Source organism: Cyanistes caeruleus, chromosome 4 (assembly GCF_971803275.1).
Source record: "Cyanistes caeruleus chromosome 4, bCyaCae1.hap1.1, whole genome shotgun sequence".
Lineage (NCBI taxonomy): Eukaryota > Metazoa > Chordata > Aves > Passeriformes > Paridae > Cyanistes > Cyanistes caeruleus.
This window is the reverse complement of record NC_141704.1, coordinates 14,595,718-15,172,433: the sequence shown is the minus strand read 5'-3', so window position 1 is coordinate 15,172,433 and position 576,716 is coordinate 14,595,718. Positions and strand designations below refer to the sequence as shown.

Below are 576,716 nucleotides of genomic sequence, written 5' to 3'. Positions count from 1 at the left end.
TGCAACCACCCTACTGCTCTGTTTGCATTTTAACCTCTGAGTATCCCAAGTAAGTTCACTGCTTCACAGGCAGGGTAATCTAGGGCTGGTATGTTGAATTTCAGCAACAGCAAGGGCTGTTGTAGACACAAATGGATGGGGCTGCTGTTGAAGGTCCATCTTCATGTCCAGATGTTAAAAGATATGCAACCCCTGCTTCCCTGTGTGCTGCTAAACTTCAGTTGGTGCTCACCCAGGAGTCACCCAAATCCTTGGGCAGAGGGGCAGATAAAAGCCCTGAACTGCAGTGGGTTTGTGCCTCAGCTGCTCAGAGGATACATATTTGTTGACATCACCTGGAGAGCTTGGTGTGCTTGTGTTGGAGAAGCAGGAAGGTAGAGCAGTGGGATCTGGTACCACATTCTACCACAACCCCCACACGTGCTAGAGCAGCAGTATTGCCCTTTTTCAGATGGGGGAAAGGATCTGCTCCCAAAAACTCTTCTCTGTTTCTTGGCAGTGTCTCTGGTAGGAAAGGTGGTTTGGAGAAGTCATATGAACTTTTAGCAGGTCCAGCTGATGGATATTTCTCATGTGCTCCAGTAAAGGACTCCTCCTCAAACCAAAGGATCTGCAGAAAGGAGAACAGCAAACACCTGCAGTCACTATCAGCATTCTGAAAGCTCTGACCCTGAGCTGAAACCAATATTGGGTGTCAGGATTTCAGGAGGCCATGGCTGTGCTTGGAAAGCGTGACAGAGCGCTTCTTCTTTGTGTAAGGATTTTTAATCTGTCTTCTGAAAAATACAGGACACTTCAGCCTTCACCTGTTGAGGTTATCTTAGGCACTCTTATGAGAATTTCTCTGACCTATGTTAAATACAGATCATTAAGTCCTTTTACTACAACAGTAATGTCTCCTGTAGGAACTCCTGACGGACAGTTATACAGATGGAAAGAAGACAAGAAAAGGCCCCCTGCTCTGTTTGGAAAATATCCTCCAGGAGCCATTGTTGGTAGAGTCATCATCATCTCTCAGCCAGAAGCTGGGAAGAGCTCCTACTGCCACAGAGACACTGCTCTTTGAGGCAGCCAAGCACAGCAATGTATTCTTTCAGTGTCTAATATCACTGGTGAAGAAAAGACAATTCCTAAATCCTTCTTAGCTGACAGTGAGATTAAACCTGGGCCAGGCCACAAGGCTCAGCAAATGAGCCAAGAACCAGCTGTCAACCTGAAATATATGGTGATGGCCAAACCCAGCACAGCAGAATCTCAGTTGAAACCTTTCCACTCATGGGTGACCCCTGGCTCTGCAGACGGAGCTGTGGCTCTTGCACCACCACTGGAAATTCAACATGGTTTATTACCATCTGCCTGTTGTCTATTATAGCATTTATAACAAAAGGAAGGCAAATTTTTCTCTGACAGTAAATCTACATCATGGAAAAGAAGAAAAAGCTTTGTTTTGACTTGTAATCTGAACAAACCTGACAAGGAAGGAACAAAAAGCGAAAGAACAAAAGGCCATTTTTAATAGCATTTTAAAAAAATAGAAATCATGAAGCTGAAGTAAAACAGCTGAAATGTTCAAAGTGTTGCTGCTAGAGCCATTTCCTCTCTGTATTTTTCCAAAGTCACCTTCTAAATAACTAGTGCAACTATTACCTCTGCAACCCTGTTAAAAACATTTGTCTGCTTGTTTGCAAGTATTAAGGATTTACAAGGAAAGAGGAGTTGTGTACCTGAAATTCATTCTCAAAACAGTTAAAATAATCTAGTTTATAATAATCCTTAATCTCTAGGGATTAAGGATTCCCTGTGAAACCAAATGAGCAAGGCAGTAAAGTACAACTGCCTCTGATATATTTGCTGTATCTTATCTCCGTCCCCTCAGTATACAAGGAATTATACTTTTCAACATCTGTGAAGCCCAGACTTGCTCTCTTGACATGCTCTTGATCCCCATTGAAAGCCCAAATAATTCATGATAATATATGTGAGTTTTCCCATACATAAGAGTAATACTGGATTTCTCCCTTTGGCGTTCACTGGCTGAAATGCAGTTTTAGTATAGTAGAGAAGACAGGCATGAAATCTGAATGTGGTCTTTGAAGACAGCAAGTTTTTCCCACTCCAGTGCTCAAGTTACCCAGTGCTTAGTCTATGGCCTATGACAAGGGCTGCAAGAACCCAGGAGTCACCAGAGGTCCATGATCTCCAGGTGTGACATAACTAAACAGGTACACCTTGAAACCACTTGGCTTTCCCAGCTGCAGCAAAAGCGACATTCATCACTGAAGATTGCTCCAGAGAGTCATGGCACTGTTATCCCAAACCATCCCCAGCCCCGGTCTTGTGCATGTCATGGTGGTGTCAGAGCCACATCTGGCAGGCTCAACTACCCTGTGAAGAGCTTCCAGGGGAGAGAATTTGGAGAATGCACCCCATTAGGGTTTCCTGTATTTGGCTGATCTGCGTAGAGCAGTCTCCATGTATTACCTTGTTCAGTGCTTCTCCCTGCCTCTTAGATGCTGTCAAGCAGATTTCTCAAATGCACAGAAGAGAGTTTGGGAGCAGATCCTTTCCCCAGCCTGGAAAATGGGGATGCTGCTGCTGTGATACATGAAAGGTTTTGTTGTATCAGACACCACTGCTCAGCCCTAAATCTGCCTCCTTCAGCAGGAGAACAAGGCATCCAAAGTGTCGTGGCACAGATGGAACCTCAGCAGCTCTGGCTGCCATGCAGCCCACACTGTGAGGAACTGTGGGCAGCCACGGTGCCCAGAGAGATGTCCATCTCCACAAGCATTGATGACTGCTGGGATGACACTGAAACTATGAAATATCCCAGCTATTTCTTGGAAGTCAACCCAGAGGCCACTCTCAGTGGGACCCCATTGCTGTGCTGAAGCAAATACTCTCCTATCATCCTTGCTCTGTTTATTCTAAAGCAGCATGGTCCTGTGAGTTCAGCAAGGAACACAGAGTTAAATGCACCAGGAGATTACTTCTGAGAATGTACATCAATCTACCCCCTTCCTGGCACTCACCTCCACAGGCTCCATTTCCTCAAGATCACGTTTTCACAGAGGGCTTTGTGATGGAAGGGGTCCTTGGATGACAGCTGCTCCACTGTCCTGCTCAGGTTACTTCAGATTTCTCAAGGTAACACCTGACTGAGAATGTTGCCGAGAGAGGCTGACTGTTCAAAGGAGACCTACTCTCCTCTCAGCAAAACATGTAGGGTTTGAGCTGGCCTGGAGAATGGTCCCTGGTCTGGATGGTTGTGATCAGGGCAGTGCTGGTCTAGAGCTGAGCTCTGAGTCATGCCAGTAATACCTGGGCTGCTCTTCATTGCCAGCTCACTTCCCCACGCATCCTGTGAGCCTCTAAAACCATTCAGATTGTTTCCTCTGGTTGAAATATTTTTAACCTGCCTGAACAGCCCTAAAAAGTGAGATTCTGCCTCAGAATTTTTTTTTCCTGTGGATGAACTGATAAAGGAAAGAGGACTAAAGAGATGGAAGAGCTCAGAGCTGAAAATAGGACATGGCTCTAAGAGGAAGCACAAGAGGGACACATACAAGAAGTGAAGGTAACATGAACAGTGAAGGAAGACAACACTCAAAGGAGAGTTTCTTTTAACTCTCCTGCTAGGAAAGGAAGTGGTATGGAAAAGACAAAGGTTTCTCATACAGAAAGCTCTTACAGCATCACCTGAGTTTTGTCCTTGTACCTCCAAATGGAAAAGGCTCTGCCTCCCACACCAGGGAGGATGTGCCACAAAGGCACAGACCCAAATGTAAATGGCAGCAGTGCTTCCTCCACTGCTTCACTGAGGGCAAAGCAGGAACTTCAAAACACAGATTAGCCAAGACATGAAAGGAATGTGGTCATTTTAAGTCACGTATTTAGAGCCACATCCTGTGTCTGAGCCCTGCTCTGCCTTAGCATCCACCTGCTCTCAGTGAGGACTGTCCCATCACCCTTTTCTCCTGACAGGGAAGGAAGCAGGAAGCAGGCAGTGAATTACAGTGCTCTCCTTGCCGTTCCCAGCTCCTACAAAGAGGAGTCTGTGTGGTACAGGGGCCTCACTTCTACCCAGGGGAGGTAACTGCAAGTCCAAGTTTAAGAGCAGAAGCTTCACAGCCTCTGTGGGTGAAAAATCAAACAGAGCAGACTAAATAGATTACACTGATTAGGAGCTGCAGAGAAGAACCAGACAGTACTTTCTTTGGGGGTATTAGCTGTTACCCAGATGAAAAATAAAGTCTTCCCAGCTGATCTGTCCTGGCTAATGTCCTTGCAGATAGCCTTTGGAATAAATTATGCAAAATCAGTGGTTAGGGTTTGTATCTGATCAGTTATCCCACATCTTCTAAGACTTTTGCTATTGAAATTCATTTATTGAAAGAATAAATAAAACATATGTTTAGTAATTGAAAGGAAAACTAGCACTGTTTTCCCAGCATGTGGAAACATGCAACACTGTCTTGAATTCAGCTACATGAGAGCTAAGTGGTTACATAACCATAGTTGTAGGAGGTTTTGTTCTGCACCCCTTGGCCAGGAGGCTGCCAAGACTGCCTTCAAATTCACTGCTGTCCAGTGTGATTCATGGCATTACTGGTGCAGCCCAGGATTCAGCCCCTCACTCACAAGCCTCTCAGTGCTGCAGTTGCTGACAGCTCTATCAGGACAGCAACTGCTGGTGCCAGTGACATCTGTCACACTCATGCTTAAAAATGGAACAGCAGGACCTGAAAGCAGGGCAGGGTTGAGTATTGGAGCTTGGGAATGAAGCAGAACTATCAGGAATAGGGAAAAGAGCTTGCTGGTGCATCCAAGCCTATTTAATACTTCTGGCAAGTGGCAATGCAGTGTGCTGCAAGCAGATAAACACTTCTGAGATCTTTAGTTTGTAAGGTTTAGTCACATCACATTTGCCACAAATAAATGCTACACCAAGGGAAATATTAGTGAAGGAGGTCTCTTTTCTGACTGAAATGATTTTTCTGACTAAATGATTTTTATGCTGCCACCTGAGCTTCTCCAAGTATTACAAAACCACTCTTGACCACAGTAAGTCATCCCTGTGGGTGAAGAGTAGAAGGATGCTGCCGGCAGTCCCACTGCTGGGCAGTGAAAATGCTAAGCTCTCCTTTCCCCTCTTCTGCTGCCCAAAGTGCTGGGCTGCAGGCCTGGCACAGCCCCCAGCCCCCTGCCCACACCAGCTGCCCTGGCAGTGCAAGGCTCCCCCAGGCTTGCTCCTGGTGCCTCCCCACCGCAGCACTGGAGACACAACCTCAGCCCAAGCCACCTGCCCCCAGCCTCACCGCCCTGACACAAATCGCTGCTTACAGAAACTATGTGCTTTCCCCTTCGGTCTCTGTTTTCCCTTGTGCAGAATCTTCCCAGTTAGGGATAGTTTCTTTGGCTGTTTAGTAGATCAGTCCCGTGTTTATGTATTAAAATTTTCTTCAGCCTGTTTATTCCACATCCAGGAGTTTAATCAGCAATTGTGCTTAAGGGTAGCCTGTGTTTTTATTATCTACTTAATCAGATGAAAGAAGGCTCTTTTGTCTTTTTTTTCCCTATTTATTCTTAATTAAGAAAATGATGAGACTTGTTCCATAAGAGGAATTCAGCCTTGTACCTCCTAGGCAGGAACATGCAACACTGCCAGGGGAAATATTTTGTATGCAATCTTCCTTTTGGATCTGGTTATAAAAAAGTAGTGGCAATGACATAATCAATTTGATAAAAACCAGCTGCTGACTTGCTGAGCCACCAACCTTGGACAACTCAAAATGCACTTATTAGAACAGCTTATCCCTATTTATTTTTATAGATAAATATATAAAATTTAAATATATAAAATAACATATGTAATCAATACACAAAACTCTTTTTTTTGAGGTTAGTATTGATTCCAGCAAAGCACAATTATGCTGAAAGATAGAAAAAATATAATAAAATATATGAAATTTTAATTCCCTAGAACAGCTCTCTGCTCTTCCCAAACCATCTGCTTCTCAGCCAGGTGTCTCCTGCCCTTGCAGGAGGAACACATACCTGGCTGAAAACCAGGCTGCAGAAGAAGGACCCAATGTTACAGCACCTTCACTACTACTGGTTTTGGGTCAGTGACAACTCCTCAGTTTTATCCCTTTAATATTCTCTTCACAGCTTTGCTCTTCCTTTTGGGCATCAGTGCTGTGCCCAGTTCCTTTCCTTACCACTGCAAAGAATTTCTAATACTTCCATGGGATCTCCATCAGTGAGCTCCTTGTGGCCACCTGCACTTCCACAGGCTGGGGTTGCTGGGGATGGCATCTCCAGTGCTGCCCTGTGGTGTCACCAGTGTTGTGCCCAATGGTGACAGTGGTGGCAGGGCTGCACACCCATCCTGTGCTCTGCTTGTTCCTTTACCCATTTCCCTGCCATGGTGCCCACTGCCACCACTCTCTGACCACACATGCCCCCAGACACCAGCCCAGCGTTGCTCCAGCAGCCAAAGCTGTGGGGCTGCCTTCTGATCTTGGAAAGACATGAGAGGAGTAATTGGGTCTCTTTGGCAGAGTGACTGTGTTTGCAAATGCCCTTGTCCTCCTCTAAGCCCAAAATTAATGCTCATGCACACACAGGTGCCAGCATCTTTGCTCTGTCCTTCTTCTTCCACTAGAGCCCATGGCAATAGATGAAATCCTGCAATACGACCTTTTCTCATATCACAGCCAACACTTGACTTGAAAGAGATTTTCATCAGCTTCACAGAGCACTGTCATGGCATTACTTCAAGTGCTTGAATTTAAACCTGGAGACTTCCTTGGAGAGGCTCGTTGCAGACCAAGGCACTCTGTGCAATCACTTCTGGATCCTCCAGTGATAATTGGCCATCAGTCGAGGCTGCCAACTCTGCAGAGAGCAGTATCCAAGGACAGCCTGTATAAGGACAGACTTCCAGCAGAGAACCCAAGGAAGGAGGCTCACCACAAGACAGTTTCTTATGGTTATCATTACTACATGTTCTCTTAATTGAAAGCACCTATTTGGCAAATGCCCTCTTTTTGTGCCAGTTTTGTTGGTTTTTTTTCTCAGTTCCTTGTGAGGGCAAATGTGAGCCTGGTGATTTCTGACAGCAGGTAAAATCTATGTTACTAAATTTTACCCATTTCATATCTTTGATCTTTGGGAAATTTGCCTCCCTCTCTTTGATGCAACAGGACAGGGGGTTATTATTGCTTTTCCTGTCAACTCCTATCAGCAGCTGGGAAAATGGTGATTTCTTTGCAAGAAAAGTGCTTTCCAAAAACCATCAAAGCTGCGATTCTGCCTACATTTTGCTGAGGTTTTGCTTAGGTTTAACTGAAGGTTTTTCAGCAGCTACTCAGGTATAAATGAGAAATAGCTCCATGCCTGACTCATCCAATACCCCACCACATATCCTACTTGGCAAGAGCTCCTGTTCAGCTGCTGCAGCACAAATTTCTTGCTTTCAGGAGGCGGCTGAAAGGTCAGAGACCCCTCTCAGAAGTGTCTTTTAAAACAAAAATCTGTGAGGTCACACTTATGCCCTCTTATGTCCCAGGGTACCTGTGCCCACTGCCAGAGCAAGACCTGCCCTGTCTCCCTGGCTAGGGGGCTCTGCTGGCACCTGGACCACAGGTCCTCAGACATCAACTCTTCTGCCTCTGCCAGATGGAAATACTGGAGGAAACAAATATGTTCCCAAAAATAGTGCCTCCCTCTGTGGTTTTGAACAGCCATGTGTCACTCACACTCCTGCTGAGTCTGACTTTAGGTACAGCTGGCTGCTCTGGGTAAAGAGGGCTATTACTTCTTCCCAGAACAGACTGTCCAGATGATGGACTTAGACAATGATTCAGTCTTTAAAAAAGCCCTTAACCCCAGGAGAAGGGCTATTGAACCAACCCTAAGGGCCAGGGCAGAGGCAGCAGATGGCAGTCCTAGAGGAGGTCACTGCCAGCCCTGCCTGCCTCACCCAGGGCTCACAAGTCCCCACTGGGGCTTGCTCCCTCAGGCCTGTGGGGCTCAGGTGGGTGGTCATGATGAGACAGGGGTGGCTGTCACTGCAGTGTTCTCACACTCCAGCCCTGTGTGCAGCAGAAGGTGCTGGACAAGCCATAGGGGCGGAGGGATGGAAAGCATGGCAGTGGAAAGAAAGGGAAGAGAGGAAGGTGCTTCTGCTCTGAGCCTCTGCTGAAGCTCAGATTTGAGGTTAAACACTGCAGAGAGACTTAAAACAAACTGGTGGGAGAATTTTCAAATCACGCAGGGACTTTTCCCTCCTCAGCTCTTGTGACATCTGCCTGGGCACAGGCACAAGCCAGCAGGGAAGGCAAAGGAGTGCATGGCCAAACCCCTGTACTCCAACTCCTAATGAAATTCATGCAAATTTTAGAAAGCGATTGAGATGTCTGGAGCTTCCTCCACCTGTCACTGCCTTATTTCTAACAGATGCCATAATGAGGCACCTGGAGGACAAGATCATTTAGTTTCCTTTACAGTAATCACAATTTAGATGGTCCATAATTTAATAAGAGTGAGAAGGGAACAGCAAGCGGAAGAGCTCTCTGGCTTCCAGGCCTGATGAGCTGCAGCACAGCGGGCCCTGTCCTGCCGTGTTAGCGGTACAGCTTTGCAGTCCCAGCTTGCAGGAAGAGCTGCCTGCTGCTGCTGTCCTCAGGGGTCGAGCATGCTGTACCTCTTACAGCACCCAGCAGTCAGCAAAAGCCAGCAGCTTCTGGAAAGAAGAGCACATATTTCAGCTCCTACCAACTCAGCCGGGCCTTTGGTCACAAATGTGCCCCGTGCAGCCAGAGCACCCCGCAGTGCTGAACCCAGAGCACAGGGGCACATCTGCCCTTGGAGAGAATGGCTGGAATGGCAGAGGACTGCCTTCGGCTGGGAAACCTCACCCAGACACCATCCACAGAGCTTATGCACCTGCTTATGTATTTTAAACACAGACTTGCCCACAGCTATTTCTGCAAAACGAACAAAGGCCGTGCTGCCCTGGGCTGGAAGGTGAGCACTCGGTAGGCTCCCTTTGCATCCAGGCAGGGCTGGTGCTGCTCAGCTGGGCAGGAACTGCAGCAGCAGCTGTCTAATATGCAGTGCAGAGCTCAGCCAAGCTGCATCCTCACCGACTCCTGTTCTGAAAAGATAAAGGTCCCTTTTACTGATAAAAAGTCTCCCTGGTGCTGGTAGGTGTTTTTCCCCTTCTTTCCCAAAGCCCTCTGTATTCACTGATGACACTGCTTCTCCAGGCTGGCCTTACAGGGAATTTTCCATGAGAAAACTCATGGAAACAAAGATCCTAAATGATTGGCTTGTACCTCATTTGCTGCGATGCTCCTGGGAGTGGTCTCAGAGCTGAGCTCTGTCCTGCCCTTCCCAAAGCAGAGCTGGGACTGTGCACACCCCAAGCTGCCATCCAACCTCTGCGACACCCGGCTCGGTGCTGGCTGGTGCCCGAGCTCATTTGGCACCTCGGGATCTGTCCCTGCCCGGGCAACATCAGGCTCTGCAAATGCTGCCATAGCTGCAAGGAGACCATGGGCAAGGGGACTCCTGTCCCACGCTCTGGGACATCTGTGGCACCAAGAACTCAACATTCATTTCATGTGGTCCCTCTCCATCAGTCCCTGACTGATGATGGGGTGCCTGCGGGGGTCTCCATCTGGCTTGGGGTGAGGGGAAATGTCCACACAGAGCTGGGGGGAAGGAGCTCCCCTCCATGGTACTGGTATGAGGATGGGAGAGAAGGGAGGAAAAGGAGGGAGAGGAGGGGAGCACCTACCCACAAAGTACGGTGATACTTTAAACATCCTATTTTTCCTATTTCAGTCTAACATATTTTAAATAAAGCAACATTTCAGTTGTTTTTTCCATTGTGAAAAAGAGTTTTTGGAAGCCTGGTACTTCCTTGCAGTGACAGGTAATAGACAGATCAATTGATAATGACAGTACATGCATGAACGAGCATTTAGAGTCCTTCTGTACCGTGAAATATCTAACAGTGCCAGAAAAAAACCCCTCACTAATACGGTGGGTGTGTGCTCAATCACATTTCTTTTCTTGCTAATTCTTCCAGGACAGTGGGAAATGTTGCAGTGCAGCTGACAGCATGTCTCCAATAATGAAATGCTGCGATTCAGTGGTTTTTCACACTCTCACTGGCATCTTCTTCTTCCTGCCTATGTTCTTCTGAGAGGCTTAGCAAGATGAGAAAAGCTACTTCAAAAACAACTGTGGTGTGTCTGCAATTGAGGTGTGGGTTTAGGGTTTTATATGCTGTAAAACCTCTTCCTATGCTGGGCACTTAGCAACAGGTAAATAGCCAATTTCATTAGCAGATGTGATTTCTCCACAGTGTCAGTTCTACTGATTGAATCACTGAGTAAAATGCTAAAAAGCTGTTTTATTTTAGGCTTTTTGTAGGGCTACCACAGTGGCATTTTCTGAGATTTGTATAGGTTTGAGTTATAGAAAGAACACAAGTTTTGAGGAGGTCTAGATAGGAGAAAAGGAGGATGACTCATGTTTAAAACCAGAGGGGTTCTTTTATCAAATACTTATCATGGTTACAAGAAGAGTGTTGTTCTGTATGTTGTTACATACACAATGAGTGAATGTCTGCAGCTCCGACTGGAGGAGCAAACCATGAGCTCAACAGAAGGTCAGTGGGAGAGAGCAATTACAGCTTGCATCGTAAAGTGATTTCCCCTCCACACCAAGGGGGCATTTATTTCTCAATTTTAACATGATAAACATGCAAAGCACAGATTTAAGGGTATCTGATAATGTTACTCTAATGATAGCTCTATTCCAACATCCCTTAAAGATTCTTCAATTCTTTTATCCAGAGATTTGCCTATTATCAGTGAGTCAATCAGAGATATGAGGCAAATACAAGTTCTTGTTACTGAAGGAAGTGCATACTTTCAGTATAGTTTATAGTTTCAGTATAGCCTAGTGCTATCAATCTCGAGGAGCCAAACGCATATTCTGTGTTCTTCCTTTTAAAGGAATTACAGGGAGTATTTCTGGGTTTTGCTGGGTTTTGGTTGGTAACAGCAGTTGACTGAGTACATCAAGCCAAGGTGTCATGACATTAGAATTGACTGTACTTAAAAATGGGACAGTTTTACTGCAAAACCCCAGGTGTACAGATGGGGTCTCCCATCTTGCTGTCCACTTGTACCAATTTGTTCGGCATATCCTGCTCCTCACCTGACCTTCACCACAAGACTCTTCCTTCCTCACAGCCTTTGGTCACACACAGGGGCTGGACATCTCACCTGCCCACTGGATTCAAGTCTCCCAAGTGTCTCTGTCTTCACGAGCCCCTTGAGTCCATTACTTTGGAAACAGGTGACTGGAAGCATACGTGTATTTCAGACAAGATCTCACCAGGGCTTTCTTCAGCCCCCCTGGTGCCTTCCTAATCACCCACCCACTCCAGTTCTCTCCTTCTGCATTATCCTTTCTTTCTTTCTTAATTACGCTGCCTACCTTTGCAGGACTGACAAAGGGGGCTTCAGGAGGATATTTAACTATTTAATGTATTATTTCCCTGTTCAGAAGATGACTGCACAATTAGGGAATCCCTAGCAACTCTCCAGAGTGTTCTAAACAAATTTCTAAGACAAAGATGATGTAATTTCCCTGAGATGCACTAGAAGGGGCCTCCAGACAGTTTGGGAGGTTTGTCTATCTGCCCATGTAAGCCACTCTTGCTGTCAAAGATGGCAACATCACCCATCACTGCCAGCCTTTGAGAACAGGACCCCTGGCACAGACACTGTTACCACACTCCTTCTGGTAATCTGCATACAAAACACACCCAAGTGCTTTAATTTTTTCCTCACAGGTTAAAAACCATCTGCTTTTTTCCTCTCCTGGACTCTTGTTTCAAAAGTGTCTGTGCTGTCCCTAAAGTGTGGCCCCATGGACCAGACACAGTGCCAAGCTCAGGCTTCAGTACAGCTTAGCCTGGAGAAATTATTCTCTCTTGCCATATGAACACAACTGCTGTCAGCATCTTCCAGGGTGATCTTTGCTTTTTATGCAGCAGGATCACAATTTGATTTATATTCTGTTTGCAGCCCAGCTATAATCCACAGATTACTAAGTCCCAAACTGCTGCTTATAAAGGTCTTTTTCATTTTCATTCCATCTGCGCTTATTTATTTGCCTCCTGAATGTAGTATTTTCCACCTTTTTTTCCCCCTGACCTTCCCTCCAATTCCTCAAAACCATTTTTTCATTTATTCTGGCCTCCCAGCCTGCAATCCTGATGAGCTAATACTTTTATTCACTTCAAAAATGTAGCCTCTAACTCCTTTGTTTACTGAGTTAATGACATTTGCCAGAAACAGCTGTGAGAGATTCCTGCTGGACCCTCTTCCAGGTTTGACTACCTATTGATATTTTCCATTCCCTCCTGCTCACTGAAAGCCATCCACCACGGCCGCCTGGCCACTCTTGTACTTTCAGGGCCTTTCTGCCTGTACCAGTGGAAATATTTAATCTTCTCTGCAGTCTGCAGTAGCCCTTTGCTCATGGAAGAGAGACAATTTTCTTATCTTTGAATTCCCTCTGGCTGTGATTGTGTCCTGATGGCCCACTCAATTTAAAACACAGCATTCAGTGCTAATCACTCTGCACATCCAGTCAATTGCTTTGATTTCATGATCAGCCTGAAGCAAGCAAACCACAGAGCAGCCTGTGGCACAGGGACACGCAGGCCCCTCAGTCATCATGGCAATCTTGTTCCTCTCAAGGCTGGGCAGAATTTTTGCTCCCTGGGAAACAAAGCAGAGCAGAAGTGCTGGAATTGCTGAGTTCACAGGCACAGCCCACTGTGGCTTGGGAAGTTCTCCCAGCACCTGTGGCACGCACTGCCCCAGGATCCACACTGCATGGTTAGTGGACAGGTGTCTCACAGCACTTGTACACCTTCTGCAGGATGGGACATCTGTTACAACACTCAGTCACTTAAATGCCTTCAATGGTTTGCAAAATAAAATCATCAAATAAAAATTCCAATGATGACACTGATTATTGTCAAGTGTTTGGCTGTAGGCATATACTCCAAAGAGAAGTACTCTACACCCCTTCTTCAGATGGCCAACTTAAAAATACCAGTGATCTACAGTCACTTGCACACTCATGGCAATGCACAATGCTGGCTGGAAGGAACACCTGAAATCATTCCCTACCAACTCAGTGCCCAGTTTCTGCACCATGGAGTGCTGCAGAAAATGTGTCCAAGTGCTATAACCCAGTTTAAAAGTAGAGGACATTTCACATGTAACAAATAAGCAGTATGAAACAGCAGCCCAACAATGGGAATGGACACTGTCTGTCCTTCTGAAGGTATTTTGCTGTGATGACATCCACCTGCTTCCCCACACACTCATTCAGTAGGGCTGGTCCTGGTCTCACCCATGACCCTTGCTCTGGTAGTTCACTCAGGTTTAGAAATGACCTCTGGTAGGGAGGGCAACCCCACAGAAATCCTCCCTGATCATTTGCCCAAATTGTTCTGACAGTCCTCAGTGCTCCTCAGAGTCTTTCCAGTTGAGCCACATGACATACCATGTACTGGACCTAGTACATGAGCCAAGGGCTTATTATTCCAAGCACAAGTGGATGGATTACCCCAGGTGGCCATTATGCAGCGCTTCCAGTTATGACACCTTCCCTCAATATCTGTTTTGTGATCCACTCCTGCCTCAGACACTGGCCTAAAGAATTGCTGCACAGCCAAGAAGGGCTGTAACTGTGCAGTAAGTTTTTGTTACTCCCGTACTCTTACCTATTTGCCCTGATAGAATTTGCTCCTCTTTCAGGTAATTTTTCTAATTCATAAAAATAATTTCAACTTTTAATTCCATTTTTGGAAATGATTAAACTATCTCTAGTTGATATAATCCAATACTTTAATATTAAACAAAATTATATATATTGCTTCATCAATGGAGATGACTGAATAATACCAAAAGCAAGACAGGTCCCTGTGGAACAACTGTTGTTTTTTGAGTTTGATGGTGGAAGACTGATAGCATTTTTCTGAACAAACTAACCAGCCTTACAGTACTTCACAACACTTCAAACAATGCCAGTATCTTCTGGTTTGCTTTTAAAATGTCTTGTTAAAGCAGCTGTTTCTCTTTTTTATCCTGAAGCTCATTATATTGCTTTTAAAGAAAATTGTTTCAAAACGGTGTAGTAGTAGCAAATTTTTACTGGTAGAGGTAAACCTTCATCTAGATTTATTTCTTTTTAAATGACTATTTAATTCAATGATTATCCCTGTTCTGTGAAGCTTGAAGGAAAAAAAAACCATTGAGTATTTAGCTTATCCCAGTGGACTGAATGCTCTTCCTTTTGTTAAATAATTGATTTATTTTTCCTTCCCTTTCTAGTAGATGTTTCATTAGGCTTTAGCAGTCAAAATTTTTTGAGTTTTTCAGTTCTTTTTTGCACATATCTTGCTTGTACATTTATAGTCTTTCTATTCTTGTTGATTTTTCTTTTTAAAGAACTTCCGGCACAATTAAAATGCCCTCTTACTATGCTCCCAGGTTTCCCAGTGCATTGGTGTAATTTCTCATTATGTGTCCTTTTATTAGTTCTTAAAGATGATAAACAATTTATCATTCCGTTTGTTTCAGCCACTTTATTAAGTATGCTGGAGTGAATTCCATCTGCTCCTACTTCGGCAAGAATTTCCAGCTTTCCAAAATGCAACTTTTCAGAGAACACTGCCCTCCCAAATCTCCTACAGACACCTCCCTGTGGCACCATACAACAAACTCTCTCTGTAGATCACTAAGCTGATTTGAAGTCCATGTAAATTTTAGTGTATAGCTTTCCATTTTTGCCTAAAATTACAAAATTCTATCTTGTGGCCAAGATCAAACCAGTTTCTTCTTCCAGATTAACAATTCCTCACTAGTCTGAATCAAACCTTGGGGTCACTCTTGAATTAGACTCCATGAGCCAGTGTCCCCCACTCATTTGTAGGAACATTTGTGCAGTTTGCCCTATCAGAAAATCTTCTGCATGTATTATGAAGAAAATAATCTACTCCAAGATGGATACAATGGAAGAGAGCTTTTGTCAAGGCCAACAGTTTCTCTCAAGACAACTAATTTGTCACATAATACGTCACAGTTTACCTTTCATAAACATAAATACTCTCTGCTACTCTTCAGGTGTGTCAAATTAGTAAGGTTAGTAAGTAAGCAGATACCATTTCTTGAGAAGGAATAAAAATTTTGTGTTCCATTTTTTTGAGAATAAAGCCAGGGGTAAAAATGGCTGTAGGTGATCTTCTGGAGAAATTCAAGATCTGAGCATTAACTCTTATCCCAAAACTGTGAGCCTCACAAATATGTGAGTCTGCGTAATGATTCTCACAGATTCAAGATGTCAGGCACATAGACAGGGAATCACACAAGTCTGGAAAGAGCCCTTTTCCACTAGAATTCTAGGTCCACCCATCACAACTATTTCTTTCCATTAAATATGTTATATTTAGCACCCAATGCCAAACAGAAGGAAAAAAACCCCAACAGTGTGCAATAGAATAGGCTGGTACTTAGGCTGGATAGACAAAACTTTGATGAAGTAATAGCCTTCTTTAAAAGTTCTTTCACTTGTTAAATGAACTGCTAGATTAGTTTTGAGACTAATCTTTGAACTAATAAAAGGTACTGGCTAAAAGAGAGCTAATAAATTACTCTCAACTGAGGAAGTTTGTTTTCTGGCCTTCTAGTGATGTGTTGAATACATGGTTCACTGGGAACCAATACAAAAACAACACAAAGATTTGTCTAATGAAATGAAACAACAGAAACATAGTATAGCTTCAGTTTTTTTCCAAAGTGCCAACACTGTCCGTGCAAAAAATAAACGTAGAAGATTAAAGGAGAACACCACCACCATATAATAGATTTAAACTTACTCTTTATGATGCACTTTCATCAAAATTTGTAGTTGCCAAGTATCAAACTTCACTCATGCAACACCTATCCACTAAGAAATACATACTTTGGTGAGAAAATTAAAGTCCATATTTATGTAAAAACTGTTTCAAAATAAAAATAAAACAAGATTTTTTTTTTACCAAAAAAAGATTTTTTTTTTGCTTTTGTTAACAGAATAATTATTTGGAAAACGTAATTTCTCACATGAAACAGTTAAGGGAAGTTAAATATATTTAAAAATGGAAGATTCTGCATTTACATAGTTATATACCATTAATATTGAAGATATCATTTCTGGCAAAAAACTTCTCATGCTTAAAAAATGCACCTTAGTTTTATACTGTACATTACAACATACAGTAGTAAGAAACAGAATTAGTAAACAGGTTATATGCAAAGAAAAAGGTTACATATACAAGACAATTACAATTGTGACACAAAAAAATTAAAATGTTCTGTTTAAACAGTATTTGAAGGCAATTCACAATCATTTCAGGAGTTTTGTGAAATTTAAGGCCATTAGTTCTAAATAAAATGTATCTGACACAAACTCACAAAACTGTGTATTTTGTACAAAATATACATGCAAAACCATTTTATAATTATATACGAACAGGCATATAATAAATTTTTTGGGTAGTTCCGTACACAAAATTTTGCACAAAGCAACATAGTTGTGCAATTTTTAAACCAGTTAATTAACTTTATTATTCATGCACCCTGAATGGAAATGTGATTAAATGACAATATTAAGACCAAATATTAAGAGTCAGCATCCCTTTGAATGGGCAATCTAGACAAAAAGAAAATTAGGATTTTAAATTTTTAAAGTTAAAAATGGTCCATTATAAAACATCTGATGTAATCTTCACTTCAAAAGACATTTCTAAAGCAAAATTTCCAGTGCTTTAAGGAATGCATGATATGATTAACGAGCTCAGCGAGTCAACTATAACACTATGATAGTTCTGGATTGAGGTAATTTTCTTTAATTAATTATAGCAAGTAACTATTCTGATTTGTTTCAGTAGCTAGTTTAAAAAACTGTAAACTTAGATAAATTAGAAATTGGAGAATCTCTGAAAAAATACACATACCTCCCCCTCAGAGTCTGGAGTTAGTTGTAAGTAATATGCAATTATGTTATTTGCACTTAGGAGTTAGGAGTTTAAATCTTCAATACATGAAATGAATGGATTACTTGAAGCACTTCAGTTACTTTAAAACACATAGAAATATTTGTCCTTTTCATAGCTTTCATTTGTATTTGTCTGGACAAACATTCAAAGAGATATTGCTTCTCTTGTTATCTTGTGACAAACTATTGCAAGCTAGAAGACATGTGAGTCAATATTCCAAATTTTTATTCTTAAGAATAGTTATAAAAGTACTGAAATTTAAAAATAGTAACATGTAAACATTGATACAGAGTAATAGCATTCCTATACATTTATATACACACAGCGTTCAGAGAGGACCCAACCTTCTGAGTTGAAAACCTGACTTGTGCTTTCCGCCTCCAAGAAGTACATCAAAAAAATAGGGTGTTTGGATTAAAAAAAAAAAGTCTCAGAACATCAACATTTTGCTCCTAGCATTTAAAAGCTTTCCAGTTGCTTATGCAACTATAGGAGAATTTTGGTATGTGATGAGAACTCTTCTAGCTCCAAGAAGTTATCAGAAGCTACTGTTGCATCCAGAGATCTGTGATAAATGCCCAACAGTTCAGAGCAGTCATATCTGAGTCTGCAACACGTGAATCGGGGGTGTGTAGGGTGGTGGTGCAGGTGATGGCTTTATTCCTCTGACTCTCATGTAGGACAGAAACTGCTCTGGGATTTCAGCTAATACATCTTTAGCAAGTCTTGCCATGCTTAACACATGGTTTCCACTTCTGTCAATGTAATCTCGGAATGGCACAAACTACAAAACAAAAGAGATGTTCACTCAGGTCATTATGCAGACACAGAATGCATCTTAAAACATAAAAATAACAATGCTTAACCTAGGGAGTTAGAGTACACAAATATGTAACCTTACACAGTTTTAATGTACATATACATACATTGCATTTTATGCTATCTATTTTATAAATACGTACTGTATCTCAATTTTTGTAGGTCTGTCTTCTAAGAGAAATGGTGTAATGCTCTCACTTGGGTGAACCCCTTCACATGAGTCTAGTTTGGATTGCTGGTGACATGCTTCGCTGATGTATTTGGGTTATCTCTCAATTTTTTCCATTCCAAGAACGTAATTTTTGTCTCAGAAAACTATTCTTAGCTGACATTCCCTGCTCCTGGGGCCACCCACCAGACTGCCTCCACTCTGGCACTTGGTGAATAGATCTTTTTGACCTCTGAAGTGAATAAAACAGAAAGGATGACTTAAATTTTTGGCCATTTTGCATTGTACCTAGCGGAACTATGAACCACCTGAACATTTTAAATATGATCCTACCAAATGCATAAAGAAGCTAAGCAAAAAGAATTGGATCAAAAAGAACTTGCTATGTGATGTCAAGATGTTCAACACCTGAACCAGTAACCTGCCCAGCCCTGGCTTGAATTTTACCTATGAATTCTCATACCTAATGAGAATCTTGTGCTACTGGCATACAAAAAGAAGCAATCCAGGCTCCTTGATTTTTTTTTAGTTGTGTAAAAAGTACATCCAGTCTAAGTTAAAGAACGTGTGTCCCATCCTAAGAGATCACCTTACCCATCAGTCTGCAGACATGAAATCTCAGACCACTGCTGTGTAGCAGACTGGGGCTATTTCAACAGTGTAATTGTTGAAATGCAATTATACAATATAGATGTCCTGATTTAGCTCTTTTTTGCCTCTCACACTGCAGAGATGTCAGAGGAGCTGCAGGAACTGGTAAGCAAACAGGTAAGCAAACCTTGGGATGTACAAGGACAGCTAACATGGAGATGGCAGAGGAATAGAATGAAAGGTATAAGAGAAACCAAAGGGAAACTGGTGGAATGTCAAGTGCTTTTTCTATAATTTAAGAGTTTAATTAAAAAGGCTAATATGCAAAATCCTCAGGAGAAACAGCAGGTGCATCACTACAAGTAAATATTCTCCTAAAATGTCTTAAACAGCAAAAGGATATGGAAGGAGCAGAAATTAAACAAAACTGAGGAAGAATTTCTACACATGTAATACAGAGTATACAATATGTATACATACTAGTGAGGAGGAAATTGTGAAAAACATGAGCCTTTACATGAGTTGCAGTCTGTAGTAAATGTAACATAAAGTAACTCACAGTTAACACACAAACTTATCCTGCACAAATTTAATAAAAATATTCCACAATACTGTTAGAATTAATAGGTAATAATTTCACTAGTTAATTTTAATTAACCTAATACACAAAAAAAATATAAACTTTTTATATTTGACTAGTTAATTTTATAAAGGCAAATCACTTTTAGCCTGCTATACACAAAATAAAGATCAAACCAAACTTAGAGGGCTTTTCAGAATCCTTTTTATTTAGTTAGTCTATAAAGTAAATATTTGTTAGCATTTAAGAAAGAAAAAGAGCACAAAACACTGTCTTCAGGTAGTTCGATATGGCATGGGACAACATTCTGATTAAAATATATTAATAATAAATACATGTTTTATTACAATTCTGATATGCAATGAATTCCAAAGAAATACAAAAGGGTATTCATTGCATTTTTAAAAAAAACTATCTTTCAGCACAGGTTAGTAATCTCTGATGCAAAGCATTTTCACAAATGCATGTTTTGAACATGTCCTTGGATTGAAATATTACATCTACCAGCAGTTATCAATCAATCCTTAAACATTCACATATCAGTATTTGTAGCATTAAACATTTGAAAAGTTTGAGTTCCTGCATATATAAATGGAAACAAATAAACGTATCCCAAAGTTCATCAGCTGCTATCTGACCTTAATTATCATGTAGTATGAGCAATTGATATGGCTGAGTTACTCTCCCTCTATATGTATTCCACTAAACAATATAAAAATCCAACCTGTCTGGAAGAGAAGTGAAAATAAGTAAGGAAAAATAAGTGAACGCTATGAAGTTTGACAAATAGGAGGAATAAAGGAAGAAGAAGAAATGGCAGATCTCAGGTGAGGTTTGAATCTAAGGATCTAAGAGCAAAATCTGTCAGTGTTTAAGAGGCATTTGGACAATGTCCTTATTAACATGCTCTAGCTTTAGTCAGCCCTCTATTAAAGTGCCCAGGCACTAGATGTCTGTTGTAGGTCCCTTCCAACTTAAATACTTTATATTATAAATGTATTCAGCCACTACCAGGAAAATATGGCTTCCATATACGATTTACTTTTAGACAGATACCATTTTTTCTAGAAACATCATGTTTCTCTAAATTTTCAATAGCTAACTCTTCTCCATGGCTGTATCACACAAAGACTTTATAACAGTGTCCTGCCAGTTAGGGGTCATTTCCTAACAGACACAGATGCACTACTGTGTGTGTTATAAAAAAGGCTTAGCTCTATCACAGAGTGCTTCTGAGGTTGTTATAAACACCTCAAGATAAAGTATATCAATGCTAAGGTAAAATGAAAGCCAGGAATACAGACAGAAATAAGAATTCAAAACAAAGAGGAACAGTAAAATCTATCTATGAGAATATATTTTCTCTCCCACCTGCACAATGTCTCTTTCTGCAAACCTTCCTCTTGAAGAAATCCTCACTACATCCCCATCCAGTTCTTCCATAGCTTAGAAAACAAACAAAAAACCAAACAAATCTATGAGTTCAGGTACACAATAAAATAATCTTACTGAGAAAGATTTTGTTTAGACAACTTACACTTCCAAGCAATAAAACCAACAATTCTTCTTTAGGTAACTCTGTTAAGATAATTTGCAATAGAAGATACATCATGTTTGGTAGCTGTTTTGCACTTTTTCATAGTGACAATACATACTTTTATCTCTTGTCACCTCCAGGAAAGAACAGACTATGAGAAAGTTTTTACTTTTTCATCTCTCAAAACAGCAAGTATATCTGGTTTTGTAAGGCTATATATATATATATATACACACACACACACACATGCACTTTCTGAGGTGGAGAAGAATTCATCTTCAGCAGCTATTGTTACCAAAGATATCAGAGGATACAGCACAGAGGTAATAACTCACATTCACAGTGAAAAAGCAGTATCTTCTAATGCTAAGGAATGAGGAGTGCTTAAAAAAATTACTAAATTTATTGGGCAATTCTTCTTGCATCTTCTGAGCATAATACAAGAAAGCTCCGTTGTCCAGATACCTGGAATTTATTCTAGGTAGAAAGATGTACCTGCTCTCTTGTCAGTATTGAAATGGATGGATTTGGGATCTCAGATTACTGTTCAGATGTTGAATCTGCAATTCTACAAACCTTTTTTCAGTGTACGCTATGAAAACCAAAGCCCTGCACCTCAGCTTCTCAGGGCTTTACAAACTGGGCTGAATTCACTGAAACCAGCACTTCAAAACCTAGTTCTTCTGAAGCAAGAACTAGAAAGTATAAATGACACTCTCAGAAGCCAAGCTGAACAGAGCATATTTGTTCAAAGAAACAAATCAGGAGGTCTGTAGAGCATGTTGCCTGATGCTGCTGCTGTAAAAACACGCATGTGTTCAAACCAGGAGACTGAACAAGTATTTGGAGGAGTGTCACTAAAATAATTCCAAAACAGACATAAAGCATATCCCACCCATGAAACTCAAATCTAAAAACAGTATTCAGGGAAGTATCATATTTGCTTAGTCTGTTCTTAACACTCTCTAGGAAACTACCCATGGCCACACCAGATACAGAATACTGGACAAAAATAGTCCCGTTGTGACGTGTTACAGTCATCCTCACATCCTTTAAGTAAAGTTCTGCCAAATGTGTTATCGACCCAAGCTTCAGACTTTTAAGAGCCCCTCTGGTATCCCCCAGGGGCTGGGAGATCTAGGGAACAGGGAAATCTGAAAAGGAGCAGCTTGGTCTCCCTCTGGCAGAACTGAAGCTTAAGGGGCACAGTCAGTGCCTAACAATCACCCTCCTGCAGACACACTTCTTCAGCATCCATAGCAGACATGCAGCCTGTTGTTCATTCCAGAAGTGATTTCTGCAGATGGAAGTAACCTCTGTCCTCTTGGGCACTGAGGGACTACAGACTTGGCATACACCTAATGGGTGAATCTCACTGAGGCAGTGCACGCCACAATTGTGGCTCCAAAGATGGGAAGTGTATCCTGCAGTACAAACAGAATACCAACTTCAGGAAAGGGGGAGAGATGACACCCCAAGAACATGTCCTGAGAAAGGTAGCAAATCCTGGGCAAATCCAAGGACTAGACAAACAGGGAGAAAGGGAAAATGCAATGGAGAGGTGAGAGAATGGTAAGTAACACAGGACCATGTTGGAATTCTCAGGAGTAAAAATGAAGTTTACTAATTTCCGTCATATGCATTTATGAATATAAACTGTCTTTTCTCACTGATTGTGGCATACAATCATCTGAAATATAAGTGTTCACCTGGACAATTTCTTCATAGAATAAGATACTTAAAATTATGACTAATATACCACTTGCCAAACAGCATAAGAATAATGCTTGTAATAAAACAAAATAAACTTTAAATAAAATAATTTGTCTTATATTTTCCTACTTTTTCCTACATTTAGAGTATTTGTACAAAAATTAACATGTACAGTCATCAGTCAACAGTAAACATCTGTGGTAGTAAAATTACATATATTTCATGCACAACAGAAGGCATACTGTCTAACCAGATGTACTAGAATTAAAAAAGAAAGAATTTAGGACTTTGAAGAACAGATGCACACAATGTCCACACTTCATAGTGCAGTGATACATACTTAAACAATTAATACAAATAATGAAAGCAGCTTAGTTACTGCAACAGTGAATGGTGTTCTGGAATATAACAGAAAGAATACATAAATAACCTGGTAATTTCTCTCCTGCTGTAACATCCTGTCAATGCTGCTTCACAGCAGGGCTCACTCCTGTTACCAAGTGAAACCCTGTTTAATCCAGATCACCTCAAATGTATTTATTTTTCTCAAGATTTTATTATTGCAGTAAGATCAATATTTTCACTCAACTGACAATTCACGAGGCATCTAAATATTTGTGTTGAAGAAATTTAACATTTCTTGAGTATACTTACTTTACTGTAAATGCTGAGCCCCCATATGGTTCTGACTTGAACAGAGAGCCTGAGGGGCTACACAGCTCCACATGGTAGCTTGTAATCACACTGAGTTATCAATCAATCAATCCAGCTGGAAATGCCAACAGCACTCACTCCTTGCTTCATATAATGTTCTTTTAAAGACCAATATTTGTTTGAAAAGCCACATATTACTAAAATGTAAGCAAATATTAAAAAAAAAATAGAAAAAACACTAGAACACTTACCATCAAACTCTGCTGGTCCTACTCCCACTATAATTATGGACATTGGAAGCTTTGAAGCCTTCAAAAGAAGAAAAAGAGGTTTAATGCATTACATAACCTCTAACCAACAAAATGAGATCTGAGAACAAAGTGAACAAAAAACATGCAGAAATGATGTTTTAAAGAACAATTTTTTTTCCCCTCTAAAAATTTGAGTGATGTAAACTGTCTGCTCAAGTGGTACAAAACATCTTGGATGAAGATAGAAAGGCACATGGCTATTTTATTTTTTCATCATGAAGACTTCGAATCATATAGGATGCTAATTAAGGACAACAAACTATGTTAGCATTTAATACTGACAACTAAGAGGACAAATTTCTCTCAGAAACTTTTATAAACTGACAGTAATTGCAAATATGCACCTAATAACAGTCTGCCATTAATTTAAATGTGCTTTGCTGTTTCTTGATATTACATAGCTGCTTGCAACTATGGGACACTATTTTGTACATTGATCTTATGCCAATTTTTAAAAGAAAATAAATAATCTATTTGAACAATATGTATATTACATCTAACCCATTAATGAAATTTTACTCTAGTCAATCATCCATGCCACATACAAGCAATATTGGCCTGTGGTAAGATTTTAAATTTTACTTTATCTTTTTCACTCAAAGATGATATCTGTCTTTCCCTGAATAAACTCTGTAAAACCTTTAAAATTACAAAGATGCTATTTTAAATACTGGACTCTCCTGACATGATAGTAGCATCAGTTTATAAAAATAATGTGTATCTGTCTCTGATGAAGAAGGTATCGACTAAGACCAAAGAACATTCAGCAAATGTCAGGGTTGACAACTTACTGAGATAATTCTGATAATTCTGTTGCTTATTGAGATATTCTGATGTCTACAGTCATTTTAAACAATAGAACAGGAGTATAAACTGGTCAAAAAAATCACAGATCTACACTTTCTTATCTCTTAGATCAGAACCTTCTTCTTTTCAGTTGTTTTCTAGAATGTTATTTCTTGATTGTAAAGAAAGTATCCTTTAAAGAGATTCCTACTCACAGAGACACAGAATTATGTGATACAATGAAATATGAAACAGTAAGTGGCAAGGACAGCATAAAGACAAAGAGTTAAACTTTTTCATATAAACTTAAGCGTTGGCATTTCCTGAATGACAGCATAACCTTTAAACAGTTTGGTAAAACAGAATGCGCCTGACATATATGCTGTAATGAGAAAGATGCCTAAAAGCACAATTAATGCTAAAAATTGAAATGTACTCTGATTTTTATACACATCAAGTTGCAGTGGACATCATTGCCCTTTTTAGTATTATGGATATTATTAAGACTGAAAAAATAGCATTTAATTAGTTCTGTCATGGTATGCTGCGCACACACTACAAGAAATATGCAGAAAAATGAAAGCGTCTTCATAAAAAACCAAGACAGCAAATATTCCCAAACTTCCGCTTATTTCAAGCTAACAACACATCTGCTGTGTCTCCAGATAGTTGTAGACCAACAGTCATTATTCCTTGAAATGAACTATTACTGAAAACAAGGTTTTTCTGTATGTCTTAGTGGCAAATGAATTAATCTTACAAGATACCAGCCAACTGCACTTGCTGGTCTCTTATGCACAGACTTCATATGGAAGGGTGACTCACAATCCAGAGCTGCTCTTTTTTTCTCCACTGAGCCTTTCTGTGACCTAAAAGTAGCTCATGTAAAAGAAATTGTTTCAAACTTCTAGGCTGGGCTAGAGAACGATTTTCCAAGATTATTACTATACAAATTCTGTGTAGGTGCTAAGGCAGAACAGTGGGGCAGGATTTTCATGGGCACCCCACAAATTGCAACAGTATCAAATCTCTACAGGTGGTACTGAAAGCGGATCTTCCAAACTATGCCACCTAATTCTACACTATTCACTTGGACATGATGCTAAATTACTTTAATGTAGGCTTTTCAACTCATCACTTTGCTGTTAACTAGATCCACTGTGGTATGTTAAAAAACACTGGTAGAGACTTTTCCAGTCACATCTACAAATGTTTCTGTGTATACTTTCATCTGAAATTTTCCATGCACAAAAGCACAATAGCACCTGCTCATAATATCAAATATTACCTATACACATGGCAGTTTTGAAGAGAAAAACACTGAAAGTAAAGCAGAATCTAAGAAATAAGGAACTTACAGAGTTTTAGGGGACTGTTTTGAGGGAAATCAGATAATTGGTATATGTGCCATTCAGGGTCGGAAAGTTGGGGACGGTTTTTAAGAAGTGTGGGGATCAAAGCTGTCTGCAAGTGTAAGATAGAAAAGAGTTCACTACGCAAAACTGCATGGTGGGGTGTGCTTGAGGAAGGAAGAGGCAAGAAGTAGATGAGGAAAGTCATACAAACCTACAGTGCTAGAGAGAAGAGTATCATTTATCAGACAACACTATCTAATTAGCTCAAGTTCAACGTTTACTTTCTTTCATCTTTATGCATAAAAAACTTCTCCCCTTTGGTAAAAATGGGTACTTATGGAACAACCCCAGTCCTTGAAGCATTAATCCATTCACTTTATTGACTAAAATATGAATTTCTAGAAAGATAATTTTAACACTTTCAGTAAAACTTACATTCACTATGGATTCTTTTGTCTGAGCCATATCAGATATAACTCCATCTGTAACAATCAGAAGAACAAAATACTGGGAGCCATCTTTTACTGAAGCAGCATACCTAAGGGAAGAAAAACCAACATTATAATAGTATAAAATTTGACTACCAAGGACTAACAAACAACACAGTGAATTTCAAAAGTAAGGATATTCATAACTAAACCAGACGTTCTACTTTTAAATGAGAACAATGAAAAAACATTACTAATACAATATTGATAATCTGCATGTGTTGCATCAGTGAAAATTGGGAACTGCATCACTACCAAAAAGAGCATGGACAGAATGTGCTTTATTGAATCATGAGATGTTAGAAAGCCCAAGGTGTTTAATAGGTATTACCTACGGGGAACATATGAAGGGTATACAATGGCTGGGTTTATAGAACAAATAAAACTTAACAGGAATCAACATGTTGCATATTTTCCTCCTTTTTTGCTTTCTTTGTCTTACAAATACAGGTTACTTACTGTTGACCAGGATTGCAGATTTTATAGTTCACATAGTTCACATTTATGTGCACATTTATAAAATGGCTGAACATGCACCCTGCAACCCTGGCTTAGATATTAATTTCTTTGCACCACCCGCACATGTCTTTTCCTTCAAGACTCAAGCTTCTCCATGTGATGTACAGGAATGCAAGATAAAATACACCCAGTGCCATTCCCACCTCAGTCAAAGGACCCAAGAAGCAACTACTCTTTGAAAATGAGCAGCTTTTGAAGGTTTGCAGTCCTGAAAGAGAGCGAGTCCAAACAGCCTCACTAAATTCATGGCCTGAACAGAAGAACCTTTTTTTTGTGGGAAGTTGTTTGCTGCTTCACAGCCACTACAGTTCCAACTTTTATGAAGTCTCTTGGTGCTGTGAAGTCAAAAAGTAGAACCTCGTGCAGTGAGTTTTATAGAGATTGGCAAAACCAACCATAGAACACATTTTCACTGCCATGCAGAGACTTCTTTTATCTCACTTTTCCACTATGCTTATAAACTTCAATGATGAGTGCACTGACAAGGTATGATGAGAGAGTACAATAAACATCATTAGCCTATCTGAGCACTTAACACTGCCTACATATCTACACTAAAGAAACAGAACAGAAGTTTGGTTATTTCTAATTTTTTACAGACTAAAATGCTCCAAAGCCTTTTGCAAGGAAGATGTTATATGAGGAGAGGAAGTTGAATCTGCTGTAGTTTAGATAACTCTCTAAAACTGGGGAAAGGATAAAAAAAACCATTATCTGCCTAAAGAGTTTCCAAAGAATACCAAGATCACAACAGGATATTAATACCTGACATTGTTTATAGAGATTTCATTGGAGGCATTCTTTTAAGTACAAGGGATGTGGAAAGAAGAAATTTCTTTGAGGCTGAAGGTGGGTTCAAAGAGTAACTGCAGGGCAGTACCATGTCTATGAGAGTCACAAGAATTATCAAAAAATTGAACCTTGAAGGAAAATGGTGTTACTGAGAACTGGACTGATACACAGATTTCTCTAGGGATGATCATGTGGTAGAAATCCTTGTGAAGACATACTTAGCTTTCCCACTACAATGTAGCATGATTTGCTACCAGAAGGAACTCTCAAAGTTTGCAACAACTTGATATTTAGACAAAAGTTCAGTGGAAGGACTACTAATACTGGTGGATAGTCTTCTGTTATTCTGCTAGCAAATATTCCTGAAAAACAACTGGTGAGAAAAAGAACTAATTTTATTCCAGTGCTTTGATAACACTGGATCAAAAATTTCAATTTTTGCAATGAACAGAACGCTTGAGATAAATTGCCATGTTCTGAGTCAGGCATCTCAGGTGCTATGACCAGTTCTGAAGAAACAGAAAGAGCCAGAAAGATTGTCAGGTTAGATTTCCAGATAATGTGGCTAATGCAGACACTGAGCGATACATATACAGAAAACTGCTACTGAAGAGATCATGCCAAAGGAAAAGATTAAAGGAGACAGCTACTCTCAGATGACAAGCAATGTAATATACGTGTACATAATTTTAATGGTATGAACTGAAAACAAAGCAACGAACCCAAATGATAAATAGCTGAAATCAGCTATCTAGCCATGCTAGGGGGAACAGAAAATTCTCTGCACCACAGAATTTGCAAATTATTTTCTGCTGGTCTGTAGAACTAACATCAGCAGACCAGATAGTATAAAAATATCTCTTGCTATTAAAATTAGCTGTTTTGCAAGCTCATAAATAAACATTACCAGTACAATGATTTATACACTCCTACTTCTTTATTTTGTAACCAGTAGTTCTTTGTGTCTATAAATAAAACAAATCTGTTCAGCAATTCACCTAAGCCATATCACTTTCCTATATAAATTCATGGAGGTATTATACTGCCAAGGTCTTGAGCTCAAGATTATAAGTCAAGATGTTGTCTGCCAAAATAAGGCAACATTATCCTTCTTAAACTTTTTTATAAACACAGGAAGTTTTTTACTTTGAGGTGTTAGATGAGGTGTTGCATAACAGCACCATGGCTCCCCAATGATGACAGCTGTATCACTGCCTTAGAAATACCTACTAGCTGGGAATTGTTGGCACAGGGAGACCTGGAAGATTTTGTTGACGTTTGGGACATTTAAATATTAGAGAAACTACATATACCTAAAAAAACTCAGCTTATAAAAATTTTTGATAGATGCATGTATTTTCTGTGAAGCAATAATTCTGTGCTCTAAAGGACAAAAAAAGGAACATGACACGACAAAAATTTTCTTTCCTTAGGATTTCTGATCCTTATGATTTTGACTCAGGCTGGTCAACTGGATCACTTGTATTTCTTTTTAATCAGCAAATAAATTCTGCACAATACCAGCACATGGTCTTCAAACCTACAAGTCACAAGGTAATCATGGGACTGAACAAACAGAACAACCGTCAATAAATACCTTTCTCTGTAACTGTCAGCCTTTTATATGCAGTAGTTGTTCTGACACAAAGAAGTTTCTGCACAGCACCTGTTGTGATGCTTACCTGGCTACATGATTAATTACAGGAGCAAAGTTTGTTGGTCCATAAAGCTGTACAGATTTTAAACTCCTGTAGTATGCCTCCATTACACCATCAATTCCATGGCAGTATGGATTTTGAGGGTTTCCATTCTAATGAAAACAAGAGATGATTAATCACTATATGTAATTATGAAGTAAAAGTTATGTAGGTTAATGAACAGTACCCGGTGTACATTTTTAAAAGGTCAAGACCTAAGCATTCTATGATCTATTGAGAGATTTTACTACAAATGCCCAGTGTATATCCTATGTCTGCTTGTGAGCGTTAACTGCTGAGGTAAGGAAGTTCTACCAGCCTTAACAGCCTGAATCAACATAAACACCTTTGGTGTAATTAAATACTCCTTCATACATACAACGGTAACAGCCATTCCCCTGGGTGGATTTAAGGTACGAATTACAGGTCAGATGTACAACTGGAAGCATGTTTACAAGCACAGTTCAGGCTCAATGATTTGTTCTTTTGAAAATGTGGGAAAAAAAGAAATGGTAGTCAGACCCTGAGGTTCATATGCTTATAGGAGTGTAAGGTAAACAACAAACTTTTCATTGTTTTTGCCTCATATTTCTGATTTGAAAAACTTATTTTTGACCTGGTATAAAGAAATGAAGAAAGGAATTTTCTCTTTGAGAGTCCGTGAAATGGCTGGTACTATAAATTCCTAGAGTAGGCATTTTACTACGTATCTCTGTAATGACTCTTTAATGAGGATAACTATTTACAGATAGTAATGCATACATAAAAGCTGAATTACAGACCAATGTCAGGCCAGGCAAATTATCTATGTAAGGTTTCAAAATCTTTCAAATCATCCTACCCTCCTTCATATGCCAACTCCTCAATGGCCTAGTGTGCTAGTACCTCATTCTGAGGTAAAGTATACTTGCCTGAGCATCTAGAAAACCAAAGGGGGTTTTTCACATAATTTGTCCCAAACATTTAAAGAGAGAGCTGAAAACATTGCTTAGCATTGTGTGGGAGACACCTATAGATGCTTATATATGGAGGAAGGAAATACACATGCACATATATATATATATGTGTGGTGCTTTTTCTTCTATAAAGGTATCACAATGAATCATAAATTAACTGAATTATAGAAAGATCCTTAAAACTGAAAGATGTATCAATATATTTGAATTTGCTATACAAAGTCTGCAATTTAAATGAGTATTTGCAATTGCACCTGTTTTAAACTATTATCTATGTGGAAAATCTTTCCCTGAGGCAAGGTACGTAGCAGTCTTTTGCAGCATAGGCTGACAGAAGAAATACACATCTACAGTCACCAATCTTCTGCCATATCTTTGATGGTATCTGATTAGAACTCCCCTGATATACTGACATTTGCTGTAATTCTGACAACTTTATCCTACTCTGAGAAGAACAAAAACCTCAAAATAAGCAAGTAGATAAAATATCAACACTAATCACAAGCATCAGTTATACCAGATCAACGTTTCTGGCAAATCCTGGTAGATTTTAGGTTTGCAATTTTACTGACCCATAGACCAATCTCAGATTTGTTCTCATCAAATCATCTTTTAGTACACTTAGATATCTCTATGTCTCTGAACTAGCAGTCTGTAAAGTTAGAGATCCCAGAAAATGAGACAAATAATAAGAATAATAATGAAATATTATCTTGGAATATGACTTGTTTGCTTCTTTAGAGAGATGAGCTTTAGTCTGAAGTCTTTAAAGCATCTGTTTCTCAAGCTTCTACAGCTGAGGTTAAAGATTATTACTTTTCTTTATTACAGTTTTTGGCCTACAGGGACTTCTTGACTCCAGATTTCTCTCCATAACTTCAAGTGAAGTAATATCACCATGATGAAAAGTTTGGAAACAACTATTTATAGTCAGCATAGAAGACTTAGCACATTCCCCGTTCGTTACTTGTCCAGTAACTACTTAAGATTAGAACCTTAACTCCAAAAATTCTGCTGTAGTAGAGGAATTTTAAAAATATATATTTATTTACTTACCAGTGCAAATTCATGTGATACTCTTCCATCTGGAGGCAATCTAGCCCCGAAACCTAGAGCTGGGAACATTTTATCACTATCATAGTCCTGAATTATTTCACCAACAGCTCTTAGTGCCATGCCGTAAGCATTCAGCTGATAGGGATTCATGTAGTGCAGTGAAGTTGGCTGTGAAGGGTTACCTGTTGAAGCAAGGATCAGATTAACTTCAAAATGGAATCACTTCAGAATTTTTTTCTCTTAGAAAATCAGAAGTTGCATCAGGTAAAAATGCAGTGTTCTGAATAAATTTTAAAAGCAGTAGTTTTTTAGTAGCTCTAAATACGTATTAGCAGAAGTAGCTGCATTTCAGCATTAAAAGGGCAGCAAGAAACTTGTAGATTTGTGCAATTTATACACTTTAAAAGATAAAATTTACAAAGATACTATGACATTTTGAAAGCTTTGGAGAGGATCACAACTTATCTTTGCTTCACTCTACTTCAGCCTCACTCTACCTGGAACTATTTGGCCCTTCTTAATGGGTTCTTCTAAGTTTTCTCTCAGCAGTTATAAAAAAACCATCATCATCATCATCGTCATAAACCTACACGTATTACTACACATACTACAGATATTTGAAAGCTGCTTCTGATTATTAAATTTTATCTGTAGCTTTTCAAACTTTTATCTGTTCTGTTTGTCCTGCATTCCTGCATAGGAATTGACCTCCTTTCTGTTGCTCACCAAAATGGAATCCTGAGTCCAGGTGGTGCCAGCTGAATACTGTTACAAACACACACATATGTACACTTAAAACTGAACACAGCACAAACACACACAAGCTGTTTATTTTTATTCTTACCATTGGAGGCTGTGAAATCAATAGCGACTGTGAAATTGATTTGGGTTCTGCAGAAAAAGCAAACACAAATCTTATTAGTTGTACTGCTATGCAGAAAAATAAACAAGAGATGGTAACATCATTTGTGGACAAACTGTAGGACACTGACTTTCTAGTAGAGGAAATAAACACTGAAAATACACTTATATCAGGTTCAAGTCAAGGGCTACACAACACTAACTTATTAACATGCTGAAAACAGTTACTTGACTCCATCATTTTTTTTTCACTTTTTTTTTTTTTTAAAAAAAACTAAATAATTAGTAAGAACTTCCATAAATATTATTAATTAATCTTAACAGTAATACTGATTTTTCCTTGGACATATTTTAATCCTGATCATGCAAGATGTCCTCTCTCAGCTGAGGTGGAATACCCAAACAGAGCAATGCACCTTATGGATTCAGTGTTGCATAGATCACTAATACTTTAATTTAGTTGATATAGAAATACTTGATCTCCTTGAAAGTGGACAGGTGATTTTATTTGCCCTATACTCCTATATATAGCACAAGAAATTAAGAAAATATCTTAAAAGGAACAGTAGTCCTCACCTCACAGCCACAGAGAGAGCAAAGTGAAACCTGTCATCTTTTAATATGAATTCCATCAGTTCTGACATATATAAGGGAACAAATTAAGCCCGAATGTAGTTTTTGACTAGGCTCGATTTCAGTTTTTTAAACAGTACACTGGAAGGAATCATGGACTTCTCCCTGTGGCTTCAGAATGACAACTAGCTGGTCTGTCAGCAGGGGGGAGCAGCTGAAGGTTTGAGGACCACTTACTGCACAGAACTCTACACCAGAGCTGTCAGAGTAACTAATTCTACCAAGAGGCTGCATCCTCTCCATGGTATCTAAACCCCCAATGCCACTTACAATTTCCCCTTTGCACAGGCTTGTAGAGTCAAATGCTGCTACAGCATGACAAAGATTTTTCAGATAAAGTCTCTTCAATATCTTCCTCTTACATAGTTTTATTACTCCTTGATAGTCTCCAAGGATACAAGAAACACATGGCAAAGCTTCCAAAATACCTAGCTATGGCAGCCTCCTGTGAACAGCAAATATGCCTCCCATTACTGTGGATAGTGTACTACCCGGATTAAAACAGCTTTCATGAAAGGAGATCTGAATTTCCCTTTGACCATCAATGATTCAATATAGTTCAGTTAAAAATATTTGTCTAAATCCTTGTGAATCCAAAAAGTGTATGGGTGTTCTTTTCTAAAGACCTGGATGAAGGTAAGGCTTTTAACATGATGCAGGAAAACATTTCTTCTATCTTCCACTAATCTAGGACAGAAGAGATGACAAGATATTTCAGTTGCAAAAGGAGTCAGCTCCTGAATTTTACTGATTTACAAATAACTATCTCACTACCTTTTCCAATAAGCCAAACAGGCTAGAAACTTCTGCACAGAAATGTCTTTTCCACAAAATCTTGGAGCTTTGTGGCTTCTGGTCTTTCTTCCAGACAAAAAAAAAAAGAGTAGATGCTAAACTAGGTTTGACAGTCATTTCTGTAAGTCCAATTGCATTTCTTTCCAAGACTGTATCCCTTACACTGCTGAATTTATTCACATGTTTGGAGGTGTTCTGATAGCACTATGTTACTAGCTGGGGCTGTATGAAGTGGCAGGAGAAATGTGATTTTGAAATACGCATTATTTTTAGCACAATGTACTTACTTTAAATGTGGGAAGGTCAGTGTGGCCAAACATGATTAATTATCAAGATGTAAGGAAAAGCCAGCTATTAAGATGGCACTATTTGATGTAATATTCAGATGCAAAAGAGACATTCTCCTCTTTCTGCCATACTGCTCTAAATTCCAGTCTTATGGAGTAAAATGGAAGTCTGAGTTTATGGACAAACCTCTATTATATTCTACAAAGTTCTTTAAGAAAACAACAGTCATATAGATGATACTGGTAATGGAATATCCAATTAAACATATGCAAACTCAAAACATAAATGAAATCAATACTGTAATCAAAATTTGTTAAAGCTGCCAAGATTTCCATGACATCTTCATTAATTCTAAACACCTCAAATGAATTACAGTGAAAGTTTTGAACATGAAGTATTTTATAAGCACCCATTTATAGAAGAGCAAATATGCAAATGTGCCTATTGCAGAATCATTGCTTTCTACCTCTTGCCTATAAAAATGGAAGAAAAACAGGGAACTTAAACCAAATTTTGGAGGACATGATGGGAAAACAGACTGATTAATGACAGAATCTTCTCTTTCCCCTTCCTTCAAATATTTGTCAACTGGACTTTAACTGATATGTAGCAATATTAAATGAGACAAACAAAGGAAGGAAGAAGCCGAGAAAATAACTCTGAATCTGAGCCTCCTTGTCATGTTTACATAACTACATATGTTGCAGAAAGACAGGTAAGATTTTATACAAGTACTTCTACAGTTTTCACTAGCATGCATCACTAAAAAAGATTCTATATAAAATGATTAATTAAACATGAAGCATTCTACTAATTATATTATCTTTTTTGTAAAAATAGCAGAAAAAGGTTTAAGTGGAATTTATTAATATCCCAAGTCTTCATTGACTTGCAGTTAATAAGATATATACAAAATATCAATATGAACAATACAATATTATTGTATTCAGAATTTATTCAATTTTTCTTAAGAATGTAGATAATTAGGTTTATTAACTTGTATTGTAACATCTCAACAAGGAATGTGATAGACCATCCTGAAAAGATTACATAAGCAGCCCCTGCATAATTTTCTTCTCAAATGTAGACATAAACCTCAATTCCTTAGTTCCTTATACCTGCTCTTTCTGTCTAGATGAATTCTGAATGAATGGGGAATAGGACAGTCATGGAATATTTGTACAACACACTCCATAGCAAACAGCTGCACTATTTCTTCATGCATTTGTGTATACACAGACTTCAGTCAATATAAATTTCTGGTAAATGGATGGATGGTCATTTTCATCTTCTGTCAAAGTCCACAAAAGGAATGTAGGACTGCCACTGTTGGGTCCAAAGGCAAAGCCCTGCATAGCTACTGTCAAAACACAGCACAGACTTCTTTTTCATTTCCACTGAACTCTGGCTGAAGACTTGGAAAAAATCCCCAAAAAACTGAACCTGCCTCTTCACAGGTAATCAATGCTCTAAAAAACATGTAGAATGTATATTCAGACTTTATGCCCAAAAAATAAGTGCCTAGTAATGCATAACAAATTTTCATTTGTTTTAGAGAAGTTCTGGCAGGGATGTTAAGAGCCAGGAATTTTTCAGATTTAGTCCCATTTCCCAGCATGTTCTAGGGTAAGACATTTGACACTTTTGTCTTCTCTTTAGAAAAAAAATGACAATAAATGAGAAATCAAATGTGTTAAAAATGTTGATTAGTACTGGAAAAATGCCTTTGAAGGGGAAAAGCTCTAAATAAATGCCAATATTAAATACACCAAAGCTCAGTATAATCAGAAGAAATAGACAGCATTTTAATAATTTAATAATATATGGACAATTCCCTTTTGTTTAATCAAATTTCCTCTGGCTGATCAGAGGTCACTCTTTCTCAGTGCTTTAATATCAACTCCAATTCCAATACTTGCTCTGTATAGCAAGTTCAACAGTATAAGCAAAGTTCCATTACTTAATTTAGTTACTATCTGCATGCTTTATGTAGGAAAGTACAGCCCCTAAAATGAGGAAATAATACAGCTCCTTACATATGCTACAGAGAGCCACAAACAAATTGTGAAAACAAGAAAGATTTGTTGCTAATCACATACCCGCCTTTAATATAGTCAAGGAATGAAACTTCTGTTTCAATTAGGAAGGAAAGCAATGTTACCTGAAAGCAAATAAAAGAGAGTCAGACATGAATTGTGTGTTTCCCAGTTGAACAAGTAGAGACATAAGCACAATGTTTTTCGAGCTCTGTCCTTAGGACGTAATTTCCTACAGTATTAAGGGAAAAAAGAAGATTAAAAAAGATATTAAATAATTTTAGTAGGCAGCTCTTGAAAGGGAAGAGACAGATTGAGAAGTCTGTAACTGCCTTCTTTTTTCCTGTTTAAGGAGAAGGTAAGGGACGGAAGATTGTATTCCAAAGCAGGTTATCACATACATATTTTCTGAGTTCTGCATACTACACCTATAATTGAATAATATTACAGGGTATATGATAATGCATCTATTCTATGAGCATTTTAACACTATTTAAAGAACACAATTATTTATGTAATTACTCATCTCACACTAAAGGTGGTATTGAGTATTAATACAAGCCTAGAATGCAAAAATCTAGTAAAGTACACAGGTATAGGAAATATATAAAAAAGTTTGAAAGTAGTATGTATATATGTATGTACATATGTATGTATATATATATGTATATACACACACATATCTATATGTATAAAAATGCAAAGGTAAGAAATCTCAGCATTTGCAGATTTTATCATTCAGAAATGACAAAGATCCGTAACACAGAGTAATCTAAAGGCATTACTGGCATTTTCAGCAATCAAGTTACAGAGGAATAAACTCAAGTAGAAAAGATCCAGCATTTAAGATCTTCAAATATTGTGCAATATTTATGAAGCAAATTAAAATTAATTTAATTTTATTTACTCAAATTCTCTCATTATGTAAGTGCAGTGGGCAGTCAGTGAAAACTGCTTAAGTAACTACTCAGAGCAAATCCACGAATAAAGATACAAGGAATAAAAAGGGAATGGAAGTCTGTCACAATATTTTGTGTGCAATTACAGCAAAATATAAAAACTGAAAATAATCCTATGTTGTAAACTTAGAATGAGATTACAGGGAGTAATTCTGTCCAGTAATTCTGTATCCAACTTCCTTTGTCACAGTTCTGTGTGACTGAGTGATTAGCTAAGATTAAAATCACCAAATGACCCTTCTAGCTGAGAACAGAAGACCATAATAGTGTTCTATCAGGCTATCAGGAGCATAGCCTTGCAAAAAAGACCAAAATTTTATTCATTTTCCCACTGGACACAGTAATATTAATGGCTGATCTTTTCTTACAGCTGGTTATCTTGTTCATAATTAATTTAAGGAAGTATTTTCACTGCATCTGATTTTAGAAGTTCCAAAATGTATGGAAACAACTCCTAAAGTAGCTGAATTATTTACTTACATATAGACAATGACTACCAATGCTTCAAGCTTTATGCAGTGAATTTTTTATTTCACTCCTAGGCTTTGTTTAAAACTAACCATGTATTCTGAAACACTTCTGTCTAGTATGTAATTTGACTATCTGAATTTAAAATGACCCCTTAAGTAATAATAAATTGAGATGTGCACTGTATGTACATAGACCTTAAATGCAGTAGTGTGACAGCTGTCAATGATTTATGTCCACTGTAAGTTCTCCAGAACTCTACCTCCTATTAATGAAAATTACGGTTGAAAATTTAAAAATTTGTGGAATAAACAATATCTTGGGTAAATGATGAGGACAAGAAAAACACAACTGCAGGCAAACACGTAAAGTGACCATGTGGAGAAGCAGAAGGGAAGCCTGAAGGACTAATAGAAGTAAGGGCAAACGGGGACAGAGATGACTTGATATCAAAAAGAATTTACAAGACTAACAGAATAGAAGGAAAAAGAAAAGGCAAAGAAGGAAAAAGAAAAAATATATTAACTGTTTATTGGAAATTTTAACGTAATTGGAAGTAAAGAACAACTAGACAGTTGATTTTGCCTGCTCAAACATAAGTAAAATATATTTTTTCAAATGCAGACAGATACTTGTGAAGGTGTATTAAAATGAAAGTATTTTAAACCAAAAATTAATATGAAAATTGAATGTGAAAATAAATTTTTTGCCATTAAGTATTCTAAGCCAGATTTCATAACTAAAATTTTGAGTATACTTTTAGCACTGGTTGAAAACAACCACTTTACCTAAGTTTCTCACTCACTAATTCAATGCAATAGAACTTGATTTTAACATGATAGATTTTAGTAAAAGGAATATGTTAGCAAAGAATAAATTACCTAATGAATTAGATATTGTATAGCCAATTTTAACAGACAAGCGACTTCTGCCAATTTTTCATAATTTAAAGCAAAGGTAGAAAAATAAGTGTTTATTTTCTCACTGATAAACAGACTTAGAAAAGAATGTGAAAATGTCGAAATATTCCTTCAAGGCTACTTTTCAGCATGAAAGTAGCCCTTCCTTCAGTGGAACTGTTCATGTGGAAAAAACCCACATGGTGGACGTGTTTACAAAAAACATCTGTTATAACTGATTAGGTTTTCCAATATACCAATCCTCAATATTTATCTTCACTTTTTTGTAAATGATGTTCTGAACATCATGGATGCCAGGCCATCAAAGCTGAGCAACTGCTGAAAGGAAATACTTGAATTGCTATCAAATGGTTCATACATATGAGAACAGAATATGGAATGCAAACAAAATAAGAGAAATTCTCATCCCAAACAATACTAACAGATCTTTCAAAAATAAATCTACAGAAAACCTGTGTAAAAAAAATTGTTGACTCTTTTTGATTTAGCTGTGGTAAGCATACTAGCTTTTAATGATGCTAGCTCAGCAGATAAATTTAAAATAAAATTTATTTTAAAAGTGCAGGTCTATTTCAGATAAAAATTAGTAAGTGTTCAGACCAATAGTTTCAATTATTTGATGGAAATTTTGGTAGAGCTTATTTTGAAAACCACTGGTGACTTGAGAGCACACTTGGACAAATTTTATATCAAACTCTTCAAATTAAAAAAATAACCAAAAATAAGTGCTGTGTAAAGGTAAATAGTTTATTGTGGCCTTGACAGAAAGCTCTACTCTAATCCTGTTAAATTACGAGTCAACTACACTCTGTTTGAAGCAAGAAGCATCCAGTAATATAAAATATATTTACTTACTGTTCCAGAATTAACATACTTTTTCTTTTTTCCTTTTTTCTTTGGATTTATTACCTAGAAACAGATACAAATATTAAAGCAGCGTGATCCAATATAAAGATAAGTGCAAAGTATCTTCAATGCAGAAAGTACTCTATTTTCAGTGCATTCTAAGTGCATTCAGCAACCTGTTTACTGATGCATCTCGACGCTGGATGCATGTTGAAAAACAGTGAATTTATCTTCATGGTACTTGTCAGGTGAGCCAGTGCTGGTACTCATATTTGACAAATAAGGGATGGGGACAACAGAGGTGAGAATGTTCATTAAATCTGAGAGCTCAGTGAAACACTCTGAATTTTCACAAGATTCTGCATTTTTCTGCATTCCTGATCGCACTGTTTCAGTGTACGGTGACACTACTTTGTCATCTCACAATGCATCTCTTCACAATCCAGTTAATCAGCTCACATCTGCTCTTCATAGCACCTGAGAAACATGAGAGTTTTTCTACTCCCAAGTTCTTTACTTGGTGACAGGATCTGGCTGACAGGAAGATCTAATTTCATGAAATAGGTAATTTCATGAAAATGTTGAAGATCACCACCTGACTGGCATACAGGAGTGGAGGGGGAGGGCTCAGTGCACTCCTCATACCCAAGAATCTTCACGGAGCTGGACTACAAAGCATTAAACAGTTTTCTTGAATGTCTGGAACCCACACATATAAAATTACTCACTGTAGCCACCAATACAAGTTTTTCCCTTTTTAATACCTACAAAAGGCAAGTCTCGTTACTTCTGTTACATACACATGAAAACGTATTCCTGCTTTTCCAGAAATGCACATGGAATTGGAAGCAAAACATTATTTTGTTAATTAGGTCATTCAACTCTCTCCTATTTATTTAGGAAATTCAATGCCTTATGGCTTACTGCCAAGTTTTACTGTAAACTATTCACAGATGTTCTGCAAATTATAAGGAACGGAAACATTCCCAATTGAAATCTTAGTCACTTATCTAGTATAAAATATTTGAAGAATTATGCCTGAAAATGGGCAAACTAGTAATATGTGTCTTCCAAAGATTTTCACCCCAACCAAAATGGAATTACATTTAAAGATTCTATTCCTTGCACAACACAGAACACCTGTGAAATGTAAGGCAGGAAGAGACAACTATGATTTGAGGTCTTCCCAAACAGACTAAACATGTGACTCAGTCTTTCCCCCCAGTATGCCACACTGATGTTATACAGTAAATATTCTGCAATGCTTTTACTCTACATGCATGTAAGTCCATTAACACTTAAAAAATCCCAAGTAACTCCTGCCCCTCAATTTAACAGTGTCTGATGAGCAATAGATTAAACCTGTGTAATGGTGGTAATTAAACAATGCAGCAATTCTTGTTGAAGCAAAATCTTAGCCAGAAAGTGACTCCTGCTGACATTTGCCCAGAGAGGAAGATGAAGGTAACAGGCTGCCTGTCTGCCCCGTGGCAGTTCATTCACTGCTCTCCAGAATTCAATGGTCAGGCCTGAATTAGCAGCATATTCCTTGCTAGCAGTCATTAAATGCCAAAGAGAAGATTCATTTGAACTTTCTGCTTCAGGTAACTTGACAATTGGCTTCTTAGGAATCACAAGGAACTGCACTAGAGCTTGGAGTGAAATATCATGGGAAACAAGACAGCTAATTGGGAGCAAAGATGAATCAAATGACAGATTGTTTCTCTCATGTAATTCATAGTACAATAATTACTATAGTATTTACATGTGGTTTTTTTCAAATTTCAGATAACTTTAGAAATTAAACAACACTTCAGCCTCTGAAAGTTTTACATCCCTGCAGGAACCTAGAAAGCTATATGAATTATAATGAACCTGTTAAAAAAAGCTCAGTTGCAAAGAGATGGTTCTAGCAAGGTTCCTAATATTTAAATATGGCACAGTCACTCAAACTTCTCTACCTGCCTTAGTTAGATTTGTAAAAGCAAAACATTTTTAAAAAAGAATTAGCCCAGTATCTTTTGTTCTGATACTGTACAGCTTAATCAAGTGAAGCAGTACTGAAGTATGGAGGATTACAGTGTGGGGAGACAAACATGAGCTGCTCAAGAAATGTATGCTGTGGCTGGGAGTATGATACTGGCACTAATTTAAGAAACTGAAAAATTACTTAAGATGTTATGACAGAATATTCCTGGTAGGGTAGGATTCATGTCAGTGATACAACAGGAGAGATTTTCACTGCACACAGTAATCTGTGTTATGACACTATTCACACGAAACTACTGCAACTTACTGTAACTCTGGGGCTCATCTTGGATCTAAATAAGAAAAAGAACCCATGGCTTTCAGTTATCTTTGTCCTGCTCTGCACAGCAACACCTTTGCACATCTTCAAAACAAAGTACAGCACATAATTGGAGTACCCTCCTTCCCTGCCTTCTTTAGTGCTTACCTAAACCATTATATTTGTTACCATCTATTATTAGGACTATGAAAGTACTGGTTTAATGGCAGTAGTCTGAGACCAATTAAAGGATACCTTAAGGAATAGCAAAGATCAGCACACCATACAGAAGCAAAAAAAGAGGATTATAGCCACACAGGCTTGTCTTCTCATTAGTGGCAATAACAGCTTTCCATTGTTTTCAGTATTTTTCATTGTTGTTTTCTCATTTATTTCCTGAGAGTGAGTAAATACTCATAATACTTACCTCATAAACATTGAACTGAGATTGCCCTCTCGACAACTCTCTGTAACTTGTTGTGAATTCTCCAATGAAATCATGGCTGTTTGAAAAATAATATTTTAAATCAAATGCAAAACACTTAGGAATTTAAACATGTATTTTAACAATTAATGCAAAAGAGACACACAGCCAATACGAACTGACGCCCAAAAAACAAGTAATGGCAACAGATATAATTTGCTTAAAAATCTTTATTACTCTCTCCATTTTGTGTTCATCCTATTAGTAATGCAAATTTAGAGTTGGAAAGTATTAGCTTAAATATTTTTGATGGCTTTTGCTTAATTTACCAACAGTGAGGACTGTGTTGTAAATCAGTGCTTTACCCCAGTATAAGTTTACAGAATCTGAAAAAACAGAGTGGGCTACCAAAGACTCTCACCATTTCCTCAGTGGATGACCACTGGCACTACAATCTCTGAACTGTGTATAAGACTATGTAAGAGAAAGGGAGTTTCTAAAAGCATGAAAGGAGCAACTTAAACCAGAAAAGACCATGCCTCCCAATCTGTGTAAAATGACATTGGACTCTTAAGGGGAAGACCCAAAGCTTATTTCAGCTCCTCTGTCTTCCCATCTGGGAAGAGAAAAACAATCCACAGAGGCTACTCAGCTTATGGTATTACTGGAAAGCAGTGGTTATCAAGCTTCTCCTTTCTAAATTCTATTCCTGCTCCAAGAACACATTTGGCACTCCTGTGCTGTTCATGTTTTAAAAACTGCTTTGTCAATGCATAACAGGGCTGGCACATTTACAAGGAGCCTGTGAGCACAGAAGGGAGCTGTAGTGGGGAAGCACTGCTGAGGAAGGTGCCAGGGTCAGGGAACTGGGGCACAGAAACCACAGCCAGAGCTGCAGGTTTGTATCTCAGGCAGGTGCCAGAATGGAAGGACTGCAGGAGTCAGTCTCCCAGCTATCAACTACACAGTTCCCAGCAGTCACAAGTTCTGCTCCCATTCTCTGCTCTGCCCAACTGAACCTTCCCCCCACTGCTGCTCCAGATTTTCCCAGCTGTGCCCTAAGAAGGCATTGTGTTTCCTCTACACTCTGCCTCCACATCTGGTGAGCTATGAAGCTAACTGTTTTACCTTCCCTCCAACGGTAAACTACAATAGAAATTCAGTTTTATGACTTTGTGACTTGCAAAACTTGCTTTTAAGAAATTCAGTACACCTCTTGTTAAGCTGTAAATATTAAAAGCAAATTTAAGTAAATCTGAGTGTTGCAAGATGAAAAATGGAAACAATCCGTAGTAAGATGAAATTTCTTTCTTGCTTTATTCATAATGAAAGTAAATAAAAAAGAAGCTCAAACATAAATCTCATTTTCTGACATCAGCATGAATTCACAAAGCATGTAAATCAAATAACTAAAAGGTTCATCATCATGGCAATACAAAATAAGCAAAACATACTGTAAGAAAACTTGAGAAATACTGTATGTTAAAGATATTCCTCATTACCCAGATTCAGAAGGGACCACCTCAAATGAAACACTCCCCTTTCAGCTGGGAGATCATCAAATTGCTTCCAAAACAAAGACTTTTCTTAAGAAATATATTTTGAAGTTATATCTCTGCTTAAACTCTCTCCAGACTGCAGGGCCTATTTAAGCAGGGAACAGAGGAAGCCATCCACAAGGCGTATTTAACCTTGGATAACCATGGCACTGGAGAAAAAGATATATTGCTTAAAATGGAACTTTTCCCTTTTGTAACAGTTCAAACCTTTTATTTTCAGATCAAGTTGTATATTCTGATGGCAGAAATTCAAACAATAGCTCAATGACTACATACAAACATGCTGCAGCAAACAGGAAACATGACCCATTCCAGACAGCATCGTCTCTGGGGAGCAAAAAAATCTGTATTGCTTAAAAGTAATTGCTCCTTTAATTCTAAGAGACACTGGAAAGCCTCCTTTCCCTATGGCTATATACAAACACTGACAAGACCTGAGCTAGAAAGATATGATTACTCTGATGAATAATGTTAAAAAGGCATGGGCATACACAGCCAGTCTCAGAGCCCTCTGCACTTAAAAGAGCATCAAACTGGACCTTTACACCTGGTATTCAGGTAGATGCACATGCCAGCACTAGGCTGCCTCTGAAGGCTCAGTGCCTGCTGGAGTCTTTTCCAGGTGTGTAAGTCATTAAAATGAAGTATTAATAATTTACATATTATATAAATTATATAAATAATAATTTATATATTATAATAGATAATAATAAAATAAAATATTCTAATATTAATCATCACTCTTTAGCAAATAGATCTCCTCATTAGTCTCTGGACTGAGAATCCAAAGTACTTATTCTCTTTGCCTGCCTAACACCAAATTTTCCTAGACTTACAGACTCATTCATGAGCAGCATATCAGAACACTGAACCAGAGAGTCTTAGCACACAGAACTATCATTTAAAGCCCATCTCCCTAAGTTTTCAGCTTTTAGCCCTGTATTTTGAAGTGCTGAAAATCACTTTTGAAATTGTATTAACTTTGAAATTTTTTTATTATCTAAAGGAAAAAAATAACAGAGGAAAGGTCAATCATAATCAGAAGCATGTCAACAGGTAAAGAGAAAATGCAAGAATTTAAAAATCTACTATCTGGAGAAGCAAGATGAAGGACAAAAAAGTAAGGTGGAAGAGTTTAGAATCTGAAATTTAAAAGTGCTCCTGCAGTATTCTCAGATGAATGTTTATGTGACCCCAGGTTAGCATGACAATATTTACAGCTTTATAACTCAGCACCTCCCCCCATTTTTTGTGTAACAGATCGTAAACATCAAGACTGTGAAATGATTTTTGCAACACATATGCTAAGTGATATTTTTTCTAAAATTAAATTAAAAAGCCTTCAGAGAGAACTAAAAACATCATAGTATTGTTGATGTGAAGCTATGCAATGTCTTGTTTTTTTCCTTCTGTTAGACCTGTCTGCAAGTGCTTCATATATAAGGATATACAATAAAAAAACCCTAAAAATGTGACTGTCAAACAACTGGGCTTGTCCCAGGTAACAAAACCAAGTTTTGTGACTTCTTATAGCATCAAATATTTTGGGGTTTGTCACAGCTCTTAGAAGCAATAAAAGTTATCAGAACAAGTTGTTCACATGTTGACAATTTTTGTGCAAAATCTAGTCTGACACAAAGAGATGTTTTATACATAATTGTGTTAATGTTACCAAGTGCAAGTATTACTTTTTGTCAAGAAGTTTTATGTGATATTTGAAAATATGTAAGAGCTATTTGATGATGATAATATGATCATGATATTACATTACAATTACTCTAACAACCTAATGTAGGAACATGAAGGAAGCTGAACACAAAGCACCATGGTGGTATTTTTCAAAGCACAAGTAACACAGAATGGGGAAAAGGAAAAAAAAACTTCATAGTCAAGACTCAAGTCAATTCATGATTCAGAAATCAAGTATATGCACTATAATTTTGCCTTCCTGATTGCAGAACAGCCTGTAATATTCAGAATAACTTGCTTTGATACCTAGAGAGCAGGCAATCTTTCAAAGATTGGTCCTGCCCTGTCTGCATATTTTGGGATCAAACAGATTCAGCATGGTGAAGTGTCTAGCTGGCGTCACAACAGCTTATAAAAACTGTCCATCACAAATGGAAATTAATATAAACTGAGGAACAGTAGAGTTGTACAAAAAATCATTAAACTCTTGAATGGGATTAATTTCAGATATACTTGGCAATGTCAAAGTTAAATTAGGCACTTAGGTTTTGCTATCATCACTATGTAAGTTTATAGGCACCACCAACTGGCACTTTACTCCAGGTAGGATGGATTCAATCAGACCATTCTCCCCTGTAAGCCACTGAAGTAGCTTAAATGATTAGTTCAATCTACTTGTCTGATTTTTGCATTGTCTACAGTCACATGAGATGAGTGCTGTCTCTTCTTTCAGAGGAATTTTCCATATAAGATTTCAGTGCTCAGTATGTTCTATACTCAGACAGAAATCAAAAAGAAAAAAAAATCATACCATTAGAATAAAAAGGAAATCGTAAATGGTCCTTCACTTTTTGTTTTTTAGATATTAATTTTACAGGTATTTAGATTGTGGTGTCAGCAAACACAGATAGTATTTGGAACTATTTGGGACTGGAGAGGCTAATTGCCTAAAATCTACAGCATGTTCAAGATTTCACTCAGACTTGCAGTTACTTAGTGTTAGTTGTCAGATTTCTTCCTTTTCTTTCTACTCTTACAGACATTGGATAAAGTGATAGCATGAGGGGTTTGATACCTTGATAAAAGATAATCCTTATTTTTTATCAACTTGGCAATACAATTTAACTTTTCACTGCTAGCTTATTTTCAAAAAATGTGGTTTATACACAAATACATAAAATTTTTAAGGATTTGCCAAATCTCATTGAGAAAAGAATGTTAATAGAAATTCTAACTAGGATGCAATGACTTTTTGCTACTATGGCTTTTAAAATTGAAATACACTTATTTTAATTGCTAGAATGTGTTATTTTGTCTCTCCAGGGAATATCTGATCAAGAAGGATGAATTTATACTGGCAGGTATTCACAGAGGGTAAATGTGAGAGAAGAATGCTCAATAATCAACAGGCTTCATGATGGAAAATCAAAAAGACAAAATTACAATCCAAGAAAGCTAAATAGGCTTTTGGGTCTTGTCAGCAAGGAAATGAACAGTAGCACAAGATAAATTTGCCTATTATGATTACAAGACATGTTGCCACAGAAGCACAATATCATTATCTATAATACTAGAAGCAAACTGCATTGGTAGTATTAAAGAAATTACTATGGAATAAATAATATGCTTTTAAAAATCAAAATGCAAGTGAATTTTCATATATTTTAAAATCTAAATTAAGATTAATAGGAAATAATTAAGACAAACCAGCTTAAAGATAAATGGAAATAAACATATTATGGTATTACATTTCAGTTCTAGTACCAAGACTTATGAATACAGTTTCTAATCAAAGTATTAAGATATAAGCTCAAACATTTTTAAAAGAACAAGACGTACTTGTCCCCGTGTTAAAACATAATTCTACCTTGTCAAAATAAAGGCAATTTGAAAGGCTCATTTCTTCAAAGAAAAATGTACAGCCAGTACACTGGGGTTTACAGCTCTTAAGAAAAACAGATATCCCTCCTGAATTTAGCAACAGAAATCCCACGTATATTCCAGCGTCCTCTTTCAAGGGGAGTGATAGAAAACTCAGGTCTTCCAACTCCAGAGTTCACAATAATGTTTTGATGAAGACAGACACAGAAATGAACATTAACACCCCATCTGAAATTAAGGTAATTAATAGGTAGCTTCTGCATTGCAATATTTAGGTCACTATGAGCAGCCATTGCAGGGACATGCATTTTATCATGTTTCAGGGATGAATATACACACAGCAGGTTTGAAATAGCCTAATTCATCAGTATTCACCACAACTGCAAAACACAGAGCTGTATCACAGCAGGATTTCTCTCTAGTACCTGTACCTCTAAATACTGACAAATAACTAACTTTCTCTAATATTATGCTAATAATATTTCTAATATTTCTCTATTATGCTGGACACTAGAAACATTTATAAAATTTATATATACATTTATGAAGTGTATAAACATGCAGGATAAGGGATAACCCTTAAGTTAAACAGAAATAGTCTTACCTTCCATCTCTATCCCAGTCATACACTTCTACTTTAATTGTCCTAAAATGAAAAAAAACAAAACAACAACACAACCCCATTAAAATGTGAAGTATGTACCTGGATTGCTTTTAAGATTAACAGCATAGGGGTGCATCAGTTTTGCCAAATCCTAAAAGCAGAATTTTTCAGTCATTTCTCATGGGGCAGCGAATAGCCTGTCAGATAACACAACGCATCTTCATAAATCAATAGCTAAATACAGTGGAAACTAAGGAAACAAACACATTGGAAGTTTAACCAATATATTTTTACTTGCTGATGCTCTGAATTTTCTGTGGTTTTTTTGAATAAAATGATTCTTTAAACCTTAAAGTATTATCAAAGTTTTTAAGAACTGTTTCCTTATGAGTAAAGTGAACCCTTGAGGGCAGCTCTAACCTTGCTTCAGGGATGACTGGGAAACAGATAAAAAGGAAAAAGCAGACATTTCCAGGGTAAAGATCAATTGTATTCCTTAAACCTCAAGGGTGGATTTCTTAAAATGAAAATACTACAGAGCATATTATCATCAACATCCTTGATGAAACAGGAAAGATATAAGAGGTTAGAGATAGTATGTAAGCTTATTCATCTCCTTTTACTACAGAAAGTATATATATGTAAGCAAATTCAACTGTCACTAACAGGAATCCTATTTGGCCTAAAATGAACTGAACACAGGACAGAAAAATAACACATCCAGACCTCCTGTATTTTAAGCAATAAGTTAGCCTACTTTTATTCTTCAGAACAGTTTCATGTGAAGTCATCAGGGCTGTCTTATTAATAGAGGGGACAAGAATCTAAGCAATTGCATTATAATTTGCTTCCCTGCAAGCTGATCCTCATTCTTCCAATCACATACAGTCAAATATATATTGATTAATTTTCTTTACTAAGAAGGGACTCTTCTGGGATAAAGCTGAGCAACAGCTGATATTATATACAATATAATATCAAGTAATTCACACCTGGATTATTCATTTTTTATGATATTCCAAAATAGGTAAAGGAGTTGCTTTGTCTGGATGGACCTCTTTTCAACTCAAATTTAAAGACTCCTAACCACACCATTTGTTATATTTTATAGCTCTTGCATAATTCAGGTTGGATTTAAGTAACCTTACAATGAAAACTGATTAAAACGGAAGTTGTTCTGCCAAACAAAATTAAAAAGAACTCCAAACCTTTTTTATCCCACCACGTATTTCAACCTTCAAAGGAAAGTAATTTCACCTTCAGATGAATTCAGCAAAAAAAAGGCACTATCACATTTTTTCCCCTAGACAATCATTATTTTACTGACGTTTGAAAACCTGTTGTAACAGACAGAACACACTACTAAGTTAAGATTTACATAAGGTTTAGTGGGATTTAAGTTTTGAATTGTCTTACAAATCTGTGTTCAAATAGCAAAATCATCTCAGTGAGAAAACTTGGATTATTAAAATAAATTATTAAGAATATCAAGATAAATTCCTGAGAAGGATCTTCAGACAGGTAACTGCAGTGAGAGCAATTCATCCTTGAATAAAGCTCCTCTCTACTGAAATTTATTTCATATTAAAGGATTAATTACAGATCTTGACTTTTATCTATTTTGCATGACATGCAAGATATTAAAAGACCTTTCCAATCTTCACATACTGAAACTTAACCTTTACCTTAAAGGACACAGTTTAGATGATAGGTTTCCTATTTTAGTATTAAAAAAAACCACATTTCATTTAAAATAATCAAGGTTAGACATGGGTATCCATGTTTTAAATTAAAAGGTGGACAGAGTTCATTCAGAAGCATGCATTAGCTGAAGATTTAGTCTCCACAACACCAGAATAAACATTTACTGTGACATGTTTCTACTAATGATATTATTCCCACCTTTCACATCTATCACAGAACCCAGAGCAGCAAAATTTTATCTGTGAAACTATCACTATCTTAAGGAGACCTTTGGGGACTGTATTTTTATGCATTATCATGAGGATGTTAGCAAGTTAATCCTAACCTGTAGAAAGAAGGGTTTTCTAATTAAAAAACCTCAAACCTCCAAAGTTTTTCTGGACTATCAGCAGGTTAATTTAAATAACCGCTAATGACTACTTCTTAATTTGAAACGTGATTGTTGTATGCAGGGACTATGAAGTTTCATGGAGCCTTTATTCACTGAACACAGTATGTTGAAAGCAGATCAACAGCAGATACACAGTAATAATTTGAGGAGTGCTGTTGCACTTTTAAGTTCCCTTAATTTGGAATGCTGGAGTTATTTCAATATACCTGCACATCTTTTCTAATTATTATGAAAACGATTCTTTTAAAATATGATAAACAGTGTAGAGTCCAGAGACCAGCTTAATGAATACTATTTTGCTTATGCATTATGCACATTAACCCAATTACAAGTAAAAAATTCTGTCTGAATATGCTCATTACAAAATTGATTCATTTTTATTGCATCTAAGTGAAAGAGCAACCAACATGGCCATTTTTAAGAAGTCCAAAAACACCCATTTCCACTGAACTAATTTGCTCGTTGTTAGTGGTAAAACGTTGATTAAAAGCACGATAGTATTACCACCTAAAGACAGATCCTTTTGCATGGAACCATTGAAAACTTCAAATCTGAAGATGACTACCTTCTGTGTTTCTCATCTATTGATTTATGTATTTAAAGGCTTTCCATTATCAGCATCCTCTGACATTACATTGTCATGCAAGGAAAACACATGATTGTTTTTCATTGAAACATTAAAAAATACTTGTGTACACTTGTCATAGAGACCATGCTTTAAATTAGTCTTTTCTTTTTAATTCACACCAAAGAGAGCAAAGAATTTTTTCCAGAAAACACCACTAGCATCTCCTACAGATTTAGCATATTTGCTTTTTTTTTCTAAATTGTCTAATGAGATGAACTGTTTTAAGCAGCTATTATCCTTCAAAATGTTGATTAGATAACACCAGGGCCTGGACTGCATAGAAAAAGTTACATACAAAAGAACACATGAGTTAGGGAGTAAAAAATTGTATATGCTAAAAAACTTTTAGCCACAGCTTACCGGTCATAGTCTCCATTACACAGTGCTCTGACAGAAATCTTGAATGCCTGCCACACTGGATTTAATGTATTTTTCACAACTTCTGTTTTGTGGCAGATTGTAAAACTGTAATTAAAACAAAAAATAAAGATTCATTCTGTATTTATTTACTTTTTCTTTTATGTCATCAAAGATGGAATTAAAAGAGCTGTAATCATTCATACATACAATGTCCATATAAAATATAAGGTAAGAAAAAAAGAAATATGGTGAAATTGGAAGGAAGGAAAGACTGAAGAGAATCACTGGAGAGATATTATAGACTAGAGTGCTAAACAACTATCTAAATGTTTTTACCCAAAACATCAACAGCCACTTAACCATTCAGTGAGTATTTCAGGGAAGAGTAGCTTCCATCCCACTTGTTTAAACAGACCTTGTACATACAGGAATCAGTCACAGATCCAGAAAGAAAATTATCTTGTGAGGATCTAACTCTTGCTTAGATATCAAGAAACTGATCCAAGGGAATGGTGGCTTTCAGATTCTTATTCACCACTCTGTCCATGATTTTTTAACCAGGGCTGTCTTAGGTAAAACATATATGCCTCTTTGAGATTCTGGTATCACCATCACTCATGAGCTGTATTAGCACATTCTGCTTTCTCTAAATGATGCAAAATTAAAATACCTCTTTTGAACCCCCATCCTGGGGACTGAATCGTTCAAAAGAAAACAAGAGACAAGGTCACTGGTGAAATTATTACTGAAATTCCTCATCCAGTTGCAACTAAAGCTATCCTTTGAGGGAATGTCCTCCTTGTGCCCCAAATGCCTACACTTTTATCCTGGCTGTGATTCATAAGACATGACCAAAGCCAAAAAAATTAAAAAAGGAAGCATCCTTTTGCTACAGGTGCAGAAGTACTGCCCCAACATCTTGTTGGATTCAGGAGACCCATAAAGCATCAGTGGCTCAACACTCACCCCTTAGAAGGAAGAGGGCAAGAGAGGCTGCATGTACCAGCACTCCCAGTAATACCCACAGAAAGTCCACCAGTGACCTTAATGCCACTCACAAAGGAGCTGTAACTCCTCTAGGCTTGCAGTTTTACACAGGCAGTGTTTACTCAGGAAACTGTCCCTGTAATCTTCCTCCAAAAGAAAAAGAGCAGGTAACAGACACACACCCATACACAGATTTATGTCACTGGTTCCAGTTAAGCTACAGAAAAAAGTAGTATCATACATGTAGCCTTAGGTTTGATGTATGTTAGAAATGAGGACTTTCAGTTTCCAAGAAATCTTAACCTGCCAGTAGAGCTCCACAAAGGCAGAGTGTTGGGTTGATCATGGCATATCAAGGCTTAGCAGTGGAACAGAAGAGATTAGTCTACTTTAACAAATTAAAGCATGAATATAGCAAACAGCCATTCGTAAAAAATATAAATTCTATTTTGAGGATTTTAAAATTCAATTTCCTAGAACTCTGTCAAAAAGATAAAAGATATTTCCTAATTAAAATTTGCAGTATACAATGCTTTTATCTAACACAATTTCTAAGCAAGAACCTATTTTGCAGCTCCAATTTCCTTTGATAATTCAATTTAATTGGATACTATATCTTATAAAAAGTAGCACTGTTTAGCTATTTTATTACAATTAATTGTCATAGTGCTCTACATTTATGAGATGTGTACCTCTTAGAACCCTAAAGTGAAGTATTTGATCAATTTGTTTCAAGTTTTATTCCTGTACTGCACAACATGACAAACTGAAACCAAACAAACATTATAAAAGAAACACAGCTTAATCTGAAAAATATATAAAAAAAATTAAAAACTGTATTATCTGTAAATAATTGAGTAACGATTAGCAGCAAAAATACTCAACAGGTACCTACCTGCCATCTTCATTGCTTCGATGAAATACAAGGAAAGGATCAGATTTCCCAAAGAAGTCTTTCTTGTCTAGCTTATTTGCACAAAATTGCATTAGAACTGAATCCTGAAATCGGTAATAAAGAAAAATTACATACAACAAGCAGTCTACGACACTAAAAAAATAAATGGGAGTGTCTGTCTTCTGAATGCCCTCTACATATTCACATTTGTACAATGCCTTCATAGTGCAGTTTGAATGGCTGGAACCAAGAATTCCTTTGTAGGGACACGAGAAAAAGAACAATTTTCTAAGCTAAAATGGCTCGGGATTTTTCAAGGATTTCCTGACATGCAAAACTGTGTTCTGAAAGAAGTAGATGCACTGACAAGGAAATTAGATTAGAATTAATTTTAAAAACTCAAGTCAGACATGACTCAGTGTCATTCCTTCAGTGACTTAGACCTATTGTTGTTTGCTCCTATTGCCTGTCCAGAAAATGGCTGCTGGTTCTTAAGAATCTGGAACTTTCAAGAAAATGAGCCTGAATGGTTCATCCAATCTGACAACAAATAAGTAGAAAAGTTTCTTTGCTGTGATCAGGCAAACTGAAAGTCACAGAGGTCACACTTTGGGCAAAGTCAAGAATGAGTAAAGGCTTATAAATGCAAAGATAAACCTGCAGACTCACCAGCTAACTGAGGCAGGGCCTGCAGGAAGACTGTTCCATACACTGATCTGGAAATGCAATAGCAACGAGAGGAGGATGACAATGTTGGCTCACCACTGAGTGGGGCAGGGGACCAGGTGACAAAGGACTTTGAAGGTCCATGTTTCTTATAGCTTTCTATGTCTTGGTCTTACTGCTAAGATTTGCCTTCAAGACTCTTGGGAACCTGAGACCCAGACCTGAGAAAGTCTGGAACAAGGATAACTTGCACTTGGTAGAGGAGGACCAGGAAAGGTAGCATTTAAAACAGAACAGACATACAGAAGTCCAAAGGACTTGGTAGGATCCACCTGAGAGTGCTGATGGAGTTGGCTAATATCACTGTGGAGCCACTTTCACTTATCTCTATAAAGTTATGATATTCAGGGAAAATTCTCTCATCTTTGAGAGAGGGCAAGAGGATCCAAGCCAGTTTTATCCCAAACCCTTAGATGATAGAGCAAATAATCCTGGAAAACATATGCAAAGACATGAAAAAGAAGAAGGTGGCTAAGACATCAGCAGGGATTTACAAAGGGGAAATTGATGCCTGATCCACTGGAAGCCTTTCCTCCCAGAATGAGAAGCTGAGTGGATGAAAGGAGCCTAGTGGATGTTGTTTATTCTTAATCTTAGCATGGCCTTAGACACCATCTCCCATAAATCCTTGTTCACAAACTAATGAATTATAGACTAGACAACTGGACAGCGAGGGACACTGAAAAATGGCTGAACTGCTGGGCTTCAAAGGGTCATACTGAGTGACACAAAATCCACCTGGGACCAGCCACTAGCAGTGTATCCAAAGCATCAAAAGCGGGCCAAGAATGTTGAACATCTTCATCAATGAGCTGGATGACGGACAGAGTAGACCCTCTGCAAGTTTGAAAACAATACAAAACTAGAACTAGCAGTTTATACAATAGAAGGTTGTGCTGCCATTCAGAGATATCTGATATAAGCTGGAAAAACTAGCCACTATGAACCTCATGGGGTTCAACAGAGTGAAACGACATGTAATGCACTTGGAAGGGAATAACCCTATGCTCCAGTAGAGGCTGCAGGCCAAACAGCTGGAAAGCAGCTTGGCAGAAGAGGACTGAAGTGGCTTGGTGAACATCAAGTTGATCAATGTGCCCTTGGCAGGAAAAGCCAACAGCCTGCTGGGCGACATTAGGAAGGGTGCTAGCAGAAAGTTGAAAGAAGTGACCCTGTTCTGGTGAAGGCTGCTCCTGAAGTACTGCTCATTCCTGGAGCACTGTTCTAGGCTCCCCAAGGACAACACAAACATGCTGAAGCAATTCCACAAAAAGCATCACTAAAATGATTAAGGGATCAGACCATCTCTCATCTGAGGAGAGGCAGAGAAAGCTGAAATTATTTAGCCTGGGGAACAGAAGGTTTATCAATTTGTGTAGAGTGCATGACACATAAACAGCCTATAGTTAGTGGCATCCAGTGGAAGAAAAGGTGGCAATATGTACATACCTGAAATATGAGAAATTCCACTTAAATATAAGGAAAATTTTTACTCTAAGTGTGCTGAAAAGTAACTCTGTAACAGAGTGATTGTGTAGATTGCTTGGACTCAAAACCCAACTGCAAAGAGCCCTCAGTAACCTTCCCTAAGAAGGCCAGGAGTACTGGACTAGACAATCTTCCAACGTTTTTTCCAACTTCAGCAACTCAGTGATTCCAAAATAATGAGTTTTGGAATAAATTTAATTTTATTTATGAAAAGCAATGAGCACACTTACTCTGCAACATCCTAGTTCCTCTGCTGTTACTATGACCGTTCCACACTTCTTCCCAGGAATTCCTCTGCAAGAAAACACAACCACATCACCTTAATTCCTTAATATCACATATGAAAGTTACAAATGACACAGTGAGCACATGGGAAGTTTTCAAGTCACAAAGCTGATGGAATGTAATTCAGTTTCCCTTTTCTGCCACTTGATCTGTGTAAAAAAGTTGATTTACCTTAAGTAAATTGGTAATGAGTTGCATATTTATTCTAACTAGAAAAAACACATCAGTTTTAATATTAAAGAAAACAGCATTAAAAGTTTAAATAGGTTGAAATAGTAACAGAATTCTACTGTCCAGCCCCCCATTGATGTTTCCTTTAGAGATGACTCTACGACTGATTTGTGAAAAACATCCTATTTCAAGCTTTACTTAAACAAAATACCTAAAATATAGTTAAAAGTAAACACCAGCATTATTTTACAGCATTTATTCTGAAATGTCTACTGAAGAAGACACATAATTATCTCACCATCATATCTGATACAGGAGTTGCAAAATAAATTACTATTCACCCAAGCAGCAATTTAAAACATATGCTGCACACCAGAAAGCCCAAAACAGTTCCTCAGCATAAAAAACAGCAGAGAAACAGAAAACCCACACATAATCTGATAGAATTCAGTGCCAGCAGCCTTTTGGAGGGGAAAACACTCAACACAGAAGGCCATGTGCCTTATAAAAGGAGGACAATATTAACATGATGATTGATAAAGAGGTGAAATACTTCATCAAGATTAGCACAACATTTCTTCATAGAACAAAAAGTTCTCATTATTCAGGAACTAAAAACTCTACCAAGTGACTTGTGCAGCTTTTGATACTATTAGGTACAAATTTTGTATGCTTAAATCTACATGAATGAAAATAATACTGGACCATTTGCAGACACCAAAGGGTTGTTCTCTTATAAATTCCCTTACAAATCATTCATTAAGAAAAAAGTCCTTAAATGTAAAGTAAGCACCCTGACAAAAACTTCAGTGGTCACAGATCAGGCAAATGGAACAAACTTTAACTAGTAATCATGCCCTGTAAGAAAATAATAAAATAATTTCAAACTGGTTGAAATTTCAAGTACAAAAAAAAATCATTACTTAGTGATTCATCATTACAGACCAGTCTATCTAATTGCCAGAGAAATATTGACTAATACTATGTTGAAGACAAGCATGTAAGAGTTCCACCTGTTTAAATCCAGAATGAAGTGCCATTGCCCATCTTCCATAGCTCTAAGGGATAGCTGGTAGTGAGCAACCCTGGAACTGGCTCTATTGCACTGAAATTACAACAGAAAATTTATGTTCAGGCAACTAGTTTCTCAGGGTTTCTCTGGAAAAAGTTACAGATCAGGGGTTTTGGGGTACTAATTAGTGATAGATAGATAGATAGATAGATAGATAGATAGATAGATAGATAGATAGATAGATATTATCTGTAATCTGTATAGCATAACTGCAGTCAACTCCACCATTCAGGGCTAGTTATCTGAAATGCAGATATAGAAAATGAGCCAGTCTAAGTGTGAACAGGCTGCATATTGAATAAAGGGAAACAAAGTGGGAAAATCTACGTTTCAGTGGGTCCTACTAGACTTGAGAGTCCAGAACCTGTAAGTTTCTCTGCAATGATCAACTCTTTTTGCACAGTATTTGAAGGAGCAGGTAATTTCACTGTTAGAGGAACAGAAGAGACAGCCATTATCAAATGAAAGGTTTTCAACAATACCTGCATGTCTAGATAAGATACAGTCCTAAGAAGTAATTATTGTCTCCTTAGAACAAATTATTCCACAATTGAGACACCACATCTGCTGCACCAAGAGAAGTTTAAAAGGACACTCTGAAGAGTACTTGTGCTTTAACAAGGACTGAAAGGAGTCTGTGTAAAAGATGACAATTTATGTGGAAATTCAAACCTGAGAGGTGAAAAAGAGCGTCCAATTTTCCAAGCTGGAATTGCAATGAGGCAGTGGACGGAACATTTTTCAGGTCATTCAAAGTTTTACAGTCTTATCCCAGAATTTGCAGAGCCTAGCCCTCTGATAGTCACATCCACAGATAAAAGGACAGGACAAATATGTATAGGAAGTCAGTTCAGGTGTTTTTCTATCAGTTATGTTCACAGCAAGATGACAGGAGGAAAAACTTTACATAATAGGCCAGCTGGCTCCAGTACAGCCTCATCAGCAGGCAACATTCAGATGTGAATAACTAGCATAGAACACTCATTAAGCTTTGTGATAGCCCTATCTCCTAATCAAAGGGAATTCCTACAGGAATGCACTTAGCAGATCCTGAAAAAAGCCACTGCTCAGTTATAAATGTGGCTAGCATCTTCTCTCTAGGAAAACAGAACATGTAAAGATATAATTCTGGATAATGTCTGAGCAGGTGACGTTTTCATGAGAGATAAATGAAACCACACCATTTCTGGAAGTAGATGTATCTGCACATTATCCTTTCATGTCAATACAGCTGGAACATGGGAGGCCAGTCAGAGTAAATCTTACATAGACAGCCTGTTTTTAGAAGGCGTTTAATGAATCTAGTAACCCAACAGGTAAAGAGAACAACCATTACTATTAAAATGTCACATTATCCATTTCATCTTCTTTGAATTACTAGAATTATTTTCCAATAGAAATTATCCAAAGGAGATGTTCACATATGTACCTGACCAGTCTGTAAAATAAAGTGCAACACTAAAGTATGTCCTTGAACAAAAAATGCTCACTGTCAGAAGTGCAACAGGCTACCACACTACAATACTGGGAGCAAGACTCTCCTGTAACAGACTCCATAAAATTCCAAGTCCTTAATGGCATCAGAAACAGAGAGGGAGGTTCAGGGGACAATCTCACAATTGCCAAGAAGAAATACTATCAGGTTCATGCCTCAGAGCTGTAATCCACTGGTGCTTGTAATACCAATGAAATTGCATGGCATGCATGCCACGTAGGCAAGGAAAAATGTGAATTGTCAACTTTTGTACTTGGCACGAAGAAGTGCAAGGTGTGTTTCAGCCTTCCTGCTTGAACACAGCAATGATGACCCTCTAGGCTTGAGACCTTTGACTTTGAGGAAGGACAAGACTATCCTTTCATTGTAGACTTCCTAAGGGAACGTTCCCACATGATACACAATCAGACTCGAAGCTGGGCAGCTCACAGCAGCCATGGAGTCCTGAATTGTGTAAGACTTTTGTAAATGCTTAAAATAGACTGAGCTGAAGAATAAGCATCAAGTCTTTCTAATTTTAATTTTTAAAGAACATCAGAGCTTACTTGAAGGCCAATCAGAAAATGGAATTCAATCTTCTCAAACTGCTTAAGTATAAAAAGTGCTACTTCTGTAGGGTAGCTGATTGGGATTAAAATGGCACCAAGCATTCTCTAATTTGTACATACATTGGCAGAGAACTGAAGAGGGAAAATGTTAATGAACTTCAGAAATATGGCAAAAAGATAAAGCTCTCATAACTCATAGATCATAAAGAGCATTCATGCTATGAGAACACAGACCTGACATCATAAAGAGAATAGTAAATTCAAAGCAGTAAATAGCCTTAAGAAGACATGCAATATTGTCTATTTAATTACTTCTCATTGTCTGAATATTTAAAGACATTAAACACACTTCTATAACCAAACAAACCTGAAATGCAATGCAATAGTTAAATGAATAACAAAAATGTCTCCTAGACACCAAGATGTCCAGACTTCAGAGAATCCAGAATGGACAATCACTCCGGCACAGTTGTCAAATCACAGCACTGTCAAAAGTACCAGTGACAAAATAAAACAGGGACACTATGAAGAACTGATACAAAGTCAAACACTTTCTCATTAACCTGTGCATACCCACATGTTGGGTCCACTTAGTAACTAACACACAAGAGAATATCAGAACCCAGACCTGAGAAATGCTTGTTTACCCAAGAGAAAATATATTACACAGGCCAACGCAACTACGAAAACCTTTTTTCCACGGAATCTTCAGAGATTTTTTTTCCATTTCTCATAGAGAACTTCAAACTTTAAACTTCATCTGTTACTCATTTCAGACTTCATTTAACCTGTACCAAATTTTAACTGTTGAATGGATGCCTTTTAATCTACATGTTCAAAAGGAATTTTCACAGGGAAAAAAGTGTACTGAGCTGAATAATTTACTAATTGAGGACAGAAACAAATCTGAAGACCTTCAAAAAGTCAGATAAGATCTTACTAAATATAAGTGTCTTCAAAGTCAACACTTTCTCTGACCAAGCAGAGGTTGTCAACCACAGGCTTCCAGAATAATCAACTGATAATCAGCCAACCCAGTTGGGTTGGAGTTGTGACAGTGCAATTCACTGCTAGCATAAGCTAGGCCCGGACAGTGAAAAGTCAGTGAGCTGTTGTTTTAGTAGAAGTAAAACAGGGCCAGCCTGTCCCAACTGACAAGACAGGATTTCTGTGCTCAAACTGTGCAGCCATCAAGAACTAAAAACATGTCCAGAACAAGCTGTGAGTGCGTGTTGCCATCCCACAGTGCTGGGGCTCTGGTTCTCCTGGGACAGCCCTGGAGCTGGGCAGGGATTGTTTCCTCAGTCGTGTTACTGGAATGCCCCTGCCTGTGCCTTGTACCTCTGTGATTGTTTGGGTTTCCATAAGCTGATGACTCTCCTGGGATGGGTCTGAAGGAGCCAGGGCAAGGTATTTGGACTCCCCACCTACCATTGGGACAATTCTCATTTGTTTACACACAACCTTTTTAATCACATAACCTAACACAACTTTTCTATTATGACACTTCCTGTACTGGTCCTCAAGGTTATTTCCTAGACATGTTTTTAAAAGTTTAATATCTAGAATGAGATTAAGGGGAGAATCACAAAATACTGTTGTCTAAAACCACAACATTTGCTGATGTTAATGATTTTGAGTGATTGTATTAGAAATCTGATAATCTGGTCATCTGATTCTTCACTGTTTCTTTGTGAAGGTGTTTTTTTGCAGGAACTCAAATGCTTGAACAAAAGGTAACACAATTTTTATGATGTGCTAATTTTCAAACTAAAAAACATTTTTTAGATTAGTACACTCAAGCTATTTCTAATGCAAAATGTGACAAGGTTGACAAAATCTTTGGATTAGTCAATTCCTTTGCTAATTGTCCAAAATGAAACCTTAATTATCATCGCCTATATAAAGAAAGACTTCTATTGCATGTAATTATTTACCCTCTCTTAAAAGCTGTATCTGTCAATTCTGTAGATCAAGATACCTCACAGCAAAAAAGCTCCACAACTCCTGCCTCATGCAGCAGTATGCATTCATCCAACATCCCAGAATACTTACACAATTGATTTTTCCAGTCTGCTCCCCTGTGATCCCACTATTTCTCCCAGTGTACAAAACATCTGTCCCAAAAAATCCTGAAAAGCAACAACATAAAAACTCAGACTTCATATTTCACACAGTGAAATTTGGTTTCCCATTTATCTGAGCTGTTCCCTACTGAAGAACAGGTTCTGCTGAACACCACATCTTAGAAATAACTATGCAATAATGAATCATAAACAGACACACTACCACCTATTTGACATAACAGTAGGTTACATTTACAGATGTAATTCTAAGGCACTACACAGTCACTACAGGGAGCATGTAATTGGAGATAAATGGCTAAAAGTCTCATCTTTTCACTGTGAAGCACACACACAGCATTCCTTCTACTACTCTCTTAGTTTGCTCCAGGTTCTCAAAGGTTCTCTTACCACAGCCTTCCTGTATTTATCTTTTAAAAACATCACTGAGAAGCCTCTGAATTCTACCTTTCTCTAAATATTAAAGTTACTACTTCATCACTCGCACTTCAAGACAACATGAGTATAAAACGTTTCTTCTAACATTGAGACAAATCAAAACTTCAATTTTAGGACCCAGGAAAGTATCAGCAAATTGCAGCATATTACATATCTGAAAAGGCATACATGCATGCTCAAATATGTCCTCTGCAAGAGAAATGTCCCATTAAAATTATACTTATCAGGATTATGTGTTTTCACTCATAGCACAATCACTGTATTTGTCTCTGAGTATCTGATATTACTTACAGTAAAAAGAAAATAAACATACTGAAGAACTGGAAGCATTTTAGCACAAAAAATTATAATAGTGAGGAAGAACTTACATGTTTTGATAGGTTAGGACTCTTTGAGTCAACGTCATAGCTTAGGAAAAAAAAAAGAAAACTTATATTAGAGTTGCCAGTGTCTCAGACATTTCTGATGACTATTACATAAAGAAACAAAAATCAAACAATTCTTTCGCCTATTGCCATGTATTAAATTTACACAAACAGATTTGTGAATGGGAGTTCCCCATTAAGGAAGACAAACTGAATCATCACATATTATAGGACTATGGTTCACTAGTTATTTGAAATTAAATAATTTTGAACAAAGTGCAAACTTTAAAGAGAAATTCTTTTGATGTTCCTGTTTGAACAATGGAAGATGACAAAAAGCAGACCAAAAATTAAAAAGAAACCCTAGAAAACAAACTTACTTGTAAATTATTTTCTTATGCAATTTTTCAGTCATTTGAATAAGCAAATAGAAGTAAATGACAATAAACTAAACTGCTTTTAGTAAGAGTTTGATTTGTTCTTCTGAGTTTATCATAATCTTCACCTTCCTCCAGCTAGAAAATATCATAGTTTCCCTTCCATAATCAAGTCAAGAGTTAAAAAAAAACTCTCAAAATTTAAGAGAGATTGAAAAAAATAATATAAGAAATTCATACAAGATTACTAATCTCTATAATAGTCTTCCATCTTTATCAGATAATCCAAGTAATATTTTTTATCAAATAATCCATTCAGGTTCAGTACCAGTAATGAAACTGAAAAGGTTTTTTTCTGTTATGTTACTGCCCATCTCAGGCTCCCCTGCATGTTTCTGTTCCCATTGCATGGAATGCTATCTCTTTGGTTGTGCTGCCACAACTGGTTGCTGCGATGCATCATGGACCAGACCACAAATCAGGATTACAGGGATACCGTAACATAGCTGGATGTGGTGCAGCACAGTCAAAGCTTTAGAAACATATTTATTAAGAAAAGAAATTCCTAGAAATACCATTAACACAAGTTCCATCCTCCAGTTAAAAGCAAATGCTGCTGAAATTGAACAGGAAGACACAACTTAAAATTTGACCTGAGGGATAGCTACAGAAGTAAAACAAAGAATAACTTCACCGGCAAAATCACTTACTAAGTACCAGCTGTGAGCAGAAAGGGGCCTGTGACATTGGTGGCTGTATATTTTAGGGGAAGGATCATGCACATTTATTGAAGCAGAAAATATCAGAGCTATTCTTGCCACATTTTTTTCCCCCTGTAAAATATATTAATCATGTAAGGAATTTCTTTGAAAACTAACACTTTGGCCAACAGTAGTACACAATTTCATCAAGGAACTGAATACAGAAAACTTTCTAAAGTTTCAGAATTGGGATTTAATCCATTAGTGGCTATATGAGATCCACATTTTAAACTCAGAGTTCTAAGATATTTAATTTTTCATCTATCATTATTACAGGGCTCTACAATAAATTCACATAATATGGCCACAATATGATCACTTGCAGGCAAAGACAGTAACAACTATTCAGCTTTGAGTTCAGAACAGACTTGTGCCCAGGTAACCCAGGACAGCAGCAGAAAGCCATCAGGTCTTTTTGATAACTACAGAGAATGTGTGTATTTACAGCTTTTCATTAACAGACAGGAATCCATTTTTCTGACTACATAAATAATTAAACAGGAGACTGTTTTCCCTTCCAGGTCCAAGTCCTCTCCAGAAAGCACTTACCCAGAAGGTCTTTACAGACTCCCCTTTCTTTCTGCAGACTGAGCTTGGCTTTCTCAGTTCACTTCTATCACTTCTCATTTTTATTGCACTGCCCCCTCCCCATAATGGACATGCATCCTATGAGAAGCAGGAGGCAAATAGATACAGATTTCCACACAGCCCCCACTGTGTGGCTATTTCAGCAATGCTTTGTATTTGGAGAAGAATCCCTTATTTCACAAATTGCTTAGTTTTGATTTAAAACCTATTTTAAATAACCCACTATAGTTATACTCCACAGATTGAATGACATTAAACCCAACTCTTAAAACTGCAAATAAAGTCTGCATCAGACTTCCATTGTTGAAGTCAAAGAATTTGTACCTTGCCACATCAAAGCACCCTGTAATCTTCCTAGCTTTAAGTATTTCCTTTCATTCTTTGAAATAGGTGGTCTAGGACATCTTACAAAGGAAATGAAAAGAAACAGGGAAAGGATTCTTCAACTAAAAAAGGACATACAAAGAAAATTTGTGGCCACAATGCATAGTGGGATTCAAAACTGCAGCAAAAACTTAATTATCTATGAGGGTTATTCATATTCTTTCCTAGGGCAAGGTTAAGAAAGAACTCCTAATAAAAAAAGAGGAGGAAAATTAAGGAAAATAAGACAACCTTGATTACCACAAAGACTGAAATAATCAGAAAGGACTGAAATGTAAGAGACGATGTGCAATGGTGACATGACCTGGTGACTGGACTCTCAATTCTCTTTTCCAAAGAATAAAGTCAAAGTCAAAACAATTCTACCAGCAGAATGAAATGAGCACATCTGGAATAATGTCAAAAGCCATCTACTTCTAGATCAACTGCTGTTGTTTTAAAATCTAAAATTTGGTATATTTAAATGTATAGTAAAGAAAATTTTGGGTCTGTGCTACTTGTACAGTATTTTATTTCTGAACAGTATATCTGTACCTGTTTTGCTGACTATTCTGCAAGAATATTTTAACATTTTGACATATTTTTCTTTCTATTTTCTGAAAGTAATAATTGTAAGCATAATTGGACTTTGACTAGTTAACATTTGACAGTTTCTTAAAACTTGGTCATTATCAAGTTACACATTTATTTCTGAGGATGCAATGCTAAATCAGTCATGTTTATTACATTAATTTATCCTATGTCAATAGATACCATCTCCAAGTTAATTTTATGCTGGACAAAACTTTTCATGTTGACAGAGGCTGAAATATTGGAGTCAAAGTTGTTAACTTACAAATCAAATCGCAGATTCTCTCTTTCTTCAAAGAAGTAGTCCATTATAAATTTTCTTACAAAATCTGGATTTAAAGTATTATCAATTACTTCTGTTCTTCCAAACTGTAAAAGAAAAGAACAAGTTTAAGCTACATGCTATAAGGAAGAATAATTAAACTGCCAATATCAGGAATATGTGAGATATAGACAGCCTGTAAAAACTTCTCTTGAACAGATGCCATGAAAGAAAATTACTGCATTCACATTAATAGATGAGTTACCTGTGGATGAAGACAGAGTGACAGAAGACCTCATATTTCAATACAGAGAAATACCTTGAACTAAACTGCATCAACATCAGCTCTCAAAGCCAATTAAAATCCACAAAAATTTGAATCAGTAACAAAATCCAGTTTCCTGAAAAAAAACCACACCAAAAAAACCCCAACCAAACACAAGAGCAAGCAAAAGCTTGCATATATTATTTATTTCAGACAGCTTTAAATATTAGGGAACACAGTATTTCCATTGCAAATGTATCATTTTCGCACTGTCCATCTCCTATTTCACCTCAGTTCAGCTCCCTCTTCATCACTCTTCTCTCTGAGCTTTGGCAAAATGCCTTTTCCTTCTTAAAGTTTATAGGAGGTGCCTCAGACCCTGCCAAGCTTGTATTTTAATTTTAAAAAAATTCAAACCTTAGCTGGGGAAGGCCTAGAGCAATCCGGCCTGACTTTGGAGATGGCTTTTCATGGATCAGGAGGATGAACCAGAGAGAGCAGATGAATAGAAGGCTGGATAACACACAGGTTCATTCTCTTAAATTAATCCATGATTGTCATATTCGATGTATCATGGGTTTAAATTTTATAGCTCCATTAGAAATAGAATTATGTATGAATCCAAAGGAAAAGTTACTTCAAAAGAAAAAGAAATTATAAAATGGCTAAGTGTCAGTTTTAATTTTTTTAAATAACAAAACATCATAAATTTTTAAGTACTTTTCATCTCTTCAATTCTGTATTTTTTTCAATAAGCAATATTTCATTTTACACTACAACCATGTTACCCTTGGGAAGTCTGTCTAACTTGATTTACAATGCATTACAGACATGTATCAGTAACCAAAGATAAACATGCAATGTACTGATGATCGAATTACAGTGAGACCAGAAAAGGCCTAACTGAAAACCCATTCATCTCTCAGAAATTATACTTAGATTGTTACAAAACTTGAGAGACTGAATTCAGTGGCACTACTAACTTTTCTTTAAATTATTTTAAATTACTGTTTTGGGTTTTAGTTGAGGCTTCAGTTTTTTGTCCGTTTGCTTATTTTACATGGTGACACAAATGATTCCTTCCCATATGCTTGGACTCAGTGATCTCAAAAGCCTTTTCCAATTTAAATGTTTCTGTGATTAAACTACTATAACTAATTAACTGAGGAGTTCCTAATAGAATTTACCTTACTTGTGGCATTAAAATGCTGTTCTCTAAAAATCACTAGTCTACACTTTTCAGCTAAATTAAGCACCTTTTGAAATGTTTTCCCAATTACCTTTTGCCTTCGTAAACAGAAGAGATTACTTCTATAATCCAGTCATTTATGACTAACAACATAGCTACTGATTAATTAGTTCTCCACATGGCCTACTTTCCCCAATAACAATTGAATAAAGCTAAAATTTCAACATGGCCAAGAAGCAAAAGCCTTCAGAAACACTATTCGGGAGAGTAACAGAATCAATGTAAATATTTAAATGGACTAATCTTCTACCTACCGCCTTAATTTTTTTTTTTTTACTGATGGTATAAATATAATACATCAGAACACATAAAACACAATGTTGATTAAGCCCCTCCACAATGCCAACCTCTAAATTTTGTCTATTGCAACAGATACTAGGAATGGATTCTACTCACTGAACTCTACATCTGACATAGTCAGAAGTTTAGGCTTTTGCTCATCTCTTGGAGGCATTTATATAGAATGATTCATCTGATCTAATGCAGATATCTAAATTAGGTCTGGTGAACTGCCCTCAGGATGTTACTTTTTTCCACTAACTGTAAACAGAAAACAGAGTTGAAAGTATTTATACCTGAACCTCCTGATAGACAAGATGGAGATAATTATGATTTAAAACAAAAAACTCAGATTTTCTAGCAACTACAATGTCAAAAGTCTGTTTAAATGCCTGTAATTCCTAAACTTCCTCTTTAATTCTATGTACTTCTAGATAAGATATTTTTTTATTTCTACCATCAGGACAATTATAATATTAAAAATGGTAAGTATTTGTTTTAACAGCTACACAAGAGAAGTATGAAAATTGCACAAAGTTGCCTATGAATCTTAGACAAGAATAAAAGCCAAAATTTTGACAAAATCATCTTAACCCTGGACCAGAAGAGGACCCAAATGCTTGAGTGATGATCTAAGCTTGACAACCAAACTGTTCCAAGCTACCTCGGCACCTGTATGAATTAAGAATCTGCTGTTTTCACAGTTTGCTATCCAGACATTTAGAACCTTGCTTATGTCCACTACAACTCCTAATTTATCTGTGATTAGGGAATTCCCATTATGAGTCCTTAAACTGACATTTCTTTACACGAATCATCAGAGGAATGTGATCCAGTAGGTATACTGAGAGGATATCTAGTATCCACTTAAGAACAACACAGAGCAGCTAAATTTAGCTAAAAAATACAAATTAAATAGGTACACTGTTTTATGTATTGCAAAGTTATATGAGCTTTTCCCCAAGCATGAGACAAATTCAATTATCTCTTCTTGACAAGACTGAAACTCACATTCACCATGTTTCAGCAAAGCAGAAAATACAATTCTCTGGCCAACAGGCAAGGACACCAAATATAAGAGAAGAGGTCTGTTTTCTGTGTTTCTGGTCACCTCCCACTGCAAATTTTACACAGCATCATATAAATCATATAAAATCATATAAAATATCAGTTCTGAAAACAACAGTATCAAACCTCCTCTCTTTTACAGGGAAAATACTAAGATAGTACATTCCACACTTGGCTCTATTCTTAAAGCCCAAGGCCGCACAGTGATGCACCTGTAGTGAAAAACACCTGCAGTGAACAAGTTCCACCAATCCTCTCTGAAGGCAGGTAAACTGTATTTTATCATAGAAAGATGACCATCCTCCCCCCGACACTATCAATTCTTTCAAAGAGTAACATTAGAGAAGAAAAATTAGATGACTAAGTACTGGAACAGAGTTCCAGGTTCTGAGGTACTTGTTTTAGTTTCTTAAGACATCTCTCTAGAGCGTTTACACTCACAGAGAAGATAAAGTCCAACCTATGCGTAATATCCTCCCTCCCTTGCTGCCTACAATAATGTACACTCTCTTCAGCAGCATCTAAATTGTCTGAAACACTACACAGCAAACAAAGGTACATCTTTAACACAGCTACAGGCTAGTTTTGCTGACACTGACCCTCACCACAGCTCAATCCTGGTTTGAATGTCTCCCGCTCTCTCGAGCCACAAACCTCAACCAAATTGACAGCTAAGTCCGGTTTAATTTATCTGAGGGAGACTGTAAAATGGGAAATTCATGTATTTTCTCTATTTTGTTTTCTTTTTTGATGGAAATGTGTGAAACAATGTGGAAATTGAGATCAATGCAACTGTATTTTAAGTGTTTCCTGGTACATAGGACCCCCATACACCTAGCATGGCATTCAAGAGGCTATGACATGCCCTCTTCTGCTAGGACAAATGACCAGCCTTAGATGCACCCAAAAGGTTTATACATCTATGAATATGCATCTTACCTCTCTCCATTCCTTGTTTCCAATTGCTTGTGTGTACAAAACACAGACTGTGGAGGAAAAAAAAAAAAAGTTTTGTTATTTTCAAACTTTATCATATCCTTAAATTAAGTGAACTAATTTTGTAGTCTCTTGTGCTGTGGGAATTATTAACTAGGACAATCAAATGGTAATGTTTTCCCTCAGCTGTCAGTAAGCCTAATCAGAGTGGTGACCATGTGGTGTACTTGTTGCAGAAATCAGCTAATAAATGTAGTGCTTCTAAAACGGGAGGCAGCACTTACATCTGACCTCCAGCAAAGCACTTGACAATCTTTAAAAGTAAAATTGAATAAAAACAGGTGTTCCTTAAATGTGGGTAGTCAGACTATTCTAGATAATCTAATGCACAATTACCCTAAAATACATTTCCTTCAAGAGAGATGAAAATTAAAGTAAAAAAACAAATGAGGACCCTACTGAAAAGAAACAGGGGAAACAGAACCAGGGGAAAAAAAAAAGATTTCTCAAGTTTTCTTCCTCAATTTTGCTTCAATTTATTTATATATATTTAAGCATCTCAGATACACATACTTTAGTTTTTTAAACTAAAGCCTGAAAAAATGGAATCAATTAAATTTGTTGACCTAACCTGAATTTGAAAGACCAAGCAGAACTATCCCACAGGTGTCACTCAGATCTCTGTTTCCAGTATAGCACTCACTACATATTACACTGCAGCTTTCATCACAAGGACTGGTAACAGGGGTGCAATGACTAAAATCAGGTCTTTTAAACACTGTTTTAAGTACAAATCATTTGCACTGAAGGAGCACTATAAACCTTATTTTCCACAGTCTTGAACTAGTTGCAGGTAACTATGATAAAGCAATTTTTACCTGAAACTCCTCTTCAAATCCTTTCTAAATAACAGAAATACAGATATTTCAACTTTTTTTGTCAACATATTCTTTTCTTGTACCAATCATTATTTTTCAAAAGAAGGTAAAAATAATACTGTTTTAGGTTGCAGCCTTGAACAACAAAGGTAGAGGTTTGATTTTGTTCTCAGTGAAGTCAGAATCATCAGCAGACAAAAACCAGAAATTAAGTCAACCTTCTAACTACATTTTCTTCTTACTTAAAATGCATTTGCTCCACACAGGCACACAAAAAAAAAAAAAAAATCCCCTTAGGCAGTAGCAAATAAGAGGAGAAACAGGAAAAAGCAATTTCAATATTTTAGCTCACACAGAAACTAAAAGTTAACACTTTCATTTTTTAAGTAAGATGTTTCATAGATGAAAAAAAGCTTTTACCAAAAAAAAAAATTAAAAATAGTTCTCAGGAGATAGTAGAGTGAATCCAAACCAAAAAGCCTATTTTTACAACACACTCTGAAGTAAGCTGCTGGAGTGTATTACGTGAAGAATGAAGTGAAATGGGAAAATGTGAGAAAACAGAATGAAATAGAAGTTATGAATTTAGCTAAAAAAAGCTCTGTAGGTTACTGAACTTCTGACTATCCATCCAGAATTGTAGAATCACAGAATATGCTGAGCTGGAAGGGATCCATCAGGATCCACATCCAACTGCTGGCCTGCATAGGAAACCTCAAGAGTCACCCCATTTGCCCAAGAGCATTGTCCAAACACTTGTTGAACTCTGTCAGGGTGGTGTTGTGTCCACTGCCCTGGGGAGCCTCTTCCAGGGCCCAACCACCCTCTGAGGGAAGAACATTTTTCTAATACCCAACATAAACCTCCCCTAACACAGCTTCAGGCCACTCCCTCATCTCCTGTCACTGGACACCACAGAGAAAAATCAGAGGAAGCTGTAGACTGAAATACGGTCTCCCCCTCTAGGCTGCAGATGTGGCCAATATTTTAAATATAATAAAAATATAGACTAATAAGCAATCACCTCATACAACATTTTATTGTAAGTAAAACGTGCAAGTCTGACAGGGATACATACACGTGTGCATCTCACACTGATATTCCAAAAACAAAGTCAGCCCTAATGAAAGCTATAGAAAAGGCCTATTTTCAGTCTTTCTGATAAATACTTTGTAAATTGAGAAAAAAATTTAAAATTCTTCTATGTTTCCTCTAAAATGCACACCACAAATTTTAGGAAACCAACCATGATACTGGTCTCCATCAATGTTAAGGTTCACTGTCTCGAATGGCTCTTGGAAAGGGTTTTGTAAAGATCCTGATACACTAATTGCAATAATCACTCAAAAACTTCATTCATCAAATTCATATCCAACTGGAAAAATGCAGATAAATATGGTAAAGTTGATCTAAAGCACTTGGAATGCTCAAACCAAAGACTAAAGGCTCTATAAGGCAAGCCATTTTTTTGGAAGAAAACAGTTAACAGCATTGTCATGAGGGAGAAAAAGGAATAAAGGGGAATAAATAGTATTTCAAAAGCCATTTTATTATGCAACCACATCCTAAGACAGCTGAAAAAATAGTTTTTCTCTCATAATATCAAAAATTGAGGAAGCAATGAGAAAGTTCACAGCAGTACACTGATGAAGAGTAATTGAGAAACCCTTTTGGAAGGCTTTGCTGTATGAGTTGCTCCAAGAGAAGATACAGCTACATTTGTAGTCAGTAATATTAATATTTAGTAATTTTTAACTCTGGACACTGCTACCACAACATCATATTCAAGGTAAATTTAATTAAATCTTGCAATGAAGACAAAGGTGGAAATGTCAATACTTATTACTCTGTTGTAGATACAGTTGCCAAAATATTATTGATTATTACAGCCTGCACCTTCCTGTTTTCCCAGGTAGACTGGGCCTCCCTTACCTGCTCTGGTCCTTTCCCTTTCAATGCATATATGCTTATCCTTTAGTCTGGCAATTACTGTTACATCAACATTGCCCATCTCAGTTTTCCCAAACACAACAACACATCAATTCCATTCCAAGGAAGACTTATCCTCAATGACACTGATGTTTTCCCCATGTTACTTACATCTTTTCATGGTACCAGTTCTAGCAGGGCTCCCCAACACTCTTCACTAACCAGCTTTTATACCTTCCAGGCAGAGGTGCCCTAACATCCCTTTGTCTCAACCACCAAGAGATTCTTCTTATTGTTATTGTTCTCCATGGGGAGATTCCCCAGGGAAGAGCTTTTATGTCTTCAGTCATTCATCCTGGACTCTTTTGATCATCAATACTCAGGAGCCACGGGGCTCCACAGGAAGACATTTCATCTGACTGTGCTGCTGCCAGCACAGCTCTGCAGGACTCAGCTTGAGTCGTCAGAGCCTGGGAAGAAAAGAATTCTGCCTGTTATTAGACAGCGGAAACATGCCAAAATCATTAATCTGTATCTCCTCGGCAGGTCTTATCCCTGCCTCATCAGGGAAGCACTACTTTAGCTCAGCTTTCTACAAGGAAAAAAACAATAAAACCCATAGATTAAAAAAAAAATATTCCTAGAAAAAATGGTATCCAAACTGGGAGAGCAGAATGCTCCCAACACTGCAGTAAATCAGTATATATGGCTTGCTTTGACTCCACTGAGCTGAAAGCACTGTCAGTAAGAGGCTTCAGTATTGTTTAAAATACTTCATGAATAATGGCTATCCAAGCCTATCCCATCTGTATCTACTATCTCTACTCTACTGTTACTTCTGTCACTTGCCTCTGGGGAAGCAAAGTGATAGATTCCTCTTGGCATGAGTATTCTAGATTTCAGGGAAGTGGCCAGAATTGGAATACTGAGTAGCAATTACAGTATCAAAAAAAGGCCAAGCTTATCTCCTAAGAGAACCAGGAAAATCACAAATTCCCTTTTAATTTCAGGAGAAGGCTATTTATATTGACATGGAAGTCAGCTGCATTCCTGTGTGTCCCTCTGAGAAAAAGACCAAGAAGATAAAATTGGATTTTCACTACCACTATGATCCTCAGATAAATGCACTGGAGTATGAAAAGAATATTAGAACTGGCCTAGTCAAAAGCAATGAGACCTCAGCATACAGAATGATTCTACATGGTTCTATCTTGTATGAAATCTAATGGCTGCAAATTCAGTGGCTGTAAAAGTGGATCTTGTGACAGTGGCAGGATGCTGATTTTGGCACCTTCTTAGCTACAGATTAAACTTACTGTATACAGACCAGCCTAGAGAATGGCCTTTGTCCAAGTGAACAGACATTGAGGAAAGTTGTCCTGCTGTACTTGCAAATATAGAAGAACAAGAACCTTTTATACTACTCACCCCTTTTACAGTAGGGCCATATCTCTGTGCCCAGCTAAAGGACAGTACAAGCAAACAAACTAAACTGGGTATTAAAAAACCTGCAGAGTACTAAAACTGGCCAGAGCTACTCACATGGCTTCCAGAGTTGACAGGAACCAGCTGTGACTGTCACAAGGTGGTTCATGGCCTTCTCCCACATAGCTCACACTGCAGTCCCCTGCCACTCAAATTCTCCAATTTATACCTAATACAGTGCCCTATCTGATAAAAACTTGAAGCACTTGTCATTAATAATATTTCAGCCTAAGAACTACAGACACCGTATCACTTTTGCCAATATGAGAGATCTCTGAATTCATTATGGGCAATGGGTCACTGAGCATTCTTCAAAACAGTTTAATTGAGGGTTTTTTTTAAATTAATCACAAAATTGTTAGGGACCTTTGAAAATCATCCCATCCAACCCCCAACTAAATTTTACTATCATTTTTAGCCAACTAAAATTTTTTTATTAATATGCAAAACAGTCGGTTTTGTTTCTGTGTGATCTCCCTACACCAGAGGCACGGTATTGCTTATGTCTCCTAAGGTTGTTTCTTGTTTTTTTTTAAAAAAAAGCTTTACAGGTTAGAAACACCAAAGGTACTCCTAATTTCTTGTAGCTTTTCTCCAGGAAGTAGAAGCTTTCCCTTCAAAAGTGTACTGTGGAATCTCTCTCAAGAAATTTTTGATGCAGAATGGAAACATACACTCTAACAAAACTACTCAAATGTTTCATAACCCTACATGACTCAATATTCAAATATCAGGGCATGGTTTCATGTCTAGAGACTTGGTACAAGTATATGTGTCTTGGGTTATTTCCAATGCCAGTAGGCCCAATATATGGTATCCTAAGGAAGAAAAGCCCAGGCTTAAAGAAAGAAAATGAACTTATGGATAAAAGCAAATGGAGAGCTTTACAGAAGAAAAGATGACACCACAACCTAAGGACCGATCCATGAACAGTACAAAACTCCTCTGAGTAAGATCATCAGAAAAAAAATGAAATTTTTTGCAATCTCATTCCTTGATTAAAGTTTTCATAAAGCATCCAACACAGGAAGATTGTAATGGTTTTTAAATCAAAAGTCCCATCATAAATTCATAGACATGAGAGTTTTGGAGGATCCAGTCATAATACAGCTTACAAGGAAAGTGAGTGTCACTAGCTTACAATTCTGAAAAGATTAATTCTAAAACCATCATACCACTTTTGATCAGGAAAGATAGTGTTTTCCAGATATTAATTAACTTAATTTTATTTTTCAGCATTTGACTAAGTTTAGTGGACAGTGTGTACTAGAAGCAACAAATGCTTCTAGTTCATTTAGTATTTTGCTTAATAGCTTTGAAAAAGATCTAAAACAACAGCTATTAAAAAAGAAACAACAACCCAACCTTACAGAATTTATTAATTTCAGGAACCTTTAGGTTAAATACTACATAAGGGACTATCTAGCTCAGGAAGGTAGTATTAAAAACAGTCTTTAAAATTCCAGCTCTCATAACATTAATTATAAGTGTAACTTATTTAAGTGCAACTTAATTATTCTAAGTAATTGTCACAAAGACAATGTAAACCTAACTGACACTGAAGAAAATCACCCACCTAATTTTATTCCAGTGTTTGCACATTTAGAATATGTAATAAGAAGAAACAAAAAAATACTATATACTCACTTGGATCAGATTTAGAAAATGTATCTCTGTCCAAAAGATTTCTATAAAAAAAAAGAGAAAAAATAATCTTAGGAATAAAAAAAATTGTGAAATATGCAAATCAGATACCAATGCACATATGTTTTCAACATTTTCAATCAAGAGTCAGCTTAATCTTCTCCCCTCCTAATACACAAGACTTAGTCAGCACTAACGCTGGAGTCAGTTTACTTTTCATTTTATTATCCATTTTGGATCTGATCAAACTGTGCTCATACACTTCAATACCATGAATCAAAGAACAACCAAATGTACATTATATATACATGTAACAGGCACCAGGAAGAGAAATACCTTTAAATCACAAAGGCCTACCAAAGATTAACTTGCCAGTTCAACACAAAAACTTAAGACTTTACTTAAAAGAATGGCTATGAGACCTCAGAGCCATCAGGAAGTATCTCTAAGAATCTGTCATAGACAAGTAAGGTAAAGAGAACTCATTCATACATAGAACACACATAGGAATAAATATTAATTTTGTTTTGGAATGCCGTCCCAATACCGTAACCATGCTCCAGCCAGGATGAATGGACTTAAATTAACAATTCTAAAGAATCAGGACTGACAAGAAACCATTATCAGAATAGTTACCAACATTCTGTCATTCAAAAAAAATAAAAATAAAATAAACAGTTTTTTTAAATTGTCTCAACAGCCTAGAAAAATGTTCTGAAAACAGGATGCCATTGAAAAGGGACAAGAAAGAGCTAATAAACTTTGGAAGGTATTAACAGAAAAAATGCAGCATAGCTACATGAAGCTGGATATACAGTAATTATGTCAAAAATAGTCCTAGACATCAGAGTTGACCACAAATTGAATGCAAGTCAGGAATCTTGTACCTTTGGGAAAAAGGCATAATGGATACAAACAAAAATTTTGTCCACATTAGACTAATTGTCTGGTCTTCATAATACTGATAAACACTCAATTCAAGCAATAATGTTTTGGACACTGATTTCTTGCAATCTAAAACACACAAGGAGCTACCAGAATTCAGTGAAAATGGAAATAATCTGAAGTATATAGACTGTATCTATGAAGGAAATACTGCTACAAATTGAAACCGACCTCGATGCAGACAGAGTAAGTAGGAACAGGTTCAACCATAAATTGAATCTTCTGCACCACATGCACAGAAGTTGAACTTTAGTCCACTGTTTTACTATCTTTCACTGTTAAAGGTGGGAGACATTATGTGAAATCTCCATTGTCTTCAAGAACATGTCAGATAGCTACAATTTCTAGTAAGGTCTTTGACCCTACCCCAGAGCAAAAGGAAGGATTAAATTTTACATCCCTTGTAGCTGTTTACTTTAATAATTAGTAGAGCCTCTTCGAGGGTCACCATTAACTACTGTCATTCAGATCTAAATTACATTATTTTTGTGCTACTGAGCAGTGCTTAAAAGTGGATTACTATTTTGTTCAATACAGGTGTTCTAAGAGGTTCAATTAAGACTTCAGCAATGAAAAGATATGTATTCCAAATTTAAGTATTGCCAAGTTCACACTCCAGCACAAGCAATATGAAAAAAAAAATAGCTTGAAAAGAACATTGGACAGATTTGTTTTATTAAATCTAGTCAAAGTAGGCACTAGCTTTAATATTACTACTTGTGAATACACCTGAATTCTGTATACACTAATTTTTCTGAACTTCTCTAGTCCATTCAGAAGTGTGATTTTTATGCATACAATTATACTCAGTGAAACTGTATCCTACCTTAATGAAAATCATGCAAATATAAATTGGAAGTATTAAGAAACCCAGGAAAATCAGTGAACCCAAGTCAGTAGTTGACAACAACTACTACAAACTCCTTTAAAAGACAGTACAGCAAGTTCTGCAATATTGCAATTGCCAAAATGAAAATTGCCTCCTATTCCTTCTTAATTATATATACCTAGATGCACCATTAATTCCTGGTAACTAGAATTGGATTATCCCAAAATTAATTACAATGAAACTGCAAAAGCAGATTTATATGTAAGAAATAGTACATCAGATTTTGGAATAGGCCCCCCATACTCAGCATTAGAATTCCAAACAATTTTAAATGCTCTGCATGATGACTATACAGTGACATTCTAATTGGTATGTTAGTGCTTGTCACTGTATATTAGGATTAAGGAATTTTAGTCATGCTCATACAGAGATAAGGTACTTTGAGTTCTTTAGATATTTCCTACCCTTGTGTTCCTTTTTAAGTTTTGTTCCCCTCTATTTTCCCATATACATACTAACATGAAGAGCGGCCTGATACTGTAAAGCTTAGTCTGGGAACAGCATAAAAAGCAGGTAAGAATCCGTAGATGACAATCTACAGGTTCTTAAAGAATCTAAAGATAAAGAATGTTTAATAAGTTAAGAACATTTCTACAGAAGCAGTATCCCTGAAAGGATTGCAAGGGGAGAGACACACAAGTTTAACATTGTAATTCAGTCAGTTTGTGCAATGAACTCATGGTTTTGAACAACAACTTACAACACCATCAATTCAACCCTTCACACACTTTCCTGCAAATAAACAACGTCTTCAGCAAAGTTTGCAGCATGTCTGATTGCCCAAATCTTAAAGAGCCAACCAAAACACCAACATAAGAACTCCGCAAGCTGTTCAAGCAATGCAGCCAATTTCAAAAGGAACTTTAAAGAAAAAGTGCCAACAGGAAAAAAAAAAAGAAAATAAAAAAGAAGAGTCTGATTTGTCCACTTAATCACCTAACACCTCAATAGGCTGCTCAATTTCATTTGTGTTTTCATTTCAGGGGGATAACAAAGTGCTCCTTTAAATATAAGAAAACTACACAGTACCTACGCATAGGCCAAACTACAGCCACAAGGAATGGCAACACAAAATAGAAAGCAGGCTTAATGTTTGTCTAGAACTTTAGGTAGTCTTTGTACTCTTAATTTTCAATCACGCTGAGCAATACAGAGTGTATTTCTGGTTTTTTTTCCTGAGAAAAGCATTGTCTTTGGTAGTAAACCATTTTGTCTCAGGAAAGCTCACAAACTCAGAAACCAGAAATATTTTAAACATCTTTTTCTTTCTCCTAATCAAAGTATTGAGAGAAATAGACTTTTATTTTAACTGAGCTTGGTGAGTATATTTTTTGTCTATGCCCATTAAGCCTTCCAGATAAAGCATGCAAAAAGAAAAGAAATTTCTATCAATTATGAGGGAAAAAAAAACCTCAAAACTTTTTTCTTGAGAAACATGCATTAGCAAGCAAGTGTAAGAACTTCTGTGCAGAAAGTATTATTCTACCTGCACAGACCTTGATGGAATTCATTCTGCACCTGCCCATTTCGGTGTGGACCTTCCAAAACAGTTGCAACAGCACAGGTTTCTTCTAAGGGAAAAAAAAAATTAATAGCAACCATGGCAATAATGCTGGAAATTCTGGGATAATTTTTCTTCTGTATAATGAGAGCAATTTCCCCAGGGTGGGAAAGAAAGTTTATCTATTTATCAGTAAATAGATAAAGTTAAAACATATTTCACTATGCCTCACAGAATCACTTTGTTCACATAGTTTCATAAACTCCATAAAAACTTATGGAAATAACAGTCCAGTGTTCATAGAGGTTTTTTAGAATAGAATGTTTCAGTTGGAAGGAGCCAAAAATCATCTAGTCCAGCAGCACAACCACTTCATGGCTCACCAAAGGTTAAAACATGTTATTAAGGGCACTGTCCAAATGCCTCCTAAACACCGCCAGGCTTGGGGCAGCTCTCTAGGAAGGCTGTTCCAGCATTTGACCACCCTCAGTAAAGAAATGCTTCCTAATGCCGAGTGTTTTGTACTGTTTAATCTAAAACAAGTCATGTGTATAAATCAGATTCTTCAAGATTCGCTGATCTAGTTAGCAGTGGTAGCTAACCAGAAACCATCACAACCTGTGCTGCTTCCTACGAGCTCTCACCCACTGTATGCGCTGTACGTATGTAATCAGATACATGCTAAAAAGTAGCATATACTTTCCTTCAAATTTTACTTTATTTTATTCATCAGCATCTGAACTTCCTTCTTCGTAAGTTTTTTTTTTTAACCTTTGTTACACCAAACTGCTAAGCAGAAGTAAATCCAATTCCCCCGTCAGAAATTACAGAATTCTAGACTTGAAGAACAGACCACAGTAACTAGACCACAGTAACTACAGAACTGAGCAGTTTAAGATCTGTTTCTCTAGTTTCAAAATTAAAAAAAAAAATTAAAAATCTGTATTGACTGGAAAAAACTTACTTATACATTGCTTTCAACAGCTCTGAAATCTCTAATGATAAGTATATAGTTCACTTCAGATTAATTTGTCAAAATCTCTCTGGGTGCTATGGCTTTATGTTTCTCTTCCTCTTTAGATTACATTTAAATGCATGCAAATATTTCTTGGTTGCGAAATAAAGCACTCAGCAGTTTGCAAACACAGAAGTTGGTTAGTCATGCAAAATAATTTTTAGAAAATATACATTTTCAGTACATCATATTTGTATCATATATCGTATTTGTATATCATTTGTATCAGTATATCATTTGTATCATATATTAGAAGCATACACTACTTCTCTCACACTTTTATCAATCCATAGGAAAAGGAGTTGTCCCTAGTTCATTAAATAAATGCGATTTTGCTTCCCTCACTTAATGATCGGCACACATCACTTTTCCATGGAAGATCCTGATAAAGAAAGGAGTATGCTAATCACTTTTTAATGTGCAGAATAGTACCCATAGTACTGCTAATTGTAACATAACTGTATTAATCTAGTAGGCACTGCTCCTCAGCCTTCATGGTATCACTGAACTTGCAAGGCTCAGTCCTAAGATGACGTATGATCCAAAGAGTCCACTCGAGTGAAGAGCCCACTTGACCTACCTTGCAGAGTAATTTCACAAATTGCAGTGGCAGTTTAACTAGTCACCTTTCCACAGCTATTTACTCTCTCCTTCTCTATTCTGTCAGAGCACAACAAAGCCAGCTATTAGCCTCCACATCTCTAGATTCAAAATTCCCTGAACCTAGCAGCAGATCAGACAATCTCTCAGAATTTTACCTTCTTGTCGAAATAACTGGTTCTCTTAGAATAGGCTCACAGGTAAGACAACAGTGACTCTACTGACTAACAGGCAATTAGGACCTGTTCCTTTCTGTTCAAACCATCCCCACTCTTCGGGGCACTAGAAGAACTGGAAAGAAAGCAAACATCTCTGATGTGCAAGCCTAAGAAAACATTCACGATACCTCTTCGTAACCTTTGGAGAAGTAATTCACCAGGAAACAAATAATTTTCAGCCTCACGGTAACTTTCACAGTCAAGCTAAGAATAGATTGCTTCAGAAGCCATTAGGGAAAAAAGAAAGGGAGAAGCAATGAGAAGGGTAAGATCAGCAGTGCTTCCGTGAGTTTTAAGACAACGCACAGAAAGCCATCTCTGGCTAGATGTATGCAAGCAATTTTAGGATGAAACCTCTATTAAAACTGCTGATTACTCCTGAGGGTTAAAAAACCCCAAAGGAATGGCCAACTTTATTTACTCTAACACAGCAATAGTTTTACAGGAATTCTGTTGAATCAGACAGGAAGTACTGGGTTATGAAAATACACTTGTGCAGATGAAACAGATCTGAACACAATCTTAGACTATTCCAGTTTAAATTTAAAAAAAAAGACCAATTAGTACTATCACAAACTGGTGGAACTCTGCTTCAGTACCAACCTAATTTCTATCTGAAACCAACAGCATAAACCATCCAAATTTATGTTGTTAAGGCTGGGAAGGTAAACAGCCTCTGTCTCTGAGCTTTTGGTGACGTATCCCAGGAAATGGCACTATGGATTGCTGGTGGTCAAAAGAGCTTTTCAATCTAGTGTCAACTCACCACTCCTTTCCAGTTACTTTCACCCAGACCATCCAAACCTATGGATATGCTGCCCTCCTTGAGATCTGATTTCTTTAGGAATGTATAATACAATTAATACACTGTTTCATTAATGTATAACAACATATAAAACCTACAAATCAGTTTTGCAGTTTTTCTGAAACAACTCTTTAAAAGGTATACCTCAAAAAAGTAATTTTAAGAGGAATATATACCATCAGTGTAATATTCATCCTTTCTCTGCCAGTGCAGAACTGTTGGTGAGTGAGCCAATGCTCAGATGGGCAGAGAAAAAAATGAGGAAAATAATACCACAGAAAGTCTTCATAAAAATCTACAGTCATTGCACATTTCCTAGATCTTTTTCTGCTGCCAGGCTTCCCTGGCATTCTGTACAATTCGGAATAAAATTCTGTATGCCACCATTCTGAGGCCTAGGACGATGGGCTTCAGCTGAGGGAGGGTGTTACAGTAAGCCACCCACCAGTGTCCCACCTCCTGTCTCAGGAGAACATGAAGTTTACAGTGGTGGCAGGAGTGGAAGAGGTGGTCTCAGAAGGAGTATGATGTTAACTTCTTCCTCCCCACTCCAAGGACCCCCACCCTGAGTTAACATGCTCTGACTTCATACATCTGCAACTCCATTCTACATCCACATTTACTGTACACCGTACACAGCCTGTATTACACCTTACACCTGCTTGAGACCTGCTCTTTCATCACTTTTGGTTTTGCCCAGCTCCCAAACTGCACTTCTTTACCAACCACTGGTGATCTTTTTACAGCAGTGGGGTCCCCAGTAAGGGGGACATTCTGAGTACCCTCTTTCACCCTCTGCTGCCACACTCCCATCCTGTGGCCCCACATGCAAAGTCTCTGCCATCACTATGACAATGCTCCTCTGCACTACACCATTCTGTGAGGGTCACAAATACATCATACTATACATAATAACTATTTGCTACTGCTATCTGCTGAAAGAAACATGGTTATACCACACAGTTATACAAGGACAAGCCAAAGGGAAATTAACAAAGCAGTAGCCACCCAGTAACTAGAAAAAAAATACCAGGTTTGGGTTTGCAGCTAAGTAAAACCAAACAAGGCTCCATATAGGCAAAGGCATGTTCAGACATAACCTGAAAAGTCATAAGACTTCCGAGGTCATGTGAAACCTGAAGCCTGCATGAGAACTGAAATGTTAAAGGTTAATGACTCAAAAATCAGATTTGTAAAAGCAACTTTGCTGAGGCCAGATTTGCAGCCCCTAAACAGAGGGGAGGACAAGAATTTTTGGGTGTGTGGTGAAACCGCTGATCTTCCTAAGAACAGCCCAGCGCAGAGGAGGTGCACACTCACCCACCAGAGGATGACCACTACAAACCGAGTTTTGCTTATCAACAATCTCCTTTGTTGAGCCAGATAAGGGAAAAGGCCTGTAAAGAAGCAGATCCTGCAATTTGAGGTTTGGTTTAGGGCAAATTTCGGAGGAAACTTCCAAATGGGTCCCTTGAGAAAGCAGATTCAAGCGGCCCCTCTCCCAGGTGGGGAAAAGAGTTCCTTGGAGGATAAAAACCAAAAAAACTATTTATTTAACAAGCAAAGTATTCACAAGCATAAAAAATGAATAATATTAAGCAATAAAACCTCTTGCTGTTCTGAGAAAGATGGCAAATTCATAAAGTCCTTTTCACGAGGTGCAGCTTGGCTTGCTCAGTCTCTCATCAGTCCCTCCTGTCTGGAAAATGCCGTATCCTGGGCCCTGGTGGGCCCAAGGTGTGAGCTCCTGTGGTTTGTCTGGGTTTTTGGCCCAGAGCAGGGCCAGTCAGGTCCAAGAAAAAGAAAAGCCACAGTCTGGGGAACTTCTCTGCCTCAGCTAGCTAGAAAACTAACTAAAAGCAAAGGAGAGCACGCTGTCCATGCTGCAGACAACACAGTCCAGAAGCTGGAATTAGGGGAACCCAGTGCCATTTCTGAAAACAAACTGAGCACTTCTTTTCCCCCTTCACTCTCAGAACCAGTCTTAAAGGTGCAGAACTTAATATCCAGCATAAACAGAACAGATGACTGGGGATACAAGCATCATAAAGTCACCCCAGGACAGTGGGGTAATGCTTTTTATCATGCCAATGTCCTCTCCTGATGAGACTCAGGTACAAAACCACCCCCTGGGGGAGGTACTGGGACATTCACAGGTAAGCCTGAAGGTATTCATTCCTTCTGGTAAGCCACAACTGGCTCAACCTGTGCAGTTATGAGAAACAGTGGTCATGTCTTAGAAAAGGCCACAAATCTTCAAAGACCTCTGAAGCATCCCCAGACAGGACATGATCCACACTATTCCACAGAGTAAAACTGCACTCCCAGGGGAGGCACCTGGGCTTTCCCATCTGAACATGTATTAACCCTTTGAATCTTTTTTGGGGGACTTCTCCACCCCCAATAGATAAAGACTGTGACCACAACTTTGGTAATAGACATTGAAATTGCAACAATGACATTGAAATTGCAACAATGAAATCTCGGTGCTGGATGTACGAGTAGTGATATCTTTCCTCTCCTTTTGTATTCTTACCCTTTCTTTCTTTTCCTTGTATATTTTCCTAAGTGATATTTTCATACTTTTGCGTAATTATATTCCTACAAATAATAACCAAAGCAGACACATACATCTTTTCCAATGTAACCAAACTGTTCTGAAATAAACCTCTCAGATGCATACACTGGTCATTCAGTCTTGTTTCACCTTAATTCACCCCAAGGGATGTAGTAAAAACTTTCAGTTATCCCATCTCAGGGGTGGGTTAAAACAGCCTGCCCCCAGTGTGTGAAAAATCACTCTATGAAAAGCCACTGTCCACAAAGGAGACAGAAGAGTCCTACTGCTTTATTCGAATAAAGGGAGATGAGTCCATCTGGCCATATGCCTGTGGGGTTTCTCTCTCGAGGTTTCAGAGGGCGCAGCCTCCTTTCATCCTAAAATCTTGGCTGCGCGTTGTCCTCTTCCTTTCTCCACTGGCTGCGGTACTAGGAAGGTACAGCCTTCCCAAACCGACTATCACATTCTCCCCTTGAACAAGGAATTTTCCTCCAGAGTTCAGAAATTTGGGCTATACGAGTTCTGCCACAGACTTTGTACTGACCCATTTGTCTATTACCCTTAAGTTCAGGAGTCAAACTGTCTGGGGTCTGTAGCTTGAGGTTGGCAGAGGCACTAAGACCCATTTCAAAGACATCAACACCCATTTCTCCTTAAGGCACTCACCCATGGAATTGCTCATAAAGACATTAGCACCCATCTTTCACATCACTAGCTATCAAAATACAGAACTTCCAGTGCAAACGATCTGCTTTAAATTCTATCAGTCACATGGCTTCTTGTTTAAATTTCAAACAACAGAGACACACAGGTGAAAACTAAACCCTGCACTATATCAGGAAGGCATCTCCATAACTATGAACACTGTAAACCACTTATATTTTTCCTCATCTGAAACCAAATGGTTGTCTACGCAGTTTCATTTCAGAAAAAAAACGTGTAGGATCAACCTTCTGTTGCCAGTTACACATAACTCCATGGACTTTTAATCCAACCTAGAAACACATACACAAAGAAAGCAGGAAAATGGAAACCAGATTTACAATCAAAATTAATTTTATATTCTGTATTTTGTACTATACAGAGTTACAGGCTCGAATAATTCATTATGAATATCTCTTTTATCATTGTATCTTTCTGTGACAGATGTCTAAAAAATTGTTAGTATTTTAAAAAAACCCAGAAGGTAAATATGACTGGAGAGACATGATCTTGCCAGAAATCAATGCCTAGAACAAACAAAGATATAATTAAACATACTTTTAGGTATTGCAAACACTCAGAAGTGGCTGGTTAAGACTTTTAAAGAAAAGGAAACTTTTCTTTAGAGAAGAAAAGGAAAGACTGACAAAGAAAACGAAAAATTCTGAAGTAGTATGCTTTGTTCCACTGTGCAAGAAACTTGAAATGGAATTATTTCAATTACTGAGAACAGGGGTTGCTAAATTCCATTCAGCTCATTCATTAATGTTAGATTTCTGTATAAGTTGTGAAGTGGCATGGGACTGATCCAAAACAGGCATGAGCAAACACCTATTGTTCTTGAATTAGCTGTGACAAGGCACTTATGGTGCCTTTACGCACACAATGCCTGTTGTGGGAACTGAGGCAGTATAGAGTTTATCCTACATAAACCCAGATCAATAAAGACACTGCCTGATTGAACACAAAGCCTTTCAAAGCAGTATTATCACAACAAACATGAATTAGCACAGTGACCCTGCATGGTGTCACTATTTTACAACTCTACCATCTTTCCAACAACCATGTCATCTTGGATACTCTACCAGAAGTCATAAAATTATAAAACTACAGCTCTAGTTTCTTATAGATACTAAAAAAACACTCTCAAAAAGATAATTCTGATTGTCTAGTCCATAAATAAACATTAAAGTGGGATATAATGAAACTCTGGACCTTTTTACATAAGACTGCAGAATGGCTACAGAATTATCAGGTACTACAGGAAAAAAACCTAGGCCTGTCCACACAGTAACCATGACAAACAGAAATCATAATTATATAGATTACAACAAAAAATTAAAAACTTGAACCCATTCAACTACACTGAACTTTGTATGCTTACACAGAGCACCAACTTCAAGATACATAATCACCACAGTCTTGCCGTTCTCAGCATGAGATAAACTACTTCAGTCAACACACAGTAACAGCACTAACAGAGGGAAGATGGGAACAGAATATGGAGTTTTTCCAAGACTTAACTAGATTGGAATCAGTGGAGAACATCAACAGAGGGAAAACAGGATGACAGGGACATGGCCTGAAGCTTACCTGAAGTTCACGTATGACCACAAGCTTACACACACAGCTGGTAAGAGAAGAGCTGTGTCTAGACACAGACCTATAGCCAGCATGCAGTGCAAACAACCCTGCAGAAGAAGAGGAACCTTTGGGCTGGAAAACAGTAGTGAATAAAAGGATAGAGCGCAGCTTATTTCCACTCTTTCATACAGACAGCAGAGACAAGGTCTTGGTCCTTCACCACAAGACAGTTGTGTGAATTTATGCCAGGCAGCAACAAATAAAGATTGCATGGCAGGTGACAGCAACATCAGACCATGTGATGAAGGGTGCAGGGGGAGATGGCTACCAGAACAATTGATCCAGACAATCGTGGACAATTACCAGCACCAGAGGATCCTCTGGGATACACACGTAAGTTCTCCTGCTCTATTAAAGCTGGCTCTTGAGTCAAAGGCTTCTGCTTCCTGATAAACTACATCTTACAGAGTCAGAAAATAATTGTGAAGTTTTTATTTCATAGGCACTGAGAAGTAATAACTAGAATTAAATTAATTTCTTACTTTTCTAGCATTTTTTAAATTACAACTAATGCTGGCATTCAAAGGCCATGGGAATTATATAAAAAACTTTTAGTCATAAAGAAATCCCAGAAAGAGCATTGCCTGACAACCAAAATATTTCTTGATTTTACAATTTTTACACAATTTCTCATCCCATGAAATGCATTTCTCCTAAAGGCTACCTGATGTGACCCTGAGGCTAAACCAGGGTAGCTTGAAGAATATCACCTATGTAATGCCATCTGCATAGTGGTGAATCTGGGTACTCTGGCAACACTGGCAGTATGAGCACGCAGGCAAATTGGGAAATACTGACAGAGAAACCACATGGAATTGCAAGCTAAAGGAATAGAAACTGTATCCTTACTGAATAAGACAGACAGAAAGACAGAACAAAGGAAAGAAGAGTCACAAGTTTACTTTATGGCACCATTTGCACTGCTTCACTCATCAAGTTTCTCCACCTGTACAAATGGGAAGAACTTCCCTCATGTCTTATATGGAAAACAAGCAAAAACCCACAAAAAACCAAACAACCCTCCCCCAAAATGCCACAAAACATCACCACAACAATAAAGAACCCCAAAGCCAAACAAAAAGAAAAAACCAATAAAAACAATCTACGAATAAAAATCAGCTATCAATTAACAACTGTTGATGTAAATTAGTGACCACATTGGTCCTACAACTCTTCAGGTATCAAGGAAAAAAACCACCACGATCCAAACTGTTGTTAAAAGCATTTCTCTCCAGGTATTAATGAATACACAACTGCCAATTATTACAGAATTTTCAGCATTCTCTGAATTTTGCAGTTTGCTCTTGCAGTCTTTCACAATTTCATTTAACACCGCATTTCACAAGCTTTAGCCAATGAATGTGTTTACAGATGAATCACAAACGTGTTAACCATTAATCTCTGCCCTAGTGTCACTCATTTTATACTCTGCTTTGAAGCATAATTTTGTAATCAAAAATTGTCATCCAGCACATACAGAAGAAAGGAATCTCCATGGAAATTCCCATCTTTCTGCACTTGACATCAAGACAAATGAAAGAGTTTTAACAAAACTGACACGGCTTTTAACGACATCTACAGAGAAAGCGCCGCTGTAAACTATATACTGAAATGAGCTACAAGTAAGGTCAGAATCGATTGCCTATGGTCTATACCTGCATTTCTTTGTAACTATCTGACGGATTCTTAAACCACTGTGAAACATGGCAGGTACATACAAATTATACCTGGAATTAAAGGAACTCCCATATTAAGTGAATTGGGTCAAATTCAGCATAAATGCTCAGACATCTGTAACTGCGACAGGCTATTTGAAGAACTTAAAAGTAATACTAAAGGTCCTGGATTGCTTTTACACATTACAGCACATCCTTCCTCGAACAACAGTTGGTGCTTGTGAACTCTGCAGAGACAGCCAGCAAGCACAACGGGGTGTTTATATGTCAGCCTGGTGACTGTTTCAATATTACAAATTTAATTTTACTCTATTTCTCACTGCTTCAGCCTTCTTTTGAAATCCACATCAAATCATACTTTATTTACTAAGGAAAGAGAGGGAGTGGTCTGACAATTTAAGTTTAGAGCACTGCCGTTCTGTCCTGGTAGTAGTAACAGGAACAGCTCTGGGGAGCGACATTATAAAATGAAGCAATGGATTGTAGAAGAAACTCTTGTCTAATTTCCCATCAGGAAACACACTGACAGTTCAAATTTTCCGCTAGAAGCTGCCAACTCTGCTGCTGAAAGGCGTCACCGCTTTGCAACTACCAGGAAATACTTAAGTCGCAGAATGTGAACGAGGACACGAATAAAAAACCGCACAAATAAAAGTATTTTTTAGACATCTAATAAGAAAATCTCCGCATCACGGAAGAAAACAAGATTTTTGAAATACCGATAAACAAGCGTCAAAAAACAAAACCACAGACACTACATTTGGTGCTCCGGGCTGGCATTCCATCAGTTTCTCGGCAGCAGCGTTACGATAGAACACGACGAGGCGACGCAACACGCCCGTACTGCTAAGTTTTGCAAAGAGAGCCTTGAAGAACTCGCGACAGGATAACTCCGGACGGAAGGTCTCCGTCCCTACCACGGCACTCAGGACAGCTCCAGAAGTTAAATACCTGCCGGATAAGGCGCCCTGCGCGCTCACCGACGCGACTCCCGCTCCCCGGGCAGGACGCGGGGCGGCAGCGGCCGCTGCCCGTCTCGGCAGAGCCCGCAGCCGCCGCGGGAGCCGGCGCTTCGCCCCCGGGGTCGGCCGGCAGCACCCTGCGGCGGACACGCCCGGTGCGCGGCCAGCGGGCTGCAGCGGGCTGGCAGCCGGCCCCGGGCTGCGCCCGGCTCTGCCCGAGAATGCACTGGCAGCTCCCCGGGCTCGGCGCTCCCCGAGGGCAGGAGCGGGAGCGCCTCGCACAGCTCCGGGATGCGCTGTCCCGTGCTGCCCTTCTCCTCCCCGCTCCGCCGACAAGCCCGGGGCGAGGGGACCCCTGCCCGTCCGCCCCCTCCGATGCCACGGGGAGACCGGGTGGCGAGTCAGGAGCCTCCACCGTACCTGCAGGACACCGAGAGCTCCACCTTGGTGGCCGGGATGCTGGAGCTGAGTACGTTAAAATCCCCCACGGACGCCATCTTCGGAAGCCCACCGCTTCTGCCCGGCTCCTGCCGCCCCGCCGGCTTCTCCAGCCCGAACATGGGACAGAGCGGCGCGGGCGGGAACGAGGGAGGGAGGGAGGAGGCGGTGCCTATTGGCCTCCACGGCGCGACGCCGCTGCCGCCCGTGCTGCGGAGCGCGGTGATCGCGGAACTCCGCTCCGCACCCGCGGGATGCGCCCGCCGACTGGAGCGGCGGGGCGGGAGCGGGCCGTGACGTCACCGCGAGCGGGAGCCGCGCGTGCCCGCCCCGGGCGCGAGGAGCCCGACGGCCGGGACGCACCGGAGCCCTCAGGGGAAATGCGGCACCGGGGCCGTCGCGACCCCAAAGCGTGCGGGGCAGGGAAGTGCTCCGCTGGAGGCGTGCCTAGGGTGCGGTCCCGAGCGATTTCGCTCCCGCGCCTTCCCGATCTTTTCTGCCCGTGTCCCTGCACGGAAACTCCCGCTCCGTCCCGTCCCGCAGGCTCTCCGGGGAATCTCCTCCCGACGCGTTAGCGAATGAGGAACCTCCCCGGTGCCTTCCCCTTGGCTCTGTCACGGACACTCCCGCTCCGTTCCGTCCCGTAGGCTGTGCGGGGAATCCCCTCCTTCCGCGTTAGTGCGTGTGCGGGTCCCCGCGCCCGAGCGAGCGGCGGCTGCGGACAGCGCGTGAGGGCCGAACTTCCAGGCCCGGCGCGGGGTAATTCTCCCGGGGCCGCCGCCGCAAAAGCCCCGGGCGGCGAAGGCGCGAGGAGCGCGGGTACGAGCGGGCCGCGGGGCAGGGACGGTGCCGCCAGGGGGCGCGGCGGAGCGGCCCTGAGGGCCGGGCGGACGCTCCTCGGGGCGGGAAAGGGGAAGAGCTCGGTGGCGACTGCACTCGGAAATGCAACAGGCATTCCAATTGCAAAGGAGTCGAGAAAAGAGAGGTGAAGTTACCTTGGTCACTGTGTGCACTGACACACTGAAGAACGGGGCTGTCACTCCCTCACACGTGCGCGGACTCATTCATTTTTTTTTTTCCAAGACCATCAATCCAGTTGCCCTGAATCTGTTAGTAGTAATTAACAATACAACAGCTCCATCATCTTATATTGTGTTTAATTTGTATCCGTTATTATGGCATCTAAGTAGTCCCCAGTATTTATTTCTCATCATAGCAGTTTGAAGAGGGGTGGAAGTGCTACCATTCCCATGTCACAAGGTGGGAAGTTAAAGCGCAGGTGAATTAAATGCTATGTCAGTAGCCACACAATATGCAGGACAGGTCGAAGATACCAACCCAAAATCACGTACTGAATTTCTCTACTCCTCTTTCTGTTAATAGTTTTACATATGACAATAAAGTTTAATCTCCTTATTTGTAAAAAAAAAAATTAACTCCAAAGCCTCATCAAAATACATTCATTTTGAATTTAATTTCTAGATTCTTACTGCTGTAATTCAAGTTCAGTGCTTGATCTCAGGTAATACATCAAAATAATGGTAAGAGAACCTGAATGTCGACACCTGATTAGCTCATAGCAAACAGAAGGATCAGCAGTGGGAATGCAGAAGACAATAATGTACAGGACATATATTTCCTGTGCACAACACACATCTAAAACACAACTCCATTGGCAGAAACTGAAGGAAGATATCAGTGATATTTTGCTCAGAAACTTCTGACCACAACCCAGTTCTAATCTTCTGGCTCTTTGTTTTCAGGAGGTTATCACCTGAAGTCTCATTTCTTTATTTTCATTCTCTTGTCCAGAGCAATTTGTTAAGCACAGAGCAATTTCTCATCAGATATCTCCTCTTAAACCAATCTGTCTAAAGTTCTCAGTGCAGCCAAGAAACCACATACCTTCACAAATATTCTAGGTGTGTCTGTAGGCAGCCAAACCAGTAAGCCTACAGCTGAAATTGCTTTAAAAAGCCAAACCACAAAACCCAAACAGAAAAACAAGAAGAAATTTAATTCACTACTATCTTTGTCTGTACAGTAGTGTGAAGGGATGGGTGAAGGACCAGCGCTGTCTTGAGAGGCTAATGCCAAGTACAAATAAGCTACTAGATTACTAAAAAGTAAAGAACAGTTTTTGAGAAAAAAACTGTTTTTCATCTTTATAATACAGTTCCTCCCTCTCTTATAATCCACTATAGGGATCTAAACATGATCAGTGTATCCCACAGGGCATGTCATGAATAACCAGATACGTATGAAGAGTTATTATAGTAAGGATAGTACATCTCTATAAATGGTGTAACTGTTACAGTACTATAGGTGTGAGTAACTTAAAAGTATATCATGTAAGTGTGACATGTTCTTGCATTATTCTCTACTAATCCACTTTACTTTTGGTTACGTGGGGGGTTTGTTTTGATCCTTTTTTATATTACCTGATCTTAATATTTTATTCTACTTAGAAAAATGGAAGTTGTTGGCGATTGCTGATTCCTTAAATAGAGCACTCTATGAAAATAATGGAGGAGTTAAGGAAATTCAAGTCTTCAGGTGTTGCTGGGGAGATATCCATCTTCTCTCATCACATTTATAAAGGCACAACTATTTTGTCTTTTAATGTTTCAGCTGAGAGTAAGTACACAGTTCTCATGCACTGAGAGTGATTTATATGGGAAAGAGAAACTAAAAAGTAAACCAAGGGGTAGTTGAAAGATATGTAACAATGGAATTAAATATACGTTATTATCATTCCAGACAGGCAGCTTGTGTTTTCTCATTCTTAAATAGCACTAAGGTCTGGGGACTGGAAAAATGCCCAAGTATTAGGACAGAGGCAGCTTTATTATCTGAAATTTATGTACAAAATACCTATCAGATTACAGTGCAAAAAGAAGCAGAATAAAGCATAAGAGCTGTGTCTGGTATATGGTAAGCTGACATTTGAATGACATCAGTGACTCTGAACATTTTGAAATGGAAAGCAGGACATATTTTCCTTGCTTTCTTTTGTGATTGTTACTTTATTATTACTAGCTGTTGCTAATTAACAGATACCTACATAAATTGTTTTAATATCTGCAACCTAATTTAAGGAATGAGGGATATATTTGCAGTAATTACAGCATAAACTATGAGCAAACTAGAGATTCCAGAATAGCTGTAATGCGTAACACTGGATGATTGCTTTAAAACATCACAGCTTCCAGGTTTCAGCAGTATAATTGAAGCCGAATGCCACAGGATGCAAACATTGATTACTCCCCTCCACCCCCTCAGCTTTCTGCCTTGTAGATCATTATTAGACATCTCAAAAAAGAAGTTTTATGATTAAATCTGTGCACTACTAAAAAAAAATAAACCACACACAAAACCAACACAGACTAATCTGCAGGAAGTTAAGGAACTGGAAATGGCATCTATTCTGGTTATGTGATAGAATAGGTGGATGATTATAGAAGTGAGCTTAGAAGTGGGCTTCAGCATTATCAGAACAGAACAATGTGACTACAATGCATTTTCATAACAATGACATGCCTACTCAGTCTGTATTTGTGATGAACATACCATGTTCCCTTGTTCTTCTTCAAGTATCTGTTCAATAGTTTGCTCAAGTAACATTAATCAAATGTCATATTTTTATCCTGGCTGCCACCAAACTGTTTCTTTCAAGAACCTGAAGAATGGAGTGAACTTAGCTATAACCTGGTCCTTTCTGATAACTGAACATAGCACTGAAACAATTCCAATATCGTAATGTACACTACAGTTTGAGAATTGTTATCTCTTTCTTTCCTGTCTTTGTTTAATATAGTTAATTTCCTCCTTCTTTGCTAGTGCTGATAGTTTCAATCCATTGAACAAAGACAAGGAATTTAGCTTTTGCTCAGACAAGTGGAACCATCAGTGCCACCGTCACTACTGGAACCATTGTCAAGAACTGTGGCTGAATACAGACCACAGGCTTTAAAAACCATCTGTAAGAGAAAATGCTAATGGATACATTCAGTCCCTTTATTCTTCTACCATGAATTATCTCTTATAACTCCATGATTTTGTGATCTGCTTTCAAAACACACAAATACTAGTGGAGCTCTATTTTTTGTGAAAGTAAAGTCTAAAGGAGGTGTCAGGCAGAGGTTAGACATAAAGAAAAACTCTCTACTTCTTTAAGGTTTTCACCTTATATACTAGTTTTTTAAGGGCTAATGTCTACAGTCTCACAGGTGTCAAGGAGAATACGTTCTTCTGTAAAAAGTATCTTCTGTATTTAAAAGCCTTTGAAACCTATCCTCTCTGTCTGCATAAGAGCACCTCCTTTGCGGGGACCCAGAAAATCTTGTCACCATGGCATAAGTGTGAGGAAGGTTAGTGAGTCATCAGTGCAGAGACAGTTAATAATTTCACCCTTTCTGAAGGGTACCATGATGAAATTAGTAATGCATTTGTTTGTGTACCTCTCTACTGTTTCCATGCAGAATAAAATCATAAAGTATAAATACCACCTCCCATTTTCAAACACACAAAGGACAGCTGCCTAACAAATACTCGTTTCACTATATTATATTTATTTATATTTATTTATGTTATGTATCAAAGTACCTTTAGCACTTTAGATAATTTTCCTGTATTATTTCAAATTTTCCTCCAGTTTGATCCAGGCCAGAAGAGAAAGATCAACAGCACAACCATAAGGTTCCTTCCTGCCACATCCTAAGGAAAGTGTTCTTCCATAGAATCAGGTTAAGTAGCATCACTTCCTGATGGAGTTTTCAGTTAGTTCAAGAGCTCTTCAAAATGGCAAAGACTCCTGAAACATTCTCAGAGTTATCCAGAAGGTGTAATGGAATCCGTTTCACATCTTACACCTAGTACTGCATCTCTAGGTCTCTGCATCTATGAACCGAGGAATTTTAAATCTGCTGAGCACTTTTTCTGGCTCTCAGAGTGAAACAAGTAGTGTGGAACTCAAGTTCTGAAAAAGGGACTTGGGAGTATTTTTAACAAAGTCAAATTAAAGTTCAGAATTTCAGGTTTCATTTTAAAGGACAAGAAAAACTGATTAGATGTTTGTGGGTGAAAAAGTATTATTCATGCACCTTCAACTGAGCATTGGCCATCCAGATTTCATTTGTGGACAGGCTGTCAGAAAAATGTAAGGGTGCATTTAAAATAATTTTTCTAGAAAGACAATTTTTGACTGGGTCATGGCAGCAGATAATTCCAGGTTCTGCTAAACTAAGTGTTTAGTATGGCAGAAAGGATGGTAACAAGAAGATTGTCTGCATACAATTTATCTCAAAAATTCTAAATAACAATGTTCTTTTCAATGAATATAAGATTAGACAGCCCCAAAATGAAACCTCAAGATGTTTGTCATAAGATCAGCTGAACAATTCAGGAAAGTATTTTAGTCTCAGAAGAGGTAGAGGAGAATCCACTTCTTGCTGTTGAGTTACTTCCCATGTTCTTGGACTACTCTTGATGACTGGAATTATTTTTTCCTTCCCTTCCATGCCCAATCACTTCTACACCTTCCATATTTCTAAGAAATACCAGCTGATTTGCAAAAAATATTTGTTAGTTACAAATCTTTTAGGAATAATATATTTCACAGTTTCTTTCTCTGCCTAATCTCGACCCATATCTTTTCCCTCAGCATGCTTCCAGAATATTCATAAAATCAATGCCACCATTAGCAATACATCTTGGGAGGACAAGTCTTCACATGTAATGTTGCTTTGTGAATTTGGTTAATGCATAAGAAATTAGCACATAGCCTTTACAATTTAAAGGTACGTTATGCAGTTATTTTCTTCATGGCAACTAAAGCCAAACTCAGTTATTTTAGGAAAAAAATCATTACAAGCATTTCTGAACCCAGCAGCCCAACAGCAATGCCCAAACTGCTCCATCCTCCTCCATGACTTTGTGTATTTCCTGATAACATCAAGAAGGTATTGGGTCACACCATCTTAGGCATGGAAGAAATCAGTAACTTTTCCAAAATAGACATAGATTTAATATTTGCAAGTAGACTCCAGCACAGATTTCATGAGGAAGCACCAATTGCTCATCTATTACCTACCTGTAAATATTCAGACAAATGTGTACACAGTGAGGAGTATGACCTGAACTAAGTGTCGTATCCACTGCTTGTCAGTAGTCACACACTTGAACTCACATAAATAAATACTCTGGATGATGTATCAGGTTCATTTATCATTTCATCTTCCCAGGAGGATCCCTGTGGAGTCAGGGTAACACTATATATTCTAATTAGCCAGTAAGAAGCAACCCCAAACTTTTCTGTCAATTGCTTTTTAACAGTTTCTTTCACAAATTTCTCAGTGTAAGCCAAGATAGTGGAATTTCAAAAAACTTGTCACCATATGTGCCTGTAACATTTCTATGGCTTCCTCATTTTGGAAAAGAATAGTGGGTGTTTCTGTATTCCTTCAAAGATCAGTGAAATCCCAGCATGTTGCCAGGTCCCCCCAGTATTATTATTTATGCAGTCAGGCTTACAGTGAAGCTCTGTCCCAAATTAATTTTAATGGCTGCACGTGATTTACTTTATTGACTTCTTGATTATTTTGTTTCCCGAGATTATACTTTTTTTTTTTTGAAGAAACCAACAAATGCCCTTTGGGCAAAAATGAACATGGTTCTGTTTTCAGAGAGGGATATCTTCATGGCTCCTTAAGACCCTCTGTCATATTTGATAACTCACTGCTAGACACAGAACCAGAAAGCATAAGCCTCTCCCACACAATGGCTTTCTATGGTTTGGGTTCTGGAAAGAGAAGGAATTGTGTTTGGAAAGATTTGTGAAATTGTGTGAGCATATAAAACATTCTGTTTCCCAGCTGAAAGACTTTCTGAGTGGGTAACAGATCTTACCAGTACTATCTGTGATGTTGATTTGGCTTCCACAATTGATTTTATGCCTCTACCTACAAGGACTCAAGCAGCAATAACTGAAATAATGGGAATATCATTAAACACCTCCACTCCCATAATGATCAATCATTAGTCCTTGATAGGAGCTTCAAGGTCATATGCTCAGTCTGACAAAGCAGACTTTAAGCCATTAAATCACCTTGGCTTTCACCTCCAGGGAAGGCCTCTAGTAGTAGGGGCTTTTCTTCAGCTACTCAAAGAAACATTTTCATTTTAATAAAACACAATTTTATGAGCTACTCTGTGTGGTTGGGTTCTAGAGCCCACAGTTTTCTTCCAGGGTGCAGACACCAGATTTCTCTCAGGGAGGAACTGTGCAGTAGACTGGTTGCCCCCTTAGTGGGCTTGGCTATTTCTTGCACAGAGAGCTGGGAGATCTCTGCAGCAAAAGGAAGGTCCTTGTACACAACATATTTTGAAGAAATTCAATTACTGCAGGACATCATCTTCTTTTTCTTCCAATTTACCAGAAGCAAGCTCCAAAGTGACTATACAAACTCTCAGAGAAGCTGATTTTAATCACTCATGACTCATTTATAACTATGAATTAAATTTTCCAACTTCACAGCATTTATTTTGATTGCATTTTATAATGACAGTTGCCATCCTAGTTACCAAACACTAATTTATGATATAGGTTAATTTTGCGTTATTAATGAACTATCAAAAAGGCAGTGTGACTTATAGTACTGACATTTAGCAAGTCACTAAAATATCTAGAGAAGAAGTAAGAGCTTCAGAGAGTTTAATGAAAACAGAAAGGAACTGCAGACAGGAAAGTGAATTTTGTAAGAATATTTCTTCTTTTTTCATCCTCATGTACTCCCTCATTCATGAATTTTAATTTTATATTATTTTCCATTCAATTTAAATACCTTAAACAAACAGTTAACAGCATGTGGATTGTCTTTTGAGAACACTGTCCATCAAATATTTCTCATTTCATGGCAACCTTCAAGCAATTAAGGCTTTAATGAGGCTGAAAATTTCCAGCCCAAATAATGTAATGAGTTTGACTGTCTTCCAGAACAACTGTGGCACTAATGCAGGAATGCATTTAACCATATGTTTGAATTCATAACTGTGTTGTTGGGCAGCAGCTGTCTGCCTCTTAAGTGAGATATAAAGCTCACACTTAACATTTGCTGAGCTTGGAGGGTTCATTGCACCATTGCTTTACCTGTGTGAGAAGTACAATATTGCCATTTCTGCTCTCTCAATGTACTTACTCATATCCACTAATTATTCTAATGAGACCTGATCCATTACTTATTTTCATCTTTAAGATACCACTAAAGATTGCACAATATTTCTCAAATGGGAGGTAAATTAGATTCTGTTACTTAGCAGGATATGGAAAACTTAACTGTACTGACACCATGGACAGAGCTGTGCTGATGAGTGTCAGGACTTCTAATTCTGTATCTATGGTAAGAGAGAACCTTTCATTTCCTCTTCATTTTAGAAGGATTTTGCATCCTGATAAAAACAGTATTTGTTTTCCTAAAATGACTTCATACACATTATTTATTCAACTGTGAAATAAACATTCATCTTCAAAAATAAAGAACTAATTCGTTTGGGGCAATTGCCAGATACCAGCAGCATACTTTCCAGAGCCACAGTAGCAAGAATTCTATGAAAATTATTCCATTATTTAGGTAACCATAGCACAGTTGTCTTCAAGTTATTCTGCAAAAAAGATGCTGGCTTGCTGCCAGCACAACCAGCATTTGTCCCAGCTGAGAAAGTAATTTCATAAACACTTAAATTTTTTTTTTCCTGGTGGGAAAAAATATGTAAAAAGGAAACAAATGACCAAATTATAAAACAAATTTAAATAAAAAGTAAATGGCCAATATCAAAACTGTCACACAGACTGCAATGCTGAATGTGCTTCAGAGATACACACAAAAACTCCTTGAAATAAGAAAAATACATTTTATTTGAAGAGTGATTCCCTGTTTCATATTTATATGTCTGATTTAAAATTTAACTATAAACATACACACAAAATTGAATTAGCTAGTTCAGTAGCTTTTAAAATGGTAAATTAACCTTACTTTGCATGATTAAGAGAAGGATTAGAATGATTCTTAAACATCCTGTATTTTAAACAACCAAGGCCAAATTCATCCTTGTAGGAACTCAACAGAACTGAACTGATCAATAAACTAATTAACCCTCTTGAATTTAACAGCTAATTCAGTACAAATTAATATTACACTTAAAATATTAACTTCAGGTCCTTAATTTTTACAATTTTGGTGTATCTTTTCTGTAGTGCTATAATTAGCACAGATATGTGGGGATATATGGTAATTTTATACGAAGTTTGATTGCAAGATATATTGTGAGTCCAGTTTGTGTGTCTCCCAAGAAGCATTATAAACTTTTGAAAGGGAAAGGCACTAAAACATCTTTTACTGTTGGAAGTTTCTACTTTTTAAAAGCCTTTTTGGAAAATACTATGCATTCTTCAGCATTAATCTATATAAAGAACAAACTTGGGCTCCTAACACAGGCATAAACTTCCTACATATAATTGCTAATTCTACATAATACTACACTACATTATTGCTATACATAATACTAATCGTAACACTCAGTGGAGTTTTAGTCTTGCAGCATACCTAAATCCAAGAACCAGTCTTAATTCAATACAGAATAAAATCCTTTACTATCTGGTAGAAGCAAACTCTCTGCACAAGCATTCTCCTAAGTGCCACATAGATCCCAAGAGCTGTATCATACGCTGTATGTCAGAAAGGATCACTCTCAGCTATAGTGAGAACTCAGCTTCTTTTTGCAGCTTCATCAGTAATCTTGAGTTTACCTTCTGCAAGTCTAACCTTTGCCTTGGGTTAGCATTGGCAGAGAAGCCACTCACTGCAGAAACTTGCTATGGCAAGGAAAGTTTAGGTGTCATGCTTCCAAAACCTACTTTATCATTCCTTTTAAAATTAAAAACATGTTTTACCTAGTATTCTATGATTCTAACATCTCTAGACTTAACAGTCCTTCCAGGTAGAAAAACTTAATTATGAAAATTAGTTGTTCTTCATTATTATCTGAAGATTAGTTTTTATCCAGTTTTTTAAACTCAATAGCTTTCATTTTACTTATTGCCGTAGATGTTTGTCAAACTATAAATCAAACATGAACCTTAATACAACATGAAGCCATCTCAGCATGGCACCTAACTTAGCAGCACTATTTCACATTATCCGAAGCATGGAAACATGGTTTTTAGTAAAGAATGGTGGGATTGTTGAAGTTGAAAGTGCCCTCCATGTTTCACCTAGACCTCCTGGTCTGAGCATGGCCATTGGCAAAGCTCTGAGCATGGCTATTGTCAAAAGAAGGAAAAGTTGCTCAGGGTCTTGTTCAGCTGAGGTTTAAAACTCCCTAAGGCTGGCATTTTGCAGCTTCACCAGGTGTCCCTTTCCAACATTTAAACACTTGAAAAAATTTTCCCTATATCCAGTTAGGTTTTCCTTTGCTGCAGCTTGTGACTGCTGCTTTTTGTCCTTTCTGTTGTGCACCTCCAAGTCAACATTCCCAGGTATCATCAGAGAGCTCCACTCAGGTAATAGACAACAGCAGTTACAGTCCTCATCCTTCTCATCTCCAGGCTACACAAGGAGCGTTCCCTCTGCTCTTCTTGCTCATTATGATCTAATCATCAGACCCCTAATCATTCTAATGATCTTGCACTTACTTGTCTCTGCAGTTGTATGTTTTTATAGCAGGGGTCCCAATGCAATTCAAAGCTGTGACCTGGGGGATAAAGTCTCTGCTGGCTCTGCTACCACAGCCAGGTGTTGGTAGCCTTCATGGCAGCTGGGGTGATCTGTCTGCTCATTCACGTTCGGTTTGTTGTCTGCCCAGGGCTTTGCTGCAGAACCCCTCCTTTCCCCATGTCTGGGTGCACCCACACCAAGTGCAGGCCTGTGCACTGGTCTGCACTGAAACTCACAGCACTCCTGTTGGCCTGACATGGGTACCTTTCTCAACACAGAAAACCAATGTCATAAAAGTCTTTATTGCATATTCTCTCAAACTTGATCAGGGGTTTTTTGGTGTCTGATGATAGTTTTTCACAGCACAATGTGATGTGGTAAAGCAATAAACATCAGTTTACAAAAATTGACTCCGTTTGTTTTTTTTACATAAACCATTAATTTTTGTTTCTTTACGAAGTCCAAATTATCGGCGCAATATAGTGTAGGTCTTAATATCATTCTTGGCATGGCTCCCCAAACAGTCTGTGAACTTGCAGTAAAAGAGTCTCAGGTTGCAGATACCAAGTCATAACCACCTTCTGCACCATTGACTCATGTCTTCCCCACAGCCCTTGATGTTCCTAAAAAGCAGATACAGCACAAGAGTCTATTTTGCATTACTCTCCAGAACTTAAATATATATTTGACTACACAGTGAATCTTTGCACTTTATAATTGACCTCATTCTTTATATTGTCTGAAGCGGAATTTCTAATACTACTATTTTAGTTTATCATTGCAAAGCTCTCTTAAAACATGCTGTTCCTTTTATAGCTGCTTTCCAAAATAAGCTTCTTACAGACATTTACAATCTAAATCTAATTAATTAAATTGAATCTTCTTTTGTAGTAAAGGAAGAAAAATAGGGTAAGAAATGCAAATACTAACACATATCACTTCTCCATCAAAGGCTTTTTCCCCCAGTATGCTTTCTGAAAAGTTGCATCTGCAATGCAAATGAAAAATAGTTGATATACAAACAAATAGATTATATACATCTTTATTTAACTCTTTTTTTGATGTTTAAAACATTTCTAAATGCCGCTTCCTCTTTGCAGAGAAAAGGCCTTTGAAACATAAATATCTTATTTTAGATCTGCAGAATTGTCCAAATTTTAAGTACTCATGTCCTCTTTAATTTTTGTTGTCAGCGCAATGCATATACTTTATTTACAGTCACGGAGAAAGGTATGCTTTCATGATCTGTTTGTCTTATTGAGGAATAAATCAGATATGTACAAAAGGTCTTACAATGAAAAGGGACAGTTTCAATTGTATAAGCAACATTATTGCTACAGATTTTAGAATCGCAGAAGTTATTTTTCTAAATATATGGAACTATGACTACAGAAAAAAAAATCTATCTTTTAAAAACTACTTTCTTAGAGTAAAATAAAGTTAAAAATTAATGGGATTAAACTACATTGTAATGATTTTTCAAGTTGCCACTGCTCCATGCTAGTGTTATTACATAAAAGTGAATTCTGAGGCATTCAAAATCACATTATGGGCAGAAAACACCTTAAATGGAAGCCAAGAATTTATTATTAGTCTAATGAAAATCTCGACACTAATTACAATACAACAGACAGTTAGTAAGATTAACCTACTCACAATAATACTTCCTGCTATAGTACAAATTATCTGATCAATTCAGAATAACATTAATAATGGAGTCAAAACTGTTGTACAAAACCTTCCTAGTATCTAGGTCTGCTCTTGGGCTCTCCCATGAGCTTTCATGTTCGCTCCTGTATTTGATAGCATCAGTACTGCTTGAGAAAAAGAGGGCTGCAGCAAGCCATCAGTATCTCATGCCCTTTGCCAGAGCAAGTGTGATGTTCATGATGGAGTTCCTTCTTTGCTGGAAGGAAGTGTATGATGTTGATGGTTTCTTCATCTCTGCTATGAGAATCCTCACTTGTGGCAGTTTTTCAAGCCTGGTCCTGCATGCTCCTGTCTCATTGTCCTGCAAGTCTGTTTTACATTCATATTTACTGTATATGGTGAGCTTTGCTCTTTCAGCCCTTTTGGTTTTGTCCAGCTCCCAAACTGCACTTCCTTACAAACCACTGGTGACCTCTTTACAGCACCAGGGTCCCCAGTAGGACGACATTCCAAGCACTCTCTTTTCACCCTCTGCTCTCACACTTGGCATCCTGTACTCCTATTTGTCCCTGCTATCACACCGTGATGATGCTTCTCTCACTGCTCTGTTCTGTGAGGGTCACAAATACATCATCATACACATAATAACAACTTGCTACTACTACCTGTAGAAAAAGGCTAATTATATCTCTTTTCCAGGTATTGGTAAGAATAAATGTTCTATTTAAGAGGTGTGAACTTCTAACATAATATCTTGGTTTGAAAAGACGGGTGTCTGCTAAGGAAGGCGGAAACCTCCCTTGAAATGGAAAAATGTAAACCACCCCACACCCCCTGTGAGAATTATAATCATGAAATCAAGGGGCTCTCAGCCAATGATATAGGAATAGGAATAACAGTTCTTTACTAGCAAAATTAGAATAAAAATGCAGTAGTACAAAAAAAATCCAAACACTGACAGATTCAGACTACAACCTGACACCCTGCTGGTCAGGATGTTGGTAGCAATCTGATTAAATGGAGGCTACCGTCCTCCTGCAGTGACAGATGTGGTTCTGTTTAAGCAATGATCCTGTAGAAGGATGTAGTTTTCCTTTGAAGGTCCGGTGGTGTAGATGGGTCCCGTCTTCCTCTGGGAATTCAGTGGAGAAAGGCTGACTGCGCTGTTCTGAGTCTCCAAAGATATACATGTTTAGATGCTTGGCTCCTCCCCCTGGGTGGAGCATCTCACCATGGGACGATGTCATTTTATCAGTCACGCAGTGACACTCAATGGCCCGTTAACAGAAGATATCCCCCTGGAGGGAGCATGGGTCATGGAAGAGGTAAAGAACACTGCCCCACCTGGTTTAAACAGATAGCAGTAGAATACATAACTTCTGGTTACCTCTTGTACTGCAACCCAAGACACATAGACTTTAAAATTCTTCTTAAAGGGATAATCTGATCATTTGGAGACTTCAAGATGTAACTCGTAAGGACTTTGGTACTTCTGGACTCTACTTCAAATCTGTTCTGACCAAAGTAATGCAATAAATGTGAAACAAATCACAGCAGAGAGCTGAAGAATAGTTGGCACACAGTTATTATTAATAGTTCTCTGAATTCCCTTTGTGCCCTGCACTTTCTTAACACTGGAATTGTTCCTGCCTCAAAGAGATTAAATTAGGCTAAGGTTCAACATGTGGATTTTAAAGATAACTGCAGAGGGTGGTAACAGAGAATGCACAGAAAACAAATAATGCCGGATAATTACTTCTATTGATAAAATCTGTGAATGGAGACAATGTGATGTAATACATCTAGATTTTACTAAAGGATTTGATATAATTTCTCACCAAATGATGCACTGATTGAAAATTAGCACTATACAAAATGAATGCTGCACATGCCAAAAAGAATATGATTCAGAAAGTAATTCTAGAGAGCATCTATAATGGCGTGTTTCAGGATCAGTTCTATTCAATGTATTTATCATTTGCTGGGAAACTTCACAGATAAAACATAATTGAGACCGTTATAAGGAAAAGAAATAGGTCGATCAAGTGATTGGAATTTCATGGTAAACTGAGTTCCCTGGAATAATGGTGCAGTGTAGTTCAATGCAAACACATGCCTATAAGATGCAAAGATATCAATCATTCACTTAATATATGAAGCCCTGTTTTAGAGAGCAGCATGTTAAGCACAAAATTGGAGACAAGATGGATAGCAGCTTTAAACAGTTTATAGTGCTGTAGAACAGGAGATGAATTGTAGTCCTGTCCCCAAGCACAGACTGGCCACAAGCAGCAGATGCTGTTTTCAAGAGGCCTTAGGAAATACAGAACAGGAGTCTGAGTGTCTCAGGAGAATTAAATCAATGCACATAATTTTTCCCCATTGAAAAACAATATTTTGTATGCATGAGTTAAAATATTAAAAACTTTTGAGACATTGGCTGCAAGACAATTTACAGCAAGGAAAACTACCCTTTTTCAGAACATACTGGCTACAGTCTGCTCCTCTTTTAATCATCCCCCTTTTCATCATATAATCCAGCAGTCAGGAATCAAGTTGCTGTCCCACAGGACAGAGCTTGGCTGGTTCTGCATCAGTTTACCATGTCCCAGCTGTGGGTTGGTTTGGAGAAGCCAGAAAGGCCCATGAGCTCTAAACTGAGGTTTGCAGCTGCACTTGGCTGCTGGGCACCCCCTGGCTGGGGGGCTGGCTGGCAGCTGCTCCTGCCAGCTGTGCTCTCTGCCAGTTGTCCCCTCAGCTGGCTTGCTGCCTGCAGCCGTGCCTCACAGGCACAGCGGCTGCTCGGCACTCCCAGCTGCAGGCTGCCCCCATGTTTTGCTGCGTTATTTCACTTGGGGTGTTTCAGCTCTTAGGGAAGGTTCAGTGATGTGCAGGAATGTGGTAAAGTCATTGCCACAGAAAAAAAGAGTCCCCAAATACTATCACTTAAAGAGAAATTTAGTCACTCCTTGAGATTAATTTCGTCAACTCCTAATACTTCAGCAATTTAGATTTGTAGGATTGTGCAGGCTTTTCCCATCCCTATACCTTAGCTGATTTTAACAGAAATGTTGTCAATATTACAAAATACCTATGAAATGTAAACATGTTGAAGCCTGACATGTTGAATGTTGAAGTCAGTAACTCCCACGGTTCCACAGGTGCCCAGAGCGGGTGCGCCCTACACCACAGCCTACAACTCCCAAGGGAGGCCCTCTGGTCCCTGAAGAGCTCACCTGAACATAAATAAAGCCTACAAGTCAATTCTGTACTTGCATGTAACAACAAACAGCAAAAACATGCTTGTAAAAATAATGCTTCAGACTGTGGGGGATTTTAAGGTTTTATTTTTGTTTTTTGGTGGACTCTTTCTCTGAAAGAAATTGTTTTCATTCCCTTTTTTTCTAACAGCTTCAGCTACACAGTTTAAACATCCAGCTTTTCCTGTCTGTAGCATTTGCTGCAGGTAGTGAAGCAACAGGAAAAGAGCAAACTGTTAGACAATATCAGTAAGACTGATCACTTGCCTATTTTTGGCTGGTTGTCAGAGCAAGATTAAGGAATTGGTTATCTCACAAGCTAACCTTTAATGGTACCCTGCAGTGCTACTATAGATCACTTAGCTGAGCCACCAGTTAGATGGTCATTGCTGTCATATATACAGAATGCAAATATTTCCCAAATTTAATGCTTAAACTATTAGCCTTGCTCTTCGCTTCTTCAGATCAATTTTATTTAAAAACTGCATTTCAAAGAGATCTAAAAATGAGAGATGGCTCTAAAACTTGTCTAAGGAACTATGTGGTAGGTTCCCCCAACCATCCAGGCTGAAAAAAACCCATATTTTGAATGGGAAGGAGGAAAAGCTCTAAAACTACTGCTCTGCAACCAGCTGTGCTATTCTGAACAAGCAAGTAGGAAAACGATAGCCCATTTTCATGTCTCATAAGTCCACACTCATGCACAATTATTCTGTCTCTTCCCATCTGTTGACAAAAGCTTTTTAGGTTATAGTGTGAATAACATAAACTGCTTCATCCTATGATTGGCTTTGCAGTGTTTTAGTTAATATTATTTTTCTGCAGCACGATGCATTTTGTGCTGAAGGACAGTATATGGAAAATGTGGGCCTCACCTTCTGTACAAACTGGCTTGTCTGGGGACTTCTGGGCACCAATTCCTGGGAACCAAAGGACCATCTCAAGAAGGAGCCCTCCCTCCTATGCCTTCCTGGTGATTCATCTAGGGGAAAAAAATTCACCGTGAGATTTGCTATTCAGTTCCAGTATGCTGCCTGATGACCTGAATAACTGCAATTTAGAATCAACTGAAACTCCTTGGATGGAAATCTTCTCATCTGGTATTAAAGTCTACAGAGTAGGTGTGCTTGTGGGGATAGGTGTCTAGGCTCCTGCTGTGATCAGTGAGAGCTTGCAAATGCCAGAAGTGGAATCCAGGCTGGGGCAGACCCAGCCAGAAGCAGGAGCCAGCTTCAGTATGGGTGATGCACTCCGGGGGGGCCGATGTCTGCACCGGTGGCAAAGGGCACCCCTGCTGATGTCCAGATACTACCTTTAAACAGAAAGAATGTCACTCCATCTCTTTTATTTCCTGTGTTCAGTAAGACCAAAGAAAGCAGAGCACATAGCAATAATACTGTAGCAATTTATAGTCACAAATGGTATAAAACAAATAGCATTAAGAAAAGGAACTGTAATAGGTTTGACTTGTTAAGCATAAGCAAGCATCGGTTGCATAGGAACTAACACATAAAACTCATTGTAATTGCGTCAGATACAATAGCAACTACAGGGAATATAAATTTCATACTCTCTCTAAATTAGCATCTCCTAATTTCTAGAGGTGGAAAAGAAGAAAACATGAAGAAAACATTTGCAGTTTAGGGCTGGATTGTGAGATCTACTTATAATAAGATAATTATTGCTTTTTAAGGTTCAGCAGAAGATACGCTTATTAAGCTTAATAATGGCTCTATTAAAAACACAAAGCCAAATAATCAACAATTGTCCTGCTTCACAAGAGTAACAATTAAAGGGTGTGATCTGGAGCAATAAAAAGAATAACAGCAAAGTAGACAAAAGTGAGAGAGAAACCACTCTGCTTGGAAACTGAGTATTGCAGATATTAAAGAATATCTGAAGTAACCATAATGCATACAGTAGAGAATATTTTCCACGTCAGTGGGTATCATTAAACAAAAACTGAAGTCACATTTAAAAGCATACTGCTTTTCTTCATAAAGCAACATTTTAGTAATTGCTGATCTGACCTCTGCACCTCAAAACAAAATATCACAACAGTATTATAGATGTAACATGAAAATATTATTAAAAGTATTATAGATGTCCTATAAAAATTAGCAGTAGCAGGCTAAACTGATAATGCAGAAAGAGGAGCACTAGAAGTATTTCAGCATTCTGCTGGGAGTGCTGGATTCACATTGTCCCTCCAGATGTTAGACTGAAAGTTTTTCAGATTTCTGTTAGGAATGAGGTTTTGCAGGGGGGAAAGATACAGCATGTATCCTCCCCAGTATGTAAGAATTAGCTCAAACAAAAATAAAAAGCCCAAATTTCTCTATTTTTTTTTCTGATTTTTTCTCTCCTTGCACAAGTTCTATTAATCTTTAGGGAATGCTTCAAACAATTTTCAGACTATTTAGCCCAGCTGCTGGGCTAAATTTGACAAGTCTAACTTAGCAAGTAATACAGTGCAACAAGACCAAACTACTGGGAAAGGCCAGGTGCTGAAGCACCAACAGCAACCCCATGCCCTTTATGGGGGATTTACTTCCATACAGCATGAATGCTCCTTGATGGCTGTCTTAGAGAGCCTATTCCAGTTTAGCTCATGTGAAAAAGATTCACTTCACGTGCCCCTAGACCCAAGTGCAGTAAGTGGAGACAGTCAGGAGGTTCACTTCAAAAGCTTGTTCCTTGTCTGAACTAAAATGCTATCACAGGGGCACCTCTGTCCTATACACTACTTGTAGAAAAGTCAGTAGGAATTCTATGCACTACTATGCAATATGGAGTTCTCAGACAAATTAAAAACAAGAATGCATACAAGTATTTTATATAACATTGATTTTGTAATTTCCTATAAAATCTTTAATAAAACATCCCGTTATTCTATATTTATTGCCAGCTTGCCATGAACATTTAATGTGCAAGTCTATTTTATGAATATATAAATAGCTACTTTTTTAAAACAGTAATGAAATTCATGTCTGCAAGTGATGGAAGGCAGGCCGGCAGGAAGGCAGGAAGGCAGGAAGGCAGGAAGGCAGGCAGGAAGGCAGGAAGGCAGGAAGGCAGGAAGGCAGGAAGGAAGGCAGGAAGGAAGGCAGGAAGGCAGGCAGGCAGGAAGGCAGGCAGGAAGGCAGGAAGGAAGGCAGGAAGGCAGGAAGGCAGGAAGGCAGGAAGGAAGGCAGGAAGGCAGGCAGGCAGGAAGGCAGGCAGGAAGGCAGGAAGGCAGGCAGGAAGGCAGGAAGGCAGGAAGGCAGGAAGGCAGGAAGGCAGGAAGGCAGGAAGGAAGGCAGGAAGGCAGGAAGGCAGGAAGGCAGGAAGGCAGGAAGGCAGGAAGGAAGGAAGGAAGGAAGGAAGGAAGGAAGGAAGGAAGGAAGGAAGGAAGGAAGGAAGGAAGGAAGGAAGGAAGGAAGGAAGGAAGGAAGGAAAAGAAATATGTACAACACATAACACACAAAAATACTGTTGTCTGGTAAAAGTACACAGAAGAAAGTTCATCCACATACAAAGGAACTCTTGAAGACATAACAATCATCTTTAAATTGTCGCTTCATGGTTTGAAACTTCCCTTACGTGCTGAAAGGCAGGAAGTGTCTGTGTCAGATAGGCAAACAGACTCTTGGCATTTCACTGGAAAAGCTGTTTTAACTTCCATTGCTTACCAGCTGCCAATAAATTCCAGACATTTAAAGTTAGAGTTTCTCAAACACCTCCTTTTCTAGCCTCTAAACCTCTATGATCACATGAAACAAATTAAGAAATAATGAAATGCTGCATAGTTTGTGCACTGTATTATTTTCTTTTATATGTTACTAAAATAATTGTTTCTTTTCTGCCATTAAGTACAGTACTTCCAGCTGCTTGATCTAAAAACACATCAGTGTTATGGAACTGTTCTTTTGTCTTTTCCAACTTGGCAATGGCTCAGAACAGCTTTCCCATCAGACTTTGCCCATGGAAAGAAAAAGAGAGGAACATTGCTTGTATCTTCAAAATTATTGTGTAAAATTTTATATATATATATATACATATACATATGTATGTACATATGCATATATATAGATCCCGTAATTGCCATGCTTTTTATCTCAGCTTTCTCAGATTTATTCTCCAGAAAGCATAATCAGGTGGTGAAAAAAAATATCAATACCCTTTCAAAAAGCAGAGAAAAGTGTTTCTTTTTTTTTTTTCCTTCCTCTGAATTCATATTGAAATTTCTATATTTTATCTGGGCCTAATTTTTTTTTTCTTTTTTTTTTTTTTTTTTTTTTAATACTTGGAGTTAAGAGACCTTTTATGGATGATTGAAAAGCAATCATGGCACCATGGTCTACCAATGAAGTAATACAAATCTATGATCTCGACTCTTGATATAGAGGAGAAATGCTCCAAAATTGAATTATTACTGCTTGGAGAAAATACTGGGACAAATATTTAAAGGAAAAGGTTCAGACAGACTTAAAATGGGAAACCATGACAGAACTGAGGAGAACTTTATCATCCACCATCATCTGTTGATAAAGAGAGGATCTGGAGAAGGCAACTAGCAACTGAGAGTATTTCTAACAACAGCTTTAGTAATGGTTATTCAAGGACCACAGAAGTCTTGTTAAGTAAATTTGGCAGACACAATGTAGTCTGATCACTCCTGGCCATGAAAGATCAACGAAGAGTGATACCTATAGGGACAGCATGAAGTAAAAGCAGGGCCAAAGAATAGAAAGGGTAAAATTTTGAGCAGCTTGCCTGATGTGAGCAACCTTCCAGGTGTTAGTTTCAGCAGTATCCCAAAACACCAAGCTCTGTGTTGCTTTGCAATCTTGTTTGATATGTGAGAAATAGATTGTATTTCACAGCACTTTTCAAGCTAAGAGGGCAGTCCTTTGTTCTCCAAATAATCCCTGTGTCTGCAGGAGTTTGAGATCTGCAGCATATTTAATTTCTACACACACCCATTATCTTCCCTCCATACGTGTGATTCTGTGGGGGAGAGGAGGGAAAAGGCGGGAGGAAGCAGCGTAGTCCTGAGCTATCGGCTAGAGAATGGAAAGATTTTATTGTATCCACAAGCACTGGACTTTGGTCTCACCAAAATAGGAGGTGGGACTGCTATCAAGTGCTGGTGAAATTGCCTGAACCAAGAAGGAGTGGATAGAGCAGAAAACTTAGCAGGAAACTGCTTTACAAATAGCACCCCAAAATATTTTTGGTACATCCCTGAAGCTCCATTATAAAGGAGCACAAGCTACAACTGCAACAACCACCCAAGCAAAGTTCAGTGAACAGAAAGGACACACAACTCTCATTACTTTTGGATTTTTTTCCATTTGGGTCTTTCTCTGTAGTGAAACTGCAACAACCTTTAGAGAGTGTCTACACAATCCCTTCTGGGTCACCAGGAAAAGCCTCACCATCTGTCTCAGGCCTGGAACTGCCCAGAATAGCTCCAAGGCTCGGCTCCTGCTATCCATGCATCCATCTCTCTCTGCCTCTGCACTCTCAGGGCTTCTCCAGCTGACTGTACTGCTCCCAGAAAAGGGCATTTTCCTGCCCCCCTCTCCTTCATGGCTTTCACTGTGCCCTGAGCTTAGCAGTCAGGACAGTGCACAGGAGTGTTTGGGGACCACCAGCCTCGCTATTTGGAACTGTGTTAATCTCCCTAAAATTCACAGGGCTTGCTCATTTTATTGAGTAACTAACAGGAGAGAACACCAGAATGCTCTACTACAGATTTTTAAAATTTGAGATACTTGTAGGATGATTCTTGGTAGCCATAGGGCAGTGGCTGCCAAATCTGGGGCATGACCTGGGACCATTGCTAAAGCTTATATAAGCAACACTCTGCATCTGTGCTGTTTTTAATCTCTATAGTTTGTTAGTCCCTAGAGAGAGATCTCACGTTTGTTGGCACATTCTCTGTCAGCTCTATTTCCCTCTTGGGATGGAAATGTGCCCCACAAGAGAAAGCCCTGACAGTCTCCTCCCGTCTGAGCCCAGTAGGTTCATCTCACCTTCAGTTCTTAGTCCTCCACAGCATTATTTGCATTTTATGCATTTGCAGTGAGCACACTGGCAAGTCTCCAGCCAAGGTCTCTATGGGTCACTGCTGAGGCTCCAGACACCTGCCCTGTGGACCTGGGAACAGGGAAGCCAAGGTAGCACTTCCCAGCCCAGGCCATGGATCCTGGTGGGCCCCTGCACTGGGAGACATGCCAGGAGAGGTTGCATTCTCCTTGCATGATGGTGCTGAGCCCTACCATCTGACCTATATCATCCCCCAGTGACATTACCCCAGATTGCAGGGGCAAGTGGCATGTCACACTCTCCTTTCTGTGTCACACCAGCAGCTGCCTGCTTTTTACCCCTAAACAAGGGTGAGGGCCAGGAACAGTGTCACTGCTCCCCAGAGCCAGGCACCAGCTCTGCTGTGGGACACTTTTTGTCTACTTCATGCTCACTCTAGACCCAGTGATATTTTTCATCTTTGTTGCAGACCTTGTTGGCAACATGAGCACCAAAGAGTCCCTGCATAAGAATGGCAATGAATTGCTTTAATTTTCAGGTAGATTCAGGTCCCACCTGGTGACAGGAAAAAGCAATTACCAAAACCTTCACAAGAAGTTATCAAAATATATTCAAAATATATTACATATCAGTATTTACTAAAAATCCAATCATATCAATGATATTTTATAATCTTTTTAGCTATGTGGAGACCTCCAAAAGCACTGACTTGTTACAGAAATCTCCATATGTTTTGCAAAAAACCTACAAAATGTCCTTTCATTATTCATAATCGTGAACCCAAGAGAGACTTCTGTGATCACTTGGCATGACACAGGCTAGGGATACAGCTCCAAGCAAGAGTATTTGTTTTAGAAAAGCATTCACTTCTCATTTAAAAATTTCTGCTGCAGGAGAATTCACCATAGCTCTTGAAAAGCTGTTCCAACAATTAAAATATCAGTGTTTGGATTTGTCTTGTTTCTTTAACGGACACCAAATCTTACCTTTGCTAATTTAAAGAGCTTTTGCCACTGCATTTCTGCCCCTGTAGGTTCACTGAGACTCTCATGGGACCAAGCTTTCTCCTGGCCATTAGAGACAGGTTGAGCTCTACAGTTCATTCACAAGAAAATACAATTTTTTTGCAGCCTTTCAGACATTGTTTTGGCTTTACTTTGTGGCAAGCTTTTTTTTATTTCAGTATATTCCACATATGTCTGACACCAGAATGGGACGGAGAGTTCCAACAAGATGGTATCAGCATGATGAAAGGATGAGTTACAGCATCTCTGCCTTATTTGTCTGTACATCTGAGGTTGCTCTACCTCCTTTTGATTAAACCTTTCATTGGGAGTTCATGCTCAGGTCCAACAAGCACATCTCTTCCAGTGTCCCCTTTGCTCTAGCAGAGTTGCATCTTCTTTTGTCTCTTCTTTGTTTCAAGATATGCAAAACTTTATTGGGCCATATCAGAACAGTTTTTGTGTTTGGCTTATTGAGCACAGCAGAGCCCTCTGTGCATGTCCTCTTCATTTAATTTCTTCTACTTCAGTCAGTGTAGCTGATTCAGGCTACCACCATCTTTTCATGCTACACAAAATCAACATAAACCTTTTGCAAGAATGGACAGTGGGGATCCTTTGAGATTAAACCTAAAATCATCCATTTTAGATGAAAAAAAAGAAGTGTACATGGAGTAATATGGAGAATGTTTATTTTTCCTTTCCCAGCAGAAGAGAAGCCTAATGACATATTCTTAGGGGTCACTGTACCTCGGCTGGTAAATTTCTGTGTTCTCTTTATGGCTAAGGCAGAAGCACAGAATCACAGAATCAGGGTTTTGAAATGCAAAGTAAGTTTATTCCCTTTACATTTGAACTGCTTCAGATTCCGAGGGATTCAGCTGGTGGGTTTTATGGCTAAGAAAGTCAGGATGGAGAAAGGAGCTGACTACCCATGCTTTTAAATCCCAGCCTGAGAAGTCCTCACTCCACTGAAAATCTGTATCTGTAATAAATATAATCCACACCAACACTTGGGGAAGTTTATTCTTTAATCCAATCTAACCTTAAAAGACAGTAAAATATTTGTATTTTACAGTCTGTAGATTCTTGGGTCTGCCTCATACCACTTTTAACAGGTGATCAGTACTCTTTGTTGAAGTTGTTATCCTTTTCACAGGAAAAAAATATTTTGGAATGGGAAGGAAAAAGCAGTGTAACCAAAAAACTTTCAAAAACGTGCAAAAGATCCAAAATTACACCTGCATCTCAATGCTCAGAGAGGATAAATAGCCAGATACAAACACACAACCACACAAACTCCATTTTGCTTTGGTGTCCCTATTACAAATACTGACCAAGGGCTGTCTTGCTTACATTTATGAAATAAATATGTGAAATCAGAGCCCAAGGCAGATGCATTACTGACTAGTGACTTCCTGTTGTGTTCACTGAAGTTGCAAGGCACAAAATAACAAGAAAGGAATAAAATACAGGTTGTAATACAAGCTTGAATGGCATATTGATGCTGGTAGGAGCGTATTTTTCTGCACTTATTTTATTAAGATATATGTGCAAGTGCCAGCTTAGTCACTGATTTCACAGAAAACTTGTGAGCCCTGGCTGACTCCACATGTTTACACAGCAAACAGCTCTTTACAGAGGTGACATCTCCAACATCTCCATTGCTTTCCAGACACATCTGTGCTCAAGTTTCCACACCAGTCTCCTTTTCCACCATTTGTCAGCAAATTCACCACCTCCCCTCTCCCAATCTTGCTTTTACCCACACTGTAAGGCAGATCAGAGAGAAACTCACTGAACCAAGAAGAGCCCCACCCACAAACCAACCAAATTCTGTTCCCCAGTCCAGGCCAGGGTGTTTACAAATTTGCTTTCTCTAATACACTGGTCTCTTGCCCTCTCTCTTTGCTCTTTTGCCATGGTGCGGAACTTAACCTCCTCACATTTGGAGGAAAACAGAGGGCAGGCACCACTTTGATGCCATTGCTGCGAAGACACATGGAAGAGATTGGATTTTGCACAGAGCTGCTCTGCTTTATTGCTCCCCATCCATCCCACATTGTCAAGTCATGCAGCAGTTTCCCCTGTTTGTGTCTGCAGCATGCTCAGGGTGAGCAGGCACAGGGCTCTCACAGGCAGCACCAGAGGATGACTGGCAGTGTGGCCAGGGCCAAGACAATGTCTGTGGTGACAATGTCAATGTCTGTAGCCAGCAGCCTCTGGGCCAGCAGCTCCTGTGCTTCTGGAGCCCCTGCTGGTTGCCCTGCTCTGGGATCTCAAGTGCAGAGCCATGACACAGTGCAGACACATCCTCTGGGCCTCTGCTGTTCCGCAGGCTTGTGCAGAAAGCACTGCTCTGTCTGGCTGCCTGCTGATGGTGTCTGCTCCAACAGAGGCTCCTTTCCTTGCTCCCAAATACACAGCTCTCACCAATCCTACTAACATCATTCCTCTGCACAAGGACCTTCATTTGCACAGTCCAGACTCAGAGTGGCACACTTTCCAAGTCTTTATTTCATCAAGGACTGCAGTGACGTGATGTATTCTACAGTAATGAAGATGGTTGGTTCATCTGTCACCTTGAATCCTCCTTCACCCCACTGCCCATATTCTGCTCTTCCTCAGCCCTTTCTCACCATCTTCAGCTACACCTTTTTGTAGTATCTTATTTTCTCCAGAATCTTCCCACAGAAAAGCTGACATGCAAGTTGTTTTCTCTGTGCTGTGCAAAGCAAACGTATCTCACATCAGACCTTACTGCAACCAGCAGACTCTGGAGAGACCCAAGTCTTACGGTTCTGCCACAAGACCCAGCTCACTTTGAGAAATTTGATTGCATGCCCAGGCTGCAATCACATTTCAGGATGGAGACAAAAGTAAGAGATCACTACAGATGTAGATTTTGCATTCTGGGACAATGGGCTGATTTTTTAGATATGATTATATAATACTTCATATAATATTATATTATTATTTATTAGATTACATATTATATATATTGATTATTATATTAATGGCAGGTTATGTATTGGGCTATGGAAATTAATTGGTTGTTCCTTTTTTTCCCTACCACAGTTTTGAAAAAAACCCAAACAGTGTATGCTGTGTAGAATATGGTCCCACAGAACATTTCCAAGTATTATCTCCATCTGTGGTGAGACAGAATTTTCAGAATGATTTCTTCTATGCTATTTTGAACACACATCAGTTTATGTTAATACTTATTAACTACTATTGAAAATTTTATTTGAGGAATACTGAGTTACAAATACTGCGTAAGAAAAGATCAGTCATCAGTCATCAGGTTCATACACAATGTTTTAATGAGTTTTTTTTTATATTAAAATCAAAGTGAGATCAGTATCTGAGGACCAAGGATGCCAAATTAAGTCAGTGTGCTCTGACCATTCTAGTAAAACTTAATGTTGAGTTCCTGAGTAAGTGGAGCAGAAATCCGCAAAACCAGTTTCTGTGGAAAAAAGGACACAAAATAATGAATTATGTTAATGTAAAAAAGAACCCAAAATAGTTCAAAACAGATATTAAGAAGTGAAACTGGAGTTTAGAGCTTCATGATTTCTTTAACATATTTGGTAGGTGAGACTAACTTGATGGCAGTATGCATCTTCCTACTGCTCTATCCAATTCAACATCCCTTTCAGAAATTCAGGAATGGTTTAAAATTAATTAATGACATGAATTAAATTATAAATACAGTATCTGTCCTGCACTCTCCCCGTTCAATGTTAAATTTTATGTATTTTGTGCTACTAACATCATTTCCATTTTCATTACTTCACCAGTTTTATCTTTAAGTTTCAGAATTAATAATCTCTTAAAACGCACAATATCCATTCACACCTCCTTGCCAGCCCACAAATTCATGTTAATTCATAGACTAAATTCATAGACTAAATTCATGGACTCTAACAGTCTATGCTTACTTAGATCACTTCTTCAAAGCATCTAATATTTTCATCTTTCACCAGAAACAATTCTCTACCACTTCTTAGTGAGCTAGAATTCCACTTCTTGAATAATTTGCCTTTTCTTCAAATACAAGGAAAAATCCAGACAAAAGTACTGCAAACTCATCCAAACACTAAGCTGAAAATTGCCAGGCAGCCAGAGAGGTTACTCCAGACTGCAGTACTGCATGGACATTGGGAGCTATGGATGATGGGAACCTCTGTGCTTCCCAGCAGAGGATGCAAGCATGATTAAAAGAACCTTCCCTATGCCCATTGTCAGCACAAGCCTGGCCAACAGAAGTACCCTTCCAACATCCCTGCTGCAGTCACTGTACAGTTCCTTAAGGCATGAGACTCCAGAGGAAAAAAAAAGATAACAGACTCCTAATAATAGGAAGATTCTGTGATATTGCAAATGTCAGATCAGGGTAGCGCTGCATGAATCAGAGAGAAAGAAGTGGCTTATTACTAAGCAACTTATTTCTATTTATATACAAATAAATATGGCTCAATAAGCCCTTAAGCACTGCTAGTAGGTAAATTTGCTTTCTGTAAAGTAATACCAATATGGTAGAAGTTACTTTCTACTATAGCTCTTTAAACAGTGGGCTCTCTGCTTATAAAACTATTATACTAAATGCAATCTCACTAAGCCTGTAAGAAAGGAGCAAATTTGCCCTTTGCATTTTATTTTTTTAATTACATGAATAAGTTTTCAAGATCTAAACCCAAGCTGCTGCTAGTGTCCTTTTATTTATTTATTTATTTATTTTTTATTAGAGGGTCAAACATGAGAGGAATATAGGTAGTGACATTGTAACATCTGTACAGGGATGATGGGAGAGGCTTGACTGAATCTCTTAGAACTGTGAGAGGCATATATTTACCTGGTATAGAAAATTTAACTTTTTTGCAGTTTTGGATCCCTACAACATCAGCTTGGTGGGTTTTTTCCTCCAGCATTTGAAGCAGATCTTAAGTCACCAAGATAATCTTTTACTCTTGAATTTTATATTATACTTTTGAGACCAGCTTATTAGTATTTTTAAATCATCTTTGTATGTGAGGCTGTTAGTCTGCAGTTAACTTCCGTATTTCTGTAACTGGTACCTTCAAGCACATCTCAATGGAATGTTTTCTTTACCCTGCCACATTTATGTTGCTTTCAGTTTGCTTAAAGGCTGTTAAACAATTTCTTCCCTTGAGGCAATACTGATTACATTTATTTATGACATTGTCTCTGAAAGTGAGATTTTTTCACAATTCTCCAAGGCAGAAATTTACTCTCAGCAATTTTCTTCCTTTACTGATCCCTTCAATAAAATAAATGGTAGTACCAGGTATTTAAAATGGGGATCACTCTTGGTTACAAATGAAACTTAATCACTAAGCCAGATGGGTAGGGTAACATGTGACATCTACTACTCGTTGTCTCAGTTATGTTTCACTGCAGGATGATTTAGTGGCATTTTGCAGTGTTAACACCAGGAGTTCCCTAGATGGAGACTGGTGCTAACACATCTCATACAGAGTGTGAATGACCACCTCAGCTTGGTGGCCGGTGACAGATAAACAACTAGCCAGAGGAAAGGAAACAAGAAGTTTTGCTCCTTTTGTCTGTACTCCTATACTCAATAGGGGTTTTCAGTCCATCCCCTGCTGGTGCCAGAGGAGCACTACACAAGCAAGTCATGCGTTTTGTTCTGAGGCTTGGCACTTGAAGATGCTGAAATTTTAATACCTCTTTGGAAGATAGGGAGATGTTCCTTAGAGCCAATGACACTGGAATAATTTTTGGACACCAAGTAATCATGAGAAGAAATCCACAACACTTCAGCAGCAGATAAAAAACGTCGACAAGTTTTCTCATTTTATCAGAGTGATAAGAATGCCCATAAAATGGCTAACTGCGCTCTCAGCTCATGGACCTGTATCTTCTTTCCAGTATTTCATTAGTTTAAAAATTTGTGTAAGTGGCAGGCATTAAGTAGAAGAGAATGCATATGCAATAGCAAAGACTAAAGTTTCCTAAAAGAGCTCTTGCTTTTGCTCTTTTTTTTTTCTCTCACAAATGTCAGACTGTTGGATCAAGAATTGGTGGCTAGTTATACTTGAAAATGTAAAGGGGTGTGGATGAGAAACTGTTCCCATCCTTCACTGACTTAACCCTCTCCACTGTTCTTCACCCTCCTTTCCCCAAGTTATTTCTTAAGCTCTCAGTTCAGGTCTTACCCCACTCATCTCATAAGACACAGCATCTCCACGGATGGATCTTCCATTCAGAGACACAGCTTGAGGTCTCAGTTTCAGGCCAAGAATGGTAATTTTGTTGTACTTCAGAGTGTCAGCTCCACGGTATCCATTTTTTACTATTTCTGTCTTCAGGCTTCCCTGAAAAATGCCACAGAGAAAACTTTAGGACCATGACAGCTCTTTAGAGGAGACTTCCTGCACACTGTTACAAGATCTCATCCTTGTCAATGAATATACAGAATGTCTTCCAATGTAGACATTGAAGTCATAAAGGAAAAAATAACAGTCACATTAATTTGCACATTAAAAATCTTTCATGTATGATTATAAACGAAGAAAGTAAATAGCATTTACAGCATTCATTAGATTGTGAATAGAAAAACATGTCCAAGAAGACATGTTTTTTCTACTTTTAATCAATGTAAATTTTGTTCTTGTACCCATTACAGAGTACACTGGCATATGCAAAGCCAAATCCAGATACAGAGATTCAATTAGTGACCTTAAGACAGATGTAATTAACATCCAAAACTAACTGCTTTAAAACACTAGTATCTTCCACAAACATCAGCTGCTAGATGTTTTGTCCCTATTTTATGTACCACATCTCCTGCCAGAAATCCCTGTTATGTATGCCCCAGCTTTAAGGACACTAAATGAACATTGTATCCACAGAGCTTTGTTTGTTGTACTTTTTATTTACTATACAGCCCATATTTAGGGTTGTACTGAGAGGACATACAAAGTCATTAAACTAATTCATTTGGATCACCAGTGACAGTAATTTCCCATACATGCAATGTAGAGGAATCATCACATTTGTTATGTGATCAAAGTTGTTGAGGAAATAAAAATGAATTACACTGCTCAGGAAATGATAGATTGCTATGCAATCATGACTTTTTAAAAATATGCCAAGGAAAAACCCATGATGGAACCTTTTGCATAAATTAGCTTATGTTATTTCAGTAGTGCATTGTAGGAGGGGAGTAGGAGCTAGATCACAGTTTGTGTAACTCAGGCCTGTGCTTAGGCTACTTATTCCAGGAATCCACACTAAAAATAAGTGCTAAGCCTTAGCACTTATTTAAATTGCCTAAATAAGGAATGTTGGCTATTATTTAGTGAACAGAGAGAAGCTTGCAAAAGTGTCCAGAGAATTTTTTAGGGTACCTATTACATGTGGTGTCTTATCCCCTCTGTCAGAGCTCCAGCACAGAGGGAGGCTCAGTTTAGAGAGAGCCCCTCCCTATGGTGCTTTACTGCTGTCTCAGGTGTGGCTCAGCAGGAGAGCCGGCTCAGGTGGCCACACAGACCCAGGAAGCATGTAATGTAATGTTGAACTCAGCTCTCATGCTCAGAGGCCCAAGACAGGACCCTTCAGTAGACACCATTTTCCCTGACCACGGTCTAGAACTGGAAGTCTTGGGGAAACAGAATCATGGAATATGCTAACTTGGAAAGGACTTATAAAGGTCATGGAGTCCAGCTCCCTGTCCTGCACAGGGCAACAGGATGGTCTGAGTGGATGTGACCCTCTCCTCTCCAGGGATCTAATAGTTAAAGCCATTGCCCAGGAACATCCTGACTTCTATCCATAAGTTTGAGGGACTTATGGATACCACTCAAAACTCCATAAATGCAAAGCAACATGAAGTCCTTGATCTGATGCCAGGAGCCAGCGTTTCTGTATTCTAAGCAAAATGGGTCATGAGTTTTCTTCTTATCATGTAGCTCTGATCCTATCAACTTAACCTTTTTTCCCCCCTACATTTTCACCCTGAATATTGGACCAGTTTTAGGTGAAACTTTCTTTCAGGCTGTCCAGTCACTTAGTGCCTAATGTATCCTTTCAGAAGCTCCCATTTTATTGGACAACCCTTCCATCACCATTTCTTTAGTATAGTGTGGGCCCACCTGGTACAGGCTGAGCACACCTGCCTTGTCTGCCACCCCTGGGGATCAGGACCTCCCTGCTCATCCCTGAAGCACAGCAGATCTTATACACATGGGTCAAGTATTTTTCTAGCCTGGTGGGCTTCATGTAAGGGGGCACTTTGACTTAGGTCACTTAATCACTATGCATGTTGGAAGGGACACGCCAAGGGAATTAAAATACCAGCTGCAGTGAGACAGCACCACAGAGCAGGAGCTTGAATCATTCTCTTAAGTGCCTGCCCCAGCCTTGAATTCTTATTTACATTTCTGTGTTGCTTAAATGAAAATATGAATAAAGGGTCTAATCCTGTAGCTGTTACTTTTGCAACACCCTGGGTTGCTGGGTTCAGAGTAAATGCTGTAATGTCAGATCTTACCAGCAAATCTCTCAGGGAAAAAAACTTGTGTGTTCTCCTAAAAGTAGGTGTGATTAAATTAGTCTTCCACATTTTTCTAAGAATATAGAAATGTGCAACAAATACAAGACCTTCATACCTTCTCATACCTCAAATTTTCTATTTGAGATGGACTGTTTTCTTCATAAACACGTAATAAAAACTTGACATTAAATATTATTGGAATGCAGATAGGGATTTCAATCATGGATTTGCAGGCAGAAGTCAAATATGAGCAACAAGAAATGGAAGTGCCAGAGAAGCAACAATCTAATTTGCACAGTTCAAAATTTAATATAAAACTGGATATTGTTTTCTGTAGCTTTCCTGCAATAAATTACTATACTCAGACTACAGAAAACCAAAGTGATTTTTCTTCCTTTTTGCTGTTGAAATACCCTTTTTGAAGAAGAAGAAGGAATTTTTTTTTTCTCACTAAATCAAGAACAAAGTAAGTTGAAATTAAATTTAAAGTCTACCCATATGGTATTAGTTCCAGGAAAATATCTCATGAATATACCCTGCTACATAATAAAGCCCATTGGCTTACCCTGGATTGCTCTTCCTCCCGGAAGACAGATATTCTAAGAGCAATACCACAATAGGAGTTAATACAATTTCATTGTTTTGACTACTTTAGGTAGATCAATTTGGGGGTTTTAGGAATACATGGCATGAAAATCACATAATCATTTTGGTTGGAAAATACCTTTAAGATTATCAAATTCAACTATTAACCCAGCACTACCAAGTCCACCACTAAACCATATCCCTAAGGGTAACATCTACACATCTTCTAAATACCTCCAGGGATGGTGTCTTCACCACTTCTCTGAGCAGCCTGTTCAAGGGCTTGACAATCCTTTCAGTGAAGAAATCTTTCCTAATATCAATATCCTAATATCCTGGTGTAACCTGAGGCCTTTGGTCCTGTCACTTGTTACTTGGAAGAAAAGACTGACCCCCACCTGGCTCACCCTCCTTTCAGGCAGTCATGGATAGCAGTAAGGTCTCCCTGAGCCTCCATTTCTCCAGGCCAAACAACCCCAGCTCCCTCAGCTGCTCTTCATATGACTTGTGCTCCAGAGCCTCTACCAGCTTCATTGCCCTTCTCTGAACACAGGATCTGAGGTGTGGCCTCACCAGTGGCAAGTACAGAGGTACTTGCCCTGGTCCTGTATATTTCTGATACAAGGCAGAATGCCCTTGGCCTTCTTGGCCACTTGGGCACATGCTGGCCCATATTCAGAGGGCTGGGAACCAAACCATGCTATAGTCTATATACAATATCCTATTTCTTACCAAGTGCTAGAATTGCAGATGAAATGAAATGTACAGAGATAGATTATTGAAGGAGGGTAAGGTTTTTTTACAATAACTCTCACAACTTACTGTCATGTACTTTATGAGCTTATGCTAGATATAATTTATAGTATTTTACTTGACTGAAGCCTTGATGATTGGGCTTTTCTACAGGTCTTTCTCAGGACATGTCTGCACAGAACTGAGCGCTGTGTGAAAGGCATCAGTGCACTGACCCTGAGCTAATCTGTTCCTGTGCTGCACAGAGCATCTGATCAGCACAGTGGGTTGCCAGTAGCGTGCTGGATCTCTCCACAGGACACCCAGCATGGGAGCACTGTCTGCACTGTCAGACAACGAAATGCAAGCTAAAGAATTGAGACTACATAATTCTCTGTGCCAGAAAACAAAAACATCAAGTGATCAAAGTTAAAAGATTGCTGGAATATCCTGAAGAAAGGAATCGAGCTTTCTTCCACCCGTCAGATGGAAAGTGCTCACTAGGAGGAACACAAGACAAACGTCCCTTGTCCCCAGAAGCTGCAACTAAGGAAAAAAAAAATCAAAAAAGCAGGTTTTTTTCAGATTCATATTGCAGCAGGGACATTAATGACATCTCGCTATGATACTCAATGAAGCAAACACAAAACAGCAGGATCATAGTTGGACTATTCTGTAGTTAGCTGTCAATGAAAGCATTAGGTAGCTTATCTGGTTTATAGACTGATCTAGAAGATAAAAAGTTTTCCAGAGAAAAGTTAGACACCAACACCTTACAATGGCTGCACTAAAATGCAGCCACCTATATGTAAGCAGGTATCTTGTATGTTGCCACTTACTTCGCTGAATGTGTATTTAGCCAAGAAGTAGTTCTCTTTTTCAATAGTATCTGTCAAAACACAAAGCAAGGAGGATTGATATCAAAACAGGCAGCAAACTCCATAAGCAGTTCACATTATTGTAGCAAGCGGCTAAGGTCAGGCTAAGATGATTTGTGGCCTATTTAATCTCTTCTTCTAGTCTTGGGTTGATCTCAGGAGAACACAATGTGAGAGATGGCCCTCTCTAGCAGATCAGCTGCTCCCAGTGTCACATGTTTCTCATATCTTCATTGAAGTTGCTGACTTCAACAACAATCAGCTTTTCATGTTCACAGAATCACCGAATAAGATGACTTAGAAAGGACCCTCAAGGATCATCAAGTTGAACTCCTGACCAAGAGTTACACCATTTGCCTGAATGCATTGCCCAAGCACTCTAGAACTCTGTCAGGTTGGTACTGTGACTGCCTCTCTGGGGAACCTCTTCCAGTGCTCAACCACCTTCTGGGAGAAGAACCTTTTTCTAATATTCAACATAAACCTCCCCTAACAGCTTCAGGCCACTCCCTCATCTCCTGTCACTGGTCACCACAGAGGAGATCAGGGCCTGCCCCTCCCCTTCCCCTCATGAGGAAGTTGTAACTGCAGTGAGGTCTCCCCTCAGTCTCCTTCAGGCTGAGCAGAGCAAGTGACTTCAGCCACTCCTCATATGGCTTCTCCTCAAGGTCCTTCACAATCACCCTCCTTTAGATGCTCTCTTATAGCTATACTATAGCTATTATAACTCTTATACTATATTGCTATACTGAGGTGCCCAAAACTGCCTCCAGCACCTGAAGTGAGGCCACCCCAGTGCAGAACAGTGTGGGACAATCCCCTCCCTTGCCCAGCTGGCAATGCTGTGCCTGATGCCCCCAGGACATGGGTGACCCTCCTGGCTGCCTCCACTGCTGACTCACGTTCAGCTTTCCTGCCCTTTCTACCATTCACTCTGGGGTCAGTTCTCCAGCTACTTCTAGCAGGAGCCAGTGCCATTATGCTGCCAAAAAGGTGGCCTGAGGAGGGCCCTGTATGCAGGTACTGCTTCACAGCAGGGGACCAGGCTTACCAATGGAATCACCATCATCCCAAAAGAGAGATCCAGAAGCTTGTCCTTGCTCATCCAGGGCAATAATGAGTCCAAATGGGTTCAGGCGGCTGTTGACAAACACATTGAGAAGTGTCACTACAAACCTGTGGATGCTTAACAAAAACTTCTGAACACAACTTCCATTTTAAGGTTACAAAAAGGTCATGACAGAAGAACAGTGTTTACCAAAAGGACTCTCAAAGTGATGGCAAAATCTCTGCCTTGCCGTGTCCCATTTAAGTCTAGTTTTCCTACATTTTGAATGCTCATGTGAACAAGCTCCCCCTTCTTTTGTGGCCTTAATGTACAATAAATGGATGGTCTGGGAGTCAACTGGTAACCAGTACTACCTTAGTATGGCTCCTGCACAGTGTCGTCCCCTCTCTCCTACTCAGATTAACTTCTGAGCACGGCTCAGACTCGAGATCAGTATATTATCCATTGGCATGGGGAAGTATTTTTCCTAAATAAAAATTTGTGCTTTTCCACCTTGTTTATGACATTGGATAAATTCACCCAAGAAGAATTTTGCATTTCCTCTTGCATACATCTACTTTGAATGACTGACAGCTGGTCAGTGTGGCAATAAGAGGTGCAAAAGCTTTTCTGAGCATAATCACAGAGCCAGTAGTAGGCGTCAGCTGTGCTAACAGTGACGTGGGTCATCTCTGAGGTGATTCCTCCTAATGAAGTGGAATGAACAGTGGTATAAAAATACTGAACTTATCACTTGGGCTGGCAGCTGGGAGCTGCAGATTATCTCTCTTCTGTACTTACTTTTGATTACTTTTTTGACTGTCTGTGGGTCTGACCCACACCGTGGCAGCTTGGTGACAAGCACAGGTGACATTACCTCTCAGTAGTGGTTGTGGCTGGTGCCTGTTGTGGCAGAATGTACCCTCCACGGATGTACAGGGGGATCTTGTTCAGTGGGGCAGACACAGTGGCATAGTTCTTCTTCCAGGCACTTGGCACTTTAAGACCCTACAACGAAAATTAATGCAGTTAAAAAAATGCCAATGCAGGCACTATACATATAGACTGCTGAAAAAGAGAGCAAGCGGTAATTTTTTGTTTCAGTTACAACAGTGAAGAAAACAAACTAAAATACGGATTTCAGGAGTTATTATTCTAGTTTCCTTTTTAACATGAAAGAGGATCTAGCCCCTGCAGTTATGCATATGCCTGAGATAAAAGCATCATGACTGAAAGACAGCAAATGGTCTTTAAAAATGGTGTCATTATTCTGTATGCTGTAAAAAAAAAACACTCGTCAAGACACTGAACAAAAAGAAAAAGAAACTTTTGCTTCCTCATTTTATACATATGGAGCTTGTCACAATTCAGTTTAAGGTAAGTGATTCAGAGTCATTTGAGAATGTAAACTGTAGATTTTCTTCTCTTCTAAGAACAATTCTTCCCCTTTCAAAAAGTAATTACAGCATTCAGTGAGTGAAATTTGTGTGTGTGTAGACAACCAGCGTTAAATTCTCTGCATCATCCTTTTCTGGTTTAATGCCTCAAAACCAGTAGGCAAGACTTATGTACAGAGTAAATAGCAGGAAGGCTTTGTTCTTGCCCTCTGTAAATGATAATTATTATTTATGGCAAGTACCCAACTTTGGTTTGGATAAGCATCATGTGTATGACAAGTAAGTGCCAAACACTGGTGAACAATGCCAGGGGCTGGCACCTAGGCAGGACAAGGGACACAGGCCACTGTCCCTGTGCCCAACCCAGCAAGGGGACTCAGAGGGACCACAAGGAGAGTTGAATTAAGTTCTGGACTTTGCAGCAACAGTCTTATGAGAAGAGAAAAAGGAAAGGGTTGGATGAACATCCATCTGAGGACATCAGCCAAATGCTGAAAATGACCACACTTCATTAAAATTAAGCCTGCATTCCCTCTGAGAGCAGTTCTATTCTGCTTGCTCTTCTGCCAGGGACACCCAGGAGAGTTAACAACAGCTTGGTAATCCTGGGCTCACATTTTTGAAAGCTCTTAGCATCAGTTTAACTGCTCCAATTGAAGCCAACACTGGACTTAGCCTGCAGATTGCAGCAGAGCACTTTTGGAAATGCAGGCCTGGGGATGGTGCTGTAAGGGTCAAGCCTCGGGCGCTGAAGAGAAGGTCCTGGCATGTCCCACAGAGCAGGCTGCTCTGCAGCTCCTGAGAGGTGTGCCCTCCAGAGGGGTGCCTCACCTCACACTCCCAATATGCCTTCTGTCAAAAGTGATGCTTGTGCACAACTACATGCACAGGAGGGTTTGTGGCATGTTCTTAGGAGTGTGGCTTAGGTTTCTGCCTGTCTCTGTGCATGGAAGTGATTAATGTGTATCAGAACAAGAATTAGAAGTGGGGGACAAAGAAAGATACCCTGGCATTTTCATGCATGTCTAGGCAGCTCTTGAAAATTCTGTTCACTGCATCTTAGAGCTTAATATGGCAAAAATAGAAAATAAAATGTTACTGAAAGCTGTGTCATTTACCCTCCCAGCAAGCCTGATGTAGACTTTTTTCCATTAGTTTTCTTAAATACAGATGCTGAGGTAAAAATACTGCTGAAGATTGCTAAAAGTTATTTTGCTGGAATTGTACCATTTAAAATTATTTTTTTAAAAAAGTAAGAAAATTAATCTTAAAAATACATACGGTATAGTAGTCGAACCACTGTGCTTCAGGGAAGTATACAGTCACAGATCTTGCTCCCTGTAATTGTTATAAAGAGATTAAAGTCTTTTTTCTTTCTGCATTTCTGATATTACATTAGCTTTATTATATTTGTGCATGGAGAGATGTATGCTGAATATTCTAATAACATCAAATTTTAGATATTATGGCTGAGTTATTGTCATAGCAGTGGACTAGTGCTGGCTAATCTATAATACTAAACAGACAAGCCTATCCTATTTGGGGTGGGTTTACTGCCATAGCTTGGGATGAATCAATGTTACATGATTATTTTATTCTAGTACATAGCTCTATGTCTTGCAAATGTAACTGGCCTAGGTGCACTCCTCCAACATCTGAGCAGCCCTCGTGAGGGCAATGGAAGCCTTTCCAAGACAGGGCTTCACACCTGAACTGGGAGGACACCACTGCTCAGTGCCCCTCATACCATTCCTGTCCCAGAAACAGGCAGAGAATGAGCTCTAGCACACAGAGGATACAGATCCTTCTCTTCTTGTAAACAATTTAAAGGTGCAGATAAGTAATAATAAATAATAAATGTTTTGCTAATTGCACAATTACTGTACTTCATTTTGCAGCATGTGTTGTTTCAGATCTCTGCAGGGATGAAATCAGGCTAAAGGCACTTTGTATTAATAACTCCAGGAACAGTTGGGATCAAAACATACTTCCATTTTTGTCACAAGTTGCTTATTCTCACAAATAGATTAATTTTTACTCTCAGTGTAGATGCCTGCCCCTTTGCAGAATTATGGATTAGCCCCAAGGACTACCCCAGAAATCATTAGTTTTCTAATGAAAAAAAGTGCTCCCCTCTACATCTTTTCTCTGCAGTATTATGAAAACACTGGACATTCTGGTCTACAGAAAAGTAGAGACTAGAGTCTCTGAGTTGTGATGATTTCAGGGCCAGGTTGAATGAGGCTTTGACCAACAAGGAGTAAAGGTCAAGTCACCCCTGACTCATCTTCTCTACACAAGCAGATGCCAAGCTGCAGTTTGAGACAGTCACTGCTGGCCTGCACTGCCCCAGTGAGGGGCTTACAGCTCACCTCTGTCCCTGCCCTGCCAGCTGCCACAGCCCTGGCTGCCAGCTATCACACTGCAAGACCCAACGATGTGCTGCCTTCAAAGTTCTGCTTCCCTCATCAGGCCACAGGCATGCAGCCTTCCTTTTGTGCTGAAGTTCCTCAAAAAACATCAGGAACTCCTTATCTAGACCCCCTATCATTTTATATATCCGTATAATGTCCCCTTTTATTCAGTTCTTTGCAGGAAGCCTCCCCTAGCTTATCACTCCCTCTTCATGGGAAGGTTTTTTTTCCAATCCTTCATCATTTTGCTGGTCTGAGACCCTGTGAAATCATCTTTCTACTCATCAGCTGTTAGAAACCTGTGGGAGTCTGAAGATAAAGGACTGATGAACAAAGTGCCTCAGTGGGGTCAGAATGGTTTTAGAATTTAATTTGTATTAAATTCACAGAGACAAAAGTGTTGGTTAAAAACCAAGGTAACAGTGTCCTGTTTATATGTTTGATCACCAGTAACATCTAGAAATATATCAGATATTCTGGCAGCATGCTGACTGCAAACAGCACCAGGATACATCCTATGCAAATACTTAGATCTGCTCAGACATATCTTTCTTGTGCTGCCACTAGTCAGTGGTGGGCAAGGAGAGAAACACACCCTTGCTCTAGCCAAGCAGTGAGAGCCATGACCCCAGCACAGCAGAGGAAAACGCTGCTTTTTAAAACCTGCCCTGTTAGCAGCTTACATTATCATTATTGTTTCCATAATGACTGCCTTTGCCTGTGATGCTGGGGAACTCCTACCACAGCCCTTGAAATGCTGTAGTTCCAAAACACTGTGGGTGAGCAGTAATATGGAAACTAGTTTGCTTTCATATCTGTATGTTTCTTCCTAGCTCGACAATTACTGCTCTGTGTGTGTCCTTGGAGACTGCTGCCAGCACAATAACAGGAGCACGTGAGGGGCAGCCTCTTCACATCCATTCCTCACTTGGAGTAAAAGGAAAAGGCTGTGCCCTCACTTTCATCCTCCCACTTCAAGTACTGAGAAACTCTGTACTTTCTGTGCTGCTCAGAAATGTGTTCTGCAGGCTTTGACAGTGGAGAGTAGAAAGGGATGGATATGAGCAAACATGCTCTGAATGTCATCCAATGCCCTAAGGACCACTTGTTTCTTTTATTCCAGTGATGGCATTTTTAATTACAGTACTTGCCTCTTCAAGAACAGGAGCAATCATAAAGGCAGGTCCCCAAAGGAAGGCAGTATCTATTCCATGAGTCTCCTGATCAGAGGTAAATCTATTTTGAAAGTGAAACACACAATGTTAATTCAAAGTTTTTATAATTTGCCAAATATTTTGATATTACTCACTGTGACAAGAAATCTGCTTCTTCAAAGTATCCTTCAAGACACCCAAATATTTTTCCTGATTGAGGGAATGCCAAAAGCTGGACAGATTCAGATATTTCAGTAGTACCTATCATCCAGAGCAGACCAGAACACTCACAAAATTATGAAGCTGATTTCAGAACAGAAACAGTGGGAAAACAACTTCTGTTCAGTGGGCTGAAACTTCATTGTGGGAGCCAATGAGCAGGATAGGGACCAGGCTCAGGAGAGGGAACACAGAGGAAAAACATCGTGCTCTAGGATCTAAAGCATTTGTGAAAATCCTTGGATTTGGCCTCCCACACCTTTCACAGATTTACATTTGAAATTGTTTGCAAGACAAACACAGAGCAATACTCATACATAATCTACTTTTTAGCTGCCTCTCCTGAACAGATGAAAAACCTGTGGAATTCAGTCCATTTTACTCAATGCACTAAAATTGGTTTGGATTCTGATCATGCTCTCCAGAATGCTCAGTCCTGTTTGCCTGGCACCATCTGCCTTCTCTTGGGAAGAGATCTCTCTTCCACCATGCATCAGGTACTGAAAATATTGAATAGTACCTGGCAAGGAAGAGAGATCCTTCCCAACTCAGGAACCTCCTTTCATCCAGCATAAAATCCTTGAGAATTGAAATAGGTTTTCCATCTTATGTAAGTCTCTTCCTGAGGAAATAATTAATGGGTCCTAATTCTTATAATAATGTCACATGGGTAAAAAAATCTGTGTCTCAAATCCTCCAAAAATCAAAGTACCTTGTACCTCCTGACTTCTGCTACTCCTCTGCCCCTTTGCCCCTTCAACAGCCCTGCTGCCTTGTCAGAGATGGCAACTGGTCTGGTTTTCATGCCTTTTTGACAAATTCACACTGGTAATTGCCTATTTACATAGTATTCTCTAAGGATACATAAACAGCTTTTTAAAAATTCCTTTTCTGTGTCTGTTTCATGGACTTTGCAGCTGCCCCTGTCTACAGCAAGGTGTCTGTTGAACAGTGGCTGGAGCAGAGTGGCTCAGTGTCAGTGCCCTGTTCTGACACCCTGCCTGCTCAGGGCAAAGGCACACACTGCACCCAGCTGGTAGTAAAGATAACTTGGCAATAAAAAGACAACTTAGATTTCTAAAATATTGTAAACTTATTGGAGTAAGTTTTAAATTTAAGAAAAAAATGTTCTTGAAGCATGCATGCCTTGGTCTCTGCTTGGAAGAAACCTCAATTTGTTCAGAGTTTCTTTTTCTGTCCAGAACAGTAGCTCTTTTGGACACCTTAACCTTGGCCATTAGTGCATTTCGACATAATACTTTGTAAATGTTTAAAGCAGATTATGGTTTTTGATGAATTACCTTGTCCTAAAGTTTTTGACATATAAAACATGAGTTTTTCTTGGCATCTCAATAGGTTCTCTGTATTTTCAATTTCACTGTAATAAAATTGTAGTAGGAACAAAATATTTTGTTGTGGCAGACTGCAGGACAAAAAGCTGATCAAGAAATTATGAAAAAAGAAGAATCTATCGTATTTGCACATGGAAACAAGCTTCTCACCCTTTAACTCAGCACAATTTTCTCTTGCAATTATAGCAACCACTAGCACAAATTCAGCAAACAAAAGAACTTTCCTGTTTTGAAAATATAAGCCATTAAAGCATGCTGTCACCTATGAAAGGTCTTTAATTCCATCCACTGTTTCCTCTGGTTAGCTGCTGGCCTCTTTTCTGTCATACTCTCCCCCTGGTTAGCCATTAAACACAACTTTCCCTTCCCCTAATGGATTACCAGCTCACAGTCTTTTTTGGACACCTGAGATATTGACGCCTCTGCTTTACAGAGTGAAAGCCTCCAAGGCACCAAATACGCTTAAAAGAATCCACTGGGATGTTGTTCTTGTTTGTTACTTGAAATGAGCCCCTAAATGTTCAAAATGGAATGAAATGTTCAGATGAAATAGCTATTGCTTGGAGACTCCCTGCCTGTGTACAGTTGTTCTCAGGGTGAGGACTCTGAACCCATAAGAACTTCACCTGAAAAACTAATGCAGGTGTTTTTTGGTTTTCCTTCATATTTTTTACAAGTAAGAGGCAAGGTTGATGTAAACTTCCATCATCCATACACTGAAAATTCTGTTTCAGTTCTCTTTCTCAGACCCCCACATTTCTCCTCCTGTTAGCATGTGTTAGCATTTCCTCTATGTGGGCAGACCCACTACTAAACCACTTAATATCAATTAGAAATAGTGAGAAATACACATTAAGTAATAGCAGTGAATAATAGTAACCAGAATTAACTAGTAGTAGTAAGAAACACTTCTAAGCCATTTTAGGATCTAGCTGTGGCAACATTAGCAAATGATGGGACTAGGATGCCAGAAGGGACACTGGGGAAGTCAACAGTTTGTGTTGATCTCCTGATGCCTACCCTACTTACATGCATTTGAGAGGGTTTATTTCCTAGTAATCCCACTCTGGTCCTGCTGACTAAGCTCCCATCAGTGTCTGTAGTGAACCTCTCAGCTCAGTTTCATCCAGGAGAAGCCTCTGCTGGTTCATCTGAGACTGCTCTACAACTCCAATCCAAACAAATTTGGAAATCTGTCACTGTGCATATGGCCTGCATAGAATACAGGTATGCTGGTAATGGTCAGAAAAGAAGCTTTAATGACACTGAAGTAATTCTGTATTAGCAGAGATTAGCTATATTAATGCCAAAATTAACTTGGGCATTTCCAAAATTAACACAAATAATATTAAGCAAAAATAGACCTGAAATGAAATAGCATATAGCCAATTGTAAGCTATGAGCACCTATAGTATTTTCTAGTAAAATGACATTGCCAAGTAGAAAGAGGAACAACAGTGCTTTTAAAATCTATCAATTAACCATTATGCTGAGTAAGCAAAACAGATTTTGTGGCTATCCTCTCCATATTCGAATAGTCTGCACTTCAGTGCAACCTCAGTTTAACTTGCAAAAAATGCCTTACTCTTTAACCAGAATGTTTTTAACCTAAAGTGGAAAAAAAGAACATTAAACAGTCTGTGATGTAGCCTGCACCAATGAAATGAAATTGTGGCAGAGCATTAGGCTTTCATATGTATTGTTTACACTCCTTTTGCTCAAGTCTTTGCATAAAGCATTCTGAAGTAGAAAATTAACCAAAAGCAGGTAAAAAACTAATTAAAAGATGAGGACAGGGAAAGAAAACCTCAGCTGGATTCCTGTTTCTTCCAAAAAGAAAAAAATTAGTTGTTCCAATAATCTGAGTTTAATTTTCAAAGAGGCTTTTCAGTTTGTGTTTATTAATCTCAGTTTTGCACCTGCTTCTACACTCAAACATCTCTATCTCTGTTTTCTCTGTATAATTTGTGGACACAGATGTGGGTTTCATAGATAGCATGCAGATGCAAGTGCTAAATTGGAAAAAAAACCCAAATGCTTTGGATCATTGGACTCTCTGTATGAGGCCTTTTAGCATTCTGGATCAGAATACAGATTTCATTGATTTCATTCAAATACAGAAAATACAGGTATGTGACTCTCATTTTTGAAATAAAAAAGACCTATATATTTGCCTAAGACTAAAAATTTTCATAATTCTTCTTTCGTAAGTTTGTCTATTTTCCCCCACTGAAAACAAATACAGGTTATATATTAATGGAAATTACTGCATATATTATCTTTGTGCATCTAACTTGATTGATTTAACTGTTCAACTGGTCTTTTAAAAGACAGCATGCAATAATAATACTGTGACTGTTCTCCTAAGGATATCAACCAGTACATATATAAGAGCTCATCTACTTTTTGAGCAAATTACAATAAAAAAGGGACTCCAAACTCACTCGTGCATCAGTGACCGCACCACTGTGCCTCCGTGAACGTGAGACTCGTAGAACAGGGTGTATAAGTATGGCAGCAGGGTGTATCTGATCCGAAGAGTAGCACGAGATATCTTGGCAAAAGCATCTCCAAACACGGCTGGGTCTTGTTCCTGTTCAGGAAAAGCTTAGATTTGTACTGAGCATTGAAACAAACTCAGCAGAGAAGCTGTGTGCAACATAAGAGAGCTGTGGCTGGCACGATGCTACGGAAGTGAGTGTTTAAATAAGAAAAAGCACTCATTTGCAAACTGCAAGATATATTAAGAACAACATACATTATTCCCAACTAAAATCTGTATAAAATTCTGAACTTGAAAAATTCCAGTGAGCTCAAAAAGATCAGGCCCCACCATAATGTATGTGAGCCCTCTGCAAACACCTCTAACCTTGTGAGGAGAGGGAATCTCAGGTCATTATCTGTGCTCAGGAATAGATGGCCTGCCTCTAGAAATTAATTCATCTTGGAGACGCATGCCCTCTCAGACAAAGGAGATGAAACACAGGAAAGAGGGAAGACTGATAATCTGCACATCAAAGTCAAAAGCATAATTACACTGGCCACAAATATAAAGGCAAGTCTACTTGAAAGAGTAAACTCATAACTCTGCTGAAGCCAACAGGCGTGACCCCAAGTCACTGTGTGTGGTACAGAAAACATTTTATCCATTCAAGAAACTTGATTTCTCCTCCTGTGTGCTCCATTTTAGGATGCCCTGAGCGACAGTACAGCCACACATCAGCAGTACTCCTCAGTGCTCTGCTGTGCAGGGCATGCACTGGGTCACACCATGAAGAGGGCAGGCTGGAGCAGTCTGGATTCACTGGCTGCCTTTGGGTTTACTCCAGTGCAGCCCTGACTCTGCCCTGGGATGGCAGGCAGAGCATGCAGCCAAGGGCAGTGCTGATATGGGGAAGAGTTACATCTCCTTTAATTCCTCCTCTCTACCTCTCCAGTGCTAAACAGCCAGCTTACAGTCACATGACTCCCTTTCTCCTTCATAAAATCTTTCCAGGGTACTCAATTTTCTCACTAAAGCTGAAGACTATATGATGAATTCCAAGGATAATGAAATGCAAAAGTAACAGAAGTAACAATGCTTTTTATATTATCTAGTGCTTTTCAGACAAGAAAAATATTAATTAAACTGTTTGAAATATACAATGAATTAGGCAAAGTGGATATTTAAGACTTTAACACTAACCTAATATTAATTAAATTCAATATTAAGTAAAATTTCACCATTAGTATGTTTACGTCAGAATTACTCACTAAGAATACTCCCTGCTGGCTCTGAGCTCCAGAACATCCATCTATTATTTCAAAAATTGCACGGTATTTTTACCAGTGTTTTGACACTGTACAAACACTGCTTAAATTCACAAAAAAACCAGAATTCTTAGGTGATGCTGAGTCACCCAAAATGCCAGTTCATTTCTTTCTGTGAACACAATATTTCAAATGGATTTAAGTAATCCAATGGAACCAAATATATCTCTGAGTTGCACCACCCATTATAGACCCATTGCTCTCTTCTTGTTTATTAAATTGTACATATGAGATTGATATCCACTCACCCAGGTCAGACTCTGTTTGCATGCTCAAAGGGTCAAGCAACGATATAGACATAGATATGGATATAGATGCTAACTTTAGTGGAGAGGCAAATAGAAAATATTTCACAACAGCAACAGGAACTACCACACAAATGTTTGTTCTCCTACAAAGAAATACCTCAGGGATCTACAGGTTAATTCCTGACCCTCTTAATGATAGTATTGTATATATTGTATAGCTTATTATTCTTGCATTTACTCCATTGCTGAAAATCCATCATACTTTGGTGCAGAGACAAAGGTCTTCCTGGGAGTGTAAATGTTGCAGCATTTTGATGATGCAACTTCAAAGAAACTGAAGATTAGCGAATAACCTTAGCTCCAGCATTGCACCAATCAGTTTACAGAAGGAAAAAAACCCAAACATTTCTTGAACAAGCAGAACCATTTCATCACAGTTGCAGATAAACACAGAATAATTACAAAGAATGCAAGACCTTCAACCTTCATAGCTAGAAATTACTCGATACTTCTTTCTCTTTGCAACAAGTCTTTAAAGGACTTTTATGATTTTGAAACCAGGGCATGGATCTGGATTAAGGCTGCACTTTTTCATTCATCTCATGGGCCCATTAGCCTTTTCTGGCCTTGGCTGCCTCTTGGCTGATAATGATGTCACTATTGATGCCTCTCCTTGGAATTCTCACATGTTTGTAACTTGCTTTTAAACAGCAAGGATGGTGTATAATGATCTCTCTCCCCTCCCTGCAATACATACTATAATTATGGAATTATTGAAACAAAAGTTTAGCAATCAAGGGAGTAGGAAGACACACTGACACCCACTGGCTCTTAAATAAAACCAGGACTTCAGCAGGTAAAAGATGAAACAGATGAATTTTACCAACAGCGTGAGAAGACCAGTGTTTCTATGTTATCTTGACATTACGGATGGGAAAAATTTACATTTCACCGTATAGTTCCTGCTCTTGGTGCAGCACTCCTTTTCATCCAGTGCTCCAGTTTACCCAAGAATAGCAGGTTAATTTTGGAGAAAGTAATAAAAATGACTGTCCGCATAATTATAATCATAGGCTACAGCTTTATGCAACTTTGTTTACTTACGCTGTTTCCCTCTGCATTGTGATTTCTGGAAAATGGATAGAAAGAGCCAAGCTGCATCCAGCGCAGGCAGAGTTCATAGGTAGTGTTGTAGTTAAACCCACAGATATCAGCACCAACCTAAGGAAAAACAAAATTGTGTTTGTGATTGTGACTGAGGCCCAAAAATGAGAGACTACAGAAATTTGCTAATAAAAGTATTTTTGGAAAGACATCCCTGTTTCTAATTACTTTATAAGAATGTTGTATAATGATACAAATTTTTCTGTATCTGACTGATATGTATGATATGTATGTATGTATGTATGTATGTATGTATATGACTGAGGTTGTACTGTCTCCTAGGGCCCTAAGTTCACTGTGGAAGATCCGACTGTATTTCAATAAATCTACAAATTCTCCATCCCAACTTGCAAACCCAGAAATATATGAAGGAGCCATAATCATAATACATAATACAAGGAGATTGGATTTGGATGGCATGCATTAAGTCAGTCCGAATCTTGCAGTGCTGTTTTTGCTTCCCTTCAGCAGCCAAGACTGACATTTAGCCTTTTAATCTGCAGATCCTTAGGCTGTGCAGGCTGTTGCTGCTGGCCACCTCAAGTGGCTTCTTTCAGAAAACATTTGAGTTAATTTGAAGTGATATTGTGTATAAGCCAGCACCTGCCCAGAGGACGGCAGACTTACATAGGGAATGCCAAAGAGGTTGAATTCCAGGATTCCAACGACTGAGCGGTGCAGGTCCTTCCACTGAGAGAAGTTGTCACCGAGCCAGTGAGCACTGTGCTTCCCGCTGCCCACGAACGTCGACCGACTCAACACAAACGCCCGCTTTCCAGTTGCCTGCTGGACAACACTGCGAAGAAATGCAACAAGACCTTCAAAAACAGGAGTGGTAAACAAAACACCTTATAATCAACCTGAGCATTCAGGCACAATTTTACCTGAGACAGTATTATTCATGAAACAATTATTACTGTGATCCCTACTCACATGAAAATGTGGCTGCAAAACTGAAAATAAAATAAAGATTTACACAGTGGCCAAAACGAAACAAAAAAAAAAATCTATTTGATTCACTAAACAATTTGTCTCAGGTGTTTTAATCTTCCTAAATAATAATTTCTGTTTAATTTATTCTCAGCAGCATCTCAAAATGAAAATTCAAATAATAATTTCCTTTCTATACTAGTATATTTAATTAGGTGTCCAATGAATTCGTAAAAACCATTATAATAGGTTTTTTTTTTTTCAATACAGGATTTATTTAGAGATTTCTATTGGCAAATAAAGGTCCAATACTCAGGAATTAAAAACCTAAAAACCCCCAACAAAACACAAAATCCAAAAAATTAAAATGACACAAAAATATCAAAAATATATCTAAAAATCTTATAAAAAATAAATAATCAATATAGAAAACAAACCTGTAATCATTCAAAATGCCACCCCATCCTTGTATTATTTTCTCTAGTTCCCTGTCTTTTTTGATACATGAGGTTTCATTACAGAATTAGTGGTACTATGAATTTATCTTGGTTTTTTGAAAATAATTTTGCAGCATCACCAGAAATCAAGGAATGTGCCTTACTAACATATCGATTACAAAATTCCTCAGAATAGGATCCTCTTTGTATGCAATTATAAATTGCAGTATTTTATATTCCAGGAACTCAGATTCAACTCTGCTTTAATATGATTTGGGCAACACAATTTAAACTCTCTGGGAAATTCTAGCATGAAATATTAATCATGTTGTTCACCATCCACTTATTTCTCCCTTTTCTTAATGAGATTTCATCAAGTGTTCTTTCACCTGTATTCATAATGGCCCAGTGTTTGCTCTTGGGTCTGTAATGGCACAGAGACTTTAAAGTGCTTCAACATTTGCTTCTGAAGCAAAAAAAAAAACCCAACAGCTTTCATGGAAGACTGAATGTATTAACCTTAGGGGTCATATGCAGCAAGAGGTGCAGTTCTTGAACCATGAGGGACCTGCTGGTTCTGGTTTGCAGGAGCACTGTTGGGCCAGTAACTGCACAAGTCTCCATGTGCTTTGTATGAATGTTATTCTGGAGCCTTTCCTGGATATCTTGAGCAGGAGTGCTCTCCTCTGGCTGTCTTTGGCTCCATTTGCAAATACAGGGGCTAATGAGGGCAATATCAGATCAACTCAACTATGATCCAAAGCTGCATAAACAATTTGTAACAAGTAATTTATTAAATAATTTCAGTCTTTCATGAACTATTATAGAACAGGTCCTAGTGCTGTTAAATGCATTTGTTGATTTAAATTATTTACAGAATATCATGTGCAAATAACTCTTGGCATTAAGCTATGCACAAACTGATTGCTGCTAGTTTATGCATTCAAATTCAAACCATTTGACATAAGCCAGATGACACATTTCCTATTCTCTGTCTGCCTTAGAATAATTCTTAGAATTGTTTTTTTTAAATACAATTATGAAATTGTCATTAATTTTCATCCAAAATCTTGCAATTGACGCTGGGTGCTAAATATTCCTGTCAGTAATTTCAATTCATATATTCTTTGTGAAGAGTGAAGGATATACAACCAGCCTTGAAAAGAAATGTATTTGAGAAACCCAAATGAATATGTACGAAAAATACTTCACCAAAGTTTCCCAGCTTTGCAAAAAAATCTGCATATACTTTTGGTGGTCTTCTCCACATCTGGTTGAGCAAAACAAGTTTGTTGGGAGGATCTCTTTGAAGACTAGGGAACAGGGGCTCAAAAACCGTGGTAAGAAGTCCCAGGTTCAAGGGCTTCCTGTTCTTTCTCTCAAAAGCAGAACTGTGCTTCAGCCAGGCCCATAAGAGCTGGCAAACTTCTGGTTTTTCCCAGGGCTTCCCTTGCCCTGGACTTGGCATATAAAATACAAATGCATCAACACCAGAATTAGGCTCACTTAACCATGTCCTCTGGATGTTATCAGAATCCAGCTTCTGAAAATGAGTGCTAAATGCTGAAACAAGCTACACATGGACCCCTGCTTTGGCTCTTCCATTATGGTATTAAATTTCCCAGTGTTTTAGCTCAATTCCTGCTGGAAAAGGCATGATTTGCCTATTTCATTTAATCCAACAGCTAGCTTTCCACAGCAACAGTCTGCCTGCGTAAGCTAGTTTGAGTGCTTCCCAGCTGCAAAATGAGTTTTACAGAAGCTGACAGCAACTGTGCTGCAATGCAGCTCTAACCTCCTGAACCAACTGAGCCTCAAGCCAATTCGCAAAACACTGTCTGCCAAGAGCCAGAGGCAGCTCCAGAAGCAGCCAGGGGACCTGTACAGTTTGGATTCTCCACTGACAGCGACAGAAACTCCTCCACCACAGTAGTGAAGGGACAGATAAATACCCCTGACGCTACACAAGGCTGCCTCTGCTGCAAATGCTTATGAGAAGCTCTAACAGAGTACAGGAGACATCTTGCTCTAGACATACAAAAGCAGCAGCTGAAAAGTTAGGCCCTACCCATACACCCTGATTTAGATGAGAAAAGTAAAATTAGAAAGGATTCTGCTCCTTGTTCCGAGGTTCTCTTTTCTTGAAACTTCTTACAAAATGGCAAACAATAAAGCGAAACATGGGTCTGTCTCTAATTAAATACTACTACCGATTTTCCAGGTAACATCAGTGGCTTTTAAAAAGCATTTTAATCACCTGGAATCTGATTAGAAATATTTAGGAAACTTACTTGAAAGTTGGTTCTGTCTGTGCCCAGCCAAAGAGGGAGTGTGTGTTGTAATGGTCTCCAAGGTAAGTCTTGGAGTCAGGACACAGTGTCTTTTCCGCCAGGGAACGATCAGAGATTCCTGAGAATGATATAAACCACTGTAAAATCATGTACATCACAGTTCAAATCTCTTCCCATTTCTACACATTTAGGGGTGAAAACACCAAAAGATTTGGGAAGAGGAAAAACTGCAATGCTGAACCTGTAGTGATTGAGGTTAGCACATAGGCACAAATGCTTGCAGGCAGGCACGTGTCTTTGGAGGTGGGAGAGGACTGAGTAAACACTGATAATTAACTCCAAGTTCTATGTCAAATAATTCAAAACATCTGTACAGGTGTCATGTATTCAGTAAGTAATAGTCAGAAAGAAAATTTCTGCATCACTGAGTTAAGAATACATTATTTTACACAATGACAAATTTTAGTTAACAGCAAAAATATTGTACAGATGCTGTCTGGTCTTTGATTCCATATCAAAAAGATGTTGGCAAAGCCCATTTGGTGCAAAAAAAATTCCTTCAGGTAACCACCATGACAATGCCACATGAAGTTCAGCAGGAATTGAGCAGGTCAGATGTTTATACATTTGTTGGGGGTTAGGTTTCTTTTCTTTTATTCCCTTTTACTTTGGAAATTTTTTCCCATAAGTTGCTAAGTTGTCTTTGCCTGAGACCCCTTTAATTTCAAAATTAAAATAATTCAGAGGGAGGAGGTTTACATTTTTCATTTCAAGGGAGGCTCCTGCTTTCCCTAGCAGACACCTGTCTTTCAAACAAGACAACATTATATTTATTTTTAAAGATGGTGTTGCAAATATTATAAAATTCTATCAAAACGAAATAGAAAGTGAATTCTCAAAAATTCTTTTTTTTTTCATGCTTAATTAGGTGTGTGCACTATTTAAAGTATTTCTCCATGAAAAAGCAATCACTCTGTCTAATCGCACTTCCTGGGTGGTTGCAGTTCATAATCACAATTTCCATCTACCTGAAACCCCATTAGCACCTCAGCCCTGCTGTGCCACTACAGCTACAGTCCTTGTGTTTGGATCTTTAGACACAGACTCCAGTGTGGGTGATCTACATCAGAAATAACTTAATTTATAGGCAATTTCCAAGTAACTTTGACCGATATGTCTTTGAAGAAGACACTAAGTTTCCGAGGAAAGTCACACTTAAAGTCCCGGTGGTTCTTGATTATTAGCCCCATAAATTTAAGGTGAGATAGGAGAGAAAATGCTACCACATGAATCACAGGTTCATGCTTCATTCTTATTCTGAGTATTCTGTATTCTGTCTCAGTAACAGTGATTATTTTACAATTGCATATTAATCTTCAGTATAAAGTGTTTTATAGAAAATTGATTTGAAGGACATCTGGCCTTAGAAGTTCAAACCATGGTTATGTGTAATCATGGTATAAAATTTAGGTAAGGAGGTTGAAAGCTACACCGATAAAAAGTCTGAGACTGGGATTTGCATAGATGAAATCACATAAGATGACAGTGAACTCCCAAAACTCTGCTAACCCCAGGAAGGTTCTAATGTCTTACTGGACAAAAAAGCTTAGGTCACCTCTCATACCTATGTAAATCAAGAGCTTGGACACCTAAGAACGTGCACCTATTCTGTAAAGTGAAACAGAAAAGAAAGCCCTTAAACACTGATACAAAATAGCTTCCCTACATGCTGGGATGTAATGCCTAGGGCTCTTAGCTGCAGAAGGGAGATCAATACCAGGGAAGTCTCTGGGAAGACCTTAGAGCAGCCTTCTGGTACCTAAGTGGGACCTACAAGAAGCTGGAGAGGGACTTTCAGAAAGGGCATGGAGTGATAGGACAGAGGGTAGTGGTAAAAGAGAATATGTTTATATTAGACACAAGGAAGAAATTCTTTCCTGTGAGAATGGTGAAACACTGAAATAGGCTACCAGAGAAGCTGTGGGTGCCCCACACCTGGAAGTGTTCAAGGCCAGGACGGATAGCATTTTGAGAAACCTGGTCTGGTGTCCACGGTAGAGGGGCTGGAACAAGATAGTTTTGAAAGTCCCTTCTAACACAAACACATCTATGATTCCATTCTATTCATTATATTCCATTATTCTAACACTGTGAGTCACAAGCAGAAGCAGGGGCATATGTGCATGAGTCAAGTCAGAGAAACTGGGCTCAAAACACACCTGTCTTCAGGATCTCTCAGTGTCCTTACATGTCATATAGGCCTCCAGGTCTGAGTCCCTTCTACTCAGACTTCAGTACTAATCTTCACAAAGCTCAGATGCACAGCTCAGAAGCCACTGCATGGGTTCACTCTCAGTCCTTTATTTGGGATGTAAAGGGAGATCTGCTCTTTCAGCCAGTTTACCCAGTGTCTCACATCTTTTTTGCAGCCCTGAAGGCTGACAAAAAATAAATTTAAGGCAAAGGTGGAAACTGTCATCAGTTCCTGGGCTCTGGTCAAGACCCACAGGGTCAGTATGCAGTGATTACCCCACAAAGAGAGCAAACACCAAAATCATCATTAAAAGTTCTGCTTTCAGAAATTTACAGTCTCTAGTATTTTGTTATGTTTATGTGCTTTTGTTATGTTTATGTTTCTCTTATATTCAAAGTAAAAAAAAAATAAATAAAAAAATTGCCATTTAATAAAGTAAATTTAAAATTCTCATGAGACTACAAAAGTCTGAAGAGAAAAAGGGGACATTTCCAATACTCCAACTCTCATGTATCAGCTTCCCTCTGCATATTAACATTGCTCAGGCAGCTGGGCTTTCCTGGGGAAATGTTGGCTGGATTAACTACCACACCACTGGCAATAATCATAGGTACTTGTGGCTTCCTGGGGAAGAATAAGCATATCATTAATTCAGCTACTGGAAGAGATTTTCCCATTCCTTTAAGTCTCCCACAGGCTTATACCTTTTAAAAGTTATTTTTAGCCCATTTCTAGTAATACAGTGAAAATTTCTTTCCTATGAGAAAAGAAACATTGAAGTAAGGGACCAGGAAGATACCATCTCCCTTGCCATAGTTTGTGAGAAGGCAGAGACTGCCTGTCTCTGAGACTAGCAGTGAAAGGCAGAAGGGTTACTCTCTCCATAACAAGTCTGTAGCTGAGTTACAGTATATAGGTATCTTGCTCTTTTTCTGATGTGGACCAGTTGCTCAGAGAATGGCAGGAAAGGTCATTTTTCTAGTCCTGTTATGAGGCAGAACCTTGGATAGAGGAAAGTGCTTGTTTTTGATACTCCATCAAAGCAGAACCGCTGGAGTCTTGAACAAATATGTAACTGAACATACAGAACAGGCAGGGAAAGATGGAAAATGAGAGAATGGACTTTTTTTCCCCCCAAAATATAGCCTATCCAGGTTTAAAAGAAAACAAGAAAACCAACCAACCACAATAAAATTATAATATTAATATTATTATAAAATAAAATAAAATATAATATTAAATAGAATTTAAAATTATAATATTAATAAATAATCAATAGCAATAAAATTATACTATTATACTTACTAGGAATATAAGGAGGGTTATTGATTTCATTATCTGCACATCCAGGATACTGGCCTCTCATGAAATTGGATGGTTCATTCATATCCTTTTAATAAAGAGAGTAAGACATGTGGAAAATCTTAGTTTTCTTTTTTATGAAGAAGGGAGGGCAGATATAATGAGACATACAATCCAGATCCCATCGTAGTCAAGGACATCCTTAAACTCCAGACACAGCTGGGTCCACCATTCCACTGTCCTGGGGTTGGTGTAGTCAGGAAACACAGAATCTCCAGGAGGCCAGGCCTAAGGGTTACATAGGTAAATCCCAGTTATTTTCTCATTTCTATTACACTGCTGCTTTATTGTTTTGAAGCAGCACCAGACAAAATGCTCACAAAATTAAAAAACCCACCTGCCCAACAGCAGGAGTCACACCATCAGAGTTGTTCACCCATACTCCCATTTCCTGGCCGAGTTCATAAGGTCTGTAAGTGCCTGGCTCCTCATCCTTGGTTATGAAAGGGTCCTGAAAACAGCGATCACAGTTCCTTTATTGAAATCCCAGAGGTAACAATTACTCTCTATTTGTATATTTTAGAAAATTTTGGACTATGTTCTTAATACTGATTGCAAAAATATTGCAAGAAAACAACATTAAAATTTAATAACAGTTGAGAGCACATAATAATTTAGAAAAAGTCATTAAGGATATGTCATGAGTATTTCTTGTGTAAGGCAGAAGCAATGTGAAATTGCTAAATACCCTCATGTTTATTTTTTATGAGACTTTCTACACTCAAATTATTTTAGAGAGGTACTACATTTTATTGCCCCGCCAAGGTCTCTGCTGTGGCTGGGTCTATGCTGGGCATTCCCACTTGAGCACCTCCAGGTTTCCTCCAAGGCACTCCTTATTCCAGATGCCTTGGCATCAACAGCTCGGTGCTGGAATAACTAAAACTTTTCAAGGGGCTTGAAGTTGGGCACATCCAACTTCAAAAGGGCCCTGTTATCCCTTCTTCCAAAACAATGTTGGACAAGGATGTATTATGCCAGTCTGATGTAGAGTACCCAATTCACAACTGCCTGTGGTGCCTTGCACCTCTGTTCTCCCCAGGCACCAAGACCACAGCATTTAACACCCCACAGCTTGTCCTTCCTGCCCCCTTCCACTGCTTGGGGTGGTCTCCACCTCCCACTGCTGCCAGTGATACTGACATCAACACCTTCTCTATCTCAGGATGACCATCAGTAGACACCAAGCTGATCCAAAGCAAGCATGATCAGCTCTTGGGGATGATAGAGGTCCACCCACCATGCTGGAAAGGAATAAAGTTAGGAATACTTTGAGATGCCAGTGAATGAAAAGGTACTCTGCAGCTCTGCTCAGCAGTCAGCTGCAACCAACAGAAGTAAGAGCACTTTGCAATACATTCCTAATTGGAAGCCTATATCTGTTTTGTGTTTTTTAGAACAGATAAAGACTACAGACATTTTAGAAAGGAATTCTTAACTTTCTCCTTAGAAAATGTTACTTCCTCAGGTTCTGCTTAAAGCAAAACCTTTCAGTTATGAAACACAATGGAGAAAAAAACTGACAAAACAATTCTTCCACTCAGTTATAGCCTGTGTAATAATTTAAGTGAACTTCAATAAAAATGTGATAGAGTCTAACTAATAAATGTCTTAAGAAGAAAAAAATATCAGACCCCAAATTCTAAGTTGCTTTAAAGATTTGCTTTAAATTTCATTTAAATACCTGAATTAATTACCTGATTTATTTGTGAGCCCTCTAATAACTACGGCCCTGGTGAGAGAAGTATATTCTCCCATAACTCAACAACAAAAGGTACAGCTAAATCTCTATTTTAAGTGCAAAATTCTGTTTAACTTCATCCAGCATTAGTGTCACCTCCATAAGGACTATAAGTGTCCATTACATTTTTATCTTGTTCAACAGTCCAACTTTGCAAAAGAGAAAACTGTCCATCTGCAATAATTGTCTTATAATTGTGGTAAAGATGTCTCTCAAGGGACTTGAAGGCCAGAAGAAGTCAGCTTAATTAGCTACTCCTAATTCAAACTTTTAGTTTCCTTCAGCTGAAAGGCTGTTCCAGTGCATAAACCTAATACATTATTCAGGTTTAGTATTGCCCTAAAGAAAACAGAACCTCTCCATGCATGCAAGGGTTGTTTGTGGGGAAGGAGTTTCATGCCTGTTAAATCTTCGCTCATCTTTTCATCAACATTTTGGGGAAGAAGTCCTGAGCATCCTTAACTCCAGCTGACTGCCTAAAGACCTGGGAACACCCAGCACATACCTAGACTGTTGCACTTCCACCTGTGGCGCCATCCCAAACATATATTTTGATGCACATCCATAAAAACTCATCTCTGGAAATTTTTGCCTCTACAGCTCACACAACTGGACTTAAAAATGTTAAAGATATCTAGCATTATTTTGAATCATGAGCATGTTGCTCTTGACTTTTAAGTATTTAGTCACCCATGTCACTCATGTCACTCCTAGCTGTCTCTATTTTTAGTATGATTTAATAGATGGTATACAGGGTCTTTCATTAAAGATCCTCTTTAGTAAATTAGTTTAAAATTTTTCAATCTAGTCATTGTTACTTCAGAATGTCTTTGTTTCTAAAGAATATATTTGTTCTGACACAGCTGAAGCATGCACAATTATTTAGTGCAATGATGATGACCAGGTGCTGACATGCACAGTCACAATTTCCCCTAAACAGAGGTGGTCTCTGAAAGAGATCAAGAGAGAGAAGTGCTGAAGGGCTGCACTTAGAGGCTCCAGTCATGGAGCCATGCTACTCTCAGCGTGACCATAGTCACAGAGGGCTCTCAGCACTGGGTGCAGGCTTGGGGAGCAGACCTCCTGCTGGTGTGGCACCAGCCACCCAGTGATGGTGGCACGACTGAGTTCAGGATCCCATCCTCAGGCAGGTTGCCAGTGTCTTGCAGCCACTAGGATCTGCACTTTGCTTGTGACCAAAATGCTCTGAGATTAGGTAGATGGAACTCAATCCCCAAATCCATTTACTTGAGGTTTTCCATGACACTAACTGGCTGCAGTCAGAGCCCACTCCCTGAAATCAACGTAAGGGAGGCAACAACCCGCTATACTTAGGGAACTCACCCATTTCTGTGACTACCTAAAGGGAATCTAAATAGAAAATTGTTCTTTCAGTATCCAACTGGATTACACTTGCCTTGATTGCACCCAGCCTGGGTTCCCTGTCCCTTAGGAATGAAATCCTTCACACTGCTCCAGCTCCCAACTCAACTGAGGGGAATACTTTACATCACTAAAGAATGCTAACAGACAGATTTTGACAGAGGTGTCATAATAAAGCTGTAATAAAGTGAAAATAGAAAACTTCAGTACCAATGCAGTTTATACTTCTCATTAACTTTTAAACAATGAAGGACAGACTGGCTCAGCTTTTGCCCTTTTTTCACAAGCTTGACTAAAGAACTAGAGCAGAAGACAAGCCTTAGTTACAGGTTAGTGGAAGGATGAAAGAAAGGCTCCCTATCTGAATTCCCATTAGCTCATTGTATGAATTTAGAGTTGCTATATTCCTTGCATCTAACAGCTGGATTTATATAGCAGCACCTCCCTGCACTGCTGCAGAATATGCTATCTGAGAAACTGAAAGGGTTTTAAAAATGCTGTTGAAATTACACTTGTAAGGAAGAAGATAATGTGGCTTACCCAATAAACCACAACTGCTTGCCTGTAGCTTCATACCCAGTAGCAAGTGTGAAACAACTGGAGACATCCCAACATTGATGAAAAAAAGATGACTACCATGTATTTACTGAAAGGCAAGAGTGCATAGGAAAAGCTACCCCAAACTCCTATTTTGCTCCTATATTAATGTTTTGCAAACTATTTTGAGATAAACCAATAAATATCATTCTATTTAATGTTACAGCTCTAAAAGATTAGATCATTTTTAGAGTGGCATTGAGCTTATGGAGAGCCCAAACTGCCTAGCAGTTAGAAAGAGCAATCAGTCCTGACAGCTCATGTGCTCACTACTGCTTAGTTATTTACAATGATGTATCCAGTTAATTTGGGTCTGTTTTTGTCTTAAAGTTTCTCTCCATCAAAGTGACTTAGTAATCTGTTCTATTTAAACGCTGTGCCTTGAACCTTCACTGATGAAAACTGATTTCACCGCTGCACCTCCAAGCTTCTCAGAATGGAACCTTCAGGGGAAGGTATCTTTAGAGACAAACTGCTAGCAAGCAGCATTCACTGTATAGACTGCTGTTTCCATTATCAATATGTAACTGATCACTTGGGCTGCGGGGTTTTGTTTGCGATTCCTAGTAGTCAACGGAAACCAAAGCAAAGATTAGGCAAATAATAAAAGGTAATTTTAATGAAACTATCAGAAAACTCCCAATTAAAAAGAAAACACTGATACAGCTCTCTGTGGTGCTGACTAGTCCATCATCCTCAGTCATATTTTAAACTTCACAACAAACTGTGAGGAAAATATGAGGAAGGAGGGAGGCACTTCTGCCCTAATCTATCTATTTAACAAGATAATGTGATTTTTAGATGAGGAAACTGCAGTATTCTTGCTTGACTCCAGATACACCAGCACAAGTGAAAGAGCAACTGTACCACAATTCAGGACTTGGCTGTTCAGTCTCTCTCACCACAAGCCTTTGACAGGACCCCCAGGACAAGAAGAGGAACATGGCCCTTGTTTTAAAAAGACTGGATCGACTTAGGGTCTAAATATTAGTGACCTGTCCATCATGATTCAGTTGGATTAACTGAATCCTGGTCAGCTTAGAAGCACGAGCCATCAGTACAATGCAGGTAAATGTGTTTGTTTAGCCTAGCAAAGGCTGAGGGAGCATGCACTTACTTGAATCAGTCTATCAAGAAAGAAAATAGAAGGGTGCAAGACTGGCAGCTGGAGGTAAGGACAGTAGTACCCAAATGAAAGATATAAACTCACCTTTTAGGTAGGAAAACAGATTACAAAACTACAGTTACAGCAAAAAGTCCTGAGAGGAACTCCATGGGGTTGTCTCCTCCTTACCCTGTGGCTGTGGGTCAGCTCAGCCCGAGCCACACCTGATGCATCTGTTGGGTCTGTTCACAGCACCCACCTGGGGAGGGACCCTGGCCCCAGCAGCTGTTGCTCAGCTCACCTTGCAGACAGGCAGCTTTACCCTAATGTTTGCCTTCAATCTGTCCTGCTGCAATTTAAAATCCTTTTCTTCTTTCTTGTCCCCAGTGGTTCAGGAGAACAAGGTGCAGCCTGCTCTGGGAAGTGCAGCCCTCCTACTGCTAAGCTGCTGGGGGACCCTGGAGAGCAAGATCTTGTGAATTTATCAATGGATTTTATTTAATTTCTTAATTTATTTTCATCTTTACTTAAATTTTGATTAAATTGGCCTCCAGTTTCCTTGCCACCATTGGAGCTCACTTAGCTATTGTGAGAGTCATTTTGGCACAAGGACATGTACGGGGAAGTACTGGAGAGAAAATGCAAATTTTGTTGGAAAAATCCACTGGGGAAGATGGAAAACTCCAATTTTCACTTTTATCCAAATTAATTCATTTGGCCATATGCCAATTTTGGTTTAAAGTTCAACATACATTTTCCACAAATTTGCATACAAGTAATTACCTCCCACATTAACTTAGATAAAAAGTAAGTACAAGGAAACATGAATTGTTGTTGTAGCTTCCAGAGTGATTTGGTATAGATTTTTTCCACTATTCAGCTATTTTTGTATGTGTATTAAATTAATTTGTTCATTTCAGGGAAAGACTTGCATTAAAGCAATCCTATGTCAACTCAGAGGCAAAATTTCTTGTAACTCAGTGGAGAAAAAGTGACAGAGAATTAAAGTTTTGGTATAGAGATGATACTCTGGTATGGAGATATCAAATAAAGACAACACTTTTTAAAATTAAATCTGTGAAAAATTGTTCTTCAGCTCTTCTCAACAAATGAGAAAATGGAAAATCTGCTACATAACATACATGTGTTAGCACCTAGGTACTGCTATGAAGACTATGCTGTGAATAGTACTTATAAATGAAGAAATTTAGCAACATCATTAATTTACCAGAATCACAACATTGTGCTTTCCGTTCTTCTTCATCTCCTTCATGAACTCAGGCAGACCAGCAAAATTCACTTTATCATAGGTGAAGTCCAGGCGACGTTCCATGTAGTCAATATCAAAATGTTGGACATCCTAAACATTTTTAAAGTAAAAAATTACATTAATACTTCATCCAGCTCTGGAGCTCTCACACAGGGAAGAAATGGATCTGTTGGAGCAAGTCTAGAAGAGAGCCACAAAAATGATCAGAGGGGCAGGAGCACTTCTGCTATGAGGACAGTATGAGACAGGTAGGGCTGTTCAGCCTGAGGAAGAGAAAGCTCCAGGGAAAACTTACTGAAGCCTTTAAATACCTTGAGGGGACTTATAAGAAAGTTGAAGTCAGACTTTTTTTGTAGGGTCTGTAGCAACAGGAGAAGGGGTGATGCTTGTAAACTAAAGGAGGGTAGATTCAGACTAGGTATAAGGAAGGAACTTCTTACAATGAGGTGGTTGCACAGGTAGATGGTGAATGCCTCATCCCTAGAAACATCCAAGATTAAGTTGGATGGGACTCTGAGCAACCTGAATTAGTTGAAGATGTTCCTGCTCATTCTAGAGGGGTTGGATTAGATGGTTTTTAATGGTCTCTTTGAACTCCAACTATTCTATGACTTAAGTATTTGATACTGAAATCAGAATGTATGCAACTGTAATTCTAAAACGCAAATAATACATGTAATGAAACCTAAGAGACTGTAGTTGTAATCCTAGTAGTGGACTACAAGAGTACATAGGAGCCCTACTTTAGCAATTATTTTGCAGTGATCTGCATTAGAAGTTTGTTCTTCATTATTTGTTTTTAAAATGCTATTATCTCATACTGCATAACAGCAAATCCACACCAGAATTGCCTACTATACAGCCACTTATATTTAAAAATATTATTATTTTTTCTCCATTGTAATTGTATTCACCTCACTTCAGAGTGTAAGATTAGCACACACAGTGACAAATTCAGACTTACATATGGGATGTCATAGTGCTTCATGCGATCGACGGTTTCCTTTAAGACATCAAGGCTGCCATAGCCCCAGCGGGAGAGCTGGAATCCCAGAGACCAGTAGGCTGGCATGTGTGGGCGTCCAATGGCCTGCAGCAGCAATCAGGAAAACACAAGCACAAGGGGTGAGAAGAAAAGAAGTTATTCTCAAACACCAGGAGAGGCTTCCAGATCATGTAAGGCATAATGACCAGGGCACAGGTATCACACCCCAATTAAATACCCATTCCTTTCTCCAAGTGGCTCTCATCCCAGCATGCCTGGCATTTCTCCTGGTGGATCCTTGCCCTTCACAGAGACTCCAACACCAACACTGAGCATCCCTTCTAAGAACACCTCATCCGCACGTTGTATAAAAGCCAGGCTGATGTTAAATGTAGCCTCAGCCTCTGCACAGCAGCATGCACCTCACTTACAGCACATGCAGAAATCATGCCAGCAGAAATCCAGCGTGGATCCTCATGCCACCTGATCCATGAAAAGTCCACAAACCCCTTGGTCAACAGAAGGCAAATCTCCAACGACACACAGCAACATAAGCTTTGCAAACTTCTCTTGCCACACCCAGCTTAACTAACTTACCAAGACACTGATGTTTATTTGAGCTCTCTGAAGTTTTAATCATATTTACAGATCAACCTGATGAAACTCAGTTACTTATGGCTGACTACTGTTATTGCTGACCCACAGCCTTGTGTTGCCAGGCACTGACAACCGTTCTTCAAGGCCGGAGTTACTGTTTGGTCCTGAAATTCTCAACTGTAACACAAGGTAATGAGTTAAATATGATTTTATAAATATTTGATTTCCACTGTCTGAATGTAATCCATCTGTAAATGGCATGAGGAAACTCAATTGAGAGCACAGCGAAGCAAGGCATCCTGCTCTGCTTCCCCCAGTGAGTGCTGCTGTGGTAACCTGTGATGAGCAGTGGGCAATCACAATGTGTCTGTTCTACAAATAAGCTGAAATTTGGCTTTGTCTCATTAGTACACACAGTGTTTTCTGGGGGACATCTCCTGAAATCCTAACTTCAGTTAAATCCAATGAAACTAACCTTTGATTTGTATTTCTAACACCTTTGCAGGCAATACATGAAAATCTAGTAGCAAGCAAGCACCCATGACTTATTAATCAGCAGCTATTGTCCCCCTTTAGCTAAATAATGGTTCCTCCCTTATTTCCTTGTGGATCTCCATAGTTATGTAGATGGTAATTATGCTAAGTGAAAAACAACAAAACTTGCATATTGGCAGCTAAACCCCATCTACTTGAAATAAATAAAACAAAGAACTTCTGGCAGTCTGTATCTATTGCATTGCTAAGCTCTCTGGAGATGCATTGCATGAAGGCACACCTTCCTATGGGATTTTCTCTAGGAAGAGTCTGACCTGGGAAAGCAAGGCTGAACTTGAAATTGCTCTAAAATCATCACATCACATGCTAGAGCATCAGTACACGGAGGTACAAAGTGCATCAGACAGAAAACCACATGTGGGAGAGAGGCAGAGAAAAGATGAGGAGGTTTTTAATGCCACTGAGCTGGGAAACACACTGAGTAAATTGCTTCCAAACAAGAAAGGCTTAGGAACACACAGTCAAACATTACATATTTGGCTACAGTGTACTTTCACTTTGTTGGGATGCTGCTGTTTCACATAAGCAAAAACATAAGGAGGCCATAACCACTGGTGAGGGAAATGCTTTGGGTGTCTCCAGGAGGGACGCTCCACCTGATAAGCACAGTTGTCCCATAGATCTGCCACTTGTCCTATCCCACCAAACTTAACTTTCCTGATCCTCCTCCACACCTACTTCTCCTCCAATTCAGCTGGAGGCTGGGGTCTTTTAGAAGAAGCGGTAACAGCCCTCAGCAGCAAGTTTCTGCCACAGAGGCACTCAGCCTCCACTGCATGCTGCTGTGCCCTTGCCAGGGCAGGCCCTGAGCAGACAAAGGTGGTCCCCTACCATGTAGAGGGAGGCTGATGGGCAGACACATGCCATAACTACCCTGGTGCTATCCCATCTCCTTGCACATGTCATCAGTGTTTTTCCAGCATGTGTGGGTACACCTGGTCACCCAGACCACCTTCCAAGCTCTGCTGGGGTTTTCTGTGGAGAGCTGAACGGGGTGTGATGGCTCAGGACAATCCCAGACACCTTGTGAGCCAGCACCAAGCTGTCCAACAGAGCGTGCCAAGCCTCAGGACAAGAAGTCTTCTCTGTCACATCCACACTCACCATGTTAAGGATAAATTGATCTGAGGAGGCAGCAGAACTTGTTTTAGACCAGCAAAGGCTTCAGGATGAGCTTTGTGAACCCGCCATTTTGTGCTCCTAAAGCAGATGCACATTTTGCCCTTGCTTTCTCTACTGTAAACAGAGAATGACCTCTACAAACAAGGTTAAAAAAACAGACCAAAACAAAGAACTCCCTAATGAAATAAAATGCTTTGTGCACAGGCTTCTCATCTTGGACAAGAGAAATAGGGAAAACCAGCTGATAAATATTAATCCTGCAGCTAAATGCAGAGCCCTGTGCCCTGGCAGGATGTCTGCATGGCATCTGCTGCCTTTTCCCAAGCAGGATGGGAAATGGAAAAGGGGTGACCAGCCTGGGCAGAGGCAGCTGGAAGTGCTGAGCAGCTCTGCTCTGGGTCCTGTGGTACCCCAGGTCACTCCCGCCTGGCGAGGACAGTCAGTCTGGGACGTTGCCAATACAATTCATTTCAAGAGCTGGATGGGGATTGGCTTCTTCCCCCATGTCCTGTCAGCTATGACACGCTGACATGTGGGGCTGGAGGTGGAGCTGTGGCCACTCTCTCAGTCAGAGCCCTTCCAAAAGGGCATGTCCCCAGCACTGGGGTTTGCTGAGGTTCACCTGCTCACCCTTATGGGATAGTGTTGTGTCACTGTGGACCACAGAGCCAGACAAAATTTTGTGACAGCACCCCTTGAGGAGTTTGGGGTTTACAGCTGAACCAGGAGCAAAATATCTACCTTGCAAGGATGATATTAAGTTCTTAAAGCAATTAGTTCTCCAGGTTCACCTGGCTGGTGCATCTATGGTGAGCTTAATTGAAACCAGCAGAACATTTGAAGAGGAAGGATGAAAACAGGCCAGCTGGGAAAACAAATGTTCTTTTTTCTAATTATGCTGTGGACTCTCTCTAATGGATCCCCCTGAAGCTTCCTGATAAAGTAACTGACATATGGTACCCACTCACAGATGGATCAGCAGAGGCAGGAATGTAATTTTGCAAACCTGAAAACTCAAGTTGGATTTGATATATATTTAGGATCTAGTTAATTCATATAGATTGCATTCTGCATACAAATGATCAGAAAGTGCAGCAGCCAGAGAAAGCGTGCTTGACAAAATTGACTCTCATTGAATCAGAAAAGGTAGATGTGGTATGGCAGGGGAACTAAGGGAGGAAACCACAGAAACAGCAAACATATGCGGTATCCAAAATGAGGGGTGGAAAAAAAAAAAGCACAAAGATATGGTAGCGCAGAAATAGTAAAAAAAAAAAATAAATTCCTATTTTCTGTTCCAGAATTCTTTCTTCACTTGCTTCTCAAATAACCCCTGGTGTTTAATAAATTCACTGTTAGTTTTTCAGTGTTTACATAACTTGGTATTATGTATATTTTTTTCACTTATTTCAGAGCCACCTGAGAGCTGATGTATCAAGGAGGTACCCTGGAAACATTTTGTGGTAAGAATGGAGTTCATACTTGTTGGAAACAAGTATATCTAACATACAAAATCTGTGCCTAGGGAGCAGGTGATCTGTATTTATTTTCCCTGTGTTGGATTATTGAACACATAATGTTATTAATATGAGCATCAATGACATGAACTAGGTTATAAATTCTATAGAGTAAATCAGGATCCTATTCAGTTAATACTACGACCAAAGACTTTGATGAGAAAGAGACAACTGCAGAGCTCTGCCTATATATCACAGAGGCTAGAGAGAAGTACTCTTTCCTATGCTCACAGAGGAGCTGAGATGTCCAGCAATATATATTGCCAATTGTACACCCTAATTAGCCACACAAAATGATTTCTGAAACTTGATATTTATTTCAAATCCCTTTCTTCAAAAAGGAGTTACAGGAGGAAACTATAAAACTCAAGTGTGCTAATGCACTGGGTTTAATTGTTTCTGTATAGTTATACAATGGCTAAATTCCACAGGTGCTCTTACGACCCACGTATCTGTATCCAGATCATCTGCTATGACTAAGGCAAGCAGCTGAGTGATGTGGGCATCTAGTCAGTTAGAGGGTAACCTTCACTCAAAGTTTGTTAACAGAAGCTAAGCTTTGATTTAGGAGAGCAAAAAGAAAGGCCCTGCAGCTGCTGAACCATAAAGAAATTGCTCAGAACCTCAGGAATAGAAGAAATTTAAGGATTTCCAATGCTAAGGTCTTCAAATCTTGTTTTTTGCTGCACAAAACAATCAGCTGTTTATTCCTCCTTGAGGAATTCAGCTGTGAGACTCTCACTGAATCATTTGTAAGAAAATCTATGTACAAGCATGTTCCCCATGTTACTTCTCCAATAGAAGAGTGGACTAGAGACCTCTGAAGTCCCTTACACCTGTAACTAGCCCACATTTCTGTAAGGAGGAAGCAAACCTCCAATTTTCTCTCCAAACAGAATTAGGAGACTTACAATATGCTCACTTACAGCTTCTTACTGGGTAATTTGTGATAAAATAACAAATTCATGGTCTTTACCCAAGAGCTATTAAATACCTGTTTGCTGAACCCTAACATTTCTGAATGTCTTGTTATGGAGCTCACACACTACTGCTATGCACTGTTGGTCTGTTCTGAAAGGCCACCAGGGGTCTTGGCAATGTTGGCCTGGTATTAGGTGTGACTGCAGAGCCTCAGCCAGGCTCAGGTCAGTGCCTGAACTCTTTAGCTTGTTACTGTTTTTTCTCACCCTCCTGCAAGCTTGTTTGCCTTAAAAGTGAGATTTGTGTTACATAACTGTTCTGCATACCAGGCCTCTTCTGCAGTAAGCAAAGAATGTGATCACTGTCATATATAGCGAGCTCCACAGGACAATCTGAGATGTCTCAGATGTGGTAGGAGTAATGCCCCACACAGCTGGGCTCAGGGACAGGAGGGAGCAGAAGAATGGGGCTGGAGGCTCCTCCTTCCCACGGGACCATGCCCAGCACACGCCCTATAGCTTCTGCCACTGCTGCAGCACTCCGGTGCCACTGGCAGGATGCGTCCTACAGCTCACCTCTGCTCCGTGCAGCGCACAGTAGAGGGACAGGGGTACCAGCATTTACCCTCTGCTCCCTTCTCACACCTTGCCTCACTCTTGTTGCCCATTTAAAGCATATTATCCTTGTCCAGGCTGCCATCCAGGGCCACCACAGTATTTGCTGCTACCTGTCCTCACTCCAAGGATGCAGAGAGGCTGGTGGCTCTGGCAGGGCAGCTGTAATCAACCCTGATCACCACACAGCCCTGCCCTTGGCATAGCCTGGACCCAGCAGCTCTGGCCAAGACTCCGTGGTCTGCCCTGGGTGCTGGTGACAATCTGGAGAGGTGTGTGGGGAAATCCTGCATACTCCAGTAGCAAATAAAGAGCTCTGTTACAAAGCTGTCCTAACTCACTGGTTTGGAGGGAACCACATGAAAGCACAGAGCAGAACTAAGTTCCTAAGCCTCTCGCAGAAACAAGCATAGCAGGGGCAGAGAGGTGGCTCAGATGTTGAAGTGGCACTGAAGGCAAGGGCACAAAACATTTGAGAAAGGTGTAAAGCACTTTGCTCTGGAAACAGCTCCCTTGTTCTCACCAGCTGTGCACCTGCTGGCACCTGGCCACCCTGCCACATCAGTGAGGCCATCCTGGAGAGGTGAAATGAGTTGTCCCTGCAAAAAGCAGTGACTGGGGCAGATGCTTGCTCAAGAGTGAGGCAGGTGCTATGCCACTGAGAATCTCTGCAGCAGTGCAACCTGGGACCCCTGCAGCCAGGAGCTCCCAAAACACCTATTCCCCGAGGAAATCATGCAAACAGCTGAGAGAGCCGAGCCATGCTGCTGAGCAGAGTGCCTTGAAGATATCAGTCACACGTCTCCTTTCTACCCCTTCTCTTTCCCTTACAGCATGACAGTGACTACACAGGGAAAATCCTCTCTGAGTGACAGAAAAACAATTGAAAAATAAAGTATTTTCTGTCTCCTTCACCTTCCCACAGATCTTGTACATAAAAGCCAGATTATTACCCTAGAGACTAATAATATGGTAATTGTAACATTTTTGACCTTGAAATTTCAGGATGTTTACTGAAGAAGTTATTATTTCACATTGAAATTACTAACGTGCATTCTTTAAGATTCCCTAGAGAGTTGAGTGCAAGCTCAAAGAATACAGAACAGAATTTTATCCTGGTATGTGACATGTCTCGTTAGGAAATTCCCACTGCTCTCCTTTACCTTGTTTTCTTTGCTCCAGCTCCATTTCCAGAGATAGGGGTGGAAAGCTGAGCTGCCACTACCCATCAGCTGCGGAGTGAGAACTCTCTCATTTTATTTTCAGATGCTGACCACCTGCTAAGCCACAGAAATGCTGGCTTCAAACACCAGTAAAAGACTTTGAAAAGGAACAGGCGTGGCTCTAATTTCCATCATACTGCTGCACTAACTCCCCTGAAATTGGGATCAAAGATCCAGCCTGGGGAAGAGCTGCTTTACTTTTCCCCCCATCCTTTTACTCTCCCTGGTTTTATTACCCATGTGTAAATTAAAAGCCCAGTTTGCTTGCTGCTCTGTGGAAATGGCATCAGAGATGGTGTGCACTGGTTTGGGCTGGGATATAGTTAATTTTCTTTATAGTAACTGGTGTGGGCTGTATTTTGGATTTGTGCTGAAAATAGTGATGATAATTCAGGGATATATTTGATTTTGCTGGGCAGTGCTTACCCAGAGTCAAGGCCTTCTCTCTCCCTTACTCCACACCACCAGTGAGAAGGCTGGGGTTACACAAGGAGTTGGGAGGGGACTCAGGACAGCTGAGCCCAGCTGACCCAAGCGATATTCCCTATCAAATGGCTTCATACTTGACACATAAATCTGGGGGAAGAGAAAGGGAGAGCAGGATATTTGGAGTAATGGCATTTGTCTTCCCCAGTAACAGTCACATGTTCAGCCATTCCCCCGATTCCTGGGGGTGGCTAAACGTCCTCCTGCTCCTGGGAACTGGTGAATGAATTCCTTGTTTTGCCTTGCTGCGTGCACAGTTTTGCTTTACCCATTAAACTGTCTTAATCTCAACCCACGAATTTTCTCACTTTTTTACCCTTTGGATTCTCTCCCCCATCCCACTGTGGGGGTGTGAGTGGCTGTGTGGGGCTGAGTTGCCAGCTGGGGTTAAACCATGACAGACAACTGGTGGGGATGATGTGCAGAGGGAGCTGGAAACCTCCAAGCAACAGAGCAGTTGCTCTGCTCCAGGACATGGAGGAGCAACATCAGCCTCTCACCTCTCTGGGAGGTAGCACCTGAACCTCTCCTTGGAAAAGGAAGGTCTAGCAGAACCCACTACCCCAGAGAAGCCTTCCCAAAACAGAAGCTTGAGCAAGCCTTATCCCTTCCTTCACCAGAACCCAGAAATACCTTCCTTCTGGGCTAAATACTCTTTTTCCCTCACTCTAAACCACAATGTTTCTGTTCCTGTACATGCACTTTAAAAGAAGGCAAGCATAGGATATATGGAGGCTTTAAAAACCCAAGAAAGATAAAATGTTTGCTAGAGATGAGAACTCAGGCCCCTTTGAGTGATGGCACGGGGAAAGGCAGAGCACATGCATATCTCTCTGTGAGCTCTGAGTGCCTGGCTCTGGGATGCCCTACCCTGTTCAGCCTTCCAGTTGCAGCCTAATCCTCAGGGTCTGCACACTGATTTCCCTTCCCACAGAAACATGCTCACTGTAGCTTTGCTCCACACTCTTTAGGTTTGACACTGATTTTTTTACGCACACAGCTTGGGTCTAAGGTGGCAATTTTCTGTGGAAGGGCTTGGTTGAAGCATCATTTGGTGACCAGCAAAAACATGTTATCTGCTACTTTTTTCTGTACAGTCCTCACTACATAAGAATTGCATGTACACTTCCAAAACAGCCTTTTGCATGTGTACTCTCAATTCTCTGGAAAACATTGGGTAATTGGATAGCAAAGAGTGTCTCACACTCTGTGAGACAGCAGTAAATGCAGTATTATACATCTGTGCTCCCCAATGCAATTATATAGGTTTCCATTAGGAAAAAAAAGCCTGATGGCTCCAAAATCAGCAAGTGATTCCACTGGCAAATAAAGGCTTGAAGACTTTTAAGTCCATTCAATATCTCTGAAATCCAGCACATGTAAAGTTCCCAAACATTCCCTTTTGTGCTCTGCTTTGTTTTCTTGGCCTGCAGTGTCAAAATGCAGTCATGTCATACATTAAAGTCTATAAAACTGTGACAGTCTGGAGAGGAGTAAGCTTAGACAGATTTCTTTCTAATGATTGCACCCCTTTAGTGCACTCCTGCATCCCATCCTGACATATCTCAGCAAAGGCTGGAGATGTGCACTGAACACCCAGCCAGCCCGTGACACTCAGACAGACTGTTCACAGATGCTTGAGCATACGCCAGCTTTCCCATGGATCTGAAGCTGTGGCTTTGTACAAATGGATCAGGACAAAGCTCTGGCTGCACTACCCACCAATACTACCAGGTATTGACAGGACAGTGTTCCAAGGCACTGCTGCATGTGCCATGTGCACTTTTCTACTAACCTCAGTGTATTGCTGAACCACGTTTTCAGGAGTCGGTCCCATGAAGAGATAGAAGTCAAGGATCCCTCCAACAGTGCGGAAAATTAAAGATGGGTTTGGAGACAGAGTAACATCTAAAAGGGGGAAAAAAGGGTCCTCAGTATAAACCAGCTCTGCACTATACATGGGAATAGATCAAGAATGCACCAGGAGAGGTTGAGACTCAACATTCAGAGGCATTTCTTTACTGAGGGTGGGCAAATGCTGGAACAGCCTTCCTAGAGATGTTGTTGATGCCCTGAGCCTGTCAGTGTTTAAGAGGCGTTTGGACAATGCCTTAACAACATAATTAGCCTCTGGTCAGCCTTGAAGACTTCAGGCAGTTGTACTACAAGTATTTTTTATGTCCCTTCCAACTGAAATACTCTGTTCTGTCCTGGCTGTCCTAGGTGTGAGCACACTGGGCTCTTCTGTGCGCCTTGTGGGAATGACTGCTTGAGCAAACAGGGCCTGAAGGCAGGCAGGCCATTGCCCAGTGTTTCTGTAATGTCTGCTCCAGACTGGCATGGTGCAGCAATGAATCACAGAAACCCACACAGAGTAGATTGCATAGATCCATTTGTCTCAGTTTCATATATATAAGAAGGATCAACAAGTTTGTGTTTAGGGTTCCTCTATACTATTTTAATCTTACTGAAAGCCATTGTCTGCCAGGGGAAACTGATTTTACAGACTAAGTGAAGATTCCTCTTTTCTGAAATTATAGCACTAGATTCATGCAGTAAGGTGACCATGGCAACATACAAAACTATTCTCCAAAGACAAAATATAGGAATAACCTAAATTGATTTGATTTGTTATGCCAATCTCAGAGGAAATTTCTTCCACCATTTTCTTTCCCTCTATTTTCATCTATTTCCATAACAAAAGTTAAGAATATATTTTCCCTGAAAAATGCCTAAAAATGCCCAAATTCCTTGTTAAAAATTCATTCTATTGAAATCCCGTTGAAAAATGTTCCAATACTCTATCAGTCCTGGAAGCTTAGTTAGGGCACAGTCACTCATATTTGTATCAGATTGAAAAAGCAATCAGTAAAACAGTATTTTATACTTACTCATCTATCTTAATTCTATATGCAGTCTATATAGGGAATCCATGTATCTTTTTACCTTGTGCATTAGAGTTCAGAAGGAGAACACCATGGGCATTGGAGTCTGGTTCTACGCACATATAGAAAGGGTGAACTCCATAGAGGTTGGCAAATGACTGAAACATAAACAACACATGACTTTGCTACTTTTCATAGCTTTTGTCAGGTAGATACATATGCACAGACAAGGAAATAAATTCATTAATTTTTAGAGACTTATTTTGAAAGGTTGGGGACTTTTTCCATCTAAATTGGTGTGAAGTCAAATTGACAGAAAAGAGTTATTTCTTTTATGCTTTGCCACAATGTAATTTTTTAGTCTTTCCCAGTTAAACCTTTGATATTGTGCTAAACCCTTCAAAATAGCATGAGTAAGAATCACTTTTCTAGTTAAAACAGACTCATCAACCATTGACTCCAGTTCAGCCAAATATCTAGTGAGTCCTGTTGGAGTCTAGCTTGTTTGGATGAACATGGATTGATCCGAGCATGAAATGCAAAGCTCTCCTGAACCAGCATCTTGGCACACAATGTACTTTTTTCTGAAAACTGCACTGTGAGAAAAGGTTCTGATAAAAGGTTTCAAAGTTCCCTTAAAGCAATTCATGGCTTTGTTTTTAATTAAGACTGATGATACCTGTAAAATTTGTGACATTACATGTTTGTCACCTCTTTTTGGTGACACAAGGTAGGACAAAGTGTTGCATAGAGTGAATTACCGTTGGTGACTGGTCCCTGGAGAACATGCCATAGGTAACAAAGTCCATGTTGTGCTTGAAGGTCGGGTGCTCATGTTCACCAAACCCATACACAGAAGTGGATGGCACAGTGGTGGTGATCTGAAGGAATTGGTTGGAGAAAAACAGATCAACCAGGGGACTGTCCCACCTGTGACAAACAGAGGGAGACAGGATTAGTTTGCTACTCTTTGGAGTATCATTTTAAGTTCATGTCTGGCTATTTATACTTTTTATGTATTTTGGAGGATAACAGTATTAAAAATCCATTAAATTCTATGCATGTGTCTAACGTGCTTAACCTAACATATTAAATTCATCTTGCAATGATTGAAGATATCTTACCTACTTATGCAAAAAAAATGCATTAATATAATTTTTGAAAAGAGCAACAAAAACAAAGAAGACAGACTATAAATCTATTATCAAAATAAGTGATTGCTTATCCTATTTCTATGACAACCAATGAGAAAAGGCTAAAAATTGTTATTACACAGTGGAGTTCAGAATACTTAATGAGAACAACAGACATTTTATCAGCTTTTTTTTAATGTTTTGCTGCATCAGGATCCGAATATACCTAACTTCATGCAGGTGCCTAAAATAGAGGTATAGCTTTCTCCAGCCTCTGCTTGAACAAGATGTTTTTATTGTGATGACTCCTGCTTCTCTCACCAGCTTAATGCATTTATTTCTATTGAATCATCTGTGGACACAGGCTCACATTTTAATTAGGTGCTACATTCTGTTTCCCATCTCTAGAGCTATAATGAGCTGCAAGTTAGATGGGGGAGAACATAGTCAAGCTGTGGAGAAGTGTTTTGTTAATGGTCCTGTGTATGCCATGAGTAGCTCATTTAGATAGCACCCTCTCGAGCCTTGTTTAACCATGAATTTGTTACAGCTAATTAAAATAAATGAGCCCAAGCCATAGAGCATAGAAGTGGCATAACTCTCCTTTTAATGTTCTTCTGTCAATGATTTTGACAAAATTAAATGGTTGATCAAATTGACTGGTAAATCAGAGAAATGGGAGATGAGTTGTGTTGGTGGGGAGCAGCTCTACCCCCATGAGGGGAGCGCTCTGGTGAGTGGCCTGCCACCTGTGCCACCAGCACCCCTGCCAGGGGACAAGTCCCTGCTGCTGGGAGGACCTAGGAGGGCACCACTGCTCCCATCACACTGGTGGGCTCTCCCCACAAGGCTGAAAGGACAGCGGCTCAAGGGGATGCTTAAGGCACTCCCTTGCCTCTCCATGCAAAACGAGGGCACAAACTATCCTAAATTTTCCTAGGCAAATCCGAAGTCACACACAGGTACTAAATGGTCTGTGTATTTTTTAAAAGGTCTATATGTCCTTTCTTACAAGCAGGAAAAGTAAGAATTTGTATATAACTCTTGATTTGTTTTTTTGCCAGCGGGAACCATTCCCTCCCTCCTTTCCATCATCTCCACCTACATGCAGTACTGCATAAAATTATTTTCTGCTAGAAGGGTTATGCATGCAAAACATCCCTGAGAATCAGATCCAGTCCCTGACAAATAGAGGCCTTTCTGCAAGAAGCAGTTGCTGTGTAAGAATAGGTATAGGCTCTGGAGCTATATTCCTGCCAAAAGGAGAGCTGTCACACAGAGCTCTGCTCTGTGTCAAGACAGGAAGGGTCACTGCTCTGAGCAGACCATAGGTTTATGAAAAACTCAAACTATGCCAGAGGGGAAATGCTTTGGGAAAAGTTAAAATATCTGTCCTAAGTCATTGAGCTCTCCCCTGGATGTCTGTTCAGAGGACATGAGGATTTGTACATTTGTGGTACCCACATTATAGCATGGCCATTCCCTGTCATGAGAACACTTAGTGTTACCATGGCATTAACGTATTCCTTCAGCTCAGCAAGTCCCCTCCCTGACCAGGAGGGTCACTGGGGTGGTGCAAATGACAACCCTAGGAACAAGGCCTCTGCCCCACCATGTCTTTACATGTTGAGGAGAAACTGCTTTATGACTCATGCATTCCTTCAGGCAACTGTCATGCACTCTACCTCTGCATGACATTGCCATAGCAGTGCCCTGCTCTGCACCCTTCCATGGCTCAGCTCCCTGGGGGCTGCCACCAGCGCAGCTCCCCATGCTGTGCCACCAGCACTGCTCCCCTTCCCCTAGACCTCCACATGCCAGCATCACTGTGTGCTAAATATAGCATTAACCGTGGCATAAAAAGGCTGGTAATGGCTCTCTTTTTTTCTGAGCATCATTATGTCATCTCCATCTGAAGGAAAGTATGGACAGGTTTTCCCCTGGCACTACTCTCTGCCTTCACTCCCAAGCAGCTTCCAGAGTCCTTGTGCTCCCCAGCACACTGTGGTAGACTGTTGTGCTATTTTATGTGTTTGCTCGTTTGGTGTTGGCAAACAGCAATTATTTAAATGAAAAAAAGTTATGTCAGCCATTCTTTAAACCCTTGGATACAATAAAAGAAAATGTCATATTTCTCCTACCTTCTCTCCTGCTGGTTTAAAGCTAATAGAAGGAATAAAACAGGAGAAAGCAGAAAATTATATCATGTCTGCAGGAAGTTGCATGGTTCTCCTCCAAGAGTCCCATGAAACATAAAAGCACTGTGATGGACAACAGAAGGGGTCTAAAAAAATCTAACTAATTATAATAATTAATTATTAATATTATTATATATATACTTATTAATATCTAAATCTAAAAATCACATCTGAACAGTTGCTGACTGTCAAAAATGCAACCCCTGCTAGGAGTTAGACAAAGCAAAGTCTGTGAGGACAAGAAGCCTTCTTTTTGCACAAGAGGTAATAGCTGCAATCACATTTAGCTGAAAGTGTTAACCTGTTAGTGTGTCTGTGGAAATACAGACCAGCCTCCCCACACATCTGCCTGGCCCATTGTCTGTCAACAGTCATCTGTTGCACATCCAAGGAGTCTGATAAAAGCTACTCTTTTCTTCCAAACACAGTGCACTAAAGAGTAAAACTCTGTAATTTTTAACCTCTTATCAAGAAAAAAAGAATGATTCAGATTGAAAAGGCCTGTGTAAAAATTAACATTTTTGGCCAGCAAGGGCCAAACCTAGTCTCACACCAGCAGTCTCACACTAGTCTCACACCCAGCAGTCAGGCCACTGGCTATCAAGATGAAACATAACTGGAGTGGCCCAAGGAAGTAGTATTAAAAGGAAGGTGAGTAGGCAGATAGATAAAACATCCTGTTCATGTTGAAGGTGTAGTTCATGACTAACATTGTCACAATGTTTGAGGGGGATGACTAAAAGGCTATACAAGATGGTTTTCAGGAGTGCAGTCATCAGTCCTTTGTAATACAAACTGGACATGACGATTTACCTCAGTGAACAACTACCCTGTTGAAGTTTATTGGAGGCCAATGACTGCAGCGTGTGTAATGGCTCGAAACACTGATTCACCTGCCATGACCAACCAGCTGGTGGCACTTCTAAAAGTGGTCTTACAAAATCTCCAGCATTAGGAGACTTGGGACACATATATAATACATCATTAGGACAAGCACCATGCATTACCTGTACATTCGAAAATAATTTTAAGTTGTGAGAGATTTGCTCTTTTATTTTTTTCTTCCTGATGCAATGAATTCTGAAAAACTGAGCTCATTATTTTAAGCTGCACATAACTGGTCCACTCAGCCACTTGGAGAAAATGCCCTCTATGACATCTGCTTTTCTTAGCCTCCAGACCACCCTGTATATTATCTGTGTGCAAATTTAGTTGTACCTTCACACAGCTGTCCAAAAGGGGGCCTAAGCCTCCTAGCAAAGCCTGGGTGCACCCTTCCAGAGGGCCTGGGCTACCACAGCCTGCCCAAAAAGTGCTAAAGCACTTAGGGAGTGAGGAGCACACACCCTATTTTCAAATGAACCTCAAATATACTGACTGACTCAACACACTTGAGCTGCTAAGAAGCATTACCTTAGGTGCCCGGATCTCCATGGCTTTCCACTGGTCTCAGATTGCTAAAAAATATTTCCACTGACTGCTGATTTTGGCTGGAGTTAACCTTCTTCATAGTAGCTGGTATGGGGTGATGTTTTGGATTTGTGCTGGAAGCTGTTGATAATTCAGGGATGTTTTAGGTATTGCTGAGCAATTCTTAACAGAGCACAACAGGGCTTTGCTGCCCCTTGCACTGCCCCACCAGCAAGGAGACTGGGAGTGCACAAATATCAGGGAGGGGGCACAGATGGGATAGTTGGCCTCAGCTGACCCAAGGGATATCCCATACCATATGGCTTCATGCTGAGCATTAAAACTAGCTGAGACTGCTGCTCAGGGACTGGTAGGCATCAGTCAGATGGTGGTGGGTAATTGCTGTCATTTGCATCACTTTTCTTTCTTGAGTTTTATTTTTCTCTCTGTTATTTTACTTCTAATTACATTATTATTATTATTATTATTATTATTATTATTATTATTATTATTATTATTATTATTATTATTATTATTACTACTAGTCCAACTTCTTTTTTTCTCTGTTATTAAACTGTTCATGTCTCAACCCATGAGTTTTCCCACTTTTACCCTTGCAATTCTCTCCATCTTTCAGGCAGGAATGAGCAGGCAGCTGTGTGGCGCTTGGTTGCTGGCTGGGGTTAAACCATAATACTGTTTCACAACAGCTGCATTCCTTATTAGCTGTAAGTCTTGAGACACCACTGGAGTGCAGAAGGCCCACCAAGACTGAATTTTTGTCTGTTTATCTTACTTTAAAGGTGATTTTTCAAGTAGGTGGAGAAAATCAGCGGAAGTAATCAACAGATTTTCCACAAATATGAGATTTATAGAAAGAAGGAAGTGCAGAATAAATTACAGTTATTGACACAGTTCTGTCCTATTTCTACTGTATTCATTGTGATATCAGGAAACGTCACTGGATAGACTGCTTAATTTTTGCTCTGAAAACACGTGGGTAAGTGATATACCTACAAAACTTCTTGCCTAGGTAACATTAATCTTAATGATGATGATAATAATAATAATAATAATAATAATAATAATAATAATAATAATAATGGCTCTTAAAAGCTAGGAATAAACCCATTCTACCCATGATGCATACGATTTCCCCTCCCCACCCCCCCCTTGCTTTCAGCAAAACTGCAGTTATGACAATAGCATTATAAATCATTCTATTAGCCTTGCCTATGTAGAAAAATCTTCATGGTAAGTGGTATCCGTGCCAACTACCACAAAAAATAAAAAAGGCAGCTGAACTCTGCAGCAGCCTTTTTGGAAATTAGGGAAAATCTTGATTAGGTTTTTCTTATTTTATAATAAATAACATACTATTTGTGTAATATATTCCCAAGTGCAAGAGCAAACAAGGAGTCCTAAACACTTAATAGAAAGTAGTCCCTATCTGGCTTGTTAAAAAAATGTTCTGCCTTCCATTATTCGTGTGACATCATGAAGGAAAAGTCAGGATATTAAAGTGGAGAATTAAATCAATAGTCCATCCCTCTGCAGCCTGTCTCCAGCAATGGCCCCAGCCAGATATCACAAAGGAAGGCATAAGATGTCACTCAGACCCAGTCTTGCAATAATCTGCTTATGGAGGAAGTTTCCAACTGTTTTCATGGAATTAACTGATGTTATGAAGCATGGAGACAAAAGCATTTGGGGGTTTTATTTTCCTGCAGCTGATTTTTTTATTCTGCCTGAATGTGTATCCTGCTAGGCCTCCTGTGCCACTGCTGCCCTGGGGCAATGAGTCCCACAGAGTAATCACACACTGCAAAATGAGCATGTGTTTGTTATTTATCACCGTCTTAAAGCAAACAGTTCCCAGCCTTTTATTCTCTGTTCTTGAAAAAATCTACACTTTCTTGAAGCCCTCATGCTCTCACTTGATATTAAGTCCTCCAGTGGCTGCTGTTGCTAGTGTGGCAGGAGCAGGAAGGAGAATAGTGCTTAACCCGAGTGTATGTGCCACAAAGCAACTCACAGGCTGTTTAGTTTCCTCACCTGCCTTATTACAACACAGTATTTTCTCTCCTCTTTTTACTAATGTAGGGCCCTGGCCAATGATAGGACAGTTTCCAATTAGAGCTAAAAGATCAACCAGGATATACTAAGCAAGGATTTACTAAACTAAATCTCTTGACAAAACATTTTTCCACTGACCACACCAATTTTGCCAAAGCAGTTATTTTCCAAGCATGACAGCAGTGAAAAGAGGCTCCCTGCAGTCTCCACTGCCCAAAAAAGATGGTAGTTTGGGAGCTTCACCTCTGGGGCAGGAGATCCATGTCCCTCACTAGAACTCATCCCTCATGGTTCAGAATTGTGACTTGCAGCCTTAAATCAGATGCAGGTTTCTAGTTTTCTCATGGAAAACAGAAAACACCTGACGTCTGGACTGGAGCAGGAGCTTGGCTGTCTCATCTGATTCCCTTGGCATCCCCCTAAGTGAATGCATGGACATGGCACCTCTTTATCCCCATGGCTTTGGATACCTACTGGCACAGAAAAGGACCTTCCCTAGCCAGTGGCAAAACAGCAGGAGCTTTGGAGAGGGTGAAAAGAAGGAAGCAGTATGGGATGGGACAGAGACCAGGACAGCAGTGGATGAGAAGGGGAAAAGTAAGAGGGAGTAAACCAAAAGGCATTACTGGGAGGAGAAAGGGAGGCTGCCCAAGAGCTCCTGGTCCCGGCAGCCCCCAGCAGTGCCTGGATCATCTCCCTACATGACTCTGTCTAATTTTCGCCCCATGCAGGCAAAGCAGCAGCTGTCAACTGATTACCTTGGAGCAAGCTGAAAATGTAGGAGGACTTGGCCTTTTACTCTTGCTCCTGGCTCTGCATGAGGTTTGCAATCAGCTGTTAATGTCTCTCCCTCACATAGTTTATTCCTCTCCCCTGTTACTGTGATTACATGGAGCCCTGAGTTTGTCCTGCCCTCCTTGGGTAGCTGGGCTACATCTCCCTGCATGCAGAGAGCGTGAGAAACACCCGTAAAACTCACTCAAAGCCTCCTCTGCCTCACCCCTGCAGCATTTCCGATGCAGAATTAAATCATTCCTCACAAGGAGGAGGCTTTGTGTGTGAGTGGCAGAGCAGGGATGGGGCTTTCTATCAAGCAGACAGACAGGAGGCTGACACCCCATTGCTTCACAGCCTAAAGCACAAAGACATGGATGGCAGGACAGACTGCAGCTCAAAGGAGGACAGGAAAATACAGGTGTGGACTTTGAAAGAGCAACCCAAACCTACAGTGTACTTCTGCCTGGGACAGACCATTCTCTTCCTGGATGGACTGTCAGCTGTGCCAGAGCATGCTGGGCATCACCAGGGAATTTAGGCTTTTTTGGGGGGTAGGTCACCCAGCAGCATGGCTCTGCTAGCAAGGGATAAGAAGCATAATGAAAAGCAGATTTCTGAGGATCTGAGATTGCTTTACAATGGATAAGTTTTTCTCAGAGATATTTAAAAGGTCCAGCAGAGAACCCTGACCTGGTCTGGTGCAGACACAAGTAATTATCCACCCACACCTGGGGAGAGCAATTGCAGCACCTGTTGAAGAGGCTTTATTTGCCCACATTGACTGAGCAGTGTTTGTGTGCATATGGAAATCAATAATTGACTCAGCTGCTCACTGAGACAGTAAGGCCATGGCTGTTCACATTGTAAAATAGGAGGCTAAAGTCCCTCCAGGTGTCAGGCACTTGCCTGTTTCTCAGGGACACTCTCCCACACAGCCTGCCCTAACCTGGCTCAGGCACAGAGGCCACCAGCTGTGCAGCTTGGTGCCTGGGTGCTCTGGAGCAGCTGCTCCCACTTCTGGAGGGAGCCCAAAGGAAAAGATTTGGGTTTTAGCATTCAAACCTGACTGTGGGCAGGCTGAACTAACATGAAAATCTACTTAACGTGCCAGATGCCACCAGTGCACTCATGGACCCAGCCAGTCAAGTGCAGCCACTGATGGGGATGTTCCTGTAATGCTGATTGCTGAGGGTTTGTCCCTCCCAGTAAAATAGGTGCAGCAACCCATAGCTTTCAGGCCAGGATATAAAACCTGCTTTCCTGTTTTGAAAGATTCCATCTGCACAGCTCTTTTGGTGGCTAAGGAGATTGAAAATCCCTCTAAGACAGGCTGTGGAGCTATCTCTGAGCACCTGCATTTCCTCACTTTGACAGGATGGATAAGCAATCAAATGAAGGGGAAGCATTTCTGCTCCTCACATGGGGAATATAACTAAACCAAGTATCATTGAGCTGTGAGAGGAATGGCTCCCTGATAGAATCCTTCAGTCTACAGCGCTGGCTGTGCCATTTCACATGAAACAAGAATTCATAGGAGCATGTAATTTCCCTTTCTGTACACAAAATCCTGTGTCTCTGCTGGTAAGAATAATTTGGGAGCAGCCTTGCCATTGCTTGCAGGATAAAAGTCCATTAACTGTGCATTATATTCACCCACAATTTCCTCTTTTTGGGGTTGGCTGGGTTTCAGGAGCACTCCTTTACCTGCCTGGAGGCAGTGTATAATTTCCCATGGGGAGTGTACAATTTCCCACAGATCACTGCTGATGCTGTGCCGGTGCTGCAAGCCAAGGCTGCCCTCTGCCTCCCTGGGCTCTGCAGCACAGCATTGCTGCAGCCCACACCTCTGCTGCTGAACACGGGCCTTGGTGCACAAGGAGATGGAGGGGAATGGAGGAGGCTTCTCCAGCCCTACAACAGGGCACTGAATGTGCCCTTTTGGAAACCTGCTCAGTGGGGACTGACTTGTGCTCCTCTGCCTATCACTGAAGTTGTGCCTTTGGCAGACCCTGCACCTGCTCCATGGCAGGCCCCTTCCCTTAGCTGGGACATCTCAAGTTTCATCAACCTGGGCTAAACCCTTGAGGTCTGGGTGAAGGTGAGGAGGGCTGAATGGGAATGGGCCATGAGCTAGCCACTTGCTCTGCATTCACCCCTTACATCAGCATTCCAATTAATAAGCCTTTACAGAAAGAAGAAGAAAACTGCGCCTTTAACAAAAGCCCACTGTTTACACTGAGCTAAGTGTTAAGTCTAAAGAGAAATTAAATTATTTTTGGTATCAGAGTAATGCATAATACATTCATTTAAAATAGCCTGCATAAGTAAAACTTCACAGAATTGACTGTGACATGTATAAAGAGATGTCATGAGACTGTAGTTCTAAAGGATGGTCAGCTCATTAAAAACCCAGCATGATGGGAATCTGTAGACCATTCTAGAGGCTGTATTGTCTTATTTGCATCACTCATGTTAAGCCATCCTTAAATTGCTCACTGCTGCATTCCCAAAAGCAGCTGGCAGGAATGCACCTTAATTGGGACTCTCCTTCTAAGTAGCATTATTCACTAGAGATGTGTTGATGGAAGCCAAGGAAAGGGGAAATTCTGACACTTGGTGACATTTGTTAGTGAGGGGAGCTTTTGCTGAAGTTAAACTTACAGTTTTAGCTTGAGAAAACAAATGGTATTTTTGCAGAGGGACAGACTAGAGCCAGTGCCATTCACTGACATCAGTGGAAATTAGAGGCTCACAGCCGCCATGGCTTTGAGCTTCCTAGACCTGCCTGCTGGAGGGCAATACACAATCAGTTCCTGACACCTCAAGTTTCAGAAATTTTAGGTCAGTGCTTTGATGAGTTGAGCTTACCAGCATCCTAAGCCATGAAATTGTAGCCTCAGAAGTTTTTTGACTTATTGAATAAACTTTTATACAAGCACATAGATAACTGTCTGTTATACAGGCACATACCCCTATTAAAAATGAAAGTCCTTCAGGGACAAGGCATAAATCTGCATTTATACTACCTCCAGTTTGCCTTTGACCTCTTGTCACGCAACAGGGCGTAAGGAAACAGTGCCCACTCCATCCCACCTAAGTTTTACAAAAAGCAGTATGAATCGTGTAGTACTCACAGCACGGTGCCAGTGCTTTTCCTCTTGATCGTGAAGTGCGTGGAATCATCCGAGAACTCCACCTCATAGTTGGCTTCTTCAGCGGTAACCCCGGGGCCACTGATCTTGAGTGGGACTTCAAATCGCTGCTTGTTGGGGTCGTAGAGCTAAAGCAAGGTGAGCAGGGGGCAGGTCAGCTGAGCATGTGCTGCTTTGGTTAAATGGTTCCAACCTCAAGTACTCACCCTGAACCGGAGCCTGTCCTTTGTCTGGAACTCCACTTCCAAGACGATTGGGGAAATGTCATTTCCGAAGAGGGTCAAGGCCTGGCGCTTGTTCAGTGTGACCCTGCAGTGGAAACACATGCACCACGATCCATCCATCCATCTCTGGCTGAGACCACCCTGGGGCAAGCTGGGGGAACCACCCAGCTACTCTGTGTCAGCTCTTTAAAAACAAATCATAGACTTACTGACACAAATAATCCCTGCCCTCGCTTTAGGCCCTCCTTGATGTTAAGACAGAAGAGAGGCAACCAAAGTTAGGAGACCTCATAGTTCCCTGGGACACAGCTGCCAGGGCAGCAGAGTGACCACTCTGTGCCTGCACCTGGTTGCCTCCCCTGAGGTGTGGTGAGAGCAGAAGCCCCAGCTTTATGGCATATGCACAGGGAAAGGTGTCCCTTACCCTCCCTGGCACACGTGTGTGGGGAAAGTCTGGGGCAGCGGCGGCCTGGGGCAGCGGCGGCCTGCAGCGCCCAGGGAGCCACACGCACTCACCTCCAGCCTTGGGCCGTCTCCTCGACGTTCCCACTCCGGGCGTAGCCGTAGGGACTGTCCTCAGGGAAGAAGCACCAGGGAGCGTTGGGCACGTCGCTGGAGCACCAGGTGCAGCCCCGCGCCTCGCAGGCCTCCCGGGAGGCGCCGGGCTGCGGGTGGCAGTCGATGCGCTTCTGCACCGCCACAGCGCCCGGGCACTCCGCCTCCTGCTCCGAGCCCAGGCACACGCCCAGGGCTGCGGCCGGGAAAAGCCGTCAGAGCAGCAGAGAACCGCGGTAAAAAAACCCCACAGCACTGCAAACTTCAGGTATTCTTTCTTTTTGGATGTGCTTTCTCCCCGTCTTAGGGCTAGGAACTATGATCCCTTGGAGGAAGATGATGGCAGAGCAGCTGTCTGCTCATAACGGAGCAAGAGCAACAACCACTTTCTTTTACAAGCCGAGGCAGTGCGTCTTATATTCAGCACTCAGAGCTGCCTGTGCTCAGCTGAAGCACAACTTGTTTGAAATACTCATAGAAAGTTAAATAGTGTAATGAAGCTGCTGGTGAGAGCAACACTGCAGGCGGGCAGAACAGGAGGGATTCTTCAGTAAGGACTGCGATCAGTATTAAAATGTTACATTTTCTGTATACTTATGTTATACACAGATGTTTTTTATCTACAGAGATAAAAATATGTGATAAGCAGCATGCACTTGTATGATATAAATAGAAAAACACTCAGTATATGTTGAGTTTCTTTTCTGTCTTGTATGACTACCAAATCTACGTAGCATTAGTAGCTTGTGTTAATACAGGTACGGTAATGAGTAAAGGGATGATGCCAGCAGTAAAAGAAAAGGCATATATTAGTCATTCACAGAACCATCATGAAAAAAAAACTGTTAGTAAGGTGCTAAATTTTCCCTTTTTACAGCTGCAGGTCAAGCCCTCTGCTTGAGAGCCTCCCAAGAGCAGGGGGACCACAAGACCATCTTCCTGCTGTGCTGACAAACTGCTGCTAGCAAATATTCTCAGAGAGAGCAGGCATATCACAGGCAGCATACTTATTTTTAAGTTAATTTATCTCGTTTTAGTCATTACAGCAATATTCAAGGATTAAATCTACTTGAACGATAATTGCCCTTTTCTACAAAATGACTAATACCTCTGCTTTATTTATATATTTTTATTTTTTTTTCATGTGGACTGTTGTGTGCTTGAAAGCCTAAAACACGACTGTTGATGCGGTCTGGGTTTCTCCACAGAAAGAATTCTACAAGCAGATGTGCACAAGCAGTAATTATGGATACTGGAAAAATTTACAGAATTAAACGGTGGATTTTCACTAGAGAATGCCATCATGCTGCAATGCCAGGGTTGATTTCCAAGTGGGGGATATGAACACAGAAAAGCAGGAGTGCCATCTACTTTGCTTTTTTGAGAAAACTCTCATGCCCCTTTTATACAGGAACATCTGACACTCAGGTCTGATGCTCCCAGACTGCTCAGCAGAGCTCACTGCCACAGTGCCTCATTATCATCTCCTAGAGGCTGGAATTAACAGGAATTATCTGGCTGTTAACCTTCACCAGCTGCTGGGCAGGCAGGATTGGTTTCCACCTCTGTTTTCTGGGGCAGAGTCATGTCCCACGGGCTGACTGCTCTGTCCAGCACTCACCCCCTCGTGATGTATCACATAGAAAAACTCTAAATTCATATCCTCTTTTTAATCTAAAGCATAGGAGGAATATGAGCATCCTCCTGCAATCCCTCAATTATTTCTTCTTGGAGCACAAAATAAGCTAAAACCATCACATCATCTTGGTTTGGGGTGTGTTTTCTAATAAGAGTCAAATGCAGCATTATCATTTTCATTGCCAAAATAAAAGAGTATGACTGAACAGACTACAGCTGATTATTAATGTTGTATCATTTTACACAGGATAGGTTTGTGGGAGACTTTTATGAACTAATTTGTATTGTAAAATACTTTCAAAATGCTTCTTATGAATGATATTGTGAATGAAAAAGCTAGTTCAAGGGAAAAAACATTCCCCCTGCAGGAGCCAAGAATTTTCTTTCATTTTTTCTCCCATTAATGCAAAGCTTACATTTTCCAGCAAATTTTAAAAACAAAGACTTGCAGGTGTGAGCAGCTGAATAAAGCTGTAACCTTGTTCATCCCTTGCTCCAGGATTTACTTCTATTGTAGTACAAACATGATAGCAGCAAGTGGGAAGATAGAATTTTCCTTCCCAACTTTAAAAAATGATTCAAAACCCATCATTTTCACTGTATTTACAGCCCATGTCTGTAAACGTACAAAGAAGACAAAATCCAAACAGGCAGTTGAATATATACCTATGGCTCCTTGCTGCTTTTCCATGATAATTTCCATGGGAACAGAAGCTAAAGCAAGGCAGTTGGAAAGATCCACATGTAATTTTCATTACATGAAAAATAATCCTCATAGATTTTTAAAAACCTTGACTTTAATTTTGAAAAATTAGATCAAAATTAAGGCATAAGGAAGGAACTGAAATATTACCACAGAGTTTTTAATTTAATAGTATTAGTATTTACATTTTGGGTTCATCCATATGTTTCAAAGGCATTTGCTGCAGAGGTTCCTCCCTCCAGCAACAAAATAATGTGTATTCTCCCTTTACTATGGTATGGACCAAATTAACCTCTGGTATGCTGGGGTAAGAATTCCAGAAAAAAAACCTAACAAAGCAATAGGTCACTTTCAGGAGCTGAATGAACCCACTGATTCCCTTTTGCCTGTGCTGGTGCCCAAGTGCTGAATACACTATACGACTGGGGCATATCTGTAAACAAGCCAGCTCTGTTGTCCTCCCACAGTCACCTCAGGTGGAGTCAGTGCCATGCCGGTTCTCTCCTTTTACATGGAAACAGTCATGTCTTTTAACAGCTCTTTTATCATTATCATCTTTATATTTTGCTTTTGAACCCTACGGCAAAATACATATGTGTTGTATTTACCTGCGAGCACAGCAGCCAAGAAACACAGGCTCCTCATCCTTGCCATCAGTGAAGGAGGACTTCTGCAGGCAATCTGAAGCCTTTTATACAAGGCAGGGGCATGATAAGCACTTGCTCTGACACACAATCAGAAGCATTGCAAATATTTTCTCAGCATTAATTTCTTTGATGAGATGAATTGTAACAGATGACCTTGTCTGTATCTAAGCAGATAAGATCAGATACAGTCCAATTTTTCCACACACTTTGCTCAACTTCTGAATTCCAACTTTGAGAGGAAAACATGATTTTCCCATGACTTCTTAAAAAATGAAATTTTCAGAGACCACTTTTTTTTTTCTTTTTGACACAAACATATTCAGGCAGCAGGAGTCCAGTGCTTAACTTTTTCTGATTTCATATTATCTTTTGTCACATATGTGGATTTACAGCACAGATGAAGTTTGGAGAAAAACAAACAGTCAAATAATTCTCCATTAAAACAAGACACTGATACTGTGACCTTTACAAAATGACATTTTTCTTCCAGTTACTTGATGGCAAGAACTTTCAAAGCAGAGGTGTGAAAGCTATGTACTACGGTAAGTCTTGGTTTAGGTGGAATAACTTTATGGAAGAAAAAAAATTAAATTAAATATTCTTATGAATACATTAAGTAACATTGGTGCTTATCAGGAGATAGGCCAAATAAGACATATTGTACTGCCAAGCTTCACTGGAGAGGAACATCTGCAGCTCAGGCCATGGCCACACAGCCCCATGTGGTCTGTCAAGAGTTGAGCAGGTGGACAGAGGGAGGCTTTTGTCAGGTCTGCAAGGGCTTTTGTCCTGCAGTTGCAAAACACAATATTCACATGAATCTTACACACACAGCCGTGAGTGTTCAACCCCAAAACCAGAGGTCAAACCTAAAAGCTGTTAGTATGCTTGACACAACACCTGCTGGGTCAAGAGGAATGGGGACCCTCTATCACGCAAAAAAAGCCTCTCATGTGAGTCTTGCATGTGAATCCACTCTCCACTGGGAATTTGCTCAAGGTTATGATATAGTCCCAAATAATTTGTGTGTACACCCTTCGAGTAGCCAAAAAACATGATAGATAAACACTAAGTGGTAGTGCTGCTGCTTACTTTAACTAATTTATACATTGTTTTTTAACAATATATATCATTCATCACCTGTTTCTATCAAAACTTGGAATTACAAGCAGTATTTTCATCTCCTTTCAAGCTGAGCACAGATGGAAATAATTCCACCAAGCTTAGTATGAGGCATCAGAACTTCTTTGTTTGACAGCTCATATGCAATAAGGTGTCATCTCATAGGAACAGGAGGCACCTGCTTCATTTTTTGTCTGTACTGTACTAAGTGTGAGGGAATGCCCCCAGGGTTCCTAAGTACTATAATAACACAAATAATGGCCAAGGAGAACACAGACGTGGGATATGAGAACAACGTATGGGCTACAGTACTCACCAGTAGCTACTCTACTGCACTGTGGAAAATTGTGGGGTTTATATTTCAACACCTTTGCAAGGGAAGTCAGTTTCTTATAAAGGAAGTATGATGGACAAGGCAAAAAAGCAGTTCACATTCACATCTTTATTTGTTACCTACACAAGCTATAATTTAAAGACTGATATTTTCTGAAAAATAAAAACAAAACAACCAAAAAAAAACCTCAATATCCAAACACTGTTTCTGAATCTACATAAAATTTTAAAATTTGCAGAATTTACAAATTAATATTCAGAGCATTTGGGTAAATTATACATCCTCCCTCAATATCCAGGTTCCAAGAGCTTTAAAAGTCATACAGGCACAAGATAAGATATTTTCTTTATACAACCATCTATTTACATAGCTTTTTCCAATATACGTGGTTCAGTTCTCAAAGTAACTGCCAAGGTTTGCAAAACAGTGTATTTAAAATACATTTAGCAGCATATAAAATTAGGTAAAAAGGAAAGACAATTTGCTTTAAAAAAGAAAATGTGAGATGATAGAAACAAATCCGTAAGAAAAATAGATTAAGATATATTTGTCATGACATTAAGAACACCTAGTTATTGCAGAACATAGGCAAAACACAAATAAAACATAGCCATTTGTGGGCATTTGAGTTCTAGTCCTGAGCACAGAGTATACACAGCTGCACAACTTTGGTCAACACAGATTATATGCTATCAACACACAAATCATATGGCATTTGCTGTTAGCAGGATACAGCCATGTCAGGTAGATGTATCGTTAACAGCTTCTTCCCATCTATTATTCACTCCACTTTCCTAACAACAGTGTAAGTGACCTTTAAAGTCCTCAAACTGCCTCTCATGATCAAAGGCTTATTCCTGGGACACATTCCTTTCCCTGTTACCCTAAAATGCAAAACAGCTGATCATACTTGTGAGTGAAATACAGCAGAGCACTTTTGTTATATATTTCAGGTTATAATTTTGAGATAGTCATTAGAGAAGACTGAATTCCAGTTAATTTAAACTGCAAGTATTACATATGCACACAATTCAGCCATAATATATAGAGATACATGTGACTGTTGAGACTCAAGCATGTTACCAAGAGGTTATTAAATACAGTACATATTTTAAGGACAGCAGGTCTAGTGGAAGAGTTCACGCATTTTCAGTCCATTCCAGTCATCAGTGTTTACTAATAAACATGCAGCTAACTGCATAGAGTGCACCTCAAATTGATTAATGCATTCCTTTATCCCCTGTAATTTCAATTACTGGCAAGATCTTCACTTGCATCTCCTGTATCTGAGATCTGTCCATCTATTATATTTCGAGCTTTCCAGATCCTCACAGTGCGATCACTGAAAATCAAAACAGAGCAGTATTAGTGTAATTACACTGGGGAAGGAGAGAGGGCGAAGCAGGAGGCAGGGGAAGCTTCCTTAAAAGCTTGAGTGTCTTATTCAGAAAGGTATTGTTGGCAAAATAATATAAAATTAATCTTTAATGGACATGCAAGGGTTATTTCACCTCTGGGAGACTTTGTAATCTAACATAAGCACTGAAGATTCCCTAACCTTATCACAGCACTGGCTATAATCTTTAACCATCTAAGAAAGTATAAAGACTTTATGCCTAAGGAAAGTAAAGAGGTGTCAGTCTATTATAAGAAAAAGTTTAAAAAGCGCAGAACCACAAGACAATATGAAGTCCTAACTCTCCAACAAAAAATACCCAACAAATCCAAACCCATTTGCAAGGTGTTAGATAGCATATACCAGTGTGCTGGCACTTAGAAGCCCAGACTGTAGGTCTGCACTTTTGGGAAAAAAATCACTATTTAAAAAATTTTGAAGTATGTGAAAATAAAATATCACCTAGAATGTGTTACAAAATTCTACTGCAATTTAAAAGGAAAATAGTCTTATTAAATAGCAATTTATTCTATGAAAGGAAAGTTATGAATTTTTCATAAACATTAACTTGAGTGACTAGCCAACATTGATTCATATATTCCTCACAACCCCATCAGAAGAAACCAGCAGGCAGAGCAGACTTTGGGCCAGTTATAAGTGTTTTCTGACTTGTCCCTTCATTTCACTGTAAATTGTTAGGTACACTCTAAATTTTTTAGACCTTAAGCCCACTGCTAGAAATACCAAAACGGTGATTTTTTTTTTTTTTTTTTAAATGACAAAATAAGAATGAGTTTACAACATACAGAGTTTACAACATACAGATGCATGTATGTTGTAAATAGATTAAGAATGTTTAGGTAAAAAGAGACATAAGCTTTGACATCTCTACCCCTACGTATTAGTGCCTAAACATAAAACCTGACCACCAAACATGAAAACTTGGCAACTTTGAAATCCTGCTATGACTCAGAAGACTTGCTTTTAATTCAGAAGCCCAGAAGCTTCCACAACTGGCACACAAATGTAACACATCAGCTTTCAAAGTTCCTGTGCTCAGACTACACCACAAAGAGGCTCTGTTGCCATCTCCTGCACATTCTCCATAACAAGGTATTTTTCTTGGTCAATTCCCCTGAGGTTTCAGGTCTTCAGTTTGCTCACTTTCACTAAGGAAACAACTATTCAGATCAAGGGGTTTACAAAACAATAGAATGGCTTGCAAAGCTTCTTTTGTATGCCAGCACTTAAAAACAAACCAACCACCAAATGAGCAGCTATGTACCATGGCTTTTAGGAAAACTTGTACAGGAATGAGTCCTACCAGGAAATAGTCCAGCTGTAGAGAAAAGCTTATAAAGTTCTCAAGAACTGCCAAATTCTCCTTGCTATCCTGTCGATCAGTGGTCTCCAAACTTTTTCTGATTGTGCACCCAGACCACTAAAATTCTTTTAAGCCCACACTGCTGTGGATATTTATTAATTATATATATGTACCATGGAATTCTAATAATTCATTCCCCCACCCCATTGGGTCATGCTGTGCCTCCCCTGGGGTGCAAGCACTCCACTTTGAAGATTGCTGTGATAGATATCAGCACTGAGGGGCATAGACTGGACAAGGTCTCCTGATGCTTTCTATGAAGTGACTTACACATGTCCTAAACACATTTGCATGGACAGAAATCTAGCAGGGGACACAGAAAAGAAAGAATCACGGAAAAGAACTCACTCTGCTGCTGTAAAAATCTGGCTGGAGTTGGTGCAGATGGCATTTATAGGGCTGTCATGCCCCTTCATCTCCCCAATGGGTGCAAAGGTATCCACGTTCCAGAGCTTAAGGATGCCTCCCCTACAGCCGCTGAGCAGAACCGGCACACCGGGCACCAGGCCGAGAGCGCAAACCCAGTCTTTATGAGCATTAGGAACTTGCTGAAAGAGAAGGTAGACAAGTCTCACAGGGCTGCAAAAAATTCCAGAGGAACAAGCACAGAAGTGGAAAAATCCCAAGCTGTAAGCCTGATTCCTGTCCTGTGGCACTCTTACTACATGGCTCTGGGTAGCTTCTGCACCTTTAGAGCAAGGAGAGTGCTAACTCCCAAAAGTGTTTCTTTTTTTGAAATAGTACTGCAAAACAAGAATAAAATCTCATATGCACGATTGACCTAATGGGGAACAGAAATCTGTTCAGGATAATGCAAAGTCCACAGGTTTTCAAATGCATATTTGAATATGTTTTTGAACATATGGTCTCTGTATATGTTTCTAGTCTGTAAAACTGCTATAAAACACATAAAAAAAAAATACTGCACAAAAATACACCAGGAAGACAGAAGCTGTTTCTGCATTTACCTTCTTTCTTTCTTCTTTTTCCACTACACATTATAAATTGATTTTGTGATGTTGCACTTCACAGAAACACATCCATTTTTTATTGAGGATGAGCACTAGCATTTTAGTTCTAACTCAGAAAGCAAAATGCTGCACAGACCAGCTGAGAACAACATCCTTTTGTAGTTCTCAAATTTATTTGAACTAAATTATTTGTTCTCACAAATAAATACATGGGGAAAAATAAAAATATGGGGAAATAATAGACCAAATTTGTTGTCTTTTGGGAATACCAAAAGTGGCTTTTCTTCAGTTCCATTTGGTAAGAATTGCTCTACTTTACTCATAATGGAATACATTCAGCTTTCTAGGATCACCTTGGTGTTTCATCTATAATATACACAGCACTGGTAGTCTGGCTTTGCAGCACTTCGTAAAACTGGGAGGGGGCATGGTTGTGGTTCTTATAAATCCCAATTTTGTCACAGCAGGGTTTTGTGACTTGGGATGTGTAACACCAAGAGAAGTAGATGATCTCCAAATCCTTTTGAATAGCATGTTTGTTAAGGGATTGTCATCAATTATAGAGGATCAGACCTGGTCAACATGTATGCCAAACCAGGACCTCTGATGCAACATTAGCATTTGCTGTAAAACAGCTTGGCTCTGTTTCAGGTTTTGGTTGCTGGGTAGATTAAGGAGAGCAGCTGTTCAATCTGACCTTGGAGGTTTCGAAAACTCAGCTGGGCAAGGCCTTGAGAAACCAGACCTAACTACAAAGTTGGCCTTGCTTGGACCAGCAGGACAACTTCACACTGTGTGACCTCCAGTGGGCCCTTCCACCCTGAATTATCACATGATTAGCAAAGTAAGAGCACTTTTCATTCCCTGAAAAAGACAATGAACAAAAATTATATTCTGTCAAACGCTTCAGTCTCACCTCCTTGAAAACCATACAGTGTTTTATAGAAGTAAAAAAAAAAATAAGAAGAAAGTGTGAGATTATTCTTATCAGGTTCTACTTTTAAAACCAACAACAGGGGAATGCAAATTAGAGAAATTATGAAATGCACATATACCAAAATGAAAGCAAGGAAAGTGATACAACTAGTCCAATTTACATACTCCTTCACCCCTAATCCTGCACTCTGATGTTAAATTAACTGTAATAGCAAAAATGCATATTGCGTAATATTTTAATGAGCCTAAAATGCAAGAGTGAAGACACTTTTTACAACTTTAATGAAGTCACTCTGAGAATACAAAATCGTTCCAGTGCCTGTGATTTTGGTACAAGCTGCTTACATTTTTCTGGACAGACAGATGTGAGGGCAGGTGTCCCAATACAACCAAGTGAAGATTTTCTGTAAGAAGCTAAATTTATGAATCCTTATTTTAACTGTGAAATGTTTCTAGTATTCTGAAAAGGAACTGGAACTGAAATGGATGATTTTGAATGAAGGTCAAGAAAGTTTATACGTCTCTGGAATACTAAGTATGCCTATATAGAAATTTTCTTTTTAAAGTAGACAGTCCATTATTTTCTCATGTCCCAATACTTTAAAATTCTATTTGTTTCCTTGCTATCAGTCTGCATATTAAATGCATACTCCTCCTTTCCCTAAAATTTATTGCAAAAATAGCACTCTCCTAGTATTTGTTTTTCTGCCTTCCAGTTCTCACTCCATCTCAAGTTAAATAATCACAACTATACCTCAAGAACCTCTCATAAGACTTAGGAGAACAGATCAGCTTACAGCAAGTAGGCAAAATCAAAGTTCTTCATGCCAAACAAATTGCCAATTCCCTGGATTTGAGGTTCTTTTACACCCACTCACACTCCCTTTTTTTTCCTTTTTACATAAGAAAAAACGTACAGCAAATGTGTTCTGACAGCAAGCACTATTATGAATGTATTGTATACATTACATAACACATGCACTGTATAAGGAGATGAACCTAAGACTGGGTGGGGTGAGATAGGCTGTTAAACCTCTTCACAAGAAAATATTCTGTAGCTTGATCTAAAGTATTGTTTCTCATTAATAAGTTCCCAATCCAAGATTTACTAACTTGTCAAAGACTCCAATGATTCCAGTCACAGATGAGGCAAGTGCTGCTTTTATTCTGAAGCAGAAAAACAAACCCCACGTAGTCAGAGCTAAAACAGGATAACCACTTCATCAGAATTTCCTGATTCTACAGGAATCAGGGCAGAAGAGAAAAGCAACTGCATGTAAAGATCAAGTACATTATTGATTTCTTTCTTAGTCAGTGCTCTACGCCTTCCCTATTAAAAGCACCAGTGTCTATGTGAATAGTCATTGTATGAGCCTGAACATTAATACAGCCTGAAAACAGTTCTACAGCAGCTCAAGATTTTTTCATTACCTGAAGAAGGTCTTTCTGAGACAAATCCCATTTCTTAATTCCATTATCTCTTGATCCACTGAAAAGGTTATCTCCCATAATAGCAAGTGCTTCAATGCCATCATAATGAGGAGGTTCAAAATTGTGTGTAGGACTTACACTTCCAAGAGCCCCTTCAGTCACATCAAACATCTAAAATAAATAATAAAATACGTTACGTGAAATTTTCTGCCATCTAACCTGCTTGAAAGTCATGCAGCAAATAACTTTAGGGAAAAAACTTGCTAAGTCTTATTACAGGCCACTGTATTGTGATGTATATTTGACAGAATTTATCTACCAGAACCACTCCTTTCCCCTCTTCCACTTCTTGCCTGTAGTGGGAATACTCCACTGCCTTCAGAGAAGACTGCTCTGGGAAGAAGTACTACTACTTGAATATCATATACACAGTAGCTTCACAGGAAGGGCCCATATATACCCTGTGTATAGTAGTTTGTGGCTAGAGAAACAAAGCTCATGAGTGAATTTGGGAAATGTAACTCACACTGGAAGAACTGCACAGGTAAGTAGCTGCAGAAAGAGGCATTAATATCTTTTTCTGGACAAGTTTTGGTAAGGGTACTATTACACACTGATGCTATTCATGGACTAGACACACCTTCTCCTTGCCCATTCTCCAATAATGGGGTTTTAAAACAGACTTTTTAAGTAAGGTTGTTTTAACAATTTAAGCCATAATCAATTTCATCAGGTCTTTGTTCCTAGAGCTGCAGTGTAAGCAATTCTGATTAATTTTGCATTGTAGGGAGCCAGAACTCACACAGTGAGACTGAGCTGAAACAACAGATGAGCTGTAACTTTTTAAACCACCAGCTCTGTTTCACAAGCAAATGTCAAACTTCATCCTCTATTATTTGCGTTTTATTGGCCTTTTAGAATGAATAAGCTTGACAGTAGAAAAGGGAGAGCTTGGTAGTGTAAAATAATACCTTGTGAGCTAAAAGTATTTTAAAAGTTACTGCATTCAATTAACATGCATCAGTTCCAACTGTAACAAAAAATTTAATGATAAACCAGAAAAATCAGGTACTAGAGGTGACTAATATTACTGACTCAGTAGACAAGACAGTAGTTTCCTGTGGCATGACAGTATCTGTCACCTGAGCTGGCAGCCCAACAGACATACCAATTCAGAGAACCACAGATAGTTAAGGGGTTAAAATGGACCTAAAAGATCATCTAGTCCCAACCCGTCTTCGGTGGCAGGGACACCTCCCACTATACCAAGCTGCCCAAGGCCTTATCCAGCCTGACTTTGAATACTGTCAGCATTGGGGAATCCACAACCTCATTGGGCAGCCTGTTTCAGTGTCTCACCACCTTCACAGTGAAAAATTTCATCCTAATATCATAACCTAAATTTCCCCTTTTTCAATCTGTACCCGTTACTCCTTGTTCTGTCACAACAGTTCCTGATGAAGAGTCCCTCTCTGGCTGCCCTGTAAGCCCCTGTCTGATATTGGAAAGTTATGGGGTCTCCACATAACTTTCTCTTTTTTTGGGCTGAATGGAAGCATCAAGAATTCATAGACAGCTGCACTGACTATGCAAATACAGATAATTTATACTATCCAAAGTGGATAGTATACCAAAGTTGGTCCAATTATGCACCAACCTCTCAGGCAGTTTTTTGCATCTGGCACAGCGCATAGCCAAGCATCCCAGAATTGCAGAATAATATGAAAAAAAGAAAGCCCAGCTCAGTGAGAAAGCTCACACAGGTTCTGGATCCTGCTCCACCCCCAGCTGTGTTCATACACTCTTTCCAGTGTGTGAGAAGAACAGAACAAAGAGTATCCGCACACAACAAAGTGGTTGTTATGACAAGCCAGGGTTTCTTGCTCATTCTGTATTTGGCCTCATGCATCACACCTTCTTTGCAGTGTGAAGGTCAGCTTTAGAGATGATGTACAGTTACCCAAGTCTGGTGATTTGAGTGTAGCCCTGAGAAACAGGAGCTTGTGGGTTCAAACAGCCACTGGCTGAGGTGAGCCAAAGGGAAAAAAAAAAAAAAAAAAAGAGAAAAGATAACCCCCTCCTCCCAAAAAACAGAGTCTGTATCCTTGAGTGAATTAATCACAATTCTGAGAAACAGGAAAGTATATTGGCCATCTTGGCTGAGAAGTGCTGACCTTGCTGTCTTCCCCACTTCAGAACACAGGTAACACTTCAGAAAGAGCCTGGGCTAAACCCTGGACTCTGTTATGTGAGAAATACACAGGGTGACTCTGCTGAAACAATTAGATCTGCACACCAAAACAGGCACTGACTTAAGATACTTTCAAGAGCTAAATGTTACCTAAAAGTAGGTGTTACGAATATTGCTCCAAGACTTTGTACACCTGACATCCGATTTAATGGGGATTAAGAAAAAACTTAATTAGAGACAATCATGCATCCATCTTCCTCAGTGAATCAAAAAAGGCACTGAAGTGGTAAGTGTTTATTATTACTGAATATTATTCATGATCCATGACCAGTGAAATAATTTTCATCCTGGCTATCATGTTTTGAATGTGCAGATATAAGCCACTTCTGCTGAAGCCTGCATCCCATGCTGATGTGTCAAGCTAAAATATGCAAATACTAGCAAATACCTATATAAAGGTTTACCTTTATATAATGATCCTTTGAACCAGTGACAATAAGATCTTGTCCATTGGAAATCTGATCGACAGTAAGGCACATAACAGGACCCTGGTGACCGGTTAACTTTCCTGTAGACTGAAATCTTAAGTGATAAGGGAAGAAATGAGGATTCAGTCATTCATATATCCAGTACAGTCCATAGCACATTTTCTGACAGAATGGATCTTTTTATTTTCCCTGTCTCCAGTTTCATTCTCTGGTTTACCTATATTCCAGTTTTTATATCCATGGATAAATATTAAATCTGCATTAAATACAACAAAACCCCTCTTTTTGTGCAAAATAAGAATTAAAACATTTTAAAGTAAAGATGAATCAGTCCCCTCCCAAGTATTTTCTGTATTTTGAATGCACTCTTTGGGAGCAGGTTCTGTTTGGAAAAGTGTAATTATAGTGCAGCTATCATAATCCCATTCTATATTACATTACTTCCATTGATTTCCATCATCTCATCAACAATTATTAGTCAGGATTCCCATATTCACCTTACAAGAGTGTTCTGTAGCACCTGTCAAACAAAACCTTGTGTTTTTCCAGTCATTTTACTGAAATAATTCACCACAAGCTTAACACATGAGAAAATAATTATCTCAGTAAATATCACAGCTATGGATTAGCTGATCTGTAACTGACACCATATTTTGCCCAGGTATGGACATTACAATATAGAAGAAACACTTCACTGACTCTTTCATGTGCACAACTTTGCTGCCTATGCACATGTAACCACCCAAAGAACATTCTCTTCAGCTAGTATTCAGTACCTTTTCAGGTCCCACATCCTCACTGAGTTTCCAGCAGCTGCATAGAGGAATGTGCCAGTTGGATTTAGTGCAATTTGATTGATCTGGTTCTCTCCAGCCGGGATAGCAACTGTTCTGTTGGTACTTCCTGAACACATGTCAGCAGGCATAGCTTGGCCTGAAGACCTGAGTATAGAGAAGGAGGAGAAAAAGGAAAAAATATTAAAAAAAAATAAAAAAAAAAAAATCTGTATTTTGTTTGCCATACTTTGTATACTTTCTAAAAACAAACCTATTTCACTGAGCAAAATAGGCTATAAGCCAATTATGAATACTGAACATCTGATAAAACTCTATATGCAAATTTTTTTGCGTTCCCATCTATTACTGGTGCCCCATACTGACTTAGCCTGAACATGTAAAGAAAGCTTCCATTCCCAACAGTGTACTTATATTACACTGTACTGCAATATTGAATTAAATATAATAAGTAAGACTCATTTGAATGCTTGGCATCTGAGGTTCAGCATACTCACGTCAATGTCCGAATGCACTTTGCAGAATCTCTGATGTCCCACACCTTGATATAGGAGGTTGAAACTGTGAAGACCAGGCTAGTGTAGTTGCAATATTTAATAGAAACTACATTATTTGGATGACCCCCTAAAGACATAATCTCTTGTCCAGTTACCAGATTCCAGACTTTGCAGGTACGATCTAAAGACAAACAAAAAGGGGGAAAATATTAACAATAATAAAAAAACCCTGAAAAATCACATTTTTACTAAACTCAGTTAATCTTAATGAAAGTACACACATTTGCACTCATACACTTTCGTCTATTTCTGTTGACACCACAGAAAACCAGCTAAATTAAGTAGGTCTTAAAAAATACAAATAGGCATCCATCCATCATCACCATCAAAACTAAGCAAGTTTAATCATTAAATGTGCATTCAAGATCTGCATATTAGCTCCCAAAGCATTTTAAAAGGATAAAAATCTCCAGGGAAGTTAAAATACAGACAATTTAGAGTCTGTAAAGTGTGGATGATGACAGATTAAGAGAAGAATCCAATTTTTAATTCAAAAATTCATTATCAAAAACATAGCTCAGGATGAGTATTGAGGCTTATTATGGCCGAGTTCTGACTGCCACTACTGAACTACAACGGTGAGAAGGAATCCAAACTCTCCAGTGTATTGGGGGCCTCAAAGTCCCAGCAGAGTGCTTTAGTCACTGTTTTGATTTTGAAGCAAAGGAATTTAAATACTGCAACCTTTTATGTGTTAAAATCTCAAATGCATAGAGGTTTTCAAGAAATCCACAACACTACTGGCAAGAACACAACTCTCCTTGCTGCACCATGACTGTATCACTCCATGTATTTTAGACATAGATTTATACTGAAATAAGTACTGGAAGGATGAAGAGAAAGCTTCATGTACTTCATGACTCTAGTTGCGATAGCATGAAGCTAAGTATAGCAAGACCTGTCTGCCACTTTAAAACACCAGCTACCAAGATCAAAGGTCTGCAATGCACATGAGAGCTTATTGGCAGTTCTGAATTTGTCTGCAAGAACTATCTGATGTCAGTGAGCCGAGACTTTCTGCTTCAGCAACAATTTCCAAAAGACTTAAACTTATTTAATTAAACAGCTGTCTACATTCTTGAGTAAAAGTGTAATTGGTAAACTTGCCTCAAAAATATATATACAGGAAAATTTCTCCCATGTTTAAGAAGCTAGGATATGACTTCAAAAATTAAATACTTGCAACATCTACAAACAACTGTTAAAAAAAAATAAATTATCAAACCTTTAGAATACAATTCTAAATGTAAAATAAAATTTTAAAATATGTCCTTTTTCCCCTCACATAGCCACTAAATTCAAAATCTCAACAGAAATCAACAAAGTAGTATTTACAAAATCTAAATCAATGTCCTTTTTTGCAATTGTATATACTTGCACAAATGTTGAAATGTTAGCTTAAAACTTGAAGGATGGAAAGTTTGCCAACTCACTCAAAGTGTGTGATTTGGTATTTTTAACAGCCAGCTAGAAGAATAGCCACAGAAACCATACCTGAGTATTAGCACTGGAAGACCTGCATTTGATGGGGTTGTCAACTATGCTAATAGAGGGATAAAAGCAATGTCCTGAAATTTCAAGGTTTATCATGAAATATATTATTTACATATTTATTTCATATATTATTTTCATATTTATTATATGAGCTGGTGAAAAGAAGAGTCTCCCTGCCAATAGGTATTAACTTCTTCTCAGTCACTCTAGTTCATCTTAGCTTTGATACTTTCAGAAAAAAACGAGTCAGCCATAGTTTTAGCTGCACAACTAAGACTGTAACAAATCCTTTGCTGTAAGTGCTTTATGTGAAAAAGCCCAGAGAAGAATCATAACGTACAGAAATCACTCTTTGGGCAATATTAAAATAGGTGTTTGTGAAACGCAGTCATTGAGCTTTGGTGGCCTCTGGTGGTATCAAGCCAAACTGAGCAATGACAATGGAAATTCACTTCAGCCAGGATGAAAATGTTTCTTCAAAACACTGTTTCTATCACTTTGAGAAGTTTATAGAGTGACTGCAGCTTCCAGTAAGGAACTTAAATTCCAGGCCCCTCCCACAACTGCCATACAGTTCTTACAGCAACAAAGAACAGGCAACAAGATGCACAGAGGGAGCAGAAGACACCCTCAGATGAAGAGGATAGTTCAAAGAACCAACTATGGCATGAAGGGTATTCAAACTCTGTGCAGTAGAGCCAAACATGTTCCAATTCCTGCCTCCACCCTTACCCTGAAGCTATTACTTTGCTTTGCATAGCATGTGTGTACATGCTATGACTGCTTCCATCGTTTCACTCAACAAATGCTAATGTTACTGCTTTTTGTGGTTTTCCACTACAATTAGCAGCCAAATACTACACATTGGAGTTAGAAACCTGTAGGTAATTACTGCAAATCCTTCTTCAGCTTAGGTTGAGAAACAGACCCTTAGAATTTTCCACTGTGTTTAGAGGACTAAGCACAAACTGAGAATTTCACAACACCCCAAGTTCTCAAAGCAGCCTTTGTAGGCAGCAGAGGTGCACAGAGCTTGCCCAACACCTTTAGATCCAGTGAAGAGAAGATCATCGGTTGCATCAACGCAAAGCACAGCCTTGGTATGTCCCTCGGCTGTATAGATACACTGAAGTGGGGACGATCGGATGCATTTTGAAGCAGGAAATGGGTTAATTATCCCCCTAAAGAAAAAAAAGGAATGTGAGTTGGGCATATTAATAGACACATATAACATTAATTTACTTGCAGGTAGGGAAAAAAATTCACCTAGTGGTCCTAGATGTGAGGGCAGAACAGCTGAATGCCTTTCATAAGCTATATAAGGATTTTTACTATTCAGCCTCAACACGTGTCAACTCTGGACTATCAGTTAATCACACACAAACAAACAAATTAAAAGACAACAAGGTGCTAAATGCTGGGTACATGGCAGTCTGCATAATGCTGAGCAAACCAGACACTTAAAGCTTCTGTAAGCCCAATATCAACCATAAGACATCTTAGTCTAAACAGCACAATCTGGAAAATGGAGCAAATGTAATGTGCACTGCCAGTTCCAAACTCAGCATGCATTTCATGTCATCTGCATTCTATGGGCAGACACAGAACTGCTGTTAACTTCTGTGCCTGAAGAAGGTTCCTGCTGCACTCTGTACCCAACAACACGTTGCTCATGCTCAAATGGCCAAAAGGGAGGATGATTGGAATGCTGACGCCCCAGAGGAATCTTCCTGGGCACTTTCAGCTAATTCTGTGGTGATGCCAAAAGACTAACTCGCCTGACAAAACGCCTCACAATACACAACACAAACAAAAATTACTAGCAGTCTAAAATTTCATGCATACAACAGCACACACACAGGCCCCTTTATTTCTGTGAAGTGTAGAAAAGCCTCAAATTAATGCCCAAAACATGCAACACAGCTGTGACCTGGCCAGCTTGCAGTTAAGACTCACTGCTCTTTTGGGAATCACACACCTAACTGTGAGGAAAAGGAATTAAACCATAGCCCTATCCTATCAAAACAAAAGTATCAGATGCTTTAGGAAAATTTAAAAATTTTGTAGTATTGTCCAGAAGTTTGCTATAGAAAGGGAAAAATCCTTTATGATACAAGCTAACTTTGTGACAGCTAGTTAGTTTATCTAGTACATTAAAATTACGATTTTAAACATTTTTACAGCTCAGGACATCCTCGCTCATAATTTATTACTCCACAGAAATTCTGCTATATACTTTACTATTATTAATAGCACCTTAAATTATATAACATTATCTTTCTCATTTTGGAAAGGCATTCATTTTCATCTGCACCATTTTATGTTTTCAAGAAAACAGGAAAAATTTGATTTTTAATTCATTTAGGTCTCTGCTCTTTGTTTTCTAACATCACACTAAACAAACACGATTTTCTCTGTAGTATTCCCTAGTGGATCATGCTGCCTTTGAACTGAGTTATTCCTCCTGCTGTTCTCACCCACTCACTTCTGTGACAAGCCATGTAAAATACATGTCCTGGAGCTATTTCTCTACCTATGTGCAGTGTTATAAAATCTACAGACAAAACACTACAACTGCTACAATGACCAGACAAAGCCACCATTCACATTATTAGCAGTTCTTTGACTGCCTTCTATAGATAAACTAATTTTTCACTGAGTACCAAAGTCCTAACCCACAGGCACATGAGTGACGACATTTCTTTCATCTTTTAACTTCTGTGCATTCTCTCAGAAAGACATAATAAAAACTACTCATTTTTATTTACAGTAAGATTTAATTTTTAGTGATCAAAGCATACAATGGAAAAAGAAAAACAAAAAATAAGGAGAGAAGCAAATAAAACATAAGAAAATGTCTGCCCCTAATTTTCTTTTTTTTTAAAGAAAACAAAGAGAGAAACAATGTGTCTATGGAAATGTTTACACCATACTTCAGTTATAATTAAAATACCTGACATGCTCAACAATGATCAAAAATACCCTAAAAAAGGAGAGGGGGAGACATGCTTGACCAAAATCTCAGATATTTAATGTTCTGGCAAAAGCAAGAGAAACAATGCACAGGTATCAGGAAAAATCATGCAGCAAAATGAAATGTCTTAAGAACTGGAATAACTTTGGTGAGAGATGCCAAGGAAACAGAAAAGAGAGAGTACCTTTGTACCTCCGACAGAGAGGAATCACTTTCATCAGACCTACAATCAACAGTGGTGGAATTGTGAGGAGAAAGAATATAGGTATCAGCAAAGGAACGCCTCCATATGAGAAGAACAAACAACAGCACGGCCAACTCAGAACAGCAATGCAAATCCACATACATTATGCAGCATTGCTCAAGGTATATCTCAAACCCATGATGATATGGGGGGTAGGGGAGAAAAAATAATTATCTTAAAATAACACTCTCAGCAGTAAGCTACAGTAGACTCTCAGCTCCAGAAGATGAGTGACAGCAGCTGAGCCATTTCTTATTTCCCCAACATTTTCTTAGAGAAGTAAAGGCAAAAAGTTAAAAGGAGAAGATGGATGCCCAATTTAACCTCCGTTAGATAGCGCTTGTTGAGAACATCAAAAGAAAAAAATACTCTGAACATCAATGCCTGCTAAGTGTAGAAGAGACATGCAAAATATTAGTCATAGAGATATGTTAAATATGATAGCCCACTCAAATAAATGCAGCAATTTGCAAGCCATCCTAAGTTCAAAATCCTTCACCTCTCATTTTGAAAAATGTTTAAAATTAAAAACCAAGAAAATATACAAGACAATATTTCCCCAAGACATGATGATTTTCAGTATGTCTTAAGATGTCCTTCATTTTCAACTCACACAGATTCAGCAGTTTCTATTTGACTTCAAAGTCAGCTCAGAGAAAATGAAAAGGGTTTGGTAGGAGTTAGCAATAAGAAAGGTAAGCTAAGATAAAGAAGTAACAAACACAGTTACTGAAAACCTTGCAAGCCACTGCTTGGTATGTGATGGCTGTAGACCTCTGAAAAAAACCTTTTATTAAAAATAATAGCAATTTCTTCTCTTGCTAAACTTAGAAATAAAGGTTTATTTGAAATCTGAGTTGCAGCTCATAAGCACTGCATGGTATTTGTATCAGTGCTGAAACCTGTAATAGAGATTCTAGTCAAGTAAAGTCCACTGCCATTTGGAGTAAGGCAGATGTCTTACCCCAAACAGATGCCTAGTGTGAGAAAATTCTGTTCTGCTTCTTCTAAACAAGATATGAATGTCATCTACTCCTGCAGATCACCTCCTAAAGTCAGTCTGTTCCTTCATTTGGAAGGTCTCTAAACAACTGTGTTCTAGCCATTTCAGTGTCCCATCCTCTGAGGTGCTGTTGTGAAAGCACTCTGAGCAACACTGGAGCAACTGAGTGACTGTCAAAAGCACTATTTCCTAAATTATCACCTAAAATCTATTTTGGAGTGTAAACACACACACAAATACACAAACATCTAAGAATTCTACTGTTCTTTTCTATTTTGGCTTTAAAACTACAAATATCAGACATAGCCTAGAAAACAGGAAACAAGGTTCAGCAGGAAATTTCTTTTCTCAAATTTTTACAGTGGTTCCATGGTAGTTTAAAATATTTCCTTTGAAAACTACACAAAAACATGAGAAAGATCTCCTCCTGTCTTGCAGAAGGGCAACATTTCTACCAGACACTACACTGAAAACTTGAGCACACTTGATATTTATTTCCCTGGTTGGAGACTGAGGCTTCCCTTTGTGACTTACTTATCCTGCTGAACTGATGTGTTTCCCTGAGAAACAGTTAGACGACTAAAAACATTCATTTCATTACGGGGCCGGCTTGGTGGGGAAGTAGGAGGTGACAGACTAGCCTCTGGGGCTCCAGAATCTGAGCTACAAAAAAAAAAGAACATCTTCTTTAACAGGTTACGAATGGTTAGAAAAGTTAAATGCAACATGCCTCAAACGTTAGATGCTGTTTTCTTAAGCAAATGATTAAGATTGTAATACTAGCTACAGATATTTCTCAGAGAAGGCAAAAAGCTGCAGAGTACAAGATGGCACAATGTTCAAAGATTAAGTGGTAAAAGTGAAAGCTACAGGCAGAAAACACACAAGTTAAATGAAGAAATTCTTATAAAATTGAAGGCTCTTAGAAATATTGATGACTTCTACTTAAAAAGAAAAAAAAAAAAAGACAAAGAAAAAGTAATTTGTAAATTCTCCAAAGGACATTTTCTCAGGGCTCTGCTCCTGAGTTATTTTGTACAGAAAAACAACCTGGAAAAAACCCCAAATAACCACACATAAGCTGAGCAATGAATATTAGCACTGACAACAATTCAAACTGTCCTGGAAGAAAAGAAACAAAAACACACATCTATATTTCAAGAAAATTCAAAGTTCAAATTATACCGGAGGAAATAAATTTTAAAGAATCTTACAGTTTTTGTTCTTTTGTCTTTGTCTTTTCCATTGTTTTCTCATAGGCTTTTCTCTTTGCTAAAGGTGAAGGCTCGGGTATCTTCTTCTCTGGAAGAGATGGTTGTCTCGAACTAAAACAAGAGCAATCATTATCTCACTCTAAGGCCCTTCACAGAACTTGCTTTTCTTACATTACCTGTCATTCTCTCAGTGTGATTTCAAATTTTAGAGTGCACTTAATCTATTATTGTCTCTCTTGAATTTAAGGATTATAAACTTGTTCTCACACTTGAATATAAAAATATACCAAGTTATTAATGTTCAAAGTTCATCAACATATAGAGTCAGATACTGAATAGTTAAAGGAGATTTACTAATTCAATAATAAAAGAGACTCACTAAAATAAATACAGTGGAGTATGCATCCCAAATTAAGATAATGGAAATTCTTAAATTTCAGATTCTACATTTCCATCTACAATAGACCATTTACATGAAGAAGAGAGAAATCAAATTATTCTTATACACAAATGAAACACTGCAGTAACATATTCATGATAATTTGGAAGTGAGAAAATGTACTTCCCATTAACAACCTGATTACAACATGGCTTCTGTTTGTCCCCCACTTCCCTTCTCCCTTGTTTTCCATCCCTCATTTGTCTCTCTGGTTCTTGCTTTGAAACAATTCCAATTCACAGTCACTGTGGTCTTTTTCCCAACCTTTCTTTCCCATTAAAATTAGCAAAAATATCAAGAGGACAATATTAGAGCTGACACCCAAATGTTATCATTTCACCACAGTCAGACAAAAGAAAAAAAAAATTAGAAATCTGTGTGGTCTCCATTTTTCTGAACTTCCATTTCTCACTAGTTGAGCAATCACAAGAACAGTATTTGTTTTGTTTTTTCCCATTTCTTTGAATTTAGAAGGATTTTTTCTATGAATATGAAGCACTCATTAAAAGCAAGAAAGCAGATTCTTAAAATGTTTTTGCTCCACGCAACTCCATTAAGCAGATAAAGGTCATTTGGCAGGCCACCTGCCTGACATGATTACTACCATCAATCTCAGAGCTCTACAGCTTCTGAATATGTATAGCTCAAACTTCTCTACATGTTTCCCTTGAGAGGAAGTCTGTGCTATATAAAATCCACCTGGAGACCAGAATGCAGAATAACATGATTTAACATGGACAGCACAACCACGAAGTACTTCAGTACTTGACTGAAGTAGATGAGACAGTCTCAAGTGCTCACAAACCTGAACTGCAATGTGCAGGACCTGTAAGACCTAATGCCAAGAACTGCATGTCAGCCCTAGAGCTCCACAGAGTCTTCAAGAGACTGGAAAAGGAGGACAGGTGATAACCTGCCTGGTTTTGCACAGAAGCCTAGCAGTTAAGTTATAAAAGAAGGGGAGGAAGTGGGTCCAATTCCCTCAAGCCCAGAGCACCCATTTCCAGGTAGGGCTCCTCTAGCTCTAGGCATACTGTGCAAAGGACACCAAAAATGATGGAACAGGACACACTCCCTCCTCTCTCTTTATGCTGGACCAGTATGCATTTAGGAATGCAAAAATTCTGAGGTTACAAGGCGAATCAGGCTGGCAGGTCTTCCAGCAAGGATGACAAACAGGCTGTAGTATCTACTCCCAGGGCTGCTCATACATCTACTGGGCAGCTGCTCGATTAAATAAACCAAACCAGAAACCAGAAGCCAAGCTCCTCTGCCTCACACTGGCATCCTGCATATTCAGACACAGAGGCAACTTTCTCTTGTTCACTCTCTACCTGCCCTTGAGTCTTCCATCTTCGACTCCACAGTGGAACATCCTCAGAAGAGGGTATAAATAGCATCATCATTTTCTGAATTCTTTTTGAAAGCCTGGGAATGTAGGTATTATAAAAATACAGCTATCTTGCTGAAATGAACTTCTTAAACATAGGTATAAAAACTAGGTGCAGGATGTCAATGGCCTAACAGAAAAGGAGCAGGACACACACCTACTTCCAGTTTTCCAGAGCCCTTTTGCCAGGATATCAGAATCTGAACAGAGCTGACACAAGTGCTACAGAAGACAACTATATTCTGAAAAAGCTGCTGTAGATGAGTTGAGTATATCAAAGACAACAGCACTAACCAATTAATTTTTTAAACAAAATTCTAATTAAATTAACTGTTTGCCATATGTATTTAGGTGCCTCCATAAGTAACAGAATCACACAATGGTGTGGACTGGAAGGGACTTAAAGATCATCTAGTTCTAACCCCCTTCCCTTAGGCAGGAACACATTCCACTAGACTAGGCTGCTCTAAGCCCCATCCAACCTGGCCTTGAACACTGCCAGAGCATCCACAGCTCCTCCAGGTAATCTGCTGCAGTGCTTGATTCACAGTGAAGAATTTCTTCCAATATCTCATGTACACCTACAATCTTTCAGTTTGAAGTCACTACCCTTTATCCCATCAACACATGCCCTTGTAAAAAATCCCTCTCCAAGGACCATAGAATCAGCACAGACCTAAGAAAACTGAGGGGAGTTCCAGAGTGGAGCAGTTTATACATATGCAGACACATAAATTTGCAGCTAAACATATAATTAATTTCTGTGACTTCGAGAATTCATATTTTGAATTACTGCTACAGCCTCTATATCCCCGAATGTTGCTTAAGTAAGTGGCACAACGGAGAAAACATTTATTGCAGGTAAGATCACAATCTGCCCCTGAATAATGTATTTTACTAAGAGAGATATGCTGGCACACAGGCTCGTAAGGGAAGGCCAGATGCCTCAAAGACAAGCTTTCTTCAACTATGACCAGATAAACCAGCAATAGTTCTAGTTTTGAAAAAAAACATACGCATTTGCAGTGAGAAAGTCACTGCAGATTGATTGTGAGAATTTTTGATCACTTATCTACTGAAACATGATCAATAACAATTCAATATGTGACACCTACTGCTGACTGAATTGATTCTTTGACAATATGTAACTTTCAAATGCTTGAAGAACACAGTTTTGGGAAAATCCTGTTTTGCCTTTTTGCTGGGTCATTTTCATAAATGGATACATTCTAGAAGATGGAGCAAGGCAAAAGTTGGTATTACCTGAGTCTTGGATGTCAGGTCATAACACTTGATGTTTTAGATCTTGAAGCTTCAAAAGTGTCTACTCATATCAGACTAACTGCTGAAACAAGTGGGTTTTCTCCCCCTATGCTCACCCTCAAGAGCATTCTTTCCAAGCAGATCCTATTTGCACTGAAGGCATCAGCATGGGTTAATAATTGCTGTCAGCAGTGTTTTACTGTTCGTGATTGCCACCTCAAGCACATGCCAGAAATACATAGTAAAAATATAAATTGCAAATGTATATTAGGTAGAGACTGCTGTAAAAATATTATGCAAATAGAACAGATGAATATTAAAAGATGCTTAACTCCAGAACCTGTAACATCAAGATAGCTATGGGACACTGATTTCCACATCCCTGAATGTGGGGAGTGCATTCAATTTACACATGAGCTTGTGCAACATAGGAGTTAGTACCTAAAAAGCCAAGAAAAGGGTCTCTAGCAGTGAATGGCTAATAACCTGCAGTGGTATTGGTAGGTATAAAAACAACAGCAAGAGCAAGTGAAAAGAAAAAATGTGCGTGTGAGAGACATCTGCTGGTCCCAAAGTAAAAAGACAAAAATATTTTTAGTTCTGTTTAGAATCAAGAGATACTTTCAGATAGTAAAACTGTTCTGCAGGTAAGTGCAACCTGCAAACAGAAAGGAATTTAGAGGATTCATAATGTCTAACATTTTCCTTTCAACTTTTTACTTGCTTACTCTATTGTTCCAGAGACTTCTTCATTTTAAGCATGGCCCACACAACACAACTCACAGAAAGACTTTTCCTAATAATTAGGACCATATACAAATACCATGTTATATAAAGCTTTTGGACTGTGTTTTATTGCTTTTTTTTTAATCTCTCTGCTGTTCTAAGCAGATTCTCACTACCTCCCTAGAATATGCATTTCCCATAGCACTAATACAGCAAACTATTCAAGGCATAAGAGGGGTTTTTCCCTCTACATAGAACACGGTTAATAACTTTATTATAACAAAGCAACTTAACAGAGCTTACATCTTCAGTAAGAACCACAGTACTTATGACCCTGCATTTATACTCTCTAGAGTGGTGATGGTAGAAAGGAAGGAGCTTTGTCAGTATTATTTAGTAAGCTTCAAGTGTATCAACCTCGCTTGTAAAGTTAAAATAACACATTACAAGAAATTGGCAGCATGCTTTTTTTTAAAAGCAAAGGATAATTAGTACAGCGTGGCCAAACTTACATGCTGCCTATTTTAGAAGGTAAGCCAGATGGTGGAGGTATAAACTCTCTGTCCCTAGCAGCAGTATCGTGTGTGTCAGCAGCCACCCCACTTTCCTGGGTTTCTGCGAGTGGTGCAATAGAGCCGGCCAAGGCCGGGTCTGCAGCGCTGCTGTCGGAGACCAGGTCGCTGTTGGCTGCGTACAGCAATTCCATCTGCGTGGTGGTCCTCCGGCGGGCCTGGAGACAGGGAGAAAACAAACTGCCACTTAAACATGCAATGCTATGTGCCAAGAGTCCTACACTCAAGCTTATCCTTAGCTGGCAATTAGCATTCCCCTCAAACACTTGGAAACTGCCTTTGGAAACTAAATCAAGCAGCTCACCTCTGCTTTTGGGCAATGATTTCAGAGGAGGCAATTCAAATTCAATGGCATGAAACACCAATTTGACAACTGGTTTTCAAGGATATCCTTTCAACCAACTGCCTGTCAATACTGCATGAGTACAGTATTACTCACCTACAGTTTATGCAAATGAAATGTTATAAAGCAGAGAGGAATAAAGCAAATTGTAAATTAAAAAGGCTACAATTGTATTGGTGTGACTTCTAACATCAATGCTTCTTCTCATATACAAACTCTGCTTCTTAGTTTAAGCCATCTCAAAAATCCATATGAATTAAGATTCATTCAGCATTTCAACAATTTGAAAACAACAGAATAACTTATAAAGGAGCTAAGCTTTGTACAACACAGTAATTTGTAAAAAAATTGATCATCCATGTTAGTTGTGATTTTACTGTGAAAATAAGATCTGTTCCTCAGGGAAAGAAAGACTAATGGGGAAGAAAGATCGAGTCTGAAAAGAGCTGTTACAAAAATGACATGTTTATTTCATAGCATTTTCAGACCAAACTCACTTAGTTAAACAAGCCCTAATAGCTGCAACCAAGGAATGTTACCAAATAATGCAACAGCCAACAGAGATGTTTTCTTCCAAAGCCAACTGCAGCTGAAAAAGTAAAGGCTAAGCTTCTATTTACTTTGCAAACTTGGTTTATGCTCCTGTGAGCACAGAAGCAAAATTGCCATCAGCACACATTTCCAGTTCCCTATGCCATTAATATTAAACTATGGTCAGTCTAGACATATTCCTCCAATGTCAACTGTAATTAAGATTGTGGAGGTCAAACTTCTATTTGTTTCATAAACTCCCTCCAGATTTTTGTGACAAATTGCAAACAATAAACATGTTCACAGTTCCCGCTGGCAATAGCATTGAACTGTAGCCTAACTAATGCTAATCTGCAAAACTACACCAGTTTGGGATGCAAGTAACTGGAAGAACACATCTCTTTCTGGAATTCTAATAACTTAGCCCCAAAATACCGAAGAAGTTATTTTCATCATTGCTTCTTAGAGAGCAGTGTCACACAAAATCATATTGCACACAAATCACATGAAAAGTACATCAGTTCACCTTTTGCACATCTTAATTCATTTAAGTCCCTTGGGCAAAGCAAGGGCATTCTTTAGAAGGTATTATTGACTTTTGAATTATTATAGAATCATAGAATCACTTAAAAGACATGTAGAAGAATTATCATCATCATCATACATCCTACCTTGCTTTTGGGTTTGACTTCACCACAAAGCTTCAAGAGATCTGAAGATAATGAACTAAAAGAAAAATTGCATCACAGTTAGAAAGTAATATTTTTGCAGATGTGTATTTTTAATTTATTCTTCTTTCTACTGAAATCATGGGCAAAGTATAATAAAACAATGTTAGAGATATTTTCTAAAGGATATATGATTTTGCATTACAAAAGGAGGAAATGACAGTAATTTTTCTAGAATTGGTAGTAACAAAGATTTGCTCACCTTCCTTCTGTTCCAGGACTGTGTAATGGGGCATCCTCATCAGTACTATCTTCCAAATTTTCTAGAAAATTTCCAAAATAATAACATTAGTCTGTCCCTCTACAACAGGATGTAAGGCTTTAAGTGCTATACAAAACAACTCAGACAATGTTGAATGTAGATGAACAGAGTACAAAAGATGGGGATATTCAAAATGTCTTGACTACTTTCTGTCCAGTTCCCCCTGAATTTTCCTGACACCTAAATTAATTTTTTTTATACAATCTAAATACATCATACATTTAGGCATACTGTGCCAAACATGGTCCTCTATCTACTGTAGCAGAGCAATAGAGATAGGAAAACAGCAATTCTAGAAGGAAATCTGTAAGAAAGCAGATAAAGCAAAGAAAATTATCTGCAAGGCATGGAAGATACGGGATGTAAATCAATGGACAATAAGAATGTCTCTTTCTGCTCATTTTTTTAAATCTTCCTGCTCCAAGACAGAATCAGCCTGGCTATAATGAGAAAGAAAATTATATTTTTAATAGCTAGTGAGCTGAGGCTCAGCCTCCTCTGATACAGAACGCCACCATTTGAGCTGACAAGGAGCAAGCACTTTATTATTTGTTTTAAAGGAGGATGATGCTACCACTTAATACTATAGAATTGCTTCCTAAAAATAGATTCATTTCTGAAGGAAGCTGTTCAATAGAAATGTTCCTGAAGCAAAAATGGGTACGCAAACCTGTCCACAGAAGACAAAGGCAGCATGCATGCCACACACTAACACTGTCAACATCCAATTAACATCTGCATGCAAACGGTGCAACACATTAAGCTGAGACAATGAGTCAAGGGCACATGTACAATCAGTTCCAAACTTCTGGTGAAGCAAATCCTCTAACTTGCACGTTATTCTAATAATACATTTTAGACACAGATCAAGGACATAGGTAACATATTTTTGCAGGCAAATTCCCTTATTTTTGAACATACTTATGAATATTAATGATTATTAAAGATTAAATAACCTTGTAATGATTCCATTCCATAATTCCATTCCACCTCCTCTTTACTAGTAGAGGCACTGAGTTTCTTTATTTAATTTCTGACAAAAAGCAGGTACCATTTGCAATGCACAGAACCAATATATTTGTAACCCATATTAAAACAGGTTTGTCCATGTATATGTTTTAAGTGCAAGTTCATGCTTTGGAGAAAGGGAGGAAAGATATGCAGCTTTCAGTTGAATTTTGAGAAGGAATGGAAAAAAAGAAAAGGAACATATTTTTGTGTATATTGCCTCTAAAGATATTTCCTGAAAATTTAAAACCAACACCAACAATGCACTTCAGAGTTACTCAACTGTTGTATTAACAATGGAATCTTAATTATCAGAAATGCAACAACATTCTAAAGAAACCAGGGTCAAAGGAACAGCACTCTGATTTTTCAGGGCTTTTTGTTCCATCCTGGATTTGAGGCCAGATTAAAACCCTTCAATACTTAATATTATTATTTTTATTAGTGTTGTTATTATTGCTATTATTATTATATGCCTTCTACAAAAGTGGGGATTTAGAGTATTACTCCTTTCAGTAAGACAAAGCAGCATCCCTAAAATAAATGCATTTTTAAAAACAATAGGATTTCTATTAGAATTATGTTACTTCATCCCCTCCTTATAAAGAACTTGTGATCTCTCTTTACAGGTAACGAAGTCTAAAGTGTGGAATGACCACAAAAGATGGGATTTTATTTGTAGGCTCATTGTCATGCGAGCTGATGAGTTTCTTCAGTTTGCCTGCAATTCAACACAGGAAGAATGCCCAAAGCCCTGAGATAGAAACCAGAAATGAGTGCACAGAATCAACAAAAAGGTAGAGAGAACAAGATTCTGCAAGAGTGAGAAGAGATGAAAGGAGAAATAAAATTAGTAAAGATAATAATGTTTGCAGGGATAGCTGCTATTAAACCAATGATTGCAGAACAGGTGGAAAAATTTCTGATTATTCATCTTCATCCTCATGCAGTGGTGACTGGATGGTACCAGAACGACGCCACACACCAGCACAGTTCACCCAGAGGAAATGGCATTTGACCAGCCCTCTCAAAATCTGCACATGGATGGCTGTGAGTCACATCCCTGAATGTCCTTATGTCACAGGTGGGAAGGAAAAGCAGCTCCCACAACTCCTGAAAGAGGAGTCACTTCAGCAACACTCAAAATTCAATTTCATGGTCATTTTAACTCTTCACAAGAGCAGATGGAATAGTGAACAGCAGGTAGTTCATCCACCAAGGTGGATGTACACTGAAAATCTATTCAAGTCAAAATCTGAGCCTGTGATGTACTTCTCTGCAGACTGAAACTTCTTCTTGTCCATACCTGAATGCAAGCACACAACTACACTGGGGAATGATTTTGGAGCCAAGTGCACTCAAATGGCTAAGAACTTCTGAAGATACTGGGTCTGAAAGCAGGCATCAAGAGGGTGAATCACAAACACCCAGGAAGTGCAATCCCTTTGCTTGGGATAGGGCTCTCTGTGCTCTACCACTGAGATGTCAGGCATCCTGGTCAGACTGATCTCAGGATCTGCTGCCACCTCCACTTCTACCTACAGGAACTGTGTCAGGCCCTGCGCCAACAGAGTCCCTGCAAACCAGCTGGCAATCCCAGCATCAAAGCTTCTCTGCTTCAGTGGTTCAGTGATGTCTGAACTCGCTGCAGCTCTAAAGGGTTGGTCACTAGTGATCCACAAAACACAGACTACCAACAGTTGGGATTTCAGCTTGGACCTAGGTTAGTGCAGCCTATTCAGCTGCATTTCCTTCCTATAAAGTATTAGGAGAGTCTTGAGTGGCTTAGATACTCCAAAAGCCTCAAGTCATGCTTGCAAAGTGTTAAAAAGCTTCTTTAATGAAATAACACTCTATGAAAAATTTGATGACAGAGCTACTGTTTCAATACATTTAGCAAGTGGATTTTCCTTGCTTCAAATGTTGTTAATAAGTAAAAGCCTGACCAGAGCTAAAAAAAAAATGCAATGCTGTCAGGAGAAACAATGCTCCAATGGGGTGAACATGCACACACATTAAAGGCCTGTTCTAGACACTCTATGATGACACAAACCACTGAGGCTCCTGAACAAATATAACTGGCTGCATGCAGCAGGATCCCTAGACATAGATCCTCAGGTGTCACCTTACAGGAAGCTGGCAAAATTTTGACCATCTCTAGATTATGATCTATACACTTCCATGTAGTTTGGTGCTTTTGAAATGCTGTGCAAACTAGCACAGGACAGCATGTGATTAAAAATAGCACAAGACAATACAAAAGGAATTATCACTGGTAACAGGAATATTTTTCTCAAGTTCCAAATATAGCAAATTTTTTTGAGGGAAGAAAATAAGCTTAATTCATTTGGAAATAACTTTAAAGCAACAGCAACAAAAGACTTATCTCAAAATCAGTGAAGTCAGTAACTTAAACCCAATTGAAAAAGTGAGATATAGTCCTGCATTCTGCACAATGTTTACATTACAAAGTGAGCTATTTGCAAAATGTTAAAAATGAACTGAAAGTTAAGAATTGCCTTTTTTTTAAAAATAGATGAGCAGAATTTTTCACAACAGTAGTATATCACAAAATAGTATTATATAGTCTGAACATACTTTGGGTTTGCAAGCACCAAGCTATAATTTGAAATACAGCTCTGCTTACTGTCGTCACTTTTAACTACCACAAGGGCTACTACCATGAGAGCTAGGGCTGGTTTCAGAAAGGAAGAAATGATCTTTAAGCTCATGGTAATGAGTACGTTTACAGAATAGTTCATGCAAATTTCACACACTCACAAATTCTAAGATGCATCAGTTAGTGAACATGAATGAATTAGTAACTCATGCAGCTGTACAGTACACAGAAAGCTAAACATACTTACCAAGTGGTATGCTATCTAGGTCTGTGTAAATACAGCAACAAGGAAAAAAAAGCAACATTCCAATCAAAATATATCCATTTATAAAAAGAAATAAAACAAAAGTACCCAAATGTATTCTAAATTTTTCTTAGTATCATCTCATGAGAAGTAGAATAGATGCCGTAACAACATAAGATGCCAATCCGAAATCCCTAATGTGCGATGATTGAACGGGATTGAATTTTTGAATTTCACATTTAGAAGTTACAATTCCAAACTGTAAAAATAGCAAGCAGATTGTCTGAATTTTAAAAAATCTCAATAATAAAAAAACTTTAGTTTCCTACATTTCACTGCAAGAGGGTCTACTTAAAAATGTCATACATGCATCTCAATTGTGAAGTATAAGGTATTAAAATACAGCATCTATTCAGAAAAGAAATAGTCTAGAATGCCCAGTACAGCATGCACAAAAGGCAAACATGACATGCAGCTGACTTTTCAGAAAACAAGATGAAAAAACTACCTTGCAAAGCATGACCCAGGAAAGCATCAAGTTCAGGATTTAATTCAGCTTTTTCTTTTAGCATATGAAACAGCAGTTGGTTTTGAGTAGCACTAGTAATTTCTGTCTGCTTAAGGCGTCCCTCAAGAACTTTGATCTGAGCTTCTTTCTGAGCTGCTTGGAGACCCTTGGAGAAAGATGACAAATGTTTTATCACAACCTTTGTTTTACAAAATGAAAATTGTCAAAATTTTTTAAAAACTACAAACACAAATAATGATTACATTGTAGCCACCTTCTCACATTCTGAAGATCAGGTATCAAAAAAGAGTCTTTTTCTTTCCTTCACTTTTTAAAGAGACTCATCAGGCATTCCTTTAACTTGCATTCCTCAGACTGCAAATAAGCATCTATTGGCTAAGTGGGACATGACTCCCAAGTGCAATTCAGAGTCTTTGTAGTTATTAAGGGTAGCAAGCACCTGAAAGATCAAAACCTCCACTTTTCACAAATAACTACTTTTTAAAAAATTATTACCTAAGATACTCTATGACAAAGAACAGGGGGGAGGTGGAAGTGGGACAGGGTGGGACCCAGAACTGTAATCATTCCTACGCAATCACTCAGTGAACTTTCAGCTTCTAATGAAAGATCTTTCAGCCCAACTTATGACAGAACTCATTCAATCCATGGATTGGTGGGAAGTTTTTAGTTTTAGAAAATACAGCCAAAGAAATTTACAGGAAATGGTTTCCAAATAGATTTCCAAATTCCAAAAGAAACAGTATGGAATAATGAAGGTACAACACATCTTCTCAAAGACTTGTAGGGAAACAGCAGACTTGGGGTGCTAGTGCTTGAGTAACAAGTGTAGCCCTAGGAATTTACACACTACATTCTGATTGAAATAAACCTACATATCAATAGACACATTTTGTAGGTGAAAAACAACAGGATAGACAGTAGGCATGACCAATTTTGCAAAAAAATAACCCTTCGGCTTTCCTGTGTGATAATTACTAAACAAAAAGATAACAGAATCCTTCACATAATGGAGCTTTTTATCATCATAAAGAGAAATTGTTAACAGAGTGAGTCAGAGGCACTTTTCTTACATTAACTCTGTTGCAAGATCCATTCAAACACATCCAAGGGCTGAAAAAATATTGAAACATTGGAATTTCCAGAAGCCAATGCAATTGTGGGAATTTTCTTTGCCCTTTCTTTTCTCCACAAACTTTTTGTATTTCCTACATAGTGAAGAATCAAGAGAGCAAAAGAAACCCCAGGGGCTTCTTTTGACCTTTGGGTCAGGGGGCTGACCCAAAGACAGTTTCAGTATCATTGACATCTTCCATTTGACTCAATGAGACCAAGTAACATTTTCCAGACAGAAAGCAGCAGCAAGAGCACACATGATACATGTGTGCACAGGGCTATAAGATGCCAAATTCTTATTCTGAAAATATGAAAAAAACCATCCCCAAGACTTTCAGAAGAATCTGTGTGGCTCTACTCAGACTGAAGTATGTCATGCATCAACATCTAACTTAAAACAAATTTTCTGAGGTTCATATTTGTACAAAGATGGCTAAGCCAGTCTTTAAAAAGAGATCTTGAGCTCTCTTTAGGAGTTTGTTAAAAACCAGAGATTTATTTGATTACAAAATGCTAGTTCTCTTTTAAGAGCAACATGAGCTAATTAATACAGTGAAGTAGGTTCTACTGGGGGTTGAAAAACAGGCAGTAAGTTGAAGAGGACAACAGATCTCAAGGGCCTTCACACTGAGAATCAGCAAGACTCAGCAATGTTGACCAGCTTTGATTTGTTTAACACACGTTAGTCATGTCTTTATGTCAGCACAACATATGTGCTCTTGGCACATGCCATAGTCCTAGCACACTCATACTTCACTTAGCAGATTACCTTATTGATACCCATCATAAGGAAGTGATCAAGCAAGTATCGAGCCTCTGTCAAAGTGCAAGCATTAATCACAGCTGTTACATCCAAGGTCTCTCCTTCTTCCTATGTGTGCAAGAATAAATTCAGTCAGATTGTGAAAAAAATCCCAAGACTTATATTAATTTATTGCCAGCATATTAGAAAGCATCAGCTTTGACATTTAAATGCTTTGCAATCTTAGCTTGCGTAACACTATTGACACTAAAACTCAGGTATCAACTGCACAAGTCTTCATGTCAAATTTCACATAAAAGTTTTCACCAATTTTTACTTCCTGGCTCAATAATTACACAGACAAACAAGAACTAATTTCTAAATGAGAACATTTTCGAGGCTAACACAATTAGTTGTTTTCTTGTTCCCATTTTATCATTTTTGCAATAAAATTTGACCTACCTTTGCTTCTTCCATTTGCATAATGTTTGCTTGGCAGTCAGAAATGCTGTCGTTAATGTAGTCTATATTTGCAGTTACTGATTCCATCTCCTCATTTATGTTTTGGACATTTCTATCTGCTTCACTGCCACCCCCACCCTTGATGAGCTTCTCCCTTTTCTTTGAAAGCTTATCTCTTCTTTTGGTGAGTTCTTCACGTTGCTGTTTTTCACAAAGACATAACATGACAAAAAAAAAAAGGAATTAGTAAGCCCTTAGAACACTGAAGCGGATTTTTGTTTTCCTTCATTTGCTACAGTTTAACTAACATACCATGATTTCCATGGGAAGAAGTTACACAAGCAAATACAGTAATCTATTTGCACATGATGCCATTAATGTGCTTCTTTATTCTTAGTAAGCACAGTAGTCCCATGGTTCAAATGCCTTCTGGAGTCAAAAGCGTCTTTGCTGCCTGCAGTAGATTCCAGCCACTTTGACAATGCTGCCATAACGACAATTAATTTACAGCAAACATACTTGCAGTGCTCCCTATTTTAATACAATGATAGGCAGCCAACAGTTCACAGCAGATCACCCACCGTAAGCAGCCTGTTCATATCTGCCTCCATGTTGGAAATAGTCATCCTCTGCATAATAATATCAGTCACTCTGCGTTCCAGTAACTGCCACTTCATCCTGGCTGCCTTAGAGGAGTAAACTCTGCTTGCCACTGCCTTCCGCTGGTACTTCTTCCTGTGATACATTCAAGGGAAATATTCAGCTAAGTCTAAAGTAGCCCAGTTACAAATTTGAATGTGGAAATGATCAGGCTGGAATATTTTTCACAAACAACTTAAAAACTTCATGCAGAAGTTCTCATAGGTTTTCACTGCACCAGACAGCTGCCCTTACCCAGCCCTTAACTCTACTGCACTCTGACATGTTGCGCTTGAAAAACAGGTATCAAACACTGCGGCATCCTTTGTGATGCACTACTGAGATCAAAAGCCACAGAGGTGTTGTTCCTTATTTAACAAGGAGATCTGCTTCAAACCACAGTGATTAAGCACAAATAAACCTGATACACTGAACTACATTTTCCAACAATTTTTTCTGTGAACTTAACATGGCTGGCATTGGACCACCAAGGTAATTGCTCTTGAAGAGCAGATTTAAAAACCCTTAAGATTTCAAAATCCAGTTTATGTGACTTGCCCTTTAATGCCATTTTGTATAATTATATTATTTCTTAAACCCAGAAAACGGAAATGCATCTGATAATGGTAAAATTCCCATTTTATGTGCATTACATGACAACAGTAAATTGACAACATTTGACAAATAACAGCTCCTGCAACATGTATCATCACAAAAGCATCTGCTTTAAATTCCACCAAAATTTCAGTTCTTGTAAGACAGTCCTAAAAGTTTTAACCCTTACCCTGTTCCATTTGTTGCAGTTACAGATAATGCTTGAACCCTTGCAACAGGAACTCTCATCTTCTGCTGTGCAGCTGTTCTGGAGCCCTCATGCTCACCCGACACACTAGAACTTGCTTCCTGGCTGGAATGCTCAGGCAGACTCAGCTTTCGATTCACTTTTCCTGCCACTTTATCAGACAGAGGCCTTACTTGCCGACGAAGGGCTGTGACCTGAAACACAGTGCAAAACCACAATTAACTCTCCCAAAACTGAGGTCTAAGTTACAGCAATACAACATCATTCTGTTTTCAAAGATGCACTGCTGTTTTACCACAGTACCTCTTCAGTTTTCCGACGTAAGATAACTTCTTGGTTTCTCTTCTGAGCTTCCAGAAGCTTGAGCTGATGCTGTGAAAAAAATAGAAGCAGCACATGATATTTTTTCCATTATCTCTCACAAGGACTGCAGTGTATAAACAAAAAAAAAAAAGACCTCTACACATTAATACAAATCTGCAAAACTTCTGTGACATTAAGACTCAAGTCATGATTGTTTCTTGATCCTCCTAGTATAGAACAAGAGTGTTTCACTGTATCAATCCTGTCAAAAAGAATTATTCCATGCCAGCAAGGTAGTAGCAACAACTTTGTGAATGACTAATCCACTGATAAAATTGATATACATACTCAATAAGTACAACAGGAAATAGAAGACTTATCACCTGAAGCTAGGAACTGTGTTTGCATGGAAATCAAACCAAATTTTGTGCATTTTCACTGGCGAAAATATACAGGTACATGCCTGCCTCAGTGAATGCATATACACTGTGTGTGCCTGCAAGCAGAGGCACATCACAATGACAGGTGCTTATTCCAAATGAAAGTTCTTTATCTGTCAAATCACCTCTCGTTTGCGTTGCTCCTTTTTAAGCTGTGCAATCTCTCTATTTCTTCTAGATTCAGTCATTCTAGCTTTCTCCTGCTCTTCTTTCATTTGTTTCATCAAACGAACCTGTAAAGAAGTCAACACTTACAAAAGCTGTTCACACTGAAGTGCTGTTCACTTCCCCCAACTACAGAGTTTCCTCTTCCAATTGCAATTTTCCAGTATATTGCAAGCTTTTAGCCATTCACCTCTTCCATCTAATGTCTTCCTCACTAAGTGCTGAATAACAGCTAATAATGTGCAAGCTCATGCATGTTTGATACCTTAATTTTTGTTCATTAAACCTAAAAGCTACTCCTCTCTCCCCCAGGAACAGCCTGATGCTCACGTCTCTTCTATTTTCAGACTTCCAAGCAGATAACAGTAAGAACAGAGTTATCAGGTAGATGGATGCACAGGAGATTTCAACCCAATTTTCAGTAAACATTCATTGTGCAACACTTCAATTTACTGAAATATACCTTGGTTTTTTTCATTTCTGTCACCTCCTGCTGCAGTTTCTTCAGCTGCTTTTCATATTGAGACTGATTTTTAAGCAATCGTGCGTGTTCCTTTTGTGCTGTTTGAAGTCTCTGCAGTTCTTTATTCATGGCTTGGAGTTTCTTTTCATATTCTGACTTGATTTTTTTTGCCTTTTCTTCTGAATAGGTCTCTACAGAACCTAGAGCAAAAGAGAATGCTTAATCTGCTTTTGTTCAGAGTACTTTTACTTTGCCAGCCACAGCAGGTAACTACTTCCTCTGCTCTAGCATTATATGCAATACCTTTAAAACAACCTAATTTGTCTCTAGTTCCTGCCACCTGTACTATTTTGAACTTTCCACCTTGTATGCATTCTGGGATAAGAGATCAAGCATTAACACTTTCCTCTGACTTCTCTGCAACAAATCTGAGCATCTAAAAGCACAAATACACACATTCACACATATGTACACAGATATACACACATATATTCACACATATAACAACAACTCCTAAAAGCCATCAAGCCTCTTATTCCTTTTCTGACACTGATCAGTGGGGAAGGCTGAAGGAATACAGGGGAACAGCAAAAGCTTAAGACAGTGTGTAACCATAAAGCATAGATAGTGTATATTTTAAAAAGAAAAACAAACAAAATACTTTCCACAGCATTCCCAAAGTGCAGTTATTTGTGGCTTGGGACTCCTGACTCATAGACTTTTAATTCAGGAACTATCTCCAGAATTATGAGAGCTCTTAGAAAACTGAAAATGCTTATTCACCAAAATTAAATACCTGTCAGTAGCAATACATTTCAAAAAAATTTTCTCTCAATTCTGATAGGAACTAGAATGAGTAAAGAATGATTCACTGGCATCATGGGTACAAACCATATTTCTGTTTTCTGCAATTTCTCATCAAATTTGAAAAAGAAAATGAAAGAAGTAGAAAACAGTTCGACTTGAACAGATTGTACAAGATCAATGATTTTGTACTTCTTACCCAAGTTTTGAAGAACCTGATCTCTTTCAAGCTGAGTGTCTCGAATTTTATGTTGTAGCATCATTAGTTTTTCTTCATACTGTTTTTTCAGTGTTTGCAATCTTCGCTGGCTGTTTTCCAGTTCATCTATCAGTTTCTGCTTAATGGCTATTTCACAGGTGATGTTTGCCAAGTCAGCTTGATAATTTTCTAAAATAGAAAGATTTCTGTTAATGTAATAGCAAGGACCACATGAATACTCCTTGCAATCTTAGGGTTACTATAAATCCATATTGTTCCACACAAATCACAATGCACCACGCAACCCTCTTATCTGCAGTTCATGTTAAAGTCACTTTTGTAAACACTCTCAATCCTAGAACCTGGGAAAGAGGTAGGGAAAGATGTCACACTGGATCACAGTTGCCCCTGTGTTGTCACTACTCACATTTAAATTGCAGTATCAGCAATCTGACCTTCCCCATCCAAACGGCTTCAAGATTTCAGCCACATCTCAGGGCTGAAGAATAACTGCCATCCATGAATCCAGCATGTTATACAGGAAAAACTGACTGCTGTCAGGCTCCAAATGGAGACTTTCCCTTCTCTAATTCTTAGAACAACACAGTCAGAATTCTCAAAAGAGAGGCACCATCTCAGTTATTGAAGTGGAATGGTCAAGGGAAAAAGTAGGAGGAAAAAGTGAGAAAAAGTACTAACCCACATGATAAATTCATGAAAGTTTAATTTCTTTAACCAATTAGGTCTTTTTTTTTTTTAGGATTATGTGCCTCAGAATAAAGATATCAGTTGAGGATTATTATTTTTCAGATTCCTGATAATGGTTTGTATAACTCTCAAGAAGAAACCAAGAGACTTGGTTTGCCCATTTGGCCCAACTCACATGCGAGAATTGCTGGTGATGCTGTTTCTGACTCTCACCATATAAAAATGAGGAAGGCTGATAGACTTCCAGCCTTTCAAAATTAAATTCTACCATTTCCAAGTGAGCTGATAGGAGCTATCACCTTTGTGATTAGTCCAGAGACATAAAAATAAACCAGTACTTAAACCTTACACTTTCGATGTCTTAATCAAGGAAGAAACACATCATCAAACACTGGATGGCCTCTGGTCAATTTCAAAACCAATTCAATGCAGGGACACGTGATCAGCTGTCTATTACATGTTTTAGCACCATAACTGAAAAAATAATTCATTGGACATACTCTTTCCAGAGAATTACAGACAGAGAGCTGACAACATTTTCTTCCCTACCAAGACCTGAGGTTTGACAGATATTATTTATAAAACTCTACAGAATATTGCACTGATACTACCTTTTTCATCAGAGTCAGAATCTGATTCATCTGAGCTTTCAACAACTTCCATATCATCATCATCCTCATCATCTTCCTCTTCTTCATCATCATGATCACTGACTTCCTGAATTTCCTCCTACAAAACATAGACATTAAAGCACCTCCACATTTTTTCATGCCTCAATCATTTGTGACTATCACTTTGAAGCTGCAGCATTCACCTAGCCTATTCTTAATTTTCTTCCTATAACCTTGCAAATCTTTAAACAGACAATGAACAAATAAATCAAACAATTATAAATACTTACTCCCTCCAATTCATTATTCTCTCTCTCTGAAGTGCCTTTTTCATCTCTCTTCTCCTGCTCGTTGTCTGTGTTATCCTCTTTAACACTAATAGAAGAGGCAGACACAAATTATTCACAAAGTGAAATGGCAGGTGTTTCCCATCCCCCAACCAGTAAGTTGTAATTCCAAATAAAGATGAAAAATAAAGTGTAGTTAAAAAAATGTACAAGGTGTTGGGCATGGGTAAAACACAACTTCCAAACTTCTGCATATAATAAATTAATGCCTAATTAATCTTGGTTTGCAAGGTAATAGTAATGATTAGCACATTGTTCCAGCATACTGCACAACTGGGACAATCAGAATAGACAGATGCTACAGCAGTACTCATTTTGTATGGAAGTTGCAGTGCACCCAGAGTAGCTTTCACAATAAAAGAACTTTGTGTGCAAGTACAGCATACATTACAAGTATTCCTACACTTTCAAGTCATAACAGAGCCTACTGTACTTAGAATTGTCTTAAAATTTAATTATTTATGTATAAACCTTAAACAATAACCTAATTTATCATACTATAACCACTCTTTTGATTAGTTATTTCCTTTGACATAAAGGGAATGCTCAAAATAGGCATTTATACAACAATAAAAAGGGTTTACTGCAGGGTTTTTTGGTTTTGTTCTAATACCCATTAGGGCAAGTTTTAATATTTTTAAGTGCACATTTAAGACATCACATGCAAATATAAAACAAAAAATCAATGGCACTCTGCAAATTGTCACAGACCGGGTATCAGTCCCTCCAGTACTACATGTACAAATCCCAAAGCTCCAGTGGATGGGAAATTGTGACAGAATAGAGCTAGACACCATAGAGGGTAATAATGAAAAACTGTGGTTAAGATTGCATAATGTGGAATCCACCTCAACTAACTTCAGCTGCATAAAAGTCTGGCAAGTTGTGCTGTCACTGATCAGGCACAGAAACCAGAAATGCACATATTCCTCCACTGACACCAAGAGAAGCTCAGATTCAAGATCAAACTCCAGGGCAAATCCAATACCCAGTGCAGTGACAAGAAACATACAGTAGATTCGAGACACTTTAATTTGGTAAGCGACACCTTTGAAACAGTTTGAATCTAAAAAGTGCCTGTTGAGGAACACAGCGCTTCTGTGTACCCATGATTTTCTGTTGTATTACTTTTTAATCTCTTCAATGCTAACTGATTCCCTTCTGCCCCATCATGCTGGCCTTTACCAGTTATGAGTTAACCATGCATAAGACAGGAAAGCTTTTGCTTGAATCATCTGAATCCATGCAGCAACTGGGTATGCTGAAATTAAAAAATCTACCAAAAGATGCCTAACAGGGAACACTGTGATACAATCTCATTTCCACAGATCTTCATCTCCCTCAAACCAGAACACTTTCTGTTTTATGTTGGTTATTAAGCCTAAGAGATAATGGATTTTAGCTGCAATCCTCATACAGATTGAGGCAAACCCCCAATTTCCCTTCCAGCTGCAGTCAGTACAGAACTAACCACTACAGAGAATTTGTGTTCTGCCTAAGAAAGGGAAGTGACAGGAGGAAGGAGAGCCAGCAGCTCTCCCAGGCAGAACTGTACTGCATAATGTATATGCTACTGGTCTGTGGATTCAGATCATCTGCATCAATTCAGTGGGTGGGTTTTTTGGATCAAAGTATACAGCAGAAAAATAAAAACTCCTTCAGTTTAATCATAATATAATTCCCTTTATAGAGCCCTCAATTTAACTGCTCTCTGTGAACGACTATTCATCTACTGGTTTGGCTGAAACAGAATGGGAGGAATGATCAAGGCTTCATGCTTTCAGAAGTCACATGCTTTCAGAAACCAAAGCAGCAGATTTGACTGAGGTGTGATGATCCAAGACACTCTTGATCTCACATGCCAAAATTATTGTTGTCACATACTGCCTGCTAGACATTTCATACTATACATGCTACTGTACCTTCCTCCTGCCTTTCATTTCACTTAGGCTATGCAAGAAGGAAAACAATTAAGAACAGGAGCTCCCGAAGGTGCCACCTCCCCACAAAAGCTTTCAACACTGTAACTCCAGAGTCAACCTCAATTCCACAACAGAGGTTTCTTCCAGTTAAAACACTAGTTGAAAATGAAAACCCAGCAAAGAATTCTGGACATTAACCACTCCTGAAGTATCTATGAATCTGCCCAACTTCTTTTCATCTATGACAACCAGTTAATTGAAATGACAGGTAATTAAAAACCTGGGAAATATTCCAACCTTCTTTCTTCTTGACTGCTTTCCTCAAGTTTCTGTAGCCTTCAAAAGCACGAGGTACAGTATTGGAAGGCCAAGCCAATGAAGGACAAACCAGACAGTGAAAAGCAAAAGTGATAAGAAGGTAAAAAAATGATATATATGAGCTTGCGGAGTTTAAAATGAAATTTTAAAAGATACCATCAAGAGACAACAAGTAGTAAAAAGGCAATACATCCTGGACAACTGGAAAGTAAATAGAAGACAAAGAAGAAGCATATGTAGGTTAAGTAATCTGCCACTGATAACAAGTGTAAATTCAAGTTACACTAAGGAAGAAATTTTAGACAATGTATTTAACTTTGCGAATTATTTCTAATAATGGATTAAGACAACATCTCAATTCAAGAAAAAGCTTTCTCCTCTTTCTCCACTTAAAAATGGCAGGTAAAATACTGAAAATTGCAAATACTGCCACAGACCCAACATTATATATTCTCAGAACATATCAGGAAAAAAACCAATGCACTAGTTTTATATATGCTGATAAAATATCGTAATACAAAATAGAAATAAGAAAATTTTAGCATTAGTATTCTAAATAATATATTCTGAATATAATTAATACAAAAAGTCTTCGAACTGCAGTCACTTTTTGTTTGGGTTTTGTTGTTCCTTTTTAAATAAAAAGTAGAGAATTGCAGCTTATTTTTCTGGGATTCAGAAAGTACATGTCAATAATTTCTTGTTATTTTTTAATAAATTAACAAAAAACATGCACCAGAAGCAATGAGATGGATAAAATGTTAGTATTTCTGCCTGTACTTTTTAATCTTGAATAAATGTGGATTTATCAGTAAAGAAAGTCTGCATGACATATGTAAGCACAGAGATGGCTTAAAATTCATCAACTACTGAAATTCCTCATTTCCCATTATGACAAAGTTTCGAGCAAGAGCTTTCATTGCCTTTTCACTTTATACTGCCTATCATCTTCCTTCAGTATCAGCTAGGAGCTAGCACTCTGAATCCCATGTAACTTTCATCACTAATTTGGTTTAATAAAGGTTAGGGGAGTCAAAAGAAAGCAGAAATGGTTACCAGGCGTATATGGCTGACTAACAATTGCAAGGAATGTGGAAGATTTGCTCAGGGGCTTCTCGTGGGTAAGTCACACTGTGGGACACTCCAATCATGTCAGTTTTTCAGTAGGCAAAATATTACTGCTGTGTAAACTGTTTCAAATAAAACTTATGACAGATGCTTATTAAAGGCTACAGATATATAGCAGTACATACCTGCTGCTCATTCAGAACCTTGCTTTTAGGCCTTCAGGCTACCTCACAACAATTTAAATAAGTTGTATATATTTAAAATTATCTACTTTTTGTCATACTGACCCATAACCAGGAAACAAAAGACCAAGAAAATCAGCAGATGGGGCAGAACTACTAGCTAGGCTTACCAATCCCATTTTAGTAGAAAACTGCTAGTTAGACAACTTTAAAAGCATGGGAACACTAAAAAGAAATAGTTGAGTAAATGTAGCTAAATGACTGTAGAATACAAAATTAAAACAAAGAATCCCCATCAAACTGCCTGGCAAAGTGTCTGTGCATTACATTAATGTACACACCACTAACTCCTGAAATTTCAATAGAATAAAAATTCACAGCGATATAACCTTAACATAGACTTTTCACTAATTGGATAGAAGCACTCTGCAGATAATAAGCATGACAATGTATAATCTCTCTATTCTAACATTTCTTAGCATCTAACGAATATTCCTCCCAACACATGCACCTCAGAAATTTCTAAATATTTACTACAAAGCAGTCTGTAGATAGGCCAGTAGATAGATTCAAACCTTAGCAGCACTTTGATGAGTGTCACCCCATTTTATAGAACACATGGCTCACTTTAAGATGGAGCCACCAAAAGGTGTCTTCCAACTTGAATTTTTCTATAGCTATCTAATTCCCTAAGGCTAGAATTCAAAACTGATTTCAAAAATAATTTATGGTAAGTAGTCCCTACTTTTGGATCCGATTACTTGGCCAACCCATCACAATATTATTTTCCTGGTGTGAGAAAAGTATGACTGGCTTTCAAAAAAAACCCAAAATAAACTATAAAAACACAACCTAACAACTGAGGCTCTATCTAAGCATGTAGTTAAATGAAAGCTTGATTTTAAAATGCTTTACAAATGTACAAAATCAAATCTCTTTGTTCCTGCATTTACATTTAAAGGACATATTGAAGTGCTTGGCTGAAGAGAGGACAGAACATTCTGCTGATTTATTTAATACTTCCATCTTGCTCTCAAGTTCTTACAAAAATCAGACAAAATCTATCAAAATCCCCATAAAAGTCTAAGAGCTTCCTGAAAAATGATATGCAAAGAATCCAGTTGCTCTTAAAATGAGTGTTCTCTAAAATTATCAGACATTTGTGTGGTGAAAGGATTTACAGATATAGGACCTAAAATTAAAAATATGGCTGACTCTCACCTACTTTATACTTTGATTCTTTTAAGACTAAACTTTCATAGTTTTACTCTAAACTTGTAGAAGTCTGAAGGGCCATTATTACATAGAGTAACAGATTAGAAGCACGGAAAATTTCAGCTAAAACTGAGAGATTTTTAATGGATTCAAAGTCTCTGAGTACACAAAGCCTTGCTGCTATCTAAACAGGCATGTCAATGTCTATGAGGATTTTAGTAGATGAGAAGTTGGACAGCAAAAAAACCAGCAAAGCATGATGTTGCAGAGAATTAGGAAACCTCAAAAAAACATTCATAGAAGCAAAAGATAAAGCAAAAGAAGCCATTCCAACAGCTACCAAAGAATCCCCAGCTACTCAGTATATCTTTTCTTCAGAAAGCTGTTTCAGTTTTGACATAGAGCTGAAAAAACTTTTATAATTTTTTCAAGCTTTAGTTAAATTTCAGGTGCATTTTAGAAGAAATTTTTAAAAATATCAAAATCTAGAAGAGAGCACCTGTGCTTTCATCATTGAGTGTAATTACACAGAAAAGTTTGTTCAAAAGGAGACATTCATTCTACAAATACTGCACACTTCACTGGAAGAAAAGATGCAAAAGAAATCCTGTAACTTCAACATGTAAAAGGGTTTGAAGGAAGAGCAATTTAGAGTCCAAACCCACAAAACAAGCCTTTTTAAGTCTCAGTAGTTAAGAAAATAGGCCTTTTTACTAAGAAAGAGAAAACAAATAGCATTATAATTAATACACCACCTCTTTTTCTTTTTCCTTTCTTTTTTTTTCAGCTTTTCTAGATCTTTCTTGGCTATATCTAGTATTTCCATTGTCTCTTTCTCTGAGGAAAGCATAGAAGCAGAAAATGCTGATGGTCCACCAAAGTACGTGGCTCTTGATGAGGCTCTTGACAAGTTGCGTCGAAGATTTTCATTCACTGCTTCACTTTCTAATAATTTTGCTCTTAAAAAAAAAAAAATAAAAGGAAGAATTGTAGACCATGAATTACAAGTATTGCCAGTACATGAGATATATGCTCTTTTGCCTCTGTAACTTCAATGCATTACAATCAGTCTAAAAAGAAACTACAAACCAAGAAGTCTGAAAAAATACAACGTAGTAAATTCCCTTAAATTTAAAATACCATTTTACACAATGGTTATATATTTATTGTACATATATCATATAACCTAGACAGAATACATGAAAATATGTTTGTATGAACATACAGATATATATATATAGAGAGAGAGAGAGAGAGATACAGACCTGAATATGCTTTATGAATATACATAGTATATGAAAGCCACACAAAAGCTCTAACATCAACTGAGGATAGGCTAGATAATTTTTTGTATGCTATATGTCCAAAACACGAATAAATAAAAATATCTAAAATATTTAAGAGCTTTTGATTTTTAAGAGGAAGTATTTTTTTAAAAACATATTTTTTATAAAACATTTTTTAAACAAGTGATTTCTCAGTACTGTAATTTTTATATGCGGTTACAAAGTTATAAAAGAATCATTCCAAGTTTTACTGTTCTTGGTGCAACAATATTAAGTTATCCCCATAATTTAGACAACATCTTACTCTCATTCCTATTGTCAGTTTGACGTCTAAGATTTTACATTTTTGTATCCAAGAGCAACACCAGATAGTCTTAGAAGCTGAAGGACCACTCTCCTAAAGTAATCTCCACACAGGAAAACAGCTGTAGTATTGTTAACACTTCCATTGTTTTTAAAAATAAAAATTGTCCAAATACATATCATGCAAATACCTGAGATCTTCAATTTCCTTGATATAATTATGAATCATGTTGCTAATTTCTTCATTTCCTTCCCCTTTGAAGGACAGAGAGAAAAGAGGGATGAGGGGAGAGAAAGATTAAGAAAGGGCAGAAACAATATAAATATCTGAATATAGCTACCAGGCACATGGTACCAGCAAAGGGAAACGGTCACATGGGCTCCACATGTAAATCTCAACTTGTAAAATAGCTCTCCTTCTTAAACTGAATTCTACTTTTTGTTCCTCTCTCATGTGATCACCATGCGACTACCAGTAACTTGTTTTCCATATTAGTGCATTTTAACAACACTTAAATAAAAATTACTTATCTGGAGTTTAATTTGAAGTCAAATTTATTTGGTCTGGTTGTTAAACCACCACAGGGGCTAAGCATACAAATTATTTCTATACAAAAACATTGTTTCATGTTTCCTGTTCACATTTCTAAATGGATGATCAAATCAGGGCACCAAACTATTTCTATTATTAAAAAAATATTCCAGAAACAGAAGAAATAATTATATGGGGGTCTATCTCTGCCAAAGGAGGTCCTACATCGTTAATAAAAAGGCTTTGTTCCAAGGGATCAATGAAGGAAGAACATATAATTAATTTAAGTTCATGAATTTATGAAGCAGTTAATGCACATTCACAGCGTACCTGTCCTGGCTAGCACTTGGTTGGCCTGGTCACTCATCAGCTGCGTTATTCTGGCTCGAAGAGCATCGATAGTCTCTTGCATTGCTTTAATTCTAACCCGCAGGTTGTTGTTTTCTGTTTGCAGCATCGCGTTTTCATGGAACATGTCATTGATGCTTTCAACACCTTCTTCATCTATAATCCTTTTCCCCTTTAGGACAGTAAAAATATTTTATCATGAGTCAAGGCTGACCTACACTAAAAAAAAAATTCTTACTTGGTAAATGCAATGCACAGAAGACTTGGAATTCCAAGCAAACACTCGTAGCACAGGATAATTTCAAAAAAACTGATATCTGGGCCAACACCTAAGCATCTGGGTTTTGTGTAATTCCACTTTAGTCTGAAATACAAGTACATGAAGAGGTTGAAGAATGGGAAGATAGTATTCTGATTTGATAAAGAACTACCTCAAGAAGAGTAAAAGTTGATCCCATTTGGTAATGGCCTTTATTCCTGAAAACATTGAATAAACTTCAGGAACAACTGAGCATGAGTATTTGCCTTGTATACCTGAGACTAGATTTTTAAAACACAAACTGTTTTAGCTGTCTTGAAATTTTCAAAAGCAATACACAGTAACTATACACGTTGACTTACGCATCTGTCTAAGTTGTGGTTTGGTCATTTTTGCTTTGGAAGTGCCTTTCTCATTGCCTTTCAAAAAGCAAATATGCATCATCAGTAAATATCACTGACATTTGCTGATATCTCTTTTCTTTGGGGATACAATCTACATTTTCTAAAAACATCTGGTAATCACTGGAATTAAGTGTTGTTTACATTAGGGTTGCTATTCCAATGTTTTTAGCATATGAAGTGGAAATAGTCAACAGGAAAAAAAAAAGCTGTGGAATTATAAGCATTCTAAAGCAGAAGAAATCCTAAGAGGATAAACTTACTGTTTTGTATTCCATGAGCTCCATCTGTAGCCGCGCAATCTCACTGCGCAAAGCATTTATTTGTTGACTGGCCCTATCCTGATTAACCATCACCTTGTTCTTGATGTTCCGTGCCCGATTGGCGTACTTTAGTGTGTTCAAAGTTTCCATGAAGTCTCGATCTGAAGGGCTCACACATGCTATCATGAGCGTTTGACTGCAAGTCAGAAACACAGGTCAGCATTACACACCAAGGACCAGAAGAGCAGAGAGAAGCTAACAGGTCCTCAGGAAGAAGGTGAAACAAGAATAGCAACTTCATGGTGTTTGTGAAAATATTTCTGCATCTAGCTCACTGCAAACTGTGAACCACAAAGGTCAGCAGGTGCCACGTCTTATCTCCCTAGAATAGTATAGGAGATACTAGATTATTATTTGTTCCACACATGAAATTGTAAAAGTGATTAATGGGTGTTTCCAGAAACATTTCTCAAATTAAATTCAGTTTGTCTAATCATACATAAACTGAGATTAAGGAATTTATAGTCAACCTAAATTCCTAGACAGTGATTTGGATCATGCAGCCATCAGGACTGTGTACTGCAATTCCCGAGTTGCTTACCTACTTCATCTGAAAGATGCCCAAATGCTCATCTTACCTGTCCATACATTTTGTGTAATGTGCCTGTTCTCTACCTCAGGTTCCAAACTGGCTGAATTCTCCACTGCAAGTTATCTCCTGTTCTACAACACAAGCCCAAAACTAGGACTTACCCTTAGCACTCTATAACTGCATTTATACCACATTTCATAACACCACTGCTTAGAGCAACTTTCCACAACAAAAGGCAGCAGGACCTGAGCTCTTGGCCCACGAGGCCTATGAACAACCATCTTCCTTTCAGTTTCTACAACATCCCCTAGCCATCCCATCATGGGATATTATTGTGGGGTGAGAACATATTCTATGCTCCAAATGAAAGATCAAGCAGATAGACCAGCAGGAGCCAGTAGGACAAAAGCAGGAAAAAAAAACAAAATGATTTTCACTCCAACCAAGTGCATTCATATTCAACAGGTTCCTTCCCTCACTCCCTGAAGTGCACTCATTTCATGTCAGGTAAGAACAGTCTAGACAGTCAGAACCAGAATTCCAGCTGCAGATAACTCTGAAGGTGCATACATTGCCTAAATTCTCAACAGAAAGGGCAAAACATCTGCATTTGATGGACTGAGTACACTCCTCCACGTTTTAAAGGAATTTGCTTCTCCATTGTATGTCACAGCTTGGGTAGTTACTTTAGGAACTGTCTCTGGGACAAAGGAGTAATATCTGCATCAGGCAAGCTAGATTCTGATCTTCACTTTCTACAGTTTCAGACTGAAACAAACGAATCCCTGCAACAAACTCTGAGACAAGCAATTATACTAACCATACACACTGGGAAACTAAGCTAGAAAGAGTAACTAGCCTGGAGCTAAAAAGAACCTTCACTATCAGCAACTCTTCATCAGTTCTCACCCATATCTTTGTGTCAGTTTTCCAAACTCTTAGTCCTCAAGATAAGGCCATGAAAGAGTAGGAACAGTTTTTTTTTGATTCTGACATTGAGAATGCACTTATTTTTCTAAATCTCAGAGGACTGGTTCTGCTATGTGTCTATCTTGAAAACTGAACAAGTTGAACTCCAGTTTCCTATGTGAACTGTAAAATGGACTAGGGTTTTTTGAAAATGTTCTACTTCCTTTATGTCACCATTTCTTTAAACTGCTCCCCCTGCTCCTGAAGTTGGGAAGATATTATTTTCCATATTAAACATTATAACATTCCTTTTAAAATACCAATGCTCCATATTTTTCTTTGAATAATTCAAGAAACATTTATATTTAAGTGCTGCTTCAGAACTGTTACATCATTATACTTAAAATAAGGATTATTGTGAGAAAAGTACAGTGATACAATGTTTTCATCACTGTTAACTCAGGATTTACTACAACCTAACCCAAATAATTACTAATAAATTTCTGTATTTGTTAAGAGAGAAATATTAATGTGGACTGTTATACCTAGGGCGGAAGTTGGAAGGCTACTTCCAAGAGAGAACAGGCTTAAAGAAATCTAAATCTGATTTGCCAGAAGAAAAAAACTGCTTATTTGTTAAAATTTAGCTTTTCCACCCATTTTGATTGCCAAAGCCCAGATAAGAAACCATTAAAAATGTGAGGGTTTTATATATAAATATATATGAAAGATTTGTCTCAACATCTTTATGTGTCACATAGAAAAAAACTGGGGGGAAGGAAGGCATCCATACGATTCTCATGAATTAAAAAAAGACAGAAAGAATAGATACAAGTATCATTAGAAACTTACTGAGGAGCATTTGCTATCTGTACATTTGTGTTGGGTTTGGCTGGGATAGAGTTAATTTTCTCCACAGCTGTTGGTTTGGGCAGTTTTGGATTTGTGCTGGAAACACCTACTATGGGTCCATAATGCAGGTATGTCTGAGCTGCTGCTGGGCAGGGCTGACACGGAGCCAGGACCTTTTCTGCCCCTCAGACTGCCCCCTCAGTGGGGTGCACAAGGAGTTCTCAGGGGACACAGCTGAGCCCAACGGACCCAAGGGATATTCCATCCCATATGGAATCATGCTTAGCATATAAAGCTGGGGCAATGAGAAAAAAGAGGGGGGATATTCAGAGTGACAGCATTTGCCTTCCCAAGTCACCCTAAGGCACAATGGAGCCCTGCTTTCCTGGGAATGGCTGAACACCTGCAGGCCCATGGGAAGTGAATGATTTCCTTTCCTTTGCTTGCATATGCGACTTTTGCTTTACCTAATAAAGTGTCCTTATGTCAAACCCTGACTTTTCTCCCTTCTACCCTTGTGATTCTCTCCTGGGGACAGGGAGGGAGCGTCTGTGTGGGGCTCAGCTGTGGCCGGAGCTGCCCCGACCCCATCGCACGCTGAACTCCATGACTGCTCCTTAAGAACACTGCAGGGAGACACGGAGCTGTGAGACACCAAAATATTTTGGAGTCAAAGTAGTATTTCTACAAAAGACCGATTTTAGAGGAGTTTGAAAAAACATGCTCACTACCTGATAAAAAATAATTAATAAAAAATAGAATGAAGAGGTTTTTGCACTTATTTACAGAAAGAGCTTAGAAGAGCTCTTTGATTTCAGCTGTTTTTTTAGGAATTCTGGAGTTTCTTCCTCCCTTTTGCACATTTGAAAGTGTCTAGCTCTTATTTTACTTATTTTTTTTCCTGGCTCTCCTTTCACACTTCAGTGCTTCAATTTGTTGGAAAAAAGTTATCTCTCTGAAGAGCATAGCAACAGTTCGAGATTTTTCTTCTGCTTCTCCCTACTCTTTTGTGAAAAAACTTCCTACTCTCCTAAACATATGAGCCAAGCATATTGGATCACAAAAAAGAACAAAGAGTACTACCTTACTAAAATATATTCATCTGTGGTCCCTCTTATATTTGTACACATTAGCATTATAAGTACAAAATCTGTAGTATTTTAATAAATTTTATTTTAATAAATTTGTTACTGTTTCCTTATATAAAGCCTTCAGAGATCATAACTTTCCTTCATTGTATGTGCAGAAAGTACACAAATGGATTAATACAAGCAATCCCGGTGAAAGACTACTTTGTTTTTATTAGGCTGCAATCCAACAGCAGGTACCTGAACAGATGGCATCATAGGCCAAGATATATCATCTCTAAAAAGATGGAAGCGACTGTGGTAAACCAACTCCAAGCTCCTGTGCACAGCAGTCAGAGCAAACAATTCACTGACATTTAAAAAACAAAGCAACCAAAAAAACCCAAACCAAATTCTAAAGGAGAAACTCATCAGAGCTTTAAATATGCTTTAAAATGTGCTGTAAACAAAACCTACCATTTTTACTATCTACAGTCTACAGGTATTTCAATGGGAAGAACTTGCCTAAAAATGGTAACTTCTAAGCTAACCTGGAGCTTCATGTCTAGTAAAATAACAATAGCACTGGAAAGAACAAAGAAAAAATCCTCTTCAAATCTTTTCCTTCCATTGACGGCATTATTTTCACAACAATTTATCTCCATAACCTTCCTCCAGAAAGATTTTTATTGTCATTTAATATTCATTTTACTTTCTGCAGATTATGTTCTCATTCTTGCTCATTCACAATGAAATATATAAAATGTTTCAATTTTCATACCTGTTTCCCCCAAGAGAGTCTTGAAGTAGCCTTGTAAGCTTTGAATCTCTGTATGGTACATGAGTTGCCTTCTTACTTTTATCTCCCAGTGCACTTATTACATTGCCAAGTGCCAGCTAAAAAACACCAAATCATGTAACACACAAGTCAGAATCAGCTCCTGTGTAGTTTTATTTTAAAATACCTATAAACTGTAGTCAGCATACTGACTATAGAAAGTGAGAAAATTAATAAACTCATGAAAGTTAGCATAAAAATATTTCTGAAGATGTCTGTAGTTTACATTTAGAAATTTTTGTGTTAACCCCAGTGCATCTGATGACTTACAGTCTGCTGTCTGTAAGTGTTAAAAGTGCTTAGCACAATTCATATGCACTGTCTATTAGTATCTCATATCAGTCACATACTAAAGTTGGTACTACTCAATCTAACAAACATTTGCTTTGGATCATAATTAAAGTTGATCTGTAACAGTAGCTATAATGTCTTTCAAATTAATTTTATCAATCGCCTTTATGCTACATTTAGAATAAAATGTGGGGCACTTAAATGAAGGAAAAAAACCCAGAATTTAGTACCTCTATAGTTATAAAGCAAAAAAATGTCTGATGATGATTTGATCATTTAAGACTTGAAATTAAAGCTTGTAGTCCATGGCTATCATGTTTCAGTACTAAAAGGGTCTAATGCTTGTTTATAAACAATCGAGCATTTGGCTGTGGAATTATTTTTATGTGGAACTGCACACACTTGAGTCAAACAGAAGGATTTTGCTTTAGGAGGTGCCCTGTACTGCAGGTTCTTGTTTTGGAAATGGCGCAGCTGCCACCAGCAGGTGGAGAACTGCACACGCCCCATGCTGTGCCTGCTTGCTTTGAAGGATTTAAAGCACTTCACAAAACTGGGCTGGACTTCACTGTAAATAAAAGTTTTGTGATCTTATATTAGTTACATCACACTAATTTTCACCTTCATGCACTTTATTTGCTCTTTGTTAAGGACACAACTATGTCATCTAGATCCCCCAAATCCTGCTGGATTTGTGCTTCTGTCTATGATGAAATTGAACTAAATGTTCTTTCTCTTCCATATAATATAACCAGAAGAACTACAGAAAATAATCAATGTCATGATGGCAAGAGAATCACTGATAAAACTCTAATTGCACAATATCCTAGAAAACTAGTACTGCTCAATAACCCAGAAAAAACTAGCCATGCTTTCACATAGGGAACAGAAATGTATTTTTGTGTCTTATTTAAAAGCACTGCACAGAGCCTCCACATAGCCATGTAGTACAAAACAAAGCCATGAAATTACAATTTCCACTAATAATCACCAGCTCTAATTTTCAGTGCAGTTTAGTGTTAAGTAAAACATTTCATACAGTTAATTTAAAAATTACATAGCAAGCCAGTACACAGACAAAAAAAATATTAAACTGCAAGTTATAAATTTCACTTCTAAGTGTTTTGCCTGGGGTTGTTATACATTATATTGTATAACTGTATAGTCTTACTAGTCCACAGTTGATGGAAATGCCTTCTTTTGCCCTTTCTCCTGTAGCTCCTGTTCGCTTTAACCTTTCAGATCCAGCCAGATCAACAAAATGAAACTTGGCAGTAAGAGTTTCATATTCATTCATCTCAGAAGATTCAGATATTATCCTGTTATCAGTGGCATTATCCTGAAGCAAAGAAGAACCCACAAGGCTTGATGAGATCTTTCACATTAACATTTGCAAAGTTCAATCAACAATTATTTACAAAACTACCTCTTTACCATGACCATCTCCTTATTCATTCTTTTATAACAACAGTATTTTGAAACATATTATCTCCATTTTAATCATATGTACTAACACATTCTCAAAGACCCAGTTCTAGATGCATGTGAATACAAATTAAGTACAAGCTACCACTGCTTTTTGAAGAAATGAGAAGACACATCTATTAAAATATACAAGTCTCCAGCAACATGAGCAACAAATTTTTATATCCTCTAGAATGCACTCTTGAATAGATTGTCAAAGGAAACTGATTTAAAAAAAATAAAACTTTAATTACATTATTACCCCACAAAATCACCAGAACTACCTAGTTCATAAACCTGCCAAATAGCTGAAAGATATTTTGATTTTATACCTCTCTAAATCCCATTACTAGCCTCCCTGTGGGATGATTTTTCAACTTACTTTAGGAATTATTGTTGGGAGCCATTTCTCCTAGCAGTCAGTATTCCACTAGCACTTCTGACTTCCCCAGAAGATAAGAACAGTAGAGGAAATAAGGGAAAATTAAGTTCCTTTCCCCCTTCCTCCCCCAAGTAATGACTTGCTGTGGGGGATGCTGCCCAGGAACACGCTGCACTGGGGCAGGTACCTCAGCCTCAGCCTCTTTCCACTTCACATCCCAAAGCACGGCAGTAAAACTATATTTTTTTCATTAGACAATCCCAAACTTTTTTTCTGTCGATTAGTTTAGTTCTAATATTCACTGTAGACTTCTATTTTACTCTGAGTGTAGTTAGATTTATCATCAGGAAAGTAACACAATGAGAAAAATCCTTAAATCTCTCAGTTCTTGACCTTACTGTAAGATACCCATTGCAGGGCAATTTCTACTAACTTGGCATGATGTCAGACAATAAGCATATATTGAGTGTTTACTGGATTCATACAAACTCTCACAGCCCAAACTATAAGCTTTATTAGGAATTTCTAATCATGTTAAGCATAGAAAACCCAAAAACCTTTAAAAAAAAAAAATCAGACAAAACAATCAAACACACACCAAAAACCAAAACCAAAACAAAATAACTAATAAAAAGCCAAACATAGACCCTCAGGTATTCTGTGGTGACCTTTATGTCCTTGGCCAGCCAGCTAGCCTACAGCTCCCTTTGCTACTGCAAGGGGTAATGCAGGTCTCTGCAGAACAAACCATTCTCATGGTAGTTAAATATTTCATGCATCCTTTTGTAGCAGTAACAGAAGAGAATGGGAACTGTGCCACTTCCACAAGACCAGGAATCATTATTGCTGTTATTTTGATGTTTACACTCTGGGGGCCACACTCTCATTTCCAGCCCTCAAAGTCATGATTAATGCATCCTTTCACTCCTTCATTTAGCAAGTCAAATGTACATCCAGAAACTTCTGGAAGAAGCATGGATGGCGAGAACAGAGTCCCAGGAGCATGTCTGTGCACTGCAGCCCTGGCTGCCTGCCAGCCCTGGGCACGGGCGACCGCGCACAGAGGGGGCACGGCCAAGGCTGTCATCTGAGAAGGAGAAACTGCGTTGCCCTAGTAACAAAGGTCTCCCAAAACTGTTGTCTACAGAAACTTGAGCTACATCTCTCCTGGCCACCCAATAATAGCTTGTATTAATTCAGATTCCAGAGGCGTTCAGAGGACAATGTCAGGTCTATCCTCTACTCTCCTAAATGCCACAGGGAAAGAAGAGGGTGTTGTCTTAAATTAAAGATTCAGAAATGCCCAGTTCCACAGTCAGATTATCTTGTGCATATCTCCCAAGAGAAGCAGAAACAAAACAGTTTGACACAAGGCAAAAGATGGCCACCTCTTCCTCTGACACAAGGCTCTGTAAAAACACAGGCAACAGTCCCCTGGGGCAGCTCAGCTGGTGGGGAAGCTGCAAGTGCACCAGCACAGTGGAACGCTGTGCCAACACCCTGCTGGAAACAGGCTCCCAGATAACTTCTCACTCTCCAGCAGACAGATGTTTGCAACAAAAATTTCCAAGCAGACAGTGTCACCAAGCAGTGACTGAGGTGCCTTGTGTGGGCTTGGAGTGTGATGCCAATCCCCTCCAAGTGAAGACAGCCGACCACACCACCCAATCCAGTTTCAGCACAGAAAGCAGAAAGAAGTGTTTTTAACAGGTGTATAAAGCAGGTCTACATACCACAAAGGACCAGGAAGGAACACTCATTTTGCCTGCAAATGATTATTTGTAGTATTAAAAAAAACAAAACAACAACCCCCCAAAATGCACACTGCAAATCCAATTCGCTGTTCCACATGCTTTAAAATGTGGTATCAATGAGTAGGATGCTAGCCAGATAGTATTTAATACTTAAAAATACATGCAAAGGACCCTTAGAACATTCAAGTTAAGTATCCCTGAAGGTATTGTAGTTTTCAGTACATGGATTTATTCAGAACTCTCCCCTTTACAAGATACACCCAGCAGCAACTAACAACTGAACAGTCTCACACAGAATATTCTACAGAGCAGCTCCACATTCATTCATAGTTTGAATATCAGGTGCATAGATTTAACAAAATACCTGCATATATAGCTATTTAAAATAAATACATTGATACTCAGAATTTAATGCTTTTCTGCTTGCACCTTATTAGATATCAACAATTAATCTAAAATATCCATGCAGTTTCAGTTAACTGACTGCAAGTTTAAACACACTAACTGCTAAGACACTTAAATGTGCTTTTCTAATTAAAGACAAATTATATTTTAACTTTCTCACTTGTGTATGTCGCAACAAAATACTGAAGAAAACGCTAGAGGAGAATAGGTAGGTTGCTGTAAGTGTCTGCAATTTATGGTTGCCTCTGGCTAGAGGATGGTTACATATGCAAAGATTAAATCAAATTATTATAATGCTTAGCAAATTCATCAAGCATTATGATGACTACAGCATCCTTACTAAGTGCAATTCAAACAGCAGTGGCTGCCAAAACCACCCCCATTTTGAAAAATGGGGGCTGCTAAAGAGAAGTTTACCAACAGAGAAAACACATACAGCGTTAAATGCGGGGCAGACTCGCGTCTGACACAAGTGTATGGTGAAGATAGCGTGCGACCGTGAGCTCTGAACGTTCATCTGAGTGCTGGCAGTGGTTCGAGACAAGGCTCCCAGCTTCAAGCACTGCATCATCTAGAAAAAAGGCAAAAAGTACATTGCTGGTTAAAGGAAAAGTGTTCTTATAACATGTACTGTTTTGGATGTATGACAAAATTTCTCTTAGCTACAAATTCAGCTCCTATATACCAAAAAGCCAAAAGGACAAAGATCCTTAAATAAACAAACTAAAAGTATTTTTTGTGATTTCTATAAGAAAATATGTCAATCTTCATATTCCTCTGTTTACAGTACCCTTTGTAGTAACAGCCATCTTCATTCACCTGTGGCAAAAAATGTATGATTTTTGTACTTTTTTTAACAAAAAAAGAGTATAATAACTTTTGTATTCAAATTTGCAGTGTACATGAATAGCAGTTTACTTCACATCAGCCATAATACAAAGCTTTCTTCTCAAATCAAAAATAATATATATATAAGATCTGGGAGATCAGAATTACATGCCACCAGAAGTATATTATGAACAAATAGCTTTAAATTAAAATTACATGCACTTAGTATCAAACATATCAGATTTAAGGCCACAAATAATTAAGAAAATAAAAATTTTAGCTACCCTTTACACTTAAATTGCCCAGGAGACAGGTACTAGATAGCACGATCTCTATTTTTAACCATTCATCAAAGCATAAAGGTAATTTTAGAATCTACTTGGCGTGTAACAGTGTAATTTATTTCCAGTTATCACCTCAGATTCTCCATTCACAGTTCGAGTTGTAACGCCCACTGTATAAATTCCTCCTGCTGAATCTTCATGTATTTTAATATTTGATTTTTTATTCTTTGCATCAATATCACGTGTGGTATCAAACAGGTCAAGAATTTCTTCATTGTAAAGCTGAGGAGAAGAAAAAGACAAAAAACATGTAATTTTTGGAAGGAATTCCTCCAATGACTAACAAATCTCTGCACAGCACATACCAAAAGTTCTAACAATCCAAATGTCTCTGCTCCCAAAAGATGTGAAACCTCCAAAATTACAAGGACAATAGGTGATAGAGCAGCTACAAATTAAGTGATGACCTGCACACTTCCTAATATGCCACCCAAAGATGTGCTAACTTCTTCCACATTGTCAGATCTGAGATAAAATTCTTTGGTGGGACCAGGGAAGAGGAGGCAATTGGTGCCAGCAGAACAAGAGTGGTTTCTGTGGCAGGCATCTGCTGTCTTCAGATTTAACCTTGGGCTTTTCTTTTGTGGATTCAGTTGGCTGCACCCTACTCCAAACACTTCCAACTCACTCCATTTGCTCTCACTGCCATTACACCTTTCCTCATCTCCTCTCTCACACCTTCCTAAGTCTACAGCGCTCATTTAGATAAATTCTTCCTGCCGAGGAAGGAATTTGACATATAATAACAATTTTTGTGCAAGCTGCTTCTTAAAGACATCAAGCATCAGTCCAAAAACACCATGGCATGGTTTCTTGAGCAAGGCTTTTGTACTCCACAAGAATGTTCTGAGTATTGCAGTGTTTACATCCAGTTGAAGATATCGGGGGGGAAAAAACCCAGACAACCCACCCAGAAAAAACGCTATCCCACTGGAAATCTCATGGCTCCAGTCTGCCTGTGTACACTGGAACATTTTAAGTCTCTTTAATTTAGTTATACTAATTCATGTCAGTAAAGCTCAGACCAAACTAATTCAATTCCTGATCAAAACCCCTAGGAAGCAGTCAAAGAAGCACCACAGCAGATCTGTATTCACACAAGGTACTTTCTCATAACACTGAAAGTAAGTGACTTTCTCCTCTCAAAAGCAAAAAGCCATCCCTGAGAAGAAAAAGCTCAGCATTTGTGAATGTGATGTTTTTAATCCTTTACATATTAAAAAAAGGAATTATATTTAATTATTAGGCAGAGATATTCTATTTAGGAATCTTCTTCCTATCCTGAATATTTTACCTTTATTATAAACTGATATCACAATTTAGAGCAGATGCTGGTAATGCACCTGCAATTGAGTGGAACTGTATATGCCTGTCTTTTGAAACAGCAGGAAAGCAAGGAGTTAAGGGAGGCAGACTGCAGTCAACTAAAAGGCAAGAAAGTAGCAAACAGAAGTCACTGTTCCCAATGGTTATCCAGCTGTAAGACTTCAAAGTTATCCCAAAAATACAATCTGGCTTCAGCTTCTTCAACGACTAAATTATTGTTTATGCAATCTAGCTCTCATGGTAGATAGGCTGGGAGGAAGAGGATACTTTTTGATACAGAACAGTGCATAATAGAAACTGATTAGAAAAAGCTCCTCTGGGAAAGCCTCAGTAAAAGAAAAAAAGTCTACCAACAAAAAGGACATTTTGTTAAGGGAGAACTTACTATCTACATCATTTAACCTTTCTCTAAATTAGATAAACAAGACAAGTTTCAGTATGCACGGTTCAGCTGAAATACATTGTAATGGCTGCAACTCTTCATACCATTCTCACTGTAACATTTAATCACTGCCCTGTACTTTGGGACTCTGTTATATTTGTAATGTTATGTCAAAAAACAGAGTCAATTCAGAAGCCATATTGGTTACTGCTCCTTATTCTGCTCATGTTGCAGCTGCCTAAGCAAGGCTGCAGCTCCCTGGAACACCGGGTAGAGCATTTCCACAGCACATGCTCAAACCAACTCTCTCTAGGCAAATATTAGCCAGAGCAACAAACCTAGACCAATACAAAACTAATGCCAGCTTGTTAATCTTTGAAACAGTTATAGAAATCTATGACTAAAGGACTTAGTTTACTTCATCAGTAATAAAACAGCTTTTCCCATGGGTAATATAAAAGTGGGGGGTTCCACCCCCGAAGTAGTTGAGGTTGTACATACCGAAGTAAGAAAAACAAATTTAACACCTGCTCTTCCTAAAATCGATTCTGCCTCTCCATGTGCCTGAAGTATCAGATTTTGCAGGTTGGTAGTAAATGTAAATACATTACACCCAAATCACTCAATTTAAAAAGCAGTTCCAGAGTCAGGAGACACAGTATAAAACCTACACCTACAGGGCACAAAGCAACAGCTGCTGCAGGTCAGAAAGATCACAGATATTAAGGCCCCCTTACCAGTAACTGTGTCTACAAGAAAACTCAAAGGGAGCAGTTTTGCCATAGTATTGACCAGGGTTGTTTTTTCCCCCTCTGGTCTAAGAAAGAAGGGAACAGTGACACTGAAGCCCAATCCTAAACCAGTGGGAATCTCAGAAATAAGTATTTTCATGCTAGGTTTCTTCTTTGGTTTAAGAAAGTCTTCGGAACAGACTTTGAAAGCTAAATAAATCTATGGCAAAGTGACAAAAGCAAGCAAAGCATGTTCACTGCTCAAAGCCACAAAGTACAGTAAGGGGGGATTTTTGTGATTTATTGTTTTAAAGTTTTGTCAAGAATTACTAATAGGCAAGAGCAACAGGCCCTACAAACAGAAAGGGATAAATTATGATGAACATAACTATTTCTATACTTCAAAATAACATTATGAAGGGAAGTAGTAAAATAATTGGAATAAGATAAAAATACTTTTTCATAAATTGAAGAGCTGAAGCAAATCTGATAAATTTTCCTTTAGAAATCTTTAACATTAATTCAAAACATCTTCAGAGAAAATAAAATTTTAAAGATGCAACCAGAAAAAATATGCAATTGGTTTTCTAAAAAAAACAACAGCCAAAAATCCCACATAAACTTACACCCACAAATGTGGATCATATTTACCTCTAAGAACTGTGCATTCACTTTAAAATCTGGAGGTGGAAGTCCTTGTTTAATAGCACCTTGTTTTTTTTCTTCAATACATCTGAAAAGGTGCTTAACAGCACGTGATATAATGCCTTGTTCTTCTTCTGTTATGTTGACATCAAATCCAGTGCCCATGGTGTATGTTTTGCCAGCACCTGTCTAATTTGAAAAAGGAGTAGTCACTACAACATGTTAGTAGTGCCAAATCATCATAGAAATACAGTTTGTGAACACTAGGGCTCACCTCAATCTGCCATCTTTACAATATTAACACACACAACAACAGGTCACTTTGAAAAATGGATAAACAGCAGAATTTGGACAAACTCTACTGTTTATCCAGAGATCACATACAAGAAGAGAGAGAGCAGCTCAATCTTTCATAACCCTTCCCCTAGAAGCCTTCCCTAACCAGCTTACATCAGTCTTGAGCTATCACCACTAGGTCAAAAGATGAGTTAATGTTTCCAACCAAGGCTGTTAATTAAAGCATGTATTTTGGAGGTAAAAGCAGCATTTGCAATTCTTTGCTGAAGTAGATCAAATGACTCTCTTAATTAAGATATTTGAATATCTCAGGTATTATATTCCCATTGTCCTCACTTTATACTAAAGAATACAAGCTCTATCTTCACTAGGAAGATAATCTAATTAAATGTGAAGTCCAATAGAAGACAACGCGGTGTAGTGTTTTCACTTAATTACTGGGTCAAGTCTAAGACAAAGATAGGATCACACAGTTGAGCATAATCTGCTAAACTGGATCTTCAAACTGCTTTGTTTGACTAGGAATAGACTTCACCTGGCTAACTTGAGATTCAACACCTAACAGTGCTGAAATTCAGAATCCAAGACCACATTTTATGCAATCAATTCATAAGGGAATATTCAACAGACAGTAACTCATTCTCTACATTGTGCTCAGCTTCAAGTGTGCCCAGTGTACTAGAGGGTGTGTTCTCTATGAAAAGTCCTCTGACTTTGGAATCTGATCCCTACATTTTGCCCACAAGCAAACAATGTGGCCTGAAGTTCCCCAGGATTTATTTTTAAAAAGCTCCTATACCCAAAAGTCTCTAAAAATGCAGTGGGTTGAAAAGTTGGTCAGAAAAGAACCTCAGTACAACCCACCTCTACAGTTCAAGTGATTAAGTCAATAATCTGTATTGCTGCATTGAGGTGAATTCAGGAATTATATGGACTGATACTATTTTCAGTATTACTATAAAATTCAGATCTGCAGCCTATATGTATTCTGTGTTTCAACTGCCAGTCTAAATAGAATCTATATAAATGAAATACTCTCCTACAGGGTAACTCATCAAAAATAAATCCAAGATGATAAAAATCAGATTGATGCGTTCAGAAATTTAAGAAAAAATCCATTTCAAAAAACTGTTTATTCCAAAATAAACACTTTAAAATAAAATTGTGAAGCTTACCTGGCCATAAGCAAAAACAGTGGCATTATAGCCTTCAAAGCAGCCTTCAATCAGCTTTTCTATGCACTGTACATAGATCTCTTCTTGCTGTGAGTCAATGTTGAAGACATAATCAAAAGTGAAGGCCTTATCTTTTCCCAAGAACACTTGAGGTTCACCAGGTGTGACAGATGTACAAATATGGCATCCTTCAATCTTCTCTTTGGCTAACTGTGGTCTGATTCTGTTTTGGAAGAGATAAAAAGAACTATTAGAAATTCTGATCATCAAAAAGAAGAGGAATATACAATATAAATAAGGGATCTAAGAATTCCTTGATGACTGAGAAGTCAGAACTTTACTTCACCAAGCCAGAAGGTTTTTGGTTGTCTGAGCCACATAACTGACTGTATCAGAACCTCAGCCATAAAACTGCTCATGCAAATGACACCATCTTTTCTGAAAGTTCACCTACTTCAAGCTGATGACCTGCCTAGAACTCTGAATGTTTCTCTATGTATATTACATATTCATTACTGAAGAGGCACTTTTATATGTTGTTTCAGACTTGGAAACCAAGCTTTCCAGTTTAATCAAACTACTGCATGCTTTCATTGTAAAACCAGAAATTTTACATTGTTTTTTACAAGCAAGTTAAATGTGAAAAAAAATACAGGATAGCTTAAATTGCAATTTGGGAGGAAGAACATACCAACACCTAGCTCAGACAGTTAGAGTGTGGTGCTAGTGATGCCAAGATTGTGGGTTCAGTTCCTGTATGGGCCATTCACTCAAGAGTTGGACTTGAAGATCTTTATGTGTCCCTACTAACTCAGAATATTCTGTGATACCATCTTAAATGAAAGCCTCCTTGCTGTGAGAGCAATGACAGCAAGGAAAAGGCTCACATTTCTTCTTTCCTTTTGTCAGGAAAGGAACTTTGTACAACCAGAACACTTCCGTGAAATGTTTGGTTTCACTGAAGAAGTGTACATTCAGACAACAGGAGAACAATATTTAACAAGTTCTAAAGGCAAGAGTCTCTCATTCCTCATTATTTCCCCTCTAAGGCAAATTTCAGCTTTTATTTCAGTTTGTTCAGTTTCTTATTGTACAAAATAACTTGTAGAATATAGCTTGAACTTCTCATACTCTATCATTTTAGTAATTCCTCTGCATTCTTAGCACTCTTGCAGCCTCAAACTTTAATTCATGTACTGGCCTCACAACTAATAATGACCGCAGAAGCTTGTGATTCAGTTGGTTTAATGATTAACTATCAAGAAGAAAAACTCTGGTCACTTAACACACTGTTCTAGCTGTAAGTAACTAGTAATTTTTTTACAAAGCTACCTTTTTGAAAAAATATTTCCAAGTTTCCAAAGGAGCAGCAGAAAAACAACCCAAACCAAATCCAAACAAACACCAAAATGTGTGCAGCTTTTAAAAGATGTGACAAGGAAGGCTTACAAGAATGATAAAAAAGCAGCAGTACAGCTACATACAAACAGAATAATGGAATATTTTATATAGATCTTCCAATTATATAAAGCTTCAGTGTGGCTACTTTCAGTTACACCGTGTCCAAGATCTGCATGCACAGAGTACACTTAAGGCATGAATTCATCTCATATTCCATGCTTTTAGGACCACATGCACATTAATGCTTTGTTTAGAGCAGCTGTGCTGCCTTGAAGCAAATTCCCCAGCATCTTCAGCTATCACATGTTGGTTTGGATCACAGAGCAGTTTCAGTGTGCACAATTTACACTCCCTTCAGAGGAAACTAAGCCAAAATGCTCAACTCCAAACACACAAAACTTGTTCCAAAATCTAATGGGAGCATAAGGGCCCAAAGCTACCTGCTGATCTACTGTGACTGTGCCAACACCTGCTGATACAGAGAGAGCTTGTCTCCAACAACTCAGTGGACTGCTGCAGACTAATTATGTACACATTAGATGAAGTTAGAAATATCCTGCTTGGAAAAAAAAATACCAAAAAAAATCTCACAGAGCATGATGTATCTAGTTTTTATTGCAGATTCTGAACTTTCCATCCAGGGATATGCATTGCTGTCCAGAGTATTTTTCAGATTTTTCATTCTGAGGGTTCCCACACGTGACACTAGAGATTAACCTTAATTTATCTGTAAGGTCTTCTGCACATTAATTCCAGCATGGAAACTTCATTAATGATCAGGAGGTACCACCCTGTCAGCTTACCCTCTAGTGTAAAGTGAAAATTAACTAAACCTTTGAAAAATATCATTAAAGAAAAGATTATATGATGTGCAAAAGAGGCATAAATATTGTATAACTAGTATTTGCATTTAAGGAACACTAAGTGTGTAATATAGGTCACATTTTCTCTCTAACAACATCATAAGGAATTTTGAAATAAGAATGCTAAAAGTAATATAGGATTTACCTAACTCTTTCAATAACAACCAACTTGATCCACTTGTACCTGTGTCGACTAAACAGAATCAGATAAATACGTACAGAAGCTTGTAATACATTTACTTCCTTCTAAATTAAGGAAATTTTGGTAATAAAAAAGCTTTTATTTCTGGGTAGGGAAAGTCTTCAAAGTAAAGTTAATCATATGCCTTTCCTAAAAGCATTGTACACAGCTGGAAGGTTGAGCAAATAAAACACTGCAGCTTGCTGTCTAAAACAGTATTTGGAAAATGCCTACTCAGTAAGTTATTCTGCTGCCTCCTTCTACTGTCATGAAGTCAGTCAGAGGGCAAGCTCCTTTTTCAGACTAAGCACTCTTATTCTTTCATTAATCCAGTGCATACAGTACAGAGGCCATCAATTGTCCTTACAAAAATGAACTCTGAGGGTTTGTAAAGATCGACAGGTGTGTCTCGTAGATCTCTAGAAATCTGGATGGAAAATACATTTTCAACATCAAGCAAGCTTTAGTGCATCCCAAAACCACAACTTATCCCCAGTTCCAAAAAGTTTTTAACATCCACTTGTAGAATGAAGATGATGAGTTTTTTTAATAAGTTTTCCTTTATATGCTTTTATTCTACACTTGAAAAAAAGTTCATTTTCTACACTAATGAACTGATGCAATTATGACAGGTGCCGAATAAATTTCTCCTTTCTACTACTAAGTAAAGGCTGAGTGACCATGAAAAGGAACAGCATGCCTAAAATATCAATGATTTGCATGATAACTATTACAGTGATGACAGGACTGTAAAGTGAGCAGTTTCGATGTCGGCCAGCAGAGACTTCCCATGAGAATCCTCGCGGCCAGGTCGTGCCCAGCAGCACCTCCCAGAGCTGTGCTGCACACAAAGCCCGTACACAGCAGCCCAGCACAACCAGCCACAGCAAGACACCACACCAGAGGCCAGCTGAGCTGAGTGTCTGTGTCACTGCTAGCAGCTTCTTACCCACTCAGTCACTTCTCTTGGGCTGTCTCACATCATTCAGGGACCCAGCAGCGATGACTGTGTCCTTCCTCCCTAACTTTCCCTAAATCTGAAGGCAGTGCTAGGAGAAAAAACAGCATTTCACCAGCACTTATGCAACACAAAGGAAAAACCAAGCAAACCCTGCCACAACAGGGAAGCTTCATGCCAAAGACAGACTCCCTTCTCATTCTGTCACTGGTCTTCCAAAATGTGGAAATCTGCTACGGAGTTGAGAGGTAGCAGAGACAGATCACAACTGCATCCAGTTTGAATGACATCTTCCCCCAAAAGAGATGTGCAGACAAGAAGCCTTCATCACCTGGTCTCCTCAAGGGATACTTCATGCTCTGAAATCTATACAGCTCTCTTGGTGATTTTGCCATGAGGCTAATGTGATGCCCCCAATGGGTAAGCAAGAAATTCCTCCTCTTCAACCTGATTTCTGGCCACTTACAGTGTGAGTGCATCACCCAAACCTGAAGATTCAGTCTTACTCTTTGCACTGAATGTGTGGTCTGGCAAACAGAAGTCCTTATGCAAGTCAGATTCTGCTCCAGCACTGCCTATAGGAACATGTCCTCCTCCATCCCACACACAAATTGGGAAAGTGATTTTTCCCTTTCTGCTTACAGCCAAACATTTTCCACTTTCACATCTTAATGTGGTCACTTCTGTCAGCAAAGCAGACAGTGCCCACACTCTAAAAATGTGGAAGAGTTCATTCTGGTCATCTCTCCTTGCCCAGTCTGTGGTCTGGCAGCCTGCCACTGAGATTTTTCTTCAGGACCAATTTGACTTCAGCCATTTTGTCTTCTACAAGGCCCCACCCCACCTGTTTTTCAGGCTACTCTTTAATTGCAGACAATCGGGTGTTTTCCACCCATTTCCAATTACATCTCCTTAGACGTGGCAACTTCCCAAACAACATTTTGCTTTACATCCTTCCCTCTCCTCCTCTCCAAAGCATGAACACACCCAATTCTTGTTTATGTGTACTTCGCAGCACCTCCAGGCCACACACATAAAACTTAATCCCCTAAATCTCTCCTGCCTCAGCACACTGGGACAAGTTGTCAAATTAGGGAGTGCTAAACCAGCCAGCAGTTGCACAGTAATGCACTGTATTGTACTGGAACTAATCCCTCAGAAGAACAGGGGCACAAGATCTCTGCTAAAATTATTGTCAGCTAGAACAGGCTCAGATAATACAGTTCAGGGACTGCAGTCATCATCAGGCCAGTACCCTGTGTTCTGCAAGACATCAGACTTTACATCTGACAGCATCAGACACAATTGATTCCTGTTTGAACTAGATAATATCATAATATCTCTTTGAAAAGCATCCTAAGTTTACTTCTAAGAATGAAAAATTAACCTAGTGATCTAAATATATATTATTTACACAAATAAGTACATGCATATGTCAGAATGTATATATACATACACACACATCCCTTTTCAGATACTAAACAGTTTTACCTCAGCCTGTTTATTTAAAAACCTCTCCATTATTTAATTTTACCCTAGCAGTCTCTAACCATCTACAATCACGTCACCCCTTAATCTCATTTCATATACTAAACAAGACCAGTGATTTTTTGAATTTGCATCTCCATGAGAAGAACTGTAAACTCTAACAAAGGGTAATAATCAGTGTTTACCATATACCTTCTCAGCACCTCTACAGAATAGCAATAAGCACACAAGAACTTCTAAGAGCAATCTAAAAAGGGCTAAGAATCAAATTATTCTTGTTTTACAGAAAGCAAAGCAGAAAAAAAAAATCATAGATTAATCTTTCAGACTGCAATGACTATCTGTGAGCTCTGCATTGGAAAGCAAAGATTACTCTGAAGCCTCATGTAAAGTTCTTTTTCATTAAAAGGCTCTATGGGGAAAGGGCTGTTTTCACCTTGCTCAGAAAAGCATAAATTCAAACCACGTGCTATGCTGAGCAGGAAACAAGTTAACCTGTAAACCCAAGGCTCTCCAATACTTCTCTTACTCCACTAAGCCTATTACATTTCACACAATTAAGTTTCACATGTGGGTATATGAAATATTAAATCCAGAAACATCTAATAAAATACTAAGTGAAGCATAGGAGGCAACATTAACTGGAAAACAGACAGATACTGCCCAAATCCAGAAGAAAACAGCTTCCAACTCTTACTTCAGCATCAGAATTCTCCCATCTTACTACTCCCTTAAATTTACACTCATCAAATCACTCCCATTAAAGTCCCTTCAGAGCAAGCAGGAAGTAAAGAAAGCTAAGCAGGTTTCATCTCAAAGACACCTGATACTTAAGCTTGCATAAATTTTTCAGTATTTTTGCTTGCACACACTGGAATCTTGCTCTGTGATTAGCAACACTTGCAAATGAGACCACAACTACAATGTCTGAATGCACTCATCTGAACTGCACCTCTCAACGAGCTTTAAGGATACAAAAAGATCTGAAATATGGGAAACTCGAGATTTATCTCCTGTTAGCACAGCATAAAGGGTAAAGGAACCAATCTTTAAGCTCATACCAGCAGCCACCATCTCCAGAGAGTTTCTGAACAGCGGCATTACTAATGGTGTAGCTCCACATTAACAGCATCAATCACCGGTATTACACCTACTGGAATCCAGATGGAAAAATGGACACACAGTTACAGACATACAAACTACAGTGAGCACGCCAGACAGGGCTCAGCAGCTGAGCCACCCAGCACATGGCAAATCTTTCCCCCGATCAGCACCAGGAGCCCCGTGCCAGGGCCCAGGCACACAGCACTCACCCGGCCAGGGCAAGGAGCACTTCCTTGCTGCAACTGCAACTCCACTGTTCTTATGTCACATTTGGGCACTGCTCCCATCCATCTTTCTCCAAAGCTGCCCCAGCCTAGGCTGAGCCCAGTGCTGGCAGCAGGACTGCCCAGAGCCCACAGAGGACAGGCACAGCCCAGGTGTTACTCAGCCGAAATTTACACCTCCCAGCAAGCGCAAGTGAGGCAGGTGTTTTCCACATGTACTGACACTTACCTACTCAATATACCTGAAAACTTATTGGTGTCTTAAGGCATTTTGATACAAGTTTGACATACCAGAGAATAAAACTTCCTGAAACAGTCTTGGATATTAAAAAGAAATGCAATAACGACTGTGGCAAAACTTAAGCAGAATCTAAGCGGTCCAGATTTTACTCCGAAGTCTTATTAAGATAGTGATGAAAAGGTATTAACATCCCTTCAAACCATGTGTAGCCATTAAATACGACCATTAAGGCTTAACTTAAAGCTTTCAGCAAAATCAAACACTAAATTACCAAATGGGCTCTGAGGTATTACATTTTCAACACTAACTTACTGTAATTCAAACAAACAAAAAAATTCTGTTCAAAAGCACATGCAGAAAATATTTTGTTCCAGTGCTGCAGAATGTCACTTCCAGTTTGCATTTAATAAGAAAGCAACAAATGGTAAACTAGAATGAAATTAAATTGATGAAATATACCACTGCCATAATTAGATTTGTCCAGTTCTCCCATATACTCAAACCCTACCTCTTCAATTATTTTTTTTTTTAATTTTTTATTTTTACCCACAAATTCAATTTCATGAAACAATTACCCTTTTCAGTAGCTTGGGTCTGGTCAGCTCCCACACCCATTAGCTGCTCATGCTGGAGATGACATTGGCAGTGCCAGGCTGAGGCAGCTCCACAGGCTGCTGCTCTGCCCTCGCTCCCGAAGAGCCGTTCAATAGCTGCATCTCCGGGCAGCCACCATGGCCAAGACACAGTTTAGCAGTGTGATTTCTGATTATTCTTGTGCAATTCTGTAACAGCCTAGCAGGCTGTGCAACACAGATGGCATCCTCAGGCTGGCAGGCACAGCCCCGCACTTTTGCTAATAAAAGAAAATGCAGAGGGGAGACACCCAGGTCTGCTCTCACATAATTCCTACTGCTCTGCAGGCTTCCTTCCCCACACCACCCCCACACATCCTCCAGAAGGATCTAGAAGACCTCCAACATCTTTCTTGATAACATGAATAAATGTGTTCACACAAACCTTCTTCATGTGGTTTTATTGTGAACTAATTTACTCTCCAGTGACCAAAGAAATCCACAACTTTTGAGAAAAAAACCTGACTTTTGAGAGAGAGAGAAGGAGAACTGTATTGCCAGGTTTGTACTGGCCTGGGTTATTTCTAGCTCAAGACAAGGTCACCACTGATGGAAAAGCTGCACTACCATAAGCTTCCACATGCCTACCAAGCACAGGACTGGCACCTCCAGATTCAAGTGCAGTTTGACTAGAACTAAACAGAAGTGCTTTTTCCTAAGACAAACAGATTTATTTTTTTTTAATTGTTCTACGGTGCTACTTGCCTTGGTTTTCTTAACATGTATTTTTATATGTGTCACCCCTCTCAGAAAGGTAGAAGAGACATAATAACACAGTATCTTGGATAAAATGAGAACTAAGCAAATGCAGCTAAGCATAACTTATGAACTAAGACTTGAAGTATTTATGGTTTATGAGTAAGAAATAAAAGAAATAAAAGAAGGAGATTGACCTTCCTAAAAGTAGAACTCTAAATTAATTTCATACCATACAGGAATGCAGGCATACCTGTATCAAGCAATGAAGTGGCAGAATAGAGACCTCGGTCCCAGCAATCGGGGGTCAAACATGCTTCGGTGCTGAAAGGGTCAAATGCACTCTGGTGCTGAAAGAGACTGGAGTCACCTGATCTCACCTTAGCTGATTAGCCCGAAGCAATCATTGCCTCTCTCCATCAGGGAGCATGAACAAGTCATTCTCCAGAGTAAGAAGCAAAAATAAGTATTTCTGCTGCAGAATGAAACAGCACTCAGCTGTACCACAGTGTGACCGTCATGAGCTCAAGGTCTGCACACCATGCTATATGGAATACATGGACATACACCGAAATAAACAGGTCACTCACTAGCTACCTCTTCTTTAAGGACTAACTCTGAAAATATAATCCCTAAGAATCTTTATCACCTTTAAAAGAAGAGGAAAAAAGAACTCCAGAAGATGCTAGGTCACTCCAGTTTTTATTTTAGCGGTAGCTTCCAGTCTTAAAAAGCCCTGTGTACACTTTCAGTTTTTTGTCTGCTTATACTGCACTTGTGGACATCATCCCACAGTTGGCACAACAGCAGAGACATCCCAAATACTTGGTTCAGACATGAACAACAGGTTTCTTCCCCAGGTGGTCTGGGAGCCTAACATTTCCAAAAGGCCTTAATTTGGAAAGGTCTTCTGAACAAATAACAAGAAATACACAATCCAGGGAAACTAACCAAAACATTTACCCCAAGGAAGCAGAACCATCTGTGGCTATTGGTTTGGATGGCTGCTCTGTATCACTAAAACTGTAGTTTTAGAGGATACAGAGGGTTCAATCAGTCTGCAATTTGATGGCTGAGCACATCTATTTATATACCAAGTCCAATATACACAAAGCAAATTAAGGACAGTACTGCCTTTAAACTGCATATTAAATCTGTCCCTCTTACAATGACTGTGCTTGACTCTAGTAAGTTAAAGATTTCTATTGAAAAATATATTTTAGTTTTTATGACTGCTAAGCTCATTCACAGAATGAGAAGTATGAAACACCATCTTCATTTCACTGGTGGTGTTTCACATCAATCACTAGCACTAACAATAATGAAGACTAGTATAGATTACTATTGTGAAAAATGTATGTCAATAGTACCTGATGATTACAAGACTTAAAGAACACAGAGGTCACATATTGAAGAGAAAGGGGAAAAGAAAGGTATTTTCATGTGTCCCCAAATCAGTGTCTGCAGCTACGGCTCTCATGGATACAAAGAGGCCAATTAAGACAGTATATCCTTCTGAGGGGAATGATTCACGAAGAAAGCAACTCTACATAGAAAAGAAAGAGAATGACACCCTATATTTCTTTTGCAAATTATGGAGGTTTTTTCCTCCAAAATATAGCTTTGGCACGAAACTCAGCAGCCTTCATCATTCCTGCTCTGGGGCTTGCAGCAGTAAGGAGCAGCTGAGTCACACGGCTGGGGTAAAGCTTACCAGAGCCTGCTACTAATTATGTAACAAGGGCAGCATCAGGAAAAGGAATACACTTCCTGTAGCAACTTTCTGCAGTAGGACTGAATGCTTAACAGAGCTTACATGTGCTAAACAAATACCACTATAAGTAAGTTCAGAGGAAAAAAAATAAAAGAAAAAAAAAAGTTTAAGGAAGCCTTTTTGAAGAGTGCACAGCCCAGCAGCCTAGTATCCCTGAGCCAGGATAACAAGTGCTGCCAGTACCTTAGAGACACTTTGCTTCCAGAAATTTTAGCGTCAGGATTCAGCTGAAAAAGTATTGTACTGTTGAAAGTGATGTGGTAAATATAGGCTATCCAAACACCCAAACCACTACAGTCAGTGCTGCTTTACTAAGCTACAGAATAACATTTATTTAGGTCCAAGGGGAAACAATTAAAAACAAAACAAACAGAAACCTAAACAAAGCAAAAAAATCCAACAATAAACATTCACAACATCACCAAACAACACCAACCCACAAAACTACTGTCTGAGTACCTCCAAACCTAAAATCAGTCACATTTAAAGCTCAGGAATTTTGAGATTATTTGGGTACCTCTTGTATGCCAGCAACCAATCAGCCCAACATATCCAAATACAATAAGCCTGTAAGAAGTACATCAGTAAACAAAAATGTGGTTGGTGTCAACTCTTTTTAGAAAGCACACTTGTAACTAATGTTTAACTACCAGAGTCAAACTTTACTAAAAGCACAGTTTTGTGAGACAGCTGGTTTCAAAAACATTCCCAGCAGCATTATTACATCAACAAATGACCCAATGATGCCCACATTAAAGGCACAGAAGTGACAGTGGATTTCTGGTTCAAAAGTTTTCAAAAGTTGAAAACTCCTTCTTGCAGAACAGTAACATTATTTTGCACACCCTCACATAGAAAAAGATTTACCTGCAAAGTCAAATGAGTAACTTAAAAAAACAATTATTTAATGCAATTAAGTGAAATATTTCAAGAATAAGTGCATGCATTCAGGAACTTCCTCACATTACAACTTATCCTTGATTTCTTAAAGGCACTGATAAGTACTACAAATATATTCAGAAATAAGCAAGGAGAAAAAGAAGTTTCTTCACTATAGAAAAATAATTTTTTGAATTTCTTGAGCAAAGAACTGATGTAATGCAAGGCTACCCAGATGTCCAAAAATTGTCAGTCATGCCAACTCTAGGCTTCATTCAATTTCTTCCTCCTCAGTTAAATGTATGTCTCTTCTAGAAGTTCACTACTTCTTCCAAGCAGCCTAGTTTTTAAAAATAGGTACTCTTATTTTTAAACTGAGTTAAAAGGGCTTGCTATGTCTGCAGCAAAGAACTCTTAATTGACTCTCTTACCCAGATTTCCCTTTCCTTTTTAAACACCCACACATATTCATTTAAACTTCCAGCTCTTACAGTTGCAGTACACAGATCACTACATGCTCATGTCAAGATTACTGTAGCTCTAAAAATTGCTTTCATTTCTTTCCCCTCCATACAGAAACATTGTCTTCCCAGTTGTATATTCTGAAGTTTAGGGCAGTTGGTTGCTTTACACCTCTGAGCCACAAGTCCAATAATTACACTTCAGCAACTCAAAACAAACACAAAGTTACCAACATACCTACAGGTAAAGCTACAAGCCACTTTGTAAGTAATTATAGTTAAATAATAAAACAAAAGGAGAGTCAGGTCAATTAAAAAAAATTACAAGTTATCATTAATCATTACTGAAATGACTGCTTAGCTAACACTTCTAAAATAATCAGAGACTTCACAACGGGACAAGACAGCTAAAAACAGTGTTTTAATAATCTGTACTGAATAGTGCTTTCACTCTTAAGTTTCAAAGCAATATTCGTGGAACAAAAACCACTGTATAACTTTTCTGCCACGCCTTCAAAAAAAAAAATCAACACAAAAAACCACGTTGTATCCATAACACCCGACACACCAAGTTCCAAAGCAAACTGCAGAAAATTTCTTCATATTTATTGTTGACTGTTTCTAATGAACAGAAGTTGCTCTGTTCCAAAACAGAAGGTAGACTGTTCAAGCAGTGACTGAAAGCTCTGAGCTACTAAATCCTAACTCTGGAGTAAGGAAAAATATCTCACTTGCTTTATTTAGTACTGTATGTTTTCATATTTGCAAAACAGAAAGAAACAATGTTATCCACTTTCTCCAGTCGTGCTGTTTCAGCTACGCCTTGTTTTATGTCTAAATGTCAATCCTCAAATTTACTTCTCTTCATGTCTATTCATTCCATTTGCACGGCTGCAAAATCATTCATATCAGCACCAACAACATCAAACAGAGGTAATTTGTCCATTCTTCTATTCCTATGCAATGACACTGTATTAAGCTGCATCCTAAATTTGACTACCTTGTTGCTCTTTCTTGGCTTGAAAAATTTAGTTAAAATCAGGACAATACATGAAACTACACTAAAAATTCAGTAGGTAGCATTTTCCCCACACTGAGCCATGCTTCAAATGGATTGCTCAGTTCAATGCTGGATGCTCTTTTTCTGGAAGCATTTCAGGCAAATATAAATTGTCAACCCCAAAACTCTTCCCCACCCTTCCTCCATTCTTCAATCCCCACCAAAGCTGAGAAGTTTGCAAGTCTCTCAGTGCTGATTCTAAACAACACTCTCCATGAAGTTTCAACCAGGTGGAAAACTTGGGTTACCTACCGGCCATAATCTTTTGTTCAGCTAAATGCAGGCTGACTTTCAAATGTGGCAGAGAGGGGACAGGGAAAAAAAATTGTTAGCAAGAGAGTATTTAGCATTTATATGGAATACCAGTAGAAAGCTAAAATAATTGGAGTTTAAGTAACACAGGAAGTCAAAAGAATAGGATTTGTCACAGTTGACTGGTGAAACAAGTTTGGAGTTGGTACTGTTATATCAGGTCTTCATTCAACATCATCTACGCAAGAAATCCACCGCAATGTGGAACCTCACAGAAAACTCAGTTTCCACACAAAAATTCACATCACAAAGCTGGAAGACAGTTCTCCTCTGCAACACTTGCACTTAGGGCTGAGCTGCTGCCATTTCACATGCTTAGCCTTTCATTTAGTCCAGAAGGGCTTATATGACACTATATAAATAGTGACTACAATATCCAATTTACCACTGGAGATTTTAACCTAAGAGAAAATGAAAGAGAATTCTTTGCTACCTCATCAGGAAAGCATGGACTGCTTTCATATTCTTCACTTTTGATAATATGTAAAATAGAAAAGACTCTGGGATTTTGTAACTATTTAGCTTCCACACTAGGGCAGGTAGGAGCTCCTTGTTGCCAAGGCTAAACAAATTCAGTGTGGAAATCATTCTGGAAATACAGTAATTTTCCTGGTATAATTGCTACTGGCATGCAGACCTTACTGCATTAGCAAGCTTACAGTTTGGAGTTAATTAATACTGGTACATTTCACCAAAATATAAGCTCCAGGACAGAACACATCCATGAAACAAGTGCACCTTGGTCATGCACCACAGTGTAAACTGACAGCTGCACAGGATTCATGGCATACACTCTGAACAGAGTTTATTAAGAACCAGCTACTTCCTTGCTACTTATACCTGCTTTAGACAACCATTATTTGGATTGCTAGCCTAACAGCAAGGCTAAGCACTTTCTGCTTCATGTCCTAGCTGTAGGCTTAATTTTTCATTACAGCTCAGGTTCCCTGATAAGATTACAAATCCAACCAGAAATCCAAAACTATTAATGCAAAGTCACTTCACAAAAACAAACAAAACAAATTACCACAAAAAAAAAATAAAAATCATGCAGCAGGGTAGCTCACACAAATTGAAAGCAACTATCTCCATTTTACATCACAGGCCTGGGTGGCTCTGACTCCATTTCTGCTGTGTGCAGCTGCTGGCCTGGGCACTGCCCTGCCAGTCTCCCTCAGCTCCAGTGCACACAAAGCAGCAACACCTGATCCTGGGATCATTTCTGTCTGCTGAATGCTTGGCCACAGCTCCTAGGGACATAAGGCAAAGTCTGTCCTGACAAGCTGCTTCAAGGTCAAAACCCATTTCTTTTGCCTTGACTCGATTAAATCAGCTCTTCTTGGCAACTAATACTTCTAAATCGGGCATTTCCCAGCTGCTCTCAGAAATCATCAATGCAAATCACTTGTGGTTTGTCTGCATCAAGAGTTCATAATCCCTTCTACACTGGAGGCAGCACATATGCTTTCAAGTTAAGTATTCATATATTAACTGTTTCAAATTGCCTTAGAAATTTAAGTTTATAGTAACTACCTTGCTGTAGTCCTGATCTGTAAACCAACTGCAATTGTTACAGACCTGCCACAAAATTTGTGACCAAGCACCTCATTCCTGTGAGCACTTAACATCAGAAAACAGAAGAGCTTCTCTGGCTAACCAGACCTAGGAGGACAGTGCATGAAGGGAGCACTCACAAGGTCTTCCAGGAGCTAAGAAGGAACTTCACCAGGAAATAGAAAACTATGAGTTCATATAAAACAGTGTGTTAATGGCATACTGGTAGTGCCTCAAGGCCAGGGAGGGTATTACACTAAGGCTTATATAAAGCTTTCATAATGGGTCACACATTTATTAAAAGCTACAGACAGATATATCTCAATAATAATCCATAACTTTACAGCTGTTTCAGATAGTCTTCCTCACCAGCACCATGAAGCCAGAAGACTGGCTATTAGCTCAAGCTACAAACTCTGCACTGACAACTGCTATGAATCAGGCAGCTGCCTCCCACACCTTTGACTTCCACTCCACGGCTGCACTCAGCTTCAACCACTTAGTACCCCTGCTTTTACAGCAAACTCAAAAGGAAAAGAAAAAGAAGATAGGAGAAAGTGGGGGGGAAACATCATTCCACAATAACAAAGCTCTAGTGTTTTAGCCAACCTTGTTGCTACTAGAAAGAATTTTTCTTAGCACTACAGACAACATTTGAGGGATGGGGAAAAGAGGTAAAAAGCTGTTTATTCCAGCACATGCTACAGTCCAGGTATTTAGAAAGAAAAATGGAATATTTAGACAAGACTTGTTAAGGTAACTGGTACTCTAAAGAAATTGTCAGCAAATGTAAAAAGGTCTTAAGAGGGTACCAGTAGATCAATACCTTTTTTTCCCTGGGATTTACAGATTTCTCCAAAACAGGTAATTATCATTTTTTCTAAGAGAGTCTGCTTTTACAATTTGTGTCAAAGACTATGTCAAAACCGTTAATTGAATGTTTTAAGGGATTTCACCACTGAATCTGAAGAAAGGCTAAGGCAAGAAAGATAGCAAAGAAGGCTCTTTCAGCTTTTCAAAATTTTTTAAAATAAAATACAATCAGGATTGGGTTTTTATGGAGGATTTTTGTTATTGTTTGTTTGTGGGTTTTTTTCAAGAAACATGACAGCTAAGCAGATAGTATGACCTTAAGATCCTCCCAGGAAAGCTTGTTTTCTCCCTGGTTTCAACTTCAGACTTTGATTGCCCATGCCTTATCACTTGACTTTTGTTTACACAGAAATACAGAACTCTGTCATCAAATGAAGTACAACTGTAATGCAGCCCTTACGTAAGCTCTATCACATGAATAATTAGTGAAGCACAGAAAAATACAAATAGCTTATTTCCCAACTCCACTTAACCTCAGTGTTAACCATTTCTAGACCACTGAACTAAGGATCAGTGGCTAAAGAATGGGAACAAGATATATTGAAACTGTGAGAAAGATTCAGGACAGGAAGCAGGATTACCCAGCACAAATGAAAGGAGAGGATTTCTTTGACTCAGCATTTGAGGTCAGAACTGGTTTTACTTCATATACAATCATGTTTTTAACAGAACACAAAATTAGATTCTCAATCAAATCCAGTTCATCAATGTTACACAACATGTCACTGAGTGTCAGAATGGACAAAAAATTTACACAGTCTTTTGTGTCTTTCCTATACTACCCCATCCTAACCTCAAGGTATCAGAGTTTTCTGTTTAGAGAAACAAGATTTCAGCCCTCTGTTCCCTGGCAGCCATTGCAATGCATTAAATTGTTTATCTCTGATCTGCAGCAGCAGTGTTGGCAGAGGGTGTTGGCAGAGGGGACTTGCAACAGCAGCAAAAATGGAGCAACACAAAGATTCCACAGCTGAAAAATAGTCCAACAGTGACACTCCACCCAAAACTTGCTGACAAAGTAGAAACTACTTCAGTACCTCTAGCAATTCTTGCTGGGACTTAAACAAAAAAACAAACAAAAACCAACCAAACAAAAAAAACCCTCACCACAATGAAATCTGATGTGTAGTCCTTAGTTACCTACCTTAGCTAAAAATTTAAACTAAGATAACAATTTAAGCTAGAAATTTTAATTAGACCAAGACTCAAGTGCAAAAAAATAGGAAAAAAAAAAAAGCTTTTCATTTTTAAAAGAAAAATCCCTACACCCCACAAGAGAGTTCCTTATGTAATCTGTAATTCTCTCATTTTTGCATCAGTCACAAGCACACTGAACTGAGCAAGTATGCAATGGGACCTAACAGGGACATCCAGAAAGACTCATGCATTAGATGAAATGATTTCTGGCTGTCTTTGGACCTTTCAGACTTCACAATGAAATTGGAAAGTCCATGGTTGCACACCACCCTGGCATCCCTACCCAGCTGTGGAGGACTAGAGGAAGAGCTTTGAATGTCCAGTTCTTTTGGAAACAAAACTTCTCAGCTATTTCCAAAGTAACTGAAGATATGCCATGCCTCTGTGCTCCAACTGTACCTAGATCAATAAGCAATAGGAGTCTCCTCAGCACTGAATGAATACTCAGAAGATGGGTTCACTGCTACTCCAACACCAGAGCTGACCCTATAAACAGCAGTGGACCTCCAACTCTGTATCTTTACCCTGTACTGAAGAAAAATAGCTAAAACAAGTCATACAGATTATTTCCAGTCTTGGAAGTGAAGTGGCCAGTGTCCCCTAACCATGCATTAGCTCAGCCTGGCACACAGAAGCAAGGACCCATAAAAGGTCTGTGGCATCACCCACCCTGACACACGGTAGCATATCCAGAGGATTCCCAGTACTGGTAACAGCTGTGGCAGAAAAGGATCCCTGAACACCAAAGTTTCTCCTATATTTTATTTTTTTTTATCAGAATGGAAAAATAACATGATGCCACTTCAAGTCACTTGTAAGCAAAGGAGAGAACCTCAGACACATGTGCTGTGCTGGAGTGATCATCCCGCTCTACACCAAGGAGGTGGCAAAACAGGAGAGCAACTATCATTACAGCAGTGCAGTACATGACAAGCATTCTGTCCCACTGGGTATTCCCAAGATAGGCACATAGCCTTGGACAAAAGTTTTCTTAAGGTGAAAACTGCATGCATAAATTATAGAATATAAAAGAAGCAGTCAGTTGCCCAGCTATACTACAGTTTTTCGTATTTCCTTGACATATCTGATAAAATTTGGAAGTCAGTAGCATTTCCTAGCTAGAATCTAAGAAATCAAAAGCATATACATTCAAGAGACACAGATATGAGCTCTGAAGCATTTTATTCAGTCTACCAATAAGCTCCTCTGTTTTAAACAGATTGAACTTCGACCACACAACTCTTAGACATACTAGGCAGATATCCAGCAATACAAACCAAACTGAATGCAAACTCTGCCCAGTGCTTCACACACATTTTATTAATACACAAATTTTAATAAATAAATAAAGTTTAAAAGTCCATTTTTCATATACAAGACAAAAACTGACAATGCACAAATTATAATTTATTTCCAAAGAGTCATAAGAAACCACTCCAAGGTAATCAATACTTTGGTTTGTATTCACAAGAATATCACATGTTTCATGTGATAAACCACTAATTATCGTACACATTTCTTTCTGCCATACAGAAGATACTGTCTGAAGAACTGTAAGAATGAAACATGAACTGTCACAGCACAGGACAGGGAAAGAGATTATTCTATGAGATGGCTGAGGAGAGCACATCTGAAAAGCAAAGAAGCATTAAACAATGATGGAGGGTAATTATTCCCATCAGTCAGCTCAGTCAAAATAATGAGTAAGTTTAAATGGTGGCAGAGAAAATGCAGACAGATGGGCACCACAAATTCCTGCTAGGAAAAAAAAGTTAGACTGTTAACCCAAACTGAATCACACTCCAAATGCCTTCACAGCTGCAATACCACACCATGAAACAGTCTTCAAAACAGGTAGGGGTGGGTCATACGGGGAGAATAATAGACTTTACACAGAAAGAGTATAGAAACCATGCAAACGAACAACAAAAGCCTCCAGTACTTCACCCTGTGTATGCTTACAACACACCGTCTCCTAATAGCAGCCCTATCACCAGCACCACTGGATGGATAACTGTCAGTACTCCAAGAATCTGCTCTACCATATACAGAATTCAACTGGAAAAGAGGAAGCACCCCCTTTGCATCCCTCACATCTCATCTTTCCAACAGATCATAGGCACAGAGCTCTTCAGGATCTTCTTGGCTTCCAGGCCTTGTCTTCTCTCTTCCAGTGCAGAAGATTACAAAGACAAAAGGCCCAAGCTCCTTTCTGAGATTCACACTGGGAAGAAAAGAGTCATAAAACAAAGCCAGAGATATCCCAACTGGGCATAAGGAAGAAATCTGACCATCCAAAATTGGAACAGCCAAGTTCCGGTTGCCCATAGACACTGACGAATCTCTGTCTCAGAGGTTTTTCTTAGACCTGACTTTTAGATAGAGTCTTGCAAACCTCACCTGAATTTAGTTTTGACACTGCTTTGTGGGGGAGGCTGGATCAGATGACCTCCTGAGGTCGCTTCAAACTTGGATTAATCTAAGCTTACCATTCCAAATCAGTAAGGCTTTACTGTTCATGTGGTCATTGTCACACCTCTGTGAACACATTCTGACATTTGAATGGGATCATTCAATTGTGCTGAATTCAGGTCCTGGCACCCTACATGCAGCTTCACAGAATTACAGGCAATTGGGGTGGAAAAAAACTGGGAACATCAATCTTTCTGGACCAAAGTACTATCAATTAATCCAAAATCTCCCTGGCAGTTACCAGTCTGAGCTGTTCTGAAGTTTCCTGTATGGACAATTTCGTATCTCCATAGAAAAAACACATTCAGTACTTGACTCTTGGTATTTTAGGACATGTCTCTTATAAATCTTCACTCCTTGTATCTCACATGGAACCAGTCATGTTTTCTAGACAAAGAGCCCTTTCCCTCCTCTTTTCATTTCCTCTTAGTCCACATTTTTCATGAGCAGCAGGACCCAAAACTTACCACTAGAAATCAGCAGTACTAAACAAAAAACAGACTTCTTTGCACCTTTCTGAAGACTCCAGTTTCTATATACACTGAGTTTCTTCTTTTGCTACAACACTGCCATTCCATGCTCATGAACAATGTGTACATTACTTGAACGTTTGCCTACAGCAGCAGCAGAGAGTGCATCAGCCCTTTGTTTATAATCAAGTATCTTCCAAGATGTAGGTCAACAACATTCTGTGCAAGTTCCCTCTTCCCAAAGAGGCATTTCTGCACTCAGCAGTCGTGAGAGTTGGAAATCGACAGAAGCACGGGCCAGCTGGCATGAGCCAGCCCAGTTCTTGGGGCTGCAAGCACAGAACAAAGAACTTTCATTTGAAACTCTCAGCTGTACAATGATTCTTGGAGGTCCTTTCCAACCTTGACAAGCCTATGATTCCTCTTCAGGGCCTACCATGGCTACACTTGTTGACATTTAGAGAACAATGAAAAGTCCATCTGCTCCTACAAGCTTTGCTAAAAACAATAATGAAGCAGATCTACAGCTACATTTTAAAATGCAGAGCCAAGACAGTGGGTTGACCAGACAATGTAGATCACTTTGAAGAATGTGTGAGGAAGACAAAAAGAAAGACAGCAAACAAAAAAAAAAAAAAAGAAATATGCACAAAACAGAAAACTGAAACAATGAATCAAACAAAGATTAAAAAACCCTACAGATACATCCCCCAAATGCAAAATCAATTCAAGCCCAATTCAAACAAAATCTTTTTGGGAGTACAAAAAATAAAAAAGAACATTTAATTATACTAATGTTTAGCTGTCGGATAGTTTACTTGCAAATCCCAATTCAGTCCTCATCTCATTTTCAGAGCTTACTGAACACCAATCCACTTTTGCTGAACTCAGAGTTCTGCCTGTAAAGATCAGAATGGCAATTTTATTGTTCCTAAGCGATGGGCTGACTGATCAGATTAGACAGAAGCATAAGCTGCACTCTAAGTGATAAAGATTGAACAGGTGGCCTTGCCTCTGATCTACAGTCTCTTCAAACACTTACAAGTAGAATCTTTTTCATTTTGATCACCTTTAGAAAATATGCATTCAGATATTCAGTCGTCCTTAACCTGGCATAAAAATATTTTTCTGGTCTTCAATGCATTTCAAACAGCTTGCTCATAAACACATCAGCCTTTCCCAAATATACCAGTAAATCACATGCATGATATGATATTAACTAAGAAAAGAAAATACAGATAGACAATTTAGATGCTATCTACATTTATAGTCTGCAAAGTAATATGCACAGAAAATAATTTTAAGGAAAAATTCAAAGGCTTCACATTACAGAGACAGAGTCTAAAAATTATTTCACATATACTTAAAATTAAAGATTAGACTTCAAAAAGAATGCACTTGAGACTAAGGAGTGAAATAAACCTTACCTGGACAACTTATGCAGAGTGACAACTAAAGCAATGTATGGTTTGCTTAGCAGGTAAAAATCAGAGTAGTCAGCTACTTCCTCCAGATCAAAGTGTCTGGTACAGGAATAATTTTTTTTACTCTTCACAGAAATAAGCAAAGAGGAGAGGGAGAAACAAAGCCATATACAGAATTTTTAATGGTAAGACTTTTCACAGAAGGTAATGACTAACTCAGGTGTTTCAGCAGAGTTGGTTTTCTCATGATATTACATCATGTTTTATTTATATCATAAGTATTAACTTTGAAGCTACATCTTTGGCCTGAGGAGCTTATGACAGTTCTAAGATGACAATAAACAAAGTGCTGGGGAGCATGGGGAAGGAAAAGCAGGAAAAAAATATTAAAATAAAAGACAAAAGTTTACTACCTACACTCATACCCCTGTCATATTCTCATACAGGTGGAGATGGGTACACACTATGATAGAATCAAGCACAAACTAAGACAGAGGCACTGCTGCAGTTGGCAAATCAATACTACTGAGAGAGTGATTAGCAGCTCTAAGACTTTAGGATAATGACCTACTCAGAATGACACAAAAGGTCTCTGGACTCATCTCCAAATTAGTCCCAAGGGAAAAAATTTCCAACAAAATGAATACTAAGGATTACTGAACTTGAGAAACGAAGTTAATTAGGTATTTTGAATAAAATATATACACTCACATCTTAAGTCAGTCTACCTCTCTATCACTCCATTACAAAAAGTTTCACACACAGCATGGTACCAAATACTTAAAGGAACCCAGATACATCACTTTCTAAATTTTATGCAATATTAGAGGTTTTACTGTACATGAGAAATTTCCTAGTAAGCCTGCTAGTTACCCCAAAATTATACAAGACTATATTTCTTCATTTGCAATATACTGCTAGGGGATAAACTCTTCTTTTGTGCTTTAACCTATTAATGGTGATTTGCATAACTTCTTAAACAGCACTGCCAACAAATGCTGTATTTAATATAGTTTCCTGACTGACATTAGTACTTCACAGCTATGCAGCTTTCCAGATTAATATGTCACCTTAAATTTGTTTTAACAGTATTAAGCAAAGGATAATTAACAATTAGAAATGGAAGGAAAAAACAGCTCATTGAAAAAATACACAGCTTAAAGATAATAACCAAGAGGTTGGAGAATTGACTTGAGATGTGAAATACCTCTTCTCAAGGCCCCAGATGAGATTAGACCCAGTAATCAGAGAAGCCTGTTTGATCAAACTCTTCCATTATCAAGAGAGAATACAGCAGAAAAGATAGTGTCAGACTTTGAGATGTCTCACAAAAGGGAAATATTTTCTGTCTAGTCCTATTATCGATAACATTCCATGTGTTCAGCTCTGGTAGTGGAACTGGAAATGCCATAGCATGCTACAGACCTTTAACTTTTACCTTGACAATGTTTCTTTACTCACGCTTTTACAGGACCAGTTATGCTGAACAGAAAGGAAAAGGAAATTAAGTATCCTTCAAAGCTACAATATCCAAGAGGAAGCGTAACAAGAAACTTGGAGTATTTGAGAGCTAGTATGTTAAGATTACATTAAATCTAAAATGTCCTGCAAAGAGACAGTTATTTGCTAACCAACTGAACTATGCAGAGCTCCTACAGCAGCATACAGGCAAGAGCCAACAGTGAGACACTAAATTACCTAGACAACAAATCCTTTAGTCCATTTTTAAATTCAACAATGGAAGTGCACTATTCAGTTTGAATGCATATAATTTTCTGTGTATAGTAGAACAATCATAACCTGTTACTAAGGTTTTGTTGCTCTCAGCTTTCTGTGTTGAAGCTTCACTGCAAACAGGCTCAAGGGATAAGTCATCCACTTTTGTTAGGTGGACTTAAAGATGTAAACATACTTAAAGGGTGCACCGTCCCAACGTGCATTTGCCAGATGATTAAAGAAAAAAAAAATTCTTTACACAGAAAAATAATTATTCCAGCAGTGGCCAACTCTACCAAATCTGCTGAGGAAACTACTAAAGGAACTAAAATAAAGAAACAGATGGTACTTGCTCCTCACTCTTTATTTCCATTCAGATTCTATTCACAAAATATTTTATGCTAATCAATCATAAGCTCTGAATCAGCAGGTTTTCACATTTTAGAATCCATTTTGAAAGTTTTGTTTCTTTATGCATCAAAGTCACTGTGACATTAACCTTATCTTTTCAATAGTCTCCATTTGTATCTTGTTGCTATAATAAACACATTAATCAAAACCATTTTTGAAAAATAAGGCAGCGTTTCTCCCCTGACACTGGAGCAGATATGTTTCACTAGGGAAAAGTAGAAATTAACACAGAACCACAAAAAATAATAATAAAGAAACAACAAAACCAAACATTCCCCCCCCCCCCCCCCAAAAAAAAAAACCAGCAAAAAAAAACCCACAAGGAAGAATAGGAAGGAAATTAACAAAGATTTAAAACTATTCAAGAGAAGAGAGAGAGCACAAAAAAAGGGCACAGCTCATGTAGTTACTTTTGCTAGACTTGTTCAGATCTGGTTTGATTTATAATTAAACTTTATTGTTCACTAGTTCAAATGACACTTCTTGAAAGTGTTTTACATGGAAATATTAGCATAACAAAAAATTCTCTAGCCACCACAAATATTTAGTATTCTGCTGTATTTTCCTTAAAATAAAAAAAAAGCACCTAAAGCTGCTTGATTTCACCAGCAGTAGTCAGGCAACAGAACATGAAAGCAAGAATTCCAACAGCCATCTCTGAGTGGGCAGCAAGGACAATCTATAAAAGGCTTAAAGCAAATCAAGGAAAAGCAGGGAAAGCAGAGGGAGGGAGCAGGACTCTCTTGATCCCATGTACAAGGGTCATTCAACTACTGCAGAAGAATTTACAGATGTCACACAGTAAACCTGAAAATGTGAAGCCCTGAGTTCAGTAATAAAGTAATGTCTAGCCCAACAGATCACAAGTAGTAAAGGAAACACCATTAAATGGAAATTAGTGACTAACTCAATGGTTTTTCAAAGCAAAGTAAACTCCCAAGTCTTCTACAAACTTTGGGAAGAGACAAGTTAAAAAAATAATGCATCCAAAAGCATCAGCATACTGCTGAGGTACACCACCCATTGCTTTTTATTCTTCCTAAATTCAAGATACCCATCTTTTGGCAAGGAATATATGGCATTAAGGGAAAGGTCCAAGTAGGATTTCTTTTCCCTCCATCCAAGAATGAGTTTGTGTTTACAACACAAGTGATGAAAAGGGAAGTTTATTTCCTAGAAAGCAAGATCACAGATTTGAGCCTGCCCCAAGCAATATCAGTAACGGATGATCGAGTCACATATTATGAAACCAGAATTAATTCAGCAGCAGATGGTGCCGTGTCTTCTCTTCAGCTGAAATGCAAAACATACCAATGGGGTACAGTTTCAGAGAAGGACAAGGGGATGTTTGTTTAAGTCAGAGAGCAAAGAAAAACATCAAAACTAACAAAAAGGCAACAGGAGCTTTCGAAAACAAGATTTCTTTTGTAGCTTTCCATTAACAGACTCTATGCAGAAGAGTTATTTCCCAACACATTGCTATTTGATGCTGTTGATAATTTCTCTTTTATTTTAAGTACACATTGTTGTGTACTTACAGGCTGCTGAACTTCATTAACACAGTTGCGTATTTTCCCAAAAAAACTTTTACAGCTGATTACGGATGGGTTATAATTATTGTCTATTACAATAAAAAGTTTGGTTAGTTTTAAGGAACCAATAGATAGTACTGTAGTCTATTGCTGTTGCTTCTCTATTTGCAGAATGATTTATGAGAATGCTTAGCCTGTATGAGAAGCATTAAATTGGTATCTCCAGAGCTTATAATATATACCACAGCATATATGTCCATTCATCTGGCATCTGAGGATCTGTTCATGGTGGGAAGCTTTAACACACCTGCACAACAGCAGCCCAAGGAAGAAAATCAATCTCAGCTGCCATTAAAGTGCTTCAAAACACACTTGTCTAAAAATGACAGGCTCCTTTCACTCAGTTCCTTCTTTCCTAGTGCATCTAACAGTAGCTGGATCTAGCACAGAGGAAAACACTTACTTACACTCACTATCAAAGCTTAAAAGAAAATGCTTAAAAAGAAGAATGCAAAAATGTGAAAAGGTAGAGGGCAGCATGACAATAAACGGCAGATTCCATATGGGGAGAAAAAAAACCAAAACCCCACACATAAACTAGTGAAGTAGATAAAAAAACCCTACATAAGGCAACCAAATGATGATACAGTTCAAGAACTGGGGGTATGAAAAGAATTCCGTACCAAAGCTTCACAAAGGGAAACTAAAATATCCCACTTGCCTAATAAAAAGTCAACACTGTATCCTAACACCATGCCACACTAAGTTTTAGTTGTAAAAACCCCTAATCTCCAGTAAATTGAATTATTAACCAATGTGTTTTTCCAGCATACTTCATCTCCCTTTTGGAAAACCAGAAACAGAAGCCGTGTGGTTTTAATTCATCAGCTGTACTTATTACTGCTACTGTTACTAAAAAAACGTTCACGAGTAGATCCATGATATTTTGCACACGGATTCCATACTTGGCAAACATCAACACTCCACTTTTGTGAAGCAGTGTCACAACATATTGCAGACACCTAGGGTAAGTATGAAAAGGAAATTTTTTAGAACTCTCAAGGCAGAACTGGGTGCCCAGATCCCAGAGCCTCTCTACACAGGTGAGGAGGAAAGTAGCAACACTCCTGTTCTTTACTTAGGAATGAAACAAAGCATATGTCAATCACAGCAGATGAAGCACTTTCGCCGAATCAGGGAAGAAGGTAGATAGACACAGACATAGCCAGAATGATGAAAAGTGGAAACTTTTGCTACTCCGTTCTTTACAGATATTAAACAGGCCTGATTATAAAACACCATCCCCTGAAGCTTCTTTGTGTTCTGCCCACTAACAGTTTCAACTGGGCTCCATCTTTTATGAGAATATGCTCAATGCCAAAACTCTTCAGGTTCTCCAACTGGTACTTCATGTTCTTTTATTCTCCACTCCACCTGAGGTGTCAGCCAAGCATGTCAGAGTGACCATCTTCTCTTGACTACTGGTCAGCTTGTACAGCAGTTCATCTTCTCACATTGTACTTACTTCTTCTTTTGTTTAGGATCTTCTTCTGTAAAGGATCTCTAAAAAATCAACACTGAAGTTTATCATCTATACATCCAGGGCCACCACTGAGTCCGAGAGGATCAAGGATCTTTCACCTTTGAAGGGCTGGACGACAGACAATTCCTTCAATGTTCTACATTGTTGTTTGGATCCTGTTATGGAGAAGACATAACAGACACCTTTCCATGCTTTATCAGGTACAGTCCTCCATATAAGACTGCTGGTTACACCTATCCAAACATCACTGTTCTCCAGAAGTTCCTTTGTTTAACATGTATCAAAAAATGCAAATGACTGAAACTTTGTCTTCTTAGATCACCACTGCTAGAACATCCTAATGGCTTGGCCCCTAGCCACATGGAGCAAGGACAGGCACTGACTGTTGGAGCCATTTGAATTCCTGCAACCAGCTCAGGTCTGACTGGTAAAAAGGTAAAAGTAAACTGTACGCTTCTGAGTGCAGTGACCCCATGCAGCCCCTTCCATGGGTCATACAACTGCTCTAAAGTGCTGTAACAGACCTAGACCATTGGCTGTTGAGGATCTAAATCTTAGGCGAGAACCTCATCTACTCAACATGCCAGAAGCCTACACACTGTATTTTGCTGGTGGACAACACTAAAGTGGCAAGAGACAAGAATTAGAAACTACAATCTACATCCTTTTCTGAACTTGAAACAGTTCCCCAAGATGTTGATAACATTTCATAGCCTTCTTGTCAAATGTTAGTTTTCATATGCTGAAAAGACATTTTAAAAAGCAAGATGGAAATTTTAGACTCAAAAAAAGATAGTTTTTCACATTTAAAAGAATGTTCTCTGATCAGATAACTGTTTTCTATCATGAGGGCTCTCTGACTTTATCTGAAAACAGACACTATACACAGTCACACAGAGAGCAAAGCTTTTTGCCAAAATTACACACCATCATCCACAAAATCTACAAGTCTTTCAGTGATAGGTGACTAGAGAAAAATGTTTTCTTAATTAGGGAATTTAACACTAGTTACTGGATTATCTGCCAAACTATTTTCAGCTTTCATGCTTCACTAAACCGGAGCTCATCAGTCACAAACCCATTATTACACTGAAGAAAATGGGGAGAAATTAGCATACAAGATGATAGCTTAAAGCTGGTGCTAATTGGAAAGAACTAAGTACTTTTCATTCCTGTTGGATACAATTAGGTGAGACAACCAGGTTCTGGAAAAACAATTTGCTAAACAATTTCAGTGTTGTCTATTCTGTAACCTATATTTAATGTCTAAACATATTCATGCCTTTGCAGTATATCTTGCAACCACAGGGGTTGCCAACTAAAAAAGCTGGTCCAGCTGTAAAGTAAGCCTTGTTCAGAAACATACATACAAAACACAACAACTAATTCATCACAACTGTGGAGATCATCAGTGAACTAAGCTTAAGTTGCCAAAAAGAGCTGGAGAGCAAAACCAACAAGGAAACAGAATGTAATACTCATAATGCACGGTACAGCATGGCACCAATAGACACAGAGATGCAAAATCAGTTGAATTATAGGACTGCACAAAATACACAATCAGAAATAAAAGAAAAACATCTACAAAGAGCTACTGGTGCAAAAACAATTATTGTGCATGCTTTTGTTCATGAATGCTAAAGAGAAAGGGGGAATCTTGTACATGAATAGTTAATTTGTCAAAAGGAAGAAAGCAGACAGGAGGAAAAAGGCAATGCTTCATTATTACTGAACTCAGGCACAAAATGTTAGTTAGACAACTATACTGTAGAAATATACCTTATAACATTAGGGATTTTTTGTCAAGAACTACAGCTGGGTGACTTTAATTTACTTTACTACAAATTATTTATCATGTATTACTCCTAATCTATTCATCACACACCTACAATTATAAATGCATTTCTACCGATAGGTTTTTTATTTAATTCCAAGATGCAACAAATCTCTGTATTTGCAAATGAACTTCTACATCACTATTTATTTTGGCTCAGAACATATTTAATATTTTCTTCAAATGAAATAAGAGCAGTCTATAAACCTGTAACACACCCTATTTTTAGGATTACACCTACCTCATATTTTCCTTTTTAAAAATACAGCCTAATTATGCTTTAGAATGGTACCTCCCTAAACATGATGTGAAAAATGCTTCAACAGATAGCACTCACAAAAACATCCCCCAACAGAAAATGCTGCTGCAATCAGACTTTAATGAACAACTGCAGCATACACCCCATGTTACCATGCAGGGGTGGTGCCTCTCTGTTTACTGAAAATGTTATTGCACCGTCCCCCCTACACCATGTACCAACACTAGCATGCAGTGACATCGCTAATTTTTACATCCTTTAGAGAAAACAAAACAAACCTAGGAAATCACCCTCTTCATCTTCCCAAACAACCCTTGAATTCTCTAATGCAAGACTGTCCAAGGACCCACTGAGACAAACAGACCTTCCCCTAAGGTCTGATTTCTTGTGTTGTAATACTCCAAGTGTGCCAGCATAAAGAAACCTCTTTAAAGTAAAGAAAAAAATCAACAGACAGTATCACAATTAAACCCCAAATATTGATGTACATACACATAAACAGACATAGATATGTACACATATACATGTATTTCTCCTCATGCTTCAATCGTGTAAAGACATCTTGAAAACTGAGGCATCCACGGGCTAAATTGGAAGCCCTTCAAACAATAAAATAGTATTTTCACACAGAAAATCCAGAAGAGCCAAGAGCTCACTGATGAACAGCAGATTTTTATCTCCGATTAAAGAGTAATTTGAATTAACTGATGTTTTAAAATTATTTAAGCTCCCCTCCCATCATGATTTCTACATACACCTAAATTCCCATGTACTGTGAGCAGCCTTATGGGAGTCCATCCCTCTGGTATGTGAGGTTAGACACAGCCTCCGCGGGATAAAAGCCTTTATCCTTCTAAAAATATCCGTGTGCCAGGATCCACTCTCGTAAAGCTCCCTGATGCAAACGGCATCGCCACAGTCCAGGGGCTGCTCTGCTTCCATGAGTAAGCACTAGCAGCATCGGGCTATAATTAGTCGGAGTATTTTTAGGGTCACTGCTCAAAATTAGACAGAAATGACTGAGAAGAACCTCAGAACGGTGGGGGATTTCCCCTCTCCTTTGGCTATTTCCTACTGCTGTGAGGAAAAAGAGGCTCGGCAGGCGCCGGGGAGAGGCGACCCCTCAGCGCAGGGGAGAAGTGCCTGGCTGCTGCGGCGGGCGGGTGGGCGCTGGGAGCGCGCCGCGGCCCCGCCGCCCGCACTCGGCCCGCAGGAGCCGCGCTTACCTGACCGCCACCCGCACCGAGCTCTCGTCCGGGCCGGCCGACATGGTGCCGCGAGCCAGGGGCGGCCGCAGCCTCGCCGGGAGCTCCGCCGGGCCGCGGAGGAGGTGGGGGCACTGCTGCGGCTCCCCCCTCACCTCCTCCTCCTGCCCCGCCACCTCCTCTCTCCAGCCATTTTAGGTGACTGAATGAATAGGTAGGAGCCGCGGCAGTGTAGGGCGGTTCGCTCCGCTCCTCCTCCTTCTTCTTCTCCTCCGCCTCCTCCCACCCGCCCCGCTCCGGCCCGGCCCGGCCCGGCCCTTCCAGCGCCTGGGCGTGGAGCGCTGTCAGTCAGCCACCGGCGGGCCGAGCCCCGGCCCCGGTCAGCGACCCCCGCCCCGCCGGGGCCGGCGCGTCCGCCCGCTGCAGCCGCACTGCGTCAGCGGCCCCGCCCCGGGCAGCACGGGGGGACGGCGGGTGTGCGGGCACTGCTCTCGGCACACACAGGGACACTGGCTCCGGTGCACATACCCCTTCACACACACACACACACACACACACCGCCTCCTGTGCACATACCCCCTTCAACACACACACACACACACACACCGCCTCCTTGTGCATGTACCCCTTCACACACACACACACACACACACACACCCTCCTATGCACGTACCCCTTCCTCTGCATTCCCCCTTCACACCCACACACCCTGATGCGCCGTCCCTCCTCGCACACCCGTTCGTTATGTGGACACACGCTCCTCGTGTTTGCCTTTCCACACGCACACACTCGGTGCTCGCCCCCGCGCACACATCTCTCCTCACACCTCTCCCTCACACCTCCCGCGAAGGCTCAGTACACACGCCCTGCCCTCGCACTGTGCGCTGGCACTGCGGCCGCACACGGCGCCGTTGAGGTGCCCGGCCCACCCGGGCCTTTCCCCCGGCCCACCCGGGCCTTTCCCGCGGCCCACACGGGCCTTTCCCCCGGCCCACACGTGCCTTTCCCCCGGCCCACACGAGCCTTTCCCCCGGCCCACACGTGCCTTTCCCCCGGCCCACACGTGCCTTTCCCGCGGCCCACACGTGCCTTTCCCCCGGCCCACACGTGCCTTTCCCCCGGCCCACACGTGCCTTTCCCCCGGCCCACACGTGCCTTTCCCGCGGCCCACACGGGCACACACAGGGCTCCACACGCACGGCTTGTCCCCACACACAGCTCCACTCACGCTATCAACACGCACGGCGCTTGCACACGCAACCCACAAGGGCTCTGCACGCAGCTTCCAAGGCCTCCTTCCTAGGAAAGGGGCTCATCCCGCTGTCTGGGCTGGCTTGTTTGCCTTTGCACATATTTCCCTTTCCCAGACGGGAGTGAGATGTCCTCGTTCCTCTTCTGTCCCTGGGTGATCCTCGCGACCCTCGTGCCCACAGGAGCACACAGTTTCTCCCACCTTTCTGGCGATACTGGCAGGTTTGCTTGGCGAAGCTCCTCCAGCCAGGCATCTCTGTTCTCACTTCGCTAATGAAATGCCTGGCTTTGAGCTGGAAACTGAGTGGGTGGATGACACTAATTTTTGATGCAAATAGTAATCTCTGCCAGGAAAGAAGCCTGATTATTTTGCCCAAAACAATTCACATTCCTAAGGAAGATTTTCCATCAGAATAGGCCCGGCTTTGAATTTGTAATGATACGCTAAAAACCTTGCAGTTCTGGTTGTTTTGCTTCTGATAGTGAAGGTTGATCACTCCCAGGCCCCAGCCCCTGTCAAAGATGGGCAGGTGAGGTGTCCCAGCCGGATGGGGCCTCTAGCCATAGCCCTGAATCTTTCAAAAGTCTCTCTTTCTCAGCAGGAATCCACTGTGCTATTGTTGCTCTGCATGTTTCTCATAGTTACTTTCTTTTCTGTACCTAGAAATTAGATTGTTTCTAGAAAATGGCCCACCTGAAAGTTGCTATACAAAATGATGGTCTCTTTCCTTCTGAATTACACAGCACCAGCATTCAAATCCCCAACAGCATTTGGAAATATGGGGAACTTTAGCTACATAGCATATTGCTGAGGTACACTGAGATAATATTTATCCAAAAGGGAGAAAAATGGAGACACAGATAGTTCAGTATGAAATCATTTAGGGAATCTGGTACAGGCAGAACAAAGATTACATTTCCCTCATTATGGGCTTCTCAGCTCATTATTCTGTATTTGATGCCATAGGCCAGCTGCCTTGTTTTTCCTTTTGCCATGATATTTTGTGGGGTGGGCAAGATAGCAGATAAAGCTCCTACAGGTGAATTATGTTGGCATTCATACCAAACAGCCTCAAAATGAAAGTGAGAGGAGTTTCGTAGTTCAGGGCATTTCCATCTAGAGGGGACTGAACACTCAAGACTTTGTCATGCATCTGTGGGTATTACACTGAGCTCGGTAAAAATACCTGCAGCCCACCCACAGTGAGTGGAGTCCTATGGCATAATTAGGTTCTGAAAATTTATGTGCACCAGATTTACAAATCCAAATCTTATCCAAAAGTATCCAATGCATTTTGTTTCATCTGGAACAGTTACAAGGTTAATGTAATAAGAATACTCAAGCCAAATTTACACCTTGGCAGTATCTTCCTGCATTTGCTCCACACAGCATCTTTTGCTGGATGGGCCACAGTCCAGCAAAGCTCATCCACATCACATTGCCCATGCCCATAAAATCCTGCTAAGTCAGTGTCTCTGGTTTGCCACGTGAGCTGTGCTGAAAACCCAGCAGGGAGTAGCAGCTGCAGGATGCTCAGACTCAGAATCATACTCTAGACCTTTCCAGGGCCATTTCTTTTCTGGCTGCTGTGTGGCTATTAGACATTTACTTCAGCTTGTGTTCATCCAACCCTCTCTCTATTCCATACTGAAAAAGAATAGCAGATCAAAAGGTCTGGCAGAAGCTCTCCTGTGCTTAATGTCATGTATAGAAATGGGTTGGTATCCTCAGATTTCAGACCTTAATGACAGAGATTTTTTTTTTTTATCCACATTGGTATTAAACAATTTTTGTGCTATAGTAAAACTATTATATTCTAAATTATAATTATTTCAGTCCTACAGTTTTACCCACATATTTTCTTTCTTGGATATTTCACTCCAATTCCAGACTCGTCTGAAATTGACACAGCAAGTGACATTTAGCTTCTTACCATGTTTCATGCAAATTGCCCGGTTTGTGTCCATTGAGATGTAAAGCAGGAAAAATACATAGGTCCTGTTTCTATGCAGGATATTTCTGTGTTGCCATTTCCAGAAAACATTCAACCCTTCTTTCAAAACGAGCTTTTATTTTGGCTTTTTCCAACTTGTCCAATGTAAACAAGCAGAGTGCTATACTGTTAACTTGGCTGCACCAGGAAACTTAAATCAAATCTGCTTTTCATTTCTTATAATGTGAATGACCTGTGCCCTCCACCATCCTATTCATTTCCTTGAAGGTTTAACTTGAATAATTAAGGTCACAATATCTCCCTTTTTTTAATTGTCTAAGTACGTGGCTAAATTACCATTTTCTTGTTTATATAAAGCTGTATTAGCTACATTGTAAAGTTTACACATTTGTCCAATCTCACAGCTAATGAATGAGGTCCTTTCCTAAAGGTCTCCTGTCCTCATGGCTACACCACCACAGGTACCAACCACCTCTGGTCACTCCCTGGTCAGCTGGGAGAGAAGGGGAACAATCCGCAAGGCTGGGGGCAGGGAGGGAGTTTACAGCTCTGGTCCCTGCTCGGAGCTTACAGGGCTGCCGGGAACACCCCTCATCCCTCCCTGGCAGCCGTCCCGGGTGACGGCTGTCACACTTTCACTGCCTCCATTCTTCTGCCATATGACTCAGCACCATGAGCTTCATTCACTGGGAAACCAAACAAAATCTTGTGTTTGGAAGGGTAAGTGCTCTGCCCGACACACACAGCACACCCCGCACAGATGGTCAAGCTGCCCACAGAGCTCCTGTAAGCCTCAGAAGCTGCCTAAAGTCACTGAGCTGCACACAACCTGAATGAGCCAAGCAGACCCCACTTAGGAGTCAGAGCCCTGTGCTTCGACCTGTGTATGTTTGCAGACAAGTTGTATCAGCTGTGCCTATGCTGTACCACTTGGTTTTGAAATTATCTGAGTGAAATGGAACATTTAATATGGAAGAGACCCCACTTGGAATCTTTTAACTGATAACTTACCGGTGCTAAATAAGCCAATTTAATAAATGATTTGACTTGTTAATTGATTATTTATTTGACCTGCTGAACATTTCATTGAATTTGAAGAAGAGATTCTGCTGAGAAATGGAGGTGACTTGGTTTCATCGAGATAGGCAATAATATATGATATATAATACATAATACATTATATATATATATATATATATATATATAATATATATATCACTGATTTCTGACTAATCTGTGTCAAATAGATTAATTGCACCATGACTGGTAGAAGGCTTCAAGAAAAATCCTTAGGTTTTGTCAACAAAACAGTTGACAAATTGCTTTTTTTAAGCACCTGACCTGGGTATCTGCCCACCATTATGAGAAGCAGAGATTCTTTCAGATACAGAGAGTGGAATATGAAATCTTCAAGTGCTATAAAAGAACAATATTGAAGGACATTACACATCATCTGTCTACTTCATGCTGTTTTATCAAATTCACACACACAAAATAATCAGCTAGTACGTAATCTCATTAGTGACTATTTTTTTTCTTGAATTCATATACAAAATAAACTCTTCTTTGCCACATACAAGCCACAATTTATTCAGTCATTTTTGACACACCATGAAGCCTCAACATTAGGCAAACAGGACATAATGTATACAATATAATGAGCAAAATTGATATCATATTTATTCATACAATAGTTTGAAAAATGGGGATATTTTGGCTCATACAAGTCTATAAGATTTTCGCTATAGCTTTTTGCTTGTCCGTGTCTTTCTATGAACTGTGTGACCCACTAACTCTCTGTGCTCCAGTATCTTCTGATACAGGAAAGGTAATTGGACTCCTGTGCAACTGGATTTCATGAGCTGTTGGTGATGGAAATTATGTCAGCAACATTCACACATCAGCAATAATCACTCCATTTTCTCTCATAACCACTAAACTCTTCAACATTAATGTATACAGCGCTTCCAGCTTTCTACTTGGCAAAATGAAACTTCTGTTTGTATTTTCTGCTTGGTGCCTTGGGCTTACATGAGCCTTAGGCTTTTCCATTGTCATCTTTTGAGGGGTCTTTGCTACAAACAAAATGAAATTTCTAAAAACTGTTACAACTTGATTTTTAAGAACTTTCTGAAAGAAGTTTTTTCTTCTCTGACTGGCTTCTCATTTTAAGCTGCAGGTCTTGGAAACCAGTCAAGCCTACAAAAGACATTTAAAATACCTTCTATTTTCTTCCCATCACTAAGACTTTTGGTTAAATAACAATGAGTAAAGGAAAGTGTTGAACCACTCTTAACTTGTGGGCTAAAAATATGCAACAGGGGAGCCTTTGCTTCCAATAACTGAGGATAAGAAAGCAAACTGCTGAAGGAAATTATCACTGGGCTCATGACAGGATGGGGGGAAGTAATCTCAAAGTTGAGAAGGAAGAAGGGAGTGCAAGGTGATGTTTATGTGATTAGAATAACACCAGATAAGGAAAGGAAACAGACTGGTTTAGTCTGGTGTCTGTGGAGAGAAGGTAGAGAAACCAGAAAGGACAGGGTGGAGAAGGAAGAAGGATTTCTCTAATCAAAGCCAAGCAATGGCTCTGCAGGGTTATTTCTGGAGCTGATCAGCATAAGAGGAAAAGCAGCATGAGGCACCTCTGAAGCAAGAAGAAAGGAGGTTGGTGTTTTCCATCTACCTTCCAGAAAATGAATGAACTGTACAGGAGAAAATACAATAAAAGAAACATAAGATAAAATTATCATATCTGGAGCTGAGCAGAGGATTCAGTGGAAAGAGAACCACAATATTTGATGAAGAAAGAAAGAAATAATTTCATTATGTACTAATGCTTTTTACTCATATAATTTTTACTGTGTTAACTATATTGTTGTTAACAAAGCAGTATCATTTCCTCTGCTCCTGGCAGGACAGAGTGGTTGTGTTATACAACAAAAATATGCTTTTACCCATACAATTATTTATCTTCTGGGCCTGAGGAATGCTGTAATTTGTACTAATATAACTTCTGTCTGTACTAAGATGGTCATATCAGAGTCATATATATTCTGATATAAACATACATATTGTATTGTATCCCATAAAGCACAAATACACATTAGATCCCCACTGCACCAGTACTGCTAGACGAGAAGAAAGCACATGAAAATGTACAGGGCTAAAACACATCTCTGGGGAAAACCTCCACTATATGATCTTAAACAGATTCATGATTCAAACCAGTGGATATCACTAAGAATGAATATGCTTTTTATGTCACTGTGTTTTGAGGATTTGTTGGTTAACTGAAAATTAGGATCACCTGTTTTGCAGTAAAATCTTGAAAGTTCACACTGACAACTGGAAGTCCTTTCATATATTAAAGGAAGAATCTAAATAATGGAGATGAGGGGGAAAAAAGACCAGAAAGCAGTCTTTACAATAATGTAATTTAGTTCAATCATTTATAATAATACTATTAAAATCCAGCACAGTATGAATAATAAAATAAGTCTTAGCAGGACAAGACCTTACTGGGTCTTTGGGTTGTTAAATATCACCCAGGGTTAGCCAGCTCCTGTAGTTTTTTGCAAGGGACTTGATCCTGTGGGTCAGAATCTTGTGCTTCTAAACCTGGCCCTTGGGCCTGATTCACTGATGCTTTGAAATAAACCCAATGTGATCAGGATACCTGAATGTTATGCTGTCTTCATGTTGTTGCAAAAGACTAAAGAGTAGTAACAGTGTAGTAGCCAGCTACTTTACAGATCTTAACCAAAGCTTATACAGTTCTTTCCCTTTCTTGTACAGAGAAATTGAGGCAAGGACATATGAATTGCAGATGCCTGTAGAAGAGATGGCTGTCAAAAACAATATTAGGGCTGACTCCTGTGCCTGTGCAAACACTATTAGACCACACCTTAATGAGATGAATTATTAATACAAAAACTGCACGGGAAATTAATTTCTGCTGCCTCTCACCAAAACCAGCTGTTCAGACTTGAATGTGTCACAGTTGCACAACATATATTTTGCTTTAAGGATACAGTTAACCAACATGATGGATTTTTCATTATGTTCTTCCTAATAGTATCCTCATCCTTCCTCTGTCCTTCCCATTTCCCTCTTCACCACCATGATTTCAACCTTTTGTTCAGCCTTCTGGAAGGTACTGAATGATGCCAATCCTGTGTTTGTATGGTGAGCACAGCATTAGCGGTCACAGGGCAGACTCCTCTGGGCAGCCTTGCAAATCTGCCCTGGAAAAAACAGAAAAACAATTACTTTACATATTTAAATGACAAGCATCAATCCCTAGCACATTCCAGATGAAATCAATGTTAAGTTACCCATCTCTGGTAAAATATCCAGATGAAAGGGCTTCCAATGAGGCTGGGAAAGTTTCTGTGTCCCTACAGAACCTACTGATGACTACTAGCAGAGGTCAGTTGCTAGCCAGCTCTATTATTACACTGTGTAAACATCTTATCCCACTGTACTGTGCTCCCAGACTCCCTCCCACTTCTCTATATACCTCTATATACTTCTCTATATATACCCATGGAGTGCCTAAGAACCAGATGGTGAGTTCTTCAGCTTAGAACTTGTACAATTTTTTACAAAATCCCTTTTCCTAATTGGCATCCTTAGGCCTTACCACAATAAAACCAATAAATAGTAATAACAAAAAAAGAAGGATGGAAGGTGGGTGAAGACATGACTAATTACCTAAACAATACTTGGACCACAAGCCACAGGGAACATAGGAGCCTGGGGAAGAGCAAGTGGGTGGAGAGTTACGTGAACAACAGAGGGTTGGGCAGGTAAAGAATAGATATTGCAAGACAAAACTGAGAGTCTTTATTTTGATAGCATCATGGAATTTATAAATTAAGGGATGACAGCTGTAGATTAAGCATGGCACAGGTTACTCTCTCTGTGTGCAGCCTGGCTTGGCACTGTCACACAGACTTGTGAGAAACAAGGTTAGTTGAAATGATGGTATAACAAACTGGGAGATGTGAGAAGCAGAAGTTCCCAAACAAGGTTTGCAGAAGGACCACGTGCTGTACCATGGCAGTGCAGAGCCAAGCCTTGCCTTCCCTTCCTGTGAGGAAGGACATGCTTCCATCTCAGGGCTAGGCTTACACTTAGGTGGAGAAGAGGCATGCACTTTTCCAGGTAGTAGCAATGGTTAAACAACAATTCCTTACCTTCCCCTGGAAACAATGCAAGAAGCTGATATTTGCATTAATATTTATTTTAATTCATTTTCATACCACTCTCTGTGTGTATATCCCCTGCAAACAGGCCAAAAGATGATACTCACAACAGTGATAGACTGAATTTTCTTTAAATTTATATTTATGGGCTGGGAGCATAAATATAGTTGCTTCTAAAATGAAAGAGCACTTCTTTGCACATTGGTTAATGAACTTCCGGAATTCGTTGCCACAGGAGGTTGGGAAAGCTGGCTATTAGCAGGCATAAAAAGGGATTAGACAAGATTTGTGAACAATGCTTCTATTAACAGATAATAAAAGGAACAGGCAGTTCCAATGTCTGTGAGTTTAGGAGACTGGACCAGAGGAAGAGGCCAGGTACACGTGCTCTCCCTGAAAAGTTCTCAGGCTTTGACTGCCTGGTTCTGCCTGCCCCATCTGTGTTTATGTTGTGCTGGGAGTGTGGGGCACTGTCCTGGCTCTGCTGGAGCCCTGTGGCTCAGCCAGGGCAAATGGCCAGCACCCACACAGCTACCCCAGAGCCATCATGGGCATTGGGCAGCAGTAGCACCTGCAGAACGCTTCCTAATGCTCTGATGGGTTAGGCCCTAAGTGGTGCCACTCTCAAAGAGGGCCAGAAACTAGCATGGTGGAGTTGAAAAGGAGTTATAAAGAACAAAAAGGAACTGGCTTTAACAAACTATTCACTGAGGATCAGGAAAATATAGAAAGAGGGAGACAGAAAATTCTGTTACTACAGTATAAGTTTGATAATTGTTTAGGATAGCACCAAAGGAGCTCACTCTCCAAAAGTGAATAAAAACAGGTATTCTTTTATTTCAGGGGAGCCACTAAAAGGAAGAGTGAACATCAAACTAAATGTTACTGTCTAGATAGAAATCATAGATGCGATTTCAGCTGTCTCTTTTTCCAGCTGAAAGCTCTAAATCAATTTGATTCTGCTCACACCATCTCTGAGTACTTCTACTGCCCTTTTCTGCATTCTTCCAATTCTGTTTCCTCCTGCCTGAAATCAGGAGACTGGTCTGGAACTTTACTCCATGTAAGGCTGCACCATGGATTCTTACCCTAGCACAAGGATGTTCTCTGTTTTTTCCATTTTGTTTGCAAGTCCTGAGGCTATGTTTGTCTGCTTGACCAGCACTGAGCAGGCATTTGTTATTCACCATCTAATATCTTCTTCCTGTATGCTAATAGTGAAATCTTTCTTTGTTTTGTTTTCCATTTAAAATGAAAGACCATTTTATCCTGTTTGTGCTCTGAATTTCATTTAACACTTTTTATCACAGAGTCATTCTGTATTAGGATATTCTAGATAGTTAGATATCTAGATAATTCTAGATATTTCCACACCTATTAAAGTTATTATCTCATTGTCTGGCTTTTCACGGAAAATGTAGATCTTAGCAAATATTCTTCCGAGACTCAGATAATCAAAGCATTAATGAAATTAAGGTTGTTTATAGAAAAATAGGAGGAATGAGGAAGACCTGTAATACGTGATAGAATGGTACAAGGAAAAGACTTAAATTAACTCTCTCTGTCTGTGTGTGTGTCTGTGTGTGTGTCTGTATGTGTCCCTGGTTACATAATAGCCACAGAGCACATAACTAAAGAACAGAAATACCTGGAGGGAATGAAGGAAGAATGACTTACAGAGGAACAGGTTGTGATTGAAGGGAACATAGGAGATCTCAGGAATGAAGTTCATTACAGTGATCTATGTACATATCCAAGAAAATCTCTTTATGAAAGTAAGAAATCCCTCACTGCTGGGACACTGCAAATAGCCCTGGCATTAAAGGACCAGGACCAACTGCAGGGTCCATTCAGAAGTGTACTGTGACCTTATTTGTATCTCTAGGCCCATGGACAATGACTAATGAACACAAGAAAGAATTCTCGTTTTCTTCATGCTTTTTCTTCTGCGTTTTCTGTTCTTTGAGTGAAGTCCTGCTGTAACAAATGTGGCAATGTAATGCAAAAAACCTCCCTCACAACCACTGAATAATATTATAGTAGAGAAAAGAGCACCACCTAGTGCTAAGTGCTGTTTCTTGGTGCTGAGGTGTCTCCATACACTCTTCTGGATGTCTTGATTTTAGTGTTTTCCTGCAGTTTACCCATCCAGGGAGGATTTAATCCTTAGCATCAAGGAGTATCCAGGTTCCTGATAAGAGTAGCTGGTTCATCAAGAGCTCAACATCTCTCCGAGTTTTGTGCACATTAAGGTAATGCCCTAGGCACCTAGTTAACATAATTGTGGTTATTTGTCTGATTCATTCGGGCTGGATTCTACTATCCTTACTCACACAACTGTGTTTTGTGCTCCACAGATAAGCATTTCTGCTTTCACTCTAGCGAAAATTAATCAACACTTATGGGATAGGCTTACGATACCAGAAGACCAATCTTCTAATGCTTGCACTTATAAAGACAAGGATTCATTGCATTTACAGTCTGATCCTACACTCACATCAAATTTTCAAGCTTTTCTTTGATACATGAAAGATGTACTTTTGTTTGTTTGTTTGTTTGTTTGCCTGACATGTTTTTTCCTGTTTGATTTGGGGTTGTTTGTTTTTATTTAAAATATCCAGTAGATCTTCAGAAAAAACATTGTTTTGCATAAGAGTTGCCTTCATTATCATGGTGATAGACCATATGCAACCTTAATTATTTTTAAAGTATTTATAGTTAAAATCTATTATTGTTTGTTTTCTTCTGATTAACAATCCACATTATGTTAGTGTTCTTATTTTTGGTCTTCAAAGCCTTCTACTTTGTATCACAGCACTGAGTTTTCTGTCATAATGTAATTAAAATTTCAAAATAAGACAAGCAGGTAAATCAACTTTAAATGATTCGGCATCAACTATCGTTATGCATTATTTAAATAGCTCCAGATTTGAAGATACATGTAGCATTGGATATGTGAGTTAATTTACATATAGGTGTCTATAGTAAAATGCCATTTAAATGTCTTACTCCATTAAAATTTGTGATCTTCAGTGACACTATTAAATTTCTCTAATAATGGAGTTATTTCTTCTTCCCTTGAAATTATTCAGCATTCACCACCAATTTAACAGGAAGATGATGAAACTCAGCTATTCAAATTTCTTCTACATCCCCCAATTTTCAAACCATGGTTTAGACCATAGAGCTTTTTATTTGTCTGTTATAGTCCTACATTTTTATCCTATCAGGCAAACTTCACCAAGTGTAGTCTTCACCTGAAAAGAAATGCTCTGTGACACCTAGAGCTCTTTCTGCCATATTGTGTCTATACTCTCACTGTTGCAAATATTGCCACCCACTAATGACCATTTCTTATTTTCATTTCTAAAATATCTGGTGATTGGTTTGATGTTTTTCTTTATAGGAAAGTTTTGTTGTTTTGTGAGTTTTTTTTTTTTAGTTTACATATATATACATATAAAACTTTGGAAAGGGCTGGCATTTTGCATCTTTTCTTACAGTAGTAACAACTGTGGGGAGCATGGGAGAGTCTGTGGGGAGTATCTCATTTCACGTGGCTTTAATTCTGTCACCACACTCAGCAATATAACATAACATCTATTCATAGCTACACTACTACCACAGTAATTAAATAATTAGCAGGAACTAATTGTTAAAAATATGGTATTGCAGTGAATTAAATAGCCTGTGCACTTCTAACTAGGACATACTTTTTCTCCTCAGGAAGCAAACAAACTCCTGAGAAATTAAACCAAACTCAGCAGTTCAAAGCAAAATTATACTTTGCTATGGGAGCAATAAGAGACTCTGGCAACTGCATAAAGTTCAGGTTTATGGTCCCATGCAAGGAGGGTGTGCAGCCCTACATTAATGACACCCACTAGCAGTTGAGATCCCTGCTGCCACTGAGGGCCTGCTGCTTTGTCCTCCCCAGTCTGGCACCTTGGCTTTTTGTTTTAGAGGAAGCAGAGGTCACCAGTCCTACCCTTCAAACTGGAGTCCCTTTATACCTGTGCAAGGAGAGGGCAAGCCCTGCTCCACTGTGTCTGGCAGCTGTTCAAGCCTCCTTCCCCTGCTTGTTCCACAGCGTCTAGGGAAGGAAAAAAATATACCTGTGTCAATGCCAGCTTGGGAGAGTTAGTTATTCCTGTGGGACTTCACAGCATGCTCACTGTCAGGAAAGTTTGGCAAAGGTAAGGCTAGTTGCAAGCAAGAAGCCAGAGTCCTGCTCTGCTGTGATGACAGCTTTTGCAGGAGCAAATAAATGGCATCTATTTAAAAATTGTTACAGACCAAAGATTTTTTTTTTTTCCCAGACTGTCTGTTTGTTCCCAGTTCTGGTTTTGTTCTGTGTTTTCAGTGAGCATATAATTACCATGAATTATATAGCAGAACAGGGTGTGTATAAGGCACACCTTGAACAAGCAGGTTCTCATTGGCTTGAGCAATGGCTTGAGAGGTGTTGTTTCCCAAGCACAGCTTGCAAACCCACGGTCTGGGAGGCCTCTGCCGAAAACTGTTTTGTTTTAAAACTTAAAAAGTGACATATCATACCTCCTGCAATGACAGGGAACTCTGTAGCTCTTGGATTAACTAATCATAGCCTCTTCTCATAGCAAATATGAAAACATCAAAGATCACAGATTAAAATTGTATTCAAGCAGATACAGATACTGACTGTCAATCATTTTTAGCAAATGTCTAATAAATCCTTCTTTTTATGTTTGGGCAGGGTAAAGTAACCATCTTGCAGATTTCATCACCGTATTTCAGTTTAGTCCTAATATTATTCATAGAATGATCTGGTTTTGAAGGGACCTTATAGATCATCTTGTTCCAACACTCCTGCCATGGGCAGGGACACCTTCCACTAGATCAGGTTTCTCAGGGCTGCATCCAACTGGGCCTTGAACACTCCCAGGGCATCAAAATGAGACTGACTAATCTGTAGTTCCTGACAACTTTCTTTTTTCCTTTTTTAAAAATGAGAGTTATGTTTCCCCTTTTTTAGTCGGTGGTGATTTCACTGGACCACCACAATTTCTCCAATATGATGTATATTGGCTTACCCACTTCCTCCATCTCAGGATCCACAGATGGATCTCATCAGGTTCCATGGACTTGTGCACCTTCAGGTTCCTTAGATGGTCTGAAACCTGATTTTCTCCAAAACTGGGCAGTTCTTCATTCTCCCAGTCCTGCTGACTTCCTCTTTACATTGCTCCTGAGTTTGGAGGAAGTGACCTTTGAATATTAACCACTTTCTCAGGGTTCTCTTTCCTCCAGGACTTTCTCCCATGGCACTCTATCAAGCAGATCCCTGAATAAGCCAAAATCTGCCCTGCTGAAGTCCAGGGTATGGAGCTTGCTGTGCACCCTAATCACCACCTTGGGCATCTCAAACTCCACCACTTCATAGTCACTGCAGCTCAGGCTGCCCTGGAGATTTGCATTCCCCACCAGATCCTACCTGTTGGTGAGACCAAGGTCCAGCATAGAACCTCTCCTGGTTGGCTCCCCTATCTCTTGGAGGAGTTACCATCAATGCATTCCAGGAATCTCCTGGATTGTTTATGCTCTGTTGTGTTGTCCTTCCAACAGGTACTGGGGTAGATGTAGTCCCCCATGAACACCAGGACATCTGAATGTGAGAACAACCGTAGAGGACCTCATGTGCTTCCTGGCCTGGCAGCTGTAGCAGACCCCCACTACAGTGTCACCTGTCCCTGCCCTCCCTTTAATCCTGACCCACGGGCTCTCGGTTGGCTCCCCTCTCCCCCCAGACTTTGCTCCACGCACTCCAGCTGGTCACTGGCATAGAGTGTAACACCCTGTCCTCATCTCTCCTGCCTGTCCTTACATTCCAACACTCCTGTCACAGCAGCCATCCCAGGACACAAGATCACAGCTCTGCAGGTGAGTGCATGTCTCTGCCTCCTCCTGTTTGTGCCCCTGCTGTGTGCACTTGCACAGGGGCAGCAAAGTCGGGTCCCCAGTGAAACCAACTCTCTGGTTGGAGTGTCTGGAATTTCTTTGTGCTGCCCTTCAGGTGCTCTCCTGCTGACCTGTGATTAAGGTTTTTAGACTGAAGACCCAAAGACAGTATTTGTGCTCTGAATTTCTCTATTTACCTGGTAAAATGGTGACCACATTGACAAACTCTTGACAAACTGTGGGGCAAAGTTCTAATTCACTTCCTTTTTGCTGAAGCATGAAGTGCATGATGTTCATGCAGGCCTGTGACGTGTGTACATGAGATCCCTGTCACAAGATACCCTCAGACCAAAAACCCCAGTGATACTCAGAAGAGACCGAAGTTTTCCAGTGTCCTTGATGAGGTGCTCCTTGGTTGTACAGGACATGAGTGGTGCTGGTAGCCTGTACTTTGCCACGTGATTACCAATGATAATTACCAATAAACAACCCCTTCACATACCAAAGTCCAAGCCACACTGTGAATAACTGTGGTTACAGTTAGCTACCCCTGTAGGCAAATTTTTATATAATTGTCCACTATGGGTACATGTTCACACAGCTTCCAAACTGTCTTTTAAATTAAGCTAAACCACTCAGACATGTGGCAGCTCATTCAGCCAGCAAACCCTCTCAAGACATACAGAAAGTTTGGCTGGAATTTGAATTAAAACCAAAGGAAATAATGTAATGCTACTTTCAAGAGACAATTCTGCCTCCCCTTGGCTAGGCAGCAATGTGTGCAGCCATGTCATTAGAAAGACAAAATTTGTCATTAAAGTCATTGTGCTGCTTTTTTCCTCTAAACCCTCAGTTAGGAGGCAGCAAGAATAATCAATGAGTTGTGCTTAAGGCCTGTAATACATAATAATACAACTCGATACTCACCACTATCTAATTTGCCATTCAATCTTTAGCATAACTGCATGTATTTCTCCAGAATGCTCAATAAAACATTCTTAATTATACAGGCTTTCCTGCATATTTTCTAACTGAACCACTATTTACAGTATTTATTTTTAACCTGTGTGTCATGTTCTTTGAAATGAATCTGAACTTTAACCTGTTCCTGTCATCAGCCGCCTGCTGAGCTATCTTCTATTACCCAACAAGCTTTTGTGTAGAAAATACTGTGATTTATGTACTATAGTACAACCCTCTATTTAGTTACATGTAAAATCTTGTGAAATCTTTTCTGGGAAGACTGAAATTTTCCTGGTTTGACTCAGTTTAAAGGTATACACAAAATAAAAGATAAAATAATCTTGTTTTGTTTTGTTATATGGCATAAAGACAAAGTTATTTTTTAAATTTTGTAGTTGGGCTATATCTTGTCATGTTATCTTATCATAAAGAGTTTCAAAGATATGATGTTTTTTGTAAAGGCCAAACTCCTGCACACTCATAGTTATGAAAGAGTAAAATCTTTCCATATTAATAGGAAAGTATCCAGCACTCATATTCACAAAGAAAATATGAGAACTCAGATTAGCTGCATATTGAAGGCTTCTAAGTCAGAAATATTAATATAACAACAATCCAGAATTTATTGTTTCCTAAAAATATCACCATTTTAAAGAAAAAACTACTCGAGGTGTGGCATTAGCAAGCACAAAACCTTGCTCCATTTTTCTTCATGAATGTATCAGAAGTGTTTGAACTCTGCATTGGAAACAGATTGTGCAAGCCATCCCAAACACGTAGAACCTAGTTTTGAAGCATGAATAAACAGGTTTCGAATCACCAGGGTAATGGAACTGAAATATCTCTAGGTAAGAACAGGTGGGGAAACATTTCATCATGTTCTGTAACTCACAGGTCCAGCTGTTTGTGGCACGTGCAGCAGCACTCGTAAGAAAACCTATTTTCCACATTTCTTTACACAATACATGTGGCATGCCATGAGAATCACATCAAGGCAGCATCTACTGGATGCAGAGGAAGAACTGTGAAGAAAAGGCAAAAACGCCATAAAACTTTGCCCACATATTTCCCAGGCTGCAGCAAGCAGCAGGTTAGAAACATTCCAATCTTGCCATCGTGTTGAGGACACAATTGATAATCACCAGGAAACACACCTAAAGATATGCATGGGTGTAAGTCTGTGCTGGCAACATGGAGAGGTGCTGCATCCGCACGAGGTACATCAATAGCTCTCATAAATCTTGATTACTGTGGAAATAAAGAGTAATTTCACATCCATGTGGGCTGGTTGGAAATCCATCAAGAGCCTTTATGTACTGCTTTCTGTCCCACCCACACAACAGTCACCAGTTCTGCTGCTCTCCTGCTCTAGAGTCCCCTCCTCTGGGCGATGAGGAGCTGGCTGCTGTGGGTACTCGTGTCAGTACATGCCACACGCAAAGCACTAGGCAGGCTGTCCCTGTGCCCCACACACCCATCATGTTTATCACTGGACCCAGTGGGTGGCCTGGGATGAGTGTCTTCCAGCTGGATGCTGGACATGCTGGTGTTCAGACAGAGAAACCACAGCAGGCCAGAATGGCATTGCCATGGTCATGGCTGGTGTGGCCAGAGGCTCCCAAAGACATATGGGTGTCCCATAAGGACCAGGGGTTCAAAGAAGTTCTACAAATGGGTTAAAAAAGAAATATTAAAATTTTCTTTGGCCCATACAATACTGGCTGAAGGGGTTGAAGGGAGCTCAGCTCTAATGATTCACTAAAGGTGGGCAGCAGCTCCCCTGTCTGTAGGCAGGCTCTTCTGGGATGGGAATGAGGGCTCTGCTGTGGAGAGTGGTTTTCCAGCTGCTCCACCTAACCCTGTCAGATGGTGAGGGACATGTCCCTGGCTGGCAGTCCCACCCCACTGCTCTGGCTGGGGAGTGGCTCCTTCATCTCACTCTTGGTTGACTTCATGGCAGCCCTTGCACAATCCCTGGAACTATTGCCAGGCATCTCTGTTATGTGAACACCCTGAGAGCTCTTATGTACTCAGTTTGAAACAGACTTCAAAGACGCTCTGCTTCTAGTCTTCAAAAGAAAGTTCTACTGCCCCCAGAGGGGAAGCATTCCCTGGCTTCCCTCTTCCCCAGCTTTCCCTTTCCTCCACCGCACTGCTGGTTTTTTGCTCCATTGAAATGCAGCTGCCCTTGCAGCCTCTGAGCCTTTAACCTCACCCCATCAGCATGAGATAGGTGTAATGTTTCCTCCTTCCCCACTCACTTCCCCCGGCGCAGGGCCATAGGCAGAGCAGCAGGAAGGTGTCCAAGGACACCCGGGATTGCTGCTGGCCTCGGCCCCACTCCTGCACTGGGGCCAGAAGGACGTGGTGTTTTGGGGAAGCCAGGCTGGTAGCTGTGCTTCCAAAACAGCACACATGCTTAATCTGGAACAGATCAGAGGAACTAACCTGTTTTCTCAACAAAGCCAATTCTCACCCTTTTTATCACAAATCTCCTAAGAGCTGGGTTTCACCCTGCCCTGGGAATTCCAGTTCTGTGGAGGTAAATAAAGGAGAAATATACAGAGAGGGGTTTTTTTTATTTTTTATTTTTTAAATAAATAAAAAAGAACTTATTTTCAGTTTCGCAGCCAGAGAATAAAGCCTGAAAATATGAGCCACAGGCAAGGCCAGATGCAAAGCAGTGCTGTGGGTGTGTGTGCTAGATAGATACTGCCTGTGCTGTGTGGCAGCTCCCTGTTCTGGGACATTCACCAGCACCTCCTCTTGAGAAAGACGTGATGTAAACAGTTGTGCTCAAAACACGGTGAATAAGCAGAAGCAGAAGCACAAAAATGAAAAAAACCTAAAATTCTAAAATTCCAGAATTTCCAGTTTCCGAAATACATGACCCCCCCTTATTTCACCTTGGAAGAACAGTGTCAGGAACATGTCCCTCTGCATCTTGTCTTCAAACACTGTGGTCTGTCAGCAGACAGACAGTGTCAGTGATCTCTGCAGTGGAAACCTGTCTGAAAGGGAGCTCTGATAGTCTCAGATCTGCTCTCTCTGGAAGTTTTTCCAGGCTAACCTCTTTAACGTGCAGGAGGGACACACCATCTGCCTGCTGGATCGGAGGAAGAGTGTATGAGGTTTAATTAAGATGATTTTGCCCTCCAGACAGGCTGTTTAAAAATTAATTTTACTTCTCCTACCTCTTCCATTAAACTCGTAAGCTAGAGGGAGCAATGCACCCTGAAATACTGATTCTGCCTCTCAGATGGCAGTGACCTACATTTATGGGTGCTCAGCCCATGAGCTGATGCCCGGGACTGTTGCTGTCCCACCAACTCTGCAGACTGGAGGAATGATCAAGGCACTGGTTTGGATTAGAGGCAGAGTTTGACATCAATCCTTTACTTTCATTTAAATGCACCATGATTCATTATCTCAGGCAGGATCCCATATCAGGTGCATTAGGAAAGCTTTGTGAGAGACAAGCTGAGGTTGTTTGATCAAAGCTATGCCCTAGGCAACATGAGAGTTCTTCCCAGCCTACTACAGCTGGTTTCTGTAAGGGCAGACAGCACCGGTTTGAGTGCTGGAACTGACTGGAAGGAAACTTAGATGTGTTTCAAATTTTTTCACTATTTTTTTTCCTCCTCAGCTTATCAGTCATGTCAGTCCTACTAAACAAGGAATAACTAAAGGCCATATTCAATTCATCTTTGGTTTGCACCTGCAAAGCTTACATCATCTTCACTGCAGGCTTCCTAAGTATGGCAGATGAGTATTCAGCTAGGAAAATGTCAGCCTGGAAGATATAAAGTCATGAAACTCTTGGGAAATGCCACGGTTACTGAGCCTTGCCCACAGCAGTGCTGCTCCAATTAAGTAATGTAGTGTGCAAACAGTGGGAAGAAGCATTTGGGAAGGAATTTAGGATTTGTGAATAATTTCAAATCTCACCAATTAAATATGCAGTGTATTGCATAGTCTGTCACTCCAAAGAGCAACTAAGCACCTTAAAATTACATTAATATAAAACAAAACTGTTAAGTGCCTTCATAATGCTAGGGGCCATGAATACAGCCACTATTTTATGTGTTATGCCTTAAAGTAATGACAATTTCTTATCCCACTAATGGCAAAAGGATTTGCACATGTCATCATTGGAACCCACTATCAACAATCTTTACAGGAAATTACTGCAAAGGAAGCAAGCCTGGATTGGGAGCAGACCTTGGCAATGCTATGCTGATAGGAGTCTGCAAACTCAGCAGTAACGAGGGTTCTTTCAAGTTCCTCTCTAATAATCTAATCAGTGTCATTAAGGAAACCTTTTCAGAACAGCTGAGTGACTGCTGACTGGTGACTCTAAGCTTTATGGTTCAAACATTTGCTTTGTTTAGTTTCCCTGACATGCTCTGTGTTTCACCTGCAACAAATTTGGCTCCACTGCTCAACATGGTGTTCAATTCAGAATCACTTTTTGTCCTGCCAGAAGTCCAGAAGACTGGAGTTCTAGCAGCACTTTCGAAACAGCATTCCTGAGGCTTAGCATTACACCTGGAACAGGAAACCTGAGCCTCTAAGACAAAAGAGACAATACACAAAAGTTTGTGTATTTGTGCCTGAATCTGGTGCTCAGTCAGCCCCAAGACCATCTGATTGAGTTAAAAAAGCAAGACAGATGAACTCTTCCAAGTCTGGAGAGCTCCTGAGTGCTCATGGAGTGCATTTCTGGTGAAACTCAGCCTGAAAGCTCTCCATGGCATGCAGCAGAGTTCTTACCTAAGCCGCTGTGGGTGAGGACTCATCTTCAAGGGCAACAAAACAAATAGTTTCAGCTCACACACACCTCATTCTTCAGGAAAGTGTGTAGCCATGCCTCTTCTGCCTCTACACACAAGAAATCAAAAAGCCCTTGTAAAGACTGTGGCAGTCAGATAGAACTAAAGCAGAAGCCCAGATAGATTATAACTGATCTAAGACCTGCTTGGGCAGGTGTGTGCAGACAGCAGAGGTTTGCTGGCCATGCTCTGGGCTGGTGTGGCAGGAGCCTGCTTTGATCTGGAGGCAGCCCAGAACTGCATTTCATGCTGCCCAGCGTGGTGTTCTGCCTGGCACTGGGGAATGCAGGGCAGCTCCTGAGGGAAGAAGTGAGTGCCTTTCAGGATGGGCAACACTGACCGAATGTGCTCTCATGGGAGCTGGGGCAGGGCAGCTCAGGTCTGTCTGTACCTGCTTCCAAATGCAGGAAAAGAGCCGGAGATACTCATCTTTCATGGCTCCAGGTCTTCAGTCCCTTCCTCCCAAGCTCACAGTAGCACTTCTGTGCAGCAGAGTTCAGCAGGGTGGCTGTGTTGTCCATAAAGCACAGGGTGCTGCAGTTGCCTTGACTCCAGCAGCATGGGAGTTCCCACTTTCCTGCTGGCCAGGAGGGACTGGTTTGGCACCACTTGACACGAGCCATAGATGCCATCAAACAACACCCTTTGCCAAACAAGCACCTTCTGCTGGAGTACCCAAGCAGCCATCGGAAGTAAAACCTGTCCTGGCTTCATTAGAGTCTGAATTCGTCTACTTCCAGCTCCTGCATCTCATTTATGCCTCTTGCAGCAGCATAAGGCTCTGAATTGGCAAAGTAAACACACATCTTCAAGCATAGTTTTAAACAAACAGAACCAAATTGCTTTGAACATGGCCTCACACTCACAGCAGACTAGGCAGGTATTAGTGATACAGCTCTAACTATGTCCTAGGTAAGAACTTGCTTTGGGCCCATCTGGTTTCTCTTTAAGGTTCCCCAGAGGACTCCAACTTACCCTGGAAATTTGGACAGACAAAATAGGAGTGAAAGTCAAGAGAGTGAGAAGATTTTTTAGGAAATAATTCTTTTTAGGAGGGTAAAGGGTGAGAAAGGCTGGGGCCCAGGCTGGTGCACTAAGCTCTGGTTTCCCAGAGGGGCTCAGAGGGGCAGAGGAGCACCTTGAGAGTGGCCCAGCTCTCACGGTACAGCTCTGTCCTTGCCCAGTGCCAGACCAGGGGGGAGGGTCTTAGGAAATTGACAGTGCCAGATCAGATCAATTAAGGGAACATCTATCAGACTCATTTTTTTAGAGACAGATACTTTTTAATAGTTTTAAAACTGATTGCCACTTGTTGTCTTTTGCTTTTTTTTCCCCCTGGTTGTTAATTAAATCCTTTGCCAGACAGAAGCAGTTTTCAACCCATGACTTGAAAGAGGCATTAAACCTCCCTTCAGAAGTCCCTGGAAATAAGTCCTTACAAAGGAAGTGCAGTCGTTCTCCCAAGCTGGATTACCTTGCCTCCACTTTCATCTTGGCATGAAATACATTAATCACTCTTTTTTTTTCACCTATAATAATTTAATCAAGACTCTAATAAACAGACTCTTCATCCTCTGATGCTCAGGAATGAGCCACATGGCACATAAATAAGGGAACATTAGCGATTAGACAGGAGTTGAATTCTCTGTAGCATTATTACAGTGGAAAAATAGGCCAGCCAGAGACCGCAACAGCACCTCCTTATATGCTCGTTTTGCTCTAGCAAGGATATGGGGATTTTCAGAATTTTCCTTCTGTGGCTGCCATTTCACACTGCTTATAAAGGGATTTTGGTTGAACAGCAGAGCTTGGACAAAGCATGTTCTTATTTAAGAACAGATTATATATATGGGTTACCTGGAAGTACTCCAAAGGACACTATAAAAGGCAGTTGTATGATGAAAATTGTGGGCTAGGATTAAAAGAGTATTCTTTGTTTTTCACAAGTATGAGCTAAGTTTTAAATCAGCCTGGCTTTGCAGGTATAAAGTGTTGCTGGGAAGTGTTTGCTCAGTGCAGGAATGTCCTGTTACTGTGAGTGTACACCTAGCAGAACCCAGCTTTACCACTACCAGTTGCTGCACCTTAGTACCTTGCCAGCTGCTGCATTTGAATTGTGCAGACATTACTCCTTAAGACTTTTCCTCAAAGTGTTTGGATCTATAAAAAAAAATCCAGATGTATTAGATAGGACCCACCACCTCACTCCCTCTCTTCCAGCACCTGCCACCAAAGGCAGCAGCCCCAGATGTCTCAGCACTGCATCCATCTCAGCGGGGACAGAAAGTGGGACAAAAGGGTGGGAAGGAAGATTTAGTGCAACCCATATATAATAAAGACAGAGATCTCCAAACACACCAGCACAGCAAACACCAACTGATAAAGAAGTATCTCATAAACTTGATGTATTTATAGCACACTGTGGCTACAATTGAAGAGAAGAACATTTTAACTGAGAACAAGAATATTGGAATTACTGAATGCATTTTTTTTGGTTACTTAAATATTAAATAGATTTGGTTTGCTTCACTATCATATTATTTAAGGTAAGAATAATTTCTAATTCCCAAAGATTCAAGTCTTTATGAAAAGCAATATGAATCTGATCTATTTGAAATGAAACTCTAAAGTCCAACAAATATGAACTCTCTTTCAAAGACATTTCAATCTAAATAACTTTTATGACTTTTTTTTTTTTTTTCATGCTAGAGTTGATCAATAAATGAATGGTTTTGGGTTTTTGTTTGTGTTATCCTAGAAATGCTGTGTCAGAGACAGCTTGCCTTTGTATGTTTGATGACAAGAAAACTAATGTCCTATTGCACAATTACTTTCTTTCCTATACAGGTTTCATTATTCTCTTTTTCTAACATCTGGCTCCTCCCATGGGCTCTCCTGGACTGTTTTTCCCAGAGCTCATCCCAGCCTGGTGTCTCACTGGGAGCCCAGCCCCAGGACCCAGCTGGCTCCTCAGCCCTGCATCAGGTACCATCACCATCTCTTTTTCCCTTTTTTAATTACCTGTTTAAAACCAGATTGTTCAGATGCATCAGACTTGCACTGAGTCAGTGCAGTATTTTTGAAAAGTCACTGTTACTCTCAGAGATGGTATCACATTAGGTTAAAGACACTAATTTAAAAAATACAAAGCAGGTGCAGCAGAATGAGCTGTAATCAGAAATAAGCCACACAGAGACAGCATTAAGATGTTCTTCCAGATACTCCCCACCTAATATAAAATTTCACATGTGGAAAGTCTTTGAACACCTTTGCTCTGAATATTTCCTGAGTCCTTTTAGCTTCCATGATGCAAGTCTTGCTGTTCTCTTTCTTCTGGGAATACCTAACCCTTGGGCAGAGGCTCAGAACTTTGGCGCTTCCCATCAAACCCATGCCACCAGTCCTCCTGATCAGAAAGCAGTAATGCTTTCCAAGGAGTGGACACCAAAGCATTTCTTGTTAAAAAAGCTGAAATTGAAGTGCAACCTCAGCTTTCAGCTTACCTTCTTCACTACTGTGATGCCTGGCTTGATGCATGAGCCCCAGCCTGATCCGACAGCTCACCCAGAGACCTCCAAAAATGGATTTCTCATTCCTCATGTCCTGGACTTCACTCTCTGCCAGTACTCTCCCTCTGAGTGGGTGCAGTGGCTGCCAGGGAGGCACAGGGGACAGGACTCAAGACATCCTTAAGAATCTAGTTCTCAAGTGACCACCATCTCCACTGGCTCTCCAACTGCGTAATCCAGGTCCTGTACCACACAGTACCTCACCATCCCCTGCCACACAGCTGGAAAGGGGCTGGACACAAGCCAGCTCTGTGTCAAGGCTGCTAAGGAGGCAACTGTTGTCCTCATACTCCCTAAGAAAAAAAACTCACTCCTCTGCTAGGCCATTGTGAGTTCTTGCTTGTTGATTTTTTGTGGCACTGATGCTCTGTGCATAACTGTATCTTACAAAAACCCCAACAACAGCCTTTGGGAGTGATGCTGCTGAGGCATCACCTAATGTTGCCATGGTCCTCTGGCTCACTGCTTGGTGTAGTCTCCTGGAAGAAAGCCCCAGCAAGGGGTGGCAGCTCTTGCCACCTTCCTGTCACAGATCAGGTACACACTGAAGTGGATGACACAAAAGACGAGAAACCTCACGGCAGCCTTTGACGTCAGCCTGACCTAGGAATGAAATGCTTGTGTTAACTTGAAAACACACAGCGTCCACCCCGAGCTTTCCTGCTCCATCACAGAAACTAGGGCTGGGAAAGGACTCCCAGAGCACATGCAGGCAGGTCCTGACTGCTTTGTGAATGACTCATAAAGAATACTGTAAACTGAAAGTAAATGCAACGTTTTATTTGAGGTTGGAATAAATTACAACTGTAAAGCATATTTTATTGCTTTATAAATTGTCTGCTCTTAAAAGGCATTAATATCAAACATAAACAAAACAAAGACACATTTGATTAACAGTTCAGTTCTCCTAAGCTTCATGGACAGCTCAGTAGGGGGATTTCTTTATATGATTGGCTCAGAAATTTGACTTTGACATGCATTATCACCATTCATAAGTTTGAGTGGACTGCAGATGTGTTCATTTGCTTTAAGATTTTTCTCTAAAATATCCCATTTAATACCCAGTCCTTAATTCCCTATTCAAATACAAATCCCACTGCTTTTGAAAAATTCCTTTGAAACATATGTGGGGTTTTCTGTCCCTGCAGAAGGAGGATTTCCAAGTCCAAACCAGGAATGAGTCTGACCCCAAAACTAAGTGAAAAAGAAACTCCTTCCAGGTTAAAATAGTGAAATCCCATGCACAAAAAATGTGTCCTTTCATTCTGAAGATCCTTGCAAAACCACTTTGCATTGTCTGAACACAGTAACGTGGAGAATTTGTATTTTGTTGTACAGACTCTACCTGCCTGAGGCAGGTATGAATTTTGCTCATCATCTCTACTTCTCTAGGTGCCAACAGACCCAGGAAATCCAGTCTGCCCTGAGCCTGGGGGGTGAGAGGGTGCTCACAGGGCTGGGTGTGCTCAGCACTGGGCAGTACCCAGCCCTGAATGCACAGACACCGTGATGGGGTCTGGCTAGCTCCAGATTGGTATGACAGGCAGAAAGGAGGCCAAAAAGCCACTTCCTCAGCTTCCTGGGGAGCCACAGCTACTGAACACCAAAAAGGGAATGAACATTCATAAGCAGCTCTCATTGCACCACAAAAAAATCATCCACCAAGGCATCCTGTCCCACTTTGACTCTTGCACTGCCAGGGCCATGTGGTCCCCATGCCCTGGCTCCAGAACAGTGTCTCCCTGAGCTATTCCTGAGCAGGGAACATGCACCTCTGCTAGGCTGGGCCTGAAGCAGCACAAAATGAGCTGGACTATGCCCTGTAAAACTCTCCAGGAACAGAAATGGAGACTCCAGTCTCAATTAGCCCTTGGAACAACATGGGTTTGCAGAAAATACCTCCAGGCAGCTTCTCTTCCTGACACAAAACTAACTTGAAAAATAATGAGCCACCAGTACAGAAATTCCTTCTAAATCCAGCTCAGTATCACTCAGAAAGTTCCTGTTTAGAGAAGAGTTTCTTCTCCTATCAGCCTGTAATGTTTTTGCCATGCCTACAGGAACATAAATAGCTGAGTGAGATGCTGGAGTATTTTAGACTATACAGCTGAATGGGAGTGGTTTTTTATTACTGGATCCAAGAAATATATGTCAAACTTCAAAGAAAATACTATTAGATTGATCCTGGTGTGATGTCAGTTTTCATCAAAATCTTATCAGTAACATATATAAATTTAGTATGTTTTATGCATATTCTCATTTTTAAAAAAAACAGCAAACCAACTTTCTTCTACTAAATATGGTTTCCTCAGAAGAGATTTGTTTTGTGCCATGAGGGACAGCCAGCTTTGATCTCTGTAAGGCTTACAGCAGATTTCAGGTGCTGCACTTGCCCACAATGGCTCCCAGCAAGTCAAAGGACAGGACCAGAGCTTTGGTGGGATATCTGGAGCTGTGCCAAACTGGGCCAATTCTTCAGCACTTTTCAGTATCCCACTCATTCAAGGAGTGGATAACCCTGATTTAGTTCCTGTAACTTTAACATTTAGCACATGTTAAAGTGCTAAATGGAGAGGTGGGGAACAGCAATGTCCCTTCCTCCACCTCAGGTCCTGGCTTGGGAAAGGCTTGTGGAAAGGTGGTTTTGTGGCTGCCTTGTGCTAGCAGGATGCATTGCAGCTGGGAAAAGGGTATGTGCACGGTGTGCCCAGATTCATCTCATCTTAGAGAAACATCAATCAGGACCTGCAAGCTTTTACACTCATCAGTCACCTCAGTTATGCTCACTGAGAACAGATTCTTGGCTGACTTCTTTTTTTCCTTAGCAGTGATGAATTTTGCTTTGAAGATGAGAAAGGGGAAAGCTCACCTTCAGGGAGAGGGACAAGCACAGACATTTGCAAATTAAAATGCATACACGTCAGCCACCCCAGCAGTGACCTCCATCTGCGCTTTACGACACAACGTCTTATTATCTTGAACCTTAATTTTTCAGCCCTTTCAAAGGTTCCCAGGAGCGTTCCTTTCTGTATCAGTGAGATGTCTCCAGAAAAAAACTAATGAAAGGAGTCAACTGTTGTCACCAGGGTAAGTTACTGGGTTACATTCAAGCCACAGACTATGGAGGGAGCAGACTTGCTCGATTTTCTGGTGCAAATGCCATACCAAGCAGCAAGCTGAGCACACTGAGAAGGAATATGGCTAATGTTTAGTGCACTGGACTGGGATTTGGCAGATGGAGTTAATTCACATTCCTCTTGTTCTTGAAGCAATCAGAAAAAAGAAACAGTTTATATTAACTTCAGGGTGCTCAAACATTTCCAGCTCAGCAAATGCCCCTAAAATATTTCTCCTCTCCAAACAGTTCCTAGCAGTTTATGCACTTCTTCTCTCAGACTAAGAACAACAGACAGAAATCTTCTAAGGAATCACACTTCTGGGGAAAAAAAAGAACCAACAAACTTCAGGATTGCTACATCTGTGCTAAGGCTCATTTACCCATCTGCAAAGCCTCTTACCCCTCCTGATTTTCACTCCTGAGCTGCCCATTTGCCATGCACTTGCAGTCAGAGAGAACAGGAGCTCTTAAATACATTCACATCTTTATTTCTAATTCTCCAGCTTTTGTATTCAGCAAGGCACTCAGGCCAGCACAGTCTCAGGCAGTTCTGTTAAAGCACCTTCTAACTGATTGGGGACCTGAACTGAAAAGCTGATGGGACGATCAGTGAGTGCATCTGAAAGCAAGGCTGTTTACCAGTGCATTTTTTTCACAGGGAGGGCAATGTTCAGCCACTCCACCAGAATATAGCATGTATATTCATTAGTGGTTACCAAATGCTCTAACTTTTCACAGACCTTTGTAAGTGCTGAACATTTCATTTGGCAGGACAGCCATGCCTGAGAATTCAGCATATTGTTAGAAACTGCCATTTCCTTCTCCTACAGTCCTTCTCATCACAAAGTGTCTCATGGAACAAACAAGTGTCTATATTGTGATTATGCCAATGGAGGAACTGGGACAGATATGGATGCCAGCTGGATTGGACCCATAGAGCACATGAATGATTTCGTCAAGCGAAAACTAAGTCACTTGATGCCAGGCCCAGTGCTCCATCCACACCACCTGAGGTTACCAAGTAAGGGACATAAATTATCCCCCAAAGGAACTGATGTATCATGAAGGGCAAAGAGCCTCTGAAGCTATGTGTAATGGCATGAAGCACAAGTATATTACATGTTTAGCTCTGTCCCTGTTTCTCTGTAATGAGGGCAGTGGGTTGCTCAGACAGTTGTCTTCTGGTCAGCCTATTACGTTATTTCCTATGGAAATGCAGGTAAAGGCATGTATACTATTCAGTAGAACAGAAGTCTTATTTTACATGGGCTGAGAGAATGTTTCTTATACCCAAATGAGATTTTTGCATGCATCTGCATACTCACCCAGATACTGCCCCTGCTGTGCTCCATGCCTGAGTGTCATGCCCGGTTGCTCTGCGTAGCAGGCATGTCATACGCACACAGTGACCTGGTACATTCTGCAGGCCGAGTCTCAGGCAAAAATTCACCCAAAAAAACCTAAGTTTGTTGGTAGTTTCTTGCAGTGAATTGGGCTTTCACTAGGAATTAACAGGAACATAAGCTGTAATGACTAATCTTATAGTCTGTGCACTTGCTTATTTTCTTTTCACAGTTCAACCACTTTCCTCCTTAATACTAAAACACTAAAGTCTTACATAGCATTCAGAGCATTATTTTCTGCTGGCTGTGTTATGCTCTAAGCCTCTGTCACAATGCATGCAAAGGATAATGGCTGAATTTGTAACGCTTTTAACTAAAAAAATACTTTTAAAAACATAAACCATAAATTATTTATTCCTCTTTGTCCATTGTTTTAAGCACTGAATCTTCTCCCAGGATTTTACACAGTTCATTCAGTCTCTGCTGCATTTTAGGAATTCCTGCAAGCTGGGATTCCAGTCTCTGTTTTTCCTCACTCAATGATAAACGGATAGCGGTGTCCAACTGCTCGAAACGCCAGCCACCTTGTCCGTCAAACTGCAGCAAGTGAGTGTGGTACTTCCTGCAGTAGAAATTAAAACATTAGTAATGGCTCAGGGAACACATGGTTTGTTATTGCATTCAAATTTGGATGTATGTGTCTCTTTTCAAAGGTGCCTCTCAGGAATTTCAGTTGTCCAGTTCTAGATCACTGGGTAAGACTCTTTTTTTGATTCCTCGTCATTCCAGGACACTCTTTCATATGGGATTTGGTGTTTCAAAGCCTGTCACCAGGACTGCCCCAGCCCAAGAGTGAAATTCGGCGAGTGCCAGCTGGAAGCAACAGTACTGCTGTGGGCTCCCAGCTGGGACAGTCATTGCCCCTGCAGCCCACAAGGCCAGCTCTGAGCCCCTCAGCTGCAGGGATGCTGGCAGGAGTGGGCAGCAGGGCCATGCAAGGTCCACTCATCACTTGCTGTCCCTGGCCAAGGTTGTGGCCCCCTCCTACTGCCTCCTTAGAAACACTGTGGCTACAGTTGCCTTCACTTACAACTCCATCAGATGCCTTTTTCCCCAGGAGCTAGAACAGCAGCATCGGACAAGGTTCACTCCTCCCTCAGGAATTCTAGTCCCAGTTTATTTTATTTACCTCACTTTCTGATAGATGTCTTACCTCCTTGGCAGCAAATACAGAGAGGCAGGCATGATGCACCTGATCCTACTGATAAAACTCAAGTTTTGTTCCCCTGTGTCTTATAAGGTTGGCTAAAGGTAACTTTATTCCTAAAACATGATTCAGTTTGCAAGGGGCTGAAATAAAAATGTCTGTGTAGGAGTCACAGATATTTCAGTGAGTATCAGGGTGTGTGCATCAAAAATATTCAAAGGTGTACATGTGGAGTTTGTCAAGACCTGGCAAAACATTTTTCAGGAGGTGCCAGAGGAAGAGCAGAGAGTTCCCTCAGAGCTGATAGTATGACTTAGTAATTTATCACTATAAATTATAGAAAGTAAAATGTATCATAAAACACTGACTATAAATCCCATCCATGGAATATGACAGTTTTAATAAACTCAATGGCGTATGACATGGGACTGAAAAGAGACTCATCTCCAGTCTAATATTCACCACTTCACACATATTATCCTTTGTGATATCAACTGCTTAACCTATCCTTCTATTTTTCCCCCACCAAACTCACAAAAAATCAAGAAGCTAAATGCTGCAGATAAAGGACACAACTGTTAAAAAAACAGACATAATATTCCTATGGAGGAATAAAGTATAGTTTAACCACTTGACATGTTTCCCATCTCCTCCCTGCACATTAAACTTCCCCAGGATACTTCACATATTTTTTCACCTTTACAGAAAAACCTGGTGATACCTGTTGTGGCTGTGGCATAGACTAATTATTTACCTCGTAGACATCTACATATTAATAAGTGAAACACATTAAAAAAATAAGAGGGATGAATAAATACCTTTCAAATCATGAAAAAAATTCATGCTAAATTAATTTACATCACTACTGTTGTAGATAACTTATCTTAGAAACTGCAGACTTAACAACTGCCCCAGTACGAAGAATAAAGGCCAGTCCACTGCTTGTCAGAGAGCTAAAAGCAAGGATCATGATAAAGCCCTGAATATACTTACCAAAGAGAAGGTCTGTGTGTTATGGAAAGCAGGGATATCCCAGCAGCTTTTGCAGCTTGGAATATCTTTCCTTCAACATCAATGCTTACAGCACTCGTACATTCATCCAGCAATGCATATTTCGGCCTTTTAAAAGAAGATAAAGAACATTATTCTTCTAGGTTTTAGGCCTAGTATTCCCATGTACAAGGTTTAATAGAAAGAGCAACAGGAAATAGAGACTTACTTTTTGCCAGACAGCTGTCTCTTATTTACAGCTGGAAGCTGGCTAGAAACAATGTGAAGTTCCCATGCATTACTCAGGTGAAAAGGCAACTTCCAGGAAAAATGGGGTTTATTTCCTGGCCAATTTGAGTACACAGTGATCTAAATTCTATGTCCTGTCTGACCTAGTATTATTTTGTACTCTTGTCAACTTATGCAATAGTTAAAGCCAACTCAAAGCTTCCTATCGACTGCTATATAAGGTCTGGGCTGCCTTTGTGTGCTTGCAGTCTCCCAGATTGAAAGGTAAAGGTTGGCTTTCAAACTCCAAGAGCTTTTTGCAACAGTCCATCACACTTGGCAACATTTGTAGGAAGGAAGATGTTTGTGCCTGAGATGTTAAAGAAAGAAATATCTGAAAAAAATAACGCTATGTTGCCAAATGCAAAGCTGAAGAAGCATTATCCAAACCAAAGGCAGAGCTTGTATGAATGAACAACAAGATTTATGCAGGTCTTAAGCTAGACAGTGTTGCATTGTGCATGCAGATTATAGTCTACTACCACTCTAACAGGAAATCTGCAAAGCTCTTTCTCATTTTCAAATGCTTCTTAAATAACACTTACTTGTGGTAAAACATCCGGGCCATGCCCATCCTTTGTTTTTCTCCTCCTGATAAGACATCTTTCCAATCCATGATGGCATCCCAGCCTTTTAAAAAATAATGCAAACAAAATTAGTCAGGACAGTATAAATTTATGAAGGAAATGCAGCTTTACTTGCAACACTTCTGCAATCTATAACCAAAATCATAAAGAACATTTCAACTGCTCAGGCTACTGAATCACATCTTCTGAAATACCTCAATGCCTACCCACTGGCAATCAATTGGAAAAATGTCCCTTATATCATGACAATTTTGAAAGTGGAATTTAGACTTTTTGGTCATGTGGATATTGTCAAAACACTTTACTTACCATCTCTTTGAAAAAAACTCTTTGACCTGTATATAAGTAGTAATTTTATTGTCATATTTGCTTCATGGAACTATTTTCTATTTCTTCTTAAAAGGTATGAGTGGAAATTTAAAAGCAAAGTAAAATAAATAAAGTGTAAAAAATAAAGAGCAGTGTCAGACTGCACTCACTACTGTAGGCAAAGAAAACTGTCAGCAAACCCAACAGAAACACAACTGCAGACACAGTGATGCATCTGTGTGCACAGACAGGCAGAAAAACTGCAATCAGACAGGAGAATCTTCTAAAAAAATTTCCTTCAGCCTTGTATTTTAAAATAACCCACACCTGTTATAACCTGGGGTATCCTTATTTAATATTCTGCATGTTCTCTAACTGATTTATTTCTTTATCACTTTCAGGTACATGCAACAGGAGCACAAGGCCTTTTATCTGTGATCTTACAGCAGACTGGTGTCCTGTGAGTACTTGGGCATGAATAATTCCTCCTACTGAAAAAAATAAAGTGACAAATTACCTTATTGAAAATAAGTTTTCAGTCAAACAATCCAGATGGGTAGACTAGCAAAATAAATGAGTTTTCAAAAAGAAGAGTGTGGATGTAGAAAAAAATTTGGTAAGACATTTTTCTCAACTGATCATCTATTCATGAGACAAGCAGCTGAAGCAGGGCTGACAGGAAGAGAACATTTTTTCAGATCAGCCATGGAAATACTGTAACTTAGAAGTTAATAACACAGCTAAAATGCCTTTTCTGCCATTGCCAAATTTAAAATAAATATTTGCCAGAAAAGACTATAAATAAGATAAAGCAAGGAGGGTGGGCTGTGTTATTTCTGATAGTTGAGCAAATGTGAGACAATGGGGCTTGTATATGTGCAGGAGGCTTGGTACTGCTCTGCCTCTGCTTGGTGCTATACCAGGGCTTGGCAGGACTGAACAAAACATCAGTGAAACATATGATGAGGGGCTGTGTGACCAAAACCAGTAATTGATAATGACAGAAACTAAATTTCAAGATTTTGCTCTACATAAAATTAGAATATATAATGTACTGATTTTTTAATAAATATTTATAAAGTTAATTTAAAAACCAGGCATATGCAAGGAAGGTATCACCTTTAGTGATCCTATAGTTTTTCCCTATTTTCTTTCCACTCTTGTGTAAGGATGCCAGTGGGTACCCTCCCAGGAGCACATACAGTGCTTTCTATCAGCAGGCTCCCAGCAAGAGTGGAGCTGTGTAGTGATTAACTGAGGAACCATTTGGACACTCTCTGGTAAAGGGAACAGATACACACAGGCTGCTATTGCTGAGCAGTCCCAGTGCTGGGACCTCAGAGAGCTGAAGTGCTGTTCCACCAACACCCTGAACTTCCAAAAAGCACTGTGAAACACCTGGAGCGCTCCCTTTTGGCAAAGGGTTCTAGCAAGGGATGGAAACAGTTCTTCAAGAAACCATAGAAACAGCTATGCTTCTGACAACAATCAAGCTGCTGCTTATGTTCTGTTATTTTTAAGGTGAGAATACAGACGAGCTTCAGGACCTGGATCTGAGCTAGGGTGTGGGTGGGTGTGCATGTGTGCACATGTGCCTGGGGAAGCAGTGCCTGTGTTCACACAGTTTCTTCCTGATCAGCTGGTTTATAAAGGCTTATTAAAAGACAAAAGGGGAATGAAGTTCAAAAAGAAGCATCCTCTTGTCAGCAAAATAATTTTATTATTTTCTCTAAAGGTGTATGATTTAACCTCTGTTTATCTGGATACAATAATCATCTCTGTGGTTACTTCAATTTATATTCTAACTGAATATGACATGTGCATCTTGTCTCTTCTGCCTGGCAGCCTCTCTAAACTCTCCTATTTTCCACCTGGAATGCCTCAAACAACAGATAAGGAAGTTTGCAATTTTATATTATCCCTTTTAAAAAACTCTTTTCTAGTGTCTAAATATTTTTTTCTCAACACTTAGGCATTTGTAACTCACACTAAACTGACTCCCCCCCTGTCTGTGAACAATAGTGCACCTACTTGTCTCCTGTTTCTTCCTGCTGACATGGCACAGGTCAGTGAAGGTGCTTAAGTGTTCTGGAAGTATCAGCCAAGTGGCTTCGGTCACCCATAACTACATCTACTTCAGAAATGAATTAAATGGCTCGCCCATGAATGCAGCACAAATCTCTCAGTAAGTACAAGCACAATCCTGGCTGTCAGAGTCCAAATTCCTTGCCCACCTTCTTGTTATGGCTTTTGCAGCCAGTAAGACAAAGAGCATCTTTAATGTACTGGGGCACAGTAACAGCAGCAGAAATACATACAGCTGCCAGTAAACACTAGTGATAGCCTCAGGATAGCAGCATTTCATTTTCTTGCATGGCTTCTTTTATAATTCCTTTAATCTCAGTTTTCTGAAGGAAAATGCAAGCTGTATTTGGCAAAACCCAAACGGGTTACTCCTGGGATCCGTACCCCTCTGTATTCTCCATCCTTGTAAATCCTTGCATTTTCATGCAAGACTGAGCGTTCAGCTGCCATGAAAAGCTTCAAAGTTCCTTTTTCAGATCTACATTCCAATGCACCTTATCAGACATGGACTGAAGGACGAAGAAAGGCTGACACAGTCAGAGAGTCGACCCCTGCTGAGTTTTTGGGCATGGAAGCCTCTTTCACAGAATATGTAAAGAGCCCAGTGCTCTCAGGATGAATATGCAAGGATAACCTGGAGCTGAGCAAGGAACAAAGAGACCATCGACTGCATGAGCCTCAGCTCAGCATGACACTGCAGGGATTTGTCTCTGGATTTCAGAGCCACTGGAAAAGCTGGCAGAGCTCTCCAGAGTTCCTGCTGGTACCAGTAACAAAAACAAATCCAGGGCTAAAGCGATCAGATGAAATAATCTCAGAAAGAGGAAATGGGCTTGTCCATCTGTTTATACATGGCCTAGCACAAAGGCTCCCTGGACAACATCCAAAGATATGACAAATGCACAAAATAATGAGGAATAATTATAATCTGGGGTGCTGAAAAATCATAAACAGGTTGAACTTGCTCAGTAATGTCATCAGCCCCAACCGGACAGGCCCAGTCACGCATGCACCGTGCAGCTCCATGGCCTCATGGCTCCTCTGGTGTGACAGGCTGTCAGCAGCCTGGGGCTGCATCTCCACTGACACTTGCTAAATATACACAGGTTTTCAAAGCAGGCCAGAAGGAACTACTTTAGGTATATGTATTGCATATCTCCATGCTTTTAGCCCCCATTTCTGGATATGCTTTTTCACCACACATGCTGAATACAACCTTTATTTTGTATGAAATCATAGTTCTGGAAGAGCTAACAACTTTGCAGATGTTGATGGGGGAACCTTACAGATAATAAAAAGCTAAGTAACAAAACAGCACCTGTCTAATATCCAGGTGGTGAGAAAAACATTAGTGTGGTCCTCAGTGGAAAGGGAGCTCTGCCCCCAGCAGCAAGGGGGCTACTGCCAACAGCCACTGCACTGGGTTCTTCGAGGGCTTGGGCTCAGGAACATCCAGAACAATGGGGCTGGGGAGGGATTGTTGTTTTGGTGGATTTCATGTATTCTATTGATACCAACTGAAAAATGTATCATGAGGGTAACATGGAAGCTAAATGCCAAATTGGGCTATTTATTTTATTTACTTCTAGCTGGGTCAAACCTTAATGCCAGAAAAAGAAGGAATTTCTGTCACTGGCAGCAACAGAAACAACGTCAGGCATAATACTTGGAATGCTGTGATCCTTCTACTGCTGCAATGTGGAAGTGATTCAGCTAAAAACAATAACCATGTCATGCCAGAACAAATAATTTGAGTCAAAGTTGCGGACCTCTGGCTTCATCTGGCTTTTTAGAACTGCCCACAAGGAGCAGAACACAAAACTGTGAAGCATCAGATTATACACACATGACATTCGTGATCAATTAAAGCACAAGAGGTTTATATGAGATTTTTCATTATTTTAGAAAGAAAATAGTTCCATTTTTAATAAAGATATTTTTCATTTAAAAATATTATTTTAAGCAAAATAATAAAATAAAAATTGGAATTAAAAAATATTAGTTTATGTATAAACAAAAAATTTCAACTGTTCACTTTCAGCAAGTATTTCTCTGTCTTGCTGGTTCAGAAAACCCCAGAATATGAGTCTTTGTCCCAGACCAGGCCAGCTTTAAAAAACATCCAAGCATATGAAATCCATATAATGTGTCAAATCATTTGTCACAGATTTCCCCTCTGCTCCTACCTTGGAAATTGTCTCTTGCAAATGCCAAAGAAGAAAAGTGAACAAGTATATTATGGTCCTAAAAACTTCCTGGTATGTGGTAATCTCTCTCCCTATTTTCCAGCTTTGCCCACTTCTGTCGCTTTAGATCACAAAGCACCCAAGACATTTTTCCCCAACAATTGTTTATGCAAACTTTTGCACAGTGTACCCTTATCCTGAGCTTCAATATAGCACCAGTGAACATTAACAGTGTCCTCTAGACTTTGTAATAGATTGTGTGTGTTGTGCATGCGCAGTCAGACAGGCAGAACAGCAAGAGCAGTAACAAATACTTTCTTTGGCACGGAGACCAGCATAAGACTGATCCAAACCTGGGGTTTCAGTGACTGTAGCCAAGGCATCTTGGACATGGGGCACAGTGACTGCCCTGTCACCAGTTACACACTCCAGCTGCAGGGTCAGAAACCACAACCATGTGCACTCAGAGACTGCTGGGGTATAGCTTTGGCCACCAAGGGTCACATGTTGTGCAGTCCAACCACACGTACCAGTGCACAGTGAATGCGCACACTTCACAATTTAACTGCTCCTCCTTTTCCAGCTGTCCGTTCCAACAATCCTGCTTGTTCTTCTGCTATTTGGGCACATTAGTGAAGTAAGTGACTCAGGAATATTAACAGGAATAGTTGTAGTGTCAGTGTAGGAAGGAGAGGCCTTCTCTGCAATTGTTCCAGTCACTGAGTTTAGCTCTGCCTACTTGTGTTATAGGATCAGATTTGAATAATAACATGAATCAGAATGATAGCACATTCTTATTTTCTATTGCAACAGTCATTATTAGATTCTTAACAAAGAAGCATTAACTCATGGTGGAGAAGTATCTTTAGGTATACAATTGCTGTTGCAAATGATTGCTAATTCCCACTCTAAAATGTGCAGAAAAGACTGAAGTATCCACATATACTTTAAACATATACTTTAAAAAAAAAAAAGACAGCCTCTGCCTCTTTAACAGAACAACCAGCTGCCATCCAGGAATGGGAATTTAGACATTGTCTTGGGATTCCCAGTAGCTGAAGCACTACTCTGTGTTGTCAGAACAATCCTGAGGCTCACCAAGCACACACAAGGGAAGGTACCTGATCAAAACCAGCACTGACAGCTGGTACATTTAGCACACCCCTTAAAGGAGCCTGAAGATCCTTTTTCTTCTCTCTAAATGTTACCAACTTTGTTCTATGTCTGTTTTAAAAGCATAATGATGGGGAAGAAATTGAAACTAGAGATTAGTGTCTGATAGGAACAAAAGGGTAAGAATTATTGCTGTGCTTGAAGAAAAAAAGACATGAAATGCTCCAGTTCCTTAGATACAAAAGAAGCCTTTAGCATCTTGACACTTATAGTGACAGTATATATATATCTATATATCTATATATCTATATATATATATATATATATAGATATATATATACACATATATACATATACACTCTAACTCTGAGAACAAACAATACTGAGAACATACAGCAACTTAAACAGCAAGCAGTAGATGGCAACATTCTACTGTCAGCCAGCATTGCTTGGTTGCTTTTAACTTGTTCATTCTGGTGGGGTTGTCTCAGACACCTTCTCATGGCACACAGTCCTGCTGATCCTACAAACTAGGGAGGTGAAAGCAGATCTGCTTGCAAGTTGATATAGTCAGTGACATTACAATATTTTAAGACACGTTACAGTTTTTATGAAAATCAAGGAGGGTAAGTGATCCCACAATACCAGGAAAAGACAGGCCATCACATGATAGTGTGGATGTTCAACTTGGGCATGGATTTACTGCAGAGGGGAGGAGCACTCAGCTCTTCCCCCTCTGCTAGCATCAGGAACAACAACCATGTGTCTGTGCAGCTCCCACAATCATAAAGGTCTGAATCTAGTTTTGCCAGTTCAGTCAGTAAAGGTCAGTCACACTAAGACACACATACAAGTGACAGATTTTGTCAAGTTTTTAATAAAAATATGCACTTTACCTCCTTCTCTTTGAACTATGTGGTACAGATGAACCATATGCAGAATAGACTCTAGATCTTGATCTTGGTAGCCCTTCTCATGCATGTCTTCCACTGAGTCTGGATAGATGACTTGATCTCGTAGTGTTCCAATGGACATGTAGGGCCTGAGGAACAATACAGGGAAACTGGTAATCTGAGGATGGCTTCAAGTAAGAACATCTTGCTGATGCTCTTTGAACACAGTGAAAGGCTTTAAACACTATGTTGTTAAAACTGGATTTATCCAGTGGGTACGTTGGGGGTGAACATTTTTCTAAACTTACCTTAGGGACAATGTATTGTTTCTGTAACAGTTGATTACATGGTAACAAAAAGGGTAGTGTTAGCATGGAAACACAATGACATATTAGGCAGAATAAATATTCACTTCATAGCCCATTTTGAATGCCTTCACTTGGACCTAGCAGAGCTATCCTCTAATCAAAGTTTGGTATTCTTAAGAGATTTAGAAATTGATTTAAGCACACACAGGTTAAAATCAAGTTGTAACAAAAACATTGCAGCTCTAACTGGTAAAGAATTCCACGGTGTAGCAGGAGACACACAAGTCAGACAGGAGAGCACTGAAAACCTTCTTTGCACTGAAAACCTTCTTTCCCTACTTTTCTGGAGTATAGAATTCAGACTCAGTATACCTTAGCTGGCTTCAGAAGCTGAAGCCTCTGAATTGCACTGCCTCTGAATTGCAAAGTAGCACACATTGAAGGGGTTGGTCACCTTAAACCTCCCAGCACCAGCCTCCCTTTGCCAAGTACAAGGCTGTGCTGTATGTGAAGCAGCTTCTTAGTCACTATAATTCCAGACCATGTAATACTATGTCTTAATAGACAAGCTCTCTCCAATTTGAAACCAGAGTCCCCAGTCATGGTTGGGGAATAGCTATGGCAAATTGCCACAATGTCATGAGCTGTGCCCAGCCTCTGGTACAGCCCAGGACCCAAAAATCCTCCTAGTCCCAAAACAAAGAAGCTGAAAGAATAGTTTCACAGCTCTCTAAAAGATATCAGGCCATTCAGGTTAAGACAGCAAAGGCAACCTAAGACACATCTACTTGACCATTTCCTTCGCTGGTCAAAGCATTTCTTGTGAAGAACAAATATCCATTCTGTCTCAAAGCTGCTGATAGCTCTTGGAAACTGGAAACACCACAGGAACAGTCTGTGGGAGTTTGATTTTGGAAGGGAAAGTCAGAGCCAAAGAACAGTCAGGCTCCAGACTCTGTCCTGCTTTCTGTGCCAAGTGTTCCACAACTCCCTCTGGGTTCATCTGCTAAAACAATACTAGTCTTATTAAAGCTGTAGTGCCAGGGGATGATGATAGGGAGGAGCAGTCAAAAGTGGGCCAGCAATGAGAAGGCTTCCAGGCAGCTTGCTCTTGCCACCAAGAACTGCTTCCAACAACTTCACAGTGTGTTAAAAAGTGGTCAGTTTTCTTCCCTAAAAAGCTCTGAACCTGCGTGGCGGGAAGGTCTCAGTCATGCAGAGGCTTTGCCTGGCAGAGATGTGTGATACCTAAGCAGATTTCTTTCCTTCCCTTGGAGGTGTCTGCAAAAGGGTGGATTAATCCACTGGTATTCTGAGAGTCCCTAAAATACACCACAGAGTAATGTGAAGGAATTCACAGTGCAACAAATGAAGAATTACAGAACTAAAGCTGCCATAGAAACTAAAATTCACATGCAAGGTGGCATCAGTTGCATTGGTTTTAGTGCTGCAAACATCCACGGTGAACTGTCTGTACCTGCCTGTGGTTAAACTACTTTCACCACCAACTGGGTGAGGATGGGAAGGGCAGAGGATTTGAACTCTCTGCAAATATTTGGTCATCTCTGTTGTGGCAAGCACCCAGATGGAGCAAAACCAGAACCACAAGTCAAATGCAAGTACTGCTTGCTCCTCTTTGCTCACTGTTCTGCTCTCTGCTTATTGTGGCAATAGTACTGCTTTAGGCTGCTGCATGAACACTAGCACCAAGTGCAGCGAACCACTTACATTAATTGTGATATTACAAAATCTCAACTCTAAACATTAAGTAACTTTATGAAGTAATGAGCTATTACATATCCACAATGGTCTCCATCTGAAATCCCAAAGGGTTTGACTTCATGCATGTGTAGAAATCACTTCACTTGCTCCAAACTGCTGCCACCTCTGGGACAGAAGAGCAACTCCACCTGTGTTCAGAAAGGTTTAAGTCAGCGGGTAAGACTGTGTAATTTAGGTGAAGCTGCAGGTAAGGGCAAGGAGGACAGTTACCTATTGTATAATTTGTCTGGGGTTTAATACCTTACTCTTGTGAAGTATGATCCTGTAATGACTAGCAGCTCTGAGATTTAACCTATAGCAAAACAGGGAAAGCAGTACTCAAACACACTGTGCCAGGACACTTGGTGCCATCCTGTTTACTGAGTCACCAGCACTGCTTCCTGGCACAGCTGGGTTTTCCTTCTGGCCTCCCAGCTGAACACACCAGTAATACCAAGCATGCCTCTCCCCACCTAGTTTGTAAAAATTACAGAAAAGCCCAGCTTGAAGTGGAGTAACAAACCCCATCAATTACTAATTAACTAGCAGAAACAAGAATGGCTTATAAGAAAACTACTTTTAAGAGGCAGGAACCATGTGTCCAAAGAGAGAGTTTCCAAAGCAGAAAGAGCCTAATTATATACTATACCAGTCAGAGTCCTCAAATGGAAGGAGGGAGACTTTAGTACCAATCTTTTTTTTTCCCCAATGCTCCCCAAGATAAAATTCAGTAACTATCCTAACTATTTACTAGCATTGTAAAACATTTAAAGGGGGATCTAATCTTATTTAGGTGCCTGCTCTCAGGAGAGATAAATGGGTTTAACATTTAGCTCTCAGTTTGGCACCTAAGCTGCAGTAAGTGGCAGATCACACATACACTTATATGTAGAGATTCCTATAGGTTAACTCTAGGTGGCTCCCTTTACCTACTACATAGATATTTTGGACCATTTTCCAAAAGCTCAAGATCTCTGCCTGACTATCTAGGGGATACTCTCCATATTTGAATTTTCTATCATCTTGCTTGCCAATATCATAATTTTATGAGCTGCTACACTTTGTCTGGAATCACCTCAGAAAAACTCCAGCTATTGCAATGCTCCTGGTTTAGATTCATAGTAAAAATTCCAGTTTTCACCAACAGCAAATCTTGATCAACAGTGATCAACAAGAAACAACAGCCTCCACGAATCAAAGTAACTGAATTCTGAATAATTCTTCAATGACATTAATAAATAAACAGTCAAAAACGATGGCACCACCACTACAAATTTGAGAAAATAAAATGTCTTGAATGAATGTGAATTAAGTTCTTTCTGAGTAGAGTTGTATCCACTGCTCTCAAACAGAATGTGCTATCACCAAAGAGTTAAAAAATAATAAATAATATTTATCAAAATTTAAAAAAACACAACAGGCTATTTGTTTATCACACTCTGTCTAGTTCAAGGGATTTTAGGGCCAGCTAAAGTTTCAGTAACTGTTCTAAATATATAAATAATTGATCTGTCTTTAAACTACCCTACACTGAACTTTGCTCTCCACTCATAACTGGCCACAAACATCCTCTAAATATTTCAGATAGATCAGTTACCTAGTGGAAAAGCCTACCAGAGTGCTAAAGACCATAGTACCAAGGAATATAGTTAACAGGAAATGAAATGCACAGTATGAAAGGCTGAATTCTAAAAGTATATAATTAGAACCTGGTATCAAAGGCTGAAAAAAAAAAAATCACTCTGTGGCTCTTTTTTTCCCTTTTTTTTTTCTCCCCCCCAAAAACCTGTGCACATTTCTACAAATAAACAATCTAGGAGCAAATAATAACCAGAATGGTAAAAGAAGCCTTTAAATTGCTATTCATATTTAGCTATCATCTTATCTCATGATTTTTCACTATTACCAAGATCATAGACAGAATATTACTAGAGCTGGTCAGATGGCCAAAATGTTTAAGGTGAGCAATTCACATAATTATTCAGTTCAGCCTGTTTGTATCTTGTGATAGACACAGAGCACACACAAACACATGTATAATTAAAATAAAACCCCAAACAATTTCTACAAAATTTTAACAGCTAATGCATTCTGAAATAATTATACCGCTTGCAATGAAGCAATCAAATGGAAAGAAAAATACTCTCCTTTTCTTAAACTACCTCTGGCAGTACTGATGATAAAAGGATTATTTGGATGGATGAGCATGAAGATCAATGAATTGAAGAAAAAACAAAGAGCTGTTCTGGACAAGGTTCTAGACTGTCAGTCCCACCAGGCATAGTCCAGCCTGGGAGGTGTTTCTGAGTTTTATCATAGCAGTGTAACAAACTGAGCAAGGCAGTTTCCCTCTTCTAGAATGATCCCAATTATTCAGTTTTGTAGATGAGAAGTGACACCTTATTTCAGAGGGAGGAGGAAGTGTAGACAGCAAAGCCTCTAGAGCAAAGGCTGGTTTTGCTCAGGGTTTCTACAATGCTTAGTTGTCCATAGTGTAACTTTTTCCATGCACTGTGATATGAATACACAAGTATTCATAGAGCAATAGTGAGAGTTTCTGCAGTGAAACACCCGCCAACAAGCGAGAAGCCATACACACTGCTCTGACTTCCTTCTGCTATCTGCTGTGAAACACTGCATCACACAGGACAGAACATGACAGAATAGACACACCATGTATATGGATACATGGAATATTATTATAGGCATTTTATAAGCATTATTGGTACGTGATGCGGCTCTTCAAGGGAGCTGTAGTAATAAGAAGAAACTGAGATTGATAGGGTATAATTAATGCAAGATGTTAGGCAAATAACCAAGCCTGGAAAAGTCTTCCCTCTTGGGAAAGCCACACTCTCATCTAAGCAAGGTACATTCACACATGATGAACTAAAGAAAAAATCCCACCTGCAACATTCTCCCATGAGACCATGACATAAGTAATGGATAAAGAACGATGAAGCAAAAACCCAGTGTTGTGGGGATTATTCTGCATTGTCAGCAGAAGAGACTCATCTCACCTAGAAATTATTCATGTAAGTCTGAGTTAGTTACCCCTGGCCCTCTCTGTAGTCAGTGGTGTCATCTAGTGAGCTGGTCCTAGGACATAAAGCAAGCAGCTGCAGTGACCCCAGCTGCAAGACTGTTATGCATTATGGAGTTGGTGATCTGTGGAACAGCTGCCAACCATGGGCCATGGGCCTGTGCTATACACTGTGTTGGGCTGTGCTGCACAAAGAGCTTGGCCTTCAGGCCTGTGCTGCACCACACTTATCTCCTGGCTGCAGGATGAACTTTGTCAGCTAATCTTCACTGAGGAGCCTGCAAGCAGCTCCCACTTGGCACCAGCAATTATACTGCCAGCTTGTCCTTGTCTTTATCTTGAAGTGAAGCAGTATGTTCTCATGGTAACATCCTTTGGTCTGACAGTGGAAGTGACAAATGGCATTGTTTACTCCTAAGAAAATGCTACCAGAGTGCTCAAAACCATTGTGCCAAGGAACCTTAGCACAGATGGGCCCAAGTGTAGCATATGCTATGCTGTGACTAGAGGTCTGTCTGACGATGCAATATGCTGGGCTCCTAGCATCTGATAGGACTCAAGAACCACAAAACTGGTGAAGGGACTGGAGCATCTCTCCTAGGAGGAAAGAGACCTGGGGGTGTTTAGCCTGGAAAAGTCTCAAGGGGATCTTATCAACTTACATAAATACCTGAAGGGAGGGTGCAAAGAGGACAGAGCTGGGCTCTTCTCACTGGTGTCAAGTGACAAGATCAGAGCTAATGGGCACAAACTGAAACAGGAGATGCCATATGAGCATCTGGAAACAATTTTTCACTGTGAGGGTGATCCCGCACTGAAGCAAGTTTCCAGAGAAGCTGGGGAGTCTCCATGCTTGGAGATACTCAAAAGCCATTTGAACATGGTCTTGAGCAAACATGGTTTAGCCTGGAGGCAGTCAAACACAGAACTAGAACCTAAAAAATGTGTCAGACTGAGCAAACCATGGAGAAGTTGGGAGAAGGCTGAATTACCTTAGAGCTAGGACACAGTTCTGGAGTTTTGGAGCCCAGGACACAGGGGCAGGCAAATGGCAAAGCCTAAAGGGCATGGGAAAAACTACTACAGTCTCTTCAAGAAGGTTGGCTATGTCTACTACCTGGATTTTTAAAAGCATAGAGCATCATAACAGAGTTTCTGATTGAAAACTATAGTAGGAAGGAGGAGAAAAGACTTATTCCCAGGGAAGTTGATACCAGTTGTTAGAGCTTTCAGCTGTTGTTCCCTTACAAAAGCCACCATCCTTTCAGTCTTTTCATATCAAGCTTTTTTTGACAGGCAGATTTTGTAATTTATGTTTCCCAGTGCTTCTTGTTGTTATGTAACCAAATTGTTTCTCATTACTTGATATGTATAAGGCATTTGAACCGTACTTTATGATGCTCCTAGGTAAAACATTATAGAAATAGTAAACAGTTGTCATTCTGTTCATCTGTCAAAGATCCTTTGTTGCACAGTTGCAGGACAGGTGCATTAAGCTGGACATAACTGCTCAAGTCGGACAGAGTAATGAGAGCTTAGTGTAGAAACTAGGTCATGTAAATGCAAACACCAGATTACTCCCTAACATGCAACTTCGTCTGTACCACTGCTAAGCTACACAGAGTTCTCAGTTAACCTCTAGGTGAATTTGCTCCCCTGACACTGTATCAAAACTAAATTTTAAAGGCAAAAGAAGTTGTGGATACCCCATTCCTCTAAATGTTCAAGGCCAGACTGGACAGGCCTCTGTGCAATCTGGTTAGTGGAAGGTATCCCTGCCCATGGCAGGGGGTTGCAACTGGATGGTCTTAAAGGCCCCTTTTAACCCAAGGCATGCTATGATTCTTTGAGCTGCTTGTATCAGCAAAATGAACCTAACACAGATAAAACAGATTGTCATTGTTTTGCAGGATAGAGCCGATAAACACCAGCCACGTATTCAGCTCTTGCAACCAATTAATGGCTTTGTAATTATAAAATGTTTGTCAAGCTTAACCTGGCTATGTACTTAAAAAAAGTTCAAAGCTTATTTTTCCTAGCTTTTAAATGAAGTTTCATAAGCAGTCTGGGACATACAAAGATGACTGGAGTATAACTTGAGTATTTATCAACACATCTCAATTCCTCACCCACATTTGGTCCTCTCCCATAGCCACAGCTTGCTCCACACAGATGCCCCAGTCTGAAGACACTACGGGACCACAACCCTGGAGAATGCTGAAGTCTTTCACAAACATCAGTTTAGCAGTAGCCCTTATATGTTGGATTTATGCAGTTACATTTTAAACTTAAGGTAAACCCCAGTGCAGCAAGTTGACTATACATTTCAGTCTAGAATTTATGCAATACTTTCCTTAATAACAGAAAATACCTCTAAACTGTGCTTTAATCAGCTGAGTCTTGTGTCTGGGCAGTAGAGAAGACACCTAGCATGGCTTGAGGAGGAGTAGCAGCTAATCCACAAAAACCATTCCCAGTGTTGGTGAATTTTGAGCACAGTGTCCTACCAATAAGTACTGCCATTACTTGTGAGCAGTCAGCACATAGACCTAATAATAAACATTCAAACTTTACACCTCTGAGTGAGCCTTCAGCGGAAATGGAGAGGTTTCAGAGATCTCAGCAAGCAAAGCTTCAGCCAACCTACAGAGCAGCAAGACAAGAACTTTTCTATTCTAGATGAGGCAAGATGGAACTTTCCTCAATCAGGAAGGATAAGTGCAAGCATTTCTATAGGAATGCCAAAAAGATTAAATGGAAGAAGCTGTGCCCTGACCAAAGGGAGAGCCTGACAGCCTTCTCAGATGCTAGGCCAGTTTCTACCAAACAGCAGAACTGAGGTAAGCTGTCTGGAACTGATTAATCTCAAAAGAGGAAAAATAAGATACAAAGTAGCAGGCAATCTTTAAAAGCATATCTATATCAAAATAGTGCAAACTATTGCACACAGTATGAAGTGTGTTGTGTTATGTTTTTTGTTAATGCTTGTCTACCAAAGACCTTTTTCTCATCTGTCAGATAAGTGGTGAACTTTGGAAATAAACACACTGAAAAAGAGCATCATGAACTTGATAACAGCAAGTCCAACAGACAGATCCAGTGTGCCAGGGAGCAGATATCTGTATAGCATGACATGAACTGATGGCAGAGTATCAAAGGAACAAGTCAATATGGTGATGCACTATCAGCAAAATGCTGAAGGGCAATGAGAATTGCTGGTGCAGTATTGCTGTGTACAGAGTACAGCTTAACTCCACCTGACTCAACTGAAAAGATCATAGTTAAAGACAGAGCAGGATTAGCTGACAACAAACTAGGATGTGCAAAATACAACACAGGACAGAGACATCTGAGCCAATCTAAACGAGATGAGGCAATAGAACCCGTATAGGCATATTTGCACAGCACTTCATTCAGGCATTCTCCAGCAGACCACATATTAACAAGAAAGTAGTCTGATACAGAAGGACAATATAGATACATACTCCATTTGCACAAACTCCCATGTTTCATATAGGGTATCTGAAAGTGAACCACAGCAATTTTGCAAGATTAAATTGTTTACATACTCAAGAACTGTTTCAGGATGAGAGTGGTCACTACTAACCACTTCATGCTTAAAACAACATTTGAGTTGTACTATAATCTTCGAATTTTCATGTGCTTATAATGTAAAATTTACATTTCTTTTATTATTATTATTTATTATATAAGAATAAATTATACATAACAATAAATAACATCAATATTATTATTTATTATATATTATTATTTTTATCACTTAGAACTGAAGCATTCTTGCTTCATTCATCCACATGATGAATATCCTTGGACTACCTGAGGCAAAGCACATCAGACATTTGGATTACTCAATAGAGCTAATGAGAGGAAAAATATCTCTGTGGCTGATTTTGTTTGGTTTCCAAGGATATTTTTAGAATACAGAAGGAAAAATGCCAGACAGGAAAAGACTTTTAAATGAACCCCCAAATAAATTACCAGAAATAGAGCAGATGAATGCAAAACCAAACAGCTTAGGAGGCCCAGATAAATCTTCAAACTGTTCTATTCCATACTGTCCTAGAATTATTAAGAAGGTACAAAGATATAGGTATATAAATTTTAAATGACAAAGAACACACAACATTTAATACTAGTTTATCTTTGGTTGCCTCCCTTTAAGCATTTGATAACCCTGGTGTTGAACAAAATGTTAAAGATCTATTTGAATGAGCAATAGCAAGAGAGAGAGAATACAGAATTGGACCATTGCTGTGACTGCTGAGAAATTGGGTAAGTCTTCTACTAGAATGTCACACAGAATAACAAAGAAACTATGCATGCTACTGGAGAAACACACCTCTCACAAAAATACATAAATTACAGTAAAAGCAAGCTGGAGAGGAAGAACAGTGACAATGGATGAGGAGAAAGAAGTACACTGCATTTCTCCAGGCTCTATGAGAATCAGTCCTCAAGAAAGACAGAGAAAATGCTGATGGACATTTTAGATATGTGTTGTGCTAGGAAGATTCGAGAGTCATGATCAGAGGTTACAGAACTAACAGAGACTGCATGAAACATTCCTCCATGCAAGTAAGACAATATGACACAGCAGGCAGAAAATGATTAAAAATTTATATTAATAATCCAGTGATAATTAGAGCTTTACTGCAATTTACAGTTCAGAGACACTGAGGTATATTCCTGTGCTGTTGTCAAGGTAACCTGTAAGCATGTAGGTGTGCTGGCCTTTATATCAAAGTAAGGAAATGAGAGCCAACATGTGCAGAATCTCTTTCCTTACAATTGAAAAGGTTGAGACTTAGTTGGAGAGCAAGAAAAGCTGGAGTAAATGCTAGGAGGAATTGCATGCTAGAGCTAATTCCATGAAGATGGAGTCTCCTCCCAAGTATAAGACCAACAGAGTCTGGAGCAACAGGCTACTTTCAGATAGGCTGGCAAAGGCTAACTCCTGAAGTGCTTCAGATACATCTTGTGTCACCCTGTACAACTTCCTGAAAGGTGGGCATAGTCAGGTGGAGGTTGGTCTCTTTCTCCAGTTAGCAACTGACAGAACGAGAGAACACAGTCTCAGGCTGCACCAAGGGAAATATAAGTTGGATATTAGGAAAAAGTTTTTTATGGGAAGAGTGATAAAGTACTGGAATGATCTGCCCAGGGAGGTGGTGGAGTCACCATCCCTGGATGTGTTTAAAAAAGGACAGGATGTGGCACTCAGTGCCATGGTTTAGTTGAGGTGTTATGGAATGAGTTGGACTCGATGACCTTAGAGGTCTTTTCCAACCTAGTGATTCCATGCATGTGATCCTGTGTGTGGTATATCTTCAGCATCAGTACTCATGTTAACCACAACATACTTTTGTTAATTATTTTTTATTTAAAATGATATTTCTTGATTCTGATTTGAACTGTGATTCCTTACCAACTAGAGTGCCACAACCATTTGTTTTTTCATTTGTGCTACATTCTTGGCCAGTCGATTCAAAGAAGAATGCAAAGAGGTGGTTAACACAAAAGAATTTTACTTTGCAAAAGAGGGACAGAGAGGAGTAGAAGAAGAGGTAAGAACATACACTCTGCCAGTTATTGAGTCTTCAATGAGATCTGACAACTTGTTGAGGTGTGACCAGTTCCTAGCACCAAAAAAACAAGCTGCTTCAGGCACCAAATGATGCTGCACTGCTTAAAGGCTCTTCATGCCTCTGTCTCTTTTGCCTGCCCCCTCTTCTGCCCATTCCCCACTTGGACAGGCCTGTCAGGGGCAGTGGCAGAGCCTCTGAAATTCCTGGGCTGTTCTCACCCTGTTCCCAAAAGGGCAGTTTGTCACATCAGCATCTACCAGAACTGTGATTGATTATAGATAAATTCTGCAAGGCCTGGTCCTATATAAGGGGAATAAAAAAGCCCTCACAATGATTCACAGCAAAAGATAAAAAAAACAGTATAATTATGGTAAGTAATCTAAAACCCCAAAAAGACAGGCATTCTCAAGGCTGTTTTAAAGCCTACAAACTACTAAGTAGTGCTAACTGCAAAGTGCCTGCAGTGTGGATGAAATTTGGAGTGTACAATGAGCTAATTCATGTTTTAATAAATCATAGTTTTGTATGTAGCTTTTGAATTTGAAAAAGACACATGATTTCCCACACATTCCTGGAATACTATGCTGGAATATTAAAAAAAAAAAAATATAGAAAAAATAATCTTTTCAGTGAGCTCCTATTTACTGTGGGGTATTCTGTTACTCAGTAGTCACTGTATTCTCCACCATTCATGTGTGCAGACGAGGTTTCCCACACTTGACTCAAAATGGGCTGATGCAGAATTAAACTCAGCCACAGGAATGCAGATGCTTCAATGAATGGAAAGCCATCTGCTATGTCTTAGACCTGAGATGTAATGTATATGCATAAACACAGGGATGTCATCCTAACCTGCTGCTCTGATGGACATCACCAATTCAAAAGCTTTCAGCTGTAGCACAGTTTCACCTACCCACCAAATAAAACAGTGAGGTAGGCTGATGCCAGGTTGATCCTATCATACCATGTCCCAGAGCCTGGCAGTCTGCAACTTTCTCTGGAACATTTTCCAGATTGACAGGAACTATTTTCCCTAAAGTTATGATGAAATACAAAAATGATGAAATGTAGGCAGGGCACTCTATTCTTCAGCCTAGAATTCACAGAATTATGCCTAACAAAACCAAACAAACAGAAGGTAATCCTGATAAAGCAGCAATTTGCACAGGGTTAATAATCAAAATGGTTGCACCAGCAAGACCTTACAAAACAAACCTCTTTAATTTGGGGATTTCAGGACAGTTTACAAACCAGTACAAAAATTCTAAATGCATACTGGAGCCAGGGACAGACAAAAACTCTAAGTAAATGTGTGATTTATTTTAGTCCACAAATAAAAGAACTGTTAAAACACGCACAGGTAGATTATAGGCAAAAAAAAAAGAGAGAAAAACCTAGACCACATAAGGCAATCCACAAAAAAGCCCTAAAACTCCAGTAGATCTGTTGCAAATCTTGTCCCAAATGTACAAATTTTAAGATAAAACTGGATACCCTTCAAGTAATTCGTAGTATCTCAGATATTCTTCAAAGACTCTGTATGCCCAAAAAACAAATATATTGGGCAAAAAAGCAATTTGAGATCCTCAAGGACAGCTGAACAAACTTGTCTTTTATCAACTCCTTCAGCCACATTACCCCAGAAATCCCTACAAGATTCAGTCTCAGTCCCTGTCCAAAAACGAGACACTTATCAGTGACAGGCCACATTTCTGAGCATACAAAATGCACCCTGACACAGCTGAATTGTCCACCAGAGTGGACAGAATCTTCAGAATCTTCAGCAACAGTCAAAGTGTAGCACTTTTGCAGAAGAGCCCTCTCCGTCACTCACTGTTGCCCCATTTACCCAGACACTGCTCTGTCCCTTGGGAAGGGAATCACAGAGCTCACCAAGAGCCACAGAGCTGAGCTAAGGCAGTGTCCCCTGGGTGCTGCAAGGACATCACAGCAGGACCCTTCCTGTTGGGGATCCTACTAGGATGGACTGCATAGGCCAATCCCTACATGGCTTTGGTCACAGAGGGCTGCAAAGATATTGTGTGTATCATGACTAAAACTTTTTGAAATGTTTCATAGAAGATGTTAGCTGGACAAATTCTTCCAGCACTGCAAAGTTATGGGAAGCAGCTAACAAAGAACTACATTTATGGAAATGAAAACCCAAGAGATGTGATGCAATCCTCTCAACCAGTACCTTGGCAAATCCACCTGAATGCAAGGTGAGTCTGTTTGCTTTCAGAGAATAAAGGGAACGTAAGTGAAGGGAAAGAGCTGTAAGCAAGCCAGCCACATATGCTGATCTGAACAGGGGCTGGGATCACATAGAGGAAGAAGTGGGTGAAACTCAAGATTTTCTTCAAGAAAAAGATTCAGATTAGCTTTTGTTCTGAGTAAACCAGTTTTAAGCATGTTCTGCACAATGGGTATTCTGAAATAATGTTTTGAAAAACATTTAATAAAGCATTTTGCTCCAAACTCCTGAATAAAAGTCTTGAGTGAATCAGAAAAATTACAATGGCTAGGAATAAATTATACAGATATTTGAAAAAATCATAAAGCAGTGTTCTTTGCTATCTTCACCTGCAGCAAGGAAAATCTACTGATCAGTTCAGTAGATTCCATTCATTTCAATATCTTCTACTTTTTAAACAAGGCTAAAAACTGTGATCATGAATACTTCTTTTGCCCATGGGAAGAAATTAACAACAGGAAGCAAAGATTCAGTGTTTGACTTTTCTTTAGCAAAACAACATAGTTAGAGGTCTCTAAGGAGATATTCTAGAACCAATTGCATAACAGTATGTACTGAGAGTCCAACAGCTTGTCAAAGTACAAAGAAAGCACAACAAAGCCAAGCTGCCATTAGTGAAATGAGCACATATTATTAAAAAGGCAATTTGCAGTTACTGTTGGATGGGTTGTGGTCTTGCAGTGTGCAAGTTACGTTTTGGTTACTTTGACACTTAAGAATTAAACCACTCTCCCTTGTTTCAATCCTTGGTTTTAAAAGAAATCAGATTTGAGATATACTAGATCTATTTCAAATTTCTTTCAGACTCTAGTCCACCCCCATGATCTCAACTATCCAGGACTTTAGCCATCTGAGAAACACAGGCTCCAACACAAGTGTGTGTGAGCCCTTTCCAGTGATTAATGACGTTGCATCACCAGTGAGAAAAGATCTCTTTCCATAAACACTCTTCACGCACCTGAGGTTGTGCTTACCATCTTTTAACTTGGATGTACACATCACAGATTAGAAATGTGAGAAGGGCCAAAATTCATGTAACCAGATAAGAGGCATCACCTTCAGCAAGACACATACCTTTGTGGTATATAAAACATGTGTTGTGGAGGGGGCTTGTAGAGGACTCCTTCATACACAGGCCACAGACCACTTAAAATTCTGAAGAGTGAACTCTTTCCACAGCCATTGGGTCCAGTGATTAAAAGATTCATCCCCTCCTCAACCTGCAAAGGGGATGAACGTTCAAAGATGTTACTACACAGTGTATGTAGCACAAGAGAGTCTAAGACCCCTAAGAGGGGTTACATAAACATTTATATAAAATTATCAACCAATTTCATTGATTAGCTGCATGTATTCAGGCAACTATTCTAAAACAGTGGAATTAGATAAAATATGTAGGCTGAGATCACAAAAATATTTTTATTATATCTGAGTATCTCTATAAACTAATGTTTACAGTAGTACACAACAGTAGTATTTATAGTAATGTATTATTATATACACGTAATGTAATATGTAATACGATTATATTGCAGTGTAAATACATCACAGTCAGAATCAACTGGTCTAATGCAGATTAGGTTCAAAGTGTTTTAAGCAGTATTGTGCCTATCTGTGATATTAACTGCAGATATGGAAGGTCAATCATGTGATTTGGAAAATTTATTTCACATTGCCATTTCCCACTTAATTACCTACGTTAACTTGGCTGTGATGCCAAGGATTTTTTTTACTCACTTGACTGTTACCCTATGGATATATGAGTATGTATTTCTGCATAATCACAATGCCATTATCTATGTTTTACAGAAATATACTGACCTCTGGATTTTATTCGTTTCTGTCTCTTGAGACAGATAAATAAATAGAAATGTCTGCTTGATCATGAGGTTGTAATTTTACAATTCTGAAATTCCTACACTGAAGATGTTGCAAGTTTGCCATAGCTAGGACCCTTTCTTCCTAGTTCCTAATTCAGAGGAAAAGGAACATCCTGCTTTAGCTAAATTAAAAGATCTTCTGTTAAATTTATTTCTGATAACTTCAGCTCTTTTTAAAGAAGAACAACATCTACACTGGAACATCAGATCAGGATACATATGGGAGTAATTCAGTAAAGGTCACTCATTAAAACTGTGAGCAAGTACCAAGAGGTGTCTGGAACAGGTTTCTAAAAACAATACAAGTTTCTACTGAATAAATCTCCCCAACTGGACTTGTGAACTATGCTGTCAGCTATTTGTCAGCACTGCTCTTTGTCAGTGTGCAAGAAAACTCTTTATGAGTGATCAAGAAAAACTATGGGTTTGATTTTTTCACAGTTGCTGTGGCCTCAGACTTTTAAAGGAGCCTTTGTGAGGAAAGCATCCCAATTTGATTGAAATTTACTAAAGATGGATGCATACTCCATACACACCTTTGAAAACCTCAGGTCAGTTTTTCACCTGGCAACAGCAACAGAAATCCTCCCTTTTCTTTCTCTGAGCAGGACAAACTACATATGTCTGCCTCTATTGAGCTACTATGCCTACCTTTCTGGACTTCCCCTTTTATCCATATGCTCCTCCAAGTACTTAACATAAGGTATATGAATTCTGTGCTGTTTATGTTAATGTGATGGCAACAATCAGAAGATTCTTGCATATCATCTTACTTTGAAGTTTAGTCTGGAAACCACCACATCGCCATTCGGAGTAATTATAGGAACATTTTCACAAATAATTCCTTGATCAACATCAATTACTTTCCCTAGAAAGAAAAAAACCCCAAAAATTAGAGTTTGTGAAACCCTCCATTAAGCAATCACTTGTGACAGCCTCTGTGCTACAACTGAGTATATTTTCAAGTAAGGACTGGTGTTTGAAACAGCTCTTTTATGTGCTCCAGGTTCCCCTAGTGGAAAATCTGGATAATAAATCTTAGCTAGTGCAAAAGACACTGTCAACAGTAGCCAAGAATGCACAATGAAACCTAAATTTGATCCTAAACACAATGCACAGTATGCATCATAAATGTGACGCACTATAAAGATGTGTTCATTCAAATTCTACTTGTATTTTCGGCCTTCTGTTTTAAATAGCTGTTTAATACCAAACAGTAAAAAAGTTCAAGGACAGCCTTAGCCACAGAGAAACCAGTAAACTTTCTTTTGAGGATTTAATTAGGAGTCACTACCAGCTCTGAAAGTCAGAGCACCTTTCAGTCTCCTCCAGTAATGAGACCAAAGAAGAAAACATTTAATGGCTTGCTTCCATCTCTTTTCCATCCACAGACACTGTAAACATGTCTTGTAATTATTTGCAAAGACTTACATAACATTTCAGTCAGGTAGGTACACCTGGAATTTGGATTTCTGGCAAATTAAATATACAGTCTCTGTTGGACATCTGGATACTCTGTAATACAAGGACTTTGATATTAACTGTCCTGGAAACAGTAGAAGAATGAAACTAACTTCTCAGTCACCTGTTAATGGTCCTGTCTAAGAGAAACCAACAGCTGGATTCCTAGAAAAATATTAGAAATTAACTTTATAAACAAGATGCAAAGGAAAGATATTTCTCTTTGTATTAGAAAGCTGCTTACTTATAATTTAAACTAATCTGAATAACGAAAAATGTAACAAAGACCAAGTTAGTTACTTAGTTAATTATAAAAGGCTCTGGTAGCATTTCCTTCACTTAAGTTTAGCGTCACATTTTTCATTTAGAGGCTTTTTGTTCAGTTGCTTTCAACTTTGCCAAACTGTAACAAGCTGGGCAGAAATTTTTATACCAATCAGTCCAAGCATTCTTTTTTCATAAAATAAGTTTTACATAAAACAGCATGAGATCATGAGGAAAAAAGTATTTTTCTGTTAAAAAGAAATTACTTTGATAGAGTGGGGACATTGTAGTTAAAATAAATCAATGATAAAATATAGCCAACTAGTAAGAGCTAAGTAAACTTAATTCTCATTTCCTAACCCTAACTTCACAGCATTTGATTGCAACTTTAGCATGCTTTTAAAGTACATTTGTGTAATCAGAAATGCAATTTGACAGTATTTGTACAAGACATACAAAATTCTATTTATTTTTTTTAATTATGAATTATTAAATATGCTACAAGGCAATGTTATTATCTGTAAAACATTATTATCATTCTCATATTTTCACACTCGTACTGACAACAGTAAATGCAAAGCACAAAATAGATATTGCTTAGTTACAAAGACTTATACTGGATGATTCAAAAGGAAATAAGTATTATGTGTTCAAAGAACCATTGGGGAAGCTGAACGTTGTGATTTTTCTCCTCTAGCAATGCAGACACATATGAGTATGTGACCACGTGTACTTTTATCCACATACAATAGACTCTTCAGGGATTTCTGAAGTATTGCGACCGAAAGAAGGGAGGAAAACCAGTACTACAATAGCACTTGTCATAAAAAGTGTGGAGCCTGTGGCCTAGATTCATCTGGCCTAAATTCTTCTTAAATCCTTGTGCACAATGCTTGGTCTTGGCTAGCTGCCTCTGAGAGCTACAACTACACAACAGCAAATGCTAGTCACCATGGCTTTAGGAGGAATTCAGACTGGATGAAAAGTGACTGTAGTGGAAGGAAAACTTGGGAAAAGGTTGCAGAGAAAAGTAGAGTAGGGTTTAGATATACTAGACCTAAAGGGAACATGAAGAGCACACTTGCATATCTGAACTGTATTTGGTTTTGGTTTAAAACAGTTATCTAAAAAGAGCCCCCAAATTACTTCATTGCTCCAGGAACTACAAACTTTTTCTCATGTACATGACAAAATGCAACAGTTATAAAATGCCATTTCTTTTAACATCAGCCAAGTATTACCAAGATCTACAAGATTACATCAGCTATTTCCATACCTATCCACCACACTGCATCACACTTAGTTATGATGAACCTTGTCAGATGACTTCTGAGAAATATGAGCTGAAGGGCAGCACTGTTGAAATCACTGCAAGAAGTTATTTCACAAAGAACCCTTTGGGGCCTATAACTCTACTGAGTCTTAACTTTTCAAAAGCTAAAGGAAAAGAATGAGGCTTTTCAACAGCACAGAGGGCAGCAGCAGAAATGGTATGTTGGGAAAATGAGGAAAAACCCATTGCAAAAACCTGTCTTTGAGTACCTCAGAGAGAAGCTGGATGCAAGACGCAGAGAGAGGTGGCACACAATGGAGCACAGTAAGAAATGGATGTACACAGAAAATGTTCAGGGAGGGTAGAGACAGAAAGACAGTGGCACCATAAAGACACAGGATGGGGTCAGGAGGGAAAAAGTATATATTGATCAGATAATTTGGGAGGTGAAAAGAAGGATAAAGTTGTCATTTTCAGTTGAAGATTTCCATTAAATTATCAAAAAATGAGCACAGGCTGATCCTTAATTGTGGAAAACATAGCTTTTTTGAGAAAAAATACTGAACTAATCTGTCTTTTTTCCTCCTACCTCAAACAAAATAATGTTATGGTTGAAGATGAAAATGTTACAGTCCCAGCTTTCCAAAAAAAATGAACAGTCTGAGGAAAACAGGCACTGTCAGTGTAAGAATGCTAACATCACCATCACATATAATAGTATAGTTGAAACGCCTTTTCATAGAAAGTTTTTACAAAAAACATTTGATCCATTTTGTGTATTAGAAAAGCACACCATAAGGACAGAATTATAAGGTAGCAGGGGGTTAAAAGGAAAGGCAACATGGTCTCTGGGGCGTTAAGGCTGAGAGGCTGATTAGTTACAGGAAAAAAAACCACTGTTCACCTCTTGTCCCACTGTACCATGCCTCCCCCACCGCCCCTGGGAAATTCATACAAATATAAATTAATTACCTTTGATTTCTAAAGGCCCATCAATGTGTGACTCTGCTTTATCTTCACTCCTGCTGTTGTTTAAAGATGCTTGAATAACAGCAGTTCTTTTGTAGATGCCTCTCTTCACCTCATCAAAGACTGAAAACATGTTGTAGACACGGGCGGTGTAGCCTGCTAGCTCAGTGACCTGAGAAACAACAAACACCTCATTTCAGTTATACTTCACAAATTCTACAAACTAAATGTTTGGCCAAAGATCAACATGAGCAACAATGTAGGTTAACAACCATTCATTTTCATTCCTTGAAATTCTGTGCTAACCCATATGCCACCTGTCACTCCTACCAATCAGCAGAAAGGACAGTTTGAGTTAAGCCCATGTAAACTACGATAACCCCAATAAATGAAGGGGTTGTAGAGACTGCTCATTTCTGTAGTCTTCAATGAACAGAGAACAGCTACTAACATATCTGAAAACAAAGAGGCTGGTACACAAGGAAAAAAAAAAATCTTTGCATTTTCCAGCAAAAATAGAAGCCCACAGAAGTGAGAAAAAAATGGCATCTATAATTACTTATGTTTGCTTGTTTTATTCCAGAAACCTCATGTGGGAGAAGTGTGCTTTTCTGTGTAAAAGAGGCAGCACCAAGGCATTCTAACCTAAAATACAGTACAAACCAGAAGTGAGTCTTCTATCAACTCCATGCTAAATCTGACACATTAGAATAGAACCGGGTATTTTTAACACGGTGAAGTCTCTTAAAAGGCTTTCTCCATTTTTTTGTTTTGGTCCATTTGTCACATTTTTCACCTGGTGAAGACAGAAACAACAGATCTCTGGACCTTGTAACTACATATTCTTGGGCTATTTAAGAGCTCCCAAAGAACTGCCTTCATCTAATGGTAATAAGGAATTAAGCCAAGGCCTTTTATTTTAAATGTATTATTAGATGGCTTTAAAAGGATAGATCTTTATACAAAATGCAGAAAGGATAAGAATAGCAACAAAATTAGATCAAGATTATAAAATCCTTGGTTTGCTGTGGTTAAATATGGTTAATAATAAACCCCATGACTGAGTTCACCCATTATGGTGTACACAATTCCAAGATCATTTGAAATAACTAGAAATAATTCTGTAATTTTTCTGTAAATTTGCCTATTTGTGCCAGCCTCTGAAGTGAGTGCTAGTTCTGGCCACATGGCCATCATTTCACTGGAGGATGATGGAGAGAATCCTGCATGTGATAAATGAAACTCTGCCAGCTGCACCCCAGGAGAACCACTGTGTAGTCAGATTGCATACCATGACTGTAGAAAATAATATGTTCAAACACTAAATGCTACCACCTAAACTATTGACTGCAAAGAAAAGTTGAGCCCACCTCATCTGCACAGTGAATTTCACTGAATTTAAGGAGGCTGCCTTGGTGGAGGAGGTGGGCAAGAAATGGAACTGCACTACCACTTGATGTGGGTTGAAGTACACTATCCTTTGGAAACTGCCTGAATCACAAAATGGGAATGACAATGTGGCTGAAGTACTGCAGTGTCTCTCAAAGAGAAGTGTAAACGTAAAATTAAGATGGGAATTCACAGAACTGCTCTTGGGTTTTATGTTGTCCGGATTAATATCTTACCATGTTGTAGACAAAGTGAGTTAGTTCAGTTCTTCCTGTACTGTTTTGTGGGTACTTTTTTTGCCAAAAAATAAAACCACTATTTTTTTAAAGTCCTCATGTACATTATGTAAATTACTTAAATGCTGAAAACAAAATAGATTATTTCATCAGTGTACAACAGGTTATCTGGCAGTATCTTGGAGCAGAGATCAAGCAGGGGAACAGCTAAAAGAGTGTAGGTCAAATATTATGGCCCATTAGAAGGACTTCTGAAAACAGCACAGACTCTGGTTTTGTCAAAGTCTGTGTCTGAAGGTGCCAAACTACCCCTCCTCTGACAATTTAAAAAGCTGTAGCTTTTATGGCTGGATTTCGAATAACAGAATCCATAGTCTTTGATTATCTGCCTAGCTAATGCATCCCTCCTCACACTGTACTGGGAAAAAGGGTTCCCACCAAAGGGATGAGAAAACACCAGTAAAAATATGAAGAACAAATATTCAGAAGGAAATGCTGAGATTAACAGCACTGCCTCACATTTCTTTGGCTTAACAGCTGGCATTTAAAGAAATCCAGAAGAGAGACAACAGATCAAAGCCCAGCTCTACTGGAATTTGGGTATGGACCTGAAACTACATCTCTGATCTTCTAGATGAACATTCTGTACTTCTAGAGTACTTGTACTCCCAAGGTGCACCTTTTCCTGCTAAAATTTCTCAATTTTGAAAAATTATTTACAATTTAACAAGTTGACAAGATACTGCAAACAGCCTTACAGTTTATGTGACCCAGAAATAAGTATTCAATTCTCCTTGTTCTTCACATAGAGACAGGTTGCCCAATGAGATGGAGATAACCCCATCTCTGGAAACATTCAAGGTCAGCTTGGACGGGACTCTGAGCAAACCAATAGTAGTTGAAGATGTTCCTGCTCATGATGGGGTTGGACTAAAAGACTTTTAAAGACTCTTACAATTGAACTATTATATGCTTTCATGACACTTCCAACAGAAGAGTCCCAGTATACTCAAGGCAGACAGCCCAAATTCAGGTCTGTGCTTCAAACAGAAGAGGAATTTGAACCTTTATCACTGACATTCCAGGAACTGCTATCACCCTCTGATGACACCTGAACACAAGTATTAAAAATGACATCTACAGTTTGCACTATACAGGCAACTATGCACTTTAGACTCTTTGTCAACTTAACCCTAAAGATCAAACTACCAGTTCAAAGATCTCCATGGATTTAGTTGCGATAGAATTTGCCTTTAAAAACTGCACAATTTTTTTAATATTTTATATTAAATATAAATAGTTTTTCTTTTTTTCCTCTTCTTTTTCATGCATGCAGGATGTATAGTACCTCTTTGTATGAAGACATAATTCTTTCAATAGCATCTGCTCCAGAGATCAGCAAGTTTCGTGATGTAGTAAAAGCTTCTGTTCTTTCACTAACCATTGCCTGTTTCTGGCCATCTTCCAACTCTGAATGTAAAAAAAAAAAAAATAAAAAAATAGTTAAAATATTCTGCAGAAAATTATCTCTACAAACTAAATTATTATTGCAATGTGAGCTATTATAGAGCATGTTTGGGTTTTTTTTTAAGAATAAGTTAACTCTATGAAGACAACCTTTCAGAAAGAACTGGTAAATATAATTTGGTCAAAAAGAATAAGTGGGAGCATATGGAATTCACCTTGTTAAGCAAAACATCATATTATTTTATCTATTTATCTACATGGATCGTTTTCTTTTTAATATATCATCATAAAATATAGTTATTTCAAAATATGAATAAAGTGAAACCCAAGAGATTATCTGAAACAGATTTTTAACAATTTTTAACATTTTTGCGATTATTAATTTTCAGCCTTACTTATTTACTGACTTCATGTAGAAGGAACCATTCACATTTGTGTAAATCTGGCAACATGATTATATTTCTGTAAGAAAGCAATAAACTCTTTGGTATCAAAGGCATGGTTTCAGTAGGATAACTCTTCCCTCACGATTAAGTTTCTTTCTTCATCGGACCTCAGAACAAAGTTTTGAGGCTTTATTTATGACACTGGATCCTGTTAACAAGAATACTCTTGCGCCAAAGAAAGGACTTGTCTCTTAAGAATGTCAGCAGCATTAGGCAAGGAGAAAACAGCAGCACAATTTATAGAAGATACATGAGAAGCAAGTATATTTTACATATTTACATATACCACCTTGCTACCATGGGTCCCACAGATTGGATTTACAAGGTTTGTTTCCTGAAAGAAACAAGATTTAAAAAGAAGTGGCTGACTATTTTGAGGCTAAATGTTGTTTCAGTGTTTATAACTGCAACTACAAATCACTGGTGTAGTAAACCAGTGGTGCAGTAAACCACTCTTAAAGATTTTCCACATAAAAGATATACAATGAAAGATCTAAAGGGTTTTCTGCATCACATAAGTTTATATGTATCTCCATATATTGCTTAAATCTTCTGCAGAATGGGATCTGAATATTACTTTATTCCCTAAAGTTTGTTAAGTTTTTTCTAAGTTTCTTTTTTAAACTAAGCTGATGCTAGGAATCATGCTAGGCAGGGTAATAGGTGGGTCCACTGTGGCAACTCCTGTACTAGCAATTGCTACTAATATCCGTATTTTCACAGTGTCATGATCAAGTAAATCTAGGAGGAATTACCTGCAGGTGTAATGCAACCATAAATTTCATGGGCTAAGTCAAGCAATGCAAGAGTAGAGCAAATAGCATTTTCTTACTCTCACCTCCCTGACAGATCATATTCTAGAAATCTGGTGTCTGAAAATCTACAGGCAGTACCAAAGCCAGATGTATCTTTCCGTGTTTATTAGTTAAACCTAAATGTTATTTTGTTTTCATTCACACGTCCATAAAGGTATTCCTGCTAATAAGATCAGTGAAAAACACTGAAATACACTGTATTTCACTGAAATATACTGGAATAATTATCTAATTATATATGTATTAATAAATAAATAAAATATTAATTTATTTATTTATCATTATTATTATTTATTATTATTACAGAGAAATAAAGTGCAATAGTTAATAAAATAATTATTACACTGAATTATTACACTGAAATACAGTGAAATAATTAATGAAAAACTTTTAAAAATTGCTACGTCATAACTTTTCATATATGTGTGTGTGTGTGTGTGTGTGTGTGTTTGTATATATATACATACACACAGAACATCTATCTTATTTTTCCTGGTTTTATTAATGATTTTTTTTTTCACTTCAGTTCTACATCAACACACTGTCAACCACTTGTATGCAATCTTGCTGAGACACAATGAGAGACATGCTTTTAAAAAAACCTACAGAAAAGCTCTTATGAAAAGCGCTTGCAAAGGAAAGATTATAAAATTCTAACTGATGTGGTTCTCACCTAAAAAAGTTATTTCCACTCCAAGAAGAATGCATTTCGTGATCAGGGAGAATTCAGTTAATTCATTAGTAAAAGGGGAATTGAAATTTGTTTATTTCTGAAACAAGCAATTTTTGCTGATCTTGTTGGGCTTATAGGACATGCAGCCTATGCTATGTAGAACTACCACAATTAAATCATGTAGGAGTCAGGTATGGCTTAACTACATTGATGTAGCATTCCTCCTTAATGTAAATGCAGTATTTACTGATGGCTGCTTCCAGCACCCAGGCCAGCTCATCTAGCAGGAGTTTAAGGATCCCCCACAAGCCACCACATCAGTCAATTTAGGGGTATTTAAAAAATAAAAATTATATACAATTTATGAGCATTTCACAGCCCCAAAAGACAAGCTCTTCTATTATATAACCCACCAATATAATTTTTCTTGAACTTTTTGTCCAAAACACTGTTCATGTGGCTGGTCTCCTGTGTTTAAAAGTATTGCATGTTGACACTGTCTCTGTTTCATACAGAAACTAACATTTCCATTTTCCTCTTCATTCATTTAATTGATAGTCACACTTATTTTATAAACAAAAATAAATTTTCACTGTGTCTAGAGAAAGCAAAATCTTGCTTCAAAAAATAGTTACTCTCCATAAACTGAGACACAACATTTGGAATGTAAATGGTTTAATACAAAAAGAATGAGAAATGTTATCAAACAGGAATCTTGTCTTTGCCACCTAAATTCTTCATTGAAGTATATAACAACATTTTAAAATTTCAGTCAGAAATATCACTGTCAAAGAAGTTTCTTTTTTCCTATTAATGAAGAATTATTGTTTTTCTTTCTCCTCCCTGAAGAAGTGTACAAAATCTATGGCTTTACACCTGTAGTGTCAAGTCTGGCCATGGTACCAGGTTTGTACATATGCCTGACTCTTTTGATTCATCCTAAAGCTATAAATTGACTACCTCTTCCTCCAGATGTGAACAAACTTGTGTCTGATCCACTGAGGCAAAAAGCACTGTTTTCCCAAGCAGGTCACTGGTAATTTCAGGTGTGCTTGATTATTTGAATACCTGTAATACCTCAAACTGGTCTTGACAGTGCTGCCAGTATTATGCTTGTGAACCACCATTATGGTAAGTCCCAGGACTCAATAGTAAACCCCATGTTTTAATAGTTTAGGTTGCTAGTAGCAAATATGATTCTGTTTTATGTGAGCCACTTGCTGCATCTTTGTTTTCTCCCACATTTGAAATGTATTTAACAAAAGAACAAACATGAGTAACAGGAATGTTATTTAGTTTAGCATGAATATGAGTCCTTTTTTATTCATGCTCTAATACCAAGGAGATATTTACAACATGTGGTTAAATGCTCCTTTTCTTGATTGTACCCATTCCATCTTAGCAGAAAGACTCTTATCACTTTTTCTGTTGTGCTGATAACCTTCACCGTGAGGTGAAATGCTTTTGTACAGCCTCTTCAGTTTGGAACAAGACATCCTGATATTTTTGAAGCTGTTCCCAGGATGCCAGCCACATAGTGCTCTCCTAAGCCACGTGATGGGCAGCAGCTCAGAGAGCTGAGCACCCAGCCATGCTCCAGCACAACATTTAGTGAGGCAGCTAAACCTTGTGCCAACCGAACATGGGCACTGCACGGAGCCATCCTACAGCTCACACCAAGCTTGTCCACTTGGACAGTCTTGATTTGGAACATAACTTCCAAGAAAGAAACAGAACTACTGCACAAAAAAGAATGCACTCATTCCTAACTCAAAATACACAATTTAGAACATCATGATCCTTCTGAAGACTTTGTAGGATTCATGTTATAGGATTTTTTTATATTTTTAATAGCACCTGCACTAACACCACTATTTGAGTTTCATTTCACTTCCAGGAAAGTTGTGATAGGATGTCAAAAATTATTCCATCCTAGCCTGGAATCTGAATTTTATCTTCTCCCAGGGAGTCAGGGAAAATCAGCGGTTTCCAACAGGTCAACAGTAAGAGAAAAATTATCTATAATTACCTGTAATTACACTATGGTTTATGGAAGAAGAAGATAAGCACTCTAGGAAAGTTCATAGTATCATTTTGCAAAAGTAGATACTGTAAAAATCAGCCTGCCGTTCCAACAGTGACTAGTGAAAAAAGAGACTGCAATAATAATCTCATGTGATACAAGGATTCTCAAAGTCCTGACTTCATACTATGTATCACACTCCAAGTTGGCTCATCTGCTTAGCTGACTTGCTATGCTTGCAAGTTATAAGTAAGACACAGATGCTGTAAGAAAGTCTGTGAAAAACAAACCAATGTGAACATCACTCAAGGGAACTACAGTCTTTTGAGGACATAACTTTAAAGAAACATTTAGAAATTAGGTAAAAGATGGTATTACCGCCATCTGCAAATCCTGTTGCAGTGATGATGGGCACAGCAACCATGATCATACCACAGCTACTCCAGACATACTTCATCAGGAACTGCTCTATCATGATGTACCATAAACGTTTGGACAAAATGAGATTCATTTGATCTGTCAAATCCTTGTAGCTTTTTTGCAGTTGTTTCAATTCTACCTAGGGTTAAAATAATAAAATAATTTATACAATTAAACTAAGATGCACATGTAGTACAAGATACGTTCACATGTGTACATTAAATAATCAGGAAGCTAGAGCTATCACTTCTGAATCCCACAGTACTTTATGCTCACAGTGCTGCAGTCTCACAGCAAAAGTGCACAACTTTATGGAAGTCAGTGGATCTGGATCTTATTTACACCATTGTCCCTCGACAGAATATTGCCAAGTTTTCAACCCTTTTAAGATTTCTAATATATACAAGAACAACATAGCAGTCACAACAGTTGATTCTAACAATCAAAATAAGATTGATTTCACCTTTTAATAAAGCTGCAGCTGTATAGTTTCACAGCAACTGAAAATTATATTGGAAAGCATGCGGGGGTCAATTATCTTTAGCAACTTAAAGTTGCAGAGTTGATTCCTGAAATGCTGCTTGTTTTTGCAAGCAGCCTGGGGAAAAAGTGAATTATCCAGTAGTTTTAAAAAGTCAAAGACAGTTGCAAGTCAATACAGTATGTATTCAGTTCAAGCCCATATATGTGGGAATTGAGAAAATGCTTAATTTAGCTGCGCTTAAAACAGGCAGCTTTTGAGAACGGTTGTGTCTACAAAAATAAATCATTTACGTTATATAATCGTTGCTTGAACTGAAAGAGTAACTTTTCTTCAAGCTGGTTTCCAGATTTCATTTTGACCTTGCAAGAAGCAACATTTTTTCCCAATTGTGTTTGAAATGTATTACAGCCAAAATTCACTTCTAATAAAAATATGAACAGTCCCTTAATAAGGTGGCTTTAAAACAAGCTACTAGTTTATGTAACTGTGATTGCAGAAGTACTGTACTTATGCTATTTTAAGACTGGTGACTACATCTTTGCTTGGATATGCGAAAGAGTGTCAAAGGTTGTAGTGTGCTCTGAGCCATCACAGAGTTTCCCCCTAGACTTTCTGGTGTGCCGTGGTTGCTATTTCTGCTGAATTAAATATGGTGGTTTGTACACATGATTGGAAAAAAAAAAGAAGTCTGGAAAAGTTAATCAGAACTGACTGGGTGGGGGAAAAGAGTAACGTAGGTTGTTTTCTAGATAAGCATAAGATCCATCTGCAAAACCAGAACACTGCCAGAGTTCAAAAGAACTGTGATCTGCTCCCCTCAGATGCTGCTTGTGAGACGGCATTTCCTAAGAAATGGGAAGTGCCCCGCTGTAAACAAGTTTAAATGTCAGAGGAACCCAAAGTGCACAAGAAGGGCGTCAGGGGAAGCATGGGTCCCCTCCGGTACTGCAGGAGCGACCCCAGTGCTTCCAATTTCTCCCCTCCTTACCTTGTGCCCTCGGTAAAAGGCAATCTCTTCCACGTTGGCAATGATACGTGAATGTATGAAGCGCAGATAGCCCTTCTTGTGAGCCTCCTCAGCCACTAGTTTGCCAAACTTGGGCGAGCAGGCTTTGAGCACTCGGGCCGTGGCATAGACGACGAGGCCAGCCAGGACTGTGGGCCCGATGGGGTTGGCCCCCCGGGACCGTGCTGTGCGGATAAGGGTGTAGGAGGTGAGCACAACATCCAGGATGGGCTTGGTGAGGTTGGAGTAGAGATGCGCCACGGACTGCGAGAACATCATGATGTCCTCGGTGAGGGACTGGTCAGGGTTGGCGAGCCGCCCGTCCATGCTGATCACTTTGTAGTAAGTTTGGTTGGCAAAGTAGGTCTCATAGGCGTGATCCACCAGGCGCGTGCGGAAGGCGAGGGCCAGCTTGCACTCCAGGTACCGTATGGTGCTGTTCACGAAAGTGGCTGGGATTGCAATCATCAGCCACTTGATTAACTTGAAGACAAAGCTTCTGGGCTTTTTCTCCACAATGCTCTTCACAATTTTTCCATCGAGGGCGGCAACATAGATGGAGAGGAAGGTCCTGGACACCAGAGCAAACGAGTGGAGACAGAGCAAGCCCAGCTCGGCACTCACCAGCTTCGGGAAGAACAGTTTGCGGAGTTCCAGCAGCTGCTTGAAGAATTCCGCGTCCACGGCCGGGGAGGCTCTGCCCCGGCTGCCGGTGCGGTGCGGGACCGCCCGGCCCCTCTCATCCTGAGCGCCGCCTCTGCCGCCCGCCCGCTTCACACGCCCGCGGATGATGGGGTAGAGGATTTTGAGCCCGTACGCCGCGGCCAGCAGGCACGCAGCCCTCTTCGCGGCGTCCGCCCTGCTCCACTGCACCCGCCGGGCCGCCGCATGCAGCATGTGGGCCATCCTGCCCGCCGGAGCACCGCTACGCGCCGCTCCTAGCGCGGGTGGCTCATGCCCGCTGGGAAGGCCGATCCCGCCGAGTCTTCATCGGGGCGCCGGGCCCGGCCCGCAGCCGGTCGCCCTGCCGTGACAGATGCCGAGTGAGCGCTGCCTCCCAGGGGTGATGGTGCCTTCAAAGCGCGGCGCGTTGCACAACGCAGCCCCGCGCGGCGCAGCCCGCCCCGCCGACCACCATTGGCTGCGCCGCGCGGGGCGGCACCGGCACCGGCAGCGGCCCGGCCGCCCGGCACCGCGCCCCGGCCACGACCGCTATATCCCGGGGCGCGGCCGCAGCGGCGGCAGAAGCAGCACCGGTCCCCCGGCGTTCGGCTCCGGGTTCACGGCCGGTCCTTCGGCGCTCGGCTCCGGCCGCACCGTTGATCTCCCGACGCTCGGCGGGTCCGCGGAGCTCGGCCCTGCAGCGCGCCGGCTCCCCCCAGGCTGCGGCCGGCCCTTTCCTTCCGCCTGCCCTGCGGAGCAGGCTCCGCCTCCGGCCCCGGCCTCGCCAGCGGCGCGGGGGGAGCGGGACGGGGGGCGGTAGTGCCGGAGAGAGCTCGACTCCCGGGAAGCCCTGCCAGGATGGGCAGCGCGTCACCCCCGGCACTCCCCGGGGCTGGGGTGCTGTCCGGTGTGGAGCGACGCGGCGGAGGGCGGCGCAGCCGGGCCGGTGGCCTCGGGTAGCCCCGGGTCGGAAATCGGCCGGGCGGCCGCGGGAGGGAGCCGGGCAGTTCGGCGTCTCCGGGGCAGCGCCTGCACACTGCACGTAATTTATTTCCTGTCCTCCCCCCGAAAGGAAACCGGTATTGTGCACTGGCAGCGTTATTAGCCCAAAATAACCCCGACCGAGTCGCACGGCCCCTGCAGTGAAACCCGGCCAATTTCTCACAAAGGAGTCTACAGTAAAGGCAGTTGTCTTGCTGCTTTATCTTTCTGTTTTCTTAATTGCTTGTTTCTACTGCTTAACTTGTTCGGAAAAGGTACTGGAATTGCAGGGGGAGGATCAGAGTACCTACATACTCTGGTCCTTTTACACCTTGAAAATGTAGTAACTAAAGTAACTGCGTAAGATAGTATATGATAAAAACATTAGTTAGGAATGTGTGCGTATGTATGCTTTTAAAATGTGATACTAGACGTTTATGGCAGTGGTGAGGAGCTTGGTTTTTCCCTAAAAATGAAGAGTGAGGCCACCTGCCTCACAGTAATTCAGTAAATACTGTGTTACACATTACTGTTATGATACGACCCCCCATTGAACAGAGTGCAGTGATCGTGTGTAGGTAACAACACAAATTTCAGGATGAAGGAATAGTATAATTGATTTGAGAGCAAGTGAGGTTTACTTTTAAAAATCAGACACCACTTCTCGAAACATCCCGTTGTCTTCTAAAACGTCCAGTAAGCCAAACCAGCAGGACAAGAAGGAAGCAAGATCTCATTTCTTCCTAAGAGGTTACAAAAATTCAGCTCACAGTGGTCTGGACAGTTAGGTAGAGAGGATATGGGTTAATCTTTAAGTGCATTATATTTTTGCCAGTGAGAGCAGGCCAGAGATCTGGACAGAGGCTCTTCTAGCTTTTTTTTTTTTTCCCTAAATGCACAACTCAAAAGCTAGGAAAATGTCAAAATCTGACCTAGTGCAGTGCAGAAGACATTCAGTTAGTAGGTAAGCCTGATGTCACTGCAGATTATTTTCTTAGTAGAATAGGTTTTTCCGTGCACAAAGATACAGACAAAAAGTTATTTTGTCAGAATAGGATTTTCAGTGCACAAAGTAGCTAAGAAATTGCTTTGCTTACGGCTTGTAAAATTATGGCTGGTAATCATGCTCTCCACTGGATACTTCCCTTACTGGCTTGTGTAGCACAGCATACTCTTAGATTTTGCCAAACCACAGCTATTTGCAGTATTTCATTACTCTAGCATTTTCTTACCAGGGGGAAAGTTCACAGATCTCTTTTGGTTCTGTGTATTTGCTGACCTTTCACTTCACAGGATCCTGGATGACTGAAACTTCTGATGATTTGGTGGTTAGTGCAGACATACACCCCACAGTCAGATCTGTGGGAACATTTAAGTGAAGCAAATCTAACTGCACAGTGTTTCAGTCAATAAAAGGAATGTATTTCCTTCTTTTGAAAGGATGAAGAAAAGACTGAACTGTTGTTTTAAATACCCCCTTTTCTGTTCTTGCTGTCTCGAGAGTTTTGCTCTGCCACAATCCTGCTCAGTAATCCATGCACAAACTCCTCTTTGTGGAGCAGGGCCTTAGGTGTTAGATTTTTTTTTTTTTTTTCCTGCTGAAGGCAGGAATTTTACTACATTTAGTCATAATAACACTTCTCAATATTACTGGAAAAATAACTCCCAAAACTGCAGTAATATTGGTGCAGTGCTTTGCTGTCTCCACATTTTCTACTGACTTTATAATAAAGTTCTGGAGATATGTGTAATCAAATAAGTTTGAGTAACTGAAGCTGTGGAATGGGTGGGTGTCTGGGGGATATTGATACTAGATCCAGACTATTTGGAGATCTTTCTTCAGGAGAATCTCATTTTTTAGTGTCAAGTGATTGGTTTTTAGTCATACCATTAGTTTTTATCAAATGCATTAAAATAACTTGTGTGTATTTTTTAAATACAGGAACCAATAACTGGGGAGGAAGAATATATGGCAGCAATGAGTATCAGGGTGACTGAAGTCCATGAATGTTTGTCTATGCAGGAACTAGAGTGTAATCATTCCAACTGATGCCTTTTTTATCTTCTGTTTTGTGCCCACTGTCTCCCACACCAGCACTTCATCCTTGCACAACTTTGTGGTTATGATGAAGGTAGTGGAATTGGAACATGCAAGCTATTACACAAGAGATGTCAGTCAGGCTTACTCAGTGATCATTTTTTCTACCATTTGATTTAGTGTTTGAAAAAATAATGTGCAATTTTTAAGCAGAAGACTATTTATCTGATGTCTTATATGGTCCTAATAGAGGGTCCAGTAGCTGTAACATCAGCCTGCAGTAAACTGAAATTTTCTTGCTGCTTATGGAGTTATCCACTGTGCCATAAGGACATACAAAATAAAAAATAAAATTAGTGAAAAATATATATAAATTCTGTGTTTTGAATAATTTCTGTTTAGGACCACTAAGATTTAGATGCGTGTAGGTCATGCAAACAGTACACAGTGGTTTTCAATGTGGATGAATGTATGTGAAACACATAACATGAATCTACACCATGCTTGGTTTCAATTACTAATAGTGAACTGTAAATAATATCCAAAATATGATGTACTGTAATACAGTAAGATAGGAACATCTGTTTTTTTCTCTAATTTTGAGCTGTGGATTTGCATAGTGGTGTGGTGTGGGAGTATTAGGGTTTCATTTGAGTCAGATTCAACAGAATATGAACATAGAAGCCATTATTCAAGTAAATACCTTTCTCTGAAGTACTTCCAAACTTTCTATTTACTTTAGTGCCATCACTTACATAAGTACTGAAATACACCCACAGAATTAGTTTGCAACATCAAGGCACACCAATGGTAAATTTGATGTTTTTATCAGAAAAGGGTGATAAGATACTCTGACCTTTGATTTCAAATTTGTGTCAGCAGAAATTATCTGTTTATTTAGTCTATTTAGGGAAACTATTGGCTATATTCATATACCTCAGTAGAATATTCAGATGCTGTAATTCCTTTAGGACCTGGAGATCAAAGACAATCAGGAATTTCAGTTTTAATGGCATGGATATGAAAGCTTGTTGAAGAAGTGTCAGTGTGGTGAGACTGGCCTGATCCTACCAAGCAGTTGATTCCAACTCTTTCTGGTGAAACTGTAGGGGTACCTACATTCAGAGATGGTGTAAATGGGGTGCATTCATGCACCAGAAGTCTTTTCTCCTTTACTCCATCTTTAGGGAGATACATGCTGCTGTAAATTTGAAGCCTGCATGACTTGTAGTTTCTAATAATTTAACCATAAGGGATCTGAGAAATCTCTATGACAGGACAGTCAACAGCAGACTGATCCCTAACAGTTCTGACTTCTGAGAATAGTGATATTCTTGAAAGAATACCTCTAGAAAGAATTATAAACAAATTGTTTTCCCTTTACAAAGGGAGAGGGAGAGGGAAATAGGCAAGTGTTGAGTTCGATGTCAGCTGCTCCAGGCATGGTAAACTGTCGAGCGATGTTCTCAGACAAAGAATTTAACTTTAAATATTTAGGCTTTAATACCTAAACCTTTAAGATCAGATTTCTCTTTCTTGTTAAACTTATTCCATGCAGATAATTCAGTTGAATGAGGATGTGTCTCTATTACATCTTCAGAAGTTTCAAATACATTATGTATGTATTTCAGGTTTTGCTTTAAATCTGGAAAGGTTTCTATTTGCAGATCATCTGAAGAAAATTCTAATGCTACCTTATTAAACCTTTTCTCAAGTGCATTGTAAACTCTTTAAACAAGCTACATGCACAGTTCAAGAGTACAGGTATAAGTGGTAAAATCACACAGATGGTGTCAGTTAACAATGGTGATAGTGGCACTGCCCACAGCAGAGCCAGTGTTCTGCTCTTTAAAATGAAGGCAGGAATAAATTCAGAAAAGCCATCTCTTTTACTCCTGCACCTCAAACACAGGATTTGCTGCCATCCTTTTGTCATGCCTCAAGAATCTGAGGGTTTACAGTTGATGAGTATAACAACAAAAAGGTCATCTACTGCTGTTCAGCTATTAACTCTTATTTCTGAGACTTCTAAATATTAAAAATTAGCAAACAGGCCAGTGCTTCACCAAGCACAGTATTCTGTCTCAAACAATAGCTCTAAGCAGACACCCAAGAGAGAAGAAAATTGCAATTTAATGTGATGCTGCAGTTTCATACTCTCCCAACCTCTTGCCATTTTAAACTGAGAACTTTGTGAGCCTCGGAGGTTTGCCTATTAAACATTCCTTACAATTACTCTTACAATTACTTGTTCAGTCTTTCTTGGAATCCTGTAAACTTACGTAAATAGAAACATCTGACAAGCCGTTTCTCAGATTTACCATTTCATATGTGAAGAAACACTCCTTTCTTCTGTTTCTCCCACAAGCTCCACTTTATGTCCACTTACGCCTGTTCTGGAAGAGGCTTCAACAGCACAGCTCACTCTTGTTCACTCTCTTCCCCTTTCCCCTCACCCCACAACTTTCCCATACCACGCAGGAGTTTGTCAGCCTCTATTCCATATCAATCCCCTGTGCCCGAGTGCATGGAAACAAGAACTAGTCTCTTCCCTCCCTTTTGCTTTTTATTCAATGGCAGGACCTTCCCTATTATTTTACAACTTCTTTATCTTCTTAAAACCTTCAATAACAGATGTTGTCAACAGCCTTAATTAAATCCAGCAAGGCAGCAGCAATCACTCTTTTCTACATGTGTTCTATAGCAACCTTCCATCTGTAGAAGCTCCACTAGCTGGCCTATATTATTATTCCTGCTAATTTTTTTTGTGCAGAAGTGAGCTTTCTGGATTGTCACAAAATTCTTATTTTTAAATTGTGTCACATTTGCTACCCTCTAGTCTGCAAGATGATTCCAAATTCAAGTGGTCCTTTCCACAGTGCTGCATTATAGAACTCTTCCTTGAGTAGTCCTGGTACTTTGCTAGTCTTCATTCTGCCTTGGTAAGATCATTTTCACTTTGTCTGTTGTTACTTGCACTTTGGACAGATCCTCAGTGAGTTCCCCAGGAAGGATTCCTGCATAAAGTTCTCCACAGTTTCCTCATCAATGAATACTAATGCAAAAAGCCTACCTTTTTGGTAACATGTGTCTCTTCTGAGTGCTCCTCTTGTTCCTTGGCCATTAATTGTCCCTTTAGACTTTCTAGCAAGCTTTTGCTCCTAGTTGATGTGAAGAAAAAATTTTTAGTAGTTTGGTTATTTTGCCTAATTGTTTCTCCATTTTTTTCTGGCCTGTTGTATTTGTATTTTTCTCTGAGTTTGTGTTCCCCTCTGTTATCTTCTTTTTGCTATGGTTCAGACTCTCTTTACTTCAAGTCTGGTATCCTTCAGCTTTTTCCTAACCCATTGTAAGGATTTCATTCTTTTAGCTCCCTCTCCTGATTTGCTTTTGACACTTCCCTAACTGGAGTTCAGCCCATCTACAGAGGATTCTTTGGTCTTTGTTAATCTTTATAGAAATACTGTTTATATAAAGTGAGTTTTTCAGCGTGAGACTCTAACAGATCTCGTGCACTGTTCTCCATCAAGCCAAGGACAGCACTTTGTCTTTAGAGTTCATTCTGTAAAAAATTATTCCACCTAAATAATACCACCTAAGAATGGCATCTGCTTCATAGAGCAATGTGACAACCTGCTGTTGTCAGTGGTACTGTTGTGGCTGATGGTTTGCCATGTGTATCCAATCCCATGTTCTTCCCAGCTAGGCATGGAATTTCGACCCAGGTAGATTAGGTGCTTCTCTCTACGCTGGACAGTTTGCTGTGTTTGGAAACTATTTAGCCTCTCTACAATCTTCTATCTTTCTACCCTTTAAAGGTGAATAGGGGAAGGACTTTTCATCAAATTAATTGAAAAAGAGATCTGTCTTTCAAGAGGAACTATTTTTGAAAGGGGAAACTGTTTTTAAATCAAGCTTTGTCTTACATTTTGAACTTCCTCAAACTCTGTCATGATTTTTGCAGTATAACAGCCATCTTTTTAAAAGTACTCTTAAGGGCAAAACCATCAAACAGGTTACTGTAAAACACTACAAGGTCAGTGTTGCTTTACTTCTCCATAGGCTGATCTCTCAAGGAAGGGAATGGCATAGAGTATTGACTGGAAAAAAGACATGCAACTCTGTAAACAAAGTTTAAGCACTGTATTTACCAAAGAAAACTTCCACTTGGAACAGAGTCAGGCTTTTTTTAGTCATGCATTCCTAGCATTAGACAATTAGGTCAATATTTAGGGATCTGAATAAGTGTATCCTGGTATTTAAAAGTGCCAGAAATTCTCACCCTGGATAGAGATGGGAAAGAATTTTAGTTTTCCTGCATCTTTTATACAGTTTTCTAGAGATGGATTTAGTTACCTAGTGCTAGATAAAAAGATCAAACAAAAAAAACGAAGTTAAGGTATGTTAAATTAACATTAAAAAAATGAGTAATGTAAAATATTTAAATCTAACTGAGATTCGCCAGTATGAGTTTGTTTTGGGTTTTTTACTTAACATTCACCTCTTTAGTAATTCCTTCCTTTATAATGAGCACTAGAGTAGGACACTTGCTGGAGAGGGGAAGATTCATTAAGAAACATGAGAACTATTTGCAGTTAGTTCTAAGAAATTGCTTGGAAACACATCTTCTCTCTGTTTCTCTCTCACTGTCTCTGGTGAATATGTTTTTACATAAGCAGTGTCTGTTCACTCAAGGGAACATGTTTAGGGAAAGAAGCATCTTCAAACCTTCAGGGTTTAATAATGTTGCAGATAGATTTGGCCCACACAGAATTCAAAATTTCATTGCCTAAATCAGCTGCTTCCTCTCTGGGTGTGTTGAGACATAGAGTAGGGGCCTAGCTTAAGTACTCGAGTCACCCATCAGATCTCCCTCTCTCTTATTTGATTATATAGGTGTTCTGTAAGGACCTACTCAAAACTCAGTGCCAAAAGTTGCACAGTCAACATTTCAGCACCAGCCTCCCTGGAGAAGTGCTTTCTTAGACTGCTTTGGGCAGCTTTGATATGTCTCTTATATCTAGATCTGATCTGATAATGAAGAAGCATGTCAGAGAGGAAAATTCAGGTGCTGAAGGTTGGAAAGCTGTCCTGAAGAAAATCCTGTATAATACTTTCTTAACAAAGGAGCAGGAGGTATGGTTATTCTGAAGAGTATAAAAGTTAGAAAAAAGAGGCATCTGTAAACTTCAGTCCCTGACAAATAGAGGAAGCCTCTTTGTTCTATACTTTACTTCCCAGAGAATCAACTAAGCTCCATGAAACTCATTCTCATGACCTTTTAAAAATTAATAATTATGTCATACTATTCTTTGAAACTATGCCATCAATCCAGAAATTCACATTAATTATTTCAAACTTTTAAAATGACAGTCAAGGCAATATATGCAAACACTGGAAATATAATCATATTCATCTCAGGTATTATTTAATTTTTTACTTTGCCCTCCTCAAAAAAGAACAGATTTTTTTTATGACTCTTGAAAGGTCATTAACTTTATTTGCAAGAAATAGTTTGAGGAGGAGAAGATTTATTATGTTGAAAAATAATTAATTGAAGCTGCCATGTAACTTTTCCTGGATTCTACAAATATCTGCTAATTACCAGCTAAAATAATTCAAACATAAAGAAAATCCCACTTTTTTCCTTTGAATCTAGACAATATTGTGAAAAAGTAAGAGTAAGGATGATATAAAAAATATAATTTATTAAAAAAAAATTTAAAAGGGATTTGATTAGTTATACATGAAACTACATCTTATGCGTTGTATTAGCAAGTTCAACATTTACACTAGATGGAATTGAAAATAAAAAATAATATTTGAAGTGATGAAATCAAATAAATTTTCAGTCTGTCATCTGTCATATTAGCTGTAGAGACACATAGACTTAAAATATAGATATAATTTATCATGAAGATTTTAATCAAGTATTGTTACAAGAGACAATTATGCATACTTACCAGATTCTATAAACACCCTAGCCAAATTAGAAGTATTACAAAGAAGAACATATTGGGTAATTTTTAATTTTAGACTCCTAATATCTACTCTGAACACTCTTCCCATTGTTGTACCAATGCTAATCAAACTTTAGTACCCTGAAAAATGTTAGGCTAAAGATAACTCAGCAAAGAAACACCACGGGAGAAGATTCATATAGAATTTTGATGATTTTTTTGTAAACGAGTGCCTTCCCTTGCTGAGATGATGGAAGTGAGTTATAGGGAAGGGAACAAGTGGAGTTTGCTGCTGCCAAGATTCCCCAAGTGGCTCTGCGTCCCTCCTCGAGGGTTAGTCACAGTTAAACACAACAGCTCATTAGGCAGGACCAAGAGCAACAACATCTATCCAGAGAAAATGCTCCTATTGCCCCTAAAATACCTTAGGAAGAGCAGGATGGAGAGGAAAACTCTCTCTTGTCCTAAAAAATAAAGCGGTTGTAGCAGAGACAAGCTGGACCTGAAAGACAAATCAATTCAGTTGGGACAAGACACTCATGACTCCCTTGGGAAAGAGCGATGGCTTTGGCAGCAGCCTGCATGGAAACAGCAGAGGTAGAAAGGCAGGAGCAACCAGAGCATTGCCTCTTCCCCATCAGCTGCCTTGCTTGGCTTTCTGCATCCTTCCCCTTTGTCTGTCAGTCCCTGTACCACCCTTTTGTTGTTCTCTGCCAGCCTGGGGGCTTGGAGAGCAGCTGCCCTGGTGTTCCCAGGGAGGTGGAGGCCCTGCAGAAGGGCCCTTGTGGCACTGCTGGGAGGCTGCAAACCATCCCCGAGTAGCCATTGCCTCTACCCACACGGCCAGCAGCACACGGGGCAGCTCTCCCTCCCTGCCTCCTCAGCAGCAGAAAATGAACTGGGTCGGTGGCAGTCGGTGAGTGAAACTCTACAAAGCCAACAGAAACAGCTGCATGTTGTGTCAGTGTCCCTCACAGACTGGGCACTGCCATGGTGTGTTTGACAATCCTTATGCCCCCTCACAAACCAGACACTGCCATGTTGTGTGTGGAGCCACAGTGTCCCCTCACAAACCAAGCACAGCCATGGTGTGTGTTTCAGGCCTCATTTCCCCTCACAAAGTGGGCACAGCCATGGTGTGTGTTTCAGGCCTCATTTCCCCTCACAAAGTGGGCATAGCCATGGTGTTTGAGACCAAATGAATGTCTCTCCGCAGAACAGTAGTACCACAGGATGTATGTTTGAGGCATGGTGTCCCCTCACAGACCAGCAGGCCCTGGGGTGTGACAGCCCCAGAGTCCCCTCCTGAGCCAGAGTGTGAGAAGGTGCAGGTGCCCTCCCACCCCAGGCAAGGAGTCACATTTGGGCTCAGTGTCTCTCCAGACAGGGGCTGGATGAGGCCTTTCTCACACCCTCACAAAAAGCTGTGGTTAGCATTTGGAGAAAAGGATGTACAGGTATTGAGATTCACAGAAAAAGTAAAGCATCACAAACTGAGTTGAAATTATAAAGAAAAAAAAAAGAAAATGGTCTGGTTTTGTGGGTGTTGTGCCCTCTGCCAATCTACCCCACAGATTTTGTTAGCCATTGGGAAGCAGCATTTTTGAGCACAGCTTTGTATAGAGTCATCCAGACTCTATGCAGAATCAAACTAAAAGAACACCCTATCCATCTGGAAGTCTTCCCAGAAAACTGGGAATTTGTCTGAGTGTTGTCTCTGTGAAGCAGGAGGAAGGGAAAGTTTCAGTTGGGAAAAACCCCAAAACACCAACCCAAACTTTGTTCTAAATGCCTGTCTGACATACCCTCTGGAAGAAAACCCAGTGTGTAGGAGGAGTATTGCACACATTTAGCAAATACGAACCAACCTGCTGCTTGCTATTGCTGGTAGTATCTGTCAGGGTTCCTCAGGTGAATCTGGGGTTTACATTTTAGGTGTCAGAAAAACTACACATCACTGGGGTTTCTCCCCACTGCAAGGGTGAATGTTATACCCATATGTTTGGAAAGTTTGCTCTAACTTTAAGCAAGAGGTAATTCCAAGGGAATAGTCAGTATTTCTAACCCTCACAAAAAGTTGTAATCTTACTGACCTAAGGGCTGCAGCCATGCTCACTCTGCTCATGGAACAGTGAACCCAACTTCCAGTTTTATGCACCAACCTCTCTAGGTATTTCACATAAGACTATGTTTGACAGGCGAGATAAGTAGTTGGAGGTATAACTGTCTCCTGTATTGCACAAACAACAGCAACTTGTAGTGTCAATCTATTTTGCTTTCCTGTTTTACAAAATGTCCCCAGTATTCTGGAAAATACCAAAAGGTAAAAGCTCATTTAGTGTTCCTTTGGTTTGTATACTAATATAGCTTTGTAGCTATGTTGCAGAATGACAAAGAAAATTAGGAGAAAATAATATATTGACAAAGATTTCTTAAGTTTTAAGAAATTAGAAATTGATGAAATGTACATTAAAGTCAAGCGACTAAAGCCTTTTTCTGTTTCCTTTTTTCATGTTAAATGTGTTTGGTGACCTAATATCGAATGTGGTCCTATCCTTACTGGAGTAAACTAGGATCAGTCAGAATTACTTCAACAGAGATATGTTGACTTTACTACCTGAAGGTTTGACCTATTATAACATAACATATAACATAGCATAACATTATAACATAAATATATTTGTGTCCTAAAACCTCTGAACCATTGATGAGAAATTTAAGCCATGACTCAAGATTATACTTTTTCAATTGAAATAATAATTATTTGCATTTTTCAGAAGCAGAATCATATTAAAGCAAGAAAGGAGAAAACAAAAGGTAAACCGTTTCAGCCATATTGGATTTTATGTTGTTATATAAAAGCTTTAGTGGGTTCACTTATGTAAAACTATCAAAGCTATTGGAGTGATATTCAAAACACTAGATAAACAGTTACAGTGTGTTTCCCTGACTTTTAGGGGGGAAAGTCTTGTTCTAGATTTACTAAACTGAATTATAGCAAGAAGAGGAAGGAGACTGAGAAGGTGTGAATGAATGAATGAATGAATGAATGAATGAATGCATGCATGCATGCCTGGGCCAAATTTTGGTTTTCCTGGATTGCTTCTGTTACCAGGTTGTGTTGGTATGTGGGGACACAAGGGATTGCATGAAGCCTCAGGTGATAACCACGTGGTCATCTGGCCTAACACACACATACACAGACATTCTTCTGGGCCATGTAAAGGATGTTAGTCTCATTAAAGTCCTTTTTCTAGTATTTGCAAAAGGAGGACAGCTTATTTGTGTTTTGAATCTGAAAGTGAAATAAGGGAATCAAACTTATCCCTGGCATAGTAGAAGACTTTTCAAACAGGAAAGATAAATAAAACAGCTATTAAAAATGGCTATAACCATAATAATATAAAAAATAAATTGAGTCAGTTTCCTCCTCAGCAGCAGGAAAGAAAGAGACAGTATACGGAAGCTCCACCACTGAAGCTGACACCCCCAAAACCCAGAGCAAGATTTTGTCTATATGCACAGGCATCTAGAGGAAAAACAGGCTGACTGTATAGAGACAATTACTCATATTAAAACATTTACAAATAGGAATATGGGACCAAGAAGCAACTTGTCCTCATCACTTTCCCAGTTTCCTGGAGACCTATGAGCTCTCTGTTTTCTCAAGGATTACTGGTCTAAGCCACGTAATTTATATTATAACTGTGTAATTTGCTTCAGTGGAGAGGAAAAACAGGAAAAGACAAAATTGTTTTTAGTCATGTAGTACTAAATTACTAACCACAGGTAATTTTCTAATTCCCATAATACAATTAGTAATATAGTAATTTAGAGGTGATGGGGAAAAATATATCTGAGACACTGAAGGGAAGTGGTTGCATTTTGGGGCTGTGGACACTAAAGTAACATGGATTTTAAAGTGTTGATTTGTACACAGGATGATTTTACCTTACTGAAGATATTCATCTTAACTGAAGAACAGATATTATCCATAGATAAAATCATCCTAGAAAGATAAAGATAATAATAAATTATACTAAAAATTATTTACCAATGAACATGTTAAGTATGTTAGTTACATATAACCTGCAATCATGAGAGGAATTACATTTCTGAAGAAAATCCAATGCTATTTTTTGTTCTGGCATAGCCTTCAGTTTTCAATATCCTTCTCTTGTTTAGGAAAAAACCAAAAACTTACTGGGTTTATTTATCCATCTGCTGTACTTAATGATTTTAGGATGATTACAAATAGTCTTTGCAAAATGGAGGAGTTTGTTTCCTATATTGTTGTCCTGATATATTCAAAGTGTCAGTCATATGTCTTTTTAGTCCTTGTAACAAAAATTCTTTCTGAATTCCTAATCATAGAAACTTTTCTTTTTTACTTTTTCCTTTCTTTTCTTTTTTTTTTTTTTTTTTTTTGTCAGAAGACTATTTTCTTTGGCAAGAGAGACAAATTTGGACAACAGTAAACTCTTTGTGTCATTATAGATGGCACATCTGGTGTATGTAAACTTGCTGATTTGTTTGGTTATCTTATATGCTTCCTGAAAAGCACCTTTAAATTTTTTTAGGTCTTTGTCCTTGCCACATTTGGTATCTTTTATTTTAAGAAGTATTTTTAGTGGTTGTAAACAAAGTTTGAGAAATGAGCATTTAAGGACTAAATTTTTGGCATCAAGATAACAATGATTTATTTTGAATATGAACATTATATTTGCATTCTTTTTCAAGGCAATAAAAAATAAGAGCAAATGGGGCATGAGAATTCAGAGATACTTAACCATGTATTTTTATATTAGGAATAGTTTGCTAAATCTTGCTTGCTAATTTCAAAAGAATTACCTATACTGGTAATGTGTTGTTGAAGCTTCTGTCAAAAACTTATTCTCTCCTTTAAAAAACTAAGGAATATTTTGAAAGAAAGAAACTTAAGTCAAAAATGAAGGTCCTGGAAGTATCATCTCCTAAGAATTCAGCAGTCAGTTTGGATCTTCTTAATCTATATGTGGTTAACCAGATATCAATCAAAAAAGACAACACTGGTGAGTTTTGGGTATTCTGACTTCTCATAATTAATTGTTCTTAACTATTACTGCTGTTATTTTAGTTCTTGTCCTTCCATTTACAACTTAACCCTCAAATAAGTGTTGTTTTATTTTTAAAATAAAAAATTATATTAAAATTCAAAAATTATGACTGAATAAAAAGGGCACAGGAGGAATCAAATAACCTTGGCTCCTGCCTACTTCACCTTTAAAGCCTTGTGCAGTGTCGTGGTTCCAGGCTAGGCCAGGGTTAATGTTTGCAGTAGCCAGGACAGGTGTGGCAAGGACCGTGAGGTGATTCTGCACGTCCTCACATCGTGCACAGGGGGCCGCAGGGGAAGGAGTCCCGTCTGGTGGGGTAATGGGAAGTGAGCAGCCAGGGAACGTTGTGCTCCCTGTGGTGAGCACCTACCTGTGAATCATCACTCTGTTATTAATATCCTTTCTTATTTCATTGTTGTTTCCAGTAAATTGTTCTTATCTCAAGCCATGATATTTACCTTTTGTGCCTCCAATTCTCCTCTCCATCTTTCCGCAGAGTGACAGGGAGACGGAGAATGAAAGGGAGTGAGAGATGGAAAGGAGAGAGAAGGGAGAGGGAGCAAGTGGCACATGGTTTGAAGTGTTTCAGTGGGAACACTAAATTGGAGAATGCTATTTCTAAACTACTACATACACTTACTACCTCCCCCATACTATTCATTAACTTTACCCCACATCTATTTCTTTTCCTCTTTGCTCTTGAATGGGTCCATTTCCCATCTACTTCCTTTTTCATAACTTTGGGGGTATTTGGAATAGTCTTGTCAGTTCTACCCAGATTATCTTTCCTAAAATCCATTATTAAACTTCTTGAGAAACCTCACTAAAACTTGAGTCATAGCTCTTTAAATGTAGATGTGGTACTTAAGGATATGGTTTAATGGTGGACTTGGCAGTGCTGGTTTAATGGTTGAATTCAAAGATCTTAAAGGTCTTCTTCAATCTAGACGAGTCTATGTTTCTATGATTCTTGTCATCTGTGACATATTCATAAACCAGATTATGGAACATTTTTTGTCCTATGCTCAGAGGAATAGAAGGTGACTGAGGAAAGCAACAGAACCTGTACACACACAGTGGCTGACTAAATAATTTTATACTATCGTGCCATTTAGAATAGAGTTTTTGTATTGTTAACAGCTAAGAAAGAAACAAATATGACTTTAAATGGATTAAGAAATCTAAACCAATAGCTTTTGTACTCTGATGAAAATTCAGGAACCTCAAAGCTTTCTCCAAGCCCAGTAATGACATACCAAATACATTCATTGCAGAGAACATGAGGAAGCCAGTCCACATTGATATCACTGAAGATGAAAAAAAACCTATCAGGAGACATAACTTGGAGCTTCCCACGTCACCCCTACGAACACAACACAGGTCAAACTTAGACGTTCTCCAGAGCAGGTACTTGTATAAAATAGGCAATAGTTATACAACAGTGTGACAGTGAAGTTCCAGGAGAGGAACTTCATCATAGGTTTAACAAACCATTGTAAATAGGGAAGTTTCACAGCCACTTCTGTCATTCCAGTGATTACTGTGGGGGAGTAATTAATAAATTCTAAATAAAAACCTGCACATGAAACTGTCTGTACATACACTAAGTTTATCTCAAGGAGCAAGTTATTCAAAAAGTATTACCCACTTAATTGCTTTCCCATCCAGCTTTGGACACCCTAAAATGGCCAACTCACAGACAGGCTGCTCATAACTACCTAAGAATCAAGCTGTTTTAAGATGTATTGGAAAATATTCATAAGTTATTTTGAAATTAATACTCAGAATATTTTAATAGTTTGGATCTTGTATTTCATAGGCTGTTTTAATTCATTTTACAAGGTTACAAAAGCAAGTTTTGGACAGCAGAAGACAGCATCTCTCAGAAAAAGTAAAATACCAACATAATGTAAGTTTATTGTTCTTTTGATATAAGAATCAAAATGTGCAGTAATTACTGTATTTTTAAGTGATTTTTCAAAGAGAGGCCAAGTCTCATGGATACTGAAACACATGAAGTCTTCTTTCTCTTTAGGACTATATTGATAAATTATTTTCCAGCTACAACTTACATATTTATTGAAAAAAAAAGCTAAAAATGTGTTTATATCCATCTCTCCTCAGGATAGCATTTGTGTGCATGCTTCAGATTAAGTAGGTTCTTACATATTTCCCTGAAATAAGACCTTATTGCCTTAAGCTTTTCATGAAAAGTCATATCAGAACAGAAGATTTTCTCTTCTTTGTGGTTTATGTTCAGAGATGTAAAAGATATGGAATGGCTTGATTGCTTTGAACTTTATGTTTAAATCAAATCAATTTTAGATAAATAAAACATCTCTTTGTTATGTTTTGTCTAGCTGTCACAAGGAACGGAATTACGCTATCTTGATTCTAGTATGGAAAATGAAGACAACATGGCAAGAGTTTTTAGTGCTTGTCCATTTTCCTCCTCTGGTTGTCAGTTCTCTAACTGTACACAGCTTTCAGAAGAAAATTTCAACACAAACCTAATGGGCAACATTTGGGAAAAGACCTATGAAAAGAAGCTGCAAAACCAGGTTTGGTTAATATTTTACTTTCACTGAATCATTTTAAACTAACTTTCATTTATTTGGTGTGTAAAACTTGTGTAATGGTGATGGTAATTATGACTGATCAACACTTTTGTAGGCTGGTGGCAATGAATATTCTGTATATATAAATATATTTATTTTATTATTCTGAAATGAGCTCAACTTGAGCTTTTGTTCACTGAGCTCTCAGTGTTGCTGATATCTACAGAGAGAAAATTACTCACATACTGGTGGCTGGTTTTTTTCCTGGCTTGTAAATTTATATAAAGAAAACTGAAATATATTCTAGTTAAAAATACAGCTTTCTTAAACATACAGTTAGTGTAACTGGATGTTGCATGAATACAGGTGATTCCATGAAATAATTTTTTATCTTTTAATATCTCAGTGAATAACATAGCTCTTATGGTATTCTCAGTGCTCTGCTATTTAACTCCTTACTTTTAAGAAATAATAGAAAGTTATTTGTTCTGATGCATGTTACTATTTTTTCTTATTGTTAACTTTGTGATACTTAAAAAAAATCATCCTTAGAAAAGTGATAGCAAATATAATATTGTTTATTTTTAATATATTATTAATTGGAAATAATAAAACAAATTCTATGTGTTTCACCAGTGGTATTCTGAAGTCTTGAGGTAAGTGAGGAAGGAATGCTCCAGGAGTTGGGGAGATGATGAGTTGTTCAGGGAATGAGTAGGCCAAAACCCACAGGAAGCTGACCTGAAGAACAAAGAAGCCCAACTGATATGTTTTCAAAACACAAGAACAATACACCCTTATATGCAAGAGAATGATTAGATTTATGAGGCCAGTTTGGCTGAATCAGGGAAGTCCTGACTGAGGTCAAATGCAAAGAGAAAATGTACAAGGAGGGATGGGCAACCCAGGAAGAAGACAGGAGTATCCCCTCAGCTTGGAGGGATGGCATTAGGATGGTCAGAGCTGAAAATCATAATGGGTGAGAACAGTAAGGAAGACTTGTGTAGGTATGTCATCAAAGAAAGGAAACCAAGGAAAATGCTGTCCACTGCTAAATAGAGTTGAGACCTAGTGACAAGGACATGGAAAAGCCCGAGGTACTCAGGTACTACTTTGCTTCAAGCTTTTCAGACAAGATCTGATCTCTGTCTCATCTTAAAATGCAGTCAAGAGCTGTGGGGAGTTGTATGGAACAGCAGGGAAGGAACAAGTTAGAGAATACACAGTAACCTGGACATATAGAAATATATGAGACTGGACAGAGTTCAACCCAGTATATTCAGGGTGTTGGATGACACCACTGCAAGGCAGATATTTATCACCCTTGTAAGACTGTGGTGATCACAGCTTCCCAGTGAGAAGAAATACACAAATATTATGTCCATCTGCAAAAACATAACCATGATTTGGGGAAGCATCATCTCTGTCCCTGGAAGGATTAATTTGCCAGAGGCAATTCTGAGGTACATGAGGAACAAGAAGGTGTCTGCAAACAGCCGTCAGATTTTCCAAGGTCATACTCTGCCTGCTGGACCCAATTGCTTTCTGTGATGGAATTAGTAACTCTAGGAATTAGAGAGAACAGCAGACATTATTTACCTTGACTTTAGGAAGGCTTTTGACAAAGTTTCCCATGGGATTCTAGTAGCCAAAATGGGTAGCTATGAATCAGATGAATGGACAATAGGATGAGAAAAAACTGTTACTGTCATGCTCAAAGTAGTTATCTGTTGGCTAAAGTTTGTTTGGCAACAGTTGGGCTGTAAGGAGGTTTGAGCTTCTGCTATAAAGATATAAAGAAATAAAAATAATGGGAAAATAAGTATATTTTTGCAAACTCAAGCTGAAAGTTTTAAAGACTGTAACAATTATGTATATTCACAGTTTGACAGCTTCTACTGTTTTCTCAGCCAGGAAACAGCTTTGATCAGGACCCTTGGAATACAAAACCTCCAACCCAGGGTATTTTCAGGAAGTCTGATACAGTGCCTCAGGAACTGCTGTTCAAGCCGTTTGATAGGTAGGCAGTGATTTTACATTAATGAGGAAAATAACAGTCAAGTTTAATTAAGAAAAACACTAAAATAATCTGAATCTTATTGTTACTTGGCTTTTTCACTGACTGTTTTTCAAATAGAAATTGAGATCAAATGGAAATAATAAACATACAAAGCTATTTAAATTTGCTGAAAAGTGGCAGTCTGAATTTTGGGTAGGCACTTGGAACCATGATCTATTTTTTGCAATGTCACAGACATGATGGTGTTGCTGAATTCACCTTGAATGATAGCACAGATTTACTAAGAGGCCATGAGAAGGGTGAAGCTTCTGCAGTGTGAAGCTGCCACAAGTGTTATTAGTTCAGGGAACTATTGCAAGTGCTTTTCTGATGATCTTGATGCAATAGCAATTGAGCATCTGTACCTACATTATTAATACTAGGGATTCCAGGAACAAAGCATTTTCTTTAGTCCTCTTTCATATGTGATCCTACTACAGCTTTCTTTTTTTCCCTGTAACTGATTCAATGATACTTTCTATGAGAATACACACTTTGTTTTTAAAGGAATGGGTAGAAATTAAGAATATATTTCTTTTTGCATGTGCTGATCTTTCAAATCACAGGTGGTTTAAGGCCAGACTCATTTGTACTGAACACTTTATTTTCTTTTCTTTTAAGAGACTCTGCCTTGGACCTAGAGGTCTTACATAGTCAACCTTACTTTACTCCTTCTATTCCATAAGTCTGCCATTTGGTTGAAAGTTCCTGTCCATCTCTGATTTAGGCTAGATAGAGGCATAAAAAGGCCATACATTATTTTGCTGTTCCTGAAGTGCCTGCAGCCTGTTTGCTTGGGGACTCATGTGACCTTTAAACTCACTGGACAAATAATCAGTAAACACATCAGCCACCTTAATTTCCACTCTTCTTGTAGTTCTCCTGGATTTCTCCAGCAAAACCTAAAGTGAGCATCGAATTCACTTTGCTGAGTGACTTCCTAATTAATATATTTACATGGAGCCCTATATAACCTTATCTCACCTACATCTCTCATTTCTCCATCAGCTATCAGGCCTGCACACATCTGCTTATGTTACATCCTCTCATCTTCTCCCCATTCATAGGTCACTAACAACATCTCCTTTCCAACTGCTCTGCAATTTTCTTTCTTTCTATTCTCTGTGTTTTGTTTTCATCCATTGTAGTCATAAATTCTTACACCTCAGGAGATCACAATTCTTTTGTGAAGGGAGTTTCTTTCACTGTATGTGAAAAGTAGAGTATAAATTTATACAATTGTTTAATGTAACATACTGACGATATAATCAATGTGCATAATTCTGAGAGCTGTGGAACCTCAAGGTTATTAAATATTAATTGGAAGTTTTCATGTCATATTTCCTCATCTACTCTTAAATTTTACTTTGTATTACAAAATATCCAGCTGGAGTTGATAAAGACTCTGAATTGCTTCACAAAATAGTTTTGCCTTCCTGATGTAGACCTATCCAAGTATCTTCAGGAATAAACTCTAGTGTGTTTAGCCTTCTAAAACTGTCCCAGTGATGTTTCTGTAAGTAGAGGAAACTAGTTCCTCATTTAAGTTCCATAGAATCTTTATCCAATTCCAAGTATTTGCTGAACAAACACCACAGGTGTTTTCTCCAGTAAGAGTTTTCTGTACTACATTTCAGTTTTCAAGTTCTATTGATAGCTTTGCTCAGAACATTTTAAAGGAAGTCTTTTTTTAAAGGGCGTTTTTTGAATGGCCTTTTTTGCCAGATCTCTGTCCTTCAGAAGAATCTCATCTTTTTGCTCTGAGTTTCTGAAAGGTTGGTTGGCAGATCCAGCCTGGAAACCAGTCAGTGAAAATGCTAGATTAAGAGCCAAGTAAGTGAAAGCACGATAGCTTTAATGTTCATGATGCTCAATGATAAAATCTTCAAAACCACTGCTCTCAGAAGTGGGGTAGGGAAGTAGGGTAACAAAATGTCTGACTGACCTCCTGACACTGGAACAGAAAAATTCTGTGCTGAATCAGGATTACTGATTTCAAGTACAAATGAAAGTCACTTGTTATGGGTTTTCAGTATGGAAGAGAAATGTAGTCTTAAGCAAACTACTTTTATGAATGGAAGAAACTATCTTCCTCTTTATTTATTTTCCTCCCATTTTCTTTTTCTCCCCGAAGTGCCTGCCTTTGGTCAGCTGGTGGAGCAGCAGTGACATACTGTGGCTGATTTTATAAATCACAGTTCCCTGTCCAGGAGGATGTGCCTCATGGCTTTGTATATTTGGAGACATTAAGAAATAGAACCTCTTTTAAATCAATCTTACTATAAAGTAGATATAAAACATAATAAAATACACAGTTTTTCAGTTAAAATACTGTATATTTAGGACAAAATAAAATGTAATGAGCAGTGAAGTTTTTGAGATTTTTATCATCAAGTTACCATAAAGTGTTACATTAACAGTGAGTCTTTTGCTTATTTGTGTACTCAGAAAAATGTTTTTTTTCTTTTCTCCTCCTGTTACACCTCATTGCCTACCTCCAGGCCAGACTGCATGAATTCTGCCAGGAAAAATCCAGTGATAATAGCCAGTAATGAATCAGACAACTGTGAAGGAAAACAAGAACCAATATTTGATGTTGTGAAAGAAAGTGCAGAACTAAAAGGTCCCCAAGATGGAAGTGGTTGTTCCTTTCTGGCACTATTTGAAGACGAGACTCAACCAATCCATAATAATCCTTCCACAAAGCATTTTAATTCTTTTTCTAACCAAAGCAACACTGAGGTTTTTTTCACTGTTCCTGATGTTAGAAATCAAATTACCAACAGAAATTATTCTTATGATACTGAAAGGGTTTATCCTGCAATCAATGCAAAAGAAAATTCAGTAGACAGACACCTTGAGGGCATTTTCACCGCTCCAGAACAGGTTTTCCTTAAAAGTAACAATGCGTCAAGTACAAGCTATGAGGAAACCAGTAGACTTCATAAAACCCACCTGCAGAAATGCCATGAGGGACAGCACTACTTCATACCCTGTGAAATGAAAGGAAAAAGAGCAAACCTTGAAAAAATTGGTGTGTGTCACATTTTACAGACATATATTCTGAGTTTTATTCTCCTTTTAAAGACATATGTTCTTATAACCAGAGATGTGTCTGCCCTGACTGAAAACATCATGAATCTTCAGAATGCAGTCATATCATTTTAAATCCAACTATTTAAATTATTTTTAAAACTTTTCAGAAACTTTTATATTCAAATTGCATTTATTCTATTGCATTTCAAAATCAAGGTTTACTTTTTTTCAATTTTAGAGACATTTGCTTATCATCATGATCAGCAGAATGGCCTAAAGGAGAATGTGCATAATTCTTCAAGAAAAAAAAGGTGAGTGTCATGGAAATTACCAATATATTAACCAGAATTAACTGCAAAGACCTTGCTGAATTGGAGAAATCATGCTAAGAGCACAGGAAGGCAAAATTCTAAACAGTATTACTGAGGACTCAAGTTTTCTCTGTGAGAATAGTACTGTACAATGTGAATGAATTTATGTGCAGATAAGCCCATTATACTTCTGTGTATCTGCCCATAATAAGTACACAGAAATACTTCATGGGACAGTTTGGAGTTCCCGAAATTCAGCTGTTGATCTGGCTTGTCCTCTAAAATACTCTGTCTCATTCCATTGGCTACAGAGCAAGTGTCTTCCATGTGCTGAGTGCTCTGTGTTTTCCTAAAGACTTGTTTTTCAAAGACTGATACATAGCACCTTCCATTTTACAAAACAGCACTATCTTCTGCCATTGCTTTGACTCCATTTTTTTTGACTCCTTCAACAGAAATTAAGTTTATAAAAAACATATTCTTGGTGTTAAATCTCAGGTTCAGAGATAAGTCCAGAGATCTCAGTAGTGGAGAGTATTTAATGGTTACTGAAGACAAAATAAAAATTGAAAAGTCACCAGTAAGGGCTTTAGTGCAGAAAGAAAATAAAAATACTGGGGGAAAATTACTTACCAGAGAACTTTGTGTTTGCATTCCTCAGTGATGACAAGCCTGTGAAAGAAACAGCGTGGAATCAGAACCATCTCTTTATATTTGAAGAGGTAACTTTAAAAAATATTTATTTTTTGTCAAACCCACTGTTTGCATGATTCATTTGAGATGGAGAAAGATTGTCCACAACAGTTAGAGACTGAATATAGCTTTACTGAATTAACTGCCATGGAAGCTTCTTTTCCATCATGGAATTCAGAAAGAACTGCTGCTAGTGATGTGGTTCAGCCCTTCTGGGTCCACAGTTCACATGGTTTCATTAACACCTCAGCTGATGCCTGAAAGATGTTGTATAAGCTACCCATCAACACTTAGGATCATATTTTGCTGTCAATGCTCGGACGTTATATGCAGGATGCTTCTGTGTTATAAAGGAGCTTTGTGCCAGTATACATATAAAAACTTCAGACATCTTGCCAGTAGAAGCCACATATGGTACTACTCAGGGGTAAAAATACCTCTTAAATAACTTGTGGTACAGTGCAGTAACTCCTTTATGTAAATACAGAAACTGAATGTTCCTCTCTTAACCTGAGATGCTAATCCAGCTGAACCCTCACTATTAATATGTTATTATTTTTAACAGTTCACAACAGCACAAGAGGAAAGGTGTAAGTTTGGAGTGAGTTCATATCTTCATGAGATGGAGATGGGTTAGTACTATTTAAACATTATCACTTAAAATTTTTTTCTCTACATGTGAAACTGAAACAGCTACTTTTAAAGCCAGGGAGAATGATCTTTTTGGGATGTTAACTTTGATGAGGGCTTGTATTTCTGATTCACACAGCACTGTAAAAAGACAACTAGCATTATCAGGTAACTAAGAATTAGCTGGTTTTGTTTTTCCTTGAAGAGATATTCTCTTCCACTAGACTATATGCTGTCACTCCACATGTGGACAGAGTTAGCTAGGCAATCCTACATCCTTCCTAGTCTCTCAGTAGCTGTAGGGTCAGCTGTGCTGGCTCCATTTCACACCAGAAGATCTCTCAGGGGCCTCCAAGAGAGAAATATGTAATGGCAGCCACTGTGCACATGGAGTCTGCTGTGTTCTCTCGCAGGCTGTGCTCTACAGAGTCACTCCTCCTTTTGAGTAGCACAGTTCTGCTGCTGATTAACAGCACAGCTGAGGCTCTGGGTAACCAATCTCACAAGCTCTGTTGTGTTGACCTGAGAAGGACTGACTATTGCTAAGAATTAGATTCACCTTGCTAACATCTTGTTCTTTAAACAGTGTCTTAAAACTGCATCAGAAATAGTAATGTTTAATTCTAGGTGCTGTAGTTGAGAGCTGGATCTTTGGGGAATGTTTGGTGAGTAACCTTTCTTTTTTTTTTTTATCTAATTTTTCAAGATGTGGAGTCACCACTCAGCAGCCTGTCTCACAGTTATTCCCCAAGGCAGACTGAGAGCTATTTAAGCTCTAGTCCTGACACAGTGAGTAAACCCTTGTAGGCTGGCTTTATTTGAATCATGTCTTTATGCCCGAGAGCCATAGGTGGATGTAGCTGGAATCTCATTTTGTTTTGTATGAGATAACTTCACATGTGATGAGAACAATAAATTATTAGCTGTAAATCTTCCTAAGTAGTTTGACAGACATGTGGTCTGATAATGACTGACCTTGTGGAAGCAGCATGACTGTGGGAAGATGCTAAGTAACATTCTATGCTCTTCCTGTTTGTATAGCTGCCTTAGATTACATGCCTGTAAAGCAGAATGATTTGACACACTGTGTCTTGAACCCAAATGTGCCATGGTGTAAGAGTCTAAATTGCATGTGAGAGTGAAGGTCTGCCTTGGCCACCTTTGCTTCACCAAGAGCCAGAGGTACATCCTTGGAGAAGGAATGAAAAAACCTGCAAACAACCAAAAGCAGACAGTTCTGGCCTTTCTGTTTAGTTCTGGCCTTTCTGTTTATTTCACTTAGTTATTAGCAAGTCATTACTTCAGTTACTGAACTATTTGAACAGTTACAATTGCACCATTCTGTTCAAACAGTCTGAAGAAGAAGAGACGGCCAAAAGGAAGGAATATCTGAATGAACAGTTCTTGAAGGCACATGATGCCACCCTATTCTCAGCCTCAGCAAGCAGAGAGGCTCCCAAGAGCTCCCATACACGAAGTGTGGGTACGCAGCCCAGCAGCACTTTGGCTAGAGAAGAAGCAAACAATCTTCAGGAGAAAAACTTTATTCTTTGTGCCACAGAGGTGGAAAATAAAACCCACACAGCCTTGTCTCAGGGTGCATCACACCGTGCTCCTAAGAGGGAGCACGTCAGTTGCAGCAGCAGGTGCGATGTTTGGTCGCAGACCGAGGGCTGTGTGACAGAAGTAGAGAAGGTGGATGTGGGCACCCAGTGTGGCACCTTGAGGGTGTGCAGCTGTGGGGGATCCCTCCCCGCTGCCCGCAGCCCGGGCGGGGTTCGTGCACCCAGCACTGCCGGCGCTGCAGGAGAGCACGAACGGCCAGTGCAGGAGGTGCCGCAGCCCGCGGGCACCGGCAGCGCAGCGGGGACAGACGCCCTCTCCTCGGAGACCGAGTACCTCAGTTTGGCTGGCAGAAGGACTCTAGAGGTGCTGAACTACATTGATAAAATGAAGGAGAGAAATATGCAGTGATCAACTATGTCACGTAAAGAACACAATAATTTTGTCCAGTTCTTGGTGTATTTCATTCAATTGGCATACTCTGATTTTTCTAGCATAGTTAGCCAAAGAATATTTTTACTGTTTGATTGCTTTAACTATCAATAATTATGGGTTTCTGTCTACCTACTGTTATCTCAAAGTATGGGTTTCTATAAATATCCAACTATTAACAAAGGATTTTACAGTAGCCTAGTAAATACAAATGTTAGGAATTCTATTGGTTTCCTCACCATATAGGATTCTGTAGTTTGGAATTGATTGACTGTGTTTATTTTAACATAATGGGAAGATGTTGTTCTACTTCAAAACATATTTAGTGTGGCTCTGAGTTCAGAGCCATTGTCTGATTCTCACCCATTTTAACAGAAAAACTTGCCTTTGTCATGTGTTCATACTAAACACAAAAATGGGAAACAACAGAAAGTATACATCTGCACACATAGAATGCAATGTAATTTTAAAAGTGCTAATTTATTACTTTTTTTTTAAATGTTCAATTTTCCTTCCATAGCAGATCCATTCATTCATTTTCTGGCTGTTAATCTAAAAAAATCTTTCATGTGTTCCTGTATTCTGTCTGCAAATTAAAAATCTGAATTACTTGCCTCTTCATTTCAGTATTTGTGTGAAGCTACAGATCACAATAAAAGTTTCTGTTAATATTGTTTCTAGGTTATATTCTTGCCTTCTAAAAAGGCCTTTACCTCATGGTAAAGGGGTCAGGGAGACTCACTGTTACTAACATCAACTTAGAGATCCATGCACCTTCACTTCTATATAGATATCTCTCTGTCTTAACTGTGTGTGTATGTGTATATATATATATATAAAACCTGTATAAATATAACTATATACATATGCCTATGTATATATATAAATGCCTGTGCTGGCACTAGCCAGCTGGCTGAATGCAGGGTTCCTCTTCTTTACAAAATGGGTGTTGCACTATATTAGGAACGGTGAAGCAGTACGACATAGACTCTCTAGCTGGGTTATACAAGACAGCAAGTTTTATTATTCCCAATCTTCATTTATATGCAGGTCTGAGAAGGTCTGAGAGGTAAAACTCTCATTGGCCATTAAACCAACACATCACTATTATTGGACAATTGGGTACACCACCTCTTGACCTTTTCTTGCAAGAAAACAACAGGGATCCAAACAACACCTGCAAAGGTTGTCGTCCTTCTCCAAGGACTGTTTGAATTCCTCCTTATGATTTCTCAGACCAGAGTGAGAACCTTGTGTGATTTAGTTTCACACAGGCTCTGTACTCCCTGCCTGTTTTCAGCGTCCATAAATGGGCTTGGGCAAAAGCTACACTGGAGACTTCCTTAAACAGAAAAGGAGATTTGCCTCTATAAGGTTAATATATTGTGCTTTTCTCTTGGAGACTGCTGTTAAAAGATTCACTGCCCTTATTCCCACCAGGTCAGGGTTTTTTCTGTTTTGTAGAAGGGGTGTCACCCAGCCTGGATGGGACTCATCACCATTCTTTGTCTCTGTTCTCACCATTGAACTAGTGGCTGCTTTTGCTGCTGCATTTTATTTTTGAAGCTAAGAGCCATTTTTAAAAGAAGGTCTACATTGCTCAAGAGTTTGCAGGTTTATGGCTGTGCTATTTTTAAAAATAGCAGCTCGGAAATTTCAGTGGACTTTACTTGGAAGAAAATAGCATTGTCTTTTATATGTATAAATTGCATACATAGGAAGTGGTTTGCACAGGCAGACACTGAAACTGTGTAACTATCACTTAGCCAATTCACTGCCTGCTTCCTAAGGCTTGACATAAGCAGATTTTCTTTTTTAGGTTGCCTCAATTTATTGTCAAAGCAAACTCCCTAGTAATTTTTTTTAAGCTGCAATATTCATCTTCTTCACAGGAGATGTAATTTATTTGAATAACAGCTATGATTTTCTGACAGCTCAGCTTTTACCAGTGGTTTCTAAAGCATAGTTTTTCACTCAGTATGATGAAGTCAATTCAGATTGTGCCACACCAGCAGCAGCCCATGCTGCCTTGAATGTTGCTATCCCAACAGACCCTCACACCTGGTACGTACCTGCCAGTCCTTCCAGTGGGTCTGTCCAGCTTCCCAGCCACCCCTACAGCTGATGTGTCCCCGGGGCACTTGGCCTGCCAGCCTGCAATACACTGTAGCAGAGGCCAGAGAGTGGCACACAACAGCTAAAGGGTCCAGCACTGTCTGCTTTAGACTGGAGGGGTTTTATTACCCCAGCAGATGTAAAATTGCCTCACGGCCAAAGGCTTCTTTGGTGTCTGGGTTAGAGTGGTGCTGGTGACCCAAACAGAGATGAACTGCTATTAACTTGGAGTAGAAGTTCTGCTCCTGGTTTCTCTGATGGTGGCATTGTTGCTTGGACTTTTAAACCGTGGTTGGTTTTACACTGAAGCTACCCACATTCAGGCAGATACTCCAGATCTGCAGAGGTGGCCTCTGAGCAGACATATTCCCAGTCTGTGCCTGTGAACCCATGGGACAAAGAACGCAGGTTGGAATGCAGGTGGGAAAAGAGGGACAGTTGCACCATATGGGTGTATGTGTGGGGGGTTTCAAATGCTCTTTATAAATATTTATCATCATTTAAAGACTCTCAGTGGGTATTGCTTATTTTTACTTCAGCCACTGATATAGAAGCTCTCACAATCTGTCCAGTTCCAGCCAGGTTTCAGCCTGGACTGCAGTGAAATTCCACTGCCCAGTGTGAGAAACTCACCCTCTGACTGGCTGTACATAAGAGCTGCATACATGTCTCTAATGCAATAATTCACCACCTGGGATATCAATCACTGTAGATAATCATGTTTCACAGCCTTTGGATGAGAGAATATAAATTCAAATTACAATCTTCCTTCTACCTGTAACTGCAAAGCAATCTGAAGAAAGAAAACTATCTTTGTAGTGGTTTGTGTGCTGGCAATGATGACAAGTAAGGCTGTGTGCTCATTTTAGTGATTAGAGAAGTATTTTAAAGTATTTACCTTACTATTATTGCATTAAAAGAGGCTCATGCTTTCTCCTTAGCCCAGCACCAGTCTGCCCCTCTGCTCAGGTGCTTTCTTTTCCCTGATTTTTTGGTGACTTCAGGGAAGAGCTGTCTTTGGTTTAATAGGAAGTAGTAAACTCAAACTGTGCTTTCTTCAGCTGATAATTTAACAGCTGATGCTATTAATCCACCAATATTTGTAGCCTATAGTGATGACTGTCACCTTACTAAATGCATTCAGGCACCACCAGCTTTCTCTGAGGCAACAGCTTAGGCAGAGACACCCCTTTTTCATCTGTCATTCTTCCTGGCAGCATGCTGAGCCTCCAGGGAGGCCATGGAAATAAACATGTTTTTAACTGTTTGGTAAGCATCAATTATAAGTAGAGTTTTGCTGGGGAAAAGGACGTAAGGGTACCTCTAATTAACCAAAAAACCAGGAACATTTGTTTATCAGTGGTAGTCAAATGCTTCTAAACACAGATTGAAAGACTCTCATTGCAAATACTACCATAAGCTTCAATGGGAATCAGTTTTAATATGCAGCTTGTAATTTTATTTCCCTCTAAAATCAGTTCTAATTACAGTAACCTGCAAGATAAGGTTTTCTGGGAAAGTGCCAAAAGAAGTTTGGTCATTAATGGGCAGTTTGTTACTGGATATTTTGCCAAAAGCGTCCACAAACTTTGTAGAAATTCTTATTTCATTTTCATGAAGGATTATCATTATAGGAAATGAGAGGCTTAAGTCTTCATACAAGTAGTTATTTCTCTGGTAGAAACTGAATTGGTTTTTTAAGGGTTTCAGTGGACAGCAGATTGAGGGAGGATGAGGTTTCCTGGAAAAAATATTTAACTCTCTGTATCCAGTGCCTAATCTGTCCTCATGAAAGTCAATGACCTTTCTGCAATGCTTCTTCAGCCTCTTCTCCCTGACAGCCTCTGATGGGTTAGACGTGACAATCCAGCCACCCAGATCAGAGCTTGCTTCTCCAGGGCTGGTGATGTGGAACTCCAGCCAGGTCTCCTGATCCTGAGCTGAATACTGAACATTTTCCCTCTCTCCAACCATACTGCAGTGACTCCACATCCTGATGGTGCTTGCTCCAGGTTCTGCAGCCCTCTGGATATGCAAGCTGACAACCAGCACACGGTGAGCTCTCACACAGCACACAGCTGCAGAGGGTGCTGATACACCAGCTCTGTGTGAGGTGATGGGGAATCCTGGGCCCAAACAGAGGTGGAGAGTGAGTGAGTCAAGATAAGGCAGGAGGCTGAAAGAGGCCTGTTGAATTATTTAATAGAGCTGAGAGAAAACATGGCAAATCAACCATTTTTGCTCGTTTGCAGAGAGAATGCTGTGATTTACTGCCAGTGTGTCATGCTCAGCACATGGGTGCTGGCCTGGCTCAAGGACCCAGAGCTGTGGCTGATTAAAGGACAAACCAATATGTCTTATTGCAGAAGATTTATTTCTTTTCCTGGGCTGGAGTCATTACTGGGAAACAGGAGGTCTGTAAGGAGCTTTGCTCACCAGAGAAGCTGCACTCCATGCAAATGAAAGAATTTTTGGAGAACCCCCAACTAGCTGAAGCTGGCAGGCGTCTCCAAGCTTGCCCAGTGCAAGCCCCACTCATAGCAGGGCCAGCTGGAGCAGGGTGCTTTGGGCCACAGCCAGCTGCTATCAGCAGACACCCGGCCTGGGGCTGGGGGAATAAGCCCTGCCAGGTAAGGGACCCCAGGGAAGCTGTGCCTGCTCACAGCAGCTGCTGCAGATGGAGGCAGCCACTGCCTGAGCTGTTTCCTCCCTGTGCTGAGAACAAGGCAGGGGCCTGGGGCTGGAGGAAGGGGAACTGTAGGTGTATGGGGAGGGAGGCTGGGTACTGCTGCCCTGCCCTGCTCCACCTCCTCAGAGCACAACTCCTGCCTCTCTTTGCCTCTCCTCACCCACATTTCTGTGCAGTCATGAAGAGCAGCAGTTTCACCCCAACACCAGCTCATCCCTGAGTGCGCAGCCACAGAGCCTCCTCCAGCAGCCCTGCAGCCTTGGGCTGCACTAACTACGGGCACTCATAATTCTCCTGGCAGGGGCTCCGGGGGTCTCAATGCCCCCAGTGTATCCCTGTGAATCCCACCAGCAACAAGGAAACCTGACATACAGAGAGAATACAAAAGCTATCTCATCTGGTACCAGGCTGGGGGTGGCAGTTAGCCTTCACCCAGCTTACAAAAACTTTACTTGCTCTTGACTTTTTTCCCATCATTTTTAGCAGCCCATGAGAGGAGAGCAGTGGGGACACCAGCCCCAGCTTAGTTTCAAAGCTGCATGGGGTATCTGCCTCTCCCTCAGCCCCCTCAGCCAGCCTGCAGGTTATGGGAACCTCAAACACCAGGGACAGCACAGGAGAAGCCACACAGCAGGAGACTGACTGCAGTCACATTTCTGACCATCCAGTAACAAGGCACACTGATCAGACATCCTGGACAATGAAGGAGCTCACTGGGAGCAGTCAGACAGTTTTGATGCAATCTCACCATAAATATATTAAAACAAGCACCACTTTCAGGGCAATGCCTATTCCAAGGCACCACTTCCCAATGGGGACCCAGCCACCTGCTGCAGGCCACAGCTGCCACTTTAGGGATGGAGAAATCGTCTGGCACTTGCAGGACAGCTGGGATGCCAACAGCCTCCCCTTTGCAACTACAGCTATGCTGAGTGACCCTGAGTGAAGGCTTCAGAAGGAAAATCTGTATGTGGGATTTGGTGGCAGCTGGAAAGGGACATGGGGTCTCACCAGCCTCAGCTGTGGAATTGGTTTTGAGAAGGAAAAGCTGCGGGACTGGGAAGGCTGAAAATGCCACATGTTAAGGAGAAGGGAAGGATGGCTCACCCTGTTCCTGTGCCTTGTCAGCATGCATGAACTGGTGGATGCAGCTGGGAGCAGAGAGGTGGCCATGGAAATTCGAACTAATTCTTTCTATATGTGTGGTTTTGATACATTAGGCAATTAACAAAGTACACTGCAGCACTCAAGAAGTGTAAAAAAAAATAATTAAAAATTGAAGACTAGGCCTATGAATCTGAGTCCTGGAAAAAAAAAAAACAACCATTTTTTAGAGAGAGATTTAGATCTTGAATCAGCTGCATCCTCAGCCCTCTGCTGCCTTCTGACTTTGCCCCCCTCTATCCAGGACAGCTTGACACTGTCCCCTGACATCATGCAGTGGTGTGGCAGAGACACTATGTCCCCACACTTACACTTCATTAACCATCCTCCATACCTTATGCCCTACTTCCTCCCCTCAGCCTCTGCTCAGGATTTTTTCCTGCTCATGTTGTCATGGCAACCTGATCTAGTCTCAGTTCCACATACCACCTTGATTATGAAGTTTAGCTAATCCAGCCCCCTCTGCCCTCAAACTGCTCATGTATCTCAAACCACCTCCCTGATGGGCCCCCAAACTCTCACTGTTCCTTCAGGCATGGACCTTCCCCACCTCTCCATCCCCCTTTCTCCACCTTTAAGTAACTCTTTTTCCAAAGGGGATGGATGATTCACTGCTTTTGTGAAAGTGGGGGGCGGGGGTTTGTTTTCCCTTCTCACACCTGAGTCCCCTCAAGGGATGAGCTCCATTGGCATCAGTGCACTGCAGCTTCTCTGCTCCTTACATTGTGGGTAAGTCATGCATCTTTCTAAGGATCTGTGTTTTCTGATCTTCTGAGGAATGGTCCACAGAATGGGGCTGGTTTGGAATCCCTTCATTTCCCTGCCCCTTTCTACCTGCAATAAAAGGCACCTAAGCCTCTGGTGTGGAGCCGGTGTTAATGTGTTACAAGACTGTGGGTAGGTCATTTTGATGTGTACTCCTCTTTCTTCCTTCATACAATGTATCTTACTGCTCCACGAATGAGCCCCTGCCTTTCTGTTTGGCATTAAGGATTCTATCTGAGCTTTCACGGGATATCACAGCACCCAAAATCAGAGTTTGCTAGCTAAGGCAAAGGTTTCACTCATCAGAAAAACAGATGGACCCTTGTATCCTCCTGAAACCCAGATCTCAACATCTATAAAAGCATCCAACCAAATCAAAACTCACACAACCCTCCAGATTTTTCTGCCAAAATCAAGATGCAGAAAATATTTGTGGTAGTTCTGCACTTAACTCTCAAAAGGCAAAAGCTTTCCAAACTTCATGTCTTTGCAGAACTTCTCAATCACACACACACAGGTGCAGGTACTGGGTAGGTAACACATGTTCAACAAGTGAGTGAAAACCTGCCCTGGAGACCAGCTAACAGCCCCAGACGAGACTGTGGAACTGCTGACAGTGTGTGTGACTTTTTCTCACAGAGCTCAGCTGGTTGCCTGGTGGGCTGACTGAGTTAGACTGTCCATCAGGAGAAGAGCTGAGATGCAATTCATTTTGGCTCAAACAGGAGTGAAACTGCAGCAGCTGAAGTGCCTGAGTATGTTTGTGCACAGAGCTCTGCGTGGGTGAGGGGTGACTGAAGGGACACCAGCTCAGGGAACAATCTGCAGCAGGTCTCTTCAACCAGTCCAGGGAACTCAGCAGGTAACTACTGAGATTAGAGAAAAAGGACTTTTTTTTTCTCAGCTTACCTTTAAGTTCCCCGCTTACTTTCCACAAATTGTAGAAATAAACACTTGAAATAAACACTTTGTGTCATGCATAAAATGAAGACCACACAGCACTGGATGGGTGACTTTAGTTCAGATAGAGCATCACCCAGCCCTGATCCTGAAAATGTTCACGAAGATTTGGAGCTACTGTAATGGCCTGCAGTTCAATTCTACAGAAGGGAGAATGCATTTGGAAAAAATCAATCCATGAGTAGCTGCTTTGTAATAGTAGCTGGAGCAGAGAGAAATGGCAGAAGGCAAAAAAATGGAGTGTTTAACAGCAGAGCCATCAGATTTTCATTATCCCACAAAGTTGTCATGTAGTTTTGGTGACAAGTAGTATGAACTGCAGTCACTCATCACCTTCATAAGCACTCTCAGCCAAAAAGCTAGAAACAGAAGCTGCCAGTGCACAGTGATGAGCTGCCTAGCCCCCTCTTGGAGATACGCACTGCCACCAATACAGGCTTGCCAAGCAATCTCCCACTGCCAGCTTCTCCCCATTGGCTGTGATCTCCCTGCATCCTGGACCAAAAGGCTGTCAGAGCCAGCTCTGGATCTCACCAGGATTCAACTGTGGTACCTGTGGTGGGTGGATGTAACAGAACCATTTTCCATTTGTTCTCGTGGGTGTGATTCTTCTGTCATTCTGGGGAGCGCAGCCAGGGCAGCCCCAGCACAGCGCAGTCATGGTCATGCTGCTTTTTTTTAAGCCATCAAACTGATTGCAGCAATTTTCTCTAATAAAACACACAGAATTAGGACAGTTCCCATTAGAAAACAGCAACTCCTGCTCTTTTTCCAGTCCGTAATCAAGTGTGAGGATGCAAATTGCTGTAAGGAAACCAGTCTGTTTGGGCAGAGGGCATTGCAAACCCATGGTGGGACACTGGGATAGTTGGCAGCTCTGCATAGCTGCATTCAGCTCTTCAAACAAATCCTCCAGAAAGGGAGGAACACTTACCTGGTGTCACAGAACCATTCTCTGATTTGAAAAACATCGTTTTCAGATCATATTCAGAGCTACCCTTTCCTTATTTCAGGCAAGCCCATGGCCTATCTGAGCTTATTTTGCAAAGCTGCCACTATAAAAGGTGACGCGAATACTCAAACAAACGAAACCTTGAGAAAAATACTGTAATTAAGTATCTCACCTTTTATTTTGTTCATTTACACTTCTGGCACTGACAGTTCTTTGAAGATATTTATTTTTATGTAAAGACAAACTTCATTAAAGCAATCATAAGTCAATTAAATAATTTTACATCACTTAAATTTCAGAAAATGTACAACACTTTCATACATTATAGGCTTGACTGGTTGGAAATGGAAATGGCACATGTTTGACATGGTTAAGAAATGACTTGGACAACCCAGCAAATTGTTTTGCCAAAACCTGTTTTGTACTAAATACCATAACCCGTGCCCGGGGATTACAGTGTGCCTGATGGCACCATGTGCACATTATTCAGCATGGAATTATTACTATCAACTTGGTCCCCAGTAGTGTCTCGAATATTCTACACGGCATTTGTCACACAAAGATCCGGTTAACCATTTTGTAGAGGGGTGAGATTCACAATGGAAAGCAGAGACATGACTCGTGCCACTTCCCAGCGACGTCCCGGACCAGCAGGACACTGAGCACATGGAGAATATCAAGCACATGAATAATCCTATCAGTTTCACGGGGACTCTTGGAACACTTGAAATCAAACAGATGGCAGGCGTGCACTAGGCAGGGCCCACAGTGCAACACAGCTTCCCAGCACCATGAAACCACCTTGTTTCATACCTGCTGAGGATCCATGAAGCTTCTCCTGCAGAAGTCATGATGGTGGTCATACATTCAGTCCTCTCCAAAGTCTGTGTAATGTTTAAGGCAGCAAGAGAAATTTGCCTTTATTTTAACACTTCAGAAACAGATGGTTCCTTTACAAATAGGTGGACAATATTCATAATTCATCAGTATGCTCCTTATTTATATAGATGTGATGAAAGGCCAAAGCAAATTCTGACAAAATTTTTCTCAACAAAATCAAGAAGCAACTGAACTGGAGTTGAAGCTTTAAAATTACATGTGCCAGATCATTCACATGTAATATACTATCTAGGGACAATGTGAAAAAGCATGGATATAGATGAAGTCTGTATTCTTGAGGCCTGACTTTTGTCAAACTTCCCCTGGCATGAGTGAGCTCTACTGAAGCCAACAAGTGAGCACCTCTGATGAGAGGTGTGAGCAAGATTAAAAACATGCCGCTGGTTCACACTAACAGGTCATTGTGGCTAAAGTATATTCTCATATACAGAACTCTGCAACACTATTAACACCCATTTACAAAACACTACAGTGATGGTTATTGGCACATAAAAAACTCCTTCTCTATATGAAAACATACACAAAATAGATAAGAACTGCCTTTTTGTTTTCAGACTTTTAAAATCTATATATAGTTGCCTTTGAGGAATTTTAACCCCCAGTATCACAAACAACAATATTTCTTTAACAATGTTCACCTAGAATTTTACTGTGCTGACATTTGTAACACTGCCACAATCTAGACCACTTGTGGATTATGCTTAACTGTACTGTACACAAGGTGATGAAGATTGATAGAAAACCACTAAGATTTTTGCACAAAAGTATGACTTGTTAAAATCCAGAGAACAATTGAGTCACTTTATAGGCAGCAGCTACATGTAAGCTGTAAATGTTACCCGCAATAAAAACACATTTTGCCATAAAGCACATATTGTGGCATTATCTGCTTCTGGCCTGGTACACAAAGCTTGATTTTCTTCCCAATGCAGAGGAATGGGTTTGGTTAGCTTGATTCTCTCAGAAAATAGTGCACACATATCTTACTCATTAAAGTGCTTTGCAGAATTGTCTCTTCTGCCTTGATTTATACCCCAAGGTCATTCTCTGCTGTAAATATTCTGCCTCTTTTGCAGTAGTGCTGTTCAGCCAACAAAGCCCCTTATGCAAGTAAAATTTCAAAACAACCATGTTAGAAGAGCATCAACGAGAAGTAGAAAGCTGGGTAAAAAGCGGAGAAGTACAGGGTCTGTCTTTTCCTTGCCCACTGAATGCCTGTGGAACTACATCCAATACTCCCATGGCCTAAGGCAAGACCCTTGCTCAAAGCCTTTAGCAGCCCCTGAAGGTCAAAACTTCTCCCCAGTGCTCAGCCCAAGTGACTACGAATGGCAAAAGAGATTTCACCGAGGAAAAGCGTACTAGCTTTGCCAGCTCCACTGCCACGTCCTCACCTCCACACAGGCATGGGAGAGCAACACCAGACTGCTTCTTCCCCTGACAGCCCTCCATTCCTATCCACAGGACCAAGCACAGTCCCTCACCCCATCATCCTCACCCCACAAGGGAGAGAAGTCAGAGCATGCTCCTGCTGGCTACAACACCCATTGCTACTGAAATTTGACTTTGCGGTGCTTTTGATGCATCATTTCCTTCTTCTCCTGTCCCAGCCCTAACTCCTACCCGAGTGAAATGCAGCATTATCAACCCATGCAACAATAAGTTAGTGTTGGAACAATGGTCCTTTGTGATTTACCCTTTCTTGCCCCATGATTTCTGCCAGTTGTCACTGCACCTCCCAAGGAAATGTCTACAAGAGTGACCAATCCAAGGTACCCACACAGCAACGCAACTCCAGCCCTCCAAATGATTCCTGGGCTTGCTTTGACTCTATTTTCAAAACAGGTTTGGTTCTCTTGTTAAAAGATTACTTTGATCAACAAAGTGACAAGGGGAAGAAAAGTGCAAAATTATCTCAAATTACTCAGCATGGTGAACAAACAACTACATGCAAATTAACATGATTAAATTTAAAAATATTAAAAATGTATCAGGACGGTTTCTTTTATACTTGGTGTTACCTCACTACATGTAGAGTTGGTAGATAATTCAGAATTAGAAGATCTCAAATTGTTGTGTATAATCATCTACCAGAAGTATTACTCTAGCATTCCTGATGCACAGAATACCTGAATTAAGTCTGCAGTCCTTGTGAAGAAACAATTTCACGTCTTCTACAAAAAGCTTTCAATAAAAGAATATTGTGCTTAGACATATGTTACTTCATAAATTAAAATCTTGTAACAAGAAATTATTGAATTACACTGTATTTTTATTCTTTTATCTGGAATGTTCCTAAGTCTACCTTTAGAAAAAATCTTTTAAAACTTAAAATACTAATAAATATAAAAAATATTTGCAAAATAGATATATATTTCTAATTTTCTTCATAAATTCTAAATGCTCACAGATTCTAAAAATAAAACCTTAACTGTGTAAGATCAATTTGAAGTATCTGATATAATTTTTAATACACATGATTCTTGGCTTATGTTCAGTATTTGTAAAGTATGGAATGCTGTCTTGGTGTGAAGAAACCCTAAAAGGAAGACTTAAACCCTGCTCTCTGTGGGCACAGAACAGGGAGGGATAATAAAGAAGCCAATGTATTTTGTATCCTCATGACCAGTAGCAGTGAGGAATAAAATGCATGTTTCAATTGCTGTGTCTTGTGAGAAAGGACAGGGGATACAAACCTTCAGAAAACCATTTTCAGTAAGACGGAACCTGCGTGAGAAAATGAGCCCAGTGCTGTACACGACTGAGCGCTCCTTTGGGAAGGTCCATGAAACAAGGCTGGCAGAGAGAGATGATCTTCTGCTGCTAAAAAGCCCCAGAACTGCCTGCAAAATAGAAGAGGCTGCTGACCCCATGACAGTGACCTTCCCAGCAGCTCCACTTCAGTTATGCCCATACCTGCAGCGTTCCCTCTCCCTGTGGACACAAGGTTAGCACTGACACGGGGCTGGCACTGGCATACCAGGTCCTGCCTTGCTCCTCCTCCAGGAAAACACACCAAGCAAGGGAATGCTCCCAGGTGTGAAGGTGAGTGTGGGCTCATGCTTTTGGGACCATCAGAACCCTAAGACCCCATCCCAGAAGCCAGTAAATAGCCACTTAAACATCTCAAGTGCGTAAGCACAGGTTGGCTGTTATGCACCTATTCACACACTGCTCTAGGTAACAAAACTGCTTCCAACACCGGTCTTCAAACACAATTTTTTGGTTTCAGAAAAAGGTCAATGTCTCCTTGAAAAGATTTTGTTCTTCTCTGTGCCAAGTATCTCTTTTTCTCATTTCAGGTACTGCACCTTGAGTGAAAGCTTCAAAGAGGTGACAGCCAAATGGAGACATCCTGCAGCAGGGGAATTTGTAGGGAGGTCTGAGGACCTCAGCACTTTCAACAGATAGAACTGGAGACCTCAGCATTTTCTACAGCTGGTGCTTTCAAGCATAAAAATATTGTGCGCTTAAAAGGGAGGCAAGATGGAAGGCATGAGAATCCAGCCCTCTCACAACACAGGAGATGTTCAAGGTTGAGCCACTCCTTGCAAAGATTAATTTGAAATTCCCTCTGTCTACTATGTTTTTCCCTTTTAGCCCCAGTCAAGTCACAGAAGGAGTCCTTAAAATGTTTTCTTTCCAAAAATATTTCTCTGATTAACAAAAAAAAGAGAAAAGAAAAGAAACCAAAACACACCCAATCCCTGAAGGTCAATAATTGGAGGATACGAACTCCCCCCCACAGAAGATTAGATAACATAATGTCAGACTTCTTTACAACAACAAAATCCCATGTTATCCAGTAATTTAGTAACAAATGTTCAGGCTTGATTTTGATAGCAATCCAACATTGAAAATATTTTTCAACCTAAGAAAAACCCATAAACCAAATCTATAAAAGCTAATGAAACTAATGACTTCTTTAATCTTTACACAATGAAAAATGTATTTTTTACCAAATAAATGGGCATCAGCCCACAGGCAGAGGAATTTTTCCACATTCTTTCATGAAGCAAATGTTTCAAAGATAAGAATTTGAATTATTGATGCTTTCAAACTCATATCTTTGAAGACTTAAAGCAGTGAGGACAGGACAAAGAAAAAAAAAACATAATATTTTTATGTAGCTGCATAAAATTCAATTTTCCAAGGGAAGCAATCGTGGCAGGCGAATAAAGTACCATTCATATTTTCATTACCATGCTAAAGGCAGCCAAGTTAGTTTTGTGCCTGACATTTTCTTGACAAGTTTGCAATGCTTTGGTAAGGCAATTAATACGAGACGCAGGCTTCTGCCCATGGCTAATATTTCTCTTTAGATCCAGCAACACACCAAAACTGACTAAGGAAATTTGAAGAAAAATGTGCTGGGAGTCATTTGCTCAGCACATATGGAGATAAACTGAAGGCAATAATTATTCACAAGCAAAAGGCACAGGAGGGATGACCACTGTGCATTTAGCAGCACAAACCCTCTCCCCTCCTTATCTTTCTTTTAGCTAATGGTATTTTTGTGTTCAAAACTAGGCACAAACCAGTATGCTCAAATGCTAAAAAGGAAAACAAATACAATTTTTTTTAAACTGAAACCTCTATGTTGTACCTGGCATTATATACCAGTACATTTGTAAGTGCAGCCACATACTGAGCTCTGTTTTCCTGCTATCAGTAATTAATTTTTCCAGTTTTTCTCACAAACATAAACTCTCAGCTGCAGCCTGTACTCAGGAGTAGTTGTGGGTGGATAACCCGGTGTAGCACAGACACACACCACCCTAGTGAACCCCCATCAAGGTGAGTATGGCTCTCTACTTGCTATCTCAAATAAATAATGTAAATTCTCTTTGGGTAAATTTGGGAAATGTCCCACTGATGGCTACAGCAGGTATTTGTGTTTTGCTGATCAGTTAACCCTATGAAATGGTTACTGTTACAGCAGCTTATGCATTCATCCTTTGCTATACTGCACAGCAGAGCTTCTTCCTTGGCTCCTATGGGATGGGGATCCGACACCTGCCAGCTGCTCTCTCATCAGCCACTCAACTATTTTAGGTTTTGTCAGTATTGCAGATAAGGACAACCCCTGACCATCTCGGATAGCCTTCTGTATTCATCTGGTACAGTGCACCCTACTAAACATCTGGGGATGGAGCAGTGTCACACACACTCGGTGAAGTCACATAATTGTGGAATTCAATCTCTTTTGGAAGCCATTGCTTTTAGTTATCAAGAAAATGCTAGCATCTAGAATTTTCTCCCAAATGGAGCATTGAACATGAAGGCATTTTTAAATACACAGTAGAAAGGAGAACCAGACCAGAAGCAGGGCAGTGAGGTCATCAGAGAGCTGCTTTTCCCCCAGAAGGCTTTTAAATGATTAAATACATCAGCAGCTGAAAATTATTCCACATCAGAAGCATCATTGTCAGAAAGATGGTAATTACTTCCCTTCACCCGAATATACTCGATATACCTTCCTTCATCAGAATCTGACATACCACATGTACATAGCCTGTTTTCAAACAAAGATTCAATTTCTTCCAGTTTTTTCCCTTTAGTCTCAGGAAGGCAGCCGTAGATGAAAACCAGTCCCAGGGCAGCAAACCCTGCGTAGAGGAAGAAGGCTCCTGCAATGTAAAACCATTGTCACAGTCAGTTACAGAGGTTCCCATCCCTCTTCTGTGCCAGAGCAGAGGGAGTGACAGAAGCAGCAGGCTGTGGCTTCAAAGGAGAGTGTAAAAGCAAAGGCTGGAGTGACAGGGTTACTTCTGTGTAATGAATGAGCTGTGGGGCTGTGGGTGTGGGAGAAGGACTCCTTATTACCCCATTCCTCAGCAAAGTAAATTGACAAAGGCAATTCCAATTCACGTGAAAGATAATACACATCCTTTCTGGGCAAGTCGCTCTGGTCTTAAAATAAACAGCAATTACACAATCACATGCCCAAATATAAAAAGCAGATGTGAAAGGAAAGAGCTTTCTTGGTTTGTCTTGACAGTGGAGGACACATTAAGACAAGTCCTCAAAATTAAATGCTCTAGCAAAAGAAATGAGTCAGGATTAAAATAATGTTTGTGACTTTTACACCTAACTTATTTAAAAGTGCTTTGTGGTGACAATTAATACTGAGAAAGAGCTTGTTCCTGCCCACAATCCATCATACATAGAGGGGCAGAGCAGGTAGCAAAGGACCAACAAACATTTACCTCGTGTCGCTACACTGATAGCTCAAAGGAATAACAAGCAGAGCTGTAAAGCTCTGCACCAGTAAGGATGTGAAGGTCATATCATCTCCCTAGCAGATTAATGTGATTTAAATGACTTATATTGGTGTGGGTGAGCAGTAACCTGACAAACACTCCACAGGTTCCCACAGATAGTACTTTATCAATAGCTGTATTTCTGCAAATACCATCTGATTCTGGCCTTGGATGTCACCATAAACTGGAAAACTGCAGATGCTGTCACCTTAAGTGGGAGTCAGCATTATTTCATTAAATCAAAAGTGGGTTTTTTCCAGCTTCTCTGTTTTAATCAACTGTGTAGGTTCTCAGTTCAGGACAAAAAGAAATGTTTCTTATGAAATCCAGACCAAAGTCTATGATCCAAGCAGGTTGTTTCAGATCTCTAGTCTTACGAAACCACAGTGGGTTGAGAACATTGCTTTGACACTTCACAGCAAAACCAGTGGAGGGACCCAGAATCTGGAGAAAATCTCTGTGCCAATGGCAGTACTGCACATATGGACATGTACTGTTACTTACCATAGTATGTCAGATATTCAGCTGCATGCAGAAATGTCAGTGACACGAGCACATTGAAAACCCAGTTGACTCCAGAAGAACATGCATTTCCTGTACTTCTAGCCCAAAGTGGATAAATTTCAGAATTGACAGTCCAGGGCATAGGACCCATCCCTAAGAATTAGGAATAAAAGGATTAATCTGAATTTAATGGCTGAACTCAAAAATAAATTTAACATGTAGCTTCACTATTTGACATTTTAAACTTATATGGGAAAACAAGTATTTTCTTACCAGGTGCAAAGAAAACCAAATACAAAATAAGGCCCAGAAGTGCTGTCCAAGAGTACGGAGTGGGACAGAAATTGTATGCCCAAAATAAATCTTCCTTTTTGAATACGGTTTCATTTGAACACCTGAAAATCAACAAAACTCCACTTTATTAAAGAATTTTCAAGGCAATAGTTGACATTGCAAAATAAACATGGCAAGTAATGTCTTAATAAAAGATGGCTAATGTACATGTAAGATAAAAACCCTTAATCCCTGTAAATTTATCAAGATCTTTGAGCAAAGTTCTACACTCAGAAACATGTTTTTTTCTTAAGCCTAGTCTTAGGAAGAGTAATCAGCAGAACATTCCTGAATTTAAACACTTGCCCTGAATTTACAGATCTTCTTCAAACAACCAGTAGTTAGTACAAAAATGGTGATACCAAAGCCATCAAGACTAATTTACAGGAATATCACACAATGCAAAACCAGCTGCAGCAGCAGGACTTGGAGCTAAAGATGCTTCACACAACGATGTAAGGTCAGAGGGAAGTTAGTCCTTACATCACTGCTGAACCAACTACATGAGGCATACTTCAGGTGTGAACAGCAATGTCTATGGAGTGTGCCAAGGTCAAATGAAGTTACAAAGAAAAGAGGTGTGTATTTCCTTCCTACACAGTGACATAGTTTAGGAGAAGGTAGTGCTTGTAATTAGCTACTGAAAGAATATATGTCTCTATTGGAAAGGCCATGTGAGAATTGTGTATTTCACGGAGTATTTCAACAATTTCCAATATTTCAAGGAATAGGTGTAAGATCAGGTATTTCCCTCTGACTGCCACCAATATATTTTAAAACAACATTTTTTAAAGGCATACTGGCAACTTTATTTTTTGTTTTAATTTTTTTAAATTAATGTTTGTTTAAAGGAAACAAGTCATAAATGTAACCAGTGAAACTCTTCAGCTGCCACCACATCAGTTGCTAGAGATGAAAAATACTATACTTTCTGGAGAGAAGACTTAAGCAGACACTACTCTTTCATATGTTAATCAAACAATGTTATTTACTTGCAAAGAAGAAATCATAGAGAGCTGAACATCTGCCTGGGTTATGATTTCCAGATCAGCTGAGCACTTATATGAAGGATGTGACCCTCTTGACAAGTAGAGAAACCAGAATGACAATGCCTGCAATGGCAATAGGAGGGCAACAGGTTGTGGGTGGTGGAGTAAGAGCCACTCTGCAATGCTTCAGAGTTGAACAGCAATGTGCTAAGCACTGATGACCAACCCACCAGCACTCCTGGGGCAGAAATCTTCCCTATCTCATCATTGATGAAAGGACAACATTTAAAGCAAGATATCATGGTGAAGTCCCAGACCCAATTTCACGACAGCTGGAAATCCAAAGCTCCAAAATATTTAAAAGAGAGACATTAACCCTACAAGTACTGGAAAAATGCATGTCTGAACCTTGGTAAAACCCTAATGGCAGTAACCTGTAAGATGTGCCGTTTCAGTTTGCACTTGAGCAGCACCCGAACAAGTGGAGAAATGGTGAGCCCTTAATTTGGGGTCAGCAATACAGCCAGTGCCGGTGTGTTCCTTCCCACCCTTTCACAGCTCTGCCTCACTGAGTTCCCCTGGAAAGGCCATCTCATCCAGGGCATTGATTCATTTTCACTCTTGAGGTGGAAAAGATTTAGAGAACAGATCAGCTGAACATCCCTCTCAAACACATGTCCTTTGTGCCTGGATACAGACTGGCCCACTGCAAGAACATAGGAGTGCTCGATTTCACACTGCTTTAACATCATCAATTTTGCTTCTTTTGCTATTATGCGAATTTCATTTGCAGGTGTTTGCAATGAATACAAGCTGATGAGCACTTTTAAGCATCTTGCTGAGATGAATTTCTCCATTCTGCCCAGCCAGATTGGCAGCTCTGCAGAGAGGGCTTCATGCTTTCTCTCAAACAAAACTGTAAACAAAGACATTCTTGGTTTATTATCCTGCATCCATCTCCATGAGCACAAACCAACATGCTGAATCATGCAGACACAATTGCAGCAGGTCAGTGTGTTTCCTTCCCTTGCCATCTTTTCCCAGTTGTATCCTACTTTTGACAGAGTGGAACACAAATAATACAGGCGAAAACCAGATGTCTCCAAAGCCTCCTGTGACTGAGGCCACTCATCTATTCTTCACTGTCTGCCCCTAGCAGAGAGGAAATTTTGTTGCAGAAAAGCAGATTTAGTGCAATGAAATGGGAAAAACAGCACTTGAGACTAGATTAAATAGAAACCTGGCAGTAATAAACTGTGCTTCGCTTATCCTTCAGTTGTGAACCAGCATGGTACACATAGTAAAAGCAAAGACATCTGCATTTGCTGGCATCTTGCAGTGCTGGGAATGTTAAAAAAATAACACTCCTTCAAGATTTGTTCAAACTCTATCACTGTGCTAATTCTACTACTGTAGCACTGTATTATTTTGATGAAGAACATATTTATAATTAGCATACAGTTTATTACCAGACAAAATTCGGAATTTTGTCCTGCATGAAGGGAGCATGTATGATGGAAGCAGAGGAGCAGCTACCCATTGCTTCATAAGCTGAAACACAGAAGAAAATCAAAGAATCATGGAATGGTGTGATCTGAAAGGGACCTTAAAGATCATCAAGTTCCAACCTCTGCCTTCCATGGGCAGGGACACCTTTCAGTAGACCAGGTTACTCAGAGCCCTATCTAAACTGTCCCTGAACACTTCCAGGGATGGGGCATCCACAGTTTCTCTGGGCAGCCTGTTCCACAGCTTGTTAGCATCCCTGCTGATGATTTGGATGTGGGAATTGAGTGCACCCTCAGTAATTTGCAGACAACACCAAGTTGGGTGGGAGTGTTGATCTGCTTGAGTGTGGGAAAGCTCTGCAGAGAGACCTGGACAGACTTGATCAATGGGCTGAGGAGAAAACTGCAGGAGGTTCAATAAGGCCAAATGCTGGGTCCTGCACTTGTGTCCCATGGATCCCATGGAGGCTACAGGCTGGGGCAGGAGTGGCTCAGGAGCTGTTCGACAGAACGAGACTTGGGTGTGTGTGCTGGTCGACAGTGGGCTCAATGTGAGCCAGTGTGTGTGCCCAGGTGGCCAAGAAGGCCAATGGCATCTTGGCCTGTATCAAGAATATTGTGGCCAGCAGGAGCAGGGCAGTGATCATCCCACTGTACTCAGCAGTGTACTGCACCTCGAATCCTGTGTTCAGTTCTGGGATCATCACTTTAAAGAGGACACTGAGGTGCTGGACCATGTCCAACCAAGGGCAACAAGGCTCATGAATGGTTTAGGAAATAAATCTTATGAGTAATACCTGAGGGAGCTGGGTTTGTTTAATCTTGAGGAGGGTCAGGGGGAATCTCATTGCTGTCTGCCACTACCCAAAAAGAGATTTTAGTTAGATGAGGGATGGTCTCTTCTACAGTGACTGAAGTAAGAGGACCAGAGGAAATGGTCCTAAGCTGAGACAGGGGAGATTCAGGTTAGGTATTAGAAGAAGTTTTTTTTCCCTGTTAGAGTGGTCAGGCATTGGAATTGGTTGCCAGAGAGTGTTGAAGTCACCACACCTGGAGGAGTTTAAGAGGTTGGTGCTGGGTGACATCCTTCAGTGGTTACTGTGGTAGTGCTGATGTCAGGCTCGATCTTAAAGGGCTCTTCCAACCTGGATGATTCTATGGTTCTATGAGCTTCACAAGGGCCCAGCTCTCAAGCCTGTCCAGGCTCCTCTGGATGGCATCCCTTCCCTCCAGCGTGTTGGCAGAACCACAGAGCTTGGTGTTGTCTGCAAACTTGCTGAGGGTGCACTCAATCCCACTGTCCATGTGGCCAACAAGGATCTTAAACAGCACCAGTTCCAGTACTGACCCCTGAGGAATGCCACTTGTCACTGGTGTTCACTTGGTCATTAAGGTGTTGACTACAACACTTTGAGTGACCATCCAGGCAATTCCCTGTAAATGGTACAAGTGAAATGATGCAGTAAGGTACTGGTGCAAAGCATTTGTGTGTACCAATATGCTGTGTAATAGTCACATTGGTACAACCAGTGAAGACACATCACATCATAGCCTCTGAAATCACTGCCAAACCAAAAACATGAAAATGCTATACTGAAAACTTTTACTGTGATTTTTTTTGGCTATGAGTTTTCTACAGGCTACTTAAGATGCACATCAGTTCTAATTAGTGAAATCACCTACCAACAATTGATGCAAGAAATTCAACTGACTGGAAATAAATGAGAAGATTGGTAGATTTTCAAATGACAAGCACTATATAGCCAGTTTCAAAATCACAGAATCCATCATCTATCAGATATGGTCTGAAGCTCGAAAAGACTAAAGCTTTGCTCTCCATCTCCCTAAATTACCTTCATATGGCACATAAAAGAAATTAAGAAAAGAGCCAGCATGGGGAGTTTAGAATATTATTGCAAATAAGAGGAAGGCCAGCAGGAAAAAACAGGATAAAACCATTCCTTGATAATGTAAATTTTCCTAACACTCGAGCCATTATGGCTTTACAATAATTCTGAAGCACAACGCTGAAAACCCGTGTGAGAAATTTCTGAGCAAGACATCGCACAGGCACAAGACAGAGACCAGCTTGATTTTCTTCTCAAATATCCATTAATTTTTGCTTTGCTGTACAGTGAGGAATGTCTAGCCCTAAAGACACAGCTTTTGCGTGAATTGTTTCATTGTGAACAGTTAATTTATTTTTAATATGAAAGCTGCTGACGTCTCGTCTTTTAAGCCCTTCAGAAGCATCTTAAATGGATTTAGATCAAAAATCTTAAAAGGTCAAAATTCAAATCAAGTCAGGCAAAGGAAATTACTTCTGAAGAAAAACACTAATGTGATCATCCATCTCTGAAAAATGCTTGTTAGAACAAGAATATTCCAAAATTACACATTCTGCTCTGAGATAAACTTTAACATCAGGTGCTGATAGCACAGAAAGATTTTGTAATTAATTAACAGTTTCACTAATCCACCATTTCTTTGTTCTAACTCAAGAAAAACTACAGAAGGACTGCTCTTATGCCAGCCTTTTGTGCCTGGATTATCAGGATATTGACAATCTACAATTTGCCAATTTAAGTCTTGAGTGTAACACAGATATATTTGATTTATTAAAAATCTCCTTCAAGGACATTTTTAAAGTCTCCCGTGTAGAGTGCTGACTTTTATATCACGGCAATCCACTGAAGAATATTAATTTATGCCAAATTTATTAACTCATGTTTTCATCTGAAATCTGTAATGGAAATGACAGAGGACAAAAGAGACATAATTTAGAGTAGCTGCTGTTTCGATGGAGGAAGGTTTTTATGGATGATGCTTGGGAACAACTAAGATTATTTATCCACATGCAATTACTCGTCTTGTAGAAGAATCTGAATCTCAACATCTGGATTAGTTGTCATAAGTTCAAGCCCTTCTTCTTCTTCTGCTAAAGATATTTAGTTGTCTGAACAAGCCCCCAGCTACCTTAGAGGGCAAAATTTAGCCAAGTACCAGATGAACTGTATAATAACTTAGTGGTAGTCAGACATGTAACTAAGGAGAACTTTGGAAACCGCCTCTACCCTGTCCATCAAGTGGCCTCTCAAATCCACCCATGTACATCCAAAATAGTTACATTAGCACAACCCATAAGAAACAGTTAAACCATGAGGTATAGTTTCACTATAAATCAGCATATTCTGTTTCAAAGAAAAACCCTTTCTCCTGTTTTATACACGAGGTAAGATGCTGTCTAAAGCATCAAGTGAATTGCAACTCAGCCTGAAGGCAAACAGATTACTTTAAACCTGACTAATGTCTGAATCAAGAATTTCTAGGCGTTCTCAAAGTTCCCTAGCTACTGTTGTCCACACCTCAGAAGCTCCATACATCTCTGGAGAAGTCTGCATTTATCGCTTTAACTTTGTAGTTTACAGAGAGAAATAATTCATCCATTAAACCAGATGTTACCTAAAAATATGCAGATGAAGCTTCTTACACCACATGACAGCAAATGAAAAACCAAAAAAACCCCAAAACAACCCCAAACCAAAACAAAAAAAACACCAAATCCCCAGACAACCAGAAAAGGACAAACAAATGCAGCACTGAAAAACTATTGCCACAAATCTTCATGGGATTCAGCTACACATTGCTTAACCTTCATTGCATAAAATACAGAGTTTGGGGACACTTATTGAAGCCTTTTGCTGTAACTGGAAAAGACCTTTAAAAATACTAGCATATGTTTCAAAAACCTGGAAAAATAGTTTAGTTCACAGCAAAGAAAGCAAACTGCAGCTCAGCAAATGACTGGTGCATCTGCAAGTAATGGAAAAAGTCTTTATCATACTGACCACCCCCCACTATAGGATCTATCCATTGTAACTGCAGACCTGATGATCTGAGCCTTTTCTGATCTAAATGATTCCATGATTCTCAGTCATGTCAAAACACACACCTGCAAGAGACTTAGCACACTCTTCTGATTTACCTCTGTCCTGGCTACCTGATCACAGATGAACATAATTTTTTAATATTATTATTTAGTTATTTACCTAAGAATCTTTAGGTTTAAATTCAAACACTTTCACAAGCTGAAAAACTTCAGTTTTACAACTACATCTGAATCTGCCCGATAAACAGATTGCTGGAGCTGTTATTAAGTCTGATTAGACTGAGCAACAGCCTGGAAACAGGAGCAATTTTCCTCCATGGCAAATAGTTGCCCAAAATTAATCACATCAAAGGGTTTCTTAACTGTTTGCTGATCTGGACATTTCAGTACTTTTGTAATCACCTATTAGTGGTTTCTGAAGTGTGGACAACACAGTTGCTGTGTCTGCTGCTAAAGGAAGGAACCAACCTGTCTGACAGTGCCAGTTGGACACTCCTGAGCCGTGGGGCTGAGCAAGCACCTTTGGTAGGATGAGATAACTCTAATCTCCCAGTGAAAGATCTTCAGTTTGGGATTTCCCTCAGACTTCTTTAATCCTATCCCGGCACCTTGCAAGTCCTCATGGCTACCTCCAAGCTGTCAGCTACAATTCCCCACTCTGCTGTCACGCCCTGTGGGTTTCAAGCTTCATTCTTCATCACATCAACCAGGAGGGGAGAGAGACAAATCTCTGCTACTGCCAGAACTCTGTCCAACAGCCTTCTCCACCATCTTTTGTGCACTCCTTACCTTGAGAAATGGACTCAAACCAGGAAAATGCAGAATAATGTTTACCCAGTGTTAAAGCCCAACCATTTCAGACTTCACAGCAGCTGACAGTGCACTCAAAACCAGAAATAAATATACACTGGGTTTTTGTTGTAGGAGACACAATTTTCTTGATCACACTACAGGGATTGGCTTATTTTTCTTTCCAAGCTTTCTCCTACTTTTCCAAAGTATCAGATGGTCACAAAAAGTGTCAGGAAACATCTGATGTCTCTGTGCTCTACAGTGGCCTATCTTAATCCTGATTCTGAATGGACACACTTAGTTTACCCCAGTATAAATTAGAATTAACTAGTAATAATTAAATTGTATTATTTCATAATCATAAATAATTCAAATATTATATTAATAGTCCAGGAACTTGTGAGGTCATACAACTATGAAACATAATCAACTGTTCACTTAACAAATACCTAACAGTCATAAGTACAGAATTTTAATGGGCAGAATTCAAATTAAAAGCTGATCAAAATGCAAAAACTTAATTAGTTTTGAGCATAAGCATCTTAGCTGAATGTCACTGTCCTTCATGCATTCCTGCCTGTGATCATTTCAACTACTTCAATCACTAGGTAATAGGTCACAGTTTCAAAATACAGTATTTTGTATTTCTTTTCAACGTTGGACACTTTCAGGTACAAAATCAGCTGTTCAGCTGAGAGAAAACAGAAGAAGGAATGTGGCTTTCATTTTTTGGTGAAATGCTTCAAAACTGCTCCAATTTTCAACAAAGACATGAAACAGATGACAAAACAAAGGAACAGAAAGATCATAAATATTTTGCCTTGATTTTGCAAAAAAGATCTTTTTGCACTCTTTTCTCGAAAAGGATCTAAAAGCATATTTATGTATATTTAAACAAAATTAGCATCTAATAAAATTATTTTGATAAAATCCTCAAATACCTAAATATATTAATGCACAAACTGAGTGCATGGAGGCTCCATCTACACCATTTATACCCAAGTCTAAGAGCACACTCAACAAACAGCTGGCAGAAAACAACTTGGTTAACACCAGCTAAAGGCCTGACAGGTTGAAATTGTAGCTACAAGAATTAGGTATTCTCCAGTTAAGAATGCATGAAAAAAGTGGGTTTATTATGTACAACCAGAAGACTACTTTGAGGTTTGTAACTGAAAAACTGAGTGATATCAACAGCAGTGAGTGATAGTTACAAGATGGAGAAAAAATAACTGTGTATACAACAAATAAACAAGAGCAAAATCTGGTAATTATTTCTTGAGAGATTTTTCATAAAGATACCTCTTTTTTTTGCAATATAGTGATTTTTTTTAAAGTATATATTCTGAGGATTTGTAAATTCAAGTATGACTCAGTAGCTTGATATGCTGATATTTAGTGGCAGAAAATATTTCTCAAAAACATCAGAGAAAGGTTCACTGGAATTTGACATCTACAAGGTTGAAGTTACAGCAAGGTAATGCTTAAGGAGAAGCAAAGCCCACAGCTGTATTTTCATGAGAAGACAAAAGAATATATTTTTGCAACTTGAAACAAAATTCTGTGTATTTACACGCTAAAAAAGTCTGTGAAAAAGTAACAATGAAAGAGTGAATCATTTCAGGTTCAGAAGGCAACAGAAGACTCAGAAGGCAACAGCAAGCAATGTAAGATTTCTGCCCTTTTCCCCCTGTCAAGGACACATTCCAAGGGTTTGCAGAAAACTTACATCTGTGTACTTTAGAGATTGAGACCTTCACTAACTTTCCCTGCTTTTTCATATGTAGAATACACTGATTCAAAAAATTTAAAATAACCACAGAGTGTTTCAGAATCACTAAACTGTCTGAAAATTCTTACTGAAATATTCTTAGTATGCATATAAATATTAGGTTTGTCCTCTCAGTCTATCCTGTTGCTAAGGTTTGTGACTCTACAAGCAATTGTGCCCAGTGGTCCACTGAGATTCCATCTCTCATCACAAAACTTTTATTTGTTCATGGCTTTGAACAACTTTACTAACCCTAAATCTTTTATTCTCTTTCAAGACAAGTTCTACTATTTATTGTAGCTTCCAAACTAATGATGTGCTTGAGAACCCCAATGACTTTATAAAAGGTGGGCTCCAGCAGAGTGCCCTCAGTAAGCCATGAAGCTTCCCACCCTCCAATGCTGTTTTTAAAAAGTCTCAGCCAATCCTCAAAGTAAGAAAGATGCAGTAAGAGATCAAGAAACAGGTCCGCTCAGTCCTAATTCTCATACTGGAAGACTTTAGTTAAATGCTACAGTTCTCACTATTTCTTTCTTTCTGGTATTATCAACTATTGAAGAACTTCCTGGAAGAGCAGATCAGCAAAGAATGTTTAGAAATTTGAGTAAGTATGATGGAACTGATACTACTTAAAATTTTGAAGCCTTTGCCATGATCAATAGGTATTTTAGTATGACAGAAATATAAAAAAATAAGAGAAAGCCACTGCATTCTAGCAAATGGAGTAGAATAAACTCCATGATGTGCTAGAAGGAAAGACACACAGTTTTGGTGCTACAACACTTTCATACTCATGTATTCATGTACAGGTACAGGTCTGGACGGAGATGTGATGTGTGTGATGAGGCCGTGGCTCAGTGATGTGACTTGGACACAGAGGGACCAGTGGGACATGAGAATTCCTGCTCCCACCACCTTGGTGGCTGCCAGAAAAGCTCCATTTAATCGTGTTCACTGCAATCAAGCACAAAGAAGCATCTCATGCCACAGTAAGGGCACAGGCACATGGCAAACCCTTGCAAGAAATAGCATATGGGAATATTTAACTGCTTGTGAAATAGATGCAATTTCACAAATTTAAAGTATAAGCACAAAGCTGTCTCTGCATGACAAGCAGCAAAAAGGTATCACAGAGACATTCTGGAAACAGAATGAACTATTGTTTCCCTCCAGGCAGCCATCATGGCTGAGAAAGGCTTGTGGACTCCCTGTGACCCCGGAATGTGCTTTGAAGATTGTTTAGTGGCTTTTCTGTGGTTATACAGAAATAGCTCACTTTTGGAACAATCAGTTTCAGCAGTGACCACGCACATCCAGTCTGGGTTCATCCAGTCATTGCCAGCTTTCCCTGCTTCTCTGAAAGGAGGGAGTGCTCATTAATGATTTGGCCATTTCTTCTGAAAGACAAACCTTCAGGGAATTTCAGAGATGAGCACCAACTGGAAAGTGTCTTCAGTCACCTTGGGGGATGCTGGATCTGACTTGTGCTGCTTGAGGTTTTCTAGCAAAAACCAGACAGATTTAGCCACTGTATTCCTGCCAACCAGCAGGCAGGCTTCATTCTGTTGGAGTTCTTTCAGGACAAAAATGCTTATAGATGTAGGAGATTCAAGCATTTTTTGTTAAAGACAGACTGGCATTGAACACCCATGATAGACTAGCTCAGTGAGAATTTCACTTGTGTGCAGACCCCTTGCTCTATCTCAGTGCTCCTCATCTTTCCCTGAACTGGGGCTGTACTACTGCTCCTGGTGTTTTTGGTGGAAGTTCTGGGTCATTTCTACTCTGACATGTTTGAGAGCTTATGGATGGAGCACCAGACTGCAATCAAACTACTGACAGAACTGGGGCAATAGAATAGGAGAACTTCTAGCTTGTCTTGACAGATTTAAAAGCATTGAGTCTCAAAATTACTGAAACAAACTGGTCTAAAGGTTATGATGTCAAATGCAGCACTTTGGAATTTCCTGCAGGTTTACTGTAAAATGAATATCCACCTGATGTTTAATCTCATTTGTTTTTAAAAATTTACATTCCATTTTCTTAGTAATTATAAAGTTCTTTTGGTTATAACAAAAATATCAACCAGGTACCTAATCACTGCAAAAATACCAGTTTTCCCAGAAGATGCCTCTTTTGTATACTATATAAAGACAGATTGCTCCAATGAATGCTGGTAGGAAGGGACGAGTGTAGGGCTCAATAATTATATCAATATTTTAATATTAACTGAAGAAATATGAACAGAACAGCTTTAAGAACTGCTGGCATGGCATAAGAAAGTCTGTTCTCTTAAACACAGGCAAAGACCAGCTGCAAAGGAACAAAAATGAACCTTTTCTACTCCATTAGTCAAGGAACTACAAGACAGCTCAAGGTCACAATTTTAGACATCTGAAGTTGATTTAAACAAATTCCATCCAGACCTCCTAGTCTTACTTAAACTTGCAAGTAATCTTTATTGATGCTTTTGCTGTCCATGTGCCAGTGGTAGTGTCAAAGGAATGTCACCATGTCAAAAGCATCCCTTGAGTTACAATTGTCAAAAGCATTTCCAAGACTGTGGTAATTAAAGACCAAAGAAATCAAGGTGGTTGTTGGAACTAAGTATCAAGGTAACTCAGCACAAATATTCACTGGAAGTTCACCCTCCAAATGACATAGGTACTATATTACCACAGGTTTTTATCTGAATGCTTCCAAACACTTTAGAAAACAATAAAGAGGAAAAAAAAGTATTGCTTTTAACTACCCCAAGGTTTTAGACATACAGAGGTACCGTAAAAACTGTACTTTCATGTTGAAACCTGGTATATGAAATTAGCAAGGAATGACAAGCTTTTATAGTTCAATTGAGAAAAACAAAGCAAATCCCACCCAAACCCCAAACTCAAAGCACAGATGGGATGTGGTGACACAGTTCCAACACAAGCTGGGTCTGCTCTGTGGCTGCAGGCACACTGCTGAGGCTTCACAGAAAGTTTATTGCTTATTTCAGGCAGCAGACCCTGTGCCTCCCAGCCAAATCAACACTGTGCAGAAACAATTTTCCATAGTGCTGTTCATGCCTTAAAACCACATTATTTAAGAAGGTACTGAAGAGAGAATAAAGTATCAATCTCTGGGAAATTTTTACTGAAACAAAGGGAAAGGGAAGGGTGAACATTCTAAATTTGCTTTTCTTGTTGAATCTGAGACAAAAAAACCACATAAGGACAAGGAGTTTACAACAGAGATCAATATTACATGCAATAGCATGCCTTTTTAGCACTTTCCTGCTCTATTTAATTTCTAGTTATTGACATACATATAAAGTTTATATTTCAGTAGTTCTAACAAAAACATTTTGACTGCCATAACCTTCCATCTAAGTACTGAACTGTGACATTTGTTTACTGTAGCAGCAATTTAGACACAAATACTACATTTTAACTACTGCCATTTTAACTGTTTGCCATCACAATTGAAATCTAACCAGACAATACTTGAGATCTTGCATTCGTTGATTTAAATAGATGATGGAACAGTGTTTTTTAAACAGAAGTTTTCCCTGATTCCAGTAGGTGGCAATAGCTCTGCCCTAAAAAGCTTAGAGAAACCTGTTTCAGAAGGGGAAGCAACTACATCCCCACCCATCCCTGCTGTACTGGGGAGGCTCTGAATTAAATCACCCAACAGAGTTCTCCAAAGAAGATTCCTCTGCTATCAGCCCTAAAATTCACTGCAAATCATTAATGTTGTAACTGAAAATGGAGCCCTAATGCTCTAAGAACACTTAAAACAAGATAGTTATTTCATGCCTGATTTGTGAGAGCGAGCACTTAACATAGAGTGTTGCTCTGCTTTGATTTGTGCACCCAGGTGCAATACCCATTTCTAATCTAATGAATTTTGTAAAATACGTAAATGGTAAGTGGTTACATTATCTCTAGTTTATGAAATTTATGAACTTTGGGTACCAATGTCTTCATTGTTACATGCAACTCAATAGTATGGGATGTGAAAGTTGAAGAACACAGCAGAAATCAAAGTAATATCTATCTTTCATGGCCTCTGACATCTAAAAGAGTTTTACATAAATAAGTGCTTTTTAACAATAGTTATTTTTCCAAGAAAATATGCTAAACAGAAACACACCCCATCTGAATCACAGGTCTGAAGAATTCAGTAATCATGCAGAACCTCAAACTCATCCCTTACTATTGTCTATGCAAAGCTAATGTGACAGCTGTGGGAAGCTACAGGACAAAAGGGAGTCTGCACATCCTGCAAGGAGGAAGAAATGCCCCGAGTGCTGCTGTTGAAAAGTATGACCTGTCACCTCACAGACTGCCCACTTCCTAGCCTGTACTAACCAATGAGCCAAGTTAAAGGAAAAAAATCAAAGGAATCAATAATTCCAGCTCATCTTGTGCCAGTGAGAGATTGATGTTACTGCCTCCCTTCTCAAGGAAATGAACCACAGGTGCAAACACAGACAGCAATTTCTGTGGCTTAAACTTATCAAAAATAGAGTTATTCAACAGTCCTACTGCAGAAATGTGTTGATTTATTTTCCCTCAAAAGTAAAAAAAATATTCTAAAGACTTCATTTTTTTAAGAAGGGAAGACACAAAAATTTTACTGTATCCAATGCTGTGATTATTGATGAATTATCTATTATGCAATAAAGATATATAAGAAGTGGATTAGGGATAAACGTAAAAGCTGCTGTACAGAGGTCTGTGTTTGGTCCTATTGAATGGTCTTTATCAGTAAAAATCCACTACCACATGGGTCTTTCCAAAATATTTTCCACCCTCCAAACAGAGAAAACTTAATTTTAGTAAATCCATTTCACAGTGTAAAAGCCTAAAGGAATCTGCTGAGACAGTCTTCCTAAATTATTTTTATTTAAATTCAAACTTCAGAGTCAATAACCAAATAAATGTGAAAAACAACTATTGGAAATTTTCCCCTCATGAAAGAAATCCACATGCTCCCCAGTATGAGGTAGTTCCCTTTCCTGGGCTCCAGGGCAGAAGGGGCAATCCCCATCTCTCTCCCAGCAGCAGCTCCCTCCACGCTCACACTCTGCTGTGCCTCTCTCGGATGCCCTCGGATGAGCAGAGCAGGGCTGTGCTCTGGCCCCAGGAGTGAGGCACTGACATCTCTCAATCTGCCTGTAAGAAGATGAGCAGCTGGAAAAGCTAATTAGCAGCAGGCTCCTATGGGCAATAAAAGACTCTCTAACGTGCACTTCACAAGGGAGAGAGAAAAGCTGCAGGAATTATCCTCATACTCCAAGCACACTGATGAGAGACTGACAATTCTCTCATACACATTGGCATTTTTTTTCTCCTTCTCTTTACTATCTCTTTTGTCAGCTAGGAGCAAACATGCTTTTTCAACAGGGATCATGAGTATTTTCCTTTCAGTTCCCTTCAGCTGACCAGAGAATGACTGAAAACAGCTGAAAGCTTGCTTCTTCAGCAGATGTATATTTAAAGTTTGAACACCATACCATCTTCCTCTTTGAAGCACTTTTAAAATGAAGAGCACTGACCCAAACATTTTTCCATTTAAATAATACAGTTTTTTCCAAACACCAGCATTTGATAGAAAATGTTTTAGCTCAAGGGCCACTTTTGGTTTTATATTCCAATTATCTCAATGCTACAAGCATCTGAAGTAGTTGTACCAAATAACCCAAACAGCAGCTGGCATTCCCTACCAGAATACCTTTTAACTAGCAACCTGGAGTAAAATCCAGAAGCATGTTTAGCAGCAAAGTGCAATAAAAAAGAATAGGTAGAGAACAAATGTACAGATGATGTTTCAAACCAACGAGTCCTGCTTTAAAATCCTATTTTGTGCTGAGTGTCTCCAACAAATAAAATCTGTCTTCAGCATAAAAACTAAACATTTCCCAATCAGAAGCCCCTCACTTCATAACAAGGCTTTTCAAACATCCAGAATTTGCCAATGGTTGAGTAGAAATATTGTGTTAGAGCTATTAATAGTAATTCCTAAATAATTATCTGAAAGGAATGTAAATAGTTTCAGTTTAGATTACCATCTTGCTCTGCTCACCATTTTAGACCTAAAATGCAGCTATAATATACAAAGCACCTTATTTGTACAGGCATTAAATTAAAATATAATAATAATAATATAACAATAACTAAAAATGTCTTCCCTCTTTAGCAAGTTAAACAGTTTAAAAAAAGTACAAAACTATCTTCTATTAAAGTTACAATAAAATTCCACCCTCAATTATTTAATTACACCTGATATTTCAGTACATATCTAGATTTCACCATCTTTCTATATGTTTAAAAGGAGCTTAATATGGTTCTCAGCTCCACCATGAAATAACTTCCTTGTAAGATAATTTCAAATTGTGATGCCTTAAGCAGGAAGCGTGGCTTGAAGGATCTGAACATTAAAACCCCATTTATTTTACTACCTACTCCTTCATCACAAATAAGACAGGCTCATCAAGGATTAAGGACACAGTATTCTATATTACTTTATCCTTCTATTCTTCCTCTTTGCTCTGCATTTCTGCAGTTAGCAGAAATGGCTTTAAAATATGAATACAAGATTTCTTAAGTTCTTCTTCTACATCCCTTTAACAAATCACACTGGTATATGCAACTATTAGACTGTGATTACATGTTTGATAACCTCCTCCCAGGAAAGACCTCGTGCCTTAGAGTTTTGGCTGACAAAGACTGTAATCAGTGTCAGATCTCCTTTTAATTTCTATTTTCACACACCTCGCTAATATATATTAGGTATTATTGTGCTGAAGTACATACTCCTAACAGGACAAATAGGATTGCTCCCTGCCACCCAGCTGCTCCAGGTTTTCATACTTACTAGCACTGGGAAAGATAATCAGAACATAATTCTGCATATATCTTGATTTTCTTTTCTAAACAATATTGAGGCAGAGAGGGGGAATTTTATGTTCCGGTTCCTACTGAAGTTATGGATATTTAAATTTAGCCAACATTTACCATATTGTCCATCAAGACATTTCTCCAAGACTACTGGTTATAAACACAGCTCTTGTGAGTGCTGCCAACATACATGCAGATATGAGTATTTTCTTGATCCTGCTACTTTACTGAATCGTTTACTCCTTCTATTATTTTTTTTTTACATGGTCAATATGAGAATAATCCTACATATAATCTTCACCTATTGATCTGATGACTTGGTAAGAGAAATACCAGTTTCTCTTCTAATTACTGATGTGTTAAGCATGAATTTTCAATGCAGACCCTTGTAGAAAGGTTTCAAATAATCATTTCAGCAATAAAACCTTCTACCAATATTTTCTGCATGACAAAACAAGCCACGTCTACCCATGGACAGCAGTGTTCTTAATTCCTGAAAGATTGCTCTGGGGCTAATCTTTCTGTGGTAATAGGAAAGGTCTGTAATGCTGTTTCCCATGATGTACTGAAAACAGATTCTAAGTCTTCAAATGTGTAAATACACACATACATTCTTTTTGCATTAGTAAAACAGTCACAGAAACTTGTACAATTGTATCTCTCATGATGCAAAACAAGTGCAATGAACTTACATATCTGTCTTTATCTACAAGGGGGAAAAGTAACATGTTATTTTTATAAAAATCTAATGTTCTTTAAAAAAAAGGCATTGTAATAATTTTAAGAGTCTCATCAGCTATGCATTAGACAACAGGCAGCCCTGCATGAATGCAAAGCTGACCAGAATACTCTTGAGGCTGTGACAGACACTGGCATGTCCCCTGTTGGACATAAACCAATCTGTTGTCTCAGAATCCAGCTAATGAGCTCCCATGAATTTATTTTTTCTAACCAGTGGAATCTAGTTAGCATCCAGGCTTGAATGCCAAGGTCATCAGGCACATTCCTGAAGCTGGAAAAGAGGGTTTGACTGCCTGCCTGACCCACTTCCTCTCACTGCACAGGCACTTTTCCCCCAAAGAGGTTTCCAAGACACATTTAAACCCCTCAGCGAACAAGCAGATAGCAACAAGAGCAACAGGCACACAGCAAAACACAACAACATTACTGAGCGTCTGTAAACATGCCATTAATTTTAAATGGAAGGAATATGCTTAGGAGAGCAGTGGCTAGAGGAAAATAGAGCTTCCCAAAGACAGAGATCTTCTGCATTCTCGTCTTTGCACTGACTGCCCTTAAAGAGAGGGGAGAGCTTTTACATTGAGAAAAGTAGGATTCTCCATGAAACATTAAACTCCCCTGGCAGGGAGATGTTCCTCTAACAAAGTTAATAAAAATGGCTGAAAAGAGCAAATCACTCAGCTCCTCTCTCTTTATAGATTTCTGCTCCAAATCGTTCTCCTTCGGGGACTGTGGAAACTTGCCAGCTAATTGTGTGGACAGGATGGCTTCTAGGCTTGTTGCTGATCTGATGATGATGTTATTATTTCTTCATAATTGTTTACTGTGTAAAATCAACATTATTCTCTCCAGAGGAAGATTGCTCAGAGTTGCTCATGAGAGTGTTTTAGCTCGGTTTTAGCCTGCTGTCGTCTTGACAACATACTCATGCCAAGGTTAATGTCACATCAAGGCACTGTAAGTACCTCCTTCCCTTGCAGTTATTCTTTCAACTGTAAGGGTAGTAATGCAATTTAAAGTTTCTTCATTCTTGGCTGACCTTTGGGAGTATTGCAATTACAAGAGAGAAATTTCTCTGAGTACTGTGGGAGTAATTGTAATTGTGGGGGAAAACCCCAGATTTTGGGTTGTGTTCAGAAAGCACAGCACTGAAAGCAATCACCTCTACATTTTGTCTGGGCTGAGAGAGGGACTCTTGCCCATGACCTCTGTTGTGTCACCTGAGCTTCATATTGGAACCTTCCCATTATATCCCCATCTGTACAAGTGAGATAATGCTTTTTATTAAGTTCATGGGGATATCATAATTCAATATTCATGAAGAACAGAACTGCAAGGCTTTCTGTGCTACTAAGTGCAAAACTTCCCTAAATCTTGGAAAAAAGAGTCCAAATGCAGAGCTGTGAGGCCACACTGAAAGAAAAATACAGCTCTTCTTCTTTTACTACAAAATAAATAATTAAAGAATATTCTTTCTTACTCTCTTGGATCCATCCTTTATGTGTCCCTGGGCAGAGCTGGAGGCGGTAAGATTTGCATGTCAACAGCTATTTTGCACACTGGTTCAGAAATACCAAAGGCAGCAAAGCACCTGCCTGTACAGATGCTCCTCTGTGTTATTCTAATACCAGTCATGCTTATGTAGCTGATGAAATAATGAAAAATACATCTCTACTGCTTGTGGTACATGCATGATCTTACAGGCACACCCACTGCACATCAGCCGTGCTGCTTAAGCTCTGACTTGGACTCGCTGAGATTTATTCTTGCGCAGTCTCTCTCTCCCCCAGGGCCCCTGCCAGCCACTGAGTTCCCAACATTCAACAGAACCCAAATGCTATATTCTTCTTGAAAAATATGTGGATGCTTTAATTGTCTCCCTGGGTTTCCATGACAACCACAGCAACATAAACAGCCTTGCTGGCAGCCACAGGAGACTGAAATCTCTGCTCTCTTCCCTCTCCTCCCCAAAACTTCTCAATGTAGAACATACCGTAACCAAAAAAATGCCATCAACAATGGAGGTGGTATCTAGTATACCTGGCTGGCACTGGAGAAATGTCTTGGAAATAAAATGTATTACAGTATTTTATGCAAACAGTCAAAGCATTGCCAGCTACATCAGTGTTATCCAAGTACCTTGGGACAAACAGTGAAAAACTAGAAATGCATAAACAGAAGTTTTCTATGTCAGCTTGTATGGCTGCAGAGAGCTTTAAAAAAATATATGACAAGACCTTCTCTGTTAGTGCTTCTGAGCACCTCTCACCTTGGTGATAGGTTACACGTCAGGAATAGATAAGCCCCTCAGTAAATGTCAGGACAGTTGGAGTTCAGATGGCTGCAGCTCCCAGCTTTCCAGCAGGAAAATCATAAACAAGATGTGATCACAGCAGCAGTAAAATGCTCTGCACGGTACTGTCAGCCTGAGTCCAGGAGACGCTGTTTCTCTAACTCCTGCATCAGCATCATGAGAGCTGCTGTTTCTCCTAATGCTCAGACATCTGAGGTCCAACAAGTCCCAGACAAACAGCTCAGATCTTTCTTCTCTTCTTAGCAAAATTAATGGCAAAATAGATTTTCCATGAGCCAACTGTAACCCTGGAGGTTTTAAGCCATTTAAACTCATTCATCTAATACTGGATGGCATGAAACCATCAGGATACACAGGAGTTACAAAAGAGGCCGCTGATAATTATGGCTATCAGCTGTCCATAGCTCACAAAATCATCTTTCAAATTATTATTCTACTTTCTGATCACTGTAATGCTGTGTATTTTTAAAGTAATTGCCCCTGTATGACTAGTTTGTGATGAAGTAACTTTGTGTAAGAAAGGCCTGCAATTTCCTTCACCAGTGCTGTTGGCTTGTCTCGGGCACTTGTTCTCCCTGTGCTGCCAGGGAGATAAAGATGCCTCTGGCTGCTCTGAGACACAGCTGGGGATGTAACTACGCTGTTTTCCCTGCAGCGATCTTCCCTCGGCAAGGAAATCCTCTGCCTTTATGGGACTGATTTTGCTGTAAAGCAGACTCAGGATTTGAGCAAACAGAGCTGGGGGATGGTATGTGAATGTGAGCCTTTGGAAACAAAAATCTATGGGGATTCCCCTGGGCCAGTAAGCAGAAATACATGTATCTGTGAGGAGGAGGAGCAGAAGGAAAAGGAGAAGACAAAATGCTTCCCTCTTCCACAGGGCTTGGAAGGCACAGAAGGCACCTGACATTTCACGGCTTGAAGGATCAGCTTTTTGAAAACTGCCTGATTACACAGACCAGGTGGAAGCAAGACAGAAGTTAATGAAATAAACACTAGAAGAGTTGATGAATATTCAGAAAAATAAATGTGGATATTTTATTTGTTTTCCAGCTTAAGGGAGGACTTTCACAACAGTGGCTACCAATGTAACATATAATAAATTGTTTCATTTCCTCCTGAAGGATTTTAAGCAGGGTCTTCATACCAGGAATTCTTGTTCATGGAAAGACTGCATTTTGCAATATGATAAGGAAATATTTTTTCTTCCCTATCTAATTTACTCCAACAGGCTATACAGCAAAGAATGTATGTGAGACTGAATCATAAATATGAAAAAAATTCTTATGCCTGCATTTATCACGCTAAACAATACCACTGGCTAATGAAATAAAGTTTAATTTTATCTATCAACTATTCCTAACAAGTTTTTCTTTGCACATACATCTTTCTGCATTCTAGTGTGAGTCTGCTAATTACAGATAAATTACTTAAAACTACAGCATATAGGAAATGGATGTTGACTTGGAATATAAAGAGACATCTGTAACCTTACAAATATGAGAGTCCACATGCTGCAGATCACATCAGGGTATCAGACAACATGCAAGGTATTTTCCATAGTGTGACATTGAAGTTAGTCACAGAACAAGCAGGTCAGATGAGATTTTATAGTTTTCACAGTTATTTATTAACTGTAATGGCCCCAAAATGATCACAGTGCTTTAAAATTAGGATTACAAAAAATATAAGCTTCTCTTTTCTGCACCTGGAAATAATTACTAGGCCTAATGGTACTGAAATCAAAATGAGGGCAATTTTAGAGTAATTTTAAATTAATGATTCTACAATTAGTAGATATTTTCATACTTTTCAACCTCTGTCCAATATGACTCAGTGCCATTAAGACAGTTGGGTTTAAATTCTGAGAAATATCTATGAAAGTTGAAAAAAAAAAAAGCCCTGAACCACCACACAAACCTTTGCCTATTCCCTAAGTATTTTCATGGTGTGTGGGTGGCTGAGATGAATTATGTTGAGGTGGTTTTATCAGAAGTAATTACATAATTCTCTTATGGCTCTGAACCATTCTAAACCCTGATCCAAGCCCTAATCATTACTAAAGTATTCATAAAGCCTCTACAAGACAATGTTCTAACTCACAAAGTTATTCCTTTGGAATAGTCAGAACTTCAGAAGACTTGAAGGTTGCTGTGACTTCACAGGAAATTTTGTGTTGCTTAAGAAAGAGGTTTGATATATTTTGCAGTTGCACCTATGAATACAGACATTTTTACACTCAAGTGCAGCATATGGCATGACACCTCTTTCAGGCAGAGAACCACAGAAATCTGGGGCCAAACCCTATGCTTTTGACAACTTGAACTTTTCAGATTTTGCTAATTTTAGTTTATTCAGCTGAGCTAATTGTTTCTTTGGTAGGCCAATATTAAAAGTGTGGTTTTAAAAAGAAAATTAATTCAGAGAGCTTTAAGTATATAACTAGGGAATATGCCACTTCAAATGAATGAAAAACATTAAGGAAAGGTAATTTTCCTCATTTCTAGTGTACTTTTGCCATGCTTCCAAAGTGACAGAGTACACCGAAAGGGCTGCACACATCAGGGTCAAGGCTTTGATTTATTGTTAAGAAGTAATTACTTATTTTTGACAATGCCAAGTTATTTTCTTCTTCCTGAACATCTCAAGAATTTAACACTTTTTGTAAAAGCAAAATTGTTCTCAATATCATAAAATACACTCTCTGCAGAGCATAAGGCTAAAAAATATTGACAAGTGACATACCTGCCCCAAGCTGCTTTCATTGTAGAATCTTTATCAACAGGAATGCATGAGGACTCAACAACACTTGAGTTATTCAGTTTGTAGCAGAGACCACAGTCTGGATCTAACATACATCCATTGCAATAACTGAAAGAGAAAAAAATAAATACTTAAGCAATACCTCATTCATTTGTGGACATCAAAACCAACAGAATCTCCTAATAAGTCTTGGAATGCACATAGTTAAGTTGTCAGTGTTGGAGACAAGACAAGTAAGTTCTCCATAAAGTATCACATACTGCTTTCACCCTCTTCTGCAACATATTTTGGTAGTCCATCTGCATCTACCCTGTGATAACTGATCTGGTTGCAGGAGAATTCATTCATAGAATAAATTTTAATTGAAAAGACACAGATTGGAGATGAAGAAAAAGAATCATAATAGAATCATAGAATGGTTTGAGATGGAAGGGACCTTAAAGATCATCTAGTTCCAATTAATCTCCTGCCATGGGCAGGGACACTTTCCACTAGACCAGGTTGCTCAGAGCCTGATCTAACCTGGCCTTGAACAGTTCCAGAGATGGCTCATCAAAAGTTCTCTGGGCAACTGCTTCAGTGATACCCTAACAAATAAAGGGTTTCTGCCTAATACTTACCCTAAACACTCTATTTCAGTTTGAAGTCATTCCCCCTTGTCCTATCATACATCATACCTAATAATCAAACTAGAATTTGGGCATCTATGGATGTGAGTCAGTCAAAGATCATAATACCACGTGTCTCCATGAGCAAACTTGGCACCTGAATTTCCACAAAATTTGATAGAAGGAGTCATTATGTCAATGGAGGCATTTCACATACAGGCATCTAGTGCCCAAAAATATCCCATCTGCCCCTCTCCTGTCACTGCAGCATGCAGTGTTCTTGCAGATAATTTCCAGTGCAGGTGCATCACACTTGCCAGCTCTGTACAGATGTCTCTGATTTCCTTGGGAGTCTCAATAAGCACGAGATGCTAACATTCAGGCAGTTCCCTCAGTGCCATTCTGTTAGCTGTTCAGGTGACTAGACAGCAAAACTGCTCTCTAGATACCACTGGCTGCACTGAACACATCCCCACTGACTCTACTGGCAGCTGAGACACCAAGGGCTGTACAGATACTTCACTGAGGAGTCAGTCTAGAATCTGTCTCTGAAACCTGACTGATGGGGATGTAGGTATGTGAGATACAATGGCATTCCAAAGCTCCCCTAGAAGTGCAAGTGACCTGAAAGCTGCTGGCACAAAGCCTTGCAAACATTCACTCATTGCTCCTGTGATAAAATGACACAGGCATTTATCTTGCCTGGAGGCCATTTTAGATTCAGACACACATTTTCACCAGTAAAGCCCCTGATATATCTAAGGGATAACTTTAGGTGGCAAAAATTAAAATAATTAGCAACTGTAAAACATAAAGTAAGTCTGGAAATTTGAAAATTAAATTCAACTTTAAAATGCAATACCTGGAAACATATAATTAAGGTGACCAAAGCAGCTTTAACATACACTCCTGTAACAACAAAATCAAGAAAATTATCTTTTCTGAGTATGTATCTTTATCACAACAAGGACTTTGTGAATTAAGGAATATACTGCCTAAACTACTTAATCATTATGAGAAAAATTAAAAGTAGCTGTAATTGCAAAGTTTCAAGAAACTAAAACAGTAAAGCAGATTATATGAATATAAAAAGTCTGAAAGTAATGCTTAAAATCTAGTCATTCAAACTCTTTGTATTATAATGCTTCTAAAATAATTATATGGTCAACTTACATGGCAGATGGCAAAAAGAAAGAGCTTGTATTGTGTTAAGAAAATGTATTCATTTGGATTTTCCTACTTCTCCCAAGTTTCAGAAAAGTGTGCTCTTTGCTATTGTGTTCTTTCTAAATTAATAAATTACTGCAGAATTTCTATGTTGTCTACATTTAGGATACAAATCTATTTTAAACACATCTTCCTCTGCTTAACTGATTGGTCACATTCCAGTCTAAACAGCTTGGGGTTTTTTAGTTAGGAAAGCTGCATTAAATCTGATTTTAATTGAGGATAAGGACTCAGAAAATATTTTTACAATGGAGATGAAGCAAAACTTTCAGATAAAAGTCAATAATTTCATCTATCTGTAGTAAACATTTCTTCTCTTGCAAAAATAAATGACAAAATTGTGAATCTACAATTAGCAGCTTTTAAAGGAAAGGACAATACCACTATAACAGTAGTTGCATGAGATTTAGTGGCATTTTGTTACATTGATATTAGCACTTCAATGGCAATAACCAGAAGAGTTTACAGGAACAGAAGACTGTAAGTGAATGAAAACATTTTTATAAATCACAAATGCATTCAAGTATGGAATAATGATACAAAAATAGTATAAAATAATAATATTTCTTATACTGAAAAGAATCTCATGATATCAAACAGGATTATGACATATGATTTTCAAACTATAGAAAATTTTCCACTGAAATTATGTTATCAAAGTGTCTGTAAACAACATGCATTTCTGAAAAGACACAGGGATTAGTGTCATCTTTATGGTGTTGCCAGCAGAGGACAGGACAGGCACTGGACACCTCCTTGTTTCCCTCAGTGTCCTCACAAGAATCAATGCAGAGATGAACAGCAGAGCTGAATTTGCACTCTGTTCCATCCTGCTGGGTAACTCCATGTAACCTCATGTAGTGCTGGGTATCAGTAACAGGTCAAGCGGGAAGCACAAGATATCTTATTTATTCCTCCCTCCCAGCCAGAAAAAAAAAATTGAGAGATTTGAGTATTGAGTCTAGTGTCTGTCTACATGGCTGCTAGTTCAGCTGATCCTCTGGCTTTATTAGAGATTGTAGAAAAATTTAGGTTGGAAAGGACCTTTAACACCATCAAATCCAACTGGTCTTCCTGCTGGCATTCAACATAATAAAAGCTGCTGGATTTCATGTCTTGCCAAATGTCAGAGGTTATACAGAGTTACTCATAAAAATTTAAATAACTTCAAATTATTATTTTCCATGTCTTTTCTGAAATTTGTCTTTCAGATTGAACAGTTAAATAACAGCTCTTTATAAACCCTTTAGATTTGGGTTAGGATTTCCTGTCATTACCTATATAGTGAGTTCATACAATCAGACTCAGACTTCAGATTTTAGAGACAAGACTAACTAATGCCAGAAGAAACACAGAAGTCAAACACACAAGACCTAAAGCCATTTCAAACCTAGCTCCTAGCAGACTAACAGTAGGCAGCTGCTTTTCAGAACATTTAGCATTCTTCTGTGTCCTGTTTTATCACTGATATAAAATTTTATGTTGTCTTTGATGAGGTACATGGACATTGCTTTTTCCAGGAAGACAACCAATGTTTTCTCCTCCAAACCTCCAGCATATATACATTACAATTGTTTCATAACACAATAAAGAAACCTCTATCAATTACTAAGTCTAATTGTAACAGAAGATACAGCATGAAATAAGCAAGGAAGCTTTTTTTTTTCAAAGAATAGTTAAAAAATAATCAGACACTAGGTGCTGAGGCTGCTTACTCTAGAAATAAAATATATAGTAGTTTCAGGTTTATGCTCTTCTTCCCTCTAGCCCCATTATTATTTGCTAAATTATTTAAACAATTTGAAATTGAGCACATATTCTGACATACATGCTCCTAGTGATATAAATAATATAGTATATAGAATATACCAGGAAAGGAAATGCAGAATTTAATACTTGCTGACATGAAACTATCTCCTACAGAGTTCACTCCTGTCCTCAGAAGTACCTTATCAGTCCTATCAATATATATATATATTGAAATACATGTCAGAGGATGAATCTTTAAAAATATTGGTAATTCTTCAAATCCACACCACGGCCTTGAAAGCTCTAGATAAAAACACTCTCGGATGTCTAGGTAGGAAAGGAAATTTGCATCCAATTATAAAACAGGAGATATGCTTCCTCTAATTATCATGAGATATTTATATTTAATCTAAGTTTATGAGCTAGTGTCTTGAAAACAAGCTCATCTGTGAAAAGTCAGTTCAAAATTCCCAGGCAGGATGGTTGTCTGTAAGACTGACAATTCAAGATTGAAATACCTGAGAGAGATTATTTGATTTTGATGAAACCAGGCAGCATTACAGCAGAAAGGTTTTACAATGAGCCTGTTTCACTCCCCGCTTGCCAGCTGGGCTCCTAGGCAACCCAACGAGAAGACAAGTGTCTAGACTTCAGATGCTTCAGACTATGAGACAGAATAACAACAACCAGGGCTCTCAGGTTCCAGAAGTCAAAAAATGCCCAGCTTCTTTGCAGATCAGTGGCAGGAACTCAGCAGAACAAAGTAGTCTGGCCTCTCAGTTTATGGGGAACCACCATGGAATGGGATTTCTGGGTTCCTGTTTAAACATCACAGCATGGAGGAGCTGTCTGTTAGCAGAGTAGATATCCCCAACCCTGTGATTCCTCACTGATTCTGCCAACACACTCAACACATGTCCCCTTCATCCAACCACACAGGAATAACTGATATCTAGAAAGACTGGCAGCACCAATTTTAAGGTCCTTTGATAGCAATTTCCTGCCAGCCTGAGTAGCACCAACTTTCAGAACTCTCTGCTCTGGATCAGTCTGCCCAATAACTGTTTCTGAGGTTGGAGGTTGATCACAAAGGCCACGATGCCATCCTCTCTCACAGAGATCCTACTCTATATGGATGAATTACCAATTGACTAGCTGTGTCTTTCTTGATACCAAAATCACTGTTTACTTTCCTCTTAACAGTGTGGTTTACTACACTCTAATGTAATCTCTAAAAATATTGAGTAAAATCTCTGATCTGCCAAAGTGACTCTCCAGGTGCTGATGTAAGGTTCATAACTTCCCCTTTCTTAGAATACTCCATACTTATGTTTGTTTCATCATTACATTTTGCACTTGAAATTTGCAAAATGACCTTGTAAGTAATGACTCTCCTACAATTCTCAGCAGTCTTGTAATTTGAGCTTCAAGTTTTGCCTTGCCACCTTTTGTTGAGTGATGTAGCACTAAAAGGCCTCTGCCCAGTGCCTTTGCTCTGCAAGCACCATTTCTCTTTTTCTCACACTATTTTGACTTTTTCAAGCCGAACCTCAATTGAAAAAATTGCAACAATTTTCATTGCCACATTTTCAAGGACTTTCAACTTTGCTTTCCATATTCTGTAACGCAATTACAAAATGTATCAGTGTATTCCTATTGTCCAGCTACAGAAATGCAACCTGAACCTGATAATGTATTCTAGACTGTGTAGCTGTACAGAACGTAGTGCCTGATTTCATAATATTCTACTGGATGAGTAGCAGAACAGCCACTCAGAGTATCAAAACATCCCCAAATACAGACTTTTTTTGGTGGACAGACTCTTTCCACTCCTTTTGGATTCATCATTCACGCTGAGTACGTGCTGCAGAATTAGCCTGAGTACATGAAGAAGGCTTTTTATGGGAAAATCTGATAGATCTGCTACATGCAAGTTGGATCTGATGATCCTTATGGGTCCCTTCCAACCTGAGATATTATATGTATTTTGCTCATAAATGTCCTGTCCTGTCCACAGAGTAAATTCCACTGTTGCGAGCTTTTTTAACCCACTGCTCCTGCTCTGTATGATGCAAATATTCATATTTGTGAAGTCAGTTTTCCTCCAAGAACTGCAGGAACAATAAAAACTGTCTCAGGCAGGAAAGGCTCAATGTAGGGACAGGAGGGTCTTGCAGTACCTACTGAGGATTAGCACATCCCACCCAGAGAGAATGTAAGCTGCAAGTCATTGCAGGCTGGAAGGAATGTCCCTTTGACTGTGCTACTTTCTCCTATTTCCAGCTTGCTGTTTGCCACACTGCAAGTATGATCCTAGGCCAGGTGGATCCTTCATCCTACCCTCAGGTTACTCTTTGCTCTCAAGGTTGGCTACATACACAGTCTCTGCCTGCCTTAGCATGCAGTGTAGTTGCTTTCCAGAACAACAAGCTGGGATCAAGCTTGCCTTGCTTCTGTTCTTGTATTCTATCTACAAGACAGTGTCTCTTCCTGTAGCCTCGACCAAAAGAAAATGGCCAAGGCAGCTGAGCTGAGTCCCACGGGTCAGGCCAGGCCCACTCAGCTGGACTCACCAAGGGACATGGGCAACTGATGAGACCAAAGAGCCAAGGTGTTGAATTCAACAACAAAAAAAAATCAAACCAAGGACTTTTGGACAAATACTGCAGTATTTGTACTTATTAACTAACTCTTATTATTAAGAGTACTTATTAGCTCTGTTGACATGTTAGGATATTGATACTTTCAGCCAGTTATACAAATAAGGATCTTAGGATTTTTTTGACAAATAGCTTACTTAATTTTCATACACAAACTGACCTCAATTTGGTAGCAGGACCATGTTTAAAACAGCCTGATGCTTGTGCCTGAGGGCTTGTGCTGTTTGCACAGGCTTCACTGCACCTCAGGCATGAAATCAAACCATTCTTTATACTTCTGATGGTTCCTGTCTTGCTTCTAGAAGTGAAGCACTAAGTTCAGGTTACATATAAATGGATAAGAATATAGGGGATGCTTTAAGCAGTTAAAACATGTGCTAACGGCAGATAACACTTCCAGCTGTTGTACCTGGGACATAGGAAACACAATAATTTACAAAGAATGAGAAAAATCCACTTGGACTTCAAGAGCGCTTTCCTGCTACTATAATAGACCAAGTGACAGAAGTTTATTTGCTGAGTTCTACCAACCCTCTGTTAGGTAACACATTTAGTGGTGTCCATAAGGAAAAGCTATAATTTATAATCCCAGTGCTTGGATGCTAATTGCAGTTCTGTAATTATACCACACAGATACTCCTACCAGCTCTAGATCACAGTTATGTTCAAGTATAACTGTAAAAGTTTCTAGCTCTTTTCCTCAGGATTGGGATTGGCAAGCATGAGCGATGGGTTTTGCATTCAAACCTAGGATATTTATTTTTCTTATCTATATTACATTTCTACAACCCCTTCTCATCTTCAAATCAGGCCTCCTCCTCCATCTATTCCACGTAGATGATTCTTCGGCGTCCTCCCTAAAGTTCCAGACCAGCCCTAAATCTTTACCCTTCCTGATATGCCACCCACATATAAATACATTAGCTTTCTTAAAACATTCCATAAACCTTCTCAAAGGCTCCCATTCCTCAGCTATGCAACATAATGTAGACAACCTCATAGAAATTGTTTTCAGTCTCTTGGTGTTTCCTACTTCTGCTTTAGACATGGTGAGGATCCTTAGATCATCAAGGCTATCCCACTACTGCTATGGGATTGTGCTGAAATTCTGACATCACATGAGAAAGTGTCCTGATCTAGTTATAGGTATCAGTTGCCTCTTGTCTTTGATGATCTTTCTTTTCTGAATTTATAGAGCCTCCAACTACAGAGCTTCTTGATTTATTCCTGGAACTGAGCAGCACAGACAACAAAGAAGAGAAATAACTGACTTACACATGCTTTTATTTTGGACAGAATGGCTGTCTCTCCAGCATAATTTGTTTTCAAAACTACTTTTCCGAAGAGACCCTACATGTAGATACTATATTCCCAGCTTCCAGGCAGATCAGATAGAAGCCCTGTTCAAACTTGATTAAAAGCATTCTTGCGTGACAAAAACCTGCAGACCACGTAAAGTGTAACACCATCACTTTGGAAAATTTAAAAAAATCATTCCCTTTGCTGTTTTGTTAAACAGCAAAGTCATAGAAATACTAGCAGAGATGTGCAATGTTAATGGGTTACTACTATATGAATAACACATTGTTTCCTCATTAATGCAGAGTTTGAGTCAAAGTATGTGGAAAATTTAACAATGGTTACAGGAACTGCATTGCACTCGGACATCATAGTTGAGGTAAGTTACTTTATAGATCTTTGTGTTTAAATTGATGAGAGGAGTCTTTTCTCATTCACTTTAAAGATGCTTACTACATGGACGGACATATTCCTTCCTATCCCTTATAATTTAAAATAAAATTACAAATTTTGATTGATAGGACCAACATGCCAGCACAGGGAAAATCATTACCGAGCAATATATCACTGTATTATTAATAAATTTCAAGACTATGTTGAAGTCTTTTCAGAGTTCTGCAACATAAACTATCAGCATTTTAACTATACTTCGTAAGAGCTGGCAAAAGCATTCTTAGATATGTTTATCTCTTTATATATTCATAATTTTCTGACCTCAATGGCCAAAACACATTACTATATTTATTATTGCAATTCTCAGTTATCAGAAATTACCAGTAGCTCAGGCACTTTGACATTAGAAAGAGAAAATGAGAATCTATTTTAACAAATACTGGTTCTGTGATACAGTGACATTATGAAAAATAGCAATGCCTAGTTTGCTGATAAATTAGATTGTCAATGAGTTCTCAATAAAATAAAGTACAATATCTAATACACTTACTACATGCATCCTAAGGCTTTTAAATACAATTAAACTAGCTTTGGTCACTAGATTTGCTGAGTTTTTCAGGACTGATCACAATTACATACTTCTGCTATACTCATAAAGAAAAGATATATTTCTGTCCATCTTACTTGTCCATTATCTTGCTAAACAGCTATGTGCAAGTACTAAATATTGTTGCCTTCATCTCTGTGGTGTGTATTTGCACAATGAGCTAAGGATCATGAACCACGTGAGGGTGACTAATGCAAAAATGAACAACACAATCCTTGTGTGCCCAGCACAGCTGGCACCGCCTGTATTATTTTAATCAGTCTGAAGACAATCTGTTCAGGAAGGATTCTGAGAAACTTTGTGCGCACAGGTATCATTTCCCTAAGATATGAGGGCTGACCTAAGCTTAACACAATATTTACCATTTTCAGATAGTAACTGACATGAAAAATACTGCTTAGGCAGAACAGCTTTGCATTATGTCTTCTAGAGCAGACCAAGTTTCCAGAAGTGCAGAGAGACACACGAATGGAGACTAAAGGAGCAAGAATAGAAGGCAGCAGGACCACAGTCATTTTACAGAAATGTTTCAGTGTCCCAGTGTTCCAAACAGTCACATCATTGATTCTTTAAAGACTGGGAAAAGGTGGGAGGATAGCTAATGAAAGTGCCCTAACCTAAACTTCCTTCCAGAATCACGCAAGTTCCCAGTAAAAATGGGAACATTTACAGAGTTTTGGCAGTCAGAATAATAATAATAGGAATGGATAGTTCATCTTTTCGCTTCTAAGGTGATAAATTTTGGAATGGTGTTGCTTTGTATTCTTAAATCTACCTTTGAGATTTCTGTGGCCCTGATGATAAGTACGATCACAGCTGCCGAGGAGATTTAGATTTAGATTTTTTGCACATACTTAAAGGCAGTTACAGAGAGATGGCATTATGTGTTCATCTTCTGAAGTCCTGCTGCCTTTTGCTTCTCCCAAACTTTCTGAGACCTCTTGAAGACTTGCAAGATAAAATGCTAAACAATCTGAGACACCAGCAGTTTTACTAAAAAGGTTAAATATGGGTTAAAGAGCAAGGGACCACTGTGTAGTGGGTGCTGTAACCTAATTCTGTGTTTTGTGGGAAAATGCATCCATTTATTTTCAGCTCTCCTGGCTTATGGGTCTCTCTACTAAAGTATAGCGTAAGATTAAATTAGAAGCACCTAAAGATTTCTCATATATTGTTCATTACTTCCTCTTCCATCCACTTCCATCTTTCAACAAAGAGAGCTCCTCCTATTTCAAAATACTCTCAACCAAAAATATTTAAATTATTTTATTGCTCTTTTCCCAGAATCTTTGAATTTTTATCTTACCTGTTTTTGCCCACTTCACATCAGAAACATAAATCACAACAGATTACAAGTATTCCAATACTTCATGAAACAGCATGCCTTTATGAGAACTATCTGCTTTAATTTTTCTTGCTTTTGCCCAGAAGTGTGCACCATGAAAGCCACAGAAATTTCCTTCCTGACTGGCTGTGAACATGAAAATTCTGCTGAATATTTTTCATTGTTTTTTAAGTTGGACCAGCCATATTTCTTGTATGTAAATTTTATATGGTTTCAGGTTACATTAACCATTAATACCTGGCTTTATTAAATATCAAATTACGAGCTCTGCAAAGGGTGCATCTCCTCTCTCCAAGCATCCTTTCCAAACAGTTAACTGAAGTACTAGGCAAATCCTTCTCACATTTTTCTTTTAATGTAATCTGATTGCAAAAGGAGAGTATCTTCCCCCTTTACCGCTTCTACCCAGACTACTCGCCATTTTGTAGACAGGCCCATCTCAAAAATTGCAAAATTATAGCTGACTTTGCAATGGAAAAGAAGTAAAAATATACATTTTCAATATAGGAATCATTATATCTGATAGTAACCTGTGGTGTTTTTATTTGTAACTATTTACACTCAAGGAAGACCTTCCATCCTCTCCCCAGTTTTCTGTAAATCTTCAGATCCTCACAATCTTTTCCCTAAGACCTCTGGCACAAGAAAAGCCATGAACCATATTTCTAGTCAGTATTGCTACAAAACTAGAAGTGTACCTCTCATTACTTGATATTTATCTCTACTACAAAGATGCAAATTTTGAACATAATTAAGAATTTCTTCAGCCACTTGTCTTCTCTGAATAGGGAATTTTCTAGTCTATCAGTTAAATGAACATAAGAGCACTCACACGTGAATAAACCAAACGAAATATAGAAAATTACACATACTTAAACCCCCAGAAGTAATGCTATTTGAAACTGTGACTGCATATTGGAAAATAGTTCAAACCCCACACATTTATTATAATTGTTTATTGATAGGCAATTATCTGAACATTACTTTTTCCCACTCAGGAAAACAACAGGCAAGGAACACATCTTCTTGAAGAGTTTACAGCTGCTATACATGACAAGCAGATGAATAACAGCAAGCATTTTTATAAATTCCTTATAAAATATTCCTGACTTTGTGTATACTGTAAAGTGTAGCAGGTGTGATATATTAGAAGAGGTATATGTGGAATTTGCCACTTAGCCACCTTATTTCATCCAAGAAATTCCACAGGAATAGTCAGAGAATTTAATCAAAAAGTCTAATTTTCTCTACAGAGGGAAGTTGTGATTTTAAATTTAGCTGCGTAGTTTAGTTCCTTGTACTAGGCTTTGTGAATAATTGCCCATTACTCACACTAGGTTGTAAAACTCAGTTAATTGGAAACAATCTTCAAGAAGATTGGATGAATGATCACGAATTCTCACCTGTATTTTGTGCAGGTAGAGTTTTGATGTGAAGGATCTGGTGGATTAAGTGTGATTCTTGGCGAGACCTGAGCTGATAGCAAAAATCCCGAAGCTAGGATAATGAGTGCTACAGCAGTACCTAAAAATACAGATAAAGAAAAATGTGACACTTTTCTCCAGAGCACATGAAATTGTTCTCTATTGAACTGAACTCTGCTTGGCACCCCATCACTACGCATACAGCATTCCCTAAGGAATTGTGATGAGAACCTAAGAAAAATACCCTTTGCTACATCCACATCATAAATTAGGATAGATATTAAAGTCAAGTGCACCAGTTTTCACATCCAGACACTAAATTAGTAGGTTGAGACTCTTTTAATCTGTGGAATTGATAACTGCTTGAACACACAGGTATTATTTTTGGTGTTGAAAATAATGTCATAAAGGTAAAATATATTAGTGGCTTTGAAATCAACATACTTCTCCCCACTCCACACCCAGACTTCGAGACTTTTCTTTGAAACAGAAAGTAGCATCAGCTTTTTCATTGACTCTACTTCCCTTTGTGAAACTAGAGAAATTAGACTTTTCATAGGAACACCATCAAAAAGTGCAACATATCTTGTTTCAAAGAGCACACATAACATCTGCTGGGAAAAAGTCCCTTCCATCTTTTTGCTTCTGTTTCCCCCAACGAATTCCTTGTGCACAAGCTGGTCAAAATGATGAGGGGAAGCTGCCATAAAAGGTTCACACTGTGCAACAGGCCATTACTGGAATGTAACTCATAGTTTTCCTACCTCATTTGCTAGACACACAATATACTGTATCATTTCAATGAAAACTGGTTAACCTTGCTGCTCATGGTACTACAGCAACTGCCTCAAACTCAGACTTATAAAACTTTACCTCTTGCAACCTGATGACACATTGAGATATGTTTTGTATAAAAGTTTCCTAACTGGCAAACACACCAAGTATGTGAAAACCTTTCTCAGAGATAAAAATAATATCTAAAATACTAAGATTTATGTAATAATGTTGTCTGTGAATATGCCTGTGCAGCCGTGGCCAATAGGCAAGGAATGGTTGGACCACACATTGACCTGAGCTGAGGCAACTAAGACTTTAAACTCAGCCACAAACTGTATGAGCAGGAAGCACCTTCCCTCCATAAAATACTCCATACTTGGCTCTCTGCTAGCTATGGCTGGTAGGTACACTAATAATCCCAGTTTTCAGGGCAGGCTGAATATTGCACTAGATGTCCTGTACTTTCAAAATGCCATAAACCAGACAGCAAGTATATTTAGACAGGATCTATAATCTTAATTAAATTCATTCTAAGTATGCTCTGTCTTTTAAGTTAACTAAATACATTAACACTCAATTCCAAAATTTCTCAAAAGTACTGAATATGTAAACTTGGAAAATGAAGTTTAATATATTTTCATTCTGTGGACATTTTGCTATGATGAACAAAATCAAACAATAAAAGTCCATCATTAGCTCAGGTGGGAAAAAGGAAAAGGAAATATACTGAAGATATTTTAGATCCTCTCTGTTACAAAAAAAGATACAAAATGTACAATGCCCAAGTACCTTTCAAATAGACAATTTCTGAAGGGAAAGAAGAAAACACAAATAAAATGAATAATATACTTGTCACAATTCCTGCATGTTTTCCAACTAACAGCTTTTAAGAAAGAAATTAACTGCAGAAAAAGAGAAGAAGAAAGATAAAGAAATTATAGATAAGATAAAGAAAGATATAAAATGGACAGGAAACTAAGAAAAATCAGTAACTGTAATAGAGAACTAAAACAGTGGTTTTGGGTTTTTTTTCAGAAATTTACTATCATTTTTCATAATGCTATCTGGAAGGTTCAATTTTTCAAAAGTTTATAATATTTTGAGAATGATAAAGACAATGAATGAAATCTAAAATATCTCTGCCAAATGTTTTCAGAAAGCACGAAAAGTTGCACGAGATTACAAAATTAATTTACAGTATATTGGCTTTTAATCAAAATATTAATGTTACTATCTACTGATTATTCTTGTAGGTTTTATCTAATAAACGTCTAATCAATTAGCCTTTATAAAAAAAGCAAAGCCCCACATTCTTGCAGCAGCAGGCAAAAGCAGTAGTTTTGTCTTCATTTTATGCAGTGGGAGACTGGGGCATACCTGGTTCCCCCAAAGACCAGAGAAGTTGCCAGTAATAACTCAGTGTAAATTGTAATGTCCTTAGAAATGTAAACCAAAGTAGAGCAGTAAGATATGTCTACGCCGTGAGAAAACTCAACATGGAAAACAAATCCATTGGTAGATTTAGTACTTATCATTCTATTACACAGCTCTTTTGCTAAGGAAAACACCTCATATCCACCAGTACCTAAATCAAATGTTGCATGACAAAATTCTAACTAGTACAGAGGGATGATGCACGATTTCATGACTGCCATTATTTGTATTATCCTTACGAAAGGACTGTAGGATAAAATCACAGCAAGCATTATATCTTGGCTCGTGACACGGCAGACAGACAGCCAGCAAACCACAAAAAAAAGTATTTTAGTATTTTTACTAAGCAATTACTTTGTGTCCAAACATCATTAACAAATAACTCTTTAATGCGTTATGCTCCACTGTTAATTCTGTGTCCTATTGCTATATCCTCCTCTGATCCATGATAGCATGCTTTGTAAGAGACATTTATATCTACATTTAGATGTGCAGCCTTTTAATATGTTAAGCAGAGCCAAAAAGCAAAGAGCTCTGGTAATATGAGAAGTCCATGTTGGTTATCACAACTATACAGCTGGGTCCAGATAAGCAATAAACTCTTCAAGGGGGCTGGCCAAACATATGAGATTATTTGGGCCAAATAATCAATCAATCAATCAATCAATCAATCAATCCTCTGTTTCAGTAGGCATTAAAGGAAAGGCAGCACCCAAGGATCAGAAGAGTCAGTGTAGGGCCTGGACAGATCCACACCATAGAAAGACAAGTCACCAGACTGTCTGGAGGCACAGAAGGACATACAGGGGATGTATTGTAACTGAACTGGAACAGACTAAAAATAGTAATTTGAGATTTTCCTTCATATCTTTAAAATTTGAGAAACATGCTTTGAGTAACTGTGTACCAAACAACTCATGTCACTGTGTTGTTGCTGCTCTGCCTATATAAGCACATTCAAATACTCGGGTGTAGATTAACTCAGCTGAGAGCTGGGACTTGCACATCCAGTGACATGGCAGCTGGTGTACCTCTCTGCTGTGTTGCACTAAGTACAAATTTAGATCCTTGACAGCAGCAGAAGAACAAAATACGAAGATATTAAATCTTTACAGCAAAACACTCGTGAACACTATTTCAAGAGGAGCAGGAACAGTTTGTTGAAAACATCTGAACCTTCCAAACATTCACCCAGAGATAAGTTTTGGTCACAGATCACTTCAGCAAAATGAACATATAAGGCAGGAACAAGCAGGGAATTACCATCCTAATAACAGAACATACTGAACATAGGAAGGCTGCTTGTTCTGCTTTTCCCAGCTTTCAAGAAAAGACTATGTGATGAGCTATGGTGTTTGGATATTTGGACAAAATGTATAAAACCGGAATTCTGTCTTTGCTTATCTCATATAGGAGGACAATTAAATCACATGAATGTATGTAAGGTATTTACTGTACTGTATCTGAGGTAACTATGCAGAGAACTGCATTATATTTACAAAGTGCTGCAATGGTTATGCAATATTCTTTCTCTGGTACACCTTCATCAGATGGTTCTGAATTCCAGTTAATAAGCCAATTAAAATTACATATGAGACTTAAAAACTAACCACCTGTGAAGTTCCAGGCATTTTATTCCTTAAATTGGAAAAAAAAAAGGTAAATGAAAACATTGTCAAACATGGCTTCAAGGAGAAAGTCACCTAAAAAAATAACAGGCAGTCACTTTTAAATTAGCTTCTAGCTGTGGTGTTTTACTAATAGTCTTGAAACCTGTATTATTTCAGAGAAAAGATGGCATCAACAATGAAATTTTGAAGAGGACTACTTTGAAAATAAATGCATTTGAAATTTTATTTTCTTTTCATCAATAATTATGAGGAAAATATAATACACTAATGAAACATTCACCTGTTAAGCTACCAAGCGTAAGTTTCCGGCGACCCATTCTTTCAACAAGCCAGACTCCCACAAGAGTAAAAATGAAGTTTATAAATGCTGTCAGTGCAGCCAGCCAGATTGCAAGCCTGTCATCTTCCACTCCTGACATCTGCAAAATGGTAGCACTGTAGTACCTGTGAAGGGAGAGAGAGACAAATAAGAACACCATTTATTTCAATTTGGCTCATATTATAGTTTTTGATTTAATTTGAAAAAGATCTTAACAAATATTAGGTGTGACCTCCTGCATAATGTAGTTGAAGACTGACACACAATCACCCTGGGAAATCAGGCATAACCAAGGCTTAACTTGCACCTGACTAAAGTTTTGACTGGAGGACATCAAGAGATGAAGTGCCATTCTCTTGGCTGTTTATATTTTCAATGGTCAATCATATTCTGCTAGAAATGGGGTTTGCATTTTTAATTTAAATTAATCTGCCTGTCATTTCCATCCATTGCTTTATGCTCTTTTTGGGATTTTAGCAGTCTATATATTGTCTAGGGAAAGACAGCTCAAAAATCAAATAGATTTTCAGTCCTTTTAAAGGTCATACACAACTAATCTATGGCATCCAACATGTTGGAAGTGACACTTGCATCCTCTTGGTTTTAGGTTTTGCACTATTATTTCAGTGCCACTGACGTGCACAAAGCTCTCTCTATGGCATTACTTTTGTCTTAACCAGAAAATGATTGCTTTGAAAAGCCTCAGCACCACACTGCAGGGATGTGAATCTGCACCCAACAGGAGCATTTGACCGAATGTTCTACTTCCTTCTAAATGGAATCAATCTTTCCACACAAATAATAACTCATAAAAAATTGAACTGAGCAAAATGAAAAGGAAGGAGAAAGGAAGCCTACCATTTTTCACACCAATCAAATGAATACAGACTTTGTGTCCATGTTCTCAGTGAGAGCTAAATAAATGCCCAAGGAAACATGAGTACTTTTGTTGATGATGTAGAAGCACTTTTCAGCTTGTATTAATTTATGCAGACTGAAGTACTGAATATTCAAGCTCTCAAACACCTTGCAGTTGACAGGCTATCACACAGCAATAATCATCAAGAATGTCAAAGCTTGTTTTTTCTGTCCCTGGTCAATCTGTGGCTTCCTGAATGTCCCCTTGGCTGTCTTAATGCCCAGATGTGCTAGCCTCAGGAATGTTAGTGGTTCCCATTCCTCTATTTCAAGCACATTCCACTTTTTACTTCAAACCAATGACCCATGATGGGCTGAGATGCCATTTAAGACACTACCACCCATAACTGACCCTGACTATGCTGGGTATTACCCCTCACCCACAAGGCATTTAGATTCTCCCAGCCCCTTCCTCAGCTCCTCTTCCCCAGTGCAGCCATTTGAGGCAATGCCTACACAACCAGCTGGTGTTGGCAGGACAGGGTCTCCAGAGGAACCCTGCTGGGGGCTGAGGAGCCAGTACCTACATGTGGTTTTGAGCCAGGCTCAGCCTGTGCCCACCCCTTAGCGACTGCAGTGACTCATCCAGGCTCAGCTCCTGTCCCAGCAAGGCTGAGATTCTTAGGGAGGGAAGATTCATGAACGATAGACATCAAAATGCCAACATAAACTTGTCCTCACTTCTTAAGGCACTCTAAATTAAATTGCTAACTGCCTGTCAAAACTTACATAGCACTGCACTGTTTCAACCACCAAAATGATCCAGTCTCTGATTTCCCAATATATGGGTTTTTTTCTGCATAAGGGTAGGAAAAGAACAAATGTCAAGTGTTGGCCTGCTGACACCTACTATGAAACTCCTATTTACTTTCACCAGACAAGGTTTCAGGGAGCCACATTTAACTCCAAGCGTCTAAATCTTCTTAAAATCCAATTCTACTGGGAAGTCAGAAATTGCCAGTTGTCAGCAGGTATAACATACTGTCTATACAGTCAGAAAAAAGCAAAGAATAAGAAATCACATAAAAGCATGTAGATTTCTACTACCTAATCCATACAAACAGGCACCTTTTGCCCCCATCAATCCTTCTGGTTGTTTATTGCATTCACAGGTTATATATTTTCAAATAGAAGCCTACTGTTTATCCATAAATAAACAATGTATTTCATTTCTGTGGAAAACAAACCAGGGAACTTTAGAATCTGCAAATCTAAATGCCAAGCTACCAAAGCCTGGGTGCTGAGCAGTGATGTTCGTAGTTACTACAGCACAGCAACCTAATTTCAAAAATTTAGAATGGCACTTACATAGATTATGACAACTACTAAATATATTTGCTTATATTCACCTGTTTTAGTATGCCCATTTTTTATACTATACTGTGCAGCCCTGCCTGTATATTAATGTAACAAAACATCAGTCTTTTCTGGTTCTTTCTGACAAGAGAAAAAAACCTATGTGGTAGGAAAAGGTTAAATTGTGATATTATACAAACACAGCTGATACTGCAAATCCTGCAGGGAATACAGCTTCATTGACAAAGTAGTGCAATCCTAGCTTATTTTCTAAAACATAAAGAAAATTTAAAACACATGTGTATCCTTGGAACTTTTAAGCAAACACTGTATCTTAGAAAGCAAAGAAATACATGCAATTACAAAGCCACACGAAATAACTGAGTTGAATACATACAGAAAGATTTTTAATATAGTTGATTTCTGAGGAGGTCAAAATTATCAAGAAATTCAGCATTATGAATTGTTCTAGCAAAAGTTGCTGTACATTGAAGAAAAATAAACCCAGAAACACTTCCACATTCAAGTCTCCTCAGACTAATCCTTTGACTATATACTGAAAATGCACAGTTTTGGAGAAAATGAAACATCCAAAAACACTTTCCCCCTTTTTTTTCTTTTAATCAGTCAGGGTTTTTTAAAAACAATAATGTAAAATGCTTAAAGAAAAGGATCATTTCCTCCCTTCAAGCAGGTCTTAGAGACAGTTCCAAATGAATCAGGGTTTCCAGCTTAGCATCTTCAGCAGCAGAGAGGCTGCCCACCACTCCAGGCTTTGTAGCTCACAGAGAAAATAAATGTTTGTCAATAAGGTGCCATCACTGCTCTGAGTGTCCCCATCCTTCACAAGATGCTGCTCCAGCCTTCCTGTCATAATTCACTCCAACAATGTTTCTGCCTAAGGATTTCAGCCTTTTTGGACAGACATAATTTAGAATTCTTGTAAAAGCAATGAATAAATCTAAGGCTTTCTTTACAGAAACCTGAAGAGCTCTTCAAAGAAAAGGCTGTCATATCATCTCTAGGTCTAAATGGATTTTTCAAAATCAGTACCTGGGAGGCAACCTGGGGAGATGCCACATTACACTTAAATTAAATTAAACCTTCAAATTCCCTATTTGGCAGTAACAGTGTATTGTGTTATGAATGCTTTCAGCACAGACTGAAACAACATAGTGAATGCCACTTATTACAATCAACATATTGTGATAATTAAAACACTCAGAATTTCGTACTGCTTGAGAGGTAACTATAAACATCCAACAAGTTCTCTGATTCAGCATGCGTTATCCATGTACAAGGTACATAAAAAGGATTTAAAAATTACCATGTAACTATGGTAATTAAGAAAACACAGGATTTTATTTTTTTTGTGTCCAAAAAGACTAAACTCTGTAGCTATTAAGGGAAATAGGTACACTAGTGTTTGACAGGGATTAAAAATACATTTAGAGGATTAAGGCAAAGATACACAAAGAAATTCACTTCCTTAAGTTACCACAGTACTGTCACACACCTATTGGGTCATGTGAAAATACTGTTGCAATATCTCCTGTGAGACTGCCCAAAAATTCCTCCTTTTTTTTTTTTTTTTTAACCTTTTTCTTCTGCACCACATTTCTCGTTGCCAACAGCCAGTGTACTTTTCACATTCAGTTATTTCACCTACTTATGTGGTTCTTTCACAAGTTTCACCTGAAACTATAGGGGACAGAAATCATTTTGTTCTTCATAACAGAAAAAGGATAAAATAGGAAGAAGAGTTGGATCTATTTATGGAAAGAAAAAAATATTAGGCAAGAAAATAATATCAAACTATATATCAGTCTGCAAAAAAGTGTTCTGTAAATTTTTCAGACAGAACCCTGTAGTTAAAATCCATTGAAGAGGTAGGTTGGATTTATTGAAGAGGTAAACTGAGGAGTAATAGGCAGAGCTGAAAATCAAATGAAATCACTGGCAGGAACAAAGTCTTTATCATCCTCCTCCTCTTCCTGAAACAGAGATCAGTTTCCAGCACAGAAAAAAACAGGTTGAAGTCCATAACACCTGTATGTTTTGCACTGCAACAAAAAGCAAAGTAGTGTCAACTTTTTTACCTTGTCTTTAGTGCCTTTACTCAATATATGAGTGCCTTACTCTTCATCAGAACTTTTATGAAAGAAAATCACCACTGCCATTCCTATTTTATAAATGAAGATGACTGGGGCTTTTGGGAAACAGGAGAAAGAAGAATGACTATTCCCAGTTATCCACCAGTAGTACCTCCAGCAGAATAATGACACTCCAGAGTCTCAATGCAGATAAGTGCTATCTGCAAATTAGTGAGTAGAAAAGCAGGGAAAGAAAATCCCCCAGGTGTTTTACAAAACATACCTTGTTCAATTATTCATTTATTCTGATGATTTCAGTTAAATTTAAATTAGGTTTAACATTCCAGGGTGTTCTAATGCCTGCCATAAGTTTCTGGCATCCTAAAAAAATGAAACCAGTCCTCATTAAAATCAATAGACCTGCAGAATGTACGTAGCACAACAACAACAACAACAACAACAACAAGTAAAAATCAAGCTAGCCCCTGTGTTTAAAGCCAAGGCCAGCAGGAAACAATGGGACTGTAAATACAGCAGTCTCACAAGAGCCAGGAGCCAGCATGCTTAGAGTAATGGGATCTTGAAAGGTAGGTTTAGATTAGATATTAGGATCATATTCCTTCCTGTGAGGGTGGTGTGGCACTGGAACAGCCGTCCAGGGAAGCACTGGATACCCCATCCCTGCAAGTGTTCAAGGCCAGGTTGTGTGGGGCTTTGAGCAATCTGGCCTAGTGGAAGGTGCTACTGCCCATGGCAGGGGGTTGGAACTGGATGGTCTTTATGGTCCCTTCCAACCCAAACCATCCTATGATTCTATGCTTTTCAATTTTAATTAGAAGATGTTGCATTAAAAATGTTTTTCTTGCACAGCTTAACAGGCCAGAGAATGGGATGCACTTCTGGAAAGGCAGGAAGATGCAAAACAGACAAAATCAATTTAAACAGAAGTAAAAGTGCTAGATGACAAACTGTCTTTCTGAAAAGAAAATGAATCGAAAAAAATATAACCGTTATCAGACTCTACTGCTGGGGACAAAGGGCAGGAGAGTTGAGAAAGCCAACAGTTAAAGACTCAGTGAGAAAAAACTGTTCTGCAAGGTGAGGCTGGGAAAGGCCCTGGCACATGGGGCAGGGTGGAAGCACCCAAACAGAGCAATGCAGCCACAGCAGCCTCTGGCACTGCTCCACTGTTAGGGAGGAGCACTTAAAGTCCCTGTGATGGCCCCAAACACACACATAATATTGGAGTAAATGGTGGAAGACTTCTTTAACAATATTGCATTAAATACACACTTTCTCCTCATTCTTAACTAGCCGATTACAGCACCAGAAACACACACCCACCCCCTTAAAAACCTATTGGCACCAATCCTACATTCATTCAGGGAAAATCCATGATGAGCAATGAGGAATAGCAGCATGCATATGTGCACATGAGTACACTGTAGCTGCAGTCACTACTGGGCACAATGCCCTTACTAGTAACAATTTTAAGCTTATGTCCTGTGTAAAAAGGAAAAAAAAAAAAAAAAAATTGTTTCTGGGAAATAGGTGGCACAAAAGTCTTCCCTGGACTAAATGAACAGATGTACCCATATTACCAAAAGTCATTTCAGGACTGTTTACAAGACAAATCCAAAAAGGGTAATTCTGGAGTGACTCCATCTGAGCTCATATTTGTGATGGCAGATGAGATACTTTTCAGGAGTACAGGTTTTGGCAAAAAATACCCTAATTTCACAACCTCAACTGACTATTCTAAATCTGCATTCAGGAACACATATTTTTAGATTTTTCTGGAACCAAATTCTAAGTGGCAGGTGTTCAGTGTCTTTCAAATCCATGCCACTCACTTGTGGTGCCGTAACTGAAATTTCTAAATCCCATCTCAGGTTTTAATGTTCATATGATCAAATATTACCCTTGTACATATTTTCAGATGTACACTGCACATAGTCTAGATCTCAACAGACTTGTATATTCTGCTTGCTTAGAAAACAAAAGTAATTGCACAGCAAACTTAAATGTGTGCAGTGTGAATATTAATTCAGCAGTGTCTGCTTATATTACAATTTTTGTTGTTGTTGTCCTTTGTCCCATCTGTTCTAGCATAGAAAGGAAAAAATCATGGCAGACCCAAAAAATTTCTTATAGTGGAATCACCAATGTGGACAGATTTTTTTTCATTTCATGTTCGGGATGAGTAAAACCATAGGATTTATGCTAACATAACACATAAATGACAATCAAAAAACCCAAAGGATTTAATTTCTGATGTCTGAATGATTAATCTACCTGAATGCAGCATACTCGGATGATGCTTTTGAAATTTCCTCTTCAGTTTTAACACTAAAAGTTGTCAGAATAGCCTCATTCTTTCCTGCCACTTGCTAAAAATGAATCTGCAAGCATCCCAACTATGCATTTCTGCTCTTCTGCCAATAAACAAAGCATCGGTTTCCATTTTTGACCCTCTAACCTGAGAATTCCATTAGACCTTTCCTACCCATGCTGCTTCACTCTGTGCTCTGACTTTCTTTGTAGAGATGCTCTGCTTCCAGCAGAGGTGAGAAGTGGATTGTAATTCCCAGTCCAAAAAGTTTAATAGAAAAATATATCCGCTGTAAAGACCTAGAACAAGCTTTTAGTACCAAATCTAGAGAACCATTTGCAGTAGCTGAGCTTCTTACAGCAGTTTTACCTGAGGAAACTGAATTTACTCACTCCTCCAAGGATTTAGCTTTTATCTTGCACTTTCTTATTTGTTATGTGAGTGTAAAAATGTTTCTCCAGTGCTGTGAAGTTGGTGACTTCTGCACCAGTTGCCCTTCATAAACGATAAGAAAAATCATCATTAAAGCAGCTACACAATAAATAAGCTCTAGCAGAAGGCTCCAATACACTTCTAATGTATTCAGAAATACGTGTTTCAACACAGCCTGCACAATGGAAGCAAAGTGATGTGCTGTGAATGCGCTCCCTGTATGTCTTGGTTTAGGGCAAATCTGGGAGGAAACTTCCAAAGGGCTCCCTCTAGAAAGCAGATTCAAGGGGACAAACACATTGCTCTTCTCTTCAATACAAAAAGTAGCGATTAAGCACCACATCAAAATTGTTTCAGCTATATAAAGCACTAATGTAAGACAGAGCTGAGGGCTAATGTAATAGAGTTAGATTCTCTACAGTGCAGAATAGTAACCTTTTAATCTATGAACCATATGCTGGACAACAGATTTGTTTGATAAGCCCTGGAGTGTATTACACTCTGTATACTTCTATTCAACAGGGAAATTCTGTTCTAAATTTATACAGACATCTTAACACACAGACATCTTATCACACATCTTACAGTGTTCTTTAAAAGTTATAAAGGACTTAACCACATAGGAGAGAATCTGCTGTCACCATTTACTATGTCTTATATATAGTATTTACATATACTCTGCATTTAAAATTCAGTGAAGCTGCTAGAAAATACATATAAAACAAAATTTCAAATAAAGTTGAATGAAAATTTCAACACAAAGTCAATAAACAGCTGAAAAGATTCTATGCTAGATATTTTGAAAATGCATTTTACCTTCTCCCTGAAAGAAATCACTGTTACTTGGAAACACCTAAAAAAGGATAGATACAGAACAGTCTTTGTGTTTAACTGCTTTGAGCAAATACTTTCCATATCCACAGTCTTGCTTTGTTACCTCCAGGTAAAGATCGCTTTCATGTTTATCATTTCCTTGTTGCAACTAATTAAGCTGCCAAGTTTTAAATCCCTGGCAATCCCTATCCAATTCAAACCAGTTATTCTATGTGCAAGGACAGCTTGACTACATTAAATTTATGTTCTCTGTCCTTCAGAATTTATCACGAGAGCTCAATGCCAAGATCAGAAATCTAAATATTAATCTCAATTCTGAGGATTTGTAACCTTGGAGATGTAATTTAATTTCTTCATATTTGTTTCTTCTCTGCAAAGTTTTAAATACCTTTCCACACTTCTCATAAGAAAATTCATATGTGGCTAATACTTGAAAACAGCCAGAAAAGAGAAGGGAGACAAAGTAGGTGTTGATCAGTTCTCCTTAAGCTCACCACAAGTACACTGTGGAGGTCTGTGTTACAGTTTAGAAATATGTTGGATGGAGGAAATGTCCAAACAGGGGAGATGAAGAGTCAGGTTATTCTTCAGGGAAATGAAAATGAAATCCAGATCTTTCTTTTAAAATGTTAAGAAGCTAAGATTGTCTTTTGCTACCTTTCAGACCCTGATTAAGACAGTGCTGCCAAGGTCATCTTCCTCTCTGTATGAGGAACTCTTCTGGAAAGAATGACTGGACAGACTGGCTCTGTTTTGAACATAACATACAACAATTCCCAACACAACTTCAGCTTTTATATGCTCAAGTGACAAGTACTTGAAAAATGCTTCAAAAGGCAACAGTAATAGCATCAGCACTAAGCCCTGCACTTGGAAAATACTAATCACAGGAGCAAAGAGAAGAAAAATTAAGGTATTCTTTCTTAATTAAAAAAATTGAGACAAAGAATAAGGAAGAATAATTACATTTCTTTAGTTGTGTATTAATGCCACAACATAATGAAATATTAATCTAATTATATCCACACTACACAACCTGTTTTATACCCATTGATGTATATCTTTCCTTACTGGAAATCAATTTAATGTACCAAACAGTAATACCCAGGGTGCTACAATTCTCAGCCAGGTACAGAACAAAGAGCCTCACTGAAAGTTAAGCAGAATATGCTGCTGAAATAAAGATTTATTACATGCACCTTAGTATGATGAGAAGGCCCTGGGATTTCCCATGTGAATATTATTTCAATATATCAATGTATATATTCAATATATACAACAAAACCAAGATTTAACAGTGCTGAAAATAGAAACTTTAATATGCAGGTAGACTGCTGCATATTACGTAGGAAGTTTCCCTCATTGAGCTCTAACACAATTTTAAAACATGAAAGATCTGGTTTCTGATAGTATCAAACTCCGTGAGAGTATGAACAGAACCACAGTGAAAGGAATAAAGTTAGTCTTTCCAGTTGCTTTTTGTCACAACCTTCTCTAACAACATTTTTGCTTATACCTTTACTCATAGTTCTTGAGCAATGCCACCTATCCTTGAACTAAAGCTGAACTAAAAAATCAGAACTTTACAGATAAAAGAAATTTTCAAGATTTTCTTGTTCTATCAAAACCACTTATTTGTTCAAAGAATATATATCTCGTTGTTCAACAGCTTGATTTTGCTCTATAAAATCAATTCACTGTATCATATTTATCCTATTTTACTTTTCCTAATTATTCTTCACACTTTAATTAATTTTTCTCTTTCAGCTTGCACTCCAGTATTTAATAATTTTTAACTGTAGTCTCTTGAAACAAGAGCTGTCCTGCTCTACATTTCTACATCACTTAGTGCAGCACTATCCTGCTTCTCAAATAAGCCTTTAAAATGCAATAATTACACAAATACATTTTATTAGCCTTGAGGCCAGTTACCACAAATTGTTCATCTAATAAAACAGCTTTATGTTTTCCTGTATTCACATGCCAAAAGTAATGATTGCTGTCAATGGATATAATGATCTCCCTTTCTGAAACTTCCTATGATTCAGCTATTCCTGGATTGGGGAAGGAAAAAAAAAGCACACTTTTAAGACTTCTCTAATACACTAGCTATTGTATGGCTTTTTTATTTTTCTTTCTTTTTTTTTTTTTAAAAATAGCAAGTATATAAATGCAATATCATGTATACAGAAAGACAGAGAAGTCAAACATTCAAATTCATGAATCAGAAAAGAGAAAAAAAGTCCTATTGCCACATTAACTGTGCCATTACCTTATCTGTGAGATGAATTGCGTTTTACACAGTAATTGTTTTTTTCAACTCTCAACCACTCTCAGCAGGTAAAAACAAATGGCAACCTAGGGAAGGTTTGTTTAGAGCAATCTTACGGGTTTTATGCTAATAATGTACTAAGTAGAAAACAGCATAATGTTGCCTGAGGCAAAGGTAATTCAGCCCTAGTACATTCAAAAGAATAATTACTGTACCTGGTTTTGAGTATAATCTTAAAAAAACTCCAAGCAAATATGTATTACCAAAAATGGATAGAATAACTTTGATTTTTCCTTCTCGACTTTGTTTCATTTTTTGATGATGGTGGTGCTGATGTATTCAGTACTTGTAGACTGCAATATTTGTTTACTGCTTTCAGTTTATATTCACAGTTTATCCAGTAGATTCTACTGAAATGCTTATCTGCTAAATACCTTTATCACTTCTGATATCACTTCTGATAGGTTCACAGGTTACTTGGAAACCAGAATTAAATTTTTATTGAGATGAAAGTATAGAACTGTATAGAAACTCAAATGAGAATATAGATGCATTATTTAAGGTCTCTAGAGGAGGCCAGTCTTCTGGACAGCTTTAACTTAAATCCCACAACTGGGATTTCGCTCTAAAATGTCACATTGAACAAAAATTTACTTTACAGCTGAGAGTTTCCATGTCAGGTATCTAGAGAACTTAGGGGCATACAAGAATTGTAAATGAAATATTTTAATGAAGTAGCAATTACAGAGCAACAGGCATCAGCTTTCAGACAGTCAATTCTTCCCAGAGGTCCTTTCAGAAATAGCAACCTTAGCTAAAAACAGCATCTCAACCTGACAGCCCAGTGACAGAAGACAACTGCCATCATGGCATGCAAGGCAGATGATACACTCTTTCACAAAGTATTCTGCATCAGGCAGTTGAGCACTGAGATTGTGTATCCTCACTGCATTGTCTTTGTTGGTCTCCTAAGGAGGACTCCAGAAATAATTGGAATAAAAATCCTTTCCTTCTCAAAGTGGCCAAGATAAATTAATCCCAGAGGGGCAGGAACAGAAGCCAAGAGGAGAAAACCCATCACATAAATGAAATTTCTATGAGTTTCACTGGCACGAAGGAAAGATCTTGCCTGAGGAAATTACAACTGGCAGTCCTGAGCAAGATTTCATTCACAAGAAGAGAACCAAAAAGCAAACAAAAGATGGAGATCTATGAAAATATGAAGCTGCAGCAGCTCACTGAGCAGACACACTTGACTTATGAGGCAAGGGACAAGTAAAAAAATCTGCTCAAGAAAAGTTGTCCATGATTAGGCTTTTCCCCTTTTTGAGGGAAAAGTCCTGACTGAAGGTAATTGACCTAAATGCTGGGAGAATGTTTCCACATTTTGCACTACTTTTCCTGGCCCTATTAACTTCCTCAGATACAGTCTAAAATGTTTAGAGCAAATTACTTAAGAAACTATATAGAGGTATAGATACAGATATCTAAAAGCATATATTTATTATTTCATTTATTTTTTTTAAGTGCTAACAGACCTATTTTATGGACTAGGACCTAGTAAATTACTAGGACCTAGTAATTTAGCTTCTCATCTATTTTTTTCCTTTCACTTTTTTTAAGGTCAGACAGAGCTAAATTTGTCAGCAGGTGACTGTAGAATGGCACTGCCTTTGTTCTGCTCACTTTGTTCCCACTCAGAGTAAAGCATCTCTGCACAGAGGAAAGCTGGGTCTTTTCGTTATCTCTGTATTCCCAGCTATTAAATCTGAATGCTGCTGTTTTGCCATAACCCACCTTTTGTGATTTGGAAGGGTTCACCAGATTTTAAAAAGAACAATCAGATGGATGGCATTGGATTAGTCACACGCAAGGTCAGCCAAACAGTGACTGGCTCACAATAAAAAAGCAAGAGTTTAAAAATGTAGGATACAAAATAATCCCACAAAAAATCCAATGGTGTATTGCTATTTGATACAAAGAAACATTTACTAAAATACAATTTTATTTTCCTAGGCCCAGATAAGAGGAGTTAACAGACACACCACCACACTAAAACCCTCCTATTCATCCAACTTCTTGAGTTTCTGTTTGGTTTTCCCTCCTGACTGCTGCCTTTGTCTTCACTCTTCTTGGCTTTTTATTTGGGTTTAATTCCTTCCCAGGATCTACTTACTGCATCAAGAACAACAACTAGAATCAACCCAAGTAAGCTGTGTCCAAGAGGGAAACACTGACTTTGTCAAATTGAAGCTTGTTTAGGGATCCTTGCCAAGAGAAGAACACACACTAGCAAGACTCTCCATACATGCAGATTCACTGTTCCCCCTAATTTGTTTCTAATAACATGATATATACATGCATGATATATGCAACAATATACTTCCTTTCCATATTTTAATGTGCTGAGAAGTTAACACAGCTTGAAACACTCTGAAAAAAATCTAATAATTTAATCTCTCAAAGCTAAATTGCTATTTAATTTTCTAGTTCTCCAACACACATACTAAATGTGCATTCTATTCCTGAAGACTTTACCTTTTCCTCTCACTCTAACCTCAAGCCTCAGCCTTGGACTCTCCACACCTCTCTAGAGTATGAAAACTCCATGACCACTGGGGCTTCAGCAGGCCCATGGGTCCTGATCAGGGCAGAGCCTGGCGCTCTTTGCAGAAGATAAATATTTCACTGCAAAATACAGCATGCTGTAAAATACAAATATTCTGGGGTTAGAAAGTAAAGTTCTAATAAGTACTGTACCCTCAAACCCCAACTAACATTGCAAATGACAGACCTGCACTGCCAAAAAAAGGGTGACATCTAACCATTTCTCACAAATATTCTAAAATCTCAGCTTAATTTATTAAAAATTCTGTCATACATCATCAGTAAAGCTCCTTTCTCTCCTTACAATAAATACAAAGAATTAGCTATGTGGGCTTTTTTGTTCTCATTTGAATGGAAAGACTACCTTGGTTAGAGAAATGAGACTCTTATAGCCAGCGCAGAAGCCATTGTCTGTGACATTTGGCAGTGCAAGACTACGACCCTTCTGGAAGGAAAGCCTGGATAAGCAAGCTTTACTACATTGTTGGACATTAAAGGGAAAGAGGTGGGAAGAAATCAGACCATTATATTCTACACTGCGATAAAAACAATTACTTAGAAGAGAACTATCTGCAAAATTACACTGTTGGAAGCAAAACATCACACAGGTTCATTCCAAAAGGTTGACTGCATTACTGAAATATCTGTCTCCGGCACCGGGAAGGACTCGGTGTGCTAAGTGCTGTTCAGAAAGAGAACAATTAAGTCACCTCTCCCAAAAAGCTTGCAATATAAACACAAGGCAAAAAAACAAATGGATGCTGACAGATGGAGAGAGATGAGATAATGAGGAAACACCACTAATCCCTGACTTGAGACCATGTCAGCACACTGATACCATGAACCTTCACTGCTCACAAAGATTTTGCTTCGAGAAAGGTGCCTTTTTTTTAAGAACCGTGTTCAGGAAGAAAATTTCATTGCAAGGAAAAAGGAAATTAAAGGTTGAGAACTTACAGTACATAACACAGGTGAGATGCCTGGACTGAAGAAATACCAACTGGTACTGGGAAGATTGCTGCTACAGAGAAAAGAAATATCAGCTTCCCTGAGTGGTCAATTATACAACTGCACAGCATATCTACCTGTCAGCTCTGTCCTTTACAGAGAACAAGTGAAGTACAAAAAACCCTAAAGCTGTTAAGGTCTCTACACCTAGCCCAGTGGCTACAGTAAGCTGTGCTGTCCACAGGGACACCTGTGTCTGGCAGATACCTGCATGCTGAAAAAACCCAAACTCAACATATTGATCTTAATCAAAATTCACTGGAGCAGCCTAGTTCAGGGTGCTGAAAGCTTGGATCTTATGGCATCTTTATGCTGGAAAGAAACAAGCACCATTTCTCACCTTCTCACAAGAATTTTTGTTAGGAATACTGAGAGAAGCCAAAAGGATATATGCTTTGTCTTGAGTGCCGGAGATTTGGGCACCCCTTGAAGGTAAAGGCTGCTCTCCCTTTAGATGCTGCTGTACCAGGCACAGTAACATTTTCTTCAGACACAAACCTTATGCCAGCTGCCTTTTCATTCAAGTCCTTATCTCAGACTGGCACTCAGAAATCTGAGTGACGTAACAGTCTGCATTTGATGGAAATAACTGTTGAGGTGGGAGCTGTCAGCATTTATTACAGGCATAAAAAGTGCCACGTAACAGGAGACCGGAGAAAAACAGGAGTTACATGGTTTTGAGAACAGACAAATGTGTATGATACAAAGGTAGTTTTGGAAGAAGGAATGCTGACAGAATGTTAACTTTTGCTCTCACATGGGGAGGCATGGAAAGAAAACAGAGACAACATATGAAAAATACATTGAAAAATCTTAATACCTATCTGGCAGACTTGTCTATGTGAATTGCAAAATTCAGAAATTTAAATGTATCAGGTAATAGTATGCACACAGCAAGTAACTGTGCTTTGGAGCCTCTCTTCATTGTTCTTCACAGATACCTGCAGATATGTCATGAAAGAAATCTTCCTGAATAGCTGTCACAAGAACATCAAATTAATTACTGCATAATTCACAAAAAAATTAGCTGACTTTGTTGGGCACGTAGTCTTTATGGCTACTGTTATTTGACACATTGCCATTTGGTGGCTGATACCTTGCCAGAGGATTAGAAACCAGAAGAAGCCTTTCTTAACACTGCTGGGGAAATCTGATCCCTCAGGTAAAGTGGCATCTCCTGAAGCAGTGGTCAGGCTCCCCCAGCCAAGTCAGAGTTCAAGCATGATGGACAAAAAACATAGGTTTAGAAACTGCAGCCAAAACCTGATGGATAGATAAATATTTGTCTTCTCACCACACTGTTCAATCTTCTCCAAAAGCTAGTAAAATCTATGCCTTAGATATCAATCATCACTGTGATCACACTGATTTAGTCAAGGAAGACAGTGCCACATTACCATCAATGGGTTCCATTTGACTCAGATATACAGTGGTCTCCAAGTGCAAAATCCTCATGATGTCCAGCCTGAACCTCTTCAGAGCCCTCCTACCTTCCAGAAGATAATATACCCACCCAACTTGATGCTGTCTGTGAATTTACTGAGGGTACATTCAATCCTCTCACCCACAACAGTTATCAGTTATTAGATTAACAATACATATAAACAATAATTAATTATGCACACAATATAATTCGGTATTTTTATCCTGAAAAGAATTACAAAGCACCTGTTCTTGAAAACCTGGAAAAACAGTATAGGTACCTAAGCAGAGGTGGGTAATATGTTCTGAGAGAAAACCACAGGGCCATAATAAAGCAGCAGCAGATTCTGTGCTATGTGTTCTGCTTTATTGAAGAAAGCAACTAAATTTTAGCATTACATTTTCCTCCCACTCTCCAACTTTTGCTCCTCTCTCCTCATAATATTTAATTTCACATAGGTCAAGCTCTCCCTTACAGAGAGGTTTCTCCCTCTACATTTCCTTCTACAAATACAGGTTTTGCTAGGTTTTGATACCTCTGTGCAGCAAGATTATACCAGACAGCAGTGCACTTTTTCTGACTTGAGTGCCAACATGAGAAAGCTGCTTATTTAAAATCTTGCACAAATACATTCAGAAAATAGCTGATACTTTGAATTTTTGAGAAAGCTGACAGACATGACAGAACAGCCAAGTCATGTCATATTGCTGTACTTAATCATTAATTAGTCTAATGAACACTGAAACCCCACCAGATAGGATGAAGTTGTGACTCAAAGCAGCAGATGTGATTCTGGTCTGAAACCTCTGGGGAGTATCTGTGACAGTGACTGCAGCAGTCAGTCTGAAGAGCAGCGCCACAGAGGAAGAAATTTCTGCCATGGAGGAAGAGATTAGTCCTTGAATGGCAGTTAATTTGTTCCAGACAGAGAATTTTGCTGTTAGGAAAGGAAAATGTCTTTTATGAAACCAGAATAAATCCCCAAATGGGTTCTCTACAGAGAACATCTAGTTTAGAGAGGTGTCATAAACACTGGTTGATTATAAGTTTTTTATGACTTTATTTAGAGAGAACAAGAAGCAATAAGCCAATGCACACAACCTAAGACACACAAAAATAAAAATTTTCAAAGGTGTATGGGAAATGTACTTCAGTGCTCCTGTCTGTATTTGCTGGTTTACAATGCAGCAAGCATGGAATCACTGCAAGATTATGTTGTTAGCAAAACCCAGAAGTTGATTTATTGAAAAGATCAGCTTTGATACTGGAAGAGAAGATGAAAGACAGACGGTGGAACTGTCCAGACCAATGACAGTCATATAGCTCTAGCCACCCTGCATGACCCTGCACATACCACTCAGAACACTAAGAGACTCAGGGACATCAAGAGCAGTATAGGAGCTGAATTACAATTTTTTTCCCAAGGTAATAGTCCAGATGAGTCTCTTGTCTGAGTTAGAAAATCTTGAAAAGTATGAAATTGTATATCTGTGTGAATACTATTGTAATATACACACCACAGAAGCTAAAATATGTCACTTAGGGGCGTTAAAATGCAAGTCTGAATTAGAAAATGTGCTTAAAGTTTCTTGCAAGCATGTAGTGCAGGGTTTTATAGTAATTGTAAGAAGGAATGGAGGCAAGATAACATGTTCTTTGCAGGAATCTACTGGTTTAATTTGTCCCTTGGATGAGTAAATTTCAGGAATAACATTCCCTCAGAAAAACAAAATTAATTTCTTTTTTTTTTTAAAAAATACAACAAGCACAGCTTCTAGAGCAACCTGCATAAGAAAAAAAAAGTTATACAATATAATATTTTTCTTTACACAACCATTTGTTTCAGCATATCCTAGCAGGACATAGCAGAAATGAGGGCTCAAGTGTTGTCACAGATTACCAAGAGCTACTTGTTCCGTTTTCAAAAGGCAAAAACCTAGACAGGGCTCTTAGATTCTGCTGAGAGGATGGGCAACTGAGCCAAGTTTCTAACCATGGAATTAAATTATTTTTCCAACAGTGGCTTTCAGGACATTTTAAAGCACTGTTCATCCTATATGATGTCTTTTTCTTCTTTCTAAACCTCCTTTTTTAAATTTCCTTCCCTAGCATTGCCTAGTCTGCAAAGCATGTTACACTATTAAGGGAATTAAGATTTCCAGAACTGGACAGAAGTCCACAATCTCAATCTGCCTACCCATATTTATTGCCTGGTTAATGTGCATTTCTACACTGAAGAGTTTGCAGAGATGGTGGCATCTCTTACATCAATGCAAGGAAAACTCACTGGAGCTGCTCAAGCATAACTGAAGACACAGTAGGACAGCAGAAGCCTCTTCAGAGATGTTTAAAGAGGAGGTGACCAGACCAGAGCTTGCAGGGAAGAAGGAATTTGGCAATATGGGTATGTGTTTAAATTATTTTCTAGCTGTTTTATGAAATATGATAAATCAATAAAATAGTGAGATAGAAATACCTGTGGAGACCTGACCTGTATCTTGCAGAGCCCATGGTCCAGGTCTCAGTGCAGTTAGTTGTGATATCTATATATATATATATGTGGTGGGGGTGGGGGAGTTGGTTTTGGGTTTTTTTCTTTTACTACGATACATCCTGGTTCTGCCTCTGTTCAGAATTATGGCAGTGCTTGAGCTAGTTTGCCACAATGTGACAAAAATCATAAAAAACTAGGGTTTGCAGTAAGATAAAACCAGGACTTTAAAACAGGACTATGCCCTGAGAAATATAATGAGTTAAGCATCTCTAATTTTACTTCTTCAAAACTCTAATAAAGTATGTAAGATAGAGAGGACTACTGTAATATATTTGATAATATTCAAACCATAAATATGTTAACTCACATAATTTCCCTACTATTATATGAAATAGAAAAGAAAGAAAGATTACTTGGAATGAGTGTATTTTTCCCTTGAGAGCTGTTCCATTTCACTAATAAGTCATTCTCCATTTCTACATGAACCAAAAAAAAAATATGAGCTGTATCCTGTATTTTATTTCCACTGCAAAACAGTGACATTACAGGCATGTATCACAACCTGAAACAAAATTTAAACTTGGTTCTCAAATATTAAGATGGTTGAAAAATCTGAAAGTCTTGGAATGTGCCATCACTGACAAGCATAATTTACACTTCTCATTCTGGTAAGCTTCCCTTTCTTCCCTCCTTCCTGTGCAACTGGGACAGAGCTGCTGGCTCAGTGCAGTGCAAGGATTTCCTTTAGTTTGTATCTCATCTGTACCAAATTCATCTGTATTAAATTATGGTTACACAGTTTCAGTTCTCACATTTCCTTAAGGGCTCAAATGTAGGACGGAGGAGGCTTTAAAAGTTAACATTCAAAACTTTGCTTAAAAATAAATTGGTCCAAGTTTTAGTGAGATCATACCTGATTCCTTACATGCCAACATGTTCCTTACTGCACCAACAAGTCCTTCAGTACTTTTTTCAGTTCTTTCACCAACATCCAGGGGCAGTAAGTATTCCTTTAGTAACAGAAGGCTCCAGCTTTTGTCAACTCTTGTTCTCAAGAACCAATTTCAGTACTTTCATTTAAATCTATTATTTAATGATCTGAAGTTGAAAACATTAAAGTTTAACTGCTCATTTTCTCTTCTCGGCCCCCAGTCTATAAACATACAATAGAAATGATATAACCAAGGAAGTAAGAAGAGGGAGTAGAATAAGAAAGCCCAAATTGTCTTAGCTGTTTGTTTTTGTTCTGCTTTTGTTTCCTCCACTGGTTTCTAACAGGGCTCTCCCTGTTTCTTCTAAAACAAAAAGCCTCTTCCATTCATAACTGACCAAAAGATACTAGTTTATGTGAGAAAGGGGCCTCCAGCACACAGAAGTTTTAATCATCAGTCCAATATATCCCTGTCCCAATTTTCCCTTGTGAAACATATGAAATTTTGCTGATAATAATCTGGTCTCACATTCTTTTTCTATTTTCAAGATGCCTGTAAAACATGCTCTGGGTGAGTGCAGTATACAACTGACTAATAAAAAGAAATAAAATATCATAAAAGAATTTTATTCTTTCATGAAAATGTTTCAAAATCACTGTCTGAATCATTCTCCCACGGACTTATTAGAACTCTGTAGAATAAATCCCCAAACATTTTAAGCAGTCATAGATGAGACCCCTCTCACCTGCAGAGGCTTAAACTCAACTTGCACCCCTCCAGCTCTGACATCACCTGATTTCTGGAAACTCTCAGGAAAGAAGCAGCCCTTCCAAGAGATGAGAACCCAAGTGTTTAGTTCCCCTCTCCTGATATCCCCCTCCCTCCCTGGACTTTCCTCCTCAATGGCCTTAGAGACATTATTCTTTCTCACCACACTGAGGAATTAGGAGTCTCATCAGTGATTTCTTATTTTATTTTGATTTGGTGGCTGTGCTCCATATCTCACCTTCTGTATGGCTCATTTTCACCACAGCCATCTCTTTGCTTTGCAGACTGCTCCCATTAACAAGGTCTGGATTAGCTTTTAGATGCCACCATGTTTTATTTAGTGTTCATTTCTGGACTATTTTCATTTATAGCAAATCTTTGCAATGCGCATAACCTTTCAACCTTTTTTTTGTGTGTCTCCAATCTGTGGCACAAGGCATATTGACTAGGCTGTGGCAGCTTAACTCTTATTGACAGACTCCAAAGAATCCAATTTACAGAACCGGTTCCTATGCCCTTAAAGTAAAGGTGAATAAACAGATCTAAAGGGCATCATATCTCTTACTCTATATTTGAATGGCATCAGTAATATATTTCACTGAGCTTGTTCATGTTGCTGTATCAGGCAGCACCTAACCAGTGACCTTTTACACTTTAATTTTGTGTCTTTTCAAGATTGATTACATCGTGAGCTTTGACTTGTTTCACATTTCTATACTTCCTGTCTTTCACCTAAGAAGAAGACACTTCCTTATTGCTATGAATACAATCCAATATCTGAACAATATGTACCTTCTAGGTTTTGCCAAGGGAGCAAAACTACAGCACAAATCGACCCCTCCCCTTACTATTCTATTGTGCTTTACAGAAAAAAAATAAATTGGTCATTGATTGGTATCTGATTTCATGATAGGTCTCAAAATATATGCTAGAGACAACAAAAATGTACAGTTCAACAGAATGATGCATATAAAACATTAACAGCTGCATTAAAAAGGAAGTTTTACAAGATGATTAGAAATATTTAACAGAAGAGAAACTGCTGAGACAAAACTGTGCTGCAGGAGCTGTTTAGGCAAATAATACATTAAAACAAACAAGCCAGTAGTGCTATTTAGGGAACTTCCTCCTGCAATCATTCATGAATGATTTAAAAACAGTATCACTGCTCTGACTTAATTTCATTACTTGGCTTTACATATGAGCAAACTAAATGAGATGCATTTATCTGACTTAACAGCTACAGTGTGCATGTACTACGTGTAAGGTAAAGACATCTTCATACAATTTCTTCTGCATGGCCCTGCAGTAAAATTAACACTGGATTGGTAACCTGAAAGTTATTACTAAGACAACAGACAGAAACCAAACAGTGTTATAACTTTGCTACAGGCAAAAGGGAATAGAAAGCAAAAGCGGAAAAATGTGGGCAACTTTCTATTAAATACACAAATCCTTCAATAACATAAAAAAAAGTTAGAAAATACAGTTTGAATATATTTCACCTTTAAATAAATATTTTGTTTTTAAGTTACTTCCGAAGTGACAGACTTTCTTTAAATATGCTTTCACAGACTGAAGAACTATAGGAAGAGATATTACCACTTACCATTAAGAAAACCATAGTAAGGTAAAACAAAACAAAGAATACAATCAGCAGGACTGTGAGTTGATTTTCAGTGTTTTAATACAAATGTTCAATCTTCTGACTGGTTTTCCACAGAAGATTTCATTCATGAAAAACTGGGGGTAAAACTGTGCACTTCTGCACATAGTCCCTGCTGATCAGGCAACATTAAAAATAAAACATATGCCAAATGACAAGGCAGATAGCAGGATTTCTGTTAAAGTAATTTGGTATGTTAACTCCTATACAGTTCTTTGAATATGTGTTTTTGAACATGCCATAAAAATAAACATTGATTTCCAAATGAAGATATTACAAGCCTTCATATTAGTAAGAGTCAAAAAAATATACAAGGAACTTACTTCTGTGAAAGCATTATACTGAAAAATGCCTATTTATCAAAAGCACTTAACTTAGGGGTTTGTTGAAGATTTTTTTTTTAATTGAAGTGTCAGATCCTTTTTAATACACCTGCAACACTTTAGAAATAATTAACCAAACCATCAGTAGATGGATCCTGACTGTGGCAAATCATTTACAGATGTCACACCATGAGGTTTACTTTTATTCATGCTATTCCATTCTCTAGTATATATTCTTCTACCCAATAACCCAGGATAGAACTCAAAAAAGACAGTAAGTAAGAAAAATATTTCATGTGGTTATTCTTCAAGTCATTGATTTAAAAGTGCAGATTTGGGGGGAAAAAACACAAACAACACAAAACTCCCAAAACATAAGCACATGTTCAGCACCATACAAATAAGGAAAAACACCAATACAAGATTTATGAAAAAAAAATTAAAAAATACAGTGTTTCAAAACAGAATGAGAGCCTATAGTTAAGAGGCCCTTACAATACCTCACATCAGCACCCAGAACCTGCCTCCTGTGCAATTTCAGAAGGTTTTTCATTGTTTATAATTTAACCTGATGAAAACTATAATGCAAATAAATCCACCTCAATATAATTTCTGGTTTTGGCAGTGTAGGATTTTTTAAGTTTGTCTAGGTTTTAGGTGGGGGCTGTGTTTGTTTTTCTACTTTTTTAACAATAAGTGGATGGATCAGAATTATCAGAAGATGTGAGATATAATAGTTTAATGTAAAAGAAATTAGCCTTTACTTATAAACTTACATTAATCTGCTATTGTATATTTACTAATCTCAACACCAAATCTCCCAAGTATGTTATTTCTAATACTTCCTCTATTGTTATAACAGTTTAAGCAATTATAAACTATGATTGCTTCCTACTTCCCTTAAGACACTCAATATACACTCAAGTACTTCTAAGCACTGAAGTATGTTCCAACAATCATTCTAGATTTTACTTTATTTCATCCCATTAGTCCCATTATATAGAATCTTGAAATAAATACTTCCTTTATTTTCCAATACTTAAGCCTTCAAAACTTTTAGATCTGAATTACCTATCCTTTCATCTCCAGCAGTCAGAAGGAGGATGTACCTGTAAAAACTATCTTCCAAAAACTCTGGTTATTTTGATCAATAGGGCAAGCAGCTTAAATAAGATGTGTATTTTATAGCTTTAATCTAGTTAACTACTCCATTGTGATTCACTGCTTTGTTTTGCATCTTTCTTTTTTTTTCAAAAGGAGTAAGAACACAAAATGTACAGAGAAATGGCATAAGCAGTGAGAATCTTCAGCCTGAGAGGGAATCTTGAAGATTGACATATGGCATTGGCCAAACAAACCAAATTTCAAGTTTTAACTTCTTTGTTTTATGGCAAATTACAAATCAATACTTTTAAACTGACTCAGATAAATTAACTTTTAAACTAGTAAAACAGGAGAAAACCAGCTTTGGTTTCTTTTTGTATTTTTAGTGGAAATTTGGCTTATTGTAGATTTATTGCTAGCAATGCTGACACACAGGTGACTTGTTTTTAATACAGAAATAATTTCTTATTTGTATCCTAACTACCCTCTCACAATTATTTCAACTGATAAAGTATAGCCTTTGGAGCTAAATCATGAAACCCCTAAGCTTTTCAGGGTTTTGCAGGCCACCCAGTAAGTACACACAGGAATATTTAAGAAAAACATTTCAATTTAGAAACAAAAATTCTAAAACGTGGGAGTTATCAGTAAACACAGGAAATGATACATAAATTTTAGCAGCGTAACTCCCTTAAAAATGTTCAAGTTTACTGAACTGCCTTCTGGGGCCTAAATCCATCTAGGTCACTCAGTCTTGCAGTTTGCTGGTAAGCACAAAACAAAATGAAGGCTAAGGCCAAACTAGTGCTCGTAATTCCTGCCCAGGTGTAGAACCATATCAGATACCCACCAGTATGACCCAGCTATTTTCTCTTCCCATCCCTCTCCATGACTCTGAATACCTGTACTGCATTCTGCCAGTGGAAAAGAGCTATTTTTTTTTTATTCTCAGGCCTGCTGCTTCCTTAACCAGCTGATCTTGTGTTGGCTTGATTGGTTTTAATTATTGGATAAAGCTATTGCCATCCTGTCATCAACAGATTTATGTTTCAGCCACTTCCTAGCAGATTAACTAAGGCACACTCCCCTTACTAGGTGGTATTCCCTTCCCACATCAGCATTTCCTAATGACTGAGAAGAAAGAAAAACGTCAGAGCAAGGTCCAGGCAAACTGTGTTTGGGCTCCTCCCTGACCTGCACTGATGTGGAGGTGAAGGCAAACAAAGAGGGAACGGAAAGGATGGGCTCTGCCAAGTCCCAGCTGCTGTAAATACTGCCCAGGATTCTTGCTGAGACCATGTGATGAAAGGGAATTTCACATTTCTTGTTACCTACAAAACCTGCATCTCAGCTGCTGACAAGAACTCTTTCTAGCCAGCCTAAGGCTCTGTACTTTAAGCCACTTTCACCTCCAAATCTGCATATGTCCTTGGCCACAGTCACTGCTTCTCTCTACAGGGTGTGTGATAATTTTTCAAACTCAATGGACAAATTTTCAGACACAAACTTATTGTTCAGTTTAGATCTACCATTTCACTGGGGGAAAAAGAATTAAAATTTAATAATAATGTTAATAATCATTATCATCCTCATCAACTGTGCTACAGAGCTTGGAAAAAATACTATATAAGCCTGTTTGTACACAATAAAATTGTGTCCAGTATGTACAACTTGGTGATCATCAGATGTTAGCAGTTGGATTTTTTAAATATATTTTATTTTCAATGTACTCTTTACTTTAAAATAAATAAGCTCAGCTGTGATAGCAGTACACTGCCTATGGAAAAGTGGTTGCTGAACATGCAAACCTTTCAAAAAGCCTGAGTCAGAGTTTCATTTTCTTTTTTGAATACTATGAAACTGATATAAGCAGTTTCTATAAACTCACATTTAGAATGTTTTACAGTGAGTAATATGAAATTATTTTGTTTATTAACTACAATTTGTTCCTCTCAAGAGCTGTTAAAAGTTAATCACGTTATTTCTGCACAGCACATACAAGAGACAGCTAGTGTAATGGGAGACTCACCTCACCTAGCATGTTTGACCAAACTAGACTTCTGTTTAGTTGTTCTTCCAAAAATATCTGCACTCTACATAAAAACCATCTATATGCCTCCGAAATAAGTGATGAGTTTGCACACAGTGCTATCTAAAACATCTTGCAATACGAAGGAAATTATTAAAATGATTAAACGAAGGGTCACTTCTCAAAAAAAGTGTTATTGGAAGAATTTATGAAAACCAAATAAAAAAATCTCTAATGGATTATTTGAAAAGCAAGTGGATGTACAACATAGAGTTTCTTTTTTGTTTTATTAAATATCTCCTAAAGCTTAAGAGGAAAATGCAAAATTTAAAAGAAAGATACAAACTGGACAGTTTACCCACAATGAAATAATGAAGGATGAAAATCTAACCAGACAGCAGCCTTAATGTCATGGAGTCATCAGAGAATATCAGACTTGTCAATTACCAAACCTTCTCAATTATCCTGACAATACTACAAAGTATCTGGAGAGAACATTAATGCAATAGTCCCTCCTTTAGTCAGACTTAAAGCCCAGGTGGGTCTGAGAGTTCTCAAGGAAAACTGAGGTGACAAGTTACTGGCCCTCCAAAAATAAATGGCACACAGCAGTCTGCTGGGAGTTACTGTGCCCAATTTGAATTTAAGGCAAGAGCACAATAAAAGGTACTCTCCTTCAGTAACTGCTGTGCAACTTGGATGACATTTAGCATTGCATCAGCTTGGGTTATTTTTTTTTAAATACAGCATGATACTTTCTGGATTTTGTTTTAAAATGCACAGCCAGACAACACAATAGAAACCTATACAACATTAAAAGTCAATGCCTGAATAAAAATCACAAGAAAAATGTGAATCACCATTACTTTTTGCCAGTAGAACTTCTGTTTAACGATCTCAGCAACTATTTTCCAATATTCAAAACAACAACCAATGCTCTAGGAAAACCTCATTTCAATGACCAGCTTATTCATTATAAATCTGTCATAATCTGTAAATAAATTCAGTCATTAATTATAAATCTCTATATGGCTGCTGATGCTGAAAGAGTAGAGAAGGTTGCTACTACTTGTGCAGTAATTCACAAAAGAAGGCATTTATTTGATGATGTTAAAAAAATGAAAAGTTTATCTGTAGTCAGGTATGTCAAATATTGTCCTATGTTCCCTACTCAGAATTTCATTTTGAAGAAGTTAAAAAATTGGAATTTAAAGACAAGTTTCTGAGTCTTCAGTTTCACCACCCCACTGGGATTCAGCTGCACACTCATGTTAAACAGAAGTACCAAGTTGCTTCTGAGGCTACAGCAAGGTACTCACAGGTTTCAGCTCTGAAACTGCTGCACAACAGATCTGGCAATTAAACCTGCCAGGAAATGTGCTTCCCATTAAACTCCTCTCTGGTCTCTATTTAACTCCAGAAGCATCCTGACTTATTTCCCAGTCTCACTCCTATTTCTTTCATTTTCTCATTCATATTTGGTACAATATTTTCCCCCTTTTTGTATTAATTGTTCTAATATTATCTTCAAACCCTAAATTTCCACTTGTTACATAACCTCTTCTTGTCCTCTTTTGTATATTTCTTCTTTTATCCAGCTTCTTTATTCTCTCTCATTATTCTGAAGTATTTTCCTTCTCCACATAGCATTTTATTCCCCTCCCTATTTCTTGCCAGCTGAAAAAAGATGCTTCTTTTTATCATCCTTTTTTCTGGTTCTTTTGTTTGCTTACATAAATTTAAAAAACAACACTGTTAGAGCTCAAAAACATCTGAGGATCAAATCCAAATACCAATACATTTTATAGGTGGATTCACTTAACTTTTAGGAGGTGCAAAGATATCTCAGAAATAAAAAAAAAACCAAAAAACCCCCACTTTATTAAATAGGAATAACAGATCATATACACCTGCAAATAGCTTAGCAAAAATGCTGAAGGCTATATGCTTTTCCTGTTGACACATTATACCACTTGCCTGCTGCAGAAAGCTTTTCTAGCACAATGTGAAAAGATAATGGTAAATTACAAAATTAGCACCACATCAAACTTGGTATTTCAACTGCAGAACAAAGTATTTTGTCTGGCTTTCATCAAGTCCACTTAAAGTATTGTGAGAGTACGAATAATCCAGAGGATACAGCTGTCTCTTCAATCTTAGATAAGATTTATAGTCTTGAGAGCACAGGCAGTCTTTGGGAACAGACAACAAACCTCTCGAAGAGCAGCAGAATCTCCAACGCAGGTCATACCACCTGCAAGCAATTCTGACAAGACAATACTGAACTCCCTCCAATTATGGCTAAATTACTGCCTAGTATTCAAGATAGGTTTTGGAAAAAATCCCAAGTTTTCTTCCCCATGGTTTGGAGACTTTTTTTACTGCCACGAGGCTCCACATTACCAGATTTTTCTTCAGATGTCCTAGTTCTGGAGGAACATGAGCACAGAGATAAAATATCCATTGATGGTTTTCACTACACAATGTGAAACAGCTCAGATTCTTCAAGGCCCCTCTTCCTCCCACCCCCTAAAAATGGAACTTCTTCCTTTTTTTAATTTTTTGGGGTTTTTTTTTTCTTATAGTAAGACACTGATAGGAAAAATTAATTTCAAGTTTTACCTCAAAATGGTTCTCTTCCCGCAAGTTTTAACTACGGGCAACATTAGCCTTGAAAATACTTTAACATCAACGATTTAACCAAATTCTGGGATATATTACTATTAACAAGCTAATTTGTAGTAACTACTCCCCTGGAATACAACTTCCTTCAGAAGGCCTTTCTCAGACTCCTGCCAAGCAGATCTGGACTCTAGGCTTGAAAAACTGAGCTTCCATTTTGAAGATGAGAAAACATTAGAATGATAAGAAACTGAGAAGTTAAACGAGTTCAGACCTGCTCACACCAATGTGAGAGATGCTTGTCTAAAATTGGAAGATTTTAATGGGTCAGTTAAGCTTGCCAAAGCCACAACAAAAAGGAAACAATTGTTCTATGTCAGGCACTCCATCAGACAGCAGTGATACCCTTGTTCTTAGGGGAAAAAAAGGAATCAAAGCAATAGGCCACTGAGCTTTATTCTTTTGCTGACTAAATTTATCATGCTAGAATTTGTTCCTATGACAGTCACAACCTCCTTAGCCTATTTTTACATTTTGCTTCTCTTTTAGAACCACCTCCTCAATGCAGAGGTTGCTCCACATTCTGTTCTCACCAATTCAGAAACATCCTGTTCATGATGAGTTTCTGGTTCCTCACGGCTGGATGTTATACACATTCATGTGTATAACAAGTGTGATTCAAATATGATATGAAATTATTTCTGGGCAAAAATCAAATCAGCTTATGGCACAATGAAAAGGGCTGAGCACAGCCTCCAACAATTCTTACAGCAATTCTGGTTTTCCTTTCGCCATCCTCAAGAGAACTCAAACTACACGTGGGCTTCATTGCTCTCATTGGCTTCATTACTGATATCCAGTTTTTAACCAGAAAATTTATAACAGATCAGAATCTGGAGATTCAGATCCGATTATTAAATCTAAAGCATGGAAGCTCTAGATTTTTATTGCTATCTCCATGTGTTTCTTTTAAGTAATTTTTGCTTTATAGCATCTCTTCTTCTACTGGGTACACTCAGTGACTATTTTTAGACCTCTACAAATTCCTCTAACATCCATAATTTTTGATTCAACCTTTTATTTTCTAAGAATTAGAAATTTCAATTAGAAATTGATGAGTTACTCAGTAAAGCATATACAAACTGGGGAAGTATTAAATCATTGTACAATTGTGTTATTTTTTGTATTTTCACATCCCTTTATGATTTGATTATTGGGGTTTAAATGCGCTTTGCAGACACACACAAATTCATTCTGATGGCCTCACTTTTCTTACAATAAAATACAAGATTAAACAAATTATTTTATAGCAGAAAGAGCAGAAAATCTCAATCCAGAAGATTAGAACAAGTCAGGGCCCACCATGGATGCTGTCATGTTAAGTTAACTGGTCAGAGGACAACCAGAGGATAAATTCTCAGCCACAGAAGGCTAGGCAACTGCAAGTTAGGGCCATCAGCCACCTCTTCTCTGGCCTAAAAAGGGCCAAGAAACAAGGATTTACAGTGGTACCAAAGGTACAGTGAATATCCACTGTCAAAATACTTTTAATGTTGGTTTTTGAGAAACCACTGAAGGAAAATCTGCAAAGTACTAGATCCTCCAATCATAACCAATTCCTGCTTTCATGCTGCAGGAGAACAGCAATCCCAGAATGACACCACTAAACATTATAAACAGAAAACTAGTGCTTAGAGAGTTAATACAATCTGACAGTTCCTTAAGGTACCTTCTAATTACAGCATTAAAAGGCAATCAGCAATTTCTATGTAAGCAAACCATCAACAGACAGCTGCTTACTTGTATTTGAAAAATGTCCTTTCACAGCACAATGTCTTGCATACCTGATAACTAAAAATTTAGTTATACTGGAATATTAAAAGAAACTGGATATTGCAAATGGTTGACAATCCAGTCCTTTAACAACAGTGCCTTCGTGTGTTTATTACAGGCATTTTATTATTTTAAAGCTAAGATTCAATCACATTTTATAGTTGTAATACTGTCCTCCTACACATCCACAAGCAAATTAGGTCAATTCCAAACTATTTGTAAAACCTCCTTCATAGAAAGCAGTTTGAGATTTTAAAACATAGCAAGTTTAAAATAAACGAAGTCAACCTACCAGTGTCATAAGCCTTGTGAACTGTCAATTTTTTGTTCTAGTCTAATAAAGCCTAACTAATAAGAATCAAATTGTGAGAATGACTGGCCTTGGCCAGAGATTGCATGCACACCACATTTCATAACATTTTAATAATGTTTATTATGTAAGTTTCCCTAATTAACTTCTAACTTATTTCTACATTTGGCATCTGTAACATCCTGTGGCAATGAGTTCCAATATGTAATTATGTGTTGCATGAAAAAAATGCTTATTTTAAACCTACTGCTGGGTAAGAGCTAGGAGTCATCAAAAACGTGTTAGAAGAAATGATGAATAATCATGCTCCCCTCATCCTCTCCATAACGTTAGTATCTTTATATACCTCTTGTAATTCTTGTGACCTCATTTCTTTTCCAAGTGGCAGAGCTCTAATCATCCTTTTCAAACACAGGTATCTCTTTCCCCACACATAACCTGCTTGTTCTTATTGAAAGAAAGGACATCTGCAACTGTTTGTACTATTCCAGATCGGCCATGGATGTTGTCACGATGTTTATATAGAACGATAATGCAATTGCAAGCCCTCTTTTTTGGGTAAAAACAATTTAGACTGCCATGCATGTTAAGTTACCCAGTTCCCTCCTGCAGGCATTACTGAATAACACTGTACAGTTAATGCACTTGCCATTCCACTAATCTGTTATCTTGCATTATCTTCCCAAAACTGTTCATGTTCACAGATTTGGGGGACCTTTATATTGTGAATGCTGTATGGATACAAGCTGTTATTTTGTTGTTTAACCCCTTTCACAGATTTATGAAAGCAGCAAAGATCTTCATATAGATCACTGTAGGAGTCTATTCTTGGTTTGTGATAACTGACCTTCTATTCTCACCCTTTTTTTTTTCCATCTTAAATAGTTATTTACCTGAAAGGACTTCTCACTCACTTCTGTGACGATGTGATTTCTTCAAGAAACTTTGGCTGCAGTTGACATGGTTGCTTAGGATGGTTAATTCATGTGGGATTTACAGTTCTAACACAACCATGGACTCACATCCAAGCAAGCTATAATCAGTCTACAACAGTCATGGTTCTTCTTTGTTGTTTTATATCGTACACATTCATTTTTCATATTTATAAGGACACATCTCATTTGATTCTATGAAGTTTTAATTCATTTTTATAAAGACAGAAATAAAAATTTCTGGGCTGTAGCTTCATATAAAATTATGTTACATTTCCAAATTCAGTGATTATGGATGCAAATTAGTCCAGATCTGTTGAGTCTACCCTGATCAGTTTGTTATTTTTTAATCAGCTTGCTCTAGAAGTGTTCCCCTAATACTTGAGTGTTAAGCAGACCACCTGAGACATCCTAAGTAGGCTCTAGTGCAAAAAGCTTCATATACCCTCTATAATTAACACAAATGCAAAAAGTGTCTTTGTGAGATTCAGTGCTAAACACTTATCTTCTGCTGATATACTCCCAACATCTTGATCCTTACTGGGCCTGGAGACTGTTAGGTTTCTTGTTTCTGATGTGTCTGAAAAAATTATCAAAGCTCTTTCTGTGCCTGTCTTCTGGATTTCACACATAACTTGCCAGTTTTGTGTCCAAGTGTTTCCCACATTGGCTTACAATTCCTACTTTATGAAGTCTTTCTTTACCTGCTACAGATTTCCATCCTTTACAGTTTAATAATACTGAGTCTGGGGCATTTTTTCTTCCAGTATGACAGATGGCAGTGTTTACTTTAACATTTAATATGGTAGCTCTTGATACCACTAAAAGCCTTATCCTTTTAGCTGTTCATTTTAACAATTTCCTAAGATTCATGCTCCCTTAGGCATAGTTTTCTCTGTAAAATGTTATGGCAACATATTTTATACTTGCTCTTAAAACAATAAGGCAACCATATTCATTATAATTAGTCCTGTAGCGCAGCCCAACAATAATTTCACCTTAAGCTCTTGCTCATTGCACAGCTGTCAAGAGCTACTCCTGTTATGAGCTGACAGCTTGTCAGAAAACTCAATACATCATTCTTCACTTCCACATTTACTGAGTCTTCATACACATAACAAAACCATGTAAAAGCAGTAAATGTTTCTTCCCTCAGCATCCTTTAGCACTTCACAGTAATGTTCCACCCCATTAACATGGTTAATCTAACCCTCACCTTATTGTGACTGTTTGCACACAAATTCAAACCATAAATATGCTTTCTTGTCCAGACATACATAGCCTTGACTATGACCTTAACACAATAATGCATCTCTCAGAATAGAGTTTGTATTCTCATGTCTATAAATATGTTTACCCCTATACAAACATCCTCTTGTACCAATTTAATGTGAGGTCAAATATGTCAACATCTGAATTTCAAACCAGCATTCCAGATCTCAGACTCAATTTTTCACCTTTCAGACTTTGTCCAGAAGATCATCTATAACTGCTAACTAACTGATTTTTTACTAAAACTCATAAAAAGAAGCAATTGGAAAATACATACATGACGGTGTTAATCCCTGACAGTTGTTGAAACATCTGCAGACCACAACCCACAATTAAGGCTCTTCGAGTTGGAGGGTATGTTAGCATTCTGCAGATCACAGGTCCAGCTTAAAAAAAACAAGACAACAACAAAAGAATACATAATAGTTCTTAAGTGATCGCTATCAAGACAATGTTGCCAGGCATAGCAGACTTTCCACCTTAATTTCAAGCAAACTTGTATTATTGCAATTATTTTTGAACTGTTTGGCAATTTAAGTTCTTCTTTTCTGCACTGTATTACCAAGAGGATTATCAGGAAGCCCAAGCAAAAAAAATGAAAACATTTTTGTACAATGTCTTCTGCTGGAGTGAAATGTCCAGCTCTCCTTATATCACACTAACAGATTACACATCAGCTGCAACTGAATGTACTCAAAAATTATCACAAAATGTCACTGTTGTTTCCTTTCTAAAAGTTTCCATTGTTATTGATTTTGAGAGCCGTTGTTATTGTTATTGAGAGTTACTGCTCAGGTCTGGGTATTGGAGATAAAGTATTCTCCTTAGTCCCCTAAAGACCCAATTTCCATGAACCAGTTGCAGGTGTGGGTACTTTGAAGGTACTGGATAGATCTGTTCTGCATAGCTTAGAGACCAGTGGAGGGAGCAGAAATTAATACATTTATTCTATACCTTTGGTAGCAATGGCATGAGGCTGAATTTAAGATTCCCTCAAAGAAGAAAAAAACAATGAACAAAATTCCTGGTTAACAGAGAAAACTCTAAGACTTCAAAAGTATCCTATTAAAAAATAATAATAATAATACAGAAAGCTATGGGATAATAAGCAAAAATTTAAAATCCCTGACTACAGTATTGACTTGAACTTCTCTCTGCCCAGAGTAGACCTTTTAGTGCTTTTTCACTAGTACAGCCTGGTGAAAAATTCTAGCTTTTATACATCTTGTCACATCTAGCACATTTACTCCAAACATCTAATCACAATATGAATAACTAAAAAGAGTTGCCATCAAAGAAAAATAAAAAGAGAGAGGTGAAGTGGATCTACATTTATATGTTTTCAGTGCTTCCTGAACATACAGAAAATATTTTAAGTATTGATTCAGTAAAAAACCCTAAATGAGTCTGTTAGTGAAGAACAATTTACATGCAGAATTTCAGCTTCAGAAAGCTGGAAAGCTATGAAGAACTGCAAGAGCTGGACTCTAGAAGGGGGTTTAGATAACATTTTCTTCACTGAAAGAAAATCAGATTTACCTAAGAAAAACTTACTTTCATTTCAAATTATGGTATTTCTAATTCATATCTCAATTGTATCATCATTTAACTTTTCTTCTTTGATAGCAGAATACAGCTTGACTAATTTTCTAGCTGGTTTCCAAGTAACACTAGCAGTCAGACAGTACACAGTCCTATGTGTCCTGCCATTTAGCCACATCATTACCTCAAAAAGCCTCCAAGTAAAATCAAGTGACGGTATTGTCAATATATAGATCTCAAAAGAAATCTATATATTGTCAATCTATAGATCTCATAAGATATTCCCAGACAAGACTCATGACATCACTGGGCTGACAAAGGTTCCATACTCAAAGTGGCATTTCCTCCGTGGAAAAGCAATGAAGCCAGAACTTGCTGCTAGCTAGGAGTAGTCCAAAGCTCAAATTTCACAAAGAAGAAGATTTACTAATACGTGTACCCACAAAGTTTAACTCACAAACACCACTAAGGTCCTCATACCCTACATCACACCTGAGCATGGAGTCCTTGGACTTAAAAATCTTATCTGGCAACTGATTCTGCAGCATCTGGTGTAAATCCAGGCTGCTGAATGCCTACAAAAGATCTTTCATTCTTCATAAACTTTGTATAAGGTCCTTAACTGAGTTCTAAAATCTATCTTTATTTTTCAAGGGATATTTTAGACAATCTACATCTTCAAGTCCACCATCAATGACTCTGCTCATTGAATAAGCTGGAACTCTACAGCAGGTACTGTTAGGAAAGGAAGCAGTAATGTCCTAAGGAACTGAAAGGTTTTTAGTAATTCCTGACTATGGATGCTAACTGTGAAGCAGAGAGAAAAGTGCCTGTAGAAATTGCAGGCCACATAGCTTTCTCAGTCTTGCCTGAGAAAGTGGCCTGGGAAATCATGGGGAGGAATTAAAACGATCCTCAGAGATAGAAAGCAGCCTTGCAGGTGCTGTTTGTCTGTTCCTTGTTTTCCTGCAAGAGAAGGTCGAGGGGTGGTGAACCCCACTGACCAATGATGGTGATGTGTTAGTTTGCTAACCAATAAGAGTTTCTTTTCTGTACTTTTCACTGTATCGGTCTATAAAAAAGATCAGAAACAATAAACTGAGAGAAATTCTCCTGATCGACTCCTAGAGAGTCTGTGTCGTTCTTCTCGCCATTCCTAATAGAGGGACACCTGACCACTCAGCTATTTGAAAGAAGTTTATAAAACTTAATTAATAAAACAGCATTGTACAAAACAATTGGGAAGAAGGCACTAAAATGAATAGTGAGAAATTAAAGCAGCTGTTCTCAGACAATGGTTTGCAACTCAGAGGGAGTAGTGAGCTTCCAACAAAGCTCCATCACACAAATCAGTCTGTGCATCTGAAGTGCAGCCCTGAAGAAATGTTAAGACCACGTAGGAAAGTTTAGACCTTTAGAACATCCAGTCAAGTTAAATTCAGTAAGCACTTGGAATTTTTCAGACTGCTAATTAATTGGACCAGAAAAATTATGTTAAAAATTATCATACTCAAGTCAGCAATTAAAAAGTTTTGCTCCAAATATCTGCCATGGCAACCACCACATACTAATAGGCATACACAAAATTAAAGGATTGTCTTTCATAAAATCCACAGCCTTCAGGTTTACAAACCAATAAATGGAATGAAAGAAATAAACAAATTCTAATCTCTGTATTAAAGGAGCTTTACAAACTCAACTAAAAAGCCTAAACAACTCTGACTGTAAAACAGCAAATGAGCATGAAACTTTTTATTGAAACTATCTAGCTCTGAAACTAGCTATACTATATTTGTATTTTCTTATCAGAAATCCTCCCATCCATATCGTTGAGTTCAAATGTTACCATGTTCTTAAAAATAGACAGCTCTAGGCATAATATGGATTTTAAGAACAGAAAATGCATTTAAACTTAAAAATTAAAACCAAAACAAGTTTTCAGAATTAAATACATTCTTCTGAAAATAAGTCTTCTGAAATCTTAAATGGTACTTCAGTAGTTTCAGATAACCCTTAAATATGCTGTTAGCTATGACAACAGATTAAAATAGCACTAAACAATAAAACCATTACACCTTTAAAAAATGGAACAACTTAACTGCCCATAGAACTAGATGGAAACAGATTATTTAAATGTAAATCACCGAAAAAAATATTTGGCAATTTTAACAAAGGACAAAATAGTGATTTGTCTCCAAAAAGTCAATTTTTTTGTTAGTGATACTATTGCCTTAATTGTTGTTGTTTTCATCTGAGAGATTTAGACACATTCCTGCATCAGAATCACTTCATTTGAACTTGAGAAAACAACAAGATACTTAATTTCTTTCTTCTAATCTATGAATAAAAATGAAGTTAGAACGATGAGACCTCCTAATGCTTGAACTCAATGAGAATAGATTTAGTTGGACTTGTTCTGCGGTTGTTTCTGATAATTACTTTAACTGAATTAAATTTTAACACAGAATATTTACAAGGGTTCAAAACATGCTACAGTAAAGGGCAGCTGGAGCTTCCTCTATGCAAAATGACAACACAGGATAAAGAGCAATGGAAAAATAAGGATACTGCTGAAGGTGACATTCCTTGAAGTGTTTATACACAAAGTGGATTGCTGTGATCCAAGTAGATATTTCACAGCATAATCCAAACTCTCTACCAAAATAGACATTCATCCTTATAAGCAAAAAGCAAAATTAGAATTTGGAAGTTTAGCTTCACATCCAAAAAAAACCTTATTAGCTTACACTGAGCTAAACAGGAAAGGAGAAGCTGTTCTTGTCAAAACATTACTTCTGAAAGTGAGTGGTGCTCTCCAAACATTCTATTTTTTGACTGGTTATCTGAAACTTTTAATGGCAGCTTCTTACATTTTAGCAGTTATCCTTGTTACTAGGCATAACCCACAAGTTAGATTTGGAAATTATGAATCATCTGATCAGGAATTTTGATTTTTATCTGTATGAGCAAAATGGATTGTATGGCAATCATAGGAGCTTGGGTAACAGGCAACTAAAATATGAGGGGATTTTCAAAGACAGCACAACAAAAACCCTAGCTCTAAAAGGAGCTTATATAATGAAACCTAAAAAGAAGAAAAATGAATTCTTAGTATCTCCTTCTGAAAATTAACTGTGTTCACTTCCAGGAAAAAAGAAATTGTAGTACAGACATAAAGCCAACCTAAACATCCCACAGCAAAGGCAGACAGACATCTGGTGCCTGGAAACCTTGTGACTCCCCATCCCTCAAATTATTAGTAGACTAACTGGACAGATTTCACAGCTAGGAATCGATGGTTAGAGACTAGGCCCTGCCAAAGTCATTTGCAGGTTCAAACATTCTTCTGCCAGCTAATCTAGGTAACAGCTTGTAGCAACAGCTTAAAACCTTATAGAGCTCCTGCCAGCATTTTGTACTCTTTGCATTTCCAAAAAGGCAGGTTTAGCCAAGCAACAACACAGCCACTCATCAGTTTAGCATTGATTAAGCTAAAGAGTCAGAGCAGTTTCCTGGATCTTTTTTGTTCAAATGCCCTCCCTTCCACTCAGATAAATCTTCAAGGAACTGGTCTACAGCAGGGAACAAAAAAAAAAAGAAAGTTTGGGCTGGTGATCTCAATAACAAAGGACAAACATGGGAATCACTTCTGGATTTCCCTTCCTTATAAAGTGATAGCTTCCAGTGCAGCCTTCTCTGCATCATCTGCAGAACCTTCCTCCACATAGGACTCCTACTCTAAAGCACTTACAGCTAGTTATTATTATCTGTGTATGAATAATATACTAAAACAAGCATCCGTTTCCTCCCCTTGCCTATTACATGATTATTTCCTAAAAGTATCAACCTCATTAATTTTTCCTTTCTGTAAAATTTAACAAATCAATTAGAAAAAAGAATTAGCTTTAAGATCAAAACTGCATTAATTATCCTGTGAAGATACAAACCAATTTAACTTGGGTACCATGATCTTCCTCACTATCTTATAATGTTTCCATTATAAGATAGTTTCCAGTAACATTGGAAGAACCATTCCCAGCACTAGAAGAAACTTCCTACCTCAAATAGTTTAATCTTTTGAGAAAATTCAAGATTTTTTTTTCCTTTTTTTTTTTTTTTTTTTTACAGCACAGATCCCATCAGTCAAGAAGGAAAGAAGACTGTCAGCTTGCCTAACAGTTGAGTCTTAGCATTTTTCAGCTTTCCATAGCAAAACCATCCAATAGCCTGCATACAGACTGGAAGGAGTGCTCACTGGGAACAGCCCTGCTGAGAAAGACTTTGGGATTCTCCTGGATGAAAAGCTGGATGTGACCTGGCAATATGTGCACACAGCCCCAAAAGCCAAAGGCATCTTGGGCTGCATGGAGAGCAGAGTGGGCAGCAGGGTGAGGGAGGGGATTCTGCCCTTCTACTCCACCCTCACGCGACCCCAGCTGAAGTGCTGTGTCCAGCTCTGGGATCCCCAGCACAAGACAAACACTAAAGCACAGCAGGGCCTAAGAAGCAAGGGGAGGAGAGAGCTAAGCTGACCAGAGAACTGGAGCACCTCTCCTACACAGACAGCCCAAGAGAGATGGGGTTTTTCAGCCTAGAGAAAAAACAGCTCTAGGGAGATGTTGTTACAACCTTCTAGTACCTAAAAGCTTATAAAAAAGAGGGAGAGGGATTTTTTTTGCATGGGCAGATAGTGATAGGACTAAGAAGAATGGGTTTAAACTGAAAGGGGAGAGATTTAGATGAGATATTAGAAAGAAATATTTCACTGTGAGGGTGGTGAGACACTGGAATGTGGGTTGCACAGAGAAACTGTGGATACCCTATCCCTGGAACTGTGCAAGGCCAGGCTGGATGGTGCTTTGAGCAACCTGGTCTTGTGGAAGATTCCCCGCCCGTGCCAGAGGGGTTGAGACTAAATGATCTTTCCAACTCAAACCATTCAGTGATTCTATTCTAATCAGACAACCTGGTCAAAAAGCAAATAAAAGCTTATTAGACATAACCACCTAGATTTTAGAGAATTAGGTTGTGCAAGGAGGTTTTCCATGCCTAGATGAACTGGAAAGGGGTTTTTTCTTTGCTCAGGAAACCTGGTTTTCAAATAAATGGTCTCTCCAAATTACTTTTTTAATCCATACATTGTGAAAAGAAACCCTAATATAGTTTTTTTTTTGTTTTGACAGCAAGTTGAGTTGGTCTTTGGGAGTTCTGAAAATAAAGACATTTTCTTTTATCTGTAAAAGGAAAAAATCTTTTCTTTGATACCACATTCTTTGATATAAAGCCTTGGTGATGGAAAATCTATATGACTGAGTACCTGCACAAAAGCAGCAGCACTTAATAACACTTCTGAATAGAACAAGAAGCAGTGGCAAGTCAGGAAGCAAAAAAAAAGGACTGCATTTTGGCTCTGTATGACTTGTTCTCTATAGAAAACAGAATCTGCTGTAATGAACTCCTTTAAAACTAGAGAAACTACAACAAAACAGACAACAAAGAGTGGCCACTTACATGATGCCAGAGAGAGCAGAGAAGTGGCCACAATGACCAACAAGAATCTGCACTGGGGAAAAGGACCCTCCCTGTAACACTGTCAGACCTGTGGAGTGGGGGAATGATCAAGGGGGAGTATTTCCTGTTCCAGTGATCGGAAGACTGGGCTGGGAACAGAGAAAAGCAAGGATCACATCGTGATTTCTTCCTAGCTGAATAAAGTACCTTAGAAATAAGGCAACAGATACTAAGGCAGACTTGTGCATACCTACAACCTGTAAATCAGCACTTCTTCTCAGGGTCTGCTCCAGAACTCCTGCCTTACATAGGAAACAGTTATGTGACCCTCACTTAAAGCTGCAGAAAGCAAAGGAGGAAAGATGAGATGATGTAGGAGCATTACGCAGGCACCAACCAAAATAAGCCAAGTGTTGTAACAGCCTGAAGAGATTCTCATCCCACTCTCATCAGTTGAGAAGTACAGGGCAGAGCATCTAGCAATCTGGAGTTAGAAGGTTTTTTCCTTTCATTTTAAGTTGAGGAAAGAGATTTAAGAAAACTGCAGTCAGGACAGTTTCAGGAGTGCTATTTTTTAGGGGTGTGTGTTGCTGTTGCTGTTCTTTTTCAATTTAAAGAGCACTAAAAAAGCAGATGACTCAAGAGTTCCCTCCTAGTCAGTACTCTACTCTCAAGCTGATCTTCACAGGTGTTACTGTATTAACACCTATACAGATATTGTATTTTATTTTCTGGACAACACACTTCAAGCCTTACATTTTTTGCAATTTGTTTCTGCCAAAAATCTTGGTTTAGTGATATTATTTTGCCCTCTCGATCCCTTGTTTCTAAATGAAATAACTTTATTTCTGCCTGAAGCCAGTAGTTTAACAGTAAAAACATATTTCTACTTCATGCCCTTCAAAAGAATGAGACACAAGAACCCATTCCCAGGAGGGAACGGGATAAAAGTAAAGTTTAATAGAACTGAAAAAGGTGTCTGGAGGTCAGTGAAAGTCTCCATGGGAATTTATGAACATAATCAGTTGTCCAATATTATTTTTTGCTTTATTAACAGCATACTTAGCTTAGACCATCTCCTTAAAAAATTACATTTAATTTAAACTTAATAATTTAAATCTCCAATTAATGCAGGGGCCTAAAAAAATTCCACTCACTTTTTAAAAAACAGATGCCATTAGCGTAAGATCTTCATTAAAAATAAAAGGAATAAAGTTAAAATCATGATGAGATCCACATCTAAACAAATTATAAAAATCTGCTTTGAAATCATTATAATTTTAGCACAGCTCAGCTAAATTCCAAAACCTAGAGAGAAGAAAAATCAAAAAGTCACTGCAGGTTAAAGTTAAGGTGCTTTAACTTTGGCTTCCTAAAAATAGGACAGTACCATCAATGGATATATAGTTGATAGCACAGTAGGACAGTGTGTAGCTGAAAACAGTATGTCTTAAGAAACTGCTTCAACTTTTTTATTTTAAGGAAAGCATTTGAACTTGAGCACAAAGTTGAGTTTCACTAAAGACAGAATGACAGACACAGACCTAAATATTTCACTGAACTGCAGCCTAAGATCACACCTTATCTCAAGGTACCAGCTAATTTATTACATTGTAGTATGAAACATCTTCTATCAGAAACACCAAGGGCTCTAAGGCAACCAACTCAACAACACTACATTTTTCATCCCAGAGGGCCAATCACATCCTGGGAGGAGGAGGAGAAGCACTGTCAGCAGGTCAAGGAAACATTTCTTCTTCTCTACCCTGCAGCAGAAGCAGCGCATCATAGTACTGCCTGAGCCTGGAGAAGAACCACCAAGGTGGATGGGCTGGAGCACGATGTACAAGCAGATGTTGAATCAGTTGGGATTGTTCCACTTAGAAAGAGAAGGTAAAGGTTCTGCTGTCTACAGATATCTAGCAGAGAGGCAAGGAGAAAACAGACCCAGGTTCCTCAGAGGTCTGCAAGGGGAAGACAGAAAGCAACAGGTAAATTGGGATGCAGAAAATTTGGACGAGATGTGAAGTCTGTTTCTTTTGTAACATGGAAATGAAAAAACATAGAAATGCACAGAGATGCAGACAGACCATGGTAAAAACTTCACTGATAAAGTTCCTGCACAACCTGCTCTAATTTATTTTGTTTTGATTAGGGATTGAATTAGAGAACTTTCAGAGGTCATCCACAAGATTCTTACATGAAACGTACAACACTCCTAATGAATGGTGATGGTACTAGTTATTACAACCAGAACTAATGAAAAAGTAAGTTGGGCACTTTTCATGGTTATCTTAAACAAATGTTACTGAAAAGCATCCTTACATACAAATCCTGTAAAACTCAGTCATCTCCAAACTGCCAACAGCTGATGTTTTGCAATTTCAATACTAGGCTTCATTAATCAAGAACCTGTCAGTCACACTTGACTGACAGCTTTTACCCTGAATTTATAACCTCTGCAGAAGAGACAGTTCAATATTGAAAACAGCAAGTGTAGAATCCTAAACTAATGACTTCCTTAACTAGTATGAAATATGACAAAGAAAGAGAAGAGAGCTTATTTCATCTTTTCAATATATAAAAGGGGCTTATGAGATAGACTGGGAGAGACACTGTACCAGGATCTTCAGTGAAAGGACAAGAGGTGATAGTTTTAAACTAAAAGAGGGTAAATTCTATTGGATATAAGAAATGAATTGTTTACTATTAGGGTGGTGAGGCAGCAGAACAGGTTGCCCAGAAAAGCTGTGGATAACCCATCCCTGGAAGACTTCAAGGACAGGTTGGATTTGGGGTTGAACAATCTGGTCTAGTGGAAGGTGTCCTTGCCTATGGCAGGGGTTTGGAACTCAACCATCTCTAAAGGTCCCTTCCAACCCATATGGATATCTCCTATAACGCACAGGAGCAACTTTTCCAGGATGTTTAACTACTTTCCAGAGGAAAAACAACTATGAAAAACAGATATTTGAAGGATAAGCACTAAAATAAACAAGAAAAAAAAAAATCAAGTCCTAGGTCCTGTTTAACTGGGGAAAAAAAAGGAGGGGGCAATTACTTCACTTAGAGGCTGCAGAGACTGATGAACGTAAAGGCAAAACTGCTTCTTGGCACCAGTGAGTTACAACAGTCTGGTTGGCATTGGATTGGGCCAGTGAAACAAATGAAAATTAAAGGTAATTTTCAGTGTCAGATATAAGAAACATCTGTATCTTTCTATGGATACAGAAAATATTTTCATGTTTCTCAGCAAAAGCATCATTGCCTAACTGAGCCTTCTGCCAGCTGCCACCAACCTTTTGAGCAGGCTGAAAAGAAAAATTCTTGCAACTTGTAAACAAAACCTTGTCAACAAAAACATAGGGAGAACAAAGCTGGGAAAAGCTGTGGAATTCAGGCTACTTATGTTTTAGAGTGGATTTCCAAATACCTCCATTCACTGACTTTGTATTTGCTGGCTTTCTCTGAGCTGTCACTTAGTCACTGAGAGAAATCACCACTGCTCAGCATGCAGGTTCTGCTTCTAATCTGAAAAGCTAATTCACTTCCATTCTCCACCTATATACACCTTTATGCACTTTGTACCTACACAGGTTGAAGACACCAGCACACAAGTATTGAAGAAGGAAAAAGCAAAACATGGCTGCAGTCATAAATGGATTTCTGCAAGTGTTTTGCCAGAGATAACTACCAGCCAACAAATGCATGCAGTAATCCCTGTTCAAGTACCTTAACAGTCAACTAAAGGGAGAGGTGGATATATAAAATAAAATATAGTAAAACTTGCAGAGTACTACCAAGACACAATTTGATCTCTGCATCTGACACTAAACTACAAGCAAGCTACAAGAAAAGTTTGGCCATTGCACATTAACTTGAAGATAAATTCCACCATAAAGGAAAGTAATTCCTTTAGGGACAGAAAATACTATGAAAGCCTCCCATCCTTGGAGAAGTGCTAAATTGGACTGCAGTAAGAGGAGGATACACATAATCCCAGCACTCAATTATCTTTCAGGTAATAATAACATGCCTGTACACTAAACACAATGTATTTTAACACAGAGGATCATTCATTCATAAAGAGAATTAATTCCTCTGGGCATTACACAGTTTAGGAGGCAGTATGACTGTGTGCATCTCAGCAAGTAAGGCAGTGCAGTAGCAAGGATCACCAGGCCAAACCTGTTAGAAGCTGAGGTCCAGAGATATCCATGACATGTCATTTTTTGATTTTACATCTAACTAGATTTAGGCCAGTCCCCTAAGCAGAACATTACCACACATGGACTGTTAGAAGCTGCCCTGAAACTCTGTCATTGATTTAAACTTTCACACCCCCAAAAGAGCCCGAGCATACTGAATCAATCCCTGAAGCACACCTGTGGTTTAATATCCCCCAGAAGAAGTTACTCCATGGGAACTGACACCACTTTTTGATCTGATCAAAAAGTATTTGGGGATGACAATGGGAGATGTGAAGAGACTCACTGCAGAGCTCTGCTGCTGCTCAGAGCCAAAATGCTAAAGCAGATGCAGTCAATGCATCTTCTACTGATATAGCTGGAATGATTCTGTACAAACCACACCAGGAAAAAAAGCAATTATAAGCTGTTCATATGAACTATTACATTTTATTACTATTAATTTAGAAGAAATATAGGACAAAATTAATTCAGTATTTTGTAACATTAGCCAGATGTATTCAATTGTGCAGCAGCTCCCTGGAGGTCTAAGTTTTGGGGATTTTTTCCTGCCTTTTTTAAGTTTCCTCCTTATTACTAGTTTTGCATGCTCAGGGTAAAACCTGAGAACCTATCATCATTACTGTAGATAGCTTTTGACAAGAAACAGAAGAATACTTTTTTTCTGCAGAACAATTGGGGTTTTTTTTTTCAAAAGAATTGTAAGGTCCTATTCCCCTTATTAGGGCTGTATGTCTTTTTAAACAAGCCTAGTAAATAGTGATAGAAGACACAGGGGTTGGGGGAGCAACAGCAGAATAATGAAGACAAGTTCTGAGAGCTAGTTATGTTCTATGCTGGTTATGTTCTTCTTTCATCCTTGATTTTCAGGGACAACCAACATCCAACTAGGGAAAAAAAAATGTAATTTTAGTATAGGTTCCTCAGAAGAGATCTGGCAAAGTTGAATAAATGGACATTTACTTTTTAAAATCAGTTTAAAGAAGTGTTTATCATGTTGCTACTGAAAGTTTTTTGGAAACCAAAAGTATGCTTTCAATTGAAGGAAGAAAGCTTTTCCAATGGGAACACATTTAGATACGCATTATTGTTACAAAGCCAACAGCAATGTGAACACTGAAGAGATCAGTGTATCAATGTTACTGCAATGTGTCTTGACAGTCCCAGCTCCAGGGAAGACCACCATTTTAGTACATTTTAAATATAACAGTTTCAGATACAAGCCTTCACATCAAATACAAATTATTCTACTTTCTCCTTCTCAGTGACAACACCAGATTTTCTTATACCTGTATACACCTTCTGACTATTTAAATGCAAGTCTCAAGGCAGGCATCCCACCTTGACTGTCCCCTGCAGCATTCCAGCTTCATTCCAGCTCACCTCCCCTTTAGCAGCTGCACTCTGCAGACCACTGGCCATTTCACAGCAGCTCATGAGGCCTCAGCTCCTGCCTGGTTCCCTCACCAGTCAGTGCTTAGAAACACCACAGCAAACCGGACTCTCTATTCCCCTTAGATAATGATGACTTCAATTAACAACTACTGATTGAAGATGACACTCTTCCAAATTTTTACATATTGCAAACCATCCTTTGCAGTATTAAGAAATCCCACAAAACTTCTAAAGAAGTTGAGCAAGAGCAACCACTGAACTGGGACAAAATAAAGCAGGAACTTGTGCTTTCAAGAGGCAGTTTTGAAGAAAAATATTTGCTGCTGTCACATGAGAGGGATTACAAGAAAGTGTTTACTTGCACCACAAAAATACAAGTGATTCTCCACATTGACTCAAAGTATATCAGGGCATTTACAGCAGCTGCTTCCAGGTGCACTGCAGACCTTTGAGGATGACATGGTGGCTCTTTCACTTCCAGACCAAATGTGGCAGCATCCAGCAGCAGATCGGCTCACTCCGGGCAGCAGCTGGCAGACAAGGCGATGTGGGTGACAATGAGACCCGTGTGACTGAATGGAGCATTTTGCAGAAGCACAACACACTACTTTCTATGTTTAAAATAACTTGTGAAAAAGGAAGTGGTCCAATAGCACTTATGATTTTTAAAAAGCACATAAGTTTCCCAGGAAAAGTACTGAGGCTAGGCTGTAAGTCACCACCCATGAGACACTGGAAAGATGTGGGATCCAGCAACATTTCTACCAGCAAAAAATACCTAAAATTCATAAAAACAACAAATCCTCTTAAAAAAAAACAGATCCTCTACAAAAGGTTTTGGGGAGGCAGCAGCTTGTGGGAGAGGCATAATCCCACACACATACCAACAAAGGATATCAACACATGTTGCCCTTACTGGAAAAGGACACAGAAGGGTAGATCTGACTTCAGCACCTGGAAGCTTTGCAGCTGAGTCAGGCAAGTGCTCTTTCCTCTGTGCTTTCTACAGATGGCCTGCACTGACAGTGCCATCCTATGCCACTGCCAAGCCAACTGTTTACCCCAAAACCACCCAACAACCCTCTGCCACAAATCTTCCACCAGTATCCACCACATATAACACAGTATTTTATGGATGAAGTGGAAGCCTCAAAAGATGTCATACATGATGCTATTCATTATAAGAAGAGAGTCTAAATATTTTTTACACTGATTCTTCCAGATAATTCACTCTGTAAACTAACCTGTGAGCACAACTAGAAGAAATTGAAGTCATGTCATACCCCTGTGCTGCAGTAAAAGAATTCAGTTTTTAAACCGTGACCTTCCTCCCTCAAGGGCAGCAACTCGATTCTGTGATTGAAAGAGCAGTATTTCACTGCACCATTCATGTCTGATAGATGGTATTGCAATGACATTGATTTAAAATGGGAGGCTTTTCTATTCTCAGTGGACAATCATCACAAATGTCACCTACGTGACACACTTCTTCCCAGGCCTCAGGTAGAGAGAAGCTCTCAAAACCAGCCAATATGACACAACAATAGCAAAAACATATAGTTGTGTCTAGAAAAGAGACATCAACACTTGAGTAACCATTTCAGACTGCCAGCATGCCCTTGCATTTGTACAAGGTGACACTAAACCATCCTGACTCTTCAGCCAAAGAAGCTCTCCTAACACATACAGCTGTAGGAGAACAATCCTGACTCAGCATTTATTACCCAATTTCAACATGTAAACCTGATCTCTTAACATCCTTCCTAACACTACATTCTACTTAAACTCCTCCAGAAGTCCAATTATTTGCTTTATAATGTCAAAGTTCATCGATTACACTAACTCTGTGACATGAACCTACAAGGACCAACTGCAAAGATTGTATTGATTACAAATTTTCTACAAATGCACTGTACAACTTTAAACAAGGAAAGTCTTTCACTAAAAATAAGTTATTCCAGTCTCAAGCACTGTGATACAGATCTAACATTTGTGTCTCCAACATCTTCCCTTATTTTACAAGGATGGAAAGAAATATTTAAGAAGGTAATAAACACATTAATCTGTCACTGAAACATTGAATTTTGACTGTTCACATTTGGTATATGCTGGAAGGCAAGTCTCAAAGACATGCAGATGGTAAAGAGCTGAAAACCAAAACAAATTACATCATGATAACAACTTTTCTGTTAGTAAGAGCAGCAAAAAATTTTTTTTGCTTGCTCTTGCTTTCTCAAAGAGCAACACTGTGATACTAATGGTTTGGCATCAAAGAAAAAAGTAAACTGAATAAATGTGAGACTTTTCAGAATGAACCATACAAATAATACAGTTACTTCTTGAAGTACACTTTGTATTTCATATATAAAAGAAGAAAAAAAATCCATACACTGTATTTTAAAAGCATTTTCCTTGCCTTCAATGCACATATTACATTTTAAGAATTGAAGGAAAATAAGTTTTACCTGCAAATGTATACAAATATATACTCAGAATGAATATTTCAGCCATCCTCCTAGGTATACCAAAGAAGAGCATCTGATGGTCTTGCTTGCCCCAGAAGTAATAAATCTTCCTGGACATGGATAACTCATAAAAGGTTTGAACAGAAAGATTCATTAAATAACCTTGTGAGGGGAAAAGAAGAACAGTGCCATTAAAGCTACACTTTTAACATGCGAGAAAGCACTTCCCTTCTCCCTTGTATTTTGCAGTCTGGTTGTCTGTACTTTGTGATTACTGAGACTCTCAGTTATTGGGGAAACTTCAGCTGTGGCCCCTACAAGCCCAAGCTTTTTCTTCCATTATGGCAACACTGTCATAGCACATGCAAAGTGCCCAGACCCATCCTTTGGGAAGTACATTAACTCAGGGTAGAGTATTGTTGAGATGCACCACCACATCAGTCATGCACAAAGGGTGCACTCCACTAAATGGAAACTGCATCACCAAAAATGTTACCTGATGGCACAATGCTATCACAGAAAGCATCAACAAACCAGCATAAATGCAGAGGTGATCACTACCTCCTGCTAACATGGGGGCAAAGTTTAGGACATTATTCTCAATGACTAATGTGCAGGACTTTGTACCCTTCTGGATTTGACATCTCTAGTAAACATGCTATAAAAGAAAATTCATTTAAGGTAGGCTGACATGACAAATACACACCCAAACTAAGCGTGGGCAAAATTTGGAGTCCTGATTTCCCTAAGGTACAGCTAGATTTGCAAACCTGGAGTTGTAGGCAGCAAGTCTCAGGTCGATTTTTCCTAATCATGCCTTGCAGATACCAATTCATTAGTCATTATTATTGAAGCAGTAGCAGAAACAAGCAATACCTATCCTGACAAAATATCACAAGAATTAAAGAAATCAAAAGCCAATGGCAAATTTCAAGAAGTAATAAAAACAGGTTATAGAAATGAATAAAATATGAACCAAGTAAAAGTGACAGGGCAACAAGCACTTCCCAAAGCTCACCATTCAGGAGGTCTGTACTATAAACACGCATCAGGGATTAATTTGTGACTCCTGTTTTGACTAGAAAGCCTTTTATACAAATTGCATTTCACCTCAGAACCAGTCAAGATGTTATGCAAGTGATTGTCTGCATCTGTCTTTGGGGATGCATTGACCTAGTTAACTATCTAATGCTATTTTTGTCAATTGCCTCTGAAGTTTTTTTCTTTCTGTTGTTTAGTATTAATTTTTAAAGAGACTGCAAGAGTGTTACTGTGTCTTTGCATTGAAGCTCAGCTGACACACAGCACAGCAACAGGCTCAACTGATGGTGCTGGGTTTCTAAAACACTTGGGAACAGTATTACAGTACCCTAAGCTTGCAAAAGAATACATGTCAAAGCACCAGCTTCAAATGCAACAGTAAAGCCAGCTGAGGCAGATGTCTGAGGCAGCTCCTGTCCCACACCATCTGGTTGTTTCAGATTTGTGTGAGACCTACAGACCATGGAGAAATCCACTCCACAGCATCTAGGATCTGACCCCAACATCAAGACAATTTGTTGTAGTTTCATCTGCCCAGAGATTACCCAAACTAACCTCCAAACAAGGACATACAAGAGCATGTCATCCGGAATGAAGTGGGACTCTATTCAAAAACCATAGAATAACAGCCTGAACACTGCTTAGTTTAGCAGCACCTACTTGGGTACATTTGGCAGAAGCCTCAGTATGAAGCCAGCTTTATCAACATCCACGCTTGGAGCTTCTGAAAAGCTTCCACCCACGGCTGGCACACACCCACTGCCCTCCCCTCAAAGTGCACACAGCATGCTCATGCACTTCAGCTTCAAAGTTTGAGGATGGTCTAGTATTGCCAGGGGCATTTGTGGGAATCCCGTCACAAGCTTCAGGCAACCCTAAAGAAACTTCCTTTGTAAAGTGGAATTAGTAGAACTTCATCACATGAAGGATTTTGAAAATACAGTTGTTCAGAAATCACAAGAAGCATAATTTTTATACAGAGGCATTTCCTAATCATATTGTGAAACAACAAATACTTTTCCTGAAACAGACTGAAGAACTTTGTTAACAAGAGACAAATCCTACAAAAAAAAGTGTTCAAAAAACTCAAATTAGTTGCTGCAAACTTTTGGAAAACTTAGTTATTACTCTAAAATATCTAACCAGACTAAATGAATAAGAACACCTGAAATGATTAAAAAAACCCCTCAGATTAAAAAAAAAAATAGTTATAGAATTGAACATATTCCATACTGGAATTAATCTATGGCTAGCACTTAAATACATGTCATGTGGTAAAATGCCATACATGCTCTAGTTCTACTCTTTCCTAAACACTTGCTGTTGACTCCTGCTAAATCAAGACACAGTTAATGGGAGTACAGAAGCAAACATATGAGCAAAATTACAGACAATTTAATGCTTTAATTTCCATTAAAATGTGAACATTTCATTTCTGCATATCCTGCTCCATTACTGCTGAAAGCTCTTTTCATGCTACCAACACATACGTTTTAATTAAAAAAACCCAAATGTGCAACTATCTTCCTGTAGTCACTTGAGTCCCTTCATCATCTGTAGTAAATGAGACAAGAATAGTCATCTAGCAGCACATTTATTGGCACTAGAAGATGCCATGTAACAGTAATAGTAAAAGCTGTAGGCACATTCCATAGGTGACACCTCCAGTATGTGAACTACAGTGTGTCTCAGAAATGTGCTAAAGTCACAGGACTTGATATGTTGAGCTTGTTATTCTCAATTCTACCAGAAATTAAGTCACACTGCCTCAACTATTTATCCTGTAAAATAGCAAGCTGATCTTGATCTCTCATGAATGATGGTAAGAACCACTACCTACAGGTTATCCAAGGGAAGAGTTATAGGAGGAACTGAAGCCTTTATTTCCAACTCATCATATACACCCCCTGTCCAAACCACTCCAAATGGAAGAAAATAGGAGAAAGCGGTTTGCTTGAGATACTAAGGAGTTTGGTTCCATGCTGTGCTTCCCAACAGTTCACCATCACAGTGCAATTTCTAGAGTTCAACAAGAAATGCTTTTTTTAAGAAGAGAAGAAAGGGTAAAATCTTCTTGTTTTAAGGCTCACCAGTAGCTCACAATTACAGGCTATTTTACCGAACACAAAAACTTGGCTGATGCATTATCACAGTAGTGGTGCAGTTACTGTAGTAATAGATGTTCTTACACATTGTTACTAATATAACATAGGAAAATATACAGAGCCCTTACAGGCTACATCAAACAAACATTCTCTCTTCTCACTACACAGAAAAATGAATCACTGAAAAAAAATTCACACAGACACTCCCTAAAGGAGAACAAGAGTCTGTACTTCATGTAATTAAATCTTTTAAGTAAGCCACTAGCAATTTTTTTCTCCCAAATGAACAAATTAATTTAAAACCTTCCTGAATGAATTTAAATGTCAAATCCAACTTTATTCTACAGGTAAAGTTTAGCTACAATGCATTAGTACAATTCAGGCCCTAAAGGCATCTTCTATTATAAAAGTTTATATGTCATTCAAGGTTTATATTCTCAATGGAACTCAAGTTGCAGATAACATTTTTCCCTTTGCAGCTACTTCAACTATTAAGCTGCTACAAAAAAAAAAACTTGAAAAGAACTACTGTGCTTATCACCATGGCAATAAAATACTACACTTTTTCATATGATATACAGGACTTGCACAAAATTGATGAGTAGTTATCTATTGTTATGTCTTGCAGCTAGAACTCACAATTTTTTTCTAATATAACACTAATATCTCAATATCATTATTACAAAATATAAGCAAAAATTGCTTCTAAGACTGATTTCAGCATAAAATGGTATTCAAATTTGCAAAATATTTAAAACTTAGAGGGAAAGTCTTATCACCTAAATTCATACATATAAGAAGTACCAGAGGAGGAAAAGAAGACTTTGAAATTATCCAAGTCATGATAAAAGAAATCTGTTTTGAAACCACTGAGATAAAATTGAGCACTTTTATTCAGATTCATTAGGCTCCAAAATACATGTAGGGAAAAAGTATATAGAGGTTTTGCAGGTTAACTTTTCTGTACTGAAGTTAGGGAGGAAAAGAACAGAAGTTTTTCATCAGGGCAGAAGAGTGCAAGCTTACTAAATCTACATTAAAAAAAAAATCCTCTCAGTTGAATTTGAAAACCAGTTTCAGCTGATAAGAAAAAAAAAATATTAGATCTTATTTTAAAATACTTTTGTGACAACATGTCTCTTAACATATCCATTATAAATTGCAGTCTAGTAAGATGCATCTACATCCATGACAGACCCATGAAGGTTTTCAGAATTAATGTTTTTAATGCATCTGCCTGCATCTGAACAGAGAATATCTTGGCCTCCATCAGCCACATTTGGGAGGAGTTGTCAAAATCAGAGCTATACAGACCAGATGATATTTTGTGTTTTAAGCCAGGCTCTCACAGCACAACAGACCTGGCTGCAGACAGTAGGGGATGTTTCCTGGATCAGAAGAGAACACTAAACTGCATGATAACATCTCATATTTGTCAAATACAATTTGCCTTAAAATAACTAAATAACAAAAAAATTAATTCTATCTCCTCTGTAATGCTGCTAGGTTTCACTACAGTTGCCTGAAAATATAGAATAAATGAAGCTACATTTAAAAATGCATCTATTTATTTCCAGGATTTACATCTAATACTGCATGTCAACCTATTATCATGATGCAGCCTTGGAGTACATACATTATTTCTGTACATACATTATTTTTAGGCTTACAAAACCATTCATCAACCATAATTCAGTGCATTTATTCACAGATTTATCATAATTTTCTGCATTTAGTCACAGATTTATATACTATAAAACTGGCTGATTTTCTGTGAAAAGCATTCAATACCAACGGTATCTTTGGCTCCCAGCAGCTCAGATACCCAAAGCCCTTTCCTTAGGTCTTGACTGCTCCTGCTGGATAGGAACTGGAGCACAAATCCATCATCCCAGTATCACAGGCAGCGATCAGGTGGCACAAACCTTTTCAAGATACTTCATCTATTGTATTTGAATAGTTAAAGTATTTGAATTATCAAGGACAGCCACATGAGCACCCACTGTGATGAGGGAAATCAGTGTGTACCTCATAGATAATACCAGAACCCCTGCAAATTTAGGTTGATGATTTCACACAAAATATTCTCAGGCTGTAACTTTAAGAAAATCTTGCCCGTTGCTGCAGAAGAAGACTTTATGAAATCTGACATTATATCAACTGAAAGATCCACTTTCAACCTTGAACTAGTACCACATGTTCCCATCCTACTAAATGAATTGGAGTTCCTGTAAAGTTCTGTCAGGCTATGGCACAAAAAATCAAAATGTGTGAGTGACGAACAAGATACCACTTGTTTTTTATGTAAGCACACTATGCTCTAATAATAAGACATTTTGGCTGCAAAATATAATCTTCAATACAGAATTAGGCTGCCCATACTCCCTTCTTAAAATGACAAAATTCCACAGATATTGAATCTTGAGTCCTCTGTAGTCTAGCCTATGGATTTGGGGAAGATTTGGAGCACAAAAGAAGCAAACAGCTTGCATGATATATGTATGAAAGATAGGGAAGGATGATTAATTTGAGGCGACTCACTCATGAATAGGTGGTATTTGGGTATTCTATAATGGATTGCTCTAATAATGTGCTTCGATGGATGTGGAGCTCTGAATATTCTAATCTAGAATGAAATGGTGTCTCCATTGTTATCCTGAATTCTAATTAGAGTAGGATAAACACTTCTCATTATAGTCTACCCTATTTATTTGCAACCTGCTATCCCCAACCCACCCCATCAATTTCATGTTCCTTGGTAAATACTGCTTTAATTTATCTTCTGATAAAAGACTCTCACGTCTCTTGTCTCTTGAGTACTCCTACTAATAATAAATAATCACCACTTCACAAGCACTAAAAATTTAAAGTCTTGACAAATTATGAAAGACAAAGGTAGTATCACCATTTAAATCTATTTAATAAAATCTACTTGATAAAATATTTGCATATATGCAGATTTTATATATATCTTTGCTACACACAGTGGAAAAAAGGAAAAATTAAACGAGGGAACAATATATATATCAGAAAGAGCTTACAATTCAGAAATTTTTAAAATAAAGTATGGGGCAATATAGAAGAATTTTTCTTCAATAAAAATCTTGGATTTTTTTGGCTCTGAAATGTACTATTCTGCAACTGCCACCACCTTTATTTTAGACCAGCAACAGTCAGAACCACCTACATTTTAAATTTGCTTTTATTGCCATAGAAACGCATATTTGCTTTAACTAAAAAGGAAGTCTTCTGGCTCAATGATCTACTTTGTATATCATACTCTACAGAAGACATAATTTATTCATTTACACATCAATACTTGCATACTTTTATCATAAGCTACATCCACCTCAGCTATTGTGAAAAATCACATGTGTTAGATAAGATAGTTATAGAACATTTATATTAAAATTAATTACTTCAATCTACTCCACATAAACTCAAAAGGACAGGATTACTTTAAAATTATTTATGTTCTTAAATCAATCCAATTTCAAGTATACATTTGCTGACTAATTTCAATAGTAATGTAGTGCTCAGAGCAGTCATGCACCATTTCATTAAATAATTGTAATTAAACCTGTGTTCAATTAGAGATAGGAAACAGGTCAAAACACATAGAAGAAAATGGTATTTTTGTTCTCTTTAAAGCCACTGACACTAAATAGAATGTGCATCAAAAAATTAAAGACATTCAGTGTTAATAAAAACCCAAATATATTCATGCAGTTTTAGTACTAAAAGCAAGATCTAAACTATTTCTGTAAAGTACTAAAGTGCTGTTCTACAAGACAAAGAAGTTCCTGCAGTCCTCAGAGCCCCCAACTCACACGGGTTTGGGACAGACACCCCATGACCAGCACTGGGTTCCCACCAGCCCACCAACAGAACAAGGCTAATGTGTGTTACAGCAAGGATGCTTTGTAACCCACTACAATAAAATGTGAAATGGGAAAGCCAGCCATTTCACCAGGAAGACAGAGTAAATGTGCAGCATGTTCAAATAAATGTATTTAAGCTGTTACATGCAATACAGCAACTTGAGCTCTCGGAAATTCTTAGCAATTCTACAATCTCCTTGCAAGAAAAGTGGAGAAAAATAACAGCATGTTAGGTTTCCTAACACTAAATTTTGGCCTGAAGTCCACTCTCTAAGGTAGGAATCAAATATTCACTAGGTGTGGCTGGGGAAAGGAAAACAAAAATCAAGTTTCCCCAACATTAAGGTACAGAACAATTCTAAGTATAATTAACAATATTGGAGAAAAAAAATAAATTCATAAATCACCACAGTTGCAGTGCAGGATAACTTACTTTGATTAGATAACAATATTTTCCATATGACTTTTAGTAAATATTTGAATAGCCATAGATATTAAATTATACTGCCTTACAAAACATTATTTCTTCTTAAACAGAAATACTCAACAAAAAAATGTTCAAAACCATCATTATTCATAAATTCAATATTTACCTCTGACTATTCTAACTATTCAAAGGAAAAAAAACATACACAAACTGACCACTTCAGGAATAGTGGAGTGATCCTTTCCTCAAAGGAGACGATTCCTTTTCAAAGGAAAAAGACATTTAACAGAATAATGGTTTCCTGAGGGGGGAAAAAGTGCTAGAAAAACCCCAGTGGTTTTTGGTGAAGGAATTGCTGATAGTACAGGTGGGATTTTTGTTGAGGAAAAGTTGGTTTGTTTCTTTTTCAGGAAAAAAAAAACCTGAAAACAGAGGTGGAGAAGGACCGGTCATACCAATTCTTTTAAAATTTTATTTAAATGTTTTCTCAATTGTTAACTGAGCTAATCAGAGCTTTGTTTGTGCAGGTATTTCTCGAATGATTGAAAATAATGTTAAATATTAGTGAAAGCCATGATTTCCAAAGAATTCATAGTAAAAATGGCAAGAAGAAAGTCTAAATTAATTAGAAAAATTATTCATTGTGAATTATCCATGCAGCATTTGTTATCTTGTGCGCACACACGCACGCCTCAACCACATAAATCCTCTCAAATCTAGATGGACATTTTCCAGGAGACTTGCAGTATTTTAGAATAGAAAATAGTGTAAAAAATTCCTAGAAAATACTTCATTTATAGAAACACGCCCAAAAAAGAGTAAGGCCCCAGACACACTCACTCAGATGATAAAAGGAAGAGGTTTTGCTCACCCTTCTTTTTCTGGAGTGAAATAACACAAAGTGAAAGCTCTTTCCTAGGAACTTGGCTTAACAGCAAGGCTTGCATACTACAGTTGTTGAGCATCAGAATGGCTCAGGGGATACTACTAAAAAAACCTCAAACAACTAATACATGACCAAAAAGGAAATGGCCAAGTTTTTCATGGCAAAAAAATATGAATAAAACACAATTCTGAACCAGTTCACCATTTGTAAAATCTACAGTCAAACAGAATTAATGTAAATAAATAATCCGTTTCTTATCTCCTAGATGAAAGCACTAGGCCTAAATACATATTCTAGTAAATAGCCAACATGGAAGTACCATACAATTTTTAAATTTTTTTCCAAAAGAAGAATCCCTACAACTTGCTTTCTTAACATGAGGAAAGCTCAAGAACATTTGTGTAAAGGAGCACAAGTAGTTTGGAAATCACAGCAGCCACACACACGGTGACAAACAACATTAAAGCTTTTGTTTAGTTTTTTTTTCAAATCTGTCTTCAATCAAAGAAAACACAATCCACATATGGCAGCATGCCAATTATGGTAAATGTCACATTGGTTGAAAAGATTTACCAAAATGTTCAGTGCATGAATACTTCAGATAACTATCAGGCAGTGTACAAGGACAGCTGCTTATTCTGAACCAAACTCTTAAGGTTCACTAGAAAAAGAAAGTGTCAGGAAAGCAGGAGAGAGGAAAAAAAAAATCAATGCTGTTATTTTAGAAGAAAAAGGAAAAGATGAGAACGAACAAAAAATCAGACAGACAATACCTTGGTGAAATTATCCAGAAAGAACAAAGCTTTATTATACTGAAGGAGCAGAACATGGCCTTATGCAAAAGAAGTAAGTGCAAACACTGCTTATAACCCCTTTTCCTCTCTATGGTTTCTTCCTATTAACAAAACACTTCAATTTAAACAGGCTGTGTAAACACTGTTCACCTGACTGCTGAATCAAAGAAAAACTACTGCTGTTGCAGAATCATTAACACCTGCTAGGTGGACCAAGCCCCGCCCTTGTGCAAAGCTGCCATATAAAAGGCTGCAGAGAAGAGTCAGCCCTGCACTCATGTGGGTCGTATAACACTGCAAAATGATTTTTTTTTAAAAAAAAATTAATTTTAATGATTGTACCGAAAAGGCTGAAGTGGGACCACTAGACAAAGACTGTCCAGATACCCGTCTACAGCATTTACATACAAATATTTTTATTAAAATCCTTAAATCTATTTTAGAGTTTCTTCACAAGGTCTGAGAACAAATAAGCATCAAGATTATCTCAATTTTGCCACAGAACCTGCTCAAAGAGCTAGCTCAAAGAACCATCATACTAAGACTAGCAGTGTTAAAAATATTCCTCAGCAGTCTATTAAAAAATTTCCTCCTGTAGCCATTAACATTTTCACACAGCATTGTAGATTTTGTCTGAATCTGTTGCATGTGAAAAGGAGGCTCAAGCAGGAGCATTCGCCTTAGAATTGTGTATTCAGTGCAGGTGCTGGATTCGGTAGAGAAATTATGAAGAACCAGGCCTTTTTTTTTCTCCTTTTCTAATTAACTAAGCTCTTGAATACCATTAGCAGCTCTAGAGGCACCATAATTCTATTACTTCTTAATAAAGATATACATAAATAGAAAAAGTCGATCTACGATTTCAGATGAGAAACAAGTATATCAGTGTAACCATGCCAGAAAGAAAACAAGTCCCAAAACACAAATGTGCTGTGAAGGCAGTGTGTGCCCACCTCTCCTACAGGAGTACACAGGAAATTCAAAACCATTGTTTCCCATTTCTAACACAACCAAGCGACCACACAGCTCACACCCAAGCTGCCCTCCAGCACACTGGCAGACACTTTTTAATTTTTTTCTTTAGTATTACTCATGTTATATGCATTAACTTTTCTTTTCACTGAACATTCTTTTCACCAAGAACATTCCCCTCCAAGCCCATCAAGTTCAGTTTTGCAGGAATCTTTTGTCCAGCTTTCCCAAAATCTCATCACACACCACACTATTTTGGGGGTTTTCCCCTGACTGAGAAGGCACTACTGTCAATGTAATCAATGTTGTTTCAAGTTTATGCTATTATACAGAAGAGTTTTGATAACAGGCCAAGTAATACAACTAAGCACTACTTCTAGAAAATCCAAGAAATGTGTCTAGCTTATCACTTTCCAGTACTGAATTAAGCTCTGAGAAGACATGGAAACTGGAGCCAGAAGCCATTAGCTTCTAGCAACTCATCCACAACAAGTCAGTTGGAATAACTTCTTTAAGTCCAAAAAACAAGCAAGCTTTGCATTAAAAGAAATAGATTGTTCTCTATAAATTTAACTTTCTGTAGCTATCCCTAAGAGACAATAAACATGAAGCAGAGATAATTATAACACTTGAGAGCCAGCCAAAAATGTCTAATTTTGGCTGTTCATTTTAGGAAAGAAAAGTAAACTATTCCATTTTAAATTGTCCAAGGGGCAGGGGGAGGAAGCATAGGGGTGATTGTTTTTGTAGCACAAGTTACAAATTCCTATTCCCTTGGACTTGACTGAAACACACTATCCTTATTCACAGCCTCTTTAGACAGTTTTTGGTTTAGAAGAACCACTTTCTCTGATAAAAGGATGTTAATTAGTAGTCTTATTCTTTCAGCATTTTTACACTCTGAAACTTATTTTTTCACAACACAGATACCTGCTCCTAAACAAAGCATGGGGAGCAGCTGAATGTTCAGTGATGCATCCCAATACTGTTTCCAGACATGCAGTCCCACAATCAAGCTTAGAAGAGCAGTAGTTCCAAACCATACAAACATCAGCAAATTCAGATTCTATCTGTGAATAATGTCATCTGGCTTAAAGAAAACTCATGCACAAATCTACTGTTGAACTGATAAGGGGTGAAGTATTTTTAATTTTTTTTTTCCCAGTCTTCTAGCTTGAATTTTCTGTAGGCTTCAGAAGCTGTGACCTAATAAGATGCTTATTAACGCTGTCAATAAAAAGCTAAGTGTACTTCCAGAAATTTCATCGTGGATCTAAAGTGTGACAAAGAAACAAAACTAAACCTGAAAGTGTCCTGCCTTTCAGTGCTTCCCTATACCTAGAGAAGTTTTACCAAATTTTACTTTTCCTGCCCTTTAGGACTACCGTACATGGAATCTGTCTGGAATTCAGGCAAAGCAGAGCTTATTCCAAAACACACAACTGATCTGTGATTTTCAGACTGGCCATTAACCACCATTTCCAGATGAATATTCACTTTAGGCCAGTACATTGAAAATCGAGGTGAAAGATTAAGAGATTGGTTTTGGTTATAAGCCAGTGAAGCAAGGCTAACTTGAAACACCCTGCCAGGTAAGCACACTAACAGCAAGATTCTTAAAGTATAAGCAGAGCTCTAAGATACCAACAACAACCTATTATTTTTAAAATATAGCAATCACGTTTTTGTACATGGCAAAAAACAACATTTTTTTTAATAAATTACATGTCTCGAAGATCGTATTTACAAGAACAAGTTACCTATTTAAAAGACTTTAAGGATGAAAGGGAACCAAAAAATCTTATCTCTCTCTATCAATTGTTTCATACAGTAATTCATACTTTCAATATTCATTGCCAAGTTGTGTAGAACGTTTTTTTCTTGTTATCTGATTGTACACTGAATATAGTTTGCATACTTTCTCAAGATCAAATGTCTCCATGATCTATTTGCCTGCATTGTATGAATTTTAATTATCCAGGAGTCCTTTTTTTTTATGGTTTCAACTCCAAACAAATCCCAATGGAGACATATACAGAAAGAATTTTTGCTCTCAAGGGAACAAAGTAATACTTCTATATATAAAATGGTTAAAGCACAAGAATGAAATCAAGACATTCCAGTCAGGTACCTCTTGCGTCAGCCAAGTGTCCTAAAGGACCTAAAAACCTAAAGGCAAAACCCACTTGGAACTGACACTAGCATTTGGTTTGTCAGAAGCAAGAATTTCAGGCAGACATGACTACCACCCACATTGTATCTGGGGACTTCTTCAACAAATCCTGAACCCAAAACCTTTGTTTCCTCTTGTCCCAAAGTCTTCCATCTAATTTCATGGTTACACATAAGAAAAGCCACTGATTATCATAAAAGAAGAATTAACTGCAAAGGATTTTAGTGCCTGGAAGTGGAATTATTCAGAGATCTGCACAGTCCTACCAGAGCATCACAGTATTGCCACATTTCATTAAATAAGATTCCAGCTGATGTCCAATAATAATAAGCATGACTATCTCTTTGTGAGCATCAAGCATGTCAGGCAATGGCCTTGGGATAAAAAGAACTCCCAGAAGCAAGAGGAGAATTATGAATAAGAATGAAAACACTGCAAGCTTCTAAGTATCTCCGTGGAAAGACACATATCAAATACTTCCAGCCAAAGCCAAAGCCAGGAATACTAAAAAGTTAAAATATTACTTAAGAAGAAAAGGTGCAAGAAATAGAAATACTTGAACCCAGAAAGACTGAGAGTCCAGATCTCCTGCCTCATAATATCATATTTTAGCTCTCAGTGGATAAATGGATAAAATTACAAGCTGAAACCTAACAGCAATGAGGTGGTTTTACCTTTCTGTCATAACGTATTTATCTCCAACAGGGAAATACAAAACATTAAAAAGGAGACTGACTCACTGCTGAAATAGGAAATACAGAAAAAAAAGTTGAGTCAAGCCTGCAAGACTGAAAGAGTGACACTTTCTTGGTGTCACAAAAAAAGCTCAGCTATTACAAAAGTGCCTTAAAATCATGAAACACAAGAAAATGTCTAATCTAGAAGCAGTGCCCATTACATAATATTCTGGTACAGACACAGAATGGAAGATTAAACAATATTACATTGTAATGATCGATTTTATAAATGTCTCACTGAATTTCACAGAAGAAGCATGGTTCTATGCACTGCTGAGCCCCAGTAGTTCTACATGGCAAAATCAGTAAGCGTAACATGAGCAAAGAAGACATCCTCATGAGCAGAAGCTGACACACCTACGTGGATAACAACAGATAACAAAAGGCAAATGTCCACATGCAGAACAGATAAGGTCAAGAATCTCAACCCTAATTCACAGGTTAGAGAAACGTGCAATAAATAAGGCTGCTCTCCTAATTACAATTCACAGTTACACATCCTTCATCTACACAAAAATAAATGTCTAGTCTTAATGCAAATGATGTTCATTTCATCAAGATGCTAAGTTAGTACCCAAACACAACACTTCTGATTTTGTGTGAAATACCATCCATGCATCCTGGCACATCACAGCTAAGTACAGCTACATGCTGGGGTGTGAGGAAGAGCCATGCAGTTTGCAGACATTTCTCACCCAGAAAGATAGTACAAACTAATATTTTTCTCCAATTTGAACATTGCAGTACTGTCCAGCATATGGAAAACTAACAATGTATTTAAAATGTCTCAACTGGATGCTATAATGATTTATTTCCAGTCAGAAGTGACTACTACACTGGCAGCCAGTAAAACTTTTGCAAAAGGTCTGCTAGACAGCTTTATTTTTATGCACAAACCACCACATTCACATCAAGTTCACTCCAAAATGCTTGCTCTAGAACTAACATTACAAATCCCACACTTCACTTTGCTTAAGAGCACAAGCTAATTCATCTATACCCATGGCCTGACGTATTTGGTGGCCTTCTACGATGGGGTTACAGCAGTGGTAGAGAAGGGAAGGGCAATAAATATCCACTAAAACTCTTGTAAAGCATTTGACATTGTTCTGCATGATACCCTTATCCAAACCTGGATAGACAAAACCTGGATATCCAAATCTGGAGAGACATGGATTTGATGGATGGACCACTCAGTGGATAAAAAATTGTCTGGCTGGTGATACTCAAAGACTTGCAGTCAACAGCTCAATGTCCAGATGAAGAGAAGGGACAAGTGAATTCCTCACAAGTCAGTATAGTGACAGCTTTGACAGTGACATGGACAGCAGGATCAAGTGCACCCTCAGCAAGTCTGCCAACACCACCAAGCTGTGTGGTGCAGTTGACATGCTGGAGAAAGGGGATAACATCCAGAGGGATCCTGACAGGTGGGGTGTGTGAGAACCTCATGAAGTTCAACAAGGCCAAGCGCAAGGAGCTGCAGCAGGATCACAGCAATCTCAAGCACAAAGATAGAGTGAAGAATGGATTTAAAGCAGCCCTGAGGAGAAGAACTTGAGGATGCTGACAAACAAAAAGCTGGACATGAACAAACAGTGTCTAACAGCAGCCCAGAAAGCCAACCACATCTTAGGCAGCATCAGAGATGTGACCAGCAGGTCAAGGGAAGTGATTCTTCCCCTCTGTTCTGCTGTCATGAGACCCCACCTGGAGTACTGCAGCCAGCTCTGGGGCTCCCAGGATAAAACAGATGTGGATCTATAATGAATCCAGAGAATAAGTTGACCACACAGCTGGTGCACCTCTCCAACAAACAGACTGAGAGAACTGGGGCTGTTCAGCCTGGAGAAGGGAAGGCTCTGGAGAGCTCTTAGAGCAGCCTTCCAGTATATAGGGGGCACTTACCAGAAGGCTGGAGAGGGACTTTTTAAGAGGGCATGCAGGGACAGGATGGGGGGAATGGCCTTAAATGAAGGAGTGTACATTTAGATTAGAAACTAAGAGGAAATTCTTTACTGTGGGGGTATTCAGGCGCTGGATCAGGCTGTCCAGAGAAGTAGATTTCCCATCCCTGAGGGTGCTCAAGACCAGGTTGCATGAGGCTCAGAGTAGAAGGTTTCCTTCCTTAGGCAGGGGGATTGGAATTAGATGATCTTTAAGGTCCTTTCCAGCCCTAACCATTCCATGGTTCTTTGATTCTGCAATTAAGCGTTTGTGCCAGAGCTTACCTGCATTGCAATGATTTGATTGCCTATTTTTAACTAAGGTGCACTACAGAACCTCTGCCTTAACTGTACTAAAAACTACAATTCAGCAGCAGTGTGAGTCAGACTTGTTTTGCTAGGAAAAGTTGTGCCAGAATGCTTTCCCAGCAACATCTTTGATCTTCCTCTCAACTGCAAACCCCTTCTGACCATTCTCTCCCTTTTCTCTCCAAGAGCCTTCAGAACCTAAGCCAAACACTGGGGAATCTGTGAGTCTACAGCATATTTGAGAAGGAAGGCCACTCTGCACCTATAAACTACTCTTTGCTCAACTCTTGGGAAACACTCTTTTTCTAAAATCTTCCTCATTCCAGTTTTCCTATCAACAGCCTGTTTTTGCACCACAGTATCTGAGAGATGATGTTAAGAGACGATGACCAAGATTTGGCTTGTCTAGGAATGTTGCTGCAGAACACAATGCCCTCCCCTCCACCTCTCAAAATGCAAGGTTACAGCACCAGCAGTCACACTGCAAGTATGTAACAGAGCACGCAAAAGCAGTACCCACGACTGCCAGAAAAAATGCCATTTGCATAACTAGTCATGAGGAAAGTATTTGTCAAAAAGATACATTATTTTCCAGATGCCAATCTCAAAATGCTAAAATATAAGCTGCTTAGCAGTATCAGCAGCACTGATTTGATTGAATGTATTGGAAAGGATACAGAAATGTGAATTATTTGCTGAACAGGTATCCCAAAACTGTATAGAAGGCTTTTGAAGCAGAAGTTTGCTGCTGAAGGCATTTTTTTGTCATTTTGAAGACAGAGGCTGCTTGATGACCATGTGAAAAATGCAATTAAGTTCTCTAGTTTTATGACACACATTTAAACCAAATTTTAAAATTACTTAAAGAATACAGATGAAGTTTCCCTGTGATTCACTCCTCCATGAGGAGAACAGCTGATGAAACAGTTACAAAAGGCATTTTAGTTCTTTAGTGTGGGACTGGAGAATGTGTTATGGCTACACTGTGTTACTCCCTTTCAGAGGAGTCAAACACAGCTTTAGTTTCATTTTAGAAAGTGAAGCCCTAAGGAACCGGCAGATGCTTGTTTATCAGTCAATGAAAAAGAACATCTGTCCTTTTTCAAGAAAGAAAAAGATAGGAAAGGAAAAGGCACTTTTACCTAAAAGTAAGCCAGATGATTTTCAATCTGCAAAGTCATCTTTCCTTGATTGTCATGTACACACACTGTCAGTTCAGGTTTATTAAAGTTTTTTGTGAAACTGGAATGCAGTTCAAAATGTCTGATAGGAATTACAGTCATCTGTCATTGCTATTAACTACAACTCTAAAACACTGTCTGCCACAAGTAGGAGACATTAATAAAAAAAAAGTTTTACATTAATACAGATTTTAAAAAACCAAACAAAAGAATGAAAAAAAACAACCCACAACTAATATATCCATAACAAAATAAAATGCAATATCTTTGCAGATGCACACATTTAAGTTGTCAATACCTAAAAACCTGCCAAAGAAACCATGAACAGAAAATCACTTTTTCACTACACAAGCAAAATTCAATACCTGGGATCCAGACAACTCCTCAAGAAATGAAAGTAATTACAATTTAACACCACCTGTAAATACCAACTGTAAGTCACAGAAAGGTAACAAAAGTAATGTATGTCTTAATGCTGACATACAACGTATCTATAACAATTAAGATCTTGAATTAAATGAGTTAAGTACAATAATAATCAAAATCAGAAGTGACCATAGCTGTCCAATGCCTGTCTGCTAAGCATTTATAATAAATGGGACAGCATATACAGGTAACTACCCTCATTTTTATAATGCTCTTGGGCAACACAACTGAAGCTGTAGATTACCTGGGAGCAAAACACTGATGGTAAGCAAGCACTCTCCTAGGAATGTGATCGATTTAACTAAACTCCAGGAACACTAAGTTTTTGGGGAAGTGTGTGGGGGGAAACCAAAAGATCTGCATAACCCTGACAACAATCTCATTGATTGTCAACCCAACTAGTGTCTCAGTCCAAGTTAAAAATATACAAAGGACTGATTTAACGATGAGTCAGTCCTACTGCACCTACAACACCACATTTGATTCACAACTGTCAAAAAGCATCATGACAAAAGATTTAAGAGTGACAAGCAAGGTCATACCCTATAGCCCAGTGATGGAAAACAAGGGACTGAGTAGACTAAATGCCTGTTCCTTTTATTTCTACAAAGTGTTATACTTTAGTACTAGACATTAAGTGGTTTTCCACAGAAGTGGAAATAGCTCAATCCCTAGTTGGAATGAAGATGCTAAGCACAGGAGTCTTAAGCTCAAGATGTTCTGTGAATATCCACTTCATCTTTTTAACAAATTAGTTTTAATGAACTTCATTTCCCAACCCCAAAAAACTGGGGAAAAAAGGCATCCAAAACCTCAAAAACTGAATGTGAGGGAAAAAAAACAGTCCTGCTTCACACTATTGATGAATATTTTGAAAATCCTTTAACTATATGTCAAATAACTTCTTCCAGACACATAACTATTTATTGTAAGGTTCAAAGACAAGCTCAATAAGGCAGTGAGAATAGGTATTATCAGATGCTGAATCTCAATTTACACAGATGTAAAGTGACTTCCACTTTTCTTTCCACCAGCTCTGAGAAGCTATAGTATTTTCCTATCAAGAACCCTTAAAAGGCTAACTTAACATTCCCAGGTCAACACTTCCAGCAGAAAGCAAAGAAAAAATATGCAGAGTACAGAAAGTCAATCAAATGGTAATCTGGTTTTATAAGTACACACATGAACATAAGGTTCTGAGCAAATATGACAAAGTTTCAAATGAGAGAAAAAATTATTTTACTTAGGTGCCTTTTTCTCTTGAGGACAAATCAAAAGGACTTTCAGAAGTTGCTTTTACAGAAAAAGAATCTCTGCATTACAGGCCTCATTTTGTACATCTTTCCAAAGGCTTCTTGCCTAGAATGCACTTTGCTGGGAAGGGGCCTCTGGATAATTGAGGCATGTACAATGCCTTCTGATCTCTCTCGTGTCTGTTTGGCCTTTTCCACTGAAGAAAGAAACCAAAGTTTATTTTATTTCCACACTTTGAAACATGCATTCTTACACTGATCAATTTTCTAAAATCAATTCTCACATAAGTGTAGGTGGTATAAACTTAGAATCCTACACAACTTTACTCTTCCCTCACTTAAAAAATCAGAACCTAATTTGAAAGTGCAGGGTCAGAGAAATATTTTCATTTTTGAAGCTACCAGTACATGAAATACTTCAAAACAAAAAATACAGCAAAACAGACAAGAAAAAGCAAAGCATCAAGTTCCCACAGGCTACAACTTCAACATTTCTTCTGATTTTTATCTCCTCATTGATAGACAGAGTGGCCAACAAGTATTCAGCATACCTGCTCCAACTTCTTTTTCTTCTTCTTCAATGTTGTTTTTGATACTGTCGTACTCTTCATCAATTGCCTGGTTGCCACGCATTTGAGACAAAATTCTCCGTGCTCTCTGAGTCTGGCCTTTCTGAATGAGCCAGCGGGGACTTTCAGGAAGAAACAGGAATCCAAGAAACTGTATAACTGCTGGTACAGCTGACAGGCCCAGCATGTACCTGGAAATAAATAAGAAAATAGATGAATATCTACTATTTGCCTACAAAAACACGCTAGGAGAAGATTCAATTACAGCTACTCAAACTGTATTTACAGATGAAACCTCCCACTCCTTGTATTTTTTCCTCACTGTAAGTTAAGGGGGAAAGAATCATATTCTGCAGGTATTTTAGAAAATATGACCCTTTCCTTAATTTCCAGGAAATCTCAGGGACATGTTGTCTATTCTGCCACCACTGACTCTAGTCCCACTGGTCCTGAGTACACTAAGTTAGATTAAATAAAAAACATGCAATATTCCACTAGTTTGGAAACTGATAAACCCTTCAGTGATGATAATCAGCTGAAAGAGAAAGCAAGTGCATGGAGAAAACCAGGTACTGTTGATGACAAAAATGAGATTGAAATCCTACTAACTGTTTCTCTGACAGATTAAAAACAAACAAACAAAACCAAACAAGCAAACAAACAAAAAGGCCAGAGAAAAATGCATAATTTGGTCAGTAGTACATACACACAGACACATTTGCCAGTTTTAATTTTGAAAATTTCTGACTATAAGCAGAAACACTGAAAAAAGTTCATTTCACCAGCACAGCAATTTACAGATCTTTCAGAGAGTCTGCTTTTAAATCTTCAGACAAATGCAGTGTTAGGTTTTAAATCAAAACTGCATTTTAGATGCCTGAGGATTACTATTTATTGCATTAAGGCTAGTTCTCTACTCAACAGAGAATTACCACTGGTAAAAGCACAGTCATGCTTCCAAGGATCAGCACTGACACCTGTGGCAACACTCTGGCAGGGTTATTTGCTCCATCCAAAGTGGGGGAAAAGGCTGTGGAAGACAAGCATACCACCAATTTTCATGGATTGCTCAGGTCTATACACATCACATTTTTGTATTTCTTCAATGAAACAATAAAAGGATAAAAAGAACTGCAGAACAATGGATAATTTGGTTCTGCTTTTTAAATCTGACCTCTTCCCATTTTACACTTCACCCAGGTTCTTTTCACTTTCATGAAAGACTTCAAACAGTGCTGGTGTCACCTGTACATTACTGCATTTATCACAGGTTTCACATCAGTGGATATAATCATTAAAACACCTCCAGAAACCAGTCCCTCTGAATACTGAGTTAGCTTGTACTCATAATCATTCACACCTTGACATCAGTCAGGAGATTAAGATTTGCTAATCTCTCCTCTAGCTCCTCTCTCCATACCCCAGGATGCATGCTTTCACAGGTAATTCTGCAGCCTCTCACCTGGATCTTTTTATAAAGCATGCAAGAGATTGCTAATTGAGTGGGAAGGAGAGAATAACCATTATCAAAAACCTTATGTTAGGGCAATAAACCAAATGTATTTGTCAAATTGAAATGCATTTTGAGTAAAAATGGAAAAATACTCTCTTAGAGGCATTTGTGGATTTAATTAAGAAATACATGGGCAGTATAACAGGCAGAAAACTGGAGAATGGTAAAAAGAATACCCAAGAGGCAATGCAAAGAGGATGACCATCCCAGGACAATGTGCATGCAGACTAGTCATCCCACCCCCAGCTGAGCCCTCAAGTTCTTAAAACCAGCCATAATTTCCAAAGGTCATACAAGCAAAACTTGCCCTAGAAAGAGCTCAGTGAACAGCTCCCCTTTTTTGATAACACTTTAAAAATTATATAGCTCACCATTAGTTAAAAAAGAAAAGCATAAGAAAGAAAATAAATTCAAGCCACAAAGTCTGTGGAAGGCTTATTAGCTGAGTAGTCTTCAGTCAATATATCTAACAGTGCCACTAATTCACTAATGTTCACATTCCTCAGTGACTAATGCTCTTATTCATTAATGGCTTCATTTAATCCTACACTATTCTTTCTCCACAAACATTTTGGTAGCCATATACAAAATACATAGACCATTGAAGCTCACCAAATTGTAGATTCGATATCTTAACTGGAGTGATATTTAGAAAGCCTTTTCTGTTTCAAATAAAGAGTAAAAAAAACTCATAGAGATTAAAAACAACAGCTGTATCCTGTCAAAGTGCATGCAAAAATATGTTTAAATGCATCTAAGTACACTGATTTAGTCCATCAGACTCCTATTACTTAAATTTCTGCTCCTCCAAAGCCCTTCAGTCACTTAGGTGCAGCAGAGCCTCCAGAGCTAAGCAGTTGGGTGCCCCCAATCATCTTAGGAGGCAAAATCAATCAAAGCTCCTGAAATCTTGATTCATACCAGTTGGACTCTATTAGATTGTTTATCACAAGAAATGTACAGACAGTGCTCTCTCACTAAAGTTAGTTTCCAACCTGCAAAATTCTGGTCAGTTGAGTAAAAGGAGCTGGCATGAAAGAAAATGTTTAGTTGGAAGAGAACATCCATTGCAAGTTCTAGAGTTGGTGTAATTTTCAGAGCAAGCCATTTTGATATAATCAATTTAGAGTAAAATCAGGCAATTTTAGACATTTCATGTAGTGAGCCAGCTTTCGGAAATCTAATATAGTTCTTTCCTATACAGATTACAAGACTTTGCTTTTGAAGCCAGATGTCTAGCAGACCTGAAAAAATCCAGCATGAAATTTAATAAGTCTGCTGTAACATTTCTCCTTCACTGACATACTGCTGCAATACTATTAAGATGGCATTAGCAGGGTTTATAAAGCTAACCTGACATAAGGGTCACATTAAATATTTGTTTTCTTTGGTTTATTTTAATTTAATATAAAGCATTTCCAAGAACAAGCAGAGTCAAGAAAAATTAAAGTTCCTTTTTGTTTGTTGCAGCACTCCAGTGCTTAGCCATTCAGTCAGTAAGAGATACAATAATTACTGTAATTTTCCTTCTTATATGTTATGACTCAGGAGACAACCTTTGTGATTTTTCTCCACCAGTTTGCTGGCCACTCCTTTCAGGTGACAGACCATCTGTACTCTTCCCTGCTCAGCCTTGGGTTGCAATAAACTAGCTGAGGACAGTATACCATCCTCAATTAACAGCTCCAGCACTGCAGCTAACATACTTGGATACCTCATCACTGAGGTGGTAGCCTGTGTCTTCACAGGAAGTTCACTCAATCCAGAAGAGCAGTACTTGGCACATGCATAAAACACAGCATTACTGCAAGTCACCCAGCACATGCCAGCAGGCTGCAGAAACAATTGCTCTTCACTACTCAACACATCATGCTGCACCTGGAAGACTAAGACTACAAATAAAAGAGAAAGCCACAAACCAGGAGTAACAGTGGATCACTAAGATGGGTTGCACACCTGGAGCATGTGACATACGGCTGAGAGAACTGGGTTTTTGCTACCCAGAAAATAAATTATTATAACATAAGCTACAAATTTTTGCTGCAATATCCTTCAATTCTGATAGATTACCACTGCTCAGATTAAGAATATTCAAACTTCACCTCTATCTTGCATATACAGCATATTACTTACTGGAAATCTGCGTTTTGAAAAATCGGCATGTTATCATTCTAAATGAAAAAGGCAAGCTACCTTCATAAACATCATGACAATTCATTCATGCTTGTGACACTTATTTATTACTCTCCCATTTTAAAGTTTAGTAAAGTCAAAAAACCTGCACATACTGTGAATATTAAGCTTAAGCAAATGCAGTATGGATCTATTTTGGCAAGATTTATTTACTGAAGTTCCAGTTTAGTATACAGTTTTACCACTTTCTATGTAAATTCTGTTTTACCAACAAGAATTATAGTAGCTGTCAACCAAATCAGGACTACAGCAGCTTGTTTTTAGCAAGGAAGGCTCACAAACCTCCATCCATCCTTGGCGAGGTAGCTGAAGATTCCATCAATAACACTTGCGAAAAACTGCCCTCCAGTGATGAAGAGAGTGTTAATGGTGACTAATCTGCCTCGTAAGTGCGGCGGAGCCACTTCTGCGATGTACACTGGCACAGTCATAGATGCTACACCTACAAGAATAAATTCAGTTACAGTTATAAAATTGAAAGAGATACTACATTGCTTTTTCATCATAAAATACTGTTTTGGGTTTGGCTGGGACAGAGTTCGTTTTCCTCCTAGTAGCTAGTATAGGGCTATGTTTTATATTTGTATTGGAAACAGCGTTAACTATTCAGGGATGTTTTCTTTATTCCTTACACTGTCAAGGTCTGTTCTGCCTCTCACCCCACACCACCAGTGACACTGGGGGCACACAAGTAGTTGTGAGAGGACACAGCCAGCACAGCTGACTCTAACCGATCCAAGGAATATCCCAGACTACATGGCATCATACTCAGTATGTATAGTTAGGGAAAAAGGAGGAATGGGGGAACAATCAGAGTTGTGGAGTGTCTTCCCCAACAGCTCTAACACATGATGGAGCCCTGCTCTCCTGCAAATAGCTCAACAACTGCTTGCTCGTGGGAAGTGGTGAATGAATTCCTTGTTTTGCTTTGCACGTGTGCGTGGCTTTTGCTAAACCTATTAAACTGTCTTCATTTCAACCCACAAGTTTTCTCACTTTTACCCTTCCAGTTCTCTCCTTCACCCCAGCAGCAGGGAGTGAGTGAGCAGCTACACAGAGCCGAGTTGCTGACCAAGGCTGGACATGACAAGTGGTGACCTGAACTGAGCTGGCTTTGGTGTCCAGGAACTCCACAGAAAACACCACCACTCCTGCCCTGAGTGACCATCCTAACAGACGGAGCCCAAAGTCATGGGCTGAAGGAACTCCATGGACATTTATGGACACTTTACAGACATTTCACAGGGGTGGTCCTTAGACTGTGGGGATGATATCTGTGTATTATATCAAAGAATGGAGAGGTGGTTCATGGGTAATAAGAATGCACTGCATCTAGATGGAATAAGGGGTGGAGAATGTGCTAGTTTCAGCTGGGGTAGAGTTATTCTTCTTCATAGCATCCAGTATGGGCTATATTTTGGATTTAAACTTAGGACTTTGTGTTTACAAAATTAACTCCATTCAAGGCAAAATCTGCACACACTTAAATAGAATAAGCTGGACAAATTTTACTTTCACAGTATGAAAACAATGGAAATGCTACTAAGGAACCCTAGAAGCATACCATAAGCAAATGGTTGCTAGCAGCTGTATTGGAATTTCAAGTTTTGATGCAATGATTCAAAGAAAAACTTTCTTCAATTCACACTGCCTGTACACTGTAATTAAATAAAAGGATTGGTATAACTGTAATTTTGAAAGAAAGAGATGCTATGATCCAAGTAAGCACACATAAGTCAAAGTGACTAACTGAAGACATCAGGTGTTCACAAAACTTTAAAAATAACTTTAGCATGTTTTCCACAGATAAAAACAAAAACAAGGCCAAGCATTATTACCATTATTGTTATTATTATTGTGTAATTTCATTACTGTTGCAGAACAAATTGTTTATTGACTTGGTTTAAAAATATTTCATGTGCTGTTTCGAGTACAGGTTGACTGGGCCCTGAGCGACCTGATCTAGTGGCCTCCCTGCCCATGCAGAGGGATTGGAACTAGATGATCTTTAAGATTCCTTCCAACCAAAGCCATTCTATTATTCAATGCAAAAACCTCACCATAAGGAAACCAGGACTAATGCTGAACCACAACTGCTTTTTATTCTGTCTTAACACTGGTAGTAATTCCTACAACTATGTGATGAATTGTTTGTGCCGAAGACAGAAATGTACATAAGGAACATATACAAACTGTAAAAACAGAGTTCAACAGTGCATGAAGAGCACACCTGGGTGCAGCACATGCTTTGGTGGCCCAAATCCCTACTTCCTTACAAGAACCAATGCTGACAAGCCACAGTGATCTCTTTTGTAGTTAAAACTGGAAGTACATTGGCAGCAGCCATCCAAAAACATATTTTGACTGAAGTCAGGTGAGATACAACTTGAGCACAGTGAGCACAGCCAAGCACCATCTCACACAACACATCTTCCAGCCAGCGGCAGCTCCACCAGCCCCACACAGACATCTCCACACCAGCACTGGCCAGTGCTACAGCCCCAGCAAGAAATGGGGCCACCTAAAAGCATGCACATGCTCCTGAAGCACAGCTATGGGTCCCTGCTTGTGTCACAGTAGAATGGCTTCCTCATGGGATGGCAGAGGCTTCAGCTAGTGCCCCACTGCCTGGCTGACTCACCAAACTAAGAGCACAAAATCATCTTTAGCAACAAGGTTAGCCTGACAGGACTGCTGGGAGCCTCCAAAAGCTCAAGCGAGGAATACAGATTGTGTAATAATAAAATGGCATGAGAAGATCCTTTGTTGCGATAGGTAAACACTCACAGCAGCCACTCAGCATGATAACCCAGTTCCCAGCAGAGCCTCCCAGGACATGCCAATGCCTCTCTTTCTTATTGACTGAACAACCGGCACGGAATAAAAAACTCAAATAAAAATGTCAGGGGAAAGAAAAAAGATCATTAAAAATTCATTCAACCAATTTTCAAAGCCAACCAGAATGCACCATGGAAAGAAGCATTCAAATAGCCCTTTGTGTATTTGACAAGAGAAGTGAATTTTCAAACCCAGCCCACCATTAGGGGTATTTCTCTCCCATATTTCACATCAGTATTTGAAATAATGATGATTAAAATGATGGAGACTGCACACATATAACAGAAAAACCTTTTTGGGAAAGCACAGGAGTGTGTCCACTTGCTGCGAACACAAGCCCCTGAGGACCCACACGAGGCAGCGGCTGGGGCAGAGGGGCAGGGCCCTACAGCTGTGGCAGCCCTGGCCTACTGAGGCTGAGCCTTCCTGCTCCCCCTGTCATCCTTCTGCCTTGGGCATGTCACCTCTAATGCCCGTGCTTGTTCCCCCATTGCGCTGTGGCCATCTTCCCATAGGCTCCTTGGGACTGTATGTTAAGATGTATCTTTGACACACATAATCATGTAGTAAAGCTAATTTGAGAAGTAAAGATGGCAACATCTGTATGTGGTTTTTACTAAAAAGTAGTTAGAAAGATCTGCACAACCAAAAACAATATCTGCTTTGTAAAAAAAACACTTTACTGCCTTTAAACTCTTAATGAAAACTGACTGTACATAGGACCTGCAGAAGAATCTTGTTCAAAGCAAGCCAGCCAAAAATGCTTCTTAGGTGTCCAAAAAAGCAGAGCCACACCATCATCCAGACCAGAAGCTCTCACTTGTGTTCAGAGCACACCATCAGCCCTGAGACACTACTGGAACCACTGATAGCCACAGCTACAACACTTTCCTCTTACAGGTGAAACAAAAACCTGTTGCATAACATAGGGGTGGCATGAAAGTTAACGTATTCACAAAAAGCCATGAACAAGCCACATCACGACAACAGATTTTGCAGCATTGTTTCTGCTGCATTCTTCTCACAAGTTGATGACTACAGAAACAAACAGAGAAAAGGAAGCTTGCACACCCCAACAATCCTGTCACAAGCTAGCCAGTGCTATTCAGCTAGCAGTAGTTGATATTATGTATATATTAATACAGTAGTTGAAATTATTTATTATTATTAAACCTGCATTAAATAGCACAAGATTTCTCAGGGAAACCTTAGGATTTAGAGTATTAGCTCAAAATCACACAGAATTGCTTAGATTGCCAGAAACATTTGAAGATCATCTAGTCTGATCGCTGTTCAAGCAGGGGCAGCTAGAGCAGGCTGCCCAGAACCATGATCAGTTAGACCCTGACCATCTCAACATGTGGATCTCCAACCAGAATGACTCAGTAATTCTGCAACTTCCATGGCAGCTTTCCTGCCCTGAGAAATGTGTTCACAATCTTGCTGTCTGAAACAGCCTTTCTGGATTTCTGTTTCAGACCTTACTTCCTCTACCATGTGTCCCAAAACCTACAGATTCAAAACATTTAAGCAAAAATCTCAATTCAGAAGACACATTTGTCACATATTTTCAATCATTGTTTCAATATCAAAACATATGCTTTGCTACTCTGAGTCTGAAAGGGTGCAGCAGGAGGTTTCAGGGAACAGGAGGAGGCAATTAGGAAAGCCTCCCCAGTTTATCTGACTGACATGCAGTAAGCATTCATACACAAAAGCAAAGTTCTTCTTGAAAAAAAACACTAGGAGAGAAAAAATGGCCATTCTGAAACCCATCAAAATACAAGAAAAAAAAAAAAAGACTTTAAATATTTAGATTAGATTAATCTAATCTAATTAGGTTTAGATTAGATTTAGATCTAATTTAGATTTAGATTCTCAAGTGTTATTTACATTACTCATTTGCTTTTAGTTGCCTTAGAATGCATCAATGTTCTCCAGACTTTCCTCCTCTGACTTCTATTTAAGACACACTAGAACACAGGAGAATAAGTTCTTCTGAAAAGGCATAGACAGAAGCAATGCATTAAGCATTATTCAAGTATAAAATACATAACCAGTATTTATTATGTAATTATTTTAATAGCCTGACATTAAAGAAATTTGAAAACAAAGAACAGCTTTCCAAATATAGCTGCAATGGAATCTTTCCTTAATCCTTCCTACGAGAATGCTTTCATTTACACTTAGATGACATTTTCTAATAAGCTCTCACTGTTAAACTGCTCACACCAAATAAAAGATTCTTGCTGCAGGCAAGTATATTACTACCTAACTAATAGAGCTGATAAGTGACAAGACATGAGAAAAAGAAAATGAAAACAATTAACTGGAAATCTGTCAGAGAAGGCTGAAGCTCTACATTGTGCACCACAGCTATGAAATATGAGAAAAGAGAGCAGGGAAGTCCAGTCTTTATCCACTTGAGTAACCAAAGCATGAACTTTCTGTTTTCATTAAAGGATAAAGCTTAGAAAAAACATAGCAGAAGGTTCCTTAAATTTTGCCCAGAAGATGCATCTAATTAATATACAGGAAACATCAGATGACACAATGGGCTGAAATCATCATATTAAATGTTTTTCCACTCCTAAAATCACTTAAGAGACTTATTACTAGGGTTCCTACAATAGTCTGCAGGCATATCCATAGAAAGCAAAGACGAGTCTGTACACAGCTCAATTTTAAGACAATCAATAGACCAGTGATGTGAAAAGACATCTTAGAATCACTTATCATCCAGAAAGGTATTTCCAGTAAGAATATGTAAGCATCACAAAGAATTCATTAAAAAGTTCAGAAATTAAGTCAACAAACCTACTGACAATAGAAATAAAAAGGCCAATGATAATTAGAATTATATTTTAAGAAATGAAATTATAGTAGAAAACACAAGGACTACAAAAGGAATCCAAGTTATTGTTTGTAAAATGCATTTGAGCATTAATGTTAAGGAGATGGAATAATTTTAAAGACTTCTTTTTTCAAAATCAGACAGATATAAATGTATCCTGTCCAGATCAGGACTTCCACCACAGCTCCTGTCATTTCTCCTGCCGATAGGAGGGAAGCTGCGTCATAAAAACAACAGATGAGTAACAAAAGCTGGAGACAGGATATTGAGAGAAATGCACTTTTACTCCTGGCACAATGAAAGAGCTCCAAGGTAATAGGAATGTAAGTGTCAGTCTTTTCACTGGCATCAATAACCAATAACCAGTGTCAGGAGCATTAAAAACACAGGGAAGGGATCCTGACAAACTGTTGTTGTTATTGCAACTCAATTAGTCTTCCATGCGCAGTAAGAAAAAGGACTGATGGTTAACTACAAGTACTGAGGAGGCACATCCAGGAACTGATGTCTCTTTATATTGTGGTTCTGTCCCTCCTGTCCAGCTTGTGTGACCCTTTGCATGAAAACCAAGCAAACCAGGGAGCACAACCAGCTAGAAAGCCATCCACCTGCCTCTTAAGGGGGTTGTACCACTTATCTCCTTTAAACAGTTCACAATGACATCATAAGACTGTACCAGCACCCAGGCAGGACTAGTTATGACAATGGAGTAACCTGAACCACCAGGGGACTCCAGAGTGCCCAAGTGGAAACTAAAATTAAAATGTGAAATAATCATAAAAAAAGTGCAAAGAAATCTCTGATGCTATTTCAGAGCACAGCAACTTAGCAATTCATCTCTATTAACAACAAAGAACATACACAGCTTATTACAAAAATCTGTGCTGTTAGGAGCTCCAAATGAACTGGCAGAAACTAAAAAATGTCCTTTCAGAACATCCTTCACTAACATATAAAGCTGCACTAAGGTACTTAACCAAGGTAAAATATTACACATACCTTGCAAGAGCAAATTTTCATTAAAATGTTAAACTTTAATGCTGCCGACTTTCAAATTCACTTAATTAAGAAACATCCCATAATAGTTTGTGTTATTGGTAAAGATTCCAAGCAGGAAGTAATTCCACAGACAGAGGATTTCTGGAGTAACCCTGATGAAGAAGCAAGTTTATGACAAAGAGAATCAGGAATTAAATATTAGCAGAGGTTGCTATGCTACAAGAAAATTTGAATACAAAGTCAAGGTGAGCTTTTTGTGGGGGTGTGAGGGGAGTATAAGTAAACAGTAAATTCCTATGGTGACAAGGGGAAACTTGCCAACCTACAGCTGAGCTGTTTTCTCACAGCAACTTTATAGGAAACCTGGTAAACTTCCTACATCTTGGAGACTTGACATGCAATCTAAATTTAGTGCCTTGGAAATATGATTGACCCCCAGAAGTATGTCACATTATATAGACAAAGAGACTTTCATCAAGTATTTTCTTTCATCTGTGTTTCCACAAAATTATACTTTAAGGTTTTGGTTTACTCTGGCAAAACCAGCTTTCTTGCCAACTGATAATTTTAGAACATTGCTCACATTTGAGTAGCAAAACTCAGGAGGACAGGGGCAACATGTCAGGTTAACTCCTTGAAAGAACTGAAAAGTTCTACAATAACTACAAAATCTTTACCGTCAAAGAAGAATTGATTTAAATAGTTTGTGGAGAAAAGTAATCCATTACTAACAAAAAGGGATACATTATAACTGCAAAGGATACTTGTTTTAAAAGACCATTAGTTTTCACAAACACATACAGGAGCTGTCAACAATCAGCCACCTCCTATTCATCAGACAACTCCACAACATATTACAATTATATTGCTCAGCCTAATCAGAAATTAAACCTTTTTATAGTCTCATAGAATCCTTTTGTGCTGTTACAGTTAACACTTCAGCTTTCAGTAATGACAGTCAACCAAAGGGGATAACAGAGCCTTATTAAACGCGCTAATAGGAAATACTTGAGAAAGCAGTGTATTTGAATGCTGTTCTAGTACACTAACCATTTCCCTAGCAGATAAAGCTAAAATATTCATTGCACAGCTTGTATTTGAGTATGAATATCACTGAAAGCTCAAGTCCCCTCTAATATCTACGCTTCCCACCCACTGCACATATGTAGTAAAGGCATTATCAGCAGTTTGTAACTGCTTAATGAAAGTTATTTCAAGGATAATTGGCAGCACACTTCCCCACTTAGTATCTCCCCTACGTCAGATTAGTAGAAGTCAATTTCTTAGCTGCGGCACAACCGTGCACTGAAATGCACAAGGGCAGAGGGACAAACCAGCAGCACTAAAATCACATGAGAATATAGATCACAGTAATGGACAGACTTAGCTGCATCTCTTCTGGGATGGAGGTCCAACATCAGCGGCCTTCATTTAAGTCTGGTAATTTAACACTAATTTACTGAATTGTAGAGAGCTGGTCCATCATAACTAAAGAACCCATACTGCTGAACATCTAATAGACAAAGTAATTCCAGACCTTTATGTCCCTAACTAGCCACCAATCCAAATCCATGTGACCAACATTGTAATTATAATCAAAACCCAATGCTACTATGTGGCATGCAGCTGTGAAGGAAGCAAGGACCAGAGCAATCTGAAGAAATGCAAATGAAGCTCCTCACTAGTTGATATTGTCTCAGATTTATAGAACAATCATATATTGATGAGCCATATTTATAGAACAATCATATATTAATTTTCTGACAACCACAAGAAGGCTTTTTCACTGTTGCGTGTTATCAGCATGGATCAAAACCACAAAATCCTTCCTCGCTTAAGAAAACCTCAAATTGCGTCCAGTAGGAGCAACCACAACTCTCGTACCATAAATGCAATGCCCCAAGAAAATAGCATTAGCCTTCCACAAGAGAAATTTCAAGTTTCAAGCTCTCCCATGTTCAAAAGATACAGAAATAAATCCAGGTCATAACAAAATTAACATGCCAACACAGAATAAAATTCTCCATAATTATGCTCCATGACTTTCTCTGGCATCTCCAGGACAGTATCTCAGAAGAACAGCCTAGGGTAATCATATGTAGTGAAGAGACATAAATATTCAACAAAGCATAATCAAGGAGGAACTATTTATCATAGTACTGATTTTCCTACACTGAAATTCTCTAAGTCAAGGAATATTTTTAATCTGGAAACTGGGAGTTATGAAATGGAAAAAAGTGAGTCATGACACTTGAGGGAAGACAGACAAGAACCACCTACAGGCTACAGTGTGAAAGTTTATTAAAATAAAGCTTTGTTTACTCACTTTATTAAAAGAAAACAGCGTAGGAGTTATAAAAAGAATGTAGTAGTTTTTAATAACAGGCAGTAATTCAAAAAATACTGAGGATGTTCTATGATTCCAAGTGATAGAACCACTTCATCTGTGGGGTCCTATTCAACTCAACATTAGCACTATCTATGGAATAGATATATTCCATATCTATCTATAGCTCATTTTGGGAAGAAACCATTCTTAAACAAGTAACTTTTTCTATTCCACTTTATTTTGAGATTATTCAAGATTATAATAATAAAAATAAAAACATGTTAAGAGGAAATTTATCCTGAGTGACAAAATGAGAAAGAGAGAATGGAATTTAACTAACCAGAGGCAAAATAATCAATATAATTATCCAGAAAATGTGTAGCAAAATCTTTACAACTGTCCTATAACCACACCTAACATGCGAGATGTCAGTTTACACTTCCCAGAAACCTGGAATTAGTTACCCGTGTTCACTCATTCTTTATGGCTACCATCTGTTCCTAGTAATCCAAGCTGTGAAATTCCCAGCCAGAGCCCACCCAGCTGCCTGAGTTCCTAAGTATCCCACTGAGAATGCCATACTGGGCCTATAGCTCGTATCTGTAAGATCTCATTTCAGAAAGCTACAAGAAATCGTGAAGAAATGCATTTTTGAATAATTATAGCAATACTAGAATATCAGAAGTAAGTAAAAGCTACCAAAAGCAACTAGGAAAAAAGTTCTAATTTGTTCTGTTTCTGAATTAATTTTGATCAAGAACTATTTTCAAAAATCTGTAACTGCATTGTAAGATTCAGACCTTTCAACTGTGAAAGAGTAAAGCAGCCTAGATATTTATACCACTCAACACTTATCTTTACCATATTGCAAAAATTTCTCACTTCAGAAAATATGAGTATTTTTTTATTTTCACTTGAATATTATGAATAGAATATAGTAGTTTTCTTTATGACAGCTTGTTTAAACACGTAAGTCAAGCACTACTCAACCTACTTCAAGAGTGGTTTCAGTTTAAATAAATACTAATTGAGATAAGCAGCACTTTTCTGCAGGCATTCTTTAGCACCAGCAGACTGCACTGTATGTGCTGCTCACACCTAGGAAGAACTGGCAGCTGAAGGTGGTCAGGTCCTGAGGCAGCCCCAGCCACAGGTAAGAAGTTGCTTTCCCATCCAGCAAGGCAGGGGATCTGGAAGAGCATCCACATCTCAGCTCCCTCACCGGCCGTTTGAGGTTTTTGATCTGCTGGCTGGCATGCAATTGTGCTGTGGCACAGATCACCACAAGCACTATCTGAGAGGCTGGGGGTGCCAATCTGGCTCTTTTGCTGACATAGCCACACAAACTGCAATTTCCAGCAGGGAAGTGTGGTTTTATAATGACCCAGAAAGATTTGTCAGGGCTCATCCGCAGAGCCATTCATTTATGCCAGGAAGTCAGCATTTTAAACACAACCCTTACATGGTTGAAAAAAAGCAATCCTACATCAAAAACTCCAGAACAATGCTTGAATGCTTCAAGGATTAGCATGTATTTTCTGTGCAGAGAAATTTTCTTTTTGGAAGACAAGGGCAAAAATTTGAAAGCTATACAGAAAATGTCCAACGTTACACTTTTGCTTATATACCATTCTTTCCCTAATTCTACTAGAGTGATGCTTTACCCAACTTACAAGAATTCTAAGGAAAGTGATGTCTATGCAAACATAAACAAGCTTTAGAAGCTGAACTACAACTGAGCCAAAAGCATGCCTTCAGGTTATACCTGAAAGCTACAGTTATACTCTTCAACTGAGATCTAAATTGTTTTTCACAGTGCCACTTTCTACAAGTGCAGCCATCACAACAGTGAAACTGGTTAACTTCTCTGTAAATTGCTTTAGGTTTCACTGGGTTAAAAGTCTAGCAACTGTCTCCAAACATGAAGCTTCAGATGAAGATGAGCAGAAAAACACATTTTCTTGACTATCACTTGCAATTAATTAAAAGAAAAATGAAAATTAGAACACTAAACTCAGTGTTATAGTGAAAAAACTAACATTTTAGAGAAAAAGTAACACTGAATGATTTAATTTCCTATTCATAAAAGCCATTCAAAAAAACACTGTCTGTCTAATGTATATTTCCAGTAACTCTGTGACTGCCATGGGTAAACACATTGCAAACATCAACACACAGAACTGTATTTTTATAGGAATTGCTACATTTATCCACTTGTGCAGAAAACAGCATGACTGGTAGGAAGACAGGTACCAGTTATATGGTTTTATAACTATTACTCTAAAAAACAAAAGCCTTGTAAGCCTTTTACAGCCTAAGGCATGATTTTAAAAGCTAAGTTTCAATTATGCCTTTATAATGCAAGTAGCACTCATGACAGTAATGTAAGTATAACTATAGTTATAATGAAAATACAGGAATCACAGCAATTGCTCAGTTTCTACACTAGCAGATTTGTATACAACCAAGCTTGTGTCCACAAACACGAGTGATCCACATAGAGATAACAAAACATATATTCTGATCATATGGGAAAATATCTGCAGTACTGGAGGGTGGGGGGTGGTAGAAATTCGTACAGTGCTTCTTCCTCAAGGTACCTTCTGCAGCATGCACATTTTGCACGCTAAGGAGAGTAAAGCCTTTCCCAGTGCACATGGGTTAAGTCAAGCAGTGCTGCACACCTCTTTGCTTTAAGAGAAGCAGCTCAGCTTAAATAGCTCGTTGTCTCATGTCCTTCTCCTCATGATCTGGAGTTTCCCTGCTACCAATTCAATAACAGCTCCTCAGTGCAACGCAACTGTAATAGAAAAACATCCTATGGAGGAATCTCAAGTAAAGATCTCTCAAGAAAAGTAGCAGTACCATTAAGCCAAGGATCTTGCATCATAGTGCCCTTAGCAGAAGGATAAGCCAATTCTGATTTTCTTCATGTCACACAGGTTTATACAGAGAAACAACTTGTGACCACTTTCCTGGACTATCACAACTGCAGCACTCGTGGTGCAATATTCAAGGTATCAGGGATACGAAGTTACTTCACTTTTGATATGTATTTACTTCCACCAATGGTTTATACTGACAAAAAAAAAATGAAGCTACAAGAGAAGAATGAAGCTGCTGCACTTGAGGGGGGAAAAAAAGCAAGACAGTAGTGTCAAGTGCTAAAAGGAAAAAAAGGAACAGATCAACTACTCCATTACCAATATCTAAGGGACAAAAAAGCTGAGGAAGCCTCAGCCAACCTGGATGGATGCCGCAGGTAGAAAGAAATTACTGCTAAATTTTGTCAGGGAAATGGACTGCCAAAGAGCTTTCTGAGAAATGTTGCTCCCATGACTTTCAATTTTTGACAACTTGCAGTTCTCTAGATGCATTGTGATGGACAGCCATTTTCCAAATAACATGTAATTCTGGTAACAGCTGCTTTACTTCAGCATTTACTTCACACTTTGTTAGGTCCCTCCTCAGAGCACCCAGCACAACACCCCTGAGGTCCCGCTGCAGAGCGGCTCTTGTCTGCCCTATTTTCATTCTCCAGGCACATTAGCAGGGGAGCATTCAGGCAGAACTCCAGGTCAGATTACAGAGAAAGCTGGGAAAACACTGCATTGTTCTTGGTAGATCTCATTAAGTGATACAAGACTTTGATAACTCTAGATAACCTAAAGATTAAGAGGAAATAAAGATGGGTATCTGAAGTGCCATCTTGAAACTCCGGGCACTGCATTGACTCTATCTGTCAGTCTGCTGTGTTGCCCCCATACAGTGAGAGAATAGTGAAAATGAGAAATTTTAAGAAAAATTAGGAGTTTAAATTTAAAAAAGTGTATCTGACAGTCCCATTCCAATTAACACAGATACAGCAAGTATCTCTAAGATAAAATCTGCTTTGCCTGTGATTTGCACTACACAAGTTACAATAAATCAGTGTAAGCTGTCAGATACCAAGCTGGTCAATGAAATACTCCACTGCTTCTGTTTGCTATCTGCCAGTCTCTAAGTGACCCAGCTTTTTTGTACTTGAGGTACAGCTACTAGAGAGTAGTAAATTTTAACTCCTTCATAACCTGCTCCCAACTTAGAAGTGGATCCCATCCTTAAAACAGAAAAGTTTATAGTTAAAAAAGAAGCCACATTCTCCTTTGAAGTGACAAGACATTCTCATTTAAGGATCAAGCTTTAAATGACAAGCACAAGCTACAACTGAGAAAAATAACTAAATCCAGGATCTCTCTGGAAAATAAACTTTGCAAGCCCTGTGATTACTCAGAAAGATTACACTTTCACAGAGAAAAATTTTTGAAGAAATTTCCATATTGACGATAGCTGAAAAGTCTTAGACCAGAGCAGAGAAGGATGTCTGAATCCTCACAGGACTCTTTCCAAAGAAACTCTATCAAGTAATTACTATCTCTCATCTTGATTTTACCTACATCACATTTCACCTGATCTTTTAATTAAGTTTTCAAAAAGCAAGATTTAATTGAAACATCAATTATGGTAAAACCTAGCTACATATAATTGAATTTTCACTCGAAAGTAAAAATTATTTTATTTACATTTTAAAACATTTTTGGCCTACTTACTCTTTCTTATTTCCCAAAAGAAAAGGTAGGGACTGCTGACAATACTGCAGAAGAGCAACATCAGAAAACAGAATTAATTACCCACTGGGGAAGAATCATTAAACTGAGCACCAATAAAGTAACTTTGAGTAGGAATGGAACCAGTTGTGATAGCTTCTAATAAAGCACTAGGCACTTATAATGAAGCATGAAACAGCTCATAGGTGACTGGATCTCTGAATTAGTCACTACCAACTCCTACCTGCCCAGTTAGTATTATTTATACTTGCATAAAAAAAGGAAATAATAAAAACACAGTATTTTCCCCATAAAATTTTACTATCCATTGCAAAGCACACATGTTGATGACAGGCTTTTGTCAATGAGACTGGGAAGAAGACACTACTCTAGCAGAATGCTACTCTTCCTGTTACCAAAGATCACCTCCTTAATAACAGAATCCTCACCCCTAATACCTGTACCTACTACAAAAATACAACAGCTAGAAAAGCTCCTCATGGACTGTGCTTCCAATACAGTGTGTGCTTTCAATACTTTAAATGTCTACTGCTCATCATCTTGATGATACCTTTCAAATACTGTCAAGTTCACATTCACCTGCTCATTCTGAGTTTACACTGTTTTCCTTTCTTAGTTTAAAGGGCTTTTTAACTGCTAATAAGTACAATATATACAAAAACTTGAGCAGTGTTTCAATATACCATATTAAAAAACTCAAGCTTAGGAATGATTTACCAGAAGCATTTAGTGGCAGTCCTTTAATGACTCTTGTGCTATTTGCTCATAAGGCACAGAATAGGCTTCTGGGAGAAACTGAAAAACAAGCATGGTCAGTGATACAGCATGCCAGAGCACATTCTGGAAGTTAAGTCTACATTACTTCACTGAGATACATTTTAGAATGCTTTTTAGAGGTGGCCTGATTTTTGGCAATCTTTTTCTTCTCAATGACAAGTATATGCCAATTTGTATATATGTACCTATGAATGCAGAGTTTGCACTTCCAGTCAAGTAGAATTGCCTACAGTTACAACATCATGTAATAATTAAATCATAAAATTTAAAATTCATTTTTTTATAAATAATTTACCTGCATTTCACTAAGACTGAATGTCAGACAGTACTGAGACCAGACTTCTCTGAGAAGTACCACCAACAGTATTGCCTGTCTACAGGCCAAATACACACCAAGGAGGGACAGAGAAGAGATTTGACTATAGAGGAAATTACCTGTGAAACTGAAAATCACACTATAATGTCCATTAACAGAAATTGCAGTGTTGAACAGGTTATGACTGATAGAAAAAAATATTACTATTTGTTTTTTAAATAAGTCCAAGAATACTTTTGGGAATGCAAACATCCACCTTACAGAAAGAGAAATGGAGGCATAAGGCACCACAGTCACTTGATGATCCAAATGCCAGAAAGCAACAAATCCAAGAATTACAGATTAGTCTTACATTTATTCAGCAAAAGACTGCATCAGACTCTTGGGGACTCATTGTACAAGTCATGTTTTTCAACAGCACAAGAGACATTTTCTTATTTGTAGGTTCACAGAAAGGTTTTGGCTGGAGAAGACCTTAAAGATTATCTAATTCCAACTGGCCCATCACAGGATGGGCAGGGACACTGTCCACTAGACCAAGTTACTCAAATCCCCTTCCAGGGTGAATCCACAATTTCTCTGGGCAATCTGTTCCAATGCCTCAGCACCCTCACTGCAGTATTTCAGGTGAGTGGCAAAGTGAAACAACCACATGCATATATTTAACTTATTCTAACATAAGACTGTAATTCAGGCTTATACATTACACAAAAAACTTCATTTTATGGCAAGATGAGTTTGAGGCTTTGTGTCTGTTGCTCTTTGTATCAGCCTATCTTTTTTTTTTCCCTTGCAATAGCATTCTAGCTATGATTGCTTCTACAGCACCCAAGTAAACGGAATGGGCTCCAAGTTGTAGAACAGGTAACCTCATCCGGTACATGCAAGGGCAAAATTTACTGTGACTTAGAAAACCGATGGCTACAGGCCCTGTAACAAGACAAATTTCAAGAGTACAAAACACACAGAGCAAGGGTGAAAGTGAAATGTAGCAGACCAGACACTTCTTGGCATATTACTGCTTCAGGGATGTATGTACTTTAGTGGTTGATAATGCTGACAAATAGAAATACAAACCAAAGAACACTCAGAACAACTGTGAAAAAGAGACAGAGTAAAGCAAACACTTCTCAATCTATTATTGCTTTAGGGATACATGTATTTTAGTGCTGATAATGCAGGACAAATAGAAATCCAATGAAAGAGCCATACATTGCTTCTGGATGATTCAGCTACATTGGGAACATATTTGTGTGAGACTGAAGAGCACACACACACGCATGCACAACAAGTTGAATCATTTGCTTCAAGCAAGAAACAGAGCATTGCTGTAAGCAAAATACCACAGAAGATGAAAAGCAAGATGAATAGCACTTTCACACGTAGTATTTATTTGTTATATTCAAACATCAGTTTAAAAGTCTTAGAAACTTCCCTAGAAAATCTGCCTAAAGCTATACTTTTCAGTTGTAGCTCAGTATGACATGCACACCTATCTTACAGACCTGATTTTTATATGAATCTACAATTACTTGAATAGATTAGTATCTCCTGTAAAGTGCTGTAATAATTTGTAGTTTATCAAGATCAGGAGATAAAGAAATCAATTTTGCTGGGAGTATGCCAAGTCAAGCCTCTTGAAGTTCTTCCTCTTGCTCCCTGCCACAGCACAGATGAAACTAGTTATCTTGTGCAGGTGTTAAAACATACAAATCCATATTATCTAAGTGAAGAAACACATCCCTATTTGATAAAAATTTAATAAAAAATAAAGGACTGAGACAAGAACTATATATCCACACTTGATAAAAAAAAATCTTAAAATAAGCAGAAAGAATGGCCCCATACCCCAAAGCCATATCTTCATATTCATTCTTCATATCTTCTCCTGTCCTCCAGAGCACAGTTGCAAAATCTATTTCAAATACACTAATCCCAAAAATCTGTACGCTTGGTTTACAGTATCCTCTTGCATAACCATCTTCAAATAGTGCTTCTTTAGCACTCACACTTCCAGTTCTTCATCTGTGCACCAGTGCAAGGACTGATTTCCCTACATCCCAGTCCAAATGAAATTCCCTGGAGAAATTTGGGGGTAAAAAGCTATTGCAGCTAGAAGAACTGAAAAACTGACTAGTTTGACTGCATCATAGTTCATAGGAAGTCCCCATCACACTTAACACATAAGCACAGTTCCATTCCGTGTATCCCACAGAGTCTCCAGGAAGAAAAGCAGAATGAACACCAAAGCTTGAGACAGCAGGCTAACAGGCAGCCCAGGCTCACCCTCATCCAACCAGCACAGTGCCATAGAGACTGATGCCTCAACAGCCCATCTGAAACAGTCACACACAAATCCATACTCTGGGGTCAAAGATACAAGGGAGTATATAACCATCAGCAGAGGCTCTCTTAAGTCAGCCAGAAACATGTTAAGATTCTACACAAGGAACACCAGAAAACATGTACACAGTCCCTTAGAAGTTTCACCGCTATGGAGAATTATCTTCTGAACAGATTAAACACAATTGTTCTAAACAGGTGACTCATCTTGCTAAAGATCCAACTGGTATTACAGACACAGGACTGCTGGTCTTGAGCTATGAGGAGAAGCCTTCTCTGCAGTCCTGTGTAACAAGCTTGGAGTACTGTTTCCTCCTGGGCAAGGAAAAACTCCACATCTAAGAGGCTAATGATGAATAGCTCAGATAGTACATGGGTGTCAGGCAAAGCAATTAACTTTGAATCAGGGAGAGGTCTGTAGACTGATAAAACAGACAGTTTTTGAATAAAGGGAATGAGTAGGTGGGGACAGAGTAGGCACAATCAAAGCAAAAACACAAACACAAACAGTAGTATGTCTTCTTATCTTAAAGTCCCCATCAGAGACACAACAGAAACAACAAAGCATGACCTAAAAAATATGCCATGAAACTCCAGCTTTTTCGGAAGGACACAGGCTGTTGAACATGATAATATTTTGTGCACCCCAGCTAGAAAACCTGCAGACTGGGACCAGGAGCAGAGTGAAGCCCTAAACCTGCAGGATGGCAAGATGCACAGAGGAAATCACACAGACCACCCAGACACAAACAAATATTGTGCCCTACACAATGTTAGATTTCACGAGAAATAGTATCTTCTCATCCAAATTGTCAAAGAATTTAGTAAAGTAAAATTCCCACTCAGTAAAAGGGAAGTTAACATTATTTGTGTAATGCTCTACTCAGTGTGTGCCCACGTTTCTGCTAAATGCGCAGATGATTTTTTCCAACACACCAGTCAATCATTACAAGAGAAAGGATCTGTGCTTTCTCTTCCTACCCAAGAACAACACACAGCACAAAACCAGACACAAGTACTAGCTCAAAATATTGTCACAGTGATCGAATTTTTGGGCTAAAACACCATTAATGCCTGTGTGCAACATTTAGCCTTATCCACCTCTATTTTCAGCATCCTAAAATTGCCCAGGTGGCTTTGGATTTCATTTGTACCAAGCTGTTCCAATGTGAATTGGACTGGTGAGGTCAGCAGCACCTATGATTAATGCAGGAGCAGGGAGTCTACCAGGCAAAAGACTTTGCTGAACTCCATAGTGAATAAAACCAGACTTACCTTTTCCCCTCAGGCAGATTCCCCATTCCTGTGCTGACATAGCTACTACTGACCTCAACAGTCCAATAATCAAGGACCTGTGAACAAACAAAAAAGGTCACTTGTATGCAAACACCTGCTGAAGTGCATGCTTAAAATACACACTGCTTTGGACTTAGCCACTATTTCCTCCATGCTCAGTAGTTCATCCATTACCACACTGACTTCCTCAGATGTTAGACTCTCCACACTCTCCATCAGAGCTCCAGCCAACAATCCTAAAAAAATTAGCCAACCAAATCAGAGAGCAAGTACTCAGTGGAGGGTCCCTATGATTTTTATCTCCTTAACCTCATAAACAAAACTTCCTAGGTAGGCAGCTACAAGCAGAAAAGGAAGTTCTAAATAACAGGTAGAGCAGGTCTTCATACAACAAGGAACAGCAAATAAAGCACACTGACCTGAACCTTAAACATACAAGAAATGCCATAAGAATGGGTATTTCTTTCCTACTATCACCTGTTGAACAAGTAGAACCCAAAGGAATACTAACTCCGATTCGAGTCCTCTGACTTTGGGATTCTTGTATACCATCCTCCACCTGCTATACAAGAATTTAGGCTCCCAGCTCTCCCTGATCCTACCTGCACTCCAGTTAGATGTTCAAAAAGGCAGTAAAAATATTCCCTGTCTCCAACACCTCATATAGGCTCTGTGCTTATCTTTATAGATTGCTGAATTTGCTCCAGCCTTCTTGTCATGGCTTTCAGCATAATTTATTTAGTTACCTACACTTTTTCTATAAAAATCTCCTAAGTACTTTATTAAGTATATTTATTATCTTAAGTGGTTTTGCTTCTGAAATTCTTTAGGGACCTTTAAGATAGTAGCTTTTTTTCCTTTCATAACTCCTGATAATTTTTACAATTGAAATATTGCCCATTTTTACAGCTGGAATGTGAAACCTATGCTACAACAGCAAGAGTAAAAATTGCAACATGCTCAGAATGTAGTTGTCTTCAGCATCAGGATCATCTACCTCTTCCTTAAAGAAATTATTGAATCCTGACTGCCCATTCATTTATGTGAGGTAACGATAGAGTAAATCAACAACTGTTTTTTCCAGGTTAAGTACTGCAAGTTCTTCCAAGAACAGAGCTGTAAAACCAAATGGGTCATTTTTCATAATATTAGTTAAAAACTCCACAGAATCACATATAACTACCAAGTATTGTAGTACCATTACAGGCTTTGAACAAGAATCAATAGTAATTTAAGGGAAGACATCAGAGGGATGCAAACAGGAGCTGCCCATTTCCACCAGCTGGTCTGGTGTTCTTTTGGAGGTTAAACTGCACCACAAGGCATGAGAACAGGATGGCACCAGTGCTCCTCCTCCATGCCTGCTCCTCTAGGCACAGCAGCTCTGCTCTGGTACTGCACTAGGCAAAAGGAGGAGTACTTCTAGATCTGCTCATCTCCTGCCCTTGGAAATGAGAGAGATGCAAAAGCAGAATCTGATGGACTGCAGAAGACAGCTCAGTGAAGGGCATGAATCAAGGCAATTGCTAGTTTTCAAATACTAACTTTTCTATTAGAATAAATGCAATTGATGACTTATGAACAATGGTACTGCTCTGACAGCAACATATCAGTCTTAACAACATGAAGTTATTTAATGACACTAAAGTCACCTTCATGTTCTTATAACTCTCAACTTGAAAGAAAGAAGACAGACAATCAGACAAGAACAACCCAATGCAAAACTTCAACATCCACTCATTTATTAGGAGTGTTGTCAGTTTAAAGTTCAAATTATTGGTGCCTTCAAGTAGGCCTAAGTTCAAAGCTCTTCTCTGGTGAACCAGGAGTAGGAGCACTAAAAATACGAAAACATATCTAGAGAACTATCCAGTTTTATTAAGAAGTGGAGATTCGTCAAGTCTGTGGGGTTCTTGCATCGAGCAAGTATTTAAGAGAAGGAAGAGAGAAGGGAGAGAATTTCTCATGAGCAAACAGAAATTAATGCCAGCAATCAATTCAGTAGATGTTTCTCAGAGCAGTGCTCACCAGAATACATTCCCTATTTACAAGGCCATATACCCCACAACATGAGCAATACAACCTGGGTAACCCCAGGCAGGTTCTTCTGCTCTTTGGAATTTACAATGCATTGCCCTGTATTTCCAGAGAAAGGCAGTAAATAGAAGAGCTGTGGCTAAACACAAACACATACCTAATACTTCCAGCTGCTGAAAAACAATCTTTTTCCAAAGTGATTATATGCATAGACATTAAAACCACAATTACTGGTTTTGCTTCCCTTGCAAGGGAAGTAACAGTGGAGAAAACCATGTACATGAGGCTCCTAAACAAATGAAAAGGGAAACAAAAGGGTTGCTACTTCTTGTTTCTGCAGGTTAGCCTGCAGAAACTTCCACTTCTGGGAGAAGAATTGAAAACTTTTGCCGTAGGGCTCCCAGTTACGGTACAAGTTTCTAGAACTATTTAATTTTCTCTAGGCTGTGAAAATATGGGTGACATCGAGGTGACTGCAAATTTAGCTACATATTTTTGTTTACCATAGCAGGTTCTCCAGCATTTCTGGCATCTCCCGGTTTTGTATCTATCATCTGGAGATTGACAACCACTTCACTCCTGCCTCAGAGACAACTGAGCATGCAGCTGTATGTGCTTGGCTGGCTGTTCACTAGATTAGAGAGCTCCTCAAAACTACCACTTCAGATGAGACTTGTGGAACTCAGACCTTCCCAAATACACAGTGTTGAAAAGAGAACAGAAAGTTCTAGAATTGAGGCCTGAAGCAATTGCCTCAGGCCTTCAGGGAGAAGAAAGGGAATCCTTACTTTTCCCTGAAGGCTGTTCAGCCTTGCAGTGTCTGACAGCCCATGTGCTGAAAGCGGTTCTTCACACTGCCTGGGAAGTTTTTTTGCCTGGAAGTTGTCTTGTCACTCAGGAGTAGAACATGCTTATTGTTGTAGAACACTCACAAAGGATGAGCCCCAAGGTCAGTGCCAGGTGGTCCTGAAAAACATCAGCTCTAATGAGAACCAAGGAGCCTTTCAGGCTAGCCACAGAGGACAAACCTCCTCCAGAGAGCTGCTCCCTCTGCTCCCTGCTGCTGAATTACACTGGAAAAATCAAGGGGGGGTGCAAGAAAAGTTCAGGCAGAGAAGCTGGGTTGACAACTCCTGAATACACACAACTAAAAACCCATCCAGAGATGGGGGGAAAAGTCCCTGAGTGACAACTAAAGGACAAGCCCAAGGTAAAGGAAAAAAGTTGCATTTATCAATAAACATACACCTTGTTTTGTTTTTTTTTAAATTTACACAACTGCTTCAGTGTCTGAGCTCACTAGCACACAGCCACATGAAATGATGGCAGAACTCCAAAGAAAGTCAACCCAGCTGCAATCCCTAGGGCACACGAGGACTTCAAACAAGAATCTGTGGTTCAAAAGGGAGGAACATAAAAAGAAGTCTGTCCCCAACTGCAGATGAGGCAGGCAGTCTTAACTGTTCAGCTGAATAAGAGACCAAACCTAGGGGGAAGTGGGAACTCACTGGCTAACCCCATGGCTGAAAAAGCATGTTGTGGCCCATCCAAACCCAGCTAGATGGCAGCGGTGGGCTCTGGGGTCACAGTGTGGCATTTCATCCATGCCAGCAGCATGTCTGCAAGGGACTTGTGAAGGAAGGAGGGACAGACTGTCTGACCTAAGAAACCTAAGTGAAATCACCCTGGATATAAACAGCCAAAATAAGAAAGCACCTATGAAAATATCCCCTTCAGGACATGCATTTGCTTTGAATAAATCCTTTACGAAACCAGTCTAAATCTGACAACAAATCAGAAGAAGATCAGAAATCGAAAGAAGAGGAATGTGTGCTTTTAAACCTTTATTTCCACAACTATCACATGCAAAATATATTTTAGAAGAGTTTGCACACAAGTTGCATCAAAAGACTTACAGAGTTTAGCTAAAGTAATCAGATGGCTCCAGACTTATCCAGAGCCATATTACACAAGATATTTACAAAAGAATTAACAACTGCTTCTCTTCATACTTGTTCACAGGCATAACCATTGCCAAAAAAAGCCCAAAGGTGGAACTCTGCTCTCTTGATTTTCATCAATCACTGGTTTCAGGCTTCCAGCAGTTCAATGCAGACCCAAGCTCTTCACAAGCTTCACAACAGAAATACTAATTGTACAGGTTAGATGTGAAAGCCCACCAATGAAGACCAATAAAACAATTTTGCAAACAAAGCTATCCATCAGGCCCATTATACCTCTGTGGTGCCAGCATGCTGCACGGCAACAGTTGCTCACTTTGAGTCCAACCACCTTAAGTGGAAATTACCAAATTTCAGGACTTCTGTAGGACTTGCAACCCAAAAGCTTATCATATCTGAATGTAATAATCCCTAAGATTCCTAAATTACTACTTTTGAAAGAAATACTGTATTTTAAAATAGGATATATTCTATTAATCACCACTTAAAAGCATACATCTGCTATAATTAATCTTGAAGTCTACTGATAATAAGATAAGGAAAAATATAGCTAAAAAGAACTCAAATCTTCAGCACATCCTTTCAGTGATTCACTTTTTTCATTGCTTCTCAGGATACAATTGGCAAAATACAGACTATTACACACAGAACAAAAATTAAGTGCAAGTTCTGACAGTGCACAGCACGAGACAGCAGCCAGCACCTTGAATCTGCCGCTTGGACTGTCCTCAGATATCCTCCCCTGTCCCTCTGCTGACAGGACTGGTGCAAACTTCAGCCAAACAAGTGACTCAGACCCAGAAGTCCCACCTGAATGATTTGCTGTCTCTAACATAACAGTAAATGGATGTCACTGATCTCCTGTTCCTGTAGCAAACAAAGCATTTTGAAAATAAGCCCACCTACAGTGCCTACATGACTTTTTCAAGGTAAGGAAATACCTGTGTTTAACACTGCAAGCTTCCATCAAGTTGCCTTTTATCAGGAGTAAAAAGACCATAATTTCAATTTTATGTCACCTATGAAATGGATGCTTTCTATTTTTTCCAAAATAAACAAAGATACTTATAATCCAACAGGGATTATGTTTTAATAGAACTGTTTGACCAAGTACAAGGAAAATTATTTTAGAAAATTTCCCATGTTTTAAAAACAGGAAAATATTTCTAGGTTTATGAACTATGGGAATTAATTTCTTTCTGAAGTTAAATAAAAACAATAGCAAGAAGGTCAAAACGCCTCCCTTATGCCTTTAAAAAGTGTCCAGAAGAACAAAAATAAAGAAATTCTCTTAGATACAACTCTATGTACTTTATATTTTATCCTGAAATGGTCACTAAATGTAAGTTAGCAACATTCATGTGCAAATTGCTGATTTTTGTATTATACCATCAGACAAAACAATAAGGGAGTCAGTGCTTGTTGACATGACAGTGAACTGAGCTGTGTATCCTGTCCAAGGCACACAAAATTAGAGGACTTGAAAAGATAGTTTTTCATCTTAAAGTAATCCTGGTATCCTGAAAGATTTCAGCTCCACTCAGAAGCTAAAGTATCCTTCCAGATGTTTTTGCACAAGAATAGAAAAAGCTCTTAAAATACAGAGATTCAATCCTGAGCACACATATTAATGTCAGTAGCTTTAGATCCTAGAAGCTTGCGTGACCATCTCTGGGCAGTGACAGCACAACAGTCAATTGCAACAATCCAGAAATTTGTCTCTCCAACCCCCTCCATCCCTCTACTGCCAGCTTATACCAACAAACCACTGTCTCCAGAGGTAAAAATAGCCTATGAACCTCTGGAGTGAAAATTACAAGCATCTGTCAGAAGCAACACAGCATATTTGGGGGTTGAGGGTGACTAAAATGTACCAAGGTGTAAACTCCTTTAAAAAAGGTGGTTGACAGTTATAAAAACAGACTGAAGCTTCAGAGCTTCCCATATTGAGCTGTTGAGGTTGGATAAGAATATTAATCTGGTTTTTCAAGATAAAAATACATGGGAAAATACCTGAAAAAACTCAGTTGTATTAAAAAAAAAAAAAAATAATAAAAAAATTATAATAACCAGCACACATATCCTCATCTTTCATAGGCAACGTGTTATACTGGTTATTTTCTAGTATTTCCACAGCATATCTAGTAGTCCAGATTATATGGCAGACCTTTATTTAACCACTTCAAATATCACACAGTTTGTACTACATTATGCAAGTCCTTTGGATAAATTTGGTTATTTTTGTCATTTGGTATTGAACTATACTGTCAATAGAAGCCAACTCCACCAGGGGAGCCACAACCATATGCCAGAGCTTTTCACTCCTGCCTAACTCTGTGTACAATCTTGTTTCCTCTGCTCAGAAAATGACCTACATATGTAGTCAGACGATGCTACCAGGAGCACTACATATGTCAGATTCAAATATAGCCTTTAAAAAAAAATACTACAGACATTTTGAGCACAAACCAAGCAATGAGCAGTAAGCTTACATTGTGAAGATACTGCATGTACTAATGTCAAGGAGAAGATAAGGCACCTAACCTGGCAGGTCCCCATTGCACTGCAGACTCAGTAACATGCACATATTGTAATCCTATGTAACTCTGCTTTCGTGACAACTTGGGCAATGTGTACATTAAGTAATGCCTAAGCCACACATTCAGCAAGCAAACAAAACCCTGAAAAGCTTATCATTAATTGAGCATCATTTATTCTGCATGCAAAACAAGACAGGAGTATCTAATTATCCAGCTAAAGACTGTACATCTAGAGATCAGCTATGGAGGAGTAAGCTTAATGCTGTCACTTCCTGGGCTCTGCCCAAACTGCTTTCCTTCTACAGGTGGTATGTAAGTGCTATTGAAAAAGTAACCTGAACACCTCACTACCTGAAGCACCATGCCAACACCAGCTGTAAACTTAAAATCTTCAGCATCCCCAGATGACAGAAGGATAATATATTCCCATCGCAGAGAGGTGAGCTGTTGGCAAACCACGGCCAATGGGTTTAGGCAAATTAGGACGTTGGACTGATTACAGCATTAAAAAAAAGTGATTTTGCAAACATGGCTGTTTATTATTATCCTTTCTAGTCTCTGCTGTGTTTAGTCCCAGTGATTAATCTTCTCGCTCTTTGCCTTCCTTCTCAAGACAGGAGGTTTTCAGCAGAAATTACTCTCATCTCCAGTCATGCCTGGTTCTTGCTTTTAGTGTTTCAGTTCTGGCCTGACCTCAGGCTTTGGGGCAGACTAAACACGAGCCAAATGGAGGACCCAGCTTTCCTGTCAAACAAACAAACTACAGCAGCCAACTTAAGACAACAGGAGGAGGCCTTCACCATTATCAGATGCCAAAAGTCCAAACATCCTTTGTACCAATGACTTTTTTACCTAGCAACGCTCACGCTAAGTATTACCAAGCACATGCAATCCAACTGAAATTCCCAAATGTTTGGATTTTGCCCCCATTTGCTGTAATGAATATCATCTGCCCACGTGTTGCATTCCTGGCATTTGGCTCAGATAAATTCCTAAAGAGTCCAGGACACCAGAATTGCTTGGAAATGGTCAGGTGGGAAGGAATAATGGCCATAACTTTGTTCTTAAGCCGTTTAGTCTGGAACTGTCATGAGCTATGTATTTTGAAATTCAGATCTGAAAAGATCTAAGGAAATTCTAAGCTCATGCTGAACATGTTTTCCATTTTTATGCATTCTCTATATTTCATATTAATACTAAGGGGAAGAGCGACAGAAAGGGAACAGAACAGTTTCCACCATAAAAATCTATTCAACATTTGCAATAAAAGAGGATTTAGGCTTGTCCTTGAGAGAAGGTCTTTATTTCCAGAATCACCTCATTCTGTAGTGGCTGTAGAAAAAAGAATTTTTCCATTTCAAAACAGCTCTAAGAAAAATGGTAAAAAATGGACAAGACAGACAAATGAGAGATGTTCCTCATTTCAGCATATATCCTGTGGTTTTCATCCTTGAAAGTTTAACTGTATTCCTTTATAAATCACAGTCACAAGAAAAATAGCCATTTTCTCACACAGTCAAAATTAACACTGATCTACCCTACACCAGCAAGGGCAGAAGGAACATCACCGTATCAGCTTTTACAGCACCACAGTACTGATCATAACACAGTAATTCATTCAGTAAATGTAAAAAATCCCACATGTATCTAGAGTAGATCTCTTGATGGGTAATTTGCAGAGTGCTATAGGAAGGAAATCTAAGAAACATATAATATTCTACACAATTAAGAAGTTTTTACTGGTTTTCAGGTAGGAAAGCATTTGTAACACTACACCACTGCACACTAACATTTTAGCATTTTGTACTATCACTGAAGTGTCACATTACTGAACAGCCATCTTACACCAACACTAGGAAGCTCTGGCTCACTTTGGGCAGTAAAATGATAATGAGAAGTCTCCAAGAGATGAAAGGGAAGAAAAAAAAACCTCCACCAATTTCTAATGCCTTCATTAAATTATCCAGGCTCCCTCTGGTGGGGGATTTAATGCAGAGACTGCTCCAGTTTGCTATATGAGAACAGCTGTTTTTTCTTTTGTAAAACAAACTGTGTTAGGATTGGATTCGGCAATTCCTGGAGTCTCTTGTCATGCTTCAGTCATGGCAATCTGAGGTAAAGCTTTGTTTCTGGCCCTAAACTACATCACATAAAGAATAGCAGTCTGTGATTTAAAAAAAAAGAAAAAAGAAAAAGCAATACATTTTTAAAACATAAATTAGTGTCTTTGTGCTCCAAAATCCTCAGGATATTTCTCATTTCTTCAGAGTCTCATCAGAAAAACCACCTCTGCCCCTCATGTGGACAGAGGCTAAAGAGAGATTGCTATCCCCAGGGCACACAAGAGATGTAGGGCTCCTAGTTTTCATTTCTGTGGTTTATATATTGATTATATTAAGTCTCAAGTCTTGTATCTCTCCAACAATTCGAGTATCATTTATATGCACCACCGTAAGACAATTCCAACATGTCCATATCTCTCTCCAAAACACACACAGAGGAGTCAAGCAAACCATCCATCCATTTCATTTCTCTACACCCCCTGAAGTTGTCATTGTAACCAGTTACGGTAAAGGAACAGAAGCTTTACAAACACAAAAAGACATCACACTTGGTATTTTTAGCATCTACCACTAAATATATGTACCACATATTGTCCTCAATCAATAGGAATCAAAATTCCTATTATCCATTCAATCTCATAGTCAGTTTTGCCTCCTGGACTTCAAGACCAATACTATCAACATTCTGCAGCTTGAAGTCTTGCTTAAACAAAAAACACACAGAGAGGTAGCATTTTAAAAAAATAAATGAGAACCACCCAACTTGGGGTAAGAAAACTGCAAGGTGAAGATGTTGCTGTATGGGAAAACCAGCATGAGCCCTTTCAAGGATGGAGTCAATTTTATTTCTGACAGCCCTTATTATGACTCACTAACTCTTCTTCCTTAATAAGGCCACGATTTGCATCAGAAAAAGTGTGTCTGTAACAAGCCTGAGGACTCAGAAAATTATCCAATGGCTAAGAAACGTAACTTTGCCACACAGAGAAAAACAATTTTACTTCTCAGTTTGTCCTTGTGCTTTCAGATAGAAAGGGAAGCACGGGACTAGAAAGGGACTATAGCAACTATAGTCCAAGGATTCTGATTAACCTCATACAGCCCATCTTAGATGATGAGTACAATTCAATTACTGCCAGATAGGATGGCAGCTGAAGCTGAAGAGCAACCCACATTTGAGGGATATTTAGGATATAGTCGGCACAGAAACCAGTCTCACAGGTCAGAGGAAACAGCCCTGCAAGTTCTTTGGGACAGCTATAAAGTTTTACGGGAATCCACTGCTTGTAACCTATATAGGAAGGCAAATAAAGAGCAGCAATTCACGTTCAATATGTCATTAATGAACTCCAAAGCCTTCCAGAGCAAGGGTTAACTTTTTCAGACCAGGGAGATTAGTACCTCATTTTGCCCCAGAGGAATTCCTTTAGTGCCCAAGAAAAACTATGCGGGGAACCAGTAAAGAGGTATTTACAATTGAGAAAGTCCGGCGTGATCTCCTTGCCCCTGACTTCCCAGAACCTTCAAATGCAAAGCCTGCGGCTTGCGCTGACACTGACAGGCGATCCTAAAGATGAAACTACTGAAAGGATGCGAGACCATTCTCCCAGTACAAAACCCAGACAACTCTCCCAGCAACGGGGCAGGACCACACCACCTGTAATAAAATCGAAGAGGGCAAGCACCCACACCGCGCTGCGATGGCCATGGGAGCCCGCCCCGGACCTCGCTCAGCCGAGCATTCCCCTCGCCAGCTCCCCAACCTTGGGCACTCCGGGGCCACTTCGCCTTCTGCTTCACCGCAAGGGGTTTGCGGGCGTGCAGGGACAGGCGATTCCCGGCTCGGTTAAACCTGCCCCGGGGGAGCGCTGTCCCCGCCGGGCAAGAGCTGGGTCCCCGCGGGGGAGGGAGCCCGGCGGGGCGGTGTGGCACTCACCGATGCCCAGCCCCACCACCACGCGTCCCGCCAGCAGCGTCTCCTTGTCGCGGGCGGCGGCCAGCACGCCGGAGCCCGCCGTGAAGAGGCCGCTGGCCAGCAGGATGCAGGGCCGCCGGCCGCACAGCCCGTTCAGGACGCCGCCGGCCAGGGCGGACAGGGCGGCGGCGCCCACCGTGCCGGAGACGAGCAGCTCCTGCCAGAGCGCGTCCAGGTTGAGCTCCCTCTTGAGGAGGAGCAGCGCCCCCGACACCACGCCGGTGTCGTAGCCGAAGAGGAAGCCCCCCAGAGCGGAGAAGACCGACACCACGTAGACGAAGCCGGGGGTCTCGTCCTGCTGGAACTGGCGCCGCGCCGCCCGCTCCAGCTCTCCGCCCGACGCCGCGCTGTTGAGGCTGGAACAGGACTCGGCGGCGATGAGGCTCCGCTCGCCCGCCGCCGCGCCCGAGCCGGCGGCCCCGTCCGCCTGCCGCCGCCTCTTCTCGCCCATCAGGTTGCTCAGGCTCCGCAGCGTGTACTCCACATTATCGCTGGCCTTGCGGGACATGGGACGGCCGCGGCGGCTCCCGCCCCGACCGGGGAAGGGCAGGGGGCTGAGGCGGGCGGCTGCCGGGCTACTCAGACTAGGGCGGCGGGGCTGCCGCTGCTGCCGACGCTGCCTGTCCTCGGCGCGCCCGCCCCTCTCGGGCCGCGCTCAGCTGGGTCGCATCGTCCCCCAGCCGCCGGGCGGACTTGAGGGGAAGTTGCCGCCGCTCCCAGCGCCCGGGCGGAGCTGGAGGCGGAGGCAGGCGGGGACAGCGGCGAGCGCGGCCCGGCGGGCGCAGGGGGCGGGCTCGGCCGCCCCCCCCACCGTGCGCGGTACGGGGCAGGCGCGGCCCGGAGCAGGCGCGGCCCGGAGCGCCTGCGCACGGAGCGGCCCCGCCGCGCTCACTCACGGGCGGGCGGCGGGGCTGGCGGTGTCCGCTGGGGCTGGGAAGGAAGTCGGGATGGAAGCCAGGAAGGAAGCCCTGGGCGGGTGGGCGCCACGCAAGCCCGGGGGCTGATCCCCGAGTCCGTGGAGCTGTTCCTGCTGGCAGCCCCCGCCGACATGAGGCTGAAGGGAGCGCCGGCTGCGGCTGTCCGCGCGCTTCCCGCACTGCCTGGGGAGCGTTGCCCCAGGTGCCAGGCGCGCGTAAGGATCGCAGTTGTCTTAATAACTGCATCGTTTGAACGGAGACAGCGTTCAGCGTCTGCGTTTGTCATTTTCTGAAGCGCTGGGTGAGACTGGCTGTGCTGCTGAGCACGGAAGTAGTAGGTTTTCACTGCTGGGGTCTCCCGGCTCTCTTCGTCCAGGTTCAATTGCGGGGAGCATATCAGATTGACTGTCCCGACCTCCCCTGCTCTCCTTCTTTTCAGAGTGTGGAACAGGAAGGGCCCTGGGGCTGCACTGCTCCAAAAAGCCCTTTGGCACTGCTGCCTTTGCAGTCGCTGGCTGTCACTGCCTGCCCCCGTCCCTGCCAGCCGTACGGGGAGCTGAAGCAAGCGCTGCTACCACAGAGCGTGGCGTGGGCACAAGAACAGGCTGCCCAGGGACGTCTCGCTCCCTGGAGGGAGGTCCCTTCCAACCCTAACAATTCTTTGATTCTGTTATCAAAAAAAAAAAAGGGGGGGGAAATTTCCAGCAGTTGTTCAGAGAGGGACAGGTTTCTTACCACGTAGGAGCAGAGTTTGGAGCTTGTTCTCGTGTTTCTGTTTGGAGTATCGTGTTTTGCTCATTCCACCTTTAAACAATCTTTTGGGGATTTTTCACCAGGATGCAGTACATGGCAGATCCTGTTAGCAGAGAGAGGTGCTCGGCTCCATGAGGACCCAGGCAAGCTTTGCTGCCGGTGGGCATGGAAGGGCCTTCCAGATGCAATGCATACCTTCGGGGAAAAGAATATATCATAATACCACAATGTAATAATTTGTAGTTCTTGTACATATATTGGCACATATATGGATAAAACAAAATTTTCATTCTGACTTAACTGTGTTCTGTAGAGATTCTCATAATGAAGTTACTCATAGCCAGTAGCCAGAGAATTTTGGTAATTAACTGGATCAGTTACCAGCCCACACCTTGTGAGCAGTACTAGTCATAGCCATGTGAATTTAAAAATTAGAAGAGGGAGCAAAGTCCAACATAGCCAGCTGCACACAGCCTCCTTGGTGGTTTGCCTCTGCCTCAAAGCAAGCTAATACTGATCCAGATAATACCAACTAAATAAAATAGAGAGCTGTAGTTACTAAAATGAATTCTAGTAACAGTATAATAATGCCTATATAGTTAATCCAGTTAGAGACATGTAGGAATGGTTTTCATAATACAATAGGTCAGCTTGCATGTTTGAGCATGGGAGAAGCCTGAACTAGATAGTAATTAAATGCATGTTAGCATTCAGTTATTTTTAAATAACTGAATGTTAAAATAATATAATAATAATAATTAATAATAAAATAATAAATGTTAGCATTCAGTTATTTTTAGTCAAGATTTGGGTAACATGGTATGATTGGCACAGGGCATTTCTTATTTTGTTAAAGACCAATAGGGGCCAATCTGATACTAGAGCAAGGATCAGTTCCAGGTTCTAGCATCAGGGATGAAGTCATGATAGAATCACCAAATATGCTCAGTTGGAAGGGACCCACCAGGATGATGAAGCCCAACTCCTGGCCCTGTGGATGCTAAATGCAAGAAGCAAGCAGGAAACACAGAGCCTGTGTGAAACTAAGTCACACAAGGTTCTCACTCTGGCCTGAGAAAGCATAAAAAGGAATCCAAAACAGTCCTTGGAGAAGGACAACAACACCTTTTGCAGGTGTTGTTTAGGATCCTTGTTGTTTACTTGCAAGAAACAGGCAAGGGGTGGTGTTCCACTTGACCAGTGATAGTTATGTGTAAGTTTAATGGCCAATGAGAGTTTTACCTCTCAGACCTGTCTATAAAAAAAGATCTGGAATAATAAACTTTGCTCTCTTGTACAACCCACAAGAGAGTCTGTGTCGTACTGCCTCACCATTCCTAATATAGTGCAACACTGTCTCTGCACAGCACCATTCCCAAGAGTCACACTATTTTCCCAAGAGCATTGTCCAAACACTTGAACTCTGACTCTGTCAGGGTGGTGCTGTGACAGCTACCCTGGGGAGTCTGTTCTAAAGCACAACCACCCTCTCGGGAAAGAACCTCTTTCTAATATCCAACATAAATCTCCTCCAACACAGTTTGAGGCCATTCTCTCAGGTCTGATCTCTACTCACCACAGAAATCACTGCCTGCCCCTCTTTTTCTCCTTGTGAAAAAGTTATAACTGCACTGAGGTGTGGAGACCCAAGGGTGTGTTATACAGATACCTCAATTCTGGAGGGGCCAAAGCAGGCAAGAAGAGACACCCCTCTGGGTTGTGGTGAGAAGAGCCTTCCGCACATCGACCTTTGCAGACACATGTAAATAGTTCTCAAGGTTTGCTGTTCTATTGGTTCACCAAGTTGATGTAATCCCTGTTCCACCCCTGTTTGCCAATTATGGTTAATCCCCAGAATGTTCTCCCTTCCCCTGATTCCTACTGGCCCCAGTTTGCTGCATTGCCCCACCCCCATTATCCTATTGGTTTCCCCAGACCCTAGCCATACCTCTGCCCCATTTTCCCTTGTCTCGATTGGGCCCTGGCCCTCAACTCCACCCCTGTCACCCTGTATTTAATCCTGTGCCCTCAGGTCACTCTTGGTTTTTGTCCCTGGAACATTTTGGAGGTTAGACCTGTTAGGATATCCAAACAAAGACCTGTCCCTTGCTTCTTTGTCATTGCCAGTTCTGTCAGTGGTGTGCTCTGGGCCCTGAAGGCGCAGGTTGCGTTCAGGGATTTGTTGGGGCACACACCACAACAGTGAGGTCTCCCCTCAGTCTCCTCCAGGCTGAACAGACCAGTGACCTCAGCTGCTCCTCATGGCTTCTCCTCAAGGCGCTTCACCATCTTGGTTGCCCTGCTTTAGATGCTCTCTAATAGTTCAATGACTTTTTTATATTGTGGGCCCCAAAACTGCCTCCAGCACCCGAGGTGAGGCCACCCCAGTGCAGAGCAGCGTGGGACAATCCCCTCCCTTGCCCAGCTGGCAATGCTGTGCCTGATGCCCCCAGGACATGGGTGACCCTCCTGGCTGCCTCCACTGCTGACTCACGTTCAATTTTCCATTAACCAGGACCCCCAGGTCCCTTTGAATGACACTGCTTTTCAGCCTCTCATTCCCCAGTCTGTCCATACATCCATGGTTGTCCCATCTGAGGTGCAGAATCTGGCACGTTCTCTGGTTGCACAGCTGAACGCTGGACATTTTGTCCAGAAGGCTACTGTGAGAGACAGTATCAAAAGTTTTACTGAAGTTCAAAAAGATTACATCAACCCTCTTCCCTTGATCCAATAGGTGGTTTACCAGAAACTATCCCCTCAGGTCCAGCAGCTCTCCAAGACCAGACTGGCCTACATTTCTACAGCACAAGCAGGAGAGAAGCTGTAATCTTCCAGAAGTCTCCAGACTTGCCTGACAAGCACAACACTCATTAGTGTTTTTTATGTAAGCCCCAAATAAAAATGTGGGACACAGTGCATGAAACAGCATTCACACCAAATCCCTAGCCAGCTAGAAGGAATGCTTTTACAGAATATTGTCACAACAGCTGGCTGTCACAAAAACAACCTGTCTTTTTAACAGCCACCTCAGATGCTGGAAGCATTCTGTATGTTGCAGTTAATAGAGACTCAAGAGGGCTAACAAAAAGCTTTATTTTTTCCATTGATGGCCCAACACAAGCACAAACAGACATAATTTCCCATCAGATCACGATGTCAAGCTTCTCTCTTAAAAAGATTGCCTGAAGAAACACAACAAAAAGTTCAGCTGTGAGATGCAGTACATTGAAGAATGACTTCATGAGAAAGGATTTGTTTGGTTTGTAGATTTTCATTATTGTGATCATCTCTCCATAGTACTGAATTTCATCATAAAAGCTGACTTATAAATAATTTCACATTAATTGAAAATTCAGTAAGTATGATTAGTAACCTAAGACAGGGCATCAGATTCAAAGAAGGATTTGAGTGGATTTTAGATAGGATGTTATGCTTTCAAGAGATTGAATATTTAATTAAAACACTGTTTAGATTCAGAGCACTTTCTCATTCTCTCCTTTAAGGTGTTTGTACAATTGCTTGCCAGGATGTTGTGAACTAGAGCAAAAAACTGGTCCAGCTTTCAAAAACTCAATTTTTTTTGTTTCACAGAGAGCAGGAATATTCCCAGGGTTTTACTGTTTTTATGTTGTTGATACATCGCATACATCAGAAAATGTCTTCCAGAAGATTACTGAGGAGTTTGTACATGTTCCAGAACTCTGCCAGACCAGAAGAGGGGAATAAGCTCCTGTCTTTGCAGATACTCAGAAGTGGGTGTATGAGTGCTGAAATCTCCTGGAGACTTCAGACCAGCCAAGATTCACAGAGAGATGCTGTACGTCTGCTGTGTGATAGTCTGATGGTCAGTAGCCTCCCAGCAAGTGGGAGGCCAGATTCATGGATTTGCTTCAGCCCAGGACTCAGGACCCAGGAAGTCTCCTACTCTCTTCTCAAGAAGATTATAGGTTCAATAAGTAAAAGATGTATTGTTAAAGGAAATTATGTTGATGTGCAGACAAGAATGTAAGAGCCATGGGGCTAGACAGACAGTGAGGCAGAAAAGGATGTGATTCTGTGGAAAAGGAAGGTCAGCTTTATCAATGATGGTTATGTTATTTACATAAAACTATTTGCACTAAAAAAAAAAATAAAAATGGAGTAATACAAGGAGCAAATCCTCAAACCAAGAATTCTTCCCATCTCAGTTGGTGCTGTGGGGATGGGCATGAGGTCTTTAACCTCAGCAATACAATGTCTAGCCCCTTTTGTTTTTTAGGTCCATAAACTAATTTCTTGTTTGTTACTGTTATGATGCCTTAAACTCTGATAGTGCTTTGAGAGTCAATTATTTTGCTAGAATATTTTGACAAACAGAGTTGCTGTATGAGTTGAGAAATACTACTGTACTGGGCTGAGGGAAATCACCTAGCTGAGTATGCAAAAAAAGATCAGCAAATGCAGTTTATAAGAAAAGCTTACATAATGTCTGAAACCTTGGAAAATCAATGATAGTAATTACAGAACCTTTTCTTGCAAGTTTGGTTGTAGTCTCAAGGTTCAGAAACCTTTTCTGTACAGAGAATTTTACATTATCAGTGTGCCATGGTGGGGTGCAACTTTTTATGAAAAATATTTCTTCCTGCTGAGAAGACACAAACCCTGACTCATGATCACACCAGTTTGTTGAGTTTGCAGTAATTGTATGGGTTATATAAAGTTGAGACTGTAAGGAATTCTCTAAAAATTCTTTAAAAAATAAAAACAGGATCTGAAAATAGAAGTTTAGAAATTATTTGAAATAAGCAGTGTATTGCCATAAAACTTTCTTTTGTTCCAAAGTTCATCTTACTACAATGTTGTTTGGTCTCTTTGGAAAGAAGACACTTTCAGATACGTTCTATAATTTTCTGGTCCCCATATAATATTCCTTCTCCAGCCATTTTCTCTATCTTGACAGTCATTCATTTATCTGAACGTGCCTATCTGAGCTCTCAACAGTTTTGGTTGTTTATAATTGTTCCAGTGTTTGTTTTGAGTTCTCATTTATATGTACAGATCCTGATTATATTCTTCTCCAATATCTCAACAAAAGTCACCTCTCATATAAACAGCCTCTCCTTGATTTGATGCTGCTATATAGTGCTCTTATTCCAGAGTGTCCCAGTCTACAGTGAGACTTTTAGCCTGTTACTTACCTTCTGTGGCAATTATCTGAAGCTATAAACTGGGACATCACTGTTGACCTCCTCTGTAAAATCCTTCAAAATGAAAGTAGCATCAGAATTTATTAATATGGAATGTACTGGCACCATGCATTTAATCCTATTAATCAAAAGATAAATTGCTTAAAAAAATAGGAAGAGTTTAAGCCTTAGCACTGAAGAAGGGTGTGGATAATGGTGATGGCAGAAAGACAAACTGTGAGATGAAGCATTCCTTGCCTGACAGACTGGCAGCAGTACAGCTAAGGTTGCCTAGACAGCACAGGCTATTTCAATTCCAGGTAACTTTACCAAAATAACTGACTCAAATTTTGCATTATTTCACTTTCTTTCTTTCTAGAAATATGAATACCAGCAGACCCACTTCAGTCCTATTGAAAATGCAATTGCAAGAAATGCATTTTTTTAACTTAATGGTTTCTCTCTAATTTTAAAATCTACAACTTTTTTATGCTTTAGAGCAGGGAATCAGTTTTTGGCAGGAGAACCGTTCCTTTCTGGCTTTCCTTTGGCTGTCAAAAGGAAGATCTAACTAGATTTGACTGAAACAGAGTCTCTGATAGAGCCAGCAGCAACACATATGAAAACGTGCTGCTAAATCCAGTGTGCCCCAATGGCTGCATCTGCAGCCATGAAAGTGTTGTGTACTGACCTCTGTGCAGGTGTCCAGGGGTGAGGGTCAGGCTACACATTTAAAAGCATTGCGCCAAAATTCAGGGGCCAGCACATGCTAAAAGCCAGTGGCAGTGGAAAATGGGGAGCAGAGGTGGAGGAGGATGTAGACTTTTATTATTGCACAATTTGGATTTTTTACATTTGTGCACTTGCAAAGATACTTTGTCAGGTTACAATCCTTCTGAAGCCATTATTACCCTGGAAAAGTTATAATTACTTAGTTACAACACCAGGCAGCATGAAAATCAAGGACTTGGCACAACTCACTACCCATGAGATTCCAGGGGTACCAGGGATGCTCTTCTTACACTGTATCTTCAAGCAGATGTATGCCAACACAGAGCTGTTTGTCTGCCAAAAAGAAACCTCCTCAAGTGCTTCAGGTAAGCCCAGAATAACAACAGCCCATCTCTCAGTCAGTTCAGATTTTTGGAATCAGAGTTATGCTGTATTCCAGCATGCACCTAGCATCTGGTGTACATGGAAGACATATACAGGAAGAAGAGAACTACATGCAGACCCATTAATTTTGGTCCAAACCTCCTTCATTCTATTGTTCACTAAACAAATTTTATTTATCATTGTCCACTTCCATAAAAGGTAGACAGTACTTCTAAACCAAATCCTTCTACAGATTATGTAATCAGAATATCCAGAACATCAGCTGTTTATCATTTAATGAAAAATAAATCAGAAAGGCTTTCAGGCTTATTTATGACTAAACACTATTCTCCATCCCTGGAAAAGTAGCATCTGACCTGTCATGAATTCACTACTTTATAAACTCTCACCTCATCAATGCAAAATATTTCCATCAAATTAAAGTTCCAAGAAGTTGAAGCCATATCCTGTAAGCTGCAGGCTAAAAGCTGGCTTTGCTGTCAGCCCTGACACTGCCTCAGAGCAGAACACTGTACAGAAGTGCTTCTTCTGAATTTGCAAATGAAACTGGAACCACACCAGGAAGAATCCAGTTACTGATTAAGTTGATTGACCCTTTGGATTTGACAGACCATGGATCCATCAAAATTTGTTAAGTGAGATTTTTTCTGAGAGGACTGTACCATGAGGGATAGGCAACTTTGAGAAGGAAATTGTACCATGTGAATTCCCTGTACAAAGTCAAAATACACTCAGAGTGCCTAAAGTTGACTGACACATGCCAAGCATCATACTGGGATGTGGAAGTTGAAAATCAGCACTTTCCATTGCTGGGAAACAGGATGTAGCTGCAGCACACTGTCATTTGTATTTGCTTCCTTGCTTATTTCTTTATCTGTACTTCAAAAGTCCTGTTTCCACCAATGTAGATGGATGGGTTTTTTTGTTTTTTAATCTGTTTTGTTCTGTTGCAAGTATTAAAATCTGCTGCGTTTTTGGAATAGATCCCTCTGTAAAGTGTTTTCTGGAACTTCCTCTAGAAGTTTTAACATTTCCCTGACAAGTAACATAGCAGCCAAGGTGATAATATTAAATATAACATTAAAGACTCCTGAAAATTGCATTAATAGTGATTTTTGACCCCTTCAAAGCATTTGATATGTGCATGTGCTAATCCCATGGGAAGGTTAGGGCTGCCAGTAGGAAGTGTTGAACAATCACTAATACCCATCACAAAGCAATGCCACTGACTTTTTAAAAGCATCTGTAAGTTCAGTGAGGACTCTGCTTTTCAATATGACAAAACACATGGCCCTGGATATACATAGGAGGTACTTCTGATGGTGCTCTGGGTAAAAGAATGGGAGTTAAATACACAGGACCTCCTTCTAGCAGCTTTCCAAGGTACCAGCCTGTTTTCACTAATGATGCAAACTTTCTGCACCTGCTTCTCTCTACAGCTCCAAATTATATGCCTAAGTAAGGCAGATTTGAGCCCATCCCATTTTTGCTTGCATCAAAAAGCAGGCACTCAGAGGCTTCCCCCAGCTGCCCTCAGTGATGCAGGTGCCTGGCAATCAGGAGGAGCAGCTGCACTGCCAGGCACAGTTGCAGAGGCTGTGGTCAGGGACACAGAATTTGTGGTGTGCTGCGCACAGTTGGAATGTGGCCATGGATGGATACACAGTATTTTGGAAGGACAGGTGGGTTAGAAGAGCTGGGGGTGTCATGCTTTACATTAAGGAACTCCTTGACAAATACAGTGCCCCAGTATCAAACTGGAGACAGACCTGCTGAGAGTTTCTGGATGAAGATCACAGCAAGGACCAGTCTGAGGTATGTCGTGGTAGATGAGTGCTACAGACTGCAGACTATGAGGAGGTGGGGCTGAAGCCTCTGACTTGGAGTCCTCAGTGCAGATTTCAGCCGCCTGGTTGTCTGCTGGAAGGGCAACACAGCACTGGGCAGGCAATCCAGCATGTTCTTAGAGAGCAGTTGTAACGTTTTCCTAACACAAGAGCAGGGCGGTCATGACTGACTTGTTCATGCGGGCTTGGCTTTCTGCTGAGGAGGAGGGAAGAAGTGGGGATGAGATGGGTCACAGAGCACTGCTCAGGCTGTGGGTGGTTTGTCACAGGCTGCAGCAGTCATGAGGTGACAGATATAGCAGAGCCAAGAAAGTGAGCCACACAACTCTGGGTGAGCAGATTAACTTATTCAGGAAATAGCCTGTGGGAAACAGCTGTGAAGGGGAAAAGTCCCCAGAAGAACTTAATTGTATTTTAAAGAGAACTTACTGACAGCTCATGCATGGAACTATACCATTGTGCAGGAGCACAGGAAGCTTCAGCTTCAGCTGGGCTAGGTAAGGACCATCCAGGTGAACTACAATACAGACAGGGAACATGCAGGAAGCAGAAAGGAAAAAGCACTGTTTAGGCACCGAAGAGTAAAATCAGGGAAGTTAAAACCCAGCTAGAACTAAAATTAATGAGAGTCATAAAGGATAGCAAGGTAAAAAGAGATAGCATGGGTATAACATGGGTCCACAGGTGCATGGGATAGACAGCACAGTGAAGGTTGAAGTAATGAACAGCTTTTTTGCACTAGTTGGCACACATGAATCGTGCTGTGCTGTCCGCTCTTTGCATGTATCAGCACAGGGAGGGGACAGAAGGGCAGTGGGGAAGCAGCAGTTAGGGAGCACTGAGACATCTTGTGAGCATTCAAACACATGGAGTCAGGTGATGGTCACTCAAGAGCACTGATATTGCTGGCCAGCAAGATGATAGACCACTGTCTATAATGCGCAGAAAATCATGGCAAGCGGGAGAGGACCTTGCTGACTGCAAGATGGTTAAATGTGATGTTTATTTTTAAAGGCAAGATAAGATACAGGGAACTGTAGGTCAGCGTGAATGATTCCTGGACAGGTCATTCTTTGTTGCTCTTGGGACATTTACCTGAGGGAGCACAGGGGTGCCCTGGATAAGAAGACAGCTTTGCCCTCCATACAAAAGGCATTTGTTCATCACCAAGAGTACGTGTGGCATGAGTAGTGTGAGACAGAAAGCCAGAACTGATGCAGCCATGTTCATATGCCTGCTGGGAACAGTCTCAGGAGCAACCTATCACCAGTCATCCCCAGGATTTCTCTCAGGTCTTGTTGGTTGCTCCAAAACAGACTGAAGTCCTTCACTTCACCATTTAAAAGAGTTGTTTTGAATGAATGGCTAAAAAAGAAACAACTGAGTTCAGGGCAACATTTTTGTTACCAGGAATCAGCACTAAGGTTTGAAGCCTTGAACCTCTACCTTCACAACTGACAGTCTTCAAGAACAGCTATTGCTGGCTGCTTGTTAACACAGGGACTCGGTATGGAGCCCTGGCTATTCCCAGGCACTGGAGTAAAACTCAAGATAGTGCCCAAGGGTAGTCAGACAACAGGCTTAGGGCCTACTTCTAAGTTTGGCTTGGCTTTGGGAATAAAAAGTAAGTGCTACACCTATAATCTACACCCTTCTCCTTAAAGAAGACCCCTACCACATTGTATCATTTTCCTTCACCTCATTCAGTATAGCTGTTGTGGCTGGCAGGCTCGGAACCAGGGATGCCAAGCACTTGTGTGAAACGTAGAATTCCTATGCAGTTGCTAAAATTATCACAAGGACTAAAAGAAAGAGAATGGAAATAGCAATTAACAGCTTATAGTTCCCCAAATGCTGATCTGAATTCTGTGCAATGCAGAAGAGACAGTCCTGGAGCCCAGCGCATTTCCCCTGCTGGACATCAAAACCCTGTTACACACTGAAGAATTATGAGGGTTTCTGAAAGAAAAGGCACCAACAGCCCTTAGAATTTAAATCTATTTCTGTTACTGATCTTCCCATCTTCACTCCTCTTCCTCCACATTCCTTAATAAATGCTTTAAAGCATTCAGTGTTTGAACATACAAAGCATTACATTTACACTGAAGTTGCTAGGATTAACTTCTTTACACCAAGAACTGCAGCAAAGGCTCCCTGGGAGCAAGCTTTCAGACACCAGAGAACATTACCCACATGATACAAACAAAAGCACCTTCATGGTACATAAACCCTCCTCCTAACCTCCTAAAGGAGACTTTGCAGTGTGTTCATAAGGGAGAGATCTGACTCTTGCAGACAAGCTGAGGGTTCTATTTCAAATCATAGGACTTGTGTAAGACGACCTGCTGTTTCAAACTCCTTTATAACAGGTAATTTCTAACTCACTACTTTGAAGAAAGGTTTATCAAACAACTCAAACAAAGTGATTTCACAGAGGAACACCCTCTGTCTTGTTTGCATTCTCTCCAGCTATTCAGAGCTAGTACTTTGCTGAACTTACAGTTTACATGCTTTGTAACCTTGCTCAGCTTCTTTCAGGCAGCTATTAGTGACAATTAGTCCTTGTCAGCCTCAGGCATAAACCCAACACCTGACATGCATCCAGATGCTTTCTTGTGCCTTCGCAGGCATTTCTACCTTCTGCATGGTTCTGACAGACACAAATACTGTTCACATCACGTAGCTACAAAAATATTTCAGGAAATAAAATAGACTCTCAAGTAACATGTTTACAGTTTGTGAATAGTAAACTACACAAAGAGAAAAACCAAGTGTAAAAGAAAAGCCACGTTTCTTCGACCATTTTCAAGTTAATATTTTTCTTCAAGAGAGAAAAGTATTAATAGGAAAAGTTAATGAATGTTGCTTGCTCTTGAGTATGCCCACCAGATATGGGATTTTTTCACCCCAAAATCATACATTGTCTTCTAAGTGCCTCATCTTCTGGATATTGGGAGCAAAGAGAAAGAGAAGCAATAAGGTGGAAGTGCCTTATGTCCCAGCCTCCTGGAAACCCAGGAAGACTGCTGGTGAGAGGAGGGAATGGCCTGAAGGACTTATAGGAGCCAGTAGCTGAACCCCTACAGGCAAATGTCCTGTTGAGGCCTTGCCGGTGACACATGGAGGTATCTTCATCTCAGGGCTTCAGGGCCTGGATTCTCCTATATGCTTCTCCTTTGCAATACACCTTCCAAGACCCAATGCTGCCTGGTCTTTTGCCATTTGCTGTATTAATAGGACCATTTCTGTAGAAGGAACCCTACAAAAGCAAAGGCTGTTTTGATGTGGGATTGGAAATGTCTGTGCAAAGTATATATTCTAGCTTTGCAGTAATATAGCTCTACAAATAAGATGTTTTTCAGAATAAAATATCCATAATTATTTGTGGATAAATGTTAATGAAAATCTTGCAGTAGTGACTGAGTATCTTTAGGTTTAAGTTCCTGGTCATGTAAATTATTTCAGCCTTACTGATTGCTTCTCAAAATCTAAGTTTCAAAAGCAATTGATATTAAAGTGAATTTCTAATTTAGCAAACATACTATGATGCAAAGGAATTAAACATTTCATGGAAGAAAAATATGGAAATCAAAATAAATGGTGGGATTTGATGTACAATCAAATACTCATTGCCAGAAATAAGAATTTCCCTCCCTACCCAGCAGTGTGAACAACTATGAGGCAAGAGCCACCGCAAGCAGGATTCTGGGGAATCTTTCCTTGCACCCCTGTGACTGTGGCAACATAACCCATGGTGATTCATTGTTGTCACCGATCCCCTCCTGGGAAAGGATGGTTAGCCTCTGGTCGGCAGGAGTAAATCCTATTTACAGCTTTCCAAAGGGAGCATTAATTCGTATGCTGGAGTCAGGGAATTCTAGGGCTCTTTGTTTATTTCACTTTTAGGAGCACCATAAAGACATGGCCTCAAGATCAGGAATATGCCAAAGGAAAATGGCTGGGACAGGCCCAGCTATTGCACATTGCAGCCCTGAATAGCTGATGATCCAGTTTTTCTGAACCCAGAAGGGCAGTAGAACAAGGCAGAGCACACTGTTCTGCCTCCGTGCAAAACCTTGGCAAGCTCTCATCTCAAACACAATTTGCAGCCCCACTCTTCACATATCAGGAAGGAAAGAGCAGAGGGAGGCAAGAAGCACAGAAAGGCAACTCAAATTATGACAGGGAGAGATCAGCTGCTTTGCAAGGAGAATTAAAAATGTTGAGAGGAGGGCATACAAGTAAAGCTTACAAAATCACAAAGCAGAAGAAAAGTTACATGCACAAGTTTTTCACCAAATCCTTTAAGTATCAGAACTATGATCAAGCACTGAAAATAGAAGGGGATCAATTTAAAATGTATAAACTGCTTTTTTCCCATGTGTTGTAGTGAACTTGTGGAATCTGTTGCCATAGAAAGCTGTAGAAGCAGAAGTTTCAAGTAGGTGTTGTACCAGATGCTGAAGGAACACACCAGGACTTTCCCCTCCAGCAGCCCTCAGGGGCTCCTCTACTATACAATGGATGTGGATAGTAGAGGAGTACAAGTGGAATGGATGGAAGAAAGCAGCTAGATTTGTGTTTTCTCCCTAAACAGAATTTTCAATTTTCACCATCAGAGACTGGTCTGACACCAGAGGGCATTTCTTGAACTCTGGAAAACCCAATGACATTTGCAACAGGCTTCAACAGACTCCTACATAGCACCCAAAGCCAGCACTTGTTCTACAAAACATTACTCGTTTTTTAGTACCTGATATACTGTATGAGGGGCAGAGAACAAGCTCTCAAATAGCTGTTTGTTAAACTCAACAGTTTTTGAAGTTACTACACACCAAGAAAGTTCATCTGTAAAACAACAGACTCGGATGACATTCAGTTGCCTACTCTGCTCAAGACAAATCAATGGTGAAATGTGTGTTCCCATTGCGAAATACTTAGGACCAACATCACCCCAAGTATACTACCTAGCATTGTCCTCTCCTCATCTCACTTTGCTGCATCAGTTTCACCTCTTTTGTTTAAGAAAGTAGCTGACATGATCTTTCAACTAAGTCTGCTCCTTGGGAGTTGTAAGACTTGGACACACTGTGAACCTTATTCTCTCAGTCCTATGACACGCAATTGTTCTGTGGATTCTTTCATCATCAGGTAGGGTTTAGTTTGATTTTATTTTTTGTTATTTTAAAAGTTTTTCTCTTACTCTGCTTTTTAGTGGTTGTTTCTCCTTTTCCAGCCTTGGTAAACAGAGGTCCCAGGCTTGTCAATCCAAAATGCTTCGTCTGTACCACTACAGAAACTCCTTCACTTTTTCCTTTCCATCTGATCCTGCCATGATGCTTTTTCATAGTCCTCTCCCAGCTACATGTCTCCCTGGATGAACCACAGGCTGTAGCCAGAAGCTTCTATTAGTATTCCAAGTCTGGTGCTCATTTGCCTCAGCAGTGATTAGCTTAGCCTAATGCAGCCATATTTGCAAGTTTATAAGGACAGCTCACACTCTGATGCCTCTCCTTTGTGCCCAGAGACGTGCCTGGCTTTTTGACTGAATGTAGAGTCAGTGAAATACATTTATAAACAACATAACATATTATAAATGTATTTTGTATTGAACTGAATTTATACTTTACTCACTTCCTGTGATGTTTATCTAACATAAATAACACTACCTTTTATAAATACCATAAAATACACATGACAAAAGGTAATAGAGAGACAAAGGAAAATTAGTATCTCAAATAAAATTTAAAGAATTTAAAACAGAATGCAAATCCTTAATTCAATCTTATTCATTTCAGACTGTCCAGGAGGTCCACCCAACTTGCCTGTATTACTAGTCATCACTGAAAAAGTTGTTTTCTGTTGTTACTATGGTGGTCTCATCTGCAAATCCAGCTTTGGGGAGAACATTAATAATCATTATGAAAGCAAATGATCTTAGTCATTCTCAGAGCTACTTGGAACAGTGGGGATTAAATATGGTATTTACTAAAGAAATATGTCTTTCTTTCCTTTAAGATGAGTGTCAGAAGGAAAGTTTAATTCTATATTTGACTTGCCTCATCAGAACAGTATTAAAATTTCATAGTACGTGAACCAAGAGATGGACCCAAGTCCTGACAGAGCAATGTTTGGTGTTACAAGCAGTCTGGTTCTCAATATTAGGAGCCCCATATGCTTTCCACACTATGAAACCAACCCAGTGAATACTGCAACTTTGCAGGGTTTTTTTGGGAATAATGTTCTCTTAATCCAATAATTTTATATTTACACAATGCAATACTGTTAGTCAGATATTAGGAACTGGCTATGAGAAAGTCTTTATTTTAGGCTTTATTTTAATCACATGACATTTAAGAATAACAGACATGAACAAGTAACTTAAAGCAGGAGAAATTACCATGCAGGAGAACAAACCCTTTTTAAAAAGCTAGTTTCCTGGTGAGAGGGTGATCAGCTTTTCAGAAGTTTAAGTTAAAATGACAAACTTTAAAAAAAAACCAAAAACCAGAATCTCTCATTTCCTACTTTAATGCACAGTCATAGCCTGAGCTAGTTTAAGTGCTCAGGAATTCTACTTCCATCTCATTACTGATTGATAAATGGGGAAAAAAGATTTCTAATCAAGACTGCAAGATGATTCAAAATCAGGTTTCTGGTATAACAACTGATGTGGGTGACATTTAGCCTAAGATAGTTCTTAGATTTTCACTTGCTATTGTTTAATGATTTTCTTCTGCCACTGACAGATATTTTAGATTACTTTAATTTTAAGCCTTTGAATTATGCTATTAAGAATTAAGTCTGACAGCAGCAGTAGCAAAGAAAAATATGACAAAATTATGCTACATGTTAATGGAAATAGGTCTAAGGTCACACCTTATCTTTGTGCTCTTGTGGTTCTTAATGCAAAGGTTTAAGAACACTGAAAGTAGCAATACTGAAAGGAAAGAATAGGGAATATAAAATGCACATTATGTCAGGATAATTCATCTGGGTTTTTTTCTCACCTTTATAACTACTCCAGCCATTTTTCTGCCAACTCTCCATCTATTACAGAAGAGATGCAATTCACCAAGAGGAAAAAGGGCTGTATGCTGCCTGTTAGAATGGAAGAAAAGACTACAAGAGCCATGCTTGCATGGCTGTAAATCATAGGACTTCAATAGGAGCTGTACAAGTCCTGTCAAAGCCTATGCTAGAAACCATCTGCACAGGAAACAGAAGGAAGAAAGGAGGGTAAAAACTAGAATTTAAATTTCAGTGGTCTCAATTACATTTTTGTTTTAATATTTTCTCTTGTATGTCCAGTCAAACATACTTTGTTTAGAACAGAATTCTAAAAATCGGTAGTTTTCTGTCTACAATAAGTGGATGACAATATGAATATTGAATATCCAATTGGATTGTTCAAGTTAACATGTACATCAGCAAAAGTAATTTTGTGTGATTAATCTGAGAAATAACAACAGCTGCACTTCATGTTCTACGAATACCATTCATTTAGCAGATTCACAATCTATTAGTAACACCTGAACCTTACAGCAACAAGCAAAAATCAATGTGACTATTAATGATTTGAATTTGACCTAGCAAGGATAGTATTTACATAGCATGCAGGAGACTATTAGTTAAATCATGCGATCAAAATATTACCTGACAGAAATGGTGTATTTCAGAATATTATGTGCTAATGCAGGGTAAATATCTCCCTGAACTCTTTCCAACAAGTCCTGTGGAAGAGTACATAATTCAATATCTGAAGTCTTATCATATGCTACTAAAGCTCCATTAGTTTTTGTACTTTGAATACCTCTGAACTAGACCTTAAACCGAGCAAAACACCTCAAATGGGAAAGTGTAGCTTTCCTTTTAATACTTAATCCATCATTCTCTGCATGACAAACATAACATGTTCCCAAGTACCAGAGTCTTTCACAGTAAAAGACTGATCCTTTATTTCCATTCACTTAGTCAAAAGTCACACCAGAACAGAACAGATTCACCAGAAACATTTCAAGTGGCAATAGGAGCCAGAAAAAGTCCTGAACAAATGCCAATAGGGGTGAGTGTAGTGAAGAAGCTACCCAAATTTAGGAATTTTGTCATTATATCTACTTGGAAGTGGTTGCTTTTATAATGTGAGCAGTTAACCACATTTCAAACAGAAAGACTAAAAAGATATTTAGAGTGGTGACAGCTTTAGATTCAACAGATACAGGAATTCAATGTCTGCTTGAGATATATGGCTCCATTTTCAGATGTGATTGTTGATGCAGATAAGATTATTGCAAGCCAAATGACATCCTTAAAAAAATTATGCCCAAGCAGGTGCAGAAATATTTCAGTTCACTCACCCAAACTGAACAATATCCTCTATGCAAATAGTGAAATTAATAAAGATAGTGCTTTCATCAGCTCATTGCTAAGGCAGTATACTTCTGTGCTCTACATCACATTGCAATCTACCTTATAACCCGACATTAAGAAGAATATTTTCTTAAGTTTTCTTCACTGTTCTGGTAAAGTCATATTAACTTGCTTTTTAGACAGTCAACTCTTCTATCCATGATAAATATGTTGTTTCATTACAGCTTATTTCGGCGAGTGAAAGAATCCTCCTTTGACATACATGGCCCTAAACACTAACATCAGACAGAAGTATCTCAGAGACAAAGAGTCTTAACATGCCGTCCCTGAAAAGCAGATGCTTCCTCTTATCAGAGTTTCCAGGATTGGGTAATTCTGCTCAATTTTGGGCTCCTTTCAAAGACTAAGAGGGACTCAGTGCCTCATAAAGGTAGAAATAGAGGTATCATTCAAAGACTAAGGCTTAAATTCCCATTCTTTATGTCCCTACATAAAGTACTGTTTTATCATAGCAACCTAACAGTGCTGCCTTCTAGGTAGGCACAATGCTTCAGCAGCAAGGAAGATCAAAGGCTCTGAAAACAGGTTTCCTGCTTTAGTGCCACAAGCACAGTCCTTGCACTGCACAAACTGTCCAAGTGGTCTGTGAGACAAGTTTAATACTGAGCTGAAATATGATCAAAGTCAATCTTCATCCCATGCATACTTGCAGCACCACATGCTGCATTGCTTCACAGCTGGTACCCCACTCATTAGTGTGATCTGCTATTGTCCTAATGAGTCTACTGGCTGTCAAGAGCCCTGGATCCTCTGCTATCTCAAGCGTAAAGTAATTGTGTGCTTTTTAAAACTGCTCTCTCAAGAGTACAGTAAAGTAGAAAAGCATGGTTCAAGATGATTAATTTACAGTGAAAATGTTTGAGCAGTACATTTAATTACCTAGACATTCTCAATTTATACCTACACGGAGATAAAACCATAGTCAACATTTCCAGGATGCAAAAAATTTTCCAGGTATTTGGGTGGCTTTATCTCCTTTTAGTGGACTTCAATTGCCAAAAAATCCCAGTTTCCCAAAGCTGAATAGTTCTGTCACACCGTTTGCCAAAGTTCCCAATGCAATGCCAGTTTTTTTGATCAAGCTCTAGAATAGTTCAGCTGACACATATCAATACTTTCACCAGCTTTAAGCCCACAATGTTATTTCACTAAAACAGGATTTTGCATCAGTCTAAAAGCAATTGCTGCTGCCTTTTGGCAACAATGTGATTTTAACACGAGCAAAGTGAGTAACTACCTGTCCCCTAGTTTGACACAAAACATGTGGGACTTCTCAAACTAAATTTGCCATTATGCTTCAACTATGGAACAGAAATTTTTTGTATACTTCATAGAATCAAAGAATGGCTTGGATTGGAAATTACCTTAAAAATCATCTAGTTACAACCCCTCTGCTGTGGGAAGGGACACTCTTCTATTAGACCAGTTTGCTCAGAGATCCATTGAGCCTGGCCTTGAATAGTTCCAGGGATGAAATATCCATAACTTCTCTGGGCAACATGCCCCAGCGCCTCACCACCCTCACAGTAACAAATTTCATCCTAATACATAATCTAAACCTACTCTCAGTTTGAACCATTCCCCCTTGTTCTGTCATTACATGCTCTTGAAAAAGGTACCACTCCATCTTTCTTGTAGGCTCCCTTCAAGTACTGGAAGGCCACAATTAGGTCGTCCCTAAATCTTCTCCTCTTTTCCAGGTGGAGCAAACCCTTATATTTATATAGATTATGGTAAATATTAATGCAATTCTATTACTAAAGTACTACTTAGCATTTGTATGTCTTTGAATTCCTTTGGAAAGAAAAGTTTTACTACAGCAGAGTTCAGGAAGAATATTATAAAATCAAATAGGCTAGAAGAATTCCTCCCAGTTTGATTTATTGGTTTTAAAGCTTAGGCTCTAACCAGTAGCTAGCTAATATTCTTCAGAGTATACATACAAAGAGTATACAAACAATTTAATTTGTTTTGAAAATATAAGATAAACAGAAAATAATTATACATGCTGATGGGTAATTTCAAGCATTCTCATCATGAAAATGCACAGATTTATCCAGTTCTCCTAGTTGTCTTGTCTGGCTCTAATAAACCAAAGATGTAACTGTTTTCCCTAGCAGCAGTATCACAAACAAGTACTCAAAAATCTGTTTATATAAGACAGAGGGATAGAAAGGAAAAGGGAATAGCTCTTAAGGGAAAGCTTTCCAATAATTTTCCAATTAAAATCCTAGCCTTGAAACAGTTCAGAACTTAGATAATGAGAACACTAATGCAAGCTGTTAATTACTTTTTATTTCTGTGGAAATTGCAAGATATTTTGAGTGTAATTGGTACAGCTCCTCTCCAATATTACTCCACAGGCACTAGGAGGAGCTCTAATTGTTCCCCAAAAGACACTAATTTCCACCTAATAGCTGTTAAAATAGGCACAGTTTATTGGGTTTGTTAACGCAGATTTTGCGTAACAAGTTCGAAACACATCCATAGCACAGAAATGAAACTTTATTACTAGAGCTAAAGAAGACCTCATTCAGAGCAAATGTTTCTTGTTTCTGTGGTCTTTCTCTGTACATATTTATCTCTGTGTCTGTTAACACAGTTCATGCTGTGTTCCCTTCAGAATGGATGTACACATACATTATGTGTTCCCTTCAGAAATTGAATGGTGATGGCTACAGATGACTTGGCCTACCAGGCTAGTAACACTGCCTGAGTGCATATATAATAATGTACATATATTATATACAAACTTTTTCTGTTTAGGAAAAACACTATGATGACCAGAGGTAAAAGGCAATTCCCTGTAGAAACCTGGTTTTAAACAGACGTTTAAATAATGTTTTTAGCTCATTAGACACACATATTTAAGCTGGATGTGGTCAGATACCAAGAACTGCGTTAAAGTTACCTTAGGTTACATCTGCATGACCACAAACATCTCCCCAGGTAGCAATTTCCTCTCTGCATCCCAAAGAGCACCATACAGACCACATCTGCTCTGTTATATCCACTCCGCAATTGCAGTGCTCAGCATCTATTTATGCTCTTTGCTGTCTTCTCACCTGCACACTTCCTCAATACAGCATATGCACTGTGTGCTCCATTTGCCTGCTCAGGGGACAGAAACAGACACCTAAAGGATGGCTCCTACTTTTGTGCAGCACTCTCCACAATGACATCTGTTCTCACTGATCTTACTTCTACATCTGCTGTATTTGCTCCTTGTACTTTTTACAGAGGGTCTCTGACATCTTCTGTTTCCAGTCTGTGGGCTTGGCTTTTTCCTGCAGATGGGATCACAAGAATTTCTCCACCTATCATAGATTTTACTCCAGGTCAAGGGCCTGAGCTGCCCATTCAGATACATGGTACTGCTGTGGTAGGCCAGCTCACCTGAGCCATCACCATTCTGTTCCTGATAGGAATGACTAATGTATTCACACAGGATGAGCAACAGTGGGGCCACAATTTTCTGGATATCAAGGAGCCTAACATTTGCTATTTAGCACTAACGCCACATTTCCCAGGACCCTATACTGCCCTCCAGAGCTATGCCATCACTAATAAAAGAGAGAAAAACCCATGCATGTCCACAATGAACAAGTTTGGTGGGGAAGATTGAGTAATTTGAATGTTTGCTTTCCACACATATATAATATAAGGTTGGTCAGGCCCTACCACCCAAGTGCCCCTGCTGCATTGGGGCCATCAACAAGAACCAAATCCTATTTGTTATCTCCCACAACACTCCTACTGAGAAATAAACGTCAAAGGCTCCATCACCTTTGAAAGACCACTGAGAAAGATGAATACAGCAGCTGCACTTGAGACACCAAGGTCAGAAAGGTAAAGCCAAGATCCTTTTCCCAGGCACAGACACACAGCCTACCCAGGGTTCAAACACCACCCTTAGGCTTGGCAGACACTGTGTCTCCTTCTAATATAAACACACAAGCACTCACTGATGCAATCCCACTAGCCTTGACCAGCTCAATACCTTGACCAGTGCATGCATTTGTCAACTGACTACATGATGGCAAACCTTAAAGGACTGGAAGAACACCAACAAGACCAATCCCAGGAATGTCTGCTTCCCCAAATACGCAAAAGTTCCGCAGATAGCTTCCTAAAGGAAATTACTATGATTTCAAATTGAAAGGTCAGTGCCAGGAAGAGAAGAGCCATTTGCACACAACTCTAATGCTGAAAGAAGCAGCTGTCACAAGGAGAAAAAAAAAACAGTTTCAGATGCCCAGCTCCAGATATAATTTGTACCTTGAAGATTAAAAACTCTGCAGCTGGCATTAGTAACAGTCTGGCAGCCATGGAAGCTGTAGAGAATCCTGGCAGTCCTGAGGAGATGATATTTCTGCCTACATTCAGAGGCAGAAGAAATTGCTATATAGATCTGGGGTTAAGGAAACTGAATTTTAAAGACAGCCTAGGCAGGCTGAGAGATCAGTGAGGCCAGCATCTGCCCATGCATTTTGAACAGGTCATCATAGACAACAGCTCTAATTTGGAAAAATAATCTCTCCAGTTGTTGTAGTATCCATTACTGAAATATACAGCACAGATCAAATCACCTCTACCTCGAAAGATGGGCTCTCAGCACAAATCCAGTCACCCCTACCTCAGAAGGTGGGTTCTGTGACATTCCGTCCTGCATTGAAGAGAAGCTTACAGGTGCAATGAAATGCCAGCATCAGTGCCTCCATGGCACTATTATTCTCAGTGTATCCATTCAAAAGCCCACGACATAAACGTTTTCTTTCTTGGGTCCAGCTGCTTATCACTAAATGCTACTCACATCAAAAAATGCTACTCCATGCGGTTTTTCTGCATTCTACCTTCATCTTGGTATCAGGCAACTTACCTCTGCATCTACCTTCAGTATACAGAAGGAATCTTCTCATGCAGGAGTGACTTGAATATTTTGTCATATTTTATGTTATCTCTGTGTTTTTCTAATCTGCCTCTACTTTGGCTAGATAAGGCTGCAGAGAGACCATGGCCTCTGCTTCCACTAGCATCTCTGTCAATGCTTGAGCAAAGGTCAACATTCCAAAAAAAAAAGCTGCTAACATGCCACCTTGTCATGCATCAGGGCAGCATTCTCCTCCTCCTTTGCTACAAGTCCTTAAAGTAGTTAATCTGGTGAATATCTACAAATGCAAGGTTAACTATATTCAGTACAAACTCTCCCAAGCTACACTTCTCCAATAATCCTCAAAATATATGCACAGGAGAAGTTAGTCCTTTAAGGCAAGTAAGCCTTTACTTACATGCCTTGGAGTCAATGGATATACTCCAATTCTTGCAGCCTACTGCTTTCATGCTTCTAGATCTGTTTTTGCAGCATCTGGAAGAACATGGCCATTACCAGAAGTCAGGAGTTAGCACAGTGAGTGGGTGATGCAAATTTTTATTTTGTCAGCTGAACTGTCATCTATGGTAGCACCAGGTAAAGCTGAGAAAGCAAAGAAGCAGTATTTCTCTTAAGAAATATTGCAGATGTATTGGATGCTTGTGACACTGAGCAAGAGCTGGAGGAAGTGAATTAGAATAACTTTGTGGTGTTAGAGCTGTCACACAAAACTGAATTTCAGGTAGGGGAATTTAGAAATGGGAAAGATAAATTGAGCTGTTTGTGGGCAGGTCAAACTGAATAACACTCAGAATATCAACAGTATGAAACTGTATAAAATGACAGCCTTTGCCTCCATCTGTCCAAACAGATTATTCTGTTGAATTTGGTTTTGGCAGGGAATAAAGATTAAAGAGCTTAGACAGGGACTCTAGTAAGAAAACCTTTTTTCTTAAGTCCAGAGCCACACTTGAAGTCTGTTAATGAGCAGAAAAGGATAGCTGTTCCCTCCAGAGTGTTATTGTGCTGTCCTTTGAAGCCAAAACTTGCTGCAGCTGGCAGTAACACCATTCATGAATACAAATAAAGCTAAAAAGGCCAATTGAATGAATTTTCTATATTGACTACCCATATCTTCAGTAGCATCCAGGGACTCTGCCTGCTGAACTACTGATGGTTTTCATTTATTAACTTCAGTAGTGGTTTTAGCATAAGCATCACACTTACCAGCTCCGTCTTGAATTTATTTGTTACGTATCAGTAATTTTCAACCATTAGTGATAATCTCCCACTTCTTAGGCTTGCTTCAGTGTTGCTTGTTTCTTGCTTCAACTTACAAGACAGAGCTGCTCCTAGACTTCCCTTTTAGAAATTGGAGGGCCCAAATATCATGGAGTTCTTTCTGGGGATGGATGATGAACCTGAGGGAACTGTCTGATGCCATTTTAATGCTCTATAATCCTTGATTTACCACAAAAATTGGGAGGAATGCCTGAAGACTAGAAGAAAGCAAATGTCATCCTATCTTCAAGAAGGAGGACCAGGGGACTACAGGCCAGTCAGACTCAACCTGATCCCTTGGAAGGTGATGGAGTAGCTAATCCTGGAAACCATTTCTAAGCACATGAAAGACAAGAATCATATGGAAGAGTCCGCATGGATTCACCAAATGCAGGTCATGCTTGACAAACTTGACAACCTTCTATGATGAAATGACTATCCTGGTAGAAAAGGGTGGAGCAGTGAATATTTAGCAAGGCTTTAGTAAGGCTTTCCAACACTGTCTGCCAGAAGATTCTCACAGGGAAGCTGGTAAAGTATAGGCTGGATGAGCAGATAGAGGTGGACCAAAAACGGACTGAATGGCCAGGCCCAGAGGGAGGTGATCAGTGGCATGAAGTCGAGCAGGAAGCAGGAAGTAACTGGCAGTGTACCCCAGGGGTCAATACTAGGTTTAATCCTGTTTACCACCTTCATTAAGTGGTGGTGCAGAGTGTACACTCAGCCAGTTTGCAAAACTGAAAGCAGGGCCCAGAGAGCCATGCTGCCATTCCAAGGGAGCTTAAGAGGCTGGAGAAACAGGCCAACAGGAAACCCAGGAAGATGAATAAGAAGTGCGGAGTCCTGCAGCTGGAGAAGAACAACCACATGCACCATGACATCAGAGGACACCCAGCTAAGAAAGCAGCTTTCCAAAAATGACCTGAAAGGAGTGTGAAAAGGGGACAGAATCAAATTCTTTTGAGATGTGCCCATTGACAGGACCAGAGGCAAGGGTCACAAAATTAAACACAGGTGACATTGTTTGAACACCAGGAAACACGTTTGCACTATGAAGATGACTGAGCACTGGTACAAGTTGCCTGGAGAGGGGCTGGAATCTCCCTCTTTGGATGCAGGGTCACAGTGCTGGGCAACCAGTTGAAGTGGCCCTGCTTGAATAGGATGGATGGATCAGAAGACTTCCAGAGGTTCCTCCCAATCTCAGCCATTCTGTGATATTTATTGCTTCTCCCTCAACTTCACTGAGCCACTGTGACTTTTCTCATTGTGATGATACCTTTCATTTCTTCAGCTGCACTGGCATTTCTGGACAAATTTCTCCCCAGCATTTGCACAGTAGAGCCCTGGGTGTCAGATTACAGAACCACACAAATGAGTAAGAACAGACCTGCTGGATTGTAAGGCTTGATCTGAGCAGTGCAAGTTTCAGCACTGCTTCCAGGAATCAGCATCTCAGGGACTTCCTGAGTCAAAAGTGAATGTTTTTACTTAATAGTAATTGAGATATTTTTCTTCTATTAATTAATCCAATCATTTTCAGAACACATGTAAATCTTTAGCTTCCACAATGTCCTGTGATGACCAGTTCCACAGCTTAATATCATGTTATGATGAATTATGTTTTGCACCCTACCATGGGCTAGGTGGCTTTGACACCCACTAACTCTTGCACAGAATGAGAGTGGAAGAAGTTCCCTATGCAGTTTGTGCCATTCACAGCTTTATATATGCATAACCCAGTGCATAACTTTGATCTCTCTGTGAGACCAAAGAGCCTGGATGAGGATTCAACAAACTGTCCCCAATACAGGAATCATTCAATTCCTTGATCACAAAATCAGCCACATATTAGATAGAATGTTTCCAGTTTTACTATATTCTTCTTGAGATAACAGGACAAATTATAAAGTGTTCAAGCTGTCACTACACCATAGATTTATACAGTAATATATCCATTTAGTGATGAACAGTTCAAGACAGAAAAAAACATGAGCAGAAGATCTTGCTAAGAGAGGATGATGTTAATTGCATCTAAGATTTGCAATGGAGCATGATGGCTTTAGAGCTGTGAATAAGCCTGGCAAATGCAGCATTTCTACACAAGGCAGTGAAAACAACTCTTAGGACAGAAACAGCAGCTGCAAAGAGAGGAACAAGTAGCATCCACAGAATTTAACTATTCATGAGATAAGTCATAGGCACAATGTTGATGTTCAAGGCCATAGAAACAATAGTTACAGCTAAAATACGCAATGACTTTTTGACTGTGTGTATAGTAAAATACAAACATAAAAAGATCAAGTGAATTTTTGGTCCTCTGTGTAGAAAAGAAATTATTACAGTCCTTTTTCATCAGCAAATATATATATCAAACAAGAGACCAATTACTTACTTTTTATAAACAAGAAGGCAGAAAGGCTTCTGATTTTTGTGAAGACATCAAAAAACCTTCCTGATTCTACCACAGCACACAGACATGTCCCATTCACAAAAAATGTTGGCTACTTTGGGCTATAGCTGTATTAGAATGGTTTAAAACTTGGCAACCACTCAAATTTTGCTTGTTCTAACTCCAGAAGAACAGATCTTCTCACAAAATTGACACATTTTTTTTATTTTCTGACTGCTACCTTCATCAGTTTTATGCTTACACTGTTTCCCAGAGCAATTGAAGCCTATAAAGTATCATGTTACCATGGAATGGCAGCAGTCACTAGATTTTCATGGTAACTATCTCCAAAACAAGTTCAAATTATTCAAAGATGTATTCATCAGCAGGAAATGCAGACCTGTCAGCAAATATATAGAGCTTGGAAGCTCTTGCAAATAAACAATGATTTTAATTTGCTGAAGATAGTTCAACATATTTATGTAGCAATCTCACAAAGCAATACTCTGATTATTTTCAGCAACTCCTGCAAGCAATGTGTACATCATGTGTACATGAGCATTTTTGCCCTAATAAACACTTTCAGGTCTAGCACAATAAGTAGAATAGAAAATTAAGATTTCAGAACAGAACCAAGCTTAAAATTAAACTTCAGGTTTACCTCTGATGTTTAGAGAGGAAGTGAAAAAACAGTGCAAGATTGAACAATAAATACAAGGCTAAATACAGGGATTATTGCAGCAAGTGTAGTGAGGCTGATGAAAGAGGATGCGTTGCATGAACTTTTTGTTAACACTCTCTGCACTAAGAGGAAAATGTGAATATGCTAACATGGTACATTTAAGTCTCATCTGTGAGTTTTTCAATTAGCAAGTAAAAAGGAAGGAACAGTAATAATTCTGGCATCAAAAACAGACTTCATGTGTTTGTGGTTTTTTTAATTCATAAAGAAAAGCAATCTGACAGAAACAATGCTAATGTCAAATCACTGTCATCATAGATATTCTATTAAACACTTCTTGCAGCCCTCACCTTGAAAAACCTTATACTTGAATATTGACTATATTATTTTTTTTTTGTGATAATGACAACATTCAGTATTTTTATGATTCTGAGAGAGATTTGGACAATCTAGACTGTTAGTCCATAGCCACCAGTCGTACATATAACTGGTGCCCTGCTAACTGAGTTTCATTTGCAGCAAAGAGATCTTTTGTATATTGATTTAATATTGGCAAGTTAGACTGTACTTGTTTTCTGTGATTTCTGACTTCATAAAGGGAAAACAGTGCCTGACTAACCTAGTGGCCTTCTACAATGGAATGGCTGGATAAATGCACAGGGGAAAAGTAATTTATGTATCTACCTTGGCTTCTGAAAGGCCTTTGACACAGGAAAATTATCAATATTTACATGTGCCATGATCCAGATTTGGATATTTCTGTAGTCTATGTTCCACTACAAATATTTTGTCTTATATCTTAGTCTTCAAAAAATTCCATTTGTAGTGGAATGGTGAAAAAGATAGCTAATTACATTTTTTAAAATTTAACTATCTCTGTAACAGTTATTTTGGAGGAGTTGACTGTGATACAAAGTGCTTTGCAGTCTCTTTTTGTGACTCTGTCCCAAGTCAAAATCTGATTAATTGTACAGTAAAAATCTTGAAAAATCTCCAGACAAGCAGAAAATAGGATATGCCAAAAATGGTTAAGTCCAGACTCTTCCAGTGCACATACTTCAAAATAGCTCAAAGTACAATTTTTTACCAACAAAAAGACTAAATCAAAGCATAATTGATCAAATAGGAATAAGACATCTACAGCTATTTGTAACCAATGTGATCAAAGGCAAAAAAAAAAGCTATAGTAGCAGTACAAGGAACATTAACATTATTTCAGTGCAGCAAGCAATACAGTCACATGAAGAAATATATTTGTAATAAGAGTGAAATAATTTCAGCTCATGAAAAATTAAAATGAACTCTTAGCCTCAAAGACTTCTTAATGATTGCAAATCCATTGACATAGTACATTCTACCCACTGTTTTGTGGGAAACGATTAGCAAAATACAACTGCAAGGAGCTGCACAAAACAAGGATGTAATTTAACATGTGACAAAAAAAGAGCAAAACAGTCCTCTAACTAAAAATGCATAACTAAAAGACAACGCAATATATTTGGAAACCTCTGACAGACTGAAAAGCAATGCCAATCATCAAGACTGGAGCAGGATGCTAGATATTGTTGCCTGGCTGCTGACCCTGCAATTTTGGTGACTGGCACAAAGCTACACAGAATTAAGAAGCAATAATAAGTCTTGAGTATAACATAAGCAGAGATTAAGACTTAGTGAAATTTGTCAGCCACTAATACACATGAAGTCAGCGTAAAAGAGGAATTTTTTTCTGCTCAGTGATTTTCATAAATATTTTAATAGCTTATAAAACTTGAACTGTTTTTGCTTCACTGATACTTTAAAATAGTCCTGACAATAATAATTCATACTAATAATCTAGGTTCAAAATTTTGCCCATGTCCATTTTGTCCCAGTTTTTAATGAAACAAGACTGTTTTGCACATGGTCTGGACATGAGCCCTACTGTGTATGGACCCTGAGAGATCAGGAATGAGATGCAAATAATTAATGAAAGACCAAGAATTTTTTAATCTACAACTAAGGGATGAGATTATCCAGCTGGAGGTTGTGACTGACCTCTTTTAATAGAATGGATATATTTGAGATTTGGGCTTTGTAAATGAACCATAACTGAGGAAGAGAACTTTTGCAGCAAGAGAAGAGGATTATGGTGAGGTGGCTGTTGTCAAGGAGACTCTCTCCAGCACCAGACAAATTTTGTTGGGACTAAATTATTCTGTGCAGAAAAAAATGAGTTATTGTCTGAGAGTATTTATGAAGGTTTATCTTATGGAAAGTACAACTATTGGCCAATATATTGACAACCCAGGCATTCACTCCTGTTACTATACTCTAAAATCACACATTTAAATATAGCCTTATTTTAGCTTTGCAATAGACATGTCAGGACAGTATGCATCAAGAAGTCGAGGCCATACATCAACAGTAAGTCCCACTTCACTGATTACAAAAAGCTATAAAAGAAATTGAAAGTCTTATTGCAGAATATATTTGCAGGAACCAAATCTCACTTTTTACCACAGAGGGAGGAGGATGCCAGACCTCCTGAAACTGTTAAACACCAAGATCAAATACCCACCTAAAAACTCTTCAGGGAAATCACCATGCTCTGAGTAGGAGGCTGTGAGTCTTTAATATTAGACTCTTGCACAGAAATATTATCAGTTCAAATAATATTGTTAAACAGTACATGTGAATGAGAAATTAACAGCTGGTTTGTGTTGTGTGGTACTATTGGCTGACTATCCAAGAGAAAGCACTCCTGCATTTGTCTATACCAACACATGCCTCCTAAAACCGGTGGTGTTTAAAGACACTGACTACATCAAAACTGTGGCTGATTCTTCAAGCAAGTTCAAAGAAATTTGCCAAGCAGATGGATGTTATAACCTAGTTTTGTGCATTAGGGAAAGCAATAAAAAAGAGAAAATAGATCAAATACAGACTTGTTCTTTTGGGGGATAAGGGGAGCAGAAAGGAATAGCTCTGCTTTTCTCCTAGTCTTTAGGGGAAGAAAAGAAAAATAACTGCAAGGTACTTTGTCACTCACAACCTCATTCACCTTGAATGAGACACATGAGATTCTCACAGGAACAGTTGCAAACTTTCTGAACCAGTGGCAGTTGAATGCAACTTTGCATACAATTGCAAGACTCATATGAACCCCCAACTGATTAAACCATTCTCCCATAGGTAACAGCAAAAAGTCTTTACAAGCTGTGTTCATGTTACAAAATAATCCTAAGAAGCAAGCCTGGGAGTAGCCAGACACCTGATCTACATATTAAATACCCCAGAAATTCAAGTGGCTCACTCTGAATGAAACCCCAGAGTGACTGGGGTAATATAATAGCATGGATTGCTTTTCAGAGGTTACAAGGACAAGATCTTGCTAATATCACATCACCATGTCTGTGCCAATAGATTTGTGGCTTCTCAAGCTCTGACACATCTCAACACCATACTCTAAGGCATCCTATATTCATCCTTTCCTTCTTGAGTCACCAACTTAGTGAACTGCAAGGGGCCTTACCCATTATTTTGGGGTAGAGGCTGTCTCTGCAACCATAGCAGGGGACCACTGAAGCCCAGTGCTGCAGCCTAAACCAATGTCACACAGAAGAAGATAATAGTGAGCTACTGACACACCAGGAAGAATGGTCAGATGCTTTTCCCTGCTATGATGAGCCATTTAACTGCAAGCAGATGCAGTGGCATTTGACTATGCATGGCCATTGGTCTAAAGCCTTCTGCTACTACTGAAGCTCAGGACTGGAAAGGTGACTTAGTCTCTACATCAGGCTCTCAAATTGACCATTCTCTGAAAGGAATCACATCCTCCCAGTCAGGCCTGCTTCCCTCTCCTCAATGCAAAGCCTCTGAGTTTCCATGGTGCCAAGCTTCTTTGGTCCTCACTCCTCTTTGTTGGCCATCCACACACATCATGTGGGCCAGAACTTGAACAGTCATTCCTGAGTCATCACTGCTTAGGTGGACAGGGCAATGACCAACATACGTGAGGCCTCATTTTCCTTTCTATTTAAGAACATTTTCCTTTCTATTTAAGAACTCATCTGGTACAAAGCTTATTTAAATTAATATTTTTCCAAAGTGAACATCTGGCTAATTTTTTTCTCCTTTAACAACATGACTGAAAAAGGAATGCTCATTTATTCCAAATAAATATTTTGTTCCCTGTGATCTTGCAGAGCCTATTGCACAGTTCCCTTTCTAGCAGGTTCTACTGGAAGCTGGTGGACAGACCCACTACTGCTATAGGTAACCAGTGCCTGATATGACTCAGAGGGTTCTTCAGTGGCTGAAGTGAATGCCAAATCAATTCTGAGAGTGGCTTAACTACACTGGCAATACTGAATAAAAGAATAAGGACTTTGTACTCAGTGCTCTTGTTAACCGACTGCAAGGGAGAGAAATTAAATTGTACCCGTTCATTTCCAGAGTTGGAACATCACCCACGGATGTGGTAGGAAGCCTGCCAGAAAGCCAACCACAGCCAGTATCCATAACATCAAGATAAATGCACATTACAGCAAGCAGCTGGGCTACTGGGTGTTGCACTCTTGGTGCCAAAGGCTCAGCTGGTTTTCTCATGAGCACTTTAATACACATACCTTCTTTGGAATGAGGCAGAAGCATGGAGGATTTGGCACACTTCCAATGAACGTTAACTGAGATATTTGACTACCTTTGTTGTGGCTCATGGTTCTTATCTTACTGCTAAGATAAGAACAGCCAGTGTAAACAGACTTTGTAGTCTATCACCACAAGTACAGGAACTACATAAATGTGCTATGTTTACATGCTCAGTGTCAGTGACAGCATGCTGAGTATCACAATATACTGTTCACACAGCAATGTATTTACTGAAGTGATTGAAGGATTTTTCTAGCAACTGCAATGTAATTTCAATACTGCAATCGTTTACACACAGTAGATGGAATTGTACCATTAGGAAGTTTATATACCTTAATGCTTTTCAAATCAGTTTAATTATGCTGAATCACAGTATCTGACAGTGCCACAATAATTTTTTTGTATCAGCATTGTGGAAATCCAAGCCAATCACTATTAGAAATATGCTTCCTAGCAGGAAGAGGGAGGGGACTAATGATGCAGCCACATGTGGCAGCAGGACTTGACCTTGCCATATGGATGCCTGGCATGAGCCCTGGCAATGGGGCAGGCACCGCTTGTGCCTGCAGCAGTCTGGTGAAGGATCACAGAAAACAAGCATGGCAAAGTCAACAAAATGTCTTAGGGAATAAGAATAATCCTCTGAGGGACAAGAATAGGAGCAGAGAACAAAGATGAGAAAATCTGCTGGAAGGTGGACTGAGAATATGCAGAATCTTTCTTTGAAGAAAAGAAGCATGTTAACATATCCTGGGAAAATTATGAACTGGGGTTAAACCAGAGGATTATTCCCTTCCAGACCTGTTATTTGGTTCACCCTTGATTTGCTACTGGTGATGGAAATTAAGAATTACTGTGAAATTAGAATAATGATATTGCTTAATCCAAGTAGCATGCTGGTGCACAAAACCTTGCAAAAGTAATTTCTATGTTTGATACAGTAGATAATTTGTCAAAAGATTCATGCAGTAAAACTTATTGGTACTAAAGCTGTTCCAATTACGAAGAGAGAAAATATTGATTAGCAGCCTCTTGTAGTGACAAGAAACAAGTTTGAACCACTTAAATTCTAAGTTGCTCAAGAAAATTAATGAAGTTAACACTAATTCTGCTACTTTAACTGAAGAAATAATGAGGATAGGCTTTACCACTGTCACTGCTGACAAAGGCTAAACTAATTTTAATATTTTGAGAAAAGTACTTGGCTAATTAAGAGTACTACCAACTAGTACTCCTTTATGTTACTTTGAGACTGTTAGTAGATTGGAATTTATTTTCCAGCTTGAAAAAGGCTATAAATAGATAAGCAACTTATTCAGAAAGATGTCTGCTTGGTAAAGGGAATGGGAAGTTTAATGCTATTTCAGTAGCAAACTAGGACCTGCTATGGGATAGCTGAGCTGTCATATATCAGTCACTTGATACAGCACCAGAATGCTTGGACAGGCATAGGAACACTGATTGTCTGATTTTCTAATTGTCAATCATTTTAGCTACTTACAAATCCAGTGAGTGCTGCTTAGAACAATTTCTACATTCAAACTAATGAAATAGGCTATAGAAAAGAATCATAGAATCAAAGAAAATCTTGGGTAGGAAAGAGACCTTAAGGACCATTTAATTCCAACCTTCCTGCTGTGGGCAGGGACACCTTCCACTACATCAGGTTGCTCAGAGCCCCATCCAGCCTGGCCTTGAACACTTCCAGGGGTGGGGCAGCCACAGCTTCTCTGGGTAACCTGCTTCTGTGACTCACCATACTCAGAATATAAAAAATTCCTCCTAATATCTAATCTAAATGTATGCTCTCTTTCAGTTTTAAGCCATTCCCCCTTGCTCTGTCACTACATACTATTTAAAAAAATATCTCTCCAACTTTTTTGTAGGCCTGTCTCAGGTACTGGAAGGCCGCAATTAGATCATGCTGAAGCCTTTTCTTTGTTCTTATACAGAAAATTACTTTGATTTATAACCAGTGCAAAAACATGTATTGGTCAACATTGCATTCTCTGGAAGAACTAAAACCATGTAGTAAACCTGAAAAGAGATTGTAGGAAGTTTGTATTTTTATTGTAGACAGTTTATATTTTATCACTGGCAAGCCAAATAAGAATTTTTTTCTATAAATTGCCAAAGTAAATAATTAAGCCATATGAGTAACTGTCCCTATAAGTGCCAAGAATCCTCTTCCTTACTAAAACCCGTGTGATCAATCCACTAATAATGGAACAGACAGAGAGGGGAAAAATTGTATTGTTGGATTATGATTTACTTTGGTGCCACGTTCTTGAATTCTGCTTCAGGGATTTACACTCATTTGCATCACTGCCTTTATTTGTACTCTTTATAAAAGCTGATGACAGATAGACATTATTGCACAATGAAAGGGATCCATAAAAATTATATTAGAAAAGATATACAAAACCCTAGACACAGGCAAAATGCATCATACATGGCCCTGTAAACCCACTGGTGCTGTATAGTAATAGCTACAGTTATTAAGAAAATACTTTAAAATGGAATGAAAGTAAATAAAATAATCCCAAAATGAACAGTGCAACCCAGGTCAGACACAGTGCTGACCTCTACCTGGTGAGCAAATTCACTTCTGTAGGCACTGTAGTGTCTACATTATACGGAAGTAGCATGAGGAAAGGCACTACCTTCCAGTAGACCTAACAGTACGAAGGTCACCATATTTCATAAACCAATGGCCTTATTCTATCCTATTATATCCAAGGTCCATATATTTCAGCCACTCTGAAAATGATGATTGTTTCATAATCTCTTTTTCAAGCAGTCAGTGCTGTTCTCTCCTCAGCTGTGGGAGCCTCCTTCTTGAATCTTCTTTCTACTTAAATCACTTTCCTAGTTGTCATGGCTAAGTGCTACATGCTCTGGACAGGCGGCTCCTAACCCTCCTCCTCACAGCTGTCTTTAACATAACCTTGAAGCCAGTGATCCAGAAATTTAGGCTCTATAATACACCTCCTTAGAGACCAGCTACAAGCCTACTTTTTAATTTTTCAGTTGTGGGGTTTTTTCTCCCCCTTAAAGGCCTGATCATCTTCAGGAAAGTCAACATCAGCTCTTCAAGGAATTTGTCAATCCAATCCCCTGAGAAACTTTCTTCTGGGACAAGGAAACAGAACAGGCAAATTTTTAAGGGCATCTTCATGGAGCACACAAATTAGTGATCTCTAGGCACAACAAATTTGGCAAGGAAGGCAGGAGATAGGAACCACCAAATCTGGACCTCCTGGTCAAGCTAAAGGGCAAGAAGTATGTGCACAGGCAAAGGAAGAAAGAGCAGGTAACGTGGGAAGAGTATAGAGATGCAGTCCAGTTGTACAGGGATGGGGGGAAGGCCAAGGTGAAGTTGGAGCTGGACTTGGCAAGGGATGCAAAGAATAACTGGAAGGAGTTCTACAGGTGTGTAGGGACTTTTAAAAAGAGCATATAGTGACAGAACAAGTGAGAATAGCTTCAAACTGAAAGAGGGCAGGTTTAGATTAGACATGAGAAAGAAATTCTTTACTGTGAGTGTGGTGAGGCACTGGATCAGGTTGCCCAAAGAAGCTGTGGATGCCCCATCCCTGGAAGTGTACAAGATGGATAGGGCCCTGAGCAATCTGGTCTAGTGGAAGGCATTCCTGCCCATGGCTGGGGGGTCAGAACTTCATGGTGTTTAAGGTTCCTTCTAGCCCAAACCATTCCATGATTCTATGAAGTGAAAGCTTTGTCCCTTTAACAGAAGCTGTTTAATCAGCTGGATACTGGCGGAAAACATCCTGAACATCTCTGTCAGTTTCTAATTTAGAACCACAAAGTGCATCATCAGCTATTCAGCAGGAAACAGCAGGAAAGCTTACTTGGGCTTTGAAGTACTCATCTGCTGTGTTAACATACAGACCATATAGAGTATATAGCAATGCAGTGTACCCCAAAGGATGATGAGAGGGGGAAAGCAGGCAGAAGGAAGATGATTTTCAGGAAAGATAAAGGAAGGAAGTTTAGGGACAACCCTTCCTTTGAGGAAATCCAGGTCTTCTCTGGCCTCCTCTAAGAAAAGCATAGTTTCAAAGTGCCTTTGTTTAACTTAAAGTACCCACAGAACCAAAGGACCCATCGACCATTTACTACTGTATTAGAAGTATTCCCACCGCTAGGTGTCAGCACAATTTAACAGATGCACAATTTTTTTAAAATAAAATTCCACTTTTGTTATGATTTAATCTTTTTCTATATAATGGAAATATTCATACATATTTATATAATGCATACGTACACTTGTAACACTCAAGATGACTTTAAGGAATGTACCTAATGACAACTTCAAAAAAGCATGTCAAATACCTTAAATCATTTTGAAATGCAACTAGAGCACCTACTTTCATAAAGGTACATTTCATAGAATCATTTAGAGTAGAAAAGTTCTTTAAAAACATTGAATTCAATCACTAACCCAACCCTGCCAAGTCCACCATTAACCATGCCCCTAAGGGCCACATCAACATGTCTTTTAAATATTCCCAGGGATGGTGGATTAACCACTTCCCTGGACTGCCCATTCCAGGGCTTGACCACCCTTTCAGGGAAGAAATTTTTCTCAATTTCACATCTAAACCTCCCCTCACATAACTTGTGGACATTTCCTCTTGTTCTATCACTCACTACTTGGGAAAAGAATTGACCTCCATCTGGCTACAGCCTTCTTTCAGGCAGTTGTAGAGACCAATAAGGTCGCTCCTGAGCCTCCTTTTATCCAGGCTAAACACCCCCAGCTCCCTCAACTGCTCCTCATAAGACTTGTGCTCCAGACCCTCTGGTCTTGCTCCAGCACCTCAGTGTCTTTCTTGCACTGAAAGGCCCAAAACTGGACATGGGATTTGAGGCGTGGCCTCACTAGTGCTGAGTACAGGGCAATCCTTGCCCTGGTCCTGCTGGACACAGTATTTCTGATCCAAGCCAGGATGCCATTGGCCTTCTTGGCCACTTGGGCACACCCTGGTTCATGTTCAGCTGCTGTTGACCAGCACCCCCAGGTCCTTTCCACTGGGTAGATTTCTAGCCACTCTGCCCCACCCTTAAGCACTCCATTGTTGAGGAGCTGTTGAGACCAAGGTGCAGGACTCAGCACTTGTGGAACCTGACACAATTATTCTTGGCCCATCAATCCTGTTCAGCCTGTCCAGTGTCCTCTGCAGAGCCTTCCTACCCTCCAGCAGATCAACACTTCCACTGTGGTGCCAACTTGTTGCAAACTGACAGGAAGCACCTGATCCCTTCATCCAGACCATTGATAAAGATATTAGACAGGACTGGTCCAAATACTGACCCCTGGGGAGCACTACTTGTGACCAGCCACCACCTGGATGTATCATCATTCACCACTACTCTCTGGCTCCGGCCATCAGCCAGTTTCCTACCCAGCAAAGAGAGTGCCTGTCCGAGCCCATCCATTTGGAAGCTGTAAAGATGATGCACCCTCACATACAAAGAGCAGTGATCAAGTAAGGGCCTATAGACAGTACTTAATCTTTTTAAAATTTAAATCCCTGATAGCTAAAATAAGAGTTGAAAAAGTCAAGGTAGAATACCTGCTCTGACACTGTTTTCTGTAGCAATGGGTTCATTAACACCACAGAGTCCCTGCTGGTTACAACATAAAAGCGGATGGACCATTTATCTCATTTTGTCCAGGAGTGAATCAAATAACTATCATCATATCACTTCTGAACAGGCTCTGTCTGAGCACCTTCTGTCATTCAAATTAACACCACCCTCTTTCCAGCTTCAGGGTTAAAACACACAGAATGGGAATGTAACACTGGAGAGAAGATTTATTCAGAGTATTATGCCTTCAGTAATAAATATGCATGGGCTCTTCAAAGCAGATTTCAAAAACCAAAAAAAAGGTGGTTATAAACTCTTGTGTAATTAAATTTTCATTCTCCTCTCTAGGGGAAGTATGATGAGAAAAAACTGAATGTGAGAAAATGGACCTGACTGACATTGCTCTCTGTCAGAAATAGCTTGCAAAGAGAAGAGTCCTCAGGCAATACCTAACACAGCTTCTGCAGGCTTACCAGGTGGTGTAAAGCCCTGCAAATAAAATAATGGGAGCTGAGGAAGAGGGAAAAAAACCAAACAAAACAAAAGACAAAGAAATCTCAGAAGACCAAACAAAAAAACATTTAGAACTTCCCACACAAAAACCCAAACTCATTCTCACATACATTCCCCCCTACCAAACAGAAAGAAAATCCAGAGGGAGGAAGAGGAAAAGGGAGTTCCACCCCCAAAAAGCCCAACTGAACTAGCAATGATCCAGGGAAAAGAACTGTTCCAGAAAAACACTTTCCTTCCCAGCAATGCAGAAACAACAGCCTACAGTCTTTCCTTGCACACAACCTCCCCCTCCTGTCAAAAAGATGAAATTTCAGTTCAGAAATATACTTGTATCACAGTGCAACATATACTCCTTTCACAGCTGACCCAGAATTTCTCTCTGCATCCTGGTATCTCACCCTATAAGCACCACAGAACATTTAAATCTGTGTCAACACCAAAGCTAGAAAGGGTGAAGAAATGAGGGACCTGCTACACAGCTGATAGCAAAATCCAGTCACAGATGGCTAATGTCAAGGACAGACTGAATTAAAAGATGAAGCAGAAAATTTTATTCCAAACATGAAAATATATGTAGCCAAGAGAGGGAAAGGAGCACAAGACAAGAAAATTATCTTCAGAAGAGACATTAGAGATGACTGAGAAGAGAAAGCAAAAATGACCCTTATAACCCAAATCAACCTGGAGCTCCAACATGGATTTAATTTCTAAAACAAATCCTAGGAATGGGATGAGCCCTAGATCCAGGACATGAGCCATAACTCAGATTAAAAAAGTTCTTCTGGGTCTTCTGGTGTGTTTTCTAGCAGCTTGCCCCTTCCTTTGGAATTCCGTTTGCAGCCTCACTTCAACAGAAGCTCCTACCCCAATCAACTTCTACATGGAGCTAAAACAAAATACAGTTACAGCAGACTCAAATCTAACATTGTGTTCACTTAGGAAGTTTCTGTAAGGGTCAGTGCATCCTCCATTCATACATAACATTACACTGATTTCAAGAAAATATAACAATATTCATTATATACCAGATGATGAGACCATGAAAATTGCTATATCAAACCAGAAGACTGTATGATGTGGCTTTAGCCTGTGGCCAAAAAGAAATTGAGACCCTGTCCTTGGAGGTGTTTAAAAAAAGACTTGATGTGACACTTAGTGCCATGGTCTTGTTGACAAGGTGGTGTTAGTCATAGGTTGGATTCAATGATCTCAAAGGTCTTCTCCAACCCAGTTAATTCTGTGACTCTGTACAGTCTTTTCAAACTTTTTTTTATGTTTTGTTTTATGTGCATAAAACAACACAACATGCTACAGCTGATAGAGAACAGAAGACGTGGAATAAATATACTGAGACACAACAGAAAAAAACAAAATTGTTTAAATTAGTTAAAGATCTGGGGCCCTTTGTTGTGGTCTTCATGGTAAGCCATCCACATTCACTGATGGAACATTAGAAAGAGGTCAGAAACATATGAAACTTCCAGAGTAGGAAAACATTTAAGAAGCGCTCCAGAGGTAAAGTCCTTTTCCCTTTTCTCACTCTTGGATAAGAATGACATTCAGACAACTACACTTCACTATCAGAGCTCAATTTTCCTGCCAGACATCAACACAAGACAGCTCAGTCACAACTTCTAATCACTTCTACAGTTCATACAATGGTTTAGATTGGAAGGGGACCTTGAAGACCATCTTGTTCCAACCTTCCTTCTGTGGGCTAGGATACTTTCCACTACACCAGCTTGCTTAGAGCCCCATCGTACCTGGCCTTGAGCAACCCCAGGGATGGGACATCCATAACTTCCCCAGGCAGCCTGTTAGAATGCCTCACCATGCCCACAGTGAAGAACTTTTTCCTAGTAGTCAATCTCAACTCACTGTCTTTGAATTTGAACCCATTCTCCTCATTCATTCTGGTGAAGATATTAACATATCTTCACTGGATTTTCCCAGAAAAATCCAGGAAAGCTACAATATAGATGCTTACCAAGACCACCTCATTCTTTCCATTCTCTTCTTTTCTAGTTAATATGGTTCAGACAACTTTTGTCAAACTCTACCAGACCTCCAGAGACTAGCAAAAGCTGGCATCCTCTCCAACCAGCACTCCAGGGAACTGCTATCTGCAGAGAAATGAACCTTGGGAGACACCTATCTCTAGAAATTAGTTCCTATATTCATTCAGGAACCTCAGAAACTCTTAGCAGTTTTTTATTCTTTACCAACATAATGGAAAGAAGAAGAAACGTTAACTCAGGCTCAAGATGTCTAGCTCAGGAATCTACAACCACAACAAATTATTTACTAAAAGAGCTACAAGTGATCCAGGACTTTGAGCCAGCTGCAAGCTGGAACAAGCAGAGACTTCAACAACACAGTATTTACTATCAAGGTGGGTAGAAGACACACACTGAAGATTTCAGACATCTGTGGTTTCAGGCAAGAGTAATGTGGTGGGGGCCAAAAAGGACTGCAGTGGGTTAACCCCATCTGGACAGCAGCTTCTCAGCAAAGCCACTCTCTAACTCACCTTATCTGGAGGAGGGAGAGAAAACAGTAAAAGGCTCATGGGTCAAGATAAGGACAGGGGGAGATCACTCACCAATCATTATTACAGGCAAAACAGACTCAACTGGGGGAAATTAGCTTATTGCCAAACAAATTAGAGTAGGGCAATTAGAGATGGAAATGAAGCCTTAAAACGCCTTCACCTCACTCCTCCCTTCTTCCAAGGTCCAACTCCACACCCTCCCACAGGGCGCAGCCTTTCAGGAGCAGACCGCCTTAATGTAGATATCCCACAGGGTCACAGATCCTCACCCCCTAAAGCTCATCCAACCCATAAACCAAACCCACGCACTGCACACCACCGCTGCCCAGTTTTTATAGCGAGGCACTGCCGGGCAGCCCGCGGGTCCTGCTCGGCAGCTGTGTTGGGCAGCCGCGTCGTCAATCACTGTGAGGGGGAGCTGCCCGCGGGCCTGCTCTGTGTGCCGGCGCTTGCGCGGGGCCCGCGGGCGTTTCCCACGAGTTACCGGGGGCCGCCCGCCCGCGGGGCCGGTCCTTGGCCGTGTCCATGGAGCAGCGCCGTGGGAGGGGCCGGAGGCCGCGGCGGGGGCGGCTCGGGAGGGCCGGGTGACGGCGGCCGGGTGACGGCGGCAGTGCGGGGCTGCAGCAGCGGGACAGGCCCGCACCGCCCAGCCCGGCCCTGCGCTCGTCCCGCCGAGCGGCGGATGGGCACAGAGAGGGCAGCGGGTCGGCCATGGCCAGCGGCGGTCCCGAGGAAGGGGAGGCAGTGGCGGGGGAGGAACAGGCCCTGAGGAAACTGGTCGTCCGGCTTCAGAACGTCCAGGAGAGGAAGCGGCTGGAGACTCTGGTGCAGACCCTGAGCGACCTGCTGGAGCTGGCGGCCCGGCAGAGCGGTGAGCGCCTGCCCTGCCCTGCCCTTCCTCGCCCGGTCCCGCCCGCCGCCGGTCGCTAACGCGGTCTCTCTGTCTGTCTCTATCCCCCCACAGCTCCCCGGCTCTTCAGTGGCAAAAACGTCCACGTGCCCCTGCTGCTGGTGGTGGATCTGTACCCGGGAGCGGCGGGCGTGCAGCAGGTCAGGGGCCGGGCGGGTCGGGGCCGCTTCCCCCGCTCCGGCTGCGCTCCGGGTTGAGCGAACGCCGGCCCATCCCGGGATTAAAGTTCTTGTTCCGCTTGTCGATTTCTCCTTAACTTTCTGTCTGTCTCCTGGGCCGCTTCATGAAGTGCTCTGAGCTGTAGAAGGGCGCTGTCATCGCTGGCATTTAAAGGGACCAAGCGCTCCAGCTTATTGCAGGCGCCGCTGGCTGCGTCTCTGTTATTACCGGCAGAAGGAGACGAAATAGAAAATAAAAATTAAGCCATGTGAATACTGTGTAATATAGGGTTCTAAATTACCAATGATGTTATCTAATATAATTTTGATGTGTCCATATTGAATTTTGCCGTGGTTAGACAAACTTCTGAAAAGCACGATTTTATACTATGAATTCATATATATGTAGCCGTATCCATGAGACTTGTGCTAGCACAGTTTTTTAAAGGCAGGAGGGAATATTTTAGCTACGAGTAAGTTCTGAAATTTAAGGTTTTGCCGGCCTGCTCCTGTAATTTAACATTGGCCCATTTGGACTGGGTGTGGCACTTGCACAATTTGATGTTATACTTATGGTACAGCTGCCAGACTTGTCATACGAAACAGCTCCTTCCTGGCAGGCATATATTAAATTTCTGACTATGCTATGCATAGAGGATGTTTATAAGCTCCAGATTTCTGTGCATCTCACTTGATTTCTTTTTTTATTTATTTTTAAGCACCTTTATATAGTTAGAATATTTTGGGCATGTTTTGGGATTTTTTCAATTCAGCTGGAAGGAAAAACATGAATTAGATTGCAAATGCCTCTTAAATAATAATATATTTTAAGGTTTTGGGGTTGGGCGTTTTTCTGTGTGCTAGACCTTAGCTAGGGATCAAAAGCCCAAAATCTAGATTAAGTATGAAATTGTATTTCTGTAGTGATTAACCTGAAATAACAATGTTCTTGAGATTTCTTTGAAGACTAAATATTTGTGCAGTGTCTTAATGTTTTACTTACTTTACTGTATGATTTTCAGGTTTTTAACAAATACAGGAATATTAATCAGCAGTTATTTTCAAGATAAAGCACATTAGTTTATAAAACCTCTGCCCAGAAGTCTAAACTTGGAAGTAAAACATCAATCAAAACAAGAAGTAGGTGTGAAATGGTAGCACAAGACTCTCAGAATTATGTAAGAAAGATAGTGATTAACTTTCATTTTAACTCTCTTAAAATACCTCATTCTAATGCAGAATTTTAAAATTAATTTTAATCTTCTTCCTGCCTACATTTGCAGTCATACAGTTTAGAAGTTCTGGACCTCCTTTGCATTACTATGTTGTGTGCAGTGGGAAATTCATAGCCAGTGCAAAGATCAAATTCCATTCCTCATAAAATGTTTTGGGCAGCTCTTCTTTCACATTCAGTTCTGATGTTTACAAACATTCACACTGTAAGTGGAGCTCTGTCTTCTTGCTTCATTCACTGCTATTTGTTTGTAATATTTTTGAATAAATTCTCACTTTACAGCAGTGGCAAAGTTAATGAGGTCCTGATTTCAGTGCAGTCTCTTTGCACTATTAATGATTTTTTTATTGAATAAATAATTAACCATCCTCCTTTTTCTTTTGGCATTGTAAAAGAATTGACTCACATAAGAGAATAAACACAGTCAGAGATATACCTAAAATGAGAATTTACTTTGCCTCCCCTCCTTAACTGGTTACAAAGCATCGTGGGTTGCTGCTGTTCCACTAACTTCTACAGGGTTAATTTGCCTAGTAGGTCAATATTGTAAGAGCTGGCCAAGTCAGACTGCAGGCCTAAACTCTGCAAGCTCCTTCAGAAGTAGTAAGGTACAGGTGTGGAAAGCCAGTAGTTCCTCTAAGTAAAATATATGTCTTTAAGTAAATAGGGTAGTTTCCTGCAGTTTCTCTGGCAATGATTGGAGCAGCTGAGAAACTCTAGAGCAAAATATGAGTGCACTTGTGTAAAGAGCAGTCAGCAGAGCTTTATTGTTCTACATAGATGGTGGGACCTAATATTAATTAATTGCATGCTAGAAACAAAAAGGGTCTGGTTTAAAAATAATGAGTTTCAGTGCTGCTACCAATTATTTCTGTATATTGGGATTTATTTAAGTCTTTATAAGGACATCTTTGTTTGCTTTATTTCCCTTCCCTGTAACCTTCAGGATTTCTGTTATTTAAAAGACCTTGCTTTCTTACTTAATTATCAAACAGCTAATAAGCTCTCTGTTACCTCAGGTTGTGATTTTAATATTGTAAAATAGACCACATATCAACAGGTCAGATGTTTGCATTGATCTTCTCTGGATCACAGATTTGATAAATGTTTGTCAGTACTTTGAGTCCTAACAATACAAATGGAAATGTTCAATGGGAATATAAAATTCATCAGAAACAGTTAATACAAAAATTAATTTTCTAAAGTAATTAAGCAAGTTTTCATCAGATTCTAAATTTTATAAGAATTGTTAGGATGCTCTTATAAAGTGGGACTTCTAAGATAAAATGTTTTCTAAGGAATAAGCAGTTTATCAATTAATAGTCACTTCTACAAGGTTTTTGAAATTTGTACCTGATTGACTGTCACCAATAAACTCTATTTTGTTTGCAGTATGGAAAATTAGGCAATTACATCCCCTCATCTTGGACCAATGGTTACTAAGACTATTCATTGTACCTACACTTAGTAAGGACTCAGTTACACAGACTAGCCTGAATGTCCATAGTAAGAGATTTGTAGTCACATGCAGGACAAGGCAGCTTGCTATCCAAGGAAGAGAAGTGCATGGAAATTGGCTCATAGTCAAGCTCAATCTGCAGACATTAATGTTGTAATTGGCTTAAAACATTTGTCTCTGCAAATCTAAACTGAAACAGGAACAAAAGTCCTGCAGATATGGGCTATGCTCACACTGCAACCGAATGTGTGAAAGGCAAAAGCAGAATTCCAGTCCCCAGGGAGCTACATCGCCTTTTACATGCTCTACAAGGCTGTCAGGAAAGCTGTCTAGATTCAGGCTTACGCTATTCCTGTGGGTGGCTACACTACCAGACTTGTAATTCCATGTCTCTAGTCTTACTGATTGCAGGGTTAGGGATCATGCACTTTATATGAACTTTGTTGTTAAACTCTTCGGAGGTAGCCATTTACATTCCTGTTGTTTGCTGTCCCATCTTGACCTCTTTGCTTTACTTAACTCTTCTGTGAAAAAGTGATCCAGTTATGCTGGATATATAGAGTCTTTGTTACATATTATCTTCTGCCTTGACTCTATTCTTAAAGCACAGCCTTGTCACAGGCCTGCCTCCACTTTTTAATTTACTTACAGGCTCAAGGAAACTCAAATGCCTTGTTATAATTCCTTTTTGTAAAATCTGCTTCATCTTGACTTTCGACATTTCACTGTTCACCTCTTTCAATAGAGGGGTTTTCTTTCATCAGTTATTTCTTTGTACAGATTTTGCTTACTGCTTCCTCACTGCAGCCTGTTCAGTTATATCAGCCAGTAGACATTCATAAGAGAGCAGATTTCTCCAATACAGAAGATCAAAGAGGAGCATTTTTAGCTTTTGGCACTATTTACAGATGTTTGAAAGTCAAAGAATTTGCACAGGATGGGACAGGTAGTTCTTAAGAACAAATACATTTGGTTTAGTTGTCTTTCACTCCTTATGATCTCAAAACTTCTACTGCCTTTGTTATATTTTGAAAGCACACAGAACTGAGGGTTGATGGCTAGAATATGAAATGTATGGTGCTTGTTTATGTATCTCATCCTCATTTAAAACATTGAAGACCTTTAAAAACGTATACTTTCTTACAATTTGCAATTAAATGTTAAATTCTTATGAAAACACACATTTTTTTGTTAAATCCGAACCACCCATAATAGTAGAGGGATTTTCCCTGGCCTGTGATAACGTACTATGGATCACATGGTACGTTTCTGTCTATCAGCAGCTCATTTAACTGTGTGCCCTTTATCCTCAAGCAGTGCTGAAGCAGATTGAGAGTGATGTGTTCCTGCAAGCAATGCAATCAGAATCATTAGCATACGTTTTACTTCCATCTTTTAACTTTCCATGCCATTTGTCTTGTGTTAATTAATTTTCCCTTACTGATTTAGCTAGGTAACAGAACAGCTGTCTTGCAAAAGCCAAGGATATTAGAAGACAATGTAAAAGTGCCAAGCAGAATATCTATTCTAAAATAGTTGTGTTTTTGTTTTACAGATGGGCTGGTCACTTCTTTGTAAATTAATAGAAATTTGTCCAAGTACTCTACAAAACATAGCTCCTAAGGATGTTGGGAAGGACTGGGAAGTACTGGGTGTTCACCAGTAAGTATTTTGTATACAACGAGTCTGCTAGAATGCTTGGTCATTTTGGCAGCATATACATGCAATTAAATATATAAAGTTATTGTATGAGCTTTTTTGTGCATTTCTTCAGCCTTCAGAATGTGCCACACACAAATAGAGATCTTATCTGTGTATTTAAATACATGGTTCAGAAAGTAAAGGAGATTGAGACGGGCCTTTTTTAGTGACACTCAGTGACAGAACGAGAAGCAAAGGGCCCAAATTGAAATATAGGAATTTCCACTTACACATTAAAAAAAATCCTAAGTAATGTTTTTGGCAGAGGCAGTGTCACCTGGATGTTTGTGTGTGTTTTTTCAAATGTGAGGAATTATATCCACAAACCTAAGTAGTGTAAATCAAGGAGGTTTTGTGACACCTGTTATTATTGTCTTAAAGATAAGTATTTACACTGATCACCTCAACTACCTGTGAGTTCAGTGGATACAATTACCTTCAGAAGTAATGGTTTGTTCTGTCTTCTTAGTAAATGGAGCAAATTGTGGTTTGGACTTGCTCAGCTCTGGTCCATCAGCTGTCAAAGGAAGCCTAAGCAAATTTTTTTCTGGATGTCTGTGATTAGATGGGATGAACAGCCACATAAGTTGGCTGAATTGTTGCCCAGTAGCACGAAGGTTAATTGTAGATGTAGGCAGAATGTACACGGGGGTTGGTTTGGGAACTTGGTTAGGTGCTCTCACTCTTGGACAGGTTGCTGCCTTCAGGGCTGATAATGACAGCAGCAAGAACATACAGCCTTATAACCCCATGAACCTACCTCCATAGTCCTCACCACACGCTTCCTTGGAAAGGTTGCTATTGAAAAATAGCATGAAGATGCATTTTGACTTTGTGGGGGTTTGTTTATTTGTTTTGTAGTGGCTAGAATACATGGCAGTAGGGGAGTGAACTCTCTTGAAAGATGTGTTGGCAGTTTTTGTTGGAAAGCAAAAGTGACTTGGGTTGCTTTTCATTAACAAGAAATAACTGAGCTGAAGGTGCACATGCTAGTTGCAATTTCTTTGGCAGCTTAAAAGCTTGTTAGTTGACTGAAAGTTATCCTGAGAGCTGGAGATACTGCTGCTCATTCTCAGGTCCCAGAAAAATTACTTTCTGGGACTGATCTTTCCCACAGCCTCCTCCTCGCCCACGCAATGTGTACAGTTAACAAAGCATCCTTTTCAAACTCAAACTTCACTAAAGATCTGATGATAGCATTGCTGTACATGATTCCTTCTCAGCACCAATATTTTAGCCAACTATATATCCCTGTCTGATATTCTGACAGTTTCCCTTGCTGTGGGAAGACTTAGTGGAGGAGTAGGCTCAGGCATTTCTGTCAGTGCCAAAGGCAGAGCAAGCAGGCTAAATTATGTTTCATGTTCCTTGAGCATGGATTGTACTAGAATTACAGTGAATCACCATAATGAATAGATGCTGTTTACAGCAAAGCAGGAAACAGTTACAATAGATAAGAAAAGGTCATTTTTTTGCAGGAGATTTTTCCCTTTTGTGTAACTATTTTAGGAGAATAGGAATATTAAACTAGAAAAAGCATTTCTTTCTTTTGTCTGTCAGCTATGATCCAACTTGACTACACTGCAGTTATGTTTACAAATGGTAGCTTGCTATTGATTTAGGTGTTTCTGACAGTCAGTGTAATAAATAATTATAGTTGCTGTAACTGTAAAGAGAAAGAGAATTTCCTTCAGTGTATTTGTATTCTTTCCACAAGCTTAAATAGACTTCATGAGATGTTTTGTAATCTCTTATATTAAACTTCCCTACAGCAGAAGAAGTTTAGAAGGGTTTACCTCCTTCTTCTTGGTTATACTTGAAATAGGAGGATGTATAGGAGGGAATTCTCTAAAATTACACCTATAGCTGATATTATACCTGTCATCGGATTTTGCCTCTCTTGTCTATTTTGGTCATCATGGCTATGACACTAGTGCTACAACAGAGGTGAGAAAAACTAGCTGCATCATAGAATGAAGGGAAAACAGTGATACATTAATTCCAGCTTATAAATTTAGACTTCAGCAAGAGAAACAACATCACTGCCAGAGCTGGGATATGAAATTTGGATGAAACTTTAAGTGCGGCTTATGTTTTTCAAGACAGGTCAAGAATATCAACTGTAGTATCACAAACTACAGCACATTCTATTTTTACTAGATATTATATATGCAAAGAATCACATTTGAAGATTATTAAAATTGCAGAATGAAACGCTCTAAAATAAGAAAAAGTAAAAAAAAAAAAAAGTTTCTTTTGTTTTTGTGTGTAAGTCTATGCATTTTAATTTAGATTTTAATTACAGTTCCCCCATATTCTGAGATCTGCTTCATTCAGTGAGGTATCAATGCTTTTAGAATTATATCTTTTTGAAGAGGTGTTACAGATTTTTAGTCACTATTTACAGATGGTAGTCTGAGTAAAGTATGTTAAAAATATCTATATAAATATAGTAGTATATATATAATAATATAGTAATACTTATATATAATTAATAGTAGGGCTGAAACATAGGGTAGAGTTCATCAAGATGCTGTTCAAATTCTTCAGCCAGGAAACTGCTTCTTCTCTTCCACCAAACCTTGGTTGTTCAGTGTAACTGAGCTCTTGCTGCAAGCAGAGCAATGCTGTGCTGTCCCAGCACTTTGGAGAGTAGCCACCTCCTAAATGACCCTGCAGAATTAATTTGTATAACTGACTGAAAGTTAAAATAAATTGGATAAATTATACATCAGTATTTTAATGAACTATGATTATAGTTGAAATTCCAGTACTACTTCATTGGTAACTTGAAAAAAAATATAAACTGAAATAAAAGGTTTTTTTACAAATTATTTGAGAGCTTTTTAAGGTTTTGCTAATTTCTGCAACTACTTCTGTTTTCAAAGTAAATGTCTGATAAAAATTTGTGTTTGTCAGTATTTCTTTAGCTGTAACTTTTTTTCCTTTTTTTTTTGTCTTTATTTTTTAGGCAGATTCTTAAAATGCTTACAGTTCACAAAGGAAATAAAAGTCTTTCAGTAATAGGACTAAAAGCATTAAATCTACTCCTCATGTCAGGTATTGCGTGCTTTACTTTCCTATTTCATCTGTGCCTTTAAAACACAGAGCTGCTATGAAGTGTGTGCCTGTATATGGCAGACTGGATTTTTCTGTTTTACTCCATGAAGTCACTTGTCATTTGTAGTTGTATACAAAATAATAAAAGTACTATTTTGCACCTTTTTACCAGGTAGGTATGAACTGTCTTTTGGTGGTGAAGTTTTAGAACATCAGTACTATTTTAAAATGCTACTGTAAGAGAGAACTTTGGCATGGGTTATACAAAGCTGGATTTGAAATGTCAGCTTTAACTTTAAGGACAGTATTAAAGAATTTTGTGTTTTATGGTGTTTCAATGAAAATGTCAATAAATAATCAGTGCAACATGTAATCTCTTCTGCTGTTCAGACATAATTGCTTTCCTGCTCTTGGAAGAAGAGGTGGATGTGTTCTCATTGGTATTTAATGCCATGCACACCTTCCCTAAAAATGAAGAGATCCAACAGCATGGATGTAAAGTATTACACAAACTTTTTGAGAAAGGTATTTTATCTTGTAGCTTATGGCATTATAAAAATGTATAGATTGGGAGGGATGACAGATATTAATTTAAATGCAATAAATGAATTCTTGCATTCTAGACTGGTTTGTGGATTATGTTTGTTCTTAAATGAGCTAGGACAAAACAGACTTTCCAAGCAATATCACAAATTCTATAAATTAGAGCAATGAATATGACATCTTTAAAAAATTAAAATGTTGCTTCATTTCTTAATCCACAGTTAGCTGAAAAGATGAGATTTAACACTGGTCAGTAGCTGGAATAAAGAATAGTGACATTTGATTTAATTCTCCAAAGCAGGATTGTGTATTTAAAGACTGGTAAATTTTAGTAACATGAACAGTTCTGAAATCAAGCAAAATGTTTGTACTTTAGAAAAATACTTGGTTCTGCTTTTTACCCTGACAGTGCTAAAAGGTGATCATGTGTCCATATAATATTCCTATTTATTCTGAAAAATGAAGTCACCATGTATTGAATTTTTGCAGAAATTTCAGGAACTGTGCATATTACAGCCAGAAGTGCCCTTGTAGTCCCCGTGCTTTGAATTGAATTTCTTGAGTCAAAATAAATATTGAGAAATGCTCTGCTGTACTCCTTTGCTTCAAAGATAGTCTTCAGTTCTTCAGATTGGTTCTTTTTGACACCATTTTATATTGCTTTTTTAAGTCTTTCTCCCACATGTGTGCTTGGAATTTTCTTCTCTGTTCCTTTTCTTCTTCCTGTCCCTAAATACTTTTGCCCTGCTATATTTTCTCTTCAGTCTCCACAGAAGTCTGAACTTCTCATGTTTTCTGTGCATGGTTTTTGTAAGTGCCAGATTTTGACAGATCTGGCTGCAGGTACAGACCTGCATACCTTCTTCTTGATGGCAGCACCAATGTGACAAATTCCTAGGCTGCTCCTGCCTTGTTTCCTCTACCTCTGAGCCACCATGTCATTTTTTGTTATGTGGATGTTTGCATAACCTTATCTTGACCAGATTCAGAAAACAATTCTGCTTGTGAAATTTAAAAGGTGCTCTCTCTCATCCTGAGTCAGTTGCCTTATGTGGTTCATTGCACAGCCACACAGTTATGTCAGTATGAATAAGAGGGGCCAGGAAGAGAAAAACCTTAAGCCATTAAGATAAGCATGGCTTTATGGAAAAAAGTACATTATTTAAAAAAAATAAAAAATCAGGGTATGCAAAATGGCATTCCCTAATTATATTTTTTTTTTTCACGGTGTGTTTAGCTTTTCCCTCACTTACATACTATCTTGGTTTGGACTATCTGTGGAAACTTGGTTTGGATTACCATTCTGTGAGAAAGGCTAAAAGACTTCAAAAATACAGACTCACAAGGTAGCATTTAAAATTCAGAACTCAATTACATAAAGTGTAAGCTAGAAAAAGGTGTTCATAAAGTAGCTCAGTTTTTAGTTAAAAAAGCTATAATCATGAAGGATGATGTATATGGGGGAGTACTTCACTTTGTGTGAAACATAGAAACTAAATATAAGGAAACCTGATAAAAACAGTTGTCTTTTCTCATTATGTACCAGGATAAGAATTATTTCCTCAAAATGTACTGTATCTCTTGCCTTTCACTTTAGTTCCAGAAGAGCAGCTGACTGAATTTGTTGAAAGCAAAGATCACATGATCATACTGAACGTATTTAAAGAGTTTCCAGAGAAAGAAGAGGTGATTCTTCCTGCTCTTCATTCATTACATTCCTTAGCTGGTCCACGTAAGTATTAGAAGTTATTTTCAATTCCTTTTTTCCCACAGTGTGCATCAGCTCATGCTTTCTGTGATTGTAGAAAGTAATCTTTGTGTGGCTGCAAAAAATAATTGAGAACTGTTTGGGAGCTGTCAGACAAATCATCTTTCTGTTTTCTTTGGGAAATACCTTTTTTTTTAATGACGTATTTTTTATGTTTAACCATTAAAGCAGAAGTCTCTCCTAAATAACACAAAAATACTTTCTTGCACTTGGAGTAATGGGTAGCAAAGATGCTTATCATGGTTTAGAGAACTTGACTTTAGAGAACAGAGACTGAAGTTCAAGACCCTGGCCTGTCATCTTTTACTACTTGAAAAATAAGAAATGTTTATGGACTAAATAAATCTTCAATGAGTTCAGGTCACAAGTAAAGAATATTCTCTGTAAAATCTGTCCCACAAAGGGAAAATTGCCAGTACAAATTCAGTGGCCAGGCCTGGAAAAAGATATCTGAGTTCAGGCACCTGCTGTGGTCATTGCATGGTGGCTGCAATGGCAAGCACTAGTAGCACTGTGCATGTGGTAGTCTTACAGTGTCCTCGGTTGTTGTGCAGTAGGACTGGAAGAAAATGTCTTTGTTATATCTTGTCTTTTGGTAACAGCATTCCCTGTTCTATGCAAAATCAGATCCTGAGAAATGTGTTGGACGATTTGTGTCAATTTGTTGGCAGCAATCTGATCTTGCTGACACATAGGCAGCTTTTGTCAGCTTCCTGCTGACAAACTTTGGAAAGCATAGAGCAGGGTTCTGCTCTCCGTGTCTTTCATGAAGTGCATAATGTCATACCTCCTGCAAATGTGTTTACTTACAAAGCCTTGCTTGTACATCCTCTCTGTCCCTATAGGAACTGTGCTGGCCCCATGAATGCCCACTGAACAAGAACTAGACTGGAGTGTCCTGCATTTCATCAGACTCCAGCCTATCTAGTTCCTGTTTCCCAAAAATCTTGCTGTTCCAGTTTGTGTTTAAAAAGTTTAGTATTTCTTGGGTGAGAAATAATTTTACCCTAGCTCAGAAGTTACTGCAGTTTTCTAGGGAAGAGGATGCCAGATTTTAAGTTCTTTTCAAAGCAGTAAATATTTATACAAAGTATAACAAGACAAGGCATGAAAAAGACCTGTAAAGTAGGTATTTAATACTCTCATTTCTAATATGAAAGATTGAAATTAGCCAGAGGAACAGAGAGTACTTGCACAGAATTACAAAGCTGTAATTCATACTCTTATTTGGTGACATCCCTGACGAACTCAACAAAATATATTCTTTTAAGGCCATCACAGAGAAGATAATTCAGTGTAAGTGCACAGTGTGATTTAACTGGTAGCAAAATGTCTCCCCATACCCTGAAGTTCAAGTCTCTATTCTGAATGACTACCTCACTATGCCTTCTTTCATTAATACATACTTAGACTTGGTTCTGGCACATGTCATAAGAAGTTGTAGGGTAAGGGTTTATTCTAAGCTGTACAAGAACTCTTAAATCTCAGTAGTATTTGTGGCATGAGAAAAATGCTTTGCTGGTGACTGTCCTCCGAAGTGGAGTGGTGGATCACAGAATGTTACCCATCTAAATGGCAGGCAAAGGGAACCAGCCAGGCTTGGGCTCTGTTTAGCAGGGAGAAACAGTCACCTTCAAGAGGAAATTTACCTAACCCTAAACTAGCTGGGATGAGTTGCCATACAGAGTGGTCAGATCTTGTCATCAATTGTTGAAAGAACCTAGATGACCCAGTTTTGGTGGTTAAGATTAAATGAGATCCGTTCCACCTCTTTCTCTAACTTGTTCTGGAAAACGATGACGCTCTGCAGATGTGCCATTGCTTGGATCTTGCAGATTTCAACATGCAGTTCATTGTGCTGTCTCCATAGTGATCAGTTTTGGAATCGTCTGACTCTTTTTCTATATTCATAAGTATCACCTTTGAGATCATAACTTAATGTGGAGTGATGCAATTCTGTTTTGTGGAATGTGTGATTTCGGCCGAGAATGACATGATAAATCGCTAAAGTTCTATTAAAGCATTGTGAAGGGTACTTTCCTTCACTATCAAATACAGTGCTTCAGAAATGCTTCCCTCTCAGAGCTTGCTTTTTCATCCAGTAGGTTGTCATTATTTAATATTTAGAGAAGTATTATTTTAAATATTTGCTGCTCTTTTAAAAAGGGTAATTATCTTTAATAATACAGTTGTGAATATTACCCTTATGTTGTATCCAGGGAAGCCAAGCTGCTGAAAGAACAATTAAGAAAATTTATAGACCTCAGCAGAGTAATGCTAACTCCCCTGGAGTCTGTGACAGGGAGTTCATTTATTTGGGCCAGGATTTTGGCCAGGATTTCTTGGGTTCATATTTTGTCTCATACTCTGGATAGAAATACTACAAGGATGCTTTCATACACTGTGTTTTAACTACCATGATGCTGTTCTGCCTGAACTTACAATATGTGGGATCACATATTGTATTGTCCTGAGTTGGAATGGATACATTCTGTCTTAGTATGGGCTCACATGATTGCCAGTAGGGTTTCTGTATCTAGGCTGAGTAATAAACAGTAAACAGGGTGAGAGTGACCAAGCTCTGGCACAGTTTTCTTGGAGGGGCTGTGAAGTTTCCATCCTTGGAAATCCTCAGGAGCCATCTGGACAACCTGCTGTAGGCAGCCCTGCTAGAACACGTGGGTTGGACACGGTGACCTTTCAGTTGTTCCTTCCAACATCAGCCTTCTGTGATTCTGTGAAATACAGGGTGTGCAATGGCTTTCAAAATATTGCAGGAACATTAGATGAAAATTTCAATACTCTCAGTACACAACAGGTATACACTGCTTGCCCCCTAAAAAAAGCAGGAGAACTCTGAAATACATGTTTAAATCAAATAAATTACTACAGAATAAATTTTATGACAGAAAAATTTTGAATTTGTTTCTTAATTTTCTGCCCCTGAAATACTGTAAAATGTGTACTTGATCATAATCACATTGCAAACACTATTTATAACACTGATACAGTATTTATAAAACAGTTTGTTCACATGTAAGAAAAAAGCTACCTAAGATTAGTTTGGGAGGAGGCTTCTGTTACATGGCCTGATACAGAATGGAAGAAAACCAAAATTGTTAATCTGAATTTTGACTGCACATTGTAAACCATTAGCTAGATAGGAAGAAAAATCCTAGCAGTTAATTACCATTCTCTAGGTGATAAAGCATTGTTTTAATGAATAATTTCAAAATGATCATAATATTTTTTGTCTTATATGGCCGTATCAAGAAATAAAGCCACTTTTCTTTGAAAATGCAAGGTAAAAACTGTAATATAGTCACAGTTCTCTAAATAAATCTAGTTAACTAAAGTCTGAATTAGGATCCAGTTAACTTTTTTTTTTTCCTCTCTCTTAACAAGTTTTTGTTTCTGTTTCTTTCTTCAGCCAGCAATGTTGAAGTGCTCATGTCGGGAAATGTTCGCTGCTACAATGTTATAGTGGAAATGATGAAAAGTTTCCCCAGTAGTGAAACAGTTCAGGAAGTGAGTTGCTGTTTGTTGCACAAGCTTACATTGGGTAAGTTCACGAAGTTGTTTATATAAGGTCAGCTTTTTTCTGAGTGTGTAGGAGTTGGAGTTAACTGGGAGCCTTACAGGCAGCTGCTACTCCTGCAAATCCTCAGGGTGGTGCATAGATCCTTGTGTCTAATGATGCAAAACCCTGGCCACAGTCAATATGGTGTCCTTACAAGGTAAATATAAGTAACAATGAGAAGCTACCATAAAAGACTCAAGTTAGGGGGAAGTAAAGAGACAAAAAAGGGTGGGAAGCACAGGAGAATGGGAAATCAGTAGGTCTGATTCTGTATTAAGTTATTGTAGAAAAGAAGAAAATTACTTAGAGATTTCATTTTTTTGAACTACCAGTGGTGAATGTGTGAGAAACAACTGGTGCTATAGAATTATTTGAAAAGTGTTCTCTAAAACTCTAGTTTTCCTCCTTGCAATGCATTTATCTTTAGAGACCTGTGCTGCATTCCTGACAGTGATGATGCCTGTCTTGGGGCACCCCTGTGCTGCAGCAGCGAATGAATCACTGGGTTCTGGACTTGCCTTGACTTAAACAAAAGTACTTCAGTTGTCTGGCCTAAAATGGGTTGGTGTCATATCAAGAGAAATTATGTCAGTGGCAAAAAGTTGTGCCTCTTAGCATCTCTGTTCTCACACTTGTGACTGTAATAAATATGTTTGAGCACTTGCCCACGTAGTAGGAAGTTCAAATGAAAATAAATATTTTTTTCCCCCAGCTGCATACAAGCCCACTGTGAGCAGCTGCCTGAGCAGCCCTCACTCTATGGCTGGTTCTTCTTCACCAAGAGTTAGACTTCCCAGTTTTTGCAGGTGGTGGCCTGAAGCTACTGCAGATGCTGGTACCAGTGCATGACTCCCCATAATAAAGTCAGTCCCATCCTTTCACCATCTGTTTCCACTTCTTCATGCAGATATGGTAGAAAATACAGATCAGACCTGAGTGCAACCCAGAGCAATTTCCCATTCCCCTTCAGAAAGCCAGATACAATTTCTAAGAAAATGTGGTGGCTGCTGAGGTGGTAATTGCAGGGTTTTTTGGCAAGAGGTGATGCTAACCTTGAACAGTTTGCTGTGCAAGACTAACTAAAGCTAGGCAGGGAAGACAAGCACTTGTGGGGATACAGCAACTTGGTTGACAGGTCTTGATCTTGCCATAAGTGCAACCAGCATGGTTTCAATCAGATGTTTGCCATGTGTTTATGCTGACCAGCAACGAAGAGTGGCAGAAAAGCAGCTACAAGATCCATTTCTTTTTTGAGCTCCACATCTTAATTAATATGGAGCAATTGGAGTAGAGTTATGGAAGAGATGTTCACAGCACCACACAGCTGTGGGAACAGATGTGAAATGGGTAGGTGCTCCTGGAAACAGTCTGGAAGATTTTCATGTGTATAGCTAGTGCTGTTTCCCAGATTACTCTGTTGGACACTGTCTTTCTAAACCTGTGTTAACTGGCCATAAAATGTTGAAGTCAGCATCTGCTAGCTTCCAAAATCACCATCATGCATTCTTGCTGATCTGGTAATGGCTATCCTAGATTTGACTGTCCAGAATTTTAAGTGGCTGGCACCTGTTTGGCCAGCCACAAGTCCAACAGAATTACTCATCACATAGGCTAAGTTTATTAATATCTTTACGTAAGTAATGCATTTACACAAACTTACCTTTTCTATTAAAATATATTAAGAAACAGCTATGCTGATATAACATGACCACACAACTGATTTTTCGCATTACTACTCCAATTCTTATTTTTGCTAATCAAGATTTAAATTAATTTGAATATCAAAATAGCTATCAAATATTGATATTTGATTGCTATTTGAATATCAAAATTTGCTATCAAACCATATTTGACAGAATGTTGGTCTGTTATTTTCTACATAACTTCCAAACAAGGAAGTTATTTGCATTTGCTTGCTTTTTGGAGAGTGCCTTATATTCAGTTTATAATACAAAACACTGTACAACTTCAAATAATTGTTATTCTCTAAATATATTTATTATTCAAAGTCTTCCTCCTGTTCCAGAAGGAATACATTCTATATTTATAATGCTGGCCTTGATTTGTTTAACGAGGAGGGCAAAACCAGATAATAAAGGGTTATTCTAGGGTTAAATTACTTTTTTCATAGGGTACATCAAATCATTGCAGGAATTCAGGAACAAGACTGCGTTTGCTTCCTGTGATACACCAGCTGTATTTGTCTTATTTTGATAACTGTGTTTCATTCTGCATTAAACCTCTGCCTCTTGTAAAAAAAAAATAATTAAGAAGGCCCACAAAGAATGTAGGTCCCAACTGGTTTTTATCCTTAACCTCTTCCTTTCACAAATAAAATTTTGGTGTGTCAAGCCCTGTAATAAGAAAACCAACATTTGGTACCAAGTTTGTGCATTGTGTGCTGAGAAATTTATGTTAAATGCATGTAAAGCTCTAGATATGTGTTTGTATTAATTTGTTATCTTATGTGGTTTCAGGAAATTTTTTCAATATCCTTGTATTACATAAGGTTCCAGAAGTCATTGTGAAGGCTGTTACAGCATATCCTGAAAATGCAAAGTTACAAGCTGCCGCTCTCAGTTGTTTAGCTCTTCTAAGTGAGTAAATCTCTGTCTACTTGTTAGTTTTTTCATTATAGTAATTTCCTGTAATAATATCAAACTCCATTTCATTAACACAAAAACCTCAGGCAGGACAGCTTCAACAAAGCTGGATTTCCTACATAATTACAGTTTACTGTTTCACTATGATAAGACTGTGTTCATATCATATGCCCAACATCTGCATAGTGTTCAGAGCTGGTAAGTTACGTTGACAGATCAGAACAGAGGAAACTGTTTATTCATAGGCAAATTTTGGATAATCCCTTCTTAACATAAAGTTTTCAGTGTTACCAGCACTGATTTGATGTTGTGTTTGCCAGGTATGACAGTACCTGTATTGTGGCAGTTGATAGCAACACAAAATCAATGCTTGTGCTTGAGTTCTGAAATCAATTAAAAAATGTAAACTTTTCCTTGAATACAGTTCAGACAGAAATTAGTTAGCTAGTGGGAAAGAGATAAGAATCTGTTCCTCTTTGTCCTTGAGTAATTGTTCCATATAAAAGTCAGTAGAAATGCTGTTTAAGAGTCCCCAGGATAGCAAAGATTAGAAATCAGTACACATTCCATTATGCCTCAGATATTATGCTCACTGTTGGTATCTCTTTTTTTCCCTTAACTAGTGAAAAATCACAGGTAGAAAATTATATATTTCAAATTGTGTTGCACTTTCTGGAACCAGGTATTTCTCTTTTAGCAACTGCCATTTGCGTTTTGTTTTTTTACAGCATTGCTTCAGAGTGTAGGTGGCTCTGAAATAAGTGATTCCATGCAATGATTCAGTAATATTTTTTGTCTGTGGTATTCTGTACATAAATACACAACAGAAAGAAGTACATGCAGATCTTTTCAGAGCCAAAGCCTAGACTGATCTGTAACTGTGTGACTCATTTACTATGCTACACTTAAGTTTTTAACTCCCTTTATAACCTTGAAGATATTTTTCAAATCTGTCTCAGAGCTTATGTCAAAAGATTTCTCCCTTCCCACAAAAGGCTTAACTTCCCACTGATTTTCACACATTGTCAGAGTGAGTGCCTCCATGACTATAGTAAGGTTGACATAGGTGTTTTGGTTTCACAGTAAGAATTATTTGTAAATATTTTATATTTCAAGCTGAAACAATATTCTTAAACCGGGACTTAGAGGAAAGAAAAGAAGAGGAGGAGGAAGAAAAGTTATGCTGGTTGGAAGCATGTTACAGAGCATTAGAACTGCACCGAAAAAATACAGATGTGCTGGTGAGAAACTATGGATGATGGGAATATGGAAAAGACTGTATTATGTATTGAGTAAAGTGTTTAGAAACATGCTTTTCTCATCTATATCCTCAGGCAAAAAAAGGCCTTAATGTCTGGATTAGATTTAGAATAAATCTTACCTTTCCTGCCTTTCTTTGTTCATCTTAAGAGGTTTTAGTTACTTCTACAGATCAAATGTAGGTAGGTAAGATGAGGCTTCAGGCCGAAGACCTGAAACTTCGGCCATGCAAAGATTGTTGTTTACATACCCCCATCGTATCCAACAGCCAAACACAGGCCCATCAGCAGAAGAATTAGTCTTAGTCTACAATAGATATCAAAATGCAAATCAAATAATGAGACTTTCACACGTTTGTAACTTGGGCCTGTCTGAGCTATAAAGAATGTTACAGTGTACGTTTTGTTCTGTTTCTACATAAAGTATCTTGTACCTCTTTTGTGAACTGAAAAGCAGTCAAACTACTTAAGTTTTTTCGTACATTTTTAATCTTCTAGAGGTATGTTTTCTTAAAGAAATCTTTTTCTCTTGGCTTATATTTAGGAAGCTGCATGCTGGGCTTTGAAAAGTCTGTTTCTGTATCAACGCAACCTTCATGAGAAGATTGGAGATGGAGATAATCAGTCAGTGTTGTCTTAAACTGGATTTTTGGAAATGAAAAGAAATGAGTGCCTGTTATTAAGCCATTTGACGTTTCACTTTGAAATTGTTTTTAGTTCTGTAGTAGATGGAATGCGTGATGGTCAACCACACCTGGGAAAGTTTCTTCGAAAGCGTGCTAACCTTGACTCAGGAAAATTTGCTAGGGTTTTCATAAATGGTCAGAACACAGCCTGTTAGTACTATTTGTTACAGTTCATAAGGAATTTTGTCTTCAGTTGCAAAAGGGATAAAGAATGTAAGAATTGGGAAAACAGGCAAGATTAAGATACCTAGCATGTAAGGAGTGTAGAAAAGCAGTCCTCATTTTTCCACAAATCAGATGAAAAGGCATTGTAGAGGGAGTGCTGCCTCATTAGGGATAATCTACTGGGCATGGATAAGATACAAATTTCCGTTTTACTTAAACTATTTCTCAGAGTTCCTTAAAATTTTAGTTGCTCAATTTTTGTAAGCCTGTTCGTACCCTTTTCTGGACCTCATGTCCCTTGGGAAGCATGGCTCCAAGGAATTCAGAGGGACTCAGAGTAGATAAAGTTGCATAGGTTACAGAGGGTTTTCTGTCAGCTGTTGCTCTGGAAACATTTTGGAAACCATGAGCAATCACCTGAAATTTTAATTATGTTATGTAATACCTTTTTAGGAAAATGAACTGCAATTAAGAAGTAACTACTGTAATACACTCAATGTGCAGTGATTTGTTTCTCTCTGAAAGGTTCCCAATAGACAGAGCAGTGATGCTTTCCATGTTGATGCACTCCTCTTCAAAAGAAGTGTTTCAGGCAGCTTCTAGTACCTTGGCAATTTTGTCACAACAAAATGGTAAGGGACTTCAATTATCTTTTCTTTCTCATTCAGCAGAAAGTTATTGCAAAAATATTAAAGAGAATTTAGTGTACTGTTGAATGAATACAATACTTCCTGTGATTAGAATATTATGTTGTGATAAGTAGGAAGTTTATTCCTTTCTTTGAAAAAGTTATTGTTGGCAAGTATCAAAAAATATGAGGAAATAAAGAGCTCTCTGCCAGTTTTTGTGTTGCAACTGCTACTTTTTGGATCAGGAGACATGAAAAAAGTGTGCCCTCTTTGTATGCTTGTTTAAATATCACATGTTTGAATTTCATCAAGAGCAGCATTTGTTGAAAAATCACATGAGTAAGGAACACAGCCCAAGAAATACACTTTATTGCTTAACACCGTCCTGTTGACTTCAGTGGATCAAATTGTGTAGAAACTTAAGCATGTGCATGACAGTTTTCAAGATTGCTTTACTCCTGATCATGTCCCTAACATGGTTTCCTAACTTTTTTCAATTTGCAGACCCCCTCAAAATTTTTCAGTGGAGATGTGGACCCCTGAATAGAGTATTTAAGCCTACTGACAGTTGGCCTGCTTTTATTAGATAACTTTCACAGAATCCTTTGAAATGGTTATGGACCTCAAGTGGTTTGCAGACTGCACATTGAAAACCACTGGCTAGATAGGAAGAAAAATCCTAGCAGTTAATTACCATTCTCTAGGTGAGAAAGCATTGTTTTATCACCAGTTTATTGAGCCATCCAAGTACATAAAACCTAACACAGAAAAGGTTTTATAATTATTTATGAGATCAATATGTATCTATACTGAGAAACAGATCTCATAAATGTATGCATACTATTGTCATATACTTTCAATAGTATACATGTCAGGTACTTTCATAACGTTACTGACAAGTGTACCTCTGATTCTGCTAGGAAATTTAAAGCAAGTTTTTCTTCTTTTTTTCTTTTTAATTTTAATTTTTTTTTTCACCCTGAGTGAATTACAGCAGCTATGATAGACATAAAGAAGCTTAGTAAAACCTTCTGGCATAGTGCAGTATTGCTTGAGCTATGAATGAGCATATGAAGTGGATGTACTGAACTGGGGATAACAAGATTCAGTAGTAGTTACTATGATAATTTTAATAGTATCCTAATTTTTTTTAGTTAAAGTTATAGCTACAACATGTGCTTAGATATTTGAATTCGCAAAAAAAAAAAGAATAACAAAGTAAATAGAATGAATAAATATAAGTTAATTTTTGAAGTTTAATTTTGGAAGTTAGAAGGTTTTTTAAAGTTTGAAGCTCTAGCTTTCCTACATGATCACAGAATGCAATTACAAGGAAAAAGTTTAAGAGTAAACATTTCTGAAAATAAAAGTAAGGCTGTATATTCTCCTTCCCATATGTTAACTTTATGTAAGTAAAGATAGCAGATGTATAGAAACTTATTAGTCAGTCAGAAATTACAATGTGTTTGATTAAGCTATGCTAACAGAAGTCGGCTTCAGCTCAAATGGTTTCCCATTTTAATTTATACTATTATGTCTGTTTGGTGAGGCAAAAACACTAAAAAAAAAAAAAAAAGAAGATAAAAGTTGATTTTGAGAAGTACACAGAAAGAAAGATTTACTGGATTCTTGCTATTTTGTGTTTTAGTAAATATTAGGAAGACACTTCTGGCAAAAGGCATACATATGAATGTCTTGGATATAATGAGGAAGCATCCACATTCTCCTGAAGTGGTTGAAAGTGCCTGCAGGCTTCTGAATCATGTTTTTGAAGGAAGGTAATAAATTTAGAAATGCATGTCCACTTCCATGGTGAAGGGTTTTGAGATTCAATGCCATAAGTGATTACATTTAAATTTTTGACTGATTGTAAAATTGACCATAGCCTCACAGCCCTGTTTAAGACATGGAATTCTGTAAGCCCTGTAGTCAAATGCCCGAGTGGGTGTGTGTAGGGAGCTGCATGTTCTTTCCTTCATGGTTCTTGAGCGGCGAGATTCAAATAGACAAGCGCTGTGTGGTCTCCCCTCCTCTTAGCCACACTGAATTCCATTGAGAGATAAGAAATTTCCCACAAAATTACTTCTGATTATTAAAATAGCATTTTGTTAATACTACTTTCTTGTTGGCTAAGATGCAATTATTTATATAGACTGAATTAATTGAATGGCGTGAAAATAATTTGCTATGATGAAGTTAAGTACCAGAGTTTAATTTGTTTCAGATTCAGTGTTCCAAAGGGTTATCACACTACGTTAATAAAGGACAAATATATGTAAAATTTAGAAATGCACTTTTGAAACTTATTTTATAAAAATTCTTTTCAGTTTCCCTCATCTGGATGTAATGACTGTGGCAGTATCAGAAGTTGTAAAAGCCATGAGAAAATATGAAAAATCACTCTCTGTACAACTGGAAGCATTTCGAGTCCTTTTACACTTCATGATGCCCAGTAAGTCATGCAAAAGCATACACCAAATTAGGGAATAGAATCAGATAGCTGGCTTGTAGTCTTTCTTATCTAATGATGCAACTTTTAATGGGACTTCAAAAAGTTATTGTAGTTCTGTACGTAGCAGAGAACAGTTGTAATTCTTTAGGAACATACAAGATGGGAGAAAATATTTTGAGGTATTGAAGGTAACAGATCAAAATGATCACTGCTGATTTCCCCTTGATTTCATCACTGAAGAGTTAGCCCCATTACTTCTGAGGAATTCAGGGAATGAGTGTGGAGCTATTAGTGTCATTGTGGTTTGCATCATCAATTCCCTTGAAGTGAGAACAAACCATAATAATGACATGAGCATTGTTGTACCTCAAAATGCAATTGTTTTGATTGCATCTCTTGGAAGGAATATAAAAACTGGACAATGATCTTTATATTTAAAGATATAAAATATACAGTTATGTACTACTTTCTATCCAAAAGGAGAAACCAAACTGACTGATTTTAGAAATTCCTTTCCAAAAACCCTCTCTCTATTAGCAGTACAGAGGGGAGAAAAATGTTCTTTATTAGTTTTATGCCTTTAGTAGAATTTTGGAGAAGTTTTAACTCTTTTTGTCAGTGTACTGCTATATATCCTGGTTTTTTCCTCTGGTATTGAGTGTAGGAGTCCAGACATGGGGTACTCAGGGTTTTTTTTTCAGAGCAACTTTTTGCAAGTATCTCTGAGCAGTTTTGGCTGAACATTTACAAAACTAATAACTCTGAAAATAGTAACCTGTTTAATATGCAGACTGATTGCAGGTTTTCCATTTCCTTCTATTATTTGAGTTCCAGTCCTAATACTTTCCTCTTTTTTCAATGAAGAGCAAGATTTAGACTTGATATATGTGTTCTAACAAGGCACTTTGATTGCCAGTGTCCTGAAAATTAGGCTCTTCTAAAGTGTAATCAAACAGAGAGAGCACAAACTGAATGTTGAAACTTGCAGGTTAATTAGGGGAAAAAAAGTGATACATGGGAAAAATAGTAATCACAATAAATATGAATGCTGAACTGACTTGGAAAGGATTTCTGGGTACTCTGGTAGTGTCACTTAACTGCAAGTGCCAAAAGCTACAAGAAGGTAAATCTGAAAAACCTTTCTGGTTTTTTTGGATATGCTCACATTGCACTTAATGCCATCTATGTGTAAAATTTGTCCTGTGATGTGCTGCCAAGTGATCAAGAACAAATACTTTATAGCTTCTATGTAGTGTCTCCTTACCAGAAGGAAGAGGCATTCTGAAGTAGGTATCAGGAAACCCCATAGCTCAAAAAACTAATATATTGCAATATACTTTAGAGCAGGTTCTTTGGCACAATTTGTGTTTTCATAGTAAACAGTGAGGAAATGTGTGGTGAAATTTTCCTTTCAAGCACAATGTACTCAGATTGCAGTGTAAATCTGCCAATCTTCCAGTCTTGGCAATAAATACAGTGTTCTGAAAATACCATAAGATCTGAAATATGCTCTCTGAGTCACCTCAGTGTTCATTTGATTGTTACATCATATGATATGGTGGGGAGAATATGAAATCTGCTGTTCTGAGGAAGGCTGTTTTCCATTGTTGCAGATACAAAGAATGAACACCAGAATGGTTCTTCCAGAGATGTGGGAGATGCTGCTTTTGCGCTTACAGGAAAAGTCATTAAAAGCCAGTGTCTATTGGAAGGAACTCACTCATTGGTGCTTAATGCTTTAAACAGGGTACGGTTAAAGCTTTATTCTACTGGATTTTTGTCATTATTTTCACTTGAAATGGTGAATCATTTGTAAATTTTAGTTCTGCACTGATTTTCCTACTGATTTGATAAAATTAATCTTAACTCCCAAATTTCATGAACCTTTTAGGGTTTCTTCTTACTTTCTTTTCTGGGGTGTATTAGATGATTCTTTATACAGTAATTTCAAAGGATACTAATTTTTTAAAAATCTCATTTTTTTTTCCTAGAATACAGTTTATTTGGTTTTGTTTTTTTCTTAAAACAGACTAGTGTGTATATGAAAAGTGTCCTTATGCCTGCACCTCAGCTAAGGGTAGAACTGGGTGGACAGCTCAGTTGTCTGCATTCTTTTCACTGTTCAACTTTTTCCAGCCCCTGCGAAATAGAATGATCACTGCCTTGAAGGAGAAGCTGAAAAATGAAAGGCTGAAGCAGACTCAGTCTCTGCAAAGGAAACACTGGGAACTTTGCATAGCAAATTAACGTTAAATCCCAGTGACTGGAAGTATTTAACTTTATGGCATTCAGAAGAATCCGATCTCTACAAGGTTTTCAAGTTTCACATGATCAAAATGTAGCAATTCCTAATTTTTTAGAAGTCCCTCTCAGGAATTTTAAGCTTGCGAAACAGATTCCAGTCAAGGAGATTTATGTCTCTTACATTTATTATAGAATTCAGAGCAAGTAATGTATCAGTGAAATAGTTCTAGGGTGTCTAAAGGACATCTTGACCTGAAGATAACAGATGTAGGAGCTAACAAAAGAGGTAAAATGATTTTTGCTTCAGAAGGTCTTCAGTATTTCATGATCGTCTTGATTGCATTTTCCAGTGCAGCTGGTTTGTGGTTTGGGGTACTACAATATCAGCCAGAAGGACTAGAAATTGACACATTTAATTAAAAACTAGAGGTAGAATAAGGAGGAAGATGGTCATGATAGCATTGAAATAATTTTGCAGATTTGTGATGGCTGTGACACACTCAGATCTAGGCCTCATCTAGGTTTCCTCCATCTATAAGTGGGGGATGGTAATAGGTATGTTACTTCATACATTTTTCTTTTTATATTTTTTCAGTTGCCATCTTGTTTATCACTTGTTCCAGTTCTCAAAAAAACAAAAAACCCCACATAGTTTTTATTTTTCTACCACAAAGAAAGTATGGTTTCTCCCTCTGCTTGACCTAGAAAAATGGTGTAAACTTATCAATGAGAATTTGAGGGGGAAAAAAATTCAATCAGAAAAGTAGCTATAGAATATTTTTAGAATCAAAGATGAAAATCTGGGGAAATTATAAGCAGGTGAAACTGATGGTTGATAAGAAAATCTTTTTGCAGTTGTGATTGTTGTTATTTATTGTCAGATACTTAAGACCAGCATTCACTTGTTGTTACAGAGCAACTTTAAGAGCAGACAACTTTTCTGTTGCTAGTGTAAGCAGATCTTGATAAAATCTTGATCTGATTTTATCTTCCTTTCTCTATTAGTTTATTGGAAATCCTAGCATTCAGAAGTGTGGATTAAAACTACTTGGTTCTGTAGCTGAGTGCACTGGTGCATTAGAAATTTTAACCCAGCAAGGAGCTACTGACACTGTGCTTCACACCCTGCAGATGTATCCAGATGAACAAGGTAGGGAATGTGTTTTATCAGCAGAATGAGAATGGCATGGTAGGAGGGTTTGTAAGAGATCTGTTGCTCTCCTTAGTGCTGCATGTGATGTAGGTTGCATGGCAAGAGAAGGCTGCAGTGCTGCACAGTCCTCAGATTCACCCACATTGTAGTTATGCCTGGCCCTATAATAGCTTCTGCAAGTAACTTTCTGGAATGTTACTGAAAGACTAATATAATCATCGGTTCATTCCACTCAGAATGTCTGAATTATCAGTGTCTGAATAATATTTATTTTTCTCCTAGATATACAGTGTTTGGGTTTGAGTCTTCTGCGCTCTTTGATTACAAGGAAGAGTTTGTGTATTGCAACTATGCATGTCCTGTCAGCAGTTCTGGTTTCTACTCTGCGACGATTTAAAGAAGTCACTGAAATCCAGATGCATGTATGTGTCAATTCTGTCTTTGAAGATGAAAACAAAACTCAAAACCATAGAAAATTATTTTAATATAGTTACATTTGAAGTGAAATTCTGTATTTTACTCACTTGACTTTGATTTTATTAAAACTATTAGATTAGTATAAACCTTTGTTAATTAAGCAGACTTTTGTGGTAGAGATGGTTTCCTTAGAGGCATATATTCAATCCAGAATGCAGCAGCATGAAGTGTTTATCTAAAACTTCTAAGATCTGCAAACTAGAACAAATTTCTTAGTCATGATCCATCGTTCTGTCAATCTGTAACCATTTCATGAAGTAACTATCATTAGAGTACTGATTGCCCTTCTTTGAGAAGTCACAGAAAATGGCTTAGTTCCAAGCCTTGTCACCAGGAATAAACTTAGTGTAGGAATGCTGTATTTAAGAGAAGATATTACTAGAATACTATCAGACTTTGGACCCACGTCTGTATATGGAAGGAGAGTTCTTTGTCTGCAAACACACATTTAATCCTTGTGTAAAGTTCTGTTTCCTCTGCTTCAGAAGTTTTCCCTGTTTGTTACTAGTTTCATGTTTGTAGTGGGATAGAGTTTGCATGTGACATCAGCTTTCTGTGAGAGTTTTTATATTTCTCTTTCAGATGAATATGGAAATATCACAAGTCCAGCCTCCTTTCTCTGCTGCTCTTTTTCCCCCCAGTCTTTCCACATTTAGCTTAGCGACCAATGTAGAGAGAAATAAAAACAATAGCTGAAATAAGGAAGTTACTTTAAGTGATTTAGTTTCAGTTGGCTTTGGACAAAGAGCCTATCATTTACCCACTTCACCCTTCTAGGTGAACTTTACTAGCAGAATCATGAGATAATTTTCTATTTCTTCTTAGTTTTTAGATACACCTGTTAATCTTTTCATTTAGCCTAGTAGTTCTTTTCAATTTCAGAGTAATTCAGTGTGTTGCTTACAGAACACATTGGAACAGGGGATGTATCTTCATTCTATAGCCTTACAAAGAGATTGTTTCCTCTTTACATTTTCAGGAAATCACAAGTACATTTGTCACTGCCAGGCAGGACATTGTCAGATGTTGTGGCACATATTTGACTTTTCAAAGTGTCAGTTAGTATCTGTTTAAGTGGGTCAGCTAAACAAGCATGAAACTGCAATTATATAAACAGAGACACCTGCTATTTCTGCCTTCTCTCCCAGTCTTCTCCTGTTTGTTAACTATTGCATGTTTTAAAGTAAGACAAAAAAATTAAAGCACTAATCTTTTGGTTGAAATTCGATTTTGTTGCATGACCTGTTTTAAAGTGACACTTTTTAAAACTGTACTTCTTTCAATGTTCTCATTGTGTTCTTAGGGTTTTCATGCAATCTTGGCGATTCTTGGTTTGTCACCTTGTTTTGCAAAGCTGCTGGTAAATGAATCATTTGATACAATCATTTTTTACCAGATGTCTATGTGTTTCACTGACCAGCGAGATCAACAGGTATCTTCTTTCTCTGATGGTTCCACAGCTGAAAAATGTTGGATGTTGGTGCTTTTTTGTCCTAACTTTTATTGTTTGTATTCTCATTCAGTTCCAAAGCCTGTGTTGTAAATGTTTTGCTAAAATAGCTGAAAATGATGATTTAAAAAATATGATGCTGGAAAAAGCATGTATGGAGTATAACAGTATTATGGCTGAATGTTTACTTCTACTGGGAGCTGATATTAATAGGAAGACAAAGACAAACTCTTTGATCTATCAGGTAATACATTGAAATGTATATACAATTTTATTGCTTAAAATTTTGTGCTTTTGGGTTCCTTTCTGTTGTAATGTAAATATTTATTTGGCAGAACACAGAAAAGAGAGAGGCTGCTGCCACATACCTACAAGTGCGTCTTGCTAACTGTGACCACGTTTAAATTTCACTTTTTTTTTTTTTTTTTAAGTGATGTGCATAAGCACTTCTTCATTTTGGTTCAGTGTGAAAGTTTTAAATAGTCTGAGAGAACCCCACCAATACTGCCTGAAAGGAATTAGGAAGTGTTCAGTTCTGCTGGTAGAACTGTCTGAGTGATGAAGCATAGCTGGGTTTGGAGCTGACCATCCATTCATAGAGTGTGAGGCAAATCAGTGATAGCAAACCACAGTGGACATATACATGGAAGTCAGGGAAAGTATTTCTAGAAAGTTTTTTTAATATTCACAATCATCACTAATCTATGTAGCAATGCAGGCTTGGAGATTGGGAGGAGCTGACTGAACCATAGAAACTTAAAGGTTGGAAAAGACCTCCATGGTAGTGAAGTCCAAATTTTGGCTGAACACCATGTTGCCAGCTAAGCCAGTGCACTAAGTGCCACATCCAGGTGTTTCTTAGACAATTCCAGGGATGGGGACTCCACCACTTAGTGTTTCAATGCTTAACCACCCTGTGAAGAAATGTGAAGAAATGCTTCCTGATGTCCACCTGAACCTATCCTTGAGCAGCTTGAGGCCTCTTGTCCTGTCACTGGTTACCTGGGAGAAGTGGCTGATCTCTACCTGTCTACACTCTCCTTTTAGGTAGTTAAAGGCAGTAGAGCTGAGCTCACTATCATTAGGCAAGGCTTGATGAAATTGATTGTTGCTGCCTGTTCTTTAAATATCCAGATGATAACCCCTAAGTGTCTGTTTTCCACTAAACAAATAAATAAATGGAGTTGCAATAGACCACATGCAATAACCAAACTAGATAAATTACCATTCATTTCTGCCTGAAAATTGTGTGCACTCATGACAAAAATTACAGTTGCAGATCTAAAGCATTTGATACATTTGGGCAAATCCTTCATGAAAGTGGCAATTGGTACTCAGATGCCTTAGGCAAACATATGCTCCAAGGAATGACAAATAATTGAGAAAGAGACACAATCCTTATGATAAAGTCACTCTGAGACAGCAGTCTGAGCTGTTACTTGAATGCTTCATATTCTTGGTTTGTTTTAATTGTTTTCTTGTTTCAGGTTTGTGAGAAAGGAAATAATCCTAAACTGGTGGAATTGTTATTAGCCAATGGTGCTCGAGAACAGGATGTTCGGAGTGCTTTGACCATCAGTATAAAGAGAGGAGATAGCCAAATAATCAGCTTGCTCTTAAAGAAGCTTAGCCTTGATGTCACCAACAGCAGTATATGTCTTGGAGGATTTGGTTTTGGCAGATTAGAGCCTTCCTGGCTCATTCCTTTGTTTCCAGATAAACTTACTCAAACAAGAAAACAGAGTGAGTATATATAGAAATTGCTGTACGAAATGTGTCAGTATCTTTTGATGACACTATGAATGTGTTTTTGGTGAAGACTTTCAGTTGAGAATTTCTTCATAGCATTCAGCTTGCTATAGAAAGTTTGGCAAAACTTTAAAATAAATCAAATTATTTCTGTTATTTTTTTTAAGCTGCTTAGATTTCTTGAAGATTATTTTATCTTTTCTGTTTCTTGTACATACAGGTGCAGGTTCTGCACTGGCAAGGATGGTGCTCAAATTCCAGATGAAAAACATTTCAGAGGATAGATCAAGAGCCTCCTCTGATCCAAATTTGTCTGAAGATGGAGTGGATAGAAATTACGATTGGAATTTCATACCTGACCCATTAGTGGACAGTATTTTTCCTTTGACTGATGACATTGATAGTGAAGGTAATTTTTTTCTTTTCTTTCTTTTTATAATCCCAGTTTAATGTGCTAGGGCTAGACTATAGCCATGAATCAGTTGTTTGTGTTTGAGATTTAACACTTCCCATGAAGAAAAAAGCTGCTATCTAAAATTTTGTTTGGGCTAATATTGGAAAATAATTTGTGGGGAGTATATGCTTCATCTATGAACCTTGAAGAAGACCTTGAAGACCTTGAAGAATTTCATTTAGTCATACATTTAGAATTAGTTTGTCATGCGTTCAGTTTTTGTAGAGAGAAAGAGGAGAGAGATTCTTGCAGCTGAATTTAGATTTTGACTTTTTCTGTCTGTTTCTGAGATGCCTTTTTAGTCTATGACAAAAAGCAGGAGCTTCAGGAGCCCAGTTTGTCTCATCATGAAGTCAGGTATATTGCAATCTAGAAACCCCTCTGTTCCCTGGGTAGTCTGTAAATAAAGTTCATACAACCAGATCCGGTATAGAAGACTACGTTATTAACAAATAAAGTAGTTGAAACAAGCCCTATCCCAAAGATAACTAATTGATCAGAAGGTGTAAATGACAGGTTTATGTTCAGCCCAACACCATTCTTTGTAACCAGGTCATTTGAATGCTTTTAACTTCTAGAAAGACAGCATTTCTGTCTATAATACCTGCCACTTAATACAGAAAGTAGCCTTAATTTTTAGCATATCTTTTTTGTTCAAATTTTGCTTTTGTTTTAGAACAGCTGGTTACTTAAAATCATCACAGATGAAGAATTTGAATTTTTGAATCAGAGAATCCTAAGGAACTTTTTGATTCTACTTTGTTCTTTTCCTTACATCATTCAGCACCACTTTTAATTTCTTTATGTCTATTTGTTGCCCCATGTAGAAAAGTCGTTATTATGAAAAAATGCAGGAGTGAAGTAAAAAAAGTTAAAAGTTTAAAGTTAAAAGTTAGAAGTTAAAGGTAGCTTTGAGAAGAGGAACATCAAATGTCTTCAGACAACACCAAATGCCTCCTGAATCACCAAATCTAGAGTGGCATTTGATGTTTCATTCTCAATAAATGTGGGACTGCAAATTTATCTATTGAAATACAACTCTTTTCTATTTTAAAAAGTTACTTACACTGAAGTAGCAGAAAAATGTGTTATGAAACATACATAATAATCCCAAACCAATGGGAATTTTGTATCATAAATCATCAGTGCAAGTCCTGCTATCAGCTGCAGGTCCTACTTGAAGATTGTCAGGTGAGTATGGCCCCTCTGCTCTAAAACACACTGACAACATTCTTGGCCTATTGCACACAGAATTGACCTGTGAGATCCTGCCAGTATTGATGCTTTTGAAATGCATCTCTTATTTGTATGTCAGCATCTGTATTAAAGTTGAATTCTGAGTCTCATCTTTGAATACATTTTCTTACCTATTTCTGTTCCTGTGTTCAAGGAAGTGAAGGTTCCCTTTTCACAAAAAAGAAGTCCAATTCCATTGCAGTTGCCGATTTATACTGTAGAGAAATGGCATGTCAGAGAGGTTCTCCTACTTTGCTGCGACATTCCTACTCTGTGGTAAGTCAGATCCATGCTCATTCCAGGCTTTTAAGTCCATCTACATAGCCTACTCCAAAATTTTTAATAATCAGGTTTTAGGAAAGGTCATGTAACCATATGGGCTTTGTCTCACTGTTGCCATGCAGTGTTTCCTTGTATTGTGGTGCGCTGTATGGATGAGTTTATCAAAAAAGAATAAATAATGGATGAGTTTAGCAAAAATTTATGATCACTAAAAAGTATCTTTTAGTATCAAACACTCATTTGAAGTGTTCAAATTTCCAGTCTGGTGCTCAAATGGAAATACAGGGATCATGGGCCCATTCACAAAGACTTAACTTCCCCTTAGTGAAGCTGATCTTCAGTAATGATCAATGGAGAGAGGGTGATTCCCTAAGAAGACAAAAGAGGACAAATTGGTGGAGTCAAAGTCAGGTTCCTTTGGAAAAGCTTGTCTCTTTCCATTGAATGTAAGGGAAACTGGAGAGACTGGCTTTCCTTGAGAAAGTTACATTGTTTAAGACTCTGCTCCATCCTATTA

General features: G+C 39.1%; 7 protein-coding genes and 3 long non-coding RNA genes across 31 annotated transcripts in view; 5 read left to right on the top strand and 5 right to left on the bottom strand.

Moving 5' to 3' along the window:
- Positions 1–15,970: 15,970 nt before the first annotated feature.
- On the bottom strand, positions 15,971–88,541 carry CPNE8 (copine 8). 2 transcript variants are annotated; one of them, XM_086886858.1, is made up of 20 exons: positions 87,669–88,541; positions 73,735–73,775; positions 67,799–67,845; positions 64,002–64,105; positions 61,060–61,099; positions 60,225–60,301; positions 54,829–54,892; positions 52,385–52,488; positions 50,503–50,607; positions 47,420–47,461; positions 41,690–41,765; positions 38,985–39,038; positions 35,846–35,907; positions 32,014–32,060; positions 31,170–31,351; positions 29,143–29,270; positions 26,097–26,199; positions 23,461–23,518; positions 20,677–20,750; positions 15,971–17,930 (listed from the first exon to the last, which is right to left on the bottom strand). In XM_086886858.1, exons 1-20 carry the CDS (start codon positions 87,806–87,808, stop codon positions 17,742–17,744), a joined length of 1,737 nt encoding a protein of 578 aa, XP_086742984.1. In that variant the 5' UTR covers positions 87,809–88,541; the 3' UTR covers positions 15,971–17,741. The 2 variants fall into 2 exon arrangements, with proteins under 2 accessions (XP_086742984.1, XP_086742985.1); XM_086886859.1 differs by lacking the exon at positions 73,735–73,775 and having other exon boundaries at positions 87,669–87,929.
- Positions 88,060–96,161, top strand: LOC147653441 (uncharacterized). The gene is made up of 3 exons (XR_015286151.1): positions 88,060–88,505; positions 90,155–90,323; positions 92,341–96,161. It is a non-coding gene; the product is annotated as an uncharacterized LOC147653441 (long non-coding RNA).
- A 17,489-nt stretch (positions 96,162–113,650) lies between these two features.
- On the bottom strand, positions 113,651–172,804 carry LOC111923018 (sucrase-isomaltase, intestinal-like). Its single transcript, XM_023918632.2, has 23 exons — positions 172,638–172,804; positions 169,650–169,884; positions 169,116–169,218; positions 168,892–169,037; positions 158,925–159,093; positions 158,225–158,321; positions 157,074–157,186; positions 148,223–148,348; positions 147,217–147,348; positions 141,500–141,613; positions 141,274–141,390; positions 141,106–141,190; positions 137,547–137,664; positions 134,516–134,684; positions 133,829–133,945; positions 131,111–131,259; positions 127,093–127,177; positions 124,809–124,865; positions 123,008–123,138; positions 122,134–122,222; positions 121,044–121,093; positions 116,549–116,707; positions 113,651–113,814 (listed from the first exon to the last, which is right to left on the bottom strand). The coding sequence occupies exons 1-23, from the start codon at positions 172,681–172,683 to the stop codon at positions 113,755–113,757; spliced, it is 2,667 nt and encodes an 888-aa protein (XP_023774400.2). The 5' UTR covers positions 172,684–172,804; the 3' UTR covers positions 113,651–113,754.
- LOC111923019 (uncharacterized) lies at positions 148,944–154,919 on the top strand. 2 transcript variants are annotated; one of them, XR_002860876.2, is made up of 3 exons: positions 148,944–149,029; positions 151,931–151,980; positions 154,836–154,919. It is a non-coding gene; the product is annotated as an uncharacterized LOC111923019 (long non-coding RNA). The 2 variants fall into 2 exon arrangements; XR_015286145.1 differs by lacking the exon at positions 148,944–149,029 and adding an exon at positions 151,237–151,326.
- LOC147653440 (uncharacterized) lies at positions 163,232–168,194 on the top strand. 2 transcript variants are annotated; one of them, XR_015286147.1, is made up of 3 exons: positions 163,232–163,274; positions 165,303–165,577; positions 165,712–168,194. It is a non-coding gene; the product is annotated as an uncharacterized LOC147653440 (long non-coding RNA). The 2 variants fall into 2 exon arrangements; XR_015286146.1 differs by lacking the exon at positions 163,232–163,274 and adding an exon at positions 163,708–163,904.
- Positions 172,805–174,225: 1,421 nt separating the features above from the next.
- KIF21A (kinesin family member 21A) lies at positions 174,226–261,090 on the bottom strand. Of its 12 annotated transcripts, XM_086886836.1 has the most exons (37): positions 260,830–261,090; positions 232,045–232,267; positions 230,579–230,761; positions 227,561–227,710; positions 226,753–226,887; positions 223,483–223,650; positions 221,964–222,079; positions 217,763–217,958; positions 216,822–217,011; positions 216,151–216,214; positions 215,126–215,329; positions 211,885–211,923; positions 209,609–209,693; positions 209,319–209,436; positions 208,000–208,188; positions 206,997–207,196; positions 206,494–206,601; positions 205,929–205,997; positions 205,608–205,819; positions 204,766–204,919; positions 204,185–204,385; positions 203,750–203,851; positions 201,844–202,009; positions 201,339–201,359; positions 197,404–197,464; positions 197,145–197,199; positions 195,540–195,757; positions 191,210–191,320; positions 190,530–190,658; positions 188,933–188,971; positions 186,819–186,955; positions 184,221–184,401; positions 183,706–183,870; positions 182,906–183,023; positions 180,251–180,421; positions 177,261–177,460; positions 174,226–175,474 (listed from the first exon to the last, which is right to left on the bottom strand). In XM_086886836.1, exons 1-37 carry the CDS (start codon positions 260,871–260,873, stop codon positions 175,381–175,383), a joined length of 5,016 nt encoding a protein of 1,671 aa, XP_086742962.1. In that variant the 5' UTR covers positions 260,874–261,090; the 3' UTR covers positions 174,226–175,380. The 12 variants fall into 12 exon arrangements, with proteins under 12 accessions (XP_086742962.1, XP_086742951.1, XP_086742955.1 ...); XM_086886825.1 differs by lacking the exon at positions 188,933–188,971; XM_086886829.1 differs by lacking the exon at positions 190,530–190,658.
- Positions 261,091–285,284: 24,194 nt separating this feature from the next.
- On the bottom strand, positions 285,285–327,843 carry ABCD2 (ATP binding cassette subfamily D member 2). Its single transcript, XM_023918631.2, has 10 exons — positions 326,405–327,843; positions 324,891–325,071; positions 320,437–320,558; positions 317,467–317,635; positions 314,270–314,364; positions 312,691–312,836; positions 298,648–298,793; positions 292,017–292,101; positions 291,187–291,312; positions 285,285–289,608 (listed from the first exon to the last, which is right to left on the bottom strand). The coding sequence occupies exons 1-10, from the start codon at positions 327,326–327,328 to the stop codon at positions 289,398–289,400; spliced, it is 2,205 nt and encodes a 734-aa protein (XP_023774399.2). The 5' UTR covers positions 327,329–327,843; the 3' UTR covers positions 285,285–289,397.
- Positions 327,844–333,393: 5,550 nt separating this feature from the next.
- Positions 333,394–353,116, top strand: REDIC1 (regulator of DNA class I crossover intermediates 1). 5 transcript variants are annotated; one of them, XM_023918629.2, is made up of 13 exons: positions 333,394–336,980; positions 338,842–338,881; positions 340,980–341,115; positions 342,435–342,567; positions 343,003–343,069; positions 343,521–343,721; positions 345,629–345,738; positions 348,279–348,811; positions 349,052–349,124; positions 349,786–349,846; positions 350,383–350,449; positions 351,154–351,236; positions 351,801–353,116. In XM_023918629.2, the coding sequence occupies exons 1-13, from the start codon at positions 336,604–336,606 to the stop codon at positions 352,419–352,421; spliced, it is 2,502 nt and encodes an 833-aa protein (XP_023774397.2). In that variant the 5' UTR covers positions 333,394–336,603; the 3' UTR covers positions 352,422–353,116. The 5 variants fall into 5 exon arrangements, with proteins under 5 accessions (XP_023774397.2, XP_023774398.2, XP_086742948.1 ...); XM_023918630.2 differs by lacking the exon at positions 351,154–351,236 and adding an exon at positions 351,075–351,112; XM_086886822.1 differs by lacking the exon at positions 333,394–336,980 and adding an exon at positions 337,018–337,521.
- Positions 353,117–361,241: 8,125 nt separating this feature from the next.
- SLC2A13 (solute carrier family 2 member 13) lies at positions 361,242–504,993 on the bottom strand. Of its 3 annotated transcripts, none has more exons than XM_086886819.1 (11): positions 504,138–504,990; positions 475,524–475,683; positions 471,518–471,726; positions 437,992–438,100; positions 406,176–406,339; positions 402,033–402,153; positions 390,724–390,849; positions 369,028–369,149; positions 368,755–368,907; positions 367,489–367,617; positions 361,242–364,830 (listed from the first exon to the last, which is right to left on the bottom strand). In XM_086886819.1, exons 1-11 carry the CDS (start codon positions 504,682–504,684, stop codon positions 364,811–364,813), a joined length of 1,860 nt encoding a protein of 619 aa, XP_086742945.1. In that variant the 5' UTR covers positions 504,685–504,990; the 3' UTR covers positions 361,242–364,810. The 3 variants fall into 3 exon arrangements, with proteins under 3 accessions (XP_086742945.1, XP_086742946.1, XP_086742944.1); XM_086886820.1 differs by adding an exon at positions 493,580–493,656 and having other exon boundaries at positions 361,242–367,617; positions 504,138–504,514; XM_086886818.1 differs by having other exon boundaries at positions 361,242–367,617; positions 504,138–504,993.
- Positions 504,994–545,511: 40,518 nt separating this feature from the next.
- LRRK2 (leucine rich repeat kinase 2) overlaps positions 545,512–576,716 on the top strand; it is a 64,041-nt gene continuing 32,836 nt past the window's right edge. The window contains exons 1-21 of one of the 2 annotated variants that reach the window (XM_086886801.1): positions 545,512–545,818; positions 545,912–545,997; positions 550,264–550,370; positions 553,381–553,469; positions 553,860–553,994; positions 555,610–555,744; positions 559,211–559,342; positions 561,838–561,957; positions 563,080–563,204; positions 563,767–563,846; positions 564,599–564,705; positions 566,351–566,480; positions 567,030–567,154; positions 568,768–568,901; positions 570,404–570,548; positions 570,834–570,973; positions 572,332–572,460; positions 572,552–572,722; positions 573,966–574,221; positions 574,448–574,636; positions 576,072–576,193. In XM_086886801.1, the coding sequence (XP_086742927.1) occupies positions 545,659–545,818; positions 545,912–545,997; positions 550,264–550,370; positions 553,381–553,469; positions 553,860–553,994; positions 555,610–555,744; positions 559,211–559,342; positions 561,838–561,957; positions 563,080–563,204; positions 563,767–563,846; positions 564,599–564,705; positions 566,351–566,480; positions 567,030–567,154; positions 568,768–568,901; positions 570,404–570,548; positions 570,834–570,973; positions 572,332–572,460; positions 572,552–572,722; positions 573,966–574,221; positions 574,448–574,636; positions 576,072–576,193 (2,817 nt within the window). In that variant the 5' untranslated portion in view covers positions 545,512–545,658. Of the gene's footprint in view, positions 545,819–545,911; positions 545,998–550,263; positions 550,371–553,380; positions 553,470–553,859; positions 553,995–555,609; positions 555,745–559,210; positions 559,343–561,837; positions 561,958–563,079; positions 563,205–563,766; positions 563,847–564,598; positions 564,706–565,315; positions 565,407–566,350; positions 566,481–567,029; positions 567,155–568,767; positions 568,902–570,403; positions 570,549–570,833; positions 570,974–572,331; positions 572,461–572,551; positions 572,723–573,965; positions 574,222–574,447; positions 574,637–576,071; positions 576,194–576,716 lie in introns of those variants that run through there. The other variant, XM_023918623.2, reaches the window with a different exon arrangement.

Excerpts from the sequence above, each read along its gene's own strand:
- ABCD2 (XM_023918631.2), bottom strand. The coding sequence starts at position 327,328 with ATGGCCCACATGCTGCATGCGGCGGCCCGGCGGGTGCAGTGGAGCAGG. Across the intron at positions 320,559-324,890 it reads AACAGGATTTGCAGATGGCG|AGTTGGAAGATGGCCAGAAA; the intron begins GTAATACCATCT and ends TTTTACATTCAG. Across the intron at positions 312,837-314,269 it reads TTTCCAGACTAAACTTCAAA|GTTGAGGAGGGGATGAATCT; the intron begins GTAAGATGATAT and ends TCCCCTTTGCAG.
- LOC111923018 (XM_023918632.2), bottom strand. The coding sequence starts at position 172,683 with ATGGCAAGGATGAGGAGCCTGTGTTTCTTGGCTGCTGTGCTCGCAG. Across the intron at positions 148,349-157,073 it reads TGGTTCAGCAATACACTGAG|GCCATTGGACGCCCACACAT; the intron begins GTTAGTAGAAAA and ends TTGCTGCTGCAG. Across the intron at positions 147,349-148,222 it reads AGCACTATGACATCCCATAT|GATGTCCAACATTTTGATAT; the intron begins GTAAGTCTGAAT and ends AAAAATGTTTAG.
- KIF21A (XM_086886836.1), bottom strand. The coding sequence starts at position 260,873 with ATGTCGGCCGGCCCGGACGAGAGCTCGGTGCGGGTGGCGGTCAG. Across the intron at positions 197,465-201,338 it reads CCTAGATAGCATACCACTTG|AAAATTTGGAAGATAGTACT; the intron begins GTAAGTATGTTT and ends GAAATTTTCTAG. Across the intron at positions 180,422-182,905 it reads CAAAGGATCATTATATAAAG|ATGTTTGATGTGACTGAAGG; the intron begins GTAAACCTTTAT and ends TATTTATTTTAG.
- REDIC1 (XM_023918629.2), top strand. The coding sequence starts at position 336,604 with ATGACTCCCTTGGGAAAGAGCGATGGCTTTGGCAGCAGCCTGCATGGA. Across the intron at positions 343,722-345,628 it reads AAAAGAAGCTGCAAAACCAG|CCAGGAAACAGCTTTGATCA; the intron begins GTTTGGTTAATA and ends CTGTTTTCTCAG. Across the intron at positions 345,739-348,278 it reads CTGTTCAAGCCGTTTGATAG|GCCAGACTGCATGAATTCTG; the intron begins GTAGGCAGTGAT and ends GCCTACCTCCAG.
- CPNE8 (XM_086886858.1), bottom strand. The coding sequence starts at position 87,808 with ATGTTCGGGCTGGAGAAGCCGGCGGGGCGGCAGGAGCCGGGCAGAAGC. Across the intron at positions 73,776-87,668 it reads GAGCTCTCGGTGTCCTGCAG|AAATCTTTTGGACAGAGATA; the intron begins GTACGGTGGAGG and ends TTTTTTTTATAG. Across the intron at positions 26,200-29,142 it reads GTAATTAATCATGTAGCCAG|GTATGCTGCTTCAGTAAAAG; the intron begins GTAAGCATCACA and ends TTCTTCCCTTAG.
- SLC2A13 (XM_086886818.1), bottom strand. The coding sequence starts at position 504,684 with ATGTCCCGCAAGGCCAGCGATAATGTGGAGTACACGCTGCGGAGCCTG. Across the intron at positions 471,727-475,523 it reads CTCGCCAAGGATGGATGGAG|GTACATGCTGGGCCTGTCAG; the intron begins GTTTGTGAGCCT and ends ATTTATTTCCAG. Across the intron at positions 367,618-368,754 it reads TGAATATCTGACATACTATG|GAGCCTTCTTCCTCTACGCA; the intron begins GTAAGTAACAGT and ends TTTACATTGCAG.